This window comes from Xenopus laevis, chromosome 6L (genome assembly GCF_017654675.1).
Source record: "Xenopus laevis strain J_2021 chromosome 6L, Xenopus_laevis_v10.1, whole genome shotgun sequence".
Classification (NCBI taxonomy): Eukaryota; Metazoa; Chordata; class Amphibia; order Anura; family Pipidae; genus Xenopus; species Xenopus laevis.
The window spans coordinates 17,338,013-17,828,616 of NC_054381.1; the positions used below are offsets into that span (position 1 = coordinate 17,338,013).

At 40.0% G+C, this 490,604-nt stretch overlaps 3 protein-coding genes across 10 annotated transcripts; 2 read left to right on the top strand and 1 right to left on the bottom strand.

Moving 5' to 3' along the window:
* Positions 1-46,131: 46,131 nt before the first annotated feature.
* Positions 46,132-108,850, top strand: vipr2.L (vasoactive intestinal peptide receptor 2 L homeolog). Of its 2 annotated transcripts, XM_041565804.1 has the most exons (14): positions 46,132-46,626; positions 57,423-57,531; positions 68,283-68,390; positions 70,552-70,646; positions 89,331-89,357; positions 93,725-93,822; positions 95,762-95,888; positions 97,413-97,563; positions 99,871-99,931; positions 100,016-100,085; positions 103,961-104,052; positions 105,333-105,462; positions 105,834-105,875; positions 108,526-108,850. In XM_041565804.1, the coding sequence occupies exons 1-14, from the start codon at positions 46,576-46,578 to the stop codon at positions 108,697-108,699; spliced, it is 1,335 nt and encodes a 444-aa protein (XP_041421738.1). In that variant the 5' UTR covers positions 46,132-46,575; the 3' UTR covers positions 108,700-108,850. The 2 variants fall into 2 exon arrangements, with proteins under 2 accessions (XP_041421738.1, XP_018122448.2); XM_018266959.2 differs by lacking the exon at positions 89,331-89,357.
* A 24,543-nt stretch (positions 108,851-133,393) lies between these two features.
* On the top strand, positions 133,394-196,889 carry zmynd11.L (zinc finger MYND-type containing 11 L homeolog). 4 transcript variants are annotated; one of them, XM_018267152.2, is made up of 17 exons: positions 133,395-134,208; positions 147,711-147,778; positions 151,918-152,057; positions 158,317-158,476; positions 165,366-165,419; positions 167,808-167,969; positions 169,971-170,048; positions 175,946-176,038; positions 176,330-176,417; positions 177,171-177,226; positions 179,047-179,124; positions 181,964-182,082; positions 184,944-185,151; positions 188,294-188,362; positions 191,097-191,375; positions 193,773-193,958; positions 196,097-196,889. In XM_018267152.2, exons 3-17 carry the CDS (start codon positions 151,942-151,944, stop codon positions 196,217-196,219), a joined length of 1,869 nt encoding a protein of 622 aa, XP_018122641.1. In that variant the 5' UTR covers positions 133,395-134,208; positions 147,711-147,778; positions 151,918-151,941; the 3' UTR covers positions 196,220-196,889. The 4 variants fall into 4 exon arrangements, with proteins under 4 accessions (XP_018122643.1, XP_041421739.1, XP_018122641.1 ...); XM_018267153.2 differs by lacking the exon at positions 133,395-134,208 and adding an exon at positions 134,223-134,453; XM_018267154.2 differs by lacking the exon at positions 165,366-165,419 and having other exon boundaries at positions 133,394-134,208.
* An 8,302-nt stretch (positions 196,890-205,191) lies between these two features.
* LOC108718748 (disco-interacting protein 2 homolog C) lies at positions 205,192-483,440 on the bottom strand. 4 transcript variants are annotated; one of them, XM_041565809.1, is made up of 39 exons: positions 483,059-483,440; positions 358,523-358,591; positions 319,341-319,412; positions 318,601-318,711; positions 317,276-317,401; positions 316,077-316,286; positions 308,839-308,970; positions 303,745-303,864; positions 301,709-301,906; positions 291,377-291,468; positions 287,394-287,504; positions 278,926-279,049; positions 277,767-277,876; positions 274,078-274,180; positions 273,857-273,921; positions 271,782-271,875; positions 270,069-270,188; positions 266,721-266,835; positions 263,604-263,743; positions 259,754-259,890; positions 258,397-258,605; positions 255,127-255,241; positions 254,426-254,627; positions 254,033-254,142; positions 248,182-248,262; positions 247,102-247,225; positions 246,758-246,879; positions 241,724-241,835; positions 239,576-239,685; positions 236,471-236,601; positions 235,703-235,871; positions 233,567-233,737; positions 229,502-229,531; positions 225,064-225,125; positions 221,323-221,380; positions 220,020-220,094; positions 216,404-216,578; positions 213,428-213,551; positions 205,192-212,324 (listed from the first exon to the last, which is right to left on the bottom strand). In XM_041565809.1, exons 1-39 carry the CDS (start codon positions 483,144-483,146, stop codon positions 212,072-212,074), a joined length of 4,770 nt encoding a protein of 1,589 aa, XP_041421743.1. In that variant the 5' UTR covers positions 483,147-483,440; the 3' UTR covers positions 205,192-212,071. The 4 variants fall into 4 exon arrangements, with proteins under 4 accessions (XP_041421743.1, XP_041421740.1, XP_041421742.1 ...); XM_041565806.1 differs by lacking the exon at positions 229,502-229,531 and adding an exon at positions 248,717-248,728; XM_041565808.1 differs by lacking the exons at positions 229,502-229,531; positions 358,523-358,591 and adding an exon at positions 248,717-248,728 and having other exon boundaries at positions 483,059-483,439.
* Positions 483,441-490,604: the final 7,164 nt, after the last annotated feature.

Consider the following 490,604-nt stretch of genomic DNA (forward strand, 5'->3'; position numbering starts at 1 on the left):
TCTCAGTCTCTATTATAACATGATTCATGCTGGTGAATTGCTGAACACTAGACATTATTGAAAGTTCCATTAAAGGTCTGGCCAAATAGAAAACAATGGGAATAGTTTGCTCGTGGAAAAGTCTAGGGCACTAGAAAAGAGTATCAAACCTTTTATTAATAACTATGATTTGTATGTGAGTAAGAACTTTTTTTCAAAGGAAAATAATGAAACAAGTCTATGCATTTTTGGCTTGCCTTCTCCTGAATTTATTTTCTCTTAGAAGTAGCTATTGACAATAAACATTAATTGAAAAATAATAAAACCATTAGGGTCAGATAATGAATTTAATCAAACACTCTGAATTCTTCTTCCAGATTGAATCACCTAGGGAACGGCAAAAAGCAGAAAAATACTGGACTATTCTCTAATGAATAATAATCAGTAATTCTGCGTGGGCACCAGCTCAAACTGCTACAAGGGACACCTGGGAGCAAAGGAAAGATAGAGGTCCATTTATTAAAGGTCACATGTTAGTAGCATTAGAGCTCTTTGAAACCACAATTAAACTAGTCTAAAATCACAAATGCCATGATCTGAAAAATATATGAATATCTCTAAAACCTCTAGAAATTCAATCCTTTAGGACAAATCAAGCGAAAATAAAATCCCAAAACCTCTAAAAGTCTGAATGGCTAAAAAAAGGTCCAGTAGGATCAGCACAGCTCCCATTGACTTCTATATCACCTCGACTGCTTTAACTTGTAGTTTTGTTTTCGAGTTTTTTGTGGATTTTACACTTAAATCAAAAATGTTTGCGTTGTAGAGCAATAAAAACCACACATTTTAGGGAGAAAAATTCACGAATAAAAAAAGGAAATCCAAATTTTAGGGAGAAAAATTCATAAAAAACAAAGGAAATCCAAATGTTAGTAAATAGGCCCCTTAGCGTTGATGTGTTCCCCAGCAATGTAACGCAGGTCAATTTGTGTTTCAAAGAAACACACAGGGTATAATTTTGACAACTTTGGTCAGGGTTGGACGTGGAGTCTGGGGCCCACCAGGGCTGCTATCTCAGTGGCCACCCTCCAGCCTGCCCACATACCTTTTTTCTTTCGGCTACTGGGGCAGGATAAGACTCAGGCAGGGAGTGTGTCTGGGCCAGCAGGGCCCACTAGAGCCGGGGTCCAGTCTGACCCTGACTTTGGTCATCGAGAGGTTCCATAACATATTGGCGTCAATCTTACAAAAACTTCAGGAAACTTCGTTCCATATTTATATATATATTTACTTTTTTGAAGCAACTATGTGCCACTTTCTCCCGTAACATCAACAGGACTAAAATAAAGATTTTTTAAATTATTATTTATTTTTATTTATAAAATCCTGAAGTGTCCTAGAATCTTTTAAAAACTGGCTATGTGTATATGAGATTGTCATATCGTTTCAATTGCAATGAGCGGAGTGCTGTGTTACTGTTACATGTTACTGTGTTACAAGTAACATAATGACACCCCCATATTGTTTTACTTAAAAGAGAGCAAATCCTTAAATGCCGCATTTTACATAATGGTCTTACTGCACCAGCCTAAACGTTCAGCATCTCTGTAACAATAATAATCCAGGGCAGCAATGTTGTGCTCAGGAGCTTCTTGGATTTTGTTAGGAGTGTCAGCGGCACCACACACGCTCAGTGTGCTCTGGGCAGTTGTACAGAATCTAAGCTTAGGGGCCATTGCAAATCTAAAGCTACATGCACGGTTATATGAGCTGCCATTTAATGAGAATCGAAATTAATTGTATGATGATGTTTATGTTATATATACTCTGTACTATAAATTGTAAGTGGGTCCCTAAGCTCAGAAATTGACAGCAGCACAGAGCATGTGCAGTGATTCAGCAGATGGGGAGCTACTGGGGCATCTTTGGAGACACATATCTTTACTGCTAAAGGCTTTGGTTGCCTTGGGCTGGTACAGAAGCACAAAACATAATGTACAACATTTCTATCTACTTCTTTAGTTTGGCTTTAGTTCTCCTTTAAATTGTTCTTTATTGAGCCACCTATAGAAATCTCAAAATATAGTAAATTACATTTTTGATTAATACAGCCACAATAAAAGCAGCCTATAACTGCCAATATATCTGAGTAGAATATGGGCTTGTGTTGGAAATGCATTTTCCCCATTGTTTCAATAAAAAAAACTATAGCTAGACATATTTACAGAAGAGGCAGAACCATGTTTTAAGGAAATTCTCCTTCCCATGGAAATGAAAGGCAACTTGTAGAAAAAAGAGGTATTTTCCAAAAATGTAATTCAATGGCTCAGCTGGCAATGTAGGTCTATGACTTTGGAAAGGCTTGTGGGGTGGAAGTATGGGGTAGAGATGAGCAACCTAAGGCCGTAGGTATGGTATCCATTATCCAGAACAAATTATGGAAAGGCCAGCTCCTATAGACTCCATTGTATCCAAATAATCCAAATTTTTAAAATGATTTCCTTTTTATCTGTGATAATAAAACAGTAGCTTGTACTTGATCCCAGCTAAGATGTAATTAATCCTTATTGGAAGCAAAACCAGCCTATTGGGTTACATATTTTTCTAGCAGACTTAAGGTATGAAGATCCAAAGTACAGAAAGAGCCATTATCCATCAAACCTCAGGTCCCGAGCATTGTGGATAACGGGTCCCATACCTGTACCAGATTAATACATTTTAAGTGCCATGCAAAGTCTGTTTTTCCATGTTCATGTTAATCTGATTTCCTTTCATAGTCAATAAACCCATGGGGATAGTAGTCTGGAGGCTTCATACAGGGGATTACATACATCACATATCATTTTTATGATAATGTAAAGTCCTTCAATTCATGCCCTGAGTTTCCTAACATTATACCATGTCCCCTAGCCCTTCTGTTGTCCCGAATTATCTGCAGCTATACACTGACACAGGCACTGTTAGAGGACGTATTGGACGAAAAAGCAAGTCAAATCCAGTTTGCAGGAAAACAATGATGTATTTATAATTTAACAAAAAAGGATTTCAGAATTGTAAGCTTCTTTTGTATTTTTAAATAAAATGTAAGAATGTAAACATGATATCCGTATGACTTGAGTACTGGTATGGGATCCTTTATCCCGAAACCCGTTATTCAGAAAGTTCTGAATTATGGAAAGGCTGTCTCTCATAGGGGAAGATTTACTAAAGGGCAAAGGGGCTAATGCTAGCGTTGATTCGCTAGCGTTACCGCCCGCAGGGACTTTGGCGATTTACTAACGGACTCCGGCGTCACTTCGCCGGTGAAGGAGATAGACACTAGCGTTGCTTCGCACTCTAACGCCAGACAAATTTTCGCTCTGGCGAATGGACGTAACTTTTGCAAATTCACTAAGATGCGGATTTTACTGAACTTTACCTGTTCTGCCAGACTTTCCTTTGCCAGCTCAGACCAGGCGAAGTGCAATGGAGTGCATAATTCTTCCTGAATTTTTAGTGGAAAAAAAAAAGGTTGGGGACCCCCTGATTTAGACCCTTGGTGTTGCTGACCAAAGAGGTGTATTCTCCAGTGCCTTAATTTAGACTGAAAGTTCCTCATATAATTTATTTACTGAACATACAAAGAAGATATCCCCATTTAGATGGACAGGCCTCAAGTTCCATCAGTCTCTGGGGCAGATTTGCTAAAGGGTGAAGTGACGCTGGTGAAAATTTCGGCAGCGTGACGTCATTCAGGCACTTTGCCGATTTACTAACGTAACTTCGCTTGCGAACGAGACAGACGCTAGCGACCGTTCGCTCTCTATCGGCAGGCGAATTTTTGCTCTGGAAATGGACGTAACTCCGCAAATTCATTAAAATGCGGATTTTACCGAACGTTACTTGTTCTGCCAGACTTGCCTTCACCAGCTCAGACCAGGCGACGTGCAATGGAGTGCATAGGACTTCCTCATTTTTTAGTGGTAAACGTTTCTAAGTCCCAAAAAACGCTGATTTCTTTTTCTTTTTTCAGAGAGAAAGCCTGCAAAAGTCCTTAAAAATTTTTTGGGTAACTGGTTTCCCCCATACATTATATGGAACATAAACTATACAGTGGGCTCATGTGTAGGGCATTATAATAACTGTATTTTATTTATTAAGGTTCCCTGGGCTTGTGTAATTAACAGTGGAAATGTAATGTATTTGCTGCAACATATAACATAAAGACGTCCATTCCCGCCGTATGCAAATTAACCTGAGCGCAAGACCTCTAGGGAATTTGCGCTAGGCAGAAATAAACGATAGCACATCTCCGCTTTGAATTTAAAATCGGAAAGTCGCCAGCATTCGGCGCCCACGACAAAACTGTGCATTTTTGTGAATTAGCGTTGTCTGAGTGAATTTTCGCCTGGCAAAGTGTAGTGATGGGTGCGAATCGGTTGCTGGTGAGTTTTTGCCGGTTAGTGAATCTGCCCCTTTGTCTTCTAGTAGTACTACTAGTATTAGTATTGAATTTTTGCACCCGAACTAACATCATATTACTGCAGAGATAAACGCACAGTAGTTATTCACCTATAAAACCTCTGATTAAACGAAGTCCTTGCAAATGACAGTGAAGATAGGGTAAGAGGTCCAGATAGGGCTCTTACTAATGACGGCACCGAGCACAGCTTGACTATTTCTAGACTTCAGAAAGCATTCTTGGCTCCGGACTGAAGCACGGAATTCTGCGTTCAATCACAATTCATAGCCTCTGCCCAGACAGTTTGCTGGCATAACGTGTTATGGTCTAATGCAGCAAGCAATACGGGCTATTAAAAGTGAGCTGAGTTTTATGTCAATACAATCTGCCACCTCTCAGGACAAAAAGCTGTTTTAGCTAAAAGGCAACAATTTTTTTTCTAATATGAACGGAAACGGTCTCAAGCCTAGTGCTGCTGTCATTCCGGGCTTCTTGTGTGCAGGAGGGTGCAGGGAGCTGTGCGAATGTGATATACTGCTGTATATGAGATTTAAGCACAAGTTTTATACGTTGCTCTTTGGTCTGCTAAATGTACATCCATTTCCCAGTAGCTGTTAAGAGTATTATGTGCACATAAATCATTGCTTTGCCTGTGCTCAGGGGTGGTCATTGGGGGGTATAGTTAAATAATGTTACCTTTTTGCTCTTTCTCCCCCTATGCCTGTGTTCCCCTATGTGCCCCAGTGGGTTATATACAGTGTGGGGGTTCCTAAAGGGGTTGCTTACCTTTAAATTAACTGATAGGGGCCGATTCACTAAGGGTCGAATATCGAGGGTTAATTAACCCTCAATATTCAACTAGGAACTAAAATCCTTAGACTTCGAATATCGGCCCCTTAGTGTGATGTAGAGAGTAAGATTCTAAGACAATTTGCAATTGGTTTATTATTTGTGTTTTTTGAGTTATTTAGCTTTTTATTCAGCAGCTCTCCAGTTTGCAATTTCAGCAATCTGGTTGCTAGGGTCCACATTACCCTAGCAACCATGCACTGATTTGAATGAGAGACTGGAATATGAATAGGAAAGGCCTGAACACTCATTCCTCTGGCATTTTGGAAAGCTAACTTTCCTTCCCTTTAGACACATTTAAATATGTCACATGGTAGCCCAAAATGCATGGACTCTCCCAGGATTTCTGTACCCTATTAGTAAACTACCTCATGTCTAAAGAGTAAATACTACTACTACTACTAATAATAAAAATCGTAAAAAAAAGAATGCCAGCATGCAGCATTTTACAGAGAAAAAAACCCATAAAACGTATGTGATTGCTAATCGCAACATATTCAGACACAAATCTAGATTCTGTATCCACTTATGCAGCGCAGTACTTTGTATCCCAGATAAGTAATGTAATCGAGAAAGTGGTATATAAAGAAATTAAAAAGAACATAATGGAAAAAAAAATGAAAATGAATAATACCCTGCTTAGTGATTTTAGGCAGTGTAATCACAGTTCTCTCCAAAAGAAAAAAAAAAGACTGGTATAAATGAATTCTGATTAAATGGTCCTACTGTGTCTAAAGTTCTCTAAAAGACATTTTGGAATGGGAAGTAAGAAAATTTACATTCCAAATGGGTTTTATATATAAAACACTACAACACCTACTATTTCCTTTATCCTTGATAAAGTTACTGATATATATATATCTATGGAAACCTGTTATCCAGAAAGCTCTGAATTACGGAAAGGCCATTTCCCATAGACTCATTCTATCAAAATAATTCACATTTTTAAAATTATTTCCTTTTTCTCTGTAATAATAAAACAGTACCTTGTACTTGATCCCAACTCAAATATAATTAATCCTTATTGGAAGCAAAACCAGCCTATTGGGTTTATCTATTGTTTACATGATTTTATATTAGACTTTTAAGGTATGTACGGAAAAGATCCATTATACAGTAAACCCGGGGGTTCCGAGCATTCTGGATAACAGGTCCCACTGCCCTGCACAGAGGCCTAGTGAACCCACCAAGCTTTCTTAAGCCCAAGAGGTGACCCAAACACCTTCCTATTATCTCCATTGAAGGGCACTAGGCAAACATTATGATTTCTTTTCATTATAAGAGTTCTTCAGGCAGGGCTGTTTTCAATGGCTGAACTTTGTTACCCATCTCTGAGGAGGCTCCAGATGGGTAAAAAGGAGGTTACTTTAACACAACTGAGTTAGTCAGTCAGTCACTTCTGCAGTAACTAGTTATCTGGTCCCTATAAAAGTTTGCTTCTTTACTCTACATGTGTACGAGCAGGGCCGCTCCGGCCATGAGGTGTGGCTAGTTACCAGGGGCGGCAACATGCTGCCTCTGGTAACTTTAAGAGCTGAATTTGGAAAATGGAAATTCGGCTCTTCCAATGCAACGAGCGCAATAGTGCTCACTGCACTAGCGATGAGGCCCCCCCTTGACCTGCTCCAATTCTAAAGGCGGCAGCAGCCCCTGAAACGAGCCTGTGTAATTGTATGGCATAGCCTTCGAAGCATTATCTGTAATAAAGACGTCTAGACGACCTATATGTACCCTAAAACAAAGTTTCGCTCAGCATAATTGAACACTAGCGAAAGATCGCTATGAAATGGTCACATTGACGAATTAAGGCTAGCAAAACTTCGCCAGCGTTCAGCTGCTGAGACACAACTTTGCATTTTAATGAATTTGCACCTGGTGAACTGACACAAATGTTGCAGATCGTTTGCTGGCGAAAATTCGCCCTTTAGTGAATTTGCCCCACTGTGTAGTTATGTAACAGGTTTCCCATCGTCTTCTTTTACTGCTGCACAGGGATCCCAGTATTGTGGCACTGCCAGGAGGTGAGCACCCTGAGCAACTTGGACTGTAATCCAACCTTAAAAGGTGACACCACAGGGTTAGACAGGGCCAGTGGGGCACTGGAAAAAAACCCAGTGGGCCTCAGCTCTTGTGGGGCTTGTTGGCCCAGATCCGCTCCCCTAGGCCATCTCAGCTCATCGCCCCACCTCCCCTTCCATTGTCCCCCTTTGCGCACCTCCCCATACCCATCTGCCTCTCCTACCTTCCTTTCCCCTCCCTGTAACTGTCACCTTCCCCGTTACCCTCCCCTTCCTGCTTGTGCCTTGACAAAATGCGCAATTTTTTGACACAGCTGGGTGGCATGCCGCCCCTGAAATCCTGCCTCCCTAGGCCCGGGCCTTTGTGGCCTTGCCACAAATCCGGGCCTGCCCATTGCTACTGCCCCTGACCTCCCTGGCCCCTGAGTGAAGGAAAATGTATGTGCAGGGGGCCTGGAGGGAGGTTTGTGGTTGGGGAGGGGTGGACGGAGGTGGCTGGGGCAGGAACCTAGGGGCAGTGTGTGGGGCCCTGAAGCAGCAGCCATGGTGGGTTCCAGGCCTCCCAGTCTGGTTCTGTGACACCAGAAAAGGGTTACAATTGTCAAAGTAGAATGATCGGCTCCTTTTGGTATTCCTCTGTTATTGGATGACAAAGCTGTTTGAATACTGTGTAAAGATCATTTTAGATTTTCATCATAAATTCCATGATTAATTCATGTTTTATTCATTCAAAATGATTCGCTTTTGTTCTTGGGGAAACTGCAAGTTTATATTATGCGTTAAACAATGACTATATTGGTGGAGAAAACTTGACGCGTGGAATTTCTGAGCTTGCGCAATCTAGATCTCAGCATGAAGTTCTCTCTAGGCCTGAGGATTAACTGTACATACTGTAGTCCACATATACGATGAAATGTAATCTTGTAATACACTGTCGTTAAACTGGATGCAGTTAATTGACCTATAAGTGGTGTGTTTGATGGTGAAAGCTGAGTAATGTTATTACGGACATCAGATACATCATCTCAATATGGTCTAAATAAATGTTCCAGAAAAACACACTCACGCCTATTCCAAGAATCCATTCATTATTGTTCATCTCCTTTAGAGAAAGGATGCATTATACAAGGAGTAACGTATACAACATCAAGCCATTATAAACATCAGCTCTGTATAAACAAACGGTCACATTTTATTTCAAAACGGATATTTGTTAGGAAGCCCGTGACGAAGGCCAGACATTGAAATATATATGGCAATTTGTCAGCAAAAACACATGAATTGTAAATGTACAAACTAGAGTTAGCTCAACAGTCTATAAGGAATAATTCAACTTAAGGTCACTGATCCGTTATCCGGAAACCTGTTATCCAGAAAGCTCTGAATTACAGAAAAGGCCATCTCCCATAGACTTCATTTTATGTAAATGTTTTAACAATTACTTCCTTTTTCTCTGTTTTCTTTATAATAATAAAACAGTAGTTTGTACTTGATCCCAACTAAGATATGATTAATCCTTATTGGAAGCAAATCCAGCCTATTGGGTTTATTTAATGTTTATATGATTTTCTAGTAGACTTAAGGTATGAAGATCCAAATTATGGAAAGACTCATTATCTGGAAAACCCCAGGTCCCAAGCATTCTGGATAACAGGTCCCATATCACTAATAATAAAACAGTAGCTTGTACTTGATCCCAACTAAGATATAATTAATTCTTATTGGAAGCGAATCCAGCCTATAGGGTTCATTTGTAACATAAAAATCCGATCAACTCCGATTGCCCGAATGGACCTCATTTATCATTAAAAAAAGTCGGAAAAATTGGGTCGGGCAAAAATCCGATAACTTCTGAGCTTTGCCCGAATAGGACGAATTTTTAGGAATTTTTGGTCCAAAATCCCCAAAATTATTGGTTATAAGTACGGACAGCAGCGCAGACACTGGGACCTTCCCCATTGACTTTTACATGACCTCGAGAGCTTTGAGATGCCGGATTTTCGCAGTCAGACTTTTAAGACCATAAGGCTTTAATAGATTCCAAAAAATTCGTAGTAGTCTTTTTTTTAGTCCGAAAACTACGAATTATTCGGATTTCGGATAATGGGAGCATAATAAATAACCCCCAGTCTGTTTACATGATTTTCTAGTAGAGTTAAGGTATGACGATCCAAATTATGGATAGATCTGTTATCTGGCAAACCCCAGGTCCAGAGCATTCTGGATAACAGGTCCCATACCTGTATACCTGAAATATTCAGACAATTTACAATTGGCCTTGTTTTATGTTTTTGTGATTATTGAATGATTCTAACCTGATAATAAAAATGCAATTGGGTTGTCAACATCAGCAGCAACACCTGTCGCCCACTAAGCAGATTCATTCTGTGGCTACATTTGTATTATTTATTGCTTATCTCCCTCTCCTATTCACCTTCTCCGTCTCTCAGTCATACCAACGCCTCGTTGATAGGGGCAACCTGATAACAATCTAAATTCCAAACTGAGGAGGTGCAGCAAATAAAAAAAAAATATATAAAAGTTGATTTAAAGGTGAATATGCCCCCTAAGAATCTGTGAAAAATCAATACTGTATGTATAGCAGAGTTGTACAGGTATGGGACCTGTTATCCAGAATACTCGGGACCTGGGGTTTTCCGGATAATAGATCTTTCTTTAATTTGGATCCTTCTACCTTAAATCTACTAGAAAATAATTTTATTTCAGAGTAATATCTAGTAAGTATATAGGAATTGGTAACAATGTTCAGTGTCCTTTGTTGATCATTCATTCATTTTTAAAAAAGATTGTATTCAGGTTCTTAACAATGTCCTGAACTTATCCCAGCACTTTGCATTTTATCACATTGATTCGTCTTTTCCGGACATTCCCAACATTCTGGAATATGGATTTGACTTCACAGCCGAATCATTGCAATTATTAACAATTTAGCTCATCAAATCATTTCCCTTTTCCCACGCTGGCTTTTTTCAGAATACAAGGTTCACCAGGTTCAATCAGTTGGATTTTATTTGATCTTCTTTGCAGATATCTTGCAAGACTGCACAGGGAACCAATTGTTATGTGACAATTCATTTTTTAAAGCAATATCTGGGGGGGGGGACTTTTTTTTCCAGTTAAAATCATGCTTTGTAAATGTGCCCATTAGTGTTAGCCAGGAATCTTAGAGCTTGACTACCATTAAACTCTATTTCTCTAAAAGAGGTTGTTCACCTTTAAATTAACTTTTAGGTGCAGATTTATCATGGGTCGAATTGAAAATTATTTTTTTTGAATTCGAACTTCGAGCTAATTTTAGGGGGAGATTTATCTGAGGTCAAGGTGAATTTTCGTAACAAAAAAAAAAATCGAATTTCAAGCTATTTTTGTGTACTTCGACTAGAGAATAGTCCAAATTCGATTCAAATTTGAAAGAAAATTAGAAAATTAGAATATTGAAATTTATCATGTACTGTCTCTTCGACTTCGACCATTCGCCATCTAAAACCTGCCGAATTGCTGTTTTAGCCTATTGGGGACCTCCTAGAACCTATTTGGAGTATTTTGGTGGACTTTGAAAAATCTAAGTTTTTTTTTAAAAAAAATACTTTTAATCGAATACGATCCGAATTCGATTTGAACAATCGAATACAGCCTATTCACTCGAAGTTAAAAAATTAATTTTTTGTAATACATTACGGTTGGTCTTTTTTTATTAGAATTTCGAGTTGATGGGAGTTTAAAAAGTTTCCATCACCACCTCGAAATTTGACCCTTGATAAATCTGCCCCTTAGTATGATGTAGAGAGTGATATTCTGAGACAATTTGCAATTTGTTTTCATTTTTTTTTATTATTTGTGGTTATTTAGATTTTTATTCAGCAGCTCTCCTGTTTGCAATTTCAGCAGTCTGGTTGCTAGGGTCCAAATTACCCTAGCAACCATGCATTGATTTAAATTAGAGACTGGAATATAAATAGGAGAGGGTCTGAATAGAAAGATAAGTAATAGAAATAAAAAATTAGGGATGCACCGAATCCAGGATTCGGTTCGGTATTCAGCCAGGATTCAGCCATTTTCAGCAGGATTCAGATTTGGGCGAATCCTTGTGCCTGGCCAAACCTAATTCTTAAAATCATGTGACTTTTCATTACAAAACAAGTAAGTAACATTTTTTGTAGCCGCGCACGATTTGCATATGTAGATTAGTGTTCGGATTCAGTTCGGTATTCTGCCAAATCTTTAACAAAGGATTAGGGGGTTCAGCCGAATCCAAAAAAGTCCCTCCCTAGTAAAAATACATGTGTTGCCTTGCAGAGCATTTGTTTTTAGATGGAGTCAGTGATCCCTATTTGAAAGATCAAAAGTCAGAAGAGGAAGGCAAATAATCAAAAACTATAAAAAAGAAAAAATGAAGGCCACTTGAAAAGTTGCTTAGAATTAGCCATTCGATAACATACTAAGGGGGTTATAAGACTGCTTTTACCTGCCGGTGTTTTCCATTTTTTTTTTTCATTTTTTCCAGTTTTTCATGGTTTTTACACTTTACAAATCTTGAATTTTTAGAGAAATTTTTTAAAAAACTAATTTTTAGGAAACACCATTCATGAAAAAAATAGATATTGGAATGTTAATAAAGAGGCCCATAGTGTTTCATACCAAAAAAGGGTTCATCTTTTGACCTTTGATAACCCCGAACTATCTCAGAATCCTCATCTGGTCCATATATTAGTCCTAAAAGAGGTGGTTCCCCTTTAAGGTTACTTTTATTTTGTTATAGAACAGCAAATTCTAAGCAACTGTTCAACTTGTTTTCATTGTTAATTTTTTTATATTTTTATGGTTATTTGACTTTTTCTTCTGACTCTTTCCAGTCTTCAAATCGGCGTCGCTGACCCCAACAAATGCTCTGTAAGGCTACAAATGTATTGTTATTGTTACTTTTTATTACTCTTCTTTCTATTCAGGCCTCTCCTATTCATATTCCAGTCTCTTATTCAAATCAATGCATGGTTGCTAGGGTAATTTGGACACTAGCAACCAGATTGCTTAAGATGCAAATTGAAGAGCTGCTGAATAAAAAGCTAAATAACTCAAAAAATGAAAACCAATTGCAAATTGTCTCAGAATATCACTCTCTACATCATACTAAAAGTAGAACAACCCCTTTAAAGAAAAAAAAATCTATTAATTTGGTTAAAATAGATGTTACTTGTTCTTGTGAGCCTGAAAGGTCTCTCAGTGATGTGGAAAGCCCCATAGACTGATTCATGTTGCAAATTGTCTCTGAACCGGTTGTATTGTGTCATTGCACATCTCATATAAACACAGAGCACATCCTGCATTCTAATTCATTTCCTTTAAGGAAACGCATACTGGAAATATGACTTCAACTTTTATTAAGACAGGTATCCACTCTGCCGTATATATATTACTTGACTAGAGATTTTTAGCAGATTTATCTAAACAGGTTGTGTGAATTTAAACAGCATACGATTACGTAAATATTGTGAATATTTTCACAATATTTGTCAAATAATGATTACGTAAAGCCTGAATATGAAATTAGTTATGAATCCAACCCCATTGGCCGTTGTGTTGATGAAGTTGATATCGGCATAAAAGGAAAGAATGTTCCTGTCCACTTTCCATTGCAGATGAGTTAAATAAAGTTATTTAACTTATGGTGACTACCAGCAGAGTAAAATGGCTCTGGGAAGTGAATAAAATGAATAAAGGGGATTAAAGACCTGACTGCATCGCTAATAAATACCTCATACAAATTAATTGAAACTTATACAAACTAGTTAACTAGTGACATAAGAAATTAGATGACGTTGGTCTGATGTGGTATTATATATATATATAATATTGTCATGCTGGTGAAGAATGTATAGAACTTTCAATGGCCACAGTGTACCTGTACAAAACATGGAACAGCCTGAACCATTTCCCCATACCTCCCAACATTTTGGAAGTAAAAAGAGGGACAACATTTTTTTTTCCGCACATAGCGCAGCAATTTTTTTGACCACACCCCTTTCTGTGGACACACCCCCTAATTACCATGTTTGTTTTACAAAATTTGGCAGGTTATGAAAGTTTGAAAATATTTCTCCTTATCTAAACTGTGTTTTTGTGTCTCAAAATTGTACAAATGAGGGACTGCGGGTTGAGCTGTCAAAAGAGGGACTGTCCCTCCGAAAAAGGGACAGTTGGGAGGTATGATTTCCCTACCCTTATCCCGTTTATTTTTATTTTTAAACCTAAATAAATAATCAAAAAAAATTTGCTTTCCACCTTCCCACTCCTTGTGGACACGACAATGCCGAATGCTGGTAGCACTGTATTTATAGGGACAGAACATATTTGTGAACCAGATACCTGTGCCATGGGGCAAATATGCAAAAAACTTTAGCAGTTTGCTTGGGGTTTTTTTGCACCCTGCTCTGTTATGGGCACATTTCACTTAAGGAGGTTGTTCACCTCTGAGTTAACTTTTACAGAGTAATATTGTTTTTCAGTTTTTATTTATGATTTTTGTGTTATTTAGCTGATCTCCAGTTTGCAATATCAGCAGTCTGGTTGCTAAGGTCCAAATTACCCTAGCAACCATACATTGCATAAGAGGCTGGAATATGAATAGAGAGGCCTGAATAGAAAGATAATAAATAAATAGAAAAATAATAACTATTTTGGATTGGGCCAAACCCCAAAATCCTTTCGCAAAAGATTAGTCCGTATCCTGAACCAAATCCAAATACTAATTTGCATATGCAAATTGAGAGGGGGAAGGGGAAACCTTTTTTTACTTCCTTGTTTTGTGACAAAAAGTCATGAGATTTCCATCCCTGCCCCTAATTTGCATATGCAAATTATTATTTGGATTTGGTTCCGCCAGGCAGAAGGATTCCGCCGAATCCTGCTGAAAAAGGCTGAATCCTGGCCGAATCCCGAATCGAATTCTGTATTCGGTGCATCACTAGCAATAACTATAAATTTGTAGCCTTACAGCATTTGTTTTTAGATGGGTGACCCCAGCCCCCCCATTTGAAAGCTGGAAAGAGTCAGAGGAAGAAGGTGTATAATATGAAAACTATAAAAAAGAAAAAATGAAGGCCAGTTGAAAAGTTGCTTAGAATTGGCCATTCTATTAGTTAACTAAAAGTTAACTTAAAGGCGAACCAATGCTTTAAATAGATGTTACATTTTGCTGTTGGCAGAATGGTGATGCTGATGACTTTCACTCAGTAGGACATCATGGATATATTTGCCTATGAGATGGGGGTCATGTCGTAAAAGGAGCAAAGGTGGTATATTACTGGCAGCTGTCTGAACACAAACCTGCCTTGCAATGGGATTCATCCAGGGTGGGACATGTGCCAACGCAGTCAATCCCTCATATTGCCCCAAGCCCCCAATCTGTACCTGTACCAGCATAAACCAAAACATCCATCTAGTGATGTGCGAATTTGTCCCGTATTGCTTCTCTTTCCCGCTTCACGAAACAGCGAAAAATTAGCGAAACACGAGTTGTGAGGCTGGCGACAATTCCAACGCCGGCGACAATTTGATGCTCGCCTATTTTATCCAATTGCATTAAAGTCAATGGGCATGTAAATTGTCACTGGAGTCCAGATTGTTGCCAGTGTTTGGAATTGTGGCGCCATTTTGCAAATTTATTTGCCTGCGGCGAAACGTGAATTCGCCCATCACTACATCCATCATATTGTTACCCCCATTCAATTGTTACCCCCAATCTGTACCTGTGCCAGCAGCAGCCAAAAAATCCACAATATTGCCCCCAATTATGTACTTGTACCAGCATAAGCCAAAACATCCATCTAGTGGTGGGCAAATTTGTCCCGTATTGCTTCGCTTTCGCTTCACCGATTCACAAAACAGTGGAAAATTTGCAAAACGCGAGTTGTGATGCTGCCGATAATTCCACTGCTGGCGACAATTTGATGCTCGCCTATTTTATCCAGTTGCATTAAAGTCAATGGGCGTGCGGTAAATTGTTGCCGGAGTCCAGATTGTCGCCGGTGTCGGAATTGTCACGCCAATTTTGCAAATTTATTTGCCTGCGGCAAAGCACGGAAAGTCGCCATGAATTCACGCCTCCCAAATAAATTTGCCCATCACTACAGCCATCATATTTTTACCCCCAATCTATACCTATGCCAGCGGCAGCCAAAAAATCCACAATATTGGCCCCAAATATGTACTTGTGCCAGCAGGTGCCAAATATCCATCATATTGCCCCCAAATATGTACTTGTGCGCGAAAAAGGGGCGCAGCCTAGGGGCGGCCGAAAAGGAAATCCGGCACTGCCAGCAGCTGCCAGAAGGGAGGTGGGGATTGCTTCTACCTGCAGTACAAATCACAGGCAAGAGGGGGTTGGAACAGGCAGTTTATAAAATTGAAAACTATTAAAGACCAAGCAAACCAGGAGAAAACAATTCCTCTTAAAAGTGCGCCCCCCCATGATTTCGCCCAAGGCTGGTGCCTACTCTCCCTACCCCTAGTTCCGGCCCTGGATTCCCCACCCGCACAAACTTTGCAACTTTATTACATTACCCTGTTCCTGTATTTCTGTTTTTGTGGTTCTAGCGAAGTCCGCTAATCCACTTCAAGAAATATTCAAAGTGGATTTATAAAATATTATAACAAGACTATTTTAGTGTTAGACTATTAGAGAACATTTACACTTGTTAATGAGGACTGGCAAGAAAACGGATTGGAGTATAATCTTGTGTTTAATTAACATCATATATACAACAGTTATATTATAAAAGAAGAACATGCCCAAGCACATACTGCAACAATACACATAAAATAAACTGAATTATTATCTCAGGATTAATCTGTCCTCATTTAGCGTCTTTAAATTAAAGTATAATGTAGTGCCTTAAAAGTAACGTAATTGTCTCATTAATGGAAGAGAGCTTTTGGTACTATTACATGACAAATGCCTTTTATGTGTAAAGGTATAGGAGCTGTTATCTGGAAACCCGTTATCCAGAAAGCTATGAATTACAGAAAAGCCGTCTCCCATAACCAAATCCTGGATTCGGTGCATCCCTAATCTAAATATGGCATGGCTTTATGTACAGGTACGGGATCCATTATCTTGAAAAATGTAATCCATAAAGCTCCGAATTAAAGGAAAGCTGTCTCCCATAGACTCCATTTTAACCAAATAATCAAAATTTTTGAAAATGATTTCCTTTTTCTCTATAATAATAAAAGAGTAACTTGTACTTGATCCCAACTAAGATAGAATTAATCCTTATTGGAAGCAAAACCCGCCTATTGGGTTTATTTAATGTTTATATGATTTTCTAGTAGACTTAAGGTATGAAGATCCAAATTATGGAAAGATCCATTATCCTGAAAGCCATGGGTCCCGAAAATTCTGGATAACAGGTCCCATACCTGTACTAATATCCCTATTCTTTACCAAACAACTCTACATATTGGGTTATGATGTTTCTGAAAGGGAAGCTAAACAGTTTTTCCCATTTATTTATTTACTATAGTATTCAAATTAAAACAACCGTAATCATGGTGCATTTGCACACATTGCTCTAAGATCTCCATTAAGTGACCCTGGTTATTTTATTAAAGACCCTTCATCTAGTAGAAGTAAATCTAAAACAACTGGACTTGCTGAGTAATCATTGAAGACATTTCACTACTCATCCGAGCAGCTTCTTCAGTTCAACTGACTGTTCTCCCATAGAACATATTACAGTCTAGAAAAATATCTTTACATGATTATATAAAGCAGTGGAACCCAAACTGTGGAGCTAGTCTCCCTCGGGCAGTCTGGAGCAGTGCCAGGGGAGCTCAACCTAAAGGCCAGTTAGGGTGAAATATGGGAAGGATGCTGATTTGCTCTCACAGATACTCCTGGAAGCCCAGCTTGAATGCCGATTTGGGTCGGATTTGGGGTTAACTTTTAATCGTGGTCCTAGATGTGGATCTCACCAAAGGCTGGATCTCCAACGGGAGTCTGAGCTGAAACAACCACTGTAGCACTAGCTATCATCTTTGATTTTTTTAAGATAGAGTCCCACCAGGAAGGCGCATGCTATAAGAACTATGATGGGAATGCAATTTGGGCTTATTAAATCATTATTCATGCATTATTGAGAATTCCATCAGGTTGTGGTACCCAGAGGAAGAGGAGGCAGTGTCTATATTTCCCACCAGTGAGACCTTATTTCATCACTAACATTGTTGGTATTATATTTTTGTGCTTTGGATAAGTTTATGCACATAAACTGAATGGAGCCGGGCCAACCCGGCCAATCACCCTAGGCAACCTGGCCGGCCACGGCACTGGCTGAGTGTGTGCTTGAGTGCCTGCGCAGAGGCGCATTTACGCAAAAAATACCGACGGCAGTCAGGGAGAGACGGGATCTGACAGGGGGTGTTTTTTTTCTTTCCTTTTGTCATTTTTAAAACTTTCATGGCACTCGTGGTTTTAGAGAAAATGAGCTTAATTGTGGTTTCATAAAGCTCTAATACCACTAAAATTCATATTTAATTAAATGGGCCTCCAAGTGATTCATCTCTGCTAGGGAATTTCCCAACCTGAGCAACCCACATCAGCATGAGTAAGTCATGTGTATGTCTATGTATGAGAGAAGAAGAACCGTGTAAATTCCTCACCAAAACTGAAGGAGCTACGTAGCCTTTCTGGGTGGTCACACATAGGATTATGTTTGACTAAATGGCATACGGAATGAGAACACTATGAACGAGGTTGTAATTAAACGTTTGACACACAATAAACAAGTGTGGGCCGTCTATGTATACACTTCCTTGGCTCGCAACGTAAGTGGACATGTGGCTAGCGCCGCTGCAGCCTGGGGTGCACATTCTCACAGAGGAGCAAGTAAATATTTACATTGGAGCTGAAAGATGATGTGATACAACTATAACTCCACCGTGCTACACGCAGTAAGGGGCCTGCTCCTACCTCTCATAGATAGTAAGGGATGAGCTTGTGAAGCAAGAAACACGATTCAAAGTCAGTTTATAAAGAAGTAAGTAAAATTCCTGACTTGTACATTTATAGTGTTTGTTTACCCTTATTTCCTTTGCATACTGTACACATAAGGAAATATTCTGTTCCTAAGGTTCAATCACACATCTCACTTTGTCCTGCACATATCACAATTGCAGCAGGTCTCTGAACTCAAAAACAGAGGACAGAAACCTGTGTATGTGCTGCTTTATACATAAGCAGTGTCCGACTGGCCCACCGGGATACAAGGAAAAGTCCCGGTGGGCCCAGGTGTCAGTGAGCCCTCCTGCTTCTAAACATTTGGCCTATTTCATGGCCATTCTCTATTTCTATAAGAACAAAGAGGCTAAATAGATGGAAAAATAGAGTATAGTATCTATAGAAAAGAGACTAGGAGAATAGAGGTTGAGTGAAAAAAAAATACTAAGAGTGGGCTCCTGGTCTAAGATTAATTGGTGGGCCAACATTATTTAAAATTAATAGGCTGGTTTTGTTTCCAATAAGGATTAATTATATCTTAGTTGGGGTCAAGTATAAGCTACAGTTTTATTATTACACAGAAAATGGAAATCATTTCCAAAAATGTTAATTGTTTGATTAAAATGGAGTTTATAATTGAGATGGCCTTCCTAGAATTTAAGGCTTTCTGGATAATGGATCCCATAACTGTAGAAGGCATCAACATTTTATCTATTTTTTGCATGCCCCTTGCACAGAAATCTTTATATGAAAGACGCCAGTTGAATCCGAACAAAAAACACATTTATATGTTAATGAGCAACACTTGATATATTGACTGTGTTCTGGGATCATAGTGTATAAGTCCCCAACTTAGAGGAACATTAAGAAGTATTACCTGATCTACATTTTCTCCCATCAGATAGTGGCCCTGTGGTTGACAATTCTCTTTTGCAGAACCGGGTCTGGAGTTCAGTTCCCAAGTGGATGTTATTTGAATGAAGTTTTATGTTCTCCGTGCAGATTTCTTCTCACATTCTAAAAGAAGACAACCCGGCAAGTTAATTGATTCTTGCTGAAACCGACCTTAGCGTGTTTCTGTGACTGTGATATGGATATTGCATGGTCCGCTCCACTGCTACAGGGGCCCACATTGCTAGATTTTTTTGAGTTGTCGTCCAAAACCCCCAAATTATAATATGAAACCCAGCGCAGATCACAACGTCTTCAAATTGTAAAAGGGACCTCTGCCCTTGACTTCTACAGTACATAACCTCAACAGGTTTAGCTGGAGTATTTTCAGATTCTGATTTTAAGCAGTTTTGTTGTATAATAAATCTCTAAAAATTCAAGTTTTATTTTGATGGGAATGACTGAACATTATTACAGACATACAGTATCACACACTGGTATCCAGAATGTTCTAAATAATGTGACGGCCATTTCCCATAGAGTCCATTTTAATCAAATAATTCTATTTTTTTAAAAATGATTACCTGTTTCTCCATAATAATAAAACAGTACCGTTTACTTAAAGGAACAGATACACCAAAAATGAAAGTAATTTAAAGTAATGAAAATATCATTTTTACCCAGCACTGGTAAAACTGGTGTGTTTGCTTCAGAAATACTACTATAGTTCATATAAACAAGCTGCTGAGTAGCAATGGCAGAAATGGAACAAAGTCTACATGGCACAGGTTAAATAGTGGATAACAGATAACATCATTATGTTCTACAGAGCTTATCTGCTGTGTAACCTGAGCCTTTTCTCCTTTGAATGGCTGCCTCCATTGCTACACAGCAGCTTATTTATATAAACAATAGTAGTGTTTCTGAAGCAAACACACCAGTTTTACCAGTGCAGGGCCACAGTACATGATATTTTCATTACTTTAAAACACTTTCACTTTTGGTGTTACTGTTCCTTTAAGGGTATCTAATCTGTATGAATCCATATTAGTAACTAAACAATCCTTTTGGGTTAAGTTCATATTTTAATATTTGTTGTAGCAAATTTAAGGCATAGTAATCCGATTTACAGACAGTTCCTAATCAGGGTCGGACTGGGCCGGCAGGACACCAGGGAAAAAACCCCAGTGGGCCCTGGATTCCATGGACCCCACTGACCCAGACTCAATTATAACATGCACACGTGGAGGGCGGTGGTGGGCAGCATCGGACTAGGGGGGTCTCGGCTACCACATCAGGGGCCCAAACACAACCCTAGGCCCCTCCACCACCTCAAATACCCCTCTGTACCCCTTTACCGGAAGTAGAGATGGCTCTGCCAGTCGCTGGGAGTGGGTCTGGGCCGGCAGGGCCCACGAGGACTAGGGGCCCACCAGGTTTTTCCCCGTGTCCCACTGGCCCAGTCTGACCCTGGTGGTGGTAAATGAACGGGCGAGCAGAAGGGGCCCCTGAGTGGCCCCCTAGGGTATTAGCCCTGCTGGACCTCGCACAGCCCAGTCTGATGCTGGTCAAAAGCATTGAACAAGGGAATGGACAGCAGTTTAAATTGCAGAATTGGCTGGGGAGGGGGAAGTACCATAGAGCAAATAAATAAATAATAATAAATAAATCTTTTCTGCTCACATAATGAAAATAAGACAGTATTGGGTAAGGCTTAGTGGTGCGTTGGGGAGGGGGGGGTAGGAAGGGGTGAAGCTCCACAGCTGGCAACTTCTTCTCTTTAGTTCATCTTTAAGAATCCTTTATAATCATTAAAAATGTTAATTCATGTAAATTGGAAAGTGATTTAGAGTGAAATTTGCTTTCATTATGCACATTTGGCTTGACAATGGCTTTAACATACATTCCCCATATAGCGGGAAAGGCTGCCATGTTCATAATGTTTCTTAGAATTCCACAGGATTGTAAGCTTCTGCGAAATAATAAAGGAGCACAAAACGTCTCATTACAAAAAGCAACAATAAATATGCTAAATCTTTGCCTTCATTCAACACTGGTCGTTCTGGGTGAAGCGAGGACTCGGATTGCATCAACGTGCCCCGACTACAGGCAGTGTGACCTTATACACCACCGCTTGTCTTTTTATACCTAAATCTTCACCAACCTTGTGGTTTTTTTAAAGCAATGTTATACAGGTATGGGATCCGTTATCAGAAAACCCATTATCCAGAATGCTCTGAAGACCATCTTCCATAGACTCCATTATAATCAAAGAATCCAAATAAAAATGATTTCCTTTTTCTCTGTAATAATAAAAAAGTATATTGTACTTGATCCCAACTGAGATATAATTAATCCTTTTTGGAAGCAAAACCAGCCTATTGGGTTTATTTAATGTTTACATGATTTTCTAGTAGATTTAAGGTATGAAGATCCAAATTATGGAAAGATCCATTATCGGGAAAACCCCAGGTCCCGAGGATTCTGGATAACAGGTCCCATACCTGTAATACTAAACACTTTGTGGGCAACATGCAAGACTAAATGGCTGTATATTCCTTAACTATCATATTTTAGGGCTCATTTACATCCACTTGTTCCTAAAGCAGCATAAAGTGTGTCCTGCCCCATGTAGCAGCAGCACTAATGTTGCACCGTGCAACATTAGAATGGGAGCAAGGTGCATTTTGGGAAATCTCTATTATTTTGCACATTGTTCCTCTTTATTTAAAAATTGGGATGGGCGAAGTTTTTCGCCTTGTTTCGCTGAAAAAATTACGCCCATAGACTTGTACGGTGGCGTGCGTCAAAAAAAAAAAAGACGCGCGTCTAAACAATTTTGCCGCGTGACAAAATATTTTTGACGCCCACGACGGCGAATTTTTGGCAAAACGAAACGGGTCAAATTCGCCCATCCCTATTTAAAAACAATGTACAACTTGACCACACTTTAACATTTAAAGGGGTTGTTAACCTTTAAATCAACTTTTAGTATGACGTACAGTGTTATATTCTGAGACAATTTGCAATTGGTTTTCATTTTTTATTATATGTGGTTTTTGAGTTATTTAGCTTTTTATTCAGCAGCTCTCCAGTTTGCAATTTCAGCAGTTTGGTTGCTAGAGTCCAAATAACCCTAGCAACCATGCACTGATCTTAATAAGAGACTGGAATATGAATAGGAGAGGCCTGAATAGAAAGAGCAATAAAAAGTAAAAATAATAATACATTTGCAGCCTTTCAGAGCATTTGTTTTTAAGGTGGGGTCGGTGACCCCCATATGAAAACTGGAAAGAGTCAGAAGAAGAAGGCAAATAAGTAAAAAACTATAAAAAGTAAGATCAATTAAAAAGTTGCGTAGAACTGGCCATTCTATAAGATACTAAAAGTTAACTTTAAAAAGACGTTACGTTTTGCTGACAGCCAATTGAAATGTTGCTTAGAGTAGCGTAATAACCATTTACTTAAAGGTGTACCAGGCACTTTAAGCTACAGGCACTTATGTTTTTCGGATGTTGTAACTACTGAACTAAGTTCTCTCTTAAATTTACAGACTCTTGTGTTTAATTCAGCTGCCAGAGCTCTAAATAAATGTGTGTTCCAGTCACAGCATTTTGGGATCCAGCTTATAAGAACCACTAGAAGGCTTTTGTGGGTTCTGCCAAGTTAAAACCAACATTACTGGACATTAAACACAAACAAGTTAAGCGCAAGAGTTCAATTATTTGTTTTATTGTTGCTGTTTTTTCAATTGGGCTGGAATGACCGGGACTTCACATGTATAAATGCAACCTGTTGTTGCTTAACTATGTAACTATGTAACCTAAACAAACAAGAAAACAGATATTTATATTCCCCAGATTTCTTAAGAAATGAACAACAGGCTTGTGTTTGTGTTCAGGTTTATGAAATACACAACACGTCGAAAACAGATCTTTTATCTCACAGGGAACTATGAAGTAAATATGCAATTTCTATGAAGGATGGGGTTAAACAGAGTTAGCAGAAGAGTCTCTGATCCAAAAGTGGCGTTTATTTGGGACACCAGCTGACATTGCTGGCGGGATGTTTTTGAAAACGTTGTCCTGTGTCACTGTATAAACTTGTGGAGGCCTATTTATCAAAGGTGGGATTTTGGGGGTTTTAGAGGTTTTTGAAACTATAACTTAACTCACAAGCTCGAATTTATCTTGTTCTTTTTATTAGAACAAAGTTGGTCTAAGTCTCATCCAGGAATTTAACTCATTTATCAAATATATAGGACAAAAAGGATGATACCCTTTATTATTAACTTCTAATTTAGCCTTTTCATAGTAGCTGAGGTCTGTGGTCAAATATGTTATCAATTATAGTCTCACACGGTTAATACAATACTAATTCCACATACGCTCAACCCTAGGAATTCTAAAATGAACACAGTACGTGGGCAGCAACACCAAACTGACCACCTTAAGAATTAGCGGTCAACTTTTATTAAGCCTAAAGGTTCTGGTTAAAGTGCTTAGTGCAATTATTTTAAATAGCACCTTTTAATTGATTCTGAAAAACAATTAATTGTTATATATAAAGTGCAAATGTGAAAATGAACTAACGACTTGATAATAATCAATTAATATAAAGTGTTCATTTTAGTCAAAGTTTTTTTTTGGTCGAATAGGTCAGTTTTCAATCAAATAGGTCCATATTCGGCCAAATTCGAATCGTACAAATAGCGCATTCGATCGAATTTGATTCGAAGTTTTTCCCCAAAAAATGGACTCAAAATAGGTTCTAGGAGGTCCCCCAAAGGCTAAAACTGGCACATAGTGATGTGCCTCTCTATTTAGTTTACTGTACCGGCACGTAGTGATGCGCCGCTCTCTTTAGTTTACTATATTGGATCCTTTATCAGGAAACCCGTTATCCAGAAAATCCGCATCTTAGTGAATTTGCGTAATTACGTCTATTCACCAGAGCGTAAATTTGCCTGGCATTAGGGAGCGAAGTACCGCTAGAGTCTATCTCCTTCACTAGTGAAGTTCCAAAATGACGTCAAGCTGACGAATTTTCGCCAGCGTTTGTCATTTTGCCCTTTAGTAAATTTGCTCCTATAGGAGAGGGCCTTTCTGTAATTCGGACCTTTCTGGATAACAGGTGTCCAGATAACTGATCCCATACCTATATCCTGTTTATCCGTAAGGGGTAACTTTTATGTATATCCCCTAAGCAAACTGTATAATAAACGCCATAGCAGATGCTGGTGAAAAATTGATGTGAATGGAGCCGCTTTCCATGGATGGGACTTTTTACATCGAGAGCAATTAACCACCCTTTAATGACCTCAAGGGAAGTACAGGTATGGGACTTGTTATCCAAAATGCTTAGGACCTGGGGTTTTCCGGATAACGGATCTTAAAGTAATTTGGATCTTTATACCTTGTCTACCAGAAAATCATGTAAACATTAAATAAATCCAATAGGCTGGTTTTGTTTCCAATAAGGATTAATTATACTATATACATATATAGTTTGGATCTAATACAGGTATGGGACCTGTTTTCCAGATAATGGATCTTTCCATAATTTGGATCTTCACACCTATTTGAGTCTGAGAGACAACCATTCCATAATTCGGAACTTTCTGGATAACGGGTTTACAATGTACAGGTATGGGATCCGTTATCCAGAAAGATCGGAATTATTGGAAGGATATCTACCATAGACTCCATTTTATCCAAATAATCTACATTTTTAAAAAATATTTCCTTTTTCTCTGTAATAATAAAACAGTAGCTTGTACTTGATCCCAACTAAGATATAATTAATACTTATTGGGTTTATTTAATGTTTACATGTTGTAATGTTTATGCTGCCGGTCTAAAAAGAAAATCTAGTACAGTTTTGGGATCTGTCATCCGGAAAGCTCCAGATTACAGAAAGGCTGTCTCCCATAGACTCCAAATTCTATCCAAATAATGATTACCTTTTTCTCTGTAATAATAAAACAGTAGCTTGTACTTGATCCCAACTAAGATTTAATTATATAATGTCACTGTTTGGCATGTGCACTACATGGATCGTTTGTCCCTCTTTTAAGTGCTGTACAATCTTTTGCATTGGTTATACTAAACGTTGGGGCATGATAGCAGGTTTAAATGATATTGGACTGTTGGGCCTGACAATGATGGAACACTGAAAAAGGTTTGAAGTCAGGGAACCACAGCCGAAATTGACTATCAGACCCGGCGCCTGCTGCCGAACTTCACCACCCTGCAGCACTCTTTCAGATCGCGGATCTGACCGGCTAACTAACACAGGAGGACCGCACCATCGGACCGCTACCAGCAGAGGGTTAAATTGCGTTTGACTACCTTTGTCCGGTAAGCTTAAACCCTTCTGTCCTCCCCCATACGCTAGCCGACTGTTCTGCACTATCCTGAGATTTTCCCCGCTAGGTACACAGCAGATGAGATCAACTCCGACAGGACACTGAAGCGATCACGGTTTCTAAACTGCCAGATCACGAACCGCCTGTGAGTAGTTCTTAGCGCACATTACCCTTAATTTTAAGGGTCAATACACTATCGAGGTTTTTCTTCTTTCCTAGGTGTATGACATTCTAAACATAGCGCACCTCATTTAGCTTTAAGATATAATTAATCCTTATTGGAAGCAAAACCAGCCTATTGGGTTTATTAAATGTTAACATGATTTTCTAGTAGACTTAAGGTATGAAGATCCAAATTACTGAAAGAGCTGTTATCCAGATAACCCCAGGTCCCCAGCATTCTGGATAACAGATCATATACCTGTACTGTTTTAACATTTTTAAAAACTTTGAATTATTTAATTAAATAGGAGTCCTCTCCGGATAAGGGGTTTCTGGATATCGGATCCCATACCTGTATTATTTGGCTGGAGAATGCCATTTTTTACAAGAATATTTCCATGTTTTGCTTCCCCATAGAAATCAGTACAGTATGTTATGCCACTAGGTCCTTTCAAGTCTTAAGTCCAGGAGTATTTTTATAGTTCGTGCTACACTTTTTTTTATCATCTCCATACAGCGCTAATGATTCAGTGCAAGACTATACAAGGAATATTTCTCATTTATACACCATCTACAAAGGTTAATTAAATTGCATTGCTTGGCTGCCTGTAGCTATATGTTAATTCATTTTACTAATGATTCCCGCTATTACTATCGTTTTTTTTGTTATAACAGACCATCTCATTAAGCATCTCTGTCAGTCAGTGTTAAGAGATTGTAGAATTACATTTATTTATACTGAGACGTACCAGTGACAAGCGGATGGGGAGTGACACAGAATGGTGGCATTGTTTGGTGGTCCATTTTATCCAAATAATTAAAATTTTTAAAAATAATTTCCTTTTTCTCTGTAATAATAAAACAGTAGCTTGCACTTGATCCCGACTAAGATATAATTAATCCTTATTGGAAGCAAAACCAGCCTATTGGGTTTATTTAATGTTTATATGATTTTCTAGTAGACTTAAGGTATAAAGATCCAAATTATAGAAAGATCTGTTATCCAGAAAACCACAGGTCCCAGGCATTCTGGATAACAGGTCCCATACCTCTACTATGTTCCACAGATGGAGCACATCATTTGGCCAACATGTGTCATACACATGAATAAACTGCAGCTGATGACCTGAATTCTAGGTGGAAAGGGGGTTTATAATGAATTTGACAGCAAACAGATAAAGTAATCAGTAGTGGGGTAAGCCATTAAAGGAGATGTCCATCCTTAAAGGGCTTATTCTAAACAACTTTCTAATTGGTCTTCATTGTTTATTTTTTATAGTTTTTAATTATTTGCCTCCTTCTTCTGACTCTTTCAAGCTTTCAAATGGGGGGTCGCTGACTCCATCTAAAAGAAACAGCTGCTCTGTAAGGCTACAAATTGTTTTGCTACTTTTTATTCAGGCCTCTCCTATTCATATTCAATTCACTTATTCAAATCAAGGCATGGTTGCTAGGGGAATTTGGACCCTATCAACCAGACTGCTGAAATAAAAAGCTAAATAACTCAAAAACTGCAAATAATAAAAAATGAAAACCAATTGCAGACTATATCATACTAAAAGTTAATTTAAAGGTGAACAACCCCTTTAAATTAACTTTTAGTACGATGTAGAGAGTGATATTGTGAGAAAAGTTGCAGTTCTTTTTTTTTGGATATAAGCATACTGAGAATTTTTAAGTATGTGCATTGGTTTTTGCCAGTTGGGGATGCAGGGGATGAATGACCAGCCACAGATGAGGAACCTGTTTGTAAGTAGTAAGGATCTTCTAGGAAGCCCATTTATCAACATTCAAATTTTAGTGGTATTAGAGTTGTTTTTTAAAATATAAATGTAACAACTATTTGGGCCAATACAGGGTTAATTCACCAGCTAGTGCACTAGAGCATGGGTTACACATGACTCTAACACTTCAGGCTAGGGCCTTTGCTATATGGAAGATTAAAGGTGTGGTGTAGTCTAACTACAACTCCCACAGGCTGCTGTGCAATAACAAAAGACTTGGGCGCCAGGAGGTTCTTAATAAAACAAGAACAAGGTTTATTTCTATGCACGAGGCAAGTGACATCAGGTTTGTACTCACGCAGGAGTTGAGGCAACAGCATATAGAGAGGTCACACAGATGTGCAGGCAGCTCACCTAGAGCCACACAGGCTGACACTCCCTGGGGACAGACTTGGCAGGTCTCCCACTTCACCTCTGCGACATATTCCAGTAGTGTCTCTGGATCAACCTCAGGGCAATCACTCTCTCCTGATTCCCTCTCCACTGGGATCCCTATACTACAGGCAATACGGCCTGGGAGAGATACCTCTATATATATCTATCACTCCTATGTTGGAGCTCAGGACTGCTCTCTCTAACCTCTCTGCCTTTCTCTCCTAGAGAGACTATGACAAGTCTGCCCTAGAATATCTATTCCTCATTCACGGGGTTTCCTGGTCCCCGACTTGGACACATGACTTCTTCTGGGCCTTCTGTACTCAGCCCCTCTGAGCACACCCAGCTGGATCAGCATCCGGAGGTGAAAGAGGAAGAGGCCACTCCTTACACACACTATAGTGCAGTGTAGCAGGAAGCTGTCACACCTCTCCTGGCAGATCACTCTAAGAAAAAGGTGGGGGCCTTAAAGCTGCAGGGCAGATTAATCCGTAGGGGCCCCTACATAATTAAACTCTATTTCTCTAAAATCACAAATGCCTTGTAATTTACTAAAAGATCCAAATCTAAAATGTTTGAAAAAAAAAATGCTGAAGTATGTGCTAAAAAATATGAAAACCATGAAAATGTGAGTGTTTGGGACAATTACTAGCAAAAAATCCAAACACCTCAAAATGGCTAAAAAAGGTCCAATAGGATATGCGCTGCTCCCATCGACTTCTATAGGACCTCAAACTGCTTTTACTTGCAAAGTTTTATATTAGAGTTTTTTTGGTTTTTACACTTCAAAGATCTTGAATTTTTAGAATTTAAGAGAAATAAAAAAGCAGACATTTTTAGAGAAAAAAACTCGATTTGTCGATGTTTATTTAGACTCCTATGTATTTTTCCTAACAAGTCACTACATTACAGGGCACAGCTGATTGTGTCATCGAATACCTGTTTTTGTCTACAGGTGGATCAGACTTTGGAGAAACATCTGGCACAAGGAAATGCTATTCAGATCAGTGCGAAAAAATGTTGATCTCTGTTATGCCAGATTCTTTATTGTCTTATTCATCTGTATTTGTGTGTAGTGGTGTAATTATAGAGGACACGTGGCAATTCAGGTGCCGGGTTACCCCGTGCTCTTTATTGTGCCCGTGGCACGTCCGCACAATAAAGAGCACGGGGTAACCCGGCACCTGAATTGCCACGTGTGCCAGTGTATTTGTTTGGTTAAGTACGTATTCCTGAGGGTTGCCGTGCCCTCTACACTGTGCACCGGGCTTAAACTATTAAACTGTGAGGAGAGGAGTGTGCGCTGCTTCATCCGAGTTCCTGTAATTATAGAGGAAGCAGACCCTGTAGTTGCAGGCAGGACCGCCATCAGAAATCACAGGGCCCCATACGACAAAATTTCCTGGGCCCCCTGGGCTGCGCCCCCGCAAGCCCCACCTACAGGTCCGTCCTCCCCACCCCACAGGTCCACCCCCACCACACAGTAAAAAAACAAAAAAAATATTGGTGGCTAGGGTTCCCACATGTTAATAAAAAATAAAAAGATATTGGTGGTCAGGGCCCCCCATACAAAAACATTTGTGGCCAGGCCCCCCCCCCATTAAAAAATATTGGTGGCTAGGACCCCACATGAGAAACAAAATTGGTGGCCAGGGCCCCCCCACCCCACATTATAAGAAAATTGGTGGCCAGGGCCCCTTAAACGTCCATGCCTTCCCGAAGTCAGCAGCTCTCAGAAAGATGGGGGGCCCGGCTAATCAAGTAAGTGTGGAGTGGCCGGGTCCCCCTTACCCTCGGGCCCCTACAACTCTCCCCCCCTGTCCCCCCCGATAGCTGCCCTGGTTGCAGGGGGGAACAGGGGGGCATGGACTGTTTGGTCTGCTTCCTCTATAGCTAATAAAAACCCCCATCTCCCCAGCCACTCTCTTAACTAGGATGCAAGTCATGGCGGGAGTGGGCGGGTCAGTGCTGGAGTGGGCAGAGTCAGAGTGGGAGTGGCGGCCAGAGGCGGGACATGGATGGGGCGGGAAGTGGACAGGAGGATGGGGATTCTGAATATTTTTTTGCAGGGGGCCCGGCGCACTCTAGTTACGCCACTATTTGTGTTTAGTCGTATAAAAAGGAGCTGCAAGAGGACAGTCCACAGATGGAGCCCTCTCCCTAGAAAGCAGTAAAAATCTGCTGCATTCTATAGAATGCCATTATAAAACAAGAATATTGCGGATATCATCTCTGTGTTGTTTCATTTCCAAAGCTTTATAGATATAGAAATCCAAATCCACAAGATTGCTATCTACATTACCCCCAGTTTGGGTCATGCCTTTCTGTTATCTTTATATAGCTTTTCTGATTATCTGCACGACTGTACATGGAATATTTCAGTCTCTCATTTACACACCAACCACAAAGGTCAATTAAATTGCATTGCTTGGGTGCCTGCAGCTATATGTTAATGAACTAGACTAATGATTCCAACTATTATTATCGTTGTCAGTATTTTTTTTAATAATGTACTATTTCTTAAGTCAATATTAACAGGAGCCAACTGTAGCGTTAGAAATCTAGATACAGAGAAGGCTCCACAGAAATTGCAGGCCAAAGAAGAGCAGAAGTGACTACTGGATGGGAAAGAACCACTTGTGTTAAATAGAATGTTCCTGGATCTGTCTGTGCAGGACAATATATTTGAATTAACCGGACCAGGGGTTGAACAGCCTGTGGCCACACACATTGAAGCCAAATAACAATGACTGATTCATTCAGCAGATGACAATGGATGGATCTGAATGGAGGTGGGAAGGAGCTATGAATGACTGTTATACATGGTGGGGAGTGAATATATCTGGGAAAAGTGCTGAAAACAAATAAAGGAGTCATCAGTCATCATTCAAACTAGTAGAGGCCTGAAGCGCTTCTCTGGAAGGCAATAAGTGAGTGTAGACCTGGTGCATCTTTCATTAAAGGGATCCTGTCATGGGAAAACATTTTTTCAAAACACATCAGTTAATAGTGCTGCTCCAGCAGAATTCTGCACTGAAATCCATTTCTCAAAAGAGCAAACAGATTTTTTTATATTCAATTTTGAAATCTGACATGGGGCTAGACATTTTGTCAATTTCCAGCTGCCCTTGGTCATGTGACTTGTGCCTGCACTTTATGAGAGAAATGCTTTCTGGCAGGCTGCTGTTTTTCCTTCTCAATGTAACTGAATGTGTCTCAGTGAGACATGGGTATTTACTATTGAGTGCTGTTCTTAGATCTACCAGGCAGCTGTTATCTTGTGTTAGGGAGCTGTTATCAGGTTACCTTCCCATTGTTCTTTTGTTTGGCTGCTGGGGGGGGAAAGGGAGGGGGTCGATATCACTCCAACTTGCAGTACAGCAGTAAAGAGTGATTGAAGTTTATCAGAGCACAAGTCACATGACTTGGGGCAGCTGGGAAATTGACAAAATGTCCAGCCCCATGTCAGTTTTCAAAATTGAATATAAAAAAATCTGTTTGCTCTTTTGAGAAATGGATTTCAGTGCAGAATTCTGCTGGAGCAGCACTATTAACTGATTCATTTTGAAAAAAAAAAAAAATTTTCCCATGACAGTATCCCTTTAAAGATCATTTTAATCCCAATATGTTCTACTAGTACTGTATCATTAACATACTACAGGTATCGGACCTGTTATACAGAATGATCGGGACCTGGGGTTATCTGGATAATGGCTCTTTACTTCATTTGGATCTTTGAAAATCATGTAAACATTAAATAAACCCAAATAGTCTGGTTTTGCTTCCAATAAGGATTAATTTTATCTTAGCTGGGATCAAGTACAAGCTACTGTTTTATTATTACAGGGAGATGGCCTTTCCATATTCCGGAGCTTTCTAGAAACAGAAATACTAACAAATTACTCAAAAGCACCTATTTTAGAGCATTTAGTACTTTACAACTCCTAGTATCGCACCCATAGGATCTTCAAAAAGGACCACTACTTTGTCTAGATTCCTGTTGGGACATATGGCACCTACTAGCCTAACTTCAGGTTTTTCTACGAGTTCCTTAAGTTTCTAAACATGTAGTACTGATATAGGACCTTTTATGCAGAATGCTCAGGACTTGGAGTTTTCTGGATAAGGGGTCTTTCCATAATATGGATCTCCATGCTTTAAGTCTAATAAAAATTAATTTAAGTATTTAAGTATTTTGCTTCCAAAAATAATATTTTGCTTCCAATAAAGATTAATTATAGCTTAGTTTGGATCAAGTACAAGCTACTGTTTTATTATTAGGGAGAAAAGGGAAGTCATTAAAAAAATTTAATTAGTACAATAGAGTCTATGGGAGATGGCCATCCTCCTGGATAACAGGGTTTTGGGTATCCAATCACAAATCCTGTATAGCATTTGCTTAGTACTGTTATTAGATCAGCCTCTTACTTGTAGAACTTTCTTCCTGCAGGCAATAGACCAGTTGTTCCCAAACTGAATCAAGTCTTTCTAAGGGGACCTGAGCAGTGGCTAAGGGACCCAGTTGAGCAACATTTAAGGAAAGATTTTTAGAGGATGCCTATGTTTTCCATTTGGTTCATTCTGAGACCTAATTGGTCTCCAAGATAAATCTGGAAGCTCAGCCTGAAAGTCATGAAAGCCCAGCCTGAAAGTCAATAAGGGTAAGATTTTAAGAGGACACTAATATGTCTGTAACCTTGATGAGAAACAAGTGAAAAAAGGGGGACCCAGAGTAAATTTTGGAACACAAACTGGATTTGTTCATGCAAAAATAAAGGGCAAATTTATGTGAATTATATATGGATCAGGACTAATGTAAATGTATGAAAGGTCTAAATGTCCCAGACTGAATGAAAAAGAAAATGACAAGTATGTGGATTGTAATTCCACATATGGATTTGGAAATGTTCCAGAATTAAAGATATTAATAGCTTTGTTTAACCGCCCGTCCATCCCCCCATCTGCTCGGTTCTTCTGCCCCAGAGCTGTCATTTTATATTTTTATCCGGGCTGCGTAAAGTTCATTCGAAATGATCCAGCGATGCTGTTGCCCTTCAAGTGACCTGAAGAACAGATGGAATCCAGCATTCCTACATGGGCTGAGCAACAATCAGGTGCAAGTCTCAGACCACTCCTGCCATGACTTTGCATATCCAAATCACATTGGAACTTTCTGCATTTCCTATTGTTTGTGCAGTTAAATGGCCAAGTGGGAAGATTATTTGGGGAAAGCCATATTATGATCCTACAGGTTGAGTGGGAAGATTATTTTGGGAAAGCCATATTATGATCCTACAGGTTGAGTAGGAAGGTTATTTTGGTAATGCCATAAAATGATCCTGCAGGTTGAGTGGGAAGATTATTAAGGGAAAGCCGTATTATGATCCTGTAGGTTGAGTGGGAATATTATTTAGGAAAGCCGTATTATGATTCCACAGGTTAAGTGGGAAGATTATTTAGGGAAAGCCATATTATGATACCATTGGTTAATATATTCTACTACAGGTAAACAACCTCTTCTGCCTCTTCTTCTAGTTTAGCTGCTGAAATTCCAAACTGGAGAGTTGCAGACTATAATGGAGAAACTACAAATATTAAAATGAAAACCAAGTGCAAAGTGTCTCAGAATATAATGCTCTACGCTGTCAATTTAACATTGAACAACCCCTTTAAAGGGACAAATAAGAAGAAAAAGTCAGGCAGTTTCAAGCAGAAGAAGTCAATTTCCATAGGGCAAGATGGGTCTGTCAAACAGCCTGGCAAATTCCAGGTGCATCTGTATTTGCTTCCCCAGGGCTGTAAGTTATTATTCAGCTGTGACCGAGTTGTCATTATCAGTCTCATTGTGCTAATGGCAGTCTAGTGAAATAAAGGAATTAGTATTGTACATAGACTTGGATGGAAATCATGAACCTTGTTTAATATGCTGTACCTCCCTGTCTGTTCCAGCCTTGTTATCTTCCCCTTTACCAGTAACACCAGTGTTGGACTGGAGTCCCAGAGGCCCACCAGGGCTTCCACCACAAGCCCCGCCCATGCCCCCACCTCTGGCCCCCTACCTGTTGCCACCCCCCTTAGAGGCCCCCCAGCCACATCCTATACTCTGGCTCCTGTTCGTACCTGTGTGGCAGTTGCAGCCGCGATAAGGGCTGGGGGTGCAATCAGGGGGCAACACTGGCCATAGGAGAGTGCTGGTCTTGGTCGTTCGGGGGCCCACGAAGCACCGAGGCCCACCGAGTTTTTACCCAGTACCCCGCCAGCCCAGTTTGACCTGCCAGTACAAGCAATGCCTGTTTTGCCCCTCATACACCCAGTACCAGTTGTGCCTGTTCTGCCTATTCCCCAGTACCTGCTTCCCCATACGTTCTTGCTAAACTTCATGATTGCACTTGGACCTGACAAATTGTTGAGTTAAGTATGTAACAACTGCCACAAAAACCTAAACACAGTATCCATTGAAGCTGACTGCTGCTATGGGAGTTATTACCGCGACAACAGCTGCCATGGAAACTGTTGCCAAAGAAGATTATTCTTAAGTAAGCTTGTGACACGAAGACCGTTCCAATGGTTATACCCAATTGTCATAGATACAGTTGGCACAAAAACTATTGTTATGTTGGCAGTTCTACTTTGTATATAAAGCTTTTTCCCACAGTGCCCATGGTCAACTTAAAGGGGAACTCCACAAAAAAATAACTTTATCTTTTTGAAAAGTAAACATTATTTCAAGCAACTTTGCAATATACATTAATTAAAAAATATGCAGACTTTTCATGATTTTTAATGGTTTGGAATAGTTCCCTAAGCCTAGCCTCCTGCTCTCCTGCTGATCTGTCTGACTACTTTGCTGAGCGGACTGACTACTGTTACTTTGTATCAACAGCCTGCAACCTCCAAACCCCACAATTCCCTGCACATGTGATTTCAATAAGGAAAGGAACATCCCAGTGCATCGCATTGTGGGTTATATAGTTCCTGCATGCTGTCTGTAAGCTGTGGAGAAGTTGTTACAATTTATAACATCAGTGTTTAGTCCCTCCTTCCCTGAAGAACTGTTACACCGCTGGATTTCAGCATAGAAAATGGCATTTATTCATACTTTTTGAAGAAACAGGTAACTGTGATGGGTATATTAGGGGTTTCTGTGTTATGTGGCCTCCATCAAATTTTGGTTTGGAAGCCGATGTTCCCCTTTAAGCATGAAACGAACTTTTCTTTTGGACCATAAACTTTTTCAGCCTTTTTTTTTATTATTGCCTCTATAATATTTTACTAAGGACACCATTTATTCAAGGGCAACCCAGTGGACAGATGGCGGCACACTCATTTATAGAAAGGGATACCGGGACATTGCATTTCCTTTACATCTGAAATATGATGTGATATTCTATTTGCGTACAGGTATGGGGAAGTGGATTTTACAGGACTCGCGACTGTTTCTGTTTCTAGTCTGTAAATAAAACAGCAGCCTGCCTTGTATTATGTCAGGCACTAAGAGCTAATGTCTTCTAGGGAAAGATTGTTTGTATTTAAAGGGGTGGTCCACCTTTAAAGGAGAAGGAAAGCTTTATCAGAAAGTTCTATATAAATACACCAGTAAACCCTCAAAGTAATGTTGCTCTAAATCCTCCTTCAAAATAAACACCACATTTCTTTCCTTCTATTGTGTACTCATGGGCTTCTGTATCAGACTTCCTGTTTTCAGCTTAAACCTCCAGGGCTAGGGCTTGAGCATGCTCAGTTTGCTCCTCTCCCCCTCCCTCCTTCCCTCCCTGCTGTAATCTGAGCTCTTTGCTATGAGTGAGCAGGGAGAGACTCAAAACAGGAAGTGATGTCACACAAAGCTAATATGGCAGCTGTTATCCAGAAACCTGTTATCCATAAAGCTCTGGATTATGGGAAGGTTATCTCCCTTAGACTCCAATTTAATCAAATAGTTTAAATTTTTTTTAAGCGTCCTTTTCTCAGTAATAATAAAACAGTAGCTTGTACTTGATCCCAACTAAGATATAATTAATCCTTATTGGAGGCAAAATTATTCCACTGTATTTAATTAATGGGAAATCTTAGCTATAAGGAAAGACTGGCCAAGTTGGGGTTGTTCACGCTTAAGGGTCTGGCCACACGGGCAGATTCGGGGAGATTAGTTGCCAGGCGACAAATCTCCTCTTCTTTGCGGTGACTAATCTCCCCGATCTGCCTTTCCCTGCCTTCCGCCGGCTAAAATTAAAATCTCCTGGGGGCAGGCACTCAGAGCGCTTCGTTTTCTGAAGTCGCCCGAAGACTTCGGAAAACGAAGTGCTCCGAGTGCCTGCCCCCAGGCGATTTTAATTTTAGCACACGGAAGGCAGGGGAAGGAAGAATGGGGAATGTGGCCGCCGCAAAGAAGAGCAGATTTGTCGCCTGGCGACTAATCTCCCTGAATTTGCCCGTGTGGCCAGACCCTAAGGAGTGATATGATAACTATGTATAAATATATAAGAGGATCATATAATAATCTCTCTAATGCTTTATTTACCAGTAGGTCTTTCCAGCTGACATGAGGTCACCCATTCCAATTAGAAGAAAAGAGGTTCCGCCTAAATATTGGGAAGGGGTTTGTTACAGTGAGAGCTGTGAAGATGTGGAATTGTCTCCCTGAATCAGTGGTACAGGCTGATACATTAGATAGCTTTAAGAAGGGGTTGGATGGTGTTTAGCAAGTGAGGGAATACAGGGTTATGGGAAATAGCTCATAGTACAAGTTGATCCAGGGACTGGTCCCATTGCCATTTTGGAGTCAGGAAGGAATTTTTCCCCCTCTGAGGCAAATTGGAGAGGCTTCAGATGGGTTTTTTGCCTTCCTCTGGATCAACTGGCAGTTAGGCAGGTTATATACAGACTTAAGGTTGAATTTGATGGAACGTATGAATTTTTTTCAACCTAACTTACTATGTTACTATGTAATTCTCCTTATAAAGAATACTTTGTGGATGAAAGGCTGAACCCCCCCCCCCCATGTTTGTATCTCTTTCTATAAGAGCTTGGCGTTGGCATGATACATCAGCAGTATGAATTCACATCTAGTTGAAGTGCAATACTCTGCCATCCACCTCTAACCTTTACTTTTATTTACTTAAAGTGGCACTGCAGCTACTTCAGCTACTTCAACTGCTCCACTACATCTCTCCCATTAGCCCGATCCAACTCTGCCTAACATGAAAAGAATATATAATGTTCCTCGCTGTACATAGATGAACTGTTTTATATAAAAATGTAGTACATATGGCACAACACAGAATTTGCATATATACATTTTATTTAAAAAATAAATTATATACAGGTATGGGACCTATTATCCAGAATTCTCAGAACCAGGGGTTTTCTGGATAACATGTCTTTCCGCTATATGGATCTTCATACCTTAAGAAAATCATTAAGTAGACCCAATAGGCTGGTTTTGCTTCCAATAAGGATTAATTATATCTTAGTTGGGATCAATTAAAATGGACTGTTTTATTATTACAGAGAAAAGGGAAATCATTTTAAAAATTTTGGATTATGTGATTATAAAGGAGTCTGTGGAGGAAGGCCTTCCCTTAATTCTGAGCTTTCTGGATAACAGATTTCCGGATAATGGATACCGGATTATAGATACCACAACTGTAACGTTTATTTAATTTGCTCAGCATTTCCTTATGCATAGATGTTTCCTTGGTTGGATTCTGGCTTGTAAAGGGTGTAAAAATAGCTCTTCTGTCTTTCACAACCCAAAGTACCTTTCACTGGAGGCTAAAGGATCATGTACCTTAGAAATAAAAAGACTAAAAAGTACTAAGAGGCATCCTTTCCAGATAACGGATCTTTCTGTAATTTGAATCTTCATACCTTTAATATACTAGAAAACCATGTAAACATGAAATAAGCTCAATGGTCTGGTATTGCGTTCAATAAGGATTAAATATATGTTAGTTTTGTACAATTACAATGCACTGCTTTATTATTATTATTATCATTATAGAGAAAAAGGAAACCTTTTTTAAAAAATTTGGATTATTTGATTATAATGGAGTTTATGGGAGACAGCCTTGCCGTAATTGGAAACTTTCTGGATAATGGGTTTCCGGATAACGGATCCCATACCTGTATAACAAAATCCTGAGCAAATTAAATATACAGTATAGTTATGGTATCCATTATCTGGAAACCTGTTATTCAGAAAAAAGGTCTTTTTCCATAGACTCCATTTTAAGCAAATAATTATTATTATTATATATATTTTTCTCTGTATTAATAAAACAGTACCTGGTGCTTGATTCTTAGAAGCAAAATACCCCTATTGTTTTAAATTATGCTTAAATTATTTTTTAGTAGACAAAGGAATTGTTCAGTATAAAAATAAAAACTGGGTATAAAGACAGGCTGTGCAAAATAAAAAATGTTTCTAATATAGTTTATTAGCCAAAAATGTAATGTATAAAGACTGGAGTGACTGGATGTGTAACATAACAGCCAGAACACTACTTCAGCTCTCTTGGTTTTCACTGATTGGTTACCAGGCAGTAACCAATCAGAGACTTGAGGGGGGGGGGTACATGGGTCATATCTGTTGCTTTTGAATATGAGCTGAATGCTGAGGATCAATTGCAAACTCACTGAACAGTTATGTCCCATGGGGGCTTCCTTCAAGTCGCTGACTAACTCAGAGTTAGAGAGCTGTAAAGTAGTGTTCTGGCTATTATGTTAGACATCCAGTCACTCCAGACTTTATACATTACATTTTTGGCTAATTAACTATATTAGAAACATTTTTTTATTTTGCACAGCCTATCTATTTACCCAGTTTTTATTTTCACACTAAACTGTTCCTTTAAGGCATGAAGATCTCAGTTACAGAAAGATCCATTATTGGGAAAACCCCAGGTCCTGAGCATTCTGGATAAAAAGCCCAATGTACATTATAAATGTAGCAACTATTGAATCAGTGCTTCACTTTTTTGAATAAAGGAGATTAATCTCTTACTCACGGCACATGATCTTTCCCTGTTATTTCCTCCTCTGGAGGGTCTTTCATCACATTTATTTGCTGGTTGATAAATATGCCACTCAGAGCACATCCATTACTTCTGCTCTCTTCTTACGTTATTGTTATGCCTTCAGTTTCTGGATGTGTGTGTATTGGCAAAACAATCTAAAACTCTTATGTCTTGCATCTGTTTGACAGGGAAGTAGCACACGGGGTGGGTGGTTTTTAGGGAAAATAAATGCAGATTGGTCCATGCAATAAATTAAACGCACAGGCATGATGGTGATCATTTACATTTGCCAGTTGGTGTTCCTGGAAAACCCGGCCAATAGGAATGTGGGTTTAAACAAGCCAGGACTGCATTATTAGCTCCTTTATAACATTGGGTTCATCGACATCCCTGTATCCATTGATCTACCAAGGTTTGTTCTCTTTTTAGGGCTAATATCTCCAAAAAGTATGGATCAGCGTGAGACAATTTGTTATTAGTTTTATTTTTTTATTATTTTTTATTCAGCAGCTCTTCAGTTTGTAATTCCAGCAATATCTCGTTGCTAGGGTCTATTTTAACCTATTTTACCCTAGCAACCATGCATTGATTTGAGTAAGAGACTGGAATATGAATAGGAGAGGCCTGAATAGAAAGAGGAGTAATAAAAAGTAGCAATAACAATACATTTGTAGCCTTACTGAGCATTTGTTTTTAGATGGGGTCAGTGACCCCCCCATTAATTCAAAAACTATAAAAAAAAAATAAACAATGAAGACCAATTGAAAAATTGCTTAGAATTAGCCATTCTATGACATACTAAGAGGGGTATGAATTAAACTGTGGTCTGGCTTTTTAGGTGAAAGGTTTTTTAAAAACTCAAATTTTTCTGCCATTGTATAAGTCATTTTAAAAATGAGATACATTTTAGTAAATAGCCCTCTTAAAGTTAATTTAAAGGTGAACCACCTCTATAATATATTATATGTAGCAAAACAAGTGGGGCCAGAGAAAATGTTGTTTTTTAAGACTAAGGGGCAGATTTACTAACCGGCAAAAATTCGCCCAGACCACGCAAATTTACTTACATGCAGAGTTTCGTCCTGGGCACGAAAATATGGTGAATTTTTGCTAGCATTACTTCGGCAATGCGAGCAATTCAAATCGAAGATGCGCTACTGTTCATTTCTGCCTAGCGCAAATTCGCTAGAGGTCTTGCACTCAGGTTAATTTACATACGGTGGGAAATTTCAAGTTGAATGGACTTTATGTTATATGTTGCAGCAAATACATTACATTTCCACTGTTAATTACAAATGTCCAGGGAACCTTAATAAAGACAATAGAATTGTTATAATGCTCTACACATGAGCCCACTGTATAGTTAATGTTCCATATGTTAGCCAATGTATGGGGGAAACCAGTTACACGAAAAAAAAAAATTTAGGACTTGCAGCCTGAAAAAAGGAAAAGTCGCCAAAGTTTTTTTGGACTTTGATGCTTTACCAATCAGAATATAATGTAAGTGACAGAAGATTGAGGAAGATCTAGCTACTTTAATGCACTTCGCCTGGTCTGAACTGGTGAAGGCAACTCTGGCGAAAGAGGTAACATTCAGTAAAATCCGTATCTTAGTGGATTTTCGGAATAACGTCCATTTGCCAGAGCAAAAAGTTGCCTGGCGATGGAGTGCGAATTACCGCTAGCACCAGTCTCTTTCACTAGCAAATTAGCGCCTGCAACAGGTAGTAAATTGGTGAATCGGAAAAGTCACTAGAGTCTTCACCCTTTAGTAAATCCGCCCCTAAATTTGTTCTTTGCACCACAATGTGTTGTCTGTGCTAGCTTCATGCATTGTTCATAGTTGCCCGGTTTAAAGGGTACATTGGTAAAGATGCACCGAATCAATGATTCTTGGATTCAGCTGATTAACAAATTATCTGCAATATATTACAGGTTGGCTTACTAATACAAGTGTGGTATCCATTATCCAGAATCCTGTTATCTAGAAAGTTCCAAATTATGGGAAGATCATCTCCCACGACTCTATTTTAATTAAATAATTACATATTTTCTTAAAAAAAAAGCCCCTTTTCTCTGTAATAATAAAACAGTAGCTTGTACTAATTAATATCTAATTAATCCTTATTGGAAGCAAAACCAGCCTATTGGGTTTATTTAAGTGTAAGTGATTTTTTTAGTAGACTTGTATGTATGGCGATCCAAATTATGGAAAGACCCCTGACATTTTGGATAACAGGTCCCAAATTACAGAAAGACTCCTTAGCCAGAAAACCCCCAGGTCCCAAGCATTTTGGATTACAGGTCCCATACCTGTATTGAAGATGTTGTCCAGAGCAGGGCCGTAATTCGGGTAGGCAGATAAGGCAAATGCTTAGGGTGCAATGGACTGCTGGGCACGTACCCCTTATGCTTACCTTCCTATGTTTTGGCCAATCAGTATGTTTGGGAGAGTCAGTGCCCAAGTTTCACAGGGTGGGGAAGTCTGAGTCCAGCCAAGGAGATGAGTGGGTGGAGGCATCTTTGGGGTGGGGACTTGCCTTAGGTGCTTTTTACTTTAGCAACCAGCTTTCAATTTATATGAAACTGTTTTCCATAATTTATTTATAGAGAGACTTGCAATGCTCAGGGGTAGAATTTCACTTTAAAATGATAAATTCAGGACCTGTTTTCCAGAATGTTTGGAAGCTTCTAGATAAGAGATCTTTCCATAATTTGGATCTTGATACCTTAAGTCTACAGGTATAGGATCCCTTATCCGGAAACCCGATATCCAGAAAGCTCCGGAATGCCTGTCTCCCATAGACTGCATTTTATCCAAATAATCCAAATCTTTAAAAATTATTTTTCTCTGTAATAATAAAACAGTAGCTTGTACTTGATCCCAACTAAGATATAATTTATCCTTATTGGAAGCAAAACCAGCCTATTGGGTTTATTTAATGTTAAAATGAATTTCTAGTAGACTTGAAGGCATGAAGACCCAAATTACGGAAAGATCCGTTATCCGGAAAACCCCAGGCCCTGAGCATTTTGGAAAACAGGTCCCATACCTGCACTAAAAAATCATGTAAACATTAAATAAACCCAATAGGCTGGTTTTTGCCTCCAATAAGGATTAATTATATCTTAGTTGGGATCAAGTACAAGAGAAAAAGGAAATAATTTGGATTATTTGGATAAAATGGAGTCTATGGGAGACAGCCTTTTCGTAATCTGGATCTTTCTGGATAATAAATGGCATACCTATACTACATTTTCTTTTTAGACTATTCTGAATCCTGCAGCATAAAGTGACGGTCTCAGTCGGCCCACTATTTACACCTTCATCTGGACTGGGCTGGAAGTAACAAGCGTTGGACTTACTGTGAGACCAGGGGAACAGCAACACCTCTGCTCTTAAATCTGACTAATTCAGCAAACTTACTCGCTGCCTCGCAACTACCCAGCCAGTGTGTTTAATGCCGGGAGAATGAGGCTTATAAAAGCCTGGCCTATTTCAGGAACAGATGATTACTGTAGCTGAATGTGCTTGGGGGGAGGTTAACTCTTTCCTGGCTTGTCGGGAAAATTCTGTAATCACTCCTGCTGATTGTAAGCTGATTGCAACCCCTGCAAGGGGCGTGTGTGTTAACCCCGTGTCCATGTATGGGTAAAACAGACAGGCAGGTTCATTGGCCTAGTGTTTGTGAATAGATTGCAAGCTCCACTGCTGCCAATGTGAATGATGCATAAGCGCTGTGGAATATGTCACAACTATTATAAATAAAGGATAATAAAACTAAAAAAGGCACTGGGGTTCTTTTATTAACACTGTACAAATCTGCACACGTGCATTGCTGCATTACAGTCACTTTGTATTGATCCGCTGCAAGCTAAAATAATAGAAGCACACGTGCCCTGTCTTACGAATGCATGCATGTATTTTTCTTTAAATGCACAGAAAAGCTGCCATACCACTTGGCTTGACAGCAGAATTCTCCATCAGCATTAGTATCCAGCGCAGTATCCAGGCAGTGAAGAAAGCAGCCCCCTGCCATATGGATAAATGTAAATATAAAGACAAGAAATGTTCAGCGGAGTTTCCACTTGCAGAGTGTGACAATAAAAGGAGGATGATGTAAATGGGGTAGAATTCCTCCAATATGTAGAGAGTGAAATTCTGAGACAATCTGCAATTGGTTTTCATGTTTTATTATTTGTGGTTTTTGAGTGATTTAGCTTTTGATTCAGCAGCTCTCTAGTTTGCTATTTCAGCAATCTGATCGCTATGGTTCAAATTACCCTAGCAACCATGCATTGATTTGAATAAGAGATTGGAATATGAAAAGGAGAGGCCTGTATATGAGATGAGTAATAAAAAGCAGCAATCATAATAATTTTGCTGCCTTACAGGTATTTGGTTTTTTGAAATTTACATTCTAAATGGTCTGGTTTCAGTTAGTTTTCAAGCAGATAAAGGAGCTGCCCAACAACACTATTAATAAGGGTAAACTGCAAAAAAATATATTTTTTTCACCCCCCAAAATTTCTGTACATATAGGGGATTTATCAAGTTGATTTTTACCCGAAGAATTCAAGTTTTCAACGTTTTTTTTCAGTGAAAAATTAAATTTTTGGGTTATAGAAAAACATGTTTTTCTGGTTTATTTTACAAATATTCAAATTTTTCGAGATGTATTATACCCCAAAGCTGGAAATACCTGGAATCCGAAAATATACCAGGTAAAAGCTGTCGAGGTCACGTAGAAGTCAATGGCAGAAGTCCCTTGAACCATTTGAAGAGGTTAACAGTTTAACAGTTTTTTTTCGATGGGTTTCACATGAGTTCGAGTTTTTTTCCGCAGAAAACACGATAGATTTGAGTAATCAGGTTTTTCACCCCAAATTAACTGATTCGAGATTTTTCCATTCTGTTTTTTTCATATATTAGAAAACATTGAAGTTGTGAGTTTATTCTAGGTCGAAAAAAACCTCAAAAACTCGACCTTTGAAAAATAACCCCCTTATTGTACGGGTATGGGACACTTAGGGGCAGATTTATCAAGGGCCGAAGTTCGAAGTAAAAAATACTTCGAAATTCGATCATCGAATTTAAATACTTTGAATTCGAATATTGAATTCAAACTCTTTTCATCGAATTTGGGTATTCTGCAATCGAAGTTAAATCGAAGTTAAATCCTTTGAATCTAACGATTTCATCATACAATAGAACGATTTTACTTCGAACTCAAAAAATGCTGTAGAAGGTCCCCATAGGCTAACATAGCACTTCGGCAGGTTTAATTTGGCGACGTATTGAAGTCGAAGTTTTTTTAAAGAGACAGTACTTCGATTATAGAATGGTCGAAAATTCGAACTATTTTACTTCAAATCGAATTAGAAGTCGAAGTCGTAGTATCCTATTCGATGGTATCCAAAAAATTACTTTGAGTTTCGAATTTCTTTACTTCGAAAATTCCCTTGAATTCACTTCGACCCTTGATAAGTCTGCCCCTTTATCTGGAAACCTATTACCCTGAAAGCTCAGAATTAAGGGAAGGTTGTTATTTTATCCAAATAATCTTCATTTTTATAAATGATTTCCTTTTTCTCTGTAATAATAAAACAGTAGCTTGTACTTGATCCCAACTAAGATATAATTAATCCTTATTGGAAGCAGAACCAGCCTATTGGGTTTATTTCATGTTTAAATGTTAATGTTTTTAGTAGACTGTTAAGGTATGAAGATCCAAAGTACAGAAGGACCCCTTATCCAGAAAACCCCAGGTTCCGAGCATTCTGGATAACAGGTTGTGTAGACAATATATGATGTATGTGTCAGTATCCAGATCTATGTGCAGCGCCTGTTTTAGTGGGCTGGCACCCCAAGGCCGCGTGGTCCTAGTGCCTGCCCGCATAAATCCCTCCCCACAAGCGTGTCTGTATGCCAGCACCAGAGCGATGGGGAGCTGTGCTTCCCGGAAGTGGCTGCACGGCATGCCACCGCTAATATTTTGCCGCCCAAGGCCCGGGCCTTTGTGGCCTCGCTACAAATCCTTGCCTGTCTATGTGTGATGTGTGTCTTTGTCTCTATACTGATGATGTGAGGATGTCTGCATTCATGTGTATGAATTTTTTATGTCAGTGACTGGATCCATGTGTGATGTGAGTGTTTGTGTGTCAGTATCACAGGCTGTTATGATATGAGTGCATCGGGATGCTCATCTGCATGCTGCTCTGTGAGAGGAATAAAGCATACTCCATTGATTGATTTCCCTTCCCAAAAGACATATATAGGGTTTTTAACACCTAGGGGGTTATGTACTATAATCCGAATTTATTTATCTCATATTTTATTGATAAAAAACCATGAGAAAACTCCCATGCCCAATTTAAGCTTATTTATTAATAAGAAACTTGATTTAATCGTGAAAAAATTGATAAAAATCGAGTGAAAACTTGAATCGTACGAATTTATTGTGCTTTTTTTCTCGAAATGCTAAATTTTTTGCCCGAAAACCCCGAAACATACCCCAATAACTTCAAATTGATATAAATACCTCTCCCTTTGACTTAAGGTGGCCATACACGGGCCGATAAATGCTGCAGACAGACCGAGTCGGCAGCTTATTGGCCCGTGTATAGGGCCCTTCGACTGGCTACCTCGATATCTGGCCAAAAGTAGGCCAGATATCGATCGGACGGGACTAAAAATCCCGTCGGATCGCGGCCGCATCTGTTCGTTGATCTGGTCCCGCGATCCGACCGCCCGTTACCCATCGTTAGGATCCGATCGTTGGGCCCTAGGGCTCGTATCAGCCTGATATTGCCCACTTCAAGGTGGGCATATCGGGGAGAAGTCCACTCGTTTGGCGACATCGCCAAACGAGCGAATCTCTTCGTGTATAGCCACCTTTATACAGGACTTCGACAGGTCTGAGATGGCGTATTTTCGGATTCTGGCTTTTTGCATCATCAGAGTATAATAAATCTTTTCCATGAAAAATGTTTTTGCCCAAAACAGTCCAACCAGATAAATTCAAGATTTAGTAAATAACTACAGTCACAAATGTAATTTTAATTAGGCAGGGAACACTCAATCTCCCACACAGTGTGACATCTCTATATACCTGCCTATTAGAATGCTGTATATAAGCATGAATCCCACCTATTGCTCTGTATATGGCTGCCTAGATAATTAATCAGGTCTCTGCACTGTTTTGTGACATTAGTTTGCTGTAGGTGCAGAGCAAGAAGGTGCAGCTCTTCAGCGCTGGGAGATTCAGTCTTTTCTGCTGGTCCTGTTACTCCCCCCCATTCATTACATTTATGGAAATACACTGGGGACGACTCCCTGCTGCTGCCTCTGGACTCAGTGCCTGAAGTTCAGTAACAAAGTGCTGGGAGTGATGTGAATCCGGAGCAGCGGAGAGGAGTGAGTGGTTGCCGGTGGCACATAGAAGCAGCAGCAGTTCATTATGTAAATGTGTCAATGTGCTGGAAGGCTTAGCCCAGTCGCAGCTTAGTGGCCACAGGATCACTGCCCAGGCATCTCATACATTAATACATTGACTACTGGAGGGCTGGGATCAGGGCACTGTGTGGATCCTAGTCTGGACTCTTTGCTATTGGATCTAATGCATTTGGATGATCACAGCAGCAGCAGCAGAATTCTAGTAACCAGATTGTGCCACCATGGAGAACCTCTTACATGTGCTCCTGCTGATGGTTCCGCTTCTGTTTTCTGTAAGTATCTGCCTCTCTTGTGGAACGTGTTCCCTTTACTACTGTATAGTGCTGATGCCTGTGCCTTCCATCTAGAGAGATAAGAGAGACAGCTTCGCTGCTGAACTGCACGAGCGCAGACTTTAGCACTGACTGCAGCTGGGGACCGTGTGAAATGTACTGATAAATGCATTTTCTGCCCATAATCGACCTGCTCATTTTAAAAAAGTGCAAAAACCCGCCTGGGATTTAGAAAGTGGTAGGATTTAACTCCCACTCCTTATTTATTAATAAAAAAAAACTTGATTTAATCGTGAAAAAAATAGATTAAAATCCAATGAAAACACGAATCTTACGAATTTATTGGGCTTTTTTCCCAAATTGCTGTTTTTTTTGCCTGAAAACCCTGAAAAAGTTGTATTTTCGTGCTCAACCCAGCACATACCACAATAACTTCAAATTGATACAAGTACCTCTCCCATTGACTTATACAGGACACAGACAGGTCTGACATGACACATTTTCGGATTCTGGCTTTTTGCAGCTCCCCCAGAATACACAGACGCTGGACCATAAAGGGGTGCTTCACCTGTAACTTAACTTTTAGTATGTTATACAATGGCCCATTCTAAGCAACTTTTCAATTGGTCTAATTTTTTTTTTTTACAGTTTTTCAATTATTTGCCTTTTTCTTCTGACTCTTTCCAGCTTTCAAATGGGGGTCACTGACCCCATCTACAAACAAATGCTCTGTAAGGCTACACATGTTTAGTTATTGGTACTTTAATTACTCATCTTTCTATTCAGGTCCTCGCCTCTGTATTTTCCAGTCTGTTATTCAAATCAATGCATGGATTGCTGAGGTCATTTGGTCCCTAGCAACCAGACTGCTGAAACTGCAACCGGAGAGGCTTTTTAGGGCAAAAAAATGATTATACCCTGATGCTGCAAAAAGCTTGAGTCTGAAAATCTGCCATCTCAGACCTGTTGAGGTCCTGTATAAGTCAATGGGAGAGGCACCTATCTCAATTTTGGTTAAGCCCAAAAATCCAAAAAATTCTCATCAAAGTCCTGAAAAAAATCAATTGATTCGGTGGGGTCACTGACCCCATCTAAAAACAAATGCTCTCTAAAGCGATACATTTTTTGTTATTGCTACTTTTTATTACTCTCTCCTATTCATATTCCAGTCTGTTGTTCAAATCAATGCATAGTTGCTAGGGTAATTTGGACCCTAGCAACCAGACAACTGAAATTGCAAACTGGAGAGCTGCTTAATAAAAAGCTAAATAAAAAACACAATTAATAAAAAATGAAAACAAATTGCAAATTGTCTCAGAATATCACTCTCTACATCATAATAACTCAAAGGTGAACAACCCCTTTAATTGGGAGGTAAACCCCAAAATAAAATGCTGCCTAATAATAATAGAAAATGGCATTCTAAGCAACATCCCATTATACACCCATCGCTCATTTTCAATGATTTTAAGGTTATTTGTAAATGTCATTGCAATAGGAACCTGCGTGTCTTTTACTATGCTCTGCACTGCTGCTACTGCCTCCTGAAACAATGTAGCAGAAGCCAGCTGATTAACAGCCCTGTCGTGGTTGAAGGACAACTAACTTCTACTGCATTGTTTCAACGGTTGGACGCCGAGATAGTAATTTTCAAATTCAAGTTTTTTTCGAAACACGATGACAGAAAATAAATTGTGCTTAAATTTGGGGGTATTTAGCAACACTGGGCAAATTTACCCATGGGCAGTAACCCATGACAACCAATCAGATTGCTGCATTCATTGTTTTACTTGCAGCTGGCTTTAAAAAGCTAATCACTGATTGGTTGCTATAGGTAACTGCCCATGGGCACATTTTCCCAGTGTTGATAAATGAGCCCCAGAGTCTCTTACAATAAAAACGTAATTGTCATGAAAAAATGGTTACGTTTATTTTTTTAAAATGTAAAAAGTAAAAAAATAAAAATAGTTTAAATGCAGAAAATACACATCCCATTGAAGCTCCCCAAATCCTTTCCTTTGAATGTCCAAGATTTTTTTTCTGTTGATAAACCTTGAAAAATGTCAGAATTTTCTAGAATCAAATGGTACGAAATGTTTCCGCCTTAGAACCAGCACTGCTTTCTAGGGATGCACCGAATCCACTATTTTGGATTCGGCCGAACCCCCGAATCCTTCACAAAAGATTTGGCTGAATCTGAACCCTAATTTGCATATGCAAATAAGGGGTGGGAAGGGGAAAACATTTTTTACTTCTTTGTTTTGTGACAAAAAGTCAACCGATTTCCCTCCCCGCCCCTAATTAGCATATGCAAATTAGGAATCGGATTCAGTTCGGGCCGGGCAGAATGGGTTCAGCCGAATCTGAATCCTGCTGAAAAAGGTCGAATCCTGGCCGAATCCCGAACCAAATCCTGGATTCGGTGCTTCCCTACTGCTTTCAATATCAGCTATATTTATTATGCTTATAACCAGTAAAAATGTATCTTAACTGTACATGACACATTTTTTTCATTCGGCAAAATTTTATTTTAAGGTTTACATCCCCTTTAACTTTATTAATAAGCTCTTTGTCAGGAAAAACACTGATATTTGATGTAGTCAGTAGCATCTAAAGGCAATTTTTCTTACATTTGTTTAAATCATTTACAGTGTGTCTAGTACAGCTGTCAGGCTTGGAATTTTCACTTCTGTAAGTTGCTAGGGCTTAGTTACCTTAGTAACCAGACGGCAGCTTGGAAGACAGAAAAAAGATGAATATGATTAGGAGATGGCCTCCAAAGAAGTATAAGTGAAAGAAAGAAGGATTTCGATGAAACGGAATAATTGTTTTAATTTGTTGTCGTTGGGGTCAGTGACCCCGTGACGCTCCATCCAAACAACCAGATAGCATTTTAAGCTTTGGCTTGGAATAGTTAAAAAAATGACCACATGAAGTTCCCCTGCACTGTTTCACATCCCTGAGGGTCTTGGGTTTGATCCCCAAGCTCGGCACTGTCTGTGGGGGTTTCCACTTGACCCTATTGAATGAGAAATTAGGTTGTAAGCTCACGTGGGGGGAGCTAATATTGGACTGAATATTCTCACATTGAAGTTCTGTATCCTACACTGCCTCGCAAAACTATTCAGCTCCTTGCACAGTTCTTTAATGTTACTTTATAATAACAACTTCCATCCTGATGTCCCTTTGTCTGTGATATTTGCATTGCAAAGCACTGAGACCCGTATTATTTATTTACGATTATTTCTAAATTAGGGATGCACAGAATCCACTATTTTGGATTTGACCGAACCCCCGAATCCTTTACGAAAGATTTTGCCAAATATTGAACCAAATCTTAATTTGCATATGCAAATTAGGAGTGGGAAGGGGAAAATATTTTTTACTTTCTTGTTTTGTGACAAAAAGCCACGTGATCTCCTTCCCCGCCCCCAATTTGTATATGCAAATTCGGATTTGGGCCAAATCCGAATCCTGCTGAAAAAGGCAGAGTCCTGGCTGAATCCCAAACTGAATCCTGGATTTGGTGCATCCCAAATCTAAATATGGCACGGCTTTATGTACAGGTATGGGAACCGTTATCCAGAAAAACGTAATCCATAAAGCTCCCACAAATAATTTAAATTTTTCAAAATGATTTCCTTTTTCTCTGTAATAATAAAACAGTAGCTTGTACTTGATCCCAACTAAGATATAATTAATCCTTATTGGAAGCAAAATCAGCCTATTGGGTTTATTTAATGTTTACATGATTTTCTAGTAGACTTAAGTATGAAGATCCAAATTACAGAAAGATCAATTATCCGGAAAACCCCAGGTCCCAAGCACTCTGGATAACAGGTCTCATACTTGTACTTGCTGAGCCTCCTTTTGTAGAAATAACTAGCTTAATATTTTCATGGGGGAGCAGCTTTGCACACTGTTCATGATTGATTTGGACCCTTAAAGGGGAAGGAAACCTAGTTGGCGCAAAAACCCTCCCCCCCTCCCGTGTGTTACCCACCCTCCCTCCTCGCGATCTTCTTCCTGCTTTGATGGCGTTTTGGCGCATGCGCAGTTGGAGCATATTGCCGGTACGGATCTACATGCGCCGGTCAAAGCAGGAAGAAGATCGCGTGGAAGAAGATGTCGTCTGTGAACTCCCTGGACTGGAACTGCGCAGAAGGGTAAGTAACAAGTTAGGGGCATTTGCCCAGCGGGACGGGTAGGCCAGGGGGGAGGAGGGAGGGTGGGCAACACACGGGAGGGGGGGAGGGTTTTTGCGCCAACTAGGTTTCCTTCCCCTTTAAATAATATCCATCAGGGGTTGGATGGCTGATAGAGATGGATGTTTGTCAGTAATTTAGAAAATCTGTAGAGGGCACCATCGGACCAGCAGATGTAACTATACCCAACTAGATTGCATGAGTTTGGTTGGACAATAAAAATATAATTATAATTATTAACATTTATAAAGCACCAACCTAGCGGACAGTGCTGTACGATAGAAGGGTGTATACATCAAAAATAGAGAGAGGTAAAGAAGGGTCCTAAAAAACAATGATCTGTACAGCAAAGATTCTCAGGACTCCCTTTAATGATATGACTTCATGTTTATATTTTAAAGCGGTGGTTCACCGTTAAGTTAACTTAACTTCTAGAAACTTTTTAATTTACGTTTTATAGTTTTTACCTTTTCTTCTGACTCTTTCCAGCTTTCAAATGGGTTCACTGACCCATCTAAAAAACAAATGCTCAGTAAGGCTACAAATGTATTGTTATTGTTACTTTTTATTACTCATCTTTCTATTCAGGCCTCTCCTATTCATATTCCTGTCTCTTATTCAAATCAATGCATGGTTGCTAGGGTTATTTAGACGCTAGCAACCAGATTGCTGACAATGCAAACGGGAGAACGGCCAGATAAAAAGCTAAATAACTCAAAAACCACAAATGATAAAAAAAGGAAAACCAATTGCAAATTGTTTAAGAATATCCCTCTCTGCATCATACTAAAAGTAACTCAAAGGTGAACAACTCCTTTAAGAATGTTCCTTGGAAATACACTGATTATTTGATGGTAATTCAACAGGAAGACTTCAAAAAACACACACATTTCTTTATATACATACATATATATATATATATATATATATATATATATATATATATATATATATATATATATATATATATATACATATATATATATATATATATATACAGTATGGGACCTGTTATCAGGAATGCTCTGGATTTTTGGATAACGGATCTTTCCGTATTTACCCGTGGTCTTTATACTAGAAAATCATGTAAACATTAAATAAACCCAATAGGCTGATTTTGCTTCTAATATGGATTAATTATATCTTAGTTGGGATCAAGTACAAACTACTGTTTTATTATTACAGAGAAAAAATAAATAATTTTTAAAATTTTGACTATTTGGATAAATGGGAGTCTAAGGGGCAAATTCACTAACCTGCGGAAATTCGCCAGCGACGGCTTCGCTTACATCGCCACACTTCGCCAGGACAATGCTAATTTACTAAAATGCTAAGTTGCGTCCAGGGCGCCGAACGCTGGCGAAGTTGCGCTAGTGTTGGCTAATTTGCATACGGCGGGAAGTTAAAGTTGAATAGACTTATATGTTGCAGCAAATACATTACACTACACAAGTCCAGGGAACCTTAATAAAGAATATATAGTTGTTATATTTCCCTACACATGAGCCCAGTGTATAGTTTATGTGCCATATCTTAGGAAATGTAGGGGGGAAGCCGAGAACCCTAAAAAAATGCAGCCTATCACCCTGAAAAATGAAAAGTTGCCAGCATTTTTTGGGACTTAGATACATTTTCCAATTTTTTTTGAGGAAGTCCTATCTACTCTATTGCACTTCGCCTGGTCTAAGGTGGCGAAGGCAAGTCTGGCGCAAGAGGAAACGTTCATTAAAATCCACATCTAAGTGAATTTGCGTAGTTACGTCCATTCGCCAGAGCGAAAATTCATCTGGCGTTAGAGTGCGAAGTAGCGCTAGAGTCTATCTCCTTCGCTAGCAAATTTACGCCAGGGGCGTTAGTAAATCTGCAAAGTCCCGAAATGACGTCACGCTGGTGAATTTTCGCCAGCTTTAGTCACTTCGCTCTTTAGTAAATTTGCCCCTATGGGACATAGAAGTCCTGTACTTTTGAACTTTCTGGGTAATGGGTTTCCAACAGTGGCAGAACTACCGGGGAGCAGGGGGTGGCCCCCCGGCAGCCCGCATGCCACTGAAAATGCGGGCGGTACGGAAGGAATCCTATACCCATATACAGGTACGAGACCTGTTATGCAGAATGCTCAGGAGCTGGGGTCTTCCCGATAAGGGGCCTTTCTGTAGTTCGTATCTTCATACTTTATTTCTACTAAAATATCATTTAAACCTGTAATACACCCTTTAATACTTTTTCCCTCCAATAAGAATTAATTATATCTTAGTTGGGATCAAGTAAAAGCTACAGTTTTATTATTATTACAGAAGAAAGGGAAATCATTTCTAACAATAAGAATTATTTGTTTAAATGGGAGTCTATGAAAACTGGCCTTCTCATAATATGGAGCCTTTTGAATAATGATTTTCCGGATAACGGGTAATATACCTGTACTGTATATATACACACAATCAACCACAGAATAACCACAGATTGTATGGGAATAGGATTTTATCAATGGAAGTACTATGGGTAGATATAGGAGTCAGCTCCCCCTTAGAGTGTTGAGTGATACCAGTAATCCTCTTCTCTATCACAGCCCGTTAGGAGGTCTGACCTATAATTATGCCCTGGAAAGTGTCAGGCCTGATATAAACTCATATCACAATCTGAACTAATTAAACATCCCGTTTGGATCAAGAAGGATATTGATGAACAGAATAAAAACATATTACAGAAAACAATACATGTATAGAAATGAGTTGGGGGAACCTATCTAACAGCAGAGGGAAGAAGCTTCATTGCTCCAGACTCACAATTTATGAATCAATCGATTTTAATCAGTCGCAATCAGTGCGTGATTTCATAATAAATACAGGAAACTTGATTGAATCAGATCAATTCAGAATATAATCTTCTGCGCTGATTTAATTCCTATCAATTCCCTTTGAAACGAATCGAGGAAAAAAAACACAAAAATGTATAGCCGTTTATTGGCTGCTACTGGATTCGATTACTCCAGCAAAGACAAGACATTCTTTTGGGGGAGATATTATTAAGGCTCATTTATTAAGCGTAATTACTATTGCAGTCCTGCAACCTGTGCCTCAGTCACTGCACAAATTGGCGGCATTCATTAAGGGAGAAGAAGCATAACGGAAGTACTGTAGCTAGAATTGTTGTACATTATGTTTTGTGCTTCTGTTCCAGCCCAAGGCAACCACAGCCCTTTAGCAGTAAAGATCTGTGTCTCCAAAGATGCCCCAGTAGCTCCCCATCTTCTTTTCTGCTGATTCACTGCACATGCTCTGTGCTGCTGTCACTTACTGAGCTTAGGGACCCACTCACAATATACAGTACACATAGAATAGAAATGTCACAATATAAGGCTGATTAGTAATTAATACAGATAATTACTACATGGCAGCACAGAAACCAGTGCAATTAGCATCAGAATTTAATAATCAGCCCTGTAGCATCAGCTTATATTACAGACCAACCTCATTCTCTGTTTGATGATTTGGGACGACCCCTTAACTTAGCTTCTCAACAGCTCACTGAGCATGTGCGTGTCGAAGACACTCTTAACAAAATCCAAGATGGCAAACTTCTGTGACAACTTTGAAGTCGTGGATCATTACTACTATAGAGATGCCAAACCTTTAGGCTGGTTCAGTAAGTTCAATATTTCACATATGGCATCTCTAGCCATATTAATTTTCAGGGTTTAGTTCTCCTTTAAAGGTGGTTGTGTTTACTGCTGCTGTTTGCACTTTTGTTGTGAAGCAGCTAAAGAACTGGGAGCAGATGTTGTTGTGACAGTGAGGGGCAGATTTATCAAAGGTCGAGGTGAATGAAAAAAATAAAAATTTCCAACTATTTTCTGTACTTCGACTAGGGAATAGTCCAAATTCGATTAGAATGTTCGACTTCGACCATTCGCCATCAAAAACCTGCCAAATTTCTGTTTTAGCCTATGGGGGACCTCCTAGAACCTAGAACCTATTTGGAGTCAATTGGTGGACTTTGAAAAATCAAAGTTTTTTTCTCTTTCAATCATACAAAAAGTTAATTTAAAGGTGAACAACCCCTTTAAAGGAGAACTAAAGTAGCTAGAAATGTAGTACACGATGACCTATGCCTCTGTGCTATTAATAAGGTTCGAACGATTCGAATTCGCCCGGAAACTGACTTATTCGATCGAAAACAGACCTATTCGACCCAAAAAAAAACTTCAACTTAATTTCGGTTGGTCTTTTTGAATTAGAATTTCAAAGTTTTTTCAATTCGAAATTCGACCCTTGATAAATATGCCCCTGAGTGTCGAAAATAATGTCAACCCAACTAGTGCAATTCATGGCCTGCAATTGGATCAAACACATCTGCAATTGTGTGTGGGGGGGGGGCAATCTGCATTGTGGGTAAATGATCCAATCCCTAAAATCTACGTACATAAATCATTTTGACAAAATGCAACCAGTAGGCTGATTGGTGGGGGCAGGTGCCACCGGGGCTGCTGCCCCAGCCCCCGCACCCCCCTACAGCGGCTGCCAACACCCACCCTGAGCGCTTGTAAATGAAACCAACCTTCAGCGTGTTGGGGGAGGGAGATGAGTGTCCTGGGGGAGTGCCTGGTCTCGCTGGTCCAGTCCGACCATATGGCCAGGTATGGTCCGATACAAACTGCCAACTGGACCCCTTCAAAAGAAATTGGCAGCTGATCAGTCTTTGTATAGGGTCTACAGGAAACCAGCCAGATATCCATTGGACAGGTTTGAAAATCCCGTAGGTTGAGAACCATATCTCTGCATTGATCCGGGCTTCACAAAATGGGGTCTCTGTAGACCCCCCCATTATGAACTGATCATTGGCTTGGGGCCAATTGATAAGATCATCCCGATGATAAATAACTACCAACCATTGCTTAGGTAAGTTTAGCACACCCTTGAGTGCACTTTAGCTGTGGATTTGTGACTATGTGTGACCAGCCTAAAACTGCTTGTAATGTGCCCAGGACCCCAGTATACACGTGCAACTCCCTGCAACTCCCGGTACCTGGTGTAATTCAGTCAGACAAGTTTCTTTGCAGTAAAATAACTTGTTTATTTAACAGGGAACTGTTGCAATGGAGTAATTCACAGGCACTTAGATGTCCACAGAATAATAGTAACAGGATAGTGTTAAATAGCAATACTCCCCCAAGCAGATGCCAGGTGCTCCAGGTGAGCTGATATACAAGATAGATAACTTTGTCAGAGCAGCAGCAATGAAATACTCAAAAGATAATTACCACTCTCACTAGTCGATATCCCTGATGATCACTAAGGCTTGGGTTTCTCAGCATGGGGTCTTGTATTTTGGGACCGGACTTGGTCCTCACCCACTGTATTGAGCCTGGGGTCTTGAGTCTTGGCACCCTATCTGGTCTTCAACTCACCCACTGTAGTTAGGGTTGCCACCCGGCCGGTAATTTACCGGCAATGTAGCTGCCAGTAAATTTGTAATACCCTTAAAAAGACCCCTCAGCCTGCCCCAATCCCCTGTAAATGTATCTTAAGTCCTCGGTCTTGAGCACTTTGCGTCTTGGCCCTGCCCCCTTTACGTCATTACCCCGCCCCCTTTTGACATCACACTCCACCCCTTTTTGTTCCCGCCCCCACCAGTCGGTAAAAAATATAGGAAAAGGTGGCAACCCTAACTGTAGTCCCTGCTCTAGTGGTTTACATACCACGGGGTCCTAACCCCACTAATTCTCCTCATTGGAGCGGAAACTGCTCACTACATACCCTGAGCCTCTCTATTGCTCCTAGAGCAACTATGACACAATCTAAATATCTCGATCTATTCTTAACATCGTCAGCCCTGGACCTGTAATACCTCACAAAAAGGCAAGGCCCCAGGAAAAGACCCTGAACACATGGTGCTAAACCCCTTTATACTGCTGCCACCTAGTGGACAAACCCTTTAATTTCTGTGGACCCAGGAAAAGGGACATAGCTGCCTGAGTTAAACTAAAGGACCATTAGGTGTCCTATTATAATGGGGAGACTGCCTGAGTTAAAAGTACCCAAACCTCAGGGTCCCTACATAAGCATGAAACACATTATTCTAATAGCCAGAGGTCCATGTAGATTTTAATGAACATATTATAATGAAATTGTTCAACCTTTAATTCCTGCAAAAGTATGTCTATGAAGGTTTTCATTCGTTCAGGTCATGGAATAGCTAGTAGAAGTAATGCTAGAGCAAATGGACTTGAGTAATCATCGAAAATGTTTCACTACTCATCCGTTCAACTGGTACGGGAAGTCCCTGGCATCTAAACTCTTCCAACTATCCAGAGAGGTGACAAATGAAACTCGCAGAGCTTGTGATAGTCACTGTGAAAAGTTTTACGTTTTTAAACTTTTCTAAACATGACTCTATATCCGTGGCTGATTTCAATTGAACTGTGGAAAGAAAGAATTGAATAATATTATTATTAGGAAAGATAACATTGCAGCCCGGGGAATGAGTCACTGGCAGAGGAGGAACCTGACATTTTTCTTTGATGGAGATTTATAAAGTACAATAAAATCGCAGGTGAAAATAGGAAGAGTCTCAATGTTTTGTCATTTTTAACAGGTCCATGGTTTCCACCCAGAATGCAGAATGAAGCTGGTCCTCAAGCAGCAGGAGATGAACTGTATGGCCAAGCTGAAAGCACAGGGAACAGAAATGTCCTCACAAAAAGGTTGGAGTCAACACAATTTATTGTATGTTTGTTTAGATGCTGAGAATTTGTGTTGTGTAGTTTTAGTTGCCCTTTGTCAACCAATGGGGGAACAGAGTGTGCCGGGCTGCCGGCGCCTCATCTATCCTTGTGGAAGGAAAGAGTAAAGGAAGATTTCTTTCTACTGAACACCCACATTTTTATCCATTTATCCATTCCCAAAGGCAGGAGTGCTACCTGAATGACTTCTACTGCCCCTTAGTGCCTTAGTGATAAATAAATTACCCCTAATACCATTAAAGGATGGTTCACCTTTAAGTTAAGTTTTAGAATGTTATAAAATGACTAATTCTCAGCAGCATTCTAATTGGCCTTCATTTTTTCATAGTTTTTATATTATTTGCCTTCTTCCTCTGAAACTTTCCAGCTTTCAAATGGGGGTCACTGACTCCATCTAAAAACAAATGCTCTGTAAGGCTACATATTTAGGGGCCCATTTACTAAGGGTTGAAGTGAATTTTCGAATTCAAAAACTGCGAATTTCAAAGAATTTTTTTGGGTACTTCGACCATCGAATATGCCAAATTCGACTTTGACTCGAATTGAAAAAACAATGAATATTCGACCATGAGAAAATCGAAGTACTCTCTCGTTAAAAAACTTCGACTTCAACACTTCTCCACCTTAAACTTGCCGAATTGCTATGTTAGCCTATGGGGACCTCCTAGAACCTATAGGCAACATTTGGCTAAGTTGTTAGAAGTCAAAGTTTTTTTTTTGAAAATCGTTCGTTCGATCGATTAAATCATTAGAATCGAAGGATTTAATCGATCGATCGAACGAATTTACAGTACTTCCATCAAATATTCCCATATTCGATCAAAAAAAACTTTGACTTCGACTTCGAATATCGAACTACTACAATTCGATGGTCGAATTTTGAAGTTTTTTTCACTTCAAAATTCGACCCTTAGTAAATGTGCCCCTCATTGTTATTGATACTTTTTAGGGATGCACTGAATTCACTATTTTAGGATTCGGCCGAATCCCAAATCCTTTGTGAAAGATTCGGCCGAATACCAAACCGAATCCAATCCTTAATTTGCATATGTAAAAAAGGGAAAAAAGAGTGTAATTTTTTTGCTTCAGTCCTGCCAGGCACTTGGAATTGTCCGAATCTGAATCCTGCTGAAAAAAGCAGAATCTTGGCTGAATCCTGGATTCGGTGCATCCCTACTACTTTTTATTCCTCATCTTTCTATTCAGGCATCTCCTGTTCATATTCCAGTCTCTTATTCAAATCAGTGCATGGTTGCTAGGGGAATTTGGACCCTAGCAATCAGATTGCAGAAATTGCTGCAATAAAAAGCTAAATAACTCATAAAGCACATATAATTAAAAGTGAAAACCAACTGCAAATTGTCTCAGAATATCACTCTCTACATTATACTATACCACTACTATACTACCATATTATACATTATACTATACGGTTATTTGAAGGTGAACAACCTATTTAACACTTGGAAAAGATGGTGAATCCACTGCAAAAATCTCTGTAAATGCTGCCAATCTGTCGTTTACTATACAATTGCTGCAATGCAGACGCAGCTGTATGTACAGTTCAACACAAAAGCGTGTTACTACTGGCGGTTTTACAAGCGACATATACAGGTATAGGATCCATTATCCAGAAACCTGTTATCCAGAAAGCTTGGAAAGTCTCCCATAGACTCCATTTTATCCAAATAATCCAATTTTTTTTAAAAAAATTATATAACAAATAGACTCCATTTTATCAAAATAATCCAGAATTTTAAAAATGATTTCCTTTTTCCCTGTTATGATAAAACAGCATAGGTATGGGAACCTTATCCGGAAACCCATTATGCAGAAAGCTCTGAATTATGGAAAGGCCGTCTCCCATAAACTCCATTTTATCCAATAATTCCTTTTTCTCTGTAATAATAAAACAGTAGCTTGTACTTGATCCCAACTAAGATATAATTAATCCTTATTGGAAGCAAAACCAGCCTATTGGGTTTACGTGATTTTCTAGTAGACGTAAGGTAGGAAGATCCAACTTACAGAAAGATCTGTTATCCAGAAAACCGTAGGTCCATCCCAACATGGATAGCAGGTCCCATACCTGTACATATGACAGATACAAGGGGGATATACACATGCCACTGCTAAGGGATTACACTTTGCATGCTACTCATTACTTTGGTATTTACTGTAGTTCTGTACTTTCTATTTTCTGCTCATTTGCTAATGATGAAACAATTTCCAGCTTTCTGCATTTTCCTTATAAATAACGAATGGCCAGTAGTTACTGTTTTACTATAGGACAGGGGTCCCCAACCTTTTTTACCCGTGAGCCACATGCAAATGTAAAAAGAGTTGGGGAGCAACACAATCATGTAAAAGTCCCATGGGGTGCCAAACAAAGGCTGTGATTGGCTATTTGGTAGCCCCTATGTGGACTTGAAGCCTACAGGAGGCTCTACTTGGCACTATATATAGTCTTTATGCAATTAAAACTTGCCTCCAAGCCAAAAATTCAAAAATAAGCACCTGCTTTGAGGACACAGAGAGCAACATCCACGGGGTCGGAGAGCAACATGTTGCTCGCGAGCTACTGGTTGGGGATCACTGCTATAGGATATAGAAGGAAACAAAGTGTGGACAGATTTAATTAAGTCTTTGAACTTTAAAAAAACAAACAATAAAGCTATTTATCTGGAGGGTCGTGCAGATAATGGCTCATTAAAGCTGTTTGCTCTAAATGCCAGGTCTCCAGCCTTTAAATCTCAGCGTTTTAGCCTATGCAAAGTCGGGGAGTGAAAATAAGGGGGGCTGTTCAGGGGCTCGTCCATATAGCAGAGCTGCAGTAGGAGAGAGTAGAGACAGTTGGCAGTGCTGGGCTAAAAACGCTCTTTTTCCCACTTCTTTATTCTGTTCTGAGGCTAAATTATTATACATATTCCTTTTATTCTACTTTTTAAAATAGCGATTCCTGGTGTTATTCAGCGCCCGCTGTTAAGACTTAATAACATTTCTTTATTCAAATGTAAAATGACTCATAAATCATTGTTTGCCTGTCTGATTGAGGGACATGTCGTGTGTCAGGGTTCTTGTTCTGTATTTGCCTCACTACTCGCTCTTTCTTCAGTAACGGCTCAGCGGCATCTGCATTTTTTATTCTACAGCTACAAAGCTCTTCCAACGTGGGGGGCAACCAAGTCGGTTGCTTTATAAAAACGCCTAAAGCCGATGTCAGCAGGCAGTGTAGAACCCAGTAATATGGAATCCCCAAGTATTTGGTTTCTCTCTCCCTCTGTTCATTTTATTAGGGCCTTTAGTAGTTGTAGCTACTAGAGACCGTAATAAAATAAACAGTGGGAGAGAGGAGAGAGAGAAGAAAATAAAGAAATGAGATTAAAAGCAAAGAATCTAATCCTGAATAAGTAGACCTAACATTAGTATATTTAATCCAGGATCAAAAGCTAAAGGAACGGAAAGAAAAAGTCAAAATAATATGACTAACATCTCCCATGACTATCACAAAGGCCAAAGGGTTCATTTACCATCGCAAGTGCCGTCAGTTGCACGTTAAACCCCGTCCATTGAAGGTATTTGCCTCAAAATGATCTCTTTGCAATCACGTATAGTTGTCAAAATCATGTCAATGGCGCTTACAGTCTTTAATGACCCCCTCGAGACTAAAGGGGTCATTTAAAGGGGGTTGTTCACCTTTGAGTAAACTTATAGTATGATGTGAATGAGGTGAACTGAATTTTTTGAGTTATTATATTGTAAAATCGTGGATGGGAGTACCATTGGGTTAGTTTTATAGAAATTATGAGAAAAATTTGAGTTTTAGTAAATAAAACCCTTAGTATGACGTAGAGGGGGATATTGAGTTATTAAGCTTTTTATTTAGCAGCTCTCCAGTTTGCAATTTCAGCCATCTGATTGCTAGGCTCCAAATTAACCATGCCTTGATTTGAATCAACGGAACAGGAACAGGAAAGGCCTGAATAGAAAGAGGAGTAATGAAAAGTAGCAATAACAATACATTTGTAGCCTTTCAGAGCATTAAATGAAGTCAGTGACTCCCATTTGAAAGCTGGAAAGAGAAGAAATAATTAAAAAAAACAATACAAAACAAACAATGAAGACCAATTGAAAAGTTGTTTAGAATTGGTCATTCTATAACATACAAAAAATTTACTTTAAAGTGAGCCACCCCTTTAAAGGGGTTGTTCACCTTTGAGTTAACTTTTAGTATGATGTAGAGAGTGATATTCTGAGACAATTTGCAATCGGTTTTCATTTTTTATTATTTGTGGGTTTTGAGTTATTTAGCTTTTTATTTCACAGTTCGCCAGTCTGCTATTTCTGCAATCTGGTTACTAGGGTCCAAGTTACCCTAGCAACCATACACCGATTTGAATAAGAGACTGGGATATGAATAGGAGAGGCCTGAATCGAAAGACGATTAATAAAAAGTAGCAATAATGATAAATAATTATTACTACATCAGAGACAATCTGATATCTGTACTAGCTGGAGCCACGTCGTCTTGTCTCTCTATATATTTGTATACTGCTGAGATGACAATAAAGTTTACTTTGACTTTTGAAATGTGTAGCCTTACAGAGCATTTGTTTTTAGATGGGGGTCAGTGGCCTCCATTTAAAAGCTGGAAAGAGTCAGGCAAATCATTTAAAAACTATACAAAATAAATAATGAAGACAAATTGAAAATTTGCTCAGAATTGATCATTCTATAACAGGGGTCACCAACCTTTTTCACCTGTGAGCAACATTCAGATGTAAAAAGAGTTGGGGAGCAACACAAGCATGAAAAATGTTCCTGGGTGGTGCCAAATAAGGGTTGTGATTGGCTATTGGTAGCCCCTATGTGGACTGGCAGCTTACATATGGGTCTGTAAGGCAGTAAACATGGTTTTTATGCAACCAAAACTTGACTCCAAGCCTGGAATTCAAATATAAGCACCTGCTTTGAGATCACTGAGAGCAACATCCAAGGGTTTGGTGAGCAACATGTTGCTTACGAGCTACTGGTTGGGGATCACTGTTCTATAACATACTAAAAGTTGACTTAAAGGTGAACCACCCATTTAAGTCACAATTTAGCTCCAAATGACTGGGAGGTGCCACTTTCTTAGGCTAACCTGGGACCAAGATTTGTTCTACTTTTGTACTGACTACTATCAAAAATAGTGTGTGATTTATATCTGCTATCTTTAATTGAGACCAGAAATGTGTATAAATTATCTGTAGCATTTTGCCACCATTTTAATGGTTCTTCCCAGTGACTCTCTGCACTGGACCTTCAGTCAGAGCAGGGGATCATTGGAGGAACACACAAAACGCTGGTGGCGCTCTCTGCCGAATTGTTATTTTAAAGAAGAACAGCAATGGCTTGTACTACTCTATGGGGGTTATTTATCAAAATCTGAAAGTATCTGAGTATTTTTCCCCCTTATTTATCAATACATTTTTCCGAAAATTTCCTCTGCAGGAAAAAAATCGTGATAGAATTCGACTCATAGTTACATAGTTCAACCCCTCCAAATGAAAACCCAGCATCCATACACACCCCTCCCTACTTTTAATTAAATTCTATATACCCATATCTATACTAACTATAGAGTTTAGTATCACAATAGCCTTTGATATTATGTCTGTCCAAAAAATCATCCAAGCCATTCTTATAGTCATTAACTGAATCAGCATCACAACATCACCCGGCAGTGCATTCCACAACCTCACTCGTATGAGTTTTTAGGATTTAACACCCACAAACTCAGATTTTTTCGTATTTTTGCCTGAAAATCTTCGGATTAATGCACAAAACTCAGCGCAGATCAGGATATCTTCGCGACTTCTCCCACTGACTTTTATTTGGACTTGTAACATCCTACCGGGGTTTAATAAAATTCGAGTTTTTCTTTTCCACTAAAAATTCAGATTTTATATAAAAAAAAACTCGGACATTCGGACTTTAATAAATAACCCCCAATGTGTGTGGCTCCTGATTTCCTCCCACAAGGTCCCTGAAATTCTCCTACTGGAATGCCAGGCAACTAGTTAAAAACAAAATGAACAGGTTGTATATGTCAATGGGGGAGATGTTAGAGCTAAAATATAAGGGATTTCAGAAGAAGAAAATATTATTCCATTGAACACAAGCCCATATATCAGGGATGTGAGGCTGGCAGCCCTCCAGCTGCAGGGATCATGCATCTGCTTATATTTGGGATTTGTTCTGCTTTCAGCAGCTGCAGGATGAGAAGTCGGACACTGTTGATTGATACCATGGATCTATATGGTTTAGACATTTCCTGAAATAAAATCTGTTTCACATAAACTCTCCCCCCCCTATATCTACTTTATCTGCTGTCTTAAGCAGGGATAAAATGTTATTATAGCAAAATAACGTCTCCTGGCAGCTCGATTTCATTATAGATGAATAGACATATTTTAACTTTGGTTTTATTCTATGACTGATTGCCTGATTTTCTTGTTTGTTTTAGAGAAGGAAAAGAGATTTAGCCACTACATGATTAAATATGCAGGAGCACGGCAGGCTGATTGGGCCTCATTACCTTTGGGGAGTGTTGGCATCAGCTCCATTTATTTCATGTTGACATTACTTTCAGCCCATACAGTAGCCATCATTTCTGTGTCCTTTGATGGAGCAGTTGCCCCAAGATCCCACATTCACAGTCGTCCTAGACCCTGTTCTAGAGACCTACGCACGCCTGTTTTTGCAGAACCTTGCCCAACCTGTACCCGCCTGCCCGTATCCCAACCCGAACCTGCTTAACCGCATTCTTTACCCCACTAAGTTAAACCCGCCCCAATGTAAGAGGTGCGGAACCCAGAAGTGACATCACTGAACCAGGAATTGACGCCACTCTGCAGAGCGTTTTCACCCAGAGATGTTACTGTTTGTTTTCCAAATGGCTGCTTACAATCTACATCTAAAGGACGCCCCTGGGCAACCCGCACGGTCAGGACATGGAGGACATTCAGACCAGGTCCCAACCGCTTTGGAGTATTCCACGGGTATCTGATCCACTGCAGGACTCTGCCCCATTTCTGACTCTTTATGTCATATTAACAAATATGAGTCCAAAAGTCCATCCAGCATCCCAGTTTGCTCCCTGTAGAACCCTCCCTGTCACGACCGGCACCCGATACCAGAACAAATGCCAAGCACCCTGGTCTCGGCTCGGCTTCACCAGTAGTGTGACCACTGTTGGGCTTCGGGAGGAGCCCTCAGCTTACTTGGGTGCCACCTGGACTTAACGAGGGGTGCAAGGCAAGATGTTCTGGCTGGCAAAGGGGCACGGCAGTTAGCAGAGTCTTTTGGGCCGAAGGTCACGGTACAAATGGAGCAGGCAAGAGAATCGTCAGACAAGCAGAGTCGAGGCAGGCGGATATCAGAATCGTCAGGCAGGCAAGGGTCAAACCGGGTTGTCAATCAAGGGGTTAAGCAGGAAGAGTTGTCGTAGGCAGGCAAGGGTCAGGATACAGATTTCAGAATAGTCAGGATACAGGCAAGGTCAAACACGGATAATCAGACAGACGATATACAGATCAGATGCACAAGGCTCAGGAAACCACTAGAAACAAGTTCTATCACGGGCACTGGCTGGGAGTATGAATGGGCCTTAAATACTTTCAAATTTCGCGCCAAAACGTGCGCCAATGCGCGCTGGCGTAATCACGCCAGTGCGCCTGTACCTTAAAGAGGCGTGCAGGCGCGCCCTAGGAAACCAAGATGGCGCCGGCGCTGGAGACAGGAGAAGGAGCGCGGCAGCGTGGCGGCCGTCCACGCCGCCGCACCACTAGACCACCAGGTAATTTTATTACACTCCCATACTGGCCACTTGCGTGCATGAGTGGCCATAACCAGAATCCAATATCTGCTATGACAATTCTAAAAGTAGCTATCATAAACACATACAAAGAAATATTTTGTGCACATTTCATACATTATATATAATCTACCTATACTATTGGCTAGTGGAACAGTTTATTTTTAAAAAAAATATATTATGACTATAACATAGTACAAAGCAGGACTGCCTTCATAAATTATAGGGCCCCTACACCTACATCCAAACATGCCCCAGATCCAACTATTTCTCAATCCACCACTATAATGAGCCTCTTGATGGGACCCTGCCCCTTTCTGATGGGGCCCGGCGCAGTGATTTTGCTATAGATGTCCTCGTATATGAAATATTCTGTATTTTGTGTTATACCCTTAAATGGACCAATATAATAGATTTCTTGAATTTTACTTAATGTAGGGTATTAACAGTTTACAGTGGGTAACCAAGACAACAGGGGTCATTTATCAAGCTTAGCATCTGAATGACACAAGTTAGGGAATGAGTAAGGGGTGGGAGGGGGAAGCCTATGTGATCTAGAAATATCTGCATCTGTGCATCGGAAATTGGCTCATGATTTAATGAGCTCATTCTGTATGTATAATCTTTCAAATTAATATAATGTAGAATGTATTTTTATCCAATGGGTATTTGCATTATTAAATAGTATTTTCCCCGCACAGCCTGTTCCTATTCATTGTAACATATTACAGCAATCTGCGGATCAGTCACATCCATGTAAAATATGGCACACTCCTGTAACATTCCAAGATATATATATGAGTTTCCCTCTGGCCTGGCAAGCTAGGTTACATAATAGCCGAAGTGTTATATTTTCAGAGCAATCTGTGCCTTGCTTTTGTAAATGTCAGATGTGCAGCTGGATTCAGGGTGACTGGTACAGAAGGAGCAAATGAATCATTTCTGAGCTACAAAAGTCATAAAACTGTCATGCAGGCGAAGTCAAAGGGAGTGCAGTTGCAGCAGGATTCAGAGGAGTCAACTTCCTCGACCCCATAAATATAAAGTTTGCAGGTCAAGCAGGTTAAAGAAAACAAAAATACCCTCAAAATGACAGATTTCTACTTTAAAGGGATTCTGTGATTCATGATTTTTATGATGTAGTTTTTATTTCTTAATGACACTGTTTACACTGCAAATAATTCACTCTACAATATAAAATTTAAATCCTGAACCAGCAAGTATATTATTTATTAGTTGTAATATTGGTGTGTAGGTGCATCTCAGGTCATTTTGCCTGGTCATGTGCTTTCAGAAAGAGCCAGCACTTTAGGATGGAACTGCTTTCTGGCTGTTGTTTCTCCTACTCAATGTAACTGAATGCGTCTCAGTGGGACCTGGATTTTAGTATTGAGTGCTGTTCTTAGATCTACCAGGGAGCTGTTATCTTGTGTTACGGAGCTGCTATCTGGTTACCTTACCTTTGTTCTGTTGTTAGGCTGCTGGGGGGAAAGGGAGGGGGTGATATCACTCCAACTTGCAGAACAGCAGTAAAGAGTGACTGAAGTTTATCAGAGCACAAGTCACATGACTGGAGACAGCTGGGAAACTGACAATATGTCTAGGTCAGATTTCAAAATTAAATATAAAAACGAATTTCAGTGCAGAATTCTGCTGGAGCAGCACCATTAACTGATGCCTTTTTCCCATGACAGTATCCCTTTAAAGATCAACCAACCTGCTGGTACAAAATCTCTACGAAAGTGAAGAATCAGTCTCCAAATGTCTTCTCCCTGTATATATTTATCTCCCTGCTGTTGGTAAACACATCTTTGATGCTGGTAACTCCATCAGTGGGCACTGAGCCCCTTACTCATCTGCACCCACAGAGTGGGCAAAGACCATGTGATGTGGGACAATGTTGAGGCATGGATCTTAGCTGTCCAAATACTACTGGGCATCTGGGGAGGTGCAGTAGCCTTCTGAAATTCCCCAAGCAAAAAGTCCCAATCCGAAAATCCAGCATCTCAGACCTGTCAAGGACGGGAGTTTGGTTGATTTAGTTTTATTCAAATTATTAGAAAAAATTCGAGTTTTAGTAAATAACCCCCCTTAGTATGACATAGAGAGTGATATTCTAAGACAATTTGCAATTGATTTTTATTTTTATTATTTGTTTTTTTTTAGTTATTTGGCTTTTTGTCCAGCAGCTCCGCACTTTGCAGTTTCAGCAATCTGAAAATTACCCTAGTAACCATGCATTGATATGAATAAGAGACTGGAATATGAATAGGAGAGACTTGGATAGAAAGAGGAGTAATTAAAAGTAGCAATAACAATAAATGTGTAGCCTTACAAAGCATTTGTTTTTTGGATGGGGTCTATGAGCCCCATTTGAAAGCTGGAAAGAGTCAGAAGAAGAAGGCAAATAATAAAAACAATAAAAAAAATAATGAAGACCAATTGAAAAGTTGCTTAGAATTAGCCTTTCTATAACACATTAAAAGTTAACTTCAAGGCGAACTACCCCTTTTTAAATTGAACTTCATTTTTTTGGTTTGATTTTTATGGTTTTTGAATTAGAAGACCTTCTGTTCTGACACTTTCTAGCCCAAAACTAAAGAATTTTTTTTGTGGTTGCTATGGATGCTGACCCAGTCAAACAAGGAACACAATCGCAAGTGGAACATTATTGTTATTCTTCTTTTAGTGCAATGGTGCATGAAATGAGTACAAATAAAGAGTAATCTTTTGGGGTGCAGAATGGGATGACTGCTCTAGATCCTGCTCATATTTCTTCCAGCCATATTGAGTGCACCCAGCAAACCAGAATGAATGGCTAATAACACAGCTGCATGTTTCATACTGTTGACAGGGTGCATTGGAGTTTGGGATAACATCACGTGTTGGGACACAGCTCGGCATGGGGAGAAAGTCACCCAGAACTGCCCCGTTGTGCTGCGGTACAATTCCGGGAAGAAAGGTAATGTATTAAGTGTGTACTACTGTGATGTCACTGAATGGCAATATGTGCAATATGTACAATATATGCCCCAATAGCAACCAATTGGATCTTTGGTTTCATTTTGAAATTTGTAGTAAATGGACCAAAACTAACTGGTTGCAGCATCTAGGTAATTAGACCAGCCTGCTACGCCAATAACATTATTATTATTATTATTAATAAAGGGATGGTTCACCTTTAAGTTAACTTTTAGTATGTTATAGAACGGCCAGTTCTAAGCAACTTTTCAGTTGGTCTTCATTTTATAGTTTTCAAATAATTTTTTATTTATTTGCCTTCTTCTGGCTTCCAAATGGGAGTCACTGACCCCATCTAAAAAACGAATTTTCTGTAAGGCTACAAATCTATTTTTATTGCTACTTTTTATTACTCATCTTTCTATGCAAGCCTCTCCTATTCATATTCCAGTCTCTTATTCAAATCAATGCATGGTTGTTAGGGCAATTTGGACCCTAGCAACCAGATTGCTGAATTTGCAAACTGGAGAGCTGCTGAATAAAAAGCTTGAATTAATCGGAACACGAAAAAAACTATAAAATGAAGCGAAAACCCAATTCGTCTGTTTTTTTCAGACTTTTTTTGCCTAAAAACCCAGATTTTTTCAGATTATTGGGCTAAACCAAGCGCAAACCATGATATCTTCAAATTGGGATAGGTGCCTCTCCCATTGACTTACTGTATACAGGATCTCGACAGGTCTGAGATGGAGGATTTTTGGATTCGGACTTTATGCAGCATTTGGGTATAAAAAATCTAAAAATTAGAGATTTTGCCCCAAAAATCCAGAACAGATAAATTTGAGTTTTAGTAAATACACCCCTTATTGCTTTTTTTTTATTACTCATCTTTCTATTTTATTTAAAAAAAACAAGGGCTGTCCCCTGGGATCGAACGATTCCCTGTGCAAACAAACTATTCTTCTTAGGTTATATGAGCCAATTAACAGACAGAGTTGTGTCTTTTGCTTCCACACTTCTTCCTGTTACAGTTAGAGCTGCAGTATTTCTGGTCAGGTGATCTCTGAGGCAGCACAGAGACCATCACAAAATGGTGGCTCAAGGCAAGAGATGTAAAAGGCCAAAATTTACTTAAATATATAGACCAGTTTGGTAAGATTCTTTAATATGCCACTTAATTTGATATAAACTATCTGTTGCTTAAGTGTTCATTTTGGGTTTATAGTTCTACTTTAACTGAAAGGTGAACAACCGCTTTAACAGATATGTGTAAAGCCCAACATGTTCCATGCAGAAAGTAACAATATTAGAAAAGGTTAATACCTTCCAGCTCAAGTAAAGCTCTGATTGCCTCAACCTTACCAAAGCTGCCATTGTCGCTCAGGCTGACTGGCCATAATTAACTCTATAGCCTCCTATAGTCCTATTATTCTGTTATAATACCCTGTTATAATACCCTAAGGAGCAGCCAAGGTCTACCAGCCCAAGCAGTATACAGTCTGATATTATTAGAGGCCTCACTAGGTTGGTCTGTAAATATACAGCACATACAACATATTCATCAAAGGGTTATAGGGTAGAATTTTTGATATGAAGCAAAACAAAAGTGGTGTATAAATATTGGCTAAGATGATAATCACAGCAAGCTTTTAGAACATTTCAGTTCTTTCTTCAAAGCTGTGTGACTTCTTCCTTTCACCCATTGATAAATAGGTTCTTTAAAAATCCTATAGAACTGAATAGAGAGTGGAGGAATGTCTCCCTGGCAGCTCTAAATTCACTTTTTGGTAAATTTCCCCCGTAGTGTGTTGTACACAGCCCTAGCCTAAGAATCTATAAAAATTGTTTTTTTATATTTTATTTGGTAATGTTTTTGAGTTATTACTTTTTTCTATTCTGCCTCTTTCCAGCCGGAAACCGAAAGTCCCAGCCGTCTGTCTGGGGCAATGAAACCGGCAACCAAAAACAGATCAGCTATAAGGCTTCAATAATATTATTATTGTCTATTACCTGTTTGTTGCTTTCCCTAGTAACATTAAGAGTAGAATTGTGTGTTTTTAGCTCCATGTTTGACTCTTTTAATGTAGGGGGCTCAGTTACTCTCTAGCTATATTACTTGACAAATTAAAAAAAATAATAATAATTCAAATGTGTTCCCACAGGAAATATAAGCAGAACATGCACAAGGAGGGGCTGGACTGATATATATCCTGACATTTTTGATGCCTGTGGCTACAATGAAAATTCAACATTGAAGGTAGGGTCATATTGGGCATAGTGACCAATGTTTTTGAGAATTGTGGACATTTAAAACCTTATACTGTATGTATATATGTAAAAAGATGTTTAAGAGGACATGCAGCATGTAAAGAGATCATCATCATGGACAACTTCTACTGTTGGTCATATCAAGCATCTAGAAAAGGACTAACTAGCTTCTGCACAGATGTCTTCAACTTTATTATTCATGTGTGACAATGAACAAGATGGTTTGCATGGCCTATTTGACTTTGTCTGCTAATAGAGAGATGGAATAGATGGACGGGTATAGGCAAGCATGAGATTGGCCATACCTTATAATATTATGAATTAATGGAATTGTTGAGTATAAAAATAAAACTGATTAAATAGATAGGCTGTGCAAAATAAAACCATTTTCAATATAGTTAGTTAGCCAAAAATGTAATGTATAAAGGAGTGACTGGATGTTTAATATAATAGCCAGAACACTACTTCCTGCTTTTCAGCTCTCTTGGTTTCCACTGATTTGTTACCAGGCAGTAACCAATGAGCAACTTGATGGGGGGCCACATGGGTCATAACTGTTTGTTTTTGAATCTGAGCTGAATGCTGAGAATCAATTGCAAACTCAATGAACAGTTATGTCCCATGTGGCCCTCCTTATAGTCACTGACTAACTAGAGTTAGAGAGCTGCAAATCAAGACGTAGTAGTGTTCTGTTATGTTAGACATCCAGTCACTCCAGCCTTTATACATTACATTTTTGCCTAACTAACTATATAAGAAACTAGGGATGCACCAAATCCAGGATTCAATTCGGGATTTGGCCAGGATTCTGCCTTTTTCAGAAGGATTCAGATTCGGCCTAATACCTGTGCCTGGCCAAACCAAATCTGAATCCTAATTTGAATATTTAAATTAGGGGCAGGCAAGGAAATCACATTACTTTTCATCACAAAAGAAGATTTTTTTCCCACTTTTTCCTTTCCTGCCCCTAATTTGCATATGCAAATTAGGATTTGGATTCGATTACATTTTCGGCCAAATCTTTCACAAAGGATTCAGTGATTCAGTGGAATCATCAAATAGTGGATTCGGTGCATCCCTAGTAGAAACATTTTTTATTTTGCACAGCCTATTTACCCGATTGCCATTTTGGGGTCAGGAAGGAATTTTTCCCCCTCTGAGGCAAATTGGGAGAGGCTTCAGATGGGACTTTTTGCCTTCCTCTGGATCAACTGGCAGTTAGCCAGGTTATATATGTAGACTTAAAAGGTTGAACTTGATGGACGTGATTCTTTTTTCAACCTAAATTACTATGTTACTATGTTACCCGGTTTTTATTTTTACTCAACTGTTCCTTTAAGAGGAGGTCACAACATGCCTTGTATCTCACAAAGCTCAGAAAACCTTTTTGCCTCCATGGTCATTCCTCCAAGCTTGGATGAAATGCAGATATTGTTTAAGTGGTTGAGTTTTTATAATATCAGGACTTCTTCCCCACCCTAGTTGTTCTCTATGCCTTTTGAGCCAGGGCTGTGTAAATAATTTAGGTGCTAAGTGTGGAAGGATCTGATGTTGCAGGAGCTGGTGTTCAGCAGATTTTGTGAATGTTCAAACACTTTAGGACTGATTTATCAATCAGTCAATTATCAATTTATCAATTAGGTCAATTGTTAGAGTTTTTCTTACCTTGAATGAACTCAAATGACCTTGAATGATCTCGAAACTCGAATTATATCTTATTTAAGAAAAAACATGAACGTCTAAAATTCTAACGAATGTTACCGACCTGAAAACTGGAATCAAAATCAAATTGAATGCGAGTCGAATTTGAATCAATTTCGAATTGGATTCAAATTGAGTTCGAATCAAATCTGTATCAAGTTTGAATTGAAATCAAACCAAGTTTGAATCGAATTTGAATCAAGTTTGAATTGAATTCAATTTGAGTTTGAATCGAATTCTAATCGAGTTTTTCTCAGAAAAAACTTGAATTGTCAGGAAGGCTATTAACTTCTTCAAATAAGTCAGCGGACCTCTGCCATTGACTTCTGCATGAACTCGGCAGGTTTTAGGTGACAACCTATCGAATTTGAGTTACTTCCAGGGTAGGGGGTTGATAAATCTTGGATTCAAATTTGAATTTACCGTTCAAATCTTAGTAAATCTGCCTCCTTGAGTGTATCAAGCAGTCTCCTACCACCTTCTAACCAGTAGAATTGTTCCATTTGTTATGATACTTTTGGTTTTACTGGCCAGCAGACCCCAAGAGAGAGAGAACATACCCCCATCAGTGTCTCACTACTACATGCAGAATGTGGGTTGTAGTTAATTCAGTCTCTTATTATATAACCACACCTAGAACCAAGCAAGATTTCAAACAGGTTTGGCAAGTGAGTTGTACAGCTCACAGCGGGTATCAGCGGAAGATAAACTCAATACTATGATAATAGCAGCCAATGATATGTAGAGTCTTTATAATAGATAAAGTTTGTCTGTTCAGTAGATTACAACTAATATTACTCTGCTTATAAATATTCAACAGCAGCCAGAAAGCTCTGGTTGAATTGTGCTCCCCTTTCTCCTTCTTATCCAAGAAAAGATTTTGATTTACAACTGTACATATTATTCCTTGCTTTCTATGGATAACAAGCTTCACATCTTTGTTTATACATGTGCCTGTGTATAACAATAATAACACGTCTATGTGCAATTCCTTGTAACGCTCCCATATTCAATTGAGGCTTTTGTCTAGAGAGGTCTGTGAATAGCTTTACAGAAATAAAAGCATCCCCGCATCCGACACACTTCAAGAGAAATGTATTTAATATATCCCTAGAAATGCAAAGGGAATGAAGCCTGTGAAATTGCTAGCATTAGCTAATATCATTATATATGGCTCCCTATGTAATGTCAAGAAGGAAGCGAGCGTTTGCAAGGAGTCAATAATTGCCTTTTTTTTCTGGAAATGTTCTGAAGGAATAAATGGAACAAAATGGAGTGTTTTAAGGCTAAAAAACTAGAGAATTTTTCTTATAGCTGCAATTCAACAAAGGACATTCTTTAAGAAAAATGACCAAAAAAAAAAAAATAGTTGAAAGGCTGTCTGAGGTCATAATAAGGACAGAGTACTTCAAATTGGCTGATTTGTTTTAAGTGGACTACAAATGGTCAGCCATTTTTCCTATTCAATCCATTTATTTTTTGAAAGAACAAAGCTCTCCGATGTTAAAAAAAAGGTATATTCAATAGTTTTTTTTTTTGCACTGGTTTTTTTTCTTTACCCTATTTCAGCTTACTTTTACCCATTTATATATTTTAACTAGACCCATTGGGGTAAATTTACTTACCTCCAAAATTGCGCCAGCGACGGCTTCACTGACATCGCAACATTTCAGCAGGCGTAGATTCGCCAGGACAACGCTAATTCACGAAAATCTAAAGTTGCGTCCAGGGTACTGAACGATTGTGAAGTTGCGATAGCGATAATGCGATAAACAGTTCGAAGTTGCGCTAGCGATGGCTAATTTGCATACGGCGTGAAGTTAAGTACAATGTACGTATATGTTGCAGCAAATACATTACATTACACAAGTCCAGGGAACATTAATAAAATAGAGTTGTTATATTGCCCTACACATGTGCCCAGTGTATAGTTTAGGTGCCATATGTTAGGAAATGTAGCGGGAAAGGAGGGTACCCCAAAAAAATTTACGATCTTTTTCAGCCTATCACCCTGTAAAAAGTAAAAGACGCCAGCGTTTTTCAACTATTTTTTAACAAACTACTATCTACTCTATTGCACTTCGCCTGGTCTGAGCTGGCGAAGTAAACTCTAGCGCAAGAGGTAACGTTCAGAAAAATTTGCATCTTAGTGAATTAGCATAGTTACGTCCCTTCGCCAGAGTGCAAATTCACCTGGTGTTAGGGAGCGAAGTACCGCTAGAGTCTATCTGCTTCGCTAGCGAATTTACGCCAGGGACCCTGAGTAAATCGGCGAAGTGGCAAAATGACATCACGCTGGCGAATTTCTGGGTGTTTTTTGGCCGAATAGGTCAGTTTTTGATCGAATAGGTCTGTTTTCCGATCGAATTCGGATTTTCCAAAAAAACCTTAGATTTTTCAAAGTCCACCAATTTGCTCCAAATAGGTTCTAGGAGGTCCCCCATAGGCTAAAACAGCAATTCAGCAGGTTTTAGATGGTGAATGGTCGAAGTCGATTTTTTAAAGAGACAGTACATTATAAATTTAGATATTTGAATTTTCGCATTTTTTTTCTAATCAAATCTGGACTATTCCCTAGTTGAAGTACACAAAATTTGCTCGGAATTCCAGTTTTTTTAATTTGAATTTTCACTTTGACCTTTGATAAATCTACCCCTAAATGTGACTCCCAGGAGGCACATTTATCAAATGTCGAAATTCAAATTCATGTGAATTTTTAAATACTCACCTAAATTCCCATAAATTCGAAATTCGAGCAATCGCAATATATTTAAAAAATCGAATTTTTCAAACTCGGATGAATTAAATCGACCTGAGAACTCGAATCAAATTCGATTTGAATGTAAAATATTCAAATTAAGTTTTTCCTCTGAAAAAAATTTGAATGTCAGGAAGGCTGCAGTCATCTCCAAATTGGTCCCTGGACCTCTCCCATTGACTTAAACAGCAATTTGGCAGGTTTTAGGTGGCGAATAGTCAAATTTGAGTTCTTAAAGGGCCAGAGTATGATAAATCATAGCAACATGTTGCTCACGAGCCACTGGTTGGGGAAGACTGGGATAGATAAATGACTCCGGTGTCAGTAGATAAGAACATTTTTTTTAGCCCTTAGCAACCAGTGGGCACAAATTAATTCATATTTTTCCCCCTTGATCTTCTTTAAAATGTAAAGATTTAACCAAAACACACAAATGATGATGATCTGGTATTTACAGCACAAAATCTAACTTCTAATGTTTGTGTATTAAAGCCTTTCAAGAATGAAAGTGAAAACGTACTTATGAGCTGTTGCTTTCACTAATTGCAGCTAAACAATGTAGTTCCTCTAGCAACGAGCATTGCAGAGAGAAGGCAAGAGAATACGGCCTGGAGAGAAGGGAAAGAGTGACTCACCGGAATCTATGTTAAGAAGCCAGATTGCTTTTGTTCATGAAAAATCAGAATGTTAAGTGTGTCCCTGCTAAAACCTGTTCTAGTCACTAAGTAACATTTTCTGGGCAGACATTTTAATAATGGAAGGATAGAGTTGGTGGAGAGAACAAAACATTACTGAACGAGTAGCGCTCGCTTGATGCCAGTGCACTCGCTGATGTCTGTACAAAAGAGAAAAGTTCCATTGATTAAAGAGAGGCTGTAGTTTCCATTCTCTGTTTAAAGGTAAAGCAAAGATTTTGGTACCAGCGTAATCGTTTCAAACTTCTTCCAGCTGTAGATTCCCGGAGTTTGTGTCACACTCCCAAAGTGATCAAAAGTAATTGTAGATGGAATAAACAGCTTCAAAGGCAGTGATTTCAAACTGCAAGTGCTTTCTTTATTTAGCAGTGTAGAACACTACGGGGCAAATTCACTAAGATTCGTAGTTGCGCCAGGCGTAACTTCACCGCACTTCGCTGTACTTCGCCACACTTCGCCAGGCGTAGTTTTGCCAGCGCTCCACAAATTCACTAAAATCCGAAGTTGCGCTCAGGGGTAGCGTAAGGTTGCGAAGTTGCGCTAGCGTTGATTCACTAAGCAAAGCGAAGTTACGCTAGCGATGGTTAATTTGCATACAGCGCCAAATTCATATTTCAATGGAGGAATACGTAGAATCACTACAAATGCCTGGGAAACCTTCAAAACATCAAATAAAATTTTTTTTTTGCCCTACACATGTGCCCACTGTATAGTTAAGTTGCCATGAGTTAGGAAATGTAGGGGGAAAGGAGGGGAGCCCCAAAAAATTTTTCGATCTTTTTCAGCCTATCACCCATAATATAGAAAAAACGCCAGCGTTTTTTGGGACTTAGAAAAAATTTGAACTTTTTTTGAAGCAATCCCTATCTACTCTATTGTGCTTCGCCTGGTCTGAGGTGGCGAAAGAAGTCTGGCGTAAAAGGTAGCGTTCAGTACAATGCGCGCGTTAGTGAGTTACGTCCGTTGCGCAAATTCGCCAGGCGTAAGGGTGCGAAGTAACACTAGCGAATTTACGCCAGCGTTCGTTAGTGAATTTGCGAAGTAACGAAAATGACCAATGCTAGCGAATTGACGCTAGCGTTAGGTGCTTTGGCGCTTAGTGAATTTGCCCCTACATGTTTCGGGTCAGAGCCTTTTTTCAAGTGTACAAAGTGCAAGGGATTATGGGATTATATACCCTCCTCCTTCCTTCCAGGAACCTCCCCCAATTAACCCATTGTAAGTGATGTTCAATGGTATGGTGGAAAAATACAAAATAGAAAAAATACATAATAGAAAAAGTTCATTCATTGTAAATGTTAGAAGCAAGAGTTCATTTTTAAAGTCCCGTTAGAGTTCATATCAAGGAAATTGCCGCAGCCTATCCCTGGTCGCACAATACAAAATCATAAGTACTGCAAGAATAATGCCTACTTAAAGGTTAACAAGAAGCATGTAGATGCCATTCAACAATTTAAACAACATTTTAAAGCAATTATTGGCCAATTTTAAACAGTATTACACAATACCAGCTCTGATTAACAGTAACTCCTGTAACGGTAATATTAGTTATTTAATTAATTATTTAATTACCTTGCACGGCAGGAGTTCAGTGAAATTCGCAAAAAGGAAGCTAGCTGGTTCAATTAGTACCTGAGGAAAAAAGGAAGAATTATTATCAAGCGGTAATCATAATTCTGAAGTTACATTGATTAATACACAATATATTATTATAGGAAACATTTCAAACTATTGTGGTCATTCATACATTTTGGTTTGATACAAACTAGTTTCCCTATCCACCGTGCTTCTCCCTATCCATACCATTGAACATCACTTACAATGGGTTAATTGGGGGAGGTTCCTGGAAGGAAGGAGGAGGGTATATAATCCCATAATCCCTTGCACTTTGTACACTTGAAAAAGGGCTCTGACCCGAAACATTCTCTGTTTAAACACACTTTATACTTGTATCATTATATATATATATATTTACATAGTGCTACTTGTTGTTCATTAAAATGCATTAATGGAAAACTTTACCCCCAAAACGAATATTTAAAGGAGAATGAAAGGCAAAAATCATAACCTATCTCCCTCTAAAGTACTCCTGAAGATCTCCTAAATCTCTGTAGTTGCAACTCACCTATGTCAATCCAATCGCCTAAAATCCGTGTTCCTGTTCTGCTCGCATTTACAGTCATGCAGCCCACATGTTTGTTTTGCTTCCTATGTCTCTTCCCCTTTTCTTGCGCATGCGCCATAAAAAAAAACCTTGACCTTAGGACAGTGTCGGACTGGGATGTCAGGGGCCACCAGAAAGCCTTAGACCTTGGGCCCACGAGAAAACCATAGACAGTGGATCTTTCCAAACTGTTATTCCTCCTCTACTCATTCAACCTCTTCATTCTCCTAGTCTTTTTTATATACTTACAATATTCTCCCATTATTAAGCATTTTTCCCATGAAGAAATAGGGAATGACCATGAAATAGGCCAAATGTTTAGAAACAAGAGGGTCCACTAACACCTGTGCCCGCCGGGAGTTTTCCTGGTATCCCGGTGGGCCAGTCTGACACTGTCCTAGGAGCTTGTCATTAATTATGTTGCGCTCATTACTAAGCAGCACGAGCAGCTTGTTACAGGCAGCACAAGGAGCATGAGCTTCACAAACTGGGGCTCGCTGGGGGGGTGTTGATAGGGGTCAATGATGATGCGCGCATAACCAGATTTGCATGCCCGTCATCATCCAAGGGAGAAAGGCTGCGCCCCTGAGACATGCGCATTAGACTGAAATTGTGCCCAACACGCCTCAAGGCTGCCTCAGGCACAGGGGTGATCCTGTGCATTTTGGGGGCAGTCCTCATTGCTAATGCAGAGAGCAGTGTTGGACTAGCCCAGCGGGAAACCGGGAAAAAACCCGGTGGGCCCCAACCCTCTTGGGCCCCCACCAGGTCAGACCCCTCTTGTGATATAGGAATGACACAAAAAAAGCTTTTTTCCGACGTCGCGCAGCAGCGTTCGCGTATGCACTCCGGGTGCGTGTGGCCCGATCGTTGCCTCACAGAAGGGGGGGCAGAGGGTGCCTATAAAGTGGTCCCTGGGCCCCCCAGTCCGACCCGGCAGAGACTGCAATTGCGCTCTCTGCACTAGAAGAGCAGATTTTCTGGGTTGAAATTCGGCTCTTAGTTATCAGGGGGGGCGCTGCCGCCTGAGGCGAGTGTCAAAACTTGCCTCATTGGTGGAGCGCACCTGCTCGGGCCTAACAAAATGTGTGATGTCACCAGAGTCCAACACTGCAGTCTCCACAGAGAGATGTTTCTTCTACTAGACACCAGGAAGACAAATTTCAAAGCGTTCAGTAAGTTATAAGTCCACCAGGCTTAGGATAGAAAGCTATTAATGTTTTTCCTTTCCTTCTCCTTTAAGCAACAGTTTAAATCATATTAAGTGACATATTAATGAATCTTATCAAACTGGAATATATATGTAATTAAATCTTGCCCTTTTACACCATTTTGTGATGGATCTGTGTGCTGCCTCAGAGATCACCCGACCAGAAATACTACATGTCTAAGGGGCATATTTATCAAGGGTCGAATTTGAAGAACTTCGAAATTCGAATTCAAAAAGACCAACCGAAAGGAAGCTGAAGTTTTTTTTGTTATATGTAGGTTAAATGTAAAACTTCTTTTTTATACAGGTTCGCCAAACTAGTAACATTTCGAAAGGCTACTGAACTGATGGAAGGGCCAACCATCTCCATTGACAATAATGTCAAGGATAGTCATGGTACTTTGGTTGACTTTTAATACTGTTAGCAGAACACTCTCAGATCAGATAACTGTAGATTCCTCATATAGGTATGTGATGTATACTGGTCTTAATAGTAGGATATTCGGCAAAGAAATTCTCTCGCCTACCACCCCTGCACATGATCCCCATTAAACAAATATCAGCCCATAATTACCAAGCAACAAAGTAAATATTTTTAATACAGGACACCGAGGGGGTTGAGAGCAGCTGTTAAATCATTTACACCTGTTCGATAACAGGGACACGTCAGTTTATATGTTTCCTCAATGCCGGACAACATGTCTAAAACACTCTTCTATCTGTTACCCTTTTAATGATTTGCCTGTAAGATTAATTTTCCTTAAAGTAATAAAGCCGTGATTGCAACATGCAGACAAGCACATCGAACATACGCCTTAAATGTAATATTTGTATTCAGGGTGATCATTTTAAACACAAACGTTAATGTTGTTAAAGTAATTCCATATTTTAAAATGTGGATCACATTTCAGGTCTAATATATTTATGTTGGGGTTAAGCATATGGACAGGAAATACATTGCCCTACAGAGTCTTTAGAGTACAAGTGCTATGGTATATGTTGGCTGCACCTCGCTACACACCAATGCCTGTGGAATGCAAGATGGAACAATGAGTTCTTTTGGAACAGATTTTTGTAAACTTTAAGGGGCACATTTACTAAGCTCCAGTGAAGGATTCAAAGTAAAAAAACTTCGAATTTCGAAGTATTTTTTTGGGTACTTCGACCATCGAATAGGCTACTACGACCTTCAACTAAGGTTTTTTTTGATCGAAGAAAAATCCTTCGATCGATTGATTAAAATCCTTTGATTCGAAGGATTTCCTTCGATCGATCGATTGTACGATTTGCGGTAAATCCTTTGAATTTCGATGTTCGAATTCTTAGGATTTTACTTCAAGGGTCGAATTCGATGGTTTATTAACCCTTGATATTCAACCCTTAGTAAATGTGCCACTAAGAGATAGAAATATTTATATCTGCCCTTGTTCTTACGGGCAGAGACAGACGAGAAGATTCTGGGAAATGAGTCGCCCGGCGACAAATCACCTCTTCTTCAGGTGACTAATCTCACCAAACTGCCTTCCCACCAGCTAGAATCTAAATCGATGATATGGGATGGCACTCAGAGCGCTTTGTTTTCCAAAGTCCTCGTGAGGCAACTTCGGGCGACTTCAGAAAACGAAGCACTCCGAGTGCCATCCCGCCGGCTGTTAAATTCTAGCCAGCGGGGAGGCAGTTTGGGAAGATTAGTCGCCCGAAGAAGAGGTGATTTGTCGCCGGGCAACTACATCTCCCTGAATCTGTCTCTGCTGTAAAGGGATTTTGTCATGATGTTTATGGTTTACTTTTTTATTTCTAAATTACATTGTTTACATTGCAAATAATTCACTCTACCATTTATAATTTTATTCTTGAACCAACAAATGTATATTTTTTAGCTGTAATATTGATACAAACTCAGTGCATTGTGCCTGATCCTGAGCTTTGAGAAAGAGCCAGTAATTCAGGATGGAACTGCTTTGAGACAGCTTTTGTTTCTCTCCTTCTCATTGTATTTCACCACGACCCAAGTCGTGCTGCCACACTACCTAGTGGTAGACCTGAGAATAGTACCCAAGAAGGAAAAAGCAGGGCTAGGGAGCACTTTTACCAATGCAAACAAATCCAGAGGTGTCAGCTAGTTGCTATCTGCTTAGCTGCCCTTTGTTCTGATGATAGGTGGCTGATTGACTGCTGGGGAGGGAAGGGAGGGGGTGATATCACTCCAACTTGCATTGTAGCAGTAAAGAGTGACTGGAGTTTCTCAGAGCACAAGTCACATGGTTGGGGGCACATGGGAAATGGATAACATATCAAGCCTTAAGGTGGCCATACACATACCAATATTCGGTGCATGTATGGCAGGAGACACGCCGACTGAAGACAGAAGACTTGGATATCGGTCGGCTCGATGATCAACCTAGGCAGAAAACTTTGATCGGGCTCCTTTGATGGCACATGAACATTGGCCATTGTTAGTGCTGAATCGTCAGGTACAGGTAGAATTCTATTGTTTCTACCTGTATATCTGACCATTCAGCTCTACACGTGTGTATTTAAACTAATGATCTTTCTTGGAAATATCTTTTCCAGGAAAGATCGTAATTGTTGCATGGCCACCTTTTTGCCAAATTTCTAGATTAAATATTGCAGATTTCAGTGCAGAATTAAGTCAGAGCAGCAATATTAAAGGATTTGTTTTGAAAAAAACATGTTTTCCCGCAACAGTTTTCCTTTAACGTGAACCAAACCCCTTTTGTACATAAAAGTTCATTGTTCTGGTTATAAACAAGTTCATGAGTGAATATTCTGCCTTCTTTGCCATGGTGGGCTACTTCATGAAGAAGTTAAAGACTTCACTTGGGTATAGTCATATAGTATCTGTTTAAGGACCGGGCACCCCAAACATTATCATTTCTTTGGGTAAATCAATGAGTCCTATAGCCAGAGTCATAGGAAATCACTATAAGGCTGATTTACTACTTTTTTAATTCAATTAATCTGAATAATCTGAAACAATTGGAAAAAAAAAAAACGTGACCACCACATAAGAAAAAAACTTGAATCTTGAAAACTTGATTGCATTCATTCATGAAAGAAAACCTTGAAAATCATATGATTCAATACATCTTTAAAAAGGCAACTTGCTTAAAATAAACAGTATGAATGCTGAAAGTACACCTCCCGTGACTATTGAAGCTTGGCAGGTTTTAGTTGCTGAATTTTTTTCACTTTCATTGTCGAGATTTAAAGTCTCAATTTTAGTCCCGATTTAAAACAGACGGCATGTGTTTTTTGTCATAGGCTATAGGATGTTGGGAATTTTAAAAGATTCATCAAAAGTCAAATTTGTGATGTTTCAGAGGTTTTTTCTACTTCAGATAAACTCACAATTTAAAAAAAATGTTTGCTTATTCATTAAAAAATCTGAATTAAAAAAACCCTAAATTAATAAATAAATAATAAATAAATAAATAGTGGTAAAAACTCAAACCAAAAATTTGTAAGATTATACACTCAAGAACTTGAATTTGTGCGTTTATAAGCTCAAACACATTTGAATTTGTGAGTTTGCAAGTTCAAAAAACTTAAATTATAAAATTAAAAAAACTTTAAAAATCTAGAAATAAAAACTGCTTAATAAATACCAAACACTTGAGTTTTTGAAAATATTACTTGAATTTGTGAGTTTTTCTGCACACAAAAAATTTAATTGTGGCAAAAATTCAAATTCGAACATTGATAAATCACCCTCTATAAATCCCCTGTAAATAAACTAATGTATGCAATTTTTAATCTGCGCTTAGATTGACTACCCCCCCCCCCTTTAACTCAATCCATGATCAAAAAAATGGGTCACCTTCAATTTTCAAAATAAACATTTTCATTACCACCCAACGCTGTTGGTAATGGGATGCTCCATCTATACCATATGCATAACATAAACTGCATCATTTGTTGAACATTAGATTTCTGTTATAAAAACATACAGTTAATTGGGCTGACAGCAGAATTGACAAATTAAAACATTTTCAGAGTGGAGACCAAGCACGGCTGGAACAGCAGGATGCAGATTATGGAAGTGTAATTACTCGAGCAGGTTTCTGCCGGCAGATTAGAGCCGTATAGAGAGATCTCACACTAATTAGAAGGTGATTTGTTCCAGAAATTATCCAGGGGGCTGGCAGTATTGATGCGAAGGCTGCTTAATCCTGTTAATTCACTGCAGTCATATGTAGAAGAGTATATTAATGTTAAAGGCCACGTAAAGCCTGAAGCGCAGCCGTAGGTCTAATGATGCCTTGTGCTGCATAAATTCATAATTATATTTTAGGGCATAGCAATTAATATTGTGATGAGCGAATCTGTCCCGTTTCGCCGAAAAATACTTATGGTGGCTTTTTTTGTTCAGTGTTCAATGTCAGTGACCGTTTTTTCTTATGGGCGTTTTTCGGAGCAAATTTTTCTGCAGCGAATTTTTGCCGCAGCTTTGTGAAAAAAAAATTGCACATGTCGAAATGTGGAATTTCACAGCAAATCCATGGCTGGCAAATAAATTTGCTCATCACTACATATGTGTTCTTGACAGGGATATTTATGACCCAAGGGCACTATAGATCCCCTTAAAGGAGAAACAAACCCTTAATAAAAAAAAACCCTACCCCCCTACCCTACATAGACTCCCCCCCTCTCTCCTTCCCCCCAGCCTAGCTGCCCTCTCTGTCAGAGTTCATGGCAGCCATCTTCTTCTCTTCGATAACCTTCGGAATGAGAGTGGCGAAGCGGAGCATGTGCAGTTGGAACAATTTTCTGTTCGGCAACAACTGCGCATGTGCCGGAACTCACGAAAATTGCCGAAGCGTCAGTCTCATTCCGAAGATTACTGAAGTGGCTGAATATGACGCCCATGAACTCCGCTAGATAGAATCTACATGGAGGGGTAAGTAAAGAGTTAGGGGCATTTGCCCGGGGTAGCAGCTAGGCTGGGGGGGAGGGGGTCTATGTGGGGTAGGGGGGTAGGGTTTTTTTCTCCTTTAATGCAACATTATCATTATTATTTTTTGTGGCAACAATTCTTGGAGAATGTACTGTATGTGATCATAAGATCTATGTAGCATTACTCTGCTTCCTTCCATATCTTGCACTATGTGGTATGCTAGATGGAACCATCTGAAGGAACCACAAGGCCTCTAAGTTCTACAAGACATCAGCAGTATCTTTTGTACTATTATACTATTACTTTCTACCTCAGAATATCCTAGTTTGGCAGCTGCCATGGAACTAAAACCCAGCCACTAACACCAACATTTTGATCAGCACTTTGCTGGTTTACCAGTCCATTTATTTCCATAAAGCACAACTGATTCCTCAAAATCAGCTCAGCTGACTGCACTCAACTCAGTGGTAATGGATCAAGTCCATTAACAAACCACTTTCTTTGGCATTCAAGAAAAATGAAGCAAAACAAAATCATCAAAACAGCAAAATCATATAAAAAATAAAAGTTGGCAGAATTATTGCTACAATAATTGCCCAACAAGACAGACCAAGAAAATCACAGGTGTAAATTAGACTTAAATGCCCATCATCCACATGCCCACTGATGAGGGAGAAAACATTTACCTGGGGGGGCAAGAAGAATAACTACCATCCTATAAAAAAATAAAGATCTCATTTACAATGGGGGTTTAACTTGGTTTTAACTTATATTTGTACCATACTTTGGTCCGGTGGTTGACCTGCATCACATTGTATTGGCTAAAACACAAGAAGCTGGACAAGTTTATACTGAGGGTCCAACTGTATTTGTGTAGAGCAGGCAACAGACGCGTGAAATTCAAAAAGTTTATTTAGGTACACATGGAGGTACCATGTGTACCTAAATAAACTTTTTGAATAGCACATGTCTGTTGAGTAGACTACTCTTCGAGTGCCTGCTCTACACCAATATGGTTTGATCTGCTCCGCTTGCTGAAGGCGTAGAGCAATGCATCTGGGCATCTTCTAAACTTTGGGGAGTTATGTGAATTTACTTTGGGACCTTTTTTCAATCTTCTATTAAAGGGTCCCACCATTCATGAGTTGTACCAAGGTTGAACAAGAATATTAGAACATTGATGACCCCAAATCCTCAGTCTTTCAAGTCTCCCTTTTCCAGGCCCCTTCTTAATAGATGTCTCTGGGCAAGGAAGTAAGGAAACTCCTCAGCAGCTGCATTAGTGTAGAGCTGTTGACATATACACGGCTTTCTCATGTGCCACATGGTTACTGAGTAGCCAAACAGCAGATATTTCATCATTTAACACATTGAGGATTTTTATTATGTCTCCTATCTCTGCCGTGCCCCGCTCACTCATTCAACGTGTTACTTTTATATGGCCTTGGTTATATATTTAGTATATGACAATAAATCCAGTCATGATTCAAGTGTGTTTGATTTGTGAAATTAGCTCTTTGTTTAAACTGCCCATTGTGTTTATTTTGTATATCTCTATTTGAACAAAGGTCATTTGAGTAAACTGCCTGTTGCCATCTTATTAAACACAGCAGGAAAAAAAAAAGCATTTCTAGTTATCAGCTTATTCCGTCCTAATCGTAGATCAAATAAAGAGTCGTTTTGCTCAGAATGCACAGTCCTCGGTATTGCATATTCATTCCTGTGCTACTAATGAATTATTGACAGGGACCTCAAAATGTCCTGCTTTTACAGAGCCTCCAATTCAGGGGAGCTTCAGGGGTTCCCAGTTAACCTGATGTCTTTGTTAGGGGTGGCCAGCAGACCTGATGCAAAAAGTAGCTATTTGCCAACCAAACTAAACTGCCACCTAGCTTTTGGCTCTTCATGGTGGCCATATGCAGATTCTAGAGTTTGCCATGACAGTAGCACTGACCCACCAGAATACCAGGAAAAATCCAGCTAGTCCTCCAGCTAGTCTTGCTGGCCCCGGCAATCTAGACTTCTCCTATTGCCCATCCACTACCCGTTACTAGTCCATTCAGCCCATGGTGCTATAGGTTAAGATGGGATATTGGCATTGGGGTCTTTGCATTGGCCGGCATGTGCAGTGGCAGAGGATTGATGTGGTTGGTGGCAGTGGATGAGGGGTTTGTTATTGATCAACAGAAGCTTTTATTACTCCTGTCCAAACTAATGTCAAGAAATGAGATCCCCAACCTTTTTTACCCCTGAGCCACATTCAATTGCAAAAAGAGTTGGGGAGCAACACAAACATGAAGAAAGTCCCTGGGGTGCCAAATTAGGGCTGTAATTGTAATTTGGTAACCCCTATGTGGACTGGCAGCCTACAGGACAGTAAACCTAGTAAACTTGCATCCAAGCCTGGAATTCAAAAATAAGCACCTGCTTTGAGCAGTTGGTTGGGAATCAATGCCCAGAAATGCTTTCTGTTCACTCAACGTGAAAGTTGAATGTTCTGTCTCAGTCTAGGCGGGTTTGCTCACATTGAGAATTCTTTGAATAATATGCATGGAGGAAAACTAACGGGACATACAGTGGTTAATTATAACACAAAAGGAGGGCTATGGGTATTATTAAGGAAGTTTTGAGAACCAGTAACAACTTTAAAGAGGCTAAGAGGGGCAAAAAGTACACGAAAGAACCTTTTCATGTGTCCACCAGACTATAAAAAATGAAGGTATAATGGCCTTTTAATTGTTATGTTGCAGTTCCTTTAGCAGTGTGCGATAGGAAGGGAACATTCTATAGCATGAAATAACTGTACTGCTCGTTAACCTCTAACAATATTGATATAACAGAGCCCATTAATTTATGCACAGGAAGTGCTTTCAATGCAAAGGCTACGCATGTATTCCCAGCGCTGGGGAAGCAGTTCTATTGATGCGATTACATTTTCAATTAATATATGCCTTTCCCACTAGTCTGGGTCTATTGATTGGGAGCAGAGGCAGGGACTATTTATAGCTCTGTGTTATGGAAAGCTCTGCGAGAGCAATCACTGGGCACTTTTATCCTGGGCACACATGTTAATAAAATGCAGATCCAGACCTGGAGTCTTTACTACTCGAGCAGCGGTTCAGGATGGAAACCATATTGTCACTAATGGATGCTTAGACTTCTCCATGTGCCGTTCTCTGATTGAAATCATTTCTCGTGTAATGCAAAGAGCTACATGTGAATGACGTCCATTCATGAGCAAAAGTGGCTTTTATCAATGCCGCCAAGTCTGTCTTTATATGCAGGTGCGGATCCAATTAATAATATAAAATAGTCCTATTCAAGCTGGGGACCCATCAGCTGTTATTATAGTATAACTCCCAAGGTGCCCTGTCTTATTAGGTGTGTGTGTATTAGGGATGCATCGAATACAGGATTCGGTTCGGGATTTGGACAGGATTCAGCCTATTTCAGCAGGATTCGGACGAAACCTTCTGCCCAGCCAAAACGAATCAGAATCCTAATTTGCATATGTAAATTAGGGACGGAGAGGGTAATCGTGTGACTTTTTGGCACAAAACAAAGGAAGTAAAAAATGTTTCCCCTTCCCACCCCTAATTTGCGTATGCATTTGCATATTCAAATTAGGGTTCGGTATTCAGCTGAATCTTTCGCGAAGGAAGGGTTCAGCCAATTCCAAAAGAGTGGATTCAGTGTATCCCTAGTATGTATGTGCAGGGCCTCCATTAGATATCACGGGGCCCCATACAACAAAATTTCCAGGCCCCGTGGGCCCCAGCCCCCAAACCCCACCCCACAGTTAAAATACCACACAGACATCAGAGCTAAAAACAATAAACCCCCCCACACACACACGTTATTAAAAGCCATTGATGGTCAGGGCCCCCCATAAAAGTTATGTTTTAAAAAATGTGACCAGGTCCTGCTATAAGTTAAAAAAAAAAACATTGGCGCCAAGGCCCCCCATAAAAGTTTTTTAAAATTCATTGGTGGTCAGGGCCCCCCATAAGTTAAAAAAAAAACATTGGCGCCAGGGCCCCCCGTACAAGTAAAAAAGAAACATTGGGGCCCTAGAGAATATTTTAAAAAAAACATATCTAGGCACTTGTATGAACCATTTTTTTGGCACATAGGCCTAAAATACAGATCAAACAATATATGGTCAAATTAAGCAATTTATAGTTCTTTCACCAACTGCCTGTCTGTTGTATACAAACGATTGCATGCAAGATAGTTCCGTGGGACACTTTAAGGGGGGTTATTTATCTATTATTTATTGACTCTGCTTGTGTGACTGCAGGGCTGTGATTGGCTACGTCCCTCCTACTGTGCTTCTGGCAGAGACTGTTAGGCCACTACCCCTCATTTGAAACACAGACAGGGACCGTAGCAGATCTATAGGGTGCTCCAATAAAGGGGTCAGTTTTTGAAGATAATATACATTTTTAGGCCTAAGTTTTATTTTTATTATTGCCTACAATATTAGGAGGTTTTCACACACTCTGTAGGGGGGTTATTTACTAAATTTTGGATTTATCTGATTGGGCTTTTTGGGGCTAAACTCAAATTTTATTTAATTTATTAAAGCCCAATGCTGCAAAAAGCCAGAATCCAAAAATCCGCCATCTCAGACCTGCTGAAGTTGTGTATAAGTCAATAGCAGAGGTCCTTATACTATTTGGAAGTTTCTGTGGTCTGCACTGGAATTATCCTGAAAATCTGTGAAAAAATTGTGCTTTTTGGGGAAAAAAAAAACAAAAAATCATACTATTTGGGTTTTAACTCAATTTTATCGAGTTTTTACCCAAACCAATTAAATCAAGCTTTTTTTTTTTTTAAATAATAAATAAGGTAAAATCTGGTATTAGAGTTTGGTCATGGTTTTTTTTTTTATTTAAAAAATTGGATAAATTTGAATTTTAGTAAATAACCCTCTAAATGTCTCAACTCCAAGGGGCAAGATTTAATTTCAGAGCTTCTTGCATTCGTTGTTTCCAATACATTAAAAGAGACATTGGCACTAGGCACAAGGTATACTGTGCTTGTAGGAGTGCAAGAACCTCTGTGAGAACTGTACATATGCAATTATGCATTTATTGCAAGTTATATTTTCCCTATAAGATAACTCTGTTCGATGAGTTGTGAGTCTGTCCCAGTTCTTGCTTCCATTGACTTGCTCAGCTTTCTTATCTCAATCCCTGACTCCTTTCTACCACCTTATTTGCAGCCCCAGGCCCAAAGCAGTGTAAAGAGGGTGAGTGATTATTTATTGTCTTTTATTTTTGTGGAATGGTAAGAAATTCAGTGATACGACCATGTTTCTTGCCTGTTTTTGGAAAAATGACAAAATGTGGGAATTGAGATCAAAATGTTTGTGCACCTCATTCTTAAAGGCTCAGAATGCTGCAATGTCAAATGTGTTGTTATTATTATTTTCCATTTATTAACCATTTAATGGAATTGTAAATAAATCTAAAAAATAATATGACAGTTTTGAATATTTATATTGTATATATTCTATATCAGGGTGTAACGGGGGGGGGGGGGGTAGTATCTCCTATGCCTTACACGTTGTTCACCCTTGATGTACCACTGACCTTTTCTGTGGGGGAACCCTTGGCAGAGAGTTGTAGTTCAGTCACATTCTCTTTATTTGTCACGCTCTTCAATGGAACAGCAGCACATTTACAGGGCTCAATCTCCCAGTCTTTTGCAGAAAATTGTCTATAACAGCACACTGCCAGGGGGCACCCCATCTGTGCCCTGGTCAGCTCAATCCAGATCTAGCCTGTGATCTCAAACCCTGGCTGGTGGGATTCCCGCTGGGAAAACTATGCCCACTCACTCCTAGTTGCAGCTATAGCTGCTCATGCTATATGTACTATTACACCACTAGGCCTCACACTACTTAGGTACTTAGGCTCAGTATCTCTTCCAGGAGATGACTCTACTGCTGCAGAACCTGCTGCTCATCTCTCTTCCCATGATGCATCTCTAATATCACTTCCTGCAACCTTCCCTTATATAACCTACTATTCTCCACCCACTAGGGCCTTTCCCTTACAACTGTTATCCTCTAGCTCCCCCTAGTTGTAGTTGTAATATTGGTGTGTAGGTGCATCTCAGGTCATTTTGCCTGGTCATGTGCTTTCAGAAAGAGCCAACACTTTAGGATGGAACTGCTTTCTGGCAGGCTGTTGTTTCTCCTACTCAATGTAACTGAATGTGTCTCAGTGGGACCTGGATTTTACTATTGAGTGTTGCTCTTAGATCTACCAGGCAGCTGTTATCTTGTGTAAGGGAGCTGCTTTCTGGTTACCTTCCCATTGTTCTGTTGTTAGGTGGTGATCATTGGGGGGTGATATCACTCTAACTTGCAGTACAGCAGTAAAGAGTTACTGAAGTTTATCAGAGCACAAGTCACATGACAGGGGCAGCTGGGAAACTGACAATATGTCTAGCCCCATGTCAGATCTCAAAATTCAAAATAAAAAAATCTGTTTCTTTTGAGAAACGGATTTCAGTGCAGAATTCTGCTGGAGCAGCACTAGCACGAGTCATTTTAAAAAAACAGTTTTTCCCTTGACAGTATCCCTTTAAACAATTGTCTGCCAATAAAACTGTTACTCTACGTCTTCACAAGGGTACAAACAGATGAGGGGCTCTAGCGTTTATATCTTATTTTACTCATAAGAAAAACACAGGGTGTGAAGGAGCATAATTGCACTGTATAAACATTTCACAAGACGAGGCGCCAAACGTTGTTAAATGATGCCAACGCCGGGACTGAGAAGTGGACTAATCCTGGAACTATAACTCAGCAAACAGAATGGATTGTCTGCTTCTTACAAAATACTCAAAGGGGTATGTCAGTTCCACTCTAATGAGAGAAAGTTTATTGGTTAGTTGTAGAGTTTATTTACTGGCTAACTAAGAATAAGGAACCGGTTTTATGATTTGTCATCTGACACAAAAATTACCACTGTTTGTTCTCCAGTGCTGTATTTCATTGTGATGGGGCCCAGGGCAAAGCAACTGTCATGGAACCACATATATTTTTCATATAATTAATAAATGTATTGTTATTGTTACTTTTTATTGCTCATCTTTCTATTCACATCATCTCTTATTCATATTCCAGTCTCAAATCAGGGCATAGAGCTAAGGTAATTTGGACCTTAGCAACCAGAAAGCAAACTGGAGAGCTGCTGAATAAAAAATGAAATAACTCAAAAAACACAAATAATAATACATGAAAACCAATTGCAAATATTACTCTCTACATCATACTAAAAGTTAACTCAAAGTTGAACAACCCTTTAATTCTGTACTAACTTCCCTAGCCCAGTGGCGTAACTACCGGGGGAGCAGGGGGTGCTTTGGGCCAGGGCTAGCAACGCCTCTAGTTACGTTACTGCCCTAGCCCAAGCGATGCCGTGAAGTGAAGTTAGAAAAACAGGGGCCAGAAGGTAGACTTGTACAAGGTGGCACCAGAAATACTTTAGGTGATGGTTTCTCTATCTCAGGACCTCTATCAGTGTCATTTGAGAGTTTTGCTTCAACAGCAACTGAAGGACCTTAGACTGGACAGTCCTACTGCATATAAATAGACTATTCTATTAGATTCATTCTATTAGAGTTAACAGAAGTGCAGAACAGCTGGCAATCATTCTAATCTCTATGAATATACTCCGTATACAACTTAATTTTAATGCAAACTGAATGCTAAGGGAATGGATGCTAACTCATTGAAGGCTGGTCTTTGTCATGCTCCGCTGGGATTTAAGCCAGGGACCTTTGGGTTTCTGGTTCGATGCTGTGACCACTGGGCCAGGTGAGCAGCCCGTAGGGTTGCCCGCTATATGTTACCTGGCCTTTGCAGCCCTAGCCCAGCAGCAGCCTGATTGGTTTGCAGTCAGCCAATCAAGGCTGACTCTATCCAATTTAAGGCCAGCCCTCCAAACACTCCTTGCCTGAGCATTGGTTCCTATACTAGCAGTGTGGCATCATCCCTAGCTAAAGGTTCCTGCTTTAGCCGCCTTTCCTTTCCTTGTCTTGCCCTGCCTTGTCTTCCTTGCCTTGTTTCATTTGCCTTGTTCTGACTTTGATTTGCCTTGCCTTCCTCTCCTAGTTCTGCTCCAGTCCTGCTTTAATCCTTGCCTGTTCCTACTCTGGTTTCAGTCCTGCTTTGACCTTACCTTGCCTTGACCTTGCCCTGTCTCACTTTCTTTGCTATTCTGAATCTTGCTCTGCTCCTTGCTCCAAATGTGACCTTGTCTTGATCTTTGACTTTGACCTTGCACCTATTTTACCTTCTACTGTCTGAATCTCGTCTATCTAGCCTGATCCTTATCTTTCCATTTCCTGCTATCCAGTCCTCTCGCACTATCCAGCCCTTTCCTGCTATCCAGTCCTCTCCTGCTATCCAGTCCTATCCTCCTGCTATCCAGTCTTGTCCTCCTGCTATCCAGTCTTGTCCTCCTGCTATCCAGTCTTGTCCTCCTGCTATCTAGTCCTGCCCCCCTGCTATCCAGTCCTGTCCTTCTGCTCCAGTCCTGTCCTTCTGCTCCCCTATCCCAAATCTAATTCGATCTACGCCCACACCGTCCAGTCCTAATCCAGTCTGCTCCTGTCTCCTGATCTATGTCCTCACCGTCCTGTTCTATCATTCTAGCCTGCTCCTGATCTGATCTATGCCTGCTCTGTCCAGTCCTAATCCAGTCTGCTCCTGTCTCCTGATCTGACCTACGCCCGCTCCGTCCTTGTTCCTGTTCAGTCTGCTCCCCATCCTGTTGTGAATCGACATCCTTGTCACCTTGTTCCTTGCCGTCCCCCCTTAGGCACATACAGCTCCTGCCTCAAGGACTCACCCTTCCCCCATCTGCCTCCACAGCACCCTCTAGCTAATCCTTGACAGTCTTCTAGTAAATGCTCATGTGCAAAGCTCCTTCCTCCAGGGGCAGCTGCACACTGCAAAGTAAAAGCTGCTTTAGGGTGGAGCAAAGAGTGAAGCAGAGAGGGCCATTGGTCTTGGCATCCAGTATAAAGTGGCATTAATAAAAAGAAGTCTAAGGTTACATTATATTGCGAGTCATTTTAGACATTTTACATCCAGAGTAGTGAGGCGCAGGTTGACACTAAACCTGCAGTGACCCATGATTTTACCATCGGTTGGGCAGGTTTGAGATTTGTTTGGGTGCGGGTCAGACAGGGGAAGTACACTTCTTTGCTGCTCCTAAAGATTCCCTGTTTTGGAAGCAGAGGCAAGCACAGAAGTAGAGTCCAGATTGAGAAGACACAGGTACTGGTTGGGTGCTGGTCCTGCACTGGTAACATTTTGCAGGTTAGGGTCGGAGTGCAGGATAAGGTTTTGTGGGTTATTGTGGGGTGCAGGTTGTGCTTTTCATGACCCGCATATCACTACTTCAGAGGGCTGTCAGGTGATGCTGAGATTTCGTGAATTTTGACATTGTCCTCAAGATTCCCTTCATATTCTGGCCTGTTTATAGCTCCTACAATATGTATTTTTCATGGAAGAATAATCTTCTTGAAGAATAATAATAATAATAATAATATTTGGAATGCCCTACCTGCTTAACACATCTCTCTTGCCATTTACAGCTGGATTTCTACGTTATAGTAAAGGCAATCTACACATTTGGACACAGCGTTTCCCTGATTGCTCTGACTATAGGATGTACCATTCTCTGCCTGTTCAGGTAAGATTCCACACACTTATTTTATTTGGAAGAAGGCCGTAAAAGCTCCTAAATATACCGAGACAGAAACCCCCACTTGACATACTCAGCAATTCTGAGATTTAATAGTGCATCCACATTTCAATCCATATAAACCATTATATCATTGCATTAGTAATGTGCGGGTCTGGTAAAACCCGACCCGCACCCGACTAAAAAAAGCTGAAAATCGGAAACAGCCATTTGAAGGTGGCAGGCGTAGAGAGCAGGAGAAGAGCTCAACCCGCACCCACCCACCAGCTGCGAGGAGGAGTGCGAGGTTTACACTGGAAGTAAAGAAATAAAAGACCCATTGGCGATCATGTGTTCTATTAAAAGAAAACTAAACCCTGAAAATGAACGTGCCTGGAAATTATATATTTCATATACTGAACTTACTGCACTCGCCTTAAATTTAATCGATTACTAAAGCTTAAAAGGAATGTTATCTTCTAAAACAAATGAATGTATAACAGCTTTGCTTTTCAAATCATTTTTGCACTTACATTAAGGGGCAGATTTATTAAAGTTCGAGTTGTTTTTTTCCATGAAAAAAAGTTTTTTGGCGGGTCAAAACTCTCATTCTCGGGTTAAAAAAAATCTAATATTCAAGATTTATTATAACCCGACCCTGGAAAATAGATCGAATCCGAAAATACACCATCTGATTCGAGTTTTCAGATTGCGGGACTCGAACTCGCAACATTCAGGGTTTTGCCAGTCAAGTTTGTTTCTTAAATAAGATACCATTCGAGTTTCGAGGACTTTCAAGTTCATTCCAGGTAAAATTCCAGTATTCAAGATATTACAGTTTTAAAACTGCTATTATAATAAATTTGAAACAACAGCCCGCTGTTCGTTTCAGTTGACTTGCTACAGCCAGATGCAAATTAATTTAGTGGGAAAAGGAAAGTCTGGTGATATTGCTCTGCTTAGAATGAACCAGAGAAATTCAGATGGCTCACTGACTTCATGCTCTGAGCAGTGCAGCATCATAAGACTTTTCTTTTCTCGCTAATTTAAGTTTCTTCTGACTGTAGCCAGTTGGCTGAAATGAACAGCAGATGGCACTGCTGTTTCAAATTCATTATATTATCAATGTAAAAAAAAAGGCTAATATCTTGCTTGCACAAGTGCAAAAGTAATTTTAAGTTTACCTATTTTCAGAATTATGTTTCTTTTCAAGGGAATGCTCGTCTTTAAATTAACTGTTAGTAGGATGCAGAGAGTGATATTCAGAGACAATTTGCAATTGGTTTTCATTTTTTATTATTTGTGGTTTTTGAGTTATTTAGCTTTTTATTCAGTTTGCAATTTCAGCAATCTGGTTGCTAGCGTCCATATTACCCTAGCAACCATGCACTGATTTGAATAAGAGACTGGGATATGTATAGGAGAGACCTGAATAAAAAGAGGAGTAATAAAAAGTAGCAATAACAAAACATATGTAGCCTTACAGAGCATTTGTTTTTTAGATGGGGGTCAGTGACCCCAAAGCTGGAAAGTCAGAAGAAGGCAAATAATTCAAAATCTATACGAAATAAATAACGAAGACCACAAAAACTAGTGCAGTCTGCATCAGACTTGATTAATAACCAGCCCTGTAGCATCAGTTGACAGACAAACAGTTTCAGCCTGATGATTTGCAGCAGCCCAGAGCCCATTGAGCATGTGCAGTGTCACTGACACTCAAAAGATAAGCCTAATAAGATGGAAAACTCCTGATGACAGTTTTGGATGCCTTGATCATTACTGTTATAGGGCCGCTGACTTTCATACCAAATTCTGGGTTTTAGTTCTCCTTTAAGGAGGATGTGGATAAATCAATGTAAAATACTGTCACTAATATTATTTTTCTAAATTCTTATCTGAAATGGTGAAAGTTTACTTTTCCAATATCTTTTTTTTTCTTTATTTAAAGAAAACTCCACTGTACACGGAATTACATTCACCTGAATCTGTTCATCTCTTTCATTTTGAAAGCAATCTCTGTTTTAGTGAAGGACAGCTTCCTCTTCTCCAATCCAGACTCCTGTCCAGAATCTTTGGTAAATAAACTTAAAGGGCAACTAACTGCTCTTTCTGTATTCTTTAACCTTTTTTTCCTAGCTAATGGTAATATTGAGACATTAATAAACTGTTATAGGATGCCTTGGGGACAGATTTATCAAGGATCAAATTGAAAATTCCAGTTTCGAGTTTATTTATGGGACAGATTTTTCAAGGGTCGAATTTCGAAGTAATAGGATTTTTTTTTAACTCCCATAACTTCGAAATTCTAATAAAAAAAGACCAACCAAAATTTATTTTTAAAAAAAATCTAGGTTTTTTCTGCAGGTGAATAGGCTGTATTTGTTCAAATCGAAGTGAGATCATATTTGATCGAATTCGATTCAATCTATGTATAATCTTTGATTGACTCCAAATAGCTTCTAGGAGGTTCCCTATAGGCTAAAACAGCAATTTGGCAGGTTTTAGATGGCGAATTAAAGTTTTAAAGAGACAGTACATGATGAATTTCGATATTCGAATTCTCAATTTTTTTTTCAAATTCGAATAGAATTTGGACTATTCCCCAATCGAAGTACACAAAAATAGCTCGAAATTCAATTTTATTTCTTCAATTTTCACTTTCACCATTGATAAATCTGCCCCTTAGTATAATTCGACTAGGCGATAGTCCAAATTCGATTCGAGTTTAAAAAAAAAATCGAAATTAGAATTTCGAAATTTATCATGTATTGTCCCTTTAACAATTCAAATTCGACTATTCGCCATCTAAAACCTGCCGAATTAGTGTTTTAGCCTATGGGGGACCCCGTACGATCAATTTGGAGTTGTTTGGTGGACTTTTGAAAAAATATTTTTTTGCTTTTTGTGATTCGAGTTTGCAGGTCAATCCAATTTTTTAGGAAAATTTCGATTGGTCGTTTTTTTTTCCAGAATTTTGACTCCGACCCTTGATAAATATGCCTCTTGATATAGGAAAGCTTTCCTTTGTTTCTGTAAAGGGTTTGAACATGCTTTTATCTTCATTTTTTTCCTATTATAATTTTAGCATTGTTTCCACGTCCTATTGTTCTCAATATCATTCGTTGTTTATAAATGAGGATATTGTTAAATCTTAATTAGAACCCCATACCAACCCATATAACAATATAAAACTGCTCAGAGTGCAATTCACCTTTTAGATAATGGCCAAACAGAACAGCAAAACTGGATTCATTGATGCAAGAAGCATCTCCTGATGCTTCACTGCTCCGTGGTGACAGGAGGCATAGAACTGAGCAGAGATGCATCCGGAGACGCTTCCTGCATTTCTGCTATTAGCAGTTTCAAAATTGATAATTTCTTGAAATCTCAAAATTGATAATATCTTGAAATCTAAAAATTGATAATATCTTGAAATCTAAAAATTGATAATATCTTGAAATGTCAAAAAAAATTATGTAAAATGCAAAAGTGCTCAAAAAGAGCTAATTTTACTCATACATTGGTGCATTAAATATCATAATCATTCATAGAATTTAGTTGGTTTATACACTGGCACGTTCCCCTCATCTTTTTTTCAGATCGGCTGCAAAATTATATTAGTATTCCTGCAGTACTGTGTCATGGCAAACTTCTACTGGCTGTTGGTTGAAGGGCTTTATCTTCAGACACTTCTTCTGGTGATATTCTCTCCAAACAGACATTTCACAGTGTATCTGCTGACTGGATGGGGTGAGTTATTTTCCATCGTCATACTGTTAAATAACTGCTGCAAGTGGGAGGCCGATTGGCTTAGAATATTACAAGTGTATTTTAATTGACCTAAATATCTGTACAAAATCAGAAACTGACTAGAGAACCAGTAACAAAAGCAAGGAACACTTTTAGGGGCAGATTTGTCAAGGGTCGAAGTGAATTTGAGGAAATTAAAATTTAAAAAATTCTAAATGAGAAGTAATTTTTTGGATACTTCGACCATCAAATAGGATACTACGACTTCAAAAACAATTAGAAACCTTTCTCAAATCTTTCCTAAACAGAAGTACATCAGAGTAGCCTCTTTCTTTTTCCTGACAACTTCCTTGACTACTTTGGGGTCAGACTGGTCAGAAACTGACCAGCAGGTGGCGCTGTTGTAACAAAATTTATTTATATTAACAGCACATGTATCCCTTAATATCTTGGAATAAAAAGAAAATAAATAATGAAAGTAAATGACAAAAGGGCTTAGAATTGTCCCCTCATCAATTTTACATTCACTTATTTTAAAGGTTTACTTTAAAAAATTGTAGTTCTCCTATTTTTTTTAAGAAGCTCTAAAAATTCAGGGGCACATTTACTAAGCTCGAGTGAAGGATTAAAATAAAAAATATTTTGAATTTCGAAGTATTTTTTTGGCTACTTCGACCATCGAATTGGCTACTCCGACTACGACTTCGAAACGAACGTTTCGAACTAAAATTGTTTGACTATTCGATTCGAAGTACTGTCTCTTTAAAAAACAACTTTGACCAACTACTTCGCCACCTAAAGCCTACCGAACATCAATGTTAGCCTATGGGGAAGGTCCCCATAGGCTTTCTAACAAATTTCTGATTGAAGGAAAATTGTTCGATCGATGGATTTAATCGTTCGATCGATCGCAGGAAATGCAGTAAATCCTTCGACTTTGATATTAAAATCAATTAAAATGAATTTATAGTTCTTTGGATTTTTTTCAAATTTCTTTTTTCAAAAACTCAGTTTTTTTGCAGTTTTAGAGGCATTTGTATTTTTTCAAAAACCTCTAAAAGTCTGAGCGGTTAAAAAAAAGGTCCAATAGGATCAGCACAGCTCCCATTGACTTCTATAGGACCTTGATGGCTTTTACTTGGAGAAGTTTTGTACAGGTATGGGACCTGTTATCCAGAATGCTTAGGACCTGGGGTTTTCCGGGTTAACGGATCTTTCTGTAATTTGGATCTTCATACCTTAAGTCTACTAGAAAATCATGTAAACATTAAGGGGCAAAAAAATCAAAATTCAAGCTAATTTTTGTGTACTTCGAATAGTCCAAATTCGATTCAAATTGGAAAAAAATGTGAAAATTTGAATTTCGAGATTTATCATGTGGGGCAGATTTATCAAAGATCGAGGTGAAAAAATTCGACTTTCAAGCTATTTTTTGTGTACTTCGACTAGGGAATAGTCCAAATTTGCTTTTAAAAAAATTTGAAAATTCGAATATTGAAATTTATCATGTGCTGTCGCTTTAAAAATTTGACTTAGACCATTTGCTATCTAAAACCTGCTGAATTGCTGTTTTAGCATATGGGGGACCTCCTAGAAACCATTTGGAGTCAATTGGTGGACGTTGAAAAAACAAAGTTTTTTTTTGGGAAAAACAGAATCGTACGATTCAAATGCACTATTACTTGGATTCGTATGATTCAAATTCGATTGAAAACGGACTTATTCGATCGAAAACTTACATATTTGGGCAAAAAAAAACTTTGATTCAATTTTGGTTTGAATTTCGACGTTTTTCAAATTCGAAATTCAACCCTTGATAAATCTGCCCCCAAATACACCAAATAGTCTGGGTTTGCTTCCAATAAGGATTAATTATATCTTATTTGGGATCAAGCTACTGTTTTATTATTACAGAGAAAAAAAATTGGATTATTTGATTATAATGGGAGACGGCCTTTCCATAATTCAGAGCTTTCTGGTTAAAGAGTATTAGAGTTTTTAGTGTTTTTTACTCTTAATAAATCTCAAATTTTTTGAGTTTTAAAGAAATTTTAAAAAATCATAAATTTTTAGAGAAGAATTTTTATAAAAAAAATATTAATCCGAATTTAAGTAAATCGGCCCCTTCGCATTGGGGGAATGGTTTGGGGCCAGGAGCGGAACCAGTTAGGACAGTGGGGCAATGAGCAGGGCCTTCCCATTGGATAATCCGCCCCTACTCTGTGTATATATATATAAAATAAATATGGTTCAGGAATATGCTTTTTTCATTGCTGAAAACATTTGTTTGTCCGTTTATTACACCAGGCATCCCTACCGTATTCATTATTGTTTGGATTGTCTCAAGGATTTATTTAGACGACACAGAGTAAGTAGAAACACATAGAATCGAGCATATGAACTGATTACAGGTTTTTGCAACTTTTTGTATGTTTTCCTGTTGCTTCTCTAGATGCTGGGATAGTAATGATCACAATGTTCCTCGGTGGATTATAAAAATTCCCATCATCATTTCCATCACTGTGAGTAAATGTCATTGCTGAGTCCAAGAAATATACTTTTGGTTGCATTCTGATTGGTTTCTATATTCCGTTCTGGTCAGGCGTGGTATTTTGAAATTTGTAGCATGGAAATAACCCCCTGAGAGTTTAGGGCAATGTAACACAGAATGGATTTGCTCAAATAGAATTCGAGGAACTTCATTGGTCTACTCTACACAGTGCCCTCAACTCAACTGAGCACCTGTTTGGGATTTGCATTGGAATTGCCAACTGTGAGCAATGCCAATTGCTCAGCATCAGTGCCCGACCTCAGTAATTGGCTTCTTACTATGTGGCTAAGGCATTGTAGATGGCCACAATTCTTACTAAGGGTTTCCTTGTCCTTTAACACCCTTGGCTGAATGGAAGAAAATACCTCCAGCAATGGTCTAATGGAAAGTCTTTCCAGAAGAGGCTCTTACTGGAGCAAACAGAGGACCGGCTTCATATTAAAGGACAAGTAAAGTCCTGAAACCCTACCATTGCCAAACAGTAGTGCACCCAAGCCCCTTGCTTTGTTTTTTACCCTCAAAATCCAATATTTCTTAAGAAATGAGCCTGAAGAAAATCCTTCTCCCTTTTGTAGTTTGGGCTGCCATATTGGTCCACCAGCAGCATCTCATGACTGTTCTGTCCATACGTAGGTAGCCCTGCTAACTAGCCTTTAATGCTCTCATCATTGCAACATTTAGGAGCTCAATATATTTTATGAGAATGCACAGACTTTGGGATAGATGTTTTGCACATTTCGCTTTGGTACAGGTATGGGACCTGTTATACAGAATGCTCGGGACCTGGTGTTTCCGGGTAACGGATTTTACCGTAATTTGGGTCTTCATGCCTTAAGTCTACTAGAAATTAAACAAACCGAATAGGCTGTTTTTGCTTCCAATAAGGATTCATTATATCTTAGTTGGGATCAAGTAAAAACTGCTGTTTTATTATTACAGAGAAAAGGGAAATCATTTTTAAAAATGAGAATAATTCAGATAAAACAGAGTGTATGGGAGACGGCCTTTCTGTAATTCAGAGCTTTCTGGATAACGGGTTTCCGGATAAGGGATCCTATACCTGTATTAGTCTATTCTAGAAGAATTTGCCTTAGCCAGATTAAGGGGCTGATTTATCAAAGGTCGAACTTTCTTTTAACCTCGAATGGCTTCGAAAATTGATTGGTATTTTACTTAAAGGAGAACTAAACCCTTAATTTAAAAAACCCCTACCCCTCTACTCTACATAGACCCCCCTCCCTCCCCCCCAGCCCCTGGTAAATGCCCCTAACTCTTTACTTACCCCTCGGTGCAGATTCAGGGTATCGGAGGTCACGGGCACTTTATTCTCTTCAGTAACCTTCGGGAAGTAAGTAAGTCTTTGTGTATTTGACAACTACGCATGCACTGAAATTGACAGAAATTGCTGAAGTGCCAGAAGAAGACTCTAAGGGGCTGATTTATCAAGGGTCGAATTTGAAAAACTTCGAAATTCAAATTCAAAAAGACCAACCGAAATTGAATCTAAGGTTTTTTTTTGGCCGACTTGGTCAGTTTCCGATCAAATAGGTCAGTTTTTGATCAAATTTGAATCATACGAATCTAAGTAACAACGCATTTGATCGAATTCAATTCAACGTTCTTCCAAAAAAAAAAACTTCGATTTTTCAAAGTCCACCAATTGACTGTAGGAGGTCCCCATAGGCTAAAACAGCAATTCGGCAGTTTTTAGATGGCGAATGGTTGAAGTTAATTTTTAAAGAGACAGTACAGTGAATTAGAATTTTCGATTTTTTTCAAAAACAAATTGAATTTGGACTATTCCCTAGTTGAAGTACACAATAATTAGCATGAAATTCAAATTTTTTAAATTCAAATTTTGAATTCGCCCTTTGATAAATCTGCCCCTAAGATTACCGAAGAGAAAAAGATGGCGCCTGTGAACTCCGATGCCCTGAATCTGCACAAGGGGTAAGTAAAGAGTTAGGGGCATTTACCAGGGGTAACAGCTAGGCTGAGGGGGGGGCAGGGAGGGGGGTCTATGTAGGGTGGGGTTTTTTTAATTAAGGGTTTAGTTCTCCTTTAAGAAAACACTTCAATGGCAAAAATCCGGTTCTGCAAGTTCAAGTCCCGCAACACAAAAATTCAAATTAATCGAGTTTTCGTTAAAAAAAAAATAAAGTTGAGTTCTTGATTCGAATTTTCAGCCAAATCCGTTTGAAAAAAACCCCTCAAACATCAAACAGGCTGTTAACCTCTTCAAATGGTTAAAGGGACCTCTGCCATTGAATTCTACATGACCTCGACAGGTTTTAGCTGGTGTATTTTCAAAATCAAGCTATTTCCAGGGTCAGGGTATAATAAATCTCAAATATTTCTGTTTTATTTTTTTATATATATGCTGTATCCAGCCTTTCTGTCAGAAACTGCCTCTGTACATTATGGCTCAGATCAAACTGGATTCACCAACAGGTCATTGATTATTTCAGGGTTCATATTGCTTACACAGCTGCAGCATGGAGATAGTATAATGGGATTAGAAGAACAATATACAGGGAGTTATAGATTTTAATTAAAAAGGGCATTCCCTAATTTCAGAGATATCATGCAGAAAAGCCATTACTTGATAATGTCAGGTTTCCTGGAGTCTGCGGCTCATAATTCATTCTGCCCAGAGAAGTTCTTACATAATATACATATATATAAGGAGGATTGTGCCCAGTGAGTAATCCTGGAATATACTACTAGTTGGTAGAATAATATAATGCACAATGCAAATTGGTGTAGCCAGCAGCTAGGTCCCCTTTATTGGTATATGAAACCCACAAAACAAATACAGGTATGGGATCCATTATCCGAAAACCCATTATCCAGGAAGCCCTGAATTAAGGAAAGGCCGTACGACTAGTGATGGGCGAATTTATTCGGCAGGTACAAAAGCACGTGGCGAATTTCCGCGTGCCGTCGAATAAGTTTGCGAATTTGCAGTGACAATTAAACAGACTCCCATTGACTTAAATGCGTGTCAATTATCGCCGGCGTCTAAAGTCATGTTTCGCAAATTTTTACCCATTTCGCGAATTTCGTGGTGAAACAGGACAAATTCGCCCATCACTATGTACAACTTCATTATAATTTCAATTTTTTTAATGATTTCCTTTTTCTCTGTAATAATAAAACAGTAGCTTGTACTTGATCCAAACTAAGATATAATTAATCCTTATTGGAAGCAAAACCAGCCTGTTGGGTTTATTTAAGGTTTACATGATTTTCTAGTAGACTTAAGTTATGAAGATCCAAATTACTGAAAGATCTGTTATCCAGAAAACCCCAGGTCCTGAACATTCTGGATAACAGGTCCCATACCTGTCTAGGAAAAGTTACTCAGAACTTCTTAAAATAATTTGTTTTCAAGATATTAGCAGTTTTCACACCTGCTGCTCATTTATATGGATTGGCTAAAGTTGGCAGAAAATGAATTATGTGAGAAAAGAATAGGGATGTCTTGCTCTGCTTAGAAAATGAAATTAGAGAGCAGAGAAAAAACATTTTACATTTCTTGAGCAGAACAACATCACAAGGCTTTCCTCTTCTCACCAATTAAATTTTCTGCCAATCATGCTTGGTTTGCACAAATGAACAATAGGTAGCACCTTAAAAAACAAATGTTATGAAAATAACATTTGTCATATATTCAAGTCTTTCCCTGGCCAGAGAGAGCACCTTCATAGGGTTCAGACTGTCCTGCGCAAACATAGAGCCTTCACTTTGCTGTTTCTTTATTTTACATTATTTCTGGTTTTATATTTTTTTCTGTTAAAACTCCAGTTTCCTGTGACTAACAGTTAAACCCATTCTGGCTTGCAGCTAAATTTCTGCCTTTTCATTAACATCATTCGGATTCTGCTACAGAAGCTGCGGTCACCTGATGTTGGGGGCAACGACCAATCACAATTCAAGTAAGTGCACATTTTGGAGACAACACTGTTGTTTTAGATTGTGTAGATGCGGGAGTATAGTTGAATTTATTTTTTATTACAGTGAGAAAAAGTAAATACCCCCTTAATATTTAGAATGTGGGTTCTCAGTTCAGCGACACTAGGTCCGAATTGCAAAAACGCAAAAATGTTAGTTTTTTTGTACTATTAAATCTCTATTTTTTTCGAGATTTATTATACCCTGAGGAAGAAAAAAGACAGAATCTGAAAATCCGGCATCACAGACCTGCCGGGGTTCTATATAACCTATTTGGAAGTTTCTGTGTTCTGCGCTGGAATTAGCCTGAATATTTTGGTCTTTTCAGGCAAAAATCCAAAAATGTTGGCTTTTTGGGAAAACCCCCCAAAAAATCGAGCGATTCTGGAAAAAACGGATTTTCCCTTGATTTTTTTCAGGTTCTTCCCCGATCCGATTAAATTTAGATTTTTTTATTAAAAAATAAGCTAATACACAACAAACTAGAGAACAGTAAGGCAAAACAGTTTAAAATTCCAACCCGATAAAGCACAAACGCCAATTGCAAGAAGCTATTCCACTGAATCCTTCTAAATGTCTGAACATCCCATTTGTGTCCTTTATATACAGATGGTTAGTGATGGGCAAATTTCTCCCATTTCGATGTAAATTTACAGCAAAATTCACAAAATGGCAAAAATTCTATGCCTGCGTCAATTTGCGTCAATTTTCACGCCAAAGTCAAGCGTTAAAGTCAATGGGCGTCTGAATAGTGTTGATGCGCAACGGTTTTGACGCAAGCGACTTTTCCGACGCATGTCCAATTTTTTTTGATGCAGGCGAATTTTCGCTGGTGGCAAAACGCAGATGTTCGTCTCGAATTCATGCCTGACTCCGACTAGGGAATAGTCCAAATTCGATTCATATTCGATTCATATTTGAATAAAAAAAATGGAAAATTCGAATATCGAAAATTTATCATGTACTGTCTCTTTAAAAATTCGACTTTGACCACTCACCATCTAAAATCTGCCGAATTGCTGTTTTAGCCTATGGGGGACGTCCTAGAATCTATTTGGAGTCAATTGGTGGACTTTGAAAAATTGTTTTTTTAAATTCGATTGAATTCGCTATTACTTCGATTTCTATGATCTGAATTCAATCAAAAACGGACCTATTCGATTGAAAATGGACTTATTCGGCCAAAAAAAAGTCGACGTAATTTTGGTTGGTCTGTTTGAATTCGAATTTTGAATTTACTCATATTTTCATCCTTTTGTACCAGGAGACTGACCAAATCAACACTTCTGCTCATACCACTATTTGGGGTTCACTACATGGTGTTCACGGTTTTCCCAATGCCCAGTTTCAGTGACTGCCAGATATGGTTTGAACTGTGCGTTGGATCCTTTCAGGTAACCAGGCAAATTCAGTCCTTTTATTATTCGGGATCTGTTATCCAGAAAGCTCCAAATTACAGGAAGGCCGTCTTCCATATAAACTCCTTTTTAATCAAATAATTCTAGTTTTTACAAATGATTTCCTTTCTCTCTGTAATAATAAAACACCCCAATTAAAATATAATTAATCCTTATTGGAGGCAAAACAATCCTATTGGGTTAAATTTATGTTTACAAGATTTTAACAAGCTTACGTTATGAAGATACAAATTACAGAAAGATCCCTTATTAGGAAAACCCCAGGTCCTGAGCATTCTGGATAACAGGTCCCCATACTTGTATTGCGCTTTTAACTGAATTAACTGAATGTTCTTCTTCTTTTGCAGGGACTGGTCGTGACCATTCTATACTGTTTCTTGAACACAGAAGTAAGCCATTTAAAAATTGCAAAGTCCCGTGACTAATTAAAAAAGTATGTAGTAGAATTAAGTCAAAGGCAAATGGGCATTAAGGGGGTTATTTACTAAAGTCCTTATTTATCCCATTATTTTCTTTGAAAAGCCACGACCAAACTCCCCTGCCTGATTTGACATTATTTATTAAATAAAAATCTTGAATTAATTGGATCGAGGAAAAAACCCGATAAAATCAAGCGAAAACTCAAATTGTCCAAATTTTCTGACTTTTATTCCTGAATTGCTCAATTTTTTGGGGATTTTGCCCGAAAACCCTCAAGTTTTCGTATTATCGGGCTAAACCCAGAGCAAACCACAATAACTTCAAATTGAGATTGGTGCCATTCCCATTGACTTATACAGGACCTTGACAGATCTGAGATGGCGGATTTTTTGCAGCATCGCAGTACAATAAATCTTTGAGTTTTGTATAAAAAATTCCTGTTTTTGCCCCAAAAAGCCAGACCAGATAAATTTGAGGTTTAGTAAATAAGCCCCTTCGAGTATTTTTCCTTGAAAACATTTCATCACTCATTCTTTTAGCTTTTTGCAGCATCGGGGTATAGTAAATCTCAAAAAATTCATGTTCTTTTCACAAAAAAAGTCAAAAAAGTTTTAGTATATAATCCCCTAAATGTCCAATTGCCTTTGACTTAATTATACTAGATACTGTATATCATGACCTGGATAAATAAGAATCTCAATAGACATAATAGTTAGAAAAGTAGTATTATTAATACTAAAATATATATATATATACCAAGTACTAAATAAGTCTGATTCTAAATATTCAATTCAATATTATTTTTTACTAAAAAATGCTCATCATCTTACCAGTAAGAAGCTGAGCTCATGATAATTTTGCTTTTAATATTCATGGAATTTAAAGTAACACTGACATTTTTAAACTAATGGCAGCATTTGGATACTTGACACATAATACATCGACATGTAGCATATGCTTTCTGCTCTGACACGGGATTTCCTCTGATTCAGGGAGTATTAATAAATAGGAGAGTGCTGCTACGTTGTAGAAGTGCCAGACAGTGCTGCTAGAAATAACACCTAGGCAAGTGCTGCTAGAAGTGACAGCTAGGAATGTACTGCTAGAAGTGACAGCTAGGAAAGTGCTGCTAGAAGTGACAACTAGGAAAGTGCTGCTAGAGGTGACACCTGGGAAAGTTCTGCTAGTGGTGACAGCTAGGAAAGTGTTGCTAGAAGTGACAGCTAGGAAAGTGCTGCTAGAAGTGACAGCTAGGAAAGTGCTGCTAGAAGTGACAGCTAGGAATGTACTGCTAGAAGTGACAGCTAGGAAAGTGTTGCTAGAAGTGACAGCTAGGAAAGTGCTGCTAGAAGTGACAGCTAGGAAAGTGTTGCTAGAAGTGACAGCTAGGAATGTACTGCTAGAAGTGACAGCTAGGAAAGTGCTGCTAGAAGTGACAGCTAGGAATGTACTGCTAGAAGTGACAGCTAGGAAAGTGCTGCTAGAAGTGACAACTAGGAAAGTGCTGCTAGAGGTGACACCTGGGAAAGTTCTGCTAGTGGTGACAGCTAGGAAAGTGTTGCTAGAAGTGACAGCTAGGAAAGTGCTGCTAGAAGTGACTGCTTGGAAAGTGCTGCTAGAAGTGACAACTAGGAAAGTGCTGCTAGAAGTGACAGCTAGGAAAGTGCTGCTAGAAGTGACAGCTAGGAAAGTGTTGCTAGAGGTGACCTATTAAACTGAAGGAAGGTAGGACAAGTCATATAAAAATGAAAGTGATTTAAAGTAATAAAAATATCATGTAGTGTTTCCCTGCACTGGTAAAACTGGAGTGTTTGCTTCAGAAACACTACTATAGTTCATATAAATAAGCTGCTGTGTAGCAATGGGGGCAGCCATTCAAAGGAGAAAAGGAGAAAAAAGGTTACACAGCAGATAAGATCTGTAGAACATAATGGTGTTATCTGTTATCCACTATTTACCTGTGCCATATAGTCTTTTTTCAATTTCCGCCATTGCTACACAGCAGCTTGTTTATATAAACTATAGTAGTGTTTCTGAAGCAAACACATCAGTTTTACCAGTGCAGGACAACACTACGATATTTTCATTACTTTAAAACACTTTCCTTTTTTTGGTGTTACTTTTCCTTAAAGTAGCGATTCTTGATGCTTATGTTCTACACTGGGCCAGTGCTCTTTTGTCTCTTAGAATGCACTGGCTCAGGATGCTTTTCCTATGAGTACTGTGCTGTTGTAGTATGCAGAGGTATTCTCCGGAGCACCCCAAGTGAGAGCACCCACATTACAGAACATCTATATCTGTTCTGCACATGCACCCAGCTTCAGTAGAGGTGGTGCCTGTGACTTGGAACAAAATGGCGGAGTGATGCTCACTGGAAAGGTGGGGGTTGGAGGTAAGGGACTAGGACCACTGAGGGCGCCAAACAAATTGCCACTCCAGTAATTAAACCTTTCCTTATCTTTTAAGTAAGGCAGGCCAATGCTTTTAGGCACAAGAAGAAGGTCAGATGCACCCCTGAATATTAGGAAAAAAGGGGGGTGAGGATGAACTTGGAAAAAACAAATGTAACAATGTAAAGTCTCATCATCAACTTCTCTAATTGTGAGTTCCCCCCACCAGGTGCAAGGAGAGCTAAAAAGAAAATGGCAGAGCTGGGACTACATCCAGTACAAGAAGCGAGACAAGAGGATGCACAGTTTGACTATTTCTCGCAACGGCTCCGAGAGTGCACCCCAGTTTCACAGGGACTCAAGGGCCCAGTCCATCCTGCAGACAGAAACCACAATCATTTAATCTCAGCATCCATAAAGGACAATCAATTGCCAAATATTAGAGACTGCAAAGAATAAACGAGGCTCTCCGCACAGGGCCAAACTGACTCTGTAGAGATCATCTATAGCTCATATATATATATATATATATATATATATATATATATATATATATATATATATATATATATATATATATATATATATTATATATATATATTGGGTGGACCTCTGTACAGATGGTGGGGGGTTAATATAATGTTGCACTTCAATGTTCTATAGATTTTTACCATGCACTTTTGTATCTAAATTATTATAGCTGTACTAGTAAATCTTTTTTGTGTAGTGAGCTTTGTTTCTACTGAAATCTGTTCTCTTTGCGGGTAATTTGCAAAGTGATTCTGTGCTGTCAGGGAAAACCAAATCCACAGCTAAAAAACCATTGAGGTGAAGTGCCAACCGGAGCAAAGTATGTCCCAATCAGGAGTTAGGTTTCAACATGTTTCAAACCAACCCCTTGGATGTTGTTCCCAGGGGCCTAAAAGCAGGTGGTTATTATTGAATTCCAGGCTTGGGGCAAGTTTAAGTTGCATAAAAACCAGATGTACTGCTAAACAGAGTCTTCTGTAGGCTGCCAGTCCAATAGGGGCTGCCAAATGTCCAATCAGAGCCCTTATTTGGCACCCCCAGGGACGTTTTCATGCTTGTGTTGCTTTCCAATTTTTTTACATTTGAATGGGTAAAAAAAGTTGAGGACCCTCATCCTAGAACAGTGATCCCCAATCAGTAGCTTGTGAGCAACATGTTGCTCCCCAATCCCTTGGATGTTGCTTCCAGTGGCCAACTAAGCAGGTGTTTATTTATGTATTCCAGTTTGAAGGAAAGCTTTAGTTGCATAAAAACCAGGTGCATTGCCAAACAGAGTCTCCTGTAGGCAGCCAGTCCACGTGGGGGGCTACCAAATAGCCAATCACAGCCTTTATTTGGCACCCCAGGGACTTTTTTCATGCTTGTGTTGTTCCCAAACTCTTCTTACATTTGAATGTGGCTCACAGGTAAAAAAAAGGTTGGGGTGCCCTGTCCTAGAATATAGATGTCCAACTGGATTCCTGTAGGAAAAATGTTTCCCTCCAAGATCTCAATAGACCTTTTTTGTATGCCATGAGTGTCTTAATAATAAACCATACACCAAATGAATGCATCAGTGAAATAATTGTCCAGCAGCAGTGCTATAGAGCATCGGTGCTAAGGGGGTCCCACCTACTGAACCACTTGAACATTTCTATCAGCCTCGTGCTAACCATGGCTGTGAGACCTGTTTATAGATGGTCTCAAATCAAATGTTTTGTTTCATTGTTCTACCTAAAAACAACTATTCACTGATTGGTTGCTCTGAGTTAATGCCCAGGTGCAAACTGCCCAGTGTTGATAAATGAACCCCAATGAGATAGCAAGGCAAAATAAATGTAATTCATACTAGGCATTCCTGATTAGAAAATTACATTCTTTCTAGGGCACTTCCATCATATTCTTTGGCCATGCCTTGTTACACACTAGGGTATACCCCACTCCTCCGCATCAGAGGCCACTATCAGGTCTCTCACCCCTCCATGGGTCTGTGAAATATCTTGTTTACTCCTAGATACGTAGAGCTGAAAACTCATGCATATGAAGGCAGTGGAAATATTCCAAGACCAGATGATTTAAAGGTAATTTCAGCATGTATTTAATATTTAATTTGTTCCGGAGACCCTCTAATGTCACCACACCACACATATGGAGTGGGAATAGAGAATTAGGACATGCAATAGCTCAGGCTCTGTTGCCCTTTGAATTTTTAAAGAACTTCCATTTTTGAGTGTTTTGTTACATTTGTTAAGACATTAAAAAGCAACATTAATTTAAAGGATTTCAACCTTCGCTCAGTGCAGAGTTCAGGTCCCTAAGTCTGACAGATCAGAACCTATATCTAAATATTGCCTTTAGCAACAGAAGTTAAAAAATATTTGCCCTAAAAATTATTTTATAGGTTTGTCATCTCACCAGGGCTTGAGATGCCCAGAACATTTGCTATTGCTAATATTTAGGATTTAAAGACATTTAAGGCCAGGGCTCATTAATAGTTAAGGAAACTAACTCCAAAAAAATTTGGAGAACTGATGACGATCCATAAACAAAAATTAAACACTAAGCCCAAAAAAACTGTTTAATTATAATGCTATAAATATTAATGGCATAGAGTTTTGATGCATATTTTACTTAAGATAAATGAATACTGGTTAAAGACTTTCATTGGACTTGACAAGTCTGAAAATATTTTTCATTGTATAGGGGGCATTTGCTAAATCAAGACCTTTTTCAGGTCGGGCTTGTCACCAAAATCCCCAAAAAGTTGTGGGGGGAAAAAAAAGCACAACTTTTCTGGGATTTACTATTCAACAAAACTGCGACAATTCTGAATCCGAAAATAGCTAAAACTTGTAGAAGTCAATGGCAGATGTCCCTTTTACAACTGGAAGATCTTTCTTTGATTTTTGGTCTTTGAGGTTTTAGAGTGTTTTTGAGAATAGTTTTAAAAAGTTACAGTTATGGTGTGACAAGACAAGAAAGTTGGATTTCCTGCAACTTTTCAGGGACTTTTTCTCTTTCCTGCATTTTCAGTTTGGATCTTTTGATAAATGACGGACATTCACGTAAATGAGTTTATTTGTGGGTTTTTAAAAATAAAAATGAGAAAATAGAGTTTTAGTAAATTCCCCCTATGACTTTTGCAACAACAAGGTCTGCTTCATTTAAATAATTTATACATATTTTTCATTGTGAGGGAGAGGGAATTCTCTGCATGGCCAAATCTGGAGGCTTCTCTGATGACTAAAGCCTTAAGGCCTTTGTAGTAAAACTCTTCAGTGTTTTATACAATTTAGCTGATCGCAACCTGTATATAAGCTCCTCATCAGTGGAGTTACTGGGGGTCTGCTAGGAGTTGTCATTCTGAAGCACATGGAGTTCTAAAAAGTTGGCTGTCTTTTGTACTGTCAACATCTTCCTGTAAGCAGTGTCGGACTGGGATGCCAGTGGCCCACCGGAAAACCATAGACCGTGGGCCACTTTCCAAACTATTATTCCTTCACTCTTCACTCAACCTCTTTATTCTCCTCATCTTTTATATCTACTTAGTATATTCTTCCATTATTGTGCATTTTCCCATAAAGAAATAGGAAATGACAATGAAATAGGCCAAATGTTTAGAAGCAAAAGGGCCCACTGACACCTGGGCCCACCAGTTTTCCTGGTATCCCTGTGGGTCAGTCCGACATCTCAGAATGTCCCTCTCTACATCATACTAAAAGTTAATTTAATTTTAACCCCTTTAAGGCATAATAATTAATGGAACATGGCAATTTCCCTGAGAATTACTCCAAACCCACTGCTATTGAACTGGTAATCCATGTACTTTTTGGAGAACTCTAAGTAGAATTATTTCTCCTTTGCCATTAAACGCCATTGGAAGATCCACAGTCTATCAATTGCCTTACAGTAACATATTGTCATTGATATAAATTACCAGTAGGGTTTTGCATGGGAATTATATTGGCACAGCAGAGAGAATGTATTCTACATACAAAAGCATGCCCCTTAATTATTTATGGATCCTGTGATTTTATTTTAAATATTTACATTTTTTTATGCTCAGTTTTGTTTGGCCATCCCCAAATCATCCATGGTTTTCAATTAGATTTCTAAACTTTGTGCACTTAGGGGGTTATTTATTTAACCTTGAATTTTTCTGGTCGGCTTTTGGGGCCAAAACTGGAATTTTTAGTGGAAAATAAAGCTGCAAAAGGTCAGAATCTGAAAATCCGCCATCTCAGACCTGTCAAGGTCCTGTATAAGTCAATGGGAGAGGCATCTATCCCATTTTTAAGTTATTGTAGTCTGTGCTGGGTTTAGCAAAAGCTCAAAAAAATCGAGGCGATTCAAGATAAAAAGCTTGAAAAATTCGTACAATTCAGGTTTTCACTCAATTTTATCAATTTCTTTCACAATCCGATTAAATCGAGTTTTTTTTATTAATAAATAAGCTAAAATCAGCATGGGAGTTTGGTTGAGCTTTTTTTATTGACATTATGAGATAAATTCGGGATTTTAGTAAAAACCCTCTTACTGTTAGGCTTTGTCATCACTGTTTTATAGAGAAGCCATAGCTTGTTTTAATTCTTATCATTGCTATGTTATAAAGAACCAAAATTCTACAGATTAATAGTGTTAGTGAGAAAAAAATTTCAAGGACTGATTTACTAAAGGTCAAGTTTTTATTTAACCTGCTCAATATAATGTATAAACAGCATTTTTGCCACCGGTCACATTTTTTGTTCATTATTCAAAATTTGTTACCTGAGCTTTTTTTTTTTTTTTAAATGGCACCATTGGTTTTCTTAAATGATGTTTTTGCCAGGTCTGAGATGCTGAATATCAGAATAACCTATAGGAAACTTGTTTTATCAGCATGTCCAGCGGAAAAGCTTGAATTGCACTTGACACTTAAGGAAAATGTACACTTGGCAAAAAAACTATCACCAGCAATAGTACATTTCTGTAAAATGAGAATTTTGTTATGGGTAAAGAAAATGCAGCAAAAAACTGAGTGAGGGTTGATAAAAGTTTCCAAAATATAAGATATCTTTATATCATTATGCAGTTTTGGTAAAAATATTGTCTTTTTTTTTTAAAACAAATATGAAATTCAGGATCATAAATATGGGTTTTTAAGAAATGTATATCTTTTCAGATTATTGTTAATATGAATTTGTTTTTCCATTACTTTCATCAATTAAATCTTTTTATTTTATATCATTACTGTGCCTTGGCTCATTTACCAACTATGTGTCGGTGCAATTAATAGGGCAGTGATCCCCAACCATGTTGCTCCCCAGCCCCTTGGATGTTGCTCCCAGTGGCCTCAAAGCAGGAGCTTATTTTTGAATTCCAGGCTTGGAGGCAAGTTTTAGTTGCATAAAAACCAGATGTACTGCCAAACAGAGTCTCCTGTAGGCTGCCAGTCCTCATAGGGGCTACCAATAGCCAATCACTGCACTTATTTGGCACCCCAGAAACCTTTTTCATGCTTGTGTTGCTCCCCAACACATTTAAATGTGGCTCACGGGTGAGAAAGGCTGGGGATCCCTGGTCTAGAGATTGCTAAATCATGTAAAGGGTCATAGCTAGGCTTTTGTGGGCTATAGGCCAGGGCCTGTAGTGCTAGGGAAGCCCAGAGCTATGAGCAGCTTAGCCTGGCAGAATGGGGGGAGTAAAATGTTTATTTGGAAAAACTACTAATAGAAGGTTTTCCATTGGAGAATTGATAATTACATATAAATAAATTGCAATTGGGCTTTTTTGGGAGGCCAAGCCTCTATAAGCTTTCATTATTCACTGCCTATGAGCTTATCTAACTCATATGTCCCAATTCTCTGCCCATTTCTCAGACTCAGACCCCTCATCCATCAATATTTCTCTACCTGAAATATGGGATGCTTCTTTTTTTACTCTTCTGGAAGGTCTAATGCTTTGTGTCACTGTAGTCATATCAGGTACCAGGAAACAGTTTTCACAAACTCTTTACCCCTATAGCTACTCAATAGCCCCCAGCCATCAATTCGGATGTCTAGATCCTTCCTTCTCCAACCACCTTATCTAATTCTTTTCTCTCTTATGGTCTCACTATGGTGGCAAGATTACCTACAAGGTAAATAAATTCAATACTCTTCTTCTTTTATTTGATGGTATAGTCTTCTCCTGGTACAGTTCCCTCCTGAGATGCACAGTTCTCATTGAGCAAGAGGAGCTCCTCAAAGCACTTGAATGTAGTGATGAGCAAATCTGCTCGGAAAAATTTGCAAAATGCATTAAAGTCTATCGGCGGCTTTTTTTGTAGCTAAATATTTTTTTTATAGGTTACTGTTTTTGTTGCGCGACTCTTTTTGTAGTGAACTTTTGCTACAGTTTCTCCAATTGCATCAAAGTCAATGGGCGTTTTTTTCTCAAGTTTTTCCTCACTCCAAATGCATTGAAGTGAGTGGGTGTTTTTTCTTGCAAAAAAATCTGCCGAATCCATGCATGGTGAAATATGTATGATTAAACAAAACAAGAATAACAAGTAAGGCAAGAAAGAAGAAAGGCAGACCATGTTTTTGCAGAGTCAAACTCTATGTGATTATATTTTATAAAATAAATCCAATATTGGGACTGTGTTGAGATTTCTGTTTTAGTATATTATATAACAACTGTGCCAAGCAGTCATCGGTGATATTAGTGTTCCCTATTACTCCTAAATGTCATGTCTATGTGCCACTGCCCCTTCATTGTGCAAGTCTGTGGGCATGACCTTGCATGGAACAGTATTGTCGGACTTAAGAATTTGAAGTGGTTGGTTATGAAACTCTTATTCTAAATTAAAGATGCCTCATTCACTTTTGTATAATTAGCCTTCACATATTCAGAAAAGAGACGGTTGTACATTGATCCGCTGCTGTTATTGCTTATTATAATACAATGAAAAGGAATAGGAGGGTATAAAGATATCTCTAGTAAGCTACCACCAAGGTCACCGATGACGCAGTCAATGTTCTCCGATCCAAGTTAATTAACTTCCCGTTTCTCTCGACCCGAGGGGACACATGCAGAGTTCCTTGATATTTCTGTGATTATTATGAGGCGGACAATCTTTGCAATGAATGCTCTGAGATGTCTGTAGTTGTTGTTGAATTTTTGGTGATGGCTTGGAAGGCCAACTCGGGCCGCACTCACAAGTTTTATATTTTATTCAGTAAGATTATTCAAAGCCTCCTTTTACATTATGGAGGTTGCTGTGAATAGATTTATTCATTGATGAGAGCTCAATGTGCATTTTTCAATGTCTACTATCACAGACTTTTATTATTGATATCATTCATTGACATTTTTGACCTTCATCTGGCTTGTAGAAAATATACAATGATGTCCTACTCAGGCTATTATGTTGTATTTAAACCATAAGGTTTTTTCTCCTAATACTTTATAGCCAGTATGTGTAGCATACTCGTAAGTTTACTATGAAAAGTGGCTGCTAAGAATAGGGCCCTAGCGGGAGCTTCTATCAATGAGCCCTTGCTGCTTGTGTGACTCCCTGCAACTCCCAGTACCTTGTACCCTTTTTTGAGTAGTAAAAGATCCAAGTCACAGAGCTCCTCTTGCAGCAATAAACTTGTTTATTAATGTTCAACTAAAGTAATTGTCACGTATAGTATCCCAAAACACAGAACAAACCACTCCCGGTCTTGGCTCATGCTTCTGCCTATAACAACCGCCTTTTGCTTCGGGAGAAACCCTCTGCTACTCGGATGCCGCCAGGTCTTAATGGGAGAGGACCAAGGGGGATGTTCTGGGCAGCCAAAGAACCCATAATGCAGGGGTCCCCAACCTTTTTTTACCCGTGAGCCACATTCAAATGTAAAAAGTGTTGGGGAGCAACACAAGCATGAAAAAGTCCCTTGGGGAGCCAAATAAGGGCTGTGATTGGCTATTTGGTAGCCCCTATGTGGACTGGCAGCCTACAAGAGACTGTACTTGGCACTTTACTTAGTTTTTATGCAATTAAAACTTGCTTCCAAGCCTGGGATTCAAAAATAAGCACCTGGTTTGAGGACATGGAGAGCAACGTCTAAGGGGTTGGAGAGCAACATGTTGCTCACGAGCTACTGGTTGGGGATCACTGCCATAATGTATACAGAAAGGACGGGGAACAGAGAGCATAGTTGTAGAACAGGCAGGGTCAGTATCAATCAGTACAGAATCAGGAACCAGGGGCGAAGTGAGGATAAAAAGGCCGTGGTCAAAACCAACCGGTAGCATGGTAAAAAGTCAGGATCCAGAAGAGTGGTCACACAGGCAAGCAATAGAGCAAGGTCAAAAACAGGCAAAGGTCAGGAACAGAAAATCAGACAAGAATCACATCCAGGAACTATGCAAATAGACCATGTTGGGCAATGAGTCAGCTCAGAGTAGGGGTTAATGTCTTACACAGATCACCTGTGGCCAGATTGGCAACAGGTGAAACAAGCAGCAATAAACTGATGTGTTCAAATTATTTTACACTTCACTGGTGCAGTATGAAGCTTAGATAAACATCTCGGTGGTGCCTCCCATAATTCTCTGCTCTGTTTAGCTTTACATTAAATGGAGCACCTTTTTATTTACCATTGACCTTCTCAAGTATAATATGCAAACAGAATTCAGCTTCAGTAGTTGGACATGACATGTACAATATGTACATTGTACAGTGCAAACATTCTAGCCACCCGTCCCTGCTTTATTAAAAGAAAATCCTGTGCTGTTATTTGCATTTAGTAGCAGTTTGCACAACTATCTTCTTCCCAAGTGTAGACTTACTGCTAGTAGCATTCATTATCATTGAGCTAATGGGCAGAAAGTACATAATACGCTAGAATGGGCTGGAAATGGAAGCTGGTTTGCACTCACAACAACCAAACTAAAGAAGACCAGACATATTTTAAGACCCTGGTGAAAAGCATAAGAACAAACATTTAGGGGCAGATTTATTAAATGTGTGCTTAAAGCTTAATAATATGCTCTTGTCATTCCTGTGAGATTTTTAGAATTGTATTTATGAAACGGTGAGTTCTAACTTTTTTATTTATTAAGCTCTAAGCTCTTGATAAATGTGCCACAAATCATGAAGTCTACAGGTTATGCTTTAACATATACAACCACTACGCATTCTGGACTGTGTTTATATATGGGGAACATTTGTTAGGTGAATATTAATCTTTAAATTAGTGTTTGAAGATGTTCGGGGGCGATTTGCTGCACAGTGGCTAACCCTTGAGCTGTTTCAGACTTAATACAAACACAGTGATAGCTCTTCACCACATTGCTACATCAGATAGGACTATTGAGTCAATTGTCTTGCTCCAGAAACTTGTGCGTATGCTTCTTGTAACCCACTCTTCTGAACAATATACTTTTCAGCAGTTCTGGTGGTACCAGAAAGGTTACATATCTTGGTTTCAGGATGGCTGTGGCTTAGCAGCTGGCATGTTGCAGAGTAGATCAGGTATGGATTGGACACTATCCATTATTTGTTTCATTTATCATTGTAAATAGATGGCAACTGCAGCTATTTCAGCCCATAAGTGTGTACAGTGTAGATGAGTCAAGGTGGTCAAAATGTCCTACACCATCCTTATCTTAAGGCAGACAGTGGCCTCCAAGAAGAGAATAGTAAAACAAACTTTGAGCTCCAGTGTCTGACCATGGAAAGGGCATTTTGATGGCATTTTGAAGGGCATTTTGAAGACAGTCAAAGTACCTTCTGTGCCAAAGCAGGGAAAGTGTCAGGGGCAAGATACTGCCAATGAGTGGGTGAGCTCAGAGGTGGAGGTTGCGTCCTGGCCTCGCCAACATTGCATTATGGCCCCGCTCCTGACCAGATTGCCCTTGGCGAAAAGGTGGCAACCCTACGAGCAAGATACCACTGTGAGTTACCCGTGGGGATAGGATCACCAAGACAGCCTGCACTACCTCTGAGAGGGAACTGCTTAAGTCAATATACAGAAGGTTTGTACTGGAAGAACTATACTGCCTGCTGTGAGCTATAACCTGACATTTGTTCAATAAAGAAGCAACCACCCTAGACTTTTATCGCCTCATTGATCTGTGCACCAGGAGACACCCAGGATCCACTTTGGGTAAGGAGCTTAAAGGGGCACACACACACACTGCTGGGAGTTGCAGGGAGTTGCCCACAGACCAAGGGTATTTGGGAGCCATTGGCTAGAATGCTACTAATCTCACATATTTCAGGCCCACCTACGGATGCGCTAAACAACATTTATTTTTATTATTGGTCTCCTTTTGCATCGCCTTTAATAACTGTTAATAACCATTAAGCATTGGGGGCCCTTATTATTATTAATGTCTCGGCTATTTACAATCCATGTATCTCTGGCGCAGATCTCTTGGGCGTAAGGTCAGATCTCAGAACATTTCTGCCTTCCAACAATCCAGAGAAAACAATACAAAAGGTCAGTGAGCATCAATATTCAGCACCATGAAGTCTTTATTACTGTACTTCTGCCTGATGTCTGCTTTTTACATGGCTTGTTTTTTTTAGACATAGAAGGTATGCTAAATCACGGAATCACCGTTTTTGGTTAGGGGTTGGCCCTGCTGCAGTGACCGGACGGCTTGCACTCTACTCTGGGCAAATTAGAGGTGATTGTGTACGAATCGGTCAGTGTCTGCCCCTTGCCCTGAAAGCAGGAGAGTTTGTAATTGCTAAAAGTATTATTTTGTGAGAGATGCTACTATTTTTAACCCATTTGTGCCTGTACTAATCTGTTTGATATTATACTATGGCAGGCTGTAAGGACAGGGCTTCTTGTGCCAAGCCAGAGTTAGGTGTTAACAGTTAAAGGGTCATTTATTATAATTACTACAGAAAATATATAATGAGCATATTAACCCAGCTGTGCCAATGCAATCACTGTAGAAATGGCTAATAAGTACTCATTTGCTTTCATATATTGAAATCATTACCTTCACTTGCAGAAGCAGAATACCAATGGCAAAGTTTCCTTCTTTAGTTGTGCTCCCACAGCTGCTTGGCGCTTTCTGTGTCCTTCTCTTCCTTGCTTAAATGTGGAATGCACAGCCATTTTGGATTTTTTTTCCAAAGGGCAGGGAATAGAGAAGAACAGAAAAGTCAATGTGCAGTGAGGAGGGCCTCAGTGATGGCATGGGGGTATGGCTAAGATTGAGGGAAGACATTTAAAGACATAGTGACACAGTGAACCCCCCTCAAAAATCTGTGAAAAATAATTTGCCCCTTTATTAAAGAAAAAAAGGTTGCAGTTTACCAGTGCTATAAAGTGTTACTGTCACCTATATACTCTCCTATGGCTGCTGTTCTTAATCCTGAGGCACCAATATTTAAACACCACATGTAGTACCAGCACCCTTAGTTTTGCTGCATTTCGAACACATAAATATATCATTTTCTGTCCTTTTTTATGATAAGCATGAGGAAGAAAATATGGAATAATAAGTGTCTCATTTTGAAAACATTCTTTGGTTATGAGTGGACTTTGGATTCTGTGTTATTTCTGTGCCGGCCTTAATGGAAGGTGCTGGAAGGAGAGCAGGCACCCTGGCACAGGCACAAGATTAGACATTCGTTTGATTTGTGAATTTAAGTCCGGCACAAATAACATTTTTCCTCATTAGTCATTTTCTCTAAGAAGATAGGGCATGAGTGTGGGGAAAATAGAAGTGGAAGATCTCTAGTAGAAAACCTGATGAAGATTAGAGAGGATGGGCAGTGGTGTAACTATAAAGATGGCCTGTGGGGGACAGCAAGTGGCCTGTAGGAGGAAGCGAGTGGCCTGTGGGGGGAAGCGGGTGGACTGTGGGAGGCAGGGGGTGGGGTGTTGGAGGAAGCGGGTGGCCTGTGGGGGGCAGCAGGTGGCCTGTTTGGGGCAGCAGGTGGCCTGTGGAGGCAGCGGGTGGCCTGTGGGGGACAGCAAGTGGCCTGTAGGAGGCAGCAGGTGGCCTGTGGGGGACAGCAAGTGGCCTGTAGGAAGAAGCGAGTGGCCTGTGGGGGGAAGCGGGTGGACTGTGGGAGGCAGGGGGTGGGATGTTGGAGGAAGCGGGTGGCATGTGGGGGGCAGCGGGTGGCCTGTGGGGGGCAGCCGGTGGCCTGTGAGGATGTGAAATTGCAGTTACCCATCACAAACACCAAATGTAGAATCCAGGAGCCCGTAGAACAGGTATGGGACCTGTTATCCAGAATGCTCAGGACCTGGGGGTTTCCATAAAACGGATCTTTCTGTAATTTAGATCTTTATACCTTACGTCTACTTGAAAATCATGTAAACATTAAATAAACCCAATAGGATTGTTTTGCCTCCAATAAGGATTAATTATATCTTAGTTGGGATCAAGTACAAGTTACTGTTTTATTATTACAGAGAAAAAGGAAATCTTTTTTAAACCTTACACTTTTTTTTTATACCTTCTATTAAAAGTAAAGGTATCTGACTTGTTCCCATAACATCATCACTGGATTTAATGTTCATGGAAGAAGTCTTTCAGTCTTAGTCTTAGTAAAAATTCATTTTAAATTCATTTTCATCCTCAATTGGCAGATTTTTTCTCAAATATCTACATATACTATGATATGAGAAATGATTTTGTATATTCTGTTATTACAAATTATTATTTGTTTGCCCCTTGTTTGACTTTTTGTCTTCGGAGATGTTTTCATTGGACCCAAGTCCAGGAAATTCAAAACACATACACGGTTTATCTGCAAAACAAATACTGTATTTAATCCCCTTAAACCTGGTTTTCCGTAGCATTTTGTTTTTCCTATTTTGTTGTTTTAAGTACAGGTTGTTTACTGTTTGGTTAGTGGCATAGTCTAGGAGAGAAAGTGGTTTGTACCAATAGACATTAGTAAATGATTAGCTATAATGTTAGATCAGTATTATGTGCGTCTCGCTGAGAGGAAGAATGAAGCTGATATATACTGTACATGAGCAAGTCCAATGGTAAATGATGACAAAATCCACTTCAGTCCTTAGACTAAAGGTACAGTATAATTAAAGTGTTCTCTTATACACATAATTTTGTAGGGTTTGTACTGAATCAGTGGTGGAAGGACATGTTGGATTGGCCCAGGGTGGGGTTAGTGTGTGTGTGTTCATTTTCAGAGATGCAATGAAAAGAAATGAAAGGTGCTCCAGAATAACATTGTAAATAGCTCACCAAGTTGATCATGTGGTCCAGGTGCACCAGCCCCAGACCCCCGGCTTCAGAGAGCGGCAAACCAAAATACACAGCAAGAAGACAGGGCTATTCGGCACTCAGAGGAATCCACAGGGCCAAAAGTGTAGGTTAAAAGAATAAGTCTTTATTGATCATGGTTAAAAGTATAAATGCATCTGCATAGGCCCTATGCCTTCGTGGGCTCAGGATTAAGTACCTTCCAGGTATGAAACGCGTAGGGCCTATGGAGATGCATTTTAACCATGATCAATAAAGACTTATTCTTTTAACCTACACTTCTGGCCCTGTGGATTCTTCCAAATGGCCCGAATAGCCCTGTCTTTTTTCTGTGTATTTCCATTTTCAGAGGTGGCCTCAGAAAAGGTCAGACGAGTAGGCAGTGAAACAAGAACGGAAATGAGAAGGAACAAACAGCGTCCGTGCCAGAAAGAACAATATCCGTGCCTGGAACGAGGCATATTGAGACAACCCTTAATCAGAAGCCAAAGACATAAGTCATGGAGGAAAACCAGGAAACTAGAGCCTGAAGGATCAATATTCTACATCTGGGACCAAGGGATAATGGGACAAGCCTCAGTCACAAGCCAAAGACAGAAGTCATGGAAGGAAATAAGTGCCGGATGGATCAAAATCCTGTGCCTGCAACCAAAGAGTAATGAATCAAGTTTTCCCGAGACACCAAACCAATATATGAAGACAGGACGTTCTGCTGTTTAAATACAATGTGAAATTTTTAGTGTCATTCTTTGTTTTTTTTTTTAATACATAAATACTGGCATGGGATCTGTTATCTGGAAACCCGTTATAGAAAGGCTGTCTCCCATAGACTCCATTTTAGCCAAATAATCCAATTTTTTTAAAATCATTTCCTTGTTCTCTGTATTTATAAAACAGTCGCTTGTACTTAATCCCAACAAAGATATCTTTAATCCTTATTGGAGGCAAAACCAGACTATTGGGTTTATTTAATATTTACTTGATTTTCCAGTAGACTTAAGATCCAAATTAAAGAAGGATCCGTTATTAGGAAAATATCAGGTCATGAGACAACGGGTTTCCAGATAACAGATCCCATACCCGTACTGCCAAAGGGAATCCCACCCCATGTATCAGGCTGATTGCTGTATCTTGGCAATTAAAGCTGACAAATTCCAGATAACTGAGTGTCAGAAGTTGATGAATCAGGCACTTTGCTTATTCTTTATACAATACTGAGGAGACAGTTTGCCAGATAGTAAGATGGGATATTACATTCTGCTGTTATAAAATAATGCATTTTTAGCTTTTGGGAGAGAGAATACAGAGCTATTTCTGACTTCAGGCTACAAATTCTCCTCTATTAAGGAAGATAAACTTCTAAATAAACAGATCCATTGGCTTTAAGGGCAGAGACACACGGTCAGATATTCGGGGAGATTTGTTGCCCGGGGACAAATCTCCTCTTCTTCGGGGCGACTAATCTCCCCAAACTGCCTTCCCCTGCCTTCCCACCGGCGGGATGGCACTTGATCGCTTCATTTTCTTTCCATCTTTGCTTTAGGATGGGAAGAAGAGCACACCATGAAGTTTATGAAGTACAGGTATGGGACCTGTTATCCAGAATGCTCTGGACCTGGGGTTTTCTGGATAGCAGATCTTTCCATAATTTGGATCCTTCTGCTTTAAATCTACTAGAAAATCATGTAAACATTAAATAAACCCAATAGGCTGGTTTTGCCTCCAATAAGGATTAATTATACAGTTATCTTAGTTGGGATCAAGTACAAGCTACTGTTTTATTATCACAAAGAAAAAGGAAAATATTTCAAGAATGTGAATTATTTTGATAAAATGGAGTCTATGGGAGACGGCCTTTCTGTAATTCGGAGCTTTCTGGATAACGGATTTCCATATAACGGATCCCATAATTGTACTATTGATCTGAAGAAGGCATTATGCTGCCAACATATTTCCATATCTATCAGGGGGAGTAATTATAGGACAGGGAAGTAATCAGAAGTGTTTACCTCACAAAGCTATGTCCTATACCTTTTTCTTTTGCATTATTCATTCCCCCAGACTATATATTGCCAGTAAAGGCCCATAAAAGCTGCAGACAGACCAAGTCAGCAGCTTATCGGCCTGTGTGTGTAGGACCCTCTGACGGGCTTTCCCGATCGCTATGTGGATGAATGTTGGCCAGATGTCGATCGGGCAGGGTAAAAAATCCCGCCAGTTCGCGTCCGCATCTGTTCGTTAGTGCGGTTCCGCAATCCGAATATCCGTATTGCCCTAGAGCCCATGATCGGATCAGCCCGATATCGCTCACTTCAGTGCGGGCATATCGGGGAGAGATCCGCAACGGATTATAACACACAGGTTTTATTGACCACCATTGCCACCTTGTGGGAAACAGCCTAATAGCAGCTCTAATCCATCTATGGTCACTTTTTTATTATTATTATTGTTATTATTAAGATGTATTTATAACGTGCCAGCATATTCAGCAGCCCTGTAAAATACATGGCTATATACACTGATTTAATGCTGATAAAATACAGATTTATATACAAAGCAAACAATTACCGATACAAGAGTTGAAGAGCTTACAATGTAAATACAAATAGACAGAGAACAGGGTCACGGATGCAGACAGAGCATTTACTGAGCAGATACAATAATATGTTTATACAAAAGAAACAATACAGCAAGGCATTTCAGCATCACTGCCCCTAATTTGTCTCCCTAGTCTGCCCATGTTCTATATTCATATATAGTGATAGATAAATAGCCACCTTTTATTCAGAATTATGGAAAAGCCGTCTCCCATAGACTCCATTTTATCTAAATAATCCAAAATGATTGTGTTTTTCTCTGTAATAATAAAACAGTAGCTTGTACTTGATCCCAAGTAAGATATAATTAATCCTTATTGGAAGCAAAACCAGCCTATTGGGTTTGTTTAATGTTAACATGATTTTCTAGTAAACATAAGGTATGAATATTCAAATTACAAGATCCATTTTCTGGAAAACCCCAGGTTCCAAGCATTCTGAATAACAGGTCCCATACCTGTATATCACTTACTGTAAGTAATAACCTTCAAGCCCAAATTGCCCTCTTGTGGTTATATACAGAGCTGCAGACTTCTAAATGGAATTCTAATCTAAAAATACAAAACAAAATAAAAATCTATAAACTCCCTAAATTATATCAGTCCAATTGGTTCCTGCCTACAGATCCTTTCACTCCATCTTGCTCTCTGTATCAGTAGTCGCTTCCCTGTCCCAACTCAGGCAGTGAAAGTGATAACGAGTAAGTGGTGATAATTCCTCTCTCTGTGTATTGCTGTTCAATTCCTACAGGGCACCATTTACTAATACTGCAAAACAACTGGTGCAGAATATTTTGAGAATTCACAGCCACTGCAAAGATGGTGCAAAAACTGTGTGTGGGGCAAATGTGTGACATATTCACTGTGGTATAATGACACGTTTCACTTTATTAAGAATAACCTTTAATGGATGACTCATTTTTTTATTCAGACCCTCTCTTATTCATATTCCAGTCTCTTATTCAGATCAATGCATGGTTGCTAGGGTAATTTGAACCCTAGCAACCAGACTGATGAAATTGCAAACTGGAGAGCTGCTCAATAAAAACCCAAATAACTCAAAAAACCATAAATAATAAAAAAGTAAAACTAATTGCAAATGGTCTCAGAATTTCACTCATCTACATCATACTAAAAGTTAATCGAAAGGTGAATAACTCCTTGAATATAAACTTTTCAAAACAAGGTACATGAATATATAAGTACATTTTACACTGTACAACTACAATTGGGTCCTAGTACATCGCTATTGGGAATTGATAAGTATTAAGAAATGCAGAAACAGAGGGCTGCATTATTCTTTTATTAACATCTTCTGAGCTGAAGTTAGGATCTTAATCCCAATGCCCCTTTCAGATGGGTAATTGGAAATGCCTATGTTACAAGGAGAGTACATTATTCTGTTTTTGGGTCACTAAAATATCAAAAGCGGTTGCTGGATAAGTAAAACGTATTAATTAATTGATTTCCTGGCAAAGAAAAAATGGAAATACAAAACTTATGTTTTTGTTTTAGTCTCTTGCAACGTCTACTTCTCAATGTGTGCTCAAAATGTGTGCACAACATAACAAGTGGGAGAGAGTTGGACTCCGCAGTTCTCATTGACTCGCATCTCAAATATGTTAGGATACCATTGTTACATGTGTAACACCTATTTGGGCCAATACGGGGTTAATTCACCAGCTAGTGCACTAGAGCATGGGTTACACGTGACTCTAACACTTCAGGCTAGGGCCTTCGCTATATGGAAGATTAAAGGTGTGGTGTAGTGTAACTACAACTCCCACAGGGTACTGTGCAATAACAAAAGACTTGGGCGCCAGGAGGTTCTTAATAAAACAAGAACAAGGTTTATTTCTATGCACGAGGCAAGTGACATCAGGTTTGTACTCACGCAGGAGTTGAGGCAACAGCATATAGAGAGGTCACACAGATCTGCAGGCAGCTCACCTAGAGCCACACAGGCTGACACTCCCTGGGGACAGACTTGGCAGGTCTCCCACTTCACCTCTGCGACATATTCCAGTAGTGTCTCTGGATCAACCTCAGGGCAATCACCCTCTCCTGATTCCCTCTCCGCTGGGATCCCTATACTACAGGCAATATGGCCTGGGAGAGATACCTCTATATATCTATATATATCTATCACTCCTATGTTGGAGCTCAGGACTGCTCTCTCTAACCTCTCTGCCTTTCTCTCCTAGAGAGACTATGACAAGTCTGCCCTAGTACATCTATTCCTCATTCACGGGGTTTCCTGGTCCCCGACTTGGACACATGACTTCTTCTGGGCCTTCTGTACTCAGCCCCTCTGAGCTCACCCAGCTGGATCAGCATCCAGAGGTGAAAGAGGAAGAGACCACTCCTTACACTCACTATAGTGCAGAGTAGCAGGAAGCTGTCACACCTCTCCTGCCAGATCACTCTAAGAAAAAGGTGGGGGCCTTAAAGCTGCAGGGCAGATTAACCCGTAGGGGCCCCTACACATGTTTAAAATGAATAATCCCCAACCCTGTTGAGTAAATATCCCTCCCACCAGTGCAGAGGGACACGCTTGCCAAAATCTCTCTAATAATCAGAAATTACCTGGGAGCACTCAGCTTTCAAAAATACACAAAAATGTCTTATAGTTATTTTTACAAAACATGTTTTATTTTAGAGGGGTTGTTCCCCTTTAAATTAACTGTTATTATGATGTAGAGTGGGATATTCTGAGTCAATTTGCAATAGGTTTTCAATTTTTACTATTTGTGGTTTTTCAGTTATTTAGCTTTTTATTCCGCAGCTCTTCAGTTTGTAATTTCAGCAATGTGGTCCAAATTACCCTAGCAACCATGCATTGATTTGAATAAGAAACTGGAATATGAATAGGAGAAGGTCTCAACAGGGGCATAACTATAGAGGAAGCAGACTCTGTAGTCACAGGGGGCCAGGACTGTGGGGTCTGCTTACTCTATAGCTAACAAGAAAACACCAACTGCTCTCTTACCTGCGGCGTGCAATGGGGACTCAAGAGTGGGCGGAGTCTTTGGGGAGTGGGCGGAGTCAGGCTGGGGGAAGTGGTTGGGAGGATGGGGATCTGAGTGTGCCGTTTTTTTTGCAGGGGGGCCTGGTGCACTCTAGTTACTCCCCTGGACCTGAATAGAAAGATGATTAATAAAAAGTAGCAATAACAATATATTTTTGCAGCTTTACAAAGCATGTATTTTGAGATGAGGTCAGTGACCCCTATTTGAAAGTTGGAAAGAGGCAAATAATTAAACAAAAAAATAAATAAATAATGCAGACCATTTAAAAAGTTGCTTGGAATTAGCCATTCTACAACATACTAAAATTTATCTTAAAGGTGAAGCACCCCTTTAATTTTACCAACCATTTTCTAACCCTATGATGCTGTAGGCCAAGGGCAAATACCCTCTCTGCATTAACCTAAAAACAATCCTACATATACAGAAAAGCAAAAATGGAACAGAGTATAAATGTATTACTTGTCCCATGCTCATTGATATCAGCCGTGTGATAAATACTGTCCACTGAATGAGGGGATGGCTCGGAGTACTAACTACGTGCACTGCAATGTGCCAATTCTTCATTTACCAATGCTGATGTCATGGGCAGTCAATAGCGACCATTGTGCTAATCAGTTTTTTTTAAACGTCCTCTCATGCCCTTAAATGGCTCTCAAGTAACATATCCACATCCTTTCTCATTCAATTTCCCTTCCCAGCTGTCCTTTTCTAATATACCCTTCCTTGTCCCTGCACAGAGACCCCACATTGATTTGTGATGTACTGTACAATGGTAAGATTATATAACCTCATTTACTTTATCCATCAGCATTGCACTGTTTCCCTATACAGTTTGGCAGAACGGGGAATCCATTTTCTGGTTATTCAACTGACCGACCAAAGGAACTTACAATCATATATTGCACTGTTCTGCTATACATGTGCATGACATACAGTCCCTCTAATGCCCAGGTTTGCTGATGTCCAGGCTCGGATTGGCAATCTGTGGGTTCTGGCAAATGCCAGAGGGGCTGCTATAAGGTGCCATAGAAAGTCAGTATTTAGTGGGCTGGTGGGGGCTGATTGGGCCTCTGTGTGGGCTGATTGGGCCTCTGTGTACCTGAAATGACTGGGCCTATTTTAATTCTCAGTCTGGGCCTGCTGATGTCATATCTTAGGACAGTTGGGCAACATTGCATCATGGGTGGCCTAGTGATGGAGCATTGTATAGTCACCTTAAAATAGAACTAAAGCTTAACTCAAGAAGTAGCAAGAAATGTTGTGCTTTATGTTTTTTTGCTTCTGTACCAGCCCAAAACAACCACAGCCCTTTAGCTGTAAAGATCTGTGTTTCCAAAGATGCCCCAGTAGCTCCTCATCTTCTTTTCTGCTGATTCACTTACTGAGCTTAGGGACCCACTCACAATATACTGAATATATATATACAGTATAATATAAATGTTACAGTATAAGGATGATTTGTAAATAATTCAGATTAGTACATGGCAGCACAGAAACCAGTGCAATTAGCATCAGAATTTAATAATCAGCCCTGTAGCATCAGCTTATATTACAGACCAACCTAATTTTCTACTGGATAATTAGTGACGAGCCCTAAGCTTAGCTTCTCAACAGCTGCTCAGAGCCCACTGAGCATGTGAGTGTCACAGACACTTTCCAAGATGGTGACCCCCTGTGACAAGTTTGAAGTCCTGGATCATTGTTGCTATTGACAAGCTGAAACTTTAGGCCGGTGCAATAAGTTCACTATATAAAATATGGCATTTTTAGCCATATTCATTTTTAGGGTTTAGTTTTAAGGGACTCACCTTTTGTTAATTTTTCTATATGAAATTGGACAGTGCTGTATAGGCGATACACACAACTGAAAGGAGGACCCTCGGAGATGAGGGGAAATCCATCTCACTTCTAGATCTGCAGATGCTTCATTCTAACAAGATGTTTTTTTTTCTTGGGACAGTCTGTGGAAAGTACCCACGTTGCTCCCATAGGTGCACAGTTTGTAGATTGTGAATATTTAGTATTATATATAATAGTTGGGATCAAGTACAAGCTACTGTTTTATTATTACATGGAAAAAGAAAATTTTTTAAATGTTAAATTATTTTATTAAAATGGATTTTATAGGAGATGGCCTTCCCATAATTCAGAGCTTCTTGGATAAAATGTTTCCGGATAATGGATCCCATACCTGTACTGCCATTGGCAGTTTTTCTTGCATTATTCCACCCAGGAAACACTGTGAAATTGAAATGTGGATTAGTGAAAACTTTCACTACTGGCGAAAATGTGAATTTCATTGTAAAACGGTATCAGGCAAGAAAATGTTCTGATCCCTACAGGTAGATTGAAAAATGCCTAAATAAGACAACAGATTAACAGTTTGCAACGAATAAGCAGCTTTCATTTCCCAATGTGATGTTTGAAGCAAACGCCTGATTGGTCGTTATGGGTTAGTGGACCCAGAACAAGACTTGTTTAACCTGTAATACAAGTCAAAGGAATCCAGCTCACTTTAAACTGAATTACATCCAATCAGGTTCTTTTATCATTCATCAAAATATCACTAAGGGCACGGCTTGCATAACAAGGCCCAAGGCTATGATTATACATGTAACGTTTGTTGCCAGCCCCTAACAATCTGTATGATGGCAATGCCAAATGAGTGATTACCGGACACTTGGGGGCACATTTACTAAGGGTTGAATATCGAGGGTTAATTAACCCTCGAATCGACCCTCGAAGTTAAATCCTTTGAATTCGAATATCGAAGGATTTTGCGCAAATACTTAGATCGATTGAAGTAAAAATCGTTCGATCGAACGAACGATTAAATCCTTCGAATGAAATGATTCGAAGGATTTTAATCGATCCATAGATTTTTCTTCAATCAGAAAAAGCTTAGAAAACGTATGGGGAAGGTCCCCGTAGGCTAACATTGTAGCTCGGTAGGTTTAAAGTGGCGAAGTATGTCGACGTTTTTTTTAAAGAGACAGTACTTCGACTATCGAATAGTCAAACGATTTTTAGTTCGAATCGAAGTCGAAGGTTGAAGTAGCCTATTCGATGGCCGAAGTACCCAAAAAAACCTTTGAAATTCGAAGTTTTTTTACTTCGAATCCTTCACTCGAGCTTAGTAAATGTGCCCCTTGGACTATTAAAAAAATCTTGGGGAAAGTCGAAGTTCAAACCACGGATAAACTCTGGTTCAGCATCTCGTCTTCGTCTTATTGGTTGTTTAAGTACAGTATGTTAATCTTTATGTTCAGCTTATATACAGCGCTGACAAATATGTTGGCCCTTTATAAATACGTGTTATTAAAAGGGTGGTTCATCTTTATTACAGCTTTTAAAAAAATAATCATTATCATATTTGTGATTTGGTTAAATTAAAAAAAATGATACATTTTAATATATCTACCTGTAATAGTGCTGCATATAGTATCTTTGCTAGCCAGGGGGCTAACATTGCAGGGAGGCGCCCGCACCATTTGCTTCTATGCATGCCCCTTCTTTTGCGGTTTCAACGGATCATTGATTTGACTGGCTGAATCACTTCAGCCAATCAGATCACAGATATGAGCGGTCAACATAAATATCTGTGTTTCCTCCAGTCTGCTGGAAACATCAGGATGACATAGACAGGACGTTAGTATGGTAGAGTGCTTCCACCCCTGATCATGTACCCTTTGTGGTACCAGGTGCTACACCGGAGAACCCACTGCTGCCGTGTGGGTCATGTAGATACATAGAAGAAATTCCAGTGGCACACTGAATGCTGAAAAAAGTGTTAAGTTTATTTACCCAAATACATACAGACAAGGGCAACGTTTCGGACCACTTGACAAAGGGCCCGAGTGGTCCGAAACGTTGCCCTTGTCTGTATGTATTTGGGTAAATAAACTTAACACTTTTTTCAGCATTCAGTGTGCCACTGGAATTTCTTCTATAGACAGGACGTTAGTCAGCCAGGGCGTCACCGACCCCGCTGGCTTAGGCAGAGGAAAGACTGAAGAATCTATGCAGCACTACCTACAGTATGTGGGTTGAAAACAATCAATTTTGTTAAATGAAACCAAATTACAAATATCCTGTAAATGACTATATCTAATTTTTTAAAACGGCAACAAAAGTAGTAAACCACCCCTTTAATAATATGTTGCTGTTTCTGCATACGTCCTTATTTTTCCCGTCCAGTTGCCTTCGTTCTTGCTGTGTGAGTAGGGGGTGTCGAAAGTAGGGATGCACCGAATCCACTATTTTGGATTCGGCCGAACCCCCGAATCCTTCGTGAAAGATATACTGAAGCATATTCTAATTTGCATATACAAATTAGGGATGGGACAGGGAAAAATGTTTTTACTTCCTTGTCACGCGATTTCCTTCCACACCCCTAATTTGAATATGCATATGTTGGAGCCTATTGCTCCTCATTGTAATTTGATCTCTAGGGCTGAACTTTCAGAATATAGCCCTGCTATTGGTGGGCAAAGCGGGGAAAGATCCGCTCGTTTGGCGATCTGATAGTGTATGGTCAGCTTAATCCGTAAGAGTGTAGGTTTCAACTAGTTGCTGGTAGGGTTGCCACCTGGCTGGTATTTTACAGGCCTGGCTGGTAAAAATTATGATTGATCCTAATGGTATTAATAGGGGAAAAAGATAAATATATAGGTAGGCTGGTATTTTTTTCCAGAAAAGGTGGCAACCCTAGTTGCTGGTTTAAAAGCCATAGATGCGGCCATAACAGAGCACATATATCCTAAGGAATATGGATAGCCTCGGCAAATGTTCTACCGCAAAGGGGTGGTCTTTGACCCGACAAAGTATAAAAGAATGATGGTGACACACCGAGTCTCTTAAAATATTCCCACCAAGAAGCAGGTAGGATGTAGCTGCAGAGGCTGAGGGAATAATGACTGCACCCCACTGATACATACACACAGGGCAGCCATCGGGGGGACAGGGGGGAGAGTTGTAGGGGGCCACGAGGGTAAGGGGGGCCCGGCCACGTCACACTTTCTTGATTAGCCGGCCCCACCTGCTTTCTGAGAGCTGCTGACTTCGGGAAGGCAGGGCGGGAGCACAAGGGGAGGTATCTTCTGTCCATTACTTCCCCTTATTGGTCACTGAGTTTAAGTCCCGGTTGAGCTGCTCAGGGATTGGATAGCTGAGGTTTGAACTTCTCCTCCAGCTCATCCAATCACTATGCAGCTTTGCCAGGACTTTAAATTCTGTGACCAATAAGGGAAGAAAATGCTGTCACTGGAAGAAGATGCCTGTGCTCCCCTCCTCCCTTCTGTAGTTGGCAGCTCACTGAGAGCAGGTGGGCCACACTAATGAAGTAAGTGTAACATGACAGGGCCCCCCTAAAGGTAACCCTTTGTGGTCCCTGTTGTGTGGTGGGGCCTTGGGCACCAAATTTTTTTTAAACTTCCGGAGGTGCAAGTTTCTTTACATGGGCGTTTAAGGGGAGCCCTGGCTACCAATTTTCTTATAACGTGGGGGGGGGGCCCGGCCACCAATTTTTTTCCCCATGTGGGGTCCTAGCCACCAATATTTTTTAATGGGGAGCCCTGACCACAAATGTTGTTTTTTTTTAATGGGGGGGCCCTGACCACAAATGTTTTTTTCAATGGGAGGCCCTGAATATTTTTTTATTAACATGTGGGAACCATAGCCACCAATATTTTTTTTTTTTTTTTTAGTGTGTGGTGGACCTGTGGGGTGGGGGGGCGGACCTGTAGGTGGGGCTTGTGGTGGGCGCAGCCCACGAAATTTTTTCATATGTGGCCCTGCGATTTTTGATGGCGGCCCTGCATACACATCACCGCCAATATATGCATGGGCCCCAAAAACCACACGTCTTAACAGACCATCACATTGTCTGTTTAATCAGAATCTTCTGATGCCTCATGACTGTATAGTTAACCTTTGCTCAACCACTGGGGCCCAATGAACTGCAGAAGTCAGCACCCTGAATTTAATGGGGAAAAAAAAAGGAAACTTGTAGAATGAGCACTCACTCCTGTGACACACCAGGTTGGATAAAATCTCGATCATTATTCCATAGGTTAAAAACTGTTTTGTATCTAGAGATACGTAATCATAGTCGTAATATATATTGCGCCCATGATTATGTATCTCTAGATATGAAACGCGTTAGGACGGTTGTTTTAACCTATGGAATAAAGATCGAGATTTTATCCAACCTGGTGTGTCTCTGGACTGAGTGCTCATTCTATGATTTTCCTGCATTTTCACCATATGCTACGGGTTTGGGGCGCTTCACCCGGGCCACCAATCTTCATCAGTGAGTGCGAATTATAACTCCATTTCTTCATTTGCAGACAATGCTGAGCCCGTAAGCGATGGAGCTGGGGTACAAGCACCCAGGTCAAGTCTTACATCGGGTGAGCTTCGGTTTTTCACCAGCAGTTTGGAGTTTCACCATTTGGATAGAGACGGGGGTTTCTTTGTTGTGTTATAAAAAGAAGTCATATTCAGGGATGTCCAATCATCAACCTAGCGAGCGTAAGAAGTCAATGGCGGTCAGAGACTGTTTATAATCATTGGGCTACAATATAATACGTCCATTGTGCTTTAGGCAAAATGTTTCCCCCCATAAGGGGCCCCTGAGAAGCTCAAGTCTCAGTGCAAAGGAAAAAGCAGCCCTGGGCTCCAGTCTGTAGCAACTAAAGCCATGTTCCTCACATACATGTCATGAAGTCCCTCACTGAGCACTGATTTTAATTCACATTGAGCATTTATTCTCCTCACAGTCGATACAGAACATGTTGCCTGAGCCGAACCAACGCAGGCAGGAGGAATAAAGAGGCGAGAGATGAAATGATAAGTCCATTCCCCACCACTAGAGTCCTCCGCCTCCTCCCACTGTATGTCTGTGCGGCTCCGCCAGTGAACCCCACACTGTACCCACAGAAGCACAGACAACACTCAGACACACTAACAGCCGTGCCGGGGGAGGCTGGCAGAATCCAAAGCACGAGGGCAGGAATGGCACGGAGAGACTAACTAGCCTGATGCCAACCAAGCTCCACACCAGGTGAGAGGAGGCCTCTCTGTCTGACACCCAGTCGGGTCTCCCCCCGTTCTGTAGTTGGGCGAGGCCACAGCGTAGCTCATTAGCTTGTTGGGTAAGGCGATTGTAAGCGTCTGCAGGGGGGGTTACATGGGACACGGAAATCCCCCTCCTAGCTTGGCGGTGAGTGTGTGAGATGGCGGAGGGTCCGGAGAGGAAAAATGGCGGAGGCAGCGAATGAGCGCGGCGCTTGGACACTGACAGGAAAGGTGGGTGAGGGGTAAACTGGTGGCCCTGCTGCTCGCTGTGGCTGCTGAATGAGGCGCTCGTATGATTACTATTAGGGAGAGATTGTGGCAGCTCGTTGTCGGCTCCGTGTTTGGGCGCATTGCTGCGGGTCAGGCCCTAATGGCGCATTATTTATTGGTGAGATTCCCGCAGGGAGACTTGCTTGCAGCTATTCAATTAGAGGCCTCCTGCGGGGATGGAGCAGGCCTGTCACAGGGCAATTGGGCCCTATTTATAGTATCCCTCCGCCGCCTCGGACTGCCACTAAATCATAGGCCACCCAGAACATTCCTTCCTTCTTATTTACATCTATACCGAGGAGTAGGAGGGGCCATACTCATTTATTCACTGAATTAAATACGATCTGTATAGTCGGCTGACCATCTGAGCTGACACTCCGCCGCCTTCAACCGGAAGTGCTCTGTCAAATTAAAGGGCAACTGCTCCCTAATGGAAGCCGTCAGAGGAAAAGTAGTTCTCAACAACTTCCCAATCTATATTTATTTGAACTGTCGTTGTTTCAGGAGTACAGATAATACAGACATTGAGACAGACCCTGCCCCTTACTGGGAAAGTTGCTCAGATGGACAGGCTTTATTTTATTATGCAAAAAGTACTTTTGGTTAGATTTCCCCTTTAACTTTTAATGGACAGGTATGGGATCCATTATCTGGAAACCTATTGTCTAGAATGCTCCAAATTACGGAAAGGCCTTCTCCATAGACTCAATTTTATCCAAATAATCCACATTTCCTTTTTCTCTGTAATAATAAAACAGTAGCTTGTACTTGATCCCAACTAAGATATAATTAATCCTTATTGGAAGCAAAACCAGCCTGTTGGGTTCATTTCATTATGGAAAGATCCGTTATCCGGAGGACTCCAGGTCCCAAGCATTCTGGATAACAGGTCCCATACCTGTAATGTAGTTGCATGCAATTTGCAATTATTCTAAATATGTTTTTAGAATTGCATTTCATTTATTTATATTATTTTGTTTCATCTTAAGCTTTTAGGCTTAGATTTTAACCTGCTGTATGGTTGCTAGGAATTAATTGCCCTACCAACTGGACAGTGGTTTTTGAGTCTTAATGGAAGATGAATCGTTAAAGGGCTTTAATAGAAAAGTAGGCTGTTTTTTTTAGTTGCAGGGGTCAGTTCCCTCTGACAGCCAGGCCACATTTTCAGGCTGACAATGGACAGAATATGTAAAAAAACTAACAAACATGCAGAATAAATAATGAAGACCAACTGAAAAATTGCTTAGAATAGGTTCATACTAAAAAAAAAGGTATTTAAAGGTGAACTTTCCCTAGAAAAGTTAGTTGAGGGCATCTCATTGTAGTAATCAGTATGACTGTCACGAGTTCTCACTCCTGTATAATTGTAAATATGCTCAGTATTGGGCAGTTTGGTGTTGTTTTAAAGGACAAATACCTAAGTCATAAAATGTATGTGTATATATATATATATATATATATATATATATGTATATATATATATATTATATATATATATATATATATCTATATATAGAGGTGAAGAATGGCACTCACAGGGTTTTCAGGCAAAAATAAAGAAAAACTTTTATTTAACTCGACATTTCGATTCCTCACGAGGATCTTCCTCAGGAGTATACAAACAAGCAACCAGAGACCCCATCCACCCACAGAATATAAACCCAACAAGCCAAAATGGCGCCAAAACAAAAAACAGTCCATCAGACGTGAAAGGAGGGGTAGAGATGAGCCGTACACGGACTTAGGACAGTAAAGGGGTTAAAGAGGTAGAGGGATTCACCGTGCCAAATAAAGCTACACCTAATACCATTGCCCCAATATCCAATAGGAGCCAAAGTGTATACCTTCTTACCCAATCACGCGGCTGTGTAGAGGTGGGTGTGCGCATCATAGTGCATCTGACTCCTGTATGCCCTTCCGTTTCCCAGTGGCCGTTGGTTAGCAACCGTTAGTAACCGGCAAAAGAGGCGGAAGGCCACAAAGGCGCATCTCCCTGTGTCAGTCAATTAGCCAGAGCCGGGCACTGAAAAAAGTGGACATGCAGGACGCGAGTGGCCACCGTTACCGCAGCTCCCTGCGCCAGCTGTCCCACATTGTCGTGTCTGTGTCAGGAACTAATACTTGTAGCGCCCGTTAATATTGCGGGCTAGCAAGGAACATAGGACAGGTTAGCTGTCTCAGATTTGGCTAAACGGGGACCAATCGTTTTTCCAAATCTGAGACAGCTAACTGATGCAGAGAGTAGGAAAATCATTTTATTTTTTGTCATAAAACAAAATTTTTTCTCTCTTTTTCCTTTCCCGGCCCTAATTTGCATATGCAAATTTAGATTTGGTTAGGTATTCGCCGAATCATTCACAATGGATTCGGGGATTCAGCTATCTAAAATAGTGGATTCGGTGGATCCCTAATTTCCATAAAGGAGGAGATCAGCCTGTTTCTGGCATGCTGCATTGCATGAGCCCAGCCGCGTCTTGGCTTCTATGGTTTCCATGGCGATGAGACGTGCTTGTATCATGCATCTGCTAGGCCATCTCTTTGCCAGATTCTCTTTCCGATTTTTCTGTGAGGCATAGCATCTAACCCACTTGCTAATATTTGACCATTTTACCCCATGCTAGATTGCTGTTTCATGTAGGACAGTGTATCTCTCTCTCTCTCTCTCTCTCTAGATAGATAGATAGATGATAGATAGATAGATAGATAGATGATAGATACATAGATAGATAGATGATAGACAGGTAGATGATAGACAGATAGATGATAGACAGATAGATAGATAGATAGATAGATAGATAGATAGATGATAGAGAGATGATAGATAGATACATAGATAGATAGATAGATGATAGAGAGATGATAGACAGATACATAGATAGATAGATAGATAGATAGATAGATAGATAGATAGATGATAGATAGATACAGAGATAGATGATAGATAGATAGATAGATAGATGATAGACAGATAGATAGATAGATAGATAGATAGATAGATAGATGATAGACAGATGATAGATAGATACAGAGATAGATAGATGATAGACAGATAGATGATAGATAGATAGATAGATAGATTGATAGATAGATGATAGACAGATGATAGATAGATACATAGATAGATAGATGATAGACAGGTAGATGATAGACAGATAGATGATAGACAGATAGATAGATAGATAGATAGATAGATAGATAGATAGATGATAGACAGATGATAGATAGATACATAGATAGATAGATAGATGATAGACAGATAGATGATAGATATATACATATATAGATAGATGATAGATAGATAGATGATAGACAGATAGATGATAGATAGATACATAGATAGATAGATAGATAGATAGAAGATAGATAGATAGAAGATAGCTAGATAGATGATAGATAGATGATAGACAGATAGATGATAGATAGATAGATGATAGATAGATAGATAGATAGATAGATGATAGACAGATAGATGATAGATAGATACATAGATAGATAGATGATAGATAGATGATAGACAGGTAGATGATAGACAGATAGATGATAGACAGTTAGATAGATAGATAGATAGATGATAGACAGATGATAGATAGATACATAGATAGATAGATAGATAGATAGATAGATGATAGACAGATAGATGATAGATAGATAGATACATATATAGATAGATGATAGATAGATAGATGATAGATAGATAGATAGATAGACAGGTAGATGATAGACAGATAGATGATAGATAGATAGATAGATAGATAGATGATAGACAGATAGATAGATAGATAGATAGATAGATAGATAGATAGATAGATAGATAGATGATAGACAGATAGATGATAGATACATACATAGATAGATAGACAGGTAGATGATAGACAGATAGATGATAGATTGGCTGATAGATGGCAATAGATAGATAGATAGCTAGATCTGTAGATAGGTATATAGATATCGTTTGTATGTGCTTTACTCTATAGAGAATGTTGTTCAGTATATTGCACATTATTGTGTCTTAGTCAAATGATTGCTGGCCTGTTTTATTGTCACTAGTAAGCTCAGTGGGTCAGATTCTGATGCAAAGTCTCCAATTTCCCTTTCATCAGCTTCATCGTTTATTTATATAGTGCCGGCAAGTTATGCAAGTCTTCACACAGAACAAACAACTGTTTAGAGGGATGGAAGAGTTAAATTATGAGGGGAGACTGTCACGATTGGGGTTGTTTTCTCTGGAAAAAAGGCGCTTGCGAGGGGACATGATTACACTTTACAAGTACATTAGAAGACATTATAGACAAATAGCAGGGGACCTTTTTACCCATAAAGTGGATCACCGTACCAGAGGCCGCCCCTTTAGACTAGAAGAAAAGAACTTTCATTTGAAGCAACGTAGGGGGTTCTTCACAGTCAGGACAGTGAGGTTGTGGAATGCACTGCCGGGTGATGTTGTGATACTGATTCAGTTAATGACTATAAGAATGGCTTGGATGATTTTTTGGACAGACATAATATCAAAGGCTATTGTGATACTAAGCTCTATAGTTAGTATAGGTATGGGTATATAGAATTTATGTGAAAGTAGGGAGGGGTGTGTGTATGGATGCTGGGTTTTCATTTGGAGGGGTTGAACTTGATGGACTTTTTTCAACCCGATTTAACAATGAAACTAACTATGAAAGGGATACAGATTAAAAATCCGAAATTATCAGAGGGCCCTGCCCACAAGAGCTAGCCAACTTTCATGGCGTAGTCTGTCAGTACAGCTACGGGATCTGTTATCTGCAAACCCATTATCCAAAAAGCTCTTAATTACAGGAGGGCCATCTCCCATAGACTCCATTTTAATCGAATAGTTCGAAATTTTAAAACATATTCCTTTTTCTCTGTAATAATAAAACAGGAGCTTGTACTTGATCCCAACTAAGATATAATTAATCCTTATTGGAAGCAAAACCAGCCTATAGGGTTTATTCAGTGTAAATTATTTTTAAGTAGACTTAAAGTATGGAGATCCAAATTAAAGAAAAAACCCTTATCCGGAAAGACCCAGGTCCCGAGCATTCTGGATAACAGGTCTCATACCTGTATAGTTTTTCTATGATTACAAGCCCATTTTAAAGGCAAGATCTCATAGTCAGTTACCTGTATGCAAGCGCTTAATGTAAGTTACTTGGTTTATGCTCTCTTTTTAGAAAATAAAAATAAGCATAATCAGTTTATACCGTTCACAGCCAGTCAGGTGGTGTGTCAAAGTTCTTGAGGTCACATAGGCATTAACCTGACTTGTAGTTTATAACTGCCAGTGAGAAAGATTCGCCAGGCAGAGTCTCTGTTTAAATCATGACAGTGACGAGAAGCTGTTTTTGTAAGCAAGTCCTGTTTTTTTAAAGGGGTGGTTCACCTTTGAGTTAACTTTTAGTATGTTATAGAATAGCTATCTCTAAGCAACATTTCAATTGGCCTTCATTTCTCCTTCTTTATTTTTCTTTCTTTATGATTCTTTCCAGCTTTCAGATGGGGGTCACTGACACTCTAAAAAACAAATTCTTTGTAAAGCTGCAAATATAATATTGTTATTGTCACTTTTTATTACCGTATATACTCGAGTATAAGCCGAGTTTTTCAGCCCCCAAAATATGCTGAAAAACTCTACCTCGGCTTATACTCGGTTCAAGCGCAAAAGCGGTCGCCGGCATCTAAGAATAGTCCCAGGCATCCAAGAATAGTCGCCCGCGTCCAAGAATAGTCTCCAAGAATAGTCGCCGGCATCCAAGAATGGTCGTCGGCGTCCAAAAACGAGACGCCAGCACCTCCAATGGGAGCAGAAACACTCAATTTTTTGATTGAAACTTACCAGAAGCTGCTGCATTTCTCACCCTAGGCTTATACTCGGCTTATACTCAAGTCAATAAGCTTTCCCAGTTTTTGAAGGTAAAATTAGGTACCTCGGCTTATACTCGGGACGGCTTATACTCGAGTATATACGGTACTCATCTTTCTATTCAGACAGCCTCCTAATTATATTCTAGTGTCTTATTCAAATCAGTGTATGGTTGCTAGGGTAATTTGGACCCTAGCAAGCAGAAATTGCAAACTGGAAAGCTGCTGAATAAAAAGCGAAATAATTCAAAAACCCAAATAAAAAATGAAAACCGATGGCAAATTGTCTCAGAATGTCACTTTCATACTAAAAGTTAACACAAAGTTTAACAACCCCTTTAAGATAAGTGTTTCTATATCACAGGTAGTCCTGCAACATATTCAGTAGGAGTTCAGAATTTTTTAATAGCTTTTCCATCTCTGTCTCAGATAGCAGCTACAATTCCAAACTGAAGAGCTGCTGTTTAAACATTTTAAAATGTAAAACCCACCAAAAATAAAGACCTTTTGCAAATTTTCTGAAAATATTGCTGTCTACATCATACTGATAGTTAGTTAAAGGAACAGTAACACCAAAAATGGAAAGTTTTTATTGAATGAATGGCAATATAATGTAGTGTTGCTCTGCACTGGTAAAACCACTGTGTTTGCTTCAGAAACACTACTATAGGTTATATAAACAAGCTGCTGTGTAGCCATGGGAGCAGCCATTCAAGCACAGGATACACAGTAGATAACAGATAAGTACTACTATAGTTTATATAAACAAGCTGCTGTGTAGCCATGGGGCAGCCATTCAAGCACAGGATACACAGTAGATCACAGATAAGTACTACTATAGTTTATATAAACAAGCTGCTGTGTAACCATGGGGGCAGCCATTCAAGCACAGGATACACAGTAGATAACAGATAAGTACTACTATAGTTTATATAAACAAGCTGCTGTGTAGCCATGGGGCAGCCATTCAAGCACAGGATACACAGTAGATCACAGATAAGTACTACTATAGTTTATATAAACAAGCTGCTGTGTAGCAATGAGGGCAGCCATTCAAGCACAGGATATACAGTAGATAACAGATAAGTACTACTATAGTTTATATAAACAAGCTGCTGTGTAGCCATGGGGGCAGCCATTCAAGCACAGGATACACAGTAGATAATAGATAAGCACTACTATAGTTTATATAAACAAGCTGCTGTGTAGCAATAAAGCACAGGATATACAGTAGATGACAGATAAGTACTACTATAGTTTATTTAAACAAGCTGCTGTGTAGCAATGAGGGCAGCCATTCAAGCACAGGATACACAGTAGATAACAGGTACATTCTGAAGAATCCCATTGTATAGTATAGAGCATATTTGTTATCTGCTGTGAATCTTGTGCCTTTTCTCCTTTTTCAGCTTTGCATTGCTGCCCCCATGGCAATAGAGCAGCTTGTTTATATAAACCTTTGTAGAGTTTCTGAAGCAAACACACCCATTGTGCAGCACAAGAATACATTATATTGTGCTTCCTTTAATATATTCATTTTACTGTTCCTTTAAAAGTTGAACTACCCCTATATATTTTAATAAGTAACTGGAGGGCTTATCTAATACAGGTATGGGACCAGTTATCGAGAATGCTCGGAACCTGGGGTTTTCCGGATAATAGATCTTTTTGTAATTTGGATCTTCATCCCTTGAGTCTACTAGAAAATCATGCAAAAATTAAATAAACTCAAATCATTTTTAAAAATCTGGATTATTTGGATAAAATGGAGTCTATGGGAGACGGCCTTTCCATAATTCAGAGCTTTCTGGATAATTCCATACCTGTACCTGGGGAAAGGAATAAGGAATTCCGAATAGAACAGTTAAGCCTTAACCTGAAATATAATTGATGCATTGCCTCAAAACCTCCTCTATACTAGCGCCATTCAGTATATTCCACTGTCACATTCTTATTTATGAAACCACAAGGGAAATGGCCGTGTCTGAAATGTTCAAACCGCACACTTACAAATGTCAGGATCATCTGAAAATAACTGACATTGCCTTCAACCTCAAGAAAATGAGATGATACAATGCAATGTACAAACTTAGTTTTAGCTGCAGCTAAAACTTTTCATCAGCATTAAAGGAATTGTTCAGAATAAAAACTGGGTAAACAGATAGGCTGTGCAAAATAAAAAATGTTTCTAATATAGTTAATTAGGCAAAAATGGAGTGACTGGATGTGTAACATAATAGCCACTACTTCCTGCTTTTCAGCTCTCTTGGTTTCCACTGATTGGTTACCAGGCAGTAACCAATCAGTGACTTGAGGGGGGCCACATAGGTCATAACTGTTTGCTTTTGAATCTGATCTGAATGCTGAGGATCAATTGCAAACTCCTTGAACAGATATGTTCCATGTGGCCACCCTTATATTCACTGACTAACTCAGAGTTAGAGAGCTGAAAAGCAGGAAGTAGTGTTCTGTTATGTTATGATAGATATCCAGTCACTCCAGCCTTTATACATTACTTTTTTGTATTAGAAACATTTTTTATTTTGCACAGCCTATCTATTTACCCAGTTTTTATTTTTACACTAAACTGTTCCTTTAAATGTCGTTTTCACTTGAGTAATAAAACCAATAGGGCCGCACGCTCATGCTTCTTGTTGTTCTGCTTCGCATGAAAGCACTTTCTGAATTCAAACATATACGAACTGGCACAGTTTGCTGTCTTGTTTTTTCCTGTTGCATTGATTGTGCTCACATTAAAGGGATAGCAGGGTGCAGTGCTACATTCATAGGTTTCTATAAACTGGTGCAAACTCTGCTGCAGTTCTAGAAATCCATAGCAAACTACCAGCAGGCAACTCTTTCAGAGCAAACATCCGATTGGTTGGCGTGGACTTCTAGACCCTCTTATCCATTACAGCTACTCCTGTAAAGTTTTTGTTGTTCCCTTCGGAGTCTGCCTTCAGAGTTAGTAGACTGAGACCAGCATGAATACAAGAGAACCCGTTCAGAGGAACAAACACCTTGTAATGGAAGTAAAGAAGGAATTCATTTGGAAGCAAAGTACGTACATCGGGCAAAGCCCGATCGATTAGGAATAATGGAAACAAAATAACTAAGGAAAACAACTGCCGGTGGTGCAAGAAGTACTGTCTCTTTTAAAAAAACTTCGACTACCTACTTCGGCACTTTAAACCTACCGAGCAACAATGTTAGCCTATGGGGACCTTCCGCAATTTCTAAGCTTTTTTTGATCGAAGGAAAATCCTTCGATCGATGGATTAAAATCCTTCGAATCGTTCGATTAGAAGAATTTAATCTTTCGATCTAACGATTTTTTTCGAAGTATGTACGTTAAATCCTTCAGCTTCGATATTCGCAGTCGAAGGATTTTACTTCGATGGTCGAATATCGAGGGTTAATTAACCCTCGATATTCAACCCTTAGTAAATGTGCCCCTTAGAGTTAACTTGATGGTGAACCACCCCTTTAAGCAAATGCTGCTTTCAGTAGAAATTACATTTACAAATAATTTTTAAACCACTAACAATTTTTAATAGATCCATATTGGAAAGTTGCTTATAATTATTATTATTATTTTAGTAGACAAAAATATTTTTTTTGGTTGACGTCCTTTAAATCAAATAAACATGAAAAGAAACAATAGACTAGTCTTGCTTTCAATAAGGATGAATTATATCTCAGTTGGGATCAAATACAAGCTACTGTTTTATTATTACAGAGAAAAAGGAAATCATTTTTAAAAATCTGGATAAAATGGAGTCTATGGGAGACGGCTTTTCCGTTATTCTGAGCTTTCTATATAACGGGTTTCCGGATAACAGATCCTATACCTGTACTTTTTATAACTTGTCTTTCTATTCAGGCCTCTCCTATTCATATTCCAGTTTCTTATTCAAATCAATGCATGGTTGCTAGGGTAATTTGAACCCTAGCAACCAGATGGCTGAAATTGCAAACTGCTGAATAAAAACCTAAATAACTCAAAAACCACAAATAATAAAAAATGAAAACCGAATGCGTATTGTCTCATAATATCCATATCTACATCATACTAAAAGTTAATGCAAAGGTGAACAACCCCTTTGCTGGGAAATTCAACTCTTTTAGTGTAGAGCGTGCAATTCGATTTTTGACGTTAGTGAATTCGACTCACCCCGGAACTAAGTGCTACAGATATATATATAGATATATATATATATATATATATATATATATATATATATATATATATATATATATATATATATATATATATATATATATAAAAAATATATACATATATATGTGCTTGGGAGGCAGTATCAAATCAGTTCTCTCAGGCCACAACAACTGCTGACCATTCACTACTGCTGACCATTCACCTTGAGATCTTCATGTTTGACAAAGGTTTTTTCATTTTGATCGTACTGTGGACCTACTGAGACCCATTGGATGAGGACCGCATGCATCAGTGTGGGATTTTTTAACCTGCCTGATAAATTCCTGGTGATTTTTGGCCAGATATTGATTTGGGAGGCCACCATACAGGGGCCAATACTCTGCACACAATATATAGAAGAAATCCGGGCCTTGAATTATTTTCTGGAGTTTCTGCTTCTAGGTTTTTCACTGTACAATGGCACATGAATCATTTAGATTGCAAGAGTCCTCACAGGCAGAATTGAATCTGGAACAAGTAAATCAGCATTCCTTAGCGAAACCTCGGCTAATAGAAAGCAATTACTGGAAGAGAAGAGTCTTCTGTTCACTGGAAAGACTGCACCATTCAAAAACCCCTGCGTGGCACCTGCCCCTGTCCTGGTCCTAAAACATTGCATTGCCTAATTGATCGGGACTTCAGATATCGATAAAAAAATCCTGCTCTTGAAGAGGTTGTTCACCTTTAAATTAACTTTTAATATGATGTAGATAAGTTTTAAGTTATTTAGCTTTTTATTCAGCAGCTCTCCAGTTTGCAGTTTCAGCAGTCTGGTTGCTAGGGTCCAAACTACCCTAGGAACCATGTACTGATTTGAATAATAGACTGGAATATGATTAGGAAATTGCCCGAATAAAAAAGATGAGTAATAAAAGGTAACAATAACTATGAATTTGTAGCCTTACAGAGCATTTGTTTTTTAGGTGGGGACAGTGACCCCTGTTTGACATCTGGAAAGAAGATAAATAATTCAAAAACTATAAAAAGTAAATAGTGAAGACCAATTGGAAAGTTGCTTAAAAATAGCCATTCTAAAACATTATAAAAGTTAACTTAAAGGTAAACCGAGCCTTTAAATGACACCATTGGGCAATGAATGGGATCCTTGGTCGATTGGTCAGCACAGATTCCAGTGTCAGCTCACTGTTGACCCGTAGACCAGATCCGGATTGAGAATTAAAATAGACCCTGGCATTTCGGGTACACAGAGGCAGAGCCGGGCCAACTCGGGCAGGCGCCCTAGGCAACCTGGTGGGCCATGGCGCTGGCTCTGTTCGCGCCAGCGCGCATGCGCAGAAGAGGATTTATGCGCACGCCACCAGCGGCAGACGGGACCGGACACGGGGTAGGCGACAGAGCAGGTACGTGCCTGGCGCCCCCTCAGCTTTGCGCCCTAGGCACGTGCCTACTCTGCCTACCCCTAGTTCCGGACCTGCACAAAGGCCCAATCAGCCCACACAGAAGCCCACTAAATACTGACTTTCTATGGCACCTTATAGCAGCCCCTCTGGCATTTGCCAGAACCCACAGATTGACAGTCCGGGCCTGCCATAGACTGAACCATTGGATCACACCCTGTACTTACCTATGACAGGTGGTGCTCGCTGACACGGTGCTTTCTGAATGATGGGTTTCCGGATAACGGATCCCATACCTGTATAATGTAAAGAGCCCTATCTGAGACACATGTTGGTGAGTGAAAGTATTCTCTTGAGCATTTTGCTGCCGTGGTCATATTACGGCTCAGTGTGTCTTTACATGACATAGCCTTAAAGGAGAACTAATCCCTAAAAATAAATATGGTTAAAATGCCATATTTTATATTATTAATTAATTGCACCATCCTAAAGTTTCAGCTTGTCAATAGCAGCAATGATCCAGGACTTCAAACTTGTCACAGGGGGTCACCATCTTGGAAAGTGTCTGTGACACTCACATGCTCAGTGGGCTCTGAGCAGCTGTTGAGAAGCTAAGCTTAGGGCTCGTCACTAATTATCAAGCAGAAAATGAGGTTTGTCTGTAATATAAGCTGATACTACATTGCTGATTATTAAATTCTGATGCTAATTGCACTGGTTTCTATGCTGCCATGTAGTAATTATCTGTATTAATTACTAATCAGCCTTATATTGTGACATGTCTATTCTATGTGTACTGTATATTGTGAGTGGGTCCCTAAGCTCAGTAAGTGACAGCAGCACAGAGCATGTGCAGTGAATCAGCAGAAAAGAAGATGGGGAGCTACTGGGGCATCTTTGGAGACACAGATCTTTACTGCTAAAGGGCTGTGGTTGCCTTGGGCTAATGGAGAAGCCCAAAACATAATGTACAACATTTCTAGCTACTTCTTTGTTGTTTTAGATCTCATTTAAAATGGCATTGTTCCTACAGAAGGGAGCAGCAGTCAAAACACTCTGTGTGCCATTAGTTTAAAGGGTAATGAAACCCTCAAGAGTTTTTAGCCCAGGACCACTTGCTTCCACCCTAACCACAATATCCAGACTCGCATGTCTGACATGCATCACTTCCTGTCTGAGGTATGACAGTTGGGACTTGGTCAGTGATCACCAGCATATACAACAACATTCAGGAGCAGCTCAGTGTCCATGTTCCTGCATCTCATTGGGGTGACTGCCAACCCTGTTTTATAGCTCTGCGCAGTTAGCGGATAAGGGAGGTCTGGATAATGTGTTTGTAGGCAATGGTGCCCGTGGTGTTAAAAACCCTTGGCATGTTGTTCCCCTTTAACTTGCTTTTATTTCATAGTATTACAAGATGTTACAAGATGTGCCACTTCCCTTACATTCTTACAATGTGCAGTGAGCTTCCAGCGGTCTAAATTCATGTTATTACCCTTAGTAAAGGTGAGAATTATAAACAAAATCAATAAAACTACACAAAATGCATCATGTCCTTTTAAACCTATTTACACCCACATCTGTTTAGTGCAGAACGGAATTGAAATCCCTAGTTGTTTTATGTGCTCTTATTAGCCTTGCAGTTGCCAAGAGAATCTGTCCCAGAGGTTTTACTCAGCTGTAACAGGGAAGAGAAAACTGTACGTTTCTTTCATCCTCGTTTTGCTTTCATTCACACCATCTTTTTTTTTTCTTCTTTATTCATAGCTTCTGCATCCCATTTCAAGTTTCCTCGCTCTTCAGAGACTGTTCTCTAGATAATCCATTGAGAAACGGTAATTATCTTTTTTAAATTGCATTATTATTAATACTATGTTTTTTGCAGTGAACCTTAAAGGGGTGGTTTACCTTTAAGTTAATTTCTAGTATGATATAGAATGACCAAATCTAAGCAACTTTTCAATTGGTCTTCATTATTAATTTTTTTATTGCTTCTGCCTTCTTCTGAATCTTTCCAACTTTCAAATGGGGTCACTGACCCCATCTAAAAACAAATGCACTGTAAAGGTGGCCATAGACACACAGATCCGATCGTACGAATCGAGGATTCGTACGATTTTCGGATCGTGTGTGGCGTGTGCCGACATCTTTCGTTCGGCGGAGATCGGTTGTTTGGTCGATCGGTCAGGTTTGATTTTGACCCGACCGATCCCGCCGGAGCTCATGGCCATACGGCCGAACGATCAGATTACCCCCGATATAGCCATGCCTGTTAATGGCATATCGGGGAAAGATCCGCTCGTATGGCAACATCGCTAAACGAGCGGATCTTTGCATCTATGACCACCTTTAGGCTTTAAATGTATTGTTATTGCTACTATTTATTACTCACCTTTCTATTCAGTCCCTCTCCTATTCATATTACACTCTTATTTAAATCAGTGCATGGTTTCTAGGGTAATTTGGACCCTAGCAACCAGATTGCTGAAATTGCAAACTGGAGAGCTGCTGACTAAAAAGCTAAATAACTCAAAAAATACAAATAATAAAAAATGAAAACCAATTGTCTCTGAATATCAGTCTCTACACCATACTAAAAGTTAACTCAGAGGGGAAGACCCCCTTTAATCCTATCTATTGTCAGGAGTTAACTAAAGAGCTCTGTCAAAACGCTGTCCAAGTTATGGTGGGGGTTCCAAGAGGACTGTAAAGCTGAGTATGAAAACCAGCTAGGCAGACAGTTTATGAAGATCTATATAACTCATTTTTGCTGTTCCCATTGTCATTTTATCATCTAATTTTTATCTCTTCACTGAGCAATTCAAAATAACTATTCTAGTATATATATATATATATATTTTGGGCATTTCGCGTCGCTGATATATTTGTGAATATCCCGCGAAATGGCGCAGGCGTCTCGTTTTTGACGGCGTCGTCCAAAAAAACAAACGCCGGTGAATTTTCGCGGCGGTTTCGCGAATAAATTCGCCCATCACTATATATATATATATATATATATATATATATATATATATATATATATATATATATATATATATATAACAATTGAAGATGGACCAGCACTCCGTTTTCTTTATCAAAAGTGTTTATTCAATACACTGTGCATCCTGGATGCACAGTGTATTGAATAAACACTTTTGATAAAGAAAACGGAGTGCTGGTCCATCTTCAATTGTTACATATCCTTTTGACCGAGCACCCGGCAAGGAACTACAGAGGATAGAGTGCAGGTGTCTCATATTGAATTATATATATATATATATATATATTAGTGTAACCCAAAAGGATATGAACAAATGACAAATTTTTGTTTGCTGTTTGACATCCTGTTTGACATCCTGTTTTGCAATTAAATTATGAAATGGATTTTTCAATTTGCTGCATAAAAAATACATTTTCCATCTACAGAATCAATAATTAGCATTTTTACACAGCAATACTGCTGCACAAGCTTATTCAGTAATTCAGTTTACTGTAAAATCCACTCTATAAAGATGACTGCCCTGACTCTAGATTACAGGATAACCTGGAATGTAATAATACAAGATTTTTTTTTGATGCATATGCTAGATCATTAATATATAAAACTGGGAATTAAGAATTGTCTTTCGCATATATTCTTTCTAGAAAAGATTCCTATCCCCAACCAGCATTTTAGGTCCAGTACTATAACCAGCTGTATTTTATTAACTGCTGTCTGTCTGAAAGGTCTTGTATTCAGACCAATAAACTACCAATTCCATATGGACGGGCTAAGGCAGCAGTTTTGTTCAGCCCATGTTTTGCAACCTGTACATCACCAAGGAGAGAACCAGTTGATGAACTGTTAACTCTTGAGCTGGCCATATGAGGAGAAAATGGGCAGTCGGATCGAGGACCACATTAATAAACCAATGCAGTCCACGGTTTCAAAGGGATTTTTAAACCCGGCAAATTGACATCTGTCCAACTTTCTGTCCTGTCCAACTTTCAATAAGCTGGTGACTTAATCAGTCGGCAGCCGATATTTGCCTGTGTATGAGGGCCTTTAGTTGGCTTTGGACATGTCATGCTGCTTTTTGATATAAAGAAGTGCTCATGCATCATTTTGTAAGGCAATGTGAAACTCTGTATACTCCCTTTGAAATGGATCATACTGCTTCTCCTCTGCAGTGCCCCTATTGGATCAATGCTGTGTCTCTTTCCTAGTACAGGGAGTCCTTGAGTAACATACACCGACTTACATACAACTCAGACTTACAGACAAAGGCTATTACAGTACCATGCTGTGGTTTGCTTGGCCTTTATTAGCATTTAGCTTTAATAAACAACCTGCCCTAATCCCCTCTGGCATGTGCTGTCTACTGCAGAGCACAGAAAGGTAAAAATAAATACTACGTTAGGACAAACATCTGTGTAAGTTGCATTTAATAAATAAATGTATATGTTTGAACTTACATACAAAACCCTACAGACCCTATCTCATACATACCACGGGACTGTCTGATTAGCTTTTTGGTTCAGATCTGTTAATGGTTCCTTCAGCACTTCTTTTAATGGTCAGATCTCTCTTTAATGGAGCATTTGTTTTGTAGTTTACACCGTTTTTACAGAAAGTTTTTACCTACCCCCCCTTTTATGCTTTCACTTATTTTACTTTTTTCTGGTCACGTGCAAATAGTAAAAATCAGGGTTTGACTGTAATTGCTCTGACAAATATTTGACCTGTGGTTATATTTCCCTTGGTGCAGGAGGATTGCAGTTAAGGTAACTTGGAAACGTATCTTTGAAATGGAGTCAAATGTATTGTGTTTTAAACCATACTTAGAATATTCCTTACCTGTTATTGATAGAGTCAGATTTTAATACAGGTGTGGGATCCAGTATCTAGAAACCCGTTATCAAGAAAATTCCGACGTACAAAAAGGCCACCTCCCATCGCCGTAATTTTATGCAAATTATCCAAATTTGTTAAAATTCTTTTCTTTTTCTCTGTAATAATAATAAAAACCTTGTACTTGATCCAAACTAAGATTTAATTAAATTAAGCCATATTGAAAGCAAAACCAGCCTTTTGGGTTTATTTTATGTTTACATGATTTTCTAGTAGACTTAAGGTATGAAGATTCAAATTATGGAAAGATCTGTTATCTGGAAAACCCTAGGCCTTGAGTATTCTGGATAACAGGTTCCATACATGTGATGGATACTGTTGCAAAACCCTAATTTAATATAAATGCAAGTCACATACCCCTGATGTGTCCAGATAAACTCCAAATTTCATTATATGTCAGGATTTATTCTTTATTAGGGAAAATCTTAGCCACCAGTAATGATAGATTCTAAGTAATACAGAATTCTTTGCTTTAATGGCTGCCCTGCTATACCTTTTTAGTAGTATGTGCCATTGGGTAATAATAAATAGAAAATTGCCATTTTAAAAAATTAGGGCCACCCCCTGGGATCGTAGGATTCACGGTGCACACAAATAAACCATACATGTTAGGTCGCATGAGCCAATTAACAGACAGAGTTCTGTATTTTGCTTCCACACTTCTTCCTGAAACAGTTAGAGCTGCAGGATTTCTGGTCAGGTGATCTCTGAGGCAGCACACAGACCATCACAAAATGGTGGTTTAAGGCAAGAGATGTATAAGGGCAATATTTACTTAAATATATATTCCAGTTTGGTAAGATTCATTAATACGTCACTTAATATGATATAAACTAACTTTGGCTTAAATATTCATTTCGGGGGTAATGTTTTCCTTTAATAATTATTATCCCGTTTTATGGATTTTTTTTTCTAAGGTAAAATTGTATTATGCAAAATAAATATATGCCTAAAACATAAGAGCTTGTTAACTAAGGCAGTGCAAATATTGGAATAGGAATATTTGTGTTTTATTTAATGACAGGGTCGTTTGAGTGCAGAATGATGTAATGACTTGTTTCGGCATGCGGTATTTTGCAGATATTTATAAAAACAAAGCAGATCATGGCACGGCTGACAAAAAGAAGACTGGCTGATACGAAAGTAATTCAGTACTTATGGACTGCCATTGAAGTCATCCGCAACCAGAAACAGATTGCAAATATTGATCGCATTACAAAGTAAGACATATTTCATCCGCGGGGTAATTGCTTTCATTAATATAACGGAGATTGCTTATTTCTTGGAACCAATGCGCATCACTTTAATTATATGTATTCCTTTAAAATATGTATTTGCACAGTTGATTCCGCTTCTGTATATTTTATCCTATAAAAAAGGAGTGCCCATACTGTACTAATGTGGGGTCTACTTTTAGCGATGTCCCATTATTATCTACATTCATAATAGCATTGCTAGTATTTTGTATTGCTTAAATATTATATTGATTTATGGGTAAAGTTATATTGCTATATTTAAGAATGTTATTATTTATTATGTATAATTATTATACTGTATTATTATGATATTATTGTATTATTATTATAATCATTTATTATTATTAACTATTTCTTATGTAACCTTAACAGAATAAATATCTGAATTAAAAAGAAGAGTGATTTAGACAAGCTGTAGCTCTCAAGACTAGACAGTGTCTTGAGATTACTGATGCACCGAATCCAGGATTCGGCCTTTTTCTGCAGGATTTGGATTCGGCTGAATCCTTCTGCCCGGCCGAACCGAATCCTAATTTGCATATGCAAATTAGGGGTGGAGAGGGAAATCGCGTGACATTCTGTCACAAAACAAGGAGATAAAATTAATTTTTCCATTCCTATTCTCAGTTCGGTGTTCAAAATAGTGGATTCGGTGCATCCCTACTTGAGATCTACTGATCAGCAGCTAAAGGTCTACTGGTAAATCCCGGTAAATTCTCTGCAGTTCAAGGCAAAGGCATACTAAATCCGTCTGTGTAGCTGCTCTTCATACTGCAAAAGTCTATGTCATGCGTTGTACTAGACTGAAAATACCTTGTGTGAAAGTTGGTACAGATATTCGATCCGTTATCCAGAAACCTGTTATCCAGAAAGCTCAGAATTACGGAAATGCTGTCTCCCATAAACTTAATTTTATCCAAATTATCCATATTTTAAAAAATGATTTCCCTTTTCTCTGTAATAATAAAACAGTAGCTTGTACTTGATCCCAACTAAGATATAATTAATCCTTATTGGAAGCAAAACCAGCCTATTGAGTTTATTTCATGTTTAAATTATTTTATAGTAGCGTATGAAGATACAAATTACAGAAAGTCCTTCTCTTTATTATGGCTTGATCATGTACTAATATCAGTCAAATGGTGATTGGGATGATAGAACAGAAAAATGCAAAAGGTCATTTAAATGGTTTTCGGACTAAAAAAAATAAACTATGAATTTTTCGGAATTTATTAAAGCCTGATGATCTTAAAAGTCCGAATCCGAAACCCCAGCATCTAAAAGCTCTCAAGGTCCTGTATAAGTCAATGGGGAAGTTCCCAGTCTCTGCGCTGATGTCTGTACCAATATCCGATGAGCTTGTGGTTTCTGCGCAGAAAACTTTGAAAACTACGGAAAAATCTTCGTTTTTGCGCAAAACTCCCAACAATTAGTAGTTTTCGGGGAAACCTCCGAAGTTTGCCCGACCCTATTTTTTCGGGATTTTTTCTTAATAAATAAGGTCCATTCGGGCAGTCGCAGTTGATCGGATTTGTATGTTAGAAATATATAGAAACATTTGGACCTTGATAAATAACCCCCTTAGGGTGCTATTTACTAAAATCCAAATGTATCTCATAATAATAATTAAAATAAGCTTGACCAAACTCCCATGCCCGATTTTAGCTTATTTATTGATTAAAAAAAAACTCAATTTAATCGAATTGTGAAATAACAAAAACCTGGAAGCCCTGAAATTTTCTGGGCTTTTTTTTCCCAAATTGCTCAGATTTTTCAAGTTTTTGCCCAAAAATTGGATTGGTTGGATTACAGGCTAAACTCAGTGCAGACCACAATAACTTCAAATTGGAATAGGTGCTTCCCCCATTGAATTATACACAACCTTGACAGGTGTGAGATAGCGGATTTTCAAATATGGGCATTTTGCAGCATCGGGGTATAATAAATCTCGAAACATTCTATGTATTTTTTCCCGATTGGATTGCAACAAAGGAAATGGGCGCCGATGGGACGAGGACAGCATCAACTGATGCAGTTCTCGATTGCCAAAAACCTGCCTGATTGATATCTGCCTGATTTTTGGCCTGATATTGACCCATCGGAGCGGCCCCTACACGGGCAGATAAACTGCCAAATTGGTCTAAAGGACTGATATCTGCATCTTTAATCTGCTAGTGTATGGCCACCCTTACTTTTAACTCAATCCAAGCCTCTAGTGATGTCATGGATGGGGTGTGGCCTGCCACTGACATCACCAAATAGGAGGGCTTACTGGCAGTATAGGTAAGGTGTAAAGTCTCAAGGTTGCAGGGCAGACCAGCCACCCATCCAACTGCACCAGCAACCAGATTGCATATACCCACACATCACTGTTTTATATTATAGATTCAGTTTTATGCATTACCTTTTAGACGTAACTTTATGGATTAGGCAGTCATAATTTTTAGGTGCACATGTCACATTGTGTTATTAAACAGGAGAGAATGCTTGTGCTGTTTTTCTCTAGTGAATTGTGGTATAAGAACTGATATAGCTCACAAATTAATTCATAATGCATGTGTAAGCTTCCCTCAAATCCAACCATAAATCTATAGACTATCCTGTTCTTGACTTCTCAGTGTCCTCTCAGGTTCTTACTCAGGCAACAAAAACCACAGGAATTCTCAACTCCCTTCCCATCATGTTAACCCTTTGTGCTTTGGCAGCTGCTTCATTTTCTTTATTTTGCCTGTTTCTGAATTTGTATTTTTATTCGTACAGTTATGGGATCTGTAATTTGGATCTTCATACCTTAAGATATCTCCCATTGACTTATATGCAACCTCGGCAGGTCTGAGATCCAATTTTCAGATTCTGACTTTTTCCATCCTCATGGTTTAATAAATCCGAAACATTTGAGGGGGTTTTTCCTACAAAAAAAATCAGATTTTATTGTAAAAAATAAAAAATTTGTCATTTGGAGTTTAATAAATAACCCCCTACAAGTATGCCATTGCCCAGCAGCCTGTAGATTATCACCTTAAAAAACACTATCCCCCATATGTAATAAAAGGCACACAAGTTTGCCCAAATGCAGTAACCCATAGCAACCAATTAGATATCTGCTTTTAAACAGGTCTCCTTTAAATGCTACCTGCTGATTGGTTGCTGCAGGTGATTAGACTTGTAGTAAACTTTGCACCTTTTATTACATAGCATAGTTCTGTCACTGTGGAGAAATTAGGAGCAAACAGTAAAAATATCAACACAAATTTAAGATATTGAGCTTTGGGGACTTCTCAAAATCCAATTTTTACTGTGGGATCTTGCCAAATTCTAATCTTGCAAAAAAAGTTCTGAGATGCAGAATCCCAAACCCAATACTTATTATTTAGAAGAGCTGAATTGGAGCCTTCCCTGTCATGTGACTACTAGGGCCTAACTGATTGGATAAGTGCCATGGAAAAAAACGACTTTAATAAATCTGCAACAAATCAAATACCTCTTGTATCCCGGAAGCTAACCCTCTAAAGTGCTGCTGAGTTCATTTTCCTGGAATCTTTTTGAATTCACAAGTCCATTAATGCCCACTGTCAGTCAGACTGTTGTGCTGATTGGTCAGCAGGTCAGCTGCACTCCTAGGCTGCATCCTATTGGTGGCACGCAGAACAGTGTTATTATATGTGTAGTATGGAAATCCCATTGGGATCTGTTGCACTAAACTTCAGTGATTCATTCCTCAGTGCCTAGGTGATGGTTTTGTTGCTGTGTTCACACTAGCGTGTTATGTTGGTTTAGCAAATGACTTGACAACAAGATGACAGTTTCTCAGTATATATGTTAAATGATATGTTCAATAACTATTCCTCTTCAAAATGTACATTATTTGCACTGCAGCGCTGGAATGCAGATATTTCACAAACCGTTTAAATAATTACATTTGCAGTATCTACATACAGTATGTAACTTAGTTAAAGGGAATTAATAATTCAGGAAATACCTCGAGAAATCCGCATTTTGTTCCGATTCTGATAAGATTGTCATGATTTTTACGGTTTACGTTTTATTTCTAAATTACACTGTTTACATTGCAAATAATTGACTCTACTAGTTAAAATGTTATTCTTGAACCGACAAATGTATTTTTTTTTAGCTGTAATATTGGCGAGGAGGCAGCCATCTCAGTGCATTGTGATTGATCCAGCACTTTAGGATTAAACTGCTTCGAGACAACTATTGTTTCTCCCCTTCCCATTGTATTTAGGGATGCACCGAATCCAGGATTCTGTTCGGGATTCTGCCAGGATTTGGCCTTTTTCAACAGGATTCGGATTAGGCCAAATCCTTCTGCCCAACCGAACCGAATCTTAATTTGCATATGCAAATTAGGGGTGGGAGGGAAATCGTGTGACTTTTTGTCACAAAACAAGGAAGTAAAAAATGTTTTCCCCTTCCCACCCCTAATTTGCATATGCAAATTAGGATTCGGTTCGGTATTCGCCCGAATCTTTCACGAAGGATTCGGGGGTTCGGCCGAATCCAAAATAGTGGATTCGGTGCATCCCTAATTGTATTGTACCACAACATGGATCATGCTCCCTACTCACCTATTGGTAGGCATGAGGATAGCACCTAAGCAGGAAAAAAGCAGGGGTTTTCGTGCTTTGGTGCTATTCTCATATCTGGGGAGCAATTTTAGCAAATGGTCTTTTTAGTTGATGGACAAATCTTACATTTAAACGATCAAGATAAGCTTGGTCTAATGATAATGAAAAGATCTTTTAAAAATCTGTACATCTATGGCCAGCTTAATACAGTCACGAAGCAGAAGGAGCAGAGTGCAGCCTTGCACAGACACTATGGGGCCTATTTACTTAGTTCGAGTGAAAGAATAGAGGAAAAATAGTTCGAATTTCGAATGTTTTTTTTGGCTACTGCGACCATCGAATGGGCTACTTCGACATTCGACTACGACCTTCGACTTCGAATCGAGCGATTCGAACTATAAATTGTTCGACTATTCGACCATTCGATAGTCGAAGTACTGTCTTTTTAAAAAATTCTTCGACCCCCTAGTTCGCCACCTAAAACCTACCGAGGCCAATGTTAGCCTATGGGGAAGGTCCCCATAGGCTTCCTAACAATTTTCTGATTGAAGGAACATCCTTTGATCGATGGATTAAAATCCTTCGAATCGTTCGGTTCGAAGGATTTAATCGTTCGATCGAACTATTATTCCTTCGATTGTTCGATCGTAGGAATAGCGCAAAATCCTTCGACTTCGATATTCGAAAGTCGAAGGATTTTACTTCGACGGTCGAATATTGCGGGTTAATTAACCCTCGATATTCGACCCTAGGTAAATGTGCCCCTAAGGCTGGGTAAAGGAGCACTAACAATAACATAGTAACATAGTAACATAGTAACATAGTAAGTAAGGTTGAAAAAAGTCACATGTCCATCGAGTTCAACCTTTTTTTTTTTGTTTATTAACTACCTATCTGCCAGTTGATCCAGAGGAAGGCAAAAAAACCCATCTGAAGCCTCTCCAATTTGCCTTAGAGGGGGAAAAATTCCTTCCTGACTCCAAAATGGCAATCGGACTAGTCCCTGGATCAACTTGGACTATGAGCTATTTCCCATAACCCTGTATTCCCTTACTTGCTAAAAAGCCATCCAACCCCCTATCTATAGCTTCACAGAGCATTTATATTTTAGATGGGGTCAGTGACCCCCATTCGAGGTCAGAAGAAATGTAATGTATATAATGTAATAACTATATAGAATAAGTAATGAAGGCCAATTGAAAACTTGCTTAGAAGTAGCCATTCTATAACATACTAAAAGTTAACTTTAAGGTGAACCACCCCTTTAAATAGGTGACCAGTAAATTCTACCTTCTGATTGGTTGCTGTGGGTTACTGCTCCTGGGCAAACTTGTTGCCTTTTATTAAATAACCCGCTAAGAGTCATCACCAAATCAAATGAATTTAACCCCCATTAGCTGCTATGGAAGTTACCTCAAAGCAATTGTTCATTTGCTTTTTTATTTGTCACTTGAAATGTAGCAGGCAGCACATCATAAAAGCTCTCGCACCAGCCTTGCCCCTGAGCTACTAAAAAAATATCTAGCACCCTTACTAATTCATTGTAAGTAGCAGTGCAACTTCCCTCCAGCAGCAGTTGTGGACATAATGTTCATTAAACCGGAACAATCATCTAATGAATGTCTCTTTCTAACCAGGTACATGACGCGAGTGCATGGGATGCACCCGAAAGAGATCACACGGCAGCTGAGCTTAGCTGTGAAAGACGGACTTATAGTGGAGACACTTACAGTAGGCTGCAAAGGATCAAAGGCTGGTATTGAACAAGAAGGATACTGGTTACCTGGGGATGAAATTGTAAGTCTTTTTTACACCAAAAATAACTTTCATTCTTTTTTTTTTTTTTTTTTTTTGCTCTGAATCGATTATTATAATCATCTTTTGGCCACATTTATAAAGCACTTTTGGCCTTTACCTTAACTGACAAAACACTGTTTCTCCTTTAGAAATAAATATTTCATTTTGTCAATGATTTACTCCAACCCTTGGTTTGTATTATGTATGCCAGTTTTATTCCTATATCATAAATAAATGAAGCAACATATATTTTATATACAGTAGTTTGTCATAAAAGTTCTATTTTAAAGTGGGACCTGGTATATTCCAGGTAAATCTGTCTCTGATGTGGAACACCTTGCCATAAGGTTGCCAAAAACGTTGTAAATTAAAAACAAAAAACTCAATAGGTTTGTTTTACCATCAGTGCTGATTTATTCAGATTAGTTACCATGAATTCAGTCAGAAATGCAGACCACTATGGTACTGGCATCACCATATTCTAGATATTGGGTTTCAAGATAATATTTTCCAAATTTGTATATTTTTTTTAGGGATACACCGAATCCACTATTTTGGATTCGGCCGAACCCCCGAATCCGTCACAAAGGATTTGGCTGAATACCGAAGCGTATCCGAATCCTAATTTGCATATGTAAATTAGGGGTGGGAAGGGGAAAACATTTTTTACTTCCTTGTTTTGTGACAAAAAGTCACGCGATTTCCCTCTCCGCCCCTAATTTGCTTATGGCCGAAAAAAAAAAAAAAAGTCAGAATCCCGAACAGAATCCAGTATTTGGTGCATCCCTAATTTTTTTATGTGTCATACCTTTACAATGAACTGGTCACAGTATTACCAACTAATAAATACATTATATTGCCAAGTCCTAACATTATGGTCTCCATTATAATATAATTTATATTATTAACACATTATTTGTGATCTTCTCCCTTATGAAATATTATGAAATACACTGACCGGGACTGCCATGTTTGTTTTCACAAAAGAAAACAAGACATGATGCAAACAATAGACTTTGTTTTTTTCTTCTTTAATGTTGTATGTGGCCGGACACATTTATAATCGACAGTGCACTCTACATTATAAACTCTAGCTAATTCCATCTGGAAATGCAGGAAACGGATCCCATTATTTGGTGTTTTAGAGCTCCACTCTGGCACTGGGACAATGTGTGATACAGAATCATTCTTTATTCTACACTGTGGCTCTCCAGAATCCAAGCTCAATTTGCATATTTCTCTTCTGCATATAATTTTAATAAATAGTTTTTAAAAATGCACTGAGGGATAGAACATTTTGAACAAAAACATTTGGATATCTACACTTTTTTTAAAATAAAAAATTGATGCAGAAAGAACCCACTTTATGATTATACTTACTGTATTTAGGGGCTACTGCTAGCTTAAAGGGATACTGTCATGGGAAAAAAAATTTTTTTCAAAATGAATCAGTTAATAGTGCTGCTCCAGCAGAATTCTGCACTGAATTCCATTTCTCAAAAGAGCAAACAGATTTTTTTATATTCCATTTTGAAATCTGACATGGGGCTAGACATTTTGTCAATTTCCCAGCTGCCCCTGGTCATGTGACTTGTGCCTGTACTTTAGGAGAGAAATGCTTTCTGGCAGGCTGCTGTTTTTCCTTCTCAATGTAACTCAATGTGTCTCAGTGGGACATGGGTTTTTACTATTGAGTCTTGTTCTTAGATCTATCAGGCAGCTGTTATCTTGTGTTAGGGAGCTGTTATCTGGTTACCTTCCCATTGTTCTTTTGTTTGGCTGCAGAGGGGGAAAAGGGAGGGGAGGTGATATCACTCCAACTTGCAGTACAGCAGTAAAGAGTGATTGAAGTTTATCAGAGCACAAGTCACATGACTTGGGGCAGCTGGGAAATTGACAATATGTCTAGCCCCATGTCAGATTTCAAAATTGAATATAAAAAAATCTGTTGGCTCTTTTGAGAAATGGATTTCAGTGCAGAATTCTGCTGGAGCAGCTCTATTAACTGGTTTATTTTGAAAAAAAATTCAAAAAAAAAAGTATCCCTTTAAAGGAGAAGTAAAGCCTAACTAAAGAAGTAAGATAGAAATGTTTTACGTTATGTTTTGGGGTTCTGTACCAGCCCAAAGTAACCACAGCCCTTTAGCAGTAAAGATCTCCAAAGATGCCCCAGTAGCTCCCCATCTTCTTCCCTGTAATCAGCCCTGTAGCATCAGCTTATATTACAGACCAACCTAATTTTCTGCTGGATAATTAGTGACAACCCCTAAGCTTAGCTTCTCAACAGCTGCTCAGAGCCCACTGAGCATGTGAGTGTCACAGACACTTTCCAAGATGGTGACCCCCTGTGACAAGTTTGAAGTCCTGGATCATTGCTGCTATTGACAAGCTGAAACTTTAGGCTGCTGCAATAAGTTCACTACACTATAGTAAACTATGGCATTTAGCCACATTCATTTTTAGGGGTTGGTTCTCCTTTAAGGACTAGATAAATACTGGTAGTTGGTCTAGTGTTGGTTTTAGTGTTTGTTCTCAGGCTCAGTGGATCTTTTACCAATGGTACAGGAGCAATTGCTGAATCACTTAAGGTGTGTACATGGAACACTTTAACTCGGCATAGTAAGGAGCTTACATAGGCATATATGTGCTCTGGTGCTCCCCAACTTCTAGACACCAGGGGACTGATTTATTTTCTTTTGGGTTATCTGCTTTCTGTGTCGTCTTTATTGATTTTTGATAATATGGCCTGCAGGTGGGTTCATATAGAATAATGCAACTCCCTGCCTTTGCATTCACAGTTGTATTTTAAAATGATTATCAGCTTAATAGGGGTCATTTCAACCAGCATGACATCAAGATCCTTTTCCACATAACTGGTGCTAGTGATAACTGGTTGACATACCTGTGAGCTCAATTGTTTTGTAGATTGAGTGCAAGAGTGGCTCAGGAAACCTTCTCATTGGCATATGAGGTTATTAATTATAACAATAGTTAAGGTATAAGATGCTTATTTATTCACTTTTTAGCTGCAAATCTTCACTTTTGCTGCCGACTCTTTTATTTTTGTTTCTGCACTCTTCCCTCCAATTCATATTATTATCTTATCTTCAAGATTTACTATAAACCCTTAAAGGAGATATATAGGATAAATTAAAAAAAACCCTAATTTTGTAGGCAATTATGAGTAATATATGGTGTTTTAAATGGTGCTAAAAATGTATATTATGTTTAAAAATATCCCCTTTATTGAGCTCCCTGTAGATGTTCTCTGGTCCCTGTCCGTGTTTCAAATGAGGGGTGGGCGTTTCCTAACGGTTCCTGCCAGAAGCACAGTAGGAGGGGGGGACAGCCAATCACAGCCCTGCAGTCACACAAGCACAGACAGGCTTCAGTTCCCTATCAGGTCCTGCTAGCTGCTGATTGGTTCCTGTCCTACAGTGCAGTGAGCTGACGGCCACCGGCTCCCCTGCACAGCCTGGGAATTCAGGGAGCAGGAAGTGGAAGGGAAGGGAGGGATTATTAGGGGGTTTGCAGAAATATTCAAGGTGGAGAGTTTGAAAGAGCGTAGAGAAAGCAATAATAAAAAAAGTCTGATACAGAAGCCCATGTATATAAAATAAAAGGAAAGAAATGCAGTGTTTCTTTTGACAGAGGACTCAGAGCAGCATTACTTTGAGGGCTAACTGGTGTATTTAAATAGAGCGTTCTGATAAAGCTTACTTAATTTAAGTCTTTCCTTCTCTTTTAAAGATTGCCTGTGCCGAAAAGCACAATCGATCTTAAATAGGCCCATAAGTCTTCTTTTGTTTTCTTCCTTTGAATATATGTAATGAAAATATGAATGCAAAACTGACAACTATCTTAAACAAGTGATTCAGTAGTGCCTACCTCACAACCTGATGCCCGCTCCTTCTATAAATGTTCCAGCCCAGGGTACTGTACTGGTTGCCGAGTGTCATGCCACCATTTTAGTTTGTTCTCCCAAGTGTGCCATGTGCCAATCCTAGAAGAGCTCATGTGCGGTACAGAAATCTTTTAAAAAGTTTTGTATGGTAAATGCGCTTGTTTGAATGTCTGGAAGTCTGAAAGAAGACGGGGAGGCTCTATCATACAGTGCCCTGGGCTGGTACATTTTTTGAAGACGAGATGCACCAGCCAGGGGTATCAGGTAAGCAACTAGAATCACTGGAAGTGTCTTACAGCTTGACTTTTTCTGTAAGAGTTCAATGTGACATTATTTTCCATTTGTTTTCCCAATGAAGCTTCAGTGTCAGTGACCTAGCTAGTAGGTTTAATGTTGCCTAACCTGCCTCTTAGTTATATGCAAGGTTAAGTTTACAGGAGTAATATTATGTATTAAAGGGGACTGTCACCCTTATAAATAATTCCAAATCCTATTTTATGATGATTCAAACAGAATAAACTTGACACTATAAATATTATTGAAATCTTGTTTCTTTTAGTCTTGGAATTCACAGTCGTGAAAAAGACAGCAGCCATTTTGTGGACACGGTTATTAAAGCATGCTTTAGATCAGGGATCCCCAACCTTTAGACCAACATTCAGAATTAAAAGGCGTTGGGGAGCAACACAAGCATGAATAAAATGTTCATGGGGTGCCACATAAGGGCTGTGGTTGGCCATTTAGTAGCCTCTATGTGGAATGTCAACCTACATTGAGGCTCTGTTTAGTAGGGCACCTGGTTTTAATGCAGCTAAAACTTGCCTCCAAGCCTGGAATTGAAAAATAAGCTCCTGCTTTGAGGCTACTGGGAGCAACATCCAAGGGGGTTGGAAAGCAACATGTTGTTCACGAGCTACTGCTTTAGATCGTGCCAAAATCTGTTTTATGCACCAGAATGGGGGACCTGATGCCCATGCACTGGCTACACAATTAGATGGTGAGGATGGAGGGGGAATGTAGGGGAGTGCAACAATATCTAGAAAGTGCAGAATGGAAAGGGAAAGTAATTGCTCGCCCAGCCTCTATGCCTAAGGCATAGACAATATATGATTGACAGCTGGGAGTTTTAAACAAGTATATAACAGGTAGAGATGTTTTAATAAAAAAAAAGAATTTGAGTTTCATGTTTAATTTTAACAAGACTTTTATTATACATTTTGTTATGCTTGGGTGATAGATCCCCTTTAATGTTCATGAACTCCATGGATAGTCCCAGAAGTGGGCAGTTTTTATGGACACCATCAATATATATTAAAGGAGAACTAAAGTTTTACATTGTGTTTTGTGCTTCTGTAGCAGCCCAATGCAACCACAGCCCTTTAGCAGTAAAGATCTGTGTCTCCAAAGATGCCCCAGTAGCTCCCCATCTTCTTTTCTGCTGATTCCCTGCACATGCTCTGTGCTGCTGTCACATACTGAGCTTAGAGACCCACTCACAATATACAGTACACATAGAATAGGAATGTCACAATATAAGGCTGATTAGTAATTAATACAGATAATTACTACATGGCAGCACAGAAACCAGTGCAATTAGCATCAGAATTTAATAATCAGACCTGTAGAATCAGCTTATATTACAGACCAACCTAATTTTCTGCTTGATAATTAGCGATGAACCCTAAACTTAGCTTCTCAACAGCTGCTCAGAGCCCACTGAGCATGTGAGTGTCACAGACACTTTCCAAGATGGTGACCCCCTGTGACAAGTTTGAAGTCCTGGATCATTGCTGCTATTGACAAGCTGAAACTTTAGGCTGCTGCAGTAAGTTCATTATATACAATATGGCATTTTTAGCCCTATTCATTTTTAGGGTTTAGTTCTCCTTAAAAGCTGGGCTATCACTAGCTGTGGTTTATCGAACTGTGGGAAATGTAGGCACATGGAATAAATGTATGGACCCAAAAGAGAAAATGATGTCAGGAGAGACAGGGTTTGGGATATTTAATGGTACGCCCTGTAGAGTATGTCACATTTGATAAAGGAAGAGAACCCCCAAAACGCTGTGTGGGTGGGCATGAGACCAATTAAATAGCGGAATTGTAATCTGCTAGTGAGACCCATGCTCTGGAACCCTTATGCTGAAGTCTTACTCATTTCAGCCATACTTCCCAATTGTCCCGTTTTCAGAAGTACCTCTTTTGACATCTCAACCCGCAGTCCCTCCTTTGTACTGGAAAGTACTGGAAACTCCCGGTTTCTAACTTAATTGGCTTTTGGCAGAGAGCCCAGAACAGCCACAGCTGCAGATAAGATACTTTTTTGTAACAATTTTGAGATAAGCAAATAAGTAATTGTAACAATATAAGATAAAAGGTCCCTTGGAAGAAGTTAGACTCACAGCTTAAAGGGCAATTCATCTTTATTAGCAAAACTGTAATAAGTGAAAAAAACACAGAAATATGTTCAAACTTTCATAACCTGCCAAATTTTGTAAAATGAACATGTTAATTGGGGGATGTGGCCTCAAAAATGGGCTTGGTCAAAATTTAGCCAAATAATTTAGCAAATACTACAGGAAAACTAATGTAGTGAGAATATTGGATCATTTAAACCCTCCAGGCCAGATAATTTAACGTAACATCTCCCTAGGGAAGTTCTAACCAAGCATGATTACCCACGTATGTTCGGTCATGAATTGTGACAGGTGACGACCTTCAATTAAATATTTTTTGGCACAAAGTAATAAAAATTCCAGTATGATCATTTTTTTTCATCTACAATGGCTGTCAGTTCCGATTTTGTGAGTGGGTCTCTATATCAATTTATATTTCATTTTTATCCAAATTCAATGCTTGTCTCCCTCCCTCTCAGTAAAAGGCAAATTTTATATTTATTTGTTTTTTTTATACTCTTAATTCTTTTGCAATCCCTTTAGAAGCAATCAGTCCTGTTTAGCAAAACAATCTTGTAAATTATTTCAGATGAAACAGCACCACATTCAAGGAAAAGAGGGAAAATCAGTGAATTCACCAGAGGTTTGTTAAAGTGCTTTGATATCGAGCTCACAAGTATGTAAAACAACCCTTTCTTTGCAATTTTCCCACAACCCCCTTTTTCTACAACCCACAAAAATGGGACTAATATTACTGTGGTTTGGCTTGATAATGCGGGAGGCAAATTTCACTTTTGGGTAAGACTATTCAAAAGTGTCAGCTTAATACTAAAAAATATAGAAATTCAAATACAATTTTTTGCATTCATGAATAAACAAAATCATCTGCAGAGTCTTCGTATAAATTTCAGCAAAGGATGAGCCTGCAGTGTATTGTCTGTATTAATCAGATCCTGTTGCTGCCACAAGCTAATTGTCATAGATCGCTTTCAGCTAACACCATTGTTTTGCCAAGAGCAGTGCATGGTACAATGATATGCCGGTACAGGTATGGAAACTGTTATCCAGAAAGCTCGGGACCTGGTGTTTTCCGGATAACTGATCTACTAGAAAATCATTTAAACATTAAATAAACCCAATAGGCTGGTTTCGCCTCCAATAAGGATTAATTATATCTTAGTTGGGATCAAGTACAAGCTACTATTTCTGTTTTATTATAGAAAAATAGGATAATCATTTTTAAAAATTTGAATTATTTGAATAAAATGGAGTCTATGGGAGTTAGACATCCATAATTCAGAGCTTTCTGGATAACAAGTTTCTGGATCACATACTTGTAGTATTTGTACCATGCACTTTTACTAGGTGAGTCTAGATCAATGAAATCTACTAAATCTTAAAAGGGACTAAAGTCCTGGTTCATTACTAATTATGTAGGTGAGTTTGTCTCCCATTCATATACGTGCACCAACCAAATGGCACCAATCGGAACTTTTGTTTACCTAATTAGGCTTCCTAGCATGTAGGTCACCCTTGTGACATCATTGGCCACATTTCAGCGTTGAGAAGCAACCAACTGGTATATGTGTAAAGCCTAATAAAAGGTTCAGATGTAGGCTTGCCCCTTTAAAACCAAACACATATGGAATCCACAGCTTGCATGGCTAATTAGCTTTTTATTTAGATGCATGGTACATGGCTGCACATACATCAGTTCGGTCTGCAGCATGCATCTAAAAAATTGCTAATTAGCCATGCAGGCTGTGTATTCCATATGCGTTCGCTTTTAAAATAGTAAGGTAGCAACCCTACTCAGATGTGCAGCATTTGTTCTGTATACAGCAGGAAACAAAGATCAAAAACTTCAGAACATTAAAAGCGCTAGCTGCCTGTAATTAGTACAGGACACAATTAAACTTAATTGGGCTTTCCGTTCCCCTTAAATATTTGTTCATTATGAGTTTTCAGCGCAAGCCAAGTTGTTTTTGTTATTAATCTCAGCCTAGATCCACTAAAATTCATGATTCGAGTATCCAGAAAATCTAAAGTAAATTTTATTTCTGGTCTTTCCAAGCTTTGGCAAAACATGTATTGTCTAACAATGAAAACCTGCATCTGGGAATCAGCAGTAAGCTCTTGCTACACTGATAGGGTTAAAGTTCTTTTGGGTTATCTAGTACAGGTATGGGACCTGTTATCCAGAATGCTCGGGATAAGGGATCTTTCTGTAATTTGGATCTTCATACTTTAAGGGGGTTATTTACTAAACTCCGAATGCAAAAATCACGAAACATTTGTGATTTTTTTGTTATAAAATCAGACTTTCAAAAAATCACGAATTTTTCGGAATTTATTAAACCCAGAGGATGGAAAAGGCTGAATCTGAAAATCCGGCACCTCAGACCTGTCGAGGTTGCATATAAGTCAATGGGAGAAGTCCCAATGATTTTTTGATGTGCGCTGGATTTCGTACAATACCCCGGAGTTTCGGGTGAAAAGTCTGAAAAAATTCTGAAATTCGTGAAATTGGATGATAAAATCAGAAAAAATCGTGAAAATCTGGTTTTTACCCGCAAAGCAAATTTTCAGGAAAATGTAATAATAAATAAGCATAAAAAAAACCCGAGCGGATTTGATCAGAGTTTGTAGCAGAAAGTATTGAGATAAATTCGGAACTTGATAAATAACCCCCTAAATGTACTAGAAAATCATGTAAACATTAAATAAACCCAATAGGCTGGTTTTGCTTCCAATAAGGATTAATTATATCTTAGTTGGGATCAAGTACAAGCTACGGTTTTATTATTACAGAGAAAAAGGAAACCATTTTTAAAAATGTGGATTATTTGATTATAATGGAGTCTATGGGAGACGGCCTTTCTGCAAATTCAGAGTTTTCTGGATAACGGATCCTATACCTGTTCTAAGATTTGCAACGTATATGATTCCTCTAATGCCTCATTTAATCTTAAGGACCCTACTTAACCTCTTCAATAAACTGCCTCGCCAGATTATTCTGTGTTCCTTTTAGGACTGGGAGACGGAAACCCACGACTGGTATTGTTTTGAGTGCCATATGCCTGGAGAAGTGATGATGTGTGACCAGTGCTTTCGTGTGTATCACCCAAAATGCCTACCTGATGACTTGAGACTAAGAGATAGCAGTAATCACTGGCAGTGCCCAATTTGCAAGGTAAAGTGCTCAAGCTTGTTCATAAGCATGCTGACAGATGTTGCCACCTTTGATACAATTGGTCTTAAAGGGAATTATTTGCCTTCTTCTTCCGACTCTTTCCAGCTTTCAAATAGGGTTCACTGACCCCATCTTAAAAACAATGCTCTGTATGGCTACACATTTATTGTTATTGTGACTTCTTATTACTTGTTTTTATTCAGGCCTCTCCTATTCATATTTTAGTCACTTATTCAAAGCAATGCATGGTTGCTAGGGTGATTTGGACCCTAGCAACCAGATGGCTGAAATTGCAAACTGGAGAGCTGCTGAATTAAGAGCTTAAAGGGGTTGTTCACCTTCCAAACACTTTTTTCAATTTAGTTGTTTTTAGATTGTTCCCTAGAAATAATGACTTTTTCCAATTACTTTCCATTATTTATTTTTTACGTTTTTTCCAAAATCTAAGTTTAAAGTTGAATGTTCCTGTCTCTGGTGTTTGAGTCTGGCAGCTCAGTAATCCAGGTGCAGATTCTGAACTGTTACAATTTTGCAACATTGAGTTGATCCATTTCTCAGCAGCATCTCTGGAGTATTAGCAACAATTGTATCAATTCTAACAGCTGCCTGTAATGAAACCCAGAGATTCTGCTCAGCAGGGACAAAGATAAGAAATGTATCAACTAAATGTATCAATTTAAAACAGTTTACAGGATCGGCGACCCCCCCTCCCAGAGCTGCTTCAGAAGGAGAGAAATGACACTTTATACTTCAATATTAGAAAAACCGTGACACATAGAAAATAGAGTCATTGGAAAAAGTCGTTATTTCTGGTGATCTATCTGATAACAACTAGTTGTTTGAAGGTGAACAACCCCTTTAATAACTCAAAAGTCACAAATAAAAAAGGAAACCAATTGCAAATTGTCTCAGAATATCACTCTCTACATCATACTAAGGGGCACATTTACTTAGTTCGAGTGAAGGAATAGAATAAAAAAAAACTTCGAATTTCGAATGTTTTTTTGGGCTACTTCGACTCCGACTTTGATCGAATCGATTCAAACTAAAAATCATTTGAATATTCGACCATACGATAGTCGAAGTACTGTCTCTTTAAAAAAAACTTCGACCCCCTACTTCGCCATCTAAAACCTACCGAACCTCAATGTTAGCCTATGGTGAAGGTCCCCATAGGCTTTGTAAGCTTTTTTTGGTAGAAGAAAAATTGTTCGATCGATGGATTAAAATCCTTCAAATTGAACGATTCGAAGGATTTAATCGTTCGATCAAACTATTTGCGGTAAATCCTTCGACTTCAATATTCGAAGTCAAAGGATTTACCTTCGGCTGTTGAATATCGAGTGTTAATTACCCCTCGATATTCAACCATATGTAAATCTGCCCCTAAACGTTAATTGGAAGGTGAACAACCTCTTTAAGAACCATGCTAGTTTGATACATATGGAACTCTGCCTACATTGACTTAAAGGGGAACTATTGTGAAAATGAAAATTTAATATAAGCTTCATCATACTAAAATAAGGAGTTTTCTATATACAATCAATTAAAAATTCTGTAACGTTTCTGAAATAATCAAGTTTATCTTCACTATTATTCTGTCCGCATCTGTTTCTCTTCATCCTGTCTTCATTCAAGAGTTGGGTGTCAGATATTCATTGACAGTTAGATCCAATATATCTTATAGGGGGGGCTCCTTTTGCCTAGAAGATGTATTATTAAAAGCACCAAACATCATGTCTCTCTACATGCAGAATTTGTGCAAAATGCATTTATTTAGTTTGATTTTGTTTGTACTGGAATCAGTTATTTGAGTGAGCTCTAATACATCAGCCTATTGAGTTTATGTAATGTTTACATGATTTTCTAGCAGATTTAAGGTATGAAGATCCGTTATCTGGAAAACCCCAGGTCCCGCGCATTTTGGATAACAGGTCTCATACCTGTAACTGATACTTTATAATTGTTTCCTGACTCTCTTGTATCACAAATATTTTTCAGAGCATGAAGAAGAAAAACAACAACAAGCAGGAGATGGGTAAATACCTGCGATTCATTGTTTCCCGCATGAAGGAGAGGGTAGGTTTTGCTTCTGAGCTTTTCATTTCTTCCCACAGTCTCATCCCAAGCTCACGGTATTTCATTCTTATTTGTGCATGCACAAGTGCACATGCTTCTTCTCATGGTAAAGCTCCATAACAAACTTTAAGGGGCAGATTTATCAACGGTTGAGGTGAACTTTCGAATGAAAAAAATGCGAATTTTGAGATATTTTTTGTGTACTTCAACTAGGGAATAAATCCAAATTCGATTTGAATTTGAAAACAAATTAAAAAAATTAGAATATCGAAATGTATCCTGTACTCTCTTTAAAAATTCGACTTCAACCATTCGCCTTCTAAAACCTGCTGTTTTAGCCTATGGAGGACCTACTAGAACCTATTTGGTGGACTTTGAAAAATCTAAGTTTTTTTTGGGAAAAACTTCGAATCGAATTCGATCGAATGCGCTATTCCTTCGATTCAAACTATTCAAATTCGGACGAATACGGACCTATTCAATTGAAAACTGACCTATTCGACCAAAAAAAAAAAAAAACCTCCGACTTAATTTTGGTTGTTCTTTTTGATTTCGAAGTTCGAAGTTTTTTCTATTCGAAATTCGACCCTTGATAAATATGCCCCTAAATGAAATAAAGGATGCTGATGACAAATATCATGATGGCATAAACAGAAGACTCCAGCTCATTTAAATCTCCAAGTTCATCTTTATATTTAGTGCTAGTAGGAGGTAGACACTGGTATTTTAAGTCAATCTGCAGTCTGTCTTCTCAATTTTTTGTAATTGTTTTGTTTCTCTTTTTTTCTCTCTCCAAATATTAAAATAAAAATGCTTTTTTTGGTGGACCCTGACAACTAGAAATACGTTTCATTTATTCTGAGGCTACAATTTGTAGTTTGTAGTTTCTCAACTGCCATCTAATAATACTCTGCCTGGTTGCTAGGGTCTCAGTAGTTCAATAAACTCATAGAATTAAAATGAAGACCAATTACAAATTCTTAAAATACGACTAAAATCCAAATTTATCTCTTAAAAAAAAAAACCACGACCAAACTCCCAAGCTCGATTTGACCTTATTTATTGATAAAATAAGCCGACTGAATTGGATCGCGGAAAAACTTGATAAAATCGCTCACATTTTTGAGGAGTTTTTCCTGAATTGTTTTTGCCCAAACCCAGAAAAAGTCTGATTTCTGGGCTAAACCCCACGAAGACCCCGATAACTTAAATTTGGGATAGGTGCCTCTACCGTTGACTTACAGTTAGGTCCATAATTATTTGGACAGACTTTTTTTTTACAATTTTGGTTCTGTACATTACCACAATGAATTTTAAATGAAACAACTCAGATGCAGTTGAACAAAAAGATTGCATAAAAATGTGAGGAACTGAAGCATTTTTTAACACAATCACTTCATTTCAGGGGCTCAGAAGTAATTGGACCATTGGCTCAAAGGCTATATCATGGGCAGGTGTGGGCAATTCCTTCATCATGTCATTATCAATGAAGCAGATAAAAGCCCTGGAATTGATTTGAGGGGGGGGGGGTGCTTGTATGTGGAGGATTTTGCTGTGAACAGACAACATGTGGTCAAAGGAGCTCTCCATGCAGGTGAAACAAGCCATCCTTAAGCTGCAAAAACCCCATCTGAGAAATTGCTACAATATTAGGAGTGGCAAAATCTACAGTTTGGCACATCCTGAGAAAGAAAGAAAGCACTGGTGAACTCAGCAACGCAAAAAGACCTGGACGTCCACGGAAGACAACAGTGGTGGATGATCACAGAATCATTTCCACGGTGAAGAGAAACCCCTTCACAACAGCCAAACAAGTGAACAACACTCTCCAGGAGGTAGGTGTATCCATATCCAAGTCTACCATAAAGAGAAGACTGCATGAAAGTAAATACAGAGGGTGCACTGCAGGGTACAAGCCACTCATAAGCCTCAAGAATAGAAAGGCTAGATTGGACTTTGTTAAAAAAAAACATCTAAAAGCACAGTTCTGGAAAAACATTCTTTGGACAGATGAAACCAAGATCAACGTCTACCAGAATGATGGCAAGAAAAAAGTATGGAGAACGTGTGGAACAGTTCATGATCCAAAGCATAGCACATCATGTATAAAACATTTGGGAGGCAGTGTGATGGGTTGGGCGTGCATGGCTGCCAGTGGCACTGGGACACTAGTGTTTATCCATGAGGTGACACAGGACAGAAGCACAAGAATGAATTCTGAGGTGTTCAGAGACACTGTCTGCTCAAATTCAGCTAAATTAAGTCAAATTGATTGGGAGGCTTTCATAATGACCCAAAGCATACAGCCAAAGCAACCCAGGAGTTTATTAAAGCAAAGAAGTGGAATATTCTTGAATGGCCAAGTCAGTCACCTGATCTGAACCCAATTGAGCAGCATTTCACTTGTTGAAGACTAAACTTCAGACAGAAAGGCCACAAACAACTGAAAACTGAAGCAACTGAAAGCCGCTGCAGTAAGGCCTGGCAGAGCATTAAAAAGGAAGAAACCCAGAATCTGGTGATGTCCTTGAGTTCAAGAATTCAGGCTGTCATTGCCAGCAAAGGTGTTTCAACCAACTATTAGAAATGAACATTTTATTGTCAGTTTTTTAATTTGTCCAATTACTTTTGAGCCCCTGAAATTAAGTGATTGTGTTAAAGGAGAAGGAAAGCTACGGAGGCATTTTATTGCCAATAGATTAGCTGCAATAGTGCAAGCTAGAATGCTTTATTTATTCTGTAGAATGTTTTACCATACCTCAGTAAAAAGCTCTAGAAACTCTCTGTTTGTTTAGAATAGGAGCTGCAGCATTAATGTGGTGTGACATCACTTCCTGCCTGAGTCTCTCTCTGCTCTGGGCTCAGATTACAGTAGAGAAGGGAGGGGTGGGGGGAGAGGAGCAAACTGAGCATGCTCTTGCCCAGGGCAATGAGGTTTAAGCTGAAGGCAGGAAGTCTGATACAGAAGCCCATGAGTACACAATAGAAGGAAAGAAATGCAGTGTTTCTTTTGACAGGGGACTCGGAGCAACATTACTTTGGGGGTTTACTGGTATATTTAGATGGACCTTTCTGATAAGGCTTACTTAGTTTTAACCTTTCCTTCTCCTTTAAAAAAAGGATTATGTTCCTCACATTTTTATGCAATCTTTTTGTTCAACCCACTGAATTAAAGCAGAAAGTCTGTAGTTCAACTGCATCTGAGTTGTTTTATTTAAAATTGTGGTAATGTACAGAACCAAAATTAGAAAAAAGTTGTCTGTCCAAATATTTATGGACCTAACTGTATACAGGACCTTGACAGTTCTGAAATTGCTGATTTTTGGATACAGGCCTTTTGCATCGTGGTATAATAAATCTTGAAATATTTCGTTCCGAGTGCCATCCCGCCGGCGATTTACATTCTAGCTGAGGGGAAGGCAGTTCGGGGAGGTTAGTAGCCCCGAAGAGGAAGAGCTTTGTCGCCGGGCGACTAATCTCCCCAAATCTGAGCATGTGTCTCTGCCCTAACAGTTTGAGGACATGCCCCTTTACAATCTGTCATTTTCTACAGAAACATTATGTTCAGAAATCTCCTGATGTGACTTCTTTTCTTTTGACCAAAAATATTTTGCATCAAAGTTGTATTACTTACCCTTTCCTCTGGAATAAAAAAAAGATAAAATCTGTGTTAACTACTTAACGCTCACAATCACGTTTGCATTCTCACTCCATCATTCTCGCTCCGACATCCACCGCCTGTGCTAGAGTCCTGCAGCGGGTCGGTTTCCCGTGGATACCCTGCGGGATACGGGTAGGGTGTGGGTATAGATGCAGGTCTGTGGGTTGTGGGTCTCATCTATATTTCTTATATTAGCTATATTTTACTCCTTTTAAAATGTTTTTAATTTTTTTCTGCTCCACCCACTTCTGATGATGTCACTTCCGGTTGCAGCAACAGCAGTTTCTGTTTAATGGAGGTTGTTGGGTTGTGGACCAGGTTGTGGATAAGGTAGTTGTGGATCTGGTCAGTTAGTTGATTCAAATATACCGGTTGCGGCCCCGGTCGTGGGTTCAGACGGTTCCGGGTCTCAAAAATTGGTTCCCTGCAGGACTCTATCGTGTGTAGGGATGGGCGAATTTTTTCGTCTCGTTTCGCCGAAAAAATGACGCCCATAGACTTGTATGGAGACGTGCGTCAAAAAAAAAAGACGCGCGACAAAATAATTTCGCCGTGCAACAAATTTTTTTTGACTCCAATAGACTTTAATGGGCGTCTGCGACATTTCGCCGGCGGCGAATTTTTAACGAAACGGGTCAAATTCGCCCATCCCTGATCGTGTGCCTCACACAAGCTAACACAGTGTTTCCAGGTGCAGTCAGGACAGGAGGCTAATGCCCGCATAAGGGCTGATTCTTGGCCTTCATATTTCAGTAGGCCGCTTTCAGCCCATATGTAGCATAAGCCTGAGGGCATATTTAATAAGCTGTGTAAAATAAAATTAGACAAAAAAAAAAAAACAGTGTAAAAAGCTGTGTAAAATAAATGGTGAGTTTATAAAGGTGTGTTTTATTTTACCCCATGCAAAAGCCACATTTGCCGCCGTTATATTCACTCTAAGAAAGAACGCGCAAAAAATAGGCCATTTTTTCACACAGCGAAGCCTGGTGATGTGTGGTGAATTATCCATTTTCTACACCACATAATAAATCTGCTCAGTGGAGGCACATTTATCAAAGGCCGACTTTTGACTTCATGTGAGTTTTTTAAACTCCCATAAATTCGAAATTCGACTAGTCGAAATTTATTAATAAAATCGAATTTGTTAAACTTGAACGAATTTAAACAACCCGAAAACTTGAATCAAATTAGATTCGAATTATAAAAACTCGATTTGAGTTTTATTCTCGGAAAAAAAACTTGTATGTCAGGAAGGCTACAAGCCACCAAATTGATCCCTGGACCTCTCCCATTGACTTATATAGTAATTCGGCAGGTTTTAGGTAGCGAATAGTCAAATTCGAGTTATTAAAGGGTCAGAGTATGATAAATCTCGAAATTCAAATTGAGTTTGGATAATTCACAATTCGAATTTGAGAGTTTTGACTAAAAAATTTTCACTTCGCCCCTTAGGGGCTAATTCACTAAGGGTCGAATATCAAGGGTTAATTAACCCTCGATATTCGACTGGGAATTGAAATCCTTCGACTTCGATATTCGAAGTCGAAGGATTTAGCGCAGATAGTACGATCGAACGATCGAAGGATTATTCCTTCGATCGAACGATAAAATCCATCGAATCTAACGATTCGAAGGATTTAAATCCAACGATCGAAGGAATATCCTTCGATCAAAAAAAGTTAGGCAAGCCTATGGGGACCTTCCCCATAGGCTAACATTGACTTTGGTAGCTTTTAGATGCCGAACTAGGGGGTCGAAGTTTTTTTTAAAGAGACAGTACTTCGACTATCAAATGGTCGAATAGTCAAACGATTTTTACTACGAATCCTTCGATTCGTAGTCGAAGGTCGAAGTAGCCCATTCGATGGTCGAAGTAGCCCAAAAAAACTTCGAAATTCGAAGTTTTTTTTTACTTCGAATCCTTCACTCGAAGTTAGAGAATCGGCCCCCAAGTGTTGTCAGCTGTGGGCGTTTATGGTGGGGCAGGTTCATTTGGATGTGCAGCGTCCACAGGTGGATATACTGAATATATTTTGCTTAGAATTAAAATGCCGTTCTTAATACATGTTTATGAGCTCTGTGTTTAAGTCTTTTGAGCATCTTAGATTGCCGTAGGATTGGAAAAGCAGCAGCATGAATGCAAGTTATGTAATCTAGCTCTATATTTTGCTAAATTACTGATATGTTATGTACATTGTATGTCTCAAAAGCAAATTATTGTTTTTATTCTTTTAAGGCGATTGAACTCAATAAAAAAGGAAAGGATAGCAAGCATCCGATGTATAGGCGTTTGGTTCATACCACCATTGATGTTTCTACTATTAATGAGGTAAATGTTGTGTGTCATGGTCTTTGACATTTTGTTTTGCTGAAAACTAACCGTATAGAAGAATACAGCTTAAACCGCTACTAGTATTTAACAGCTACTGAGTTATAGGCACATAGAGCTGCTAATGTCTCGGCCAGATTTGTCTTATGGTCCTTCTATAAAAAAAGGTAAGGAAAATTGCAATGTAAGGGCAGTGGCACAGAGTGAGATTGTCAGGTTCTGTATTGTGGATAAAATGCCCTGATTCTTCCTCCACTAACATTTCTTCAACTGCATTTCTGTTTTGTACAGAAAGTGACTGAAGGAAAATACAAGAGTTACGATGAGTTCAAGGCAGATGCACAGCTGCTTCTACACAACACAATTATTTTTTATGGAGGTAATTATATAATGCCCTAGAAGTACAGAAATTCCAGTGGTTTCTGCACTCACACTCCATTCTGGTCTGTCGTCAGTCAACCTGTTACTCCATAATTGCAGTACTTCACAAAAATAAAAATTCACCAATATCTTAGTCCAAAGCATTGAATCTATATATGAATATATATATATATATATGTGTGTGTGTGTATATATGTAGATATATATTTGTATTTTCGATGCATTTTTAACTTATATTTAATAAATGAAACAGATGTGACAGTACACATTGACCTCTTTTTTTTTTAACCAAAACTTTCTGTACCTTGAGGTATCACCAGGGGTGCTTTGCCAATGAGGCGAGTTGAGGCTGTCGCCTCAGGCAGCAGCGCCCCACTAGGTACCAGGGGCAGCAAAAATGCTGTTCCTGGTACTTTAAGAGCAAATTTTTGGGGTAGGGGGGGCAGCAGCAACTGCTGCTGCCTCAGGCGGCGGAGGGGCCAGGATCACCCCTGGGTATCACTGTTGACTTTTTCTTATCTTTGATAGCAGGGAGGCAGAGGGGAAGGTGGTTTAACCTTCTTCAATCAGATCAGTGCATTCGTATAGACTTTTGCATGTGCACCCTTCCCCTTCAGATATAAACAGGGGCAGATGGGGGTGGGCTTGTCTAGGGCAGCGCTTTATATAAATTGGTTCCAAAAAGAAAAAGTAATTAAGGACAGTGATGTTAACCAATGTCACAAAGCTGACTTTATGTTGTTATTTACAGATGACAGCGAGCAGGTGGACGTGGCTAAAGTTCTTTACAAGGACACTTGTCATGAGGTAAATTAATTGTTGCTACACGCTGAAATGTATAATTTTCTAATTGTGTCACAATGTAAGGAAAATATCACAGTGATTTCACCTGAAGTGTTTTGACTCCCTCTACTGGTGCCATAGTGCTCATGTCTTCCCATCATTGCCCAAGGATCAGACCATGAGGGTGTAAGACCAGGTTCATGACTTGATCTTTTCATTCATTCAGAGTATTGCTGCTGATGGGAGTGTGCCATAGACAGCCACAGGGCAGAAAAATTACCAGATCTGACATCGTAATTCACTTGTAAAGCGGTTATTTCTGCAGAACTGTATATTACTGAGGGTACAGGTTCCCAAACAGTGGCATGGACTGGTTAGAGTGGGAATAAATACAAATATTCTGCCCTGAATACTTAGGGGGTTATTTATCAAAGTCCAAATTTATCTCAAAATTTTCTGCTACAAACTCCGATCATGTCCGATCAGGTTTTTTACGCTTATTTACTATTACATTTTCCCGAAGATTTGCTTAGTGGGGAAAAAATCTGATTTTCACAATTTTTTCGGATTTTTATCCAATTTTCTCGATTTTTCCATCTGGTTTTCAAGATTTTTCCTGAGTTTTTACCCAAAAATTTCACGGTTTTGCACGAAACCCAGCGCACATCAAAAAATCATTGGGTCTTCTCCCATTGACTTATATGCAACCTTGACAGGTCTGAGATGCTGGATTTTCAGATTCTGACTTTTCCATCCTTGGTGTTTAATAAATTCAGAAAAATTAGTGATTTTTTAAAAGTCCGATTTTATATATAAAAAAAAAATCACAAATTTTTCTTGATTTTTGCATTTGGAGTGTAGTTAATAACTCCCTAAATGAATGTATTTTGTTCTCTGATTTTTTTTACATGGAAATCTCAGTTCAGGGATACAGAGTACCACAATTAATGTAAGCCATGTGCAATATGTATTGATGCAAAGCCAGTGTATAAGTTTGTACGTTTGAGGGCCTGGAAAGAATTGATGTGGCCCCTGTGACATTTTGTGCGGGGGAGGGGACGGTAGGTGACCACAATTTCTTTTTTGTCGCTGGTAGGGATTCGGTTGAATACTGAACAGAATCCTAATTTGAATATGCAAATTAGGTGCAGGAAAGGAAAACGTGTCTAAGGAAAAAATGTTTTAGTTCCTTGTTTTGTGATGTAAATTCATGTGATTTCTCTTCCCGCCCCTAAGTTGCATAAGCTAATTAGGATTCAGATACACTTTAGCCAGGCACAAGAATTCGGACGAATCCTGCTAAATAAGGCCGAATCCTGGATTCGGTGCATCCCTAGTCGCTGGTCACCTGCGACCCCTCCCTGCAGAAACTAGCAGGTGAATACTGAGGAAGCAGAAATCTAAAGAGATCCCTTTACCCTGGGCCCCTGCTGCCATGGTTTCTGCTTCTTTCGTATTTTTGCCACTGTGTAGCATAGTCTTTAAAGAACAAATGATGTGCTTTAATGCTTATTAATAGCTTTTTATAGATTTAGCAATTTTACCATAAATTAACTTCTGCTAATAATTACCCCCAAAATAATGCTGAACCTTTGTCCTAGTAAAATACTGTAGAACTCCAATTTTACCTCCCAGGATTTTACATTTTCCCAGAATCAATGCCGTTTTGTTGCAGTCACATTCAGGCAAGCTGCATCTTTTTATTTCTCGGATTTAAGGTTTTTCTGGAATTCACACTGTTTTGGCGGGGTGCCCTTGGAAAGTGAAATCGGGGTTCTGCTGTATTCAAATCCACAGTCCACTGTGCCATTGTTATACCTTGCTTTAATATTTCCTTATTTCAGCTGGATGAGCTGCAACTTTGCAAAAATTGCTTCTACTTGTCAAATGCTCGGCCTGAAAATTGGTTCTGCTATCCCTGTGTAAGTATTTGCAATTTTGAATCATTAAAATGCCTGTTTTTGCTATTGAGCTTGTTCTTACCTTTAGGGGCATTTACTTAACTCGAGTGAAGGAATAGAAGAAAAAATACTTTAAATTTCGAAAGTTTTTTTGGGCTACTTCGACCATTGAATTGGCTACTTCGACCTTCGACTACGACTTCGAATCGAACGATTCGAACTAAAAATCATTTGACTATTCAACCATTCGATAGTCGAAGTACTGTCTCTTTAAAAAAAACTACGACCAAGTACTTCGCCACCTAAAACCTACCAAACATCAATGTTAGCCTATGGGGAAGGTCCCCATTTTTCCTTCGATCGTTTGATCGAAGTAATAGTGGTAAATCCTTTGACTTCGATATTCGAAGTCGAAGGATTTTACTTTGACGGTCGAATGTGATTGATACACTGTAAAGGTAAACTTTTCAGAATGAAGGACAATACGATTGTCATGTTGTTTGCTTTCTTCATTCCTTAACTCAGCCTTGCAGGGTCTCAGTTTATAGGTGCAGTATATATTTTCAAGATAATTTATTCTGCTGATTATGGTAATGAAAATATTTCTTATAAAGTTTTATTATATTAACATTGATTAGATGATTTAATTTAACCGGGGGTAATGAGCCTCTGTAATACTCCCACCCCTTCACCCTTTGTTGTGACTGTTTTGGCCTACAGATATTTTGAAGCCTTTTATGCAGGAGGATTATTATCTGGTAATCTAATTAGCTTCGGTTTGCATGTTTATAATATTTAGCTCAAAAAACAAGCGCTATTCATTCAGCACTGTATTAAACAAGGGACATACTGTGACGTGTGAATTCTTGCAAAAGCAAGTATATTGAAGCATAGTATGGGAGGTATGGGATCTGTTATCCAGAAAGCTCAGAATTACAGACCGTCTCCCATAGACTTAATTTTATCCATATAATCCAAATTTTTTAAAATGATTTCCTTTTTCTCTGTAATAATAAACCAGTACCTTGTACTTGATCCCAACTAAGACAATATAATTGATTTTATCGGGAGCAAAACCAGTCTATTGGGTTTATTTGATGTAAGTCAATCAGAAGGAACTGCACTCACAGGGCTCATGCAAAAAACAAAAAAACCCAAACAGTTATTGTTGGCAAAAACTGATGTTTTGGTTGGTACACCAACCTTTATCAAAGCTATGCTGGCATTCCAGATGAAACGTCCATTTTTGTAAACAATAAATGTTTTTTTGTTTTTTTTTTTGCATAAGCCCTGTGAGTGCGGTTCCTTCCCATTGTTTTCTTGAACATTTTCAAGTGAACTGCACCCAGTTATCTGGGTGTGTATATATATATATATATATATATATATATATATATATATATATATATATATATATATATATATATATATATATATATAAACTTGGAGTGCGGGTCCTTTTACTACTGTGTACAAGAATACTTTGACCAACACACCCACCTCGTTTGAAATCCGGTAAGAGTGCGCTCACTCAACAGACTGTATTTATATATATATATATATATACTCTTACCGGATTTCAAACGAGGTGGGTGCGTTGGTCAAAGTATTTTTGTACACAGTAGTAAAAGGACCCGCACTCCAAGTTTTATGTGAAAAAAGTGCTGAATTTTATTCACACATGCATATCCAACGTTTCGGTCCACACTGGGACTGGGACCTTGAGAAAGGTCCCAGTGTGGACCGAAACGTTGGATATGCATGTGTAAATAAAATTCAGCACTTTTTTCACATAAAACTTGGAGTGCGGGTCCTTTTACTACTATATATATAAATATATATAGATAGATATACACATACACACTGGGGGTTATTTGGAGTGGTTGAACTTGAAGGAATTTTGTCTTTTTGTCAACTCAAATTAACTATGTAACTGCTTTTATCCTGCTCTTCGAAAAATATGGGTAAATGTTTTCTTCCAATTTCTCTCCCTCTCTGTATATAAATTCAGGACTAAAATATTGTTTTGTAATGTAAAAAGCACAAGATTAAAAAGAGAATTTTTGTTCAGAATTGGGTGAATCAGTTGCCTAAAAATGCACCTATGAGAAAAAAATTGACACTGAGCAGAAGTAGACATGCCTTTTCTGTAAACCACTTTAAAATATTGGCAGCCAAAATAATAACATTGTAATACATTACCCCTTTCTTATACCAGCCCTTAAGAGAAAGTTTACCTTTAAATATGGTTTAAATGTTATATAGATGGACCAATTCTAAGCAACTTTCCAGTTGCCCTTCATTTTTTTCCATTGTTTGGTTTTTGATGTATTAGCATTGCTATTCTGCTTTCTTCCAGCCTGCAACTGAAAATGGCCTTTAATCTTAGAAACAATTTTTTTGTCCATTTTGCATTAAATGAAATCTAGTCTAGCTAGGAGGGACACATTTAAACTGTGATAAAAAAAAATGTATAATGGGACTGATGAGATTACAGATCTCTGATAACTGAGCACTTCAGAGAATATTTCTAGCAAACATAGCTATCCTTAGACGCCTCACTAGAAGCATTGAATGAATACCTAGATGCTATAGATTTTCCAGAGGTTTCCCCAGACCTGGCATTACAGTTAAACGCAAATATTACAGTAGATGAGATAAAAGAGGCAATTAAAGTAATCCCCTCTGGAAAAACACCTGGCCCGGCTGGAATCCCCATGGAGTGGTACAAAATGTATCACTCTACTAAATATTCTTTGTTCAAGGCTTAGCACTGAAGAAAACCCAGGCCTGGAATGAATTGCTACCAAAAGGCAATTTCCATTAATCACTATTCCAGGAATTTTTATTTTTGTTTCAGATACCTAATCATGAATTGGTCTGGGCTAAGATGAAAGGTTTTGGGTTTTGGCCAGCCAAAGTCATGCAGAAAGAAGACAATCAAGTTGATGTTCGTTTCTTTGGCCACCATCATCAGAGGTATTAAAATAATGCTTTCTCAGTATGAATTTGTTCAGTAAAAATGAATATAGCTAGATACGATCTGCAATAATTGAGGTACCGATCCTTCTGGTCTTGATTGTTGTCATGCACTTTTACCACAAAGTCATCCTTACAGTTGCATATGGAAAAGTTTTTCACTGAGAATGGCAAGTCACAGAATTTATAAGAGGGAAAAGACTGTGATGGGGTACTTGCCTCTTTAATGCAGAACCTTTCCATTTGGTTGTATATCATACAGACCCACAGAGGCCAAGAGACATTGGGTTGCTCTGTCTTTGCCCTTCCATTATTTCAGACAAGTATTCATCCCTCAAGGTAGAGGGAACGGAGTAAGGAGGCCGATTTTCAGCACACACTTATTTGTCAGTTCTGTATATTCTGAAGGGGCAGGAGGTATCCCATCAAAACCCATTTGCTAAAAAGAATTCAGACAATGGTAATTACCATCCACTATAAATTAGGGATGCACCCAATCCACTATTTTGGATTCAGCCGAACCCTTTGTGAAAGATTTTGCCGAATACCAAACTGAATCATAATTTGCAAAGGTGAAAAGAGAACCACGTGCTGTGTGCACGGTTACAACAGTTTTAATTTCTTGTTTTGTGACGAAAAGTCACATGATTTTAAGGATTTGATTCATGCCAGGCACGAGGATTCTGCCAAATACTGGATTCAGTGCATATCTACTATAAATGCTCCGGTGTCACAGTAGATTAAAGGTATTCTGTCATGATTTTTAAGGTGTCATTTTTATTTCTAAATTACACTTTTTACACTGAAAATATTTCACTCTACCATGTAAAATGTAATTCCTAACCCAAGTATATTATTTTTTAGTTGTAATCTTGGTGTGTGGGCACCATCTCAGGTCATTTTTCCTAGTCATGTGTTTTCAGAAAGAGCCAGTGCTGCACTATGGAACTGCTTTCTGGCAGACTGTTGTTTCTCCTACTCAATGTAACTGAAGGAGTCGCAGTGAGACTTTTTTTACTATTGAGTGTTGTTCTTATATCTACCAGGGAGCTGTTATCTGGTTACCTTCCCATTGTTCTCCTATTGGGATGCTGGAGGGGGGGGAAAGGGAGGGGGTAAAATCACTCCAACTTGCAGTGCAGCAGTAAAGAGTAACTGAAGTTTATCAGAGCACAAGTCACTTGGGAAACTGACAATATGACAGTTCCTAAATTCCACTTCTTCCTTTAGTTTCTTCCTAATAATGCTTCATTAAGAGCTAGGCATGGACTCTTTAACAAATACCTTGCTTTTAATAAGGATATTACGGCTCTTTTTGAGAAGTTAGTCCAGACCAACCTGTACCATCAGGGTGTCACGAATCGGCACCCTAAATCCAGAACCCAAGCTAAGCTCCCTGGTCTCGGCTCTCACTTCCGCCAATAACTGCCGTCTTTCACCTCGGGAGGTGCCCTTGGCTAATTGGATGCCACCAGGTCTTATTTGAGAGAAGAGCAAAGCTACCGGTTCTGGATGAGCAAAGGGGCACGATCGTCTCACCAGGATACTGGAATGAAAGAACACCTCAGGAGGGCAGGCCAGACAACACAGCGTGGAATAGGCAGGCCGGGCCAGCAGAAGCAGATTAGAATATTCAGACAGGCCAGAATCAGGATTGGAGAGCGTAGAATAGTCGCTGGACAGGCAAAGGACAGATTGGAGAGTTCGGAGTTAAACAGGCAGGCTATGGTCAGGATTGAAGATATCAGAGTAGTCAGGCAGGCAAGGGTTGGAGAGATCAGAGAAGTCAAGAAGGCAGGCAAGGTCAAACACAGAATATCAATCAGGATTCATGAGGAATAAACACCCAGGTTAATAGAACCTAATAGAACCTAACAATGGGCAATGTGTAAAAGTACAAGGCCCCTTTAAATAGTTTGAATTTCGTGCCATTGCGCAATGATGTCATCATGCTGGCGCATACCCAGCGCCATAGAGAAACCAGCGCTGCAAGAAGAAAGACACATGCGTCGCCCACTAGACCACCACGGTAAGGTTTCCTTCCACAGGGGTTTTTAATTGGTTCTCTGAACACTCCAGAATCCTTCCTTTGAGTTTCTTTGGTAGCCTTATTGATGGGGACTTTCATCAGAAGAGGCTCTTCACTTGCACCTTATTGCCTTGTGTTCCACCAGGATAAGGCAGTTTTTTAAACCTTTCATATTACCGAGATATATCTAGGAAGTTCTACCTTTGTTTTGTTCAGATCTCAAAAAAGAGAAAGCAGTTATACCCCATGTCTGGTCCAGGAAATGAGGATTAGCATTTTTAGGCCTCAGGATTTTAATTGCTTTGTGTTCCTAATTTTGCTGTTCTTCTGGGTCCATGGTATACAGCCTCCTCTCAGTGCATAGCATGTTGATAAATATCAACTTCCTAGACAAACGACTGAAGGGTTTTGAGGATCCGGCTACAACACAGCCTCCTCTCAGTGCATAGCATGCTCAATAAATATGAACTTACCAGACAAATGACTGTAGGGTTTTGAGGACCCAGCAACAACACAGCCTCCTCTCAGTGCATAGCATACTCGATAAATGTCAACTTACCAGACAAACGACTGAAGGGTTTTGAGGATCCAGCTACAACACAGCCTCCTCTCAGTTGATAGCATGCTTGATAAATATCAACTTCCCAGACAAATGTCTGAAGGGTTTGGAGGACCAGAACACACTTAACTCTGTTAGTCCTGGGTACATACCTCCTTGTTTTAGGGAGCTCTGATATGTGTCCAAGAAAGGGAAAATTTGTACGTCCTTTGGTATTTGACCGCTGGTGCTTACATTGTTACCTTAATGTTTCTAAATGCCATTCCTTCTTAGAGCCTGGATTCCATCAGATAATATTCAGGAGATCACAGTCAACGTGCATCAGCTACATGTAAAACGCAGTATGGGCTGGAAAAAAGCCTGTGATGAACTGGATTTGCACCAACGCTTTCTGCGTGAAGGACGGTTCTATAAATCCAAAGGCGAGGATAAAGGGGAGGAGGAAGCTGAATCTAGTATATCCTCTACCAGCAATGATCAGGTAAGTGATATGTGGGACAATTATGTATCAACCATTCATCAATTGGTTATGTATTGCAATAAAGAAGGTGGACACAGAATTAAATGTGTAAAAGGACGTCTACATGAAAGTAGACTGCTATAAGCCACCCGCTGATTGGTTGCCCCAGGTAACTGGATCTGGAAATCCTTTGGCCATTTTTCATCTTCACACGCTTATTTAGTACACCTAATGAGGATGCTTTATTCAATATGATTGCCTTGTTAAAACAAGCATGCATTCTACCACTGACTGTGATAATGTGGCTGGCAGACGGCACTGTTTCTTGTCTTTATGTGGTTCACTCTCGCTGAACAAATATAGAAAAAAAAACATTAAAGAGTAAAGGAGTTGTAAAAACTTTATATAAAATAACTATTAACTCAACAAGAGCATTTGGAGCATCCTGGGCATGGCGCAACTCTGCTTCCGTTGAGCAGATCTGCAGAGCGTCTACCTGGTCCTCGGTTCCTACATTCTCAAAATTCTACAACATTGACACGTATTCCTCAGCCGAGGCGACGTTTGGCCGTAAAGTGCTGCACTCAGTGGTGCAGTAAAAGTGTCATATCATTTAGTTCAATTCCTCTATTCCCACCCGTTTGTCTGAGGCTGCTTTGTTAAGTCCCCTAAGGTCCCTGTGTCCCCCTGAGACGACAGAGAAAATAAAATTTTTGATACTCATGGTTAAATCTGGGGGACATAGGGCTTCCCGCCCTATTCAGGAATTGATGACAACGTTGGTCTAATATTCTTCTACCTTTCGTTCTGCCATTGGTTATTTGTTTTGGTTAATATAGCAGTATCTATCCAGACACGCCCCTTTTAAATAATTTGATGTGTCCTCCTGGAGGATGGAGCTTAAGCCCCGAAGGTCCCTGTGTCCCCCTATCGACTACAGAGAAACAGATTTAGCGTGAGTAAATTCGATGAACAGACAGCACCATACGTGAGATATATTCTTAAAAGGCCTTTATTCCAAAAGGGCTTATTTCAGGACAGACAAACAGCAGTGACGTTTCAGGCTCACAATAGCCTTTTTTCAAGAAAGGGACAGGCAGATAAGTATCTGCCTGTCCCTTTCTGCACTCCTGCTCCTAACTCTTAAAGGAACAGTCCAGTGTAACAATAAAAACTGGGTAAATAGATAGGCTGTGCAAAATAAAAAATGTTTCTAATATAGTTAGTTAGCCAAAAATGTAAAGGCTGGAGTGACTGGATGTCTAACATAATAGCCAGAACACTACTTCCTGCTTTTCAGCTCTCTTGGTTTACAATGTCTGGTAACCCTGGTTACCAGGCAGTAATCAATCAGAGACTTGAGGGGGCATTTGTTGCTTTGGAATCTGAGCTGAATGATGAGGATCAATTGAAAACTCACTGAACAGATATTTACCATGTGGTGCCCATTCAAGTGGCTGACTAGCTCAGATTTATAGAGATGAAAAGCAGGAAGTAGTGTTCTGGCTATTATGTGAGACATCCAGTCACTCCAGCCTTTACATTTTTGGCTAACTAACTATATTAGAAACATTTTTTATTTTGCACAGCCTATCTATTTATCTAGCTTTTATTTTCACACTGAACTGTTCCTTTAAAACAATGTAGCTGCAGTCAGTTCTCCTTCAGCCATCACAGGTCTGTTACTTAGCTGGCTTCTGAAACATTGTGTCTAAAGGTGGGCATACAATAAGATCCGCTCGTTTGGCGAGGTTGACAAACGAGGGGATCTTTACCAATATGCCCACCAAAGGCATGCCGATATCGAGCTAATATGATCGTTCACGCCCTAGGGCAAAACAAACTGATAACTAACTGGTGCAGTCCTTGATCGCAAGGGAAAATCAAATCAGCCCGATTGATATCTGCCAGATTTTTGGCCCGATTGGGGAGGTCCATTGAACGCCCCATACACGGGAAGATAAGATGCCGAATCAGTCTAAATGACAGATATCGGCAGCTTAAATCTGCCCGTGTATTGTCACCTTAAAGGGATACTGTCCCTTTAAAAAAATGTTTTTTCCAAAACGCATCAGTTAATAGTGCTGCTCCAGCACTGAAATCCATTTCTCAAAAGAGCAAACAGATTTTTTTTTTATGTTTAATTTTGAAATCTGTCATGGTGTTAGACATATTGCCAGTTTCCCAGCTGCCCCATATCATGTTATTTGTGCGCTGATAAACATCAGTCACTCTTTACTGCTGTACTGCAATGTGGAGTGATATCACCCCCTCCCTTTCCCCCCCCCCATCAGCCAAACAACAGAACAATGGGAAGGTAACCAGATAGCAGCTCCCTAACACATGATAACAGCTGCCTGGTAGATCTAAGAACAACACTCAATAGTAAAATCCAGGTCCCACTGTGACAAATTCAGTTACATTGAGTAGGAGAAACAACAGCCTATCAGAAAGCAGTTTAATCATCAAAGGGCCTGCTGTTTCTGAAAGCACATGACCAGGCAAAATGACCTGAGATGGCACCTACACGCCTATATTATAAATTAAAAAAAATACACTTGCTTGTTCAGAAATGACATTTTATATTGGAGAGTGAATTAATTTCAGTATAAACAGTGTAATTTAGAAATAAAAACGACATCATAAAAATCACGACAGCGTCCCTTTAGGTCAGAACCACCAGTCAAGAGAATAGCAAGGGACAGAAAGACGCTGCTGTCAACAGCAACTACCCTTGCAACTAACTTTAAACCAATTAATTAATTTACATTGGAATTAGAATTATATTAGAATAACACTTTTATTCATTAAACAAAATGTGACATCCACTTTAAACCTTACTGTATGAACGTCTACTGATATAGATGTAAATACACCTCAGATGTACATTTTGCTTTGTCAACTCTGATAATGCAGCGCAGTACACTTGGAGTCCTCAGATGACCTCTTTTCCCAGCATGTTCTGATTCAGATATAATGCGCTTAGTGAAACATTGCAGATACAGGAGAGATGGACTATTGTCTGGGCATAAACACTAAAGCATGAATTATTTCCCTTCAGCTTTCTTCAAGAGGCACAGAACGGTCATAATTAACACCATAACTACTATTTCCTTGCGTATAAAATCAGTGGATGTTGATTTTTTTTTCTTTTTAATCTAAGCACAAAGCATCTCAGGAACCTAGAGCCAAGAAAGGACGACGCAATCAAAATGTAGAGCCTAAAAAGGAAGTAAGTCTTCTGTGTTGCAAGCATTCAACAACGCTGATATTCAGCGGCAATATTGAGAAATGCACAGCCCACACCTTACATTCACTGCATGCTGCCTTACTCCTTTTCTCATTAAAGTGTGTTATAGAATGACCAATTCTAAGCTAACTTTTCAGTTGGTCTACATTATTTATTTTCTATCGTTTTTTAATCATTTGCCTTTTTCTGTTGACTCTTTCCAGCTTTGAAAAGGGGGTCACTGACCTCATCTAAAAACAAATGCTCTGTAGTGCTAAAACTTAAAGGACCAGTAACCTCAAAAAAAACAAAAAAAATTTGTTAGTATACAACCAAAAAAAAAACACAAAGACAAATGAAACTTTAAAATCGATATGCCTTTATTAATAACTAACTTACCGAAACTCTGCTTGCGCACCTCTTCAGAAAAGGCGATCCATCGTGCGGTGCTCAATTTCTCCTCCCTGCCTTCCTTATAGAAGATAGCCAGGGAGTAGAAATCGAGCGCCGCATGCGGAGTTTCTGTAAGTTATTTCCTAATAAAGACTTAGCAATTTCAACGTTTCATTAGTTTTTGTGGGGTTTTTTCGTTGTATACTAACGAATGTAAAAAAATTTTTTTTGGATGTTACTGGTCTAACTCAAAGGTGAACAACCACTTTAATCTCTTTGGCCTAAATCCAGCGGATGGCCTCAAAAATAGGCTGTTCCATAGTGACTCTCTTAGTGACAACTGAGCCAATATTTAGCATTTTGATGGTCAGTACAGACAAATAACTGATAGGGGCAAAAAAAAAACTGTTGATGACCAAAAATTGACAATCAAGCCTTAAAGGGGTTATTCACCTTCCAAACACTTTTTCAGTTCAGTTGGTTTCAGATAAAAACTCCCTTAAATTTGCTTGAATTTGAAATTCAAAAAATGTATAAATACAATTTTTATTAATAAAATCGAATTGTAAAAACTCGGACAAATCTAAACAACCCCAAAACTTGAATAGAATTAGATTTGAATTTTATCAGACTCGATTTGAGTTTTTTCTCAGAAAAAACCTCGAATGTCAGGAAGGCTGCAAACATTCCAAGTTGCTCACTGGACCCCTTCCATTGACTTAAACAGCAATTCGGCAGGATTTAGGTGGCGAATAATCAAATCGAAATTCTCAATGGGCCAGAGTATGATAAATTTTGAAAAGTGAATTTGAATTCTTTTAAAAACTTGAATCGAGTTTGGATAATTCCCTAGTTAAATTTTACAGTTTTAAATTAAAAATTTCACTTCGACCCTTATTAAATCTGCCCCTTAGTTGATACATTTCTCAGCAGCATCTCTGGAGTATTAGCAACTATTGTATCAAAAAACAGCTGCCTTTAATTAATGAAACTCAGGGATTCTGCTCAGCAGGGTCAAAGATAAGAAATGGATCAACTAAATGTATCAATTTACAGGGTCGGTGAACCCCTCCCAGAGCTGCTTTAGAAGGTGAAAAATGACACTTTAAACTTTAATATTAAAAAAAAAGTCACAAATAGAAAATAGAAAGTAATTGGAAAAGTAATTTTTTCTGGCAACTATGTAAAACCAACTGAACTGAAAAAAGTGTAGGAAGGTGAACAATCCCTTTAAAATTGGGTTTATGGAATTCTGTTTTTTGGCGGTTTGAAGCTTATTATATCAGATAGCGGCTGCTTGAGATACAGTTGGTTAGTAGTCAGTCACTAGGAAGGATATCAATTATTTAGGCCTAGCCAATGATTCTTACTGTACAGGAAAGTAATTGTTCAGCATAAAAATAAAATTGGGTTAATAGATAGGCTGTGCAAAATAAAAAGATTTTTCAATATAGAGCACTTCTTCCTGCTTTGCAGCTCTCTTGGTTTCCACTGATTGGTTACCAGTCAGTAACCAATCAGGGACTAGAGGGGGGGCACATGGGTTATAACTGTTGCTTTTGAATCTAAGCTGAATGATGAGGATCAATTGCAAACTCACTGAACAGAAATGTCCCATGTGGCCCCCCTTATAGTCGCTGACTAAAGCTGGCCATAGATGTAAAGATTTTTAAAAGATCCAATCGTCATCGTGAGACCACGATTATCTCAAAACGATCCTTTATATGTACGATGTGTCCATCAACTAACAAGACCATTTCAGCGATATTGCCAGCAAAACTGAAGGGTAGCTGTCTGCTTGGCCCTGCAGACATAGATAGATTGCACTGGGGCCGATAAAGACTTTTTAACCTGGCAGATCAATTTTCTGACAGATGTCCGACGACAAAAAACGTTTAAATTCGATTGTTCGAATCGCATTAACTTCACGATGATTTAACAGATTGGTCGGACTTCGCTAAAATCGGCCGTTCGGCAAAAAAAAATCTTTGCATTTATGGGGACCTTAACTCAGAGTTAGAGATCTGCAAAGCAGGAAGTAGTGTTCTGGCTATTATGTTAGACATCCAGTCACTCCAGCCTTTATATATTAAATTTTTGGCTAACTAACTATATTAGAAACTTATTTTATTTTGCACAACCTGTCTATGTACCTAGTTTTTTATTACACTGAACTGTTCCTTAAATGTACATGTGCTTGCATGTGACTTTTTTATATTGCATTATATAAAACTTTTCAGCACAGAACTTTAGTTACCTTCCTTTGTTAATGTCACTATTGTACAATTCATCTTTCCCAAAATGAATTTCACCGGCATTACTAATTTAAAAATGTTACACTTAGGAACAAGAACCTGAACCTGAAACTGAAGCAGTGAGCTCAAGTCAAGAGATCCCGCCTGTTCCTTCTCCAGTCGAAAAGGTTTCAGTTTGCACCCAGACCAAGAAGCCTAGTGCCCCCTCTCCCAGAATGCTGCACCGGAGCACACAGACCAACAACGATCTGACCTGCCAAAACCTATGTCATGACAAGTATAGCAAGATATTCAACGAATACAAGGAAAGGATGGGTGTCGACAACAAGAGAGAGACGGAGAGAGTTGTACGAGAAGCATTAGATAAGGTATTATTGTGCAGAATAGTATCCGATGTATGCTAAACATTTATAGCTATGATTTTCCATCTGAATAGAGCTTTTTGACTCTTTTGACTAAACTATACCATTAGAACAAATACTTAACGGACAGAGAGTTTACATTATTATAAATTTCCTATTAAGGAAGCTTAACTTTTCTTCTGAAAGGGCATGTAAAGGCAAAAAAATAAAATCTAATTTTTGCTTTCTTTAATGAAAAAGAAACCTATCTCCAATATACTTTATTTAAAATATTTTTTTTTAATTTTATTTTAAAAAAATGTGTAACTTTTTTATAAGAAACCTGACTGTATGCAGTGAAATTCTCCCTTCGTTTAGTGCTGTGGATAGGAATTGTCAGATGGCCCCTAACTGCTCTAAGGGAAACAATCATAATTATGAACAGCAGAGGGAGCCCGGCCTTAATTCCCAGCCATGCAGAACTCAAGCAGCTTTGTTTGTTTCCCTGTAGAGTAGGTGACTGTGTAGAGATTTGTATTGAATTTTATTTTTGCCTTTACATCCCCTTTACTGTTTCCAACTCCAGCTGCAGGGACAAAGATCATGGAGCCAGATTTAAACACATAAACTGAGATTCTATTTGCAGGATTATTTTGCTGCAGCCACTGGTTCTGCAGAGTTGGAGAAAGTTTGTATTAAACAATACAAAAACTATAAAATACACATTAGATTACATGACAACACAGGACCCAGTGCAGTCTGTATATTCTGATTATTAATCAGTCTTGCTGTATCGGCTTCTGGCAGATATTATTTGACTTGTGCTGTTTTGATCATTTATGACAATCCCTAAGCAGCCCAGACTACACTGAGCATGTGCACAGTCTTGGTCTTGCAAAGATGTTTAACAAAGTAACATGATGGTGACCCCCTGTGGCCAATTTTAAAAGCATAAATCATTTGTTTGATTAGGCTTGTGGTGCAGTAAATTCATGTTTATGTTTATTATACAAAATACAGCATTTCTAGCCTTATTCTATTTTAGACTTTACTTCCCCTGTAACTGTTTTGTAATGTTCTGTGTGAGTCTTTCACTGATCACCTGACAGGAAAGAAATGTAAAAGGAGCAAGTATTAGTACACAGCTCTGTCCTTTTTTTGGAAGATGTAATTTAGCATGTATGCATACCCTTTTTGTTTGTTTTAGGGCTCATTTATGAACTCAAGTGCAAGGAGCGAATACATACATGTGCTTTCTGTGCTTTTACATTTGCTATTGCTTTAAAGAAGAACTAAAGCTTAAACATAGAAGTATCTAGAAATGTTGTCCATTATGTTTTTTGCTTCTGTGCCATCCAAGGCAACACCAGCCCTTAAGCAGTAAAGATTTGTGTCTCCAAAGATGCCCTAGTAGCTCCCCATCTTCTTTTCTACTGATTCACTGTACATGCTCTGTGCTGCTGTCACTTACTGAGCTTAGAGATCCACTCACAATATACAGTATACATAGAATAATTACTACATGGCAGCTCATACACCAGTGCAATTAGCATCAGAATTTAATAATCAGCCCTGTAGCATCAGCTTATATTACAGGCCAACCTCATTTTCTACTGGATAATTAGTGACGAGCCCTAAGCTTAGCTTCTCAACAGCCAATCAGAGCCCACTGAGCATGTGAGTGTCACAGACACTTTCCAAGATGGTGACCCCCTGTGACAAGTTTGAAGTCCTGGATCATTGTTGCTATTGACAAGCTGAAACTTTAGGTTGCTGCAATAAGTGCAGTATATAAATATGCAATTTTTTTGCCATATTTATTTTTAGGATTTAGTTCTCCTTTAAGAAGTTGGTAAATATTGTCTGGATGTACACATGCACATTTAGTTTGTTCCATGTGTAGCATGTATAAATCCTAAATCTACTTTCCTGTAGCACACCAATGAAATTACATTCCACTTGCACTCAACGAATAATAAGTATATACTGTAAGGTTATCAGTCATCATGATTATATTGCCGTTCTTTGGGAACCACCCTATGACAAACTCATGGCCCTCCAACTCCCAGCATCCTCAGCTAACACAGAAAGTTGGGTGTGAGCTGTAGTTGCCAGCTACATTGCAAAATGAGATTCTACTCAATAGTGCTGTGCTGTCATAGCATATAGATGGAGTGCAGACTTATCTGGATCATAATCCTAGGGAAATGCAGAATCCATAACCTTTGGATTGAACCACATGCTGTGGCAAATACTTATTTACTGTTATGGGTATTCATGGAACTATGTGTTGCTGAGTGTTCTTCTTTATCTTGCTGAATATAATGTCATTTAATGAAAGGTTCCTATGCACATATGCTAAACGAATGGCACAGGGAATTTCCTGATAAAATACAGATTTAACAGTTGCTGTTTAAATTGCAGCTGCGAGTAGAAATGGAGGAGGAGAAGCGACAAGCAGTTAACAAAGCTGTATCTACTGCTCAGGCGGAACTGGAGAAAAAGTGTAAACAAGTCAAAGAAAAGTGCAAAGAAGAGTTTGTGGAAGAAATTAAAAAACTTGCAGCTCAACACAAACAGCTCATATCCCAGACCAAGAAGAAGCAGTGGGTATGTTTTGCATGGGAATTATACATTTATAGTGTCAGTGGGGGAAAGAACAAAGTATTTACGAGATAAATCAGCATCAAAAGTCTATTTTATTAGAAATGAATTTGAACTGACAACCATGCCCTGTTAAAGGAGAAGGAAAGCTACGGAGGCATTTTATTGCCAATAGATTAGCTGCAATAGTGCAAGCTAGAATGCTTTATTTATTCTGTAGAATGTAGAAGCTCTCTGTTTGTTTAGGATAGCAGCTGCAGTATTAGCTTGGTGTGACAACACTTCCTGCCTGAGTCTCTCCCTGCTCACTTATAGCTCTGGGCTCAGATTACAGCAGAAAACGGAGGGGGGGGGGGCGAGAGGAGCAAACTGAGCATGCTCACGCCCGGGGCAAGGAGGTTTACGCTGAAGGCAGGAAGTCTGATACAGAAGCCCATGAGTACACAATAGAAGGAAAGAAATGTGGTGTGTCTTTTGACAGAGGACTCAGAGCAGCATTACTTTGAGGGTTTACTGGTATATTTATATAGACCTTTCTGATAAAACTTACTTAATTTTAGCCTTTCCTTCTTCTTTAAATGAAAAATGCTCTGCTTGTGATGCAGAAAGAGGATGAAAAAAGGTACCCCCCTTTTCTCAGTCTCAATTAAACCCTTCCAGAGATCAAGATTTTTATCTGATTATTTATTTCGTTTTTCTCCACCAGTTCCTCACCTAAAAATCTTGGGAGCTCAAAAGTCATGAGATTCAATCAAGCCAATAGGCACATGAGCAGTTGTGTTAGTAAATCCATTCAGTAGAAGCCCATGAGAAAATCTAGTTTAAAGTTGTTCACCTTTGGGTTAACTTTTAGTACGATGTAGAGAGTGATATTCTGAGATAATTTGAAGTTAGTGTTCATTTTTTTTTATTATTTGTGTTTTTTGCATTATTTAGCTTTTAATTCAGCAGCTCTCCAGTTTGCAGTTCCAGCAGCCTGGTTGCTAGGGTCCAATATTGGAATAGGAGAGGTCTTGTTAGAAAGATGGATAATTAAAAGTAGCAATAATAACAGCAGAGCATTTGTTTTTAGATGGGATCACTGACCCCCATTTGAAAGCTGGAAAGAGTCAGAAGAAGGCAAGTAATTAAAAAACTATAAAATGATTAAAGGCCGATTAAAAAGTTGCTTAAAATTTGCCATTCTATAACATACTAAAAGTTCACTTAAAGGGGTGGTTCACCTTCAAGTTAACTTTTAGTATGTTATTGAGTCTAAGCAATATTTCAATTCATCATTTCTTTTTTATAGTTTTAGAATTATTCACCTTTTTCTTCTGACTCTTTCCAGATTTCAAATGGGGGTCACTGACCCCATCTAAAAAAACAAATGCTCTGTAAGGCCACAAATGTATTGTTGTTGCTAATTTTTATTACTCATCTTTCTATTCCTCCTATTCATATTCCAGTCTCTTGTTCAAATCAATACATGGTTGTTAGGGGAATTTCCATGACTTGTCGAAACACCAAAATTGGTTGACTAATCTCCCCGTGTGCCCTTAGAGCTCACTCAAATAACTGATTCCAGTACAAACAAAATCTAACAAAATAACTGCCTTTTGCACAAATCCTGCATGTAGAGAGACATGATGTCTGGGCATTTTAATAGAGTGAGCTGTAATACATCTTCTAGGCAAAATGAGCCCCCCTATAAGATATATTGAATAATTCATCTGACACCCAACTCCTGAATGAAGACAGAAGGAGGAGAAACATGCTGAGAGAGGAATAGTGCCCACATGGGCACATTCGTGGAGATTAGTCGACAGGCAACAAATCTCTTCTTCTTTGTGGCGACTCATCTCCCCGATTGCCTTCTGCCGGCTGAAATTAAAATCACCCGAAGTTTCCTTATGAGGCAATTACGGCCGACTTCGGAAAACGAAACCCTCTGAGTGCCTGCCCCCAGGTGTTTTTTCATTTTAGCCGGCGGAAGGCAGATCGGGTAGATTAGTCGCTGCAAAGAAGCGGAGGTTTGTCGCCAGGCGACTAATCTCCCCAAATCTGCCCGTGTGGCCAGACCCTTAAGGTGCCATCACCAAGTCATTTTCCAAACCTTTCACATCACTCTGGGGCATCTATTGACTATATGTTTGTCTTCTTAGTGCTACAACTGTGAAGAGGAAGCCATGTACCACTGCTGCTGGAACACCTCATACTGCTCTATCAAATGTCAGCAGGAACACTGGCACGCAGAACACAAGCGGACCTGCCGCAGGAAAAGATGAATGGCTTCCCTTTGTCCAACAGCAGCAGCCGTTTTGTTTTACTCTTCTCTTCAAGATGCCCTTATCTCTTACTACCTGCATACCATGTTTGCACCAGCTCATTACTCAAATAGTCTGGAAGAGAGAGCCGCTCGGTGCAGCCCTCCCGCTTTTAGGGTAAAAGACCTTTCCGCATCTGTCATTTTTGCACACTGACACTTGTGCTTCACTTTCTTCTGCCACTGCTTGGGGGTAAGAGAAATTCCCTACTACCCTAAACACCGGGCAACTTCTCTTCCCCCCCCAAGTTGATAAGCCAATCGCTGCCAGAGACACCTGCAGTCTGGAGCCATATGTTGCAGGTACTTCTGGGAACAAACAGGGTTTAACTTACTATCCTCTCATAACTAAACTTAGCATTAACAGAGCACGCGTTGAATGTCGTATGTCGAGTACAAAATTTATTGCTGACATCCAGTAGTTTCCTTAGAAGACGTAGAATTTTTAACTTCAAGGCATTTAGTGTTTTGTAATATTTTAAAACTTTTACAGTAGATTTTAACAAAGTTCTATGTAAACCAAGCAGTGAGATTCCATCTTAATATCGTAGGCGACCATCTCCCACCCGTGTTACCGACATGACTGATCTTCTACAAAGGTCCCTTGTTGAGTGGCAGGTTTAGAATGAAATCTAGATTCAAAGACTGAGGCACATTTATCAAGGGTTGAAATCTGAATTCATGTTTTTTTAAAATCCCCATGAACTCGAAATTCAGATTTATTATAAAAACCTAATTTTTTAAAATTAGTTAAAAAAAAACAAACTTGTTTCTAGTCTTGTCTTTGAAAAAAAACTCGAATGCCAGGAAGGCTGCAAACTAGCGATGCACCAAATGCACTATTTTCCACTATTTGAATCCTGCTGATAAAGGCCGAATCCTGGATTGGAGGCGTCCATACTGTAAACAACTCCAAATTGATCCCTGGACGTCTCCCATTGACTTAAACAGCAATTCGGCAGGTATTAGGTGGCGAATACTCGAATTTGAGTTCTAAAAGGGCCAGTGCATGATAAATCTAGAAAATTGAATTACATTTTTTTGAAAAACTCAAATCGAATTTGAATAACTCTCTAGTCAAATTTGACAGTTTTGACCATAAAAAAAACTTGAAAATTAGAATTTTCAATTTGACCCTTGATAAATCTGCCCCCTTGGTACCTGTCCTATTCTGGGGGATCTTTTAAACAATGGGGAGTATCCACTAGTTTGATCAGAGCATCGATCGTAAATACTGCCAACTTTTATAACCTTTTCATTTTTAGAAAGGCATTATCATTTAGTTATTCCGAGGGGCTGTAAGGTTAAACTGTAGGGAACAGGGTTCGCCGAAGGAAGGACATCCTTGCGTATTTTATTTTTTAAAATGTATCCCGTGTTTCTTCATGACTTATTTTCGATACACATATATATAAATAACGTTTTATAAAGTAAGACAATATATAAGCTTGTGATCTCATAGTTTTACACTTACAACAAATCATATGGTAGGGAAAAGCGGATACTAATGTAACAATTTGCACATTTCAATGTACTAAGAAGGCACGTCGATGAGAAATTTTTTAAAAAGCCAAAAAAAAAAACTACCTTCTGCCAGTTTTATGCAAGATATTCTGGGGTCTCACCAGTGCACCTGTCTTCTGAACGCTCGAATTAAAGCAAGTGTGCGCCTTCGTTGTTTCGATTGTGGTAGGAATATGGCGGCCATTGTCATATACAGACTTCCGTATGCTGAAATCCCTGTCAGTGTAAGTAAAATAGGCAAACGACAAGCAAGTGGCAATTGTATCTCAGTCCTTCTTGGCAATGTAACACATGTAAAGATTTTATTTTTTATTTTTGCACATATTCTGTCTGATAAATAATTCACATTAACCGTTACTTCTTTAGTACCAGGGGTTATTGTTCAACGAGAAGCTTCTTCGACATACACAGAACGAAGAATAACTGCATGTCGAACATATTGTACTTTGTCATTTGTGAAAACGTGTATCTCGTCGGAACATCGGAAAGAAGCTCTACCAGTAGGATCGGTAGTTGAATAGTCCCTTTTTTTTAATAATCGGTTTTGATTTCTTTTTAAAGAATAACCACCAATATCTTTTTTTTAATTTTGTAGTGGATTCAGAGATTTCCTTTTTTGAGATTTATATTACTTGTGAGATGGGAAAAAGTTTTTTCCGCTCTTTTTATTCATTCAAAACCAGTTGGACTGTAGAAATCTATTAACAAGCTAGTTCGTGGGGGGGGGGAGATTTTGAAACAAATTTGTAAATATTTATTTAGAGTTCTTTGATATTTATTGCAAGCGATTAGACAATGGCAATGGAGCAAAAGAGGCATTAATGTAATTTTTTTTTCCATTCAGCATCACCTAACAATCAGACTGGCGCCGTGGCACTTTTGTATTGTGATTTATTGTGTTGAAATAATCCTCATTCCATATTATTTATTGGGAAGTAAGGAAAATGCTCATTTTGGCTTTATTAAAGGCAGTAGGGTGTTGCTGTAGCAGCATGTAAGTATACAAGTGGCGCCATTTTGAATCCAGGATTGGTCATGTTAAACTTAGAGATCTCTGGCTTTATGCATAGGGCAATATATATATTTATATATACATAATGTTATATATGTTTCATCAATCTATTTCTGGGCAGGTTTTGAGCAAACCTGGAGGGAGTGATTTTCTACCTAGACCTATCCACTAGGCCCTATCTTGGGTCATTCTCAATAAGGTGAGACCAAAGCTAAGGGCACACAGGGTGTTTTCTCATTCAGTGTCAGTCATTACAGGAGACCCCAAAACTACCCATGCTTTCTCCCACTGACTTTTGAGGAAGCTCCCTAAAACTGGAGATACCGGCATTATTAAAGCGTGCGCTGAAATATACTTAATAATATTATTGGCGGATAATTTGAGATAACCGTGTACCTTCATTCATGTAGAGACTAAGATTAGTACTTAAAGGGCATGTAAAGTCTAAAATAGAATAATGCTATAAATGCTGTATTTTGTATACTAAACATAAACCTGAATTTACTGCACCACAAGCCTAATCAAACAAATAATTTATGCTTTCAAAGTTGGCTACAGGGGGTCACCATCTTGTAACTTTGTTAAACATCTTTGCAAGACTAAGATTGTGCACATGCTCAGTGTGGTCTGCACTGCTTAGGGATCATCATAAACAAAGCTGCTTGAGTTCTGCATGACTGGGAAGTAAGGCGGGGGCTCCCCCTGCTGTTCATAAGTATGATTGTTTCCCTGCTCAGCAGTTAGGGACTGTCTGACAATTCCTATCCACAGCAGTAAATGAAGGGAGAATTTCACTGCATACAGTCAGGTTTCTTATAAAAACGGTGCACATTTTTTAATTAACATACATTGGAGATAGGTTTCTTTTTCATTAAAGAAAGTAAAAATGGGATTTTATTTTTTTGCCTTAACATGCCCTTTAAGAGGAGACCAGAACCAAAGTGATAGGTCAGTGGCTTACAAATCATTCCTATGATCCCATCTGGTCATTGATTTAGTACACTTACTCTAGAAATTGAAGATGCACTGTAGGTGCAGTAAAAATTCCAGCGCCATATAAAGAATAACAGCAAAATTTCTCTGCATTTGGCACAGAAAGTGTGTGTTTTTTCATAAAGACTCTACAAATGGCACATTGTTTTGTTTCCCTTATATACTTGTACTTGCTCTACTGCTCTCCCCCTGTAATGATGGTCGCTTGTTTAAACAGAGATAAAAAAGCTTTGCATAAACAACCCCTGCCACCTGAGATCTGGGTCAGGCTTTTAAATAAGGGGGCGTTCAATAATACACAGGGCTTATCTGTGTACTGGTAATCTCTGTGGTCTCTTTACCAATCTCCACACTGTTTGGATTGAAATCTTTGGAGTTTCAACCTGGGATGGTCTAATATGACCAGTATTGATGTGCGGGCCAGCCCAAGACCTGCGGGTCTTCACAGGTCACAGACAGGTCTGAGTTGAGCTCTTCTCCTGCTCTCCCCGCCCACGACATAGCACTGCCAGCTTCTGGCGCCTAAATTTATAGACTCATGCCCGCCCCTTTTGTGACATCACCGTGGGACGGGGCTATAAATAGAGGGGGAGCAGTGGGTTGGCAGAAACAGGTTGGAAGGTGACAGGTTAGGGTCAGGTATGGCTCGAGAATTTCTTGACCTGCACACCACTAGAGACCAGGTATCTGACAGGAGGAAGACGGGATTGGGTTTAAGAGACAACGCAATAGTTTGCTCCTAGCCTGTACAGAAAGATATCATGGAACTTGCTGTAACATACTAATTCCCTTGAGCAAACCCCAATAAAGCAGAGAAAATAAAAGATTTCACTGCCTCTTGTATTCAAGCCTGACCTCACTTGTTGGAAAGAAACACCTAACCGTATTTGATGAAGCCAAATATTTCTGTTTTCCTGAAAAAAAAAAGGTATTTCAATGACCAGCAACATCGATTCAAACTTATTCCATCAAGTTCTAACGGAGAAACATTTGATGTGAAATCATTCCAGGAAATGTACTATATCACTGGTAACTGCATGAGAATGAGACTTGTGTTCTTTTCGCTTATTATCCTGTGTCTTATCGACATGGTCGCACATTGGCGAGTCAACTCTGTGAAAAGCTATGAATAAAGATTGTGGCCTGGTTTTGTATACGTCGTAGGTAAGAAAAAAAAACTATTTTACAGAAACACATGAAAACCGCTGGTTTTGGAGCATATCATTACGGACGATACTAACGTCACTTCTCTTTCTAAAGCTGTATTCAGACGTGGAGCGTGGCCACTATGCACATTGTAATTATCCATTGTGGCTGTGTAGTTCTATAACGTTCTGCCATTTTGTACGCTGCTCTTAATAGCAATATGTGTTTAACATTTGTTAATAAATGTATTTAAAAACACTGCAATGCCCGCTTTTTATTTGTTGTCTTAGCACGGCATGGAGGCTCTTGTGATCAAAAAGCTCCAACACGTAGACCCTGTGGGGCATTATGTATGTGCACTTACTGATAGCATAATGCTTTTTCCATGAATTCAGCAAATATTTACAGTAAAAACTCACCATTATAGGAGAACTAAAGCTTAACAGAGAACTAGGCTATTGATACTTTAGCTTCTTTTATGGACTTTCTGTTCTAGACCTGCAGCAGAATACCCTCAAAATGTCCAGTTTTGAGTAGGAAGTTCCCAATGAAGAAACTGGGCTGCCAATCTGCAGGTACCATACACAGGTATCCGGATATCCCGTGTTTTTATCCCACCAACCCAGATGATCAAGCAATTTTTTTCCTTTACCTGTTTCATCCTCCTTTGGAGTGATGTCACTTTCTGTTCATGGTGACATCATTTCTAGCTTTGTGGGTCCCTGGGTCGGATGGTAAGTAAACAAAATGCGGATACTAGTGGGCCTAAGTAGAGGATTTAGCAGGGTGCCCAACTGGACCCACACAGTACTCCTGTGTGGTCTTTGGTAGCAACAATTTGTGCCTCTGAAGTAGCTCCCCATCTCTGGCCTCGGCTGCCGATTTGCGATGACCCCTAAGCTTAGCTTCTCAGCAGCTGCCCAAAGGACACTGAGCATGTGCAGTGCCACTGACACTCAAAAGGCCCAAGATCAGAAGATGGGGAGGTCAACTTTGAAGTCAACAGTTCACTACAGATCCAGGGCTGGTACAGTAAGTACAGTATTTAAAATACTAGCCCTTGGTTTTGGGAATTTTACAGCTCAGTAGAAAGAAAATCGATTTAAATGGGCTGAAATTGTAAACAAATCTAGTCCTTTGCAAGAAGGTATAACAAACAAGGGAAAGTTGTGCTCACAACTAATTTTAAAACCATTAGGCGGGGGTGCAATGAGGCGGTGACCACAAAATACAAATGGACAAATACAAGAGTCCTCTGCACTCAACCCATTATTAGTATATTTAGGACATTGAGAAGTTTTGTGTCTTAATGGCATTTTTTAGTAGCTTATGTATTGATAATGGGTTGAGTGCAGAGGACTCTTGTATTTGTCTTTGTAAGAAGGTTTATATACTTCATGCTGTGACAAGGCTTAATCCAAACAGGTTTTATGGATAATAATACAATGACACACCTACATGTAAATCATGTGCTTCATAAATGGGGTATGTTGAGGTGATGAATATAAATTGTGACAATTCAGGTTACCCGCAAGCCTTGACTTTCATTGTCTAGTTATTCACATTTGTGATAATATTCCATTAATTCGGTATGTTTTTTTTCTGGCTGGTTAATCAGACAGCTAAAGGTGGCCATAGATGCAAAGATCCGCTCGTTTGGCGATGTTGCCAAACGAGCGGATCTTTCCCCGATATGCCATTAACAGGCATGGCTATATCGGGGGTAATCTGATTTTTCGGCCGTATGGCCGAACAATCAGATTACGATGTGCCATGAGCTCCGGCGGGATCGGTCAGGTCAAAATCAAACCTGACCGATCGACCAAACGACCGATCTCCACCGGACGAAAGATGTCGGCACGCCACACACGATCCGAAAATCGTACGAATCCTCGATTCGTATGATCGGATCTGTGTGTCTATGGCCACCTTTAGATATACAGAGAATAGATTGCTTTATTCCTGTATTTTGGAATCCATGTAGCTCTTGATTTGTATGCCCTATTTTCCCCTTTCCTTTTTTCCAATTACCTTCTGTCTTGCATTTCTCCTCTGTTTCACATGAGTTATTCTTAGTGTTGTCCTACTTTGTTATCTTCATTCTTATTAGCTGCTTTGCCTTCCTTCCAGTTTGCTATTATTATTACCCATGTTCTCTTCTTTATTCTGACCTTTAAATGTGACTGTACACCTGCCAAGTTGGTATTTCCAGATCAAATTGGTAGCTTATTGGCCCATGTATATGGCCAACTGTTGGGCCTACTAGACCAATATCTGGTTTGATTTTCCTGTTGGGTCAATGACTGTATTGGCTCGTAGATGTGAACCTCTCCCCCGTGATCTGAATTTACCAATGTTATGATCTGATCTTTGGTCCAAGGATCTCTGGAAATTAACTTCAGTAACTCATCACAAATAACTATATATATGGACTTTTTGCTTTCTTCAACTTTTTTGTTACCTCTTATTGGGTCTTATGTTTATTTTTCTTGCGAGGAAGATAATAATTCCTTTTAGGCACAGAATGCGGTTCTGCACCTTAGAAATATCCAGTTCCTTGTTGTCAAGCTGCAAGATACTCCCACTGTGCATATGCAGTCTCTACAGAGATTGTATTATTAGAAATAAACCTTGTATAACAGCATTGTGTTTGCATTTATATAGGTCGCATCTGCTCACCATGCTCATTGCCCAGGCTCTGGCCATAGGAACTGGAACTGATTCATTTAGTTCTGCTCTGGCAATTCTGAAACCAACTCTTACTCAGTGTTCCATTTGCGTGGTGAGTATGTATGTATATATATATATAGATATAGATATCTCGCCATCCAATTGCGTCAGGTGTATCTTCCTCCTGTGACCTTGAATTCCCCTGAAATCAAGGGGAGACATACTGAAATGGGGGTTAATAAACATGGCAATTAACATTTTTATTAGTCGATTTCAGTTCATCTTTCCTCACAGCAGCTCCCATGAGACAGAACTTCATAATTTCTATCATCAGTCCGGTGATTTTAAGTTCATTGACAGTAAGGAGGCTTGTATTTTGAATACTAAGGATTCAGACAGTTTCTGAATTGAGCAGATGCAATGCTTTGCCCTGGCTGAATCCTGCATTGCACTACTGATAGATTTCCAGCAGGGGGCAAGATATTAAAGATTTTACAGAAGCATTTTGGTTTGAATTGGTGCATATTGTGGGAAAGTATAATATCAGTGGAAATATTTCCAGTAATAAACATAGTTTGAAGGTTTGACGGTCAGTAATATAATGATGTACACCAAGGACTATTCTAGGTATATATATTGCCATACCCTCAGCTATCCTCTTTTAAAAGCACATTGTAAAAATGGGTAAAGTTTGTCCTGGTCAATAAAAACATAAGACCTAGTCAACAGCTCTATCTAATGCAGATGGGATGAAGGGGGTTTTGGGTGTCAGAAGGTTTTGGGCAAATACGTTGGATAGGTTAAACTGGAGTACAAGCTTAGAGTTGGTCTTTGGCCAGGATTCTCTATTGAGCTGCTCTGTATCTTCATCTCAAAACTGGACTCATCACCTTTGGTCCCCTCCATTTTTTTTGGGTGGTAGTCAGATGGTTTGTGTGTTTTAGCCAATTATTTTAGCTAATCAGATTAAAGTGATTGCATAAAATTACTGCTCCTTTTAGACAACCCAACCTGACCTGACAAACCAACCAATGTCCATGCTTCAGTGGGGGATTAGGGTTGCCACCTTTTCTCACCAGTAATACCAGCCTTCCGGGTTGGACGGGGAGGGTGATGATGTCACAGGATGGAGAATTGGGTGGATAGGGCTAGAAAATGGATATGGTATGTGGGTGGGTCTCTTCTTTATAAGGGGTGATTGACTGTGGAAATGGTCAGGTGGGAGGGATTTATAAGGTTTTACAAATATACCCACAGTTTCATTGATGGTAAATTTTTAATTCCGGCCTCAGCCCTGGCTGGTGATTTGCTGTCTAGGCAGGTTAAATGCTGGCCAGGTGGGAACCCTAGTGCGGATCGATTCCCATGATTTTATAGGTAGACACATGGCCACTTTATCAGTAGATAGTATTAGTTTTCATACTGCTAATATAATGAATTTGAAACAACGGTACCACCTGCTGGTCATTTCAGTTGACTGGACACAGATGGCAGAAATTGAAGTTAATGAGGACAATCTTGTTATGGATTATCATACTGCCCAGCCTTCAGACGCAGGACAGAGCTGGAAATGAGACAAACACCGCGTATCATTTTTCAGAGCAACAAAAATAAAAGCTTTTATTTGTTCATTTGAATATAAAACAGGCGTTATCACAGATGTACAAAGCATACTGGTGGTTTAACATACAAGAAGGTTGCTGTCTTTCGCACATAAAAATTTCTCTTTTTTTTTCTCTGTTTTCAGCTGTGGTTGGCTGAGGAAATGAAGTTCTCAAACCAGTCAACACACTCTATGAAATAACGCTGCTAACATTCAACTGATAAGAGAGGGACCATGTTCCCTTGGGTAAAGTGTCAAGCAGAATGAAATCTAGGGTAAAACAAGCACCATGATGAATCTGTTGAGTTTCGTTGGTGTGTGGGTGAATGCTTTGTATGGACTCTGTGCATCCATCTCATCTTATGGGTTTCATCTGACTTCAAAAAAGCACAAGGTCACAAGACAAATATGTTACGAGATCCCATGAATGGTTTATCTACAGTACGTTATCTAAGCAACCGTCCTTTATTGCTGTTTCTTAACCTTGCCAGCACCGATGAGGGCGGAAATGAGTGATGGACACAATACAAGAACGTTTTGAAAACCACCATGGCATCTATACCCTTTTGTTTTGTTGTTGACATAGACTAAATTGGTACATAATTCTGTCTTTGCTATCATAAATATGTCTCTGCTACAACTAGACATGACTGTCCCAGACTTATACCTGAGGTCAGATGCTGGCATATTGGGTCGTCCCCGGTATAAAATGACTGAGCAGGTGGCACGGCTGGTTTTATAGGCTTCCCTCTTTTCCCACCTTCCACTAGACAAACAGCCTCAGGCTTATCACCTCTTGTTCAGCTACGTTATAAGATAATTTCATGAATGTCACAAGAAGAAACATGGCATCACCATTGCAATGCATGATGAGAAGAAACTATTATTATTAATTGACCCGTCCATATGATTTTTGGACCGTGTGTGGACCATCCCATTTTTTGTGCCATGACGATCGGTCATTTAGTTTATCGGACAGATTCGAAGATTTCGGCTAACGATAAGATCTCTGCATGCATTGCCTATCAATGGGAGACTGTCACTACTATTTGTTAGACATAACAATACATACAATTGCGGTCTTTGAATTCATGGCCAGAACATAATCTGATTTATTTTTACTACTTTATTTCATCTGAATGGTTAGTGGTAGGTCGGGAGATCGCACGTCTATGAGCAGCTTTAGTCTCTCTTCAGTCTTCAATTAGGCAATTGTGTGACTACTCCAATTGTGTGACTACTCCATATTACTTTGTAGGTCAGTGCTGTCCAGCTGTTTCCATACCGTTCTTTTTCCGTTCAGTTCTTCCCTATACTACACATTCAAGAGCCAGATTATGATAAAATGATGTTGTCCAAAGAGCTCAGTGGATCTCTGGAGGGCCACAGCCCAGAATTAGATTGCTGCACATCATAGCTGTCCTTTTGGAAAACTGGTAATATTTTATACCCATGCTTCTTAACTGAATAGTTTTAGGCTTGAGAGCCCTAAGAGATCCTCCATGCCATTTTTCTATTCCAAAACCAGCTCAAAGGAATAAGATGATATGGGGCCAACCAACTATTTGCCATTAGCACAAAGATGGATAGAAATACCCCAACACTATCTACCACCACAAAAAATTAATATGGTTATAAAAGAGCTGCTATAATATGCATAAAACTGGTTTTGGGGCTAGCAACCAATCAGATATCTGCTTTCAAGCAGCATGACAGTTAATTAGGTGTGCTTGATCCTTGAGGCCAGGTTTATAATTAATTTTTTTCCAGGTAATTCTGTCAGTACCATCCATCTGCTGTGTGGATATCAAGCATGGTTGTTGAGTTACAGGGACAGGTTTCTGAAATCTAAGCAGCTAGGTATAAAAATATGAACAGAAGAGATGATGTGAACTGCTCTGTTGCTTGCCTCATATGATGCATTCCTCATAAACCTATTACAAAGGCATCATAGTAGTCATCATATATTTAGTTCTAACAGCAATTGGATGCCTACTGGTATATACGTTAAATAGGTCAATGAGAATTTTCCCAGACTGGGGTCCACTAGGGCCTGGTCCCACTGGGACATCCTCTGGTTCTCTGGCAGCTTGCTCGATAAGAAAAAGTCCAACAACTATTGCATGTGATCTCTGTTGCTCTCTCTTTTTTAGATGGTCTCAACATATCCTGGCCAGAAGCATCAAAAATGGGGAAAACACAACCCCTGAGATGAGATTTGGGGTGAGAACATATTCTGTTATATTTTTGGAACCGTGGCTGAACTGACTCATACAGGAATGTTTAAGCTGGACCTGAACAAAAATTGGACCTTCAAGAGGTGCTTGAACGTAACAAACACTGAATTATAGAATTAATGAGCACCAAAACTTGGAGGTAGGTGAATCAAAATGTATTTCCTTCACCAGATGGAGAAAGAGGTTCATCACTTTGCAGACCATCTCCATTTATTTCTTCCACTGCAATGACTTTAACCCCTCCCCCCGCAACTTCTCACCAAACACTAAGATGTGGTGCAAAGTACTGGAGGTTGATGTCAAATCACTCATGTAGACTAATCCTATTTACTAAGGTTTGCCACCTACACTTTGCTTTTCATGCATTCATCCAAAATGCATTGCCCTGCTGTGCAATGTGATGTCCTCCATATGACACCCAAAAATGCAATCTGAGTTTCCAATACAAGCTTTATTAGTAAACCATCCCCAACTTTTAAAAGAAAACCCTGTAGTTCTAAATGAATGTACAATTGCTCAGAATACGAATACTCTTCTAAGCACTTTTGCCATTTACATTCATTATTTCTTTTCTTGGTTTCAAGATACTTGCAAGTCTTTAGACCTGCTGTGCATTTTGGCTGATTGACTACATTCGGCTTAAAATAGATTTTGTGAGAAATGCAGCGTCTTGTGATGTTGCTCTCCTTAAAACTGACCAGTGAAATGTCACGTTACTTTTCTGACTAAATTTAATTTCCAGCCGACTGTATACAGTCGGCAGACAGTTAGGTTAGTGAGTAGAAGAAAGTCTTGTGATGTTGCTCTGCTTACGACTGTCCAGGAAAACATCAGATGACTCTTCCCTTGCTCAACAGCTTTATTTTCTAAGCATTCTTTTCTCACCATCGTAATTTTCTGCTGACTATACAGTCGGGTGGGATTAATAGAAGGTGATGCTCTTCTTTCAAATTCACTATTATAGCAATGTAAAAAATGCCATTATCTTAAAAACTAGAAAAAAATAACATAACTTGCAAAAGTGCTCTGAGCAATTGTATATGCATTTCTTCTGAGGGTTTACATTTCCCTTTATAAATGAAAAGGCTCAGTCTCTTAATTGTGCACTTCAATCTGCATATTCAGGAAAATCTGAACAAAATACTCTGCTGTCTATATTTTTCGGAAAGTCTATTAATATGGGGGCCCCTGTTTAAATCTGCCAAACGGTAATCTGATCGTATTCTCTATAGCCATGTATGCCTGGACGACACACACATTATAAAATTTGTCATTATTTTTCTCTAGGAGACATTAAAAAAAAAAACAATAGTGCATTCAGCCATATGTTTGTCCACCATCACAACCATGGTAATACATCCACTTGCTGGTATCTAGAATAATCTTTTTATAAGGGAAAATCTGCAATCCGCGATTGCACTTCTCAACCAAACACTTGTGAATTCACACTCAGTTATATACACTGGGAGACACCATGCAAGTGACCAGTACTGCATCTTTTAAACAATAAAAAAAAAAATGTTCCCGTCCCTATAACCCTTTGTGAATTTATATATATATATATATATATTTTAATATATATTTGATGTGATACTATCCACTCAAGATAATACAACACTTTGCTTTTTTTATATTAACAAACATTACAAGAGTTATCTTCTTGAATGCTGCATTTTGTTTTATACTTCTAAAGAGATCAAAATAAATTAAACATTTTATACATAATTACATATGAAGAGAAGTTAACTTACTTTAGCTTTTTCTTTTTTTTTTAAAGTTTAGTACAAAGATATTTGCCACAGTCCGTCATATTTATACTATTTTTCCTTAAATTTTGGTTCAATAACCTCTTTATTTTTTGTTTATATTACTCTCTCTCTCTGAGATGAAAGGCAAATTCTAGTGTGCTTATTTGTAGATTGTTCTGCAGAGCAGCTTGGGATTGTACAACGGAGCTGTTATATTCTTGAATAAACATTGGCAGTTTTGGAATTGTAAGTGGTTATAGGATGTACCAACTTTAATTGAAGTCCGTTAAAGAAAATGATACGTTTTTAAACAATGTAAAACTGCTCAAAATGCTCTTCTGAGCACTTTTGCAATTTGCATGAATATTTTTATTTTTGCAGAATCCACAATTTTAGAAAAAATGCATACTATGATAAGGAAATGGAAACAACTTTGTCACCTGCTGGTCAGTTCTTTAGACTGTGATATGGTTGGGAGAATAGGCCAGAAGAACAGAGAACTCCCCTGATGCTGCTCCTCTTGGGTTTCTCATGTCTTTCAAAGAGCAACATGAGAAGATTTCCCTGTTCTTCATCTGATGTTTTCTATTCCCCACATCACAAAGAACAAGGAAATCTTTTGATGTTGCTCTTTGGAAAACGTGAAAAAAGTCATCTTCGTGATATAGTCGGTAGGAAACATCAGAAGAAGAACAGAGTACTCTTCCGATATTGCTCTGCTTAGATGACTTGTTTATGTTTCTCAAAAGAGCAACATCAGAACAGTTCTCTGTTTTTCTTCTATCATTTTCTCTTGACTGCATTCACCATATCACAAAGAACAGGGAACTCTTTTGGTGTTGCTCTTTGAAAGACATGAGAAAAGTCATCTTCGTCATATAGTCGGTAGGCAACATCAGAAGAACAGAGAACTCTTCCGATATTGCTCTACTTAGATAACTTGTTTATGTCTTTCAAAGAGCAACATCAGAACAGTTCTCTGTTTTTCCTCTGACATTTTCCCCTGACTGCATTCACCATATCACAAAGAACAGGGAACTCTTTTGCAAAAGTCATCTTCGTGATGCAGTCGGTAGGAAATATCAGAAGAAGAACAGAGAACTCTTCCGATATTGCTCTGCTTAGATTACTTATTTCTTTCAAAGAGCAACATCAGAACAGTTCTCTGTTTTTCTTCTGACATTTTCCCTTGACTTCATTCACCATATCACAAAGAACAGGGAACTCTTTTGATGCTGATCTTTGAAAGACAGGAGAAAAGTCATCTTTGTGATATAGACGGTAGTAAACATCAGAAGAAGAGCAGAGAACTCTTCTGATATTGCTCTGCTTAGATGACTTGGTTTAGTTCTTTCAAAGAGCAACATCAGAACAGTTCTGTTTTTCTTCTGACATTTTTCCCTGGCTGCATTCACCACATCACAAAGAACAGGGAATTGTTTTGCTGTTGTTCATTGAAAGACATAAGAAAAGTCATCTTTGTGATACAGTCGGTAAGAAATGCCAGAAGAAGACCAGACAACTCTTCTAATGCTGTTCTATTTAGATGACTTTTTTTCATGTCTTTCAAAGAGCAACATCAAAAGAGTTCCCTGTTCTTCTTCTGACGTTTTCTACCGACTATATCACAAAGAAAAGGGAACTCTTCTGATATTGCTCTTTGAAAGACAAGAGAAAAGTCATCTAAGCAGAGCAGAGCAATGTCAGAAGAGTTCCATGTTCTTCATGATACAGTTGGGAGAAAATATTATAAGAACAGGGAACTCATCCGATATTGCTCTGCCTAGATGACTTTTTTATGTCTTTCTAAGAGCAAAATCAGACCAGTTTCCTGATATTTTCTCCTAACTATATCACGGTTGGAAGAACTGATCCGAAGGAGGTGCTGTTGTTTCAATTTTGTTATATAAGCAGTATAAATTTTTCCTATTATCTTGTAATCTGCCATAAAAAACAAATGTGGATTGCACAAAGTGCATAGAAGAGAATTCTAAACAATTTTACATCAATTCTTCATGCAGGATTACATTTCCTTTAAACGGAGCACAGATATAATAATTGGCTGTAAAGTGGGCAATTCCTAGCAACAGAGATGGAGCTCAATTTACAGTCAAGTACCATTCACATGGTAAAGTTCCTTTCTACTGATATCAAAGCAACTATCAATAGATGGAGCAAACAGCTGATAAGTTTCCCCAGCTCCATCTGTACACATGTATATAACTGATCACTGCTTTCTAACGTGGCTTTTTTGTAGAGATATTTTTTTTATATTTCCTGTTCGTACCTTTTGTTCAAAATAACCCGACATCAGAAATGGCTTAATAAAAATGATCTAGAAGATGTTTTCCAACAAACCACAAACCTTAAACCACAGAAAAAACTCTGCCACTGTAAAAGGTTGTTTTGTTAAAAATTAACCTGTCTGAAGTTTTTACATTAATAATAAAAAAACCTTCATAAAATCCATTGCTACTGAAAAAACAGCAACATAAAAACAAACAACGAGGAAAAAAAAAAACAAGGTTCTGCGATTTGCGATTGGCATATTTAAACCAGTTGAGTGGCGCAAAGAAACGCAAAAATTCTGCAGATCTCTGCGGCACTTAGGAGGTTTAACTGAGGCAATACAATACGAGACAGTACCAATAAAGTCTCTCGGTGCTAAAATGTAGTGGTACAAACAAGAAAAAGAAATTTCACATTTTTTGTTTTCTCTGGCCAATTATGAGAAATTGGTAGATTAAAATAATAAAGAAGTTCCATTCTGAGCAAGGCCGTCTCCATATTTGCACCTCCGTTATCTAGTGGACACTGATAAAACAAAACAAAAAAATTTATACATCTAGTGTAAAGTCCATGGAAGCTTTATAGTACAAGACTACATGTTGTAGGCCACATATATAGGATCTAGCTGATCTGCTAAAAACCCATCTCGTAGGTGCATACGCTGTTTCTCTCCACGGGAGTTGATAGGAATGACACCAATGTCCACCACTACGACTACGCCTACGATCAAATAATGTTCCTCCAGGATCACATTAGTAACCAGCGGTACCAGGTCCAAGGCCTCCTGCTCCGACCCGTCTAGTTCGACTACCACCACCAACAAATTCGTCCAGGTGAAAACAGCACTGGTGAGAATGTATAAGAAGAAGCAAATGGTTACTCACTGCACTTTGATGGTTACAGAAAAAAATGATTGACTGATTATTCTGCCTGATATTTCTATTCACTTGGTACATCACACCATCTTTTTAAGCCTTCTTTGGTTTACTTTCCTTACGGCATGTTTCTTTTTTAAGTGTGTGGACTAGGCACCAGCACTACCAAGTCACACTTACCATAGGATGGAAAGTAGAGCTGTAGGGACACAGGTGAACTGAAGGGGATCAAGAGGCTACACCATATGTAATAAAAATCTACTGTACTGTAGTATAAGGATAACTACAATAGTATAATCTGTATTTGGCTCTGCTTAGAGGAACGCATGCTATTATCTAAGGAACGAGACAGAAGTATCTAGTGGAAATAGATCTACAGCAACTGGAGTTTCTTAGTTTTTTTCTTGGAAACGTTTCACCACTCATCCAAATGGCTTCTTCAGTTCAACTTTGGTAGGGAATTCCTGGAATTTAAACCTTTCAAGGCAGTCCAGACACAGACATCCAATCACAATGGTTCAATTGAACTATTCAGATATGTGACTATGAAGATTTTCATTCATCCAGGTCATGGTATATCTAGTAGAAGTAATTCTAAAACAACTGGACTTGCTGAGTAATCATTGAAGACGTTTCACTACTCATCTGAGCAGCTTCTTCAGTATCACTGGTGTGTGGGAAGTCCTTGGTATATAAAATCTTCCACTAATACAATTATTCCACATTATTCTTATAATCCCTTTGTTTCTAGGAGTTGCATAATACTTTGGTAATCCTATCACAGTAACCCCACAGAATTACACCTCTGTGAGTTTCAGATGTCACCTCTCTGAAGGGTTACAATTGCCATTGTGATTGAATAAGTGGAAGAGTTTATATGATGAGGACTTCCCATAAAAGTCAGTTGAACTGAAGAAGCTGCTCGGATGAGTAGTGAAACATCTTCAATTCGATTACTCGGCAAGTCCAGTTGTTTTAGAATTACTTATACTATGTGTCTACAACAAGTTGTAGAAGGAGTTTCAGCTAAGACCTATCTGAAAAGAACATTTAGCTACAGAACTAACACTTACCATTCTGTCACACACTTGTGGGCTCGAATCACTGATGTTTCAATATCAATTGGATGATATCTCATTCCCCGTAATTCCATTGCTTCGTCTAGTGCCCCGACAACATAAAGCGCATCGTGCCGTTCTGGATGAAAGAACAAAAAGGCTTTTAGATGCCAATGGGAGAAAACAAAATATCAGGAGAAATAAAAGACTTTAGTTAAGGATTTCCCATTCTCATTGATGCATACAATAACACTTTTGGAGCCCATGGAATGACTTGGAACAGTCAGGGAGAGGCCATAACATAATCACGACCAATTGGGGACTTTGTTTAGGAAAAAGATCAAAAATCTTGATGAAGCCCTATCACATTGCTGCCTAAATGTGTAAAGGTGGCCACAGACGCACAGATAATATTGTACGAAACAAATTTACATACGATATTCGGTGCGTGTGGTGGAAAAAGAGCCGACCGATATCGGCAGAAGTCTTGGATATCAGTCGGCTCGTCGATCAGCTGGGCGGTAAATTTTGATCAAACATCGGCCATTGTTAGTGCTGAATAGTCAGATACAGGTAGAATTCTATTGTTTCTATCTGTATATCTGACCATTCGCCTCTACACGTGTGTACTGAAACGAACACAAAGATCTTTTCCAAGAAAGATGATAATTGTTAACGTCTATGGCCACCTAACTTGTGCCTCACCAGATCACCCTACGCTTGTTACTAAAAGGTCAGACTACTCAGTCACCCAGATCTCGCCTTAGGTTTCCACTTTTTGTACAATACAGTGGTTGCCTCAGGGAAGCCTGATCATCATAAACTAACAACTGTTTTTGTGATTATTTTCTTTAATATGAGATCATTTTATAAAATTAAAGACCAGTTCAGATCCAGTGGACATCTTGCACCTTTGCTGCAGTTAGTTGCATCTAAAACCACTTTCATTAAAGGTACTTGTCCGAGCTGGGCCAAGCTAGGTGGCCACTTGCGCCCCCTTCCTCGCTCCTTCTCACAAGCATGGCTGCCGGGGACGTCAGTGCGAGAACCCTGATGCTACCGCCACCTCCTGACCTCAGCATCCTGTGTTAAACGCCACAGCATAGTTGTGCTTAAAAAATCGGGTGCAGGCGGCACTCCAAACATTGGAAGTGACTCCAGGCAGAAACATTCTGCGCTACTCTACTTTGGCTGATTTACACGTACATGCAATTGCCTGGGCAAGGACGCATGAATTCTGGGGAAAAACCAGTGCATTGTGTGAAAAAAAACATGGTGACTGTGTCCAAAACTGCACTTTTCTTATTGCGTCAGGGTAAGTGAATGAGCCCAGATCTCTTTATACTTTTTAGCAAGCTATAAAAAAGCACTTACAGTAAAGACTATTATTCATTTTTATAAATTATAGTAATTATGTATTTAATGTAATTAAATACTACAACCACTACTAATTATTATTATAATTACTGCTATTGGTAATAACAATTATAACAGCAATACTAATAATATGTGTTATTACTATAATTATCACTATTGTTCTTATCAGAAGCAGCTTATTGATACTTTGTGCATTTCAGACACTTTATTGTAAGCCCTCAGGATCAACAATAACAAATAGTAATAATAAATTATTGCTGCCCAGCGCCTTACTATGGTTTGGCAGTTTTGCTGTTTAAATATTCATTTGTCTAAGCTTGGGCCAGTTGAACGTGTTCAGATTACAGAAGTCTAAATTTGTTTAGACTAAATTAAAATAAAAACATATTTGCAGCCCAGCAGAGGATTTTATGTATTAAGTCATATAGCTTGTCTGGCATCCAGGCAGTGCAGCTCTGAGACAGACGACGGGACTCTTAGTAACGCTACTACAGGATCATAAAGGGGGAAGCCTTATAGCACTGGTTTCTAATAGTAATAATAAACTATTACACTTATTCGGACTCTGTTAAATGTGTGACTGTGGGATAGCAGGTATAGTAGGGAGAGATGGTGTCTATAGTAACAGTGGATAATAGTCTCTGGGAAGGGAGTGTGACTGTGGGATAGCAGGTATAGTAGGGAGAGATGGTGCCTATAGTAACAGTGGATAATAGTCTCTGGGAAGGGAGTGTGACTGTGGGATAGCAGGTATAGTAGGGAGAGATGGTGTCTATAGTAACAGTGGATAATAGTCTCTGGGAAGGGAGTGTGACTGTGGGATAGCAGGTATAGTAGGGAGAGATGGTGTCTATAGTAACAGTGGATAATAGTCTCTGGGAAGGGAGTGTGACTGTGGGATAGCAGGTATAGTAGGGAGAGATGGTGCCTATAGTAACAGTGGATAATAGTCTCAGGGAAGGGAGTGTGACTGTGGGATAGCAGGTATAGTAGGGAGAGATGGTGCCTATAGTAACAGTGGATAATAGTCTCTGGGAAGGGAGTGTGACTGTGGGATAGCAGGTATAGTAGGGAGAGATGGTGTCTATAGTAACAGTGGATAATAGTCTCTGGGATGGGAGTGTGACTGTGGGATAGCAGGTATAGTAGGGACAGATGGTGTCTATAGTAACAGTGGATAATAGTCTCTGGGAAGGGAGTGTGACTGTGGGATAGCAGGTATAGTAGGGAGAGATGGTGCCTATAGTAACAGTGGGATAATAGTCTCTGGGAAGGGAGTGTGACTGTGGGATAGCAGGTATAGTAGGGAGAGATGGTGCCTATAGTAACAGTGGATAATAGTCTCTGGGAAGGGAGTGTGACTGTGGGATAGCAGGTATAGTAGGGAGAGATGTGTCTATAGTAACAGTGGATAATAGTCTCTGGGAAGGGAGTGTGACTGTGAGATAGCAGGTATAGTAGGGACAGATGGTGTCTATAGTAACAGTGGATAATAGTCTCTGGGAAGGGAGTGTGACTGTGGGATAGCAGGTATAGTAGGGAGAGATGGTGCCTATAGTAACACTGGACCAATAGTCTCTGGGAAGTGACCTATTATAAGCCTTTATACGATACCTCCATTTGCATCTGTGAGCTCTGTCCTCCTTAAGAACCCCAGGTAGCCCGTTCGTGCCCAGACCGTCTGCGTGTCTCCAAAACTGAGCCGAGAGCTGAAATGGTCAGACTGCAGAGACTCATCTCCGTAAATTGTGAAATACCCACTGGCGTTGTGTACACTATGAACCCAAATCTGCAAGAGACCAGAAGAGCTTTTAAAAATTCAATATATATATATATATACACGTTTAAAAAAAATTAATGACACGACATTAGCGGTAGGTGTGGACCATTCTCATGATGCTACTGCTTTTTTCTTCTGTATAAAACTGCAGATACGGGATCATCACAAGTGATTTTGGATGTAAATACTCAGGAGCATGGTGCCATGGTAATAGAGTGTGCAGGGAATAGAATTCATCAACCCAATCTCGCTGATTAATGCTCTGTCAGGAATCAAAGGAGAAGTGAAATCTCTTTCGTAACCACTGCTGAGGGGCCAAAATGACTCTGATTGCTGAACGGCAGACACACGTCGTACTAATTGTTAAATAATGAATAGCGTTTTCCAAAGCATAATCCACTTAATGAACCACATTAAAGGGAAACTAACTAAAATAAACATTTTCCACCGGGCCACAAAAGATAAACATTCCTGGACTTGCATGAGCTGGTTTTCAGAGGCTCAATCATTCCTCGGGGTGTTTTCTTTTATTTGATTCAGAACATGAGCACAGACACCAAAAATGGTTTCTTCCAAGTTTTAAAAAAACAAGAACTACAGCACAGAAGTATTTTGACCCTCACTGCTCCTAATAATGCTGCAGTAAGTGCAACAGCCCCATGAAAAAATTCCACGCAAAACTCGTCAACTCACTGACACCTTGTGCACTGGGCACCTCAATGCGCTCAGGGAATGCTGGGTATCCACATACTTCCAGCCCTGCTAACGGGCAAGTAAAAGATTCCACGAGGTAGAAGGGCAAGGTTCGGTAAAATCGGGTGATAAAGCTCCTAAGCTTAGTTTCTCAACAGCTGCACAGATCACTCAAAAAGATGGCCCTCCAAGATGGCCGAGATCCTTTGGAGAAACCTGAAGGCCTGGGTCATTACTGTTTTAGCCAAACTTCTGGGCTGATACAGTATGTTCCATATATAAAATGCGATTTATTTCTCCTTCAAACATGAGTCAAAGAAAAAATGGTCTATCAAAAGACTGCATTTCAGATGACAACTAAAACAAGTAGTATGGGCATCATCACGCACGTCATCCAGAACAGTAAAGCTGGCCATACACAGGGACATAAGAAATTCCCAAGTTGGACCCTCCAGCACAAGTGAGCAACGTAATTGCCTGTGTATAGGGTACTTGGGACTAGCTCACTTATATCTGCCCATTAAACATCCAGATATTTATCTCGCAAGTGTAAAAGTCCATTGGCCAGTGATGAGATCTTGACGATTTGGTGACCAGAGATCCACATATTTGGTGACCAAGCCTAAGTAGATGAATATCAAAATTCCTGCATTGAGTGAGGTACATGCAGAATACCTGCAAAGTGGTTGGATATTGGGTGGGAAAACCACTATTCCCTAAAAATGCTGGTGGTCCTTAAGTACCTTGCCAGAGTACCGGGCCAATTGCAGGCTTGCATTACCCCCACCTCCCGATGTTGAAAGTACATTTTTCCCTCTGACCTAGGAGTGATGTCACTTCTTCCCACTGATGACATCACTTCTGGTTTACGCAGGTCCCAGGTTGGGTTAAAATACTGGCCAGGTTTGGGTTTGTTCAGGCAGCAGGGGAAGGGCCCTTGATATTGGGCCAGCGGGTCTGCCCAACTGTACCCATGCATATATCCATATCTATGGCCAACTTAACAGGCCATGTACTGACTGGCATTGGTCTGCCGGCTATGGAGCAATGTTCAGGTCAGGAATTCTTTAACCTGCATTGACCTTAATCTACAATTACTCAAGCCACTCTACAAGGGCCAACTAGGCTGCGAGAGTCCAATTTACTTCATACTTATCCAAAACTAGTTTTGGGATAGGCCACAGTTGATATACACACAAATAATTTCTGATTAAGGCACGTTACTGTACTAATTAATTATATCAAAGATTCATTTATAGGACTAAAGAATAACAAAGGTACCAAACAAATGGATAATTACTGAACTCTCCCCAAAAAACCTACTGTTGATGTCGGCTCTTCTCTCCTGTTAATGCAGTGAGTAATAGAGTTGGACGCTCCCTCCCTAGTGAAGCAGAAAGGCTACAGGAATTTGTCACAGGCGATAACAAATTAGAGACTTAATGGGTTCCGTGTACACAGACACATTTGCTCGCTGTTAATTACTTTCGATTGCATTAGAAAGCCAATGCGGCACATTAGGCGGGAGCGAGTGCCTAGTGGGTAATCTTATAAACGAGCAGAGAATGAACAAGCGGCACCAGTATAAACAGATACGGCTCTGTTTAGTTATGCCTGACTGGTGCTCTGTTTTTGTACTCTGGGTTGACAATGTGCATTTCAAATGAGAAATTCTCAGCTTTAACCATTAAAGGGATACTGTTGTCCCAGAGGAGCATTAACCAGGGGCTACTCTACTCTGCTTCTTTATAAAACCAGTGGATATAGGGCTGTATTTGGATCCTGGGGTATGACCCAAAATTGAAAGACAAAGTGGCTCCAGTCACCGGTTGCCTTGGTGATGCCCCCCCCCATTCAACCAGAACAGGCAGAAGGCCATGGAAGGATACAGCACCAGGAGAGGTTGTAGGGCGCCTGGATGTACTACAGGTATGAGATCTGTAATCCAAAAAACTCCATTTTATCCAAATAATCCAACTTTTTTAAAATGATTCCATTTTTCTCTGTAATAATAAAACAGGAGCTTGTACTTGATCCCAACTAAGATATAATTAATCCTTATTGGAAGCAAAACCAGCCTATTGGGTTTATTTAATGTTTACATGATAGACTTAAAGGAGAAAAAAAACCCTTACTAAAAAACCCTACCCCACATAGACCCCCCCTCCATCCTTCCCCCCAGCCTAGCTGCTACCCCGGGCAAATGCCCCTAACTTTTTACTTACCCCTCGGTGCAGATTCAGGGATCGAAGTTCACGGCAGCAATCTTCCGGCGCTTCTGCAACTTCAGTTGATTTTGGCGCATGCGCAGTTGTTGCGAACCGGGAAATTGCTCCAACTGCACATGCGCCGATCCACTGGTCTCATTCTCAGATTACTGAAGACCCGGATGATGGCTGCCGTGAACTCCGATCCCTGAATATGCACCAAGGGGTAAGTAAAAATTTAGGGGAATTTGCCAGGTGTAGCAGCTAGGCTGGGGGGGAGGAGGGAGAGGGTTCTATGTGGGGTGGGGGGGAAGGGTTTTTTTTTAATAAGGGGTTTGTTTCTCCATTAAGGTAGGAAAATTCAAATTATGCGGTCCCAAGCATCCTGAATAATAGATCCCATACCTGTATTGTGTAGCTATATATATAAAATATTTTTATGTGGATAAGGCAAGAATTCTTAATGCCATCTTCCTTTATGTTATCTGCCCAAACCATTTAAAAGCCTGAGAAAGAATAGAACCAGTGGGGCCCAACCAAATTGACTCACCTCTCCGAGATGAGAGTCTCCAAGTGGCCCCTTGGTTTCTGGATTTGCAATAATTATGCGAACGCCTGGGAGGATCTGTTACGAGACAAACAAGGACAATGGTTACACATCCCAGGATGGTATCACTGGTTTAGTTTATTAGATACAGAACAATAAAGGTTCAGATCAATAACATTATATCATTTCACAACTTCATGTTTTATATTCTAATTTGTATTTTGGTTAAAGAGTTTGGTCTTTAAAGCAATCTCCTATAAAGGTCTAACCTGAGACACGGGTGTGCCTAGTGCTCTGGGGTCTACTGGTGCTGGAGTACATAGTGCTGATTTAAAACAGTTGAGTAAACATGGGCCTCCCCTACATATGCCCCTCTCATCAGCCCTACCCTGTTGCCTGTCATCCAGTGAATTCCAAGGAGGATTTGAGGCACCAGGAATTGTCTTACTCTATTATATCATCACAAAAGATCATTACAGAAGCAACATTGCAACAGGTCTTCATTTTATACTTTTATGATTGTCCAATGATTTGCCTTTCACCAGAAAGAAACTCAGAATGCGCTCTAGTTCCTAGGGTCAGTGACCTTGGCAAGTAGAAAACAGATTTATCTTGAGATTAGCTCTTAGTATCTATGATCCCTTACGACTGAGGCCACCATGTTTTTCGTCTCTTATTCTGGCATTCCAATCACAGCCTGGCTGCAAGACTCAATGAGAATCACATATAGATATAAAAGAAAACCAACTGCAAAATCACTTGTAAATGTCAACATAAACCTTAATTGTAAGGGTCAGGGCACACAGGCAGATTCGGGGAGAATAGCCGCCCAGCGGCAAATCTCCTTTTCTTCGGGTTGACTAATATCATCGAACTGTCTCCCCTGCCTTCCCGCAGGCTAAAAAGTAAATCACCGGCAAGATGGCACTCGGAGCTATTCATTTGCCGAAGTTGCCTCATGAGGAAACTTCGGGCGACTTCGGAAAAAATCGCTCCTGCTGGTGATTTACATTTTAGCCGGCAGGGGAGGCAGTTCTGGGAGATTAGTCACCCTGAAGAAGAGGAGATTTGTTGCCGGGCGACTAATCTCCCCGTATCTGCCTGTGTGCCCTAACCCTAAAGTAAACATGCCTGTTAACCCCTACCTAATGCTTCATGATCTGGGACTATTTACCCTTAAACTGTTACTGACAGGTTCCTGATTGGATGAGAACCTACCCCAATCAAAACAAAGTCACCAACAGCTTACTCATTGGGAAAAAAGCACTTTGAAATATGTTGTTTATATATGAGACATAATACTTACTTTTCCTGATTCCATTAGAGGCAAACTGTGTGGTGACCCTCTTTCTACCAATCGGACCCTGGAAGACAGAATATGTATTAGGATATTGTGATTATTAAAGTCATATCTTTCCCATTCTCATACTCAATATACAAGCGTCATTTGGAAGCTACAGTTGTACAATGTGGAAACCCAGCGGGGCATGGGCCATATTTCCATATGTGTTGTCAAACTGTACAAATATTAAGGACGAGGTGGATAACCCTCTACATGACCTTGGGCGGCCCAGTCTAGCTTGCACAGAGAGCTGTTCTAATTCTAACCTAGGGGGTTTCAATATTAAGTCAACTTTTCCTTTACATCATTAGCAAGTAATGGTAAGGAACAAAAGGGCTCCAGAAGTTTTCATGGGGTGCTATGTAGGACATTGGAACTTGAAGCAAGGACAGTGGCCCAAAGGCAATGAGCCCATTGGTGGGCCTCCACTGTCCCAAGAAATATGTTATAGAACTATCCTCAAGCAGGTGAACCTCAATATGATAAAGTAGGCAATGAAGAAAAAGCATGATGATCCCGAGGTGTACCACCCTGGACCACGAGAGAAGATAAACCATAATGACAAACGATAACACCTTTTCCATTAAAGATTCCAACTCTTTATTTAAAAAAGGAACAAAAGAAATGCTATAGAGCTATTCTAATTGAAATAAGAGGTCCATTATCTCTGGGTGTTGCTTCTTTCATAACATATTCAAAAAAACCTGGTGGTGGGCCATGGTCAAATGCCCCCTTTTGCCTTAACCAGGGCCAATGGAAAGAACCACAACCATCCAACTTACTGATACCTGGTGGGGTGGCATTCTGGCTATTTTAATGTGGCCTAATGTGAACTAGTGATTAGGGATGGGTGAATTTAACCAGTTTTGCTTCGCAAAAATTCACCGAAATGCAGTTGACAGATGGTGAATTTTTTTGATGCAGGACATTTTTTTACTCCCATTGAAGTCAATGGGCATCATTTCCATGGCAAAATTCGGAGAAAAAAATCAGTCATCCATACTAGTGATGAATTCCCTGCATAAGCCTGGCACTGGTACATCCATGAAACCCAAATAACACAGGCAGCCATGTTGAGTTTGTAAAAAAACACATTATGGTTAATCACATTAATTACCAGTCACCACCATTTTCTATCCACATTATGATTGTGCTGAACCCTACCAGGACCTTGGTTATCTCCGGCTCAGTTATTCTAGAAGGATGTCTCCTCTGACTCAGGACTATTACAGCTACTCGGCCTGTAAGAGCAATTTGCTTGGGGAGGAACAGCTGCCAAATAGCTTCTGTCTACATGCCGTGGATTTGAATGGAGGAGGCCACGCTCTACATGATACACTTGCCTCAACTTTAAAATGACCAAACTAGAACGAGAGGTCCCAGGCCCCAAATGTTCCTGGAAAGTGTAATTTAGTAAGGGAGTTATCCTTGCGGAAAGCTGGTAATGATGAGCGAACAGCGAGAAGGGAAGCAGTACACAAAATTAATGAGGCAAGAGGCAGGCAGACTGCAAAGCTTTCAGGGCAACCAACATATAATGGGTCCCCAAAGCCGTTCCAGGCTGTGTAGATCTGTACTGAATGGCATCGCCTTCACCACTGAGCATTCCATAATTAAAGCTTACCCATAAAACATCTCCTTCAATAATGCATGAGTAACTTGGCCCTGTGCGTTCTTTGAGAAGCACAAGATTATTATACACGTTCTTCAAGCAACCACCCGTTGGCCCAAAAGAACAAAATTACTTATCGTGTTCTGAGTGGATGCAATATGGACGTGCACCTGTAGCACATTAAAGATGGAGCCCGGGGAATGCACGTTATTCTGTAGCTTTCATTAAAAAGCACATACACATAGTATCTGAAAAGGATTCATTTAATATTTATTCCACCTTAATAACCGAAGAGGCCAGATCATATGATGTGTTCTCTTCATACTTATAATTTGTTAGATGGTCCCACAATATCATGCTAACATATTTAGGAGTTCCGTGACTAAGTGCTTTTATATGAAGCACCAAGTTGACTTCTTATATCTTTATATAATACACAAAAGCCATGAATATCCTGTAAATTATATCCTTATAAACGGTGAGTTCTGATGTCATCAGTTATAAACGGTGAGTTCTGATGTCATTTCTGTCACATGACTCACTGAAGTTTGTGTATTATAATAAATAAAGTACCCCCCAGTTGTAAAATATGAGGATATTAGAAGTTACCTCGGAGTTCCATGACCTGTATAAAAACACTCGGCCTTCGGCCTCGTGTTTTTATATGGTCATAAAACTCCTCAGTAACTTATAATATCCTTATATTTTACAAGAGGGGGTACTTTATTCACTATATTATGGATTGGGTGGGTGAACCCTTATAAAACAAGGACTGGACTCTAGAGTACTGCCTATGACACATGGTGGTGTTTAAAGGGCATGTAAAGACTAAAAAATAAAATCCCATTTTTTACTTTCTTTAATGAAAAGAAACCTATCTCCAATATACTTTAATTAAAAATTGTTTACCGTTTTTATAAGAAACCTGACTGTATGCAGTGAAATTCTCCCTTCAATTACTGCTGTGGATAGGAATTGTCAGACGGTCCCTAACTGCTCTGCAGGGAAACAATCATACTTATGAACAGCAGGGGGAGCCCCCGCCTTACTTCCCAGCCATGCAGAACTCAAGCAGCTTTGTTTGTTTCCCTGTAGAGCAGTCAGTGACTGTGTAGAGATTTGTATTGGATTTTATTTTTGCCTTTACATCCCCTTTACTGTTTCCAACTCCAGCTGCAGGGACAAAGATCATGGAGCCAGATTTAAACAGATAAACTGGGATTCTCTTTGGAGGATTATTTTGCTGCAGCCACTGGTTCTGCAGAGTTGGAGAAAGTTTGTATTAAACAATACAAAAACTATAAAATCCACATTCGATTACATGACAACACAGGACCCAGTACAATCTTTATATTCTGATTATTAATCAGTCTTGCTGTACCGGCTTCTGGCAGATATTATTTGATTATTTGAGTTCACGGCAGCCATCTTCCGGGTCTTCGCTAATCTGAGAATGAGACCTTCATATCGAAATGGACGAAAATTGCCAAAGCGCCGGAAGAAGACACGAAGACCTGAAAGATGGCTGCTGTGAACTCCAAACCCACATTCTGCACAGATGGTATAAACCTATGACTACGTATCGGTGGTTACAAAACGCGTCAGGGAACCGATGCTTTTAATTTGTTGAAAATAAACATTTGCTTCTTTTAATTCAACGGGTGAATGGAGGGCTCTTCAAAGTTTTCTACTGATTGAGACTCACCTACAGCCACGGGCTTGGGGCGATGCACCCGTCTGATCTGGTGAGTTCCTTCTTGCAATTTACCCTTGATACTGTTTCAGGCAACATTGAACCCAGGAGCGGGACTGGGGTTTATACACCCGGGTCACCACCTTTTTCGGGTGAGCTGTTTTAATGCGAATGTTGAAATTGTCCACTAGAGATGCAATAGGAACCATATGGCAAAGCTCTTTGTATAATGTTTCCTTAGTGCTTAAATTAGCGGCGTTCACTTGTGTTCATTTTAAGTGGATGGAACCAGATTTAGCACTAAACATTTGTGTATATGAACCCAAAACGATGGCGAGGTTATAACCTGCATGAATGGCATAATGAAACAATATATATGTGTTATTATCACGACACCCACCTGTCATGTCGCAGCGCCCTCATGTCTACATATACAGTCGTGGGATCAGGCCCAGACGTTCCCTGAAAAAATAAAAAAATAATATATAGAAAATATGACATTAAATAGAGAGGGTGGCGAGAAGCAGAATATGATACAGTGTACATTCATATTTATAAGCAGATAGATTAGCTGATAGGAACCAAGCAGAAGCCTCTATATATTGGTCCAACAGCCTTGTGCCACACTCGCACCCCTTTATATCACATGGATATTATACAGGTATGGGATCCGTTATCCAGAAATCCATTATCCAGAAAGCTCTGAATTACAGAAAGGCCGCCTCCCATAGACTCCATTTTATCCGAATAGTCCAAATTTTTAAAAATGATTTCCTTTTTCTCTGTAATAATAACAATAAAACAGTAGCTTGTACTTGATCCCAACTAAGATATAATTAATCCTTATTGGAAGCAAAACCAGCCTATTGGGTTTATTTAATGTTTACATGATTTTCCAGTAGACTTAAGGTATACACACATTCAGCCTTAAAGTTTAAAGTAAAATAAAAAGCCTCATTTGGACAACAACAAACATACAAATACACTATTTATAAGCAATTTAGGATTTAGCTTTTTATGTGTTTGTGGGTGGCAGCTGCCATATTACTTGCACCCAATGAAACAGGCAGGGAGGTTAATGGCTCCTAGAGTGTGGTTTAGGTGGGAAACTGGGAGAAAACCTGATGGGCCCCGCCGGCCCAGACCCGCTCCTGCACTCCATCTCTTTTTTTTGACACTGGTAGCACTGGAATAACATAAGTAAGCGCATTCGTGCGCCAAGGGGGGGGGGGCGGGGAGGTGAAGCTGCCACAGATGAGCTTTTGCACCACAGATAAGTTTGAGGCTGGTGGGCCCGGAGGATGGTGTTGGGGGCCTCGGAGGCTGTAAACCCGGTGGGCCCTGGGCCCACCAGTCCGACACTGCTTAGATAGATGACCCTGAGCCTTAATTATCTGAATATGTGTACAGGTATGGGACCTATTATCCAGAATGCTTGGGACCTGAGGCTTTCCAAATAACAGATCTTTCCGTAATTTGGATCTCCATACCTTAAATCTACTATAAAATCATGTAAACATTAAATAAACCCAATAGGCTGGTTTTGCTTCCAATAAGGATTAATTATATCTTAGTTGTGATCAAATACAAGCTACTGTTTTATTAAAACAGAGATAAAGGAAATACTTTTTAAAAATTTAAATTATGTTATTAAAATAGAGTCTATGGGAGACAGCCTTTCCGTAATGTCTGGATAAAGGGTTTCTGGATAAGGGGTCCTATATTCATTCCAATACTGTACATGAAGCACAAGCACAGACAGTAATGTTACACTGGGACCCCTAGCACCTCAATAGTCATAGTAAACATTGGGGTATCTATGTATAGTTAGGGTTGCCACCTTTTAAAAAAAAAAAATTACCGGCCATGGTGGGGGGACGGAAAAGAAAGGGGTGGGGCGTGACAAAAGGGGTGGAGCCAATGAGGGGCCCCACAAAGAGGGCGGAGCCAGGGAGAGTAGCGCCATAAAAGGGGCGGGGTCACTGGGAGTAGCGTCACAAAAGGGGCGGGCCCCAGGCCAAAGCCAACGAAAATGTAAGTTTTTGTAAATGGTATTACAAATTCCCGGCAGCTACATTGCGGTAAATTTGCAATACCGGCCCCGGCAGGTGTTTTACCGGCTAGGCCGGTAAAATACCGGCCGGGTGGCAACCCTATGTATAGCTATGAATGATTTGCCAATAACCCCAGTAACAGCATGGAGCTGGGTGCCCAAGTCCTTAAAGGACAAGTAACATCAAAACATTATTTTTAAAAATTCGTTAGTATACAAAGAAAAAAAACACCAAGACAAATTAAACGTTGAAATTGCAAAGCCTTTATTGGGATACAGCGATGATCCATTGTGCGGCGCTCGATTTCTCCTCCCTGGCTATCTCCTATAAGGAAGGCAGGGAGGAGAAATCGAGCGCCGCACGATGGATCGCCCGATCACTTTCTGAAGAAGTCTTAATAAAGACTTGATGATTTTAAAGTTTCATTTGTCTTGGTGTTTTTTTTCCGATGTATACTAACGATTTTTTTTTTAATTCTTTTGATGTTTGAGATCAGCATAAAATAAACTCTGGTGAACCACAGCCAATTCAGGTTCTCCAGAGTTTATATTTTACTGGTCCTTTAACCTTCAGCCAGAGGGAGTGCATAACTCTGGACACTTACATAGTAACATAGTAAGTTAGGTTGAAAGAGACATACACCCATCAAGTTCAACCTGTTAAGTCTGTATATAACCTGCCTAACTGCCAGTTGATCCAGAGGAAGGCAAAAAAAAAAACATTTGAAGCCTCAGATGGGGAAAATTTCTTCCTGACTCCAAGATGGCTATGGGACGAGTCCCTGGAGCGAGTAGACATCCCCACAACATCCAGTGACCAGGCCACAGAAAAAAATTCTACATTTATTATGAAACATGTCCTGTAAAGCCCTAAATGCTTCATTCTCACAGGTACGAAACGCATCAAACAACAGCCCAAGTGAGTTAGCAGAAGGCAGGTTATACAGCATGGAAGGAATATCTTGTGTACGGGAATGAATTAGGAATGAATATGATTTGGGTCCAGTTGGCAATAGATAAAGGTGTTGTGATATCCACCAGGTCTAAACAAGTTCTTCCCATTCATTATTTTCATGTATAGGGATGCTCTACACTTTACAACAGTATCCTGGAAGAACGTGGCCAGCTCAGCACTGTATCTTGAATTTCAGTAGGAATTTCCCATATTACTGTTGCTGGACTGAGAGCTTGTAGAGCATGGGGAATGCAAATGGTATGAGCAACTGAAAGTGGAACCATCATTAAAGCTAAATAAAACGTCCCCCCGTGAGATGTATGCACACAGTTATGCACTTTGCTGTCTTACGTTGCACAGAACTAGGTTTCTAAACTGTGGCGTACTGTGGTCCTGCTTGTTTTAGCCACGACTATTATATGTCTGTGTACTGAGCCATGAAACATACGTAGGTGGTGACATGAAGAAACAACCAGTAATATGCGTTTTCCAGATTGAGCAGGTAGAAGGCAACAGACATGATGAAATGTCAATCAATCATCAAAGTGGGTGGGGTTACAGGTGTATGGGGAACAGTAATGGTGGCCAATAAAATTATGGAGTGCAGAGGGTGGAACAAGGGAAGAGTCGGGAAACATGGGACTTTTTAAGGCTAAACCTTGGTATTAGGTGAATGAGCCCATAGAAACAGCCATTTTCAACTTTTCAAACAGTGGCATCTGCTGTTTAGTTTTGACGACAGGCCACAGTTGGCAGAAAATGAAGTTAGTGAGCATGGGAAACTCTTGTGATGTTGCTCTGCTTAGAAACGTCAGACGATTCACTAACTATATTCTCTGAGCTCAGCAACATCTCGAAATGTGTCTTTGGGGTATAAGTAGGACTTATCCTTTTATACTCCCTTTACACAGGATTTGTACCACTGAATGATTTGATAATAGATAACAAACAAGGGAAAGTTGTGCTCACCACTAGTTTTTAAAACCATTAGGCGGGGGTGCAATGAGGCTGTGACCACAAAATACATATAGTCAAATACAAGAGTCCTCTGCACTCAACCCATTATCAATATATTTAAGACAGAGACATTTTGTGCATACTGCTACTGAAAAATGCCTTACCCTTTAAACAAAACAGGGATTGATGCAATTTGAGTATAGGAACTGGCCAGATATGGGATGACTGTGACGTAGTTGTCCAGCTTAAATATATTGCAATAAATGGACAAACAATCCCTGTTTTGTTTAAAGGGTAAGGCATTTTTTAGTAGCTGTATGCACAAAATGCCTCAATGTCTTATGGAGCTAGCACACAGGCAGATTCGGGGAGATTTAATCACCTCTTCTGCAGGGCGACAATCTCCCTGCTATAATGAGAAAACAGCAGTGCCAATGCACTCGCGGTGCTTCGATATCCGAAGTTGATCGAAGTTGCCTCACAAGGAAAGTTCAGGCGCAGCGAGTGCATTGGCGCTGGCGTTTTCTCATTACAGCAGGCGGAAGGCGGTTCGGGGAGATTGTCGCCCCGCAGAAGAAGCGATAAGTCACCAGGCGACTAAATCTCCCCGAATCTGCCCGTGTGCTAAAGCCCTTAAATATATTGATAATGGGTTGAGTGCAGAGGACTCTTGTATTTGATAATAGATAAGCAATGGTGAAATGTTATGTTCAGCAGGACAATATGGTCCTTAAACATGGATCGGATGGGTTTTAAAATTTCATTTTGGAATCTATTAAGACAATAAAGTGGTGTTAATAAAGTCTTATCTCTAAAAACTCATGGACTAGACTGTCCATCAATAATAATTTAGGGAAGGAGAAGCTCCCCTACCTGCTCAGCCAGTGTCCCCAGCCTGTGTGGCTATAGTTGCAGGAATAGCAATAGGATGAGTGAAGGTGCATAAGGGAGTATGTAAATAAAGAACAGGGAAGGGGGTACAAAACAGAAAAAAATAGGAACGCAGGGGAGGAGAAGGAAAACGCCAGAAGCAGGGAATAAAAAAAAACAAAAAGAAACAATGTCAAATATACAAACTGTGAAACAAAAACAAATGGGAGAAAAGTCTTTGAATGGTTGGAATGGTAACAGGGTGCAATGACTTGGAATGGTGAAAGTAATTCAGTCTCAGAACTTGGATACCATAGAGGCAATAGGCCTATAACATCGGTATCTTCAAGCAATAGACATTGACTGCAGTGCAACTGAACTGTCTGGGGAGGAAGAGGCTCCACAAATCTTTATCTCTCTGCTGCATGCTTTAAAGGAGAAGGAATAGCGTATTACACTTGGGGGTGACAAAAGTTAAGCACCCCTAAATGAATACTTTAACTTACCTGACATCAGCAGAAAACTGCACCAGCCCGGGGTTCTTCTAACGACCACCATGGAGAGACCCTCTTCCTGCTTCTTCGGGTCTCCTTGCAGTTGTGCATGCGAGCTATTTCGCTCTACTGCGCATGCGTCTGCCCCGGGAAATTTGAAAACCGATGAAGCAGGAAGAGGATCTCTATGTGGTGCTCGCTAGAAGAACCCTGGGCTGGTGCGGTTTTCTGTTGATCGGAGCACCGGCCTGGGGTGTCAGGTAAGCCTAACTTTTGGCACCCCAATTATAAAATGCTATTCCTTCTCCTTTAAGGATGTCAGATGTACCAAAACAAAAAGTATGGGCCACAAGTGGAATAATTCTGGTACCTCCCAACCAGCATATCATAGACAAAATGGTCGTGGATCAAAAAAAATATGTTTATTACAGTTGACATGACTGCTCCAAATCCGCAGCTGACCCAAACCCGAAATTGGGTCCCGTGGGTTTTAGGCTGGTCTACACTTCACTAGTGTGAAACCTTGTCCCTTTCTGCTAGATATTTTATGAATTCTAAGATTTTAGCCATTAATTTTACTTATTTGTGTTTGTGACTTGACTTTCCCACATAACCAAATAGGCTGAAAGGAAGCAAATCCCACAAATAAGGTTCCAACATCTGTTCACAACAATGTTAAGATGATAAGGGGGACCCTGAACACATTAGGGTGGTGGCACATGGGGAAATGCCTTCCCACTGTCAAGAATCGCCATCAGGATGGCATACGTGCCGCTTCGGTTTTCCAAAGGCGCCCGAAGTGAGGAAACTTCAGGCAACTTCGAAAAACCAAAGTGACACTTGTGCCACCCTGCGGGCGATTCACATTCTTGACAGTGGGAAGGAATTCGGGGAGATTAGTAATCGGCAGTAGCAAAGATTTGTCACAGGCGACTAATCTCCCCATTTGCCACCACCCTTAAAGGAGAATTCAACCCCCCCAATGAATAAAAACCCCTACCCTCCATAGTCCCCCCTCCCCCTGCACAGGTGTTAAAGGACAAGTCAACCCTTTAGCAAAAAAAACCTACCCCCCACCCCATGTTGACCCCCCCTCCCTCCTCGGCCCAGCATAGCTGCCGCCCCGGGGAAATGCCCCTAACTTTTTACTTACCCCTCGGCGCAGATTCAGGCATCGGAGTTCCACGCAGCCATCTTCCGGGTCTTGTCTTCTTCCGGCTCTTCTGCAATTTCCGTCCACCCGGAAGATGGCTGCAGTGAACTCCAATGCCTGAATCTGCGCCGAGGGGTAAGTTAAAAGTTAGGGGCATTTCCCTGGGGGGGGGGTCGGCAGTTAGGCTCCTTTAACACCTGTAAATGCCCCTAATCCTGTAATTACCCCTCATTGCAGAGTCAGTGCAGCGGAGCTCACATAGTTATCACAAAGTGGAAGACTGCTGATGCAGCGCTTACTTTCCCAAGATTACTGAAGTGCTGAGGATGGCACCTGTGAGCTCCGCTGCGCTGACTCTGCAATGAGGGGTAATTACAGGATCTGGGGCATTTACAAGTTTTAACACCTGTGCGGGGGAGGGACTATGGAGGGTAGGGGTTTTTATTAGTTGGGGGGGGTTGAATTCTCCTTTAAGCCTTAAAAGAGGCCCTGACACCACTGCCTTAGAGGCACAGAAAGCTCTCTATACAGAATAACAATACAACTGCAATGAAAAATAAATGTACCCATGCCATTGCACCCATCACAATACAAAATGTATTTACTGTATAAAAAACACTCAAATAACATATGAAACATATTTTGAGTGCTAAGTGATGTCGAATGTGTCCTATGACTTATTTAAACGTGTGTGTTAAGTACAATGTATCAAATACGTTTCCCATTGAGAAAAACGGCACATTAAAGAATGGAGAGCGAGAGAAGGAAGGTGAAGTGCAAGCATGGGGATATAGGAATGAAGTAACAGCACACTCAATTCTGTAAGTGCCACACAGATCAATAAGCACTTCAGAGCTAAAGGGACCCCGACAGGCTCCAAAACGCTACCTTCAACCCCTGGCAAAATAACCCATGGAAAATAAATGTAACCTACTCAAACTGGCGAGCGGAACACCACTGACATTTACATTATAATTAAATATCAATCGTAAAATTCCGATTTACTCCACTGGATTTCTTGGAATTGGCTAAAAAAAAGGGGGGGGGGGGACAATGAGCAGAAAACTTTAACTGACGCCCTAAACAAGGTTCCTAGACTGATGGTCACAAGTGGAACCTGACAAATACATTTGCTTGTTTAATACAAATGGCTGTTCCATCAGGGTTGGACTGGGCCAGCGGGACACCAGAAAAAAAAACAGCCGACCCAGATCTGCTCCCTACCTGAAACTATGGGCGCTCCACCTGAACTCCCCCCAATCGTCTACACAAGGATAAAGGTATGAGCGGCATTTAATGATGTGCTCCTTCAACCTAACATTATTTTTCTGTTTCAGCCTCTAAATAAAGTTATTTACAACATTGATTGGCTGCACCTATGTGAAAAAACATAAGGGCAGGGGCACACTGGGGGTGATTAGTCCCCAAACTGCCTTCCTCCCGGCTAGAATCGAAATCACCATGATGGCACTCGGAGCGCTTCGTTTTCCGAAGTGTACCAATGCCCCAAATGTACCAAAGTGTAAAAAATGAACTGGTCTAGGGTATAGGCACGTGTAGCATGGTGCCACCATTTCTTCCATGTTCCAGGGATTCCTAGCATGGATATGAGGTGGTTGGATGTGCCTTAACTTTTTTTTTACTTCCAATAATTGCTATATCTTTTAGTCCATACAAGGAAGCCCTAGGAGATGTAAGAAAGTGGTGGTGCCACACTTCCCATACCAACAACCCAAGTGTTTTAATATTTCATTGTTCTTTAAATACAGGGCTGCATTGTGCTGTCTGTTCCCTGATGCTCTTTCCATGCTGGTCATTACACTGATCTGAAACTTAACATTTTCATTACACATTTGTAACATTGGACACTGAAACTAATGATTCTGCAACAGCAAATTCTGGAATCATCAACGACAGCTTCTTGTCTCTGTTTGTAAAAAACAATTGGGCGCCAAATCTGGTAGTCTTGATATTATCAGCACAATGTTTTGAAATGTCCACCTGAAGTAGTATTAAAGTAGGGGGAAACATCTAAAGAGCTGCAGGCAAATGAATTCCAATTTGTGCCTAACCTTTAAGTTGCTCTTGTGCAGAATGGAATTGGAATTAAGTTGTTTTCCCGGTGGTCTGTTCCACATACACACAAAGTATTGTGGTCAAAACTATTATCAAGGATAAGGAATTTGAAGATTTACATATGTGAATTACAACAAGTTTAAGTAAACACGGGCTGCTCTAATTTAATTTTAACAATGAATTAATATGGTGGGCAGGTACAGCAGGTGGCACCAAGCTGAAAGAGTTATAGTGATGCATTTATGTGGAGAAAAGACTTAGCTGGTTTTGTTATTCCCATATTAGTGACTGCATTAAATCTCTCACTCCTCTTCAATGAATCCATCAATCTGATAAGGACCTTACCTGCAAACATATGGCTAAGTTAACTCGGCAGCCAAACGATGTGCTTACAGCCCTTGGATGGAGACCCAAGTCTTTGAATAACTTTGAGAAAGACTGGGTGAGAGATATTCTAGGACGTTCCTCGGCCACCACAACGCAGGTCCGTACCCTGGACAGGTCCAGCCCCCTTGCCTGTAAGAAACAGAAAATATAATGCTGTAATAATTATCAATATCCCAAAGGTGGCCATAGACGTAACAATTCCGATCTTTCTTGGAAAAGATCTTTCCAAGAAAGAGTGTTTGTTTCAATACACACGTGTAGAGCTCAATCGTCAGATATACAGATAGAAACAACAGAATTCTATGTGTATCTAAAGATTCAGAACTAACAATGGCTGATGTTTGGGTGCCTTCAAAGGCTACCGATCAAAATTTCCAGTTCAGCCCGATCGACAAGCCGACCAATATCCAAGTCTTCTTCCGATATCAGTGGGCTTGATTCCCACCATACACACACCAAATATCGTACGAAAATTCTTTCATAGGATATTATCGGTGCGTCTATGGCCTCCTTAAGTCCTACGTAAACCTCTTTCCCAAATAACAGTTTACTTGTGAGTTCCTCAACCTAACTTTTTTCTAGTTGCACACTCAATCTGGGAATCACTGACCCATTTTACCTGCTCTCATTGGTTGCATTCAACATGAGTCATAACTACACACCTTAAAGGCTTCCTAAAATTACATAATAATGTTGAGGAACATGTGTCTTTATAGAAACAGAGAGGCTCTCTTGCTATTGGATGTGCAGCATTAATGAGTATGATTAAAAGCATCAGTGATGATGTGGGTCACCACGTCTCAAGACCACCAGTTGACATGGCATATCTGATAATCTTAGGTTTTTAAGATATATTTTAGGTTATATGCAGGCCTGTGGTTGCATTTCTAGAGGTGTCCAGCCAAGACAAGGGTGGGTAAAAATTAACAAAGCTCCCAAGACCATATTTACAGTTGGAAATACAAATAATAATGTATTTAATATTTAAGGAGGAACATGGAAGAACTTCTCCATTAAGACATTCTTCAAAGTAGCTGCTTCTTGCAGTTGGCTACAACTGGACTCTTTATTATGTTCCAACTTAAAACAATGAGACCTATTTTTATCTGTCTACAAGCAGCAGTTACTCATCTTCTAGTGTGACCCAGGTCTAAGGGTTACCACTGGGTCATTCAACTAAGGCTTCAGCCTGCAAAAGAAGCTTAAATTATCTGTGATTAACCAAGGTACCAAGCCCTATACATCTGAGTGAAAGCGGAGAGAAGTACACCTAATAACAACTTTTTTTAAGAATGAAATCATTCTGTAGTACCACTTATTCCTTACATTTCTACTGACCTCAAACCAAACGTTAGATATCGGAAAGTAGCTTAATGCAGAGGGACTTAGGGCAGAGACACGCGTGGAGATTCGGTGAGATTAGTCGCCCATCAACAAATTGTCTCTTCTTCAGCGACTAATCTCCCCGCAATGCCTTCCCCCTGGCTAGAATGTAAATCGCCAGCGAGATGGCACTTGGAGCGGTTCATTTTCTGCACTCACCCGAAGTTTCCGAACTTTGGGTGACTTCGGAAAACAAAGTGCTCCGAGTGCCATCCCGCTGTTGAATTAAAATCCCTGCCAGCGGGAAGGCATTACGTGGAGATTAGTCACCTGAAGAAGAGGCCATATGTCGCCAGGTGACCCTAATGCACATTTTGTTCATCTTCCTGCAGAGTCAGTTGTCTCTTTTGATGTTTGAGCAGTTGATTTCTTCTGCTTTGATTGGCTTCAAGATTATTCTTACATAATCACTCACCTGCTTGCCTGCAACAGAATGCAAATTCTACAGCACCAACTATTAGGGGCCAGGCTGCCCATGACATATTATTTACGTGTCCAGGTTAATATTTAATCTGCGCTTCTCAGCAAGGAAGGGCTTTGAGTTGGTTAAACACAAACGGGGCATATAATGAAAAGGTAAATGAAATACCCAGTTGATGTATGCTGTTTTATGAAGACTGGATATATTATCACAAACGATCCACCATTATTTAGAAGTACAGTAGAATTGGAATGGGCCCCATTGCAATTAGAAGTGATGAAACACGTTACCTTCAGGGATTCAGTCTGTAAGCCAAGTCCCTTGGTGCAAAGCTCCATGACTGAGTAGGAACAGAATGTGTCTCTCACTTTGTACTGACTGACAGCCAGGAGCCACAAGGCAGGATTGAGTTCCAGCTCTGAGGGAGGAATCAGAATAGACTGGTGTCCTGAATACACGCTGTAAAGACATGAGATATATTAGCATGCGCCGGTCGTCCCACCACAAACGTTCATACATTTACCATTGCGGAAGTTACTATACAGCATTCTATATACCCTGGAAATATATATATATATATTTATATCATATCTTCTAGCCATCTGATAAGCATAGCTAAGCTCCATTACTGCAGAGCGGCAGCACAGATACCAATTCCTTCCATAAATAATCATGGTTATCTCTTCTTCATAGGGAACAAGAATTTTTCTGCAGAGCTGATTAAAGGAGGAATTGTACAAAACAAACCCAACCGTTACTGCTCTATAACTCAAGTTAACTTAAAACTAAACTCAGTTTGCTCCCCTCAACCACCATGAAACATGGACTAATGCTGTCTGTAGGGATGCACATTTAAATATTAATACTATGAAGCTAGTTGTTGAGTATGTCCTGGAAAGAATACATTAATTGCTCCACTGGATGTGACTGGAGTACCACTGTATTAATAGCCCAGTCACCCACTCACAAAGTAGTCATTTTCTTCTCAAACTGGTAAGAGCATCAAGCACCCAATCAGCCAACGATGGGGTAAAAGGTTTCAGAAGTCCCAAACTTACCTGCAGAGGCACCAAAGGACAAACCCCAGGCCACAATAAGGATCCAGACATATAGCAACCTCTCTAGATGGATACAGCTCACATTGAAGTTTTATAGAACGACAAAAGGCACTAGTGGCTGCATGGGACATCTGCAAGATAGAGAACAGATCTAAGGAAGGTTCCAAAAAAAACCTATGTGCTCTGTATTGTTTGGGTTATGATTATTAATTAGCTCTTTGTTATTCAACCAAGGATTACAATGTGGTCAACATCAAAAAGATTTGAGTATTTATTTTTGGGAAATGACTTGTTAACGCTCGAGTACTGATGAGGACACTGAGCTCATGAAACAGTCATTGTAGATGAAAGGCTTTTACAGCTGGTATGGATGAAAGAGCTCGTTTGGCGATCTTTCCCCGATATGCCACTAAACTGCGTGGCTATATCGGGGGTAATTCGAGCGTTCGGCCGTATGGCCGAACGATCGAATTATGATGCGCCAAGCGGCTCCGACGGGTCGGTCGGGTAAAAATCCATATCGTGGCCAGATATCGATCGGGAAGACCCGTCGGAAGCCCCCATACACGGGCAGATAAGCTGTCAAATCGGTCCAAACAACCGATATCGGCAGCTTTATCTGCCCGTGTATGGCCACCATTAGGAAGAGAAAAGCAGATAAAAGTATTGTCAACTTTTTTTCTATTTCATAGAATCTTATCTGCCATCAGCATAGACATTTGTAAATAAATGGCTGTACAAGCCATAAATCAAACAACAATAAGGCTATAAAAACAGTCCGGGCATTTACATCCCTGTGCCAAAGAAAAAATAAAAATACAGACAGACTGTAAGCAAAATACCCGTTCCCTGTTCTCCGCACCATTACATCATTACATCATTACATCATTACATCATTACATCAGCGACTTGTATTAATGCAAATAATTTCAGGGCTGGCACTGTTCGGCAACTCTTATCTCCAAAGAAAGCAAAGTGACTTTAACTACATCACGGCGAACACTATTTTCTTTTCCCCGAGAAACTGGCAAATAGCAAACTAATCTAATGAGAAATTCACAGGGGTTTGGGAGTCACGGCTGCCACCAGTTGTTAATAGCACCAGGCAGAAATCACGCATTGAGCTTGGGTGCAGATTTCACATCGATTCCAAATGAACTGAAGATAAAAACTTGGCTCCAGCACATAAGCTTCTTATGTGTTCATAATAATTGCATTTTTTTAAATCTAATTTTTAACACCTGGCCAAAGCAGTGTGTGTTTATAGCCACTGCAACTTCTGAAACAATGATCAGCATTGTCATCCATGGATAGGAATAAGAAATACAAATGCAGTCATGGTTATTCCAGAAGAAATTTGGGCTGTCCTGAGCCAAATCCCTCTTGTTACTGAGATCAATAGTGTACTATCAGATATGCGCTCCTATAACTCTAGTTGCACTAATCTGTAGAACAGGCGTCCATAACTTTTTTCACCCAAGAGCCACATTCATAACACAAGCATGAAATAACGTATCCTCTATATGGACTTTCAGCCTACAGGAGACTCTATTTGGCAGTAAACCTGGTTTATATGCAACAAAAACTTGCCTGGAATTCAAAAATAAGCACCTGCTTTGAGGCCACTGAGAGCACCATCCAAGGAGTTGGAGAGCAACATGTTGCTTGTGAGCCACTGATTGGGGACCACTGGTGTAGAGTCTACACTATGGGGTTATTTATTAAAGTCTGAATGCCAAAAACTTGAAAAAAATTGAGTTTTATTAACTATAAAATCTGAATTTTTAGTAGAAAAAAACTCAATTTTTTGGAGATTTATTAAACCCTTAGAATGGAAAAAGTCTGAATCCGATTATCCTGCATCTCAGACCTGCCGAGGTTGTATATAAGTCAATAGGAGAGGTCCCTATCCTATTTGGAAGTTTCCCGATCCGATAAAATCGTGATTTTTTAGAAAATAAATATTGTCCATTCATGGATTCCAGTTTGGTTGGACTTTTTTTCTTAAAAAAAGTAAGACAAATTCACACTTTGATAAATAAGGCCCTATAAGTCCAAGTATCCAGACACCTCTTCTAATTGTTGGCATTGGCTATATTAAACCACAGCCAACATTGCCAACACAAGTGCCACTGCATCATAAAATGGAATTCTTAACTTCTTAGATTGTGGCAACAGTTTGGGGAAGGCCTTTTTCTTTTTCAGCAGGATAAAGACCTCATGCACAAAGTAATGTCCAAGGAGAATTGAGTGTAAGAATTTCACTGGCCTGACCTCAATCCAACTGAATACCTGTGGGATAAATTGTAACATGGAGTCGGACCTGATCACCAACATCACTGTCCAAACTCAATAATGTTCTTGTGGTGGAATGGAAGCAATTTCCACCAACAATGTTCCAACATCTAGTGGAAGTGTAGTGGCTGGAGGCAGGAGTTGAGGGTTTTAGCAGCAAAGAGAGGACCAACTTTACAATAACTTTTAGAGAGACAGTTGTCTAAATTTTTTTTACTTAGTTTACATTAAATATGCCAAACTGTTTTGTTTGACCTTATTAAACCCCACCCCCTTAAGTTAAGAAACCAAGACACAAACAAGTCTTGTATTAATGTAACAAAACTAATCCTAGGGAATTATAGGATAGGAAATAATCAGCATAAGATAAATTTAAACTGATTAGTATCCGGCACAAACAACAAATTACAGAAAGGTCTCTGGAAACTGGGAAGTCAAGGTTGGCCTGGATGGTTAAAAAAACATAGAATAACCCAAGCTTTCGACAGTAAAAGACAACTGAAAACAAGGTTGGAGTTAAAGAGATGCAAAAAGCCTGGGGTCTCCATATAATGGAGGAATAATTGATAAATTAGGCACATCCAACCTGTGGCCTCTCCAGCTGTCAGTGGGATTCCGGGACAGAGGTTCAACAGAGTCTGAGGGGCTAATGACTGAATATCCCTAATGTTGTGCTTTTATTTAGATTTACCAACCCAAAGACTCCGGGTAAAACAGTCTTTGTGCCCTACCCTAAACTCTTTCCTGACCATAACCGGGAGACCATCTTTTACTTATTGTAGCAAAGACTAAGCAAAGAGTAGGACGTACCTTCACCCCAGCAAGCATTCCAGTTGTAGACACGCTAAAATCAAGGTAAGCCAATATTTCTGGGTCAGACGGTTTGTAGATTTGGGATGGTCTTTTCTTTGGCAAATCATCTAAAAAGACAAATCACAACTGAAATACACCGCACTTTATTCCCATCAATATCAGTGATTTGGGATTCAGAACCCCTTTGATGGCCAAACACAGATATAATTTCAAGAATAACTATGGCAGTATTCACCCTTAATTTCACCCTAAATGACCTTCAAACTGAACTATCGGGACTATCTACTAGAGCAAAAAGGAATTTTTCTCCTACTTCATGTTGGAGGTTTTGAGAACCACTGTCTTAGAACAGTTGAAGAGCGCCCCAGCCCATTGGCCAGTTATATTTAATTTTGAGGAGAAAGCCAATTTGCTCTCTTATATACAAGTACAAGGGACCTGTTATCCTGAATGCTCAGGACCTCGGGTTTTCTGAATGATGGATTGTTCTGTAATTTGGATTTTCATCTGGAAAACCATGTAAACATTAAATAAACCCAATAGGCTGGTTTTGCTTCCAATAAGGATTAATTATATCTTATTTGGATCAATTACAAGCTACTGTTTTATTACAGAGAAAATGGAAATCATTTTTAAAAATTTGGATTATTTGGATGAAATGGAGTCTATGGGAGACGACCTTTCCATAATTCAGAGCTTTCTGGGTAATGGGTTTCCGGATAACGGATCCTATACCTGTACTCTTGGAATTTCACTCCAAGTTAGGGCAAGGCGTTGGGATAACTGTCCTAATTATTCCTGGAATTGCTGTTGAATATCACAATTCCAGGAGTAATAACAGGGGCCATGAAGACTATAGACCTTTGTTTCCTAAACCTTTGTCGTCATTTGAATTAGAAGTTGTAGACAATACTAGGGAAGTTGTAAATGACACAAGATGGGTGATGCTAAAACATTCAAATCATGCACGCGCTGAAAAATGCGTAAGAAGGCGTTTTTGTAAATACAGCTTGAGTGTTTTTGCAGAGACAGTTGTCAGTATTACCTATAGTAGGGTATTTTCTGGTGTTTTGTAGCCGCAACAAATCAATAAATAGCACCATTTGTCTTCGTTCTTAGGAGCCCTAGGGAGACGGATATGGAGCTTCCATCTCTACATCTAAGGCTACACGTGGCTACTTGGGGAGATTAGTCGCCCAGCGACAAATCGCATCTTCTTCGGGCGACTAATCTCTCCTAAATCCCTTCCCACCGGATAGAATGTAAATCCCCACTTGAAAAAGGGCCAGAAACATGTAGGGGCAAATTCACTAAGCGCCGTAGCGCCGAACGCTAGCGTTAATTCGCTAGCGTTTGGCATTTTCGTTACTGCGCAAATTCACTAACGAATAGAGTAGATAGGGATTGTTTCAAAAAAAGTCAAAATTTTTTCTAAGTCCCAAAAAACGCTGGCGTGTTTTCTACATTATGGGTGATAGGCTGAAAAAGATCAAAATTTTTTTTTGGGGCTCCCCTCCTTCCCCCCTACATTTCCTGACTCATGGCAACTTACCTATACAGTGGGCACATGTGTATTGCAAAATAAAATTTTTATTTGCTGATTTGAAGGTTTTCTAGGCATTTGTAGTGCTGATACGTATTCCTCCATTGAAATTTGAATTTGGCGCCATATGCAAATTAGCCTTCGCTAGCGTAACTTCGCTTTACATAGCGAATCAACGCTAGCGCAACTTCGCAACCTTATGCTACCCCTGAGTGCAACTTCTGATTTTAGTGAATTTGCGGAGCGCTGGCGAAACTACGCCTGGCGAAGTGCGGCGAAGTTACGCCTGGCGCAACTTCGCATCTTAGTGAATTTGCCCCGTAGTGTGGTACATTACAAATACATTTTTGCAGCATAGCTCTGCTCCTCTGGTTCCTCCATTTTTTCCTAATTCTTGACCATTGTCTGGTGCGGTGGGCAGGAGCACAGAAGGTTAAGCATAAGAGGATTTTTTTTCTGCCATGTCTGCTGTGATTGTCTACTTCGATATAGATGCCCCACTCTGGCCCTGCTCATACACTGCTATATATCAAACATGATAGTCTTGTGACTTTATCTAAGGATGTTCGTTGCAGTATTTTACAGTAGAGTGAAGTCCTCACCAGTGTCCAGAATCGGAGGCCACGTTCTGACGTCTACGGCAGCAGCTGCTTCTCTCGACCGTAGCAGTTTACATATAAGCTGAGTGGTCATGAGACAGGCAGACCGACTCACCTAAGTATAAAATAAAAAGACAACAGGTAAATTATCAGATGTGCGGGCCTGGGCTTCCATCGCATTCTGTTTGCTGGATTAGGATGAATCTTTAATGTTCTCATTCCTTTGCAGCACTGGGTTTTGGAGGTGACAAATGTTGTTCATGGGATTTTTTATCTATCTACAACATACCGAAATATAACTGAAAGCAAAAATTAAGACAAATTCTGTGTTACAGACCCCTGTGGCCCTATTTTCAAGCATTTCAACATTCCGGTACACTGTGGTTTCAGCTACAATGTGGGTTAAACACAGATGAGGCCCATGCTGACTTGACACAAAAAAGGCTGTTGCAAAATCCCCGTTTAAGTGCAGGAATAAGAGGAACATTAGACACATTCAGTCAAAGCTACTAAGCCAGGCTGCATAATAAGTAGGGACCTATTTACCAAAGCACTACTTAGGCCTGGCGTTAACTACCTTTATCACTCGTTTGCTTTGTGTATTTTACCCAAACTGCCCATTTTCTCAGATTGCCTATTTATGTGCGCACCATGGTTCCCTTTTTACAATTTGCACCGAAGTCCATTTGGGCTGGAGAATTCTTTCCATTACACGCTTAATGGAGTGTTTATGAGAGCATGAAAAAAAGAAGGAGCTAGCTCTGTATAACCTGTCCACTGCAGCAAAACTGTCATGCTGAATGTCTGCACTTGGAAGCCCATCAGTGTATAATTCAGTTTCATATGGAAATATGTATTTACAGCAGAATTGCAAGAGCACTAAGGGGGTGCACCCTATGGTGCTCACCTAGAGAGTCTGGCAGTGCGCTGCACCTTGTATCTGATAAATAAGGTGGAAAGTGCAGCTTCTGTGGGCAGCCCTGTCCTTACCGCTTGCCATAGAGCTGGCGGCAACTACAAATCCCTAATGTGGCCTTTATGCACCTCTACTGGGATGAGTAGGGGGCATAAGGGGGATGGTGGATTGCTGCTGTTTTTTTTTGCACTTTGCAATCTGCCTTTCACCTTGCACATGGCCCCCTTTTTGTCTCGTAGCCTAGCTTTCATAAAACTGGGAAGCAGAGCCGGAACTAGGGGTAGGCAGAAGAGGCACATGACTAGGGAACAACAATAGGGGAGTACTGGGCAGGTACCTATTAAAGGGTCTTCCACCTACCCCTAGTCCTTGTTTGCTCCCATCTGACACTCTCCAACGCAACGCAAGCTCAAAAATATTCCTGGGTGGCACAAAAAAAAGCGCTGTGGTGAACCGGCAACCTACAAGAGGCTCTGTCTGGCAGCACAAATGGTTTTTTATGCAACCAAAGAAAAAGGTTGGACCGCACCTTCTTCCTTTATTATATAGCCATTAGAAAAAGATTACATAAAAGCATGTAACTTCATCATTGCCTGACGCGTTTCCGACTGAACCAGTCCTTGGTTTATGCAACAAAAACTTGCCTCCAATCCTGGAATTCAAAAATAAACACCTACATGGGGCCACAGGGAGGAGATGTGTGAGCAACATTTTGGTTGAGTATCAGTGGTCTACATGGAACTCTATTAAACTGGTTCAAGTCATTTTCCAGATTCCCAGCATTAAAACTACTGCTATATGGATAGCACAGTCTTATTGGCCATGGCATTCGTGTCTCAGTGTTACCATTAGGGGGTATTGGCCTGGCCTATCAGTTGTGGAGAAGATACACAGCTCCTTTAAACCAACATCATAAATGGAAACCTTATAGTGAATGAAGCTGGGCATAACCAAGGAAACCAGTGTATATGAAGAACAACGTAAAATTCTAAAGAAGATGGAGGGGATGTTTGCAATAGCTGGAACACCAACAGGCCATGGGAATTGGATCAGTCACAAGCAGCCTGTGGGGCTGTACACCATTAGAACATTTACTGTGTAATACAACAAGCTGCTTGATGTTTAAATAAGGCTTTACAATATGATAAGAGCGTAAATACAAGAACTTAACACTAATTACCCACTAATTAACAGCATCTTTCTAGAAACAGATGCAAAGACTTCAGACATGAAATGCACTGAATATCCTTATGCAACACACAAAGGGCAGAGACATTATTATTATTTTGGGAGGGCGCTACTTAATATCGGCCGCGTCTGATTTAAAATTAAGCATCAATTAGGAGGCAAAGTCTTAATTGATGTTCCCTTAAAAGCGTGAGATTTATTCGGCACACTTAATCCATCTGGGAGAAAGTTGCAGTTAGTGCTTTATTCATTTGATTTCATCTTTACCATTACGGGTATTTAACCTCTGGGTGAAGATGCCAAAAAGATGCACGCACAAACAATGGTGATATGTGTAAATGGAAACTGCTATGGATGAATATTTTCCATGTCTAGGAATGAGAAGGAAAGGTAGAATCACTGGGGGTGCCACTTTGTTAGGCACCACCAGTGACTCTAGTTGGTTACCTCTTACAACACTAGATCTACTCACCAAACAAGAAGATATTTGCCCAATGTGGTCCACCACCTAATCTTATTGTTTGGTATTGGTGTAGCTTGTTCTGTAAAGACTGTTGACTTGAGTTAAAAATTGATAATACAGATTAAAATGCCTGTTTAGAACTAAAAGGCCATTTTGCAAGTAGGGGACAAAGAAATCCGAATCTCTCTCTCTTATTGTATGTTTGAACCAACACTCTTGTTAGCACACACACGTTTCCTACTTAATAATGCATCCAAACTGTTTGTTCAGTTATTAATTATTTAATATGCTGGCCAATGAGCGGCTGGTAAAAGAGAATTGCTGCTTTCACAGTAAAGAGCTCTCTCTTCAATGCAATGTCATCCATCCCGTAAAGTACTGACACGGCAGCAGCTAAACCTGACTGTAACAATACATCCCTCTTGGCAGCCTTCTCAACTGATAGCAATGCCCAAGGTCTGAGATGGTGAGCTTTGCCCAGTGGCCTTTAAATAGCAATAGTTCTCTTTCTGCTGGTTGTGCTTTTCATTTCAAGCCAATGTGTCGTAGCAGCAGAACAAATCTTGCAACAAACATGAAAAAATACCCAAAGAACTTTCCAAAACTGCATAGTGGATTTTACAGGAAGTTTTGTTTGAAAGTTGTAGCCAGAGAGAATCTTCCAGTGGGTCCGAGCCCTAGTGTCCCATCAAGGACCATTCCTGTCTCTTCTTATTTCCACCACGGGTCTATTATCCATTAAAGGGATACTGTCGTGGGAAAAAAATTTTTTTTTCAAAATGAATCAGTTAATATTGCTGCACTGAAATCCATTTCTCAAAAGAGCAAACAGATTTTTTTATATTCAATTTTGAAATCTGACATGGGGCTAGACATATTGTCAGTTTCCCAGCTGCCCCCAGTCATGTAACATAGTAACATAGTAAGTAAGGTTGAAAAAAGACACATTTCCATCGAGTTCAACTTTTTTTTTTTTTTTATTAACTACCTATCTGCCAGTTGATCCAGAGGAAGGCAAAAAAAACCCATCTGAAGCCTCTCCAATTTAGAGGGGGAAAAATTCCTTCCTGACTCCAAAATGGCAATCGGACTAGTCCCTGGATCAACTTGTACTATGAGCTATCTCCCATAACCCTGTATTCCCTCACTTGCTAAAAAGCCATCCAACCCCTTCTTAAAGCTATCTAATGTATCAGCCTGTACCACTGATTCAGGGAGAGAATTCCACATCTTCACAGCTCTCACTGTAAAAAACCCCTTCCCAATATTTAGGCGGAACCTCTGTGACTTGTGCTCTGATAAACTTCAGTCACTCTTTACTGCTGTACTGCAAGTTGGAGTGATATCACCCCCTCCCTTTTCCCTCACAGCAGCCAAACAAAAGAACAATGGGAAGGTAACCAGATAACAGCTCCCTAACACAAGATAACAGCTGCCTGGTAAATCTAAGAACAACACTCAATAGTAAAAACCCATGTCTCACTGAGACACATTCAGTTACATTGAGAAGGAAAAACAGCAGCCTGCCAGAAAGCATTTCTCTCTTAAAGTGCAGGCACAAGTCACATGACTGGGCACAGCTGGGGAAATTGACAAAATGTCTAGCCCCATGTCAGATTTCAAAATTGAATATAAAAAAATCTGTTTGCTCTTTTGAGAAATGGATTTCAGTGCAGAATTCTGCTGGAATAGCACTATTAACTGAAAAAAACATGTTTTCCGATGACAGGGTCCCTTTAAGTACTGTCTCTACATCTAATTGTTGTAAAAAAAAGGTCTCAGGTTCTCTGGTGGGTCCTCAGTGCTTTATTTAAGCAGATAATGTAGATCAATTGTGTATAATGACCTATCCACAATCTGCCATTTTTTTGCACTTTTCCCGCTGCACAGGGCATTGTGCAAAAGCCTCAGGCATCTGTGCTCCGTTGCGGAGCGCAAAGACCGTCAGACTGCACCTGGAATTGAGTTAGGCAGAGCTTCATTTAAAAGAGGCCGGTGAGAGAAGTAGTGTCTTCCCTCCTGCCGCTTACCAGTCCCAGACCTTGTGCGTAACTCAGACATACAAATACGGAGAGGCAGGAGGCTCAGCCCACATTGGGGTCCTGTCCATATCACTGGCTCTAGGGCAGACAGTAAGGACAAGGCTTTGGATGCTCCTCCTTCTCTATGATTGACACTCCATTCAAAAGGCAGAACACCCCTAGACACAAGTGCTCCGTAGATACTCTAGCACCCCTTAATGCTCTTGCACTTGTGCCCAGGGGACTGGTAAATTACCCCCCTAAACTCCTTGGAGAAGCACATTGTTATAGCAGGGGCCTCTATTTGTAGAGTACCAATGTTTTGGTCACTAAACTTGGCTCACAAAAGCTGGAGAAGGATAGATCTGACATGACTTGTCCAATAGACTCATTCACAGACAAAAAATAAAGACCCTCCAGCTTCCAGTGGCTGACTTATTCCCCCTTACCTCTACGATCATCTTCACTGTGGGCAACGTAGTTGCTATATTTTGCGGATGTGGGGGTCGAACAGTTATTGGCACACAGCCAGCGTACAGGCAGCCGTAAAACGCTGCGATCAGGTCTATTCCTGCATGAAAGACAGATCAGAAAATCAGCACCCAATCAGGATGGAGCATGTCAGCCTTCTGCTAATCATGCCAATGCAAACGATTTCACTGGGAGATGCAAACAGTTTGGCCAAGGGCCTGGCAGTGAAATGTCTGTTACCACCCATAGTCTTATATTTGAGTGTCTCACAGTTCTATGAGTTGGCAGTCACCAAGAAGCTGCTGTGTAAAAGCGTGCTTACCTGGAGGATAAACCAGAGCAACATGGTCTCCGTCCTGTAAATGCCCCCTTTCCATGAGCATGACCGCAATCTTCTCTGCTCGCTTATGCAGCTGGCTACATGTTAGAGAGTTGGCTATTGTTCCCTGTAGATAAAAAAAGATTCGTCTTAGTCATGTTTAGTGCAAAGAATGAAGTTGTTAATACATTGCAGGAACATTGTGATTTCAGCCAAGGGAAGGTCCTATTGTGAGTCACTGAGTATGCCTTGAACCATGTAGCAGAATTTAGGAGATGTCAACCATTACTCCCATTCTACAGAGGAACTTGGCATTTTCTCATCTCACCCACCAAGTAGGTCAACTGATTTATGCATTTTTTTACATTTCAAATTGGTGTCCCAGCATTTAAGTCCATAACCCACCCTAATACTAAAGTTGAAAAAACCCTGGAGACTTTTCCTTTTTTTAAGCCGGATTGCCTGCAAAAGTCCTGACTTGAACTTTTTTGTGTGAACATTTTCCCCCACGTGAGGGCCGTGGAACATTCATTTTACAGTGGGCTCAAGTCTACGGCATTATGTGATCTCTCTTGTCTTTATTAAGGTTCCTTGGACATTTGTAATGAAAAGTGGCCACTCCAAGCATTTGCACCAACATTTCTAATAAAGACGTCCATACAACTTTAATGTACCAGCCTATTCAAATTGACCTAAGCGTAAGATCACTAGCGACTTTTTGCTAAGAATAAACGAACGCTAGCGATTCTTCGCTATTGAATGCCTGCAACGAAGAAGTATCGCTAACGAACAGTCGCCAGCATTCGCCGCCCAGGAAGCTGTTTCGCATTTTAGTGAATTAGCCTGGCGAAGTGGTGCGAAGTGCGTGAAGTGGTCACTGACGACAATACACCCTTTAGTAAATCTGCCCCGTAGACTACAATGCATTTCGGTGAATTTTCACCGTTTCACAAACCTTTGACAAAGCGAAACAGGTCAGATTCGCCCATTACTACCCACAACTGCCATCCAGAAAACAACATGGCTCTGTCCACCCGTCACCACTGAAGTGCCTTGTAGATAGCAATGGATGCAACGACTTACCCTTGAATTTAGTAGAGTATAAAGCACATGGTCAGGTGTGGTTTGCGCTCGCCACTGCAGAACCTCAGACAGGAACAGGAACTTATTGTGAGGAGAAAAAGGAGAGTACAATTAATATATTAATAAAGATGTGAGAACAGAACGTGCTCGTGCTCTAATATCAAGTGGCTGTTACTATATTCTCATTATATCCTAGAGCAGTGATCCCCAACCAGTAGCTCGTGAGCAACATGTTGCTCTCCAACCCCTTGGATGTTGCTCTCAGTGGCCTCAAAGCAGGTGTTTATTTTTGAATTCCAGGCTTGGATGCACATTTTGGCTGCATAAAAACCAGGTGTACTGCCAAACAGAACCTCAATGTAGGTTGAAAATCCACATAGGAGTTCCTAAATGGCCAATCAAAGCACGTATTTGGCGCCCCAGGAACGTTTTTCATGCTAGTGTTGCTCCCCAACTCCTTTTACTTCTGAATGTTGCTCACTGGTTCAAAAGGTTGGGGATCCCTGTCCTAGAGAGATATATAGAAATGTCTCACCTGACGTAACACCTCCATTTGTAAGTGGTGAAAGCAACAGAAAAAAATGCTCTTAGCCGTTAGGGTAAAGAACATACACAGAACAGTCATTTGATTCCATACTTGCACAGTTCTTATCAGCAAATATTCAGATGGCACATTATATATATATATATTTATAGCATGCCATTACTGAATATTGAGAAGGATGCCAAGATGCCCATCTCTGTGTACGGTTAAATACATTTACAACTTGTAGGATTCAATCATTTAAACTTTAACTTGTTCAACTGACAAAGCAGTATGATACGGGAGAAGAACCTGCCTTCCGTCTTCTTGAGATTTAAAGTCCCATAATATTAAGGCTTTGACTTGGAAAATGACTAAACATTTAAGGAATCTTGCAAAAAAAGTGCCCACGTTTAGTTAATGCCACACTGAATGCTTAATTCATCTCGTCCCAACCAATTTTAGAATGCCAGTCTCCAAAAAATCTTGGTTCTTGAACAGACTGGTTACTTCCAGGCTGAAATATCAGGAATTTCATAAGGAGGAACCGGGATTTGGAACCAGGCCTGGATTGGCAATCTGAAGGTTCTGTCAAATGCCAGAGGAGCTGCAGTAAGTGCCCATTGGCAGTCACTATTTAGTGAGCCTGTGGGGGCTGTTTGGGCCACTGTGTATCTGAATGCCAGGGCCTATTTTGATTCTCAGTCCAGACCTGTGTAGAACATTGTTTAACATTGATAAAACACTATAATGGTATTGCTGATTGACTTCCACCACTCCAGTGAGTCCATAGTATATGAAAGAGCCGGTCTCATACACCTCACCAACTGCTCTTCTTCTGCCAAACCCTATTTTGGATTCTGTTTCCTTTTAGACTAATAACCCTGACATTCAAAGCAGTTGAGAACCCTGCCCCCCCCTACATCTCTGAACCAATCTCCAAGTACCCACCAAACTGCTTATTGCACTCTTCTGCTCCTCAACAACCCAACCATTACATTTTGACCTACAGACACTCAATACTTTTGAAGAATTGAACCCTTTTTCTGGTATTCCCTCCCATGCTCCAAGTTTTCTCTCAATCACTCTGCCTTTAAACAGTCTGTCAAACCACAGGGATGCTTACCCTTATCCAACCTAGGATTCTTTCATAATACACTGTATGCCATTGCCACCTTCTACATGCAACACTCAGTGCCACATCTCTCACTTTGCTGACTCCTGACCTTTACCCCCTTTTCCTTCAAGATGATCCACTCTAATGAGCAGGGCTGTCTACCTTCCAAAGGCAGAAGTACAGTATTTTTGGAGTCAGACACCCTTGGTAATTACTCTGCAGAAGATAGTGGTCACATAGACTTTGCACATAGTCCTATACATATGCAAACCTTTTCCAAGCTCCATTATAGTACAGACAAACAAGACACAAGGAAGAGATGGCTTTGAATTCTGTGCTCTATCAATATTCTCGTGTCATTATCTTGATTTCACTAAGCTAAGGTTGCTGCTCAGTGTCGCTGCTGAATATGACAAGCACTCATATGCTAATATGTACTTGGCCCGTCTAGCAAGGTTGTCTGGAATCGTCTCTTCTCTGTTTTCCACTGCACAGAACTGTGACTCATTCAGACTCATTGCCAAAAAAAGATCAGATAGACCTAACTCCACTTGACCTAAGCCCAAGGCATGCAAAAGAAGCAGATGATTAGACTTAAATCTATTAATGATGACTTATTATTTTGACAGTTCTTTGGAAGAAATTGACATGTGGGGATTAAGAATTAAAGTGGCGAAGCTTTCATTTATTAATAACAGACAGCGCACAGTTAGCTTTCCCTGCTCTAATGCAATTAAAATAATGAATGAAGTTAATAGACTTGAGGAAACTTTGCCTGTGTTACTACATAAACCCCACAGAGTCCTTTCTGGTTCTTCTCTGCCTCTTGCTTGCCTGTATGTTCAGTCTTTGGGTTTATCCTGCCAACATTTTTTATTTTATGGCTGTTTTCTGCACTTTGGCCATCAGTGGTACTAGATTCATTGGCGCAGACATTAAGTCCTAAATAAATCAATAAATGCAAGTCCTATAATTGACACACTGTACAGAGAAGACTCCAGTATGTTATAAATGGTAGGTACACGTATGCCTAAGATCTGGTTTGTTGCCTTTATCTCCAATTTTATTCACATCAACATAACTAAGTCATTCTAACAAGACAGAGGAAGTAAACTCTTTGTTAAGTAGACACGTCAATCTCATTGGCTGCTAGGGTGCCCAGTAGTATAAAGGTTTTTTGTTATGATTATCATCTTGTCAAAATGTTTATATCACTGCCCACAAATCTCCTATTGTGTTATAATTCCATTACAAGAGTTAATATGGGTGTGACCCTGTGCTCTGTTTAGTGTGGTCTGATGTTGTAGGCCTGTGGTTGCCAATATGTGGGGCTGGACATCTTGGTTTTTTTTTGGGGGGGGGGGGTGAAGCTTGAAGGCCAGTTAGCGTGAGATTAGGAGGATGAAAGCCTATTTATTCCCCTGGTTACACCTGTAGTCCAGCGTTAAGATCAACTAGAATGAATTTGGGGTGAAAACATATTTGCTGTCCTGGATATTCTAGTAGCTATGGCTGATACATCAATGTTTTCCTATATAAGCAACCTTTTAATGGTCTAAAGGGGCCCAGACCAAAAGTTGACCCTCAAGGGGGGCATAGTTTGCTCATAACTTGTAGATAAGATAAAGATAAAGCAACACAGGTGTTCCAATATACTAGACTGACTATTGGTTTAGGTGAGACACCAAGATCAGAACATCGGTGCCAGTGCAAAACCTGCATGGGGTATATTAAAAGGGATTAATACTTGTCATCCATTTTCTGAATCAAGCCCATGAAATGAATCTCAGTCATTAGAAAGGTAGTTTCTCGGATAAAACATTCCATTTAAGCATTTGACTGATGCACAGAAGTCTGCAGGAGCTCTCTCCAGAAACCATTAACTTGTCACAGTTCCGGGCCGGGCTTCTGGCTCTTACATTTATTGTTCTATTATACTGTAGCATGATCTAAATATATATAATCCACAGCAGGAAACCCATGCAGACGCTTACTAAACTTTAACCATGTGTCATTTTAGTTATGTCTGGCTGTTCTGCTAGTGGAATACCCAGTATTAAACCCTGCATGCCAAAAATATAAACCAGGGGTAAATATTCTGGGGGGGGAGTGGGGGAAGGGTTCATGGTGGCCAGTTTTGATATGCACTGTTTTAGGGGATGAAGGAACTTTTTAGAATTAAGGTCAGAAAGCTCCTACAGAAAGTAACATTATTATTATTATCATTAATAATAAAAAGAATTATCCCTCCTAGCCTGAAGGCCAGTTTGGATGAGATCATGGATTATTGCAAATTTGCTTTTTTAGATATTCCTTAAAGAAGAAGGAAAGCTTCAATCACAGAGCAGTCCTCTTCCTGCTTCTTCTTTCTTCACATGGGTGCACACGCAGGATTTTGAAGAAAAAAGAAGCAGAAGAAGAGTATCACTTTTAATGCAGTTTTCTGCTAACAGTAGCACTGGCCTGGGGTATCAGGTAAGTGATTGCAATTACTGGGGGGTGCCTAACATTTGGAACCCACCAGTGACTGAAGCTTTCTTTTCCTTTAAAGTTCTTTTACATTCTTTTAAGTCCAGGTTGAAAATCAAGAAAAGTGAGAATTTGGATAAACATGTCTTTGCTTTCCCCAGTATTCCAGGAACTAAAGAAGACTATTTGATCGGGTCTATATATAGCTGCACCTTAAAGATGCAGCAATGTATAGACCTGATCAAATAGTCTTCTTTAGTTCCTGGAATACTGGGGAAAGCAAAGACATGTTCACCCAAATTGGTTCTGGCCAAATGTCAGACCTCAAAGGAGTCCAAAGTCTGAGAAGCACTTCATTAGGGCAAGATGGTGGCAGTATGGACCAGCTCGCCAAACAGAATCAGTTATTAACAGGTATTGTACACGTGTACACTAAATTTCCATGGTTTTCTCTCATGAACAACATGCAACTCTTGGCTTATACAGAGTAACATCACAAATAAACAATATCTGCCCTTTCATAGCTCAGTGCTATCCAACTGTTTTGCTGTCAAAGATGAATTTGTTCTCAATACATTCACTGAATTTTGCTGACGTTCTTGTGTGATGAAACACACAGTAGGGGCCACATCCGGGCCGACATAAGATCACATGAGAAATCCCACTCTAGTAAATCCAGCCAGAAGGGCAGCATTGATTTATTGCTATCCCACCTAACAACTTCCATTTATTTGCAGTGCCCCTTGTTTTCCCAGTGATCTGGCAACCATAGAATTAAAGACCACAGATCTGCAGAAATAATGACCAGATTTGATCTGTTTGTGAGTCGTTTCGTTGTCATTGGTAGAGAAGATCGCGGCTGCTGGATATACCAGTCCCAGTATGACAAACAGCTCCTGAGAGGAACCTCCAGTTAAAAGGAGAAGCAGTGGCCTCACTGGGACAAGTCAACTAGAAACAACTACAACAGGGTGTAGAAAAGGGAATTCTGCTGCTGTGGAGGCCGCTGACATGGAAGTAGTGTTCATCTGAATAAATCAGATTTTCCCTTCCTGTAAGCACAACTGTCTTCAGGCTCTTTGAGTTCAAGAACACCTCTGTGGTGTAACATTTATTCACCCACCACTCCTTTACTCATATAAACATGGAAAGCATTATCATGCTCACACATCTAAAGCAACTGGAGTTGCTGAGTAATCTCAGTTGGGTTTCTCAAAGCTCTATACCACGACCTGGATGATTGAAAACCTTGATAGACATCGTTATGGCAGTCATTATTACCCTTGTTTCCAAGAATAGAGAATGGAAGGGCAGGATGAGGTAGGCTCATTAAGCTCCTTAGTCCTCCAGCTCTAGAACTTGCACCTGGAGCCTTTGTAATTATGCCCCATTGTGAGAGAATATTTGCACTGCCATTAGGGCTGAAACCATTTCCTATAACTGTTATTGATGTCCCTTTGATTGATATTGAGCCTAATTTTTTTTCATCATGTTGCCACCCTGTTACCATAGTCTTGCCATGGCATTGAATTGTTTACTGTAGAGCAATTAAAGAGAATGACTATACAAAGGGGGAAAACATGGCTGCTTCCACTCTTAAGCATAAATACAAATAAGCAGCAAAGTTATGATTTGTGCAATCAATAGACCCATGTCCTCATACTGTAAAGCCTATTTCATTTTACTATAAACACTACCTAGATTGATTTAAAAAAAATTCCCTTTAAGCAAAATATTTTTACCTTTCTGGCCTGATCATTATCTTCTATTTGCCCCAGATCCCGTCCACTAGCTTGTGCAATTCTTTTCCCAGAGACCAGGTTCCCCACCATCACAGAGGCAGGGCCAATTTCTAAGAGAAAGAAGAAGGCATCAATCAAGTCATATTATTTCATTGATTACACTGGCTGCTCTGTTTGATAGAGATGCCACTATCAGTATAACTGACACAGAGGAACATGGGGCCCTGGATTAATCCTTAATGCTTAATGTTCCAGTAAAGTGAAGCTAATGCCCCAGGGTGTAAGAGAAACGAGGAGTTCATCACTAAAACATTTCACTATAGCACCCTCAGTCTGGATACCATCAGCAGTAACCTAGATAAAATGTTAAAATAGAGCATGTCCTATTCTTACCTGGCTGCTTTTGCCTTGGCTTAGGCAAGTTTGTTACACACGTGTGTGGACACATCAGCACGTTACACGGATGAAGTGATCCCTCAAGGAACAGTTGCTTGGTCTCTGATAGGTGAATGCCACCTAAAGGGGTTTTGGGGAGTGTGTTTGCTGGTACCAATGCTAAACAGTACACCCCAACTTGGTGTATACTGTCAATAGCCTGAGGACAAACAAAAACAAATAATATTAAGCAACCATTAACCACTTTGTCAAGGATCGATGAATCATGCCCCCCAAAAATGCACAGAAATGTTTATATTGATACCCAACATGTGGCCCTTTCCAAGGGCAACTGTGCTATATCATAAAACATTTCTCCAGAATTCTCTTCCTGAAACAGTTGAACAGGCAGATATATTAGGTTTCAAGAAAGGGTCGGTTAGCACTAATCCAAGGGACTTGTATGTTTTTCCCTTTGGAGCAAGGAAGGAATTCTTCCCTTCATCAGAGGCAAATTTGGAATGGGTTTTTGCCTACAGCTGGATCGGCTAGATGTAGAAGGTTTAGCTTGGACACAAGGTTGAACTTCATAGATGTGAGTTTTCGTGTCCGCATTAAATAACTTGATTATATACAGCAAGTATTTGTCAGAATATACTAAAGACACACCACAGAAATACCCATATTTAGTGGAGCTTGACAAAGGAAAGACCCTGTACCTGAAGAACTCTGCTCATCCACTGGAAACTGTCTTCCTCTGTGGAATCTGGTCTCTGCTCTGCTACAATAACGATTCGCTCATCATGTAGCACATTCACAGAAAACACTGCTATCCTGCAGAAGGAGAATGAGATTGGTCAGTAGCATGCTCAGGTCTTGGCCAAGTTCAGCCGTTGGGTCAGAAATACTGCGTGATGATGTCTGAGTGGGAAGGTAAGGCTTGAGAACACTTACAAGGATTTGGAGTTGTCCCACCAATATCTAATAAAACTGGAGCAGCTTTGGAACCATAGAGAGGATCTCTCCATGACCACAGCACAGCAGAAGGAAAACTGGGATAGCATTGGAACTATAGAGAAGGCCCTCTCCGTGACCACAGCAGTAGGTGGCACACTAACTCAATGAATGTAGTTCCACTGGGTGCAGAATAGAGATATGTGCATCATGGTGACCCAGTTGACATTAACATGACAACTGGGTCAAAGTGTATCTACAACCACATGCATTTAAGGAGAAACACACCTCTTTGACCTCTGTTAGTATTTAGTAGTCCTACAAAAGGGAGAAAACAGAAGGGGCTCAGGCAATTTTGCCCATCAGCATTCTCCTTTGCCTTGCTTGGTTGGCAAGTCACATTTGGTGCCCACGGTCGGTATAAATATAATAAAAAAAACTGAGCACAGAAATTAATTTGAGGCTTTCATTGAAGGTGTCCGGCTGATATCACATTTATGCATGACATCCCTTTAAACTGTTCTATTTTTTTTATACTGAAGCCAATGTAATTAAATTTACAGATGTACCATTGCAAGGATAATTACACCAACAGCGGCAACACATTCTCAGGTCACTTACACTTTCTACGTCTGAAAATATTTATAGCCAATGCCCTATAAAGTGCAATGTATTAGCTGACATGAATATTTCATTTAACACAGCCGGCAAGAGCTTGTCTATAAAAGTGCTCCATATATCTGCATGTGCAATATGGAGACAGGCACCTCAGCATCCCTCAACCCCATATGATTCCCTTTTTTATTGGACAAAATGTCCATACCAGACTAATATAATATATGTTTTATTCATTAATTTAAGCACAATCAAGACTCCAAGCCGGAAAAATAGGATGATGTTCTTTAGCCACTCCTCTGCTTTGTTCAATATGGTACTAAGAAAACTGTCCAAATTCATATATACACTGTGCTGGGGCACAAAGGGTTTAACTTCCAGGTAGGGTTCCTGGCTGGATGAGTTGCAAAAGGGAATGAATTTAATAATGGCAACTAAAGATGCAATTTCTTGCTAGAACTCCATCAGCCTATAATAAGATCTCAATAAATGACTCACTCATCACCACTTGCCTCAAAAAAGACTTCCATAACTTTTCCTGACAGAGAAGGAATCCTTCCTACTATGCAGATGCATTAGGTACATTAGGCCACATTAGTCAAGGCAAGGCCACAGTGAGGTTAGAGTTATTGGATTGGATTATCTAGTGCCCCCTATATTCCCTAAAAATAATGCCCACTCATATTCTCAATAAGGTCTATGAAAGGTCTAGACAATTAGAAAGATCTAGTTCAATAATGCTACAAAGAATGTCCTTCCCTATGTTCCCAAGAAGGTGTAAGGAAGTCTAGACAATTAGAAGGATCTAGTTCAATATTGCTTCAAAGAATGCCTTTCCCAATTTTCCTAAAAAGGTGTAAGACAGTCTAGACAATTAGAAGGATCTAGTTCAGCATTGCTTCAAAGAATGTCCTTCCCTATATCTCAAAGAAGGTAGAAGAAAGTCTAGACAATTAGAAGGATCAAGTTCAATATTGCTTCAAAGAATGCCTTTCCCAATATTCCTAAAAAGGTGTAAGACAGTCTAGACATTTAGAAGGATCTAGTTCAGTATTGCTTCAAAGAATGCCCTTTCCTATATCTCAAAGAAGGTGTAAGAAAGTCTAGACAATTAGAAGGATCTAGTTCAATATTGCTAAAAAGAATAGATTGATCATAAATCCATCGCATTTTGTGAGGAACCCTGTGCACAGAGACTGTAGGGCTTTGACTCAGAAGAAGTAAAATAAAGTTGGCATTAATATACTCAAACAGCCATACTGAAGTACACATAAGATGGTGGAGACTTTGACTTGGGCCAAGAAGTATTGGTGTCCAAGACAAGAATCCTACAAGAACCCTACCTGCTCGGCTCATACTTCCTGCACACACCCCTCCACACCAGGTGGTTGATCCACATGCAATCACCCCCTGGTTGGTCAGCCTGTGAGACCCCTGCTGCTCTACACTATCTTTCCCTCTCATTGCGCACCCAAGGCATGAGTCTCTACTGCCCCCCCCCTTGTAAATTTATTCAAAAGCCCAGTACAACTGTACTTAATTGAATTATTAAAAAATGAAACCACATTAGAGTTGTGTACACAACGTAACTAACACTTGCAATGTGAAGACCTCTCCTGTGTACAAAGTATTCCCAGGTCTATTGTGAAGTGGAAGTAAAACATGCATATTTCAGAGGGCCTCTCTCCTGGGCTGATTGTGTTTAAATATTTTAGTGCATCAATATTTATATCTAATTAAATGCACTGCAATAAAAATACTTTGATTAAATCTCGTTTTGCCATCTGTGGCTAGCATTTTAGGTATCGGTAGTACACACGGGTGCCATGGCAACTGATCCATTCAAAGCCTGGGCAGCTTCTATTAGTCAGCTTTGACTGACAGCTCTCAGCAGAACAATGGGCTCAATTGTGTAAGTGTGAGTGTCAGCAGTAATCACCTTATCTATATCCCTTACAGGCTCACAGACAGTGACATTTATGCCATCTATGAACAGTTCAGTTGGCTATGCCCCCAATGACATCATGGCAAGCCAACTTTCTTCTGCCTACTTGTAATGGGATTAAAAACACCATAGGAGCCATGTAAGAGTTAATATGGAGCATGTGGCCAACATACAGCAAAATAATGTTTGTTTAGGCATGGCTAAAACTGCAGGCCTAGCCTGTAATGCCTTCATACAAGCTTAATAAAGGTAAAGCAAAATGAAATTAATTTGCTACAAAGAGCTGGTGCCAACTTTGGCTTTGAGACTTTGCCTTCATGTTGTGCATCACAGGATGTCTAATACACAGCTATAAAGTAAATAACTTTAGAATTATTATTTTTAATAAGATAGTTATATTCAGTTCTATAACTTCAGTATGGTAAAAAAAAAAAGCACCAAAAATGGCCTTTCAACGTTTCCAATCAGAACATACCTTCCTCTGTAAACAAATTTCATCGGTTCCACTGCCAGGGCGGTTGCTACAATGTCGTCCGCATTATGCCGTCGTCCGCTGACAACCATTAGACCATCCATTTTCCCCACAACAAAGACCAACCCAGCTGGTCCTATAAATCCCAGAAGGCCTGTCCGTACAAATGGATATTCACTGATTGGCGCTCCTGAGCTCATCATTGGGAAAACCTTGTATGCAGAAAAGAGATATAGGCAAAAACATTAGACCTCTGTTGTGACTTTTATTGAATACATACGATAATGAAGCACCTGCTGCAAATATCTAAAAAAATAGTCACCATAAAAGATGACGGTCAATGGTCTTTTGTACTATGCAAATAACTGTAAAACTCCTTCTATTATACTGTATTAATTTCTGTAAGGAGTCAATATCTTCTCTACCCAGGGTCGGACTGGCCTAAAGGGCTACCAGGAAAATCCCTGCTGGGCACATTGGTCTGGATGGGCCCTTACTTTCTCCTTTCTGGAGCACAGAGCATTAATTCTTTACTATCTTTAACATAGTCTACCTTATTTATTCCCAGAAGTATTTATATTTTTTTTTTCAAAATAAAAAAGTGATTTTGCATAGTGTGAATGGGAGAGCTAGTGGATTGTGTAGGACTTATATCAACCCAAAACAACTGCATTGTTTGGGCTGTAAATATAGTCTGTGTTGTGGGGGGTCAAACTAGGGTTGCCACCTTTTCTGGAAAAAAATACCGGCCTTCCCATATATTTATCTTTTTTCTCTATTAATAACATTGGGATCAACCATCATTTTTACCGGCCAGGCCGGTAAAATACCGGCCAGGTGGCAACCCTAGGACAAACACAGGACAATTTCTAAATAGTTACCAACATGTTGTTCCATGATATGGCGGAAAAGGTAATACAAGGAGAGAGGAGCTTTACTGTCAATACCAAACCAACCCAAAATGTCAGTTACTGTAAAGCAATGATATGGGTTTAATTTTTTTGTTGGACGTATACACCCTAAATTTTAAAACAATTTTTAGACAATTTTTAGCTTCTAAGGCAATAAGTGGAGGCCTTTTGCAGGACATAAGGTTTAGCTTCCATGCAATGGTCCAGTCGATACATTTAACAACGTAAAACAGTAACAGCACCATATGCAATATATGCAACCAATTTAAACCTGTGTTTGTATTATTATAACCAGCTGGCGCCCTGAGGAATGAACCCTCTTCTAATCAGATTAGGCCACATTGCACTACAATAACAAGCTCCTCTGGAACTTCCTGCCCAAGAACATTTGCTTTAACCTGGTTTTATACTTGTTTATGATTGCCTGTGGTGTCCTTCTGTCAACTTACCTCAAATGTGTTCTTGGTCATGCCAGAAAGGCCATAATAGGATGTACCCGTAGCAAGAGCACAGACGCAAAGTTCTCCTATTTCATCCGTCCGACACAGCTGTGGAATCCCATCTGGTTTCACTGTACACATAATAGCTACACAGAGGAAAAATGTAGGTTAGGGAAATCCTAATCCTCAACTATAAACAAGACTAAAAGGATAACATAGGAAGGAGTAATGGGCCCCAAAGGGGAAACAATTAAGTTACCTCAACCTCATTAGCCTATCATACAGCCTTAAATTATGTACTGAAAGGTTTTGTTTAAATTGTGGTCCTCTTTTTATTTATGTTCATTATCTTTCTTTTTTATATTAGCATTACACTAGTTATGTCTTCCAACTGTCCATCAGAGATGTTCCTCATGAGAAGACTTGAAGCTAGGATCGAGTGGGCGCTGCTGTTTCTATCACAGTTTCAGTTTGTTGGGAAAAGTAGTGGAGCCCAAAAAGAAAATGACTCATGTTGCAGCAGACCCATGGTGATTGGATGATTGGTGAGTCTGCAACTGACATTTCTAGGTCATCCATGTTGGAAAGGCTGAGAAGACGAGTTTCAAAGAGGTTATGAACAAAATCTTTGCGGACAAGAAAAGAAATGTCTGAAAATGGAACTAGGCCCAACAACAAAATAATTTTAGGACCTCCCTCCCCTATTTCTGTAGTCTCAGGCTGTGCACATCATACATTAGGTCTATGAAGGTTTTCGTTCATCCAGGTCATGGTTGTCAGGTATTGCTTGGATTCGAGCCAGGGACCTTTGGGTTTCTGGCTCGATACCTTAACCATTTGGCCAGGTGAGCAGCCTGTAGGTTTGCTCGTTATGTGTAACCTGGTCTGAACCCCCAACCCAGCTGCCGCCTGATTGGCCTCGCCAGCCCCAGCTCAGCTGCAGCCTGTTTGGCCTCTGCATCCCCAACCCAGCTGCTGCCTAGTTGCAATCAGCCAATCAGGGCTGACTCTTCCCTATTAAAGGGCAGCACTTAGAACACTCCTTGGCAGAGGATTGCATTGTTTCTCCCTATTACTGCAGCAGCACCCCTAACTAGGTAGTTCTAGCTCTTGCCCCTTTTCCCTTATTCCTCCTTGCCTTTGTCTGCCTGTCCTTGTCTAGTCTTGTCTTGCTTTACCTTATCTTGTTCTTTCCCAGCCTTGACCTTGATCTTACCCTGCCTTGCTTGTTCCTGATTTCTGCTTCCTGTCCCACCTTGCCCTGACTTCACCTTGTACTGACCTTGTCTTGCCTGATCCTGGTTCCTGCTTCCTGACCTGCTCTGCCTTGTACCCTGTCTTATTGCTTCCCTAGTCTCCCTCTGCTATCTTGCTATCTGCTCCAGTCCTGTCTTGCTATCTGCTCCAGTCCTGTCTTGATATCTGCTCCAGTCCTGTCTTGCTATCTGCTCCAGTCCTGTCTTGCTATCTGCTCCAGTCCTGTCTTGCTATCTGCTCCAGTCCTGTCTTGCTATCCTGCTCCAGTCCTGTCTTGCTATCCTGCTCCAGTCCTGTCTTGCTATCCTGCTCCAGTCCTGTCTTGCTATCCTGCTCCAGTCCTGTCTTGCTATATTCTCTTGCTATTTCTGCTCTAGTCTCCTTCTGCACTCTATCCCCAGTTTGATCTGATCTACGCCCGCACTGTCCTGTCCCATCCAGTCTGTTCCTGTCCTGTGTCATCGCCCTCTTCTTCCTGCCTAGTCCAGTCCTGATCTTTGCCCTCTCCATCCTGTTCTGCTCTGCCCCTGATCCAGACTGACTTTTCGCCCTCATCAACCTGTTCCTTCAAGTGTTCCCTAGGCACATACAGCTCCTGCCTCAAGGACTCGCCCTTTCCCTTCAGTCTCTACAGCGTCCCCTACCTATTCCTTGACAATGGTATATCTAGTAGAAGTAAATCTAGAGTAACTGGACTGTAATCTGCTGAGTAATCATTGAAGACATTTCACTACTCATCCGAGAAGCTTCTTCAGTTCAGCTGACTGGTACGGGAAATCATCAGCATATATAGTGATGACCAAAATTTTTGCAGCAAAAAAAAGTGAAATGTCTTCAGCAAGTCCAGCTGCTCTAGATTTACTTCTACTAGATATATCATACATCAGGGTTCAGTACATACATTGCACGCCTTCATTTTATTCTGTTTGTAACAACAGAACAGGCATGACTATGGCAATACAATGGAGGGTCAGTTGAAAGTCATCGCTGGTCCTTGTTAAGCTTATAATACCTGTGTATAATACCTGCTGCGTCTGCAGCTCAATTTCATTACATTTTTTTTTAAAAAAATGCAGCAAAATAGAAGCTTAAGAATTCCAGGCTTGCCATGCTCGTTACAATAGCTAAATAACAAATACTCAGTAAAGTGGAAAATTATATGTATTCCTTTGGGGGGAAGAAATAATAGTTGATTTAACTCAACTCATATGGAAACATTGCCACTGCAATGAAGTGGATAATTAATAATCGCGCAGAAATAGTTACCTCGTTTGCAATTCATAATTAAGGAAGGTTTCTGATTACCCACTCCCCCAAATTCGTCAGGAACAGATTTCCCTGCATTGTGTATATTAATAGTCAGATGCACATTTATTCATTTATGAAATGCTCGAGCATAGTAGCGAGTCATGTCGATTTTCCTAGAAGGCTAATTTACAGGGGGAAATGAAGGCGGCTGTGGCTTTAGAGCAGGGAGCAGCTGTTAGCACTGTTGTGTAAACTCATCTTTCTCCTTCTCTTTTGCTAAACAATGCGGTTAGCTCATCTGTGCTGTTTATGCCCTTGGTCATGACCATTACTATCTCAATAACATCTCCTTGCCCTCATGCAGGGGACACAAGCTATAAGTATCCAGATACCTCCATTCCCAGTATACCCTGATAGTGGACTCTAAAAGTCCACTAGATCTTCTACTAGATACTTTATATCATGACCTGGATAACTGAAAATCTTCATTGACATATGGCCATAGGATTCTTCTCTGTAAAGTTCTCAGTAGACTTGGCCTCATGATAAACCTACTTACACTCTAGGCCACTGGTTTCCAAATTATGGGTATGGACTGTTGGAGGCCTGGAGAAGTGGTTGGGGGGAGCTCAGCTTGAAGACCACAAGGATGGGAATTGGAGAGGATTACTATATGTTCTTCTTAATACTAGCACCTCAGCATGAATGAAAAATTGACTATTCTGTATATTGATCTGTGGTCTGTGGATTTACATGACCATTACTATCTCAATAACATGATTTTTGTCCTTATGCAGGGGACACAAGCTATAGGTATCCAGATACCTCCATTCCCAGTATCTCCTGACACTAACCAGCTAAGCTCAGTCGTGAATAGGGTTGCCATATAGGTCCCCTTAACAGCAGCTGCATATTAAATCCACATCCTTCATGTCTAATTAGCAAATGCTTCAGATGCATTCTGCTGACTGCTGGCGCATGCAATATGCATCTAAATTAACTGATAATTAGACTTGTAGGCGAGAGGATTTCATATATGGCCGGTGAATGAACGCAACCCAATTTGTAAAATATAAACCTAGCTGCTATATATCTAAATTGAATTCCAGCCATCTAATGGCAGCCATACAAGGACTGATAAAAGTTGACGAAGTCTGCAATTTATTGACCCACTTCCAATAGCACGTCCATTGGGTCTAAGTACTCGTATTCTATTTCTTATTTTAGTGCCCTAACCATTTGGCTGAGAATGTAGACCCACTAAAATCAGTTTTTTTGACCATGCATGACCAGTTATGTGCAAATTGAACTTTACTGGTGAATATAAAAAAAAATAACTGTTTAATTTCCTTACCACCAGGCATTACTGTCCCAACATCTTGCACTGTCAATACAGAGAGCTTTTCTTCCGAGTCCACTCTAATGACGCCATAGGTGAGGCCTTGCATTGATAAAACCCCCCTCCCTGGTGGCTGGTTGCTGTCGTCAGTTGGCCTATGACAAAAGACAATTAGTGACCAATAAAGTAAATTCACATTTATCAAAGGACAAGAACATAAGCAAGATCTATGCTAGTGGGACGGTGCAGAAAAAAAAAGAAATCCAGTCCCATGTAATGAAATGCCTTATTACTCATATTTAGGTTTATGCACCATAAGCCTGACCATAGGATTACAGTATCTAGTAGAATGAAGTCAAAGGCAACTAGACTTAGAGTTTTTTTTCCACTCATCCGAGTGGCTTCTTCAGTTGAGTGATAGGGAATTCCCTGGCACTTAAACCCTTTAGGGTAGTAAAGTCATAGACATCCAATCACAGTGGTTCCTTTACTACCCTCAAGGGTTTATGCCGGAGAATTCCCTACCACTTCAATTGCACTGAAGAAGCCACTTTTCAAGAAAACTCTAAAACTCCAATTGACTTTGACTTAATTCTGCTAGATACCGTTTATCATGTCCTGGATAAATGAGAATCTTCATAGACATATATGGCCATGGGATTCTTCTCTGTAAAGTTCTTAGTAGACTTGGCTTTATGATAAACCTAGTTACACTCTAGAACACTGGTTTCCAAACTATGGGTTTGGACTGTTGGAGGTGGTTGGGGGGAGTTCAGCTTGAAGACCATTAGGATGAGATTTGGAGAGATTGACAATATGTTCTTCTTGATAATAGCACCTTAGCATGAACAGCAAATACAGTGTTCTGTATATTGATGGAACCATGGCTGAATGACTTAGAAGTGTTTTCATACATCTGTAACCTTGTGTGACCTCTATAGGGGAACTGAAATCTCCCAACCACTGCTAAAGACATACGTATAACACTAGTGGGCAGAATCGTCTTCCATGTTGAACCAACTTTTGTCCACTAATGGATGATGCAATTTGCATAATCTACATCGTAGCTCATACCAAACTTCTCCAAGAGCCAACCCTATTACAGAATTACTTTGGTCTTTTTCTCCAACCATGGTTGATAGACAAGATATTGGCCAATGAGGGGAGCAGTTTAGGGACCCTCTTCTGTATTCAGTCTACTTTGTATCCCTCATTTACACAAGTGTTTATTTTATTTTGGTAGCTCTCTCTCTATATATAACCACAGTGAGTGTATATAAACTGCCTTCCTTGGAAGATTAGCCACACTGAAATGTCAGAGTGATTTTCTGGGGTGAGCAGACCTACTCCATTCCCACTTCACTCTAAGCCGCAAATTGGAAGATAATGCAAGTACAATGACACGCAGAGAATATCTAGTTACTCAAATAGCCCAGGAAAATGCAGCTGGAACAGAAAGAAAAAAAACGCTCAGCATCTTTCCAGTCCCCTGGAGGTTCCGCTGTGTAATTTTTAGCCAGCATGCCTAGCATTTCCATTTGGGGCTAATTATTTGCATTCTTCTAACAGGTCATATGACACAAGCTGACTTGGAAAGTGATTTCCGACTCTAGCAGTCGGTTCGTCACCAAAAACAATCTGCAGCCATACATCTCAATTAAAGGTTAAAGCAACAGCTGGCTTTGCAATGACAGCTGGTGAACTTTTACAATGAAAGACTTCAGGGGGCAAAGAATTAACAGAAGGATACATTAAATAGAAACATGATAATCTGATGAAAGTTACACACACACATGGGGTAGCAAAATTCATATAATGAAGGTTACACACACAGACAATTAGTAGAGCAAGGGTGACCCAAACTTTTTTTTTACCTGTGAACACATTAATATGTAAAAAGAGTTGGGACCAACACAAGCATGAAAATAGTTCCAGGGGATGTCAAATAAGGGCTGTGGTTGGCTATTTGGAAGCCACTATGTGGACTGGGGTTGGTGAGCAACATGTTGCTTGTGAGCCACAGGTTGGGGATCGCTGTAGTAGATGAAGTTTACCTACACCCACAGGGCAGGATATTACATTTTATGTAAGACTACAAAATAAGGAAGACTAACATTATAAAAATTACACACACGCATGATGAGGGTTTCACAAACAAACACAAAGCATGCACGATGAAGGTTGCACACACACACATACACACACACACCACACTCACACAATAGTGTTATAATAATAACACACAGGATAGCATGATGAAGATTATACACACACAAGCTTCCAGAATGAAGGGTTTACACACACAGACTGGAAAATTGCCAACAAGAAGTTGACAAATAGGCCCAACCCAAGCTGAAGTGCCCACCACAAGGAGCTGCCACCTTAGTCTAAAAAGTACTAGAAAATAATTGAACTTTATTTCCGTGCTGGGACACAGTTGTTGTGGGATAAGAGGCTGGTTGTAATATTTAACCAGGTTCCATGGGCTGCTCTCCTCACCCTGTGATGAGCTGCACCATCTTTCACGGTATAGATTAAGAAGACATATAAAGGTCTCTTCCCGTCCTGCAGAACAAACCCATTGAAACCACTTCCCTGGCTAATGTACAATTCTACATTTCTAGAGGTATTTTAACAGCAGCAGATGGGGGGGCAGAGACACATTAAGAAATGATGTATCACCTAGCGCTAACCAGTTAATGCTATTTTAGTGGGGAGTGAGCTTGAACGCACAGCATGAAACCCTTTTCATTTTCTTCTTGGAAATGAAACTACAGACAGAGAACAGAGTATTCCACCACAGCCTCATTTTCCCAGAGTGGGGAAACTAAATAGTCAACAGCAAAGAAAGGGCAGGCTGGAAATGCAGCGAGGGAAGAATCAGGAGAGGCCTTGATTGCCCAGTAAGTGGAGAACCTGCAGGTTGCCAATGACACTGAAAAATGCACCACATTTTCTCCTTAATTGTCAATTTATGCAACTAACCGTAAAGAAGAAAACTATCCAGGCCCATTAATTCCCCACACGGAGATTAGCAATAAATGAAAAATATTCTGATGAGCGGTATTATTAAGAACCCATGCCAGGCGTCTGTACTTGACACCGTCTCATTAAGCGCACATTGTACAGTACCTCCTTATGGCTACAGTAAGAGCCTCCGGTGAGCTGGCACAGGGACAAATGACTTCTTGCCGCAGACCTTTGCTTTGGAAGACATTGAGAAAAGCGTCACAAGAAGAAATGGACCCTGGAGACAAAGCACAATGGGAAGATGCTATGAGAGCCGTCACATCAACGGGGCCTTTGATAACAAAGATAAAGGACTCTTTAAAGAACAGCAACAACTTTCCGAGAGGTTCCTCTCTAGACTTTTCCCCGGGCGCCGCACTGGATTAAAGAATAGACTAGAATCACATTCATCTCCTCTCGGCATTCACAGGAGAAGCAAATAAAGATAAGGGGAAGAACTGTAAGCAAAGGCTGGTGTATCATTTTACCACCTACATTATCACCAGATCAAGTATTTAATTTGAGATATAGTTAAAGCAATGTTTCTAAAATGTTCATAGATTTTTGTAAACGCTTCTCAGTGTGCTGCACTTTTCATAGAATGATATATTTTAAAAATCCAGTGCTATTAACCATGTATATTATATACAGGTCCTCTTCTTCCCACATCAAGGAGATCCCCTTGAACCACCCTACTTACAAGTACCATCTTCTCAATAGACTATTGTGCAACCGCCAAGGAACCAGGCATAGAAAGTCAAGTGGATATACATGGGGCCACCACCTATTCTGCACAGATATGGGTCTCTTTTTCCCCAGGGCCTCCTCGTTGTGGCATACGCACCCCATTTATTTATGCTACTGGGACGTTCTAGAGTTTTTCCTTTGTGCTGTTGGGTAGAGGAGCAACAACATTTTCTCCTTCTCTCGTTTGATTTATAATTTTTTAATGTATTTAGCAAATAAATTTCTTTCCAGAATAAGGAAAAATTAAGGAAAACAAGTGCTAACATTTAACAACAAAAAGATGGGAATAATGCTTCTGCAATGATGTCAACAGGACAATAACATGAGCAGGAGGATTTTAAGTTCCAGTAAACTGAATTACATACACTTCTTTATAGACAATGAATGTATGGAAATCAATTTATTATCTGCAATGCTTGGGACTTGAGGTTTTCTAGCTAAGGGGTCTTTCAGTAAATGTGAAGGTCCATGCCTTAAAGGGATACTGTCATGGGAAAAAAATTTTTTTCAAAATGAATCAGTTAATAGTGCTGCCCCAGCAGAATTCTGCACTGAAATCCATTTTTCAAAAGAGCAAACAGATTTTTTTATATTAAATTTTGAAATCTGACATGGGGCTAGACATATTGTCAATTTCCCAGCTGCCCCAAGTCATGTGACTTGTGCTCTGATAAAATTCAATCACTCTTTACTGCTGTACTGTAAGTTGGAGTGATATCACCCCCCTCCCTTTTTCCCCCCAGCAGCCAAATAAAAGAACAATGTGAAGGTAACCAGATAGCAGCTCCCTGACACAAGATAACAGCTGCCTGGTAGATCTAAGAACAACACTCAATAGTAAAAACCCATGTCCCACTGAGACACATTACATTACATTGAGAAGGAAAAACAGCAGCCTGCCAAAAAGCATTTCTCTCCTAAAGTGCAGGCACAAGTCACATGACTGGGGGCAGCTGGGAAATTGACAATATGTCTAGCGGCGCCTCATGTCAGATTTCAAAATTGAATATAAAAAAATCTGTTTGCTCTTTTGAGAAATGGATTTCAGTGCAGAATTCTGCTGGAGCAACACTATTAACTGATTCATTTTGGGGAAATTTTTTTTTCCCATGACAGTATCCCTTTAAGAGTGCTAAAGAATCCAACCAACAGGACTGTTTTGCCAGACAAAGGGGGAAAAAAGCTAAAAATTACTTAGTTAATATTTTTAGATAACAGGATTTTTTATGCAACGTTTCGGCCCCTAGAATTGAGCCGTGAGTATTGTTTTTTTAACCGCCACCCAGGTGATATTTCCACAGTTATGTTAGAATAATATCGAACTCGGTTGGGACAGAGTTGGCGGTATGTGAGCCCAGAGGCACAAGTGTCAAAAATTGGTGTGTTCCCAGGCACAAGTCCACGACAGTCTTGTATTGTATGACAGACCGACTAAAGCTGCCCATACATGAAGAGATCCGCTCGTCTGACGTCGCCAAATGAGCAGATTTTTCCCCGATATGCCCACCAACGGCGGGGCTATATCTGGGTAATTCGAACATTCGGCCCTAGGGCCGACCGAACAGATTACAACGGGGAGCAATGGGATCCGACCGGTGGAAAAATGAAACCTTCCTGATCGATATCATGGCCAGATATCGATCAGGAAGACCCATCAGAAGCCGCCATACACGGGCATGATAAATTGCCTAATTGGTATAAAATGTCATCACCGGATGTTTTCTGGCACCAATTTTATAATTTAAATATGGTATTCGTTTGTGAGGGGTTTGCATATCCTGAAGACGGCCCAAGTTGAAGGGCTAAAACGTTGAATAAAAAACCTTTTTTATTCACTATTAAGTCCTGTGAGTGTGGTTTATTATTGGACATTATATCTATATATATATATATTACAACAGAGGTAGAGTTACTCCCTCCGCCATGATCGTTATTTATCTGCATCAGCATCATGCTGACACTAGAATCAATGTCTTTTAATATAGATCTGTAAATGTGCCAATGTTAATGCTTGATTTATTCTAAAATCCTTGACATATCTGAAACAAAAAAAGCAATAATATTTGATATTTTGCTGCACTGCTTCAATGTCATATAAAAGGGGCATATAGTAAACAGGGAAGAAATGTATCTGCACTACACACTTCTTCTTGGGAGGCTTTACCCGTTATAAAAATAGAAAGTGATAACATCAAGCGATATTCCATTTCTCCATTGTGCTGAAATAAAGAACACGCAATCAAGCGAATGTCACTGGGCCAAATTCCCTACAATGCTGAAGAGCAGCCCCGTGCTGAGAGACCTGCTCGAGATCCCAGCATGATGTCATTTCTGGTGACACCAACCAATTACAGGGACTGTCCAGTCAAGTCGTCTACCTATGGAGATGCTCCACTCTAAGCTTGCCCCTTACCCACTTCACACTTGGAATCCGTTGTGGTTAAAAAAATAAAATGAAAAATAGTAGAATCACTGCTTTCAACAGTTATATTGTCTCTGCTTCATTTCCTATAATAATCCTAACTTCTATCAACAGAATAATATCATTGTAAATGGTTACAATATTTAAAAATTTTTAGACCACATTCAGTCTATCTCCCCATCTTTCAACCTTCAGACACCCCTGAACTACCACTACCTTCCCACCATCTTGGGTTCCAAGCAAGAACTCGTCTTTGAAACCATGATTAGAATCAAAGAAGATATAGGGGCGGTTATACTTACAGGGGTTTGCACCATCAGCCACAATCAGCATGCGCAGTGAGGAGAGGTTGATGTCTCTCTGGTCCCGGTGTGCGACCAACGCCCAGTGCATGTCCCTTGATTTCACACAAGCAACTTTAGCTAAGGAGAGACAGTGCTATTATTGGTGGGAGAGCAGGTAAGACCATAACAATGCACATACCATTGAGGGGCAGATTTATTAAAGGTCAAGTTTGTATCTAATTGGTCTAGTTGTATTTAAGCCGAAAAATTTCGAAGGTTATTTTTCAGTCAAAACTTGAAATTTCCGGTTAAAAATTAAACACTTGAATTTTTCACGGTTACATTTTTTTTTTGTCAAGATTTAATATAGCCGAAGCTGAAAATAGCTTGAATCTGAAAATACACCATCTAAAACCTGTCGAGGTCATGTAGGACTCAATAACAAAGGTCCCATGAGCCATTTGAAGATGTTAATAGCCTTCAGGAGTGTTTTTCGTGGGTTTGGCTTGAAAACTCCATCAATTTGAGCAATTTGAGGTTTTTTTGCTCATGGAAAACTCGATTAATTCGAGTTTTCAAGTTGTTAACCTCACATTCACAGATTTTTTCCATCCAAGTTTTTTTTCTTAAATCGGAAAAAAATAGAGTTTATTTGAGGTATAAAAACCCCCCACAAACCTCTAAAACTTGATCTATGATAAGTAACCCCCTTAATGTCATTAGCCATACAGTGAGACAATGCCAAAATTGTGCTTTAATATGCACTGCTTCCTTAAAGGACACCAGCAAATGCCTGCCATGTTGCGGTGCCTCCTCTACATACTGCTTTTATTACTCTTTTTCTTGTAGACTCTAATCTATTTATTGATTTGTTGATAGTCATTATAAACCAACTGATATAAAGTGAGTGCAACCAACAGATAATTGATGTCTGCCACTGAATTGAAAATTTAGAGTATGGAAACAATATTCAAGGGTCAAGATGAAGGTTCCACACTAATTAAAGAACACTAGGTTGGGGTTGTCCAACTGGGCTGGGATTACAGATAGCTGCTCAGGAACACCAGTCTGGGATACATTTCATTTCAGTTATCTTGTCCTTTAAATTAGTGTAATGAGAATACTAGACCCCCATTACCTAAACCCCTGAGTGACCTACATGGTGCCGTCTGTCCTTCTGGAACCCCCCACCCCACCGCCACTAGGTGGTCTGCTGTTTCTATAACTATGCCTCTGATCAAGGATCCTGGGATTTTTGTTTGGTGAAAGTTTCCTAAACAAAAGCTTTTCAAAAGATTTTCATCTTGGCCAGATACTTATCATAGGCAACACCCATTTAAAATATTATTGACCAAATTACAATTAGGTCTATATAAGTCTGCAACATGATAATTATATACATTGATCCCATAGAAAATTCATATATGAGGAGCAAAGAGTCAACTTGGACCTCAATAGGACTACAACAGAGCCTCACAAGAGAGCAGCAGGTCCCACCAGTGCCATTTCTGCTATGACCACCTTACGTCAGCTGGAGCTTTCCAAGGGGTGTCCAAGGGGAGCCAAGTTTTTTAAGTTAACAGAAATGTCAACCTTTTTGAGATGTTGAGAGCATTGCTCTTCAAATAACAAGAGCACAGTTGCTCTCTCTAGGTCCGACAGTCTGAGAAACCCTGCTCGAGAACCTGGCTTTCCCCGCACAAGAGACAGAGGAGTCGTTATTTCACTTACCTTTGTACTGGAAGACCTTCTGTATCCAAGACAATGGATTCACTTTCATAAGGGAGTACGGGATGCTAATAACATGCATCATGTTCATGACACTCTAAAATAAAAACACAGCAAGGGAAACATCATTTGTAAAGCAATTCATCTGCACGCACCTACGAATTGTACGTCCCATTATGCTTTCCCCGCCGCATGCTTGGATGATCTCCAGGCTAATGTCCATCATAATTTAAGGGCATTTTACAGCTTTCTGATTTATCTTGCTCATTTCTCAGATAGATGGCACTGATTAATATCGTCACCAGACATGGTGTGCCATCGCAGAGGACATTTATTTTCAACTGGCATCTTTTTATATTGTTTTCTAATATTCATAGAGAGAAATTGAAATTTACATTGCGGAATAAATTTTGCCGCGGATGAAGATGCAAGCAATAAAAACTCTGGGTATTGCTCTGTAGGTGCCAATTTACTGCTCACTGCTGGGAAGTGTAAAATCCAAAGGCCACTTGTAAAAGTATCACTGACGTTTATTGGGTTGAACATGAGCAATTCCCTTCGGATCCATTTGCATGCAGCCTGCCAGTGACAGTCCGGGCTGGAACACATAATAGACTAGCCTTGATTTTAACTGGTTTTAAAGTACTGGGCAGTGGCTGGAGTAATTCTGCAGAACTATACACATACAGGAATGGTGATGTAAAATAGAAGTCATTGTGGTAGCACTACTACTGCCTGGCCCTATCTATTTTTATTATATTAAACCTGCTCCTTGTCTGCTCAATAACCAGCCAGGGCATTGGCAGGCTATAAGGATTATAAATCTACATAAAATGTTCATCTCAGAGGGTCTTCTAGGTAGCCCTCTGCCCCATGGGGGCAGCCATTCAAAGCTGATAACAGATAAGCTCTGTAGTATACAATGGGATTCTTCAGCATTTATTTATCTACTGTATATCCTGTGCTTGAATGGCTGCCCCCATTGCTACACAGCAGCTTGTTTATATAAACTATAGTAGTATTCAGGCCCGGACTGGCAATCTGTGGGTTCTGTCAAATGCCAGAGGGGCTACTGTAAGATGCCATAGAAAGTGACTATTAAGTGGGCTGGTGGGGGGTTGTTTGGGCCTCTGTGTAATAGGAATGCTAGGGCCTATTTTGAATCCCTGTCCAGTCCTGGTAGTACTTATCTGTTGTCTACTGTGTATCCTGTGCTTGAATGGCTGCCCCCGTGCCTACACAGCAGCTTGTTTATATAAACTATAGTAGTACTTATCTGTTGTCTACTGTGTATCCTGTGCTTGAATGGCTGCCCCCGTGCCTACACAGCAGCTTGTTTATATAAACTATAGTAGTACTTATCTGTTATCTACTGTGTATCCTGTGCTTGAATGGCTGCCCCCATGGCTACACAGCAGCTTGTTTATATAAACTATAGTAGTACTTATCTGTTATCTACTGTGTATCCTGTGCTTGAATGGCTGCCCCCATGGCTACACAGCAGCTTGTTTATATAAACTATAATTATGGTTCTGAAGCAAATACACTAGTATTACCAGCACAGGGCAACAGAACATGATCTTGTCTTTCCTTTAACACACTTACATTTTTTGATGGTACTGTTCCTTTATATCAAATTGTGTTTAGGGCTGATTTAATCATAGATTCCCCAAAACCCTACTAGCCCCACCCATCTGTTCTACTTCCTGCCCATTGAATTCTCTGGCGGCACTCAGTACACTGCACTGTAGAATAGGAACCAATCAGCAGCTAGAAGGACCTGATAGGGAACTGAAGCGTTTCTTTGCTTGTGCGCCTGCAGGACTGTGACTGGCTATCCCCCTCCTACTGGCACCATTAGGACACACCCACCCTTCATTTGAAAAAGGGACCATAGCAGATGTATAGGGAGCTTAAATACAAGTGCAATTTTTAAAGATAATATGAATTTTTTTGCCCGATGTAAAACCAGCACCATATTTTATTCAATAATGCCTACACTATTAGGTGGGTTTTTACCAATCCTAATTGTCTCCTTTAAAGCCCACTTTACCAGTCAATTAATGAAAAGGCCATACCGTGAGAATCCCGTGCCACAGTCCCACATCTTTCTTGAAATCCAAGACATTCACAATGGTTTCCGCTATTGAAGAGAATAAAGGGTCATACATTGGAGATTAGAGTATATACTGCAGGTACCCCGGCACAACCACATAATGATACCAGGGCTGTGCAGTAACAGGGTGCCCCAGTCTGCCCCAGTGCAGCAATCCCAAGACACGGATGGAGAAGACTTTACCTTCTGTGTATCCACATGCTTGTGTTAGAGCCTGACAGTGGGTGAGAAGTGCAATCCTTGTCACCGTTACTCCCAGAACGCTTCCATCTTTGCAGGTTTTGTACTGTCAGGAACAGAACGTGTAACTATCAGCGTGTGAAACAACAAAGCGACACATTGGGAAATGACAAATAGACACTTTTGTAGAGGGCACAAGGCAAGGGCACACTGCAATGTAATATTGTGCATCATACAATGCGCCCTTTGCCCTGCAAGGAAACTGATGTAGTTTGCTTCATGGCTCAGTGAGCTGCATCTGTCTAGTTCTTTTCCTCTTTTGAAAGAAAATACACTACATTATTAGCTGTAAATGTCTTTCTTTCTTGTGTTTTAAGCGCTGATGTGGTACAGCTAGCTCCTGTTTGGAGGTACTACATCCAAGGGCGTCCACAGAAAAAATTTGGGGGGGGGGGTCAAAGTATCCATATTGTGGTTTTTACACAAACCTAACAACGGCTTTTCTATAAATATATAAAGTAGTAATTTTGCACATGTATAACATGGTCATTCTATTAGTGACACAATCTCCTTGTTTGTTAGGACAACACTTGGTATTTTCTACTTTCTTAGTACAATTACTAGCCAGCGGTTTGCAGAATGTTATTCCCTCTAGAGTTCTACTTACAGCTGGATACATACAGTCAAGCCTCCATATTACATGCCCTAATTTAAAATGTTTCCATATTTTATACCATTTTTGTGGTCCCACCAAAATATAATACATAATACATTTCCCTGGCTTTACACCATTTTTCTGGTCCCCTGAAAAATATAAAATGGGGGTTCTACTGTACATAAAGTAGCGTAACAACAGCAGGAAGCGGGTGTGCACAACATAACGTCACTAGTATAGAATCTATGTTTATACACTCTAATTCAGTCTAGGGGAAAGCTGCTTTGTTCCCAAAGTGGCAGAAGGGTTAAAAGTATTGATGGCCGAATTTATTCGGTAGGCGGCGAATTTGACAGTTTCGCCACCGGCTAAATAAATTCCCGTATTTGTCGCAAAGGTATTGGCGATTCGCCAATTTAGATGCCCGCGACGATAAACGAACGGGCATTGACTTTAATGGGCCGGCGCCCACTTTGCCACCGGCGAATTGTCACCGGCACCTAAATCACCGTTACGCAAATTTTTTGCCAGTTTCGCAAATTTCTCTTATTCCACACACAGTTGAGGAGCAGGAATCGTCTCACAGAGGGAGGAAGTGGAGCTAAATCCGGACTGCTGCTCTGAGCAGTAGAATAGGCATTAGGATGGTCAATTATTTTAAGGGGTGCTGACCATAAGATTTAAGCCTTTTATAAGCTCATTGCAGGTTCGTAAAAGAACAAAACAATATATGTATACATATGGCAAGAGAATATTCTTTATTATAAAGTACAAGTCCAGGGGGGGGCAAGTGCCCCCCTTGCCCGTATCTGTGGATGCCCATGACTACATCCACACAGGGGTACTGTGGTGGAGGAGAGCAAGGGTAGAGTGGTGGAGAAGAGCCGGTGCTATCAGGATACAGGATGACAGGATACAGGATGAGAGCCTGACAACGTTTTGCGGAGTCGGCAGGGCCTGTGTGATTGAGGGTAAGTGAAAGTTGAGGAGAAACCATAATTTGAAACCATTTTGAGGAACTCAAGATTAGAAACATTCATCTTTATACCCAGCCGTCAAGTTTTAAGGAGAGAAACTTTGTTGAATATCGTAATTCCCAATAACATTCCTATTATGGCATCATATATTAGCAAGCCTAATTACCACTAAAGGGGCTGGTTCTTCATCCCAAAATAAGAAAGACGCCAATAAATTCTTTTGTTCATTCGGCTTCCAAGAAGATTACATGCCCAGAAGGAACGTAGCCGCCTCGGTGAAGCTGAATGCAATTCGTCTCCTCTGTTTTAATTCCTGGATTTTATCGTATTTTTAAATAGGCTATAAAGCCAAATGTGTACTGGCTATGTACCCCTACAGTTATTTATCCATCTAGTATAAGGATATTGAAAGCCACCAAGATGTTTGGTGACCACAAGGCACAAAGTAGCAGGCTGAATTATGCGGGTCACAGAACTCGAAGGACAAGCCATGTCTTACAAATGGAAATTGTACCCCGCTACTGTAAATTATATGGATATTTGATGTCACTAAGGAGTTCGATGACCATAAGGCACAAAGTAACAGGTTAATTTCATCAGTCATGGGCCTCTACGGTTACATTTTATTATTTACAAAAAGAGGTACATCATCACTGAGCAGTTTTGGCCAAATCAGAATATTTATGGCTAATAAAAAGTCTATGTTTTAAGTTAATCACAAGCTAGCCTACAGCCTCAGGCTTTCATACACATCACATGCTTATGAGGTCAACTTTATATATGAGAGACACTTAGCCTGGAGCCCTCGAGCTACACGGGGACCACAACTCCCAACATCAGCCATGCACAAGTTGTTTGCCTATGCATGAGCAGGTCTATAAATGAACAGGATTATTTTATTATATTTAGGTCCTTCTCTTCTGACTTTTTTATATCTCCCACATGAATTACACTAACTAGCTGTAAACATCAGGGCTCATTTGTCATGAAGACATATCCACCCACATACATACAGTAGGTGACTCCATGAATGAATCATGCCATCAACATCAGGAGGACACGGGCTATATACGGATGTATGAAATCCTCAGCAGACACATTTGTGTTGTCTTCATACACAAAAAAACCCAGATGTCCATATCTCTACAGATCTATAGTGATCAATGATTTTTTTCCCTTGAGTTGTAGATCATCTTGGGGGATGAGAAAGTTCATCCAGGTTCAACATGAGAATCAAACAGGGCAAATCTTTTAGGAGGTTATTCACCAAATGTCAAAAACTCAAAAAAATCTAGGTTTTTTTTTTACTATAAAATTGAATTTTTAGTGGGAAAAAAAACCATACATTTTTTTGGAATTTATTAAACCCAGAGGGTGTTAAAAGTCCAAATAAAAAAGTAACCAGACCTGCCGAGATCATGTAGAAATCTATGGGAGAAGTCCTGAAGATATCCTGATCTGGGTTGGCTTTCGTACAATAATCCGAAGAAGAGTTTTTGGGCGTCAAATCCAAAAAATTTGTACTATTCAAATGTTTTCACGATTTTATTGAGGTTTTTTCCCGCACAGGAAAAATGTATTCATAAATAAGGGTAAAAAAAAATTTGTGCGGATTTGGTCAGACTATTTTACCGAAAATTATCAGAAATTTTCAGATTTTCAAAAATAATCTCCCTAATTTCACCATTAATTTCATTATCATTATGTGAATGTAGAATGGTTTCATTTTATAGCAATACCCGTCTTGTAGACTGTTGAAGAACTTGTTGGGAAGAAGATAAACTAATTTAGGCTAATGTCGCACGGGATGGTTTCTAGTCTGCGTAATTCAGTCAACTGAAGAGTTCCCATGATCACCTCTCCTGGCTTCCATTCACTTAAAAGTGCACCAAATAAAATTGGTCTAAACCTCAGGAGGACCACATTAATTTAGAGAGTAATGCATGGCTAAAGGTAAGCATTTCAAATATGAAATAGTGTGCTTTAATAAAATATCAGATGCATTTTCCTACTCCTTGGATTCTTTGCATGGGAGAAGAACGTTGTAAGATTCAACCTACCTCAATGTAGGCAGTGTCATTGTTTGCATCTTTGATATGCGGAAACCAGTCCCGCGGCGGTTTGGACAAGTGTTTGGATTCCGTGACAAACCAAAGCAGTTTTGGCCAACCTGGTAGGAAGAAGCAAGTCGTTTTACTTTGTGGATATGCTACGGATTCCTTTAACTCTACCATCATTTAACTTGCTCAGGGTTTCATCAAGGAGGACGTTGTTTGTAAAATAAATTACAAATAGAAATAATGATAACACAACTGGCAGTTAGGCAGGTTAAAAAAAAGTTAAAAGGTTGAACTTGATGGACATGTGTCTTTTTTCAACCTAACTCACTATGTAGTTATAGGATCTATTATCCAGAATGCTTCGGACCTGGAGTTTTCCTGATAAGGGATATATCTGTAATTTGGTTCTCCATCATTAAATAAACCCAAAATACTGTAATTGTTTTGCCCCCAATATGGATACGTGATATCTAAGTCTGGATGAATTATAAGGTCATGTTTTATTCTAAAGAAAAAAAGAAAATAACTTATAAAAATTATAATTATTTGCTTAAAGGAAAATTATACCCCCAAAATGAATACTTAAGCAACAGATAGTTTATATCAAATTGAATGACATATTAAAGAATCTTACCAAACTGGAATATATATTTACATAACTATTGTCCTTTTACATCTCTTGCCTTGAACCACCATTTCGTGACTCTATCTGTGCTGCCTCAGAGATCACCTGACCAGAAATACTCAGGGGGCGGCCCTTATTTTTTTAAAATGGCAATTTTCTATTTATGATTACCCAATGGCACATACTACTAAAAAAGTATATTATTATGATAATGGTTCATTTACATGAAGCAGGGTTTTACATATGAGCTGTTTTACTCAGTATCTTTTAATAGAGACCTACATTGTTTGGGGGGTATAGTTTTCCTTTAACATGGACATTGTGGGAGATGGCCTTCTTGTAATTTATAGCTTCCTGGTTAATGGGTTTCTGAATAAGGGAACCCGTACCAGTACAATTTATCCTTACATTCAAGTTGCCTTCTGAGCCAGCCAAGAAGACACATGGGAAGACAGATATTAAAGCAAAATAACAATAAAAAAATAAGGTGCAAAAGTTACTCAGACTTTAGAGACTAGAGTATAAAAGAAATACCTTTAAACTGTGGGATCTCCCCCGTGGGGCTCTTTGGCAGACCTTTATGGCAGGCATCACTCGTCAAGGCCACAGTTACCCCACAACTTCCCAACAAAAAGCCGATTTGTTGGCTTCCTGCGTCCTGTTGAAAAACACAGAGGAGAAAACCAGTCTGCTTTAAGTATAATTTAATAATAATAATTATAAGAATGAAATAGAATAATTATATAAGTAATAGATGAGTATTACAGGTATCAAGGTTAATGCACCCCTGTAGTTAGCACAAAGAGCATGTTCAGTGCAGCAGATTATTAAATCCATTAAAGGGCACCTGTCACAGCCAAAATCAAACACATATTAACAATCTGACCAGTACAAGCTAAACACGTTTAATCAAACTACATATATAGTTTTTTGAAAAAACTGCAGGTTTTAAAAAAATCCCTTACTTTGTCAAATGGGTTCTTTCACTGAGGGAGGCCATATTGAGACTCTAACAGAGACTCTAATGTGCAAATTTCAGGAGCATGCTCAGATTGTAACACTGCTTTGAGTATTCTACCCAGAATGCCTTGTTTTAGTAAACTCCTCCACTAGAAGTATCCACTAGAAGTGCTGCCACCTGCTAACTTCCAGCAGGTGGCAGCACTACTGAACAGCAGCTAACACACAGGTTTGGCTGATTAGAAAATAGCTTAGAATGGTTGATAAGCAACAAGGAATTTGAAATGAGCATGTGCGAGATTTCAGAGCTACAGTTGGCTGGGAAGATATAGGTAGGAGGAGCCAGTGAAATCCAAGATGGCTGCCTCAGCTAGAACTGCAGTGGAGATAGGGGAGATCTTGCAGAAGGAATAGTGAGCTGATCATTTACATTATACAAACAATTCTAACTGTTTTAAAAATCGGATTTCTTGAACTTTCACATAGTGTATTTACTTAGTAAATGATTTTGGTCATGATTGGTGCCCTTTAAGTGAGAAGAGCTTGGATCTGTTTGTTACTCAACCAATAATGAACTATTGGGGGCAGATTTATCAAGTGTCGAAGTGAATTCGAGGGAATTTTCGAAGTAAAAGAATTCGAAATTCGAAGTAATTTTCGGATACTTCGACCATCGAATAGGATACTACGACTTCGAATTAGATTCGAAGTAAAAATAGTTTGAATATTCGACCATTCGATAATCAAAGTACTGTCTCTTCGACTTCAATACTTTGCCAAATTAAACCTGCAGAAGTGCTATGTTAGCCTATGGGGACCTTTTACGGCATTTTTCTAAGTTTTTGAAGTCGAAGTAAAAATCGTTCAAAAGTATGATAAAATCATTCGAATCGTTTGATTCGAACGATTTAATCATTCGATCGTTCGATTTTACTTCGACCGCAGAATAGCCAAATTCGATGAAAAAAAGTTCAGTTCGATATTCGAAGTATTTTAATTCGATGGTTGAATTTCAAAGTATTTTTAAATTCGACCCTTGATAAATCTGCCCCTTAGTTGTGTAAGAGATCTGCAAATTTAGGCCCAAGAATCCATGTTGCACAGCCACAAGAGCAGTGAGTGCTACAATTTTCTCCACACATCAGCATTTTTTTTCCTACCACCAGTTACGATATGTTTATATTAGCAAAGTTGCACTTGTGCTTCGACACAATTGTAGTGAAAATGTTCTAAGTCTAATTGGCGTAATTTCCTGCATTTGCCGTGCAAGTAATGCGGGTGCCCTGTTCTTTCTGGGCAACTGCACTGGGGCAACTGATACAGGACAACTGCACCGTATTTGAAAGAGGAGACAGGAAGGAACGAGCTGCAACGAGCAAACTATATGGATGTGCAAAGAATGCCCTTGGACACAAGTATCTTTAATAAATGTGATTTTTGGCACAACTCACTGCAAGGAACTTTGTAGGACTAAAAGCTGCACTGTAAGTGATCCAAGCTACACTGCTTCAAAGCAGGGTCGGACATGGCTGTCAGGACATCGGGAGAAAACCCAATGAGCCCCAGCCCTTGAGAATCCAGATCCACTCCTGGTCTAGAACTTCTGCACTCCAGCTGGCCACAAAGTGATGCAACGGGGGGTGCGTGCATTCCTGTGGGCCCCAAACACCCCAGTCCAACACTGCTTCAATGGTAACTAAAGTCTCCAAGAAACATGTTTTTCTTTCTTGACTTTCTTCCCAAGGCCAGGCAACATACGCCACTAAACAGTCATAGCTGCAGAAACTCTACAATAGTTTATATAACAACAAGCTGCTGTGTAGCCATTTGGGAAAGCCATTCAAAGAGCGAGAAAGGAGGAAAGGCACAGGATACTCAACAGATAACAGATAAGCTCTGTAGTATACAATGTGATTCTTCAGAACTTATCTGTGATCCATTGTGTATCCTGTGCTTGAATGGCTGCCCTCATAGCTACACAGCAGCTTGTTTATATAAACAATAAAAGTTTTTCTGAAGCAAACCCACCAGTTTTACCAGTGCAGGGCAACACTACATTATATTGTCATTCTTTTGATACACTTTTTTTTGCCGTTTGTGTTCTTTTAAGTCCATGAATCTACACTGGTACCCTGCCTGCTGGGGGCCACACTCACTACACTCTTTGACCCAAAAGTGCAGAAGAAAGAGGCCCAATGTGATAGAACCAGTAAAGCTACATGATTGGTGGAAAACTCCTACTGAATTACGGGCAATGGTTCCCTGGAATCAGACATATATATATATATATATATATATATATATATATATATATATATATATATATATATATATACACGAATATGCAAGTGGATGCAATGTTTTGATATTCCCCCATGTATTTGCTGGTACAGGTATGGGACCTGTTATCCAGAATTCTTGAGACCTGGGCCTTTCAGGACAATGGATCTTTTCGTAATTTGGATCTTCAAATCTTAAGTCTACTAGAAAATCATTTAAACATTAAATAAACCCAATAGGCTGGTTTTGCTTCCAATAAGGATTAATTATATCTTAGTTGGGATCAAGTACAAGCTAATGTTTTATTATTACAGAGAAAAAGGAAATCATTTTAACAATTTGGATTATTTGGATAAAATGGAGTCTATGGGAGACGGGCTTTTCTGTAATTCAGAGCTTTCTGGATAATGGGTGTCAGAATAACGGATCCTATACCTGTATAAAGATCACAAGCAACAGCGATTAAGAAAAAGAAGAAATTAATTTCCCGCTCCCGCCGATCCCCAGGAACGTATGGCTCTTAGTCGAAGAGAAATCGCTTATTGAGAACTCCAAGAGACGCGCACATACAAATCTTATTACATTTTAAATTAATACCACTTCTTATTGCTTGGGGAATTCGGAGTGTGCCGATTCTGATTCCCTGTAACATTTTTAATCTGGGATCAATTTTGCCATTTTCTGTTCTCAGTCATTTAACCGCCTAAGGAATTAAACTAAATCTATCACCGCATGGAGCATGTTAAAGACTAGAGAGAATTTGCCCGCACATTAGCCCGAGTCTCCAGCTCTGTATTACCTGGAAATTGCCTTCTGTTCGCCTGTTGTGCTAATCTCTAGGGCAGTGTTTTGCTACAAATAAAATAATAAAGGGGAAGTAAAGTAAAACCAATGTAACATTGCTGAGTGTACTTTCCTTAGATCAATGTTTTATTCTTTTCAGTGTTAAACTGCTAATATCATGTTATGTGCTGCTGTCCTCTAGTATGATGTAGAGACTGATATTCTGACACAATTTGCATTTGGTTTTATTTTTTTATTATTTTTGGTTTTTGAGTTATTTAGCTTTTTATTCAGCAGCTCTCCAGTTTGCAGTTTCAGCAAGGTGGTTGCTAGGATCCAAATTACCCTAGCAACCATGCACTGATATGAATAAGAGACTGGAATATGAATAGGAGACGCCAGAATAGAAAGATGAGTAATAAAAAGTAGCACTAACAATAAATGTGTAGCCTTGCAAAGCATTTGTTTTTAGTGACCCCCATAAATAGCAAAAAATGAAAACCAATTGCAAACTGTCTCAGAATATCACTCTCTACATCATACTGACAGTTAATTTAAAGGTGAACAACACTAGATATTAACAAAATTTAAAGTATTGTTTTTGTTGACTGGGTCCAGGCAGATGAATGGAACAGCAGGTGGCGCTGTTGTTCTTGAGTTAATTATAATAGTAGAGTAAAAAACTGCACATATCTTGAAAACAGTGTTAAAAAAAACGTATGCTAGTCTAGTGGCACATCAATTGTAGATGGAAAGCACCCAAGTAGCTCTGCAGAGACATGGAAATCTGAGGGCAATTAGGATTGCTGGAGCATGACATATTGCTGGAGCATGACAACCAAATGGTGGAATATACAACTTCAGACTCTCATATGCCGGGGTGGCCTTTTAGACAGCCGGGCAAGGATATAGTTATGGGGCCAAAATGTCCATAATTTGGAAAATTCTTTAAATAACTGAAACCTCGCTTAAATGAGTGTTTAGTGTGTAAGTTATAGTATGTTATAAAATGGCTACTTTTCAATTGTTTTTTATTTGCCTTTTTCTTCTGACTCTTTCTAGCTTTCAAATGGGGGTCACTGACCCCATCTAAAAACAAATGGTCGGTAGGGCTACAAATGTATTGTTATTGCTACTTTTTATTACTCATTTATTCAGGTCTCCAATTCATATTATTATCATATTCCAGTCTCTTATTCAAATCAGTACATGGTTGCTAGGTTAATTTGGCCCCAGCAACCAGATTGCTGAAACTGCAAACTGGAGAGCTGCTGAATAAGCTAAATAACTCAAAAAACACAAATAATAAAAAATGAAAACCATTTGTCTCAGAATATCACTCTCTACGTCATATTAAAAGTTAACTTAAAGGAGAAGGAAAGGTTAAAATTAAGTAAGCTTTATCAGAAAGGTCTATATAAATACACCAGTAAACCCTCAAAGTAATTCTGTTCTTAGTCCTCTGTCAAAAGAAACACAGCATTTCTTTCCTTCTATTGTGTACTCATGGGCTTCTGTATCTGACTTCCTGTTTTCATCCTGGCTTAAACCTCCAGGGCTAGGGCTTGAGCATGCTCAGTTTGCTCCTTTCCCCCTCCCTCCTCCCCTTCCCCCCTTCCTCCGACCCTCCCTGCTGTAACCTGAGCCCAGAGCTATGAGTGAGCAGGGAGAGACTCGGGAAGGAAGTGATGTCACACCAAGCTGATATGGCAGCTACTATCCTAAACAAATAGAGAGCTTCTAGAGTGGTATGGTAAAGTATTCTGCAGTACAACCCCTTTAAGGTATATATATATATATATATGAATAATTTAGACAGTAAACTCCACATCAGAGCTCTTTACACCAGTACCAGTTGCAGAATTAAATGCCCTTTCATATTAAGACCAATTTTCTCCCCCCTTGACATGGAGCGGGAACACAACATAAAGCAGGAACAGAGCGATGAGGAAATAAAAGAGAAGAATCAGAAGCAAAGAGTTCTGAGGGCAGCCAATGATGTAACTGAAAAAGGAGAGTGAAGCGGATTAAAAAGATAACTCAGATATGTCCTGGTGCCGGCACAAGGGCTGCAGTAACAGCAGTGCGGAGCTCAGACAATACTCACAACGCAGGGTTCCTTTCTTGCAACGGAGACTTTCCCACTTTAATGAGCGGCACAGTGTAAGTGGCACAACTGAACAACTCGACTTTAGAGTAAGGGGAATGACATTTCCATAGGACAGACCTTTCCTCAGGGGAATTATGTGCAGAATTGAGCCAGGAGAGCCCTGAGCCAACACAGAGGGCAATATGGTTACATAACTGTGCCGCCAACTCATTGCATGGCTGTATTTTCATTTATTATCACTGGCTTTACTGAAGTTATTTAGCTTTTTTATTCTGCAGCTCCCAACTTGCAATTTCAGCAAATTACCCTAACAACCATGCATTGATTTGAATAAGAGTCTGGAATAAGAATAGGAGAGGCCTGAATAGAAACATGAGTAATAAAAAGTAACAATGACAATACATGTGAAGTCTTGCAGAGCATTTGTTTTTTAGATGGGGTCAGTGACCCCCTTTTGAAAGCTGCAAAGAGTAAGAAGAAAAAGGCAAATACTAGGCAAAAACTATAAAACAAGAAAAAAATGAAGGCCACTTGAAAAGTTGCTTAGAATTAGTCATTCTATAACATACTAAAAGTTAATTTTAGGGATGCACTGAATCCAGGATTCGGTTTGGGATTCGGCCGAATCCTTCTGCCCGGCTGAACTGAATCCGAATTTGCATATGCAAATTAGGGGCGGAGAGGGAAATTGCGTGACTTTTTGTCACAAACAAGGAAATAAAAAATGTTTTCCCTTTCCCACCACTAATTTGCATATGCAAATTAGGATTTGGATTCGGTTCGGTATTCGGCCGAATCTTTTGCAAAGGATTCGGGGGTTTGGCTGAATCCAAAATAATGGATTTGGTGCATCCCTAGTTAATTTCAAGATGAACCACCCCTTCAATGCCTGTAAATTATGAGGAAGCCGTTCAGGAAGAAGAAAGGACATTGGGGCAAAAGTCATTAATATTCTGCAGTCAGAACTCCGTTATGGTATCAGTTTCAGTTGCCCCTTTACTATTTTTCTTTTACTATTTTATAAGAAAGGCCCTCTTTTTGCGGACAAAAAGCAAGGTAATAAAAAGCCTTTTTATAATAGCAATATCAGATGTTTGTGAGTGCAGGCATTTGCCTCAGTCTCCCCGCGTTCCCGGCCACAGATATTAGATCATATGATCTACAGCTCAAGGACTTGCCGTGCTCTGTATTCGGCACAGCTTAAAAATGATGGCTCCGTATAGGAATAAACAACCCGAGCGGCACAAACAGACAGCAATTAATAAAGATTTGCATAAGCACAAAGGGTCCCTCTGAGCATTATTACTGAGCATGAAGATTAGCAAGAACTACGGTGTTATTTCTGCATCTGGTGCACAGGTAAGCACATGGCTCGCCTACTGACATCTCCCCAAAATAAGGACAGAGAACAGTTAACTCTTAGCAGTTTAAATATTAGTGCAACATGCTGCCTCCAGACAATGCTAATATATATATATATATATATATATACGGTATTATAATACACACGTTCCAGTGAGTCATGGGACAGAAATGACATCTCTAAGCTCCGATTATAACCGATTATATCACTAAGCACCATTTATAAGGATATTATTTACATGATATTCATGGCTCTTGTGTATTTTATATACATATTATTTATACACACTATTTAAGAAACAACTTGATACAAGTGACATCACTATTATGATACTGAGCATAAGTGATGATGTCACTAAGGACCAAACAGAAGGATATACAGATATTGGACCTGTTATCCAATATGAGGATATACAGGTATGGGAACTGTTATCCAGAATGCTCGGGACCTGGGGTTTTTCAGATAAGGGATCTTTCTGTAATATGGATCTCCATTCCTTAAGTCTAGAAAATGAAACAAACATTAAACAACAAGCTACCGTTTTTATTATTATTACAGAGAAAAAGGAAATCATTTTTGAAAGTTTGGATTATTTGGATAACATGGAGTCTATGGGAGACGGCCTTCCCATAATTCTGAGCTTTTTGGATAATAGGTTTGCTGGATAACGGATAATATACCTTGCACTGGTTTTTAAAGGTACAGGTATGGGACCCGTTGTCTGAAAAACCCATTATCCAGAAAACGCCAAATTACAGAAATGCTGTCTCCCTTAGACTCCTTTTTAGCCAAATAATCCAAAATCTTTAAAAATTATTTCCTTTTTCTCTGTAATAATAAAACAGTAACTTGTACTTGATCTCAACTAAGATATAATTAATCCTTATTGGAAGCAAAACCAGCCTATTGGGTTTATTTAATGTTTATATAATTTTCTAGTAGACTTAAGGTATGAAGATCCAAATTATGGAAAGATCCGTCATCGGGAAAATCCCAGGTCCCGAGCATTCTGAATAATAGATCCCATACCTGTATATGGCTGTTATGAAGCACCTGCACTTGAGTTTTTATAATTGGAAGAAAACAAACCAGCTCCCATTTACCCTCCAGGACTTTTTGAAAATGTCCAGCAATATGGTAAGTGTATATTTTTGTTTGTGTGTCCTAGTGGCAGATTTATCTAAGGATGAATTGTTTTTCCTGTGGGATACATAGAACGTGCCGGGCCCCCCTGCAAAAAAAATTTCAGAGGGGCCCAGCAAGCACTTCAACCGTTACCACCTGCAGTGGGTCCCAGCACGTTTTCTCTCGTTTCCCCAGCTGCCCATTGCTAGCGGAGTGGTCGAGGAGGGGGGATTTCGGCCGGGTAGGTGGATTTATTTTAAGCTATAGGGGAAGAGGGGATCTGCTTCCTCTATATTGTCATGCCAAAGCTGGAAGAAAATGTTTTGTTTTTTTTTACATTCATGAAAACGTTTTTTCCAAAAAGCTCTGAAACAGTCTTACCTTCCGGGTGAGTGGCACTTCAATGGGGACAGGTACAACTTCAGCCAATAAGCAGCCGTAGAATGCTACCATAAATGCAGCTGGATCATTATTTGGGAATACAAGGGCAACCTAAAAAAACAAGAAATATGTCAGTATAATGATATTATTGCGTACGTTGTCTCACTAGGTCCATGCACAAGTTCCCATATACAGACAACAAGACCTGTTTGTGAACATTAAAGGGATACTGTCATGGGAAAACATGTTTTTTTTTTTTTTCAAAATGCATCAGTTAATAGTGCTGCTCCAGCAGAATTCTGCACTGAAATCCATTTTTCAAAATTTTTAAATCTGACATGGGGCTAGACATATTGTCAGTTTCCCAGCTGCCCCCAGTCATGTGACTTGTGCTCTAATAAACTTCAGTCACTCTTTACTGCTGTACTGCAAGTTGGAGTGATATCACCCCTCCCTTCCCCCCCCCCCAGCAGCCAAACAAAAGAACAATGAGAAGGTAACCAGAAAGCAGCTCCATAACACAAGCTAACAGCTGCCTGGTAGATATAAGAACAGCACTCAATAGTAAAATCCAGGTCCCACTGAGACTGATTCAGTTACATTAAGTAGGAGAAATAACAGCCTGTCAGAAAGTAGTTCCATCCTAAAGTGCAGGCACAAATCACATGACTGGGGCAGCTGGAAAACTGACAAAATGTCTAGCCCCATGTCAGATTTCAAAATTTGAATATAAAAAAAATCAGTTTGCTCTTTTGAGAAATGGATTTCAGTACAGAATTCTGCTGGAGCAGCACTATTAACTGATGTGTTTTGAAAAAAAACATGTTTTCCCATGACAGGATCCCTTTAAAGGAACAGTAAGACCAAAAAATAGTTTTTAATTAAAATATAATGTTCTATTGCCCTCCATGGGTAAAAATGGTGCTGTTGCTTTAGAAACACTACTATAGATTATAAAAACAAGCTGCTGTGTAGCAATGGAGGCAAATGACAGAACTAAATGGCACAGGCTAAATAGCAGATAACAGAGAAGCTCTGAAAAACACCATTATATTCTAAAGATCTTATCTGCTGTCTGCTGTGTAACCTGGGCCCTTTCTCTTTTGAATGGCTGCCCCCAGTTGAAGTGACTTTTTGTTTCATTAAACTGCTATGAAGATAGAGCCTTGTGGTGGCCAACGGACGTAGCGCAACTCACTCATCGATCATGAGCCTCTTTGACTTTTTATCCCATAACCACCAACATTTACAGCTGCGGCAATACAATAATTGAAATTTCGGAGGCCTTTCGTTCACATCTCATCTGCATGCGCTGTGAAATGTCATGGCCCTATGAAGGCATAATTATGTTTCTAAATCGCAGTAATTGCACAGTTCCGTTGCCTGGAAAAGGGACATACAGTACAGATGGAGGCCATAGAATTTACTGGTGCACTAAACATGGCTTTCTATCTGAAATCTGGAATCATTTTTGCTCTGAAATGTTTTTTTTTTCTAATTGATGTTTTTTAATCCCATTGTGGGAGTCAACCCAGGCTAAACCCATAATTTGCTACAAACAAAGTATTTCTAGAAACAGCTCTTTAATTACTATTCGTCACAACTGCTTTTTTTTATATTTCATGCTTTATATTTTATTTTATTTATCGGTTCATTCCACATTGTAAAAATAGTCAAAAACTTGAATGTGGATGGAAATGATTTCACTGGAGGGCTGCTCATTTCTTCCTCATCTCTCCTTTGCTTCTTGTTAACCTTTAACAATCACACAAACTCTAAAGAGGTCTCATTAAGTCTCATAAACAAGATCGGGGGCCTCTCAGCCAGCCAAAAAATCCTGATGGGGAATCAGCCCCCATGACCAAAGGCCTAACAGTCATTTTCCAGTTTAGTTTTTAAAGGAACACTGGACCTTTAGATCCTTTAAACAAAGCAGGGGTTTTATTTGCCCATATATTCCCATATATATATATATTAATATATATATTATATATATTCATGCTCACCAACTCCCTTAAAGTCATCACTTATCTGGCCAGTCCTACATTCACTTTCATCTGATTCAATAGGCATTATAGTTCTTAACTACACATTTTTCAGGAGAACTAAAGCTTAAAGGGCAACTATTATGAAAATGAAATATAAGCTTCATCTTCACTGAAATAAGAAACTATCTAAATATACAATCAATTAAGAATTCTGCATTGTTTCTTAAATAATCAAGTTTATGTTCACTATTCCTCTCTCAGCATCTGTTTCTCCTCATTCTGTCTTCATTCAGGAGTTGGGTGTCAGATGAATGATCCAATATATCTTATGGGGGGTCCTTTTGCCTAGAAGATATATCAGAGCTCACTCTATTAAAATCACCAGACATCATGTCTCTCTACATGCAGGATTTGTGCAAAAGGCAGTTATTTTGTTAGATTTTGTTTGTACTGGAATCAGTTATTTGAGTGAGTTCTAATTCATCTGCTGGGACAGGAGCCCCCTATAAGATATATTGGATCATTCATCTGCTGCATGAAGACAGAATGAAGAGAAACAGATGCTGAGAGAGGAATAGTGAAGATAAACTTGATTATTCCAGAAACGGTACAGAATTTTTAATTAATTGTATTTAGAAAGTTTCTTACTTCGGTATGAGGAAGCTTATATTAAATTGTAATTTTTGCAATGGTTCCCCTTTAACTAAAGAAGTAGCTAGAAATGTTGTATAATATGTTCTGTGCTTCTGTACCAGCCCAAGGCAACCACAGCCCTTTAGCAGTAAAGATCTGTGTCTCCAAAGATGCCCCAGTAGCTCCCCATCTTCTTTTCTGCTGATTCACTGCACATGCTCTGTGCTGCTGTCACTTACTGAGCTTAGGGAACCACTCACAATATACAGTACACATAGAATAGAAATGTCACAATATAAGGCTGATTAGTAATTAATACAGATAATTACTTCATGGCAGCACAGAAACCAGTGCAATTAGCATCAGAATTTAATAATCAGCCCTGTAGCATCAGCTTATATTACAGACCAACCTCATTTTCTGCTGGATAATTAGTGACGACCCCTAAGCTTAGCTTCTCAACAGCTGCTCAGAGCCCACTGAGCATGTGAGTGTCACAGACACTTTCCAAGATGGTGACCCCCTGTGACAAGTTTGAAGTCCTGGATCATTGCTGCTATTGACAAGCTGAAACTTTAGCCTCGTGCAATAAGTTCAGTGTATAAAATATGGCATTTTAACCATATTCATTTTCTCCTTTAAAGGGTTCCGGCATAAGGATGTGAGTCATGGGAGACCAAAAGCCATAACTCTCCAAGAAGCTTGAAGAGAACAAAATAGGTTATGTACCACAAGGTGCAAAGTTTGCCAAAAACGGGTAACCCACAAAAAACATCAGGCAGCTGATTAGTAAATGCTATCTGCTAATCGGTGGCCATGGGTTACTAGACTAGAAGCCAACTTTCCAAGGCTACTGTAAGTGTATATAAAGTATGTGCCCTGGGGTTCAGCTGGAGGGAACAGTGCAGTAACAATAATGCATTTTAATTCATCATCTTTTACGCCAAACACAATTGATAACACATACAGGGCTGGATTTCAAGGTACTGCGTCCCTAGGCTCCCCACCATCACCCACTCACCCCCCCCCCTAACCTCCTCCTTCCTTCGATCATAATACTTTCACTAAGCTGCTTTCCCGTCGGCTGTGCTTCTTCAGGCCCATTGTGATCTCTTCTACTGGGTGGGTGGGAGATTCTAACAGTTGTCAAAATCTTCAGTCCAGTCCCCAGTGGTTATACAGCCAGTGGACTGCAAGCCCCCTACCACCCCAATTTTGCTGCCCTCGGCCCGGGACTTTTGGCCTTCCCACAAAGCCGGGCCTGGATACATAAGAACCAGTCTGGTAGAACCTACTGAAGGTACTTCACATCTAGATGGAACATCCTAAGATCTTCTGATGGCCATAAATGTATTTTCTTACCCTGTCTCCAGGTCGGACCATTGGTTCCTGCTTTGTGCCAAGTTTATGCAGTATATTGTAGGCCACCTTCATACTCCTGGTCCATAACTTTCCTGGTAAAGAAAATTAGAACATTTCTCATTAGAACTTATAACACAAAAAAAAATCAAATGTGCCAGTTTTACTCTCTCGGAGGAAACATCAGGCACGTCTCAGAAACATGATTCATTTGGAATAAATCAAAGCACCGCATGCAGATCAGCAGAATATCATTTGTAAATAAATAAGGTTGACATAATAACAACAGCATCCTATTCCGTATTCCACAGTGAAAAATCAAACCGAGAGGTCATTGATCACGGCAAACTCACTAAGACGGCTGGCGGCGGAGAAGGTTATCAGTTATTCCTGCCTGTTCCTCAAAAGAAATGTACTTTTAAACAAACATTGCAAGCTCTTCCTCTGGAGAGGTATCAGAATCTAAAAACCATTCTATAACTGCTGAAGCTGATGCTTTTGAGCTCCTCTGCATGATATAAATATTTTATAAAGTGCAGGACAGTAAAAACAGAAAGAATGACTTGGAGACTGGAACCTGAGGAATCTTTGGGAAGAACAAAAAATAAACTTTTCTATTGTGGAAGCCTGTGACTCTTTAACAGTTTAAGATAATGAGATTGGCTGGGTGGAACGGAATGGCCTCCTAACAGAGGTTATCTCAGGGATTATAGGGAACATACCGAAAGAGGAGAAAGATATTGTTCCAGGGAAGTGATCCCCCAAACAAGTGGTTTGCAAGCAACATGTTTCTCTATGACTCCTTGTATGTTGCCCTCAAAGAAGGTACTTATTTTTTAATTCCAGGCTTGGAGGCAAGTTTAATGTTCAACAGAGCCTCCTGTATTGCTTCCAGTCCACATAAGGACGGCCACATAGCCAATCACAACCCTTATTTGGAACCCCAGGAACGTTTTTCATGCTTATGTTGCTCCCTAACTCTTTGTTTAACATATAAAAAAGGCTGGGGACCCATGTTCTAGGGAAATCCAGCCATGGGCGTAACAATTGGGTTAGTAGGCAAACAGAACCGTTCGGGGACCTAATAATGCCCAGTTTTAATATATTCTACCAAGTTTAGGGAAGTGGGGCTTACAAAAAGATATTGCTTTGTGGCCCAGTAAAGTATTAGCTGGGCCTCTGCATCCAGCATATGACTCTTAAGTTGTTGAGCTTTCAATTCCCAGCATATCCCAATGTCAAGGTATTCAGGATATTAGTAGTGATGTGCGGGTCAGGAAAAACTCAACGTGCACCTGACCCCAACCAACAAAATGTTGCCATTGCAGGACCCGTACCCAACCCATACCCACGTCACTTTCCACTTTACTCTACTTCTGTGATTGCCTCTGGTTCCAAGACACTGAGTCTTCTGGAGTAGTGGAGAAACCCACCCAACAGGTAGTCAACTACACAAGCACAACTCTGCCTCATCAATGAGTACACAGTAAGCCTTATAGCAAGAGTAGAAAAAGACAGGCTAATAAATACAGGTCTGCAGAAGTCTTCCAAGGATTGGCCAGCACATACTTGCATACATATTATTTGGAGTGCTGCTAATTTAACCAAATCTATAGCAATATCAGCATAATCCACCTTAAAAAAATGAATTGCTACAGAAAATGCCTGCACTAGTTTATACCATATAGCCATATAGTATTTCTATCTTAGCAGCCACATGAAGGCAAAGTTAAAATGGAATGGAGAGCCCTCTGAAGGACCTAATGTCCAGTTTTACTAAATAAGTGTAAATAGATCCTATTCTACAAAGTATAAGGTGCTGAAGGTTACAAAAAGATCTCGCTTGGTGGCACAGTAACTTCTAAGCTGGGACTTATTTATCTAACCTAAGACTCTCAAGATGTTGACCTTGAACTTCTAGTGTATCCCAATTCCTAGGGGTCTGATTGGAATAGATCAGTACAGTAGAAACTGAAGACCTACTTGATGCACAATTCTGCCACTGAGGACATATTAAGCCCCTTTACAGTAGAAGAAGAACGATAGTAAATACAGGCATGCAGAAGTCTTCCAAGAAGTGGCCAGAACATCCTCGCATACATATTATTTGAAGTGCTTGCAATAAGAAGAACATGAAATTATTTCTAACATATTACTGCAATAAACATTTTCACTGCTGCATAAAATGCCTGCACTACATTCATAAAAAGAGATTTTTAGTTATACCATATGGCCAGGGGGTAGTTTCATCAAGGCAAATCTCTGGAGAAGACTTGACTGCTACTGTCCTGACTTTGCAATAGGGAACTTTGTGTTGCACGGCAGAGAAAACTGCGCAATGCCTTTATTTGGCAATGACTTAAAAAAACCTGCAACTTGGAGATATTTTTGGCCTTGTCATACCACGTGCATGAAAGCTAGGCTGAGTTTGGATCCATTCCAGCGACTGCACAGGTCAAAGCAATAAAAGAAAGATCTGCTGAGTAGAACAGGATGTTTCTACCAGGGAAACACATTAATTTATGGATATTTACATTCATCACTTCTAAGCTTGCGAGTTTATTTCAGGCAAGTCTCCGATTTTCAGGATTTGCCAAACGAGTGCACAATCTGCAAAGAAGTGAATCAGAAGATCAGATTAAAGTTGTCAGGCAAACTTCTCCCGTCCAAAAGACTGATATAAATAAAAGAATCCACAGTTGGCTTGCTACAGAAGTCATAGATCAAGCAAATGACTCTGACAAGGCGCACCGCCTGTACAACAGGGATCTTGATAAAGCGATTATACTACTCCCTCCACGGCAAACTAACGTGCCATAAATCAACTGGAATCCATTTCAGATGAGCTTGTCTGTTAGCTCTGCACTGGGCCTAATTTCAGAAGAAAGCCATCACCTGTAAAAATCTAAACTAGAGTTGGAGCAAAGGGGCCATCACTGCAGTTACCTAGAACCTCAGTTTTGATTGCTGGCTATAAGCTAGAAAATAAAAACAAAGATCAGTTGCTATGGCATAAATGTAATGAACCTGTGTTAGTAAATTAGCCCTGGCGATATTGTAGATATGGTAACTCATCAACAATCACAGGCTGAAATGCACGGGCCTATCACATCAATATTAGGGGGTTGATACACAAGAAAGTGTATCATATATGCAATGCTTAAGAATAATTTTAGAGCATTATATGCATTTATGCAATTTATGGTAGGACAGTTTGGTAATGAAGTTTTGACTGGCTATCCATTGATCCAATTAGAATTTAGTTCATAATGAACCCCCAGGATAATGGTGATAATTCCGGCACCAGCCAGGGTACATTCTTGCTATCACATAGCCTCCATTTTAATTCTTATTCCAGAGATGCCTTGTGCCGCCCTGGGTGGGCCTTAAAAAAGTAGTATATCACCATTAGTGAAGGGCGAATTTGTCCCTTTTCGATTCACCAAAAAATTTGCAAAAAAAAAAACCCGCAAATTTTGACGGCGGTGTCAATGTGCAACAATTCTGATGCGCATTAAAGTCAATGGCTTGTGTTTAATTGACGCCGGCGTCGGAATTGTCGCCGCCGTCAAAAAATGTGCCTTGAATTCGCACCTGGCGAATAAACTCACCCATTACTAATCACCATGAATTCATATTTATCCCCACCAATAATGGTGGAGAAAAATAACAGAGGCCATTAAAGCACAATGTAGACCCAGTCCCTGGTTCAAAATCTTCAGACAAAGGTCATACCTGTATATGCATGAAAAAATGCATTTAAAAAATCTATTCTCTTTGAATTTCATTGATGATACTGGAAGAGCACATCTACCACCACTGGGCCGCCCTAGTGATGGACTCTAGCCACGTGGCTATGGCTATTCACACCCAACACGCTTTCAGATAAGCCCATACTGTTAATATATATTATTCTAAAGATCATGGGCATACATATAAACCAGTTGCTGCCTCCAAATGATATTGATAAACAATGTTTGTGTTATGGGAGTCTTATGATACAGCTTCAAATAAACAGACATCAAGCTCTTGTTTCTATCATTACACACACACATCACATAAAAGCACACACAGACCCAGTGCTTACCCAACTCTGAGCAATGAAAATGTCAAATGCTGGCAGAGCTGACCGGGCATAATTGTAGCAATTAAAAGGCTTCATTTGCACAGTCATCTGATTGACCTTGTATTATGGCATGGTAAGCACATTAAACAAAGGTTCCTTAAGGAAATATCAAATTTGCCTTTCATGCCCGAAATCTCTAACGTAGCATTAGAGATTTCAGGCATGAAAGACAAGATAGAAGGAGTTTGGATCCAATATGGATCGTGAGTTTGCCTTTGGGTGTTCATGGGATACTCAACACAGATGGAAACTTCAAGGAACTTCACTCACACATGAGAAGGTCCAATGGTGGAGCGCCATTCGTTGGGGATCAATGCACCCATGTCAAAGATGCTTTTGATAGAACAAAAAACAATATAGGAACATTCACCTGTTAAGTAAATTATAGCTCAGTTTTCCTAGAAGGTCCTTTTAAAAACGAACAACATAAGAATTGTCATATGGCAATAAATCACTGGCCTAAAGTTTTTGAAAATGTAGAAACATGACCTTCAAGCATGCCATGAGCAGTTCACATGGGCTACAATGATCAACTGTGGGTATATTGATGATACATGTTTGGATAGGCTAGGCAGCTCTTAAAGCAGGGATCCCCAACTATTGGCTCAAAAGCAACATGTTGTTCACAAAGCCCTTGGATGTTGCTCCCAGTGGCATCAAAGCAGGTGTTTATTTTTGGATTCCAGGCTTGGAGGCAAGTTTTGGTTGTATAAAAACCAGGTGTACTGCCAAAGTACAATCAGTTGGTGGAACATTACTGTTCCTGAAGGCAGTAAAGGGTGCCTGAGGCTAATGCTTCATTGGATACAGTTCTGTGCAAGAGTATTGTGGATTGCACCATCTTTTTTGCCCTTTGTGCTCTTCACTGCTCTTAATAAATGACCCTAAATGAGTCTAAGACCATGATCCCCAACCACTGGCTTGCACGCAACATGTTGCTCTATGACCCCTGGGATGTTGCTCCAAGTGGCCTCAAAGCAGGTGATTATTTTTCAATTACAGGCTTGGAGGCAAGTTTTGGTTGCATAAAAACCAGGTGTACTGCCAAAAAGTCTTCTGTAGTGTGCCAGTCTACATTCGAGTTATCAAATAACCAAGTACAGCCCTTATTGGGCACCCCTAGGAACATTTTTCATGCTAGTGTTGCTCCCCAACTTTTTTTCATATTTAAATGTGGCTCACGGTTAAAAAAACTGTTGGGGACTCCTGCCGTATGGTCAGTATTCAACCTGAATGAGACTATGGCAGGAGAATGCCAATAAGAAAGGCCAAGTAAGAAAATAGTAATAATGAATGAAGACAATATTTTTAGAAATAAATATGTTTATGTTATATGAACATTTTACTGCTAAATCACACAGTTAACACTGCAAATAAGTCACATAAAATTACATTCCTGACCCAGCAAGTGTATTTCTTTTTGGTTATATTATTGGTGTGAATATCTCAGGTCATTTTGCCTTGTAATGGGCTTTTAGAAAGTGGATAGAACTGCTTTCTGGCAGGCTGCTGTTTCTCCTACTCAATGTAACTGAATGGGGTCGCAGTGTGACTTGGATTTTTACTATTGAGTGTTGTTCTTATATCTACCATGGAGCTGTTATCTGGCTACCTTCCCATTGTTCTGCTGATGGGTTGCTGGAGGGGGGGAGGGGGGTGATATCGCTCCAACTTCCGGAGCAGCAGTAAAGAGTGACTGAAGTTTATCTGAGCACAAATCACATAACTGGAGGCACCTGGAAAACTAACATGTCAAATTTCAAAACTAAATATAAAAAAACATGTTTGCTCCTGAAAAAATGGATTCCAGTGCAGAAGTCTGCTGGCAGCACTATTAACTGATACATTTAGAAAAAAAACATGTTTTCCCTTGACAGTATCCCTTTAAGAGTCAGCATTTCAGGCCCTCACGTTTTCTAACCATGTGCATGTAGGTGTCGGTTCTTCGTGTTATTAATACAGTGCACATCCAGCATTATATTCTCCTCTACCGGCTTGAGTTACACATGCGGAATGAAATGCCTGTCACCTTCTGCGGCAAAGCAAAGGCTCGACGCTCCGGCAGCAGGCAATCAGTCCTATTTGTGAGCAGCTACCTGGGGAGTTGGTGAGTCACTGCAAGGACTTGGCAAGTATAGATGTTCTCTCTCTCGGAGCTCGCAGCGCCACCGCCGTTGTGTTTATTCTAAGCAAGTCTCACGCAGAGCACAACGTGCGTCACAAAGTGTAGGTGTGAAACATGAACTCACCTGGAACTGTGTCTCTTATATTAATATCATTGCTGAGACTCTTTAAATATTTACAAGCTCAATTTAAGAAGAAAACATCCCACAAGGAGTCAGGGGAGAAATAATTTGCTTTAAATAAAGAAGACTCTGTACTGGATGAGCTGAAGGTAATTGGACAAAAGACGAGATTGCGGAGCCTATGGACACATCTCTTAAAGGGATACTGTCATGGGGGGGAAAAAATTCAAAATGAATCCGTTAATAGTGCTGCTCCAGCAGAATTCTGCACTGAAATCCATTTCTCAAAAGAGCAAACAGATTTTTTTTATATTCAATTTTGAAATCTGACATGGGGCTAGACATATTGTCAATTTCCCAGCTGCCCCTTGTCATGTGACTTCTGCCTGCACTTTAGGAGAGAAATGCTTTCTGGCAGGCTGCTGTTTTTCCTTCTCAATGTAACTGAATGTGTCTCAGTGGGACATGGGTTTTTACTATTGAGTGTTGTTCTTAGATCTACCAGGCAGCTGTTATCTTGTGTTAAGGAGCTGCTATCTGGTTACCTTCCCACTGTTCTTTTGTTTGGCTGCTGGGGGGAGAAAAGGGAGGGGTTGATATCACTCCGACTTGCAGTACAGCAGTAAAGAGTGTTTGAAGTTTATCAGAGAACAAGTCACATGACTTGGGACAGCTGGGAAATTGATAATATGTCTAGCCCCATGTCAGATTTCAAAATCGAATATTTTTGGTCTTTTGAGAAATGGATTTCAGTGCAGAATTCTGCTGGAGCAGCACTATTAACTGATTCATTTAAAAAAAATGTTTTTCCCATAACAGTATCCCTTTAATGTTGCAGCCCTCTAGCTGTGTTGAAACAGGATGGGCATCTGGGGGCCTGTGTTCCATTCACGGAATGGTTAATTCATGCATCCGTTGTTAAAGGAAATGTAAACCGTTAGCAAATATGAAGTGCACTTTTGAGGCAATATAATCAATTGGAAACAACAGGGCTGCCTGCTGTTTATTGTGGCCAACCAGAGACAGTCTGCACAAAATTCAATTGCTAGGGAAAAGGAAAGTCTTGTGATGTTGCTTGCCTCAGAAAATGAAGTTAGTGAGCAGAGAAGAGTCATCTAACATGCCTCTGGACAGTTCTAAGCAGGGCAACAGTCTGTTGATTAAATTCCAACTACAGTTTTGCTCTTTTTGGGCACATGGCTCCACTTTAAAAAAAACAATGGGTGAGATTTAGCCACTGGGGCAGGGGTTCCTAACCTTTTTATCCGTCAACCACGTTGAAATAAAAAAAAAGTTGGGGATCAACACAAGCATCCAAAACATTCCTGGGGGTACCAAATAAGGGCTGTGATTGGCTATTTGGTAGCCTTTATATAGACTGGCAGCCTACAGGAGGCTCTGGTTGTCAGTACACCTGGATTTTATCCAAAACTTGTCCCCAATCCTGGAATTAAGAAATAATCACTTGCCTTGAGGCACCTGGGAACAACAGTCAAGGGGTTGGTGAGGAATATGTTACCACTATTGGGGAACACTGCTCTAGGGCAGTGATCCCCAACCAGTAGCTCGTGAGCAACATGTTGGTTTCCAACCTCTTGGATGTTGCTCCCAGTGGCCTCAAAGCAGGAGCTTATTTTTGAATTTCAGGCTTGGAAGCAAGTTTTAATTGTATAAAAACTAAGTATAGTGACAAGCTGAACCTCCTGTAGGTTGCAAGTCCACCCAGGTGTTATTTGGCATCCACAGGAACATTTTTCATGCTTGTGTTGCTCCCCAACTCTTTTTACATTTGAATGTGGCTCATGGGTTAAAAAGGTTGGGGTCCCCTACTCCAGGGTATTCCATGAAGTCTCTATTGGAACTTGGCAATGAGATGCTGATAAAGTGCTTTCTCTAGAATGCTGGACAACTGGAACAACAAACTAGGCAATAACCAAGTGCTTGTCTGCCTGATCTCTACTATAATTTATATCTTCTCATTTGCTTATTCTCTTTTAGCTAAGGACAAGACCAGCTTTTCTCGTTGCACAGTCAGGGACCTAGACACCTTCCTTATTTGGACAATGAAGAATGAATTAGGAGCTTGGCTCATCGGCTCCAAGATGGAGAAACTTGCGTCTTGCCCAACATGGAGGTAGTAAGGTAAGCTCAGTATCTGGGCAAATTGATATGGAAGGACTATCAAGTGGGAGGGGAAGCATCAATGGAGAGACAGAAGAGGTAAGAAATGAAAAACGATTTTATAATCTTGAGGAGCAAAACTTTTTTTTAAAAAAAATATTTGTGGATTTTTAACTTCTTGTTAACAACCTCCTTCATTAAGCAGCACCAAAGACTGATTGCATTTCTTTGTGCATTAGCTTCTGCCAAGCTCTAAAGGGAATCCAATCAAGGCAGAAACAAGCATTAGCTGTGATTATACTGAAGGCAGAGGGAGAACATGAGTGACGCATAAAATTTGGGTCTTGAGGGTCCTTTGCAATGACTGAATATCACGAGTTATCTTGCCAGTCCCAGCCAGGGCAGTAATGCAGAGGAAGAATACTGAAATATACCGTCTTGCTGCACATAAATATAGGAGAAAGGTGATTTCTGTATTAGGGGAAGTTAATTAAAGGCATTTTCTACACTGATTCCTTTATAGTGTTGCCCCACGGCGAACTCCCTGGATAATCCCTTAGAACTCATGAAAGGATAAATGCAGGACCAATATCAGCCTTAATGACCTCGGAACACACTGGAGGATAAATTCAGTGGCGGTTTTATCGCCCCCAGAGCACATGGCAGGATAAATAAAGTGCCGGTTCCAAGTATAATACCTCTGTCATCAGAAAAGAATCGGTGTTGGTCTGGGGAGGCTAAGTCTACCCAAGCCTTTAATAAAATCCAACATTTTTAAAGCCAGTCAAAGTGCAATAGGGTATTGATTTAAACATTAAAAGGGGTCTCAACGCAAATAGAGAACTGGACTGTGCAGACAGTTTAAATATTGTCCTATGAAAAGTCACCATAGAATTCAAAATAATCTAGCCATGCTCAATGCATTTTTAAATAACAGGCATTATCTAGAGCTTGCCATTGTTATAGGACATTCAATATTAAAATGCACTTTCTTCAGTACATCTGTATACAGAAGCATCCAAAGGTGATGGGAACGAAAATGTCACAGGGGCTTGGCTACAATGGACTGAAAAATGGGCTGTCTCCCATAGACTCTGTTATAATCAAATAATCAAAAAAAATTATTTCCATTTTCTCTATAATAATAAAACAGTAGCTTGTACTTGATCCCAACTAAGATATAATTAATCCTTATTGGAAGCAAAATCAGCCTATTGGGTTTATTTAATGTGAACATGATTTTCTAGTAGACTTAAGGTATGAAGATGGCAGTTACAGAAAGATCTGTTATCCGAAAGTAGGGATGCACCGAATCCGCTATTTTGGATTCAGCCGAACCCCGGAATCCTTAGCGAAAGATTCGGTCGAATACCGAACTGAATTCTAATTTGTATACGCAAATTAGGGGTGGGAAGGGGAAAACAATTTTTACTTCCTTGTTTTGTGACAAAAAGTCACGTGATTTTCCCTCCACGTCCCTAATTTGCATATGCAAATTAGGGTTCCGATTTGTTTCGGCCGGGCAGAAGGACTCAACCAAATCCGAATCCTGCTGAAAAAGGCTGAATCCCGAACCGAATTCTGGATTCAGTGCATCCCTATCCGAAAGACCCCAGGTCCCAAGTATTCCGGATAACAGGTCCCGTACCGGTATATGTACAGGATAGTCATTGTGTACTTGGCAACCCATGCGGTGATCTGTACAAATAACCTAGAAGACACTGTTGTGGGTACAGTCGGTGACATCCATTCAACCTACCAAAATACATTTCTAATTCCTTTTTATATATATATAGATATGCACATGCACAGTATAAAGTCAAGGGATAGAGAGCTCTTTACCATACGTCAAGATGTAGAGCGGTTTCCCATTTGTGTCCATGGTAGTAAGGCAGGGGGCTTTCGGAGAAATGGTTCCCCATCGCTGCAGCGCGGCTTCTAATGAAGGGGGCCAGTTTGTGACGACTCCCAGCTGCTCCCCTCGCATGGCTAACATCTGCGCTCCTTCTGGCTTGGGCTGGTTGGGGTCTGGTTGTTGAACTTAGAAAGAGAAGATATAATAAGCCATTATTATTATGTTTAACAGTACAACTAATTGAATCTTATTTACACACTTCAGTGAAACAGCGGACACTGGTGGAGTCATTTTCAACCTGGGATAAACCAAATTCTAATAACCCCAATCATCCAATCAAATGTTTGCATTGTAACAGCAGACCAGTAAATGCTGCTCCGGTTGGTTGATATGAGTTAGAAGACATAGACAGGCAAACTCTGTACCTGTTATTACATAACCCCCTTATACAGAGAAACATTATAGGGAGGGGAAGGTACGTACGTAAACAAAATAAGATTCTATAAAATAGTTACTATACAGGCACACAACTTACTAGTAACTGTTAAGGTGCTTGAAGTTACTGTAAGGAACCTCAAAAGCCCTAACTGGTTCCATACAGCATTGTTTTCAAGGGAAGCTCAGACTAAACAAACATGTTATTTACCAATCAGCTTGTTCATACTAAGCTCCCATTACCATCACTCTTTTTGACAGAATGGTAGCCTAGTAAAGTCTGCTCTGAGTCTGAAAGTTACCCACTCATTTTTCTCCTAGACAAGTATTTATAGGTAGATTTAGTATAAACTAAAATGTCATGAAAATTGTAAAAATCAATCATTACAAAACCAGGATATGCAGTGAGACATTTCAGTGTTTATTCCTCATAGACAGATAGATGGATGGATGACTAGACAGACAAACAGACAGACAGATAGATAAACTAAATTGCAAAACCAGGATATACAGTGAGACATTCCAGTGTTTATTCCTCATAGATAGATAGAGGATAAATAGATAAATAGATAGATAGATGATAGATAGATAGATAGATAGATAGATAGATAGATAGATAGATAGATAGATAGATAGATAATAGAGCGATAGATGATAGATAGATTAGATTTATAGATAGATAGATAGATAGATAGATAGATCAATAGATAGAAAGATGATAGAGCAATAGATAGATAGATAGATAGATAGATAGATAGATAGATAGATAGATAGATAGATAGATAGATAGATAGATAGATAGATAGATAGATAGATGATAGAGTAATAGATAGATGATAGAGCGATAGATGATAGAGTGATAGATAGATGATAGACAGATAGATGATAGAGTGATAGATGATAGAGCGATAGATAGATGATAGAGAGATAGATGATAGAGAGATTGATAGATAGATAGATAGATAGATTAAATTGCCATGAAAATTGTTAAAAACAATAATTAAAAAACTTGGATAAACAATAAGATATTTCAGTGTCTATTCCTTATAGATAGAGAGATAATAGATAGATAGACAGACAGATAGATAGACTAAATTGTCATGAAAATTGTAAAAAGCAATAATTAGAAAACCTACCTGTCGGGGCAGTTTTTTTGCAAATCACCTGGACACATTAACTTTAGCTGCATTTCCATTGAAAGGTAAATATTCTGCATTTCTTATTCACGGAAAGGCAAAACAAAGGCAGAACGGCCTATAATGTGGTTATGGGAAGCTGCTCGGCTCAAGCAAATGTAAAGCAGAAGCAAGAAAATCGCACTCGGGTCAAATGAATTTAAATAGGCCCATTATAAAAAGTCGGCACTGCAGAAATCGCCATTGCGAAGAACAAACGGCTCCATTTACACAGCCCAACCTGCGTTTTATTGCGGCAAAAACATTTCAAAAACACCAGTAAAAACTCTAAACAGAGAAATATTTATTTGCCCTGGCAGGCATCCCCTCCGACATCCTAAAATGCTGCTGCCATATTGTATAAATATCAGCAATGCTTCCGTTTCTGATTCTTTTAGCAAAAGTCGCCTCACCTTCTAATAACTCCTCAAAGTCGTCCACGAAGAACTCCCGTAACGGTGGCCTTTTGGGCCTTTTTAAGGTATTCACCAGTTGCTGTATCTTTGCCGACACTCTGCTGCTCACAGGGACTCCTGAAAATAGAGACATAATGATGTATGAACACAGGTACCTGGTGAATAAACTACTGCTTCCTAAATTCCATAATACAGGTATGTGATCCGTTATCTGGAAACCCCTTATCCAGAAAGCTCCAAATTACAGAAAGGCAGTCTCCCACAGACTCTATAACATACCTCCCAACATTTTGGAAATAAAAAGAGGGACAAAAAGTTGCCACACGCAGTGTGGTTATTTACTTTTGACCACGCCTGTTTGTGTGGCCACACCCCCTAATTACCATGTTCATTTTACAAAATTAGGCGGGTTATGAAAGTTTGAACATATTTCTGTTTTTTTTTCAGTTGTTACAGTTTTGCTAATGAAGCTGATTGCCATTTAAGCTGCGAGTCTAACTTCTCCCAAGAGACCTGTTATCTTATATTGTTACAATTACTTATTTGCTTATCTCAAAATTGTTACAAAAGTACCTTATCTGCAGCTGTGGCTGTTCTGGGCTCTCTGCCAAAAGTCAATTAAGTTAGAAACATTGTTTCTTTTTCTGCCTGTACAGTGCAGAGAAAATCGTAACGTTCCAGTACAAACAAGGGACTGCGGGTTGAGCTGTCAAAAGAGGGACTGTCCCTCTATAAACGGGACAGTTATGGGAGGTATGATATTATAATGAAATAATCCAAATTTTTAAATTCTCAGTAATAATAAAACAGTAGCTTGTACTGGATCCCAACAAAGATATAATTAATCCTTAGTGGAGGCAAAACAATCCTATTGGGTTTATTTAATGTTTATGTTTCTAGTAGACTTAAGGTATGAAGATCCAAGTTACGGAAAGATCTGTTATCCAAAAAACCCCAGGTCCAGAGCATTCTGGATAACAGGTCCTATACCAATGGTTTTACCTTTTAAAACCACTGAAATTGTATAATGAATGTTTTCCTTAAGGTGGCTTAGAGTGAAATAGAATTTTCTTTTCTTTAGTCTCAATTTTATTTTATATGCTAAACCCGTTAAGCCTATTTATATGGTACATTACCCCTTTGTGCCCTTTCAGTTTGTTTCTGAGAGCGGCAAAAGCACAAAAAAAGCTATGGAACACCGTGTGTGGTTTTGTTGGGCATTTTGAGATACAGTGCGGCTGCAGATGTAGCGAGCAGAATATATGGAGCTTAATTTGTTGTTTTTTTTAAATAGCTAATTAGCAATGTAGTAGCTAGTAATTAGCTTCACACATTTCAATCAGTCGTTCTCAGAATAACCAACATTAGCTCCAGAAGAATATACTGGAAGAAAAGTTCCTGCGGCTTTATTTTTCAACTCTAATTTGAACTGGAATGAAATACAGGTACGGGACCAGTTATCCAGAAAGCTCCGATTTACGAAATGCCTGTCTCCCTTAGACTCCATTTTATCCAATTTTTTAAAAATGATTCCCCTTTTCTCTGTAATAATAAAACAGTAGCTTGTACTTGATCCCAACTAAGATATAATTAATCCTTATTGGAGGCAAAACCAGCCTATTGGGTTTATTTAATGTTTACATGATTTTCTAGTAGACTTAAAGGGGAAGTAAAGTCTAAAATAGAATAAAGCCAGAAATGCTGTATTTTGTATCCTAAACATAAACATGAACTTACTGCACCACAAGCCTAATCAAACAAATGATTTATGCTTTCAAAGTTGGCCACAGGGGTCACCATCTTGTAACTTTGTTAAACATCTTTGCAAGACCAAGACTGTGCACATGCTCTGTGGTCTGGGCTGCTTAGGGATCGTCATAAATGATCAAAACAGCACAAGTCAAATAATATCTGCCAGAAGCCGATACAGCAAGACTGATTAATAATCAGAATATACAGACTGCACTGGGTCCTGTGTTGTCATGTAATCTAATGTGGATTTTATAGTTTTTGTATTGTTTAAAACAAACTTTCTCCAACTCTGCAGAACCAGTGGCTGCAGCAAAATAATCCTCCAAATAGAATCCCAGTTTATCTGATTAAATCTGGCTCCATGATCTTTGTCCCTGCAGCTGGAGTTGGAAACAGTAAAGGGGATGTAAAGGCAAAAATAAAATCCAATACAAATCTCTACACAGTCGCCGACTGCTCTACAGGGAAACAAACAAAGCTGCTTGAGTTCTACATGGCTGGGAAGTAAGGCGGGGGCTCCCCCTGCTGTTCATAAGTATGATTGTTTCCCTGCAGAGCAGTTAGGGACCGTCTGACAATTCTTATCCACAGCAGTAAATTAATGCATACAGTCAGGTTACTTATAAAAACAGTACAGATTTTTTAAATAAAGTATATTGGAGATAGATTTCTTTTTTATTAAAGAAAATAAAAATTGGATTTTTTTTTTTTTTTGCCTTTACATGCTCGTTAAGGTATGGACATCCAAATTATGGAAAGATCCGTTATCCAGAAAAACCCAGGTCCAGAGCATTCTGTACCTGTACTAGTTTTGGCTAAATACAATCTCGATCTGGGTTTGGACTGCGTACCTGAGTTGGGTGTGCATTACTGAACATTTTATAAAAAAGAACCACAGTTCCACAGTTTGATAAAATCGCTGCTCCCCAACTTTCTTTGGAAAACCTCAAAACAAATGAATGTAACACTGCTTAAAGTTTTCGTCCTAGAATTTTTACAAATGACCAATTATTTCTTTCTAGCTCTCAAAGTTATTTATAATGACTGGAAACTTCGGCGCCTCCTGCTGTTCATGTTGGCCAACTAGCTACACTCTGCTGAAAATTTAATTAGTGAGAAAAGGAAGGCGGACAAAGGAAAGTCTTATGATGTCGCTATGCTTAGAACAGATCAGAGAAAAGTTAGATGACTCCAATTTGCTCATAAAGCAGAGTAACATTGCAAGACGTTCCTTTTCCCGTGTAATTCATTTTCAACCAACCGTAACCACAGGATATACATTGCATTACATTTCCTCGACATCTGTTACAGAGAAACATTTTTTTTAGAATGTACATTACAGGTATGAGACCTGTTATCCAGAATGCTTGGGACCTTGTGTTTTCCGGATAAGGGATCTTTCTGTAATTTGGATCTCCATACATTAAGGGGGTAATTTACTAAACTCAATTTTTTTCTGGTCAAGGTTTTTTTGGGCAAAAACTAAAATTCTTAGAGGAAAAAAATGATACCCGAAGCTGCTAAAAGTCAGAATCCGAAAATCCACCATATCAAACCTGCCGAGGTCATGTAGAATTCAATGGCAAATGTCATTTTTACATTTTGACGAATTTCATTTGATAATCCAAAGAATTTGGGGTTTTGTGGTTTTTTAACCAGGATTTTCAGACCCAAATTTTTCAAGTCTTTGTATTGATAATTAAGATAAAATCGTGGATGGGAGTTTTGGTTGAGCTTGGTTTAATAAAAAGATGAGATAAACATTAAATAAACCCAATAGGCTGGTTTTGCTTCCAATAAGGATTAATTATATCTTCGTTTGGATCAAGTACAAGTTACTGTTTTATTATTACAGAGAAAAAGGAAATATTTTTTTTTTAATGTGGCTAATTTGGATAAAATGGAGTCTATGGGAGACGGGCCTTTTATTGATAACAGGTTTACAGATAATGGATCCTATACAGGTACTAGAATATTTGTGTTGTAATGTCTGACAGCAATAGGTTGTACGAAGGTGACGTTCCTGTTTAAACACAGAGGTAACACAGCTATTGGTTAGTACATTTTCATTCCAATGATTTACGAGCAACTATTAAATCGATAGATGGGATTTTCATTATTGGTAATCTAAAGGTGTATTAGCAGCTGATATATTGTGTATGCTATATAGAGATAATGAGCACACAATGCAGTATATTGATTTGAAATTGTGCAGCTGTAAACAAACAAAGAGTAGGAGCTGTTTGTAGATTCCACCCCCAACACAAACAACAAATAATGTGTTTTATGTGAATGTTTCTCGGGCTGATTGAACATTTTCTCTAGGAACGAGGAGCTACCGAGTTTCCAATGTTATGTTTGCTTTCCTCAAGCAGTGTGAGATCCAAAGGAACATCAGGTATTTACCCTGTTTATTCTGTATAGTAGAATAGAATGTTATGCATTTGGGGTACTTGCTTCTTCACTAGGCATACTGGGAAACTCTAAACCTCTGCCTTCATTCTGTATTTCTGCATTTTCACATAATCCATCCTCAACCTCAAGTCTTCTCGGATCATCAAGGGGCAGATTTATTAAGGTTTGAATGGTTAGTTCGAATTCAAATTTTTTTCTCTATGTCAAAACTCACAAATTCAAATTTAAAAGCACCAACTTGAATGTACTTGTTCATTTACCGTATATACTCGAGTATAAGCCGAGTTTTTCAGCCCCCAAAATATGCTGAAAAACTCTACCTCGGCTTATACTCGGGTCAAGCGCAAAAACGGTCGCCGGCGTCTAAGAATAGTCGCCGCGCCTAAGAATAGTCGCTGCGCCTAAGAATAGTCACTGGCACCTAAGAATAGTCGCTGGCATCCGAGAATAGTCTCCAAGAATATTCGCCGGCGTCCAAGAATGGTCGCCGGCTTCCAAAAACAAGACGCCGGCACCTCCAATGGGAGCAGAAACCCTCAATTTTTTGATTGAAACTTACCAGAAGCTGCTGCATTTCTCACCCTCGGCTTATACTCGAGTCAATAAGCTTACCCAGTTTTTGAAGGTAAAATTAGGTACCTCGGCTTATACTCGGGACGGCTTATACTCGAGTATATACGGTACAAGTCAATGGTAAAGGTCAGTTGAACCATTTGAATATGACATTCAAGTTTTTTCGAAGGAAAACTCTATTCAAATTTGATTCGTATTCGGGACTAATCGATCGAATATTAGGCATTCAAGTTTTTTCATACATAACCTCCCATTTGAGTTGTGAGTACATTCAAATTTATTAGAGTATTTTGAGAAAGAGACAACCTGCTGGCCATCTGTACATTCACTCAATATTTCCTTTCTACCTACCGTCTCCGGTCTCCATAAGCTCAGCGTTTCCGTATTTGGGAGCCGCCCGCGATGTTGACCCCTGTGGCCTTTCCACTTGTATCGAGTGCTCTGAGGTGTACGTGGTAACGTCTGGAGGGGCCGAATGGTTTTCTAAAGAAAAAAAGAAAGTACAGGTTAGTAATGATATTGCCAATGGTCATGATGAAGCCGAGGAACTTATCCCAACAGAGGCATCGCTCATAGAGATAAGTGAGCTAATGAAAAGAGCTGCAAAAAAAAAAAAGGATATTGAAAGCCACGGAGAGCTAACCTATGCCATTCTAGCTGTTGCTGAACTACAGCTCCCAGCATCCTCCAACAGCCGGGAGCCAGAAGTTAGCAATCACTGCCGTAGGTTTAGTATTAGCAATGGGGATTAGAGCAATGGAAAATGTTAACATCAAGCCATTGCACATGGGCATTGAATACATACAGATGGGCAGGTTTAACTTGATGCATCTGGCACGTGCACCACATGCATCCAAAAGAAAGAAAAAAAGTCAGCTCCATCTGTATACTGATTTAGCATCATGAATGGAGGGGGGTGCAGAAAACTCTGGAGGGATATATTTGCCATTTCATGCATCGTATACATTGAAGCAGGCATGGGCAACTGACACAATTCCAGAAGTTATTCAACTACAACTCCCAGCATCACCCCTATAACCGTTGGCTGGAAGACTACTAGATGCCCATCATTTCCTTACACACTCTTCTAGCTTATTAAAAAGCTAGCTCTATATTTCTATAGCTCATTATATATATTATTATAGCTCACTCTATATTTCTCTTAATGATCAGTAACACGCATTGATATGGCTTATTCTGCACAGGGAGGCTAATTTACCTAAATATTAACATCTCATTAATAGCCATTATTTATTTTTATAGCGCCAGCAATTTACACAGCGCTTTACATTCATTTAAAACAAACATGGGGTCTTACAATCAACTAGGGTTTCAGACTAAAAGTCAGATCAGAGGGCCCTGCTCACAAGAGCTTACAGTCTAAAGGGTGTTGTGGAAATTCAGTTACCGGAGGCCACTTGAGGTAAAAGACAAAGCTTATTTGACATGAACTCACAAATTAGAGCCCTTTAGCGGGTTGGGTACCCGCGGGTTACCCGCAAAAAAACGGGCACCCTGCGGAACGAGTATAGGATTTTCCGGTGCGGGTATAGATGCAGGTCTGCAGGTCTCATCTAAATTTCTTATCTTATGTAATATTGTCTATATTTTACTCCTTTTAAAGTTTCAAAAAACTTGTTTCTGTCCCCGCCCACTTTTGATGATGTCACTTCTGGTTTGCAGCACCATCACTTCCTGTTTGATGGTGGTCGGTGGGTTGCAGGATGGGTTGCGTATAAGGCAGTTGCGGGTCCAGGTCGTGTAGTGGACCAAAGTGGGTAAATACGCGGATTGCGGTTTGGGTCACAGGCTGCGGCTTCAGGTCTTAGAAATTGGTTCCGTGCAGGACTCTATCACAAATAGTCAGAACCCGAACAATGAGACCACAGGGGTTTTTATAGACTTTTAAAAAGGAAGTTACCAGTGGGAGAGGATAGAGAGATCACCCCACAGAACAGAAATACAAAATACTGCTCTTTTTAGCCAAATAGATGGCTCTGCCTCAAGGCCAGGGTATAAGTGACCAAGACTAGGTTGGGGGGGGTCTCTATGTGGGAGTCTGCATACATAGAATTTTATTCTCTCTCAGTTCTCCCTCTTGATCCAAAGGAACATACAAATAACATACTGTAGTATAATTAGTAATATGGTTAGGGAGTAAATAAGAAAGCAAAATATGAGGGTACTGCTGATTTACCTGCATCTGTGGTGGGATGAAGGCTGCACGTTTAGACAAGAGTAGTCAAGTCAGACTAAGGCGAACCTGCAGGGCTGCTCTCAGGGGGGTACCATAGTCAGTGGCCCTGTTGCAGGGGGAGCCCCAAAATATGTAAAAGTGTGATTTGCAAAGTAGGTGGGGCTTGCTGGGTAAAGGTGGCATTTGGGTGGATTGTGGAAAGGGTTTCAGCATAATGGGGCATGAGTCGATCTGGGTTGTGGTTGTGCATGCCACATTTTTTTCCAACAAGTTAATAATCAGGAACCCCTGAAGAGGAGGGCCAGCTAACTTAGTAATATGGGGCCCCCTGATTCCTGATGACCTTACTGTTCACAAGTTTACAATACTGGACACATTTTTCCCATTGTTACCCCTTTATTATTAGGCTTATTTGGACCCTAGCAACCAGATTGGTGAAATTGCAAACTGAAGAGCTGCTAAATAAAAAGCTAAATAGTTCAAAAAACCACAAATAATAAAAAATGAAAACCAATTGCAAGTTGTCTCAGAATATCTCTACATCATACTAAAAGTTCATTTGAAGGCGAACAATCCCCTCTTTCTGTTGGGGGGAGTCTGTATATGTAATTAATAATATCATTATTCTATTGCTACTAGAAGCAAGGAGAGTTTCCATAATGAAGAAACATGCCCCCCCCCAAGAAAATCGACTTTAGCTTAATTAGTAACACAGCAGGGGAACACAAGCTCTGCTGCTCCTAATAACTAACCTCCAGTCCTACCTGCCGACAGCCTCCCTGATAAAGCATCTCCGCATCCCATCTCCAGCGATTTTCTAGAGCAAATTCATATTTCATCTACCCACCTACATACTGATGAATGCCACGGGTCAACCCAGCACGGAAGCTTTGCCCTACTTGTCTCATTCAGAAGCATAATGTGCAAAAGAAACAAAAATATATATATTTATATCCTGGTATACATACTGTGACACTCTCTGCATTTCCTCCTATTTCCTTCAGAGAAGAAAAGCAATTGTAAGTCACGATATTGATAGAGACACTCCTGGCCAGACATAATATCATTAACCCTACAGATGATGGCTTTGCTATGGAGCCGACTTTAGTAAGGTGGACAATATACCCAAAAACGCCCTTTAAAAATTAAAACATGTTAAAAGTTTAAAAGTGTTTTCTCCTGCTGGAATCTTAATAAAAATGAAGTTTTGTCCTATTTTCAAATTTTTTTAGTCACCATTTATGAAAAAGTTGATTTAATGAAAATGTATTCTCAAAATTACTTTTTTCCATTATTCACTGAAGCATTTCTCTTGCTCTGAGATAGCAAAAACCACTATAACCTACGGCCAGATCTTAATTGGAAACATGGCTGAATATTTTTTAAAATTTTAAGGGAAATCCATATCCATGCAAATAATATGACAGTGCCAGAAATAATGTTTCATTTTCTTTGGGTGAAATGGTTCAAGAATGAATACTGAATGTTAGTTAATCTGCTCTAATTGGTAACCCAGGTGAGTGCACTGACCATGAAGCCTACAAGCAGGCAGTTAGTTGGTGGCACTGGCCATGAAGCCTACATGCAGACAGTAAGTGGCCCTGAACATGAAGCCTATGTGCAGGAAATTAGTGGCACTGACCATGAAGCCTATGAGCAGGCAGTTAGTTGGTGGCACTGACCATGAAGCCTACAAGCAGGCAGTTCATTAGTGGCACTGACCATGAAGCCTACAAGCAAACAATTAGTGGCACTAACAATGAAGTCTACAAGCAGGCAGTTCATTAGTGGCACTGACCATGAAGCCTGCATGCAGACAGTAAGTGGCCCTGAACATGAAGCCTATGTGCTACGCAATATGTTGGCGCTATATAAATACATGTTAATAATAATAAAATGTGCAGGAAATTAGTGGCACTGACCATGAAGCCTATGAGCAGGCAGTTAGTTGGTGGCACTGGCCATGAAGCCTACAAGCAGGCAGTTAGTTGGTGGCACTGGCCATGAAGCCTACAAGCAGGCAGTTAGTGGCACTGACAATGAAGTCTACAAGCAGGCAGTTAATTAGTGGCACTGACCATGAAGCCTGCATGCAGACAGTAAGTTTCTCTGAACATGAAGCCTATGAGCAGTCAGTTAGTTGGTGGCACTGACCATGAAGCCTACAACCAGGCAGTTAGTTGGTGGCACTGATGATGAAGCCTACATGCAGACAGTAAGTGGCCCTGAACATGAAGCCTATGTGCTGGAAATTAGTGGCACTGACCATGAAGCCTACGTGCAGGCAGTTAGTTAGTGGCATTGACCATGAAGTGCAGAGATAATAAGGTCCACCTGCAGCTCCAGTGAAATTCTCGATCTATGGCAGCTAAGTTTATACCAAATGATACTGTTCTGTGCACTCTAATAGTACATGTATGGCCATTATCACAAGAAAACCTTTGTTTCCATATTTAAAAATTGTGTTTCAGTTCAGCAGATGTGTAATTTGAGGGTCCAGCAGCTTGCACCCTAAGCTGTCCCCTGCACGCTTTCACTCCAAAGCAAGGGAAACAGGCATGAACAGTACATTTATATTTGGAACTGTACAGCAGATCATGCAACCGGCCCAGGCCCCCCACAGTCATGGTGTATGCTGTATGGTCATTATATCACTGGCCTGGTGCAATAATAAATGACCCCTCATATGTTTAGTTGTGTTAAACTACAGACAAATCTGCAAGTTAATCCTTAAATATCACTGAACCACAACCCCAGCACCTGCTGACAGACTTCAACTGTTGGGGTGCTGGCAGTGTAGTTCCCCACATCTCGGGGGCCACAGGTTGCTCTTAGCTGTCCTGTGTGATTGTGCATTAAAGTCATGTGAAATAGACGTGTAAACAAGTACCAAAGAGTGTGAACATGGCTTCATCTCATATAACAGTAGCCTAAAAAGAGACACCTAAGCATTTAATAAAAAGGGCTATAAATGATCATTGCAGTTTGGTAAAAGACTCACCCACACAAAGGCGCAATGGAAATTCTGAAAGCAAAAGGGGGCAAGAAAAGCAACACAAATTAGCCCAATATGTTGCCTATAGACTGACAACCCATAAAGCCCCCCAAAGAATAAATCAAATAGGTTATGTTTTCCTCTGCCCTGTGGCAAAGCTGCAGTTCAGTCATGCTTTATGGCTGAGATTCTAGTTTATTGCAGAACATTTCGTCCCAGAGGTCACAAATACTATCCGATACCTAAGTGCAGGATGCTGTCTCTTGAAAAGGTTTAGATAAGGCAAAGGAAATGACCATACATCAGTTATTAAAACTAACTGGCAATGCATAAAATATTAAAAACAATATTTTTTTAAAAAGCGAAATTTGAGTGAAATTACTTTAAACGGGTTCAATGAATAATACCCTTTGTTTTTTTATCAACATAGTTGTACAAATCATTCAGCTAATTAACAGACAGTTGGTTAAAAAAAATTCTAAAAACAAAAGATATCTTTCTTTTCTGTCTAAGTATCGATAACACCAAAACCCAAATATGGTGACAGATGGGTTGTTCTTAAATGCCTACGGGCCTTAGCAGATCCATATAATGAAAAATCCATTTAGAAACAGATAAGCTAAACTCTTTAAGGGCAGAGACACACGTGAAGATTCAAGAAGACTTAGTCGACTAATAGCCTCTTCTTCAGGCAACTAATCTCCCCAAAAAACCTTGCCGCCAGCTAGAATCTAAATTGCCGGTGGGACAGCACTCGGATCGCTTTGTTTTCTGAAGTCGCCCGAAGTTGCCTCACGAAGAAATTTCGGGTGACTTTGGAAAACAAATCACGATTTATATTCTAGCTGGCGCAAAGGCTTTTCGGGGAGATAATTTGCCCGAAGAAGAGGCTATTAGTCGCCAGGTGACTAAATCTCCTCGATTCTACACATGTCTCTGCCCTAATTCTTTAACTCTAACTCACAATGAGAGAAAGACTCTTTGAATAGGAAAAAGTACTCCAGCCAGTTCTTTATTGCTTTCAGTTGTGCGGAGGTATAATTCAACAAACTCTGAAGAACGACAAGTTGCCCTTTCCTTGTACATGGGATGAGGATGTAACCGTATATAAATGGCTTGGGGCAGGGAGTTTAGTAGCCAAAAGTGTTGTGTATATACTGTATATAGGTATGGGATCTAGTATCCAGAATGTGCAAGAAATGGGGCATTCCAGATAAAGGGTCTTTCTATAATTTGGATCTCCATACCTTAAGTCTACTAAAAAAATAATATATTTATATATAACATAATATATATATTTATATCTTAGTTGGGATCAAGTAGGGGGTATTGTTTTACATTACGTAGAAAAGAAGAATCATTTTTAAAAAAATGTAATAGTTTCCTTAAAATAGAGTCTATGGGAGACAGCATTTCTGTAATTCGGAGCTTTCTGAATAATTGGGTTTTCGGATAATTTATCCCATACCTGTATAAATATATTAATTTTGTCCAAGGAGTTAACTCTGCTTGAACAACAAACCAAATGTAATACAGGTTTGGGATTCTTTAACCGCAAACCCATTATTCAGATAGCTCGAAATTACGGAAAGGGCGTCTCCCATCAGTAGCGTAACTAGAGGGGGCGGGCCCTGGTGCGTGACGTGCAGCCAGGCTCGCCCCCTCCGTACCGGTAGTTCTGTCTCCCATAGACTCCATTTTATTCAAATAATCCAATTTTTAAAAAATTATTTCCTTTTTCTCTGTAATAATACAACAGGAGCTTGTACTTGATCCAAACTAAGATAAAATTAATCCTTATTGGAAGCAAAACCAGCCTATTGGGGTTATTTAATGATTACATGATTTTCTAGTAGACTTAAGGTATCAAGATCCAAATTATGGAAAGATCCGTTATCTGGAAAACCCCAGGTCCCTAGCATTCTGGATAACAGGTCTCACACCTGTATTAATGAGAATGCTTAATTCATTAAGTATGCATTTTACATAAGTCCATTCAAAAACAGACTTTACTTGATGACCCAAAAGACATTGTATAACTCTTCCCTTTTTCTTGGAACACAGTTGACATTCCATCTACTGACAACATTCCCATTACGCTGCTGGATTATAAAAGCCTGATCTGTTATTAAATTTTAATGATGGACACATAATAAACCAAGAGAGAGAGAGGAAGCCACCAACATTCCCCCCGGTGCCATTGAGAGGAGCATTTATAGAATCCTTCCCACCTAAACGCTAATAGAAGACCTTTTTCTGCCATTTATTTTTGTTTCCCAGGCACCCAATCAATTTTTATGATCTCCACAACCTTAATCGCAATATAATCGTTATGCGACGGTTTACAATAGCAAATACAAGGAACGAGACAAATGATTTTACTAAAGTCGCACCCACCTATGTGTGTCTGGGCCATGACGTCCGCTAATCTATGTGCGGCACCACTGCCTCCGCTTTGCGTTGAAGAGGAAGAAGTGGTCGATGTGGTAGATCCATGGATCGCTTGGGTGATCCAGTGTTCCATGTTTATACTACCCTGACTTGACGTGGGAGTACCTTGGGAGTCCCCTTGTACAGAGCCTTCATCTTCTGAGCCTGAAGAGGTATCTGTAGAAGAAGATAAACAAGGCATATTCCATGAATTATACATATTATTATATTTATAAAGCCACCACTACCAGGGAAGGACTGGCCCACTATCTACTAGAAGAAAACTCAGTGGGCCCTGGTCCTGTTGGGCCCCACTGACATTAGCACGCCCCGCCTCCCCCAATCCAACACTGACCACTACCATCACTTGGAACTGGCATTCCCCTTTACCCCATTGTAACATCCAATTTGCTGGCCATAGTCACACACACTAAAGTCAAGTTATTTTAGAATTCTGGGACAAAAATCAGAAGGAAACAAACTCCTGCTACTTAATGCCCTGGTCAGAACTAAACTCAAGACCCAAGCAAAGCTACCCCATACATTCCTACACTCCATAAGTGCCAAAGTGTAAGTTTTGGTCAAGTCAGTAGGGACTGTTCATTTAGAACTGCAATTTAATATATTAACCCAACCATGGGTAAACTAACTAAGACTGCTCTTCTGAACACAATTGCAATTTGCATTATTCTTCTATTTTTAAGACCAGTTTATTTTTCACCAATTGTGATTCCACCCCCACCCCCCAATAAACATTGCATGGGGTAAAAATGATGTCTGGTGAGTTTAAAATACTTTGCATGGGGTAAGAATAACATCACAGGGGGTTAAAATATATGGCTGGGGCCTCATGTGGAAGAGCTCAATCATATAGACTCAGTAATATCATTCAGGAGAGTTAAAGAGGCACTACGCTAAATCATAATATAAGATGGGTATAAGATCTATTACTAGGAATGCTCGGAACCTGCCTTCCGGGTAAAGGATCTTTCAGTAATACGGAGCACTAAGTCTTAAGGCATAAACATTAAAAACCCCAACAGGATGTTTTTGCTATCATGCTGCAGACCCTACCAATCCCCCTTACTTACTTGACCCAAGGGAAAATTAGAAGAAGCCATCAATATAACAGGACAATGACAATGAGATATCATTCAGCTGCTTACCTGGGGGTGTGTAGGCATCCATTGAGGTTTGTACCACCAGGGAGCGCCGTTTGGATGGCATTGGTACGGCCATCTTCCTTTCTTTATTTTTAGCCAGGGCTGCCTGCACTGCTTCTGTATGAACATCTACAACAGAGAGAAGATACAACTCATGGAGGGGTAATGGTAATACATATAGCATTCCTACAAGCACTATGTCTTTTTGTAGTAAACCGATTTCTTTCTTAACGTGCTCAACTCTTCTTTAGAATTGTGGGATATTCAATAATTATATGCAAATGCCCCAGAGACAGTGAGAGACTGGTTTGCCAGAGTTCCAGAGAATCTACAGGTGGGTCCTATTCTAGAAAAAAATTAGCCATTTCTTATTTCCACCATAATGGCAGAGACACACGTGGAGTTTCAGGGAGATTTAGTCGCCCAACGACATATCGCCTCTTCTTTGGGCGACTAATCTCCCCGAACTGCCTTCCCGCCGGCAGGAATCGCTTTGTTTTCTGAAGTCACCCGAAGTTTCCTCGGCAGGCAACTTCAGGCGACTTTGGAAAACCTCTATACCAGTGATCCCCAACCAGTGGCTCTTGCGTAACATGTTGCTCTCCAACCCTTTGGGTGTTGTTCTCAGTGGCCTCAAAGCAGGTGATTATTTTTGAATTCCAGGTAAGTTTTGGTTGCATAAAAACAAGATGTACTGCCAAACAGAGCCTCCTGTAGGCTGCCAGTCCATATTGGGGCTACCAAATAGCCAATCACAGACCTTATTTGTAACCCCCAGAAGCTTTTTTCATGCTTGTGTTGCTCTCCAACTCCTTTTACATTTGAATGTGGCTCACGGGTAAAAAAGGTTGGGGACCCCTGCTCTATACCATTTGGCTCTGTTTCCATCTTGTTGTGAGGGTGGTTCCTGGGTCTCAGGTTCTCTGGTATGCTCTTGCGGACCCAGTCCAGTACTGTTTAGCAGGTGGGGTAACACCACATTTGCATTCGGTATAGGGGTAATCATTTACTAAACTTATAATGATTACAACAACCAATATTTAAGGAATCCAAAATATAATGTACCGGTACACTATATTCTTTATATTTTTAATTGGTCTGTTACATTCTGCCTTGCTGAACAGCACAGTGGATGGACCTACTTATTGTTATAACACCTTTACATACGGAGTCAATGCAGAATCCATAAACAACCACTAAAACTACATTTTTATTCCCCTATTTTTCTAAGGGAAAAGATTACCTCCCCCAAACCTCTTGATGGGTTATAATCCCCTAGGAAAAAGCATACATATTTTGATGATCCAGTAAGATAAAGTGTCACTCACCCGATCGATATCGTTCATCTCGAGAACCTGAAGAGCGTCGGCGGTGATACCTGGAGGAAGAGGAAGGGGTGACAGGGGTTCTTCGTTCTGGGGGTAACGCCTGCTCCATCCCTGCAAAAGGTTACAGAATAAGCTGTACATTGCAGTTAACTATTGATTCAGGAATCCTAATTTGCATCACTTCTCTATTTTCCAAAAAAGCATTTGACTATTTCTATAGCGCTACTTGTAATAGCAGCAAATTGCATGTAAATAAAAGGAAAACAAAACAAAGTGGATGCAATACAATAAGGATAGAATATATTAAAAGGGCTAGTGACACTTGCTGGTTAGTTCAGCTGATTGGACAAGGTATAAAATTGTGTTAGTGAGAAGAGGAACGTCATGTGGTTTTGCTCTGCTTAGAAATGACCAGAGGAAAGTCAAATGATTCTTCTCTGCTCATGATCTTCATTTTCTAAGCGAAGCAACACTAAATTCTCACTAAATTCATTTTCACCTGATTGTGGCCAGTTGGTCGAAATGAGCAGCAGGTGGCGCTGTTATTTCAAATTCATTATATCAGCATTGTAACAACAGCTAATATCTTAAGAACTATTAGCAAAGTAATGAATGTAAATTTCATAAATGCTTATCCTTTACGATCCTTTATGCTGCTATCACTCAGTTAAATCTTCAAAAGGCTTTGCAAAGCAAAATGTGAATCATGAAGAATGCATAAGGGAAAGTCATGCACTTACCTGTGGGCTTGGGCAAATATGCTCCTATTAACTTTGCGCGTTTCTTTTCATAGCCTTTCTGCGTGATGTCACCTGCCAAAAACAAGAAGGAGAACATATTAGAATGAGATATTTACCCGTGTACACAAGATACTGTGAAGCAGTTGTCCTCTGGGAGGTCCACTGGGTGTCACATACACAAAAAGTGGCAAATACATATATTTACACCAATGCTTGCCCCATGTCCCTTTTGTTGAGCTTCTGGTTCAATATTACAAGTATTAAAATAGTGCTCAGTAAAGGTGGAACTCTTGGGCTCAACAGAGAACTTCAAATGTTTCTTCCTGAAAGCTATTTACATGTAGACATTAAGGGGTAAATTTATCAACGAGTGAAGTTCCGCCACTAAAGTGAAATTCCGCAGCTCTCAATTCATTTCTATGGGATTTTGAAAGGCGTATTTATCAATGGGTGAAAGTGAAAGTTCACCCTTACGCCTATAAAAATCCCATAGAAATGAATGGAGAGTGGCGGAATTTCACTCTAGTGGCGGAACTTCGCCATTAACTTCACTCTTTGATAAGTGTGGAAGGTATATATATATATATATATATATATATTGGAAATATGGAAGGGCTGATGGGAATTGCCTTGACTAGTGCCCTCTAGGACCTAGGCTTACAAGAAGAAACTCTGGAATTGTGGCAGGGGAGTTTGACCCTGTACAAGTACATAGTAGGTCATTATTTAGTACGTAGTAGTATTTTCTTGCAGTAAGAGACTAAAAAGCCAGGGAGCCTCAGTTTCCTTTCAGACAGTTTTAGCATGTTCTAATAATAGTACGGTTTCATTTTTTGCTGAGCAACATAGCATTGCAAGACACTATCGCACATTCAATAAATTAATTACATCTTGCAGTTAGCCTGCCTGCATCTCCTCTGCCCTCAACCTTGTTTTCATTTATACCTTGCCAGTGGTGTACATGGGAGAAGAAGGTGAATTATGACTACAATTGTTCAGTGTATGGCCTCTACCTATCTGCTAAACTCAGTGGTTGTCAAACTTTCCCAGTTCAAACCACCCTTGGGAGATCCCAGCATTGGTAAGAGCTCTCCTAGTGAATAATATGGTTAGAGGTAAAATAACACATTCCAAAATTATCTAGGACATCAGATAATTGTAAGTGTCACCATAACTGACTTTCAAGGTGGTCTTTCAGGTGTATTCTCCCCAAATCCCCCCTAAATGTCCTTCAAGCTGACCCCCTGTTATTGTCAGGCATCAAAATTATTCGGACGCCCATTGACTTTAATGCATTTGGCCAAAACAGGCGCGCGTATAACAATTGTTGCAGGCATCAAAATTATTTTGATGCCTGCAACAATTGTTATACGCGCGCCTGTTTTGGCCAAATGCATTAAAGTCAATTGACTTTTGTGAATGTGTTTAGCTAATTTTTCACCGTTTCGCAGGACAAATTCACCCATCACTACTCCTAGACCATCTGGGTGGCCAGCCTCACAGTTTGGGAACCACGACCTCTACTCTTAATAATGTTATGGTTTCAGGATCTACCACCTGAAGAGCCTTGTGATCATCTATTGGTCACCAGCACAAGTTCTGATGTTAGATTACTATCTACTGTTTGACCATTGGTGCTCTACAAGACCACGCATCCCAAAATGTACCAAGGATCGATCATAAGCAAACAAATCCTGACCCCACTCCACTGAGTGAATGCAGGAAACCTCATAGGATTTAAACAAACTGGGCACATGCCTATGTTATGTTTAATTCCACAACAGTTATGTATTTCTCATATGAATGTAAAAGCTATACCCTACCTAAACTTTTGGGTATGAATGATGGTAAGAGAGTAGGCTGTGGTGGGTATGTTCAAGCAGGTCCAGAATGAGATTCAAAGGCCTCTCAAGTACATTGAGATTCAAAGAACCCCAAACAAGCCAAATAAAAAGTGAGTTTTTTTGGAAATTTACAGCAACCCCTCAGGTATTTGGAATATTCCCAGTCTGAGCCTGTGTGCCAGTATTGACTGTATTCTTGTGGTTGCTATTACTGGTGCTAATAATGTTGTATCTTGATGCACAGCAGGGGTCCCCAACCTTTTCTACCCATGAGCCACATTCAAAAATAAAAAGAGCTGGGGATCAACAGAAGCATGCAAAAAGTTCTTGGGGTGCCAAATAAGAGCTGTGATTGACAATTTGGTAGGCTCCTATATGGACTGGCAGCCTACAGGAGGTTCTGGTTGGCAGTGCATCTGATTTTTATGCAACTAAAACAAGCCTGTAATTCAAAAATAAGCACCTGCTTTCAGGCCACTGAGAGCAACATCCAAGGGTTTGGTGAGTGACATGACGCTCGCGAGCTACTGGTTGGGGATCACTGATGTAGAGCCTGGAAAATGAATTTTAAAACTAAACAGTTGTGCGTACTTGTAATAAGTATGGCCTATGAACGAGCAAACCCATATGCACCCTATCCTGAAGCAAATAAATTACGAGTATTAAATTGTGTCCCTGAGCCTGCCTTTATTAAGCTCCATGAGGCAGCCCACCAAAATAGGCATTATATGGAGAATAAAAATAGAAGGTGATTCCGGAAATCCGAACGGTTAAAGCTGCTAATGTATTATAAGGTCAAGGAAAGGAAACTGCATATTTTATTTATATTTAGCCTGGTTAAGGAGACCCGTATGAATTTAAAACAGAATTGTAAGAAAAAGCCAATTACTAAGTGAGAGTAATAGTCATACAAGGGAAACCCTTTTATGAAACACAAAAAGGGTTGAAATAGTCACTCTGCTTTAAGCTCTGCGTCCTCAGACAAAGCCTTGGGTCACAATAATATCGACATTCCAGAGCACCACTTAGATCCACCAGCCATGGATAACACTGTGCCGTGCAAAACCAGACAAACTGCACTATAAAGCCTTCTCAAATGAATTTAAAACTATCAATTTAGGAAATTGAGGGAAATACATTTAGAAGCTTTACTGCACTTTACTAGCTTTTATTCTCAGCATATTTACATTGTATAAGAAAAAGAATGCTGGCACTTAAGGGCATCAGAAGCACTGTGTCTGGGTGCAGTCCATATAACAGATGTCAATATACTGAAGGAAGTCAGCACTCATGGGTCTTATCTTGGTCAAAAGATGAATTTAAATCTAAATTAAAATTTTTGACTCTCAGGAAAAGACTTGTCAGTGGGGATTTCCTTCAACACATTGGCATTTATATATATTTATATAGAATTTAAAATTGGGCATTTCTGACTATGTGTTCTCAATATATTCCTATGCATGTACAGTATATGAGTGAGAGCTCCCTTTGTGTTTTTCTTAGCTGAAGTATTCTCCATGTCCCTTAACACAGAAGTTTTCTGATGTTTCCAGTTCAAGAGAGCCATCACTTGGTCAGGGACCTCCCTTGGGTCTAATAAAGTCTAATAAATAAATCAAAACTTTCCAGAATGGCACATTCAACCTCAGTTAAAGGAACATCTAGGGGATCTTAGTCTACCTGAATTTCATATTAGTTTACAAGTGTATCTAGAAGATAAAATAGGCATTGTCCTAAAATTTCACCATAAATGGTCTTCAGGACCACAAGCAACTGCTTTTGGACCTCAAAGACGGTTCATTTCAAGGTTTAAGAATCTCTGCCTTAACAGAGCAGAGGCATCTAAAGGTCATTGGAAGAGGGCATTTACTATTGCTGCTTATGAAGACAGAACCAGTTTTTGTTTACCTCACTTAAAGTTGTTTCTTTGGCCAATGGCCTAAAATCCAAAACCCTATGTATACAATAAACAAGCTGTTTATTAACATCCCATCTTGACAAGGTTTAGATTCACATACGTTTTTTTTGTTAATTCAGACCTCCATAAAGAAATTAAAATCAAAGTGTGCTGATGCCTCTTAACTCCGATCTCTCTTTAAGTCAATAAAAGTTGCAGTTAAACAATGACTAGACTGCAGAAGGTTGCCCTTCCCTTCATCAGAACTGCACTAGAAGTCAGCAAATCAATAAGGAATGCACCCAGCCTTCATTCATTACATTACAGTTCTCCGCCCAGCTTTCCCATCAGTCCACTATAAATAATTCAGGTCTCCATTGTCCAAAAGGCCCATTTACGCCTTATAAAACATGTATGCCTACGTCACAAGAAGAGATGGAAAAAATCAAACTATCGAAGCTTGTAGAAATCATCGAGAACAGAGGGAAACAATTCTAGGCTAATCCAAATCTTTACGCCTTAGCATGACAGCCATGAGTCATAGGAAACCGATCAATACACTGAATGGCTTTTGGCAACCTAAATATTAGGGTAAAGCCCTGCAATCAAAATATTGAGCTGAAAGAGATGAGTGGCTTATTGAGAGTTTCAGAAGCACACAGCTGAAAATATAACAGAAGATTGTTTCATTTCATCAGCAGGATCGGGGTCTATAACTATCATAGTGCTGACTTCTTGGGGTCATAGGGACTAGTTTAATAAAAGATGCTAGAGCAAACAATCAGCAGGTAGCAATTACTGGTCAGCCAGTAAACCTTGTTCTTTTTATTACATTACCCCAAAAGTGATAATATGAAGTGGGAAGCATTTGCACAGATCTTCTAGGCACTTAAATAATCCCGGTTATTCATTGTCAGGCAATTTCAATTACAAACTATAACTAATACCCAAAGTAACAGTCCAGGTCCAACAGTGCATTGCCTTGCTCAAATAGAAATATGATATATTATCTACCCTCTGATCACCAACAAACACAATGGTCAAGACAGTGGTGTCCACCTAAATTTATAGGTTCTTAAGCACATACACAGGGCAAAAAGTGCAACTTTGACCACTTTGGGCTGGAAACTACTCTCAAGCTCAACCTTAAAATGCTAGGCCATGTTTCATCTAGCTCAGGGATCCCCAACTTTTTTTTACTCATCAGCCATATTCTAATGTAAAAATAGTTGGGGAGCAACACAAGCATAAAAATAGTTTTGAGGGATGCCAAAAAAGGGTTGCGGTTGGCTATTGGGTAGCCTTTATGTGGACTGGCAACCTACAAGAGTCTCTGTTTGGCATTACATCTGTTTTTTGTTCAGCCAAAACTTGCCTCCAAGCCTGGAATTCAAAAATAAGCTCCTGTTTGAGGCCACTGGGAGCAACATCCAAGGGGTTGAGGAGCAACATGTTACTCACGAGTCACTGGTTGGGGGAAAAGTGATCATTGCAAGCTGTATATAATAATAATGGCTGCTTAGAAGTTAAAAGTTAAGCCACACACCTTCAAACAACTAGAGATAAAATAAATTGGTAATAATTATACATTTATCTCTTAATATTTCCACTTGAATACCTAGGTAAATCAGAAAAATTAGAGAACGAGTTGGTAAAAACAACTGAATCCCTGATAACCTCACCTGTACTTAAGCCTCACTAGATAAAAATAACCGAGTGTTAAGACTACATTTCGGCAGTCTCATCTTAGATTTCTGCCCAGCTATTATTTTTCCTTTTGTAATGCCGTTTAAGATAATAAAAATAGTATACCTATTTCCCCCAGAGCGAACATATTAAGGTTTGTTGACCCAAGACGTAGGCCCTACGTATATAAGTTGCTTGTGCTTTTACCACCTCAGTCATTAACATCACAACAACAGAAAGTGAAGAAGAACATTTCACACATGAGAACCGTGATGATTAGTAACAGCACTGCAAACAGACATAACTAACCGTCAAGTTTCCAGCATTCAATAAATGGCAAATGGAAAAACATACATGAAACTCATCAGTGGCATAACTAGATATTACTGGGCCACACAAATGTCCAGAGGTTGACCTTTTTTAAGAATATTTAAAACCAATATGAATTATGGCCTCGTGGGGCCCCTATATCTCCTGGGCCCCCTTGCACCAGGTTCTGCCTCTGTAGTTACACCCCTAAAACTCATTGGGGATGTCCTGAGGTTTAGCATTATCTTGGCATTGCAACTAAGGTCCTACACAAATACAAACACCAAACACTAAACAACAACTAGTTGTATCCTATTCACAGCCCACTTGCCTTGAATCGGTAGCTTCCCTAATCTTAAAAAAATAAATACAAAACCAAAAAATATATATATATATTTCCAACAACTTTCCAATATTCAATAATTTTCAATGATTTTGGTGGGTTCTACAACCCTTTTCATTTTAGCTATGCTTTATATGATATACATTTCTAGCCCTGTATAAAGAAAAACATGGTGGAGGTATAAACTGCATGCGCAGTGAGCTTTTAAACTTCATCATTTCATGTACTGTACATCCAGACGAGGGTGGTGTGACTTCAAACGTAAAAAGCTCTGACATAGAGTCAAAGAGTGTCAAAGAGTGTTTCAGACAAGGGCTAATCCATTAAGCCATGCAGGAGATAATACACTTGCTGGGAGTGCATAGATCGAACATAATACAGTGAGCATTAATTTCCATAGTGCAAGTATCCATCAGGCTGTGATCAGAATCTTTTCTTCCTTATGGCAGGTCACTAACAATTGTTACATGACTTGCTGAAACAAATAGGGTGGATTACAGGCCCATGGAAACTTACATCATAAGACAAGCAGATGAATTTTAACCTCAATATTGATTTTGTTCTGCTATGAATTTTTTGTTTCAGTATTTGCTGAAGGTTAAAAAAAAAAAATAGCATTATTTAATCTCGACACCTTTTTTGGCCAAAGGTTTACCTTACTCTATATTTATGGTGGAACTACACAAAATTAAAAAAGCATAATGGAGACAAGTCAGGACTTGTCAGGATTCACTGGAATGACCAATCAATGGGTAAATTTGGATATAGAAATCTAAATTGTGCAACAACATGGTGGAGGTGCCATCTTTTTCATTCAACAGCAAAACGTATTAAATATAGTTAAAGATCTTAAGCCAGAAAACAAATGCCTACGTTCCTGTAAATAGTTATGGTTGAGCTACCCAAGATTAAAATCTTGAAGTAAAGTAAAGTCTTAGGCTAAGGCCACACTAGGCGATAGCGCCGCGATTTGACTCGCGGCGACTTTTCGCCGCGACTTTTAAGCCGCAATCGCTGGGGAAACTTTTGCGCTGGCGTCTATGGGGAATCGCGAAAAATCGCCAGCGTAAAAACACGCGGCGATCTTTTCTCTACTGTCGCTCGAAATTGCCTCGCTAGGTGATTTCGAGCGACAATAGAAAAAAGATCGCCGCGAGTCAAATCGCGGCGCTATCGCCTAGTGTGGCCTTAGCCTTAGAGTAAAGTCATATCAGGATCCATTCACTGGTGTGATCAGTCAATGGGGAGTTGTGGGTATATTTAAATAAACAATGGAATTGCCGTCTTCTTCTTGCACCAAAAACAACAAAATGCTTGTGTTGCAAGTGACACTTAGTACATGTATGATGTACATGTCAATAAATTCTAATGTCCTCCAACTGATGAGATCCAGATTGTTGTCTTCTTTCTAGCTTGGTTATTTTATTCTCTCTTTCTCTCTATGGCACCAATTCATGCACGAGGGAAGCAGACTATCCTGTGAGCCTACAGTTAATCTAATCCGATCCAGCAGGTATCTACTCATGACATTATGTGGGCATGAGGAGACATAGTATAGTTATCAAAGAGTGAAGTTAATAGTGAAGTTCCGCCACTAGAGTGAAATTCCGCCACTCTCCATTCATTTCTATGGGATTTTTATAGGCGTATTTATCAAAGGGTGAACTTTCACTTCACCCATTGATAAATACGCCTTTCAAAATCCCATAGAAATGAATGGAGAGCTGCGGAATTTCACTCTAGTGGCGGAACTTCACTCTTTGATAAATTTACCCCATAGAAGGTGCATATTCCATCCAAACAAATGATCGATGCCAGTTAGCCACATGTACGGAAAAATTATGCAGGATATGGGCTTTGCCAAATAATTTACTGCTTTTTAGCAAACCATGGAATGTCCGTTTCCTTCCAGGAGACCAAACTGTCAGGGAGAGTTATTAGAAATGAACAGAAAGGCAATGCCATAAAATACAAGCAGGTTGTTATTTTTAATTAGAAGTAATATATATTAAGGAGGGAAGGGAAGTGACAAAGACATTAAAAAGAGTCTTTTTGTGGTCAACTGAACATTCTCGTGGCAAACGTATTCAATATGATTCAAATAGATCCTAAACATTAAGGCTATCCAAAGCAATTTCTGGAATGTTTTGAGACAACTCATACCAGGATTTGCACGTATTCACATCATATTAGAGTTAATGCGTAATTCCAATCATTTCTCAATTTCAATTGTCCATTTCTATTTTGTTGTGAGCAGGTTTAAACCCTCAGGGCAAGCTCATTTTGGCTTAAGTTGGTGCACTTGGCTTCTCAGATACTATCAAGTTTTAAAGCACAAGATTCTCAGAGCTTCCCAAAAGGTCAGACAATAAACATGGCAAGGACAAGGGCATGGTCAGTAATTGGCTGGCAATATCAATATGGAATCATCAGGCTGCTACTATCTTAGTCATAGTCAGAGGGAAAAAAGTCACAAAGCAGGTCAGGGATCAATATCAGAAATCAAACCACAAGCAGCAGGCAAGAATAAAGATACAAGTCGCCAAGTCAACATTCAACAATTTATCACAAATAACTGAGTCCAATGGAGTCAAATTTCATTAAAAATGGTCTTTGGATAAGATTTTATAGACAGTAGCCAAAGAAAATGAGTACTACAGCTTCATCTATTTTCCTATTCAAATGTGGTCCCGGTTTCTGGTTCTCGTGTATGTACAACCTGATTTATCATCCTATCATTCATAAGGTGCTAACACATTGATGCAACAAGTTACGGTGGTTTTTCGTCATTCACATGAGTCCCTGCCCCAGTGGAGCTTACAATCTAAGGTCACTAAAGGTGGCCATACACGGGCAGATTAAAGATGCCAATATCAGTCCTTTAGACTGATTCCGCAGTTTATCTGCCCATGTGTAGGGCTCCTGACAGGTCCTCCCGATCAATATCAAGCCAAAAATCGGGCAGATATAGATCGGTCAAGTTTGTTTTTTTTTTCTACAATCCAGGACCGCATCGCCTAGTTGATGCTGTACTGCGACCCATCGGGGCCCATTTGTAGCATTGTAATACTATCGTTCAGCTGTTAGTGGGCATATTGGGTTAAGATCCGCTCGCAACCTTGCCAAACGAGCAGATCTTATAGTGTATGGCCACTTTAAGACCCTCACACAACATAGTCAACTTCATGAACCTGCCTGTATGTTTTTGAAGCATGGGAGAAGAATTGAGCACCCACTGGAACCCACACAGACACAATGAGAACATACAAGCTCTTTACTAAGAAATTCCATGTTGAGTCCAACTCAGGACTCCAGTGATGCAAAACAGAAACACTAATCACTACATCTCTGTGCCACCTTAATATAATAATTGGACCATAATTGGACCATAGTTATGGACCATGTTTCTGGAAACCCAAGTAGACCCAAGGGAATAAAGTCACCAATCTAACTTTACATTTATCATACCTTCAAACATTTAAATATTAAAAAGGATGACAACTTGGACGATAACCCTGAACCAACCCAGACCATTTGGAAGCAAACATTTACAGCTTTTAAAGAATCAATGTGATGAAGTCCTTGAAAAGAAAACTTTGCTCAGAACTGCAACTATGGGAATAAAGGCATAGTGGGTCAAAGCCAAAGCTTCTCTTCTCTGCAAACTTGGGTCAATACCAAAGGCCAAAATATAACAAACATTGAGTAAAAAGAAGAAAAAAAAGACTAGAGATGTATAGTGAATTACATCAGGATCATAGGAACAAACAAGATGTGATTTGACCAAACAAGGGTATTGAATATTTCTCTAGACCATGATGAGCTGCTGACAATTCACTGCATGGCCGTGAGCCCAGCTTCAAAGAATGGCTGTTCTGCAGCAGAATGCACGCTACTGTATAGGTATGGTCATTAACAGCCATAACAATTGTTTCATCATTGTGTGTGTTTGCAAGAAAAACATTCATTACTTATGAACATAACTGATTGGTATGCGTAACTTGTTGAAAGAACAATTTAGCCCGGCAGCATAAAAATCTTTTGGGTCATTGAGAAAACTCAATGCAAGATTGTATCCAGATTAGAAGACACATTCAATAACAACCAAAGCTCTTCATCAGAATTTGCATAAGGGAACCCTGGACAAGTGTTAGGGTTATAGGCTTTCTAATGAAAGGACACGTCAGCATGACATTTTCACATACCGTATAGACAAATATATTATTGGATGGGCAGTGAAGGATTCTTGGATGAAATCCATCTGGAATGTTCTTGATTGGTTCAGGGGCAGCTTGGACTCCAGCATTAATCCATAATGATATCATTAATGGTTCTTCATGAATATTTCAGAACTGATTCCTATCAATGAAACACTTGGGGTTTCTCAATATTAAAGGAGAAGGAAAGGCTAAAATAAAGTAAGCTTTATGAGAAAAGTCTATATAAACACACCGGTAAACCCTCAAAGTAATGCTGCTATGTGTCCTCTGTCAAAAGAAACACAGCATTTCTTTATTGTGTATACATGGGCTTCTGTTTTCATCTTAAACCTCCAGGGCTAGGGCTTGAGCATGCTCAGTTTGCTCCTCTCCCACTCCCTCCTCCCCTCCCTGCTGTAATCTGAGCCCAGAGCTATGATTGAGCAGGGAAACTCTGATGTCACACCAAGTGAATATGGCAGCTGCTATCCTAAACAAACAGAGAGCTTCTAGAGCTGTTTACTCAGGTATGGTAAAACATTCTACAGAATAAATAGTGTTATAGCTTGCACTATTGTGGCTAATCTATTGACAATAAACTGCTTTGGTACCTTCCTTCTAAAGTTGGCTGTGAGATAAAATAGACAAGAACTAGGCTGTTACTCCACCCCGGCCAATACAAAAAGTGTACTTTATGTGTGTAATGTGCAGTGTGTTTGGACAAAAAATCTCATAATGCAGCTTTTTCCCCCATAATTCCAGTATAATTACGTCCATGCTTGAGGGGGGCCTATTTAAGATTGCTCAAGTTTCTGGCTCACACTGGGATTCCAAAACCCAAAGTGAGGTCATTAACTCATGAGGGATTTCCTTAAAAGGATTCTGTCGTGATTTTTATTTTTATGATTCGTTTTTATTTCTAAATGACACTGTTTACACTGCAAATAATTCAGTCTACAACATAAAATTTAATTCCTGAACCAGCAAGTATATTTTTTTAGTTGTAATATTGGTGTGTAGGTGCATCTCAGGTCATTTTGCCTGGTCATGTGCTTTCAGAAAGAGCCAACACTTTAGGATGGAACTGCTTTCTGGCAGACTGTTGTTTCTCCTACTCGGGGTAACTGGTATACACCGTTTATGCCAAGTTGATTATCAAGTGAAAGATCACTTTCCATTAAAAATGCCAATTGTCCATGATTGAAAAAGGAACCGGGCGGGCAACCCTGGATGACCCTGCTGAAAATCAACACTGAGCATATCGGCTGTTAAACCACACTGACCAGCTGAGTGTCACTTGAAAGATCCAGTTTGCTAATTAGTCACTTTAGGAAAGTCAGCTGATTGAAGCAAACAAATTCACTGTGACCTTGGGGAAATCAAGTCCCAACAGATAACTTGCTATATAAATCTGCCTGTCTCGGCTACAATCTATAGTGCATGCCAATAAAGACTATTTCCAAACTCAAACCAAGTCCACCGCAATTAGACTATTTGTTTAGATAAAGGGCCAATAGTTCAACACGCAGAAATAGTTTGATGCCTTTATACACGATGTTCTTGCGTCCTAACGATAACACGGTGATTAAAGCAGAGCTGGATAAAAAAAAATCCTTTATTTCTTATTTTTAGATTGATATTTCCCCCAGGATACAATTTAGTTTACTGATGACTCAAGTCCAGTGTCAGCCGCTTAGCAGCAGGGATTACAGAGAGCCGTGTTTGTGAGGCACTTTATGACTCATTTTCTTATTCCCCCCTAAACTATCCCGGCATCACAGGCTGTGCTAGGACATTGGCACGATAGTCTTCTCCTTGCCTGGGAGAAATAAAATAAAGATCCCACCCAGCCACAAAGAGAGAAAGGAATAAGGGTAAGGGGGAAACTCTTTCTGCAGATGGAATAAGGGGCAATAAGGGGGATCATGGGGGTATCGGAATAGTCTTACAAAAAAAAAATTTGAATTCCTTTGTTTAAAAATAGCTCTTAGTTAATCCAAATATTTATTTTGCAAATCTTCATGACAGTTGCGGCCGCAAAAGGCATGGCTTCATTACGGTGTCTGTCTGGGATTTTATATACACCAGCCGTGTAGCCAATGTGACAGCTCCAAGTTATTTGAAGTAGTACAGATATATAGACAGGGTTTGCTTCTCCTTTCTAATGTCGGCTGTATACAAGGAACGTATCTGGGTAATGTTTGTGGTGTCCCTGGCTATTGCGGCAGTGTGTAGACTGTAAGATTGTGGAATTAGAATCTCCTCTACTCTGAGCTGCAGCCACTCAATAATACAGGGGTCTGCGGGATCAGGGTGGGTCCCCTGAGTTCCTCCATCTATGGCTCATGCAGTTGGCTCTGCTCATAGAATACAGTATAGTAGGCCTAATGGCGCCACCACCACCATGTTCCAAACGTTTAAGGAGGCCCTAAAATGACTAGACAAGTATGTTGTGAGGTCTAGTAACTGCTATTTATGTCACTACTGCAAATCTAACTTAAAGGAGAAGGAAAGTCTTTGTGCACTTGGGGGTGCCAAATGTTGGGCACCCCAAAGTGATTGTATTGACTTACCTGAAACCCAGAAAACTGCACCGGCCCAGGGTTATACCAGTGAGCACCACAGAGTGATCCTCTTCCGTCTTCCTCTTTCTTCGCGTGGCAGTAGAACAATGAGCCGAACTTTAACTAAAAAGTTGTCTATTTCGTTCAACTGTGCATGCGGAAGAGAATCGCTCTGCGATTTTCAATGGAATAACCCCGGGCCGGTGCAGTTTTCTGCTGATAGGAGCACTGGCCCGGGGTTTCAGGTAAGTCAATACAAACACTTGGGGTGTCTAACATTTGCCACCCCCAAGTAGAGATGACTTTCCTTCTCCATTAAAGGAAAACTATACCACCCAGAATAATGTAGGTCTCTATAAAAAGATATTGCATAAAACAGCTCATATGTAAAAACCTGCTTCATGTAAATAAACCATTTTCATAATAATATACTTTTTTACTAGTATGTGCCACTGGGTAATCATAAATAGAAAATTGCCATTTTAAAAAATAACAGCCCCCTCTAGAGATCGTATGATTCACGGTGCACACAAACAAACAATCCATACATGTTAGGTCACATGAACCAATTAACAGACAAACTTCTGTCTTTTGCTTCCACACTTCTTCCTGTTAGAGTTGTAGTAAGTGATGTAAATGTACAATATATACTTAAGTGGATCCTGTCATCGGAAAACATGTTTTTTTCATGGTAGATCTTAGATCTACCAGGCAGCTGTTATCTTGTGTTAGGGAGCTGTTATCTGGTTACCTTCCCATTGTTCTTTTGTTTGGCTGCTGGGGTGAAAAGGGAGGAGTGTTATCACTCCTACTTGCAGTACAGCAGTAAAGAGTGATTGAAGTTTATCAGAGCACAAGTCACATGACTTGGGACAGCTGGGAAATTGACAATATGTCTAGCCCCCATGTCAGATTTCAAAATTGAATATAAAAAAATCTGTTTGCTCTTTTGAGAAATGGATTTCAGTGCAGAATTCTGCTGGAGCAGCACTATTAACTGATTCATTTTGAAAAAAATTTTTTTTTACCCATGACAGTATCCTATTAAATATATATACCAGTTTGGTGAGATTCTTTAATATGCCACTTAATATGATATAAACTATCTGTTGCTTAAGTAACCATTTTGGGGGTAAAGTTTTCCTTTAACAGAATTCCCATCCCACCTGAAATAATGTACTTATTTTCTAGATGCCTACACCTCTAATTGCAACATCAATTTTACTTACAATCTCCCATTCAATAACCTCTAATTACTCAGCTCAGAACAATTCATTCTGCCAGTCACATTTAAGCCCTACCAGAGGGTTGTACATGAGTAACTCTAATCCTACTTGACCCAACACTCCAGAGAACACAAAAAGGCAGCAGTGTTCGACTGGATTTTCCTTGAACCAACAGAGAACCTGAGACCTTGGGCCACTCTTACAGAATTAGATATAAAAAGCACCAAATTGACTAGGTTTTTGAAAGGGTCCATGTTGGAAATAAGGATTGGCTGGTGGGAATTTTCTAAGGCTGATGACCACCAGGAGAGTCTCTGGAAGTCTAGCAGGCCAAAACAATACTGGAAGGCAGAGCAAGATTGCAAGATATGTAGTGAACTAAAAATATGGCTACACAATCTATAAACAAACTATGAGTGTTCTCTATGAATTTCATACAGCAATAAAGTCATTTTGCAATTTTCTGATTTTACCTCCAACTGTAGATACAGCAAGCTGTCAATTCACACGACCCATCGATCAACACTCACTTCCCATTTCAACTCAGCAGAATGGAAATCACAGGCATTGATATGCATCCAATATTCAGTATTTATATATATTTATTATTATTTTTGTAATTCCAGTTTAAAAAAGGTCAGAGATCTGGTCGGTAGAAGAGCTTGCATAATCTCATGCCGCGGAGTGCAGAAAAAAAATGGGTTTTAAAACGTATTTACTTATTACCAGCAATAAACTGTAACGACATTGTTTAATTTGGCCGAAGTCATAACCTTTAAAGAGCTTTATGGTTCAAAGAAAGGCTAAAATGACTTCACTGGGAAAAAACCCAATATTTTATTGAACACTGCAGCACTTGTTCATCTGTTGTAGATAATTAGGGGAACGATCTCTTGCATATACTGATAGAATTATAGATAGAATGTTATATTTTCTGGAAAAAAGGGTCCAACTATGTGTTATAATAGAAAGGTTGTTGCCACTATAATCATTTATATGTCGCTGCTCCCTCTGGGAGAACATTGTTTCCTATTAAGCATGCATTCAGACTTAGCCAATCACAAGCCTATTTGCTTAGCCCACTTTCTAGGTCAGCTGGCAACCGTACTTTGCAAAACTATATAAAAGGCTTTTAACAATAATGACATAGATGTATTCAAGCACACTTAGGTTTAATACATATATATTTAAGTCATTGTGGGTAGCAGGAGTCCTTCACATTGTTTAAAATGTTCTTTCCCAAATTAGGGTCAAGGACTGAAACGTCATATTAGGGCAAACAATACATTCAAAGACGCTTGCAGCAATACAGGTTTATTAGTTACATGAAAAGAGATTCTAGTCTCTAACATTCAGCCCTGAGAAGCCCACGTCTTGCATAGGAGTAGTATCTGAATCCAATCGAAAACTGGCACTTTAGTGTTTATTTTGCCCATATTAGTGGCTCAAAGTGCTAGACATGCCCTGCGTATTACTGGAGAGGCTGTTTCAGTAATGATGTAATATTAGAGGGCAAGCAAAGTGATGTCATAACAAAACACCAGGACAAGAAAACATGGCCCTGTGAGCAAAGGCACACAGTGATCCAACTGCCATGGAGAACCATGACCCACCAAATGACTAGTTTTTTTTTTTAGTTGCCTCACCACAGTTCTACATGAGACATTCACTACAATGTTCACGTTCACTACTACATCCTTATAGGATCTGAAACCTCCATTTAAGGCTCTTACTTGCTGTTGACCACTGCTGCATTTGGACCCTCAGCCTATTTATGAATGAGGTGACCACTTTAAGCCTTGGCTATGCCGAGGACCTGGCTTTCTGTAGGTTACCCCATTTTGCTTTTTCTGTCCAATTTGGTGCCTACCCTTTTCTGTAGGGCAGTCATATTCAAACTTTTTTCTGTACAAGCACTACAAGGTCCAACCTTTGGCCAGGGTCCCCATTGAAGTTCCGGTTTTTGGTGAGGGCCCACATTAGTTCCTTAAATGAGTACAGATATAGGAAATGATTGGTGCATCAGTCTTGAACGCCAAATGACCCTTATTTCCAATTCTCACTCTAACTGGTCTTTAATTCCAACTTTGTTGCTCTAGAGCAGTGATCCCCAAGCAGTGGCTCATGAGTAACATGTTGCTCACCAACCCCTTGGATGTTGCTCTCAGTGGCCTCAAAGCAGGTGCTTATTTTTGAATTCCAGGCTTGGAGGCAAGTTTAAGTTGCATAAAAGCCAGGTGTACTGCCAAACAGAGCATCCTGTAGTCTGCCAGTCCACATAGGGGCTACCATGAGTCGATCACAACCCATAATTGGTACCCTCAGAATTTTTTGTGTTGCTCTCCAACTCTTTTTAAATTTTTTTAAATTTGAATGTGGCTCGTGTTTAAAAAAGGATGGAGGTCCCAGCTCTAGAGAGATTAAACTTGTATACAAGCCTCCTATATGTCTATACTTAAAAGTAGTATAAATAAAGTCATCCCTGCATCTGAAATGTTGCCAAATACAATTATCTATAGCCTATATTGTAGACATTCACCTGACAATTAAAGGAGAAGGAAAGGTTAAAAATAAGTATGTCTCATCAGAAAGGGTGTATACCAGTAAACACTCAAAGTGCTGCTCTGAGACCCCTGTCAAAAGAAGCACCTTCTCTTGTGTACACATGGGCTTCTGTATCAGACTTCCTGCCTTCAGCTTAAACCTCCTTGCCCCGGGCGTGAGCATGCTCAGTTTGCACCTTTCCCCCCCCCCTCTCTGCTGTAATCTGAGCCCAGAGCTATAAGTGAGCAGGGAGAGACTCAAGCAGGAAGTGATGTCACACCAAGCTAATATGGCAGCTGCTATCCCAAACAAACAGAGAGCTTCTAGAGCTTTTTACTCAGGTATGGTAAAACCTTCTACAGAATAAATATAGCATTCTAGCTTGCACTATTTCAGCAATAAAATGCCTCCATAGCTTTCCTTCTTCTTTAAAAGGCAAAATGGATGTTTTAAGGATTCCCTTTAACAGAATTCTCCATTGAAGGTACACTGTAATATATGTTTATTATCAGTAGCCATTTGATAGTTGCTATAAAGGGTTCTTTTACAAAATAAATCAGTATAGCAGAACGTTCTCATCAAATGCAAATAAGAACAATAACATTAATCTCTGTTGGGAATAAAACATGACCCCCATTACTTACTAGAGGATAACCCAACATAAATACTGTGTATTTTCTTTTCAGCTGTCAATACAATAGTCACATAAAATTATTTACACTATTCCCTTTGTTCTGTGTCTCTGACCTTTAATCAGTCTCCCACTTTTTCAATTTAGATTTTCCCACACTCCATTGAAGCCTCGCTCACAAAACAGAGCAGGTTTCCAATAAATGTAACTATTCTGATTGAAGCAATTCACCTGATTAGAATCGCGCCGCACGCTTTACCGACTTCAAGCCCCGGCAAATAATCATCACGACATTCAAACACTGGAAACCCTGAAATGCCTGATGAGGATGATGCACCAATGTAATAATCTTCCAGAATGGCCTCCAATGCCCCCCGATTATCATTAATAATTAGAGACAAAGCTAATCCTAGAGGTGGGATAAAGAAGTTACTTTCAAAATGTTCCCAAAGGGCTTCTTTACCGGCACTTATTTCCCCAAAATAAGTATTCCCATAACAATTCATATAAAAAAATGGTTGAATAATACACTATTGGTGTTATGTAATAAATGATACTAAGTTTGCCTCCGTAGCGTTCCTTCTTTTTTAAAAACTGAATTTTTTCTAGATTTATTAAAGACCTGCCGAGGTTGTGTGCAAGTCAATGGCATATGTCCGTATACTAATTAAAAGTTATTCTGGTCTGCGCTGGGTTTTGCTTTTCAGGGAAAAACACAAAAAAAAAATGTACAACACGATTTTTTGTACGATTTCTGCAGGTTTTTCCCCAAACCAATTAATCTGAGCTTTTTAAATATTAAATAAGGTCAAATCGGGTATGGGAGGTTGATTGTGGTTTTTTTAATTAAAATAATGAGATGAATTCAGATTTTAGTAAATAAATTATTAGAATTTTTTTTTTAATTATTTAAAGAGTAGTTAAACCCACTAGGATTGTTTTGCCTCCAATTAGGATTAATTATATCTCAGTTGGAATCAATCAGAAGCTACTGTTTTATTATAACAGAGAAAGAGAACATAGTTTTGTAAAAATTTAAATCATTTGACTAAAGTCTACAGGAGATGGCCTTCCTGTAATTTGGGGCTGGATCACGGTTTTCCAGATAACAGATCCCATACCTGTAATTAGTGGTAGTGGTATACCAACTGTGATGGCGATGATGGGTGTGGCTTAAAAAGCCTATTCCAATAATTAAAAAAGAGGAGCCCGCATACTTTTGCCCATTTAATGTAACTGACCTATGTCAGGTCTGAGCAGGTGAACAATTTACTGTTGAAGAAGAAGCTTCAAACTTCATTTATTCTTTTCAATATAATTGAAGATAAGAAAAAATTTGCCCAATGTGGGGGGGGGGAGAGACACAACAAATCATTTCTAGATGAAAACATTTATTGAGAATAAATTATGAATAATAATAATTAATGAAAATGACATTGTCAGGACAAATTAGCATTTAATTTGTTCACCCCATCAGAACACAGTTGTAGTTAAGTTATTAGCAAGTGTTGTGACTTTGAGACACTTAAGTATAAGAGACAAAACAGCGGGAGGTATGGCCTGCTTAACATGTGACTAGTCGAAGGCCAAGAGCAGCGTACGGCTGTCTGGATTACCCAGAGCTCCCCGGGAGTTGAAGACGAGAGCCATGCTGCTTTTATGGAGTATCTTACTGTAAAGTAAACACTGGGCGATTCTGCAATGACTTTTCCATATCCAGCGTCTGACTTTATTTCACTATTTAAAGAAAGGTTGCGGCGGGCAGTTTCTATCTTAGACGCTGTTGTTTCCATTTTTGGAATTTTATGGCCGTTGGGGCCCATTAAAATATTTTGTTTCCTTATTCCACTCCTTTATAAGGCATAGAGTTCTGGGAGATTGTATTTCACATTAGCCCTCAACAATCTCATTAGCTGTGTCAGCAGGAAAGCCTGCACTGATACCATTGTGTATACACATAGGTGTAAGCAAATATATAGTGAATAAAGTACCCCCTCTTGTAAAATATAAGGATATTATAAGTTACCGAGGAGTTTCATGACCATATAAAAACACGAGGCCAAAGGCCGAGTGTTTTTATACAGGTCATGAAACTCCAAGGTAACTTCTAATATCCTCATATTTTGCAACTGGGGGTACTTTATTTATTATAATACACAAATTTCAGTGAGTCATGTGACAGAAATGACATCAGAACTCACCGTTTATAACTGATGACATCAGAACTCACCGTTTATAAGGATATAATTTACAGGATATTCATGGCTTTTGTGTATTATATATATATATATATATATATATGTGTGTGCAGGTGTGCGTGTTTGTAAATATCTCTCTCTCTCTCTCTCTCTCTCTCTCTCTCTCTCTCTCTCTCTCTCTCTCTCTCTCTCTCTATATATATATATAGATATAGATATATAGATATATATATATATAATATATATATAGGCATACCTCCCAACATTTTGGAAATAAAAAGAGGGACAAAGGGTGAATTTTACAAAATTTGGCAGTTTGAACATATTTCTGGGTTTTTTTCAGTTATAACAGTTTTGCTAATGAAGGTGAATTGCCCTTTAAGATGTGAGTCTAACTTCTACCAAGGGACCTGTTATCTTATATTGTTACAATAACTTATTTACTTATCTCAAAATTGTTACAAAACTATCTTATCTGTTGCTGTGGCTGTTCTGGGCTCTCTGCCAAAAGCCAATTAAGTTCTGGCTGTTCTGTGCAGAGAAAATCGTGACTTTCCAGTACAAAAGAGGGACTGTGGGTTGAGCTATCGAAAGTGGGACTGTCCCTCTGAAAAAGGGACAGTTGGGAGGTATGTGTGTGTGTGTATATATATATATAAATATGTAGTTAAGAGCACTCACGGGCATCCTGACGACGGTTCAAAGAGAACCGAAACGCGTTGATGTGGGGTAGAGTGTAACACTCCAATAAAAGCCTTTTTCACAATACCCGTGAGTGCTCTTAACTACATATTCATATGCTATTTTTTGAAGAAGCACCAGGGACGTGATCGATCGAGGGTGAGTGCTGGTTTAACAAATTGACTATATATATATATATATATATATATTCGGGATGCGCCGAATCCAGGATTCGTTTTGGGTTCAGCCAGGATTCTGCCTTTTTCAGCAGAACCGAATCCGAATTTACATATGCAAATTAGAGGTCGGGGAGGGAAATCCTGTGATTTTTTGGCACAAAACAAGAAAGTAAAAAATGTTTTCCCCTTCCCACCCCTAATTTGCATATGTTAATTAGGATTCAGATTCGGTTTGCTATTCGGCCTAATCTTTCAGGGATTTGGGGGTTCGGCCTAATCCAAAATAGTGGATTCGGTGCATCCCTAATTTATATATATATATATATATATATATATATACATACATACATACACACAGTCCCAAAGGTGCACACAATTTACAAAATAAAGTACCTGGGTGCCCGAGCCAGCAGAGTGAATGTACAGGTGGAGAATGGCGACACTCACGGGATTTTCAGGCAAAAATAAAGAAAACTTTTATTGAAACTCGACGTTTCGATCCCTCACAGGGATCTTCCTCAGGAGTATACAAACCAGGCCCGGACTGGCAATCTGTGGGTTCTCATTAAAGTCCAGATAGGGGAATTGGGTAGAGGCTCTGGCCTAGCCACTCGCCAGTGAAATAGTCAAAAATAAATGGAAAGCCAATACCTTGTCTGCTACAAACGAGTGAATCCCAAACTTTATTCCATGGTGCTCACAACACTTCAATGTTCAAACGTTTCGGGACCGCATGGCCCTTCCTCAATCTGTGGGTTCTGGCAAATGCCAGAGGGGCTGCTATAAGGTGTAGAAAGTCAGTATTTAGTGGTCTGGTGGGGGCTGTTTGGGCCTCTTTGTGGGCTGATTGGGTCTCTGTGTACCTGAAATGCCAGGACCTATTTTAATTCTCAGTCCAGACCTGATACAAACAATATATATTGTGTATATATATAAGTTAAAAAAAAAACAACAACCTTGCGCATTAGGACTGTATGTTTCCCCCTATAATAAATCATTCCACTTACATTAAATGAGCGTCACAGTTCCAGAAATAAATGTAGCGAGTATGTGAAAGCATCCCGTGTCTTACATAATTAATGTAAAGCGTCACCAACCACTCAGCTGGCCAAATATACTAATGTACCCAGGGTAGCCCGTGTCATCAGTCATGTCACTATCCTCTAGGCAGAATATACATTCAAAAACTGATTTATCAAGAATCCGTTTCATTTTGTTCACAGAGAAAAACATTTTCTTAGTTTCTACAGGTATAGGATCCGTTATGCCGAGACCTGTTATCTAGAAAGCTCCAAATTACATGACGGCCATCTCCCATAGACTCTATTTTAATTAAATAATTAAAATGTTTCAAAAATATTTCCTTTATCTCTGTTTTAATAGAACAGTAGCTTGTACTTGATCCCAACTAAGATATAATTAATCCTTATTGGAAGCAAAACCAGCCTATTGGGTTTATTTAATGTTTACATGATTTTCTAGTAGACTTAAGGTATGGAGATCCATATTACGGAAAGACCCCTTATGCTGAAAACCCCAGGTTGGGAGCATTCGGGTTAACAGGTCCCATACCTATAGTGTCTTCTCTAGGCTATTTCTTTCAATGAAAATATTTGGGAGCTGAAAACTGCCAATATCCATTAAAACCAATAGGCCCATTATTCATTATTTGAATAGGAATCTTTTCAGCCCGAGAATTCTCGGGATATGTTCCGTGTTGTCATTAAAGGCCCCATTTTTGCCTGGTCATGTGCTTTCAGAAAGAGAGCACTTTAGGAGGGAACTGCTTTCTGGCAGGCTGTTGTTTCTCCTACTCAATGTAACTGAATGTGTCTCAGTGGGACCTGGATTTTACTATCGATTGCTGTTCTTAGATCTACCAGGCAGCTGTTATCTTGTGTTAGGGAGCTGCTATCTGGTTACCTTCCCATTGTTCTTTTGTTAGGCTGCTGGGGGGGGTGATATCACTCCAACTTGCAGTACAGCAGTAAAGAGTGACTGGAGTTTATCAGAAAACAAGTCACATGACTTGGGGCAGCTGGGAAACTGACAACATATCTAGCCCCATGTCAGATGTCAAAATGAAATATAAAAAAATCAGTTTGCTCTTTTGAGAATTCTGCAGGAGCAGCACTATTAACTCATGTGTTTTGGAAAAAAAACATTTCTTCCCATGACAGTATCATGCAGCAAGCACTTCAAGTCTACAAGAACCTAGGGTTTGTTTGGTATGAACCTCTCAAATGTTTGGCGTGCTTTCTAAGTGAATTTGAGCAAGCAGTGATACATTCCTGAGAACAAAAAAAAAAATTTAAAAATATTCCACAACATTTCTCATTGAGAAAAAACTTTTTGAATTTTTTAAAATCTCCCCCAAAAACTCCATATAGTTTTTATCTTTAGAAGAGAGAATTAGGGTCTAAATAGGAAAATCGGAACATCTGCTGTGGCTTGATCCTCAAATCAGCGGCCAAAGCACACGTAGGTATAACCATCAACCGAATGATTACGGCAGAGCCGGTGGTCAATGATTTTAAATAAATTGCCTCCTATGAAGTTTGTGGCCCTACTCTAACGCAATGAGCTCTGATGAAAGCAGTAGAGTTATGGTCCACCTAAATGTTCTCTGGTTGGCCAGTTTTGCCTCTTTTCTAAATAAAAAAAACAACAGAGAATTTTAGGGTGGTGGTGCACGCTGCTATTCAGAGAGATTAGTCGCCCAGCACCAAATCGCCTCTTCTTCGGGCGACTAATCTCCCCGCAATGCCTTCCCACTGGCTAGAATGTAAATTCCTGGCAGGATGGCACTCACTTTTTTTTTTTTTTTTGCAACAAAAAAGGAAAAATTGTATGCATTATTTTTTCCTCCAGGAAAGCAATCGATATCACAACGAAAAAAATGGAATTCTAAGGTGAATTAGTTTTTATTTATTTATTAATCCCTGGAGGGGGAGTGAGATCTGGCAGTGACATGGTCTTTCAGCCAGACCCGGGGTTAGAGGTAATATGATGTTTATAGCGTCACATTCAAGAATAATTGAATTCTTACAATTTGCCACTCATGTTAATCCCATCACAAATAAATAGGCACGGCCGATGAGTCACAAATTACAATAATTACTCCTGGTCTCCATTTAATCTGCTCAATCTGATTTGATGGGAGATTATTTGTTGGTATTTTTATGTGCTTATAAACAATGAGCGAAGAGCAGAGCAAACAATCTCACAGCTGCTCATGGGAGAATATTACGGCACCGGCCTGTCATACATGAAACCCTCCAGATGTTCTTAAAGTGATACTGACGCATCCCTAACATAGACTGGAGATGTGTCCGAGGAACAGTACACGCCTATATATACCGTTGCTCCATATGAACACAATAAAAAGGACTTGTTTTGATTTTTTTATTATATAATGTTCTATTTTCAAATAGAATATTTTTTGTTTTTCAAATAGAACATTATTTGTTTTTCAAATAGAATATTTTTTGTTTTTTTCCTAGACACCTCCCTGTGAACATAGCGGGGCATATTTATCAAGGGTCGAATTTCGAGTTTATGGGAGGTTTGTTTTTTTTTTTTCAACTTTGTGTTTATTCAGGTTTAACATCTTATACAAAATGCCAATGAATAGTTGTAATTTGCAAACCTGTATCACAAAATACAATAAAATAATATAAAAGTAAGGAAAAGAAAAGAGTTTATGGGAGTTTTTAAAAACTCCCATGAACTTGAAATTTGTGGGAAAAAACGACCAATTGAAATTTATAAAAAAAATATATATATATATTTGGGTGAATAGGATCGACCTGCAAACTCGAATCAAATTAGAATCGAATTTGATTCAAGTTTTTTTAAAAAAAAAAATTTGATTTTTAAAAGTCCACCAAATGACTCCAGATTGGTTGTAGGAGACCCCCCATAGGCTAAAACTCAAATTTGGCAGGTTTTAGATGGCTGGTAGTTGAATTCGAATTCTTACATGATAAATTTCAAAATTCTAAATTTGAATCTTTTTTAAACTCAAATCTAATATCCCCTAAAATCAACTCAAAATTAGAATTTTCAATCCGACCCTTGATAAATATGTTGTAAAAATGAAGATAATGAGCTTGTTATTAACCAAATGTATCTGTCAACTGGTCATTTGTTTTATTATCTGCTGCTTTGCAAACAATAACTCGGCAGAACCAGGAAGTCAGGCAGGAAGTTAGAATATGAAATTGGTTTCACGTTCTAGTTTAAAGCAAGAGATAACAAAACCTATCAATATTTTTTAATTAATCATTTCTAATATTAATATTTATTAATTAAACTAAACCCCCTTAGCAGCCTGGTATTGCCCCCTCTCCTTCCTTGCACTGTGCATTAGTAAAAACACCCTTGAAAAGGAATTTGACCCTAAAGTGCAGAGCAGGGCATGTGTGCACACACGCGGCAGGGCCCCCAGAATGGGTTTGCGGTGTTCAGGGGTCAGCGGGGGCCCCAAGACAGCAGCCCTGGTGGCCCCAGGCCCCCCAGTTCGACCCTGTGCGCAGTTAGGCATAGTCAATACCCAGCGGCGGAAGACGTGCTCTGTTACTCTGCTCTGCATTTTAGGATCTAATTTTTTTAAATGTTTTTTTTTTTAACTAATGCACAGTGCAGGGAGGGAGAGGGGATGGGGGGCAATGCCAGGCAGTTAAGGGGACATTTTTGGTATGGGGGTTTAGTTCTCCTTTAAGAAACATATGTTAAAGCACAAGTCCTATTAATGGAGCTGATGTTAAAAGAGAGTGTTTTAAATGAGTCCCCAGTGCAGCCTGTATACACGTGATGCGACGGTGACTTGTGGAGGATCCACACTGACTATCCTGGCACTGTTCCACTCAGGGCTTAATAAACTGTAATCATTTCAAGTCAAGCAGTCAAACATTTGGGAAGCCAGGAGGCCTGTGCTTGCCAAACAAAACCAAACATTTGGACTTGGGATATGAAATGTTCTGTTCCCTGGTTGGGACGCACCCCGGCTTGGGTTAATAACTGCTGTGACACAGAGCAGTCCCAGATCTACACGTTCTTCTTACATCATCGACAGACAGAATATTTATATATGTGGTGGGAAATACCAAGAGTGGAGGTGTGGGAAAGGAGAAGGTAGACATACTGGGATAAAACACAGGTCCCCAAATTCTACGACTCCCCCTTGCCTTCAATCAAGGAAGAACTGACCTAAACAGCAGGGGAGGCTTGAACCCAAAGCCCTGGGAGAAAATAACAGATGAGAGGAGAGGGAGCACTGAGTAAGGGGTGTTATTACTACATGAGTAAGTGAAGAAGCAGGTCTAAGCCACAAAGGTCTCTGCTTTGGGTGGCAAGTTTTTAGGGGCACCATGTGATAGAACGTACATATCACTAGTACAGGTATGAGATAAAGGCCACTGATCAGTGCATACCTCCCAACATTTGGGAAACAGAAAGAGGGCCAAAAAGAGTTGGTGCGTGTAGCGTGGCGAATTTATTTTGGACCACGCCCATTTTTGTGGCCACAAAATATTCTAAAATATTTTCAGAAGTAGGGCATCTCCATACCTCCCAACTTTTTGAAAATAGAAAGAGAGACAAAAAGATTTTTGTCCCACAACAATTTTTGTCCACGCCCCCTAATTGCCATGTTCATTTTACAAAATTTGGCAGTTTATGAAAGTTTGAACACATTTCTAAGGTTTTTTTCAGTTATTACAGTTTTGCTAATGAAGGTGAATTGCCCTTTAAGCTGTGAGTCTAACTTCTCCCTAGAGAAATTTTTATCTTAATTGTTCAATTACTTATTTGCTTATCTAAAAATTGTTGCAAACGTATCTTAATTGCACCTGGTGGCTTTTCTGGGCTCTCTGCCAAAAGCCAATTAAGTTAGACACGTTGTATCTTTTTTAGGATGTACCAAATCCAGGATTCTGCCTTTTTCAGCGGGATTCGGATTCGGCTGAATCCTTCTGCCACCCCGAACCGAATCTTAATTTGCATATGCAAATTATGGATGGGGAGGGAAATTGTCACAAATTTGTCACAAAACAAGGAAGTAAAAAATGTTTTACCCTTCCCATTCGAATTGGTATTCGGCCGAATCTTTGACGAAGGATTCAGGGGTTCGGCCGAAACCAAAATAGTGGATTCGGTGCATCCCTAATCTTTTCCTGGCTGTTCAGTGCAGGAGATGAAAGAAAAAGTCGGGACATTTCAGTAACAAGCCGGGACTGCGTGTTGAGCTGTCAAAAACGTGACTGTCCTGCTCCAAACGGGACAGTTGGGAGGTATGTCATTGTTATACATAAAGAGAATGCAAGCACTGGTAGAAGGCTTTAATGTCACGTTAAAATGTACCACCCCCCCCCCTCCTACTCCCATAGTGGAATCATCCTCTGACTAGTTATACAGGTATGGGACTGGTTGGGACCTGGGGTTTTCCAGATAACTGATCTTTCCATAATTTGGATCTTCATACCTTAAGTCTATTGGAAAATCATGTAAACATTAAATAAACCCAATAGGTTGGTTTTGCTTCCAATAAGGATTAATTATATCTTAGTTGGGATCAAGTACAAGCTACTGTTTTATGATTACAGAGAAAAAGGAAATAGCTTTTAAAATTTGGGATTATTTGGATAAAATGGAGCCTATGGGAAATGGCCTTGCATTCTATATAACGGGTTTCCAGATAACGATTCTCATACCTGTAATAGAACAGAGCTGCGGCGGGCACCAGGCAAGGGCTATCAAATCTCCTGCTGGCCCAGTCCCTCCAGCATCTCCCCTCTTTCTACTACTGGTATGGGACCTGTTATCCAGTGTGCTCAAGACTTGGGGTTTTCTGGATATGGGATCTTTACATAATTTGGATCTTTATACCTTAAGTCTACTAAAAATCACTAAAACATTAAATAAACCCAATTTAATTATTTACCCACCAATAAGAATGAATTATATTGAAGTTGGGATCGAGTACAAGCTACTGTTTTATTATTACAGAGAAAAATGAAATAGGTTTTAAAATTAGGCATTTTATAATTAAAATGGGAGACGACCTTCCCATAAATCGGAGCTTTCTGGATAATGGGTTTGCAGATAACAGATTCTATACCTGTACTAGTGCAGGGACTGAGACACGGTGAGGGGTTGTGAGGTGCAGTTTCAGCTCTGTGAGTTCGGCCAGCCCATTGTCAGCTTCGACCTAAAGATATTAATTACAGTCCGTTTCCATTAAAACCAATGGCAAGCTTCTCAGCTGGGTTTGGGTAATTATCCTTAAAATTATAATGAAATAAGCTATAGTAGGAGTATGAAAAATAATGTTTTTCTTGTTACATTGTATTAAATCACAGATATGGACATGGTGCCTGCTCCGCCTATCTGTCAGCACCATAACTATAAAGACATTGTGCTGCACATACGCAACACCAGATTAAAGGAGAACTAAACCCTAAAAATGAATATGGCTAAAAATGCTATATTTTAAATACTGAACTTATTGCACCAGCCTAAAGTTTCAGCTTGTCAATAGCAGCAATGATCCAGGACTTCAAACTTGTCACAGGGGGTCACCATCTTGGAAAGTGTCTGTGACACTCACATGCTCAGTGGGCTCTGAGCAGCTGTTGAGAAGCTAAGCTTAGGGGTCGTCACTAATTATCCAGCAGAAAATGAGCTTCCCCTGTAATATAAGATAATGCTACAGGGCTGATTATTAAATTCTGATGCTAATTGCACTGGTTTCTGTGCTGCCATGTAGTAATTATCTGTATTAATTACTAATCAGCCTTATATTGTGACATTTCTATTCTATGTGTACTGTATATTGTGAGTGGGTCCCTAAGCTCAGTAAGTGACAGCAGCACAGAGCATGTGCAGTGAATCAGCAGAAAAGAAGATGGGGAGCTACTGGGGCATCTTTGGAGACACAGATCTTTACTGCTAAAGGGCTGTAGTTGCCCTGGGCTGGTACAGAAGCTCAAAACATAATGTACAACATTTCTAGCTACTTCTTTAGTTAAGCTTTACGTCTTCTTTAATACTGTAGTACAGGGGTACCCCGCCTCCCCCATAGGTACTCGTGGGTAACTCCCTGGAAGCTACAGGCCTAGACACAGACTCCCGGTTGCCTATATAGGCTGCTCTGAGAAAAGACCATCTCTGTGTATAAAATAAACATCGGAAAATTAAGTAGAGGCCAAAAAAAACTATTGAATGAAGATGGAGCAAACTGAAGAGAACTGAAAAGTAAACACAAGTCTTAAAATGGGTGCCTATGCTATAAATATATCAGCAGGTACTAAACATAGGTTATTACACAGCCACTCACTGTATATAAATGCACACACATACAATAAGAGAGACAAGTTAGGGGAAACATTATACAACACATTAATCCTTCCCACCAGCCCTGACTACAGGGAATGTGTTTGCATTGAATCATCAGCACCAACTGAAATCTCATAATCTATTCTAACTGCAACTCCCTCCCATCCTCACTGGCTTACAGAGGCTGGCAAAGGATGCTGGGAGTTGTAGTCTGCAGGTTTCAAAGCCATGAAAGCCAAGCAACAGCACCTCATTAGTAGCTAAACAGCTCCCCAGCACCCCTCAGTTTCAGCTGCTATTTATGTTCTTGTAACAGGCCGATTTTGTGATTGGTGTATAAATTATATTTATACCCTAGTATTACTTTTATTTGCAAAGGACCCATATTTTTATACGGTAAGTATCATACCTCCCAACATTTTGGAAATAGAAAAAGGGACAAAAAGATTTGCCGTGCGGAGCGCGGCAACATTTTTGACTACGCCCATTTTTTGTGGCCACACCCACTAATTACCATGTTTATTTTACACAATTTGGCAGGTTCTGAAAGTTTAAACACATTTTTGTGGTTTTTATGTGTGATTACAGTTTTGCTAATGACGGTGGAGTGCCCTTTAAAGGAGAAGGAAAGGTTAAAACGAAGTAAGCCTTATCAGAAAGGTCCACCTAAATACACCAGTAAACCCTGCTCTGAGTCCTCGGTCATAAGAAACACTGCATTTTTTTTGCTTCTTTTGTGTACACATGGGCTTCTGTATCAGACTTCCTGATTTCATCTTAAACCTCCAGGCTTGGGCTTGAGCATGCTCAGTTTGCTCCTCTTCCCCCTCTCACTTTTCTGCTGTAATCTGAGCCCAGAGCTATAAGTGAGCAGGGAGAGACTCAGGCAGGAAGTGATGTCACAACAAGCTAATATGGCAGCTGCTATCCTAAACAGAGAGAGCTTAAAGAGTTTTTTACTCCGTTATTTACTCTACAGAATAAATATAGCATTCTAGCTTGCACTAATACAGATAATTTATTGGCAATAAAATGCCTTTGTAGCTTTCCTTCAACCTGCAAGTCACAGTTTCTCCAAGAGACCTGCTTATCTTAAATTGTTCTTTCTAAAATTGTTAAAATCTATCAAAGTGCACCTGCCATGTAATCTGGGCTCAATTAAGTTTTAGAAACTTTGTATCTTTTTCTGGCTGTTCAGCGCAGGTGATAAAAGAGCAAGTTGGAAATTTTACTAACAACCCGGGACTGTGGGTTGAGCTGTCAAAATTGGGACTATGCAGTAAAAAAACGGGACAGTTGGGAGGTCTGCATATCCACAAGGTCATAAATAGATAAGCACGGGTAGTATGGGGTATAGTATCTTGATTATCAATTCCGGATTTCACCTGGGGAGCAAAGGAGTAGGGGGCTGTAACTCAGAGAAGCCTGCGCTGGGGGTACAACGTAAGCTGAATGGGGCTGCTGTACAGGGGAAGAAATAAAGCAGCCTTATCCAGGTTTGTGATTTTAGTTCCTAGTAAATTGCCATAATTAAAGAGAAGCCAGATGTTCTGAGACACAAACATAAATAGGAGGTAAGAAATGTTATTAATGGGAAGCTGAGGGTTAAGGCACAGCGTCTCCTGCACACGTCCCTGCTGTTACTCCTGGTTACACGCTGTGATTACTAAGCAAGTCTATGTATAGTTACAGGCGCAGGCCTCCTCTTCATTAAAGCAGTTAATCATATCCTTGACATAACGGAGCGCAGAGACCATGTGTGTGCAGGTGAAAAGGTATTGCTGCCCCTGACTCAGCTCCTAAATGATTAATAATGGCCACACGTGATATAATACTGTCCGTCTGTCCGTCTGTGTGTTGCCCCCAAATTCCCCTTTAATCATATTGTCTTCTCACTCTGTCTCCCACTGCAGACTTCCAATCTATGTGTAAACTTGCACCAGCATATAACATACAGGTATGGGACCTGTTATACAGAATGCTCGGGACCTGGGGTTTTCCACATAATGGATCTTTCCGTAAGTTGGATCTCCATCCCTTACGTCTACTAGAAAATCATATAAACATTAAATAAACCCAATAGGCTGGTTTTGCTTCCAATAAGGATTAAAGGGGACCAGTCACCCTAAGAAATAATTCCTAATTATTTTTTATCATATTAGTTGAACAAAAGAAAACTTACTTACACTATATTTATTATTTACATTTTGTTGCCTTCAGTCTTGGAATTAAACAATCACAGCTAGCAGACAGGAGCCATTTTGTGGGCACTGTTTTTAAGACAATAAAATCTTGTGAATGTGAATGGGGGACTTAATGCCCATAAACATTGTCCTACACAATTATAGAGTGTGGGGAGGGAGGGGGAATGTGGGGAGAGCAGTGACAAGTAGGAAGTGCTGAATGGAAAGTGAAAGTAATATGCCTCAGGCATAGAGGCGGGGCAGGTTAAATTTGATTGACAGCTTAGATATTTAAATGCCTTCATAACAGGCATGGGTGCTTTAATGAAAAAAAACTATTTTGGTTACAGGTTTAATTTGCAAAAGACTTTTGTTTTACAGCTTTTTATGTCTAGGTGACAGGTCCACTTTAATTATATATTAGTTGGGATCCAGTACAACGTAATGTTTTATTATTACAGAGACAAAGTTGGATTATTTCATTATAATGGAGTCTATGGAAGATGGCTATTCCATAATTTGGAGCTTTCTGGATAATGGGTTTCTGGTTAGCAGCTCCAATACCCGTATAATAGTTACATACTAAATGCAATATGTCTATCAAGTATATACTATACAACTGCACTAAAGGGGTGGTTGACCTTTACGTTATAGTAGGCTAATTCTAAGCAACGTTTCAATTGTTCTTCAATTTTTTTTTTTTTATAGTTTATGAATTATTTTCCATCTTCATCATTTCCCAGCTTTCAAATGGGGCGCTCACTGATCCCATCTAAAACCAAATGCTCTGTAATAAGGCTAAGGCCACACTAGGCGATAGCGCCGCGATTTGACTCGCGGCGACTTTTCGCCGCGACTTTTAAGCCGCAATCGCTGGGGAAACTTTTGCGCTGGCGTCTATGGGGAATCGCGAAAAATCACCAGCGTAAAAACACACGCGGCGATCTTTTCTCTACTGTCGCTCGAAATTGCCTCGCTAGGCGATTTCGAGCGACAATAGAAAAAAGATCGCCGCGTGTGTTTTTACGCTGGCGATTCCCCATAGACGCCAGCGCAAAAGTTTCCCCAGCGATTGCGGCTTAAAAGTCGCGGCGAAAAGTCGCCGCGAGTCAAATCGCGGCGCTATCGCCTAGTGTGGCCTTAGCCTAAGGCTACAAATGTATGGTTATTGCTACTTTTTATTATACATCTTTCTATTCAGGCCTTTCCTATTCATATTCCAGTCTCTTATTCATAGCAATGCCTGGTTGCTAGGGGAATTTGGACCCTAGCAACCAAACCAATAAAATTGGGAACTGCAGAGCTGCTGAATAAAAAAGGTGAATAAGCCCTTTAAAACTCCCCATAGACGCAAAGATCTCTCTGGCCGAACGACCGATTTTAGCGAAGTCCGACCAATCCTTCGAAATTATCATGTGGTTAGTGGGATTTGAACAATCGAACATCTTACGATTTTTCGGCCGACATCTGTCAGGAAATTGATCGGCCAGGTTAAAAAATCTTTGTCGGTCCCAGTGCAATCTATCTATGTTTGCAGGGCCAAGCAGGCAGCTTCCCTTTGTTTTCCTGGCAAATTGGTCTTTTTAGTTGATGGACAATTCGTACGATTGTTCTGAGATAATCGTGGTCTCACGATGACGATGGTATCTTTTAAAAATCTCAACATCTATGGCCAGCTTTACACAGCACGAGTAGCCAAAAGACAACACATGCAGTATATATAATAAGCAGATACTATAACGTATGTGCAAGAAGTCGATACTACACTAGGGATTCCTTAGATCCAGGATTTTGTTTGGGACTCAGCCAAATCCCAGTACTTTTTGCAGAACTTGGATTCAGCCCAAACCTTAAACATCCAACCAAATTGAAAGTGAACTCTTCATATCCCTAAACGAACGTGATTTTATAATGTAAAACTATTTTTTGAATATGCAAATTAGGTTTAATGTTCATTATGAGAAGGATTTGGTCAAATCCAAACATTATTGAAACAACGCAAGTGTAAAACTGCTAAGTGTTCACTAACTTAATTTTCTGAGCAAAGCAACGTTACCAGGCTTTTTCTTTCTCACTAACTTAATTTTCTGACAACTGTCTGGTTGCCCAAAATGAGCAGCAGGTGGTATTTTTTGCTTCAAATGGTGTGGAAACTGCTAATGTCTGAAAAAATTTTTTTAAAAAGGGAGGAAAATTGCAAAAATGTACTGTTATGGAATCAGTTCATCCTATACTATATACAGCAGCTACAATGTGTTGCAAGTAGATATCATATGCAGTACATACAGTATAATAAGGAGATATTGCAGAGAAATGTCAGATGACTCTTCCCTGCTCACTAACTTCATTTTCTGAGCAAAGCAACGTTACCAGGCTTTCTCCCTTTCTCACTAACTTAATTTTCTGACAACTGTCTGGTCGACCAAAATGAACATAGGTGGTATTTTTTGCTTCAAATGTTGTGGAAATGGTAATATCTGAAAAACATATTTTAAAAAGGGATGAAAATTGCAAAAATGTTATGGATTCAGTATATCCCTATACTATATACAGCAGCTATAATGTGTTGCAAGTACATATCATATGCAGTACATACAGGAGATTTAGTATCTGTAACAAGTATTTCACATGTGTGAAAAGCAGATATTGCAGAGAAATGTCAGATGACTCTTCCCTGCTCACCAATTTCATTTTCTGAGCAAAGCAACGATACCAGGCTTTCCCTTTCTCACTAACTTAATTTTCTGACATCTGCCACAACAAGTAGATGTTATTTACTCTCCATAACCAGAAATGGGTTCTTTAGCCATTGAAGCCTTGCACATCTCCAGCCGCTCCGTCTCATCATACACAGGAATGACTTTGCCCAACAGTTCCAAACCAGCAGATCTGAATGATATGGGAAGCATTGCAAGTGCCGCATTGTTGCACTGTCATGATAAAGAGTTGAGATGGGCACAAGCACAAAAGCAACACATCACTACATCAAGGACAGTTTGAGTCAAGTCAGGGTTAAGGACGGTCTGTGGCTGCTGGGAAGGTCAACTCTGCCAGATTTCCATTTTAATGTTCATTTGTAATTTTACAAGCAAAGTGTTAAGTCATTTGGCAGTTGGTTCCCAGGAATAAGCACCCCGGCTTAATGGATAATAATGAATACTTTAGCCTAAATTACCAAACAATGTAAGAACGTTACGCTATTTTTAACTTGATCATGGTTTAGCTTTGATTCATTCTAATCAACTTTTCAATTGGTCTTCATTATTTATATTTTTTTAAATTATTTGCCTTCTGATTCTTTCCAGCTTTCAAATGGGGGTCACTGACCCCATCTAAAAAACAAATGATCTGTAAGGCTGCAAATGTGTTGTTATTGCTACTTTTTATTACACCTCTTTCTATTGAGGTCCTCTCCCATTAATATTCCAGTCTCTTACTCAAATCAATGTGTGGTTGCTAGGGTAATTGCAACCAAACTCCGGATATTGCAAACTGGAGAGTTGTTAAATAAAAAGCTAAATAACCCAAAAACAAAAAATAACTCAAAAACAAATAATATAAAATGAAAACATCACTCTCTATGCCATACTAAAAGTTAACTCAGAGGTGAACCCCTTTAAGGTGAAAACTTGTTTGATGAAACTTGGAAATATGGCTGAATGGTTGATACACCAATGTGTCCCTATATGTGTAACCTTGCTATAAGCTTAGGGGGGACCAACATGAAGGCCAGTTAGGGTGAGATTTGGGCGGAACGTTTATTTGCTCTACTAAATAAATCAGAAAGCTCAATTTGGAGGAAGAACTATCTATTCTTAGAACTATGACTGAATGTCTGATACACCAACGATTTCCGATTGGATACCTTGTTCTGAGCTAAGGGGGTCCAGCAGGAAGGTCAGTACAATACACTAAAAGCCAATTAGGGTGAGATTGGGATGGTCTCTTTATTATTGTCCAATATATTCATGCACCAATAGCTGATTCACCAATTCTGTGCTACATCTGTATACTGGTTAGAACTGAAAGGGGACCTGACCAATGGTTGCACCTTCAAGTAGGACTTGAAGTAATAAAATCCAACAACCACCTGTGCTAGGCCATAATGGATTAGGGGGATTTCCTATGTTAAAACTAAAGGGGTACTTGACCAATGGTGGCACCTTCAAGTAGGACTTGAAGTGATAGAATCCAAACACCACATGTGCTAGGCCATAATGGATTAGGGGGATGTCCTATGTTAAAACTAAAGGGGTACTTGACCAATGGTTGCACCCAGAAGTAGGACTTGAAGTAATAGAATCCAATAACCACTTGTGCTCGGCCATAATGGATTAGGGGGATGTCCTATGTTAAAACTAAAGGGGTACTTGACCAATGGTTGCACCTTCAAGTAGGACTTGAAGTGATAGAATCCAAACACCACTTGTGCTCGGCCATAATGGATTAGGGGGATGTCCTATGTTAAAACTAAAGGGGTACTTGACCAATGGTTGCACCTTCAAGTAGGACTTGAAGTGATAGAATCCAAACACCACTTGTGCTCGGCCATAATGGATTAGGGGGATGTCCTATGTTAAAACTAAAGGGATACTTGACCAATGGTTGCACCTTCAAGTAGGACTTGAAGTGATAGAATCCAAACACCACTTGTGCTCGGCCATAATGGATTAGGGGGATGTCCTATGTTAAACCTAAATGGGTACCTGACCAATGGTTGCACCCAGAAGTAGGACTTGAAGTGATAAAATCCAACAACCACCTGTGCTAGGCCATAATGGATTAGGGGGATGTCCTATGTTAAAACTAAAGGGGTACCTGACCAATGGTTGCACCTTCAAGTAGGACTTGAAGTAATAAAATCCAACAACCACCTGTGCTAGGCCATAATGGATTAGGGGGATTTCCTATGTTAAAACTAAAGGGGTACTTGACCAATGGTTGCACCTTCAAGTAGGACTTGAAGTGATAGAATCCAAACACCACTTGTGCTCGGCCATAATGGATTAGGGGGATGTCCTATGTTAAAACTAAAGGGATACTTGACCAATGGTTGCACCTTCAAGTTGGACTTGAAGTGATAGAATCCAAACACTACTTGTGTTAGGCCATAATGGATTAGGGGGATGTCCTATGTTAAACCTAAATGGGTACCTGACCAATGGTTGCACCCAGAAGTAGGACTTGAAGTGATAGAATCCAAACACTACTTGTGTTAGGCCATAATGGATTAGGGGGATGTCCTATGTTAAAACTAAAGGGGTACTTGACCAATGGTTGCACCTTCAAGTAGGACTTGAAGTGATAGAATCCAAACACTACTTGTGTTAGGCCATAATGGATTAGGGGGATGTCCTATGTTAAACCTAAATGGGTACCTGACCAATGGTTGCACCCAGAAGTAGGACTTGAAGTGATAGAATCCAAACACTACTTGTGTTAGTCCATAATGGATTAGGGGGATGTCCTATGTTAAAACTAAAGGGGTACTTGACCAATGGTTGCACCTTCAAGTAGGACTTGAAGTGATAGAATCCAAACACCACTTGTGCTCGGCCATAATGGATTAGGGGGATGTCCTATGTTAAAACTAAAGGGATACTTGACCAATGGTTGCACCTTCAAGTAGGACTTGAAGTGATAGAATCCAAACACCACTTGTGCTCGGCCATAATGGATTAGGGGGATGTCCTATGTTAAACCTAAATGGGTACCTGACCAATGGTTGCACCCAGAAGTAGGACTTGAAGTGATAAAATCCAACAACCACCTGTGCTAGGCCATAATGGATTAGGGGGATGTCCTATGTTAAAACTAAAGGGGTACCTGACCAATGGTTGCACCTTCAAGTAGGACTTGAAGTAATAAAATCCAACAACCACCTGTGCTAGGCCATAATGGATTAGGGGGATTTCCTATGTTAAAACTAAAGGGGTACTTGACCAATGGTTGCACCTTCAAGTAGGACTTGAAGTGATAGAATCCAAACACCACTTGTGCTCGGCCATAATGGATTAGGGGGATGTCCTATGTTAAAACTAAAGGGATACTTGACCAATGGTTGCACCTTCAAGTTGGACTTGAAGTGATAGAATCCAAACACTACTTGTGTTAGGCCATAATGGATTAGGGGGATGTCCTATGTTAAACCTAAATGGGTACCTGACCAATGGTTGCACCCAGAAGTAGGACTTGAAGTGATAGAATCCAAACACTACTTGTGTTAGTCCATAATGGATTAGGGGGATGTCCTATGTTAAAACTAAAGGGGTACTTGACCAATGGTTGCACCTTCAAGTAGGACTTGAAGTGATAGAATCCAAACACCACTTGTGCTCGGCCATAATGGATTAGGGGGATGTCCTATGTTAAAACTAAAGGGATACTTGACCAATGGTTGCACCTTCAAGTAGGACTTGAAGTGATAGAATCCAAACACCACTTGTGCTCGGCCATAATGGATTAGGGGGATGTCCTATGTTAAACCTAAATGGGTACCTGACCAATGGTTGCACCCAGAAGTAGGACTTGAAGTGATAAAATCCAACAACCACCTGTGCTAGGCCATAATGGATTAGGGGGATGTCCTATGTTAAAACTAAAGGGGTACCTGACCAATGGTTGCACCTTCAAGTAGGACTTGAAGTAATAAAATCCAACAACCACCTGTGCTAGGCCATAATGGATTAGGGGGATTTCCTATGTTAAAACTAAAGGGGTACTTGACCAATGGTTGCACCTTCAAGTAGGACTTGAAGTGATAGAATCCAAACACCACTTGTGCTCGGCCATAATGGATTAGGGGGATGTCCTATGTTAAAACTAAAGGGATACTTGACCAATGGTTGCACCTTCAAGTTGGACTTGAAGTGATAGAATCCAAACACTACTTGTGTTAGGCCATAATGGATTAGGGGGATGTCCTATGTTAAACCTAAATGGGTACCTGACCAATGGTTGCACCCAGAAGTAGGACTTGAAGTGATAGAATCCAAACACTACTTGTGTTAGGCCATAATGGATTAGGGGGATGTCCTATGTTAAAACTAAAGGGGTACTTGACCAATGGTTGCACCTTCAAGTAGGACTTGAAGTGATAGAATCCAAACACTACTTGTGTTAGGCCATAATGGATTAGGGGGATGTCCTATGTTAAACCTAAATGGGTACCTGACCAATGGTTGCACCCAGAAGTAGGACTTGAAGTGATAGAATCCAAACACTACTTGTGTTAGTCCATAATGGATTAGGGGGATGTCCTATGTTAAAACTAAAGGGGTACTTGACCAATGGTTGCACCTTCAAGTAGGACTTGAAGTGATAGAATCCAAACACTACTTGTGTTAGGCCATAATGGATTAGGGGGATGTCCTATGTTAAAACTAAAGGGGTACTTGACCAATGGTTGCACCTTCAAGTAGGACTTGAAGTGATAGAATCCAAACACTACTTGTGTTAGGCCATAATGGATTAGGGGGATGTCCTATGTTAAACCTAAATGGGTACCTGACCAATGGTTGCACCCAGAAGTAGGACTTGAAGTGATAAAATCCAACAACCACCTGTGCTACGCCATAATGGATTAGGGGGATGTCCTATGTTAAAACTAAAGGGGTACCTGACCAATGGTTGCACCTTCAAGTAGGACTTGAAGTGATAAAATCCAACAACCAGCAGTGCTAGGCCACGGTCACACAGTATGACTAGAACTAAAAATTGCAAACAAAAGGCACAAGAAAGACAGACACAACCTACAGAGCCGTTTATGGTCTGTACAGAGTGAGAACATAGAACTATTAGCAATAGGCAATAAAACAAAGAGATTTTCGGGGGTAAAACAGTAACACAGAAGATGAAACCAACCTAACTACTAGCTGATCTACAAAGAGGAAAAAACATCCATATCCATCGGTATTTGCTTCAGAAGGGAAAAAAAGTCCTTCCTGAGCCCATAAGAGCAACTGGACCAGCCCGTAGATCCTCTCACTTTAGGACTAAAACATGGCTGCACGGGTACATGCATTTGAACGCAATTTTAATACATTTTAATGGGCGCAATTTGAGATAAAATGACACTCGCCCATGTAGATTGCTCCTAGAAAGCCATTATTTTGTGGGATGTCATTTATCAATCCCCTCAGGGTCACCAATGAATTATCTGTAAATCATCTCATTGCTGGAGTATAAATAGGCTTTTAGCTTAATTACCCCACCACCGACACCCCGTTGATTCAAGCCGTCCCCCAAGCCAAGCACAGGATGGTTGCAGACAGCGGCAATGAGAACAATCGCAAAGGACCAACGTCTGACACAATCACAACACAATCAAAAGATGAAAATATGTATGAAACCTTCTCTTACATAATGCAGCTGTTTTCCAAGTCCGCCCATGCCATCTCATTGCAGAGGGACCCGAGATACATGGATGACCTGGAAAACAGTTATTATGATGAAAAAAAATGCTAGTAAAATTAATCATTACAGACATGTATTTTTTATTTTTTATTTATTAGAGCTGCCTTCAATGACAGGCCTTTCTGTTCCTTGCACAGAAGAAGCATTTGCAGCTTGACTACAAAATAGCTGTACAAGTCAGGCTAGGAATTCAGATACAGCAGAGACATCACAAAAGACAGGATAATACACTTTAATGGAAAGTACAATATATCATTTTTATAAACATGAAAAAAGCATTTTCGTACCTCTTCCAGAAATGGCCTTTAAAAACAGACACAGATAATAACCCCCTTGCTGCATGGCAAATGCGCAATTCATTTAGATGCACGGCTGATGAGCAGCCTTGTTTTATGCATTCCAAATCAACAGCAACTAACCAATCAGCAAGCATTTCCTATTTAAAGGGGTGGGGTGATGACACACAACATAACTTGTACAGACAATTAATATAGAATGGACTTTTTGGAACATGGTAGTCACATGGGGGTTCAGAAGAGTTAGGCTCTACCTCTGGACAATTTTACAAAATTTGGCAGTTTGAACATATTTCTGTTTTTTTTTTTTCAGTTATTACAGTTTTGCTAATGAAGATGATTTGCCCTTTAAGCTGTGAGTCTAAGGGTAAGGCCAGACGAGGAGATTCGGGGAGATTTTGTCGCCTGGCGACTGATCGCCACGTCTTTTGCGCGACTATCTCCCCGAACTGCCTCAGCGTTTTTTCCCCATAGGCTACAGCGCAAAGTCGTCTGCGCTAATTCAGATGCGGCCTTGGTGAGGCAACTTTGGGCGACTATTGAAAACGCATCGCCGCGTGTGCATTAGCGCAGGCGATTTTGCGCTGTAGCCTATGGAGAAAATCTCCCCGAATCTCCTCGTCTGGCCTTACCCTATCTGTTATCTTATATTGTTACAATGACTTATTTGCTTATCTCAAAATTGTTACAAAGGTATCTTATCTGCTGCTGTGGCTGTTCTGGGCTCTCTGCCAAATTAAGTTAGAAACATTGTTTCTTTTTCTGGCTGTTCAGTGCAGAGAAAATCTGGACTTGTACTCCAGTACAAACGAGGGACTGCAGGTTGAGCTGTCAAAAGAGGGACTGTCCCTCTGAAAACGGGACAGTTGGGAGATATGCTTATGTGGGGGTTAGTGATGTGCGGGTCGAGAATTTCACGACCTGCACCCGACCCTTACCCACCTTCTCCCTGCCCTCCGCTGGCTAAAATGAAAATCGCCTGGGGGAAGGCACACGCGGTGCTTTGTTTTCAGAAGTTTCCTCGTGTGCCAACTTCGGAAAACAAAGCGCCACGTGTGCCTTCCCTCAGGCGATTTTCATTTTAGCCAGCAGAGGGCAGGGAGAAAGCAGTTCGGGGAGATTGTTGCCCCAAAAAAGAGGAGATTTGTCGGTGGGGCAACTAATCTCCCCGAATCTGCTTGTGTGGCCAGACCCTAAAGAGTGACTGAAGTTTATCAGAGCACAAATCACATGACTGTGGACTCCTGGGAAACTAACAATATGTCTAGCCCCATGTCAGAGTTCAAGATTAAATATAACAAAAATCAGTTTGCTTTTTTGAAAAATGGATTTGAGTTTTCCCAGTATCCCTTTCTAAGGGTGATATTATAACTCAAGGTATGACTTGTTCAGACAACTAATACAGAATGGGCTTTTTGGAGCATAGTAGTCACTTGAGGGTTCAGAAGCTACCACTGGACTTATGTGGTGAGGGGGACATTAAAATGTTTCATAATGGACTGAGTATCACAAGGGAAACATTGTCTTGCACCCTCTAAAACAACGGTTATTGGACATTTTTAGTTTATGAGGTCCTGCCTTTGCTCAAGATCCACCACAGCTCATAACTGCCACCTACAGATAAACTGGATCCGCCATATGTCCTTCAAACCTACTTTGAGCACTCATCAACTGCAATGTAACCATTCAGCACATATTTGCTATTTAAAGGGGCGAGGTGGTGAAACAAGCTATAACTCATTCGACAATTAATATAGAATGGACCTTTTGGAACAGAGTAGTCACACGGGGTTCAGAAGCTACCACTGGACTTATGTGGGGAGGGAGACATTAAAATGTTTCATGATGGACTGAGTATCACAAGGGGACTGGTGTCAGAGAACCGCTAAACCAGGGGTTATTGGCAATTTTTAGTTTATGAACACCTTGGAGGTCCAGCCTTTGCAGTGCAGACATTCCAGATTAGAGACGCCCCTATGTGTGTCCCGCCAACTCTTTTACACAAGAACTACCACCAGCACTTAAAATATCCCTATTACATTCATTGCATGAGCGGCAGGAGAGAATAATAACATAAAGGAAGAGCGTACAATAAATACCGGGCCATGAAATTCTGAATTTTATTTTTAAAAATTATCTATACGGGCACTGCTAGCTGCAATCAGCCATTAAGTTCATTGAAACCATTTAATTGCTAATCATCTCTCCAAACGCCTTCAAGAAAGAAATAGAAGTAAGAGCGAAAGAGAAGAAATCCAATTAAGACTCGTCTGCCTTTTTTTTCTGTCTCTGTCCGTAAATACGGGAAATTAGTGGGTGAACGTGTTCGAAACCCAACGTGATAGCGAGTTATTTATACCAAGCAGGGGCACTATCAGGCGGGAAGGTTACGGGCCGTGCCAAAATTAAACTGACGTGAAAATCCAGACTGATATCTCCGTCATTTAGGGCAAATGCCTGTCTCATTTACATTAACTGACAGCTGGGTCAGATTTTATCAGCTTAAATAAGCGCATTAGCATGCCCTTTAACATCCAATATGAATTAATAAGTATGCGTGTTTCTTGTGGGCCAGGACGCTATAATGTGCCATTAATTGGTGGAGCTTAATGACAAACATTATCCATTCTCTCTCCCATTGGTGCATTTATTGGCGGGGTACAGGTAAGTCCGCTATGTATCAGCACATAGTAACTCAGGTTGAAAAAAGACACACTTGCACTAAGTTCAACCTTTTACCCAAAATTAAACCTGCCTAAGGGCCCTTACTCACGGGCGTTTTATGGTTTTATGCGTTCAGCCGCAGGGGAACGCAGGAGTAGACACCCTGAATTCTTTTCAATGCGGCTGTACTCACACAGACGCATGTAAGCGACGAACGCAGGTTGGGACACAGCATGTTGCATTTTACCTGCGTTCGTCGCTTACATGAGTCTGTGCGAGTACAGCCGCATTTAAAAGAATTCAGCGTATCTACTCCTGCACTCCCCTGCGGCTGAACGCATAAAACCGGAACGCAGGGGGGTGCAGCTTCAAACGCCTGCGAGTAAGGGCCCATACACAGGCTGTCCAGTTTCAGAAGATTGAAAACCAGACAGAACTCTTTGGGATCGACAACCAATCACCAATTGCCACATCATAACACTGCCCGTGATGTCATTAGCCCAATTTAGGCAATTTTAATTGAACTTTTGTGCACATAAAATTAGCTTTTTTAATCCAACCTGTTGGGAAATAGGTTTGACTAATGATTGCATCAGCCCAGGAGTCATTTACAAAAACACAGTGCAAAAAAAAGATGAAAGCATATTTTTTGCACTGTGTATCCTGACAGTTGAATTGCCGCAGGTCTCTATGCCCCCCCCCCAGTGATGCATGTGATCAGATGACCGCCTTAATAATGAACCCGTGCCTTTACTGAACAATAAAGTTCTACACATATGCAATCAAATTGGCCATTAATAGGGTTTCCTTAGCGGAATGCTTGAATCTGTAGCACCATTAGGCATACAATTACAATTTACATTTTTATTATGATAAATAACAGGGCCTGTCCAACCAAGCTGAACTACAATTTCCACTCCAACAGCTGCCAGTTTATATGGGACACAAGATGACTTCCACATACGTGCCTTAGACAAAAACAAAAACCACCCTTGCAACTGAGTTTACTAAGACGGCTGCTAAATAACAAATTTAGAAAATTACAAAAAATTGGTAAATCTGCCCTATGATGACAAATCAAGAAAAAATATAAGTTCTATGCAAGATTAATTCTAAACCCAGGAGAGAAGTTGGGCACAGTGCAGTCCTTTAGCTCTTTAATTACCATTTGCCATTAATTTAGTTTTCAGGCAAATCCTAAAGAGAGGTTTCAATAGAGGTTTTAAATCTTCCCTTGACAAGGTGGATCTGCCATATCCTTTATACAGCGGCGCTAATGATTTCACCCTGGTATAACATTAGCAGCAGACGCATTCCACTTCCATTAATCCAAAAGGTCAGATCACTGGCGTCTTATTTCCTACCTGGCAAGGTCCAAAAATAAGGCTTCTTTTTCTTTCTAGACTTTAAAAAAATAATTCCATTTTGTATATCTGACTCTGATGGTTTCATCAGGGCCACTGATCTGTGAGCCGCAGAGCTTGCAATCTATATTCCCTACCACATACACCTTTTCAACTGTCAGCGGGAAGCTAAAAGGCCAACAGGTCGGACATATCGGACATAACTATTAAGAACATAGTTAGTAGAAAAATGTTCATTTTATTTGTAACTCTGACATTTAAAGGAAAAGGCTAGTTTCCTTTTATCAGGAGGGCACAGCATCAGACTGGAGCCACCTCACCGCAGAAAAGAAGATGGGGAGCTACTGGGGCATCTTTGGAGACACAGATCTTTACTGCTAAAGGGCTGTGGTTGCCTTGGGCTGGTACAGAAACCCAAAACATAATGTACAAAATTTGTAGCTACCTCTTTAGATAAGCTTTAGTTCTCCTTTAAGTTACACTTGCACGTACATACAGTATGTCCGTCTCTCAACCCCTGAGTACCTGCTCACACTTACTGAGTGTTCTCTTTCACCAGTCCCCTCTTTGTTTCCATAAGGGTTTGCTTATTTGCATCTCAGAATACTTTACTCTTCCCGTCATTATAATTCTTTATTCCCCAGCACAATATTCCGTCTCAGTCAAGATTAAACCCTGATACATTAATCTGAGCGTGTGCAGAAGACTTCAGTAACCTCATTAAAAGGAATAACACATCCATCTTTTGGAGCTTGGAGCACCCCCTCATATGGAACACACAGGGCAGAGAATGGATACGTAATTGGACATGATCTGTAGTTATTAAAATATCCTTGATTATTCCTCTCTCTCTCTCGACTGATGGTAATTGAGGCTCCGTTCCCAGGATAAAGGACAATACAATATGGCTTTATCTGATTGGATGTCAACTAATTTACACTAATGTCTCCTCTGCCCTTCGCTCCCCCAATATGTTCCAATATGAAAAAAGGCATTACCTCTGGTAGCAACTGTCAGTATTCCAGCGGGGGGGGGTACCAACTGACATCAATGGAAGTCATCATGGGTCATCCCTATATCGCACTGGAGAATATTTTGCTTTCTACCCTCGGTTATATAAAGGTTTTATGGTTTCTAAAGACAAGCTTTTTTTACCTGCGCTCCGGTTTCATGTGTTCAGCCGCAGGGGAGTGCAGGAGTAGACGCACAGAATTCTTTTCAATGTGGCTGCACTCACACAGACGCATGTAAGCACCGAAAGCAGGAAAAATGCAACATGCTGCATCCCAACCTGCGTTCGGCACTTACATGCGTCTGTGTGAGTACAGCCACATTGAAAAGAATTCAGTGCGTCTACTCCTGCGGCTGAACGCATGAAACCGGAACGCAGGGGATCGCAGGTAAAAACGCTCGTCTGTAAGAGCCCTTAGACTTGCCAAAACCTTCTCTCTGGCTCACTAGGTTTTTCGTATGACCCATAGCCCTCCTTCTGTGTTATCCTCCTTGTACAAGAAGCCAGAAGCGAGCATGGACTGATGCCATGGAGTGAGGATATGGTTGGGTAAGTGGGGTTCTTCTCAACAATCACACTCCATACTCTCCAGGGGCCGCTGAAGTTTAGGAGTACATTAGGAGGCCATCTCTTTTACCACATTCCTGCCCATTAATAGAAACCCTGGGGCAGCTGAATAAGGATTCCTTATTATGTTGATACAGCAATATACTGAGGTCTATAATTATCATTTACAAGAACTTGCCAGACACTAAGGGCCCTTACTCACAAGCGTTTGAAGCTGCGCTCCCCTGCGTTACAGTTTTATGCGTTCAGCCGCAGGGGAGCACAGGAGCAAACGCGCTGAATTCTTTTCAATGCGGCTGTACTCACCAACAGACACATGTAAGCGCCGAACGCAAGAAAAATGCAACATGCTGCTTCTCAACCAACGTTCGGCGCTTACATGCATCTGTTTGAGTAAAGAATTCAGCGCTTCTACTCCTGCGCTACCCTGTGGCTGAACGCATAAAAACGGAACGCAGGGGAGCGCAGCTTCAAACGCCCGTGAGTAAGGGCCCTAAAAGGTTAACAGTTTTTGCTCCAGTGCAATCAAACAGGAGGAGAAAGTGCTGTCGCCGCAGCCCCTGCCTCCTCAATTGCTCCGTCACATTTAAATTTCCTATATCGGAATCCAAGCTTTCTGCACAAATTGCCGCCATTACATTGTTTTTAGCTGTCTGGGAATGATGGGTAAATGGATTTGAATGGGCATGCTGCTTGATATTTTTTTTTTTAAAAGCTGTAAAATGAGTTTATTGTGCAGGGAACGAGGGTTTCATCTGGGCGCAAAGTGCCACCGTCCATTCTCCGAGAGAAGGATTCAATTTCCGGGCCGGATTTCTTGAATGCAGGTGCTAATGGGGATGGAGCCAGGGAACCGTGTCATTGGGAGATTTGCAATCATTTCCTGCCATTACATCCCGGGGAACGAAAAATTCAGGATGAAGAAAGTGACTCTGTAGAAGCGATACGGCACAATCATATACTGACACCAAAGGTAAAGCCAATGCAGAACTCTGGCCAGGCAGTTATTCTGCCACTGCAGCACAAAATTAGCCCTAATTCCCAACACTGGAAAAGAATATATTGCAGGTCAGTTTTGGGGTTGGGCATTTTTTTGTGGTACATCAATATTTAAAGGGGCATTTCACCTATAAATTAATTTTTAGTACGTTATAGAATGGCTAATTCAAAGCAACTTAATTTATTCATTTTTTTTATAGCTTTTTTTTTTTAATTTAATTTTTTAACTGTCCAGCTTTGAAATGGGGGTTACTGACTATATTAAACAAATTCAGGCAGCGCACACTTCTTGCTACTCTTAACGGGTTGGGTGCACCTCCCCAATGTCCTTCCACACTTGGAAATACTTGTAGAAATCCGAAATGGTCAGCACTCCAAACTTTCATTAAACAGCATTTATTCTCATCAGCAGGGCAACAGTAACAGCAACGCTTCGAGCCTGTCACGGCTTGGTAAAGAGGTGGGTCACTGACCCCATTTAAAAACAAATCGTTTTTAATAGTGATGGGCGAATTTATTCGGCAGGCAGAAATTCGCTGCGAATTCCCGCATATTTGCTGCCGGCTAATAAATATGTGAAATAGCCGCGACAATTCCAACGCCAGGGACAATTAAAGGCACACCCATTGACTTTAATGCGTGTCAAATTGACGCCGGCGTCAAGATTCACGTTTCGCAAGAAATTCACCCATCACTACTCTTTAATGCTACAAATGTATTGTTGTTGCTTATTTTTATTACTCATCTTTCTATTCAGGCCCTATATCACACTGGAGCAAATTTTGCTTTCTACCCTAGCTTATATACAGGTTTTAGACTTGCCTAAATTTTCTCTCTGGGTGACCACAAGTTATTCATATTCAAATCAGTGCATGGTTGCTAGGGTAATTTGGATACTAGCAGCCAGATTGCTGAGCTTGCAAACTGGAGAGCTGCTGAATAAAAAGCTAAATAACTCAAAAAACACAAATAATAAAAATTAAAACCAATTGCAAATTGTCTCAGAATATCACTCTCTACATCTTACTAAAAGTATATTAAAGGTGAACAACCCCTTTAAGGGCAGCCCCTCATATTTTCTGGTTGCTCTGCTACACCTACCATGGGAAACTGTCCTGTACCCCCATAGCCCCATTCGTAGTACAGGCATGGGACCTATTATCCAGAATGCTCAGGGACCTGGGTCTTTCTGGTTAATGGGTCTTAACGTAATTTGGATCTTCATACCTTAAGTCTACTAGAAAATCATATAAACATTAAAAAAACTCAACAGGCTGGTTCTGCTTGGATCAAGTACAAGATATTGTTTTACTACTATACAGAAAAAGGAAATAATTTTAAAAATGTTGGATTATTTGATTATAATGGAGCATATGGGAGATGGTCTTTCTGTAATTTGGAATTTTCTGGATAATGGATCCCATACCTGTACAGGTATGGGAGCTGGTATCCAGAATGCTCAGGACCTGGGGTTTTCTGGATAACGGATTTTTCTGTAATTGGGATCTTCATACCTTAAAGGGATCTTTAAGGTATGAAGCACTGAAGGTATGATGCACTGAAATCCATTTCTCAAAAGAGCAAACAGATTTTTTTATATTCAATTTTGAAATCTGACATGGGGCTAGATATTTTGTCAATTTCCCAGCTGCCCCCAGTCATGTGACTTGTGCCTGCACTTTAGGAGAGAAATGCTTTCTGGCAGGCTGCTGTTTTTCCTTCTCAATGTAACTGAATGTGTCTCAGTGGGACATGGGTTTTTACTATTGAGCGTTGTTCTTAGATCTGGTTACCTTCCCATTGTTCTTTTGTTTGGCTGCTGGGGGGAAAAAGGGAGGGGGGTGATATCACTCTAACTTGCAGTATAGCAGTAAAGAGTGATTGAAGTTTATCAGAGCACAAGTCACATGACTTGGGGCAGCTGGGAAATTGACAATATGTCTAGCCCCATGTCAGATTTCAAAATTGAATATAAAAACATCTGTTTGCTCTTTTGAGAAATGGATTTCAGTGCAGAATTCTGCTGGAGCAGCACTATTAACTGATTCATTTTGAAAAAAAATGTTTTCCCATGACAGTATCCCTTTAAGTCTACTAGAAAATCATTTAAACATTAAGTAAACTCAATAGGCTGGATTCCATACCTGTACTACAACTCCCATGATCCTCCAAAAGCCAATGCGCCACAGATGATCTTAGACTGTAATATAGGGAGGCTTGCCTTTGATCCCCGGTGCAGCTCTAGTGCCAAAGGCTTGAGACTGCAAAACCTTGTTACTATGGAGACAGCTAATTTACTGTGGCCAGTTGCTCCCTCTGTGTTCTTCACCAAAGCTTATCTGGATCAAGAGTCGTTTTGATGCAGCGATTCCTTCTTATCACTCAGCAATGGTTCTCAGCCGCTACCTCCTATTTCCTTAATAGAAGCAGGCGGCACTTTAAAAACAGATTGGATGTCAGCAAGCGTTCATTTCTATTTCCTCCTGTAGCCAAGCGCCATCTAAATGAATTTTGCCACGGCTGATAGTGCTCCGATGCCGGCTGTCTGATAGCAAGGAGAGAATATTCCAACTGGATTTCAATGACAGAGAGGAGAAAATGTAAAGGGCATCTATCGCTGTGGCACAGCCTGCCCACCGGGGGCAGCAAAGATGAGTTACCCCTCCTGCAAAAGCCTCCTGCACCTCAACCACCTCCAGCAGCAATAGCAGACGTGTCACTGTAATTTGTATCCTTATTAATGTTTACAGACACCATTAGGCAACCTAAAGATATCATTAATCCTTATTGGAGGCAAAACCAGCCTATTGGGTTTATTTAATGTTTACATGGTTTTCTAGAAGACTTAAAAGGATACAGTCATAGGAAAAAAAATGTTTTTTATTGAACCCATCAGTTAATAGTGCTGCTCCAGCAGAGTTCAGCACTGAAATCCGTTTCTCAAAAGAGCAAACTGATTTTTTTATATTTAATTTTGAAATCTGACATGGGGCTAGACATATTGTCAGTTTCCCAGCTGCCCCCAGTCATGTGACTTGTGCTCTGATAAACTTCAGTCACTCTTTACTGCTGTACTGCAAGTTTAAGTGATATCATCCCCCTCCCCCCCGCCAGCAGCCTAACAACAGAAAAATGGAATAGCAGATGAAAGTTCCCTGACAAAAGATAGCAGCTGCCTGGTAGATCTAAGAACAGCACTCAATAGTAAAATCCAGGTCCCACTGCGACACATTTATTTCAGTTACATTGAGTAGGAGAAACAACAGCCTGCCAGAAAGCAGTTCCATCCTAAAGTGCTGGCTCTTTCTGAAAGCACATGACCAGGCAAAATGACCTGAGATGCACCTACACACCAATATTACAACTAAGAAAAAATACACTTGCTGATTCAGGAATGAAATTTTATATTGTAGAGTGAATTATTTGCAATGTAAACAGTGTAATTTAGAAATAAAAAATACACCATAAAAATCATGACAGAATCCCTTTAATGTTAACCATTAGGCCACCTAATGATATAATTGGAAGCAAAACCAGCCTATCGGGTTTATTTAATGTTTACATGATTTTCTAGTAGACTTAAGGTATGAAGATCCAAATTACAGAAAGATCCGTTATCTGGAAAACCTGAACATTCTAGGTAGAAATTCCCATACCTGAAATGAAAAATTTCCTGATCATAAAACGTCTGGTCATTGTTTCCTTATCTAGTCAGATTGATATTTAAATATTTATTGATGCACAAGACATTTTTTGGCTGAGAAGTCGTCTGCCTCTTTGTTGATGCTGATCTCACCCCTCTGTATGTACTGAAATGAAGCAGAGTACCCAGGAGCTGAGCTTTTACATCTGCCTCCCAGCCCATTCCTGAGCCGAAATATTAAAAATCAGGCTGATGAGATCAGATAGACGAAGACAAGGACAGATAAGGCCAAGGTTAAATGAGGGGAAGAATCAATGGAATAATCCACGGTTCCATCACAAAGAAAGAAAATGGATGAATGAAAGCTCAGCAGTTACTGATGCCTGGGTCCTCGGATGGAGATAGGAGAGTCCTCTGCTGTGCAGAACCTACAGCTGGTACCTAATATAATATATGCTTTGTCCATACTCCGACCTTGGGAATCACAGTTCAGACAAGCCGTTCCATGCACTGAATAGGAGTTGTCAGCACTGCTGGCCTTAAGTAGGAGCAGCTCAAGGAACAAGAGGGTTGGGTGCTGGTTGTCAAAAATGACAGCTTAAAAAACAGGGTTTTTTTGTTTTTTTTTCTAGCCGTATACAAATTCAAAATTCTGGGGTTGTATAAAAGTTCAGGTTTATTTTAGGTGGCGATGTGGTGTAATGGAACAACATGACAGCTTATCAGAGATGTTGTCTTACAAGGGCAGCTGAGACCTCAAGACTTCATCTGGATGACAGCTGGTACAGTGTTTTTGACAAGACTGGGCAATTCCTTATTTACATCTAGCCGGGAAGGAAACTGATATGGAATTGTCTTTTAAATTGAGAGCAGTTGCGGAGGTATAAAAGACTCCATACCCAGTAGAAGCAGGGATAAAACACATAAGACGTGGTCACCTGCAGCCAAAGGAAAGGACCAAGGTCACAGGAGAGGCTGCAATGATAGACAATCACAAGCGGCCCAACTAAAATCTCCAGCATCCCACAAAATCTGCCAAAATGGCCACACAAAGACATTTTTATACTTGTGGACCTTCTCTGGCTGCGTAAAAAGCTGGACACATCTACTCGAAGCCTATGTAAAAGGCAAAATACATTACAAAGAAGCAGGAGCAACATTTGTCATGGAGACAAGACATTTTCCAGACTTTTCATAAGATATGGCTTCTGTCCTGCATCTCCCTATTGGTAGTGCTTTTACCCATATACTGTATGTGACTGCCATTATGGGACGTGAGTAATTCAAGAGCCAGGGAAGAGTAAGGAATAAGCTTTGGAGATGCTGCTTCTGGCCAGCCAGTAAGAAAATGATACATAAATGTTTTTTTATGGTGGTCACTGATAAATACACCCTATATTTACTTGTTCCTGACTGTTCCCATCTGCATTTAGATCTGAGAAGTCCATGGTAAAAACCAAAACCATATAAGCAAAAGCAATAAAAACCAACAAATTGGACTTCACCATGTCCATGTGAACATAAAAGGTCTCCTGTTTGTAGGAGGCTTTATTAAATGTATTGGCCCCCACAGCTTAGAGCAATGGTTGTCTTTTTTCTGTTCAAGATCCCCTTGGAGGTCCAACCTTTTGTAGGGCCGCATTTTTCTCATGACAAGGTTAAAAATACAGGAGTATCAGTCATTCAGTTCCTAAAGGTGGCCATACACAGGGAGATCCGCTCGTTTGGCAATGTCGCCAAACAAGTGAATCTCTCCCTGATATGCCCACATTGAGATGGGCAATATCGGGCTGATCAAATCATGGGCCCTAGGGCCCAACGATCGGATCAGAATGGTGGCTATACGGGCGGTCGGATCGCGGGATCGCATCAACAAACAGAAGCGGCCGCAGTTCGACGGGATTTTTTTACCCTGCCCGATCGCCGACTTTCGGCTAGATATCGATTGGGGACGCTTTGGTCTTCGATTGGTCTGTCGGCAGCTTTTATTGGCCCGTGTATGGGGGCCTTAAGAGAGCAAGAAACTTTTCACCCCAAACCTTACCTTGTTTGACCTTCAAGCTGGGCTTCCAGTTGTATTTAGGAGAGCTAATTGTCCCCTAAACTCACCTAAACTGGCCTTCAGGCTCAGCCACCCACCCGTCCTGCAACTTTTTCAAGCCTCCCAGAGGGGCCAGCCCCACAGTTTGGGTAACACTGTCTTAGAGGGACCATTGCTTAAAACCAAATGAATTTGTGGCCGGCTTGCTTAATTGGAAATGGAATCTACCGGAACCGAAAAGAGAATGATGTGCGGTGTCATCATACATGATGATTCATCCATCAATCAGATTGTTCATTAGATTTAAATGCATCCAAAAATCAAACAGCAATAAAACAAGGTGGAGGGGGGAGGGAACCTCTTGAATCAGTCCTTCTGTTATTTTTATAGCTATCATGGGGATGTTAATCTGATGAGCTTCTTCTTTTGCCGGGGATGAGTAAGCCGGTACGGCTTCTTAGGGCAGGGGCACACAAAGCTACTTGGGGAGATTAGTCGCCCATGACAAACGGCTTTTTCTTCAGGCAACTAATCTCCCCGAACTGCCTTCCTGCCATCTAGAATCTAAATCGCCGGCGGGAAGGGACTCATAGCACTTTGTTTTCTGAAGTCGGCCGAAGTTTCCCCTTTAGGCAACTAGCCGGCGGGAAGGCTTTACAGGGAGATTAGTCGCCTGAAGAAGAGGCGATTTGTCACCAGACGACTAAATCTCCCCGAATCTTAGCGTGTGCACTTACCCTTAGGGTAGAGACACATGCTGCTATTTCGGGAAATTAGTTGCCCAGCGACAAATCGGTTCTTCTTCGGGCAACTGATCTCCCGGAACTGCCTTCCCGCCGGCTAGAATGTAAATCCTGCCGGGATGGCACTCGGAATGCTTCGGCTTTCCGAAGTCGTCTGAAGTTTCCTCATGAGGAAAACGAATTGCTTCCAGTGCCATCCCGCCGGCGATTTAGATTCTAGCCGGCGGGAAGGCTTTTCGGGGAGATTAGTTGCACGAAGAAGAGGCAATTTGTTGCCCGGCGACTAAATCTCACCAAATCTTAGCATGTCCCTTTTCCCCTTAGGGCAGAGACACACGCTGTTATTCCGGGAGATTAGTCGCCCAGCAACAAATTGCTTCTTCTTTGGGCGACTCATCTCCCCAAACTGCCTTCCTGCCAGCTAGAATGTAAATTGCTGGCGGGATGGCGCTCGGATCGCTCCGGCTTTCCGGAGTCACCGAAGTTTCCTCGCGAGGCGACTTCGGAAAGCGAAGCATTTCAAGTGCCATCCCGATGTCGATTTACATTCTAGCCGGCGGAAAGTCAGTTCGGGGAGATTGGTCTTCCGAAGAAGAAGCGATTAGTCGCTGGGCGATTAATCTCCCTAAATAGTAGTGTGTATCTGCCCTTATAAATAAATCGCAAGGCTTTGTTTGTGCTCGTTAGGTCTGCCTGCAGGTCTCATGATAGCTGGAATTACCAGCTCCTCCTGCAATAATACAAAAATTACTCAAACTTAGCCATCATGCCTGTTGTATTGCATGTGGAATGGGAAAAAATTGATTTTATTTTCTCTCTCTGTACTGAAAATGATGCATGCTATATCCCACCATTACATTGACCCTACAATAACAACGTTGTCTGCAGACAATCTATTTAAAGTGCCACTGTTCTGTTAGTGGCTATGGATGGTCGGCCTCTAGCAACAGGTAAAAAGCGGTACTGCAAGTCAACTAGTTATTATGGGAACTACAAAAAAATCACAGGCCTATCAGTTTAACCAAGACTGCCAACATCTAGAAAATTAGGGAAACAAATAATTAGCGGCTAAAGCAGGGCTGTCCAACTGGAACCCTCCTTCCATATAAAAGTCAACAAGAGTCTTGGAGCACACGAAATACAAATATAATATACAGAAAAGGAACCAGATGCCTACTTTAGCTCAGTAGCAGGTGGGAGTTGTAATGCCTCCACTGGTTTATACAGAAAAATCCTGACCAGCTTCATAACAAATATATATATCTCAGAAGAATCTGAGGACCCACATTGATTCTATTAGACAAGAAAAGCAAATCACCACTGCTTCTGTAATACACAGGCCCGGGTTCATGTGGTTCCCATTACCAGTTCTGCAACGTGCAGTGAGAATTCATCAGGCTCTGTGAAGCCATAATATCCTCGTTTGCAATTCAAAGTCAGAACAGCTTGACATGCAGAAGGGCTCATTCAGTCATAACCGCTATCAACTGAAATTGGGTGGAACAAAGCGCAAAAATAGCAACAACACAACCTTGTTAAATTTAGATTTGGGTAAATTAGAAAAAATGCTGAATATGAACAATAAGATCACATTTATACAAACGGTGACCAGGGTTATCTTTGTGGTATGGTTTAGAAAAACAGCTACTTATTGTAGTCTATTTTCCTCACTGTACTATAGGCACCAGCTCTCCCTACTATACCTGCTATCCCACAGTCACACTCCCTTCCCAGAGACTATTATCCACTGTTACTATAGGCACCATCTCTCCCTACTATACCTGCTATCCCACAGTCACACTCCCTTCCCAGAGACTATTATCCACTGTTACTATAGACACCATCTCTCCCTACTATACCTGCTATCCCACAGTCACACTCCCTTCCCAGAGACTATTATCCACTGTTACTATAGACACCATCTCTCCCTACTATACCTGCTATCCCACAGTCACACTCCCTTCCCAGAGACTATTATCCACTGTTACTATAGGCACCATCTCTCCCTACTATACCTGCTATCCCACAGTCACACTCCCTTCCCAGAGACTATTATCCACTGTTACTATAGGCACCATCTCTCCCTACTATACCTGCTATCCCACAGTCACACTCCCTTCCCAGAGACTATTATCCCACTGTTACTATAGACACCATCTCTCCCTACTATACCTGCTATCCCACAGTCACACTCCCTTCCCAGAGACTATTATCTCCACTGTTACTATCGGCACCATCTCTGACTATTCCCCCTAAATACAGCTGTGAGTGAGACAGAAGTGGGGTGTATGTAGTGTCACATGTGCTAGTACCCTACACCTCCCCAAAGCAATAAGCAATATTCAAGTTGATTATAATAATTTTTGTTGTTATAATAAAGTACAGAACTTTTACTTCCCACTCTTACTTCTGCTTCCAAACAGCCAATCAGCTGCTCTGATTAAAACACTTGATGATAGAGTAAAAGCGGATTGGAGGAAATTGTATCCATCCCATGGGACCTGCACAAAATACATCCTGTAACTTTAAAGCATTAATCTTCTCCATTATATTAAAAGCAATGACAGAAATTGCCCGGAGGCATCTCAGCTGTATGCAAATCTCTAACAAAATAAACATCCTAAAAATCCGCTTCACCGACAAGGAAAAAAAAACACATTCCCAAATGATTCTGTTCATTTAAATGTTCTTTTTTATTTTTAAGAAAACATAATTTTACATTTTTCTGTCTGGGAAGAGGAAACTACTTTGTACCCTGTTCATATAAACATGACTACTCCATGTATTTGCCCTCTAATGTAAATTATGGTTTGATGTGTTTGGAGAATGCCAACATATTTTTCCTTACCCATTTCAGTTGGATCTGCCATATTCTTGATTAGGCTAAGTCACCTATTAGTGGCTCCAAACTTATGACATCTAGTACATTTAGTACAGGCCATACACAGGAGATGTTGGCCAAACCACACTGATCTGATTTTTCATCCCCCCAAACCAACAACTGCATTACATGGGAAATTATGCAGACCCACTCAAATCCATCTAAACCAGATCTTGACCAAATAAACATGCCAACAGGCTGCCAACATGGTTAAGAGTGAACAATTAGTCTATGGCCAACTTAGGTCTGACTGCCCAATGCACTTTAAGAACAGCTTGCTACCTTAAATCTTAGTTGTAATTTGGAAAATAAAGCTTGACAATCTCTAGCATTGACCTCATTCTCTGTAGACCAGGTCTGTCTTTAGGAGGTCACTGTATGGGGACCCACACAAACAGAGACCTCGCCCCTCGCCGAACCATAATGTAGGAGGAAATATTGGGGATCCCATAGGTTTTAAAATGGTGCCTCAATTTGTAGTCAAACCTTAGCCAAATAGTGATAGGTTGAATGAGAGTTGCCTTTAGGACATAAACTAGATCCCCAACCAGTAGCTTGTGTGCAACATGTTGCTCTCCAAACCCTTGGATGCTGCTCCCAGTGGCCTCAAAGCAGGTGTTTATTTTTGAATCCCAGGCTTGGGATTTTTGGTTGTAGAAAAATAAGGTTTGCTGCCAAACAGAGCCTCAACGTCAGGGTCGGACTGGGGGGTCCGGGGCCCACTGGGACTGGTGTCCAGGGCCCCCCTCTGGCCCCCGCTACCTACTTGTTAGGCGAATCCTTGCTCGGTGCCCAGGCGGCGCATCGCGCATGCGCAAACGGCGCGCATGCGCAAACGGAAACGGCGCTCGGTGCGCATGCGCAAACGGCGCTGCTATGCGCCGAGATTTTTTTTATTATTTTTTTAAAAACTGTTTGGGAGAGGGGGACTGGCCCCCACTAGGGTCGGGGCCCACCGGGTATTTTCCCGGTATCCCGCCGGGCCAGTCCGACACTGCTCAACGTAGGTTGACAATCCACCAGGGGCTACTAAATGGCCAATCACAGCACTTATTTGGCACACCAAGAACATTTTTCATGGTTGTGTTGCTCCCCAACTCCTTTTACTTCTGAATATTGCTCACGGGTTCATAAGGTTGGGGATCCCTGAACTCGAAGAACCTCAGATTTTTATTGTTTGCTCTGGATGTGGGTCTATGAGATCTGTACATGAAAAGACCAATGAAAAAAAACCTCCATGGCTACTCAGTAGGAAAGCTGAACCCCAACTGCAGGGTGCTGCTAGGGGTCCCTTATTTTGTCCTCGCTTGGAAGTCTCCAATTAATATTTCCATAAACTCAATCGGCCCATTTGGGGGCAGTGAAGATGGAGGAACCAGTGGGCAGTTAGGGTAATATGCATAGGCATATGTTCCAGCACTGATTTTGTAACTGAAAAACAGGGTTGGCAGCTAGGAAACTGGCATCAACACAGCCCAAAGCTAAGCGTGTTCCACCCAATAGCCAGCAACTTCATATAGGGTGACATTAGGCGACTGTTGTTGGGTAATGTGAGGGTCACACACTAGGGCCACGTCAATAAAAGAAAGGCCAATGGCACACAAGGAGATCCCAAGCGTTTTATGCCCACACATGTGATTCCAGTGGACAAAAAGCTGTAAACCAGCCCTCTGTTGACTTGAATGGTAATCACCTGGACCCTGCTGGAGCACCAACAACACTGGCAACTCATTATTTATTTTATTATTTTTTATGCCAGTCATCTTCTGCAGACTATTTTAAGATAGTCTCCTATCCCTTTTCCATTAGGATAAGGATTAGCTGAGCTTAGTGTGATTATTCCGGTGAGCACACACACAAAATCGAATTAGAAAATGCTCCAATGAGCAGAGAACATAACTAAGAAGTCACATCACTGCCCTCTCAGGCAATACCGGGGCGATGGATTTACGTCTGCCATGCCAAACAGTCGCGGGTAATGCCCATAACCCCCCAAAAGGGTTTATATTTTTATATCAAATCCTGAAGTCATACTTGTGCGTCGATGTTACACCGGGCATTTTAATCATGCCAGCCTTCTTCTTCAGAGAGGAGCCGGCGTGATGTGTGCGTGTGGGTGGCATTCCCTGCCACCTTGCAAAAGCCGGATTAGGGCGACCAAAGCTGCGGCTTTCATTGTATGGCGGTGGGTGTGTCGGAGAAGCTGTAACGGAAGCTCCTGATATGAATGGAAGGCAGCCCAGCAGCTGTTGTAAATATTCTATACATGCCTGTGGGTGAGTTTGCTGCCACAATTCCGGCATAGGAGGGAACGCAAAGAGTGCAGCCAGAAAAATCTTGGTTAAAAGGACTGCAACACCTCTATATGAATACTGCAGGAGAAATACAGCTTATATTTATAGTTCAATAAAACACTACAGTATTGCTTATTAGTAGGGATGCAGCGAATCCAGGATTCGGGTGGGGATTTGGCCAGGATTCGGCCATTTTCAGCAGGATTGGATTCAGCCGAATCCTTCTGCCCGGCCGAACCAAACCCGAATCCTAATTTGCATATGCAAATTCCGTTCGGTATTCAGCCGAATCTTTCGCGAAGGATTCGGGATTTCGGCCGAAACCAAAATAGTGGATTCGGTGCATCCCTACTTATTAGGTACATAAAATAACCTTTCTCTGCCTGTCTGGATTGAGACTTGTGAGCAGGAGCTGCCATGTTGCCTGTGCAATGTTCTCCGTCAACTGCATGGGTCCTATATATTGATTTTTATGCTACAGCTATGGCCTCTGTTATCCGGAAACCCGTTATCCAAAAATGATTTCCTTTTTCACTGTAACAATAAAACAGTAAGCTTGTACTTGATCCCAACTAAGATATAATTAAGAACCATACACTTCCAAAAGTATTAAAAAGAAATCTTTATTTCCCGAACATCACTCCTAATGCGTTTCGTGTTATCACAAGGGTTTGGGCGCAACACATTTGGTTCATTTGTTTCATTTCTTTCCTGATTTAATAACGTTTCATTATTTTAAAATACAGGTATGGGATCCATTATCCGAAAACCCGTTATATAGAAAGCTCAGAATTAAGGGAAAGCCATCTCTCATAGACTCCGTTTTATCCAATTTTTTTTTAATTATTTACATTTTCTCCATAATAATAACAAAGTACATTGTACTTGATCCCAATTAATCCTTATTGGAAGCAAACCCAGCCTATTGGGTTAATTTAATTTTCAAATGATTTTCTAGTAGAATTAAGGCATTAAGATCCAAATTACAAAAAGATCCATTATCCGGAATACCCCAGGTCCCGAGCATTCTGGATAACAGGTCCAAAACCTGTACATATAAAGCTGTGCAATAGGAAAGCGAGATATTCATTCATCATTCAAATCAGCAAAAACATGTAACAGTGTAAAGACATACTGACAGTTTATAGTGCTGCTCCACTTCTCCATTTCTCAAAAGAGCAAACAGACTTTTTTATATTAAATTTTGAAATCTGACATGGAGCTAGACATAGTGTCAGTTTCCCAGCTGCCCTCAGCCATGTGACTTGTGCTATGAAAAAAAATCAGTCACACTTTACTGCTGTACTGCAAGTTGGAGTGATATCACCCTCACCCAGCAGCCTAACAACAGAACAATGGGAAGGTAACCAGATAGCAGCTCCCTAACACAAGATAACAGCTGCCTGGTAGATATAAGAACTGCACTCAATAGTAAAATCCAGGTCCCACTGAGACACATTCAGTTACATTGAGAAGGAGAAACAACAGCCTGTCAGAAAGCAGTTCCATCCTAAAGTGTTGGCTCTTTCTGAAAGCACATGACCAGACAAAATGACCTGAGATGCACCTACACACCAATATTACAACTAAAAAATACACTTGCTGGTTCAGGAATGAAATTTTATATTGTAGAGTGAATTATTTGCAGTGTAAACAGTGTAATTTAGAAATAAAAGCAGCACCATAAATATTATGACAAAATCCCTTGAAGAAGATGCAACAAAAAAAGTTGCATGGACTGAAGAGCCCAAAATTACCTTCTGTGCTACTGCATACCTTCCAATATTTTGGAAATAGAAAGAGGGACAAAAAGATTTGCTACATGGAGTAAACTGAAAATTTTTGGACCACGCCGTTTTTTGTGGACAAATACCCCCTAATTACCATGTTAATTTTACAAAATTTGGCAGGTTATGAAAGTTTGAATTTCTGTTGCAGTTTTGCTAATGAAGGTGAATTGCCCTTTAAGCTGCAAGTCAGTTTCCCCTAGAGACCTGTTTATCTTAAATTGTTACAATTGTTTCTTTGCGTATCTTAAATTGTTAAGTATTGAAGTGCAACTGCCATGTATTCCGGGCTCTCTGCCAAAAGCCAATTAAGTTAGAAATTCTGTTCAGTGCAGGAGATCAAAGAGAAAGTCGGGACATATCAGTAACAAACCCAGGACTGCAGGTTGAGCTGTCAAAATCGAGACTGTCTAGCAAAAAACGGGACAGTTGGGAGGTATGCTACTGCAGTTAAAAAAGGCAAAAGAGAAGCCAAATCCAATAAGGCAAATGAGAAGCTCAGTAGATATCCTGGTTTCCTTTTCACCATCACCCTCTACTTTTCCTTTTTTCAGAGTTAAAGGAGAAGGAAAGCTACAGAGGCATTTTATCGCCAATAGATTAGCTGCAATAGTGCAAGATAGAATGCTATATTTATTCTGTAGAATGTTTTACCATACCTGAGTAAAAAGCTCTAGAAACTCTCTGTTTGTTTAGGATAGGAGCTGCAGTATTAACATGGTGTGACATCACTTCCTGCATGAGTCTCTCCCTGCTCTGGGCTCAGATTACAGTAGAGAAGGGAGGGGTGGGGGGAGAGGAGCAAACTGAGCATGTTCTTGCCCAGGGCAATGAGGTTTAAGATGAAGGCAGGAAGTCTGATACAGAAGCCCATGTGTACACAATAGAAGGAAAGAAATGCAGTGTTTCTTTTCACAGGGGACTCAGAGCAGCATTATTTTGGGGGTTTACTGGTATATTTAGATGGACCTTTCTGATAAGGCTTACTTAGTTTTAACCTTTCCTTCTCCTTTAAAATTCCCAATCATTGATTTATGTTCATTCTAGGGATGCATAGAATGCAGGGGAGGGAAATCACGTGACTTTTTGTCACAAAACAAGGAAGTAAAAAATGTTTCCGCCTTCCCATCCCTAATTTGCATATGCAAATTAGTATTCAGATTCGGTAATCGGACATGTCTTTCGCAAAGGATTCGGCCGAATCTTTCGCAAAGGATTCGGTGCATCCCTAGTTCATTCCATCTAATCTGTATAGCTGGTTGCCCGTGTATAATAGGCCACAGGGGCATTTCAAATGATAGCTTAAACCTTTGCTGTTACAACCGTGCGAGCCTTTAAATCCTCATGGGAACTCCCTTTAAGGAATGAGTAATGGTATGACTGGGAATTATCCCATTACAATGGGCCCACTGTCTACATGGGAAAGCACCTTCTTTAATGGAACTTCAAACATCATGTAACGTCTGTTTCAGTTCTTGGCCAACATATTTCTCATACTTTGCGATTACCTTTTTTAAAGCAAGACAAATTCTTCCCTCTTTCCTTGGATTTTCACATTTTCACCCTTTGATAAGAGACATTGCAGCTAAAGTAAAACTTGTGCATGGCAACTCCAACTAGGGTGGCCAACCTTTTGGCACACTTGGGTGGCACATTTTTACTGGCCAAGTGGCAACCCCCACTCCAACACAGCAAAAGATTACTTGCATTATGTTGTTAACGTTGCGAACATGGTTATCTGTCAACTCCATGATCCCATGCACAGTCTGAATTTGGTTAGTCTCACTGGCGAATTTGAATATGTTCTAGGGCTCATTTACAAACATAGTTGCCCAGTTGATTCAGTTTGGTTCGGTATTTGGCCGAACCTTTCGGGAAGGATTCAGGGGTACGGCCGAATCCAAAATAGTGGATTCCATGCATCCCTAATTTGTACACAAAATCATGCATTATTATAAGGGAAGCTACTATTTTGGATTCAGCCGAACCTCCCAATCCTTTGCAAAAGATTAGGCCGAATACCAACCCGAATCTGAATTTGCAAATTTATGCAAATTAGGGGTGGGAAGGGGAAAACATTTTCTACTTCCTTGTTTTGTGACAAAAAGTCACACAATTTCCCTTCCTGCTCCTAATTTGCATGCAAATTAGGATTTGGTTCAGCTTGGTTGAAGGATTCGGCTGAATCCTGCTCAAAATGGCCGAATCCTGGCCGATCCTGAACCAAATCCTGGATTCGGTGCATCCCTAATTACTATATTTGTACATGTAGGGGGCCATAGTGGCACCCATGAAGCTGTCCTACACCTGCACATAGAATTTGCCCTCTGTGCCCCCCACCTCTCTAAATCCAACCCCATAATAATATACCTCAGGGCACAATCAGAAAGACCGATCCTCCATCTGAAAAACCCTGTGTCACTCCAAGCCAAAGGCATAAGCTTATGACTTTCACAACCCCCTAAATTGGTCCTGAATTTTACATTGTCCATTCAAATGAAATGAACAGCAAAGCCTTTTGTTTTTTTATTGCTTGCCAATAACAGATTGTTTTCATTTCAGTTTGTTCTATGGAACCAAGAAGTGGGAGACGAGAAAAGCTTTTATTTTAACGAAGTAGAGGTAAGTGCTGTCATCCTGGAGTAACAGAGAAATAAACCTGCCTGATAAATGGAGCTCGTTACACCAAGCTATGGTCGAAGCTGGACTGATGAAGAACTATTTCAGCTGACATTCTAGCAGGGTAATACAATAAAAGTTGTGAAGCTTGCTCCAGGTCTTGTAACCCATTGCAACCAATAATAGGTCTGCAGTCATAAAGGTGACCGAGGCTTTCATTATATCACTCCCCGTATAAACTATTCACAGGCCAATGGACCACAAAAAGAGGATCTGAGAAAAACAGGTGGAAAAAAAATACTTGTTTCTAAATATATATTTTTATTCAATATCACTCATTCACCAAAGCAAATTAAATAGAGGTATGGGATCCGTTATCTGGAAACCCATTATCCAGAAAGCTCAGACAGAAAGCCGTCTCCCATAGACTCCATTATAATCGAATAACGCAAATTTCTAATAATAAAACAGTAGCTTGTACTTGATCCCAACTAAGATATAATTACTCCTTATTGGAAGCAAAACCAGCCTATTGGGTTTATTTAATGTTTACATGATTTTCTAGTAGACTTGAGGTATGAAGATCCAAATTAAGGAAAGATCCATTATCTGGAAAACCCCAGGCCCCCGAGCATTCTGGATAACAGGTCCCATACCTGTACACTTTAGCCACTCATATACGACCAAGGCAATTACTCATCATCTATATAATATAAATAATTCCTACATTAAACCTTGATTAGTACAGAATCATTTCTCTTGAAGCTGGTGTGGATTTGAGGCAGAAAAACGATTTTCTAGTAGACTTAAGGTAAGAAGGTCCAAATTAGGGAAAGATCCATTATCCAGAAAACCCCAGGTCCCGAGCATTCTGGATAGCAGGTCTCATATCTGAATAACTATATCTACAGAAAAAACTATGACTCGCGACACTGCTATTGTCTAAATGCTTCTAAGCAATTGGTCAGTTTTACAAACCAAGGACATTTCAAGGCATAACAATTCCTTGATTCAGAAAGACACAAACAGGGGGGAACTGGAAATTAGGAGCAGGTAGTTAGTAATTAATCCCAGGTATCCATCAAAGCCACACATTAATTCAGTAACCATGTCAGCAGTATATAAATAAAGCATTATAATAATTTAGGTTACAAGGGAGAACTCCAGAAGCTCTTGCCAATTTTGCTCCAAGGAAAAACAGTGAACTCAATAATTGCAATCGTAAATACTCCCTGGATCAACATACAACTTACATTGCTATTAAATTATTTTTAACCTTGAATATTCTGCTCATGCACAAATGCATCGCAGCAGTTTGAAGCATCGAGGGAATCTGCCTGGACACTCTCACCTGGCTCAGTATTCCAGAACGTTCATGTTCTTCCACTGAAGAATCCTGAAGAAGAAGAGACTGTCTTTATTCTACTCTATAGAGGTACCAGCTTGGTCTGTGTATCAGAATGTTGGACATACGCCGGTTCTGTTGCTTGTGACTGAGCTGTCCAGAAACCATTGCAATTACACCAATGTCCAGTCTGATTAGAGACAGTTAGTTATGGCTGCGAATGCTGATGGCCAATTAACTCTATTAGGACAAGTGGGAGGTCATCGCCCAACAGATTATCCTATATTTATATAGGGCAGATACATTTACAAAGGGCTAAACAAAGAATCATCATGCACATCAGTCCCACCAATTAACCTGCCTGTATATTTTTGGAATGGAAAGAGAGGAAACCTACACAGGGAGAACATACAAGCTCCAGACTACACTGAGTCTCCTTGCAATCCATAGATGGAGGAAAAAGTGCAGCCCACTATTCTTCTCACTTTGATTTCTTTTGTGGTTTATCCACCTCTCCACTTCTCACTCTATCGTCTAAGTATCTTATATTCATCTCCCCACTTCTCACTGTGATATCTTCTATGTATGGCATATCAACCTCCTAACTTCTCACTCTATCTTCTATGTATCTAATATGCATCTCCCCACTTCTCACTCTGATATATTCTATGTATATCATATCCACCACCCCAGCGCCGGATTTCAATGACGGGCGCCCCTAGGCCGCGTGGTCCGACCAGGCGGTCGTAGCGCCCACCTCACCTCCCCTTCCCAGCGCGCCGGCGAAAAAACGCCGGCGCAGCTGCTGTAATTGAATGGGGACGCACACGGCCCCATAATGCGGCTGGGCGGCATGCCGCCCCTATTTTTTTGCCGCCCTAGGCCCGGGCCTATGCGGCCTTGCCGCAAATCCGGGCCTGCACCACCCCACTTCTTCTCTCATAACTTCTATGTATGTTATATCTACCACCCCACTTCTCTCTCTGACATATTCTATGTATGATATATCTACTGTCCTTCTTCACACAAGTAGGCAATTTTGGGTCCCAAATCACATCTTAAGAATCCATGTTCCATGTCATATCTAACTGATTATATCCCACTTTCATTTCTACAATTGCACATTCACTTCCTCATTTTTATTTTCATTATAATGTTTTTAGTAAAACACAATATTTTAGTAAAACCATAAGAACTATGGTTGACTATGAAGACAGGGATACCCAAATAAAAAATATCTCATGTGCTGAGTTTTTGTCTCATCCATCTGGTCAGGACTTTGCCTACCTTTCTTTATATTGCTCTCCTTTAAGATATCTACAAGGGATGCACTGAACTGGTTTCACACCCTACAAAATTTGCCATGTGAGCTATGGTTTGGATGTGCAGTTCACATATCTTGACTGTTCCTTAAAGTGGTTTGGATTTGATTTGGGGTTCAGCTGAATCCTGTGTAAAGGATTCCGCCAAATTCCCAAAAGATCGATTTGTTGCATCCCTATTATTTACGGAGCACAAAAAATATAATTATAAGAGGTGGACTTACCCTTGCCATACAATATACAAATATAATATACAACTGAGAATGTGTAAAAGATAAAAATAGCATTCAGATAACCTACCCAACATAGTGCTGCAACTTCATTAGTGTAAGAGCCTTTTTTTGGCACTGCGAAACATTAGGAGATTGAGTACATTGACGTCCACTATGTAAAAATCAATGGGAACATAAAACACTAAGGGGATAAAGTGATATATGTCCCAAATTTTGCACCAAGTCTAATAACTCACTGCACCCAATCAGCATTTATGGTCAACAATTCTCTCATTTTACAATAATAATACGTCTTACAATGAAATTCTATTCCCTTGTCTAATTTTAGTTCAGAGTACCCCACATTATAATTTGCGTTCCATTGTTTCGTAACACACATACAACACAAGGCACAAACAGAGCAATTACTGTAAAGCAGTTGCAAATATTTGCCTCTATCACAAAGGAACACAGTCGGCAAAACGATAAAGATTGGATGGGTACCAGAAAGCAATGAGTAATATTCAGTAGAGGAGCTTTGGAATAATTGATGTATTTCTATTTGGGAAAAGCAATGGTCACTTCTATGCTTTCCTAGTAATCAAAGTCTTCTTTTATGCAAACCACTTTTACTTTTCACTTTACTTATGTATCTAGTAGAAGTAAATCTACAGCAACTGGACTTGCTGAGTAATCATTGAAGTAGGGTCCTCTATCCTTTTGTCTTCTTGACACTGAGCACTTAATCTGTAGGTTAATTGTAGTTATGTTAATTGTATTTCTAATAATGCACTTATTGTTACTTCTTATTGCAGTGACCCCTTGTTTGTTACTACTAATTTATTGTTTTGCTGTACAGTGCTTTGCCCTCAAGGAGCGCTACACAAATACACATACATACATTTCACTAATCATCCGAGCAGCTTCTTTGGTCTTCAAGGATTACTCAGCACGTCCTCTAGACTTACTTCTACTAGATATACCATGAACTGGATGAATGAGAACCTTCACAGACACTTTACGGATGACCTTGTAGTTGTGTTTAGGGCAGATAATTCACAGTTTACTATCTGAAACTCATCAGTTTAGGACTTCAGTCCTTAGGGCAATGCTTGTAGGACTACTTTGCTTGAGCTCCCCTTGGAGATGTAACCTTTGGTCAGACTCCCTCTGGTTCATAATCAATAATAGAAAACCATTGTAGCCAATCCGCCATTGTTCCAAGAATATCTAGGACAGCAAATACGTTTTCATCAACAATATCACACTAACTAGGCTTCAAGCTGGGCTTTCATGGGTATATGAATAAGCACAGCTGTTCCAGGCACCCCCTCACACATTGGGGTCATTCTTTTAGTTTGGGAATGATTGTCTATGGCACATGTAGTAGTTTTGGTTATTATGACTGTTGTGCCACATGGGGTATTGTCAAATCATTTTCTGTTTGCAGCATTAAATAAATACCCCTATGCAATTGGTTGCAAGAGTACCAAAACGGTATTTATTGTTCCTAAATCATCTTTTACATTAGCCATAATGGCAAGGGTGTAATTAAAGAGGAAGCAGACCCTCCGGCTGCGGGAGGTATAGTGGGCCCCATGAGGCCCTAATTAATGAACATATATTGGTAAAACAGGACAACCTCTGGATATGTTGGGGGCCCTAAAATGAATTTGCTGTGGGGCCCAGTAACATCTGATTATGCCACTGCATAAAGGCGTAAAAATGATAAGTGAAAGAATTTGCAAAGAGCCCCATTACTTATATGCTCCCCAATTATTAGCTAAAAAGTGGAGGGCATATAAAGCTGTATGAGAAAGAAAATGTTGCAAAGCACAAATAATCTGCAACTGTAAGAGAAAACTAACAGCAGAACAATCAGAGAATGGAATCACAAAAAAGGAGAAGGTGACATTGAAATAAAAAGGTTTCATTACGCAGCCTGAACCTGATTATATGCATTCTGGAGCAGGTAAAAAGCCTCAGATTTTTCGTCGTCCTTGCGGTTTGTGCATATGCTGGCCTCATAACCCGCAACCGCGTCATGAAAAGCCAACCCCAATTTTGTAAAATAAAAAATAAGGCGTAACGTGTTTCCATGACCTGCCAGTAAGCGCTCACAATAGCAATGAGTTGCACGGCTGAACTCCTCCCCAGCTTGTTTACGGTTTCTCATAAGAGGTAAATTTGATACAAAACAGCAGGTTCTATTCAGTGTCAGCAATTGTTTACTTATGGGATCATCTGCTTCCCAAACCTGCATCCACGACGCGGGGCCTGACAGCAACTCACAGAAAGAGATTTCCACCGTTGGCAGAAAAGGTTTCCTGTTAACTGCAAAACTCATATATATATATATACATACCTCCCAACTGTCCCTTTTTCGGAGGGACAGTCCCTCTTTTGACAGCTCAACCCGCAGTCCCTCATTTGTACTGGAAAGTCCCTCTTTTCTCTGCACTGAACAGCCAGAAAAATGAAACAAAGTTTCTCACTTAATTGGCTTTTAGCAGAGAGCCCAGAACAGCTAACAGGTGCAAATAAGATACTTTGTAACAATTTTGAGACACAAAAACACAGTTTAGATAAGGAGAAATATTTTCAAACTTTCATAACCTGCCAAATTTTGTAAAACGAACATGGTAATTAGGGGGTGTGGCCACAGAAAGGGGTGTGGTCAAAAAAATTGCTGCGCTACGTGCGGAAAAAAAAAATATTTCCCTCTTTTTACTTCCAAAATGTTGGGAGGTATGTATATATATATATATATATATATATATATATATATATATATATATATATATATATATATATATAGACAAATACAAGATTCCTCTGCACTCAACCCATTATCAATATATTTAAGACAGCGACATTTTGTGCATACTGCTACTGAAAAATGCCTTACCCTTTAAACAAAACAGGGATTGTTTGTCCATATATTGCAATATATTTAAGCTGGCCAACTACGTCAAAGTCATCCCATATCTGGCCATATCTGGCCAGCCATGTATGTATGTATGTATATATATATATATATATATATATGTATGTGTGTGTATATATATATATATATATATATATATATATATATATATATATATATATATATATATATATATATATATATATATATATATATATATACATACATATATATATATATATATATATATATATATACACATACACACACACACACATCTATATTTATATCTATATGTTTATAGTTTCGAAACATCTCTATAGGGCACCTTGTGGGAATTCATGAGTTCATACAGCTCAACCTGGTTTCCTTTTGAAACCCCAGTGGGCCCCACCAACCCGCTCCCCATCTGACACCTTTTGCACTGCCCCCATAAGAAAAGGTAACAAGGTATGTACTGGGAAGGGGAGGCAGTGGGGGGTTGCTGCTAGGGTGGGGGAATTCCGACTGGAGCGGGGGGACCCCCAGTCTTACACTGATTACCATGTCTGTTGTCAGACTGTAGCCGGAAAACAGCAAGGAAGCCAAAACCAGTAAGTCTGACCTTAGTAATAAAATTATTTTAATTTATTTATCTAGCTAGTAGCTATACCATTTAATAGACTACCAGATCTGAATAAATTTGCATCTATCCTCATCTCAGAATAAAACAAACCAACAAACCAAATTATGTCAGCAAGTAAAAGCTGGTGAGTCTGACCCTAGAGACAGATTCAAGGAAATACACAATACAGAATAAGACTGAATTAAGCCTCTAAGTGAGACATAACCTGGGATGATTTGTATAGGTATGGGATGAGCTATTTGTAAACACTTTATACTACCTTTTTCTATCTCATAGGAAAAAGGTACCTTGTACTTGATCCCATCTAACATAATTAATCCTTATTGGAGGCCAATTGGGGTATTTAATGTTTACATGATTTTGTAGTAGACGTAAGATATGGAGATCCAAATTACGGAAAGATCCGGAACCCTCGAGCAGTCTAGATAACAGGTTCCATACCCGAAGTTTTTAGGTTTATATCCAATTAATAGCATGTGTGTGTGTGGTTAAGGCCCAGCACTGACAGTTCTAAGTAAGTATCTTTTTATTAATCTTTCTAATAATCAGTTAGGGAGTCGTTTCTTTATTATTATACATAAAATTTACACAAAAGGTAGCAGGGGTAGTATTTGGCTAAATACATACAATAATGGATAAAAATGTAAATTGCAGTTACAGAGATGGTACAGAAGTTTAACCCAATAGCTCACAAGCTCATTTCATCAATGCATTTAATTCTATGAGGTTGTTGTATAAACTGTGTCAAAATATTTTTGACTCGGTTGCTTGAAGCATCCCAAATCCAGCTCTGTGCAGAGACGTGATAGATATAACATTGCAGGAGGCAGAGAGAAGATGTATCACCAGACACATAAAACAGCCTGGAGAATGTACAGCCCACAGAGTAACTTTCATCTGTTTTTGTCCCCTGGGTTTTGTCCAATGCAGGTTTTGTGGATCCACCTAACGAGTACAGAAGGCGCACAACACAGACAGGGGATCACAGAATGCAAGAATCTTTTTTTTTATATTATTATAAGACTTAGTCTGTGGATATGGGGCACATCTAGCAGCATAAATAATCCAGTGACGAGAGGATGTAAAATAAACATGTTTCCCTAGGACAAGCAAGCATTTCTGAGCCCAGCAGTCCATTAACAAAGGCACAACATGCACACAGAGATTGTGAATGTTCCACTAATACCACCCTGACTTCAAATATTTATTTCGTTTTTATCCTACGTTAAAGGGCCACTGTACCGTCTCCATGTATGTCAAGGGGAAACACTGACAACTAATTGTATCATAATCAGTGTCGGACTGGCCCACCGGGATACCAGGAAAACTCCTGGTGGGCCCAGGAGTCAGTGGGCCCTCTTGCTTCTAACCATTAGCCTATTTCATGGTCATTCCCTATTTATGTATGGGAAAAATGCTTAATAATGGAAGAATAGAGTAAAATAATGACTAGATATAAAAGATATAAAAGACTAGGAGAATAAAGAGGTTGAGTGAGGAGAGGAGGAAACTGGGCCCACGGTCTAAGGTTTTGTGGTGGGCCCCTGGCATCCCAGTTGGACACTGATAATAATTTCTGTATTGCTATGGTTCTATAAATGTTATAATGACTGCTTGCAGGTTCAGTCTACAAAAAAATCCTTTGACTTCTCAAAACTTAGCCAAATACTGGCTTAAGGTTCTAGGAGGTCCCCATAGGCTAACATAGCAATTCGGCAGGTTTAAGGTGGCGGACGTGTCGAAGTCAAAGTTTTTTAAAGAGGCAGTATTTCGATTTTCGAATGGTCGAATTTGTGAAGTATTTTCAATTCGAATCAAAGTCAAATTTGGCCTTTTCGATGGTCAAAGTACCCAAAAGTTACTCACTTATTCACTTCGAACTTTGATAAATCTGCCCCTTAGTGATGGTGCTGGAACTGTATCCAAACCACCATCCATAAAGAATCAACCGATCATCTATTCAAATAAGTTATTTTCTTATGGAGGCCCCAGCTAGAAGACCAATCGTGACTGGCTTTAGTAGCAGAGAGGTGGGGTCTATGTTTATGAAACATGGTTTGGGGGCAAAATAAGACTTTGCATCTACTGATGATGCTTAAGGTGACCAGATTATCTACAGACCAATTTGTAGACTAATTATGGATAAATGACCATATAATAATTCATGAATTCCGTAGAGAAGATCATGAGCAGACATAGTATGTAATAACAGGGACAAGATTTGCACTAAGTCTAGTAACCTATAACAGCCAATCAGCAAGTAGCATTTACTGATCCTCTGTTGGAAAGTAAACTATCTAACCATATTGCAGGGGTTACTACACTAGGTGCCTACTTTGAGCTTTTACATTACCCCTTAAAGTACTGTCCAACCATACTGGGCAAAAAGCCTATAGGGCCCCTAAGCCTGTCTCTAACCTTAGTTAGCTGAAAAATAATAATACATAAACTTTATTTCATAACTATAATACTTTCTGCAGTATCTTTCCAATCAAGCCCATTCTGCAGCTGAAAAAAGAACAGAGTGTGGACGGCCTGTAATCATGAAGAACTGACACGTAGAGCGACACAATATGCCTGCCATGTGCTACACACAACGCCTGCTTTTATTTATTTTTTTAAAGGGTAGTTGCATCACTTTGCAAGCCTGACCACATTCCAGTTCTCACATTTTTCCCTCATCAGGAAATGGAATCTATGACACGGAGATTGGGTTGCCAAAGAACAAAAACGATCAAAACAACATTTACCCTCTACCTCTACAACTAGTATTCTGCCCTCACAGCTCTGTTGTACAATGCCAAGGAACATGTTGGTGCTTTATAATCATGCAATAATAATAATAATAATAATATAGTATTACAAATTTGGCTCTTTCTGCAAAAACACAGCCCACAAATAGGAGCTGCTCTAGACCAACAACATTTTTGTTTGAAATGTTGCTTCAGTCTTCATGAATTGCCCTTGGTCCCCTGCTCTCTGACTCTGGCCCTCAAACCAAATTCAGTTCAAACAAATCTCATTTAATAAGGCACCCTGTGATTGGACGTTGTCCTTCACCACCAACCATATGATCATTTCTTCTCTCTTGCCAAGTAACGTAACATAAGTGGGAGCTTTGACCTTAACACTTCCCTGTGCTGATCAGAGACACATACTGACCCATCTATATATTTCTGCAGTTTCCCACAATCTCGGCTCTTACAGCTCTGAGCTTGAAATATCTCATAAAAACTCTTTTCCACTGTCACTAATGTTTTAATGTTCCATCATTCTTAACTCAAAAGCAGATCCAGATCCTGGAAACCTGTTTATTGTCACCATCTTTATGTCATATGTTTTTGGTCAAGAAAAGGACTTGTAACTTCTCAGCCACGGAGAGCTAAGCATTGGGTAACCAAGCAAGTCCAGGGACAAATTACCACAGTGAGTGCCCAACCTAATATTTGTTCTAACATTGTACAGTTCCAGATCCCCATATACATATATACTCAACATGCTGCTCCCCTTTTTATTATCTATTATAGAGTGATAACTATGTCAAGCATTGCATCTGGTCATAGAGATATTTGAATACTTCTGCACAGCTGATCAGTCTTTAAGAATGTAGAATATTTCTGCTGAGCAAATGTATCACAAATCAAAGTCAAAAATAGGAATTGAAGCTGGAAATGTCAACTATGGTCACCATATACCATCATGTCTCTTACACACTATGCTGAACTACACTAGTACTAGAGCCATAAATGTGTGATGATCCATGACAAAATGAACTCTGGATCTAGAAATTCTTAATATATACATCCCTTTAAAACTACAACAATAGACAAAATAATGAGTTGTCGGTCAACGTGATGTATATGGGTTCTCCACAATACATCATAATCCACTAAAATTAATTTGGTTCACTTTCATTTTGCTTAAAAATTCCAGTCTAGAGAAGTGGTTCCCAAACTATGGGGTTGTCCCTCCTAGGGGAGCTCAGAAACTTGTCTGGAGGTCCCAGTTAGGGACATATTGAGTAGAATTCATATTTCTTGTTTGAAACCTATCTTAAAGGTTATATAGAGTAAGATGTTGGGTAAACACTTATTTGATGTCCTATAGATATTAATGGAAGTAGGTCTATGTTATGTATGTTATGAAGTTAGGGGATCCCTTGACAAATGTGAACTTCAACAAAGTAAGTCCCATAACTACTGCTCTAGAGCTTGCTTATTGTATTAGCAATACTTGATCCAAATTCTTTAGTGGAAACCAAGATTTGGTGTAGAAGTATGATATTTCTGGAGGACAGAAAAACATTCATTGGCCAAAACCACAAGAATATTCTGCTTTAATTGGCTGAATATTCCAATCCAACAGCATCTGACTAACAAGGTGCAGATGCTCGTCATCAATCATCTCCCATAAAGGTTGTTCCACCTGGCCAACAGTCATAAAGAATAAAAATGAAAGTCTATAAAAAATGAAGTCAATTCAGACAACTTTTATAACAATATAGTCTCTTTCAGATGGATTGGGGTGCGCTTCTACCTCATTATATGTCACCGACATATACGAGAAGATTTGTACATATCGTCTTTAGCTCGCGGAACAGATGTCAAGAGACTAAAATAAATAATAGAGAGCAACAATTACCCACTCATTTTTACTGATCTCAGATAGACCTTCAAAGAACATTCAATTAAAATGTAATATCTGAATACCAATGCATACTACACGCGAGATCTCTAATCTGTATCTACAGGGGCAGAGTCGTCTTTTTGTAGTTAATCCTGCCTAATTAAATTCTAAGTTTATAATAGCACAGCCATTTCGAGTTGAGAGCATAGTCAATAGGAGTACAATTGATATGGACCCATCTCTGATTTCCCTTCCTCTGGGACCTGCTACCTGATCCTAAACACAGGAGGTTATCTATAAACTCTACCCAAATTTGTATAAACTTGAAGTGACGTCACTATGGACTTGAAGTGGCATCACTCTGGGAGCTGGATCAACACACTTTCAAAAACCCCTCTATTTTCTTAGGACTGAGTGGGTGTCAGTCAGGGTTGAACTGTGCTGGTGGGAGATCGGAAAAAAACCCGGTAGGCCTCGCCAATGCAGACCTGATCCCAACTGTCTCTCTGTCACTCCCCAGCTGCCCTCCTTTCCCCCAATCTGCAAAAGTAAGTTAATGTGCGCGGAGGGGGGGGGGAGAGGCTGGAGGTGGGCGAGTGGGCCCCAGAGGGGGTGTGGGCATACCTTCCAACTGTTCCTTTTTTTGCGGGACAGTCAAGACTTCTGACAGCTCAGCCACAGTCCCGGATTGTTAATGAAATATCCTGAGTTTCTCTTTGATCTCCTGAAAACGAGATACAAAGTTTCTAAAACTTAATTAAGTGGCTTTATGGCAGAGAGCCCAGAATACCCAGCACCTGCAATTGGCTACATTTGTAACAATATAAGATGAGCAAAAATACAACTAACTATAACTATTTAAGATAAGCAGGTCTCTTGGAAGAACTGAGACTTATAGCTTAAAGGACAATTCGCCTTTATCAGCAAAACTGTAATAACATATAAAACATGGCCCTAACACCCCCAGAAATGTGTTCAAACTTTCCATAACCTGCCAATGTTTGTAAAATGGACGCGGTATTTAGGGGTGTGCCCACAAAATGGGTGTGGTCAAAAAAAAATATTGCGGTGCAGCAGAACTTTTTTTTGCTCTTTTTGGTCTTCAAATGTTTGGAGATATGGGTGTCGGGGAAGCAGCCCCAATGGTCCACCCAGTCTGATCCTGGTGTCAAGTTTGCCCAGATTACAGTCTGTATTATACAGTACCCACAGACCATACACAATGTAAGGGATTTTGTGCCCAAAACCTGACTATTTTGCAAGTATTCTGTGGGTTCCCATGAGTATCCAACCTGATGCAGAACTCCCAACTAATAAAACTTCCAGAACATGATCTATTATATTGAAATTGCTTAATAATTAGGAACCCATGGCAGAGCCTGCTTCCTCAATAGTTATATCCCTGCAGAATGATTCAAGTATAAATGTGCTGCATACTTCACTGGCTTCTAAGCAGCCATGAAACCTGTACTGTATCTGAACAGAACATTATAGCATGAACATTTAATAATTGGCCAGCATTAAAAGGGTAAGCTGCTTTACCAGACTGCAGTAGAATGAATTACTGGTTCAGATACACTGCTTATTTTTTTGGCTATTTAAAATACAGGTACGGGATCTGTTATCCAGAAAGCTCCAAATTATGGAAAGGCCGTCTCCCATAGACTCATTTTATTCAAATAATCCAAATTTTGAAAAAATATTTCCTTTATCTCTGTAATAATAAATCAGTAGCTTGTACTTGATCCCAACTAAGATATAATTACTCCTTATTGGAGGCAAAACCAGACTATTGGGTTTATTTAATATTTACATACATTTCTAGTAGACTTGGTATGAAGTAGATTTGTATGAACATCCAAATTATGGAAACAACCATTATCCAGAAACCCCCAGATCCCAAGCATTCTGGATAACAGGTCCCATACCTGCATATTCTTCTAAACCCATGTATTACAGGAATGGTGGATAAGGTCACACTAATTAGGAGAGACGGCTCAGGGCAGTGCGGACAATTTCAATGACAATTAGATATATGAATAACTTTAAAATCAAAGTAAATTTGAAAAGATGCTCAGAATTTTATTTCTGAATTTGCATAACCTTTTTATTATTTATATAATTGCATTTTCCACATCAACAGGTTGGGGGGGGGGGGTCAAGGTTTATCTTGTCCTTGCTGCAAAGCTGTCAACTAACTCCATGTCATTAGTGTGTCAATGATCCATTCCTTTATTTTTTATAGCCTTATTCATCTTCACTCTAAACGGTGTAATGAGGACGGATCATTATCACCCTCATGGCATGGGGTTTGTTGACACCTTCGCTGCTGAGTATTGCCATTTCCTAGTAAAGCCTCCTGCCCAGCGCCCTGTAATAAAACTTATTGCCACAGTCGTCAGATAATAAACATGACCCATATCAAGTCACGGCATCTCTTTACATAGCAGTTGATGTTCCAACATCCTACCCGGCACAATAGCTGCATCTATTTTGGCATCAGCGCCCTTTTAGATACCCCCCTCCCTTAGCATTTCTAGAACCTTTCCAGATAAAGAAAGGAAATCAGAGGATGACAAAGGCAGCTGCGCATTATGAAACTGCTTGCTTGGGTTTTTTCTCTCCTTATTGTGCAGATTTTTTGCAGTCTGCTGGGATCCACGGGCAGGAAATAGATTAGGAGCAATCTGCGCAGTGAGATCGGGGGGGGGCACAGCCGCCATGTGATGAGAAATGGGCAAGAAAGCCCCAATTGTGACATTTTGTGAATCAGAGATGGGAAATGCATATTCAAGTACAAATTGTTAATTTGTTGACCTTTCGGAACAAAGGATCTATTGAAAGGAGAAGTGAGTCAAATTGGATGTATGGATCAGTCTGCAGCACCGCAGGGATTCCAGAACATCAGCCCTGAAGTTGCTGAAAACCGCCGACTGACAAATCTACAGGGAGGGCAATTTATAGATCAGATTCAATTTTAAATCATTGTCATCCAATTTATTGTGTGTACTAGATCAGTTGCTCAATGTGTGACAAGGTATAGGGGGACATATAATAAAAGAGTAACAATGGCAAACAAAGATGTCTATGCACATACTGGGAAGTCTGCAGACCATGCAAATCCTTTGGAATGCCTTTTGTGCAGCTGAACAGACCTAATTTAAATGACTATATCTGTGGTTTCCAAGCTGTGGATTGGCCCTCCTGTGGGGTATCTGGATCAGTAGCAGGAGGCTGAAGTAACTTTACTAGATACACCTGACACCAAGAAAGAAGGTCACCAGGAGATCTTCTAAACTGTGGGACTGGCCCTCCTGGGGGAATCTGGATCAGTAGCAGGAAGCTGAAGTAACTTTACTAGATACACCTGACACCAAGAAAGAAGGTCATCAGAAGATCTTCTAAACTGTGGGACTGGCCCTCCTGGTGGAATCTAGATCAGTAGCAGGAGGCTGAAGTAACTTTACTAGATACACCTGACACCAAGAAAGAAGGTCATCAGAAGATCTTCTAAACCGTGGGACTGGCCCTCCTGGGGGAATCTGGACCAGTAGCAGGAGGCTGAAGTAACTTTACTAGATACACCTGACACCAAGCAAGAGTGTCATCAGAAGATCTTCTAAACTGTGGGACTGGCCCTCTTGGGGGAATCTGGATCAGTAGCAGGAGGCTGAAGTAACTTTACTAGATACACCTGACACCAAGCAAGAGTGTCATCAGAAGATCTTCTAAACTGTGGGACTGGCCCTCTTGGGGGAATCTGGATCAGTAGCAGGAGGCTGAAGTAACTTTACTAGATACACCAGACACCAAGAAAGAAGGTCACCAGGAGATCTTCTAAACTGTGGGACTGGCCCTCCTAGGGGTATCTGGATCTGTAGCAGGAGGCTGAAGTTACTCTACTAGATACACCTGACACCAAGTAAAAAGGTCCTCAGAAGATCTTCTAAACTGTTGGATTGTCCCTCCAGGGAGAATATGGATCAGTAGCAGGAGGCTGAAGATACACCTGACACCAGGTAAGAAGGTCACCAGGAGATCCTCCAATTCACAAAACACTCCTCTACCCTTGCCATTGACTGAGGCATCCAATGCAATCCCACTGACCAACACAGCAATAAACCCAAAGGTTGCATCAGCTGTCCATCACAGGCAAACCTTCCCGGACCCATGGCTCTGTTTAAATGACTGGAGGGAAATTTTAAAAGGAACGATTGAGAAATAACTTATTTTTATTCAGTGCAGTTAAATAATAAAAAGATTTTTTTTTTTTTAATCTATATTTTATGCAGCTGTAGCAGACAGATAAGAAAAGTTCAGGCTTTTGCTATGCCTGGCTGAGCTTTTATTTAGAGCACCATATTTATAGCTCTGGGGGTGCCAATCTCGGCCACTCTGGGTCCGTCAGTCATTTATCATTGTAGTGACTCACTTTAGCCCATGTCCCGCCTGTGACAACATTGATTATCCTTAAAGGGGCTGTGTTGCCTTTTTCTAATAAATTATACTGTATGCATGTAGCTTCCTTGATACCCGACCTCGCACTCCTCTTCTGCTCTCCCCACCCACCACCTTCAACTGCCAGCTTCTGACTTTATAGCCGCGTGCCTGCTCACCCGTCCCTTTTGGGACGTCAGCGGCGGGAACGGGTCAGGAAAAACCCGCCCCGCATATCACTACTATATAATTATATTTTTCAGAATAATAATTTTCACCTAGGGGCCGATTCACTAAGGGTCGAATATCGAGGGTTAATTAACCCTTGATATTCGACTAGGAATTAAAATCCTTCGACTTCGAATATCGAAGTCAAAGGATTTAGCACAGATAGTTCGATCAAACGATCGAAGAATAATTCCTTCGATCGAACGATTCGAAGGATTTTAATCCAACGATCAAAGGAATATCCTTCGATCAAAAAAAGTTAGCCAAGCCTATGGGGACCTTCCCCATAGGCTAACATTGAGTTCGGTAGCTTTTAGATGGCGAACTAGGGGGTCGAAGTTTTTTTTAAAGAGACAGTACTTCGACTATCGAATGGTCGAATAGTCGAACGATTTTTACTTTGAATCCTTCGATTCGAAGTCGTAGTCGAAGGTCGAAGTAGCCCAAAAAAAACTTCGAAATTCGAAGTTTTTTACCTTCGAATCCTTCACTCGAAGTTAGTGAATCGGCCCCCTAATGTGTGATTAACAAAAGGAAAATTCTTCTGGGTCTGCAGTAAGAAAAAACAGCCAAAATACTCCCCATACTTTTAATGAAGAAAAATGATAATTTTCATACAATGCTGGGAGTGTCAATGCTCTTCCTGTGATATTTGCATCTCAGGCACTAAACACAAGCAGCCCAGCACGGAAAGATCCAGACAAAAGGCTTCTCAGTAGCAAAAATCCCTGTTTCTCTCTGGTCTGCTGGAATCTTTGAAGTGAATTGGGGAGTAATCGGCAGCGAGCCACGCTTTCATGCGTTTACTGATACGTGCTAGTGTGCGGCGCAAGGACTCTCAGCCTGAATACTGATTAGGTCTATAGGGAACTATTTGTCACAGATCTTCAAGTATACAAGCCTGCGACATGTACAAGAGAATATTAATTACAATTCGACTGGGGGGGGAAAGAAGAACTTAAGGGACTTTGGGTGCCACACATAAACGTGACCAAATTTCAAAAATTATAATAATACTAGTACTAAAAACAATTTGTGAAATTTAAAGTTTTAAAGAAGAACTAAAGCCTAACTAAAGAAATGGCTAGAAATGTTGTACATTATGTTTTCAGTTTCTGTACCAGCCCAAGGCAACCACAGCGCTTTAGCAGTAAGATCTGTGTCTCCAAAGATGCCCCAGTAGCTCCCCATCTTCTTTTCTGCTGATTAACTGCACATACTCTGTGCTGCTGTCACTTACTGAACTTAGGGACCCACTCACAATATACAGAACACATAGAATAGAAATGTCACAATATAAGGCTGATTAGTAATTAATACAGATAATTACTACATGGCAGCACAGAAACCAGTGCAATTAGCATCAGAATTTAATAATCAGCCCTGTAGCATCAGCTTATATTACAGGGGAAGCTGATTTTCTGCTGGATAATTAGTGACGAGCCCTAAGCTTAGCTTCTCAACAGCTGCTCAGAGCCCACTGAGCATGTGAGTGTCACAGACACTTTCCAAGATGGTGACCCCCTGTGACAAGTATGAAGTCCTGGATCATTGCTGCTATTGACAAGCTGAAACTTAAGGCTGGTGCAATAAGTTCAGTATATAAAATATGGCATTTTTAGCCATATTCATTTTTAGGGTTTAGTTTTAATTTAAAAAAAACCAGAAAGTCCGGCTCAACCTTTAAATAGAGCAGACCCTTTACTGAATAGTCAATATGAAGTTAAGTATCTCTAAGAGGCTCCATATGTAGAATGTGCATTATGACATGCAGAATTATGGGTGCTGGCTCACTAAACCATACACTCTTTACTAAACCAATAAGAAGTGAGCAAAAGTTGGGCCTCGGAGAACGTGCAGACTAGTGATGTGCGTGCCTGCTCGATACCCACGGGCTGACCTCAGCACTCCATTTTATTTTAACATTAAATAACCCCCATAGGATTTTTTGCCTCCAGTTAGTATTAATTATATCTTAGTTGGGATCAAGTAAAAGCTACTGTTTTATTATTAGGGTGAAAAAGGAAATCATTTTTAAAAATCGGATTATTTGATTAAAATTGAGTCTATGGAAGATGGCCTTCCCGTAAAGGATAATGGGTTTCGGGATAGCGGATCCTATACTTTTAGTATCAATCTCAATTTCTATCAGTGTCCCAGCACATTTTGGATACACTAGCCGTGTTATAAATACCAATTTCAGGGATCAAGTCACATAGAAGTACGAGTCCCAGCAGAATACGCACAGTTTTGCAGGGGATTTGCAGCCTTCATCCTCGGAAATAAAGGAAACCAATTAAAATGGAATAAACTTGCTGTGGAAGTGGATATAGAGAGAAGCAAGCGGTTTTAATAGCTGTACTATTCCAATTACAGGCGGTCCGGCACGTGTGGGTTTCTCAGAACTAGTTTTTGTTATTATTCCTAACAGGCATAAAAATCATCAGAGTCATTGCGGGAGGGATATCTGAAACGAGTGAACTGGGGCCTTATTGAGGTATGGCCCAGACAAGAGCACTAAGGGGCTCATTTAATAAGAATTTGTGTCCAGGGGATACCTGCACTCTGCACCTAAAAATCCGGAATGAGGTGTGGAACAGAGCATGGGAGCAGTGTTGTAACTAGCGTGCGATGGGCCCCACAGCAAAAAAATCTTCAGAGGGGCACGTGAACTCTGATCCCCACCCTCTTCTCGTCCTAAAGTCAGCTATAATGAAAAGTCAGCTGCGCTAAAGCACATGCGGCGCTTTGTTTTCCGAAGTTTCCTTGTGAGGCAACTTCGGGCGACTTCGGAAAACGAAGCGCTGCTTGTGCTTAAGCGCAGGCGACTTTTCATTATAGAGGACGGGAAGACACGCAGAGGCAGTTCGGAGAGATTGTTGCCCAGAAGAAGAATCGATTATTCGCCAGGCAACTAAATCTCCCCGAATCTGCCCGTGTGTCTCAACCCTAAAGGGGTATAATGATCCTATGAGGTGTAATCGGTTTCACTGTTCGCAGTGGAAGCAAAACACTCACCATAGCCCCTCAACTGACGTAAATTGAAAATACAGCATGAAACATTCCCAAGCAATAATGGTCCGACCCGGCGGTGCACTGGGAGGCTTCTGATGGAAACAAAAGGGAAAATAAACCCTGATTTTAATGGAGCCTTTATCATCCCTTTGTTTTTGCTTAGTAACACCTGAGCACAGAGCTGAGTCAATCCAACAATCCAACCTTCCTACAGGGGGAATGACGAGTCAGATCCAGTAAGGCAAACATTATGCAAGTAAATACAAATGCAATAAATCAGGATAACTTATTTTAATTTATTTCAGAGTCAAGAGAGAGAGAGAGGCTAAAGCAGAGAAAATTCCATCAGCGCACTCTCGGTATAAATCCTCTTTGACATGGTAACCGCTGGAAGCAATATATTTCAATCACAAAGAAGCCAAATGTATTAGTATATAAATAACCGCATCGTAAGGGAACGGGGTAGTAGAGCTGAGCATCACTGATCCCTGTAGATGTGCTCTCATCTCTTCCATAAAGATGGTTTCTAATATTAGGTTCTATAGTGATCCTGCAGCCTCAGAGGAAGACTCTACAGAAAGGGGTCGAGTGTGACCAAAACCAAAAATGCCAGTTCATAGGCTTCAATAAAGGTAGAGCTCTGTGTGTGTCTCCAATGGAGTATTTGTAATGTTTACATGTCTTTAAACGTGCATTTCTGCATGTTTATTTCATAAAGATACCCGTAGGCACATGGACAGTTCCAAAGCCAGACAGTTTGTATGAGTCTGGTCTCACAGATAGCACTTGCCTTCAGCAAAATATTAGACTTGACCCATTAAAGACTATGGGACTGCAGTTCTTTCTTTTATATCTTCCCTGCAGGCAGTTTTTGTGAGGCTGTAATGGATAAGAGCTGGCCATAACAGCTGCTATTTAAGCCCCTCCAGAATGAGTTGGCAGCAGCTCATTGGCCAGTGTATGGGCCCTTCCTGACCAATATCTTTTCGTGCAGGTATCTATCAGGCAGGTTAGACAGTATTGATGCCAAAAGGTCGTCTGGTCTTTATGACCAAACATTGGTACCAAAAGATTGGATTGGACAAATTTGGCCCAGTAATTCAGTGGCCAAATCAGCCACTGATACAGAGTCAGTAGTGATCCTGACGCACGACACAACCTCAAACTTGAACATCAAAAAACATTTTGCTGATTCTGTGGAGCCACTTGGTTTTTATGCCAATGAAAAGACGACCTTAGATGAGATGACCCTGATGGCTGGTTCATAATAATACCCTAAATAATTTAGACACAGTTATTAAAGGCTAAGTTGAAGCTTGTTCTCAAAACACTCTTCCAAATACTTGGAATATTCAGGACATTTGCCCCTTATTGGTACCATATCTATCGCTTTGCAAAAATACACTCATTTGATGGGATTATTGGAACAGGCAGCGAAAGACTGACTGTCAATTATTTAGGGAGATTTTATCTGATATTCTGGCTGGGATAGTCACAGATAGAAACCTGAAGAGCTTTCGGCATCTCCTTCACAGCGTGCCTTAATTATATCTTTAGTCAGCGCGCTTCTTTGCCGGGTGCAGTAAAATGCCGGCTAATAGCACACTTGCACATGAACAAGATGGCAGCCCTGCAATTGCCTTTGTCAAGATCAAGTCATTAAAAAAAAAAGAATTATATTAATTTTGCGACTAAAGAGGAAAAAGAAGAAAATAAATAACTAGTTACACTGATTGCAAATGACAAAAATGGGCTGTTTCCCCAGCAACAGGATCACATTGGATTTGATTTGTTTATTAGACAAACTATAACCATAGGAAGGAGCCTACGGTGACTCGGCAATGACAAGGGGGGGGGGGGTGCGTAACCATCACAAAGAAAAAAATATATGAAATATGTACTCTAAAATCACATTAATGAGTGAAATTTATCTTTATTTTCTCTTTATAGAAGCAGCAAATGATGACGATTACAGTTATTGGGTGTTGATGCTTCCTCTAGGTTTATTGGATCCACCTTTTATTCGGCCCTAGGACAATCTCTAGAGAAACTATACTTCCCAGTTCGATTATTAGCCTCCATATGAGATAAACAGATATTACTTTATCAAACCTGCCTAATATATGATGTTTGTACAGGTAAGGGATCCATTTTCCAGAAATACCTTACACAGAAAGCTCTAAATTACGGAAAAGCTGTCTGCCATAGACTCCATTTAAACCAAATAATCCATATTTCTAAAACTGATTTCCTTTTTCTCTGTAATAATAAAACAGTCGCTTGAACTTGATCCCAACTAAGATATAATTAATCCTTATTGGAAGCAAAACCAGCCTATTGGGTTTATTTAATGTTTACATGATTTCTATTAGACTTAAGGTATGAAGATCCAAATGACGGAAAGAACTGTTATTTGGGAAACCCCAGGTCCTGAGCATTCTGGATAACAGGTCCCATATATGTTCAGCAGGCTCGCTCTTGAAACAAGGTCACTAGGGCAAATACGTTGACAAAGGCAGAGGATAAACAATGTTTTGTGCACATTCCTTGGGAACAGAGCATCAGCCGTAATAAATACGTTTTATTTTTGTTTCAAATAGAAGGGTTCATGGAAGCAAATATCCTTATGTGCAGTCTCGTTTTTGAGGTACCACTTGTTCTTTCCATGTTCCTTACCAATCCAATTAAATATCACATAAACAAGGAGAGGTGGAGGGGACATCATTTCCAGGCCCTCAAGGGTACAAAGAGTATTATGTTTCCATGCAAGAACAAAATACAGCACTGAGTGCACGGGGAAACTATTGCCCATCAGAACTGCCCCAGTAGCTATGCAGAGCCATATGCTCTGTCCTACAGAAGAATTCAGACTATGCCTACTATACATTTTATAAGGCCAGTGCCAAGAATTTTTCTAAGAGGGCAGAATGGAATAGTAGCACAGTAATGATCTCTCGGCATTCTGAGAACCCTGCCACAGTAACAGGTGCCCACAATCTGCAGCAAGGAAAGGACTTCAGGTACCCAAACAAATAGACCAAACTCTCTGATGCCACAGCCCTTAGACCAGGGATCCCCAACCCTTTTTACCCATGAGCCACATTGAAATGTAAAAAAAAAAGTTGGAGAGCAACACAAGCATGCAAAAAGTTCCTGTAGGTGCATATTATGTGATTGGCTATAGGTAGCCCCTATGTAGACTAGCAGCCTACACATTGTTTTTTGCAGTACACCTGGTTTTTATGCAACCAAAACTTACCTCCAATAATGGAATTCAAAAATAAGGACCTGCTTTGTGGCCACCGGGAGCATATCCAAGGGGTCGGGGAGCAACATGTTGCTTGCGACCCACTGGTTGGGGACACAGCCTTAAGGTGGTCATACACGATAAGATCCGCTCGTTTGGTAAAGTTGCCAAACTAGCGGATCTTAACCCGATATGCCCACCAAAGGCAGGGCGATATTGGGTCAATTAGATTGTTCGGCCCTAGGGCGATACGATTGGATTACAATGAAGGAAATGGGCACCAATGGGACAAGGACCGCATCAACTAGCCGATGTGGTCCTCGATCACCAAGAAAAATCAAACCTGCCCGATTAATATCTGGCCGATTTTTGGCCTGATATTGATCAGGGGGGCCCGTCGGAACGCTCCATACAAGGGCAGATAAGATGCCAAATTGGTCTAAAGGACCGATAGTGGCAGCTTTAATCTGCCCGTTTTTAGCCACCTTTAGAGTCATTAGGGGTCATTTATCAAGAGCAGTGAAGGGCGCAAAGGGCAAAAAAGATGCAATCCACCAATGATCTTGAACAGAACTGTATCCAACGAAGCATTAGCCTCAGGCACCATTTACTGCCTTCAGGAACAGTAATGTTCCACCAATTGACTGTTTTGCCTTTATAGAAACATTGCAAATGAGTAATGAGACTGACTCATTCTCGGCTGTTTGTTCACAAGCTCCAAGTAATTAAAACTCCCACTGAAACTGGAAGCCAGGCTTTGGGTGCTATTCTATATAAGAAAGAAAGAGTGTTGGGCGACGGTTGTTGACTTTATCAACTTCCGTAGATCTGCTTGCGTGTTAGGAACCAGTTACAGGTCTGGAAAAGTGGCCTAGTGGGTCCGGTGGTGGTCTGACAGTCTATAGATTAGGAAACTGCCACCCTAGCTTTTCAAAATGTGACTTATTTTAGGGATAAATCAAAGTATTTGTCTTTAAAATATGTTGGAATGAGGTGGTGGAGTATACAGACTGTCCTATGATCCCATTAATCTAACCAGTCACTTCTTGCCGATGACTGGCACATGTTACAGCTCAGTAACTGACAGTTAGGGTTGCTACCTGTATGACATTTTACTGATCTGAGTGGTAAAAATGTTTCTTAAAGCCACTGTAATAGGAAAGGAATAAAAGAAAGATATGAAGTGACCAGAAAAGGTGGCGACTCTACTGAATCAGAGACGTCAATGAAAACAGTGGTGAAATAATGTCCTTTAGTGAAAAAGTCCATAACTAGGCAATAATCTCACAGAGGAGACAGGGAATTGACAGATCTCTCTATAAAGTCATTGTCTGAGTGGAGTGTTCCTGGGGAGATAAAGGGAAGTCCATGACCCGCACCCTTCAAGAGTCCTTCTGATAAATCCTAGGGATCGATATTATCACTGCTGATCCACACGCACAGCACTCAGCTGTAATTATGGCTCTGGCACGGTTACACCAACAGAACTATTTGTTATTGTATACCTTCATCTGGTGAATGGGTCCACGGGAAAAAGGAAAGGCAGCTGAAGAACTTCTTGCAACTGCAATTGAATTAGGGATGCCTGTGGAGCTAGGAGGTATGCTTTTAAGTAAGCTTTAAACCTTCTTTAAATTGGGGACATATCCTATAAGGGTTGGCATATAGCTTGCCACACATGAAACTTTCTGCATAGATCACCTTAAAACCAATAACCCAATTGGTTGGAAGGAAGCAGTATGGCAGCTTCTGTCCATAGAAATGCATGGAAGGAGCAGCAAGATGCCTGGGATGGAAGAAGTCGAAAATAGAAATAGGAAGCGCTGACAGCATCTGGCTCCTAATACCGATCAGCGGAGCAATTTAATTTTTATTTCTCCAGCTTGTGTTTAGTCATCGCTAAGCGCTAAAATTACCCTTTTTTTTTTTTTAACCCTAAATCCATTATTATCCCTTGCTGTTCAGCCTGCGGTAGGTTTGGTCTTTGTGACGTCTCGCTGACTCGGTTATTTTTGTTGCTCCAGAATGTTTATTTATAGAATGAGTATGAGCCGTTGGATTGTGCCAATATCACTGCCCCAGGAATACAATTAGGGTCTTCTTTATATTATAATGCCCCACTGGGGCCGATTGATAACAGATCCAAATGAACAATTAAGAAGGATTTCCAGCAGCTTCATCTATTTTGCAAGTTTTCCAAACTTGTCAGGGACATTATAGTGGCTTAAGGCCATTAGCATTACAGGCAAGGGGGGTGATCCAGAAAGATCCACATTACGGAAAGGCCGTCTCCCATAGACTCCATTTCATCCAAATAATCCAAATTTTTAACAACGATTTCCTTTTTCTCTGTATTAAGAAAGCAGTGTAGACATGGGACCTGTTATCCAGAATGCTCAGGATAATGGACCTTTCTGTATTTTGGATCTTCTTCTAGTCTACTAGAAAAACATGTAAACATGTAAACCCAATAGGCTGGTTTTGCTTCCAATAAGGATTAATTATATCTTAGTTTGGATCAAGTAAATGTACTGTTTTATTACTACAGGTATGGGACCTGTTATCCAGAATGCTTGGGACCTGGGGTTTTCCGAATAACTGATCTTTCTGTAATTTAGATCTTCATAGCTTAAGTCTACTAAAAAATCATGTAAACATTAAATAAACCCAATAGGCTGGTTCTGTTTCCAATAAGGATTAATTATATCTTAGTTGGGATCAAGTACAAGCTACTGTTTTATTATTACAGAGAAAAAGGAAATCATTTTTAAAAATTTGGATTATTTGGATAAAACTGAGTCTATGAGAAACGGGCTTTCCGTAATTCAGAGCTTTCTGCATAATGGGTTTTCAGATAACGAATCCCATACCTGTACAGATAAAAAGGTAATCATTTTTATAAATTTGGATTATTTGATTATTATGGAGTCTGCGGGAGACAGCCTTTCCGTAATTCAGAGCATTCTGGATAATGGGTTTTCCGGATAAAGGATAATTAATCCTTGGAATTCATTGGAAGCAAAAGCAGCCTATTAGGTTTATTTCATTTTTACATGATTTTTTAGTAGACATAGTAGACAACGTATGAAGATCCAAATTATGAAAAGATCCATTATCCAGAAAACCCCAGGTCCCGAGCATTCTTGATAACAGGTCTCATATCTGTATAGTTTAAGGAAGGGGGTTATGGATTTTGCGGAGACCAGTTCTAACAGCTCAAAGCATCTATAACTGTCCCTACCACTCCACATTGCTTGCAAAATCTGTGACAGTAATGTGATTTTTCTACATTACAACCAAATTCTCCCCTTAAATAGCAGTAAATACCAAGTGTGTGGGAAAAGCCATATTGCATTGCATGCTTTATCTGTTGCATTTTTACAGGCAAATCAACAGCCAGCGTTAGCCCTTCCATACACCACATTGATGCCACCAGGAAAGTCTTAGCCAAGGCACAGAAAGGCAGCAGAGAGAGGAAGATTAAGCATGCATTTGCCTTTAAATTTGAAATTTTACATTCCAGCAGTGGCCCCTGTGTGGCACCCCGTCCCCTTCAGCAGTTTCCAAGCTTTATGGAAAAAAGGGGAATAATGATTCAGCCGGCGCCCACGTCAGACAGAACATTTCCTCGCAGCAGGAACGAGAGTTAAGAAGCTATTTCTGTCACTTGTGTAATTTCGGGGAGATTTGGTTAAAAAAAAAAAACAAAAAAAAAAACTTCTGTTTAACTCCAGAGAGTTTTTTTTGGAAAAAACAAAAATAGTTCAGAAAACAGCAGAAAAGAAGCTTTTGATTCAACCCTGCTGCTGTTAACTAAACCTATATTTGATTGCATATCCTATAAAGCATATTAAAGGCGAAGTAAACATTTCTTTTTTTTAAGCTTTTTTCCCCCTGTGCAGCAGAGGATCTTTGCCTCCTTCCCAAACTGAAAACCCGTAATCTCCTCCATCTTAACAGTTCACCAAGTGTACCACCAAAAATGCAGACCGGCTCCTCTGGGGTTGACAGTCGCCATAGACAGAGTAGGACTGGGGGGGGTCAGGCCCCCCCTCCTCAGCCACAACCCCCCTCCAATCCCCTCCCACCAGCGTGTAATTTATCACTCCATGTGGATGTGGTAGGGGGAGATCAGGGTATAGCTCAGTTAGCCATGTGGAGCAGGTCTGGGCCTACAAGGGACGGGATACACACAGTTTTTTTTTCCAGTATCCCACCGACCCAGTCCGACCCTGGCGTAGGGTTGCCACCTGTCCGGTATTTTACCGGCCTGGCCAGTAAAAACGATGGTTGATCCCAATGTTATTAATAGGGAAAAAGATAAATATATAGGAAGGCCAGTATTTTTTTCCGGAAAAGGCGGCAACCCTACCCTGGCCATGGACTGTACTAATCACCGACTAGGAGGATCAGTCTGGGCCCAATATGTATGTGATGGATTAGTTCAACTTGAGAACAGACGTTACACAAATAAACATAATGGTGGGCAACCCCCATTGTGGGAGGTAGGGGAGATTGTCTTGTGGAAAGGCAGTCACAACCAAATTTATAAAAAAATTTAAAAAAAAGCACAAACCTACTATTCCATGTTAAAGAACCTTACATCAACCTCTATAAGATACTGAGCTAGATTCCAGCATATATTTAAGGCTGGACTGAGAGGCATGTGTGCCCTTTAAATGACATAATATCCAAACAGCACAGTCTGTACCCCCAACCAGAACACAAACATGCAGCCTGATAAATAAGAAGGAGATATGCGATTGTTGCCATGGAATGAGTCAACCCCAGCACTTACATAACTCCCCTTCTCAAGCCTGGAAATGTGAAGGTTGTTGCAAAGTTAATTAAAGGCGAGTGATCTCTTGCATAAGTCACCGTTCAGTAGCCATTCAATGTTTCAGAGACACCAGAACCAGCTCACGGTGCGGCCAGGAATGGATCAAGAAGTTCATATCACACTTCTGGTGTTGGCAGGAACACCTGCCAATAATGTGGGTTGCTAACCTGACCCAATCAAATTCACTCCTGGACTGGACCTCTTAGGACCCACCAACCTGACATCTGTTCTCCATGGTGGTATATAATAAAGAACTTCAGGGAAACATCTACAAAGGACCCACCAGAGAACCTGACATCTGGTGCCCACTGAGGTACAGTATATAATAAAGAACTTCAGGCAATAATCCTATAAAGGGGTCTACTAGGGCCTGAGCCCACCAGGAGATACCCGCCATCATTCTATGCCACTCCAGCCCTGACCAAGAGAATGATTTTGCCAAAAAAGTCCACTAGGTGCCTTTGTGGCCACGGTTGGACGTAAGGAGAATTCTGTGAAACACTATCCTAAATGGCTGACTTGTATTTAGATCTTCCACCAATGACCCAAATCACTCTCTAAGGGCAGAGACACACTTCTAGATTCGGGGAGATTAGTCGCCTCTTCTTCGGGTGACTAATCTCCCCGAACTGCCTTCCCGCCAGCTAGAATCTGAATCGTCAGCAGGATGGCACTCTTAGCGCTTTGTTTTCCGAAGTCGCCCGAAGTTGCCTCACGAGGAAACTTCAGGCGACTTCAGAAAATGAAGCGCTCCAAGTGCCATCCTGCCGGCGATTTAGATTCTAGCTGGCGGGAAGGCAGTTCGGGGAGATTAGTCACGAAGAAGAGGCGATTTGTTGCCGGGCGACTAATCTCCCCGAATCTCCACGTGTGTCTCTGCCCTAATAGGCAAGAATATGTTTGTTGTTATAAGATATTATGAAAAAGAAGAAAACACTTTTTTTTTAAACTGATACGGAAAGACTGTCGTTGTCAAGGAAACATTCAACAAATGAAATTATTAAGAGGCACCGGCTGCTGTTTCCATGACAGCCAAAAATGTCTCACACATTCCCAGATCATTTGTACGATATTTTCAGCCATGTAAGTTATTTCTCAAATTACAGAACAGACACGGGAGCGTTCCATCTTCTCATTGAGTTCGGCGGCCGACAGTTAACCATTCAGGAGCTGGCCCTCGAAGAACGTGTGTTTAGAGACACCCGTAACTGCCTCTTATTTAACACCCCTGTTAAGTTTCTGTATATACTAAATTGTTCCTCTACAATGATTGAATCCGTTTTTATTCCCAAGAGCTCCTTAGTGAGTCAGGCCAGGAATTATGGCCAAGTGTAAGTGAAAATAGGGTTTGGAAACTGTGTCCAGGGGATGATATATGGACAATCTTTAAAAATAAGTCATAGGTCAAGACAAACCTAGTCCATAGCTTGTATAATATATAGTGAATAAAGTACCCCCTCTTGTAAAATATAAGGATATTATAAGTTACCGAGGAGTTTCATGACCATATAAAAACACGAGGCCGAAGGCCGAGTGTTTTTATACAGGTCATTGAACTCCGAGGTAACTTATAATATCCTCATATTTTACAATTGGGGGTACTTTATTTATTATAATACACAAATTTTAGTGAGTCATGTGACAGAAATTACATCACTACTCACCGTTTATAACTGATGACATCACTACTCACCGATTATAAGGATATAATTTACAAGATATTCATGGCTTTTGTGTATTATATATATATATATATATATATATATATATATATATATATATATATATATATATATATATATATATATACACACATACACATACACAAACTAAACTTCCATGTTGAACCTGCACACGGTGCTTTTTGAATGTGTCCAGTGGTGTAACTAAAGAAGCCGGGGAGCAGGATTTGCACCACTCACCATGTGCACAGACTTGCAATCAAATTTTCAGGCGCTCCCACCTGCAAATGAACTTTTCCGTGGCTCCAGCAGGCCCCAAAGGGGTGCGGGCCTGGGTGCATTCCCCCCCCACACACACCCCTAGTAATTATACCACTGAATGCATCATCACCTGTGCAACCAACATTTCACATTGGGGCCTTTATCCTTGATCCTTGACAACGACCAAAGAGGTCCAACCTTCGACTAAGACCTCCTTAGCTCATGCTTTCAGCTAGGAATATCTAGGACAGCAAATAAGTGTTGATACCAAATTTCATCATAATAGACCTTCAAGCTGGGATTGGACCTCCAAGCAGAGTATAAGAAAATTCCTGGTGGGCCCAGGGTCTAGCGAATCCCAATAAATGTGAAATTCTGCTGTGGTGTATGCCTCCACTTTTCTAAATGTAGTTCAAAGTCTAATTAAAGTCACACGTCTTATTCAAGGGGATAAAAATTATACACAGTAGTCATATCCCACATTTCCCAGTCCAAGGGCTGTACATAGTTAAATAATTACAAAAAGAAAAAAATTGGGAATGACTTACTGTTTAGTGATAAAATATTATAAAAAATGAAAAAACTTTATTAGGACATACTATAGCCTGACGCGTTTCGTGCCAAAGGTGGGCACTTACTCATAGGCTAAGCAAATAAGTGTTGATACCAAATTTCATCATAATAGACCTTCAAGCTGGGATTGGACCTCCAGTCAGAGTATAAGAAAATTCCTGGTGGGCCCAGGGTCTAGTGAACCCCAGCCAAGAAATATTCCCCTCAGTCCAATCTAATTTTAACCACAGGAGAACGTGAGATCTATAGAATTAAGCTTGATCTATATCAAATATTTGCAAGAGTGGGTCTTTGCTTTTGGGTTCTCTAGTGGGGCCTGGGAGTTCCAGTCTGAAATTTCTCACCCAATTGATCTTTAGGCTTAGCTTTCTCTGCCATTGCTCCAAGCCCCGCCAGGGGGAAGTGTGCGGGCAAACAACGATGAGGTGAGAATGTTGTGTTGAGCAAGTAGGGTCAGGGAGGACACCAATACTACTTGACCTGGCTCTGGACAGACGGCATTACACTTTCCCATTAAAAAAATATAAATCAGAACCCCATTTGCATTTTTTGGTCAGCAGAATAAGGCAGAGCCAAATCATATATACTAGTAACTTATCAAATTCCACAGTTCAAATACAGAGCGACAGTTTAACACCCTAGAGCACAAACCCAATGGATTTTCATGAAAAAAAAGGGGCTAATATGTGTGTGCGCTTACAATAAATCATTACTATTTCCAAGACTTATCTTTCAGTGTAGACTTCTCTCTCTCTGGAGTCCATAAAAAATCCCCCCATGAATAATTCAGTGAGATTCTGCTGCATAAAACAATGGTTATACCTTAGAGGAGAGACGTGCAGGCATGTGATGGGTGTTAGGAAAACTGGATCTGCTAGATGATCATTGCAGCCCAACTGTTACTATTAGCAGACACCTATTTTTTATCTAAACTATCTCTTATTCTTATTTTTGCAAAAGATTTATAGGGGAGATAAAACACTGGTGCACCAATAAAAACCAGCTATTCTTGAATCTGAGAAGAGGAGAAGTCACAATGAAGCCTGCAGGAGGAATTGTGACGTCACCGTGCAACAGAGGTGACTCATGGGTTTTACCAGTGATGCCACTGTAATGGAATCTGCTCTTTGTACAGTGACATTGCATATAAATAGCTGAGAAATTCCCACTCAAATTGTTTTTTTTTACACGTTTGGTTAGGGAGAAAGAATTACCATGGCAACCAGATTCCATCAACTAATTAAACTGTGCAAGGAGGCTTTTTATTGCTTCTTATCAGTGATGCCAGTGTCATGGGGCTACTTAAAAAAGTCTTACGCTTTTATTGTCCGTTTAGGATATATTTATTTATTTAAAAGGGATCTCCACCAAAAAAAAATAATAATTTTTTTTTTTACATGACGAAAGAAAATGTAATTCTAACCAACATTTCATTATACATTTATTAAAAACTTCCAACCGTTTTAAAGGTTATTTGTTAAAGAAATCGCTGCATCTATCTGGCTTTTTATGTTCTCTGCACTTCTGGTTCTGACTCCTGAAAAGACGCAGCAAAAGGTGACTGATTGACCTGGAAGCCAACCGAGCTGCTACATTGATTCAAGAGTCAGAAGCAGAGAACAGAAAAGGATACATTAATCACGGTTTTCATTTGTACTAATATGAATGAATGGCTTTAAACTATTAAAAATGTTGAAAAAGTAAAAATTGGCATGACCCAGGGCAAACCAGACTTTGAGGGTCTCCTTATAAAATCAAAGGACTGCATTACTTGGGGCTCCAGGTTTTTGAACAGACACCCTAAAAGGATCAGTAACACCAAAAAATAAAAGTGTTTTAAATTAATAAAAATATAATGCAGTGTTGCCCTGCTCTGGTAAAACTGGTGTGTTTGCTTCAGAAACACTACTATAGTTCATATAAATAAGCTGATGTGTAGCAATGGGGGCAGCCATTCAAAGGAGAAAAGGCTCAGTTTACACAGCAGATAAGCTCTGTAGAACATAATGGTGTTATCTGTTATCCACTATTTAATCTGTGCCATATAGACTTTTTTCAATTTCCGCCTTTGCTACACAGCAGCTTGTTTATATGAACTATAATTGAGTCTCTGATCAGTTTTACCAGTGCAGGGCAACAGTAGATGATATTTTCATTACTTTAAAACACTTTCATTGTTTGGTGTTACTGTTCCTTTAAGCATTGCCATGTGATAATAAAATGTGACCATTAATATTGTATATTGCAGTCGAACAAGATAAATTGGCTGTAGATTCGGTCATTTTCTCCTCATTATAAAAAATGTAGAGCATTTCTATGGGCAGAGACACACGTGGAGATTCGGGGAGATTAGTCGCCTGGCGACAAATTGCCTTTTCTTCGGGCGACTAATCTCCCGAACTGCCTTCCCGTCGGCTAGAATCGAAATGGCCAGCGGGATGGCATTCGGAGTGCTTCGTTTTCCAAAGTTACCTCACGAGGAAACTACGTATGACTTCAGAAAATGAAGCGCTCCAAGTTTAGATTCTAGCCGACGGGAAGGCAGTCGGGGAGATTAGACGCCCGAAGAAAAGACGTTTTGTCGATGGGCGACTAATATCCCTGAATCTCCTTGTGTGTCTCTGGCCTAAAAGGACAGAAGATATAATCAGAGATTTCAAGGTATTATTAGATCTCATCTAAAAGCAAATGCGCAATAGAGATGGTTTGTTTTAGTTATACCAGGGGATAAAGATTCCTTTTCTGCATATTTACTGTACATTCATACATGACTGGCCCCTGCCCCCCTCTTGCATACCCTAAATTGCAAAACACTTGTGCATAGCATAAAAAACATGGATTAAGTGCATCCCTAGTTGCTATATAAATATATTCAGCTCCAGTGAGGTTATACCCAATTAAAGGGTCACTATACCACTATGTAGGGTGCAAACACTGCAACTGGGGGGCAGCCCAGGGGAACAGGGGGCCTTGGACACATGAGACAGGTTGCTGCGGGTGAAATTGCAGGTCATCTGTGACTAGGGTTGCCACCCGTCCAATATTTTACCAGCCTGGCCGGTAAAAATAATGGTTGATCCCAATGTTTTTTCTTTTTTCTTTTTTCTTTTCAAATTCTTTTAATTGAGTTTGCAAAAAAATATGAATAATTTACATATCTTTTTGATAATCACAAGCGTATGGCTATGCAGAATCATGTATATGTAATTCAAAAATAATTTGTACAATATAAACCATACACATTAGAACAAGAAATGTTAAAAGATCCCAATGTTATTAATAGGGAAAAAAAGATAAATATATAGGAAGGCCGGTATTTTTTTCCAGAAAAGGTGGCAACCCTACCTTTAACCCACATGAGTTGGAAGGTGCCCAAATTAAGCCCCTACTACTCTAGTAAAGGCCAGTTACTATGCTTGAGTGGATTCAGTTGTCCATGCTACGGACAGTGCCATTAATGGCTGTCACACCCCCAATTACATCAAACCACACCCTTTTAACACTTTCTGGCCAGCCTGCCAATGAGACAATGGCTGCTAAGGAGAGGCTTGGGGGAAAAGGGTCAATGGAATATTTAAAACTTGCATTGGGGTAAATCCAAAAGGGAAAATGCCAAATAAAGGTATAGCGGCACTTGCAGACAAAATGCTGAGGGATGCAATTAGTCAAAACAGCAAGTGTAACATAACCCTAAGGGACTTTTCTTCTGAGGATAAGTATTGGCCAGCCAACAAAGATACAGCAGGTCTATATGCTGAGTTATGTGACTTAAAAATACACTCTGTGCCCTGCAATAAAGCTTATTCAGTTGTGAAATTACTAGCTGGCATTTAATGCACCGGCATCCAGAAACAGTTGCCAAAAACTACATTATATTTCTTCATCAGGTGTATAATGTGCAAGTGCTCAGCGGTATTGAAGGCAAAGGTCCCCGGACCATTACAAACTCGCTCAATAGTTATTGTCTGCTACTTAGCAGCACCCATTTGCTGGTGATTGCTTTTTTATTCATTTGGAGACATAAGCCAATTATACTGTATTTTGGTACCTGAGTCAATCAGTTCTTATTTCTACGCCAAGGCGTTTATTGGGTCTAGAATGAATATTGTCTGGAATGAATCTTAATTCTTATAGTACAGGAAAATAAGAGTCTCTTCGGACTAGGTTGCCCAGTGAAGTTATAGCTACTGTTTCCACCTTGTAAAGAGAAGATGCTATAACAAGTAGGGTTGCACTGAATCCAGGATTCGGTCTTTTTCAGCAGTATTAGGATTCAACTGAATCCTTGTGTCTGGCCGAACTGAATCCAAAGTAAAATATTTAAGTTTCATGAAGGATTCAGGGATTCGGCCGGATCCCCAATTGTGGATTTGATGCATCCCTAATAACAAGGCATGCTGGAAGTATCTAAGTTTAGATGTGGTATAGGGGCCTGGAATGTGATGCTAGGTCATGGCAGAAAATACATAATATGTAAGCTAAGAATTATGTCCATCACCAAATATCTGCTTTGTTATAGGGATAACCTGAGAAATCATATTGCAATTATTAGCTTGACTAATAGGTATCCACACCTTTTTCTTGAGGTATCATGGAGGGTTAGTTGACCACACATGTAGATTGCCAAAATGCTCTTAGCTGTTATAATATTCAGACCCATTCAGTTTTAAGCCAACCAATGACCCCTGGTCATTGGTTGGCAGCATTTTATGTTTTGGCCAATCAAGTTACCATGTAACCATGTTACGAAAAGCCAGAAAGGCAATCTGTATCAACTGACTTGGCATATTAGTGTAGTTATCAGAAGGCTGACTACTACATATACATTGAAACATACATTTTTATATACCCCAATTTTAAGTTTCCCTCATATATAATATATAATGCAATATGTATTAAATGGGGATTCTAATGTATTAGTGCTTCATGTGATCATCCTCGTGAATCAGCCCATGTGATGTTTCCATCAAAAATGTGCAATTTGGGTCTGTGGTTAAATCAGATATCAGATACCTTACCTTGAGTATGGCTAGCTATAAAAGATCCAACCCAAAGATAATAAAGGTTATATTCTAGGGCAAATATCAGCCTGAAGGTGGCGTTAGATGCTCAGACTGATAGATTAGTTATGCTAATTTCAATTATACAGCCTCAATGTCGGGGCATAAACTGCACTTCTGGGGGGAGGTGAGGTTGACGGTTTCCATACACCACCTTCGACCAGACTGGAAAATAGTTAAAACTGATGGGAGTATGGATAGGGCACTAGCAAATGTGCAAGTGAATGGAGTCCCAACTTCTCTTCACTTAAGCTCAGATATGAGAATATAACAGTTGTATGGCCATGAACATGGTCAGCCAAGCCCAATAGCCAAGAGTTTGCCCAACAGCCCCACGTTGGATAACTGAAGTATGGCACAAGTATGACCACAATAAACCATTCATCATTTACATTTTAATATAACTAGGCCTACTTGTGCCGTCTAGGTGACCTTGATCTTCATAAGAAGCATTTGGCACATTATTATCTGACAATCTATTTTTAAAATGAGTAGTGAGGAGTTGTTGCCTTGGGAGACATGTGTAAACCCCTATTCCAATTAACACAATGAAACTACAGTAAAATCACAAGTATTTGTTTTATTTCAGGCCTAGGGAATTAGAATATGTAACATGTTGGAATCTGTAAAGTATTGGGCCTATGTAAAATTCTGTACCATCTGGTATCTATGGCTAATTGCTGTAAGAATGGGCGCAAGGTTCTATTGTGGGTTCTAGAGGGTCCAATCCTACACTGATCTGTACTACAAAATATTCCTAATTCTTTGATTAAATATTCATATTATTGCTATTAGTGAACCGCATTCTCCACCTTCTTTCCTAGGTTTGTGAGTCAGATGCGGCTCATTATCTAACGGTCTATAAAACTACCCTGGTGCAGAAACCTGTATCAACCAATCGGTTATCTACTTTCAGTAGGTTAATCAAATTTTATTGCTGATAGGTTGTTGTGGGTTACTGCGTAGAGACAATTTTGGCCAGTGTTAGCAAATGAGCCCCACACTGTCAACCCAAATCTATATACCTTGGCAGGTTTAGGGACCTGGTTTTACAAACAAGCATATTATTGGTCAGCATGATTCTAAAGTAAAATATCAGCACTTCCCACATACAAAGCCTAAAACCTACTTACAAAGAGGGTATGTTTTCCATTTAAACTCATTGAACTGGTACTTGTAAATATTCAATTCAATTTCTTTCTTCTATTATTTTTCTTAAAAGACAAGCACTTGTGCTGCATCCAAAGCTTCTCATGAAGGATTATATATAAGTACCAGCATACGGTCTGAGGATGGATTATTAAACAGCATCATCACGACCATAGGAATACACTGCTTGTCTATTTTTGGATTATAACCAACAAAAGACTAGTTTAGCCAAGAGACCTTCAAACTGTGGATTTTTTTTGAAGAAACTATAAATATTTTATGATATTACACTAATCCTCTAAAAAGCACTAAATAAAGAGCATTTTATATTTAGAGACGATGTAGACTGGAGACTGGCTTGAGTATAATCACGCTTAAGAAGGGGCCACCTCCCCCCATTTTAATACTAATATACAAACATGTTAGCAGCTTTGGATCACTAAATGCCAAAAGTTAGAACAAACCTTCTCTTTTCTGGGTGGACCAAGCCAAGAAACTTTTGAAAATGTATCCTTCAAGGTTTTTTTTTTTATCCAAGAACTGGACATCTCCAGTTTACAGTTATACCGAAGTCCAGGCCAAAAAAATATGCCGACATTACTAAAGAGATAGGAAAAGTCTTGATGGAACAACCACAACATAGGGAGACATTTTTCCATGCACATCAACTATTTTAATTAGGGAAATTATGTAGCTATATGTCCTAGATCAGTGATCCCCAACCAGTAGCTCGTGAGCATTTTCCCAACCCCTTGGTTTTTGCTTTCAACAGGAGCAGGAGCTTATTTTTGAATTTCAGGCTACGAAGCCAGTTTTAATTGCATAAAAACTAAGTATAGTGCCAAGTAGAGCCTCCTGTAGAATACAGAATAGCCAATCACAGCCCTTATTTGGCACCCAAGAGACTTTTTCATGCTTGTGTTGCTCCCCAACTCTTTTTACATTTAAATGTGGCTCACGGGTAAAAAAGGTTGGGGACCCTTGTTCTAGAAGCTTCAATTAAGCCTGCTCCATCAGAACTATTCCTGATAAATTTTTCATAGTACAGTTGCTCAGTCCAATAACTAGGTGGTATATCACTTGAATACCCCATTACTAGATGCTTCCCCTTGGTCATGCTCATAATACTCTTTAGAGATATCTTATTCTAGCTACATGTAGGAGACGTTAACACTATGGACCTTGCTTAGGGAGGCCTACAAAAGGCTTTTGAAGGAGGGTTAGGCAATGGTGAAACTGCCACAAAGAAGCGAGGTGAAGCAAACCATAAGTAATTAAATGTTCACCTGTCAACCTTTCCATTTAAACAAATACACAGAGAAAATAAAGTATTTCAGAGCTTTATGTTTTCTAAGTCTTGGCAGTGGAATTAAGATTGGAATGACCATGTGATTTGTACCATGTTTTGATTGTTCAAATATATACTATGTAGATAATCAGCTTGAACACTATAAAACAAATACATCAAACACATTTACATTCTCTAATAGAGCCATTTTTAACCCCTTCATTTGTAGATGTCAAGGCAGGTGCACCAAAGAAGGCCCAGAGTTGAGGTTTTCTGCAACAACAGCAGTTCAGTGCTGGATTTACTAAGGAATTTATTTTGTTCTCTCATACACAGCACAAGGATAAAGGAGCAGAGGCTTTAATGTTAGATTGTTCTCCAGAAAAAATATTCATTCCTTCCAAGAAACTTGTTCTCCCCCTAAAACCAATGGTTCCCTAAGTTCATTTATTTTCATGGGTGGATTCCACATAGTTGCTTAACACAGCACTCACTGTCTGGAAGCAAATGGAATCCTTTGCAAGTGGGATCCCACCCAAGAGTCTAACAAACCCTGATCTGTAAGTGCTGGAAATGAGAGATATGGCTGTGGTGTCAAAAAAAAAAATCACAATCCTACAGTCCATGTTGATGCTTCACTACTTACACTGGAAAGAACTTCTCTTTAGCACTGCGCTAGAAATAATATCATGAATCACGAAGGGCGACTGAAGCAACATTCCAACCAATAACTGCTTAGAATTTAATTGTAGCTTGTAGACACTGATATTCTGAAATGATTTCCAACTGGTCTACCAGAACTGTCTACACTGGTTCAGGAGAAACAGAAAACAACAATGGTATCCATTCATTACAATGTGCCGATACTATACTGCGGAAGGATATATGGATATGGGATCTTTTTCAAGATAATGTGTCTTTCTGTCATTTGGAACATTCTGATCCAATCGTTGGGCCTGTGATTAAGTGCCCTGATTGGTATGAAACACGTAGGGCAGTTGGAGACGCAAGTGTACATTTTTAAACTTTGTATTTTTTAACTTAAACTTTTCTGGTCCTGTGAATCAGTTTGAGTGCCGGACAGCCCTGCTCTTTCTTTGAATTTTCCCATGATCAGATCACCCACGTCAATGTTGGCGTATCGGGGAGAGAACCGCTCGTTTAACGACATCACCAAATGAGCGGATCTCCCTGTGTATGGCCACCTTTAGTGGATGTTGTGCTGACAGCTCCAGTCAAATCAGCTGTAGGTCCCTAATGCACAGCCGCTGTACAGTTTATCATAGGGAAGACCCTCATCAAATAACAGCAGAGCGTTATATATTCAGTAACTGATACACTGCATATCATCCCAGTTTTGTAACAGGTCGCTCTGCTGGTCTCATCTGGATGAGATACGGTTTCCACTTAAACTTGAAGGGTAAAAATATTGGGTTGGTGTAAAATGCGAGTGATCATTTATATGAACAGAAGGGTGGCCAATATCAGACGCATATAGGGCTTTTAGTTATAGGCTATAAAAAGCAACCCTATATCCTATAGGAAATTAAATGTTTCAAAATGAATTATAAGCTCTAGTTGCATTTGAACCCATTTTGGGTAGGAGGAAATATTAGAATGCAAATAAGAGTGGTTGTTGCACCTTTAAACTTGGATCCGCAACATATGATTTACGTTTCACTTGGATCAGAGCAAAAACCCAAGTGTAACGTTTGGCAATATTATATTGCAACGGGGAAAAAAAGACATTCTTTCCTGACTGCAGCACTTTTCTGAATCAACACCCTTCCTGTGTTTTACTTTATTGGAATTCTTAAGTATACCTTTACACTATCCCAAGGCACGCCAGCCTTAAAGAGATACCGCCAACCAACCACAGCTTCTGCTGCAGAAAAAAAGTCATACACGAAGCCATACTTCTTGGAGAGCTTGGAGAGCCCCTTTGGGCAAGTAGGTTGATGATCATCTTGTATACAGCATGACTCACATAAAAGGGTGCTTCATCTTCCTGGGGCAGATATATGATGGTATATGAGTTGGTTTCCACCATTCCCCTTTTTAAGTCATATCCAAGAAACACAGTTGTACGGGTATGGAATACGTTATCCGGAAACCGTTAACCTGAAACCTCTGAATTACAGGAAAGTCAGCTTCCATAGACTCTATTTTATCCAAATACTCCAAATTTTTAAAAATGATTTCCTTTTTCTCTGTAATAATAAAACCGTACCTTGTACTTGATCCCAACTAAGATATAATTAATCCTTATGGGAAGCAAAACCAGTCTATTGGGTTTATTTAATGCTTAAATGATTTAGAGTATGAGAATCCAAATTATGGAAAGGTACCTGGAAAGCCCCAGGTCCAAAACACACCTGTAATTGTACTTGGGGCATCCCATAAACTTTGGGGCTAGAGACTATTCTAGATGCCAAAGCATTAAAGGGGTTGTGCATTAACTTTTAGTATTATGTACAGCAGGGGTGTCCAACCTTTTGGCTTCCCTGGGCCACATTGCAAAAAGAAAAATTGTCTGGGGCCTCACATGAAATACACAAACACTTTTGATTTGTAAACGTAAAGAAAATATACAGACAAGAACTACAATACCAGTTGGATAACCAGATGGACCTATACACTGGAATATGGGAAACCTGGATATTAAATAGACTTATAATTATATTATTATGACGTTTCCTCGGGCCTGGGCCGCATTCATATCCATCCTGGGCCGCATGCAGCCCTCGGTTACCCTCCGGTTGGACACCCCTGATGTACAGAGTGATATTATGAGCAGTGATGGGCGATTTTGATGGACGATAAATTCGTCAGGCGCAAATTCACAGCGAATTTCGCCGAAAGTGAATAAATTTGTAAAACAGCTGTGAAAATTCGCCAGCGAAACATCTGCCTCATCGAAAAAATTTTGGGAGCGCGTCACAATAGTCGAACGCATAAACATTGTCGCGCTACAAATTATTCAGGCGCCCATTGAATTTAATGCATTTGGCAAAAATAGGAGCACAGTAACAACTGTTGCGGGTGCGAAATTGAAGTGTATCAACTGAAGTGTGTTGAAGTGTGACGCCTATTAACTTCATTGTGTTTCTCAAATTATTCGCCATTTTTCGGCAAAGCGAAACGGGACAAATTCGCCCATCACTAATTCTAAGACAATTTGCAATTGGTTTTTATTTCATATTTTTTAGATTTTTATATTATTTAGCTTTGTATTCAGCAGCTCTCCAGTTTGCCATTTCAGCAAACAGGTTGTTAGGGTCCAAATTACCCTAGCAACCATGCTTTGATTTGCATGGGACACTAGAATATGAACAGGAGAGGCCTGAATTGAAAGATGAGTAATAAAAAGTAGCAATAACAATACATTTGTAGCCTTACACAGCATTTGTTTTTAGAAGGGGTCAGTGGCCCACCTATTTGAAAGCCAGAAACAATCAGAAAAAGGAGGCAAATAATTTAAAAAAACCTATAAAAATAAATAAATAAATAATGAAGACAAATTGAAAAGTTGCTGAGAATTGGCCATTCTATAACATACTAAACGTTAACAAGCAAACCACCCCTTTTAACTATCAAGTGCATTATGAAGTACAGAGCTGTGACATGTTAAGATGGAAATACAGAGAAAACCCCATTTTACATCCCATGATTTTACGTTTCCCCTCATTTTACATTGTTGTTTTGTGGTCCCACCTATATATTATGCATAATACATTTCCCCGATTTTACACCATTTTTTTCTGGCCCCCTGAAAAACGTAAAATGGGGGTTCTATACTGTAGTTGGATTATTCTAGCAGCCTGTACCATTTTGATTAGGAACTGAAATTATAAAGAAATGAGCCGGCTCCCTAATTATAGCCAATGTTACAAAGCATTGTAAAGGCCTTGCTTTTTGCCTTACTGTGTCTCTTCTATGCTCTCCTAATTAATAGGCAAATGTCCCTTCAAAGGAAGATAAATGAAAGGACATTCCGTGATAGCTAGAATGCATTGTGTATACCCAAACTAAAAAAAAGCCCATGAATAAAAGTGGCTGTGGCCATGATTCAGAGCTGGAGTCGGAACTTACTGTCTCTCAGTCTCTAACTCCCTTTTATCTCATGTAAACAATGATCATATTAGTCAGGGAAAGTACAGCTGCCCATACATGGACTGGCACTGGCTGCCAAGTTTAACGCTCCTGGTTAAGTTGGAAGCTGTGTTTGGGAACAAAACGATGTTCTCCTGACTGATATCAGATCAGCGATGGGTCAGTGGAAACGCTGGAAAATGGCAACAGGTGGCGGGCTGTGGAATGGGTCAGCTCAGCGCCCCTTGTTGCCAGGGTCCTTCATTATTAAGGTGGCCATACACAGGGAGAACCACTCGTTTGACAATGTCGATTGGGTTTTCATTTGAAGGGGTTAAACCTGATGGACTTTGTCTTTTTTTCAACCTGATTTAACTATGTTAACTATGATCGCTCCATGATATGCCCACATTGAGGCGGGCGATACTGGACTGATCCGATCGTGGGCCCGGCCTAGGGCCAACGATCGGATCAGAATGGAGGCCATATGGGAAGTCAGAACAACGAACAGGTGCGGCCGCGATTCGGCAGGATTTTTTACCCTGCCCGATCGGCATCTGGCCAACTTTCGGACAGATATCGATCGGGACGCCCGTCGGATGGCCCCACACACGGACAAATAAGCTGCCGACTCGGTCTGTCTGCAGCTTTTATCGCCCTGTGTATGGGGGGCTTAAGCTATGTCACTATTTATTTAATCCCCTTATATACACCATTGCAGAATATGTTGGTGCTGTACAAGTATGGGACCTGTTACCCAGAATTCTCAGGACCTGGGTTTTTCTGGATAATGGATGTTTCCGTAATTTGAATCTTCATACCTTAAGTCTACTAGAAAATCATGTAAACATTAAATAAACCCAATAGGCTGGTTTTGCCTCCAATAAGGATTATTTATATCTTAGTTGGGATCAAGTACAAGCTACTGTTTTATTATTACAGAGAAAAAGGAAATAATTTCTTTAAAAATTTGGAGTATTTGGAATCTATGGAAGCTGACATTCCCGTTATTCAGAGCTTTCGGGGCAACGATTTTCGGATAAATTTGGATTATTTGGATAAAATGGAGCCTACGCAAGACATAGTAATTTGGAGCTTTCTGGATAACGCGTTTCCGAAAAACGGATCCCATATCTGTATATAAATGTAGTACATAAAATGTCATAGGTAATGCTGACCAGACTGCACAATATTCATTTTATAAAAATGAGCGTTAATGTTTCCTTTACCGTTAGCCGCTAATGAAGAGTTGGAGGAGGCGGCATTTTTACTGCGGCATGAAAAACGTATTCTCATTGGAAGTCAGTGGGTGCTTGCAGAGTCCCGCTTCTCATTACTATTTTATATAGATTGCATGATAAAAGGGTACAGCATGCTGTGTGATGGACAGAATATGGCACTGCTGTATATCTAGTGGTGCATTGTTTCTATTCCCTTAGAATAATAATATTCTCCTTCTTTCTCTACACACACACCTGTTATCCAGACTGCTCGGAACTGGGGTTTTCCTGATAAGAAATCTTTCTGTAACTTGGATCTCCATGTCTGCTAGAAAACTTCTTTGAACATTAAAGGCTTGTTTTGCCTCCAATAAGGATTAATTATATCTTAGTTGGGATCAAGTACAAGCTACTGTTTTATTATTACAGAGAAAAGGCAAATCATTTTTAAAAATGTGAAATATTTGGATAAAATGGAGTCTATGGGAGATGGCCTCCACGAAATTTGGAGCTTTCTGGATAACGGGTTTCCAGAAAAGGGAACCTATACCTGTACAGGACCCAAAAGGAAAAAGTGGATTCTAATGGCAGACTAGAAGTTACACTGGGAAATTATACTGCCAAGACACAGGGACACATTTTAGAAAAGAAAAAAAGAAAGCATTTTATTTATGGGGCCCTGGCTTCAAAAAAAGGACCCCTGCCACTGTTACCAATACAACTTACAAGAGAACTAAAGAGATAAATGGAGTCTATGGGCGATAGACTTTCCATAATTCTGAGCTTTCTGGATAATGGACTGCCGGATAACGAATCTTATGCCTATATATATATATATATATATATATATATATATATATATATATATATATATATATATATATATATATATATATATATATATACATATGTTGATATATATGTGCTGATATATATAAAAACACCCCTGCATGTCAGCACTTCTCACCATGTATAACCAACTTAAGTATTTGATGTAAAATAAATAATTTAATTTAGGTTTCCTTGTGACTCCTGACTCCCCCAACCCCGGTGATTAAAGCATAAAGGAAATTAAGGATTTCTCGGACGCCTGGGCAAGTTGTGATCAAGGAAACTGCACTTCCTGCGCTTGACATCCCCAACGAGATATCTATGTACATTTCTATTTCTTTTTATCCTTCAGATTCGGCATCTGAAAGTCTTTCTGTGCGAGACAAGGCGGAAAAATATTGTCTCCCTTATCCGCTAAATCAGATATAACTGAGAGACACAAAGGACATAAATCCAGGGAACAGCCGAAATGATACATGGGTCTGATTGCACCACCAACAGGACTGAAACTTTAGGAGGCAGGCAAATAATTAATTTTTTTACAATAGGCCCAGAGAATAAACAGGGTGCTACGGGAATCTGATTCCACCAGCTCGTGCCTTGCGGTGTGATGGGTAGGACATCAGCTAATCAGACTAGACAAACACTGTGCGTCTGGCCTTCTGCAATTGAAAAGCTAAGAGCAAACAAGTCTGTACTTAACCAGATTAGACAGCGTAGATAACACACAGACACATGTACATAGGGTTTCGTTTGCAGAGAGGTCATTGTTATCTTCTGAAGACCCACCAGCCCTGTAGTTCACATCTTGATACTCTGTATCATACAAGAGCTTGGCCTATAGGTAATTGGGGTCCTAGTACAAGCTTTTTTTAATAAACCCCAGCTAATATGGTGTGGGGTCTCTTAACTTTTTTACCTGTGAGCCACATTCAATTGTAAAGAGAGTTGGGGAGCAAAACAAGCATGAAAACATTTCCTGGGGTGCCAAATAAGGGCTGTGATTGGCTATTTGGTAGCCCCTGTGTGGTCTGTCAGTCTACAGGAGACTCTGTTTGGCAGTACACTTGGTTTTTATACAACCAAAACTTGTCTCAGACCTGGAATTCAAAAATAAACACCTGTTTTGAGGACACTGGTAGCAACATCCAAAGGGTTGGTGAGCAACATGTTGCTCCTGAGCTACTGTCTGGACACACTATATTATATTATATTATATTAAGGTTAAAACTGCCCAAATCTGAGCATGCAATTCTCATAATGGTGACATTGCATGTTTAGATTTGGGTAGTTTCAACCTTGATATAACCACCTTGTAGGGTAGTTTCTTCAGAAAGTTCATACATTCCTATAGAATAATGTCAGTGCAATAATATCACCCAACAGCCCCTGATTGCACTAGATTGAGTTTTGGGATAGCCATAAAATGATACACCTGGATACTCACATCCAAGAAGAAGATACAGCCAGTTAGCTGCACACACTGCTGGAACTATGGGTAAGTGTGCACCCACAACCCCCCTTTTTTGCATTTGGAACTAGGGGTAGGCAGCAAGGGGCACCTAGTGGGAAAAACAAGGGGGTGCAACTAAACAAAAATGTTTATTGAAGGTGTATAACTGTTTAATGGGCCAAATCTGACTGATAATCCATTAAAGTGGACCTGTCACCCAGACACAAAAATATGTATAATAAAAGTCCTTTTCGAATGAAATAGGAAATCCAATTTCTATTTTTTATTAAAGCATTCATGGCCGTTGTAAGCTCATTTAAAAATCTCAGCTGTCAATCAAATATTTTCTGCCCCTCCTCTATGCCATGGGCATAGAGGCGGGGCAGGCAATTACTTTCACTTTCCATTCAGCACTTCCTAGATGTCACTGCTCTCCCCACATTCCCCCGTTCTCTTTACCATTTCATTGTGTAGCCAGTGCATGAAGATGAACATCAGGTCCCCCATGCTGCTGCACAAACAAGAATTTGAGATGATACAAGGCTTGTCTTAATAACAGTGTCCACAAAATGGCTGCTGCCTGCTTGCTATAATAATGAATTCCCAGACTGATGGAAGCAAGATTCAAATAATTTATACAGTGTAATTAAAGTTCATTTTGCTTGCTAATGTGATAAAATAGGATTTTGAATAATTTTTTTTGGGTGACGGGTCCCCTTTAAGGTGTCTTTTAAAGGAGTATTCGACCCTCCTCCTCCCAGCCCCAGTGCTAACCCGGGTAAATGCCCCTAACGTTTTAGTTACCCTCTGGGCAGATTACACCATCTTCTTCTCTTCAGAAATCTTCGGAATGAGACAGGCATGACGGCACAAATGCGCAGTTTGGAGCAATATTCTGTTTCGCAACAACTGCACAAACTCACGAAAATTGCCGAAGCACAGGTCTCATTCCGGAGATAACCAAAGCGGCTGAAGATGGCGCTCATGAACTCTGATGCCTGAATCTGCACAGAGGGGGTAACTAAACATTAGGGGCATTTGCCAGTGGTAACACTTAGGCTGGGGGGGAGGTAGTGGGGTCTATGTAGGGTAGGGAATAGGGGTTTTTTAACGTTAGGGTTGAATTCTCCTTTAAGATGTCTTCTACTGTGTTCATGGCCTTAGAAACACTTCATCTAATGTCCCACATGCTCCAACACAGGAAAACACACACATACAGGGAAAAAGCAAAAATATTTAGAATGTTATTTTTCCTATGTGCGGCTGAAAAATGCCATTGGTTATCTGTAGGGCACAACAGTAGGGCATTATGGGAAAAGCAGAATGAAGGCGACATATGGTTCACTTTTATCCTTTGCTCTTTTCCGTCATCACAGTGCAATAAATGTGGAATAAAAAGATACAGATTGCACACAATCGTTCCTTCCATGGAGCTGTCAGATGGTTTATGAGACACTGTGCCATTGCACTGGAAAGAGGCGAATAACTCATATTGCAGAGAGCGAGCAGCTAATGTACAATAGTGTCAGATGGATCTGACTGTAAATCTGGCTATTAGTCATGAGATATGCCTCGGAGGTTTCCCTCAAACCTCACACACACGGTCGCGCATTTATAATTCTCCTCCCATTCATTACATAGGCGAGAAGGGGTGACAATAAGAGCAGTACACTGTTTGGATTAAGGAATCGAAAGTTTAAGGGGTCCAGTGGGCCCTAACTACAGCCCTAATTCTGCTAAAGTTTCCTTGTTTTACTGCACCTTTTTTTTTTACTTTATGGTCATGCTGTTGCACCTATATATATAAGGCAAAAAGGCTCAGCAAATAAAGATGCTAGGAGTCTACTTTCTATAGGTCAGCCATTACTCCAGCCCAGTCTTAGCCCCTGATGTCAGAGACCCGCTCCCAAGCATAATTGTCCCATCCCCTAAAGTCTTGGTCCAGCCCCCAAGATCTCTGATTTAAAGGGATTGTTCACCTTTAAATTAACTTTTAGTATGATGTAGACTAGAGAGTGATATTCCGAGACAATTTTCAATTGGTTTCATTTTTTATTATTTGCAGATTTTTGAGTTATTTAGCTTTTTATTCAGCAGCTCTCCAGTTCTGGTTGCTGGGGACCAAATTACCCTAGCAACCATGCCTTGATTTGAATAAGAGACTGGAATATAAATAGGAGAGGCCTGAATAGAAAGATGAGTAATAAAAAGTAGCAATAACAATACATTTGTAGCCTTACAAAGCATTTGTTTTAGACGGGGTCAGTGACCCCCGTCTGAAAGCTGGAAACAGTCAGAAGAAAAAGGCAAATAATAACAAAAACTATAAAAATGAAAAAATTAAGGTCAATAGAAAAGTTGGCCATTCTATACTAAAAGGTAACTGAAAGGTGAACCACCCCATGATTAAATGATTAAGCTGAGCCCCACAGCTATATCATTTTATTGTCACCTTATGTTTGTTAATAAACCAATACTGGAACTGATTATTTCATACCTCTCAACATTTTGGAAATAAAAGGAGTGACAAAAAAAGTTGCCACGTGTAGCGCAGCAAAATAGTTTTGACCACGCCCATTGTTGTGGTCACACCCCCTAATAAACCATGTTCATTTTATAAAATTTGGCGGGTTATGAAAGTTTGAACATATTTCTGTTGTTTTTTTTCAGTTATTACAGTTTTGCTAATGAAGGTGAATTGCCCTTTAAGCTGTGAGTCTAACTTTTCCCACGGGACCTGTTATCTTATATTGTTACAATTACTTATTTGCTTATCTAGAAATTGTTACAAAAGTATATTATCTGAAGCTGTGGCTGTTCTGGGCTCTCTGCCAAAAGCCAATTATATAGAAACATTGTTTCTTTTTCTGGCTGTTCAGTGCAGAGAAAAACGGGACTTTCCAGTACAAACGAGGGACTGCGGGTCGAGCTGTCAAAAGAGGGACTGTTATATGTCAGCGTCTCACTGCTCCCCTATACATCCTGCACCACCAGCAGTCACGGGGCCTGTTCCCTTCACAGCAGCACCCCTTATTGCATCCATATTATCACAAGTGTACCTTATTGGGTGTCATTTACAAGGCAAGTCAGACCCAAAACTTTGTTGTGCATGCACTTATACAATTGCTGTCCAAAAAAACAACAACATGGTTAATTGTAACTTTGCACTTTTTGCACAAGGGGTGGGGGTAATGAGAAACATAATCTTCCTTCTTGAAAAAGTCTGAATTATACAGTATAAATATGATATCTCTCCTGTCATCAAAATAAGATGCAAGCAGAGCCTGAATACTGAATGTTCTGCAAGAAACAAATGTCTCCATCCCGCTGTTCCCACTGTAGCATATAATAAGGGATAAATTTAAACGTGAACACACATATGGAAAATTAAAAGTGGAGGCCATGAAAGTGGAGGGCGTTCTTTGATCTCAATCAGTAATATCCTTCAAGCTGCAGTGCCCCCAACACCAAACACTTAAACCTTTCCCCTGGCATGTTCCACAACCCAACAACAAACAGTTAAACCTTTCCCCTGCCATGTTCCAGAACCCAACATCAAACAGTTAAACCTTTCCCCTGCCATGTTCCAGAACCCAACATCAAACAGTTAAACCTTTTCCCTGCCATGTTCCAGAAACCAACATCAAACAGTTAAACATCACCCCTGCCATGTTCCAGAACCCAATAACAAACAGTTAAACCTCTTCCCTGCCATGTTCCAGAACCCAACATCAAACAGTTAAACCTTTCCCCTGCCATGTTCCAGAAACCAACGTCAAACAGTTAAACCTTTTCCCTGCCATGTTCCAGAAACCAACGTCAAACAGTTAAACATCACCCCTGCCATGTTCCAGAACCCAATAACAAACAGTTAAACCTCTTCCCTGCCATGTTCCAGAACCCAACGTCAAACAGTTAAACCTCTTCCCCGCCATGTTTCGAGAAGCTGAAGCCGTTGCAAACAAATAGGAAGATAGATTACTGCTTTTAAATGGCATACCTTGCATACGCACATTACTCTCTAAAAATAAATCACCCCTTCCAAGGGAAAGTGAGACATTGTTCTACATGCCAATTTGCTGGGTCTGTAATGCACAGAATCATCCGCATCATGTATATGAAAAATGAAACGCCAGAATTTTCCTTTAGGGGAGGTAAGTATGGTATTGTATACCCAATATATCCAAATATCTAGAGAGCGAGGAACAACTGAAGTTAACGGAACGGTTAGGTAAGACTGTGGCCATGCTAATAGGTTGACATAAACATTCAAACTAATTGCATAGATCTAAGTATACATGCCATTCACTCACTAGAATGTATTTGTAACCCAAAATATGCCTGATATGTTTGCTTTAAATCCACACCAGATTCAAGAGAAATGATTCTGTACTAATCAGGGTTTAATGTAGAAATTATTTATATTATATAGAATAGATGATGAGTAATTGTCTTGGTCATATATGAATGGCTAAAGTGTACAGGTATGGGACCTGTTATCCAGAATGCTCGGGACCCGGGGTTTTCCGGATAAAGGATCTTTCCTTAATTTGGATCTCCATACCTTAAGTCTACTAGAAAATCAATTAAACTTAAATAAACCCAATAGGCTGGTTCTGCTTCCAATAAGGATTAATTATATCTTAGTTGGGACCAAGAATAAGCTACTGTTTTATTATTACAGAGAAAAACAAAATGACTATTTGGATAAAAAGTCTATGGGTGACGGCCTTTCTGGATAACGGGTTTCCGGATAACGGTTCCCATACCTGTACTGATACAGGGGACCTGTGTGTTGCTCGGCAGATACAGCATAGGCCAAATGAGCATATCTCCTCCCAATTTGCCACCAGTAGACACCTATAACCTATTCTAATATTCTTCACACCTTCGCATGCCACTTGTTTAGATCAGAGCTTAAAAGACCAGTAATTTAAAAAAAAAAATTGAAAAAAAAAATCGTTTCTACTTAACGAAAAAAACCCACCAAGACAGTTTTAACTTTAAATTTGCAAAGTCTTTATTAAGAAATTACTTACCGATTCTCTGCTTGCTCTCCTCAAGGCGACGATCCATTGTGCGGCGCTCGATTTCTCCTCCCTGCCTTCTATAGGAGATAACCAGGGAGGAGAAATCGAGCGCCGCACAATGGATCAGCGCCCTGTCTCCGTTTCTGACGAGGAGAGCAAGTAGAGAATCGGTAAGTAATTTCTTAATAAAGACTTTCCGAATTTAAAGTTAAAACTGCCTTGGTGTTTTCTTCTCTGTTAAGTAGAAACTAATTTTTTTTAAAAAAATGTTTATGTTACTGGTCCTTTAAGGTGGCCATTCACAGGAGATAAAATCAGACAATGTTGGCAGCTTATTGGCTCAGATATCAATCGGACAGGTTTAAAAATCCTGTCCGCACTCCAACAACATCAGCTCATTAATGTGGTCCTCACTGTAACCGTCTGCTTTCCTGATCTGATCGTTGGGCCCTAGGGCCCATGATTTGATCAGTCCAGGTATGGTAAAGCATTCTGCAGAATAAATATAGTGTTATAACTTGGACTATTGTGGCTAATCCATTGGCAATAGACTGCAGGTAGCTTTCCTTCTCCTTTAAAGGGGTGGTTCACCTTTAAAGTGCACTTATCACACCCAAAATCAAACACATATTAACAATCTGACCAGTACAACATAAACACGTTTAATCAGACTACATATATAGTTTTTTGAAAAAAACTGCAGGTTTTAAAAAATCCCTTACTTTGTCAAATGGGTTCTTTCACTGAGGGAGGCCCTACTGAGACTATAATATGCAAATTTCAGGAGCATGCTCAGATTGTAACACTCAGGCCCGGATTTGCGGCAAGGCCGCATAGGCCCGGGCCTAGGGCGGCAAAAAAACAGGGGCGGCATGCCGCCCAGCCGCATTATGGGGACGTTCGCGTCCCCGTTCAAGTACACCAGCTGCGCCTGCGTTTTTTCGCCGGTACGCTGGGAAGGCGGGTGCTAGGACCGCGTATCCGCCTGGTCGGACCGCGTGGCCTAGGGGCGGCCGTTGAAGAAATCCGGCACTGGTAACACTGCTTTGAGTATTCTACCCAGAATGCCTTGTTTTAGTAAACTCCTCCACTAGACGTATCAGGAGATTTACCTATCTTGTCCCCTGCTGGTGATGTTATTATGCAAATGAAGGGCACACACTAACTTCCAGCAGGTGGCAGCACTACTGTACAGCAGCTAACACACAGGTTTGGCTGATTTGAAAATAGCTTAGAAGGGTTGATAAGCAACAAGGAATTTCAACTGAGCATGTGCGAGATTTCAGAGCTGCAGTTGGCTGGGAAGATATAGGTAGGAGGAGCCAGTGAAATCCAAGATGGCTGCCTCAGCTAGAACTGCAGTGGAGATCTTGCAGAAGGAATAGTGAGCTGATGATTTACATTATATAAACAATTCTAACTGTTTTAAAAATCGGATTTCTTGAACTTTCACATAGTATATTTACTTAGGAAATGATTTTAGTTATGGTTGCCCTTTAAATTAACTTTTAGTATGTTATAGAATTTTTTCATTTTTATAGTTTTTTAATTATTTGCCTTCCTCCTCTGACTCTTTCTAGCTTTCAAATGGGGGGTCACTGACCCCATCTAAAAAAACAAAATGCTCTTTAAGACTACAATTTTTTTTTGTTATTGCTACTTTTTAATCACTCATCTTTCTATTCCGGCCTCTCCTATTCATATTCCAGTCTCTTATTCATACCAATGCATGGTTGCTAGGGTAGTTTGGACCCTAGCAACCAGATGAGTGAAATTGCAAAACGGAGAGCTGCTGAATTAAAAGCTAAATAACTCAAAAACCCCAAATAATAATAAATAAATAAAAAAACCAACTGCAAATTGTCTCAGAATATCGCTCTCTGCATCATACTAAAAGTTAATTTAAAGGTGAACAACCCCTTTAAAAACCCTTCATGACGGATGCCACAGTATAATCCTATTCAGCATTCTTCCACCCGACTACTGTGACAATTTTCTGTTTGCTTCCTTGTTGCCATGGTTACTTGCATTCCAGACGCATCATAAATTTTGGTTATTGTCTATAATATTCTGCTCAAGTTTTCCTGTTTCTCAGCGGGTTTTTGTTTTTTTTTGCACACAGGGATATATGGCCATGCCTTCTGATCCTTGGTAGAAGTCCTGGTAAAGGCTCAGGAAAGACCAAAGGGTTCGTTTATGAAATGTACAATTGTTCCAGATTCCCTGGTGTAATTTCTGCGGTGTAATCCAATATGGTGCAAGATTTCAGCCATCACTTCTGGCACACTAATGAACATGGTGCTACTAATGGCGTTAGGGTGCAATCTTGTCCACAGATGCACCCCAGTAGGGTTACCTGATGATTTATTCCATGCAAATCATAGGAGAAGGCTGGAATTGTGCATGGGATCCGGTACAGGTACCTTTGTGAGTACAGGTATGGGACCTGTTATCCAGAATGCTCAGGACCTGGGGTTTTCTGGATAACGGATTCTTTCCATAATTTGGATCTTCATACCTTAAGTCTACTAGAAAATCAATTAAACATTAAATAAACCCAATAGGTTTTGCCTCCAATAAGGATTAATTATATCTTAGTTGGGATCAAGTTCAAGGCACTGCTTTATTATTACAGAGAAAAAGGAAATTATTTTTAGCTTTCTGGTTAACGGGTTTCCGGTAGTGATGCACCAAATCCACTTTTTTGGATTCGGCCGAACCCCCAAATCCTTTGCAAAAGATTCGGCCGAATACCGAACTAAAGGGGAAACATTTTTTACTTCCTTGTTTTGTGACAAAACGTCATGTGATTTTCCTCCCTGCCCCTAATTTACATATGCAAATTAGTATCCGTTTTCGGTTCGGCCGGGCAGAAGGATACGGCCGAATCCGAATCCTGCTGAAAAAGGCCGAATCCTGGATTTGGTGCATCTCTAGTTTCCGGATAACGGATCCCATACCTGTCTTGACAATGTCTGCGTGCTCATTTTCATCTCAATTTATAATAAATCAGTAAAGTGTCTCTGCATAACGAACCCAACAGGTGCCTTGTACAGTATATACTCTGCACCCGGTCAGTTTAGCCGTGGTCGATGCAGAATCTGCCCTTTTTCCAAGGTCAAGTCTGTAAATAAAGCTCATTTACAAAATGGGCGGACAAGTTTCATTCCATCTAATGCCAAAGCCAATTTGGAAAGAAAGAAAGAAAGAGCGAAAAAAACAACAACATTTCAGCACAAAGCATTAATTATATCTTGTGTCACTGCCTCAGAGCAGCTCCTGCATTTGCTTACAAGGGATGGCTCATGCTTAACCCCAGCATCTTCCAGGCTTTCCGCTGTACACACCCAGCAATAAAATGTAAGGGATAAAAACTAGCGGCCTTTCAACCCAAATATTAATCCTCACTTTTAGCCTGAATGCTTGGATCGTATCAATATGCCAGAAACAGAACACTTGCTTTTCCAAGTTTTGAACAATACAGATATGTGTGATAAATATACAATGTATGTCGCTTTCCTATAATATTCTGAATCCGACCAGGTTCATTTAAAAAAAAAAAAAAAAAGGATGTCTATAGAAACTGTCCATCAAAGCAGGGGCCTAACAGGAGTGTCTAATAGGAGACACATTGCAAAGAACCCGGTAAACTAGTTGCCCTAAATAATTTCCATTGTACAGGTATGGAACCTGTTATCCAGAATGCTAAGGACCTGGGGTTTTCCAGATAAGGCGATCTCCATACCTTACATCTACTAAAAATTTAAACATTAATTATACCCAATAAAAGAAACAAAGGGCACCGCTCAAAAACTCACGCTCCCGTGGCTGCTCCCCCATAAAAGTCTGGGTGCTCTGTCCCCATTGTCAACACAATATCCACAACCAAAGAAGGACGGCACTCCGGAAAAAAAGCAGGTTTATTTAAGGGTCCTGCGGATAACAATTGCCTTATGCATTTCGGGAATTATTAAGGGATTCATTCCCGAAACGCGTAAGGCGATTGTTATCCGCAGTACCCTTCAATAAACCTGCTTTTTTCCGGAGTGCTGTCCATCTTTGGTTGTGAAAATTATACCCAATAGGCTGGTTTTTCCTCCAATAAGGATTAATTATAATCTATAATAACAATTATATCTTAGTTAGCATCAAGTGCCAGGTACTCGTCTATTATTACAGAGAAAAAGGAAATTACTTTTTAAAAATGTTCATTATTTGATTAAAATTAACTCTATGGGAGACAGCTTTCCTTTAATTCTGAGCTTTTCGGATAACGATTTTCCGGATTACGGATCCCATACCTGTACAAGACCCCAAAGGGAAAAGTGGATTCTAATGGCAGCCCAGAAGTTGCACTGGGAAATTATACTGCTCGGACTCAAGGAAAAAAAAAAGAAAGCATTTTATTTATAGGCTTTAAAAATCAACCCTTGGCACTGTTACAAATAGAACTTAAAGGGGAACTAAAGCTTAATAAAGGATGCTAGAAATTGGGGGTCATTTATCAGCACTAGGCAAATTTGCTCATGGGCAATAACCCACGGCAGCCAATCAAATTGTTGCATTCACTGCTTTACCTGCAGCTGAAGAAAGCTAGTCACTGATTGGTTGCTATAGGTTCCTGCCCATGGGCAAATTTGCCCAGTGTTGATAAATGAGCCCCATTATGTTTTGGGTTTCTTTACTAGACCAAGGCACCCACAGCCCTTTAGCACTGAAGATCTGTTAAATTTAGCTTCTCAACAGCTGCCCGGAGCACACTGAGCATGTGCAGTGCCACTGACACTCAACATATGGCCCAGGAATATGGGAAGCGCCTGTAAACAGCTTTAAAGGCCTGGATCATTACAGTAATAGGGCTGCTGAACCCTTGCGTCGATACAGTGAGTTCAGTATATAATGTAAGATTATATGAGAGTAAGAAAGTGGAGAGGAAATATTCTGAAGCTGAGGCCCATAATCTCAAGTGTCCTGGTGGGGCCCCATGACTCCAGTCCAACCCTATTAACAAGGAAGAATTCCAGACAAGTGACGAGCTGCGGCTTCCCTTTCACAAACAGAAATAAAGCAAGTTATAGGTCATCACATCCCTATGCCATGTTTGCTCCCTTCCAATCAGAGAGATAAAAACAAACATGCTTCGTGACTGTCAATTTCCAAACCTAATCTGACACCATACCATTTTGTTTGGCTACTACAACAGGGGTAGGGCAATGGCTGCATCTGTCTTTTTCAGTCAAAGGAACCCAGTAAAACCTCACTGTGACTAATCTGCAAGAGAAAATAGATCCACTCCCAGGCATGTTGAAATGGAATGAAATCCAGCGCTTGCTGGGGTTGGTCGTCATGTGAACTATTCCCACAGTTTGCTTGTACTTGGCGAAGGCCGTTTAACCACTTTGCTTCCAGCCGAGTCCATACGTCAGTGAAAATGCATTTTTTTTATTAATCAAAGTGACCCTTTGTTTCACAAACAAAAAAATATAATTGAAATAAACCATAAGGGACACTTTAAGGGCTTCTTTATCTTTTTAAATTGTGTAAATAGGTCTGGGGCATTATACAAAGATCCGTTTGTTTGGCGATGTCGCCAAAACGAGCGAATCTTTGAGTCTATGGCCAGCTTTAGGCACCCCCAAGTGAATGTATTGACTTACCTGAAACCTCGGGCCGGTGCTCCTATCAGTAGAAAACTGCACCGGCACGGGGTTATACCAGTGAGCACCATGGAGCGATCCTCTTACGATTTCTTCTCGCAGCTGCGCATGCGCCTTAGAATGAAAAGCCAAACTTTTACTAAAAAGTTGGCTTTTGCATTCTACTGCGCATGCTCTTGCCCTGGGAAATTTGAAGAAAGAAAAGCCGGAACAGAAGCGCTCTGTGGTGCTCACTGGTATAACCCTGGCCCAGTGCAGTTTTCTACTGATAGGAGCACCGGCCCGGGTTTTCAGGTAAGTCAAAACATTCACTTGGGGTGCCCAACATTTGGCACCTCCAAGTGATAAACGATTTTCCTTCTCCTTTAAAGGACAAAGAAAGTTAAGCTAAAGAAGTAGGTAGAAATGTTGTACATTATGTTTTGTGCTTCTGTACCAGCCCAAGGCAACCACAGCCCTTTAACAGTAAAGATCTGTGTCTCCAAAGATGCCCCAGTAGCTCCCCATCTTCTTTTCTGCTGATTCATTCCACATGCTCTGTGCTGCTGTCACTTACTGAGCTTAGGGACCCACTCACAATATACAGTACACATAGAATAGAAATGTCACAATATAAGGCTGATTAGTAATTAATACAGATAATTACTACATGGCAGCACAGAAACCAGTGCAATTAGCATCAGAATTTAATAATCAGCCCTGTAGCATCAGCTTATATTACAGGGGAAGCTCATTTTCTGCTGGATAATTAGTGACGAGCCCTAAGCTTAGCTTCTCAACAGCTGCTCAGAGCCCACTGAGCATGTGAGTGTCACAGACACTTTCCAAGATGGTGACCCCCTGTGACAAGTATGAAGTCCTGGATCATTGTTGCTATTGACAAGCTGAAACTTTAGGCTGGTGCAATAAGTTCAGTATATAAAACATGGCATTTTTAGCCCTATTCATTTCTATGGTTTAGTTCTCATTTAAGGGTTATCTAAATTGAGTACCTTCTCCAGGACCTTCTCAATCATCATGATGCTATGAGAAAAAAAAGGCATCACCGTACTTGACTGCATCAAGTACTGAATGATATGATGAACAATTATGATTGACTGCCTAGCTAAATAACAACTGTACCGATCTACAGCAGTGGTCCCCAACCAGTGGCTCAGGAGCAACATGTTGCTCTTCAACCCCTTGGATATTGCTCCCAGTGGCCTCAAAGGAGGTGCTTATTTTTGAACTTTGACTTTGAGCTAAGTCTGGGAGGCATAAAGATCATGTATACCGTGAAACAGAGCCTCCTGTAGTCTGCCAGTCCACATGTGGCACAAAATAACCAATCACAGCCCTTATTGGGGGCCCTGGACTTTTTTTCAGGCTTGTGTTGCTTCCCAACTTTTGTATATTTAAATATAGCTTACAGGTAAAAAAAGATTGGGGACCCCTGATCTACACCCTTCAGATTTTTTGATCTGAGGTCAAACATTGGGTCAAGGCACCTCCCGACTCATAACTAGGTGTTGGATGCAATATCAGCCATTCATCCATACATCTAAGTCAGCATTAGGTCCAAAGTCCAAATCGCACCCTAACTGGTCTTCATTACGTTTCCCTCAGCCACTGCTGCTTTGGGAGCCACTGATCTACAGTCTAAATATGGATCCAGGGGCCAAAGGCCAAATAATGAAGAAAAAGTAATTTGACAGAGGTGCCCTAAAGGTTTAATGTCCTCTGACTGGTTTAAGAGAATGGACCTTTCAGGACGTCCTTACTTGCCCTTTATAGTTTGTATCTTGAGCAAGAAAAAAAATAGCCATGCTTAAAGTAACCCACTTTAAGCTCCCCATAGACGTGATGATTTTTCTTGCCGAACGACCGATTTTAGGGAAGTCCGACCAATCCTTCGAAATTATCGTGCAGTTAGTGGAATTGGAACGATCGTACATCTTACGATTTTTTGGCCGACATCTGTCAGGAAATTGATCGGCCAGGTCAAAAAATCTTTATCGGTCCCAGTGCAATCTCTCTATGTTTGCAGGGCCAAGCAGGCAGCTCCCCTTTGTTTTCCTGGCAAATTGGTCTTTTCAGTTGATTGTCAATTCGTACGATCGTTCCAAGAAAATCGTGGTCTCACATTGAGGATCGGATCTTTTAAAAAATCTCAATATCTATGGCCAGCTTAACTCAGTGAAGGCTTAGCCTGTAGTTTTAGTCTTTCTTTAGTCGTGTAGTTTTACTCTTTGGGTTTAACTCCATGATGGGGGTAGAGCTCAGCCTCACTGCTGAATTATTCCTTTGCCTTCTCCAACCTTTGCAGCTCCTAGAGAGCAAAACTAATCTACTGTATGTGTGATTTATGGCCGGCACCAGGCAGATTTATGGTTTTAATACATATAGGCGTCTTCACAGTACAGATAATGTGCTTTTACAACATCGGCTTCCATCAATGCCACATGGAAATAACTGCAGTTTTTTTTTTTTCTTTTATTTTGTTTTCTTTAAAAGAATTATAGTTTGCCGAGGTCTCTGCTGGCAGCAAACGAGCCTAATGATGAAGCCAAACATAAAAATGCTGCAGAGAAGACAACATTGCTCAGAGCTACTCCAGAAATAATCCAGTCACACATGACAAGGAGAAGCCTGGCCAAGCCGTTATAATAACTGATAACAATAGTTCACTAACCATGCTAAAGGATCAAATAATAGTTGATTAACTCACTTATTTATTACTTTTCATCAGAAGAAATAGTTTTGTCCAGGCGTTTTGTCCAAGTTTTTCTCCAAGTAAATGACATAACAGCTAGAGTTTGAAGGAGACTCAAAGCTCCCATTAGACATGACCTCTGATCCCTGGACTGCCATACAAGCCCATAGATATAGGAGCACATCTAGCCTCAATGCTAGATGTGCCCCATATGTTGCCCTTGACCCTCTGTGTCTCTGTTTAGGCCCGGTAATAAGACACATTCTTTGGCACTCAATCTATCTGAGCTGTCAAACTTGTATAAGAATGGGTTAGCTTTGATTTCCTTCCCAAAAATATTGTAGGAACAGGAGGTCACGGGTCACACAAGGAGCTGTTTTCTACAAGACACCCTCTACTTTATCATGATAAACTCTACTTATAAATATATTATGTTGTTCTTTTAATCCTTTGTCTTATTTTAGACTCAGGACAACAGGTCTCATAACCTTTCTTTATCTCCCCAACAATATTTGTTTACAAGGGCAGGGGCACACAAAGCTACTGGGGGAGATTAGTTGCCCAGCAACAAACCACATCTTCTTCAGGCGACTAATCTCCCCAAACTGCCACCCCGTTGGCTAGAATCTTAATTGACAGCAAGATGGCACTCGGATCCCTTCATTGTCCAAAGTCGCCAACTTCGGAAAAGGAAGCGCTCCGTGTGCCATCCAAGACGGCGATTTAGATTCAAGCCGTCGGGAAGGTTTTTCTGGAAGATTAGTCGCCCGAAGAGGAGACGATTTGTCCCCGGCCGACTAAATCTCCCTGAATCTTAGCGTGTGCCCTGACCCTAAGCGCTATTACAATTACCCACCATCTTGCTAAATCTGCTACTTATGCACCTGTACATTATGCATCTTGAGTTAACTCTTCGTGCTATCTTCTGGGTGGGTTAGTTTGTTCTTTTAAAGCTTCATCTTAATTCATAACAAGGACATGTGTCAGGCCCTTTTCACGATTACATGTACCTACCAGGTTGAATCTGCGACCCCCAACTGTACCCTATGCAACATGAGTTAACTTCATTATATCCTAGCTCATTAAACACATGTCTCCTAGTGGACGTTGGGCACATTACTAAACTGGCACAAATGGGCAAAGGGTGCCAACTTCTCCACCAAGGTACATCACCAACTTCAAACAGCAGAGCCTCAGAAGGTAGACGGGAAGTTTAAACAGTATTTATACTGAATGGATAACATTGTTCTCATGGAATTGGTTCCCCTTTAAGCATTTAAATGATTTCAAATAGAAATTCCAAGGTCCTTTTACTCCTCTGTGTCTTTTTATTACATTAACAATATACTCATTATTGAGAATTTTCCAAACTAGATACTTTGCATTTCTTGACATTATATTACAGATCGCGCAACTCTCCCCATTCCTCAAATTTTGTTAAAGCATTACTCATTTGTTTAATGCCCCCAGAGTATTCTGAGTATTTCTGTTGTCAACAGTGAGGCATAGCTTGCCTTCCAGACACAAGATATCATTTATAAACATATGAAACAGAACAGGGCTCAGCACCATGCGGCTAGGTCAGTGCTGTCCAAATTATTCCATAAAGCGGCCATGTTATCTGATCTACCCCTGGATAACAAGGGCAGATTATATTAAAATTATGTCATATGAAGTTGGCTATGGAAGCTTTGGCTGGAGGACATATAAATTACTTGGTGGAGTGAGACTCTGGTGCCCTCAGTGTCACTACCTACCTTCTCTAACTCACATATTTACCTAGAAGTCCTAAATTCATCATGTTGGTGGATCAATACCCAAAGCTTCATAAAAATCGGCATGGCTTCCAGAGGATCATAGGAGCTACAACAATCTGGAGGTCAAAGGTTTGCTTACCAGTGATCTATATAGTGACCACACAAGGGCGGGTCCAGTTATCTGACTTGTCAGTCAAATGAGTGCCTCTGTGGGCAATCTGACCACAGACTTGGAGAGAACCATTAACCAACAAAGGCACAGAAGTGGTAGTGACCACATACACAAGGTGATATATCTGATCGGTATTTGACTCTAGATTCTGCATATAACAGATGATCAGTGTGGGCCAGTTTGGTTCTCATTGGAACTATTGTTGAATGCATCGAAATTCAGCCTGGGTTAATGGCCAGATTGGCTATGGTGTCCAACTGAATGTATGGCACAGCAAATTAGTCAAAATCCACCAACAAATCCCATATATTCCAATATAAACTGTTCCTGTGTGACTCATAAACTTGCTTAAGATGGAGTTTACGCATTCCCCCTATCCCAACCAAGAAATTCAGTTGATCAGTGTGGTGTGATCACCTAGGTTGTAGAACAAAACAACAGGCTGGATCAGTAGAACGTGACCGCCAAATACTGGCTTGTATAAACATACCAACCTACTGGCCACATGCGTTGGAATGATGCATGTTTTTGACCAGTCAGTTGTCCTATGTGACCATTAAGCATTGGCTTTGGCAACATTTCATGCAATCTAAATTGGTCACAATCACTCTAAAATTCAAAATGGAGAGAGAGTGGGAGGGGATGATAGCCTCTACTTTATCACTTGGTGGGGTATCATCACTTGGGGAGGTAGGAGCCGTTGTTAAATTATCAAATTAATAGAATATGAAAGCCAAATCTCCCTTCATGCAATGCAAGTGTTTGTCAGTGTAACCAAATTCCATCGTAGTTACGAAGAGTCTCACAGTCACTATAAAGTGAACCAAAATAATATTCAAGCATAATCTACAAAAACTGCAAAAATAAATTGTAGCTAAGTGATATAACCCAATTATACATTTTCAGGCCCATGTAAACAATTTTTATTTTGACATTGACAACAATATCCATTTAAAATAAAGGCTTAGTTCCCAAAAGCACATAAAATAAAGGCTTAATTCCCAAAAGCAAATAAACGGCTTAAACCTCCGTCAGGATTTAATATGCCATGCAGATGGTATGCTGGGACATGTTGCCTCCTGGTCCCTCTTAAGGAATCTTATAATAGTCCATGACTGGGAAGAGAGATCCATTACATGGGAACACTGTCTCCCCCTTTCTAGAATACCTTAAACATGATGTATTGCTATACGTCGTTTCCAATAAGTTCGTACCAGGAGTTCAATATAAACACAAGTTATAATACCCATAGCAGGCTGAGGTAGGAAAATATGTAAAGGACATCCTTATTTACATAAGGCTGCCATATCAAATGAAGCCAGCAAGAGAGTCCAGAATGATTCTAGAATATACATCAGTTTCAGGAGTCAGTGAAACCCATAAAAGAGGAACTGCTGTCTAAGCCAAGGTTTTCTCCACCCAGTCCTGGACTTCCCTAGTGGAATCTACCTGCAAGCTTCTGAGTCATCTCACCCATCAACAACTAGAATGAGGCCAACTCACCTTATTTTAATACTTTTAATAAGCTATCTGATGCTCATCAATATCCCACCAATCAGATCAAGGCAGGTTAGCAACCTTTCTATTGTTCCTTTTGTTTCTGCCCAAATACTTGCAACATGGTGCAACGGTACATGTACACGCCTGATCCAGAAACCAACCAGCATCCATGGTACAAAGAAATTGGGGTCTGCCCACCATAAACATACTGGAGATTGGCTTCAATGGTTCATGTACACTTTAAAGCAACAATAGTTCTAGAAGATATGCCCTTAATGTTACTACCGGGTATTTAAATCAAAAGCAGACCCTAAGGCCCCATGCTCATACCAAAAGATAACAATTGGTATTTAGCAGAGCTGTCAAGTGGGGGGCAGTAGGACCCCTTGGTTGGTTTATGAGAATATTCCTTATTTAAGCTATGAGCTCCTACTGTATTAACATTCCCAACATAATCTTCCATCCCATCCCTCCTAGAAAGAGTTGACTGACCAAGTCCAATGGACACCAGATGCTGATTACACGTGGTGTTGACTGTTTCTGATCCGAGTGAGGCATCTAAAGACAGACAGAACTCAATTCACATTATTCCCCAAAGAGTGCTACATTGTTGAGTGCTAGGGGAGGGCAGGAGGGTTATGGCAAACGTTAATATCTGATCCAAAGAAATGCATGACTGCCAAAGTGTCAGGAAAACACAAAAATAACAAAATTGCAGGAAGATGTTGCCTGTATCTTATTACTCCCCTCCCTTTCTATGGGGCGCATATTCTCATAACAACTGCGATGGCATTTCTGCACAATGTGCTCGCTGGTATTTCATCTCAACCCCCCACTCTCCATTCTCTGCTCCTTCCTGAATAATAGGCTGCAATGGAATGGTGAACTGAAACAAGCTCGATTGGGGAATGCCAGATCCTCTAAGTACATGTTTATTCTGTGATCTCATGGGCAGAAAACTGAAGTGAAATCTCAGCATCTGTTAGTCATTGTACAGGCCGGGGAGGGTTATGGGCCCCTGTGGATTAACGTTTCCACTAGAACAGAGTAACATCATGTAAACTACAAAATATTTCATTTATTCAATCAGCAATACGATGGGGAGAGAGAGAGATTACTGGTCATCACATAAAGACGGCCCTATGAAATAAGTCAGGATTTAGGGTTTGTACCCACCGGCATTGGATTCTCATTCATTGGCAACACATACACCTAACATGAGCACAAGGAGCCCACCACATGTCAAACACAAGCTACAACTATTTGGCGCAAAAAGTGAAAAAATTTAATTTATTTTGTCAGATAACCAGGCCTGGTTGTCTGACCTAATACATTACATTTTTCACTTTATGCAACAAAGAGGTGCTGCAGCAGTATTTTTTCATGGCTCTTTGTCAAAGTGCAGCATCGAAATGCAGCGGTTTGGACGAAAACACCTAAATGCTTTGTTGGGAGCGAGAACACAAGAATACAGCAAATATATTCATTAAAGTGAAACTTCATCTTAAAACGGATCAATATCTGTTGTTTAATTCCCACCATGCGCTGGAACACAAACTGGGTGTCATTAGAACTCCACAGGGCGGAATGTGTGGCAACTGATACAGAGTCCAAAAACAAAGAGCAAAAACACCTCAGAGGAGCTTTGAAAGCGTGTGGCTACCCAGACTGGGCCTTTGTCAAACAGCAGCAACCAAGCCCAACAGGAACACCAATAGAAATAACCGCCCGGAGACACATAGTAGTTCCACACAGAAATGGAGTGCTCAAACCTTGTGCACAATCCTTTTGGATCAGGTGCTCAGCAGTGATTAGCCCAACCTGCCTCGGGTCAAGGGAATACTATGCATTATTCAGTAACTGCAGCACTCTGATGATTATGGTGATTATTCAATGTTATAATTTTATTGGCTCATTAGCTCATGTAAATAAAAAATGGCAACGTTTCGAGCCTCACAGGGCCCTTTAACAAGCCTTCAGAAAGGTCCCCAGGAGGGACCGAAACGTCGGATTGTGATGTAGAAATAAAAGCTGTTACACTTTGAAACAACAAAGAGAGTGCAGATCCTTTATTCCTTATACCTTCAAACATTGATGAAGCACCTCCACTCAACTAGCGTCAGAGGTGCAGGCACTCCAGGAAAAGTATATATATGTATATATTAAACGCTCCACAATGACTGGGTGCACGACACAAACTGCTACTACGATATCCTTTTGAAGAAGCCGCACTCACAGGACTTACGAAAATGTAAAAATGTATTCTTAATCTACACTAACGTTTCAGTTGTGAGTCAGCCTTTTTCAAAGTTATATATATATATAAAAAAAAAAACAGCGTTCAATGGACATTGATTACAGGTAATGCTAAAATGCACATAAAATATAAAACAAGTTAGGGACCGCCATTCGGGGTTTACCTTGACGTGGTATGGTGGCTTATCAATTTTATGATCATAACTTTGTAACAAAATAACCCCTGTTTTGGGTACATATGCAATAGCATTTATTATACTTATATATATACTTTAAAGCCTTTAGAGTGCTCCCACAACCCCCCTGTTTTGATATTATATATATATATATATATATATATATATATATATATATATATATATATATATATATATATATATATATATAAATAAACTTTTCCTGGAGTGCCCGCACCTCTGACACTAGTTGATTACATATATATATATTTATGTATACCAAACCGACATCTGCCTGGTCAAAACCTTAATACATAGTAAGCAAAGAAAACCGCACTCCAAGGACTCGATATGTGAAAAATGAAACTTTGAAAACAAAACATCATCTTTAATTTTTCACATATCAAGTCCTTGGAGTGCTGTTTCTTTGCTATATATATATATATATATATATATATATATATATATATATATATATATATATATATATATCTTTTATGTTTATGGACTTATGATTTTTACCCTTTAAAGACATGTTTTAAAATTTCAATAAGGTTTGGATTTCCCCTTCCCGAAGCAGAACCTTGTGACTTGCACTGATAACAATACAAAGAATATGAGTGTTCCTGTACATTTCCTCTCTGTTATTACATAAACATATCCGGTAATCCGTAAACCTGCAAGTTAATCGATGTCACTAGTCTGGGAGCTGAATAAGCTCTTCTCCATTCTTATCTTAATTTTGCAGGAATAAAAACTCTTCTGTTCCCTGTTCAGCCTCTTGACAAAAACAATTTAATGGACAGACACTTGCTAAGCAATTTACACTGCAGCGAGTCCATTATGTCTAATCCACTGCTAGTGGGAGTTCTTCAGACATTGTACTAAACCACAATCTGACTTGAACACTTATAGAGAAGAAAGAACAACTTATATGTTATTTTTTCAGTTAATTTCCTTTAATGTAGAGTTTTCGCCCAAATCGCGGCATTCTAACAGCTGCCAGCATACATTTCAAAAGCAGACACACAAAGCTAATATTGAATATTGTGAAATTATGCCTCGTCCATCATGTTCCAACAACAAATCCCATAAAACCAAGGATAATGGTGTCTAAACCAATGATCCCCAACCAGTGGCTCAAAAGCAACATGTTGTTCACCCAACCCCTTGGATGTTGCTCTCAGTGGCGAAGTATGATATGCTTCTTTTCTCCCTTTTCTCCAAGATCGAACCAGAGGGCAATGGTTCCCAATAATCAGGTACTGTATGTCTCCCAGACAAGCACCAGAACCCACAAATCTGCACTCGTAAACTTTACAATATAATACAGTAACAATGGGTCAACCCAACAACCCAACAATGGGTCTGGAATTAATTATGAACTTATTCCCATTATCTGTTGCAGGAGGGAATCAATAAGAGATAGATCCAAGAAACCTTCACCCAGTAGATCCATGTGTCGGGTTTTGGCAGTAGACACTTACTCAGAAACACTACAACCAACAACGTAACTCAGCTCCTCCAATATGAACCCCCAAACATTAAGACTGATTAGCATCTACCCCTTTGCACCTGATGCACAGTGATTCTATATCAGGACTGGACTAAAGCAATGGAAGGTGCGCAGCAAAGTACTGGTCTACTACTTGAAAGAAAAATACTTTTATTGCTATGAGTTCTGAGACACCTTTAGGAGGTAACCTTATAAAAGTTGCCACATTTGCCAGTAAGCCAGTAAGCAGGTACCATGTCTCTTTAAGGAAAAACATCTGATGAGTTGGTAAGGGTAACTAGACCTGGGCAATATTTGCTCCTTTTATTACATTACCCTAATATATTTCATAAAAGTACCTCTTTAGGGGGTGCTGTAGTGATAGTGGCAAAGTTTGCCCAGGTCCGGTAAAACAACTAATCGCAGTCTTGCCTTCAGTATAACTACTAATGGTTGCTACGGGTTACTAGACCTAGACAATTTTCTTCCAGTCTACATTTTGCCTAGAAAGAACTATCCTTCAAGCCTTCCTAGGTCAGCAAGTGATGAGTCCCAATTACAGAGGGATACAGATAGATGATGTTGATAGATAGATAGATAGATAGATAGATAGATAGATAGATAGATAGATAGATAGATAGATAGATAGATAGATGATAGATAGATGATAGATAGATGATAGATAGATAGATAGATAGATAGATAGATAGATAGATAGATAGATAGATAGATAGATAGATAGATAGATAGATAGATAGATAGATAGAGAAATAGATAAACAGATAGATAAACAGATAGATAAACAGATAGATAGATAGATAGATAGATAGATAGATAGATAGATAGATAGATAGATAGATAGATAGATAGATAATAGATAGATAGATAGATAGATAGATAGAGAATATGTAGGACATTTATAAATATTTTATAATATTTCTTCCATTGACAGTTGGCAGCTACTAATGGCTCATGTATGCAGTGCTGCATGGATCTTATGGTGGATAAGTTACAGTAAGTCCAGTCACACAAGGATCTGCTGGTGGGGTGTGAATCACAGTTCACTAATTACAGGAATATTATCCATGTTATTCATCAATCCCAAGGTGACAGTAACATCCTTACGACCCCCAGACTGCAGATTTTTTGCTATGAGTGAGCGGCACACAACAATTCAGCGTGGGCTAAAGGCACAGTGCCAACCATAATAGGTTCCATAAATCACACATTCCCCTAATAAAGTGAGCAGGACGCGTGAGACTGTTTCATTCTCTACATATTTGGCCATGCAGTGATGGGGAGAATGGCAGGGGAGTGTGACAGTTATACCAACACCTCTTCTCAATGCGACGCTAGTGCGAGAGCGTTAATTCTCAGCCCTGCGGGGGATTCCTTCCTATGAGCACACTAAGCCACATATATATGATATTCTACCCTTACCCCCCTATTCAACATAAAATGAACCATTATGCCAGAACGATGGCTTCTGGAACCCCAGGAGTGTCAGGAACATAATGATCTAATTCAGTACCAAATTGAAGGGAAAATTAAGATCATTTGCAGAGGGATTATCACTGATGCCTTGCGGCTCTGGGGTCCTGGGTTCAATTCTGACCATTGTATTATCTGCATGGAGCTCAAAGGTTCAGAGGTAAGAATGTGAGAAAAGAATGAGCATTTGTAGGTGACACTGAATAGAGCTGCTGTACAGGCAGACGTAAACAGCAGCTCAAGGATAGGAGTGTCAGGCAACTGTTAATAGTTGCCAAGTCCAAGGTAATTGCTGCTCTAGGAGATTTTTAAGAACAGGGAAGATTCCAGTGACAAAAGGTCACACATGTGGAAGAGGGGTAAAAGCAACTGTTACTGAAGGGTTTCTAATTTAAGCCAGAAATGTGATGCAGAACATATATATATATATATATATATATATATATACAGTGTATATATATATATATATATATATATATATATATATATATATATATATTATATATATATATATATATATATATATATATATATATATATATATACACATACACTCTGCTGCCTCCCCCTACAAGCAAATCCACCTCTTTCCACTGGGACATGGGGTCGGCCAGTTGGACTTTCACTGGGTCTGTTATAAAAACACAATGATCAAAAGGACTACTTCAGCCTCACCTTGAAGGGGTATCCCAGGTATGGGATCCATTATCCGGAAATCCGTTATCCAGAAAGCTCCAAATTACGGAAAGGCCCTATGCCATAGACTCCATTTTGTCCAAATAATCCAAATTTTAAAAAAATGATTTCCTTTTTCTCTGTAATAATGAAACAGTAGCTTGTACTAAGATATAATTAATCCTTATTGGAAGCAAACCGGCCTATTGGATTTATTTAATGATTTCCTGGTATGAAGATCCAAATTACGGAAAGATCCGTTATCCGGAAAGCCCCAGGTCCCGAGCATTCTAGATAACAGGTCCCAAACCTGTACTAGTTGCGAAAGACAACCGCCCCACTAATATTGCTATAATATCTCTTAAACAATTGTTTAAGAGATATTAACACAGTTGTAGGTCAGGAAACATTATGGCATAAGATTATAGTTCTGACACTATAGCCTGTTTAATAAATGCTGTATCAAGTAAATTTAGCAAGTCAGCACAGAGTTTGCATTCATAAGGTCACCAGATTGTTTGTGACTACACTATTTCCTTTGATTACATGAAATTAAGGTTACGCTAACACATTTCCTGTATTTTATACAATAGGCCGCCATAGGTGCAATGTGACAATTGCTTTATTTTTTAACAAAAATGTGATATTTTTTCCCCAAGAGATTTAGTGTCATTGCAGGCACCTTATGAGTATTATCGGCTGCAACTTGCGGTGCAATGGATCAATAAGGACGCAAGCACATTGCAGTGCACTGTTTTCATAGTGGTAATGCCCTGCATTTCTATTCATAATAAGCAAGTCTCATGGCTATGGATGCAAGCCAAGAGAACCTTGGGATTACCGTTGAGTCAAGGCTACACACAATTCATCAGAGCAGGCTGAACGGGTGCACCAGCTGGGTGCTGCAGAACCTCAAAGCCTTCCATGTAAACCACAAAGCAGTTGAATATTGGCTGAATAACATATAAATTGAGAATATGACGCTTAGGCTGAAGCCTAGGTAGCCATCAGAAAGTGTCTAAATGCCTTTGCCATGGTGCTTGTTCCTTGTCTGAGCAAGATCAAGGACATAAAATGCATGTATGACCCTCACCCTAAATTATTCTGGGGCTGGCAGCACAAGGAGATAAAAATAAAGTGGCCAAACACGGGCAGTTTTTTACTTCCAAACAAACGTTCCGATAATATCGATAACCTGCCGGATGGTTGATGGTGTACGAACGATCATCGGACGAACGATCGTCTCAACATTATCGTTCGCAAAATTGATCGCATGAGTTTAAAAGTTTTAGTCGTTCGGGGATAAAATCCATCTTTGCGCATGTCAGGATTGTAGCACAAGCCAACGAACATATACGGAACAACGAACATATACGGAAGGACCTGAACGTTCTTTACTGAAAGCTTCATTTGTAACCATATGAACTATGTAAAGAAATAAATTGGTGCTGACTGCAGGAATATCACCCTATCACCTCATATGTGAAAGAAGTTTATTATGCCATAACAAGACATAAATCCATAAATCCATATGTCTGCATGGTGCAGGGAAGGAGAAATTGACTATATACTACAGACAGTGACACAATGCTAGCACCACTCCTCGTTTGTTGAACAACGTTCGTCCATACACGAAGCAAATGATACGATTATATCCATTCATATTATCGTTCTCCGTGGATGGCGTATGGTAAAATAATAGTCAGACAATCAGTTATCGATACAATCGTTCATCGCAGAACGATAAAAGTATGCCCGTGTATGGCCACCTTAAGACCAGTGGCGTAAATAGTTGTTACTGGGCCCCATAGCAAATTCAATTTAGGGCCCCAAAATATTTATAAGTTGGCCTATTTTACCAAGATATATTAAAATTGCTAATTAATTAGGGTCTTACTTGGCCCCCTACACTCACAAGTCTTCAGTCATGAGCTTCATGAGCTGCATCCCCCTATAATATTGCCATGGGACTACATATTCAGTACAAACATGCCTCCTTAGGTCCACAGTTCAAGTCATAAATAGGAAAAAAGATGAACAAATAAAGAATTTCAAGTGGTAGAACTCAAGTACAAAGGTTGGACGTGGTGGAAAGGAACCAATAATCACAATTATGCACTGATGCTGTAAACCCAGTAACAAGGTCAACCCTCTCTGTGAAATAGTTTCAGGTTTCAGTTATGGGACACCAACTGTTTCAAGTCCTGTAGCACCGATTTAGTTCAACCACACCACAAGTGTGTGTAGACGTCACCGCTCCCATCCATCGCAACAAGAGGGATCTGCAGGCATATGGCCCAGGCCAGCTATCTGAGGAATGCATGACAGCTTTCTAATGTGACAGCATCACAGCAGGCGTAGGTAGATGTCCTGAGGCTATGCTGTATAGAACACATGTATTATTAATGTTGCTTTATATAGCTAAGATCAATATAATAAGTGATCAATATAATGGTTTGGTATATATTAAGCTGTTTAATTAATGTGGGCAAAACTATAATAAATGTTAGCAAACGGCCAGCTGGGAAGACTGTATTGGAACACATTTGCAAAGAAATGCAATTAGGTCCCAAATATTGAAGCTCTGTCCTCCTACATACCATAAGGGGGAAGGTTTTCTTGGTGTACAGGGGGATTAGCAATTTGAAAGGTTGTTCTCTCCACTTGGCGGCGTTGGAAATTCAGATTCATCTCAACCACAGTCTAATCCCAGGGTCATTATAAAATATTTACATATGTATATCCGCATGCATTGCACTGTTTCTAAAAGAGTCTAACCGAATCCTACATTCAACATGACTCACCCAATCCTGAAAGAAATCTTGAGCGAGGAACATCATTTCTGACTCAAGAATAGCTGCTGTGTTACATTCTAAAGAAAGTACCTCCAACAACGTAAAGGTTCCTTTTCCAGTTATTTTAGGTTTGTTTCCTACAGATCCAATAGTATTTCTACATTTCAGGCTTTCACCCTTCTATATACACTACATGGCCAAAAAGTACATACACACCTGCCCGTTCATTCCATAAACAAGGGGGTTAATATGAAGTTGGTCCTCCCTTAGCTGCTATAACAGCCTCTACTCTTCTGGGAAGGATTTCCACTAAATGTTGGAACATTGTTGGTGGGATTCGCTTCCATTCATAAGAGGTTGGGGATCAGGCCTGGCTCACCATCAGTTCCAATTCATCCCATGGGTGCTCAGCTGGGTTAAGGTGAATGCAACCCAGTTAAGGTCTTCCACTCCCAACTGTAGTGTAGCTTTGATAGTCAATTTCAATAATTACAAGGGGCGTCCAACTGTCCACATACTTTTAGCCATATAGGGTGTGCATTACCAAACTCAAAGGGTGAGGTCCTCAGCCTCAGCCCAGAATAAAATGTGCCACTAACAATGAAAAACCAGAACTCAAACATAATCCATCTATTTACAAGTTAAAAGACAGACTATCCATAGGAACCATATTTTTGACCACCAGTGTCATCACAGAAGATGGGTGGGTCCATTGAGGTACAAACTAGTTAATAAATAGAAGCTGCATTAAGTAAGTTCTAGGGTTGTTCATATCTTTGGAACAGCCACTCACTATAACTTACTCAGATGAGATTTCAGGTATTGTGGATTCCAAGGGATTCAGGTCTTATTGATCACCATTAATCCTTGCATTGTATAAAAAGAGTTATATGGCAAATGTTATTTGGAAATGGAAATTCAACTCTTTGTTCTCCCACCTTACTGGTCGAGAGATTATCAAAATTGTTCTCTCTTGTGAGCAACAATGCACACCCAAAGGCTAATATTCAGCTCATCTCCACATTTCCCTGTCACTATATAAAGCACAACTCCCTGCAGATCCATCAAATCCTGAGCTGTTTCCCAGCTGGTTTTTTTAAACAGACTTTTAACAGCGTAAATCCCCTGGGAATCCTCCCCATTATGACTTTCCATGGTGACAAGCCTGGATATTTCACAAGTCAACAAACACTGTACCACACCCAGTACCTCTATAGATGGGTAAGGTATTTAGCTGTACTTAAGGTGGCCATAGATGTAACAATTACAATCTTTCAAGCGTTCCTTTTCAGTACAGACATAAGGGGGTTATTTATCAAAGGTCAAGTTGATTTTTACCTGAAAAATACAAGTTTTCAAGGGTATTTTTCAGTAAAAACTCGAATTTTCGAGCCAATTTCAATTTTTTTTTACATGTATTATACCCCAAAGCTGGAAATAGCTTGAATTTGAAAAATACACCATCTAAAGACTGTAGAGGTCATGTAAAAGTCAATGGCAGAGGCCCCGTCAACCGTCTGAAGATGTTTGTAGCCTTCATGATGTTTGGGGGGTTTTTGGTGGATTTCGATCGAAAACTCGATTAATTCAATCGTTCGTGGGTTTGTTTGTTTTTTTGCCAAAAACTCAATAATTTGAGTTTTCAGGGTTTTTTTGCCCCAACTATACTGATTTGAGTTTTTTACATTTGAGTTTTTTCATAAATTAGAAAGCATTCGAAACCTCACAAACCTCTAAAACTCGACCTTTGATAAATAACCCCTTACAGCTGAATTGTCAGATATACAGGTAGAAACAATAGAATTCTGCCTGTATCTCACGATTCAGCAGATAACAGAGGTCGATGTTCAGGAGCATATTAGATCTTCCGACCTGTCTGATCGAAGACCCAATACCCAAATCTTCTGCCGATAATGGTCAGCTCGTCTCCCGCCATACACGCCTCGAATATCGTAAGAAACTAAATTTCGTATGATAATATCTGTGCTTCACCTTTAGGCTCCTACTAAAGTCAACTAAAGAGCAAGAGCAGATGGAAGGAAATATACATTTGTACTATAAATTACAATGTGAATTTCATTTCAGAAGGCATGGGAAAATCGCAAGATATTAAACATATAAACATAGGTGCGCACCACTACATAGCTGTACCTTGTATAATCAACCTCATGGCCTAAAATGTGAAATCAAATGATTTATTTGGAAATTGCAATGAGAAGTCAGAGGGACATCTAGGTAAATATTATGGCTGAAGGTCTCAAAGCTCTTTAGCACCAAGAATCCTTTATCAAGCTCATTTGGTGGACCCTCATCTGGAGCCAGTTTCTGATCTCTTTGCAGGACGCTCTCCCTGGTAAACTCCCACCATAAAGCTTTTAAGAACACCACTATGACCCCAAGGAGCACAAAGGGACAAATTAGAGGTTCATGAGGAGCAGTTGGAAGGTTGGCCGGAGGGGAGGACACCATGGCAAAAGGAAACTGTGCACATTGCAGCCTTAACCATCACCATCACTGATCATTAGTTCTGCATTCAAGGGAAAGCAGACAAGCAGCTCAGATTCAGCCGCCTTCAGAAATCAATCTTGGGTGTGAGCAGACAGTGCCATCAAGAACAGTCTGCTGTCAGAAAGAGAGAATGAGATAATGTGGCTGGGGCTGGAAAGCACTGATTTATAATAATAGAGAATTATAGCAATACACTGGGATGCTACATTTTGTTTTAAGGAGGTTGGAGACCCCAATGAACCCAACTCTGGCTTTGTTTTGCTGCATAGGATAATAAAATGGCATCCTGGTATATATGTAAAGAAAAAAGAGAGTCATTTCTAGGGATGGGCGAATTTGACACCTTTCTCTTCGCCCAAAATTTGTCAAAATGCATTAAAGACTACGGGCAACAATTTTTTTTAATGTGTGTTGAATTTTTCTTTGACATGCATCGTTTTTTTTGACGAATGACATTTTTTTTTCTTTGAAGTCTATAGGCATCATTTCCACAACGAAAATCGGCGAAAGAATTCTCTCGTTCCAACCCGTTTCCAGGAAACGTTTGGAAATATCTAACAGCTGTGCTTTAAAATAACAGCAAATGATGTTTAAGATTCCCAGTCCCATTCTGCTGGGGGGTCCCTTGGGTGCATGCAGCATTCAGTGATAATGAAAGACAGTCTGTCTGGCTTATAAGTGAAAGCAGAAAAGGGTGTTTCATATTTAATTAATAGCATTAATATGACCAGTGCAGCCGCCTGTTCTGACAGACCATGAATTATTTGTGTGCCAAAACACCTCCCAAATATATAGAACATGCAAAGCAAAATAAATATACATAAACTGTATATGTTTTCCACTTTGGCTTGAGAGGTGATTTAGGGCAAATATTATGAGACAGAGTGATGAGCGGGTTGGGGGAAGAGAAATTCCGCCTCTTGCAATGCGTATAAAGCAGCGTTTCAGCACAAGAGTTCTCTCTCTTTGTCTGCCACTTAAATCATCAGCCACAGCAGAAGAAATGGAGCGGACATGATGATTGCCCACACAGAGCCACAAGGTAGAGGATAAGAGCCATTTCCGAGCGACAGATCATTCACTCTTTCGTAGCCTCTTGCACAGGACGAGCAAATCTCCTGTTCTCTATAACAAAAGGAGAATGATACCAACACCCAATCAGGAAGGGTGGGCACCCTTGATACAGCCAATCGGCACATCATATGCCACGCAGGGTCACCACCAGGGTGGTGTTTTAGCCAGTAAAAATGGTTCTTGATTCAGGGAGGAAAGGTAGCATACATAGGGAGGTGACATTTGGATTTTCAAAGGGGTGCATAAGCAAATGAATTCTTAATGAATCAGATGAAAATTAAGCGTAGGACTGGCCAGATATGGGATGACTTTGACGTAGTTGGCCAGCTTAAATATATTGCAATATATGGACAAACAATCCCTGTGTTGTTTAAAGGGTAAGGCATTTTTTAGTAGCAGTATGCACAAAATGTCTCTGTCTTAAATATATTGATAATGGGTTGAGTGCAGAGGACTCTTGTATTTGTCTATATGTATTTTGTGGTCACGGCCTCATTGCACCCCCGCCTAATGGTTTTAAAAATTAGTGGTGAGCACAACTTTCCCTTGTTATATATATATATATATATACCAATATGAACACTTGCACTCCAATCTCCAAGTCTCAAGCCGGGTGCTTAGTCAATGTGTATTATATATTTTTCAAAATGGACCAGCACACCGTTTATCTTCAATCAAAAATAGTGTTTATTCTTCATACACTGTGCATCCAAGGATGCACAGTGTATGAAGAATAAACACTATTTTTGATTGAAGATAAACGGTGTGCTGGTCCATTTTGAAAAAAAAAAAAAATATATATATATATATATATATATATATATATATATATATATATATATATATATATATATATATATATATATATATATATATATATATTTGTATTCTGTGAAGAACCAGCACTCCCATATGTAAAAGGATGAGATATGAGTATGAGAAAGGTCCCAACAGGGACCGAAACGTTGGAATGCAACAGAAATAAAAAACTGATATTTTTACATATGGGAGTGCTGGTTCTTCACAGAATACAAATACACATATTTTAACCGCGAACCCCAGCTGAAGAAGCCATACCAGAGTGCATTGGAGTGCGGATACTCATTGGAACGTGATATATATATATATATATATATATATATATATACATATATTTAAATAAATGATGTTGATAGAGTAACTCAGTGTTATGGATACCATGTCATTTTTTAATCTTTCAAATAACAATAAACTAATGGACTAATTTGTCCTTCTTTCCTCGCATAAGGAGCTCACGTCTCATCGTATAAAGAGAGCCTCCAGCTATACAGTCTTGGAACCGCGCAGTTATACAAAATCTATTCAAAAGTCACTGTAGCAAAAGCAGGTTCTACCTATGAAACGGAACAGCTCCCTGGAGTCCCAAGAAATGTTTTCAAGGCAATATATCCCTGGCTTTCCCATGTCTAACAAGCCATAAATATAAATGCCCTTGTCATGGAGGCCTGCGCCTCTGCACATAAACTGAACATAAAGCTGAACTTAGGAATCACTCTGCGGCCAACACTCCGGGTAGATATACGGCCTGGGATACTGTTCCAAATGCCTAGATCAGCTTGTTCTGGACAATTCTTTAGTTCAGCAACTTTTTCCATACATTATTAACCAATAACACCGCGTGTTTGTGGGTCATATGACATTAAAGTGCAGATATCATCAGGATATTGTTAACTGGACAGGAGCTCTTCTAATTGGCCAGTGATCAAAGCATGGTGGTCTGGTGATCTACTGTCCCTGCTGAAAACAATGATCACATACCTAATAAACTACATAGCCATTCAGTAAAAAAAATAATGATATTACACAGCATCTATGACCACCTGCAGCTGATGAATGGGCAGTTATGTACAGCTAATGGTGCGTAGACAGTATCATTAAAGGGCCACTATAATCTCAGATGTTCAACAGAGCTGTGCTTAGTACAAGGGAATAATTTGCTGGCTGATAGCCTAGCACTCTTATTTCAAAAAAGGAAATTAAAACACACGGGTTGCTGACCTTGCTATGGAGAGTGCCATTTGCATCCCTGGCCCTGCCCACCCAATGATGTCATGCCACACCCCCTCATTCATCAGGTCACATGCATGAAATTGCTTAGAATTAGATAAACACAATAGAAGGCCTGTAGGAGGCGATCATGAGCTTGTACATATGGCTTAAACCGCAGACCGAGGCCTTGGCACAATATGTAGAAAAATAAAGTAAAAAGGAAATACATTTATATTCAATTTTTTATATTTCTACTAGGCAACCTCACATGGCACATAAGAAATGAAGATATAATGGCCATTTAACAGCAGTTACTATCCCCTGCAGATACCCTGGGGTTTTCCGGATAAGGGGTTTTTCCTTAATTTGGATCTCCATTTAAAAATGCATTAAAACACAGTAGGACAGTTTTGCCTCCAATAAGGATTAATTATATATTAGTCGGTACTGTTTAAGGGCAGAGACAGACAAGAAGATTTGGGGAGATTAGTCGCCCGGCGACAAATCACCTCTTCTTCGGGCGACTAATCTCCCTGAACTGCCTCCCCGTCTGCTAGCATCTAAAACGCCAGTGGGATGGCACTCGGAGCGCTGGCAACTTCGGAATACGAAGTGATCCAAGTGCCATCCCACTGCCAATTTAGATTCTAGCCGGCGGGAAGGGAAGTTTGGGGAGATTAGTCGCCAAAGAGGCGATTTGTTGATGGGCAACTAAATCTCCCCGAATCTTCTCGTCTGTCTCTGCCCTTATTATTACAGAGATAAATGAAATCCTTTTTACAAAATGTAATTATTTGCTTAAAATTAAGTGTATTGGGAGATGGCCTTCCTGAAGTTCTGAGCTTTCTGGATAATGGGTTTCCGGATCATATATCTCATACCTGTATAGCAGATATGAAGGTGGCATACAAAGGAAGAACTGGGCCATGCAGGGTAGATAGTACCTTGTATGATGTATAACATAACCCATTTGCAAGTATCTTAGGTATATATATATATATATATATTCCAGGTCTGACTTACTCTGCATGCTGATATATCAGCATGCAGAGTAAGTCAGACCTGGAACTGGAGATGAAGGAAGGATGGTGGCCAAAGTAGAGAAGCAAAATAAACATATGGAAATCCAAAATATCTAACAAGAAAGGGAGGGACTCCCTCCAGCTGTTGCTGAACTACAACCCCCACCACAGGCAGACTTTGATCGCTGGTTAACTCTGAGAATAAAAGCAGGTCGCTGATTGGATTGTTTAGCCCTAGGGCTAATGATCAGCTCACACAGTGCAAGACTAAATACATGGCCTTGGCCGACTGAATATTCACCGGGGCCTGATCGATATCTATGAGAAGGTAATCATTTTGGTTCTATACACACCAATAAGCTGCCCCTTCATGTAAAAAAAAAGACTAACGTTGAGGCATAGCTCCCAACTGTCCCGTTTTTAGAGGGACAACCCGCAGTAACTCATTTGTACTGGAAAGTCCAGTTTTTCTCTGCACGGAACAGTCAGAAAAAGAAACAAAGTTTCTAACTTAATTGGCTTTTGGCAGAGAGCCCAGAACAGCCACAGCTACAGATAAGATACTGTTGTAACAATTTGAAAATAAGTAATTGCAACAATATAAAATAACAAGTCCCTTGGGAAAAGTTAGACTCAGGGCAGGGGCACAAAGGCAGATTCGGGGAGATTTAGACGCCTGACGACTAATCGCCTCTTCTTCGGGGCGACAATCTCCCTGAACTGCCTTCCCCCTGCTAAAATTAAAAATTGCCTGCGCCAATGCACTCGTGTTGCTTCGATCTCCAAAGTCGCCCGAAGTTTCCTCGTGAGGCAATCAAAGTGTCGCGAGTGCCATTGCGCTGGCGTTTTCTCATTATAGCAGGTGACTAAATCTCCCCGAATCTGCCCCTGCCTTCACAGCTTAAAGGGAAATTCACCTTCATTAGCAAAACTGTAATAACTGAAAAAAAAACATGTTCAAACTTTCATAACCTGCCAAATTTTGGAAAATGAACATGGTAATTAGGGGGGTGTGGCCGGAAAAATGGGCATGGTCAAAAAAAAAAAAAATGTCGCCGTGCAAAGCAACTTGTGCGGCAATTATTTTGACCCTCTTTTAATTTCCAAAATGTTGGGAGGGATGGTTGAGGGTTACTGTCAAGCCAAGAGGCTTGTCCCACACACATTAATGGTAATGAGAAAATAAAATATGAATATAAAGCAAGAAAGGTTCTCAGGCTCAGAAAAGGAATTCAAGGGCAAATGGGCCAGGTTCTGCACTCTGCAGAACAATCAGCCTTTAGAGTTCCCCTTCCCCTCCGGTGCTGCTCTCCTTCCCCTGTTCCCACATTCAATCCCAACAAGCTGCTCTCCTGCTCACTTCATCTGCCATGTCTCCTCTTATCCGTTTCCTGCAAAACACGCTGGCAGTTGCACTCTATCACCCTGCTCACTGCCAGCACATGGATAGTACATTCCCTGGGGGCAAAACTGCCTTCCCACTCCAGCCTACGCTCCCCTGAAATGCCCCATCTATAGATCACACTAAGCACCCACTGGATCTGAAAGGAGAACAATGCCATTATTATTCCATTCTCTGCTCAAGGTCAAGTAGGGAGGGGAGGCACAGCTTGATACATTGCTATGTGCTACTAAGGCAGAAAAGTCAGCTCCCAGTGCCTGCGGCACTTGCTGAATAACAACTCCCAGCACCCTTGCTCAGCTCTTTGACATGAACGTGTGGAAGGGATCACAGGGAGAGCTCATATATGAAGGAGCATCTATGTACAATGCTGAGGATATCTGAGACTATATTCCCAGCTCCTGGGAGTAGAAATGTCATTATTAACCCCTGCTTAACCAGACTGCTGGGGGCCTCTGATTTGACTTCTGAAATCCACAGCAGCACACACAGAGCAGTAGAATTACAATTCTCATGAACCAAAGCTTTTAAAAGAGGAATTACTATTTCAACTCCAGGTATGGGACCTGTTATCCAGAATGCTCTCGACCTGGGGTTTTCCGGATAATGGATCTTTATGTAATTTGGCTCTTCATACCTTAAGGGTAAGTCCACACAGGGCGTTTTGGGGAGATTTGGTCGCCTGGCGACTAATCGCCTCGTTTTTGCGGCAACCAATCTCCCCAAACCCCTTCCCTGAATCTGCGCTGGAAATGAAAAAACACCGGCGCTAATCATACACTGCAATCCGTTTTCCGAAGTCGCCCAAAGTTTCCTCGTGAGGCAACTTTGGACGACTTCGGAAAACGAACCGCCGCGTCTGATTAGCGCTGGCATTTTTTCATTTTAGCCCGGCACAGATTCAGGGAAGGTGTTAGGGGAGATTGGTCGCTGCAAAAACGAGCCGATTAGTCGCCAGGCGACCAAATCTCCCAAAAACGCCCTGTGTGGACTTATTAATGTACAGGAATAGGATTTGCTATCCAGAATGCTCGGGACCTGGGGTTTTCCAGATAATGGATCTTTCCGTAATTTGTATCTTCGCCCCTTATGTCTACTAGAAAATCATGTAAACATGAAATAAACCCAATAGGCTGGTTTTGCTTCCAATAAGGATAAATTATATCTTAGTTGGGATCAAGTACAAGCTATTGTTTTATTATTAAAGAGAAAAAGGAAATCATTTTAAAAAATATGGATTATTTGGATAAAATGGAATCTATGGGAGATGGCCTTTCCGCAATTCAGAGCTTTCTGGATAATGGGTTTACAGGTAACTAATCCAATATCTGTACAACTGTTAAACAATTCTCATATAAAAAAATATGGGTACCGGTTATTCTGTACAGGATGCATTTATTAAATATACATGTGGGAGCTGCCATACTGCCTCTGCTTTCAGTGCTCAAAGTGGGTTCCAAATAACAGCCGCAGAAATAATTTGTATTGGGGAATATTACAAAATGCTGTGCTTTAGTTCCCCTAAAAGGGGTTAATAAGGATGTGGGAAGGCAGCATGCAGATCTCATTGCATAGGGGAGCAATAAATAAAGGCTGAAGCAGGAAGCGCTATAAAATGTATTTATTCATACACACAGCTCCCCTATATGTCACAGACAATGGGCAGTAATGGGTAATTGTCACTCGGATTTGATTTTATAGTATCCAAGCTGAGCACCTTCCTCCATTTATGTTACAGACTTTTATTGAGGGTCTTGTACAGCATCAGCGGGCCCACTGGGGTTTCTCTATGTGCAAAATGCAGCATCAAAATACCTAAAATGCATCAAAAAATACAGGTATGGGATCAGTTATCCGGAAACATTATATCCGGAAAGCTTCAAATTACGGGATGGCTGTCTCCCATAGACTCCATTTTGAACAAATAATTCCGATTTTTTTAAATGATTTCCTTTTTCTCTGTAATAATAAAACAGTAACTTGTACTTCATCCCAACTAAGATATAATTAATCCTTATTGGAAGCAACACCAGCCTATTGGGTTTATTTAATGTCTAAATGATTATGAAGATATAAATTACGGAAAGATCCTTTATCTGAAAAGTGCCAGGTCCCAAGCATTCTGGATAACAGGTCCCATACCTGTACAGATATGGGATCCATTTTCGGAAAACCCATTATCCAGAAAGCTCCAGATTATGGCGAGGCCATCTCCCTTAGACACTGTTTTATCTAAATGTTTATAAACAATTCCCTTTTTCTCTGTAGTAATATAACAGTAGCTTGTACTTGATCCAAACTAATATAATTAATCCTTATTGGAAGCAAAACCAGCCTATTTGGTTTTTTAAAGTTTAAATGATTTTCTAGTAGATTTAAGGTATGAAGATCCAAAACACGTTATCTGGATCCGTAATCTGGAAAACCACAGGTCCCGAGCATTCCCGATAACAGGTCCCATACCTGTACTTAAATATATTTATAGCGTTCAATTTGTTTATTTTCCCTTTCGCCAGCGACAAATCTCCTCTTCTTCGCGGCGACTAATCTCCCCGATCTGCCTTCCGCCGGCTAAAATGTAAATCGCCTGGGGGAGCACGTTTTCCAAAGTTGCAAAAGTTTCCTTGTAAGGCAATTACGGGCGACTTCGGAAAACGAATCGTTCCGTGTGCCTGCCCCCAGGCGATTTATGTTTTAGCAGGCGGAAGGCAGATCGGGGAGTTTAGTCGCCAAAAGGAAGAGGAGATTTATCGCCTGGCGACTAATCTCCCCGAATCTACGCGTGTGGCCAGACCCTAAAGGGATACGGACACTTTATGGCATCTAGTGTTGAGGCTGACACTCTCTGGTGTGCCTTGTCCCATAGCTGAATATTAGGTAAAATATCAGCAGAGAAACACAAAATTATCCATCAGCTTTCAGCAAGGGGGGCATGCCTAACCACTAGGGCTCACACAGCTATTTAAACCTGCATCTTTCTTTCCATAAAGCTATCACAGCATTCTGGGAAATGTAGTTTGGTGGATTCACAAAATGATAAAGTCACGACAAGTTGGATATCTCAGTCCAAAAATCCTTTTTCTTTTACTGATCGACTCCTTGGCAGCCCAGAAAGGTCAGGTGAGCCAGGAGCAATTCCTGCAGATATCATTATCAGTATGAAGAAATCAGGTTTGATCAGTGACAAATCAATTACAGCAGCACGGAGCAAGGCTTTTGGCTTTTTCTTGCGTTTATTGGAAAATAATGGATAAATCCATACTCTCTCCTATACATAAATATCAGGGCAGACAAGGCCATGCTAGAACACTCATTATTCATAGCTACATCTCCTAAAGCACCTTCTGCTCACATGGGCCCTGTAATCCTTTTTTAATTATTTGCCTTCTTCTTCTTCTGACACTTACAGTATCTTATCCATTTCAGTGCATGGTTGCTAGGGTAATGTCCACCCTAGCAACCAGATTGCAGAAATTGCAAACAGGAGAGCCTCTGAATAAAAAGTTAAAATAACTAAAAAAAAACACAAATCATAAAAAAAAACAACCAATTGCAGATTGTCTCAGAATATCATTCTCTGCGTCATACTAAAAGTTTATTCAAAGGTGAACAACCTCATAAAGGTATGGAGTCCAAATTAAGGTAATATCCAGAAAACCCCAGGTCCTGAGCATTCTGGATAACATGTCCCATACCTGTATTCCATTTATTTTATTTTCCCCAAGCTTCGGAGAAGGTATTACTGGCTTGCAGTTTTCGGCAGGCAAAGGCTGTTGTGGTGCTGCTGGAAGTTGCAATACAACAACAGGCCCATAGCATAGACAAGTCTTAATTCATATACAGGTATGAGATGCGTTATCTGAAAACTAGTTATCCAGAAAGCTCCGAATTATGGGAAGGCCATCTCCAATAGACTGCATGTTAACCAAATAATCCAAAGTTTAAAAAATGATTTCCTTTTTCTCTGTAATAATAAAACAGGAGCTTGTACTTGATCCCAACTAAGATATAATTAATCCTTATTGGAGGCAAAACCAGCCTATTGGGTTTATTTAATATTTACATGATTTTCTAGCAGATTTAAAGGAGAACCAAACCCTAAAGTTATAAAACCCCTACCTCCCTACCCTACATAGACCCCTCTCCCTCCTCTCTCCCAGCCTAAGTGTTACCCTGGGCAAATGCCCCAAGTCTTCACTTACCCCTTGGTGCAAATTCTGTCCAGCGGAGTTAACAGGCACCATCTTCTTCTTATCAGTAATCTTCGGAATGAGACCGGCGTATCAGCAATTTTCTGTTTCGCGACAACTCGCGAAAATTGCAGAAGCGCCGGTCTCATTCCAAAGATTACCGAAGCGGCTGAAGATGACGCCCATGAAGTCCGCTGGACAGAATCATACCCCAAGGGGTAAGTAAAGAGTTAGGAGCATTTGTGCGGGGTAGCAGCTAGGCTGGGTGGTCTGTGCAGGGTAGGGTTTTTTTAACTTTATGGTTGAGTTCTCCTTTAAGGTGTGAAAATCCAAATTATGGAAAGATCTGTTATCTGGAAAACCCCAGGTCTCAAGCATTCTGGATAACAGGTCCCATTCCTGTAAATAATAGGCTCCAAAAAGTCTCCCAGCCAATCACCACTTCTATCAGCCATTGGGTACCAACATTGTCCTGTTCCGAATGTGCCAGCTGTCACTCTGAAACAAATCTGCTCCTGTGGGTGGGTCGTAGAATGGGTGGCCTTCCTCCTATCATTAAACACTTTAAAGACAGTCACCCATGTAACCCTAGGCTTAAAGGGCTGGTAAAAACCAGACATAAGAATGAATATAATGTTAACTCAGCTCTGCATATCTAGAATACATGATTTTTTTTGTTTTTTTGCATTTGGGGACAACAGTTGACTCTGGTTAGACAACAGATTAAACAAAAAGGTGTCTGAACGGGGAAGAGCTGAAACACACACAAAAACAAAATTTCTACAATATGTTTCTCAAGTCAAATGAAAACTTTACATTTGTTGCTGTTTCAGGGTTTTCACCTTTAAGTTAGCTTTTAGTATGTTATAGACTGGCTAATTGTAAGCAACTTTTAAATTGGTCTTCATTATTTATTTATTTTTATATTTTCTTAATTGTCTGCCTCCTTCTGACTCTTTCCAGCTTTCAAACAAAAACAAATGCTCTGTAAGGCTACAATTCATTCTACTTTTTATTGCTACTTTTTATCACTCCTTTTTCTATTTAGGCCTCTCATATTCATATTCCAGTCTCTTATTCAAATCAATGCATGGTTGTTAGGGTAATTTCGAGCAAACTGGAGAGCTGCTGAATAAAAACGCTAAATAACTCAAAAACCACAAATATTAAAAAACGAAAACTAACTGCGAATGGTCTCAGAATATCACTCTCTACATCATACTAAAAAGTAACTCAAAGGTGAACAACCCTTTAATGTATTATTACGAGAAAATTGGGAGAACAGACCAGCACCCGCCTACTCCCACTAAATAACTTGCAAGAGGTCCATCTGTCCCGTGGCTCATCATGGAACTGTAAGTGAAGGGTTACTCCCCAGCTTTAGAGGCAACAGGCATGAGTCGGGGCTGATGATGACAGATATGGCCACACCGTTTCCTCGTCTCCCGTTCTCATCTGAATACATTTGCCTAAATAGCATGCGTTTATGGAACATTCCATAAGTGAAAGCATTCTCCATGCTTTCACTCGCCTACTTATCTCAGATGTCAGGGATGGTTGACGTGCAGTTAATAAGAGTCATGTACATCCCCAACAGGTCACCATTAAATATATAAATAAATAAATATATATATCTCTAAGGTTGCCACCTTTTCCTAAAATTTTTACTGGCTGCTGGGGGGTGGGAAAAAAAAGAGGTGGACAGTGACCTAAAAGGGACGGGGCATGACGCAACGAAGGCCAGGAGTAGGACAAAAGTTAATTTTCCAGCAGATTGGGGCAGGCCAAGGGGTTTTGTTAAATTAGAACGAAAGCTTAACAAAAGAAGTAGGCTTTAAATGTTGTACATTATGTTTTACGTTTCTGTACCAGCCCAAGGCAACCACAGCCCTTTAGCAGTAAAGATCTGTGTCTCCAAAGATGCCCCAGTAGCTCCCCATCTTCTTTTCTGCTGTTTCACTGCACATGCTCTGTGCTGCTGTCACTTACTGAGCTTAGGGACCCACTCACAATATACAGTACACATAGAATAGAAATGTCACAATATAAGGCTGATTAGTAATTAATACAGATAATTACTACATGGCAGTACAGAAACCAGTGCAATTAGCATCAGAATTTAATAATCAGCCCTGTAGCATCAGCTTATATTACAGACCAACCTCATTTTCTGCTGGATAATTAGTGACGAGCCCTAAGCTTAGCTTCTCAACAGCTGCTCAGAGCCCACTGAGCATGTGAGTGTCACAGACACTTTCCAAGATGGTGACCCCCTGTGACAAGTTTGAAGTCCTGGATCATTGCTGCTATTGACAAGCTGAAACTTTAGGCTGGTGCAATCAGTTCATTGTATAAAACATGGCATTTTAGCCACATTCATTTTTAGGGTTTAGTTCTCCTTTAAGGGTATTACAAATTTACCGGCAGCTACATTGCCGGTAGATATGTAATACCAGCCCTGGCATTGGCAGGTGTTTTACCAGCTACGCCGGTAAAAGCCGGGTGGCAACCCTATATAGAGCTGATGCTAAACAAAGCACTGTAGCTATATAAAGACACTGCCTGAGCTATTTTCTCTGTGTGGGTATTTGTGAATAAAATGTGTCAGACCATACAACCTGACACCCAAGCACCACACTCAAGTCAGTTAGAAAGTGCTAAAGGATATACTGTAGGTGTCATATAGGTCTATGTTGTCCCTGAGAGCCTACTAAGAGATCATCCAGTTCCCATGTATAATAACTAACACGTAGGATACATAGACATACTCCAGAACTGGGTATCACAAGCTCAAAACCCACCTTTTAAATCCACCCACCGTACCATCGATATTAAACATCTTCCATTTCTATCCAACAATGCTTTTAAACACTCACATGGAAAAAACTGCCTTTAAACATTCAGAGAGAATTGAACGCAGACCCTGGGAATTGTGGGTAGCAGTATGCAAAATTTTCTTTAGCAAACAGATTTTTTTTATATTTAATGTTGAAATCTGACATAGGGCTAGACATATTGTCAATTTCCCAGCTGCCCCTAGTCATGTGACTTGTGCTCTGATTAACTTCAGTCACTCTTTACTGCTGTACTGCAAGTGGAGTGATATCCCCCCCCCGGCAGCTTAACAACAGAATAATGTGAAGGTAACCAGCTCCCTAACACAAGATAACAGCTGCCTGGTAGATCTAAAGCTGGCCATAGATGTAAAGATTTTTAAAAGATCCGATTGTCATCGTGAGACCACGATTATCTCGAAACGATCGTACGAATTGTCCATCAACTAAAAAGACCATTTGCCAGGAAAACAAAGGGTAGCTGCCTGCTTGGCCCTGCAAACATAGATAGTTTGCACTGGGACCGATAAAGATTTTTTAACCTGGCCGATCAATTTTCTGATGGCCGAAAAATCGTACGATCGTTCGAATCCCACTAACTTCACGATAATTTCGAAGGATTGCTAAAATCGGTTGTTCGGCAAGAAAAATCTTTGCGTCTATGTGGAGCTTAAGAACAACACTCAATAGTAAAATCCAGGTCCCACTGAGACACATTCAGTTACATTGAGTAGGAGAAACAACAGCCTGCCAGAAAGCAGTTCCATCCTAAAGTGCAGGCTCTTTCTGAAATCACATGACCAGACAAAATGACCTGAGATGCACCTACACACCAATATTGCAACTAAAAATATATACACTTGCTGGTTCAGGAATGAAATTTTATATTGTAGATTGAATTATTTGCAGTGTAAACAGTGTAACTTACTAATTAAAAGTACATCATAACAGAATCCCTTTGAAAAAAATGTGCTTTTGGGTCCCTGGTCTGAATTACTATTGTATATCTCAACACACACACTTAATTTGTTCACACAAGAACAGTGGAGGAGATAAGAAAAGAATCTGGAGCTGCATTTATAGTGCCCCTTTATCTTCCCTTGTCTCCATATCCTGTTAAACAATTATTAGTGATTGAGATAAGGGACACTCATCATTGTTATACAGAAAGCCAGAATGATAGGACTGGAAGAAGCCTTTGACTCCACATCAAAATTTACCACCCAGTCCCACCAACCCCATAGTGGAATCATCCTCTGACACCCATGCGTTGAGCCAATAGGATTAGTTATACAGGTATGGGACCTGTTATCCAGAATGCTCGGGACCTGAGGTTTACCAGATAAGAGATCTTTCTGTAATTTGGCTCTTCATACCTTATATCTACGTGAAAATCATGTAAACATTAAATAAACCCAATAGGCTGGTTTTGCTTCCAATAAGGATGAATTATATCTTAGTTGGGATCAAGTACAAGCTACTGTTTTATTATTACAGAGAAATATTTGTATTATTTGGATAAAATGGAGTCCATTGGAGATGGCCATTCTGTACTTCAGAACTTTCTGGATAATGGATAATACTGTTTTATTCATTGGCTTAACTAGATGTTACTGGGCCCCACAGCAAATTAATTTTAGGGCCCCATCATATCCAGAGGTTGTCCTGTTTTACCAATATATACAGAAATTGCTCATTAATTAGGGCATTATGGGGCCCCCTATCCCTCCTGGGTCCCCTGCAGCCGGGTTTGCTCTCTCTGTAGTTACGCCCCTGGTTTAATTATTACAGAGAAAAAGGAAATCATTTTTACAAATTTGGATTATTTGGATAAAATGGAGTCTATGGGAGATGGTCTTTCCTTAATTAGGAGCTTTCCGGATAACAGGTTTCCCGATTCCGGATCCAATACTCGTATGGGGTTAACCTAAAAAAAATAACTTTTTACCACTGCATGGGATTTACACTCACACCCAGTTCACCCCATGCTCCATTTAGTAAAGGGAGGCCCAATGACACCTTGTTTAATGTTTACAAAAAGTTATTTGCAATTGAAATTGCTGCTGAAAGTGCTATTTAACTCTTTCTGTTCTCTGGTTGTGACTAGGGATGCCCTGAATCCACTATTTGAGATTTGGCCAGATCCCCGAAACTTTGGTCCAAGATTCGGCCGAATACCAAACCGAATCCTAATTTGTATATTCAAATTAGGATTTGGATTCGGTTCAGACAGACACAAGGATTCGGACGAATCTGAATCCTGCTGAAAAAAGCCGAATCCCGAAACGGAACCCTGGATTCGGTGCATCCCTAGTTGTGACTCTTAAAACAACATAGCAGAATGCATTCCTCCTCCAGATCTCTTATTCCACTGGCTTTGGCTACATTGTTTCTGGAGTTAGAACCAGCAGTGCGGAGAACATATACAGCCGGCTCTCAAAAGCAATACAACTAGCTTTGAAAGCATCCAACGTATATTGGACAGCTGCTTAGAATGAGATTTACTTTCATTACACAACCAACAGATCTTTTAGGTAGAGATCCCCGTAAAAAAAAATCAATGCTACAGCTAATCCTAAAAATGTCATTTTATTGAGCTGCAGAACCATTTTTTAATTGCCTCCAAATGGCTCATTAACACTCTGTAATCCCCATGGATAGGGGTAACGTGTCTTTTTAGCTTGTATAGTTCCAGCATATTCCATTGGCTGTGCTGCTGGGTGAATCAGCAGCTCCCTATAAATAAGAATATTCATAGGGATATAATAAATGCCACCCACACACACTCCCTAATTCAACACACAGAAACAGGGCCGGGGTGGGGGGCTGTGTCATTACGGAGGTGGGATAAAGGCAAAAGAGATGCAGGGAATGTAGCCAAATACCCCCGGCAGCCTTCATTAGCCACTGTTTGCTTATTGTGTTTGTCTCTGTGTCTGACACTTAGGCGAGAGCGCATCTGCTTCCCTGTGCAGCTGAAAAAGCTTTGCTGTGGAATTTTAAAGGGAAAGTATCAGTGAGCAACAGTCTTCTTTAAAGCGCCAGCAGCACCAAACTGAAACGGAAAAAAACACTTTGTATCCATTTATAGTTTTTTTTTTGTCTTACAAAAGAAGAAATCAATTAACCAGCACACACCCAACTCCTGATAATGGAAGGCTCTATAAACTTAAAGTCTTAAGTTTTTTCACGTTAATACATTCTGCTAAGCAAGGGCAAAAACCCAGAGGCTCAGCAGAATGATGCTGCTTCCATTAGAGTAGAAGGTGCATTAAAATGTATCTCCGATGTGCTATATAACATTTAATAGCACGCCGTTACGTGACGATCATGGCAATAGGAGAAGTGCTTCAACTTTATTTTAAAGTTGTTCGCCTTTAAAATAACTTATAGGGGTTATTTTTTAAAGTCAGAATGCCAAAAACTCGAAAAATTCAAGTTTTTTAAACTTTTAATGAAACTTTAATGAAAAAAAAAAAAAACCTCAAATTATTCTGGATTTATTATACCCCGAGGATTATACTTGCCACGGTTGTATATAAATCATAGGGAGAAAATTGCGAAAATATACTGATCTGCGCTAGGGTTTCCTGCAATAATCCGAAGATTTTGTTGTTTTTCTGCAAACATCAGGGTGGAAAATCCGACAATTAGAATTTTTCAAGATTTTTTTCCCGCACAGGAAAATGTATTGAGAAATATGGGGAAATAACCTGTGCGGATTTGGTCGAAGTTGATGTAAAAAAAGTAACAAGATATTTTTGGATTTTGGTAAAGAAACCCCTTAGTATGATGTAGAGAGTGATATTCTGATACAATTTGCCATCGGTTTTCCTTTTTTATTATTTGAGGTTTTTGAGTTATTTAGCGTTTTAGTCAGCTATTTGCAACTTCAGCAATCTGGTTGCTAGGGCCCAAATTACCCTAGCAACCATGCACAGATTTGAATAAGAGACTGTGATATGAAAAGGAGAGGCCTGAATAGAAAGAGGAATAATAAAAAGTAGCAATAACAATACATTTCTAGCCTTACAGAGCATTTGTTTTTTTTGATGGAGTCAGTGACCCCTATTTGAAAGCTGAAAAGAGTCAGAAGACTATACGCAAATAATTCAATAAATACAGAAAAGAAATAATGACGGCCAATTGGAAGGCTGCTTAGAATTATCCATTCTATAACATACTAAAAAATTAGTATGATGTAGAGAGCGATTTGCAATTGGTTATCATTTTTTATTATTTGTGGTTTTTGAGTTAATTAGCTTTTTTATTTAAGAAGCTCTCCAGTTTGCAATTTCAGCAGTCTGGTTGCTAGGGTAATTTGGACCCTAGCAACCAGACTGCTGAAAATGCACTGATTTGAATAAGAGACTGGAATATAAATAGGAGAGGCCTGAATAGAAAGATGAGTAACAAAAAGTAACAATACATTTGTAGCCTTACAGAGCATTTGGTTTTTAGATTGGGTCGGCGACCCCTATTTGAAAGCTGGAAAGAGTCAGAAGACAAAGGCAAATAATTTAACAACTATAAAAAATGACAACCAACTGAAAAGTTGCTTAGAATTAGCCATTCTATAACATACTAAAAGTAAGTGAAAAGGTCCTTTAAAGGGGAACTGCAGCAGTAGTTTATATTGCAGCTGCTGTACCGTCATTGACTTTCCTGTAACAATCACTGGCAACTCCGCGCTGCTTTTTATATCACAGCTCAACACTGAGCAGAACAATAAGCTGAATGGTTTAATCATTAATGAGACCTGACTCCCAAAGGGTCTCAGAAGAGAACTGTAGACAGACCACCCTGCTGCAGCCTTTTATGGAGCCCTATGGAGGTCAGACCGAGCTGCTGTGATGCTTTGTATTTGGGGTACAAGAATAATTCTGGTGTCGGGGTATTGCCTGTAGGGGCTGCTGCCTTGGGACCCATGAAATCTGGAAACAGTTTTTTTTTAAAGGGGAAGTAGGGAGCTCTACATTCCAGTTCAGAAGAATGTGACCTTCCTGGTCTCCTAGTGGGCCCATTATATAATATATTTTATACTACATATATTTTATACTACATATACAACATACTACTGTAGTTTATGAATTATTTGCTTTCTTATTTCGACTGTTTCCAGCTTTCAAACTGGGGTCACCGACCCCATGTAAAAAAAAAAACAACAAATGCTCTTTAAGGCTACAAATTTTGTTTTTGCTACTTTTTATTACTCATCTTTCTTTCTATTCAGGCCTCTCCTATTCATATTCCAGTCTTGTATTCAAATCAGTGCATGGTTACTAGGGGAATTAAATCTAAATAACTCAAAAAACACAAATAGTGAAAAAAAATTAAAACCAAGTGCAAATTGTCTCCGAATATCACTCTCTACAGTTATTGAGAGTTAATTTAAAGGTGAACAACCTCTTTAAGCTCCCAGCCTGACATGCAAATGAGGGGAAAGCAGAACAGGGATTGAGCATGACAAGGCACGGGCCCATATGCCTGAAATCAGCGGCCGTTGCTTGGCGCACAATAGGGCCCATTGTTGAGGCCCCCGGCCACAGCTTGCTAGCCACATGGCACATGGTACTGTCCGTTGAGAAGCCAGTTCCCATTCACAGTACAAGACAATGTGGTGACAGTGAGATGCCAAGGCAGTGATTTGCCCTTCACACTGCAACAAAAAACAATGGCAAAGGGTCGGACGAGACACAACTGCCAGCTGAGCTTTTATTAATGGCGCCCACGCTAACTGCCAACATGCAGGTGGGACAGAGAGGAACTAAGTGTCATTTATAGTAATATATACTATAGGATACTACAGGAGGCCAGGCATGTCAGTGTTGAACTAGCCCTGACAGGGGGGGCTATGGCTCTCACAGGCCTCAGTGCAATGGATATAATGGATATTAGCAGAGCCAGATATATGTGTTTCCCTGCAGCTTCATTGCATCAGCCCAATGCCAAGGCTCAGCTGTTCTGTAAGTGTCGGTGGAAACAAACCCAGGCAATTGCAGGAAACACCCTGCCGAGTGATTCCAAGCAGCGGCCACACAAATACATTGTGTAGTAGAGTGTTTTCCATTAGCACCTCCTCCATTATTTATTCAATGGGTTTCTTCTGCAGAGCCCCAGTCATTTACTTCTCTGTATGCTGCACACCATTGATTATGGTATAACTCGCCTTTCCTACCCTAAAACAGGGTTTACTTCCCCTTTAAAGAAAAAACTGTTTCCAAATGTCATGGGTGCATGAATTAGGAAGGTACTTGGCTAGACTATAATTCCAAATGGGCACCATAATGTAAATTCTAATTAGGGATGCACCGAATCTACTATTATGGATTCGGCCGAATCCCTGAATCCTTCGTAGAAGATTCAGCTGAATACTGAACTGAATCATAATTTGCATATGCAAATTAGTATGCAAATTAGGATCAGAAAAGGAAAAAAATGACTTTTGTTTTTTTTAATGAAAAGTCACATGATTTCCCCTTCCTGCCCCAATTTGCATACGCAAATTAGGATTTGGATTTGGTTAAAAAGGCCAATCCTGGCCGAATCCCGAACCGAATCCTAGATTTGGTGCATCCCTAATTTTAATGCTCAGCTCTCCAGTTTGCAATTTCAGCAGTCTGGTTGCTAGGGTCCAAATTACCCTAGCAACCATGCATTGATTTGAATAAGAGACTGGAATATGAATCGGAGAGGGTCTGAATAAAAACATGAGTAATAAGTAGCAATAACAATAAATGTGTAGCCTTACAGAGCATTTGTTTTTTTAGATGGGGTCAGTGACCCCCTTTTGAAAGCTGGAAAGAGTCAGAAGAAGAAGGCAAGTAGGTCATAGAGGGTGAGAGCAGATATTCAATATGCCCCTCAGTTATACAATGAAACAACTTCCAGCCTGACTCCATCATAGACTATACAATACAATCCCATAGCCTGTATCCCTAATGGTGCTGAACAACAACCCCCAGCATTCATCAGCATATAATGAAAGTCTAAAGCACTTGAGTTGTAGTTTAACAACATCTAGGGAGCACCTCCCGGCGCTTCAAGCAACCCATCCACAGAAGCTTATAATTACATCCAAATAGTTTTTTTAGACACTAAATCAAAGGCCTAATTTCTTAAAGATGTTGGTGCATGAGTCGAGCCCATAGCTGCTGCACTGATGAAAGCTTTAGAAGAGACACATACTGTAGGTGGGGCATAAACCCACAGTGTGAGAAATATGTACTCGTGTAACAGAGGAGAATTTGCACTGGGCCCCTCCAGCCAGTGCCCTCACCCCGATCCCTTACAGCCAGTGAGTGCCCTTGTCCAGATCTCCCCCAGCCCGCCCTGACCCCCTCCAGAAAGCGCCCTTGACTCAACCCCATTCATCCAATGCCCTTGCCCGACCCCCTCCAGCTAGTGCCCTTGCCGACCCCCTCCAGCCAGTGCCTTCTTCAGAAAGTGCCCTCCACCTGACCCCCTCCAGATGTGCCCTCGCTTGACCCCCTCCAGCCCGTATCCTCGCCCTGATCCCCCTCCAGAAAGTGCCCTCGCCCCGATCCCCTCCAGGCAGTGCCCACTTCATGATCCCTTACAGCCAGTGAGTGCCGTTGTCCAGATCTCCCCCAGCCCGCCCTGACCCCCCCCAGAAAGTGCCCTCGCCCCAACCCCCTCGAAACCAGTGCCCTTGCCCGAGCCCCTCCAGCCAGTGCCTTCTTCACAAAATGCCCTCCACCTGACCCCCTCTAGCCCCTGTCCTCCCCTGACCCCCTCCAGATGTGCCCTCGCCCTGATCCCCTCCAGTCAGTGCCCACTTCCTGATCCCTTACAGCCAGTGCCCTCGCCCTGATCACAGCGGCACCTGGGTACAAACAGAGAATGTTGTTTAGATTTTGTCCACGTTCTCTGGGCACAGCCTGTCTCACTGGCAGAGATGCTGTACAACAAGGACTTTCAAGGGGATGGCAGGGTCTGAAAAGGCACAAACAAGAAATTCAAGGGGAACTAGCACCGCAAGTGCTGTGAGCCTTTTCCTTTGCCTTGCTAAGCTTTCCGATCTCTATCCCACTGCTAGTTAAACCACTGAAATGTCTTAATGAGTGAACAGTACATTGGAAAATTGCTTTTCTTCCATTAGGCACAATTTTATTTTTGAGGGTTTTACATGCTCTTTAATCATGTTAATTGCTCTTCGTTCTGCGCTGGTGTAAACAAGGGGTTTCAGAGAGGACATGTGACTGCTGTGACCAAATGCTCTGTTATAAAGATAGCAAGAATTTTAGCCATAAAGTGTGACAACACTGCTGGGAGAGAGAGGAAGAACTTTGTCTGATTATATTTCCCTATAGAAGCACAAATGTGGCTATAGCCTTTTCAAAATTTAAAGGGCAACTGCACCCAAAGCCTTTTTTTGCATAATAATAGTGCCACCTAGTTACATGTTATGACTTACGGTTCATTTTCTAAGGGTGTCGATCCCTGTGACCAAGCAGTGTGCGCCACAATTTGAGAGGTCAGGGTGTGTCAGTGGGTTTTTGATAGTTATATGTCAGTTCTGGCTTCTGCTATATGGTTTCAGTGATCAGAACCAGTAGTGCATCGAATATAACAGTCAGACACATTAAAGGCAGAGACACACGCTGCTATTTCAGGAGATTAGTTGACAAATCGCTTCTTCTTCGGCGACTAATCTCCCTGAACTGTCTTCCTGCCAGCTAGAGTGTAAATCGCCAGCGGGATGGCCCTCTGTACATTTTCACTTTCCGAAATTGCCTCACGAGGAAACTTCGGGCGACTTCAGAAAGCCAAATCGATCCAAGTGCCATCCCGCCGGCGATTTACATTCTAGCCGGCGGGAAGGCAGTTCGGGGAGATTAGTCGCCCGAAGAAGAAACGATTTGTCGCTGGGTGACTAATCACCAGAAATAACAGTGTGTGTCTCTGACCTAAAGGATATCAATCCAACTTGCAGTACAGCAGTAAAGCACAGCAGTAAAGAGTGACTGAAGTTTATCAGACTGGAGGCAGCTGGGAAACTGACAATATGTCTAGCCCCATTTAATATAAATTAAATATAAATAAATCTGTTTGCTTTTTTGAAACATGTTTTTTAGTGTAGAAGTCTACTGGAGCAGAACTATTAACTGATGTGTTTTGAAAAAAAAAATTCTCCCATGACAGTATCCCTTTAATAAAAGCTGCTTAGAGTGACATTTTCTTTCATAAGCAAAAACCTGTTTTTAGGTGGCGTTACCCTTTAAGTACCCGTTCCCCTGCACCCCAAACATTCGCCTCAAAGGGAGAAGCGTGGAATTACGCTCGCCATCTCACAGAGCAAGTCACTATGCGTGATGGAGTTAAAAGGGGTTATTTCCCTTGCTGCCAGAATGAACATATTTACTAATGGACAGCCCAGCAATCAATAGTCCAGCACCGTAACCGTCCAGCATTATTATAAGACACACGGCAATGATTCATACGCAATGATATCCCTGATACACAATCAACTGCACCAAAGGAGGCAAAATCTACCCAGTTCTGGGAACCAACACCAATCCATTAGATGTTTCCTTCCAGGTGCCCAGGTAATGCTAACTGCTGATTGGTTGATAAAGGTTACTAGGCCCCACTATAGGCCGGCTGTAACAATCCCAGCTCCGTTCCGTTGCAAAGTGTTAAATAAAGAAAACAATGTCAACAAATCAGGCCCCTCCCTGCTGCCGACTGATCTGGCAGGCGGCATTTAGTTGTTTGGCAGGAGGCACTGGGAGAAACCGTTACTAAAGGGGAAGAAAGATCTAAATGACTGGAGGCTGATTCCTGGTCAGAGGGATATATATTTTGGGAGCTATTAATGGAGGGGGCTCCTATACAAGGACTAATATCTCTGCCTCAGACCCCCTAAGTGTGGTGTGAATGTTGAACAGGGAACAGAATTTGCCGGTACTGGATGATGATGATGATGAGGGCCCCGCTGCACAGGACTGTACAAGGGGAACAAGGGGCCCAGAGCATGGTAGTGACAGATGATGATCCACTAAAGCTTCCCTAATCCTAACATACTAACCCAGGGAGGGAGGGAGGTGCAGCAACCAGCACAGGAGGAGTCTCCTTTCCATTCCAATGGGCCTCTTAGCTCTCTGTACTGCAGAACCCCTCACACACACACTGGTCTGATACACATACAGTACACTGGGCTGATACACACACATACAGTACACTGGGCTGATACACACACATACAGTACACTGGGCTGATACACACATACAGTACACTGGGCTGATACACACACATACAGTACACTGGGCTGATACACACACATACAGTACACTGGGCTGATACACATACAGTACACTGGGCTGATACACACACATACAGTACACTGGGCTGATACACACACATACAGTACACTGGTCTGATACACATACAGTACACTGGGCTGATACACACACATACAGTACACTGGGCTGATACACACACATACAGTACACTGGGCTGATACACACACATACAGTACACTGGGCTGATACACATACATACAGTACACTGGGCTGATACACACACATACAGTACACTGGTCTGATACACATACAGTACACTGGGCTGATACACACACATACAGTACACTGGGCTGATACACACACATACAGTACACTGGGCTGATACACACACATACAGTACACTGGTCTGATACACATACAGTACACTGGGCTGATACACATACATACAGTACACTGGGCTGATACACACACATACAGTACACTGGGCTGATACACACACAGTACACTGGGCTGATACACACACATACAGTACACTGGGCTGATACACACACATACAGTACACTGGTCTGATACACATACAGTACACTGGGCTGATACACACACATACAGTACACTGGTCTGATACACATACAGTACACTGGGCTGATACACACACATACAGTACACTGGGCTGATACACACACATACAGTACACTGGGCTGATACACACACACATACAGTACACTGGGCTGATACACACACACATACAGTACACTGGGCTGATACACACACATACAGTACACTGGGCTGATACACATACAGTACACTGGGCTGATACACACACATACAGTACACTGGGCTGATACACACACATACAGTACACTGGGCTGATACACACACATACAGTACACTGGGCTGACACACACAATACATTGGGCTGATACACACACATACAGTACACTGGGCTGATACACATACAGTACACTGGGCTGATACACACACATACAGTACACTGGGCTGATACACACACATACAGTACACTGGGCTGACACACACAATACATTGGGCTGATACACTGTAACACTATATATAGGGGAGGCTACACGTGGGTGTAAGGAGCCTGTTCCCCAGGGCTGGCAGCAGACTTTGTGTAGTGTAAATAAGAAAGGCTTTGGGCAGAGCAGCCAATAAGGGGCCACAGTGGTGAGTGCAAGCCTAGAAGCCCAATCTCACGGGCCTGGGGAAAGATCAAGGCAGATCTGTGCTGGGATTTAAGAGGGACCCGGCAGCTCCTGAACTTCTTGTGAACCCTAAGATTTGTCAGGGAGGCCCCGGCTGAATGGAGATCAGATGTGCAAAGGGGCCAGAGGCTCAATATACAGTGAGGGGCAGACACACTATATAACAAAAGCTACAGCTCTCCAGCACTTCTACATTACATCTCACAGCATTCCCAAAGAGCCACTGTCTGGCAAAGAATTATGGGAGTTGTAGTCCAATAGAGCCAGCATATTGCTTAACTGGACACACTAACCCTTACCCAACAGCATCTGTGCTTCCTACACACACTATACATTCAGGTACAAACACAATTGTGTCTAACTACACACACTATACATTCAGTTACAAACACAATATTGTATAACTACACACACTATACATTCAGTTACAAACACAATATTGTATAACTACACACACTATACATTCAGTTACAAACACAATTGTGTCTAACTACACACACTATACATTCAGGTACAAACACAATATTGTATAACTACACACACTATACATTCAGTTACAAACACAATTTTGCATAACTACACACACTATACATTCAGTTACAAACACAATTGTGTCTAACTACACACACTATACATTCAGTTACAAACACAATATTGTATAACTACACACACTATACATTCAGTTACAAACACAATTGTGTCTAACTACACACACTATACATTCAGTTACAAACACAATATTGTATAACTACACACACTATACATTCAGTTACAAACACAATTGTGCTAACTACACACACTATACATTCAGTTACAAATACAATTGTGTCTAACTACACACACTATACATTCAGTTACAAACACAATATTGTATAACTACACACACTATACATTCAGGTACAAACACAATTGTGTCTAACTACACACACTATACATTCAGGTACAAACACAATATTGTATAACTACACACACTATACATTCAGGTACAAACACAATATTGTATAACTACACACACTATACATTCAGTTACAAACACAATATTGTATAACTACACACACTATACATTCAGTTACAAACACAATATTGTATAACTACACACACTATACATTCAGTTACAAACACAATATTGTATAACTACACACACTATACATTCAGTTACAAACACAATATTGTATAACTACACACACTATACATTCAGGTACAAACACAATTGTGTCTTAACTACACACACTATACATTCAGGTACAAACACAATTGTGTCTAACTACACACACTATACATTCAGTTACAAACACAATATTGTATAACTACACACACTATACATTCAGTTACAAACACAATTGTGTCTAACTACACACACTATACATTCAGTTACAAACACAATTGTGTCTAACTACACACACTATACATTCAGTTACAAACACAATTGTGTCTAACTACACACACTATACATTCAGTTACAAACACAATATTGTATAACTACACACACTATACATTCAGTTACAAACACAATTGTGTCTTAACTACACACACTATACATTCAGTTACAAACACAATTGTGTCTAACTACACACACTATACATTCAGTTACAAACACAATATTGTATAACTACACACACTATACATTCTGTTACAAACACAATTGTGTCTAACTACACACACTATACATTCAGTTACAAACACAATTGTGTTTTAACTACACACACTATACATTCAGTTACAAACACAATTGTGTCTTAACTACACACACTATACATTCAGTTACAAACACAATTGTGTCTTAACTACACACACTATACATTCAGTTACAAACACAATATTGTATAACTACACACACTATACATTCAGTTACAAACACAATTGTGTCTTAACTACACACACTATACATTCAGTTACAAACACAATTGTGTTTTAACTACACACACTATACATTCAGTTACAAACACAATATTGTATAACTACACACACTATACATACAGTTACAAACACAATTGTGTCTTAACTACACACACACTATACATTCAGTTACAAACACAATTGTGTCTAACTACACACACTATACATTCAGTTACAAACACAATATTGTATAACTACACACACTATACATTCAGTTACAAACACAATTGTGTCTTAACTACACACACTATACATTCAGTTACAAACACAATTGTGTCTAACTACACACACTATACATTCAGTTACAAACACAATATTGTATAACTACACACACTATACATTCAGTTACAAACACAATTGTGTCTAACTACACACACTATACATTCAGTTACAAACACAATATTGTATAACTACACACACTATACATTCAGTTACAAACACAATTGTGTCTAACTACACACACTATACATTCAGTTACAAACACAATTGTGTCTAACTACACACACTATACATTCAGTTACAAACACAATTGTGTCTAACTACACACACTATACATTCAGTTACAAACACAATATTGTATAACTACACACACTATACATACAGTTACAAACACAATTGTGTCTAACTACACACACTATACATTCAGTTACAAACACAATTGTGTCTAACTACACACACTATACATTCAGTTACAAACACAATTGTGTCTAACTACACACACTATACATTCAGTTACAAACACAATATTGTATTACTACACACACTATACATTCAGTTACAAACACAATTGTGTATAACTACACACACTATACATTCAGTTACAAACACAATTGTGTCTTAACTACACACACTATACATTAAGTTACAAACACAATTCCAGCAGTCGGAGGGGATTCTGGGGGTTGTAGTCAGTAACAGCTGCAGGTCGGACACCCAAAATAAAGGGGCCCTAGTCAACCTCTTTGTCAGCAGGAAGATACAAACGTGTGTAAGAGAGAACGCCCGGGGCCCTTATTTGTCTGGAGCGCGTCACTTTCCTTTCACTGCAGTCTGCAGGTGACACACACATCACACATATGGCTTTGCACTGACTTGTGAAAGTGTCTGACACAGGAACACACCAGAGAGACGTGCACAATCCTCTCAGCTCACACACACACACTGACCCAGTTAATCGCTTTGTTCTGGAGTCGCAACTGCCACCATTGGCAACTGCCACCTCCAGATTCAGAGTTATCCACAGATTCTTCTCGCACAGTATTTTTGGATTCCAACGGGACTAGGCCATTATTATAGGATAAGGCAGACGCAACTGGACAGTGACCCTGGCAACCAATCAGATTCTTGCTTCCAATATTACACCTACATACGCCAAATCCAAGCTAATTGTTGATTGGTTGAAAAGGTTAATATGCAGCCAGTACAGCTAATAATTATTAATTAATAATCATCTCCTATACTATGGAAGCCTACTGATCCCAGCATGGGTTTAGCCCAGTGCCTGTAAGAGAGCATGCTGGGAGATGTAGTCTGGCAATATTTAGGGACCCAGCGTTTACAAAAAGGAAAACTGCACTAGAAATCTAAGGGTTCTCTGTAGGAAAAGGCTGAAATCGTGTACTCCCGACAATTAAGACACCAACGTGTGACATTCAGGATTAATGATGTAATGAATGAAGTGCCCCCTGTGTTTATGGAGAGGTGTTAGTGCCGGGGGGGGGCAATCTCACTAATATTCCGCTTACTGGACTGGGTATAAAAAGAGAGGGAGGGTGATGAGCACATCTGGATAGGGTGGGGCTTATTTATACTACATTTCCCAGCATGCCCCTACAGCCAAAGCTGGAAGTCAAAATGAACCTCCTCATCCATAAGCAACGTCTCCTTTGCCCAAAAGCGGCAATCTGTCTGTATCCAGCGCAGGACAGAATGCACCACATTAACCCTTTGTGCCCTCAGAATAAAAAGGCTGACGATGTCCCTCCCCACACAAAGACACACACACACACGTGTATATATATATATAAATATAGTATGATAGCCAGCAGACATTCACAATGAGACAGAAGCCTGACTCAGTACTGCCAGGGAAGGACAGGGTTAATGTCATGGCATTTTCTCCGTGTGTTTGAGAACAATCCACATCAGGACAGACGGACAGCGCCGTTTTGCAGAAGCGCAACCCAGATGCAGAGGCGAGCGGCTCCCTCTCTCTCTCTCTGTACCAAGGGCCAGGCACTTTACATAATGCACTTATATATATATATATATATATATATATATATATATATATATATATATATATATATATATATACATATACACTGCACATCCACTGAACTGCACACACACATATTTATATACTGCACACACACACATATATATATATACTGCACATCACTGAACTGCACACACATATTTATATACTGCACACACACACATTTATATATATACTGCACATCACTGAACTCCACATATATATATTGCTGACAGAAGCGCTGCACAAAGCTTTAACACTTTCACTGCCAGCCAGGCTCATGACAGTTGGGTATGTGCAGGGGCTGCAGGCCTGGCTGACAGCAGAGGGAGATCAACTGTCACATAGGACAACCTGTTCCTCACAGGCAAACCGTTAACCCCATCCTGCCCACCCCCCAGGGATTAGCAAGATTTGCCCATGTCAATGCCCCCCAGGGATTATAAAGAAAGTCAGGCTGTGTGTGACATGTGCTGGAAAGCAAAGGGTTCGGTGGCCAGTGACAGGAGGAGCTGCTGCTGCAGGATACAGCGAGTCTGCGGTAACATTGTCAGGAATAGGCAGCGGGGAGGGCGAATAACCTGTGGCCCCTGGACTGTGGCTGAACTGCAGCTCCCAACATAATGACAGCAGGAGTGTATGTGACAAATCCCGCAGTGTGTGTGTGTAATGTCCCCTATCCCTGACAGCAGCAGCAGCGCCTCCTCCCCAGGCAGCAGCGTCAGACAATGAGTCGCAGCGATTTTACCTTCGGATAATTCCAGCTCCAGCTCGGCCAGTCTGGCTCTCACCTCCAGCGGCAGGGATACGCTGTCCAGGCTGCGAGGATCCGCCATTCTCCGCTGGATCGGGCGGTGCGTCTGTATTGTCCCCTGTGTGTGTGACAGATGCGCCGCGACTCAGTGAGACATCGGGGGCTGCAGCGATTGTTCCTCCCCGCGCCCGCACTGCCCCTTCCTTCTCCTCCGGCCGCTGAGAGCTCAGTATTGGCAGCGGGATTAGCAGGGAGCACTGGGGCAGACCATTGTGTGCGAGCGCTGCCTCCTCTCACTCCTCTGAGCTCTGGCTCAAACCACTGGGAGGGGCCCCACTCGCACATTAAAGGGGCAGTACTGCGGCTCCTCGCTTTAACCCCTTCTGCACTGGCTCTGATATTGTTGGGGTGCTGCGCCCCAAAACCATTTGAATGCGTGTAGTTGTGCTTGACCTGGGGTTGTGATGGACCCTCAAATGCCCTAGAAACGTGGGGGGGTCAGTGCACAAATTACTGCTACACCCCAGAGTTGCCAGGTCCTAATTTTCAAAACCAGCCCAAAACTAGCCAAGAGACGCTTCAAAAGTAGCCCAAAAATAGCCCAATCTGTGCAGTGAAAAAAAGTAAAAAATAAAAAATAAAATCCGCCTTTTTAAATTTTTCACTGTTTCGCAATTTTTTCCACAAAGCCAAATGGGACAGATTTGCCCGTCACCAGGGGCGTAATTACATAAGGCCCTAATACATCTACAATTTCAATAAATATTGGTAAAACAAGTCAACTTCTAGACATTTGAATAGGAAAATGCTTAAAGGATATGTAAACCTTTACAACCAGTGAATGTAAAACTGATAATGGGGTTATTCTAAGCACTTTTGTCATTTACATTCATTAGTTGTTTTGTTTTTATTCCGAGATATTAAGGGATACATGTGCTGTTAATAGGAATGGATTTTGTAACAACAGCGCCACCTGCTGGTCATTTCCCCACCAGTCTGACCACCAAGTAGTCAAGGAAGTTGTCAGGAGACAGAAAGAGGCTGCTCTGATGATGAAACCTCAAACTAAAACCTTCGCGTGCATGTGATCCTGCTACCCCTATAAACTACAGAAGCTGCAGTAAGTGTATTCACATCTAATGACCGCCCCAAACAAGCCCAGGCTACCAGGGTTGCCAGGTCTAATTTTCAAAACCAGCCCAAAACTAGCCAAGAGGCACTTCAAAAGTAGCTCAAAAATAGCACAATATGTGCAGTGAAAAAAAAAGTCTAAAAAAACAAATAAATATATGTAAAAAATGTGCAAATGCCGAGGGGGGCCCAGGAGGTATAGAGGGGCCCATAAGGCCCTAATACATATTAAATTTCATTAAATATTGGTAAAACAGCTCAACCTCTAGACATTTTGGTGGCCAGCAGATTTTTGCCCCAAAATTGTCTGAAACTGAGAAAATGCAAAAATGCTTAAGGGGTATGGGAGATTGGGGTACAGAGCTCAAATTGCGGTAACTCCCGACTTCTACACAAGTCAGTCCCATTGCATGCTGGGTATTGTAGTCTTACATTAAACTTGGCAGCTGGGAAATTGTAAAACGAAAACTATATTACCCAACGTGCACTGGGAGATGTAGGCTTGGCACATTAGGGCAAAAAAAAAACTTTGTCTGGTTTCCAAAGTACAAACCAGCCAAAGGCCCAAAAAGTAGCCTAAAGCCATACCTTGGCTAGTTTGTACTTTCAAAACCCGCCTGGGCTTTAAATTAGTAGCCCGATTTGGCTGGAAAACCAGCAACCTGGCAACCCTGCAGGGCACTGTCTGTCATCTAGTACCCCTAGAAGTGGGACGCATTCTGTAACACCCCAAAAATATAAAAGCTACCTTTAGTGTATACCGATCTGATGATGAACCCCCAAAACTACTCCAGCACATCTCCCTGTAGCACCATCAAAATCTGGGGGGGCCTCAGTGCATGCCATTCTGATGAACCCCAAAACTTTTTTTAAAGTACCGATATCTGATGGGCCCCCCACACTATCTAAGCTCAGGCTATCACCCCTTCCTATTCTGAATGACTAAACTGCTAATGTAGATGCATGCTGCAGACTACACTGATTTATGGGTAGCCATACATTGAATCAGATGCAAGTTGAGTGTAGGACTGGCCATACCAGGGATGACTTTGATGTAGTTGGCCATCTTAAATATATTGCAATAGATGGACAATAGTGATGGGCGAAGTTTCTCCTGTTTTGCTTTGCCGAAAAATTAGAGAATTTCCTGTGAAATTCGCAAGACAGCGGAAAATTTTAAAAAAATTAGTGAAACTCTAAAATGAACGCCCATGTAAATTTTGACTGCGGCGTTAAAGTCAATAGACGTCCGAATAGTGTTGACGCGCAGCTATTTTGACGTGAGTGGCTTTTCGGACGCACGTCCAAAATATTTTGACACCAACAAATTTTTCCCTGGTGAATTTCTGTGGTAGTTTCGCCCAGCGTCAAATCTCCTCTTCTTCGGGGCGACTAATTTCCCCAAACTGGCTAGAATATTAATCTTCACGAGGAAACTTCGGGCGACTTCTGAAAATGAAGTGCTCCAAGTGCCATCGCGCCGGCGATTTACATTCTAGACGGTGGGAGGCAGTTCGATGATATTAGTCGCCCCGAAGAAGAGGCGATTTATCAACTAAATCTCCCTGAATCTGAGCTTGTGTTTCTGCTCTAAGGCACAAAATGTCCTTATTATATTGATAATGGTTTGAGTGAAGAGGACCTCTTGTATTTGTCTATGTAGCCATACATTGTGCCTGCAAAATGTTTACTAATTAGCATCTGGATTAAAGCATTGAGGTGGCAACAGAATGTCTAGCATGCCTTCCTGCAGCACCCATGGGGTCACTGTATCCTAATGAAAGGCATTCAAAAGGCCCCCACTTGTTCTTGTATTAAAATAATGTACTTATCAGATCATATAATGATTGGAAAATAATAATAATAATAATAAGTGGTTACTAGGGCTGTGCCCATTGCCATGTTGCAGATATGCTTTATATGTGTCCTGTGGTTTTGGGATGATATGGTAATATCAACCCCAAGCTCATTTAGTGCAGGCCAACCTGCTTAGAGCACCCCTAAATACTCTCAGCTGCTGTTTCTAAACGTATTAAACATCTGAGATAAAGCAAAACCCAACTGGATGGTTTGCCCCAATAATGGCCTGCAATTCTGGTGCATTGTGCTGTATGTTTTCCACTAAACCCAAATATCCCTGTTGCAGAGATAAAGCATTAATAGTGCCACTAAGTGGTCACAGCAGGTGCCTTAATGGTGCTCCCTCAAACATGAATGGATGTCATTCAAGTGCACCCCAATACTGTCACCGAGCTGTCACTTGCTCATACCATAGAATAGCGTCAGCACAATGTACGGTTTCCCAGTTGCCTCAGATCTCATAACTTAATGGTGTGTCCTCAAAGAAATTGCTGATGCAGCCCCAACTCTTTCATCACAGACAAATATAGCACCCCAAAATCTACACAGAAGGAGTTCACAACCAATCACATGAATCAGAAATGCTCAGCTGGAGGGCCTGTAACTGTAGTTAGACTACAACTCCCAGAATCCCCTGCCATATGAACACATTGCTGTACCAGCCATAGTTGTAAAATTTAGGGCAGTGAATAAGCATTCAGCCAACATCTTGCTCTAATTGAGCTTTAGGAGTATCTGAACAGAAAAGGGGGTTCTACCCAAATATGTCCCAATTGTACTTCAGGCTGCCCCTCCATTCAAGGCTTTGAGCTCCTATAGAGAAGCAGCAATCACAGTTTGGGAACCACTGCCCTAAAATAACAACTTCTGATAATTATACTATAATGTGACTGGGCTGAGGATTTATTATATTTACACTATATTGATTCCTGCTACTTCTGCTTTGCTGATCTGGAAACCATAACCCTAATCCAGGCGACCCCTTTCACGTACATATGTGGAGCTCCATTGGTACCAGGCCCAAGTGAGTGTCTGTCTAGCCGTGTGACCAATGTCAGCCACAAGAATGGTGAACAAGTGGAAGTGTCAGATTTAATCTCCTTTATTTTGTCACCAGACATACACATTGTTTTCTCAAGGCCCTAAGGAAATATTTGGGTTGCTGTTGCCTCTGTAGGCTACTAAAGGATCACATACTCCATTCCTTATCACTGGATTCCTAATTTAATATACAAGGGATCAGTAACATCATTTATTCACTATTCAATAGTGCAGACAGTGACTGTAGTAGTAGTGGTGGTAATACCCCATGGTTATTATTATTAAAGATCTGCTAGTTTGGTGAGGTCCCCAAATGGACAGACTTTTCCCCGTTCTCCAGACCTTGAGGTGGGCAATATCTACCTGATCTGATCATTTGACACTTGGGCTGTGGGGGTAGCAGGTATAGTAGGGAGAGATGGTGTCTATAGTAACAGTGGATAATAGTCTCTGGGAAGGGAGTGTGACTGTGGGATAGCAGGTATAGTAGGGAGAGATGGTGCCTATAGTAACAGTGGGATAATAGTCTCTGGGAAGGGAGTGTGACTGTGGGATAGCAGGTATAGTAGGGAGAGCTGGTGCCTATAGTAACAGTGGGATAATAGTCTCTGGGAAGGGAGTGTGACTGTGGGATAGCAGGTATAGTAGGGAGAGATGGTGTCTATAGTAACAGTGGGATAATAGTCTCTGGGAAGGGAGTGTGACTGTGGGATAGCAGGTATAGTAGGGAGAGCTGGTGCCTATAGTAACAGTGGGATAATAGTCTCTGGGAAGGGAGTGTGACTGTGGGATAGCAGGTATAGTAGGGAGAGATGGTGTCTATAGTAACAGTGGTTAATAGTCTCTGGGAAGGGAGTGTGACTGTGGGATAGCAGGTATAGTAGGGAGAGATGGTGTCTATAGTAACAGTGGGGATAATAGTCTCTGGGAAGGGAGTGTGACTGTAGGATAGCAGGTATAGTAGGGAGAGATGGTGTCTATAGTAACAGTGGATAATAGTCTCTGGGAAGGGAGTGTGACTGTGGGATAGCAGGTATAGTAGGGAGAGATAGTGCCTATAGTAACAGTTGGATAATAGACTCTGGGAAGGGAGTGTGGCTGTGGGATAGCAGGTATAGTAGGGAGAGATGGTGTCTATAGTAACAGTGGATAATAGTCTCTGGGAAGGGAGTGTGACTGTGGGGATAGCAGGTATAGTAGGGAGAGATGGTGCCTATAGTAACAATGGATAATAGTCTCTGGGAAGGGAGTGTGACTGTGGGATAGCAGGTATAGTAGGGAGAGATGGTGTCTATAGTAACAGTGGGGATAATAGTCTCTGGGAAGGGAGTGTGACTGTAGGATAGCAGGTATGGTAGGGAGAGATGGTGTCTATAGTAACAGTGGATAATAGTCTCTGGGAAGGGAGTGTGACTGTGGGATAGCAGGTATAGTAGGGAGAGATAGTGCCTATAGTAACAGTTGGATAATAGACTCTGGGAAGGGAGTGTGGCTGTGGGATAGCAGGTATAGTAGGGAGAGATGGTGTCTATAGTAACAGTGGATAATAGTCTCTGGGAAGGGAGTGTGACTGTGGGATAGCAGGTATAGTAGGGAGAGATGGTGCCTATAGTAACAATGGATAATAGTCTCTGGGAAGGGAGTGTGACTGTGGGATAGCAGGTATAGTAGGGAGAGATGGTGTCTATAGTAACAGTGGGGATAATAGTCTCTGGGAAGGGAGTGTGACTGTAGGATAGCAGGTATAGTAGGGAGAGATGGTGTCTATAGTAACAGTGGATAATAGTCTCTGGGAAGGGAGTGTGACTGTGGGATAGCAGGTATAGTAGGGAGAGATAGTGCCTATAGTAACAGTTGGATAATAGACTCTGGGAAGGGAGTGTGGCTGTGGGATAGCAGGTATAGTAGGGAGAGATGGTGTCTATAGTAACAGTGGATAATAGTCTCTGGGAAGGGAGTGTGACTGTGGGATAGCAGGTATAGTAGGGAGAGATGGTGTCTATAGTAACAGTGGGATAATAGTTTCTGGAAAGGGAGTGTGACTGTGGGATAGCAGGTATAGTAGGGAGAGCTGGTGCCTATAGTAACAGTGGGATAATAGTCTCTGGGAAGGGAGTGTGACTGTGGGATAGCAGGTATAGTAGGGGAGATGGTGCTTATAGTAACAGTGGGATACTGGTCTCTGGGAAGGGACTGTGACTGTGGGATAGCAGGTATAGTAGGGAGAGATGGTGCCTATAGTAACAATGGATAATAGTCTCTGGGAAGGGAGTGTGACTGTGGGATAGCAGGTATAGTAGGGAGAGATGGTGCCTATAGTAACAGTGGGATAATCATATCTGGGAAGGGATTGTGACTGTGGGATAGCAGGTATAGTAGGGAGAGATGGTGCCTATAGTAACAGTGGGATAATAGTCTCTGGGAAGGGAGTGTGACTGTGGGATAGCAGGTATAGTAGGGAGAGATGGTACCTATAGTAACAGTGGGATAGTAGTCTCTGGGAAGGGAGTGTGACTGTCGGATAGCAGGTATAGTAGGGAGAGATGGTGCCTATAGTAACAGTGGGATAATCATATCTGGGAAGGGAGTGTGACTGTGGGATAGCAGGTATAGTAGGGAGAGATGGTGCCTATAGTAACAGTGGGATAATAGTCTCTGGGAAGGGAGTGTGACTGTGGGATAGCAGGTATAGTAGGGAGAGATGGTGTCTATAGTAACAGTGGGATAATAGTCTCTGGGAAGGGAGTGTGACTGTGGGATAGCAGGTATAGTAGGGAGAGATGGTACCTATAGTAACAGTGGGATAGTAGTCTCTGGGAAGGGAGTGTGACTGTGGGATAGCAGGTATAGTAGGGAGAGATGGAGTCTATAGTAACAGTGGATAATAGTCTCTGGGAAGGAAGTGTGACTGTGGGATAGCAGGTATAGTAGGGAGAGATGGTGCCTATAGTAACAGTGGGATAATCATATCTGGGAAGGGATTGTGACTGTGGGATAGCAGGTATAGTAGGGAGAGATGGTGCCTATAGTAACAGTGGGATAATAGTCTCTGGGAAGGGAGTGTGACTGTGGGATAGCAGGTATAGTAGGGAGAGATGGTACCTATAGTAACAGTGGGATAGTAGTCTCTGGGAAGGGAGTGTGACTGTCGGATAGCAGGTATAGTAGGGAGAGATGGTGCCTATAGTAACAGTGGGATAATCATATCTGGGAAGGGAGTGTGACTGTGGGATAGCAGGTATAGTAGGGAGAGATGGTGCCTATAGTAACAGTGGGATAATAGTCTCTGGGAAGGGAGTGTGACTGTGGGATAGCAGGTATAGTAGGGAGAGATGGTGTCTATAGTAACAGTGGGATAATAGTCTCTGGGAAGGGAGTGTGACTGTGGGATAGCAGGTATAGTAGGGAGAGATGGTACCTATAGTAACAGTGGGATAGTAGTCTCTGGGAAGGGAGTGTGACTGTGGGATAGCAGGTATAGTAGGGAGAGATGGAGTCTATAGTAACA

What these genes read in the sequence shown, in the direction of transcription:
- vipr2.L (XM_041565804.1), top strand. Translation starts at nt 46,576, where the DNA reads ATGGAGAACCTCTTACATGTGCTCCTGCTGATGGTTCCGCTTCTGTTT. An exon ending in TGGTTCCGCTTCTGTTTTCT is followed by an intron (nt 46,627 to 57,422) that starts GTAAGTATCTGC and finishes CATTTTTAACAG; the next exon opens with GTCCATGGTTTCCACCCAGA. An exon ending in AACGACCAATCACAATTCAA is followed by an intron (nt 104,053 to 105,332) that starts GTAAGTGCACAT and finishes CTTTTGTACCAG; the next exon opens with GAGACTGACCAAATCAACAC.
- zmynd11.L (XM_041565805.1), top strand. Translation starts at nt 151,942, where the DNA reads ATGGCACGGCTGACAAAAAGAAGACTGGCTGATACGAAAGTAATTCAG. An exon ending in ATTGGTTCTGCTATCCCTGT is followed by an intron (nt 179,125 to 181,963) that starts GTAAGTATTTGC and finishes TTTTTGTTTCAG; the next exon opens with ATACCTAATCATGAATTGGT. An exon ending in TACGAGAAGCATTAGATAAG is followed by an intron (nt 191,376 to 193,772) that starts GTATTATTGTGC and finishes TTTAAATTGCAG; the next exon opens with CTGCGAGTAGAAATGGAGGA.
- LOC108718748 (XM_041565809.1), bottom strand. Translation starts at nt 483,146, where the DNA reads ATGGCGGATCCTCGCAGCCTGGACAGCGTATCCCTGCCGCTGGAGGTG. An exon ending in AAATTTGTTTACAGAGGAAG is followed by an intron (nt 255,242 to 258,396) that starts GTATGTTCTGAT and finishes CTCCTTCTGCAG; the next exon opens with GATAGCAGTGTTTTCTGTGA. An exon ending in ACTTAGCCATATGTTTGCAG is followed by an intron (nt 229,532 to 233,566) that starts GTAAGGTCCTTA and finishes CTGCAACTATAG; the next exon opens with CCACACAGGCTGGGGACACT.